The sequence below is a fragment of the Vidua chalybeata genome, chromosome 7 (assembly GCF_026979565.1).
Source record: "Vidua chalybeata isolate OUT-0048 chromosome 7, bVidCha1 merged haplotype, whole genome shotgun sequence".
In the NCBI taxonomy this organism is placed as follows: domain Eukaryota; kingdom Metazoa; phylum Chordata; class Aves; order Passeriformes; family Viduidae; genus Vidua; species Vidua chalybeata.
Window position 1 is genome coordinate 37554048 of NC_071536.1, and position 566135 is coordinate 38120182.

Here is a 566135-nt window from a genome sequence, read left to right on the forward strand (position 1 = left end):
AGTGCAGGCCAGAGCACAATCCTCTGCACCATGAAGGAGAGGAGCAGCTTTTGTGGCTACACCGGGAAAAAATTGTCACAATCCGCCTCAAAGTGGAAGTGAAGGTTTTTTAAGTTTTTATTTCAGGGTGTCTGAAGTGACAGTTTTGGTGCCACTGGCTGCAGCCTGGAAGGGAAGGGTTAAATTCTTCAGTGCAGCCGTGGCCGGGAGCTGGAGGGGTCTCTCCCCCAAAATCCGTGTATTTGGAGAGGTCGGGAGGGGATTAGGAGTGATCAGGAGCCCAGGTAAGCCGGGATCAGAGCAGTGGGAGATAAAGGGGGCATCCCACACAGAGAGGAGAGTGGTTTGGGGGGAAAGGACCTCAAAGATGCTCTAATTCCAGCTGGGAACTCGGCGTGGCCCCAGCTCACCTGGCTCCGGGGATGGGATAATGGGGTTTGTTTAACGCAGCGTTGATTACAGCACGGTTTAATTACAGCGTGTTTAACAAGGGATTAATCACAGCCTTCTGCTCCTCTCAGACGCCCACGAGCTCCGCCTGAAATCCCGGCTGTACAGGACCCTGAGAGGAGGTGCTGGGAGAGCATCCTGGGCAAGGGAGGGTGGGAAGGAGCCGCTCCCAACATCTCCAGGGAAAGGCGGGCTGAGATCGGGATGGAGCAGGACCCGATCCCAACATCCAGGGAAAGGTGAACTGAGATCGGGATGGAGCAGGATCTGATCCCAACATCTCCTCCAGGGAAAGGTGAACTGAGATTGGGATGGAGCAGGACCCAATCCCAACATCCAGGGAAAGGTGAGCTGAGATCGGGATGGAGCAGGACCTGATCCCAACATCCAGGGAAAGGCGAGCTGAGCTCGGCTTCCAGCAGCTCAGGGATGGAGCAGGACCTGATTGATCCCAAAATTTCCTCCAGGGAAAGGTGAATTGAGCCAGGACCTGATCCCAACATCTCCTCCAGGGAAAGGCGAGCTGAGATCAGGGTGGAGTAGGACCTGATCCCAACATCCAGGGAAAGGCGAGCTGAGCCAGGACCCGATCCCAACACCTCCTCCAGGGAATGGCGAGCTGAGCTCGGCTTCCAGCAGCCCCAGGAAGGAGCAGGACCCGCTCCCGGCTCTCCTCCTCCCGCAGCAGGGCAGGAGCCCGGAGCAGACCTTGGAATTCCGGCTCCAAAGCATCTGGCTCCCTCTTGTGTTGCCGAGCTCGCGGCAGGAGGAGGAGGAGGAGGAGGAGGATGGGACGAGCTCCGGCTGGTGGCACCTGCTCCGTGGCCAGCCCCAGGAGGGATCCAGCGGCGCCTGAGAGCCCAGAGTGACCCCAAAAGGGCCAACCCCGCACCCCGCTGCTCCCAGGGGGAATCGGGAATGGGAGGAGCAGCTCCAGCACACGCAGCCTGCTCCATCAGGGGTGAGCTGAGAAAATCCCAGCGTGGAGAAATCCCGCTTTTCCTGCGCCTTTCCCACCCCTGGCATTCCTTCTCCAGGGATTTCGGGAGTATGAAACTATTGCAGCTGTACAAACACAACAGAACTTTGTTTTTTCCAGTATTTTATCCCGGGTTCTTTTCCCCTTTGGTATTCTGGGTGGCAGGTGCATGTTGGATTGGGCCCTTTTCTGACTTACAGATGGGGTAACTGAGAGGTGTTTTAAAAGCTTTTATTCCATTTTCAGTCCCATGTGAAGGGTGAGACCATACAGATGTCATAATTCACACACCACAATCAGAAGTCAACTATTTCCTAATTGCAATACCCTCTCAGTTTTTCTTGGCCTATCAGATTTTGCAACACCGTGAGAGAATTCTCTACAAGTTAATTCTCTATAAATTCATTTCCCACAGCTGCTGATCCCCCACTTGCTCCCATGGCAAAGGCAGGAGCAGAAAGGACAGGGAAAATCCACCTGGAAACTGCTTTTAATGCAGCAGCCCAGCGCTGGTGCTGCTGCCTGCAGAGGTGGTGTTTTTCCTGAGCTGAGTTCCCTTCAGGAGATTTCTTCAAAGGCCATTAATGGGTGTCAGGAGACAAAGGAAAGCTGTGTTAGGGAAGTAGAAAAAGGGATTTGTTTTCCAGCAGATGTTCTACAACTCCTACAACCAAGGAAAAAGTAAGTACAAGCAGACCAGGTGCTGTCAGTCCTGAATTGTGCAGTCTTACTCGATTTTTTTTTTTTCTGGTTTGCTTTAAATCATAATTAAAATTAATGATTATTTTTCATCCCCTTGGCCAGGGTGCCTGGTTATCCTCAGGCAGCTGCTGCAGAAGTCAGGGAAGACTCCCATCCTCCAATTTAGGTGAAGGTGGTAAAATACCCCCATGGGACTTCTCAGTGCTCCTATAATTTAAAAGAGAGGGGTGGAAAAGGTCTTTTCACTGCTAACTGCAGCAAGGGAAGGGAAGGAGCCCCAGGGAGTTCTTTGGAATGAAGCCATGGATCCTGGAACACCGACCACCCTGGATGTGAGGGAGAAGCCACCCCAGAAGGGTTGAGCAATGCAGAAAACCTTTCCAAGCCTTTCCAAGCATTTCCAAGCCGTTCCAAGCCTTTCCAACCATTTCCAAGCATTTCCAAGCCTTTCCAAGCATTTCCAAGCCTTTCCAAGCCTTTCCAAGCATTTCCAAGCCTTTCCAAGCCTTTCCAAGCATTTCCACGCCTTTCCAAGCCTTTCCAAGCCTTTCCAAGCCTTTCCAAGCATTTCCAGCCCCCCTGGGGGCTTTCCAAGCCTTTCCAAGCATTTCCAAGCCTTTCCAAGCATTTCCAAGCCTTTCCAAGCCTTTCCAAGCATTTCCAAGCCTTTCCAAGCCTTTCCAAGCATTTCCAAGCCTTTCCAAGCATTTCCAAGCCTTTCCAAGCATTTCCAGCCCCCCTGGGGGCTTTCCAAGCCTTTCCAAGCATTTCCAAGCCTTTCCAAGCATTTCCACGCCTTTCCAAGCCTTTCCAAGCCTTTCCAAGCCTTTCCAAGCCTTTCCAAGCCTTTCCAAGCATTTCCAGCCCCCCTGGGGGCTTTCCAAGCCTTTCCAAGCATTTCCAAGCCTTTCCAAGCATTTCCAAGCCTTTCCAAGCCTTTCCAAGCCTTTCCAAGCCTTTCCAACCATTTCCAAGCCTTCCCAAGCATTTCCAAGCATTTCCAAGCCTTTCCACACCTTTCCAACCATTTCCAAGCCTTTCCAAGCCTTCCCAAGCCTTTCCAAGCCTTTCCAAGCATTTCCAAGCCTTTCCAAGCCTTCCCAAGCCTTTCCAAGTCTTTCCAGCCCCCCTGGGCAGGGTCACAGCTGCTTTTCCTCTGGCACAAGATGTGCACCAGAACAGGAAGGAGGGTTTGTTCCTGGAGCCAAGGGAGATCCCTGCTAAATCCATCTCCTCTCTCCAGCTGGGATCCACCCCTGGGCGGCTGCAGGGACTCACCAATGGTAAATATTCCCATTTTCACCTGCCTTGGATGCTTCCCAGTCTCCAGCGTGGCCTGACGAAGGCATGGGTGTGAAAGTTGCCTCAGATAATGAGATAATTGTTATTAACTCTGTTTATTTTTCTTACAGAACGTTCCGGGGGGGGGGGGGGGGGGTTATTTTCAAATAAAACCCACGGCTCCCAAAAAGCAGAATATTCCTCTGGGGATGGCAATTTTTTCAGGAGCTGTTGACAGCTCTTTTGCAGTTTGTGCACTTGGAGCAAACGCACAAAGTTTTGAGAGAGGCTCAGAGGTGGCAGGGGCAGCCTGGGGGACAAGAAATCTGCAGCAAGGGGTTTTTTTTTTCCCTCGTGGAAAACCCTCCTTCCTGCAGGAACGGTGTCCATCCTTCCTGTGGCATGATGAGATGACATGAGATGAAATGAGATGAGATGAGATGAAATGAGATGCTCAGGTACAATGGGGAGCGGGGGGAGGCTTTGTCCTCCCTCCCTGCAGGATGCTGAAGGATCCTGCTCAGCCATTCCTGCTGCACCACCTCCCCCAGCCCCTCAGGACAACCAGCAGATTGCTTTGGGCCTCCAAACTGGCTAATATTTTCCTGCTGAGGGATGTCCCTCAAATCCTCGTGGGTTTAAGGCATTTTTAAATGTCTTTTTAGGGTGTTTTTAAGGTGTTTTCCCCACTGGCTGTACCCAGGTGCTGCCAGGAACTGAGCTCACATTCTGCAGCTATTTCTGCCTTCTTAATTTATTTTTTAAAATTTATTTTCCAGCAGGAGTTGTGCCTCAAATCAAAATTGGGCTTCGTATTTTTACAGCTCTTATTCCTCCCCGTTCTGGGGAAGGGCAGAGAGCGAGGGCACAAATATTTTGTTGAGGTCTCCTGAGCAAGTTTTTTTTTATTCAAATTCATGTGCAAACCTGAGAGTCCCGAGTCAACCAACAGATCCAGGAATAACAGCTGCTGCTTCCCCAGATATTATCCAACACACACAACCATTTTTCAAGTGGAATTTCATAGAGACAGCAGAGCCTTGCTTGCCATAAAAATAACTGTGAGAAGGAGAGCTGAGCAGCCCTAAGCCGGGTTTGTTTGGTTGGATTTGTTGGAATATTCATGGCCACGGCCAAATTGGAGGGGTTTTAGCCAAATATCCCTTGTTTTTTCCGTGGAATGTGCACGGTGAGGGAAGGAATGTTCCACTGGTGATGTCGTTCTGGTTGTGTTTCCACCAAAGGTGGGGCATTCCCAGCCACATCCCAGCTGGAAAAGCAGCCCTGGAGCACAAGAGCTCCTCTGCTCCTCTTTCCCCAGCCACCCCCCCCCCCCCCCCCCCCCCCCCCCCCACGGTGCAGACATTGAAATCCTGAAAAAAAAATCTCATTTTTAACACACAAAAAAAAAGCAAGTTTGCCCTGCCAGGTTTTCCCAGAAAACAGGAGGGATTTATGCAGCTGTGGCTGAGCCTTGTCCAGGGCAATCCTGCCTTTTCAGCCTATGGAAAAATCCAAATTTTTGGAGCAGGTGGTTCCTGGGAGGGCTGAGTGGGGTGGAGCTCAGCCTTAGAGTGCTGCCCATGTTAAGAGAAATTAATATAAATAATTTATTTAAAGTTCCATAATAATATAATTAAATTTTCATGTAACACATAAACATAGAAACACAGCATATGCTATATAAAAATATAAAATATATTTAAATCAAATAATGGATATAATATACTCCACATAAATCTATTAAATAATATATTTCTATATTAAAAGAATGGGCTGAAGTGCTGCTGCCAGCTGTGCTGGTGCCAAAAACGACTCAAAATCCACCCCCAGCCAGCAGCAACCAGCAACCACCAGTGCCACTGGTCTGCCTGTTGAGCAAATAGGAAATGCCAAAGCTCTGAATCAGAAAAAAAAAAAAAATAAATTAAAAAAAATGAGGCTCTTCAGAAAAAAAAGATGAGAAGCTCAATGTGGGCACTGGAAAACAGCACTAATTTCTTTAAAGGATTATCCTTCATAGAGGATTTTCTCTTTGACAAGGTTGAAAAACTTCCCATCTCTGCTTGGGTTCTGTGAGGACGACCCCAAAGAGCTCCAGGGGGAGTTTTCCAGAGTTTCCCATCCCTGAGCTCCTTGGAGAACCTGCAGAGCACGGGGGAACTTGGAAAGGATGAAATAATAATAATAATAATAATAATAATAATAATAATAATAATAATAATAATAATAATAATATCATTATTACTAATATTATATTTTAAAATTTATTATTAATGAATTATTATTATTATTATTATTATTATTATTATTATTATTATTATTATTATTATTAAATAACTTTAAATATTGCTCCCTACTAAGTATCTTTAAATATCCCTCTCCCAGTTCAGCAAAGCACTTAAGCTCACCAGCTTGCTGCTTTGACACTCCTTTTTAATATTTTGCTTTAACACCTCTCACTGGCACCACTGCAATGCAGAATCAGCCACGACAAGAAAATGCCTCGAGCGTTTCTTGGGCTTCAGGTCTGGGCTTCCAACCAAAAATCTGGGATTAGGTTAAAAAAACACAGCCACAATGTTTTGGACAATTCTTTTAATGGCAAAAAACCACTAAAACTTTTCCCTGCACATCAGGCAGAAAAGCTGCTCTGGATGTTTTGACAAATAATTCTAAACACACAGATATCACAAAATAAAAGCTATTTTCTAAATGGGTTAAAAAAAAAAAAAAAAAAAACCAAACATTTGTGCCCTTGTAATGGATACAGAAACAGATTTGCATAAACAGAATCTGATTCCAAAGTCTGAACGCCCCCAAATTTTCCCATCAAATCTCTGGACACACTTTCATGTGTAAATAAGGAGCTGTCAAGAGATGCTGCAGAAGCCTTTACAGCTGGAAAAAAAAAAAAAAAAAACATTATTGCTCCTATGAAAACCAACTTGCCTGTTTCCTGCAGGGAAGAGTTTTCAAGGCTTTCTCAAGCCTGTCCACTCCGGGTGCATTTTGCTCTGCCAAGTGTCCCAGCTCTCTTCTCAAGGGTCCCTCTGCAGATAAAGGCCCAGGAAAGGTCCCCGTTCCTGCCTGCTGTGCTCACAGAACTTCCCTGCAGGCTTTCCTACATGGCTGCCACACCCAGCTCAGATTTTTAAAAAAAAATTAATTAAAAAAAAAAAAAAAAAATCTCTTTTCTCATCATGTACTCCTTGACAGCAAGCCGGGATGAGAATGCACTGAGGTACCAAAAGGAAATGTGGCCGTTTCTGGGCAGAAACAGCCCCAAGCTCATGAAAGATGCAGAGATCATTGAATTTTTTTTTGTTCTGACCTTAATTTGGTATTTGGGGGGGGGGCCAGGCTTGGTCACCCTCCCGTGCAGAGCTGCCAGCCTGTGAGTGGGACAAAGTGACACCCCAGAGGCACGGAGGGAGGTCTGCAGCGCCACGGGGCCGCAGGCACAGTCTGGGTGAGAAATCCAAACTCCAGGAACCCTCACTCCTACCCGGAGAGCCTCTTCACCTCCTCTGCGAGCCCAAAAACATCTGCAGGAGGTCCCACCAGGTCCATGTGGGTGTCCCAGGGGATGAGCAGCACTTTGGGGAACCGGGGTCTGAGCCTTTCGCAGAGCTGTTTGTGTCTCTGCCTCTCGGCTCTGCTGGGCTCCTTGAGGCAGATCCTTTCCTTCCTCAGCACCTTCTGCAGCTCCACGGAGTAACCCTCAATCGTTTTCTTGGCCCTTAATCCCTGCAAAGCACCAGCCTTGCTGCCAGCGCTCTCAATGCACACCGTGGCGATGTCACCGTCGGTGACAGCAGAAATGACGACGCCGTTTCCCTGGAAGGCTCCGGGAAGGAAGCACCTCATGTAGCGATAGATATCCGCGTCCAGAACCAGCACTTGCTTTTCCCTCTGCGCTTCCCGGGCGGAATTCCTCGTCTCCGCGGCGCCTCTGTGCTCCTGCATCTTCCTCCTGGGCCTCTGGTGGGGTTTTCCCTCTCTCCTGGGCTCCTCTGAGAGGGATTTTGCCTTCAGCAGCAGGAATTCTCTCAGCCCCCGGAGTGCCGGGAAGGAGCCTCGCGCAGCGATCTGCCCGTCACGCCGCAAAGGCCCAAAGCTCAGCGCCGGGCTCTGCCTCCTCATCTCCTCCACCAAATCCTCTAAAACCAAGTGGTCGCTGAAAACAGCCAGGCTGAGGGTGCACGTGACCCAGAGGAAGGCCTGGAATTGTCAACGGGAGAAGTTAAGGAGTGGCTAATGAGGCATTAAGCATAATTAGATGGAATTAGGCGTGGGAAATTGAAAGCTAGGAGGGTTTGATCTGCAGCCTTGGGAGAAGCTTGGATTGATGTAAAAATACAATACAGAAAAGTCATAAGCTTATGTTTCTATAGTTGTGAGTAAGAGTACGCCTTAAGTAAGTGAGAAACTGCATTGATAAGATGGTGAAGGGTTGATAATGTAGAAATGAAATTGTGTGGAGTCACCTAAGAGTTTAGAAGTTGTAACAGCAGCATCTGCGTGTACGTGTGGCAGGAGCCCATTGATAAAAGTACACTCATTGCAGCAGAAGTGAGCAAAGGGGATAGGCTAGAAAAGCAAAATAAACTTTGTGGCAACTCTGCATTGGGTTAGAAAGTTTGCCTCGTGACAAAGAGCTGGTGACCATTTTTTGTGGCCAACTGCGTGCTCCCTTAAATCTCACAGCATCTGAGACCGATGTTTATCTGAGCAATAAATGAGTTTTAGCCCGACTGGGGTCCCATGCCTTCAATTAAAGCAGTGCTAATGACGCTAGGGAGGAACTCACGCTGTGGCTGTAGCGGGTCACCGTCAGGGGATACGGCCTGGCCAGCCTCTTGTCCTGCAGGAGATGCTGATCCTTCTTCAGAACACGCTCCACAACTGCAAACAAACCCAGATTCACTTGAGCAGGCTGCCCCGGAGCAGAGTGACAGAACAAAGCAGGGATTGATTCCAAGGATCTCCTCCATGGATCCACCTTGGGCAGCACCAGAGCCCAGCCAGGGCTGCAGCCAAGAGGAACCAAAATGGTCCCAAAATGCACGAGCGCTCCTGGGGGCTCTCACTGGGATCAGCTCTGCTCCATTTGCACCTTGCAGTTCATTGGCCACTTCCAGCTTGAGGTGATCAAGTCCCATCCTGCTTGTTTTTCTCTCTCCAGCCCATGCTGTTTGTGCTCCTGGGCCTGAGCTTTGGATCATTTGTCCTTGGTGCCCAGCTGGAGAAGGAATTGTTTTGTCTCCCTGCTCTGTGCAGAGAGCTCAGCAACACTTGATGTGAAGCTCAGAGCTGCACACCAAAGCAGCACAGAGCCTGCAAAATTAAATAAAAGCCCAACCTGAGGCACCAGTGGAGCAGTGATCCAGTCGCCTCCAGCCTGCTGAGCCCCTCCTGCACCCCCACACCTGCAGCCCACTCCATCCCCTCACCCAACACTTCATCCCAATGGCTCCGAGAGGCACGAGCCCGGCTCCTTGGCACGTTCACTGCCACAGATTTATCCCCCGGAGCCCGACCACAAAAAAAAAAAAAAAAAAAAAATACATTATTTAGGGCATAAATTTGTTCCCGCAAAACAAACACAACGCTTTGCAGGGCGAGTGAGTCGTTCCTTCAAGGAGCAGAAATAAAACCCTGAAACTCGACCCGATTTCCAGTGAGGCTTCAGCCTCCTGAGGGTGCCTGAAAGAGCTTTCAGTAAGTTAGAGACAAGATTTTTGAGTTTTTTTGGATGATGTGATCGATTTTTTTTTTATTTTTTATCGATAAGAAGGGTGAGTTTCGTTTATACTGTCACAGTTTAAAAAGTTACAAGATTTCTAGTTATGGTTTTTAGTTCTAGTATAGTTTTTCAGTTATAGTTTTAGTAGTAGCAGTTATAATTTTAGTATGGCAAAGTATAGATTTTCAGTTATAATATAGTAGAGTTTAAAAAGTTATACTATCTTTTAAAAAGAGTTATTGACTAATAAAACATTAATAAATATATTTACAGTTTAAATTTAATTTTTAAATATTTTGTTTAATGGATTTATGTTGTGGTGTAAGTTTTTTCTCGTTAATTATGTTATTTAATTAATAACATTATTTAATTAATAACGTTAATTATGTTATTTATAGTATAAATTTATAGTATAATTTATATAATTCATAGTATAAATTTATAATATTTATATTACAGTAATATTGTATTTATAGTAATTTATATAGTATTAATAGTAATATAGTATTTATAGTAATATAGTAATATAGTAAACTATAGTAATATAGGATTTATAATATAGTAACATTGTATTTATATAATTATAATATAGTTTAAATATATTTCTAATATAGTATTTACAATATTTATAGAATAAACAGTATAAATTTATAATATTTATAAAAATATAGTGTTGTATTTTTTTTATTTCTTATTTAATTATTTTTATTAAAATATTTTACATTTTACTTTTTTTAATTTAGATTAATTTTTTTTTTTTAATCATAAATTTGTATTTTTTGCTTTTAACACAAGTTTCGAACTTCATTTTAAAATTTCAAATTAAATTTTGCGTTTAAACTTTCACTTACTTTAGCTTACTTTTAAATTATAAATTTATATTTTTTTTGGTGTTAGCACTTAAGTTTCGAAGTTCGTTTTAAAATTTCACATTCAATTTTGCGTTTAAACTTTCACTTACTTTTGAATTATAAATTTATATTTTTTTTTGGTTTTAGCACTTGAGCTTCGAAGTTCGTTTTAAAATTTCACATTACATTTTGCGTTTAAAATTTTGTTTACTTTTAAATTATAAATTTATATTGTTTTGGTTTTAACACATAAGTTTAGAAGTTCGTTTTAAAATTTCACATTAAATTTTGCGTTTAAACTTTCGCTTACTTTTAAATTATAAAATTTTTTTTTTTTTTTTTTTTTTTTGGTTTTAGCCCTTAAGCTTCGAAGTTCGTTTTAAAATTTCGAATTAAATTTTGAATCAACAATTCAAATTAAGTTCTGTTGACCTCCGAACTCCCGCTTACGGGCGTAACGTTCTAGGAGCATTTTGCATTCCGAACTCTAAGGAATTCCGCTTCCATTCCAAATCGCTCCGGGGGCTGATCCTCCTGCAGAATCTAGGACAGAACCCAGACTGCTGTCATTTCTCAGACTAAGATAAACTGAAGAAGAGCTAGAATTTTTTCTTTTTTAGGGGGAAAAGGAAAAAGAAACTTAAAGAAATTGTATTCACTCCAGATGAAATTCTTCTAAGGAATATAATGGCAGCGACTTAGTATTCAATATTTAGCTCAAGAGGGACTTTCACAGAATAGGAAAATTATGTGGACTGTAGATATAGGTCTGAAATTCCCTTCTCACAGATAAACTGTGGTGATGATAGTGAATTTGCACCTTGCTGTTTCAGTGCTAAATTCCTGGTCTAGAGACCAGAGCTCAAAAGTCACGTAGGCTTTCACAGTATAGGAACTTATAGGGAATTTCACAGTATAGGAAAATTATGTGGATATAGGTCTGAAATTCCCTTCTCACAGATGAACTGTGGTGATGTTAGTGAATTTGCACCTTGCTGTTTCAGTGCTAAATTCCTGGTCTACAGAGACCAGAGCCCAAAAGTCACGTAGGCTTTCATAGTATAGGAACTTATAGGGACTTTCATAGTATAGGAAAATTACGTGGACTGTAGATATAGGTCTGAAATTCCCTTCTCACAGACAAACTGTGGTGATGATAGTGAATTTGCACCTTGCTGTTTCAGTGCTAAATTCCTGTTCTACAGAGACCAGAGCTCAAAAGTCACGTAGGCTTTCATAGTATAGGAACTTATAGGGACTTTCACAGTATAGGAAAATTATGTGGATATAGGTCTGAAATTCCCTTCTCACAGACAAACTGTGGTGATGTTAGTGAATTTGCATCTTGCTGTTTCAGAACTAAATTCCTGGTCTACAGAGACCAGGTCCAAACACCTTCTTGATCCTCGAGGGTCACGTAGGCTTTCATAGTATAGGAACTTATAGGGACTTTCATAGTATAGCAAAATTACGTGGACTGTAGATATAGGTCTGAAATTCCCTTCTCACAGATAAACTGTGATGATGATAGTGAATTTGCACCTTGCTGTTTCAGTGCTAAATTCCTGTTCTACAGAGACCAGAGCTCAAAACAACCTTCTTGATCCTCGAAGGTCACGTAGGCGACTCCAGGGCCCCGTGCGGGATACGCCACCTCCTCGACGTCGCCGCCGCCGTTCCGCGACGTTTGGAAGTGGATGGTGAGGATGTCGGCCAGGAGCTCGTCCTGCAGGAGGCCGGCGGGGACGCCGCCGACCACGACGGTCCTCGCGCCTCGGCCAGCCCGGCCCGCGGCCTGCGCACACACGGCACGCTCAGGAGGGACCGAGAAATTCCCGCCCCCTTCCCCTTCTTCCCTTTTTTTTTTGGGGTTTGTTTTTTTTTTTTTTTTGGGTTTTTTTGCAAATTGTGGAGCACTGACTACATTTAACGGTTCGCTGACTTCTTGGGAGGAAGGAGGCAAATTTGGTTTTTCTGCATGGCAGCGCTTGTGGGAACGAGCTGTCAGTAACTGTACTTGTGGTCAGTCACTCCACCTGAATTCTTTAAACTTCTCTTAAGTTTTAAACTTCCCTTAAGTCGTTTTTTTTTTTGTTTGTTTGGTTGGTTAGTTTTTTTGTTTGGTTGTGTTTCTTTGGGGTTTTTTTTTTGGTGTTTTTTTTGGGGTTTTGTTTTTTTTTTGTTTTTTGGGGTTTTTTTTGTTTGGTTTTTTTTTGTTTTGTTTTGTTTTGCTTGGGGTTTTTTGGGGGGCTTTTTGGGGGTTTTTTTGGGTTTTTTTTGGTGGGTTTTTTTGGGGGTTTTTTTTGGGGGGTTTTTTGTGGGTTTTTGTTTTGTTTTGTTTTGTTTGTTTTTTGGGTTTTTTGGGGTTTTTTGGGGTTTTTTTGGGGGTTTTTTGGGGGTTTTTTGGGGTTTTTTTTTTTGTTTTGTTGTTGTTGTTTTGTTTTTAGGGTTTTTTTGGTGTGTTTTTTTTTTTTTTTTCCCCTGGGCCTGGGCTGCCTAAAGCAGTCTCCCATCTCCAGAGCAGAACGTGCTGCTGATGGGAGCGATGCCTGCCCAAAAAATCCCGGCGACCACCGCGTCTCTGGAGACAAACCCATCAAATCCCGAGAGCCGGGAGCTTCTAATTAATGACAGCAGCCAATTATCCCGGCGGTGAGGCTCGTGTGAGAGCCGGCCCCGGCTGCGAGGAGCCGGCACGGAGGGAATGCCAGCGGGGCGCCTCCGGGATGCAGCCGGGATTTTCTCACGCCTGGCACAGCCGGAGCTCGGCTCAGCTGCCAGACAGCCCTGACACCTTCCCAGCTGGTGTTTGGGAGCAACACTCGGGCCTGCTAGTGGGGTTGGGGGGGGAAAAAAAAAAAAAAAAACAAAAAAAACCCCAAAGAACACGCGGTTTGTGCTGAATCACTCCCGAGACGCGTCTGTGCCGAGCAGCTGCTCCCAGGCGGGGATGGGCGCTGCGGGAGGGGCTGGGAATGCGGGAGGGAATGTGGAGGGAATGCGGCAGGGAATGGGCCAGAACGGGGAGAGAATGGGGGAGGGAATGGGGGGTGGAATAGAGAAGGAATGGGGCCGGGAATGGGGCCGGGAATGGGGCGGGCGGGGGGAGGGAATGGGGCAGCACCTCCGGTGACAACGGGTCGTGCTGGGGCTTCCTGGCAAATCCTGGAGTGGTTTGGGTTGGGAGGGACCTTAGAGCTCATCCCAGTCCAGCCCTGCCATGCCAGGGACACCTTCCACTGTCCCAGGGTGTTCCAAATCCTGTCCAACCCGGCCTTGGGCACCTCCAGGGATCCAGGGGCAGCCACAGCTGCTCTGGGAATTCCAGCCCAGCCAGGAATTCCCAATTCCCAATCTCCCATCCATCCCTGCCCTCTGGCAGTGGGAGCCATTCCCTGGCTCCTGTCCCTCCAGCCCTTGTCCCCAGTCCCTCCCCAGCTCCCTTTCCAGCCTTTCCCAGCGTTTTTCCCCCCAGCTCCTCCCGGCCCAGCCCCTCGCGGTGCGCGGCCCCCGCTCCCCCCGGACCCGGCACTTGCCATGGCCGCTCCAACGGGACGGGATCCCACCGGGATGGGGATCCCACCGGGACGGGATCTCAGCGGGATGGGGATCCCACCGGGACGGGATCTCAGCGGGATGGGGATCCCACCGGGACGGGATCTCAGCGGGATGGGGATCCCACCGGGACGGGATCTCAGCGGGATGGGGATCCCACCGGGAAGGGATCTCAGCGGGATGGGGATCCCACCGGGACGGGATCTCCCCGGGAAGGGCTCGGAGCGAGCGGGCCCGGCGGGGAAACGAAAGCGAAAGCGGCGGGGAAGCGGCGGGGCCGCCCCCAGCCCGGCGGGAACGGGAACACAGCGAGGCTCGGCCCGCCCTTCCCGGCCGGAACTGCGGGGCCGGGAATGCCGGCAGTGCCTGCGGGGCGGGAACGGGCACCGGGAGCCGGGATGCGCAGGGACACACGCAGGGACACGTACATGGACAAGGGACACACGTGGAGAGGGACAGGGACACACATGGAGAGAGACACACGTGGAGAATGACACGCATGGAGAGGGACACACGTGGAGAATGACATGCATGGAGAGGGACAGACATGGACAGGGACACGCATGGAGAGAGACACATTGAGAGGGATAGACATGGAGAGGGACAGGGACACACATGGAGAGGGACACACGTGGAGAATGACATGCATGGAGAGGGACAGACATGGAGAGGGACACGCATGGACTGGGACATGCATGGAGAGAGATAGACATGGAAAGGGACATGCAGGGACAGGGACAAACACATGGAGAGGGACACACGTGGAGAAGGGCATGCATGGAGAGGGACAGGGACACACATGGAGAGGGACACATTGAGAGGGATAGGCATGGAGAGGGACAGGGACACACATGGAGAGGGACACATTGAGAGGGATAGACATGGAGAGGGACAGGGACACACATGGAGAGGGACACACGTGGAGAATGACATGCATGGAGAGGGACAGACATGGAGAGGGACACGCATGGACTGGGACATGCATGGAGAGAGATAGACATGGAAAGGGACATGCAGGGACAGGGACAAACACATGGAGAGGGACACACGTGGAGAAGGGCATGCATGGAGAGGGACAGGGACACACATGGAGAGGGACACATTGAGAGGGATAGGCATGGAGAGGGACAGGGACACACATGGAGAGAGACACGTGGAGAAGGGCATGCATGGAGAGGGACACGCATGGAGAGGGACACACATGGACTGGGACATGCATGGAGAGAGATACACATGGAAAGGGACATGAAGGGACAGGCACAAACACATGGACAGGAACACGCATGGAGAGGGACACACGTGGAGAAGGACAGGTATGGAGAGGGACAGGGACACACATGGAGAGAGACACACGTGATGAAGGACAGGCCTGGAGAGGGATATGCATGGACAGGGACACGCATGGAGGGAGATACACATGAAGAGGGACATGCAGGGACAGGGACAAACACATGGACAGGGACACACATGGAGAGGGACAGACACGGACAGGGACATGCATGGACTGGGACATGCATGGAGAGAGATAGACATGGAAAGGGACATGCAGGGACAGGGACAAACACATGGAGAGGGACACACGTGGAGAATGACATGCATGGAGAGGGACAGACATGGAGAGGGACACGCATGGACTGGGACATGCATAGAGAGAGACATGGAAAGGGACATGCAGGGACAGGGACAAACACATGGAGAGGGACACACGTGGAGAAGGGCATGCATGGAGAGGGACAGGGACACACATGGAGAGGGACACATTGAGAGGGATAGGCATGGAGAGGGACAGGGACACACATGGAGAGAGACACGTGGAGAAGGGCATGCATGGAGAGGGACACGCATGGAGAGGGACACACATGGACTGGGACATGCATGGAGAGAGATAGACATGGAAAGGGACATGAAGGGACAGGCACAAACACATGGACAGGAACACGCATGGAGAGGGACACGTGGAGAAGGTCAGGTATGGAGAGGGACAGGGACACACATGGAGAGAGACACACGTGATGAAGGACAGGCCTAGAGAGGGATATGCATGGACAGGGACACGCATGGAGGGAGATACACATGAAGAGGGACATGCAGGGACAGGGACAAACACATGGACAGGGACACACATGGAGAGGGACATGCATGGACTGGGACATGCATGGAGAGAGATAGACATGGAAAGGGACATGCAGGGACAGGGACAAACACATGGAGAGGGACACACGTGGAGAATGACATGCATGGAGAGGGACAGACATGGAGAGGGACACGCATGGACTGGGACATGCATAGAGAGAGACATGGAAAGGGACATGCAGGGACAGGGACAAACACATGGAGAGGGACACACGTGGAGAAGGGCATGCATGGAGAGGGACAGGGACACACATGGAGAGGGACACATTGAGAGGGATAGGCATGGAGAGGGACAGGGACACACATGGAGAGGGACACATTGAGAGGGATAGGCATGGAGAGGGACAGGGACACACATGGAGAGAGACACACGTGGAGAAGGACAGGTATGGAGAGGAATATGCATGGACAGGGACACGCATGGAGGGAGATACACATGAAGAGGGACATGCAGGGACAAGGACAAACACATGGACAGGGACACACATGGAGAGGGGCACAAGGGAGAAGGGCATCCATGGACAGGGACAAGCAGGGACAGGGACACACGTGGAGAAGGACAGGAGTGGAGAGGGGGGACATGTGTGGGCTGGGACATGCGTGGAATGGGATATGCATGGAGAGAGATACACATGGAGAGGGACATGCACACACAGGGAACACTCCCAGGGATCCAGGGGGTTCTCTGGGCACCCTGTCCCACCCTCCCAGGCAGGAATTCCTTCCCACTGTCCCACATGGCCAGGGACACCCCCGTGGCACCACAAAGGCTGTGCCTGCACAGCTCCCGTGGCCCCAGACAGCCCCGTGCTGGGCTGGGTGAAAGCTGCAGCTGGGAAATGTCCCTGTGTGTAATTTGGGAATAAAAACCTCCCAGCCCGAGAGAAAGTCACCCCAGCGGGGAGGAAAAAAGGATATTGACATTTATAGAAACATCACTGACGCTTTATTCTTATTTTTCATCATTAAAAACAGTCTCCAGCCTTTAAAGCACCGCTGCTGCTTTCAAATTTAACAGGGTAATCATCACAAGCCATAATTCATCAGGGACAAAGGCAAGACATTTACAGACACTGTCTTTACAATGTAACAATCTGATTTGTTTTCTGGGCTTTAAAACCTGCAGCTTCTCACTAATCCTTAGGAGAATTTTAAGCTTTTCAAGGATTTACTTCTCAATATTTATCAGTGAGATGCAGTTGAAATTCATGACATTTTTTTTACCTTTCTCAGGTTTTTCCCCCCTCTCTTTTTAAGGTATCTGGCCTTACCAAGTTTCTGAGAGTGCAAAAGGGCACAGTCTCCATAAATACTTCAGCACTACTTTGTTTGAAGTTATTATTTTACAGTGGTCAGGTAATCAATCCCTGCCTTTGCATGCCCTAAACAGTGAGAGGTGCTACAGTCACATGTATCTCACTCGACAGCAAATTCAAATAAACTCTGCTGTTTGCAGCCTTTTAATTTTCCATATTCAACTTTTATCCATTGCAAATTAACAGTTTGTCTGGAATAATAATCCCTGAGGTATTTTTTGCAGTGCACTCTCCTTTCCCTGCATATCAAGATGTCAAATACCCCAAAAAATAAATGATTTCCAATGTCAGGCTCATTGTTAGTTTGGAGTTAAGATTGTTGGGGCCGAACCATTTCAGCCCCCAAGGATGGCAAAAGTGCAAAGTCAGAGGAGGATTTTTCTGTTTTCCAAGGAGAACAGCAGAAAAGGCAAAACATTCCTCCTTGGAAAATGACTCTGTCCAAGCCCTCCCAGCCCCAGCCTGGGATCACCAGATCCCTCACGGCTGTTCACCAGCATTGTTGCAAAACCAGGTACAGCATCAGCTCAATCCTTGGCTGAAATGGTTTAAAATAAGCAAAATCGTGAACAAAAACGAGGAAAAATTGAATTACAGAAACAAATATTAAACTCAAACAACAAAGCAGGCTACAAACAGCTAAAGGCAGCAAATACCAGGGCATTTCTTAAGTGCAATTTTTTTGTCTTGCACCCCCTATTTTCTATTTTAATTCTAATTTTCTGTTTTAATTTTTTAATTAACAATCTATTTTCTATCACTAATTTGATAAGGTGGCTTTTATGAAACGACAGGATTCTTTCAGGTGTTTGAGTTCTGGTGGCACTCAGCAACCTCAGCAGGACTGGAGTTGTGCCAGAGCCACCTTCAGAAGCTCTGGCACTTCAACAAAGCAGCACTGTGAGGAGGCTTGGATTGGGATTAAACACAGCTTTTGCATCCAGAATGCAAGAAATAATCCACTCATCCCACTCTGGAGTTTCTTAAAACCTGCAAGGTATGAAATAGGCAAAGTTGCAGAAAATCTGAGATGTTTGAGGGGCTGCTGAAGGCTTGGTGTGTGCCTTTAATCTGCAACCCAGGCAGGGAGTTTTGCTGACTTCCTGTGCAAAGTCAGTGCCACGAGACAAATCAGGGAGGCAGGGACTCCTTTTCTACAGTATCAACTTCAGAGCATTAAAGCACAATATCTACATAAATCCCCGAGGAACAAAACCTCAGATCTTCACGAGTCCCCTGTGATTTCTGAGGTGGCATTCCCAGTATCCTCCTCAAAGCAAACATAGGCTGCTCCTCTGGAGATGTATTTGATGTTCTCTATCTCCCCCCCACCGTTGCTCGGCTTTTGGAAGTGAATTTCAATCATGTCCTGCACACTTTCTTCGTCCTCTTCCACCTCTGAGATTCCTTTCAGCAGAATGGTTTTCTTGGAAACCCTGCAGTGTGGCTGGGGAGGAGAGAGAGAACAAGCCTGGGTTACACAGCAGCTGTGCACTCAAAGGAACTGGGAGAGATGGGAAATGAAATTCCTCACTCAGGGGTGCCTGGGATCTCTGATGGGGTTAAGACTTGAGATAGTGGAAATTTCTCTGGAAAGAGCAGGAATTCTGGATTCACACCACAATGAAGGGTCTGGAGGGGCCATGGAGGAGCAGCTGAGGGCACTTGGTTTGTTGGAGGAGAGTGAGGGGAGACTCATCCCAGTCTGGAGCTTCCTCCTGAGGGACAGTTCCCACCTCTGCTCTCTGGGAGCAGAGGAACAACAGCTGGAGCTGGGCCAGGGCAGATTTAGGTTGGATTTCAGGGAAAGATTCTTCCCCCAGAGGGTGCTGGGCACTGCCCAGGCTCCCCAGGGAATGGGCACATTCCCAAGGCTGCCAGAGCTCCAGGAGGGTTTGGACAGTGCTCCAGGGGTGCCCAGGGTGGGATTTGGGGGTGTCTGTGCAGGGCCAGGAGCTGGATCCATGATCCTGTGGGTCCCTTCCAGCTCAGGAGATTCTGTGGCTCCGTGATTCTGAGCCCACACCTTAACTGGTGTGTCCTGCACTCCTTAACTCAGCCACACTCTGGATTTGGGGATCTCTGATGGCTCCAGACAGCACCACCCCATAAAATCCCTGCCAGGACACAGCCCAGAGAACCCTGCTGGGTGTCCTGCACACTGCCCAGCCATGCCTTAATTACAAAGGCCTAATTACACACACAATGCTGACCTGATCACCATCTGCTCCTGAAGCAGCAGACAACTGGAGGCAGAGTATGATGAGGCAGCTCTGTGTGACAGAGGCAGGATTTGGGCTGAATGGAGGAGTGAAATCAAGGAATGGGTGAGCAAATGTTGCATTTGCTGGGACTCTGGGATCCTGGCAGAGCTTTGTGGCTTGGAGAACTTTCTGCTTAATCTCCTTCCCAGCCCAGCACAGCCATGTGGGGAGAGATAATTCCATCAAGGAAAGACAAGCACACCGTTTAGAAAATAAAATTACAGCTTCACATGAACTCAACAGCCTATTTCACACCCACATTCACTGTGAAGTTCACACAAAAGGAGTGAAAATTCTGCCCATCCTCCTATTTCCCACTTATCTGTTCTATCAGCCCGGAGTAGATTCTTTTACCTGAAACCTCCTCAACTGGAAATCAAAATGTGGGGAGACAGAAAGGATGAACCACCTTTCCTCTGCACAGAAAGGGTATTTAGTACATCCCACAAAGCTGTAGCTCGCTGTAAGAGAGTAAGGAAAAACCCCAGTTAATTATTTAATATAATTTAACCAGTATTTTATCAACATTTCAAAGACCTCTTTGTGGATGTAGAAACTAACGTAGGATGGCACACTTGCAGAGTCTTCATGTGCATTCTGCAAAGAGTTTATTTGGCACTTCCAACACAAAAAGCAAAATCATTAAATGCCCACAAAGCTCTGAAATAAATCTAAACAGCTGCTCCAAGTTGGATGTGGCTCCACTGATCATGGAATTCCATCCAGCTGGGCAACAGGAATGCCTGTCCAACTGCACTGTCCTGCAACAGGAGCTAAAATCAAACACACCCTCCTCATTTGCTGTTTGCAGTATGAGTGTCTGGCAATGCAGAGGGAAATAAAACAGGTTTTTTTTTTTTTTGGAAAAGTTCTGAAAGAAAGCTCATCAACTGTGAGCAGGTTGTGTTTGCTCCAAAAGGATGTGATGAAAAACTGCTTTATTTCCCCACATCTCTGGGGGATCCCTGAGCTCCCCGTGGGAAGAGTTTGCAACACTGACCCCAGAATGGAAGCCAGGATGGACAATTGGGCCTCAGTTTGGAGAAGAAAATATTCCAGGCTCTACCTCCAGGTTTGAGGAATGTGATGACAGCTGTCCCAGAGCCCTTGTTGTAGGTCACATCTTCTATTTCTCCTCCTCCTTCTGCCTGCTCAGTTTTGTAGAAATGCAGCTCAAGTTTGTCTCTCATCCAGTCATCAGGAATGGGAAGCTCAGGTATGTCTGAAACGTTGATCTTCTTTCCAGAGACAGTGACATGGAGCTAAAAATATCAAATTTTTGTGCACTTTGTGACTGAAAACACTGAAAAAAAAAAAATAACCTAAAGCTTTTAAAGAGCTCAGATTCTGAGAGTTGCATATTTCAGCTGTTTACCTCAAACTGGAATCCCATGTCAAGTTCAAAAGGCTTCACTGTCACATTTGCTGTTCTGTTGTCCAGGTTGACACAGTGCTTGCTCATCTTTGTCAGTCTCAGGGCAACTGAGGGAAATCAGATATGAAAAGCTTTGTTTAATCCTTGTAAAATTATTCCCCAATCTCTTTTAAAAATCTACTTTCGCAGTAAAGGAGAAATAAATAACAATTAGGCAACCAGATCCCAAGCATCCATGTATGTTTCCACAAAATCTCTGTGGTTTTATGTAGGCCAAATAATATAATAACAAAATATTGTATCAACTTTAATAATAACAATGAACAATAAACAATATTATTAAAATAATATACAATAAATATAGCAAATATATTATTAATTATACATATAAAATAGATTTTGAGTGGGACTAGTAAAACTTCTAAGCTGTCAAAAGATGCTCTTATTGTATAAAATATTAACAAAAAATTTTTTTCCTGTTCCATTCAAAACACCCTTGGGGGAAAACCACACCACTACCAGGTGAAATACATCAGAGACATTAATTTTATAATTAAAATACTCATCCTACCTTCTTCATCTTCAAAAGTCAGCAGTGCCTGGTTCTGATTGAGTCTGAAGGGGATTTTTGTGGCTGCCCCAAAAACACAGTGGGTGTCCATATCCATATCTGCCCCATCATCCTTCATCTCTTCCAGGTGAGTGAACTTCAATTTCATTTCTGCCACCTTCTTTTTAATCTCCAACTTTGGAATTGACACGAGAAAAAGAAAACTTGAAAATCACCAATGCTGTGAATATTTTTTGATTCCACTGCCTTCCATTTAATCAATGCCTGCTCGTTTTCATTCCTCTCACACTTTCAGTGCCTCTTGGATTTATTTCCATATCCTCTGCCTGCTTCAAACTGTCTTGCCAGGGAAAATAAGCAACTCTCAGGTTTATTTCATATTGAAATTAGCAGAGGTTCAAATGCTGAACAAGTGGCCCCAACGGGGACACTTTAAAGGGACAGATTCAGTGGGGAGGCTCAGGGATCCCAGAGCAGCTGGGGCTGCCCCTGGATCCCTGGAAGTGTCCAAGGACAGGGCTTGGAGCAGCCTGGGACAGTGGGAGGTGTCCCTGGGGTTGGAATGAGATGGGGTTTAAGGTCACTTCCAACCCAAACCGTTCTCCGAAAATAAAAATCTGCCCTCCTAAAAGGCCAGTTTCCAAATATTCCACCCCCTTTACCGGATTATCCTGGGAACTGTGTTCTTCCAGGTCCTCTTTGAGCTTTTCAATCTCTTTTTTCAGCTCAGTGTTTTCTTGCCTCAGCAGCAAGAGTTCCCGCTACAGGCCAAAAAGATGAAATGCAAAATTAAACACTTAAATAAAGACAGAAATATATTTCAGCAACATCTGGGCAGTTTCTGCCATGCTGCTGCTCTTCCCTCTTCATGTCCTCCTCCTTCCTCCTGTCTGCTCCGTAATTCCTCCAGAAGGAGGAATCCTGCTTGGACAGGATTTCCTGTAAGCAAATCCAGGATTTCCTGGACAGGGAATGTCAGAGGATGAGAAGGAAGCAGAGCAGATGTTGTCAGCTCCAGGCAGCCACGTTCACCAGGTGGCTCCTGGGAAGTCAGCAACCACTGCAGACACTTGGACCACTTCCCATCAGCTGAAGGCCAAAGCCTGATGGTGATAATGATCCTTCCTGGGTACAAATCCAAACTTTTGCGATTAAAGAACCAAAATCAGCTTTCAGAAAATCTCTCCCCAGCCCGAGTGTGTTTAAGCTATTAATTATATTGTAATAGCTTGAAGCCATAATTTCTCATCAGTGGTTTACCAAAGCTCACTGGAAGCACCTCCTTGGCAGCCTGTGGAACCTTCTGCTGTTCCTGCACGTGGAATATTGAGGGAATGAGCCAAGAGGTTCTGGAAGTTCTAGAAGGAAAAACCCTCTTCAGTCAGGCCCTGCCTCTTGCACTGGCACTTCAGAAATGCTGATCCTTTGGGTGCTGTGACCTCTCATAGAACAGGGAGTTGGCAAAGCAGTGGAATCACCCCACTGGGCTTTATCCCCTTCCCCCAGAGCTGACACTCATCTGTAGGGGAGAATCTTGGAAGAGGAAGGTTGGTTTTGTCAGGTTCCATCCCAAAACAGATTCAGTTCATTGCACCGTCTCTTTGCCTGCCAGTGAAAAACTGAGGTTTTTCAACTTGTGAAAAACTTCTCAACTTTCCAAAAAGGAGTGGAACATCCGACCAGTACAGCTGCACACTGGTAAAACCACTGAAACTGGGAAATGTTCCTCCCATTTTCCTAACCCACAGCTCCTTGCCAGCCCTCCAAACTCCACCAGCCCTCTCCATACCTCACAGCTGATAATTCTGTCCTTGCGCTGTTTCTCCTGCTCCTTCAGCTCTGCCAGCTTCTTCTTTGCTCTGTCACACTCTGCGTCAGCATTTAATTTGGAGAGAAGAAGGTCCACTTTGACATTTTCAGCCTCTTCCACTCTGTTCTGGAGAGCAAAAAGAAGGTTTTTAATTTTTTAAAGGTTTATTTCTAGAGGAACAGACAGAACCTTGGGTAAGCCCTTTGTACTTATTAATTTTTAACACTTTGGGTAAATATTAAGCTTACAAGAGTGGGATCAACACAAGCACAGAGCACTGAAGAACAGAACAAATTAAAGGTGTTATAAATGTGGGGGATTTGATCTGATTTTAGAAGGATGCACCAATCTTTATCTTTTAGCAAATTTCCATGATTCCATGTGCTTTACAGAACTTGCCTTCCACATCCTCAGCTCTTCCTTAAGTTTTTCCATCTCTTCCTCGGATGTCCCAAGTGGATCAGGGGGTACCAAATTCTGCAGAGAGAAGAGGAGCACATTGATTTTCTCCTCTGTTGGGCAACAACTGAGACACCCCAAACAATTCTAAAACAATCTTTAAAAAATTATTAAGTTCAACAAAAAAAAAATTTAAAACGTCATTCACTTAGGTCAAATAACTGAATTATTTTAATGGCTGGACAGGACAAACATCTATGAAAATGTGAATTACTGGCCAGTTATTATTATTTGCTAATTATCCAACTGCTAAAATTCACAGGTTAATGTTTAGCTAAATAATAAATCAAGTTGTCTTCATCTTCTTCCACACAGAATTAAGCCCCTCAAAGCCACAAATGTTTAGCTCTGTGCTTTCTCAGCAGCTCCTCCAGGAGGAGGTGTCAATTAAAAAAAAATTTTAAAAAAGTAAAAATGGGATTTTGATCTTCCAAGCTCAAGGAGATTGGATAATAAAAGGTAATATCAAGGAAGGTGATAAAAGAACCATTTCAGAATTGAAATTCAGGGCACAGGTTCACAAGGGCAGGGAAACTGCAAAGCCCAAAGAGAGAGAAAATCTCTCTTCTGTTCTGTTTCTATGGCTGCAATATTCTGCAGAAAAACAAAATAAACCCAAAAAGATCTGCTGAAATGTTCCCTCTCTTTTTACTCAGGATTACATAAAGCTTGAACGGGAACCATGAAATTTAGGCATGGAAAGGGTCTAAATTAGATAATCCATGGAAAAGATCTGAATTAGATGATCTTGTCAGTTTTCTTGGTAATGCTGGGTATTTCCTAAAAAGAATAAAATATAAAGTGTTCCTTCCAGTTTCAAATTAAGCAAAAGGGCAATACCCATCTGTGTCTTAGTTACAATGGGAAAAATATTCCTTCACTCCAGGGATTGAGTGCAGGGAATAAAAAGGATGCACATGCCAACAGCTGGAAGATAGTAAGAAAAAGGATGCCTGTTCTTTTCTAAAAAAAATGGCTTGACACAACAGTTTCCATCCTGAAAGAAGGAAAAAAAAAAAAAAACCAAGAAAACACAAGAAACCCTGGGGAAAATCCCATCCCCAGCTGAATCCCAGGAGAAGGGGAATTCCCTGGAAATCCTCCACGAAGACTGATGAGCAAGAGAGGCAGGACAGAAAGTTCTACGAGGATCTGTGATGCAGAATCTTGGGAATGGGATTCTCCCTATGGAAACAGCAGGAGGAAATGGGGAACGTCCCAAGTATTAAAGGGTGGAAGAAGGTGAGACAAGCAGAAGCAGTGGCAGCACAAACCTTCAGTCAGAGATACTAAAGTCACATACAGATGTTACTCCCAGGCAGCACATCAGGGAATACTTACAAAACCATTGTCTTCTAGAGATAATGGGGGCCTTGTAACATCCATGGAAACCTGAGGGAAGAGGGAAAAAAAATATGACAACACTCAGTGTATTGCTTGGGGATTTTTTTTCTGCAGTAGAATATCAGGAATACCAGAAGCTGTGCTGAGCTGAAAGAATTTTTAAACATAAATGTGTAATTCCATAAGCAAAAGTGACAGATATTGGCTATCTGAAGCCTCCTTCCCTACAAAGAAATAAAAGCCAGAGACAGATGTGAGGAATTCTGCAGTGCACAACTCAACTTTGCCATTCTGGTAGTTCTGTATTTACCTTTATGCTACTTTTGTGCTGTTACACACATGGCAACAGCCTGTGAGTTCTGTGCTTGAGAGCCTGGAGAAAAGGAGACCTCAGAGAGAGCCTGAAGGGGCTCCAGGAGAGCTGGAGAGGAAATGGGGACATGGCGTGGAAGGACAGGACACAGGGAATGGCTCCCACTGGGAAAGAGATTTGGGTGGGATATTGGGAAGGAATTCCAGCTGGGAGGATGAGGAGGAGCTGGAATGGATTCCCAGAGCAGCTGTGTCTGTCCCTGGATCCCTGGCAGTGCCAAGGTCGGGCTGGACAGGGCTTGGAGCACCTGGGACAGTGGGAGGTGTCCCTGTCCTGGCAGGGGTGGATGGGATGAGTTTAAATGTCCCTTCCAACCCAAACTATTCTAGGATTCTACAAAACCTCCTTAACACAAATGGAAACAGTTTCACACAGCAGATCATTTAAAATTCGGAATCCATTGCCACAGCATTTTGTGGAGAAGGAATTTGGGGGAGCTCCCAGGCCAATGACTGGGAGGAGATGCCAAAGTGCAGAGGCACCCAAGCCAATCTGTGGCTGCCGGGACAAGGTTTGATCCTCTAAGGTTTAGGGTGGATACTCCACAGGTCTGACACTCTCTGACCGTGAAATCCCAGCAGGAGCAGCCCAAATTCCTGACCCATCCGGGCGGTTCTCTTCTGGGAATCCTCACCTTGATTCTGAGCCGACACCGCCTTCACCCAGAGGCTTGAGACTCTGAGCTTATGGATCCCGGAATCCCTTTCTGGTTTGGATCGAACAAAATTCAGAGGCTTCTTTACAGTTTCCTGGGAAGAAAAAAAAAAAAAAAAAAAAAAAAAAAAAAAAAAAAAAAAAAAGTGAAAGCATAAATGAACATTAGCTGCCCTTGGTTTATCCGCGACTCCTCCAAGGGAAGGCCCCCCTCCCTCACCGCTCAGCCCGGGCCGGCCGCTCCTCAGCCACCTCCGGAGCCCTCCCGGGGCCGCCTTTCGCTTTCGCTTCCCGGCCGCGGGGAGGGAGAGAGGGAGGGCCCGGCCGGCCCCCTCACAGCCCGGGCGAGCCGCGGGCGGACCGCCGGCTGTGTCCCGCTGGGTCCGGGTGGGCTGAGGGAGGAGGCACTGCCCCCACCGACCCTCAGCCGAGCCCTGATGAGGCTGACGGGCTCAAATGTGGAGAAAACGGGGAAATCCCGGGAAGAGGCGGGGAAAAGGGCGCCGGGGCAGCGCCCTCAGGGCGGGCGTGAGGGCGGCCCCCGCCTCACGGCGGAGCCGCTGCTCGCCCGTCCCGTGAAATCAACGACAGCGGGCTCTGCTGAATTTGTCCGTGTGTTTATTTGCTTGTAATTCTCTAGAATTACGCGCTGTGTTATAAGGAATATGGTTTGCTTCTGTGGCAAAAAGCATCCCGGACGGAAAGAGCCCTTGCGGATGGAGATGCCGCGTTCCAAGAAATTAATGTATAGAAGAATTCTGGAGAACCGAGTGTCAGCTTGTCACCGAAATGTGACCTCTAAAGAGGCTTCTGGGAAAAATAAACCCAGAAGTCAGTGGTGAGCGTGTTGAGGAAGAGAAAGCACCGGGTTCTCATCCTAGGGAGGATAAAAGGCTGGAGAGGGGCTTTGAGTACGGGATAGAGGGACAGGAGCCAGGGAATGGCTCCCACTGCCAGAGGGCAGGGATGGCTGGGAGATTGGGAATTGGGAATTCCTGGCTGGGCTGGAATTCCCAGAGCAGCCGTGGCTGCCCCTGATCCCTGGCAGTGCCCAAGGCCAGGATGGAAAATCGGGGATTTGGAGCAGCCTGGGACAGTGGAAGGTGTCCCTGCCATGGCAGGGCTGGAACGGGATCTTTAAGTCCCTTCCAATCCAAACCATTCCATGATTCCACATGGATAATGAAAGGAAAGAGTCCATATCCTAGACTAAGAAGAAAAATGAAATATGTTACTTTCAGGTTTCCTTTCAAACTTAGCTGACTGATCTTTTAGTGCTCCCCTCAAAATTGCAAACAGACTTGTACTCATTGGCCAAAGGATTTTGTCTGGGTTGCAGTCAAACAACACTGACTGTTCACGCCATTAATCCTCAAAAATTCAAAATATGCCAAATAGCTGGGGAAAGTCTAAACGCCGACTTTGTCACTTTGCAGATGTGGACTCTACTTTTGGAGAAAAAGCAGACGGAGCTGGATAACAACGAAGCTCTGTGGTGGAACTGGTTGGGCTCTGCGAGCACACTCGAGGAGGTCTGGGCTGGAGCAGCCAGATTAAGGGCTTCAGAATTTTTGTTTTCACTGTCTCCTCAAAGGGGATTGCCCCCTGCTTGGATAGTGATCACCTCATGCCACTGAATGCACTGGGAGTTTTACCCACAGCGCGATTGTTGCGGCAGCTTCCAAAGTCCTTATCTCTTTTTCCAGATAAGTGGATGCAAATCTGACCCTGTGTTTGAGGGTTTATTGTTATTGTTTTTATTATTATTTTCTGCCTTGACAATGGCTGACAGTGTTTACTATTGCTTTGTAAACACAAAGTTGGTTACCAATGAGTAAAAGGGAGAGGTTTGCTGGAGTAGCCAGGGAGGAGGAGGTGGTTCTGTTATGACCTAAGCCCTGCAGATTTTCAGATTCAAATGTCAGAGTGGTGGGCTGCTCTCCAGTGGTCATGTTGGGATCTGAAGGAGCTTTATTTCCCCGAACTCCAGGGAATGAGCAACGTCAGCCTGGTTACACGGCCAGCTTTGGGATTTGAGCTGAACAATGTGTTTGTGCTTGTTTGGTAAAGGGGATTTATTGGAGATGCTGACCTGGGCCAAGTTCCTTAACTGAAATGGGGTTGACTTGGAGTTGACATCTTAGTGCATTTCTGGGTGTTGTGGATTTATGGTGTTAGCCTCATGTGAAGTGGAGTAAAGGGAAAAGTGTGGATTTCATAACTCTGAGGAGTTCTGCTAAAGGGGAAAATGGAGGAGTAAAATACAGCATGGAGTACAAGAAGCTTCAGAGCTCTCTGAGCTGCCCGCATTGATTCCAACCTGCTGTTCAGGAGCCTGAAAATCTCTGGACGAGCCCAGGAACTGGAAACTTGAAAAGAAAATCATGATCAGGACTCATCTGCAGCAAGAAATATTCTGAATAAGCTGGAGGAAGTTTCCCAGCCATGAGGTACCTTTTTGTTGGTACCAAAACTGTTTGACCATAGCTCAGTAAAGAATCTCATGGAGTTACCTTCAGAGGGAGAAAATTTGGCTTCTTTTAAAGTTACAACAGATTCAAAGAGGAAAGTAAATGGAAATGAGATGCCTGGGGATTAGTGGTGTCTTCCCTGCTCATCTCCAGGATTTTCAGAGTCTGGAAAATGGGCCTTTTGTAGTTTGTGGTGCTTTTGTGTCTTACTAGTACCTGGGAAAAAGGAAATAAATTTCCAGGTTCTTCTTTAAGGAGCTGCATGTTGTCACACAGGCAGAACACAATCGTGTCTGCTGTACCTCCTCCCATCCTCAAAAATCCCCACTAAATTACTGAGGAAAAAACCCTACAGACCTCAGGCAAGCAAAGAAATCTTTCTGTCCTTGGTGCTGTGCCAGCGTTGAGGAGCAGATTGGGACCTTCCATTTATTGTGTTCTCAGGATCTGTAGGTGATATAACTAAGCCTTCATAAAGCAGCATCAAAATCCATCAGGATATGAGTTCTGAGGCACCAAAATCTGGGGTTATCAGACCTTGATGTCAACGAGACTCCAACAACACCTGGATCCCTCAAGAAGTTTCCAATCCTTCAGCTCCCCGTTTCTCCTGAGGATTCACGCAGCCAGCCCAGGGTGGGAAATGAACCAGCTTCAAAGTCAAGCCAGAATCAAGCTGGGTTTAGCTGGCTCCTTTCTCCACTCCAGCTCATCCTGGCGACGTGCAGCGGGGTCAGCTCAGGGAGGGTGAAGGGTAACTCAGTTCAGGGTGACAGGGCTTCAGTCTCCTCTGGTGAGGGACAGGGGACCCAGCACAGGGTCCAGATTGTGTTTTAAGAGGCCAGCATTGTAGGCAGCACAAACTCAATCCTTTTCTCCACCCTTTTTATTTCTAGCAAGGCAAAGGAGGAAAACAGACCTGACAAGGAACACCCTGAATTTAGGTGTCAACACCTGCCTCGTAAATGTGCAATTGCCTTCCCAACACAAGCAGAAGGATGAAATGAACGCCCTTTACCAATCTCCATGGTTCCCAGGAAGGATTCCAGCAGGAGTTGGGGATGTTCCAGCTTCCCTGGGCTGTGTGTCCCGGGAAGCAGCGCTATGAGGCAATGCCCTGGGCTAGGAATGAATCCCAGCACGGCTGCTGGGAGCAAGCAATGCAGAAGGAATCGTCTGAGATGCACATTGGCAGGCCTGAATCCCGTCCCTGTTCTTTGGAAAATCGCTGCATGTTAATGAAATAATGAATTTAAACTACTGCAAATGGCACTGTTGGTGTTGCAGGGAGGATTAGTGGTTTATTGAGGCAGAATAAATTCCAAGTGCAGCCCGTTTTTGTGCTGAGAAAATGGAAATGAGAGGGCAGGGAAAGCAGGAGAGCAGGTGTGGAGATGTGCCTGACAAAAGGATCATTCTGTGGGACACAGGGAATGGCTTCCCACTGCCAGAGGGCAGATGGGATATTGGGAACTGGGAATTCCTGGCTGGGAGGGAGGTGAGGCCCTGGCACAGGTGCCCAGAGCAGCTGTGGCTGCCCCTGGATCCCTGGAAATGTCCAAGGCCAGGCTGGATGGGGCTGGATGGGACAGTGGAAGGTGTCCCTGCCCATGGTCTTCAATGTCCCTTCCAACCCAAACCACTCTGGAATTCCATGATCCTATTAAAAAAAAAAAGTTTTCTTTTTGTTGCTGTCATAGTCAGCAGGATGTCTGAAAGAATATAACTCTGAATGAAAACTACCAAGGTGATCTTTTTGGTAATATTTAAATAAGTGCCTCAGTCTCTAGAAATAATTTTTTGAAAGCAGTTGTGACATTTCCCCCTGTTTTTTTGGGTTTTTTTTTTTTTTTTTATTCTCCAAAATTATTTTATACCAGCCATTCTTCTCAACATTACTAAATGTCAAGCAAAGAGAAGGCCTTAAATGGAAAGCCATGATGCAGCTGAGATGAATTAAAAAGTGAATATGTGCAAGTTAAGACATGGGAGTTGCTCATGTAGATATTTCTAGGAAGGAGAATAATCCCAGGGTTCTAGAGCTTTGTCCTGTTCCTGGAAAAGCTCGTGAGTGGTGAGGAAAGGTCATTTCTGAGAAGCTGCTAATGAGAGCTGGGTGTGCTGGGGTTATTAACACCCTGGTTTAGTTCATCCCACTGCCCATCCTGACAATCCCTGGGATCTCAGCCCTGTATCCTGGCATTCCAGAGCTCATCTCCCGTTCCCAATCCTTTTTATGTTAATCTTCATTTTCCTTTTTTCCTTTCCCTTTTTCCTTCTCCTTTTCCTTCTTCTCTTCCTTTTCCTTTCTCTTTCCCTTTTCCCTTCTTTCCCTTTTCTGCTTTCCTTCTCCTTTCCATTTTTCTCTTACCTTTCCCTTTTTCCTTCTCCTTTCCATTTTTCCTCTTTTCCTTTCTCTTTCCCCTTTTCCTTCTCCTTTTCCTTTCTCTTTCCCTTTTTCCTTCTCTTTTCATTTTTACTCTTTTCCTTTCTCTTTCCCTTTTTCCTTCTCCTTTCCATTTTTCCTCTTTTCCTTTGTTTTTCCCTTTTTCCTTCTCCTTTTCCTTTCCCTTTCCCCTTTTCCTTCTCCTTTCCCTTTTTCCCTTTTTCTCCTTTCCCCTTCCCCCTTTCCCTTTTAATTTTTTGCATTTTTCCCCAAAATAACCCAGAGCTGAACTGTTTTGAATGCACTCACATTTCAGTTTCTGCCTCCACTCTTGTACATAAAGCACCTTCTGAGGATAAAGCACCAACAACTCGCAGCCCAGCTCATTTCCAACTGTTACCAACTCCTAAAAACCATTTCGTTTTTACAGGATTTCTGTCAACTCTGTTTTTTATGGCACTGATTCTGGCTGAAGATACTTTCCTGTGTCCAGCTGTAAAAGAAGTGGCTCCTAATCCTTAATTTTCTGTTTTAGATCTGACAAGTTTCACATTAATTAAAGATTAAATATATACTCAGATGTTATTCACAGTCTTAAAATTCACTGAATGAATTTGTGTTTTTATTATTTCACAGCACAAAACTGAGTAAGTTTTAGGGAGGAGAAAACCTTTTAAAAAGTTGGGTAAAAAGTAGTTATGGAAAGAAAGAAAATATATTGAAATATATTGAATTCCTCAGGAATTACCTTTCCCAGGATGAGTGTGCTGGCAGGAGGAATCCTGCATCAAAGCCTCAGATATTCCACAGACAGTAAATTTTGGTAAGTTTGTATCACCAGTTTCTGGGGAAAGATGATTCACTGTGCTCTCATCACCCTGCTCTAAATTCGGGATATTGATTTTTTTAATGGGATGCAGCTGCTACTCTTCAGGGACGAGAGAGAATGGACACTGCCAGCTGGGGAGCTTTGGAAATCTGCTCAGGCTGGGCTGGGATTCCTGGAAAAGACCTGGATCTGGTCTGCAAACCACTGGATATCAAACTCCACACATGTTCCACCAGGATGGAAGAACGAGCATGAACAAAAATAGGAAAAGTGGAATAAAACAGAAGGAAACAAAAATTAATCTGATTTTTATGAGGGTAGTCCATTGTGGCAATCATATCAAGGAAAGCCTTTGATAATCAGTTTTTCTAAGGCTGCATTTGAATATTTTGAGGTCATGGGATCATAGAAAGGCTTGGGTTGGAAAGGACCTTAAAGATCCTCTCGTTCCAAGATTCTGAATTCAGGCTGAATTTCCATCCTGCTTTCGGCCTGGATGCAAACCTCAGGTTGTCACTCGAGTCAGCCACACTGGGTTTGTGACAGTGCAAAGTTTGCCTAAAATTGTAAACTCGAGAATATCCATCTTTAAATGCAGTAATTCATACCCCACTGAGGCACTTTGGTGCTGTTTAAAAACTCCTCACACTGAGAAAAAAAATCCTTTTCACTTATTTTGTGAGAGCTGCAAGAATTCTTGTTTTACCTTTTCATCTTCAAGTGGCAAGAAATATAATCTTCCATTTATTATCCCACTGATTTTTTTTTTTTTCCCACAGTGCCTGGAGTGGTGTTTAATACTCTTGGGCCAGATAAGTATCAGAGGAATATTAATCAATTCTCTTGTAAATAACAGGGAATTTGTGTTTTCCATTCACAAGCTGCTGAAGCCTCAGAACGACTGGGAAGGTTTAAGAGAAATTAGCTGGGTTATTTTGATCCATTTTTGACACTTTGGATGTGGTGTTGAATTAAAAGAAATCGAGTTTGTGGATGTATTTGTACAATGGAATTGATCTCATTGAAGGGGATTGGTTTGCCTCTGGAATTGTTATTTAGGAGTGAAGTGTTCTAATGGCTCTCAGGCTGGCAGATTAAGAGAAGCACAGGCAGAGCATGAAAAACAAAGACAAATTAATGTTATAAAAATAAAATGTGATCAGTCACAACCTGCCAAGTGTGTGAACAAAGCAAAGGGGAGTTTTAATAAACGTGTGAAGAGGAGGTTGAGGCCACAGTCACGTCAAAATGACTTTAATGGAGTGATGTTACCATGGGATGTGATATTCCATTTTATTTCATAATCAGAAAGATAGGAGAGAAAGTAGACTTTAAAAAAAGAAGTAAAGGAAGGGGAATTCCAACTCCATAAAAAACCCAGACACACCAGGATAATCTGGGAAGGAGACAGTGGCTCACAGGAAATAAAGAAATATCTGAAGCACAGGATGATGAGAAGAGGAAAGTGTGAGTTACCCACAGCAAATAATTGACTCAGTGAATGATCAGGCTGAAAAGCTGGGATTGCCTCCTTTGGGAGCCCAGACTCCAGCGGGTCATTCCCTAGGGAAGATGCCGAGTGGGACCACCTAGAGGAGAAATTCCAAGCATTATTTCAGAAGAAGATGGAATAATCCGTGCTTTATAAAGCCATTTCCAGGCAAGCTGTGCAAGCAGGAATTTCCAGGATTAGGAGGCAATGCCAGGAGCATGAGCTGGCACCGCTGGATGCTGCAATCGTGGAACTCCATGTGTGAGGCCGTGCCAGAGACAGCAGCCGGCTTCTCCCGAGCCCACAGGATGGGAATCATTCCCACGGATAGAAGGAAACCCACAGCCCAACCCTTCACAGCAGTTGGGCAATGCTGGCAGAGATCTCACACGTCACACTAAAATAAATAAATTAAGAGTACCCAAAAAAAGCTGATAAAATCTTGAGTCATTAGGAAGAGACAGAAAGTTCATTTCCTCAGCAGCTGGAGCAGACAGCGGGAGTGGGGAGAGAAAATCCACGGGCAGGGGGTGGGAAATGAGTGTTGCAGACATCTTGGGCAATGCTGCTGGGACCAGTCCCAGTGAGTTATCACCAAATCCATCTCGCTGGGATTCAGGAGGAATTTAGCCTCAAACTGCAAACACGTCAATGTGTGAGCTTGATTTCTGTGGAGCTGGAGGTTCTGACCTTGTACAGGGACAGATTCCAGCACCACCACCACATCAGTGTCCAGGCTGACGAGATAAAATCTGGATTATCCCTGTGGAGAATCCTTGGATACAGCCACAAACTTTGGAATGCCACGCAAAGTGAGGAGGAGTGGGGGAAAGTGGTGATGGCCGTGCTGGGAGACCAGGACGTGGCACAGAGAGGGGTTTGTCCTAAACTCTGAACATCCTTTTAAATGAGTGTTGCAGACATGAAGGGACATCTTAGGCAACGCTGCTGAGACCAGTCCCAGTGTGCTATCACCAAATCCATCTCAGTGGGATCCAGGAGGAATTTAGCCTCAAACTGCAAAGCAGATGAATTTGGTGCTTGGTTTCCATGAAGCCAGAGGTGACTGCCTGAGCAAGGACAGGTTCCAGCCCCCCCACATCAGTGTCCAGGCTGAGGAGATAAAATCTGGATTATCCCTGTGGAGAATCCTTGGATACAGCCACAAACTTTGGGATGCCACGCAAAGTGAGGAGGAGTGGGGGAACCTGGTGATGGTCTCCTGGAGGACCAGCCCAGGACATGGCACAGGGAGGGGTTTGTCCATCCTTTTCCAGACCTCGGTGACCATTGTCCAGCTGGGATTCACAGTGTGGAATGTCCCATGGTGGGGCACAGGAAGAGGACAGCAGCTCTTAGCCTGGTTTTTGTGGAAGGAGCTGCTGGAATTCTGCGTCCCAAGGCGCTGGAAGGTGTTAGGCTCAAGGAATCCCAAGGAAAGAGTGGAAGAGAATCTCCAGGCAGCTCCTGGCGATTCAGGGATTTTGCCTTTTCCCCGCACTCCAGATCTTTCTGTGTTTTCCACAGCTGTGTTTTTATGGTTGGACTCGATGATCCTAAAGGTCTCTTCCAACCTTGGTGATTTTGGATTGCTCTGGAAAAAACACCCAAGGAGTTCAGTGCCCTCCAGCTTTTCCAAAGTGCAGAGTTTAGGGAGGAATGATGGAGTGCTGGGCTATCCAATTCCATCCTGGGGCTAATAAATCCCTTTTTAAACCCATCTACCAGGAATATCACGAACAACACATCAAGAAAACAGAGCAAGAGACCTTTGGATGATGGTTAAAAAGACCAATTTTACCTAAGTGCTCATGGACCTGTCTAAATTTTCTTGATTATCATTCCCAAAAATATAATTTTCTCAATTTCTCAGTCCCAAACTCATGGCAATATTTTACTTCTGAAAACTCCCAACCTACCTATGCACAGCTTAGGGGATGAAAGGAATTGTTGTTATTCCTTTCTCAGAAGTAATTATTCCTTGCAATTTATGCCTTTGTAGGCACAAATAATTATCTCTACAATTTCACGCATGGGAGGATTTCTTAAAATTCCCAATTTTTAAAGCTTGGGAGCTTGCAGGAATATTTATTCCCCCAGACTCCTTGAACAGAGAGTCTTTTTCCCAAAAATTCTCTCCACGAGCTTTAATGCTCACCAGTGATTCAACTCCAACCTTCCTTTCACCACTGTAAAAATAATTAATATAAAATGCTTTAAAAATCCCTGCAATGTAAATCCCAGATGTTTCGTGTACATCTGCCAGGCAGTAATATTTTTATTTTTATGTATATAAAAACATAAGATATGCTATATAAATACATATTACATTAGGCCTGCCAAATCCCCTTGGATGCTTTCATTTTGGATGCATTTTCCTGCTTAAGGCATCTTCTTGTCAAAGTCATTTTAAGTGAAAGAGGTGCTTTAAAAACCTGACTTATTCCTAAAGGACATTCCGCCAGCAGCAAATAAATATTTATAACATTATATATTTATAGATAGATGATATATGAAGAAAGAAATAATATATAATACATATTGTGGAAGGACATCATTTCTAAACCTCTGATTATTTGGTGATCTCTTTAATACCCAAGGAACAAATCTCACATCTCCTACCTGTGCTCCTAAAGGCCTGAATTTGTATATCTGACCCTTTGCATGCATTAATTTTGCACTTGAACGTTCATATTTTCATAAACCCCCCCCAGGCTGTTGCAGTTGGCTTTGCCCTGGCTGGAGCTGCAAGTTGTTTTTAATTTTCAGAGTTTCTTGGCAATCCTTGGAGCCTGTTTGTCTTGGCACCCCCCTACCCCATTACCTATTCCTCAGTACCACAGGCTGAACGCTCTGTTTACGACATTTTGTCCTTTTTGACTGGATTTCTGTCGTTTCAAGATGGAAACACAGAGGCGACACGTGTTCATTTTATACCTGTTTTATACCTATCCAGCATATACATTTTAAATGCCAATAGGTTCAACTCTTCTCTCGAGAGCAACTGTCACTGCAGGACTTCAAATATTCACACTTGGCAAACGTTCAGGTTTTTTATGAGTGAATCCATTCTTCTCTGCTCACATCTGCTCTTAATAATCCCAAATGTTTGGGGTTTGTTGGGCTTTCACATGAAGGTTTTTGTTTGCTTTTTCTAAACCAAAGCACCACTACACACAATGGTCCATTCTTGTCTCTCGTTGAGGCTGCTGATAAAAGTGGGAATCGGTTTGAAGGAGAATTCGACTACGAGACAAAGGAGAGAAGGTTTAAAAATATTTAGTTCTAAGAGAAAATCCTCCCTGAGAGATTAACTTAACCCAGGGACAGTAAATAGCAACATCATTGGCCAAGAAGTTCTCACGTTATCAAATTCTTCTAAAATTGCATCATCTGAAGCCTATAAGGGACAGAGGAAGTTGGGAAATATCATTAAAAATTCTCCTGTCTTTCCTTAAGTACCACAAATGTGTGAAAAATTTAGAAATCTTGTGTCTAAAACAACAAGGCATCCATAAATATCCATACAACAAGACCTTCTCCAACAAGAAATCCATAAATAGTGATTTTTCTTGTTGGTCTAAACCCTAAATGCAAATATTTCATCAATTCTTTCCCCAAAACCACCATTTCTGCATCACTTTGGGCTTTCGCTGAAGCATCCAAGCAAAGAGGAAAAGCGGGTGGATAAATCCAGGCAGGGCTGCCAAACCTCAAGGGATCCTTCCGCTCTGGATGCGTTTCCCTGCTCGGAGCATCTTCTTATCCACGCAACCCCAAGTGGAAAAGGTGTTTTAAAAACCTGCTCTGTTGTTTTGAGGGGGGAATTTCAGCAGCAGCAAACATCCCAAATCAGCTGGGGCAGACGTGGCCCCGACAGGGCCCAGCCTGGGTTGGAGCTCGGCGTTCCCTCCTTGGCGCGGCCCTTCCACAAGTGTTGGCATCTGAAATCGGGGAATTCTCAGAACTTTGGGTCCTGCAAGCTGGAGTTTGGAGTTAAACACAAAATTCGACCTGAATCCTTAGAAAAGGGCTTCCAAACTTGGGCGTCAGAAGTGAGAATGTGGATTTATGGTTTAAAACAACAACAAAAAAAAAAAAACCCCACGTTAAGTTAGGAAGGAGAAAGTTTAGAGTTTTAGAGTTTAAGATGCAGAAAAAATAAAAGTAGTTATAAAAGTAGGCAAGAAGTTCAGAATGCAGCACTGTGGGTTTGTGTGTCATAACATGATTGGCTAACAAAGCTGACACTGTAGTGTGAGTGCATAAGATGAGATATTTAAACATTAAGTCAAAAACATAAATATCTTTGTTAGCAGTGTTTTATTGGTCAATAAATTATTAAAAGTTCTTCTAACTAAGGGTCTTGTGACTTTCTGAACTATGTGATAAAAATGGGAAGTTACTCTCCCTAGCCATAAAAAAAATAAATGCATCATCTTCTCTTCCTTCTAAAAAAATTAATTGCGTCATCTAAAAAACTCCGAAGTCCCATCTCTAACTTATTCAAAATTCCTTCTGAAATCCCCACACAGAAGGATGCAGGACACCTGGGAAAGGAGCAGGGACAGGAACGAGGATGACCCCAGAGTCTGGAAAATATGAGCTGCAGGAAGGATGGAAAGAGCAGCCTGGTGGTTTTTAAGGAGACCTAAAACAAGAGACAATTAAAGTTGCAACACAATTTCCCTGCTATGAAGAGGCACTAAAAAATGTGTTAAATTGCTAGAGGAAAAAAGAAGAAATAAGCTGAAGTTGCAGCAGGACAGATTGAGTTAATAGCAGATGTTCTGGGGAAGGAAGGTTTGAGTATCCAGCAGGAAAAATTCATTATTATTTCTGCCATTTATATATAAAATGATCATCAATAATGATCGTTATTAATAATGATGATATCATTATGAATGAATGCTGAATCATTATTAATAATGATAATGATTAATAATCATCATCATCATTATCAATAATTATGATTATTTCTGACTTTTGGTTGGGATCTGAAGCTCTCCCTGGAGGTCCTGGGACAACCCTTCAACTTGTACCTCAGTGTCGTGGTTTGACATGGAAGTGAATTTTTTTCAGGAAGTTGGGTCAAACCAATCAGTGGTCAGGTTTGGATATTGGCACCTGGAGTGACCACTGAAAGTATGGACACGCCTCTGAGAACACAGGGGGTTAAAAGCAAGAACTCCCAGGAGAACTCTCTCTTTTAGTTCCGGTGGTCAGAGAGTGCAGACTCTCCCCTGCCCAGCCTTAGGCTGGGTGGGGGAGGGGAAGCCACGCGGCCTTGTCCAGGTAGGCCGAGGGGGCTGAAGGTCTGGAACCGAGCCAGCTCCTGTGGACGGAAGGGTGGAAAGAAGTGGAGATGCCTTTGCCCCCCCATGAGGGAAGGAGACAGAGAGCCTGGCGGCACCTGGAAATCTGCTGGCAGAGGAGAAGGAGAAGGGGGGGGGAATGCCCAGCGTGGGAGGCGGAACACCGGACTGAGATATCGGCCGTCCAGGGAGTCTGAACTTTTAACCCTTTCTAGGAAATGAGGGGTTTTTTTTAAAGTATTACTCCTCCTTGATTTGTAGTGGAAGAGAGATAGTCCGGGACCTGAGATGTTAGAAGAAGAAATATTTAGGTGGGAGGAGATGATGAAGTAGCTTTTAGCTGGACTTTTCTTATTAGCCATGGACTGAACCAAAATCTCCTGCAATAGAGACTGCATTTTAGGGGGATGCGGTGGTGACCCAGGGAGACCTGTTTCAGCTTCAAACAGCACAAGAATGGTGAGAAACGAAGAGAGTTGAAGAGGGAATGGTGATACCCTCTGTCTTCAGGAAGAAGATGAGTCCTGTTTTTAGACCCCTCGGCCCCAGGGGAAAATGGGGGGGACTGTAGTCCCAGGATGAGAAGCTGAATTGTTGTATCTTTGGGTCCGTGGCAAAGCATCCTTAAAGGAGCCCTACGAGCAGTCTGTCCATGCACGGTGGTGAGAGCACTGTGACATGGAATGGAGAGTGTCACACTGGCAGATTTTTCTTCCGGGCGGTTGCCATGTGTGACATGGAAACACAGGGTGGCAGCTGTGTTTCCTGGGGGGCCTGTGGTGCAAGAGAGACTTCTCTCTCCCTTGATAGTTTAAGCATAGATTACCTGAAGGGTGGTAATTTGATCAAGAATCCCAGGTGATGTTTCATGGCTAGGTGTGTTTGGAATTGGGAGGAGGAGGGGTGTTTTAAAAGGTCTTCATCCTAGATTTAGTTTATGTGTTTTCTGTATTAGTAGTAGTTTAATAAAGTTTTTTTCCCTTTGTTATTAAGCTTGGGCCTGCTCTGCTCTGTCCCTGATAACATCTCACAGCATTTATTTAAGGAAAGTGCATTTTCATGGGGGTGCTGGCATTGCGCCAGTGTCAAACCATGACACTCAGTTTATGGAAAAAAGTTTTAAATAAAATCAAATTGGTTTAAAATGAGATAAAGATAAGAGAAGTGGACGTGGCCTTTTTTTAAAGAACATCAAGTCCAAGTTCCTCCTCAAATATCCAGAATAAATCAGGTGTTCTTCTTGTTTGGCTGTTCTAAAACTTATCCCAACTTCTGGTTTGAAATTATCTCCAGCTTTTCAGCCTAGATTTAACTCTCACTGGGATGGGATGGGATGGGATGGGATGGGATGGGATGGGATGGGATGGGATGGGATGGGATGGATTTTATTGTCAGGCTTTTTCCTCTTTTTAGGTTAAATACCTCTTCCTCTATTCCCAGGTTTCCCCTGATGTAAATTCAAAAAGTAAATTCAATTCACAGCAGCTCTTTTTAGGTTTTTTCTCATCAGAAAAAAAACCTTAATTCTCCCACTCCCTCTTTCCCTGCACTCCTTTCCCTCCACTTTCCTCCAAGTATTTTTTTCTGAATGAGATTACAGTTTCTTTAAAAAAAAAATCCCAATGAAAGGCTTTTCACTGCATTCCTTTGATTTAAATCCATCAATTTAAATTTTTGGGACTGTTCTTGGGATCATTCTCAAAGCCATAATGAGATATGAATACAAAATCGAAAAGCTAAACGTTGTCTATAAATATTCTCCCTGTGTATATAAATAGAAGAAAGAAAAGTTTAGGTGATTGATATTTAAATTAATGCAAAGAGATCCACGACCCACATACACTTATTTTTTAAAACTTCCTTCATCCTCAGTGGTTCATTCATTAAACTCCTCTGTGGTTTCCTCTCTTTTATCACTGGGGGTGTCACACCGGGTTCCCAAAGGTGTTTTAGGGGGGTTTAGGATGGTTTAGGTGGTTTAAGTGATTCCCAAAGGTGGTTTAGGGTGGTTTAGGAAGGTTTAGGTGGTTTAGGTGATTCCTAAAGGTGGTTTAGGATGGTTTAGGTGGTTTAAGTGATTCCCAGAGGTGGTTTAGGGTGGTTTAGGATGGTTTAGGTGGTTTAGGTGAATTCCCAAAGGTGGTTTAGGGTGGTTTAGAGTGGTTTAGGGTGGTTTAGGTGGTTTAGAGTGGTTTAGGTGATTCCCAAAGGTGGTTTAGGGTGGTTTAGGATGGTTTAGGATGGTTTAGGTGGTTTAAGTGATTCCCAAAGGTGGTTTAGGGTGGTTTAGGGTGGTTTAGAATGGTTTAGGTGATTCCCAAAGGTGGTTTAGGGTAGTTTAGGTGGTTTGGGTGGTTTAGAGTGGTTTAGGGTGGTTTAGGATGGTTTAGGTGGTTTAGGTGAATTCCCAAAGGTGGTTTAGGGTGGTTTAAGTTATTCCCAAAGCTGGTTTAGGATGGTTTAAGATGGTTTAGGTGATTCCCAAAGGTGGTTTAGGGGGGTTTAGGATGGTTTAGGTGGTTTAGGTGAATTCCCAAAGGTGGTTTAGGTGGTTTAGGATGGTTTAGAGTGGTTTAGGTGATTCCCAAAGGTGGTTTAGGATGGTTTAGGTGGTTTAAGTGATTCCCAAAGGTGGTTTAGGGGGGTTTAGGATGGTTTAGGTGATTTAGGTGAATTCCCAAAAGTGGTTTAAGGTGGTTTAGGGTGGTTTAGGATGGTTTAGGTGGTTTAGGTGATTCCTAAAGGTGGTTTAGGATGGTTTAGGTGGTTTAAGTGATTCCCAAAGGTGGTTTAGGATGGTTTAGGATGGTTTAAGTTATTCCCAAAGGTGGTTTAGGTGGTTTAGAGTGGTTTAGGGTGGTTTAGAATGGTTTAGGTGATTCCCAAAGGTGGTTTAGGGTAGTTTAGGTGGTTTGGGTGGTTTAGGTGGTTTAGGGTGGTTTAGGATGATTTAGGTGATTCCCAAAGGTGATTTAGGTTTTACTTTGAGCGCTGGTGAAACCCAGAGAAAAACTTTCCAACTATTTCTTAATGAGGAAAGAGTTCAGGAAAAAGTTATGGAAAGAGGTAACAAATCCCACTCCCAATTTCTGTGCGATTTCTCTGGGATATATTTAAATGTGGGAAACTTGGAAGAAAGCTGAAGAATGTCAGCTGGATGCTGTGTCCAGCTGTGGAATGTCCTGCTGGTGGTGAGAGGCTCTGTTGGGATTTGCAGGTAGAAAATTTCCTTTGCAGCTCCCTGGTAGAGCTCCTGCAGAACTTCGCACCAATATTTACACAAAAATTTTTGAAAATCAAATCAAATCAAATCAAATCAAATTTGATCCCTTACCTTCCTGAAACTCCCTTGGAAGCCCAAGAATTAGAGCTCCTGGGTTCTGTGGAAATGGATTTTTGTGTTAATTTTAAATAAATCAGACTAAAGCTCGGGATGTTTCTCCCTATCACCCTGTGTATAAAAATCAAACATTTTGGTACAATTCTAGTCCTGGCAGCCTTTCTAAATCCAGTAATGCCCTCCCTGCAGCTGCCATCAGGAATATTTTTAGTTTATAAAGATCAAGCCTGAGCCTTTAGTGGCCAACGTTTTTTTAACTAAAAGATTCTTTTCAAGATAGGTATGTATGTGGTAATTTTGATAATAATTTTATTAATCATGATACCTATCAATCTGTGCAGAGATTAATTAATTAATAAGGCCACTGAACGAGGGGTTTTGGTGGAAAAGAGAAGGGGGAGATATTGGGATACACAAGACAGATGATGGACTTTGGACCTGGTTAGGGCAAGAGATTTGATGGACAAAATGCCTTGGCAAGAGCAAACAGAACTTTGGGGATTAAATCAAAATTGCAAGAAGCTTCAATCAGATGGATTTACCAGAAAAAAAAGAAAATGACATCAAACACTGCAAGCAAGAGATATTTAAGATGTAGAAGTTTGTTCATGTAGTAGCACTGTAGTAAAACATTCCTAGCCTTCCTACAATAAGTATGTAAGCAGCTGTACCTCACAATAAATTTGGATTTTTTGACCATCTCAAAGTCCCCGTGGGACTTTCCTGACACTGCAAAACCCTCCTTGTTCACTGTAAAACCTGTGCTGAGCCCTGCAGGGCTTCTCCTGGAGTCCCAGCATCGTGGAGGCTGGAAAATCCCCCCAGGATCATCCCAGCTGTGCCCCCTGCCCACCTTGCCCCCAGCCCAGAGCCCGGAGTGCCACCTCCAGGTGTTTGTTGCCTTTTTCCCAGCCTGGAAATGAAATTCAGCGTCGTTTTAGTAAGGAGGTGATAGAAAAGTGGATCTTTGTTTGAAAGCCTTCAGGGGCAGTTAGGGGAGGATGTCCACAAAAGCCATTTTATACATTTTATAGGTTTTAGGGAATTAGTATGATTGATAAAAAGCACCAATTAGTCCATCAAGGGAATCAGCTTCTCCTCTGCCTGTAACAAATCTCTCAGCAGCTCCCTGACAGGAGGTTGGCAACAAAGGACAGGACAGGAGGGAATGGCCTCAGGCTGGGAAAATTACTCATGTAATGATGATTATTTCTGGAATTTGGTTGGGATCAGGGTTCTTAAGCTCTCCACGGAGGTCCTGGAGTGTGGGACAACTCCTCAGGCTGGCCCAGGGGAGCTCAGGGTGGGCAGCAGCAGGAATTTCCCCATGGAAAGGGGGCTCAGGCATTGGAAGTGCCCAGGGAGGTTTGGAGGTTTGGAATTCCTGGAGGTGGCACTCGGTGTAAATGGAAATCCCTGTGGGAATTGTAAAGTGAGATGGAAACACGGAATTGGGCAAATCCCAGGAGGATTTCACCAGGAGCTGGCTTGGAACTGGAAACTCTGTGTGTGTTCCATCAGCAGGAATTTCCCCATGGAAAGGGGGCTCAGGGATTGGAAGTGCCCAGGGAGGTTTGGGGTGCCCATCCCTGGAGGTGTCCCAGGAATTCTGGAGGTGGCACTCAGGGCTCTGGGTGGGCACAGGGTGGGCATGGGGCACTGCTGGGATTTTGGGACCTCAGAGCTCTTTTCCAGCCTCATTTCTGGGATCCTGAGCACCAGGGTCCCCAGGGCTTTTCCCAGAAGGGAATATCCATGCAATCCCACCCCAGCAGCAGAGGTGTCCCTGCCCCAGCCCCTTCTGGCAGGGAACATTTTGTGCTCCCCCACAGCTCCAAACTCCTCACGCCAACAACAGCAAAGGAGCCCTGAAAGTCCTTTCAGTCCCATTTTTGCATTTTGGGGGGAAAATTCTTCCTGGCAAGGGTGCTCAGGCCTCGGCAGGGGCTGCCCAGGGAGGTTTGGAGTGCCCAGGAATTCCTGGAGGTGGCACTCAGGGCTCTGGGTGGGGACAAGGTGGGCATGGGGCATAGATGGGATTTTGGGACCTCGGAGCTCTTTTCCAACCTCATTTCTGGGATCCTGAGCACCAGAGTCCCCAGGGCTTTTCCCAGAAGGGAATGTGCACAGGAGCTCTGTGCACAGCTCCAGCCTCAGAAGTGAACCAGTTATCCCAGCTGGAGGGCAGAGTTTTCCAAGGGCTGCTCATTTTGCATCCCCTCATCCTCCCCCCTTTCCCTGTGCCCCTCGGGCAGGAGCAGCAGCTGCAGGATGCCCCGGCAGGCAGAAGGGAAGGCAGGCACAGCTGGGAATCAGAGCTTGCACTGTGCTTTGCAGGGGCAGATTGCACTTTGGGTTTTCCCTTTGCAGAACAAAGAGCAGCTGCTTTGGACACTTTGCTCGGATGCGGGAGCTGGATTTGCAATCACAGATCCCGAGCAGGGAAACCGAGTGCAAAATTCAAACATTCCCTGCAAAATATTCTCTCCTGACACCTTTCCGTGTGAAAATAAAGCCACTGAGAAAATGAATCCACGATGGAAATAAACCCCAATTCCCCAATTAAAAACATTCCTGATGGCAGCTGCAGGGGGGCATTGCTGCTTTCAGAAAGGAGAATTGTACCAAAAGGTTTGATTCTTTTACACGGGCTGACAGGGAGAAACACTTTAGACTGGTTTCTTCCCGTGGGTTTAAAATTAACACAAAAATCCATTTCCACAGAACCCAGGAGCTCTAATTGGGGTTCCAAAGGTGGTTCAGGAAGGTGTGGGATTAAATGAGGATGAGGGGAGTGTGTGGGATCTCCTGAAGGAGAGAATGTTGAAATGAGAATGAGAGGGAGTGTGGGATCTCCTGAAGGAAGGAATGTTAAAATGGGGATCAGAGGGAGTGTGGGGGATCTCCTGAGGGAGAGAATGTTGAAATGGGGATAAGAACGAGTGTGTGGGGTCTCCTGAAGGAAGGAATGTTAAAATGGGGATCAGAGGGAGTGTGTGGGATCCCTTGAGGGAGAGAATGCCAAAATGAGGATCAGATGGAGTGTGTGGGATCTCCTGAAGGAGAGAACGCTGAAATGAGGATGAGAGGGAGTGTGTGGGATCTCCTAAAGGAGGGAATGTTTAAATGAGGATTAGAAAGAGTGTGTGGGATCTCCTGAGGGAGAGAATGCTGAAATGAGGATTAGAAGGAGTGTGTGGGATCTTCTAAAGGAGAGAATGTTTAAATGAGGATGAGGGGGAGTGTGTGGGATCTCCTGAAGGAGAGAATGTTGAAATGAGAATGAGAGGGAGTGTGGGATCTCCTGAAGGAAGGAATGTTTAAATGAGGATGAGGGGGAGTGTGGGGGATCTCTTGAGGGAGAGAATGTTGAAATGGGGATAAGAATGAGTGTGTGGGATCTCCTGAAGGAGAGGACGCTGAAATGAGGATTAGAAGGAGTGTGTGGGATTTCCTAAAGGAGGGAATGTTTAAATGGGGATAAGAACGAGTGTGTGGGATCTCCTGAAGGAGAGAATGATGAAATGAGGATGAGGGGGAGTGTGTGGGTCTCCTGAAGGAGGGAATTTTTGAAATGAGGATGAGAGGGAGTGTGTGGGATCTCCTAAAGGAAGGAATGTTGAAATGGGGATCAGAGGGAGTGTGTGGGATCCCTTGAGGGAGAGAATGCCAAAATGAGGATCAGAGGGAGTGTGTGGGATCTCCTGAAGGAGAGAACATTGAAATGAGGATGAGAGGGAGTGTGTGGGATCTCCTAAAGGAGGGAATGTTTAAATGAGGATTAGAAGGAGTGTGTGGGATCTCCTGAAGGAGGGAATGTTTAAATGAGGATTAGAAAGAGTGTGTGGGATCTCCTGAGGGAGAGAATGCTGAAATGAGGATTAGAAGGAGTGTGTGGGATCTTCTAAAGGAGGGAATGTTTAAATGAGGATGAGGGGGAGTGTGTGGGATCTCCTGAGGGAGAGAATGCTGAAATGAGGATGAGGGGAAGTGTGTGGGATCTCCTGAAGGAAGGAATGATAAAATGAGGATTAGAGGGAGTGTGTGGGATCTCCTGAGGGAATGTTTCACTGGAGATAAGAACGAGTGTGTGGGGTCTCCTGAAGGAGGGAACGTTTCACTGGGGATGAGGGGGAGTGTGTGGGGTCTCGTGGCTGCTGTAAACGTGTTCCTGGGAACACTCCCAGCAGATCGGCTGGCTCCTGGTTTTATCGTGTGGAATTTGCAGGCAGCGAGGGCCGGGGAGTGAGCAGAGCTCGGCCGGGGCAGTGCCCGTGTGTGCCGCAGCAGTGAGGGGTGGGAGGGATGGGGCTGATGGGATGGGATTGATGGGATGGGATGGATTTTTGGCCAGGCTGGGAAGGAGCAGAGCCAGCCGTGAGTCACTGCAGCCGCCACAGAGGTTGGGTAAGAAGCGCGGCAGCACAATTGGAGCAGCCCCGCTGACCTCACAGCTGAGCTCTCTATTTAAGATCTGGCTGCCAGATGTTGCGGGAGGATCGGGGCAGCTGCGGTGCGAGAGCCGGGGACATTCCCAGCCCCTCGCTGCCCCGGAGATGATCGCACTGCTCTTCTTCCCTGCCCTGCTGTGCGGCCAGGCTGGAGCCTGGGGCTTCAGGGATGGAGTGCTGCACAACTCCATCTGGTTAGGTAAGAAACCGCTCCCTCCTCACCCATCCCGTGCTGCGGGGCCGCGGTGTTTGTCCGGCAGGGCCGGGACGGGCTCCCGGCACCACAAAACCCGCCTGTGCATTGATGTCACTCTTTATCCGCGCTGAAACTTGTTGGAATCTCCTTACCTGAGTAGCGACTGCCCCTTTTATAACGAGCTTGCTATTTGTGTCACCGGACTGCAGGAAAAGGTATTTATTTATTTAAATAGAACATTTCATCTGAGTGTATTTTCCTGAGGCAGGGGGTAAAGTGAGAACTGCGTTCATTAAACAGCACTGGTTTTGTTTTGAGGGAGAACGGGCCTGAAAAGAAACATTTGCCAGAGGAATGAATTACTTTCTGCAGGAACATGCTTCCCATGCCTGGGGTCCTGCGTGTGAAACGAAACGATCTGGAAATAACAGTGATAACGTCTCCTGCCTCTCTGGAGAAGTGCAGAAATGGGCACTGTTGGTTTGTTCACGTCGCCCGGGGAAGATTTCAAAAGGGCAGGACAAAAAAAAAAAAAAAAAAAAAAAAAAAAAAAAAAAAAAAAAAATGCTGTGGGAACGGTTTCTGGTACCTCCAAGAGCTCCGAGGGTTCTTTCCTAGCTCGTTGTCATTACCCATTGCAGCGCAGAGCTGACTCGGGATGGAGCCTGCCACCGAGTGCTCTGTTTTCCACACAAATCCTTCCAAATCCCCCATCCCCCGCAGAATGTTGGGCATTTTCCCTGAGGATTCCCAGGAATCCCTGGAGCTGCCCGCGCTCAGGGTGTCTCACCAGCCCCTCTCAGAGGAGCCTGCAGAGCCCCGGGAGCACAGACGAGGCACAGAAATGATCATTTTTTTTCTTTTTTTTTTTCTTTTCTTTTTTTTTTTTTTTTTTTTCCATTTGGCTGCAGATTTTTAATGACTCCTCCAAACCTTCTTCTTGTGCCTCGCAGCTCCCGAGGCTGCTCAGGTGGGGAAAGAGCAGCTCGGCAGCTCCAGCCTCTCCCCCCTCTGCCGCTCGAAAATTCGAAAATTTGAGCAGCTCCATGAACTGAAGTCAAATGGAAGGAAAAAAAAAAAAAAATCCATTTAAATGCTTTCAAATGGAGCAGCTGTGTGCTAATTGGAATGCATCAAAAATTTCTGTTTGGCTACACCCCTAAGCATTTACCGGCAGAGCAAATAAAAAATAAAGCAGGGGGTAAAAATCCTGGTGGCTTTCTCTAAGCAAACAAAGCAAAACAGAAATGCCCCATCTTGTGTAAGTGCAGCAGTGACATTTCTGAAATGAACCTCAGAGTGCAGGTAATTGAATTAGCATGGAGTCCATTTATCCGTAGATAAATGAAGATTAAATTGGCAAATTCGCAGCCATCCCGCTCGTGCTTCTTGGCATTTAAAATAAAATAACTTGAATAGTAAAGGAAGTCACCCCAACCTCAGCCTGTGCTCGAGCATCAGGGGAATAAAAGCTGGGGGTGCACAGTGACATCTGAGCTTCGCTTTTCTCCTCTTCTGCGAAAGAACCAAACCCCAAATTCAGGAAAATTTCCATTTTGCCTTTTTCCTCCACAAACTCGTAGCATGCATATGTATCTATATGTATAAAATATATAAATACAAAAAGCAAATTTATATAAGATACCGCATATCATATATAATATTTAATATATCATATTTAATACATCATATTTAATATATCATATACAATATATAATATACAGTATATAATATACAATATATATAATATACAATATATATAATATACAATAATATAATATAATATAATATAATATAATATAATATAATATAATATAATATAACAATATTTTATATATCTATATATGATATATCTATGTATGATGATCTACGATATATATGATATGTGATATATTATATATTAAACAATAGAAATAAATAAGAAATAACAAAATATCTAATATCTAATATATCTAATATATAATATAATTAATATAATATAATTATATATTTATAATCTATCGTGTATTATATATTATTATATATTTATTATTACTATAAATTATTATATATTTATTATATAATTATATAATATAAAATATATTATATAAAATATATAATATGTAAATATATAATAGAGAAAATTATAGATAATAATATATAATAAATATTATAATAATATAATATATAATTATATAATTATATAATATACAATATATAATATATATAATATATATACCACATATATATATTATATATATATATATATTATATATACCACACATATATATATTATATATTATATATTATATATTATATATTATATATTATATAGTATATAGTATATAGTATATAGTATATAGTATATAGTATATAGTATATAGTATATATTATATAGTATATATTATATATTATATATCGCAGCTGCCCCTGTCACCTGCTCGGGGATGTTTTCCCGGTGCCACTGGAATTTTGATGCTGCTCCTTTTTGCCACCCGCCCGTCGTGCCCGGGGTTTTACCATCAGCCTTGCCCAGATTTGCTCTTCCCAGTGCCACTTCTCAGCTGCTGCTCACAATCCCAAATCCTTTCCCATTCCCGCTCCCTGCCTCAGGGGGGTTTGGTTTGGTGAAGTTGGGCGAAGCTCTCTGAGCAGCAGAGGCTCCCTGCCAGCAGCTCTACGTGACCCTCTGCTTAAAAAAAAAAAAAAAAAAAAAAAAGTGAAATATTCCTCTTTATTCAGCATTTAGCATCGGTCTCCTGCTGCTCTGGGTGAGCTGGGGCTCCCTGTCCTGGCAGCATCCCGCTGTCCCTGCGCTCCAGGGAGGCGTTTTGGGGCACAGGAGCCGGAGCCACGGCACCCATGGCCCTGTGCTTGCCAGAAAAATCAACATTTCCTGCAGGTTTCCTGGGCTCAGACAGCAATTTGCGCGCATTTCCCTGTGCCCGCGGGTGTGGAGGCGCATCCAGAGCCATAAATAGGGAAAGGAGGAGTTAAGCCTGCTCTGACCCAGCTCTGGGGCTGATGCTGAGTTTATCCTGCACAGCCCCACGCGGAGCTGAGGAGGGAGGGGGGGAAATATTGCCAGTGCAAGATCCCATCCGTTAATGAGGATTTTCTGCCGGGCTCTGGGACACCCAGAGCTGGGGCAGGACGTGCGTGTGGCCCGTTTTTCCAAAGGCTGTTTTGTCACGTTGCAGAGGGATAAAAGGGATGGGAGCTGGTTGCTCCTCTCAGGGTGGTGCTGCTGCTTTCAGCCTCGCAGACTCTGATCCCCCCTGCAATGTGTCAATTCTTTTTGCTTCTTTTTTCTGCCAAGGTCGGGATTAAATGTGTGAGATGGGATTTCTTGTTGGGACTCAGGTGTTTATCAGTTCTTATCTCTGTCACAGTCTCACAAACCCTGAGTTTTACATCTCTTCACTCTAACAAACTAAAAATGGAGGTTTACCTCTCTCTACAAGGCCTTTTAAAGATAAACTGTCCAATTAAGAAATGACACCTGAATTATTTTTATTTTTAACCCAATAACCAACCACCCGTGCCTGCAATGTGGACTTTTTTATCCAATTACACAAAACCACCCAAACCCATGGAGAAGAGGTGAAGGAGAAGGAGCAGCCTCCACCCTAAAACCTCCCTCTTGCTTTCTATCTATTCCTGTATTCTAAACCCTTAAACTCTGAGTTTCCCACCCTGTGACATCACACACTTCTATCCAAACTCCCCACCCACAATCCCAGTTCTGCCATTCCATTTTGGAGCCTTCTCCACGGCCTCCAGGTGGAATGCAGTGTTCTCCTGGGGGTCAGCACAGAAAATCAGAAATTCTCAGCAGCCAGCAGCAATATTCTGCAAAAGCTGCTGCCTGTCCACAGTGACATTCCAGCAGCAAGTGGGGGGAGATACCTTTAGAGGGATAAGATCTGAAAATCTGGGGGATTTGATCTAAAAAAGGTGAGATTTTAGAGGCAGCTCTGAGAGCTCAGGGAATACAGTCAGTGGTTTCCAGTCCCCTTCCTTGGGCTCTGCAAGGATCAATAATGTGCATTCCAGGCTTCCAGGCCAATGATTGGTGTTTCTAATGCCCAGAACTAAGAACAAACTCCTGCAAAATTAAAAACTTTCAGGAGTTTAACCTCAGAAATTCTTCAGAACTGTTGTCACCAGTCCCTGTCCCCCAAACTGTGCTTTAAAATCATCAATGTGTTGAATTCTCTAAGAAAATCAACACAATTTTCTGTGCCTCAGACATTTCCAGGACCATTTCTTGTTGCCTTCTGCAGATCCTTCCCCAGTCTGATAAACACGGCAAACATGGAAAGAAAATCATCCCAACTTTTTAAATTGTCATCTGAGAAATGTGGGAAATAGATTTACAGACAATTAAATTACACTTATAGTGCATTGTAATTAAAATATAGTCAGCTTCTAATTGTAATAATGTGAATTAAAACATCTGTATTGTCTCACCCTTCTCATGAGACTGAAAATAGAATAAAAGTTCTTAAAATGCCTCTGAGTTAGAAAAGGGCACAATCCAACAAGAAAGAGTAAAACCATAATTTTTACCTCGAGCAAAGTATCAGCTTTTTTATCATCTGCACCTGTAGCAGTTAAAATACAAATATTACAGTTGAAATAAAAATATCTACAGAGCGTGCAGGCAGGCCCAGCACTGAGCTGGCTCCTGGGGGATTCTCCAGCCCTGCATTCCCAACCCAGCATTCCCAACACACACACTGAGCCGATTTATCTTGATTTCTCATGGGCTTAGCCATGACAGATTGCTGAGTGACTGAAAAGTAATACTTCCTGTGACTAAATCAAAAGTTATGCTTGAGTTTTTGGGGTTTTTTTGTTTTTTTTTTTTCGCTTTGCTTGCTTTTAGCCATGCAGATCTGCCAGTCTGCCAACCTAAACCAAATGTTTGGGTGACTTTGGCTAAAGCTGCAGGTTTAGATACCAAATGTTTGTCCAACGTGGCCCCCAAAAATCCATTTTCCACCTGTTTGGCTGGTGTGCCGACTTTTGGGATGTTTGGCCAATCCCAAAAGATATTCCAAAAGCTGCATCAGGCACATTTGTGGGATCATCTTTGGATTCTGGTGGATGCATGGCAACAGTGGGTTCCTCACCCTCCCAAGGCACCAAGAATTAGAGATCCTTGCCTCTGTGTACATGACCTATCGTGCCAAATTGAATTATACAGGGAAAGATCCATCTTTAGTCAAGGGTGTTACTCCCTCTCGCAGCACATTTAAAAATCAGACCTCCTGAATGAATTCCTATGAATAAATCCTTAATTAAAAAGGAGTTTTTGCAATAGAACCTGCCACCATCCCCCAGCTCTGGGTTGTTGGGCTCCTTCAGGAAGATTTTGCTGCGGAGGATCTCTTAGCCCATGCCAGGGATGCTGCAGAAGGAGGCTCTCCCTCTCCTCAGACTGCTCTCAGCATTAGAATTTATTTCTCTGGGCACAAAAACCACCCTGGCAAAGGTCACCCTGCGTCTGTTAAGGGCTCTCACCATTCCCAACCACAATTCCGTGGCTTTTTCAAAAACCTCCCCTAACCCAGCCAAAAGCACCGACCCCAAGCGTGTCCCTAGGAAACCCATCCTTTATTTTTAAGCTGCAAATAACTACTGTACAAATGCTGCCTGCTTTCCATCCTTTCTCAGTCACGTTGGCTGGGCAGAGCTGCAAACAGCCATTCCTCTCAGATCCTGCTAAATATAAGTGAGACCTAAACAAAAAAAAACCCCTCAGATGAGATATGCAGATTGCTGCCGAGACAGATTTCCATACATATGGCACCAGACAAGTGCAACATGCAGAGATTGTAAAACTTGTAGCAGCACTGGCAGTTTCTAGTTTTCCTTGGAAAGCTGTTTTATCTCGGAATTGCCACGGCAAAGTAAAAAAATAATGAAGAAATTGCTTTAATTTTCCGTGCAGCAGAAATGTCAGCCAGCAATTGTTCTGGTCCTGCCCTTTGTGACACACGCTCAGATATTTTTATTTGACATTTCCCCCCCTCCTTTAATTTCTGCCTCTCCTCCATCCAAGTAGCTGTGATTTCACTTCTCTGGAAATCCAAAACAAAGCTCTGATTCATCTTGCAGAGGCTCTGGGAGTCCCAGCCAGCAGGATGCTGTGATGGGGATCCAGGAGGAGCTTCCCCGAGCCAGACAGGACACGCAGGGCTGGGGATGCTGACTCCAAACTGCTCCCAAAGCTCTGCCCAGGGAGCATCCCGGGGAGCCTCCCCAGCTCCTGCTGATGTTCTGTTCTCCACAAACCCTTCCAAGCACTGACGTGATGTGTCCTAAACTTCTCCCACCCCAAATCCTACCTGTGGGTGTCACACACACACACACCCCTGTGGGTGTCACACACACACACACACATCCCTGTGGGTGTCACACACATCCCTGTGGGTGTCACACACACATCCCTGTGGGTGTCACACACACACACACCCCTGTGGGTGTCACACACACACACACACATCCCTGTGGGTGTCACACACACACCCCTGTGGGTGTCACACACACCCCTGTGGGTGTCACACACACACACACACACATCCCTGTGGGTGTCACACATACCCCTGTGGGTGTCACACACACACACAAACCCCTGTGGGTGTCACACACACCCCTGTGGGTGTCACACACACACCCCTGTGGGTGTCACACACATCCCTGTGGGTGTCACACACACCCCTGTGGGTGTCACACACACACACACATCCCTGTGGGTGTCACACACACACACACACATCCCTGTGGGTGTCACACATACCCCTGTGGGTGTCACACACACACACAAACCCCTGTGGGTGTCACACACACCCCTGTGGGTGTCACACACACACACACCCCTGTGGGTGTCACACACACACACACATCCCTGTGGGTGTCACACACACACACACACACATCCCTGTGGGTGTCACACATACCCCTGTGGGTGTCACACACACACACAAACCCCTGTGGGTGTCACACACATCCCTGTGGGTGTCACACACATCCCTGTGGGTGTCACACACAGACAAACCCCTGTGGGTGTCACACACATCCCTGTGGGTGTCACACACACACCCCTGTGGGTGTCACACACACATCCCTGTGGGTGTCACACACACACACATCCCTGTGGGTGTCACACACACACACATCCCTGTGGGTGTCACACACAGACAAACCCCTGTGGGTGTCACACACATCCCTGTGGGTGTCACACACACACCCCTGTGGGTGTCACACACACATCCCTGTGGGTGTCACACACACACACATCCCTGTGGGTGTCACACACACACACATCCCTGTGGGTGTCACACACACACACATCCCTGTGGGTGTCACACACACATCCCTGTGGGTGTCACACACACACCCCTGTGGGTGTCACACACACACACATCCCTGTGGGTGTCACACACACACACATCCCTGTGGGTGTCACACACACACACATCCCTGTGGGTGTCACACACACATCCCTGTGGGTGTCACACACACACCCCTGTGGGTGTCACACACACACACATCCCTGTGGGTGTCACACACACACACACATCCCTGTGGGTGTCACACACATCCCTGTGGGTGTCACACACACACATACACACACACACACACCCCTGTGGGTGTCACAAACACACATCCCTGTGGGTGTCACAAACACACATCCCTATGGGTGTCACACACATCCCTCTGGGTGTCACACACACACACACACACACACACACACACACACATCCCTGTGGGTGTCACACACACATCCCTGTGGGTGTCACACACACATTCCTGTGGGTGCCACACACATCCCTGTGGGTGTCACACACACAACACCTTTTTGGGCCATGTGAAAACTGAGGCCAGACAGAATTAAGGGAATAAAAAGCTGTTCTATTCATTGAAGGGCCTCCAGGTGCATTTAGAGCAGGCAAAGCCCCCCAGGGGCTACACCCAAAAGTGGATGATGGCTCATGGGTTTTCACACTTTTATCATCTTGGTCCATTTGCATATTGGGGTTTGATCTGTTCCAATTCCAGGTAATGAAGTCATTGACCCCCAGTTTGCTCCCCCCAACTCACTTTTGTTTCCATCTCCGGGGGCCTGAGGCAGTGAGAGGTCCTTGACTGCCAGGCCTGGACAGGAATTGCTGTGTCTGCCCAGAATGGGGGAGCAGCAGCTCACGTTGTGTGTGGAGCTTGGAGTTATGCACTAAAGAACTGCAGGGTTACAAATACATGAAAAATGTAAAAGCTAAAATTCGCAGCTATCACACACATATCCACCCTTTTGGGTCACACACACATCCCTGTGGGTGTCACACACACCCCTGTGGGTGTCACACACACACACACACATCCCTGTGGATGTCACACACACCCCTGTGGGTGTCACACACATCCTTTGGGTGTCACACACGTCCCTTTGTGGTCAGCAGGGCTGAGCTTTCCTGACCCTTCCTGCCTGGCACAGCTGAACGTTGCCTCTCCATCTGTGTTATAGACACAGGTGAAATTAAAATATTGGCTTTAAATTATTGGCTTTTTGCAAATATTAAACTATGTTTTATATGCATCGTGTTAAAGTAGCTTTGTTATAAAGATATAGCTTTTATTTCTGTTGTTGATTAACTACTATACTATGTTGTTGATTAACTACTATAGCCATAGTAGTAAAATAGCTATATTGTGTTAAAATACCTACTTAGATGAAATAACATCCAATGAACATATAAAAAAAGACATCTACTACAAATATGTCAACTACCAACACTCACTGTCTGAAGACAGCATAGAACAAGACCCAAAAATTAGAGCTGATAAAAGTAAACCAAAACCACAACCAAAAAAATACGTACACTCTAAAAAAGCAGACCCAGAAAAGAACCACAAAAAGCAATTCCTAGAACATGTAAGAAAGTTCAGGAAAAAAAAGTTTACTATGCATAAGAGTCTATGAATATACAACAAGCTGCTGCAACAAGAAGTATCCCCAAAAACAGCAAAGTAGTCTTGGCTGAGTGTCAGGGCAAGGGCCCCCGCTGGGTAAGGATTGCCACAGAAGCATTACAGAAGGCTGATTATGTTCTTTATCAAGAAACCCTGGCCCTAATTGGGCCTTTAGTTAAAACACCATCACCACTGGCTAATTAAGAAACCACCCTTTGCTAAGCAAACCTCCGGAGCACATTCCACGTGCTCACAACGCCGGGTGCAGCAGGTGAGGAGAAGAATTGTTTCTCATTCTCATCCCTGAGCTCCTCGCAGCCTTTCCCAGGAGGATGCCTGGGGAAGTTGGTGTTGTCCTTTCTGTTCCAGGCTCCGGGGCTCTTTGTAAGCCCCGTGGGTTTTTGCCCAAGCTGCCTGCTTGGTAAGGAGCAGGATGAGTGCCAGGGGGTCCCCACCCTCCCAGCCAGGAATTCCCAATTCCCAATCTCCCAGCCATCCCTGCCCTCTGGCAGTGGGAGCCATTCCCTGTGTCCTGTCCCTCCATCCCTTGTCCCCAGTCCCTCTCCAGCTCTCCTGGAGCCCCTTCAGGCCCTGCAAGGGGCTCTGAGCTCTGCCTGGAGCCTTCCCTTCTCCAGGGGAACATTCCCAGGGCTCTGAGCTCTGCCTGGAGCCTTCCCTTCTCCAGGGGAACATTCCCAGGGCTCTGAGCTCTGCCTGGAGCCTTCCCTTCTCCAGGGGAACATTCCCAGGGCTCTGAGCTCTGCCTGGAGCCTTCTCCTCTCCAGGGGAACATTCCCAGGGCTCTGAGCTCTGCCTGGAGCCTTCCCTTCTCCAGGGGAACATTCCCAGGGCTCTGAGCTCTGCCTGGAGCCTTCCCTTCTCCAGGGGAACATTCCCAGGGCTCTGAGCTCTGCCTGGAGCCTTCCCTTCTCCAGGGGAACATTCCCAGGGCTCTGAGCTCTGCCTGGAGCCTTCCCTTCTCCAGGGGAACATTCCCAGGGCTCTGAGCTCTGCCTGGAGCCTTCCCTTTCTCCAGACATCATCCACAATTCCGTGTGCTGCTCTGGTCCAGCAGCAGGATTTGGGAGACACCATGGGAAGAAGGCAGGCAGGGGTAAGAAAAGGAGATCTTTGGGACAATTATTTTGTCTGCAGAGAGAGAATCTCCAGTGTTTTCTCTGTGGCCAGAGAGCTGCTGCCACAGCTGAGTGCCAAGATGCACCTGGCAGTAACAACCTTTACTCCATGACCCCTGTCTCCTGCCATCCTTTATTGAACTTTTTACATTTTCTCCAGGAATTACATTCTCTCCTGTCGCAGGGATATTCTTCTCTCTTTCAGGATTTTTCATAGGGTAGCACAGAGGAAAGAAAGAGAAAACAATTTCTGTTTCTGCTCCTTGTTTTTCCCATGTGGAATGTGTTTGGAGAATTGTTTACCTGGGGTGATTGCTGGGTTGGATTCTGGTGAGGATTGTTTGGGCCTGGTGGCCAATCAGATCTATTTGTGTTTAGACTCTGGAGAAGAAGGTCACAAATTATAAGTTAGTTAGATATGGTAGCTAGAACAAGTAGGTTTGTAGCTTTAGTATCTCCTTTAAATAGTAAATTAATGTATTCTAGCATAGTTATAATAAAGAAATCATCCAGCCTTCTGAACTGGAGTCAGACAACAGCATTCCTTCCCACTGGGTTCTCCTGCATTTTACAATACTCTCCTCCAGTTTGGAGGAGCTGGGGGTGCTCAGCCTGGAGAAGAGGAGGCTCAGAGTGACCTCGTTGCTCTCCACAACTCCCTGAAGGGAGGTGCAGAGAGGTGGGGTCGGTCTCTTCCACCGGGCAGCACTGACAGAACAAGAGGACACAGCCTCAAGCTACATCAGGGAAGGTACAGGTTGGATATTGGGAAAAAAAAATTCACCAAAAGAATAATAAAGCACTTGGAATTGTCTTCCCAGGGAGGTGGTGGAGTCACCATCTCTGGATGTGTTTAAAAAAAGACTGGACGTGGCACTTGGTGCTACAGTCTGGTTGAGGTGTTGGGGCACGGGTTGGACTTGACGAACTCTTCCAACATCATCATTCTGTGATTTTGTGATTCTGTTTAGTATTGTAAATGCAGGTGAACCCAGTGCGAAGGAATGCTGGTGTGTGACTCCAGCTCAGAAGGCTGAATGATTTCTTTATTATAACTATGCTAGAATACATTAATTTACTATTTAAAGGAGATACTAAAACTACAAACCTGGTTTTCTAACTACCAAATCTAACTCACAACTCGTGACCCTCTCTGAGAGTGCAGCCACAGGTGGGTTGGATTGGATTGGATTGGATTGGATTGGATTGGATTGGGTTGGGTTGGGTTGGATTGGATTGGATTGGGTTGGATTGGTTTGGATTGGGTTGGATTGGCCACCAGGCCCAAACAATCCTCACCAGAATCCAACCCAGCAATCACCCCAGGTAAACAATTCTCCAAGCACATTCCACATGGGAAAAACAAGGAGCAGAAATAGAAATTGTTTTCTCTTTCTTTCCTCTGTGCTGCTCTGTGAAAAAATCCTGAGAGGGGGAAGAATGTGCCTGCCACAGTTTAGGAACTAGTGAGGATGAAATAAAGGGGGGTAGGTACCAGCTTCCAAATGCCCTGGGAGTGGTAGCTCTCCCTACAAATGGAACAGCAGGAGCTGCTGGGTGCCAGAAGCGTGCCAAGGTCAGTGGCTGAACTCGCGTCTGTAACCAGTGAATGAGAGCGTCCCTGAGCCCCGCTGCTGGGAGTCTGAGCAGCTTTTTTTGAGGAGCAGCCCTCCCTGCGGGGCCCTGGGAGCTGCTGGGGCAGGGGGGGAGCTGACCCTTTGTCCCTTGTCGCCCTGCAGAGCGGGCAGCCGGCGTGTACCACCGCGAGGCGCGCTCCGGCAAGTACCGGCTGACCTTCGCCGAGGCCAGGGCCGTGTGCGAGTACGAGGGAGGACGCCTGGCCACGCTGCAGCAGCTGGAGGCGGCTCGGAAAATAGGTCTGGAGAAAGCAGGGATGCTCATTGGGGTGCTCATTGGGGTGCTCAGGGGGGTGTTGGGGCTGTCGTTGCTGTTCCAGGCTCCGGGGCGCTTTGTAAAGTCCGTAGGTTTTTGTCCAAGCTGCCTGCTTGGTAAGGAGCAGGATGAGTGCCAGGGGGTCCCCACCCTCCCAGCCAGGAATTCCCAATTCCCAATCTCCCAGCCATCCCTGCCCTCTGGCAGTGGGAGCCATTCCCTGGCTCCTGTCCCTCCATCCCTTGTCCCCAGTCCCTCTCCAGCTCTCCTGGAGCCCCTTCAGGCCCTGCCAGGGGCTCTGAGCTCTGCCTGGAGCCTTCCCTTCTCCAGGGGAACATTCCCAGGGATTGCTCTGAGCTCTGCCTGGAGCCTTCCCTTCTCCAGGGGAACATTCCCAGGGATTGCTCTGAGCTCTGCCTGGAGCCTTCCCTTCTCCAGGGGAACATTCCCAGGGCTCTGAGCTCTGCCTGGAGCCTTCCCTTCTCCAGGGGAACATTCCCAGGGCTCTGAGCTCTGCCTGGAGCCTTCCCTTCTCCAGGGGAACATTCCCAGGGCTCTGAGCTCTGCCTGGAGCCTTCCCTTCTCCAGGGGAACATTCCCAGGGCTCTGAGCTCTGCCTGGAGCCTTCCCTTCTCCAGGGGAACATTCCCAGCTCTCCCAGCCTGGCTCCAGCCCTGGGGACATCTCCCTGACCTCCTCTAGACTCGCTCCAACCACTTTTATCCCCATAAAGATATTTTCTCTTCAAGGGAATGAGTTCTGTGCTTGGAGTGGAAAGTGGAGCTGAGTGAGGGCTCCCCTGGATTTCCAGCTGATTCCTAAGCTCTTCATTCATTCAGAGCACTGGGAAAACAATGGAAAATATCCTCCACTCCAGACATTTTTTCACCCTGCTGTTGAGTCAGAAGCTGGCTCCCAGCACCAGCACATGTGAAAAGGGTACTTTTGTTTCTTCTGAGGAGCTCCAGCCCCTAAGATGCCACAAATATGTTCCAGTTCCTCTCCATGAAAACATTGGATGGGTCTCTGCAACATTGCATTCTTTGGCTAGTGGTGTTAAGTTCCCAGCCACAAAATGCATTAAGGGGATCTTTTTGTTTGGCAAGAAATCCCTGAGGCATTTCAGGTATTTAAATTTAAATTGAAAGTGTTTTAAGGAAATGCTTGGGGATTTTAGCTGTCTGTAGTGTTTTATTTATTTTTAGATCTTAATGCTGAGAGCCCTTGAGATGGGATTGAGTAAATTTGTCTGACTTCGAAAGGGAAACAGAGAACACCCTTGGAAAACTCATCCACTGGATAATTGGATTACAAGTGCTGGTAGAGCACTTAAACCTGACCGTGCAGTCCATCTGCATTTGATTTGGGGCTTCAGGTGAAGACCCAGTAATCACATTGTGGAGAACACAATTCAATTTTACCCTCTGCATTTAAAGTTGCCCCCTCACCGTCCTGCTCTCCGCTGTAGCTCAGTTTCTCTCAGGCCAATTACACCCAGGTCACTGAGTGAGGCTTTGTGGAATAAGAGCAGCCCGGGACTGACCACTTGCTGACTCGGTTTCCCTCTGCTGCAGGTTTCCACGTGTGTGCTGCTGGCTGGATGGCCAAGGGCAGAGTTGGGTATCCCATAGTAAAAGCTGGAGCCAACTGTGGCTTTGGCAAGACTGGAATTGTTGATTATGGAATTCGCCTCAACAGGAGCGAGAGGTGGGACGCCTACTGCTACAACCCCAACGGTGAGGAGCAACCACAGGGCTCTTCTGTCCCCTTCTGTCCCCTCTGGCATTTAGGTCACAATTTATCTGAATTGTGTCCCCTTCTGCCCCCTTCTGTCCTCTCCTGTCCTCTTTGGCATTTAGCCCACAGTTTATCTGAATAATCTGAGGGCTTTCTGCCCATCATCTGAGGTATTCTGCCTGAAATGGGGTAAATTTAGGGTTAAACCTTCTCTCTTTTTTTTTTTTTTTTGGTCTGAGATACAACAGCTCTGAAAACGAATGCCCTGCCTGGGAGTGGCATTCTTAGGAGCTTGTCCTAGGGAGGAATTCCTAGGCAGGAATTGTTCCCTGGGAGGGTGGGGAGGCCCTGGCACAGGTGCCCAGAGCAGCTGGGGCTGCCCCTGGATCCCTGGCAGTGCCCAAGGCCAGGCTGGATGGGGCTTGGAGCACCGGGACAGTGGGAGGTGTCCCTGGCCATGGCAGGGGTGGGGTGGGATGAGTTTTATCCATCCAAACCATCCTGTGATTCTCTGAGAGGAGCTCCCAGCAGCGCTCTGCGTGTAATTAGAGGAGGAGAAGTGGATCTCCAGGGCAGATCAGAGTTGCCACAGGACTGACATGGCATCCCCCCCATCCCCTGCACTCGGTGTCCCTTCACCCAGCAGGGCTCAGGGCAGACACGGCCCCAGGAAGGGCAGCAAAGCCCAGCTTGGCCCTGCCGCTGCTCCCGGCCTGGCAGAGCCGGGCTCAGGCTGGGCCATGACGTCTGCACAGCTGTGCACGTTCCGTTTGTGCTCCCAGGGCTTGTTTGTGTTCATCAAATAGCTCTGCGGGGCGGGGGCCCGTCCCAGATGTTCCACACACACACACAGACGGAGCTGCAGAGGACTCCTGCCCTCGCCCTCTCGGCGTGGGACCGTTCCCCTGGCTCCTCTGGGAGCTGCTGTCCAGCTCGGGCCCAGCACAGAAGGAAAGCAGAGCTGCCAAAACCACGGAGCCACGAGCCTGCAGCCCCGCAGGGATTGGGGCTCAGGGGCTGTGGGGCCTGGCAGGGCTGTTGGCAGGAGGGACATGAGCAGCTGGGGGCACAGAGACAAATCCCCGACAGAACTGAGCCTGCGCTCTGCTCTGGGAGGCCTCAGAGGGCAAAGGGAACTGCTGGAACTGTTGGGGTGTTTGAAGTGTTCATCCCAGCTAGGGGTGAGCGTGGAGTGGTGGAATGGGTTGGGCTGGAAGGGACCTCAAAGCCCATCCAGTGCCACCCCTGCCATGCCAGGGACACCTCCCACTGCCCCAGGCTGCTCCAGCCTGGCCTTGGGCACTGCCAGGGATGCAGGGCAGCCACAGCTGCTCTGGGAATTCCAGCCCAGCCAGGAATTCCCAATTCCCAATCTCCCAGCCATCCCTGCCCTCTGGCAGTGGGAGCCATTCCCTGGCTCCTGTCCCTCCATCCCTTTTCCCCAGTCCCTCTCCAGCTCTCCTGGAGCCCCTTCAGGCCCTGCAAGGGGCTCTGAGCTCTGCCTGGAGCCTTCCCTTCTCCAGGGGAACATTCCCAGGGATTGCTCTGAGCTCTGCCTGGAGCCTTCCCTTCTCCAGGGGAACATTCCCAGGGCTCTGAGCTCTGCCTGGAGCCTTCCCTTCTCCAGGGGAACATTCCCAGGGCTCTGAGCTCTGCCTGGAGCCTTCCCTTCTCCAGGGGAACATTCCCAGGGCTCTGAGCTCTGCCTGGATCCTTCCCTTCTCCAAGGGAACATTCCCAGGGCTCTGAGCTCTGCCTGGAGCCTTCCCTTCTCCAGGGGAACATTCCCAGGGCTCTGAGCTCTGCCTGGAGCCTTCCCTTCTCCAGGGGAACATTCCCAGGGCTCTGAGCTCTGCCTGGATCCTTCTCCTCTCCAGGTGAGCACCCCCAGCTCTCCCAGCCTGGCTCCAGAGGGGCTCCAGCCCTCTCCTCTGGGCTCTCTCCAGCAGCTCCAGGTGTTTCTTGTGCTGCAGCCCCCGAGCTCTCCAGGTGCTGGAGTGGCCTGAGCTGGGAAGTTCTGGGCTCGTGGAGAATGTACAAACTCAGGGGGTTAATCCATCTTAGTGCTCCTAATTCCTGTGCCCTGAACACCCTGACACAGCACCTCCTCCTCTCCAGCTCTAAACTGGGATAAATCCTAAATTCAGGCAGGCATTCCCAGTTTGGTCAGCCCCACTGTCAGGGAGCCAGCAAAGTCCAAATGGCCACTGGATCAAAGCAGGAGTGGTTTGATCCCAAAGGGAATGTGGAGCAGCAGGAACAGCAGGAGTACAACAGCAGGTCTGTGATCACGGGCTGGTTTTTGTTTGAGACACACTTGCAAGAGGTTTTTTGAAGAAGAAAGGATGAATCTGAGTGTCAGTGTGACTTGCAAGTACAGCTGTAAAGTTGAGAGAGCCAGAAATCCCAAATGCCTTTCACATAAAACACAGCTCTGGCCCCAAACCCACTGAAGGCAATGAAAGCTTTTCCTGTGATTTCAGTGAGGTTTGGATCACACCTCCTGCTTCCAAAATATCTCCTTCCAAAAGCTGGGTGTCTGGGTTTGAAAAGCCAGGTGTCTGCTAAGGAAGGCTGGAGCCTACCTAGAAATGGAGAATGTAAACCCCCTCCTTCCTAATTATTATAATTTTGGAATTAAGGGGCTCTCAGGGAAAGATATGGGAATAGGAATAGTTATTTACTAGGGGGAAAAAAATTGCAGTAGTACAAAACACCACTGGCAGAGAGCAGGCCCTGGCAGGCTGTGGGTCAGGGAGGTGGCAGCAGTGCCATTCCATGGGGGCTCAGCCCTCCTGCAGTGCCAGCTGTGCTTCTGCTGGAGCAGGATCCTGGACAAGGCTGGAGTTTTCCTCTGGAGCTCCAGGGCTGCTGGAGATGGGCCTGGGCTCCCTCTGGGAATGCAGTGGGGCAGAAAGCTGCTCCCCTGGGAATGCAGTGGGGCAGAAAGCTGCTCCTCTGGGAATGCAGTGGGGCAGAAAGCTGCTCCCCTGGGAATGCAGTGGGGCAGAAAGCTGCTCCTCTGGGAATGCAGTGGGGCAGAGAGCTGCTCCTCTGGGAATGCAGTGGGGCACAAAGCTGCTCCTCGGGGAATGCAGTGGGGCAGAAAGCTGCTCCTCTGGGAATGCAGTGGGGCACAAAGCTGCTCCTCTGGGAATGCAGTGGGCAAAGGCTGCTGTGGTGTCCCAAAGCCTCAGATTGTATCCAGGTAGGAATGCTTGGCTCCTCACCCTGGGCAGAGCCTCTCCCCATGGGATGATGGAATTTTCTCAGCCGTGCAGGGACACTCACTGGCCATGAACAGAAGATAATTAATAATTAATGGCCCATGGACAGCAGAGATCTCCTGGAGGGAGGATTGGTTGTGGGAGAGATAAAGAAAAAACTGCCCAGTGAACAGCAGAGAACTGCCCAGCTCTGACAGATGGTGATAGGACACACACCCTTACAGTAAAAAAGGCAACCCTGACAGGGGAAGAAAAGATGATGTCTGGCTCCAGATTAGAAGCTTGAAGGATAGCTTTTTAAAAACTATACTATATTACATTAATCTACTATTTAAAGAGAGACTGTTTTATTCTACATACATACTTCTTACTTACTTATTAACTAATACCAAACTCGTGACTCTGTGCTGAGAGTCCGAGACACGGCTGGATCCGATTGGTCACTGAACCCAAATATTGCTCTGATTTTTAAAAGTATTTTCTTTTATAGTTCTCCTCACAATATATAGAATTTTAAAAGTGACAGTGGATTGGAGGATGAAAATGCCACCTCTCCAACCACATTGGTCAAACCAACAGTCCATCAATTCTCTCCTCTCACAAAGAAGAATGCAAAACAATCGTTATTGACATGAACAGTGCGTGAGAACTCCAGTAGAAATATGTAAACATCATCAGAAGGCTAAAGAAGTTTTATGAGAACTTTAACACTTTCAGAAGAACTATTAAAGAAAACTTAACACTTTTAAAAATCAGGGCAACACCCAAACAACCTTCACCAGACTCCAACCCAGCAATCACTTCAGGTAAACAATCTCCACACCACATTCCACGTGGGGAAAACAAAGGAGCAGAGATAAAGATTGTTTTCTCTTTTCTTCTCTGTGCTTCTCCTGAGAGACAGATTTGTGTCTCTCTGTCAAGAGAATGTGAATGCCACACACCCCCCGCCACACCTTGCAGCGTGACACCAGGGGAAAACGTCAGCAGCTGTCACTGTGGAGATGGACACAGCACACAAACACATTGTGCAGACAACAATGCTGCGGCTTTATTTCAACTTGTTCTCAACTTTTATACCCTTAACTAATTAGTTATTACCCTTAATTAATGACCTTAAGTCATTAGTTACATCAATACAGTTCATTATATTCATTGGACGAAGCAATAGCTTATTGTATTTTATTGGTACAAAGCAATTAACGCCAATAATTAATTGGCAGGAGCTTACAACAAATTTTTAAGGCACGGATGCTGCTCACTAAGTCTGCAAATATCCCTTACATGTCTATTTTATTGGTTTCTATGCTAACGGCCTTGATTTCTTCCTTGCTGTGGATAAATTCATGTTTTACCAACTTCTGCTGCTAGCTCAGTTGTGTGGCCTGCAGAGCAGCTGCTAAGCCCGTCCACAAGAAGCTTTGTCACTCCGGATGCTCCTCCGTGATTCCCTACATCTCTCCAGCTCACAGCGCCCGAAGATCCCAACCCTGGCCGGAATTAAAACCTCAACTCTCCCTGCTTTCATCTCCCCCTTAGGAAAAGAGTGTGGTGGCGTCTTCACGGACTCCAAACACGTTTTCAAGTCGCCGGGCTACCCCAAGGAGTACGAGAACGAGCAGGTTTGCTACTGGCACATCCGCGTCAGCTACGGGCAGAGGATCCACCTGCAGTTCCTGGAGTTCGACGTGGAGGAGGACACGGCCTGCCTGGCTGACTTCCTGGAGGTCTACGACAGCTACGACGACGTCAACGGATTTGTGGGCAGGTAAAGCAAATTTAAGATGCAAATCTATGGTCAATTTGCCCCCCCAACCCCCCCCCCCTTTAGAAGAACGCGGTTTATAAAGTGTAAATTATAAAATTTACGTGATAAATGCAATATATACAATATACAATATACAATATATAATATATAATATATAATATATAATGCATATTATATTATATATAATATATACTATTGTATATAGTATATATTATATACTATATATAATATAGTATATATTGTATACTATATTATATATGCCATATAATATATATAGCATAGTATATTACACACTATATATTCTATATTATATAATATAAATTTTATATTTTATATTATAATAATATATAATAATATACACAATACATGATTTATTGTATAGTATATACAATATATCATATATACACCGTATAATATATATAGTTTAGTATACTATACATTATATATTCTATATATTCTATAATACGTACTTTATATTTTATAATAATATATAATAATATACACAGTACATGATCTATTGTATAGTATATATATTATATATACCATGTAATATATATACAGTTTAGTATACTATACACTATATATTCTGTATATTCTATTTTATTTTATATAATAATATGTAATAATTTATAATACATGATCTATCGTATAGTATATATACTATATTATATATACCATATAATATATATAGTATAGTATACTATGTATTATATATTTAAACATTCTATATTATAAATATAGAAATATATATAAAATATCAGTATATCAATAGAAAATATGTACATGAATAAAACGATTTTTGGAATGCTGTAAAAATCCGAAGGATTCATTGCTACCAAAGACTTTTAAAAAATTATTTTTCTATGTGTTTTTTATAAATTATTTTTCTTTAAAATGCGTTTTATTTTTTTTAATTTACATAATTTTTTGGTACTATTTTTATAAATTCTTTTTCTCCTCATTTCTCGCACCATTTGAACAAACTTTTTGTGTGACTGTTCCAATTATTTTGAAATTTAACAGCCTCTTCTCTCCTTATTTTCCTCAATTTCCCCCCTCAGAACTTTATGCAATTAGTAGGGCTGAGGCACCCTCAGTTCCTGTAGCAATATTCTCTGATTCATCTTTTTTTTTTATATATATATATATATATAAAATTTCTTCTAATGTCATTTCAGGGACTGAGCTTTGCCTTTTGCTGCTCTGTTAAATGAAATTAAAGAAACCCGCAAGACTTTTTAGTTCTCTGCTTATCCCAATTCTCCAGGAAGTCTCAAACATTTGTGTTTTGTGTTTCTTTTAATTGAAAGGCGAGAGGTGATAAACTGTTAACAAAAATATATTTAATTGAAGTTGCAATCTGCTGAAGTTATTTTCTAACAATATCAGAACAAGGGTAAAATTTCAACTCTCCTATAATTAATTCTCACTTTTTTTTTTTCTTCAGTGCTAGTTTTATTTACCTTTTATCAGCCTTTTTTTTTTGGTATGAAGTAAAAATTGGAATCATTTGGAATTTGGAATTATTCCATAATTTGGAATGAAAATTAAAGTAATATTTTCCAGAAGATTAAGGTAATATTTCCAGAAAATAAAGCAGAAAAAGTGATAAAAAACCCATTCCTGCCACTTTTCACACCTTCTCTGCAAATGATGTGCAGCAAAGCAAGGACTGAGTCAATTTTTGCTTTTACAGATAATTTAAATGGATTTTTTTTTTGCAATGTTGTTCCTCTCTTTGCCTTGGCTCACTCTTCCTTTCCTTAACCCCTTGTGAAATTGTTTTTTTTTTCCCATTTTTCATTTACTTCCTGCAGATATTGAAAACTGCTTCCTCCCCTAAACCTTACCATGGGACGATGCCAAAAAATTCTTTAGGAGATTGCTTTAACATGGAATTCCAATTAAATCAATTTATAGTCTTAAATAAATTTTTATTATAAACATATTAAATATTAATAAAATATTATTATAATACAAATATATTAATTATTATTATATTATTTAATACATAATTTATATTATAAATATACTTATTTTATATATATATTTTTTTTTAAATATCCCCTTGAGCCCCAGCAGCAGGGCTGTGCCATAATTCCCTTAATTCCTTTAATGAGCATTTCATTTTTTCCAGGTTTTGTGGAGATGAGTTGCCAGATGACATCATTAGCACAGGTAATTTATTTGCACTCTTTGTGGGAAATCAAAAAGCCAATTAATTGCCTCGAAATAAATGTAAATCAGCCTAATTAAAGGGAAGTGTTCCCTAAAGAAACTTAAAACCCTAAAAAAAAAAATCTGAAAAAAGTTAAAACCCAAAAATCCTATCTGAAAAAACTTAAAGACTCAAATAATAGATCTGAAAAAACCTTAAAACTCAAAAAAATGCATTTGAAGAAAAAATTTAAACCCCAAAAAATATATCTGAAAAAAACCTTAAAACCCAAAATAAATGTGAAAAAAATCTTAAATCCCCAAAAATATATCTGAAAAAAAATTTAAAACCTAAAATATAGGTGAAAAAAATGAAAAACCTGAAATATATCTGAAAAAACCTTAAAACAAAAAAAAAATCTGAAATTAAATAAATAGAAAAGTGAAATAAAAATAAATATATTTAATTAATTAATTTAATAAATAAAATTAGATCCCCCACAAAAATATGTATGAAAAAAACTTTAAGCCCAAAATATAGGGGGAAAAAAAATTTAAAACCTCAAAAATATATCAGAAAAAAATCTAAAACCCAAAATAAATGTGAAAAAAGTAAACATCCCCCAAAATATATGTGGAAAAAACCCATAAACCCCCAAAAATATATCTGAAAAAAGCTTAAAACCCAAAATAAATGTGAAAAAAAATTAAAAACCCAAAAGATAGGTGGAAAAAAATTTTAAATCCCCAAAATAAATGTGAAAGGAATTTAAAATCCCTAAAATACAGGCGAAAAAAGTTTTAAATCCCCAAAAATATAGGCAAAAAAAAATTTAAATCACAAAATAAATATGAAAAAAATTAAAAATCCCCAAAATATATGTGAAAAAAAAATCCCCAAAAATATAGGTGAAAAAAATTTAAAATTCCCCGAAATACAGGTGAAAAAATTTAAAAATATAGGTGAAAAAAATTAAAAATCCCCAAAAATAAATGTTAAAAAAATTAATAATCCCCCAAAATATAGGCGAAAAAAAATTTAAAATTCCCCAAAATATAGGCCAAAAAAAATTAAAAATTCCCCGAAATATCGGTGAAAAACATTTAAAACCCCAAAATAAATGTGAAAAAAAATTAAAAACCCCAAATAAATGTGAAAAAAATTAAAAATCCCCCAAAATAAATGTTAAAAAAATTAATAATCCCCCAAAATATAGGCCAAAAAAAATTAAAAATTCCCCGAAATATCGGTGAAAAACATTTAAAACCCCAAAATAAATGTGAAAAAAAATTAAAAACCCCAAATAAATGTGAAAAAAATTAAAAATCCCCAAAAATAGAAGTGAAAAAAATTAAAAACCCCCCAAAAATAACTGTGCAAAGAAGGGAACCCCCCGAACCCGTGCGGCCGGCCCCGTTTTCCTGCGCTGCCCCAGCATTGTGCGTTCCCGCGCAGGGAATGTGATGACGCTGAAGTTCCTGACGGACGCCTCGGTGACCGCGGGCGGGTTCCAGATCCGCTATTCCGCCCTGGACCCTCCGCAGCCCAGGAACGCCTCCGGGCAGGGCAGGAGCAGCTTCTTGTCTGGAAAATTTGGGATTCTGTGAGCGGAGCGACGCGGAGGTTTCAGGTTTTTGGTTTGTCTCTTTCTGAGTTTTTCTCTTTGGCTTTTCTGGGTTTCGGTAAGAAACGACACTAGGGAATAAATTATATAAAATATACTTAGGTGGATAATAGAGAATTATTTTTAGAATACAAGTACTGTAAAATTCATTGCTACCAAAGACTTAAAATTATTATTTTTTTTTATATAAGCAGCTCCTTTCTCCTCATTTCTTGCGCCACTTGAACCAACTTTTTGTGTGACTGTCACGATTATTTTTAAACTTAACGGGCTCTTCTCTACCAAAGACTTAAAATTATTTTTTTTAATATAAGCAGCTCCTTCTCCTCATTTCTTGCGCCACTTGAACCAACTTTTTGTGTGACTGTCACGATTATTTTTAAACTTAACGGGCTCTTCTCTACCAAAGACTTAAAATTATTTTTTTTTTTTATATAAGCAGCTCCTTCTCCTCATTTCTTGCGCCACTTGAACCAACTTTTTGTGTGACTGTCACGATTATTTTTAAACTTAACGGGCTCTTCTCTCTTTATTTCCCTTGATTTCCACATATTTATTTTTTAGACTGTTCTCTACATATTATTATTATTATTATTATTATTATTATTTGTTTTTAATTAACTGATTTTCTTGAACTGGAAGGGCCTTCAGTGTAAGCTCATTTTTAAGACACAAAATTTCATCTTGTGTGGATGGCCTGGCAGGCACCAGGTGAAGATTGGCAAGAGCTCAGGATCAGCTGGATTCCACACTTTGGTTTTCTTGTCAGATCCATGGGTTCTGTCAGGGTTTCCTCATCCAGAGAATGAAGTCCTTTCAAAAGAATGAAAGGAATGACTTGGTAAAGAGAATAAAAGTGGTGGGAGGAAGCAGCAGGAGGAACTTCTCACCCAGCACGTTCAGGAGACACCACCGAGGTGCTGGACCTTGTTTACACGGGTTTAAGACTGTTCTAGCTGAAATTGCTGAATTTAAAATCCTCTAAGACTGTTCTAGTTGAAATTGCTGAACTTAAAATTCATTAAGATTGTTCTAGTTGAAATTGCTGAATTTAAAATCCTCTAAGACAGTTCTAGTTGAAATTGCTGAATTTAAAATCCTGTAAGACTGTTCTAGTTGAAATTGCTGAATTTAAATCTTTTAAGACTGTTCTAGCTGATATTGCTGAATTTAAAATCCTGTAAGACTGTTCTAGCTGAAATTGCTGAATTTAAAATCCTCTAAGACTGTTCTAGTTGAAATTGCTGAATTTAAAATCCTGTAAGACTGTTCTAGTTGAAATTGCTGAATTTAAAATCCTTTAAGACTGTTCTAGTTGAAATTGCTGAATTTAAATCTTTTAAGACTGTTCTAGCTGATATTGCTGAATTTAAAATCCTGTAAGACTGTTCTAGCTGAAATTGCTGAATTTAAATCCTTTTTGACTGTTCTAGTTGAAATTGCTGAATTTAAATCCTCCTCCAAATGCTTTTACCTGAAGCAGCATTAAAGCTACCTCTGGTCTAATCCCACCAAGTTTGCAGTGAGTTATTTTTGTTTCTTTCAAACGTAATTAATGTTATTAATTTAAAGGAGTAAATGAGTTTTTGTTTCTGAGGGTTTTCTAGACTCCAGCTCAGCTGAAATCTAATGCCCACTAAGAATTTTCCTGTGAATTCCATTTTGTTTGGAGCATTTGTATTCCTCATCCTCTGAATTCGTCAGGAATGGTTTTGTGTTGGAATCTGAAATGCGGGGAGCTCTCAGATGTAAACCAAAGTTCAGAATGAAACCCAGGATTTGAGCTGAGACCTTGGAAAAGGCTTCCAAACTTATGTGCTAGAAGTGAGAATGTGGATTTACAGTTTAAAGCAGAGACACATTAAGTTAGGAAGAGGAAAGTTTAGAGTTTTTGAGTTTAAGATATAGCAAAAATAAAAGCAGTTCCAGAGGTAACGAGGAGTTCAGAATGCAGCACTGTGGGTTTGTGTGCCATAGCACGACTGGCTAACAAAGCTGACACATGAGTACGTAAGACAAAATATTTAAGTCAAAACCATGAATATCCTTGTTGGTGGTGTTTTATTGGTCAATAAATCCTTAACAGGTCTTGTAACTAAGGCTCTTGTGACCTTCTGAGCCACGCAGGGAAGATTGAGCCCAACTCACCCTTGCTGCCTGCGCAGAAGATACAAAAATAAATCACACCATCGAAAAAACTCAGAGGTCCCATCTCCAACTCATTCGAAATTCCTTCACAAATCCCCAGTTTTGCAGAAGGAAGCTCTTAAGCTAATCAGCCCCATTTTTTCTTTATTTCTTCTAATTCTCGATGGTTTAAATTTACTTCATTCCTGACCTTTTATTGTCGTTTCACTGGGAATATCATCCTGTTTTCTGGCTGTACTGGAGAACAACGTTGCAGCTCCTCTCCTGGTTACTTCCAACACTTCACTCGTGCTCCATGAAACGAGTTTCATATCGCCACCTTTCTGGGATGCAACTGTATTTAAAATGTGCTTTTTAAATCCTGCCACCTTGCGTTCACAGTGCCTGTTGTACAGCAGCATTCCCATTTTCCAGATCAGCAGCAGCGCTTGCCCATAGGGAAGAGAATAAGGAGAAGCACGGGGGGAAGAACGTTAATACTTTATTTATGACCTCGGGGTGGGGTTTTTGTTGTTGTTTTCTTTAACTGGGAAGCGACAGGTCTTGGATTGATAGGGGTGAGAACCAGGGAACACCTGGGATCCCCATGGGATGTTTTTTTTGGGGTAAGAAACCCAGGACAGCCATTCCCACTGGGCATCTCCGCTGGCACAGGGAAGCCCTGGAAGTGACAAAGACACTCAGCCATGGCCTGGCTCTATCCCGGAGATCCCTGCAGGGCTTTCCAACCCTTTGGGTTCGCTGCCAGGGCCGGGATTCCTTATTTCATCCCGGCTGCGGGGGCTCAAGGAATTGCGGCTTATGCTCCTACGGAGCTGGAGTTCCTTTCCAGTCGTTAATTAGGGATTTGACCTCACCTGAGCTGACCTGCAGCTCCGACCTCTGCCCTCGTGACAAGGGACAGCAGGCAGGGAGCAGCCGGAGCTGTGGCAGGGCACGTTTAGGTCTGAAATTAGGGAAAAGCTCTTCCAGCAGAGGGTGGTCTGGCACTGACCGGGCCCCGAGGCCGCCAGAGCTGCAGGAGCGTTTGGACAGCGCTCTCAGGGATGCTCAGGGTGGGACGGCCGGGCAGGGGCAGGGCCGGACGTGGATGATCTCGCTTTTCCGCCGCAATTCCCCGATCCCGGGATCTGCGGGCCGGGCCGAGCCGAGCCGGGCTCCCGCTCCCTCCGAGCGCCCTCAGCGCCCGGCCGGCCCCGCCCTCCCGCGCGCCCCGCCCTTCCCGCCGCGCCTCCGCCAATCAGCGGCGAGGGGCGGGGCTGCGGCGGGGCGCGGGAACCCCCCGGGCCGCGCTCCCATTGGCCGGAGGCCGCGCGCCGCCGGGCCCGCGCGCGCCGCCATCTTAGCGCGGGAGGCGCGCGGGGCTGAGGGGCGGCCGCGCTGGGGGGAGGCGGCGGCGGCGTCGCCATGAGCGCTCCCGGCGCCGATCCCGATCCCAGCCCCGGTCCCGCCGCCGGCTCCAGCCTCGGCCCGCTGCTCCGCACCCTGGAGGACCCCGCCGCGCCGCCGGGAGAGCTGACGGACGCGCACCTCACCGTCGTCAGGTGAGCGCGGGGGGGGACGCGCACGCTGCCGGAGGGGAGCGGGCGGCCTGAGGGCTCGGGCCGGGCTCGGGGAGAGAGAGAGAGAGAGAGAGAGAGAGAGAGAGAGCCGGGAGGGCGATGGGAGCGGGGACGTGCTGCCCTGGCTGGCAGCAGGGAGGCAGCGCTGGGGGCCGGCGTGGCCGCGGGGAGACCGCGGGAGACATGCGGGGCTGGGGGGAGGGACGGGAGGGAGGAGTGAGGGGAGGAAGAGGAGGGAGAGCGGGGAGGAAGGAGCGCAGTCTCCACACGGTCTGCGCATCCCAGGGCCGCCCTGTCCCCTTGGATTCCTGGGGCATCGTCAGAGGTGTGTGAAGAAATAATAACTTGTAATGACAGAGCCTTGCGGCTCCATGGTTGGAAGGGTGAAGCTTTTAGTTGGCGTTTCTCGGGTTTTGCCTTGTTCTCGTGCGACTTTCTGGAAGGTGCTTCTTGCCCATGTGGTTGTGCCTTCACCTGCATCTTTCCGATTTTATCACGTGCAAAGGCACCGTCTCTTTCTCTCAGTGTCTCCCTTGGGTTCTGCAGTGAATTTAACACTGTAGCTACCAGATTTTACAGCTTTCTAGAAATAACTGACAGAAAAAAAAAAAAAAAAAAACTCCTGATGCAAGTATTAAGCAGCAACAGGTTTCTCAGGTCCTGGACGACTGAACTCAGCACGGTTTGGGTTTTGCAGTGAGAAGCTGATGATGAACGTTTTATGGGATAATTGCAGCTTTTCTGCAAGGATGTTCCTCACACATGTGCAAAGTCATCCTCGCTGCTTGTCAGACCAGGATTTTCCTGCATTCTGGAGCTGCTCCTGAGGAAAGTGCTTTTGCAGCTCCCGTTTTTCTAATTTGCAGCAAGCCATTTAAGGTTTGCATGGTAAATTTCAGTGTTTTTATAGGAGCTGACCAAAAAAAATGAAAGCCCTTAATGTTTTTCTGTGTGTTCTTTAGGCAGAAAATGAGTCATTACTCACCTTGTACTATAACACAGGATTTTGCTGCTGGGTCAGACCCTGTGCTGGCATTTTTGCTCTTTAGCTCCTTCAGTGTTTTGGTGATTTCCTTCAGGAAAATACGCTGCTGTGTATCAGAAGTTGAAAGTTAAGTCAGTTACAATGTATTTAACCTGTAAATGTTGTTTGTTTTCCCTCCTGCTCCTTGCAGTCGCTTGAGTGGCGAAGGGGGCAAAGCATTCACTGCAGATTTCAGGAAACACTTCCCTCAACTCTGCAAGGTGTTCAAGGTATGGTTTTTTCCATTCAGTTCTCTTACACTTCAGGGAACAAAGATACATTTTGGTGGGCAAGGTCAGTGGGCATAGAAAGACTCAAATTTCAGCTCATTTATAGAGTCACAGAATCATTAAAGTTGGGAGAAAAAACCTCTGAGTCATGGAATCCAGCCTTTAATAGGAATGCAGGGCAGGAAAGGATTTTTTTGGCCAAACAGATCTTTATTGTCATGAGGAATTACTGCAGAAAAAAACCAAAGTACTGGGTGTTGGATGTGTTCACACAGCATCCTGCAGTCAAATCTAATCTTCCAGCCAGGAGAGAGATAGTGTGGCTGCCTTAGAAACCTTCCAGAATTCAGAATATGCAGAAAATGTCAAGGATTTTTAAGGAGTTAATGTAAAGGTTGTTCTGAGCCATTTTTTCTTTCTGTTTTAGAAGCCTAAAAACAATTGGAGAGTCAAGTGAGAGAACATAACATACACAGCCAAAGTGAAAAACTTGGGATGTTAGGGATTTATTTCATTAAAGATGTTTTTATTACAGAGAGCAAAAATGCCTTCAGCACCTCAGATTGTTTTATTGATTTGGTGTGTACAGAATTCAGGGAGGGTTTCCTGCCTGGGTGGATTTTTTCACCAGATGTTTGCTTTTCCCATCTTCCCAGCAGTGTTGCTATTCAGACAGTAAACTCAGTATTTCTCAGTTACTTTTCTAACCTGAGATTCTGTGGATTTGGGTTGTTTTTTTTTTTTTTTTTTCCCCAGGCACACATTTCCAGTCCAAATTTGGAGCTCAGTAATGCAGCACTGCAGGCCTTGGGCTTCTGCACTTTTAATTCAAACAACACAGCTGAATTATCTGGTAAGCAATCAAACTGTGGCTGTAAATATGTACATCAGAGCTCTTTCTTTAGGTTTTTCTTAGCTTTTGCTTTAATTTTGACCAGGTTTTGTCTGTAATAGGAGCAGTGTGATCAGTTCATTAATTACATCTTGTACACAAGTATGGGGATGATTTTTCATGCTGTTACGCTAATTCTGTTTCACTAACTTCTAGGTTTATTAAATGCTTTGGTAGCAATTAGTAGAGTAATTATTTGTGTGGAATTTGTGATCAAAAAAAGATATTCTGGTGGGAAAAGAGTGAAGAACATGTTTGTAGGATTTGGGGATGCACATTTTCCAGCTTTTTTTGGAGATTTCTTTGTTCCATCAAATCATGGAGGAGTTTGAGTTGGAAGAGACCATTAAAGGTCATCTAGTCCAGCCCCAACTATTTCTAATTAATCCAAAATCTTATGACCTGCATTCCTAGAAAGTGACAAATCCCTTTCACAAAAGGTTTTGGTTTTGAGAACTTGAGGCTTTGCCTCAAGGTAAGACCACAGGTTTTTGGAAACAGGGGAGAGGGCATTTTTCCTGTTTGAAATTGGTTCTTTTGGTTCTTCTCCTCCATTTCTTCCGTGTCTTCTGCTTTCCTGTTATGCAAAATTGCCCCAAATTTCCTGTGAGAACAAGGCATTTCTCCTAATGTCTGTGTGGTATCTTTCTTTCCTCTCACAACTCATTTTTTCTAACCAGTTGATAAATGACAATTTTATTACAGAATGTCAGGCTCCAGAAATCACAAAGCCCTGAAAACAATGGGGAGTTGAAAAGGGAGGGAGGACAAGCAGCTCCTGTACCTTTGGGTGTACTTTTGACTGGGGGAGAGGAGTGAAAGTGTCCTTCCATTTCTCTGATTGTGAGATCATTCACCCAAAAAGTGCAAATTTGCAATAAATCAGACTTTTTACCCTTGAATTTTAAAGGAACACATGATTGCTCCATCTGTGTTCTTAGTTGGATCTAAGTCCTATATTAACCTTATTAATTTTTATGTAATGAGCTACAATTTTACCACCTTTAATAACAAAAACCTCTTGTAGGCTCTAAAATAAATTTATTTATGTCAAAGTGCAGCTAAATTCACTTAAAATCCAAGAAGTTTTGAATAATTAAATACTTAATCTTTAGCTCAGGTGTATTTAAGTAAATCTGTCTCCTAATTTTATGGATTCTTGTAAAAGTAATACAGATGGCCTGCATTATTAGTATTTGTATATTAATAATTTTTTTAGCTTTTTGGCTGCTTTAGTAGGAGAGAAACTGCTCCAAAGTGTTGTTTAAGGCAATAAATCATTGGGACTTGCAGCTGAATGGATTCTGGGCAAACTTAAGTGAGCAGAATGACCTGGGAGGAGGATTTTGAGGGTTTGTGTGCTCTGCTTTCAGCCTCTGAAATGCAGGACTTGCTGGCAGCAGTGAACAGCGTTGCTGTGAAATCCTCGGACAAGAACACGCGCACTCGGGCACTTTGGGTCATCTCTAAGCAGGCATTTCCTCCAGAAATTGTTAAAAAGGAGGTGAGTTCCTTCACTGCTCTTTTGGTGGCCTCATTTCTCACAGAGAGGAGGCTTCAGGATTTGTTAAAAACAAAGGGGAGTTCATTCATTTCTCATTTTGGTGCTGCCTTTTCCTCGGGAGAGGAGGCAAATCCTTTGTCACTCTGCACTCGGTGGCTTTTGAATCCAGAGGTTGTTTCCCATCAAATCTGACAGCCAAGTATCAATTCTTGGAAAACCTGAGCCAAAAATTATTGCTTTCCTTGAGGGGAAAGCTGCAGTGTGAGCAGTTCTATCAGATGAAACAGAGTAAAAATTTAACAAAGTAAAAATGTATTCACAATTAAGTTAAATGTGCCACTAATTAATAATAGCTTATTAACATAGTAAATAACTTATTAACATAAGTAAAATAGGCTGTCTACTAGCTCTACTGTGCTTATAAAACTACCTCAACCAAAGAAAAAGGATACAAATGTCCAAACTAAAGAAATAAGAGAGGCCTCTTTCTAAGCTAAAAAAAATAAAGCCCCTTGAACTGTAAAATGAAGAAAAAACCAAAGCTCAGTCTACAAAAAATAAACAAAAAAATTAGAACGTTTTCTGTACAAAGACTAATTAATTACAAGTTGTAACACAAAATCAACAGAAGAAATATACATAAACCTATTGTAAAACTCTGTACATATGTAAACTAGTGAATAAGAATGAAAAATGATCAAAAGTTCTCTCTCAAAAGCACACACGTCCTCTGAAAGAGAACGATCTCCACATGTGCCCACCACTGTAAGAAACTGTAATACCATCTCTGCAAGTCCTTACTGGATTTGTAAAGTTCTCATTTTACAAAATTAATTTTTTAATTAAAATTAATTTTTTTTTTTAATTTTTCATCCACGTTTCACAGAAAGCAATGAAATATCACAGGGGAGAAAAGTTATGAGTATTCCAGTTTAAAACGAGACCTGGCATAACCCAGACACAATCCTGGAAAATGAAATGCCACAATTCCAGCTCCTCCTGGAATTATTTGTTTCCAGGTGCTCAGTGTGCTGTTCTCTTGTTTCCTCAGGTGTCCAACATCCTCTCTACCCTGGAAACAATCCTGACTAAAGGAGAAGTTCAGTCTGTTGTGGTTGAATATGAAGCACTTAATGTCATTATACGGTGAGTGCTCTGCAATATTCCATTGCCATTCTTTATTTAAGGGGAGAAACTCTTCATGCAAAACCCAGGTGCCACCAAATGTACTAAAAAAAAAACCAAAAAAAACCTCTAAAGCTCCTTCCGTTCTTTATTCTGTTAAGGATTGTTTTCCTCCAGTGTTGCCCTGGTTTTGACTGGGCTGGAGGTGGTTGCTGAGTGCTGTGGGTGGGATTTGGGATGGGATTGGTGTTGATAACACCAGGGGTGTTTTAGTTAGTGCTGAGCAGAGTTTGCTCTAAGTCAAGGACGTGGGGTCACAGGAGCTGGGAGAGGACACCAGGGGATATTCCATGGAGTTGTGCCCAGGGCTGGACTGGGGAGCTGCTGGGCTGTGCTGGGAGCAGCTGTGCACCACTTGTTTTTATTGTAATTAATTAAAACATTACCTTAATAATGATGTCAGCATTCTGATGCTTTCATTTTAAATGACTCTTTAGGAATTATTTCCAACCTCTCACCTGTGCTTACATTTTGTTTCCAGAGCCTGCCTGCTTGAGAAATTCTCTGCCGTTATTTGGGGGTTTATTTAAAAATATCTCATTTAGAAATATCCCCTTGGCAACACATTTCAGTGCAATGTTTCCCATAACACTGTTGGAATTCCTGTCTTAATTCCAAAAGTGACTTTTTAGAACCATCACTGTGAGCACCTTCTTCTGGTCAGCAGAACTGAAATAGTCAAATTTTATCTTTACTTAGTGCTAATTTAATTTCTGTTTTAGTAAATACATTAAGCTTGTATTTTTACTCCTTTTTAAGTTTTCTCTTAAAACTTTTGAGCTGCAAATCCATTTTAAATAGTTCTTTTAAACAGGTCTTGTCCTCTGACTTTAATAAAATGACTCGAAAGGCAGAACTTTTCTTTAGTGCTGCAAATTCTCCATAAACTGTAGGGATGGGGATTTGACTTTCCTGTGGAAAAGGGGGACTTGACAAAATTCCAGGATTTCTAGATTCAGGCCAGTTTGAATATATGCCAGATATTCCCATTTCTGCATGTTTTTTTGGTGGTGGAGATGTGTGGAATTTTGTCATGCTGTGCTCTAACAGTTTGGGCCTAGGAGGAAAAAATCAGAGCTCTGACCAGGCCAGTGTTCATGGAGTGTGTCCAAACCTGGCTTGGGATTTTTCCAGAAGCTGCTGGCAGTTGTTCCCAGCTGTGTGGGAGCTGCCTGGGCTCCTGGGAACTCCCAGGGATGGTTCATGGCCAAGCTTTCCTTGGGCATTGTGCATTCCTGTCAGGCTCTCAGCTCCTGTGCCCAAATTGCTGTGATAAAACAAAGCACAGCTCTCAAGTCAGGCTGTTGTGCTTTTGGAGAGGTTTATCTGAAATAACACTTGAACTTTGCACTTCTAGTACAATCTCAAAATACAATTAATTTTAAAAAATTGGGGATGGTTTTCTATAAATCCTGGATTGAATGAGCATTTATTGGTGATATAAAGATAACTTGAGTGCCTGAGCTGCTGTTGGAGATCTGTAATCCCTATTTTTTTGGGTTTTTTTTTTTTTTTTGTGTTTTTTTTTTTTTTTTTTTTTTTTTTGGATCCAGCTTAATGGAGCAAGCTCCAGCCCAGATGGGAGAAGAGGCTGTGAGGTGGGCAAAGCTGATCATCCCTCTGGTTGTCCACTCAGCACACAAAGTGCAGTTAAGAGGTGCCACTGCCCTGGAGATGGGAATGCCACTGCTCCTGCAGAAGCAGCAGGAGGTGGCAGCTGTCACCGAGCACCTGATGACCACAGTGAGTGACAGTGCTGGGCCTCTGCTCAGCAGGAGCACTCGGGGCTCTTGGGGAGCATTAATTTGGTTTAATTCCTGTGCACTGACAGCAACTTCTTGATGCCAGTGGTTTTAGTGGGGAAAAAAAAAATAAATACACAATATAAATATGTAAAATGTAAATACAGGACCACTGCAAAAAAGTGCCCAGCACCAAAGGGGATGGGAGACAGAACTTGGAGGCCTGAGGGTGGAGAGGGAGGCAGGAAAGCAGAGGATGCTCAGCATTTTCCATGCCCTTTAAGAGTCCCCATCCTGGGCAGCAGCAGCCCCTTGGTGTCTTTGATGAAGCTTTTCATGTTCCCCTTCACTTCCAGGACTGGCCTTACTTGGCTCATTTATTTTGCCTTATTTTCTGCTGAAAAACCCACCCAAACCAGGTGGTGGTTGGGGTCAGGGCGTGTTTTGACTTTGGAGTTGGAGGAAATGCAAATATTTGAAGACATTTTTGCTTTGTTGGGTGCCACTGTCAGAATAAGAGCCACAAATGTCAACTAAAAAGAGAATCAAGTGGTAGCAAATGCTGAGTGGTACAGAATGAAATCCTTCTGATGGAGAAACATCAGAAATGCTGCTCCACAAGTTGTGGATTTTGCTAAGCAAAACAAACTCGTGCTTAGTTCAGGTATATGAGGTTTTTTTATTTATATATATTTAATTCTAAAAGATCTACCTGCCTAATCTCAACTCTTGTCTGTTGCTGTGTCCCCAGACGTTGGTATGAGTGTGTAGTTTTTAGAGTATTTTAAATCCCATTTCTTGTAGAAACCCTGTTTCTTTCTGTCTGCAGAAATTAATTGCCGAACTTCAGAAATTGTTTTCTTCCAAAAACGAGACCTTCGTGTTAAAACTGTGGCCCCTGTTTGTCAGATTGCTTGGAAAGGTAAGCAGAAAAGGAATAAATCTTTAGAAGAGGAGCTCTGAGCAGCAGAAATCTCTTTTAATTGTGAATTTCTTCCTGCCCAGACTCTGCATCGCAGTGGCAGCTTCATCAACTCCCTGCTGCAGCTGGAGGAGCTGGGCTTCCGCAGTGGCTCCCCTGTGGTGAAGAAAATTGCCTTCATTGCCTGGAAGAGCCTCATTGATAATTTTGCTCTAAATCCAGGTAGGTTTGGAAAAAAAAAAAATATATATTTAGCCTGATTTGTTTTAATACAAGTCATACATACCTGGGAAAATATACATACAGGAATATATTCTTTAATAGAAATAAATACATAATATCTATTAATATATAACTGGAAAAAAATAATCTGTCAGTGCTCAGTGCATTATTTGTATACCACTGGATATCCACATAATGGTGCAGGAAATTTCATTGTCTGTATGCATAGCTAAAATTCAAGGTTTTGTTGTTTGTTTTTTTTTCCTTGTTTTCTTTTCTTTTTGAGGCAAGGTGATAGTTTGATCATTTGTTCTATCCTAGTTTTTCTGCTGGGAATGCTAGAAATAGAATAAAATCAGTAAATGGTGTTTTGTAGTGCTATAAATAATTCAGACAGCAGTGAAACAGAGAATAAAACATCCTGTGTATTTTATTTTGGATGGTGTGGCTTAACTGGAGAAAGGCAACACTTCAGGACTCCAGAGATGTTTTACAAAAAAAAAAAAAAAAGTTGTTTTAAAGGTGTAACCTGAATCTGGACAAGTTTTTAGTCTACCTTGTGTCAAAATACAATATTTTTTACCTTGATTGTGCTTCTCTGTGTTCTGAAGGGTTCTCAGTGTTTGATTTTCCTGTCCCTGGAGCAGATGGGACCTAACAGAGCAAGCAAGAGGGAATTTCTTCTGTTTATCAGAGAATCCCAAAGTGGGTCAAGTTGGGTCCAACCTCCCTTCTCAAGTGGGGTCAGGCTGGAATGCAGAAAATGTAATTTCAGTCTTTGTATTGAAAAGAAATACTTGATTTTTGCAGAATTGTTTTAAGCAATAATTAGAGCAGTGAGAGACTTTGAAAGGTTGGTGTGGTTGAGTTTTGCAAGTTACTGTTAATTGAATCTGAAGCTAAAAGATATTGGGGGAAAAAAAACATAATGGTTTAATCAAATTTTGCTGAGCTGTGATTCAGTAATCTGAATTGTTTAAAATGCACTTTTTGGGTCTCCCAGACATCCTGTGCAGTGCTAAGAGGCTGAAACTGCTGATGCAGCCCCTGAGCTCCATCCACGTGAGGACAGAGGCTCTGGCCCTGACCAAGCTGGAGGTGTGGTGGTATTTGCTGATGAGACTGGGACCTCACCTGCCCTCAAACTTTGAACAGGTAACACAGGTGACAAGAAGCCTGATCCCTGTGCAGCCCAGGCCCCTCTGAGTTCTGGAAAATATTCCTGCTTCATCCCTCTCTGCTTTGTTACTGAAATCAAACTCCCTCAAGGAGCCACTTTGTCCTTGTGTGTGACTCACAGATTGTGTGGAATGGATATTTGGGACTCACAGCCCCAAAATATTGGAGAGTCTGTGGGAATGTCCTGGGAGCATCTCTGAAATCTGCCCTGAGTGCAGTCATGGGTTATAAATGTATTAAATAAAGGCTCTTGTCTCCTTTCACCAAGGAGGTGTGGGTTTGGAAAAGGCTGCCATAGGAAAACTGGTGATGAGACCGTAAATATTTAGGAAGATGGAAAGAAAAATGATGCAGGTGTTTCATTTCTAGTCACACTGCAAGTGGAATGGACCTGTTTCTATTCAACACCTGGATTTCATTAAATTAATCTTCAAGATGGGAGTAAAGGGAGGGAAAAGTATTTTCTTAGGGTTATTAAAATATACTGCATCCACCAGGAATTTTTGTTTGATTAGACTTTTCTAATTCGTTCTAAATGCCCAGAAACTCTGCTTTGTGAGCAGCAGCCCAGCCTGTGCTGAGTGAAATGAGCTTTTTCATGGCTTGCACGTGTTGTAGCTGTTGCTGGGATCCCTTTGCAGGTTTGTGTCCCATTAATCCAAAGCACCCTGAGTGTGGATCCTGCTGCTGCATTCCCAGGAACGCCCTCACGGCCAAACAACCCCAGCCTGGGCTCAGCAACCCCTGGGCAGAAATCAGGTACTGAAACATCAGCCTGTGGGAATTTCCAGCTCCATTTCACATGCAGAGACTCCTCTCTTCTGTTTGTCATGTTCTGCTTTTTCATTTGTAGCCAGTGATTTTTCTGCATGGTCACTGCATGATTTATACTGGGGAGAGTGAGGCTGGTGCAATCATTATTTAAAGTTTAAAAAGTTGTGCCAGTCACAGTTTGAGGACCAGTTTTAATGTCCTGAATTGTGTTCTCTGTTGCAAGGGAGCTCTGGTTTGAAATCTTGTTTTTTCATCTGTGAGTGTATGTGGTATTTCTATGTGCCCTTTTATTTCTGTAGTATTTTTAGTTTCTGCCTGAATAGTGGAGATCCTTGGAATGGTTTGGGTTGGAAAGGACCTTAAAGCTCATCCAGGGACACCTTCCCTGTCCAGCCTGGCCTTGGGCACTTCCAGGGATGAGCACCCCACCCTCCCAGCCAGGAATTCCTTCCCAATATCCCACCTAACCCTGCCCAGTGATGATGAATCCATCAGGAATTTTAATACTTTAACCACATGTGAAACCACATCTATTTGAGCTTTATATCCAATAAGGAACTCCTGGGTTTTTTTTCCCTTTCTGGAAGCCTGGCATCCATGGCTTGTGCCATCCTGTCCTGCTGTAATCAGGAGCCTCAGGGATCCTGGATTTGGGGAGTTTCCTCTTTTCCCTTCTTAAAAAATTTCATCTTAGTCCTGTGAGATCACAGTGAGTTGGTCAAGATATTTTGCCAAGACCTCTTAAATTTGTGTTCCAGGTGACAATTTCCAATGGAAACTGTTTTGTAGCAGCAGATTTATACAAGTGTTCAGTGGCTGTGTAAGCACGGCTTCCATGGAGATTTGTATGGCCAAAATAAAATTTGGCGACCCACAATTTACAATTTTGGGGCAGATATTTAAAATAGTGGGAAAAATAAGGCTGTGATAGCAAACCCCACTTACTTGAGAAACCTGCCTGTCAGAGGTGCCTTTCAGCCAGCAGCAAGCACTCCATGATTTGTCCTTTTCCTGGGGAATTTGGGGCTTTTCCCTGGAGTTTCTGTGATTTTCCCCCCGATTTCTGTGCCCTCCCTCAGGTTCTTTCCTGTTTGTGAGCCCAGGCACGCCCAGGATGGCCCTGAACAGCAGCACAGCAGGAGTGCTGCTCTTCCCTTCCATCCAGCTCCTGGGCATTGAAATGCTGCTCCACTTCCTCATGGGACCACAAGTTGTGGATTTTGCTAAGCAAAACAAGCTCGTGCTTAGTTTAGGTATGTGAGTTTTATATATATATAGATCTATTTAATTGTAAAAAAATGTATTTGTGTGATCTCAAATCTTGTACGTTAGAATGAAATGATTTAAACTTTGAAGTGTTGTCAGCTTTAAGATATTTTTATGTTAAAAATGCTGTGACTACACAAATACTTGATTGTTTTTAAGGCTTATTTTCCCAGTCAACTGCAAAGTAAGAAGGTTTATGGAATGTGTTTTTTTTGTTCTTGTAGAGCCTCTCCAGTACCCACTGATCAGTAGCCCTTCTTTTTTTTGTAAGCATGCCAGCACTCTGATACATGCTGTTCAGGATGGCTTTATTGCAATTGGAAAAGAAGTTCCTGGTAAGAATTCAGTGGTGAAATCAAAACATTTTCTGGGCAATCAAGTGGGCAAGGGAAGCATAAGAAATCAACACTTTGTGTGAAGTCCTGATGTTTTAACAAGTAGAACTGGTCTGACTTGCACTGAAATTTGTGTTTTGGCTTAAATCAAAATCTGTCCTTTAACACAATTTGTATTTTAGCTGCAGTTTTGTTGACTATTTTTTATTGCAAACTGAACAAAGCCATTGTTACCTTGCAGATTGTTTGCTGAATGTTATCTGGAAGGACATAAATGGATATGTAAAAACAGCAATTGAAGCAGGTAAAAAGGGTCATTTTCTTTAATTTGGCATTGCTCACCAGTCAGAGGTGGTTTATTTTTAAACTAGAGCAGAAATTGTTCATTGTTCATCGCTTGGGTTTAGTCTGAATCGATAATTCTCTTTTATTTTAAAGCATCTCAAAAGAACAACCACCCCTCCTCAAGTCTTCAGTACTGAGGAATGGAGACAAAAATGAAAGTTTTTGACTCTTTTTTTCTTTTGAAATTCTGTTCCATAGGAAACTGTAGAGTCTGCAGGTGTATAAAAGTTGATTCCTTGGATAAAGGACATTTTTAAAACAGGAAAGTCCAGAATATGCTTAATCATGCAAACTTTTTAATTGAAAATCAATCAGAGCATGAAGAAGCATTCTTTGGATGCATACAAAATTCCACAACTTTAATGTATCAAAATTCAAACCCTTAACAAAAAGAAGTTTCCATTTCCTAATTGAACTTGAAGGTGTTTTTTTATTTAAACTTTGAAATTTCCTTTCTCTCATGAGCAGAATTAGTACCTGAATCTCTGAAGGATTTGGCAAATTTTCCCAAATGTACACAGAATTTTTTTTTTTTTTGCTTTTGCACTAAAAGTTGGAATGCTGGCTCAGAGTGAGCATTCTGCTCTGACTGGAAATATTCTTTATTACAGGAAACAAGAAGGAGAAGCAAGGCTCAGAAATCCTGACCATGTTACTCCAGGCTTTAAAAACCACCGTGAGATCCAATTCTCTGCCTGTGCAGAAAATCCTGGTGAGTTCTGCTTGAAGAGCAATTGCAGGTGTGGAATTGTCCAAAAAACCCCTTGGCCACGTTCTTGATGCAGTTTTTGTTGCTTTTTAACCAATAAATTGTTTCACTTTTGCTTTTTTGGGTTTTTTTTGTATTTTTTTTTTTAGGGGGGAGAGGTTTTGGGGTTATTTTGTTTGGTTTTGGGGTGGTTTTTTTATTTTTGGAGTGTTTTTTTTTTTTATTTTTGAGAGGGTTTTGTAATTTTTTTGTCAATTTTTTGGGTGTTTTTGATATTTTTGGTGGGTTTTTTTGTATTTTTTTTGGTATTTTTGGGCGGTTTTGAAATTTTTGTGGTTTTGGTGGTTTTTTGGTAATTTTTTGTGGTTTTGGGGATTTTCTAATTTTTGTATTTTGGGGTTTTTTTTGTAATTTTTATATTTTGATGGCTTTTTTGTATTTTGGGGTTTTTTTTAACTTTTGTATTTTGAGGGTTTTTTTGTATTTTGAGAGGTTTTTGGTTTTTTTTTTTTTTTTTTTGTTTGTTTTTTGTTGGTTTTGGTGGGTTTTGGTGTATTTATCTCTCTTTTCTCTTTTTTTCTCTCTTTTTTTCTCTCTTTTTTTCTCTCTTTTTTTCTCTCTTTTTTTTTCTCTTTTTTTCTCTCTTTTTTTCTCTCTTTTTTTCCTCTCTTTTTTTCTCTCTTTTTTTCCTCTCTTTTTTTCCTCTCTTTTTTTCCTCTCTTTTTTTCTCTCTTTTTTTCCTCTCTTTTTTTCCTCTCTTTTTTTCCTCTCTTTTTTTCCTCTCTTTTTTTCCTCTCTTTTTTTCCTCTCTTTTTTTCCTCTCTTTTTTTCCTCTCTTTTTTTCCTCTCTTTTTTTCCTCTCTTTTTTTCCTCTCTTTTTTTCTCTTTTCTCTCTCTCTCTTTTCTCTCTCTCTTTTCTCTCTCTTTTACTTTTATTTCTATTTTATTATATTTTGCTTCAAAGATTAGAACCCTCAGTAAAACACATTTAAATGCATTTTTTTTTCTTTTCTCCTGCTCAGTCTCTCATTGATATCACTGTCAAGGAGTTGCCTCCAAAAGTCCTGGGATCCCCAGCTTATCAGGTGGCTGATATGGATCTTTTAAATGTAAGTCTGAATTAATTCTGGGACTTCATTAATGCCAAAAGTTATTGGGAAGTGAAATTGTTTCACATTCCAGAGTGCAGACTTTGTGTGGAGTCATTTAACTGTGCCTAATTAATGAAATTACACTGATGAGTGAATATCAGGTTCTGTGTGTGCTCTCATTTCTGTGTTGGAGTGGTGGAACTGACAGTCGTGGACAGCTTCTAATTACTGTGAATGTCGGGATAATAATAATAATAATAATAATAATAATAGCAAATTTGTGGCTAATAATAATAGTGAATTTCTGGCTAATAATAATAATAATAGTGAATTTGTGGCTAATAATAATAGTGAATTTCTGGCTAGTAATAATAGTAATAGTGAATTTCTGGCTAATAATAGGAATAATAGTGAATTTCTGGCTAATAATAGTAGAAGGAATAATTGTGAATTTCTGGCTAATAATAGGAATAAAAGTGAATTTCTGGCTAATAATAGTAGAAGGAATAATTGTGAATTTCTGGCTAATAATATAGTGAATTTCTGGCTAATAATAATAATTAATGTCTGGCTAATAATAGTAATAATAGTGAATTTCTGGCTAATAATAATGAATTTCTGGCTAATAATAATAATAGTGAATTTCTGGCAAATAATAATAATAATAATAGTGAATTTCTGGCTAATAATAGTAATAATAGTGAATTTCTGGCTAATAATAATAGTGAATTTCTGGCTAATAATAATAATGAATGTCTGGCTAATAATAGTAATAATAGTGAATTTCTGGCTAATAATAATAATGGTGAATTTCTGGCTAATAATAGTAATAATAGTGAATTTCTGGCTAATAATAGTAATAATAATAGTGAATGTCTGGCTAATAATAATAGTGAATTTCTGGCTAATAATAATGAATTTCTGGCTAATAATAGTAATAATAATAATGAATGTCTGGCTAATAATAATAGTGAATTTCTGGCTAATAATAATAGTGAATGTCTGGCTAATAATAGTGAATGTCTGGCTAATAATAATAATAATAGTGAATGTCTGGCTAATAATAGTATAATAATAGTGAATGTCTGGCTAATAATAATAGTGAATGTCTGGCTAATAATAATAGTGAATGTCTGGCTAATAATAATAGTGAATGTCTGGCTAATAATAACGAATTTCTCGCTAATAATAGTAATAATAATAATGAATGTCTGGCTAATAATAACAATGAATGTCTGGCTAATAATAGTATAATAATAGTGAATTTCTGGCTAATAATAATAGTGAATGTCTGGCTAATAATAATAGTGAATTTCTGGCTAATAATAATGAATTTCTGGCTAATAATAGTAATAATAACAATGAATGTCTGGCTAATAATAACAATGAATGTCTGGCTAATAATAATAGTGAATGTCTGGCTAATAATAGTATAATAATAGTGAATGTCTGGCTAATAATAATAGTGAATGTCTGGCTAATAATAGTATAATAATAGTGAATGTCTGGCTAATAATAATAGTGAATGTCTGGCTAATAATAATAGTGAATGTCTGGCTAATAATAATAGTGAATGTCTGGCTAATAATAACGAATTTCTCGCTAATAATAGTAATAATAATAATGAATGTCTGGCTAATAATAACAATGAATGTCTGGCTAATAATAGTATAATAATAGTGAATTTCTGGCTAATAATAATAGTGAATGTCTGGCTAATAATAATAGTGAATTTCTGGCTAATAATAATGAATTTCTGGCTAATAATAGTAATAATAACAATGAATGTCTGGCTAATAATAACAATGAATGTCTGGCTAATAATAATAGTGAATGTCTGGCTAATAATAGTATAATAATAGTGAATGTCTGGCTAATAATAATAGTGAATGTCTGGCTAATAATAGTATAATAATAGTGAATGTCTGGCTAATAATAATAGTGAATGTCTGGCTAATAATAATAGTGAATGTCTGGCTAATAATAATAGTGAATGTCTGGCTAATAATAACGAATTTCTCGCTAATAATAGTAATAATAATAATGAATGTCTGGCTAATAATAACAATGAATGTCTGGCTAATAATAGTATAATAATAGTGAATTTCTGGCTAATAATAATAGTGAATGTCTGGCTAATAATAATAGTGAATTTCTGGCTAATAATAATGAATTTCTGGCTAATAATAGTAATAATAACAATGAATGTCTGGCTAATAATAACAATGAATGTCTGGCTAATAATAATAGTGAATGTCTGGCTAATAATAGTATAATAATAGTGAATGTCTGGCTAATAATAATAGTGAATGTCTGGCTAATAATAGTATAATAATAGTGAATGTCTGGCTAATAATAATAGTGAATGTCTGGCTAATAATAATAGTGAATGTCTGGCTAATAATAATAGTGAATGTCTGGCTAATAATAACGAATTTCTCGCTAATAATAGTAATAATAATAATGAATGTCTGGCTAATAATAACAATGAATGTCTGGCTAATAATAGTATAATAATAGTGAATTTCTGGCTAATAATAATAGTGAATGTCTGGCTAATAATAATAGTGAATTTCTGGCTAATAATAATGAATTTCTGGCTAATAATAGTAATAATAATAGTGAATTTCTGGCTAATAATAACAATGAATGTCTGGCTAATAATAATAGTGAATGTCTGGCGAATAATAACGAATTTCTGGCTAATAATAGTAATAATAATAATGAATTTCTGGCTAATAATAATGAATTTCTGGCTAATAATAGTAATAATAATAATGAATTTCTGGCTAATAATAGTAATAATAATAATGCATGTCTGGCTAATAGTGAATTTCTGGCTGATAGTAAGTGTGCCCTCTGGCTCAGTGCAGTGCAGCACCGAGATCCTCGTGGAAGGGGGGCAGCCACTGCACTTGTCAGTGCTGTTTTCACCTCTCCCCTTTCTCTTGCAGGGAACTCCAGCTCTGTTCCTAATCCAGCTGCCTTTCCATAACAATCTCCTGGAATGCTGTGTGACAGATGAGAGGTACCTGGAGCTTTGGGCATCCCTCAGAAAGCACCACACCCCTTTTTGATTTCCCCTCTTGTAGGAATGTGCCCCTGTTGAGGGAGTGAACAAGTGCCCCTTTGTCTCCTTAAAAAAGACAAAATCCCAGAAGTTTCTCTCCTCAGTTTGGTTAAAGACACCTCACAGGAGCTTGGGGACTTCACTTCAAACTTAAGGACACCCCATTGGGCAGGAGCCAAAAATTCCCTGAGCAATTCCTTAGAAAAATAAGAGAACAAAAGAAGTAAATTGCTTTTGTGAAGTGTTCTAGAAGGAGCAAGAACCTCTTGCCCTGGCTCAGTTTTTTTTCTGTAAAGAGCCTTTTTATTTTCTTATAAAGAGCCTTTTTATTTTATTTTTTATTTCCAACACTGTCACAGGAGCCATCCTGCTACTTTTCTGCCGCTGAGGTAGCTGAGCTATCAAGGGTACAGTGATTATCTCTGAGAGCTTGTGAGACCTGGCTTGAAGAGAAAAAGCATTACCTGAGGATCTGTCAGGGATTCTGGGCATGGGAAAGGAAATCCCAAATCCCACCCTGAGTGTAGGAATGTGCCCCCTGTTGAGGGAGTGACCAAGTGCCCCTTTGTCTCCTTAAAAAAGACAAAATCCCAGAAGTTTCTCTCCTCAATTTGGTTAAAGACACCTCACAGGAGCTTGGGGACTTCACCTCAAACTTAAGGACACCCCATTGGACAGGAGCCAAAAATTCCCTAGAAAAAGAAGAGAATAAAAGAGTTAATTGCTTTTGTGAAGTGTTCTAGCAGGAGCAAGAACCTCTTGCCCTGGCTCAGTTTTTTTCTGTAAAAAGCCTTTTTATTTTGCCTTTTATTTTTTGTTTTCAACACTGTCACAGGAGCCATCCTGCTCCTTTTCTGCCACTGAGGTAGCTGAGCTATCAAGGGTACAGTGATTATCTCTGAGAGCTTGTGAGACCTGGCTTGAAGAGAAAAAGCAATACCCTCTCATCTCAGCTGGGGAAAAGGCCAAACTCTCACGTGTGGAATTTCCTTCCCCAGGTTCTTTGGGATCCTGGAAGCCCTGGTGGGGGTTGCCCTGTGTGGGCCCACCTCTGCCCTGGCTTTCAGTGAGTCTGTGCTGGGTGTCATTGACCAGAGTGCAGAGCAGGTGGGCAACAAGGAGCACCTCTGGAGAATGTGGAGTATTGTTGTTAACCCTCTGACGGAGTGGATTAATCAGGTAATTAATTCACTAATCACTGAATTTGGTTCTCTTCTCCACACTCCCACAGGAGGGCTTTGCTGAGCATTTCTCTGAATTTTTTTAAGGAATTCCATGTCCTGAAGTGATACTGAAATTGGATAGCTTGGCATAATCCTGCTGGTGAAAACCATGGAAAGGTTCCCCTCAGGAACTGTTCACTATTATTTTAAATACCATGGGTTGGTTTGCTTGGTGTGAAAATGAAATAAATCCCAGATGGGGATGTGCAGGATGTAATTAGAGCTGAGTTTTACTCATGTTAGACATCTTTAGTGTAATAAAAGCCTTATAAATTACAATATTTAAGAGATTAAGTAGCTTATTTACTGGAAATATGTTGATTGTAATGTAGGAGTTGCTGAATTAATTAATCCTCATTAATCATTAGATCTAAAAATCATACAATTTATGGAGAAAGTTTTAGGTGCTGTGACTATTTACAGCAGCATGGGCACAGGGAATGGCTTCCCACTGCCAGGGGCAGGGATGGATGGGATATTGGGAAGGAATTCCTGCCTGGGAGGGTGGGGAGGGGCTGGGATGGAATTCCCACAGGAGCTTTGCCTTCCTGAAATCTCTATTATTGATCAGCAAATGTAAAATTTGGTGGCCAGGAAGTAAAATGTCCATGAAGATGATTCCTGCTTCGAGTCACTCCTAAATAACCAAAGTCCTAATTAATTGAGTAGTATGTGCCTCCTATCAACAGTTGCGGGATAAAAATGAAATATCTAACACAGTTTGCCTTCCTGAAATCTCTGTTATTGATCAGCAAATGTAAAATTTGGTGTTCAGGAAGTAAAATGTCCATGAAGATGATTCCTGCTTCAGGTTCTATTCTCCAGATTTTCAGTGAGGGGATGCTGTGGCCAAGCAGAGCCTGATCCCAAACTGGAGCAACAAGGACTGACTTAAAAATTAATTCCAGCCTCATTAACAGCAGCCTGATGAACAACCCTTTCCTTACGGCCCTTGGCTGTGGGACCTTTTTGCCTTTGAACATCCCTGGAAGTGCCCAAGGCCAGGCTGGAGCAGCCTGGGATGGTGGGAGCTGTGGGATGAGATGAGTTTTAAGGTCCCTCCCCAGGATTCTCTGAGGTGGTCATCACTTACTGCAGCTGAAATAATTGAGGAACACACCAGTTTGATTCTTGGAATGTATTTTGGCTTTTAGAAACACAGCTTTTTTTACCCTTTACATGCAGGATCCTCCTGAACTGTTGAAAGAGCAGAATATCTGATTTCAAACTGTGTTTATTACAGTGAATCAGGAGCAGCCTTATTTGTCATCCCCATTTTGCAGCTTTAGCTCTGCTAAACATAATTTAGCAGATCTCTTTTACATTAGATACAAAAATATGTTGTAAATGTGGTGATTTCTGGAGTGTGGAGTGGCTCGGGTGAGACTTGAAGCTTTAAGAATTCTTTTTGCTGACAGGAGTTGGTAGAGAAGTTAAAGAAGGGAGTAAAAATGAATATCAAGTTGAAATATTCAGATGTCCCAGTTTGAGACAAAATTTGGGAAGTGACTTCCCCAAGGGATCTCTTCTAAAAAAAGCAGATTTTAGGAACTCTTCTCCCAGAAGATAATCTGGGAGATAATCTCCTTGGAGAAGAGAGGAAAATCTGTTTATTTACCAAGCAAAGCATTGACAAGTGTGAAGTAATGAATGCTATTAAGCCATAAAACTCTTTTCTTGTTGCAGAATAACGAGGTGAACCAGGGGGATGCCCTGGAACACAACTTCAGTGCTGTCTACAGTGCTTTGCTGCTGCCAGTATCCCACATTTTCCCCACTCAGGGATTCCCACAGGTAACAGCAAATTAATCAAATTAATTCAGAACAACGTGGGATTTATAAAATCCCTGAACTCTCAGAGCTGACTTTGGGTTTTGGGGTCAGTACAACACCATGGATTTAAAACCCTAAACCCAACTTAAAACCCTGTAAAATTCCCTAGGTTTTGACAGAAATAAAAAAAACATAAAGCAAGTTTTTCTCTGTGCACAGATATTGATATTTACCAACTTTTTCTCTCTCTGTTAAAGCCAACTCTGAAATCCTTGCTGCGCTCTTGGTCTGACCTGTATCGAGCTTTTGCTCGCTGTGCTGCTCTGGTGGCAACAGCAGAAGAAAACCTGTGCTGTGAAGAGCTTTGTGCCAAAATAATAGCTGGGCTAGAAGGTGAAACTCCAGTAGTGAGTATAAAACTGATCATTTAGCAGATCTCTTCTTAATTAGGTCTCAGAACGTGGGCTGTGAATTCTAACATGATTTCTGTAGCGTGGAGTGGCTCGGGTGAGACTTGAAGCTGTAAGAATTCTTTTTGCTGACAGGAGTTGGTAGAGAAACAAAAAAAAAGGGAGTAAAAATAACTATAAAGGTTACATATTTAAATAGTTAAGCAGATTTTAGATTTGGCTTCTAATTAATAATAGTGGTTAATGAGTGTCATGGTGGTGGTTAATGGGATTTGTCCATTAAGTGAAGTGTGTTTGTAAATACCACAAACCAGGCACTGTTAGGAAGGAGGAACATGGAGCCATCAGCCTTGTACACTAAAATTCAAGGATTTTACTCCTAAAGCTGTATAAAAGAGAAAGATTTGGAAAGAATCAGTGGTTTTGTTACCTAAATTGCCTGTTCCCAAACTCACACCACAAGGGGAAGGGGATGAACACTTAGTTTGGGATATAAAATCCTTGATGTGAAAAGTTCACTTTGGAAAAAATACTGTGAAAAAAACCCCTGGAATTTAAAAACCTGCAATTGAGAGGATTGCATCATTGTAACCTACCTTGGATGCTGCTGTATCCTGATAAATAAATAAATAAATAAGTGATAAATATCACTTTTAAAAATCAGGAATTACTAAACAAGATAGACAATTTAAAAGTTCAGTGAGAAGTTATAATGCAACTTCCTGTAGTTCAGTATTCCTTTTAAAGCAAGTTTGACCAGATTTAGGAAAATTTGGATGGATTGAGAGGAGGGAAAAAGCAGTTTTGATCATCTTCTTCTATGCACAAAAAATTATTTGTGCTTTGACTATTAATGGCAACTTAATTGTTGTGCTTTTAATGACTTTTCTGGCAACCAGGCTTTGTCCTTGAGCACACAGTGAGCCTTGAACCTTAATTTAATTGATTTATCCTAAATGTGACCCCTTCTCCCACTGCCTGCCACTGTTTGCTGCTTTAGACACTGCTTATGTTAATTAATAGAGTGGGAAATCCAATCTTAATGTAAATGGGTATTGAAAATGGAATTCTATCAGTCTGATCTGATCATGCAGAACAACTTCACCTACCTTTAATTAAAAGTTGTTTCTTTGCTGTCCCAAACACCAAAGGTGTTTTTTTCTGTCATTTTTGCTCTTTTGAGGATTGATTTTTGTTTCTGCTGCTTGATTTTTGGCTTTGCTGCTTGACTTCTGGTTTCGCTGGTCGGATTTTAGGTTTTGCTGCTTGATTTCTGTTTCTGCTGATTGATTTTTGTTTCTGTTTCCTCCTCAGGTGTTTCCCATGCTGGAAGGTCTCACCCACCTCGTGTCAGTCATGGTTGACTGCATCAACTTTGCACCCTATGGCACTAAATTCCAACCCAAAAACAGATGTAAGGAAATATTTAAATTTTGGGGTTTGTGTGTGTGGCTTCAAGAGTTGGTTAAAAATTAGAGTTCAACAGAAGACACAGTGTAATTTTGTAAAAAATATTGTTTGTTTTGTTTCCTATTCCCACTTAAACTGTTAAAGCTGAAGAAATAATTTCCAAAAAAGCATAATTCAGTTTAAAAAGTAGTTAGAATTTACTTGGCCCATGGGAATTTGTTAAAGTGGTAAAATGCAGTGTTGGGCTGCTGAAGGAATGAAATGCTTTCATTGGAAATGTTGATGAGGAAAAACATAATGTGAACTTGACCTCCAAATCAACAAACTAATAAAAAATTATATTTCTCCTTCTCTCCTGTTCACTGTTCTAGAATTTGTGCTATCTGAGGAGTGGTTGTTTATTTTCAAGTAGGCATTAAAACCTTAAAAGCAGAGTCTGACCAGCCAGAACTAGAAATAACAAGAGTAGAAATCAGATAAAAATCACGCATTAAAAATGTGGTTAAGTTGTTACATCGGTTTTTAAACTACTTCTGGTTCAAAAGAGGTCTAGGTCTAGTTTAAAAGAGATCTATAGATCTAGTTTAAAAGAGATCTAGGTCTAGTTCAAAAGAGATCTAGGTCTAGTTCAAAAGAGATCTAGGTCTAGTTCAAAAGAGATCTAGGTCTAATTTAAAAGAGGTCTAGATCTAGTTTAAAAGAGGTCTAGATCTAGTTTAAAAAATATCTACAGATCTAGTTTAAAAGAGATCTACAGATCTAGTTTAAAAGAGACCTACAGATCTAGTTTAAAAGAGATCTATAGATCTAGTTTAAAAGAGATCTAGATCTAGTTCAAAAGACATCTACAGATCTAGTTTAAAAGAGATCTATAGATCTAGTTTAAAAGAGATCTACAGATCTAGTTTAAAAGAGATCTATAGACCTAGTTTGGGAACAAAGTTCTTCCTCTCGGGCAGACTCCATGTTCAGCTGTCTCCTCATGTCGCTTAAGGGAAAAATCCAATTTTTAATCGAGTCTTTGACCATCAGCTCCCCAGACACCCACAGACTGGGCTAAGAAGAAGAAGGAGCCCCTTGGCAAGCTGAGCTCTCTCTTCAAGCTGCTGCTGATGCTGCTGAGCTCCTTCCACGAGCTGAGCTGCTCCGAGGTCCATGCAGAGTCCCTGAGTGCCCTGGGCCCTTCCCTGCTGGCCGCCGTGCACGCCGTCGTCAGCCGCATCTCGCTGCCGTCGCTCCTCGGCACCACCTTGGCCATCTTCTCCCAGCCCTTGGCAGTGTTCTACGAAAAAACCAAGTGAGTGTTTGGGAATTTGGGGTGGGGAAAAAAAAAACCTCTGGAGTTGGCTGGGATGGAGCTCAGGGCTTTGATAAAAGCGCCGTTGTCGCACGTTTTCATCTCTTCAGTGTCGCTGTTGGGCACGAAATGAGCACACAGAGGCTTGGTAAGTTCAGAAGAGAAAAAGAGCCAGTTTTATTCAAACATCTGGCATTTATAGAATTCCAAAGGTCTTTAGGCACTGCCTATGTTAATTATTAGAGTGGGAAGCCCATCCTCAGTGTAAATGTGTATTTAAAATGGAACTCTGTCAGTCTGACCTGATCATGCAGAACAACTTCACCCACCTTTAATTAATTAAAAGTTGTTTCTTTGCTGTCCCGAACACCAAGGGTGGTTTTTTTCTGTCATTGCTGCTCTTTTGAGGATTGATTTTTGTTTCTGCTGCTTGATTTTTGTTCCTGGTGGATTGGAGGATGGAATTCCCACCTCTCCAACCACACTGCTCCAAAGATCAATCCATCATTTCTCTCCACCCACAGAGAAATATTTAAATATTCTGTTTATCCATGAAATTGGGTGGGAGCTCTGACTCTCAAACATGCAAACATTACCAGAAGGCTAAAGAAATTTGATGAGAACTTTAAAACTTTCAAAAGAACCATAAAAGAAAACACTTTTAAAAATCAAGGCAGCACTTCAGAGTGACTCTCTTAGCATCTCTGCAAGGCTCAGATTTTTACTTTCCACCTGCTGGTAATTTGCCCTGCAGTGAAGATATTTATTGATAGAAATAAATAAATTTTTTTAGGGAAAAATACTTTTTTTTTGCATTAAATTGTCAAGGAAATTAATGATAATTTCTTGATGTGCACTGAAATCCTGGAAGTTTTTAAGCAGAAGGAAATACTGGGAAAAACTTGGCTTGGTGGTTTTTTTTTCCTGAGCATTGTTTTCCTTGCATTTATTCATAAAAATGGAAGTGATTATTTTATGAGCATCTTTTTTTTTTTTAAGATTTATTCCTGAAAAAGGAGAAGTTGGATAAGTATTTTTAAAAGAAAACATATGGAAGCAAATAAAAATTTGGGAACCTCTTCAGCTTGGAAGTCACAGGCTTATAAAATGAGTTAAAAAATGCAGTTTGCTCACATTTTTCTGGCTAATTGCACTTAAGGATTTTTTTGTACATGGAATATATTTATCTACATGGAATTTATTTATTTTTTATATATTTATTTACATGGAATTGGTTAGTTTGTGGAATTGCTTAGTGGTACTTCAGCTTTTTAATGCCAATATTGCTGGGGCCTGGGAAATGTGTTTAAGGAGAGCATTTAGAGTGCAATTAGAAGTTATTTTATAAGAAAAGCTTTTATTTTAAATTAAATTTGTACTAATTACCACTGACTTTTCCATTAATTTCTCCTGAAGTCAGCATAGCAGTATCCATGGAATTTAAAGGATGATCTGGGAAAAACTCCATCAGGAAATTCTTTAATCCATCAAGTTACTAAAACCAATGTGCAGTGCTGGAATTTATTATCTGTTAAATTTTTATGTTTGGGATAAATGAGATAGCAAAACAGAAATTAATTGAATTTGTTTTGGCAGGCTCCCTGAGGTACCCAAAGTCTACAGCAATCTGAACAGCAAGGTAAATTTGCTACAGAAATCACTGGGGGAGACGTGGGACAGCAGAGTTCTGCCATTTCTTCTGCATTAAAAAAAAATTAAAATGTGATGAGGGTAGAGATTTAATGTTTTAAATTCTGGAATTTAAAATTGTGGAAGTGAGGGGCACTCAGCTCTGGGACTTTTATGTGATGTGACATTTCGGGCTGTAAAAATAAAAGTCGAAAATAAGCTTATAATTCAAATATTGCAGATTTTAGTTGGAAATCTCCATTTTAAAAAAAGCTGTGTTTTGTTCTCCCTGAGCTGGAGAAGCTGCTGGCAGAGATCCTGCAGTGCCTGCAGTGCCACTGCCCGGGCTCCTGTGACACTGAGCTCCTGCAGCAGCTCAGCCCCGTGCTCTGCGTGGGCTTCCAGCACAGGAACAAACAGATCCGCCAGCAGAGCGCCCAGCTCTGGAACTGCACCTTTGCCAAGGCCTCCTCACTCGCCTATCCCGAGCAGCTGAAGTAAGAAACTGATTTTTATTACTGACACCTTCACAGGAAGAGCTCACGAGCTGTGTTGTACCATCCTGATTCCTTGTGCGAGCTGGGTCTTATTGCGAGCTGCTGCTCTTTTAATGCACCTTTCCCCCTCCCATAAATCTAATTTTTTTTAATTTATTTTTTGCTGCTGCTCTTCTTCTGCACCTTTCCCCCTCCCATAAATCTATTTTTTTTTATTTATTTTTTTGCTGCTGCTCTTCTTCTGCACCTTTCCCCCTCCCATAAATACAATTTTTTTAATTTATTTTTTGCTGCTGCTCTTCTTCTGCACCTTTCCCCCTCCCATAAATACAATTTTTTTTAATTTATTTTTTGCTGCTGCTCTTCTTCTGCACCTTTCCCCCTCCCATAAATCTAATTTTTTTTTTTTTTTTTTTTTTGCTGCTGCTCTTTTTCTGCACCTTTCCCCCTCCCATAAATACAATTTTTTTAATTTATTTTTTGCTGCTGCTCTTCTTCTGCACCTTTCCCCCTCCCATAAATACAATTTTTTTAATTTATTTTTTGCTGCTGCTCTTTTTCTGCACCTTTCCCCCTCCCATAAATACAATTTTTTTAATTTATTTTTTGCTGCTGCTCTTCTTCTGCACCTTTCCCCCTCCCATAAATACAATTTTTTTTAATTTATTTTTTGCTGCTGCTCTTCTTCTGCACCTTTCCCCCTCCCATAAATCTGAAATGGTTTCTTTATTTTTTGCTGCTGCTCTTTTTCTGCACCTTTCCCCCTCCCATAAATATAATTTTTTTTAATTTGTTTTTTGCTGCTGCTCTTTTTCTGCACCTTTCCCCCTCCCATAAATCTAATTTTTTTTATTTATTTTTTTTGCTGCTGCTCTTTTTCTGCACCTTTCCCCCTCCCATAAATACAATTTTTTTTAATTTATTTTTTGCTGCTGCTCTTCTTCTGCACCTTTCCCCCTCCCATAAATACAATTTTTTTTAATTTATTTTTTGCTGCTGCTCTTCTTCTGCACCTTTCCCCCTCCCATAAATATAATTTTTTTTATTTATTTTTTTGCTGCTGCTCTTCTTCTGCACCTTTCCCCCTCCCATAAATACAATTTTTTTAATTTATTTTTTGCTGCTGCTCTTCTTCTGCACCTTTCCCCCTCCCATAAATACAATTTTTTTAATTTATTTTTTGCTGCTGCTCTTTTTCTACACCTTTCCCCCTCCCTTAAATCTGAAATGTTTTTTTTTTTTTTTGCTGCTGCTCTTTTTCTGCACCTTTCCCCCCTCCCATAAATCTAATTTTTTTTTTTTTTTTTTTGCTGCTGCTCTTTTTCTGCACCTTTCCCCCCTCCCATAAATCTAATTTTTTTTTATTTTTTTTTTTTGCTGCTGCTCTTTTTCTGCACCTTTCCCCCTCCCATAAATCTAATTTTTTTTTATTTATTTTTTTTGCTGCTGCTCTTTTTCTGCACCTTTCCTCCTCCCATAAACCTGAAATGGTTTCTTTATTTTTTGCTGCTGCTCTTTTTCTGCACCTTTCCCCCTCCCTTAAATCTGAAATGTTTTATTTATTTTTTGCTGCTGCTCTTTTTCTGCACCTTTCCCCCTCCCATAAATCTAAAATGGTTTTTTTTTTTTTTTTTTTGGTGTTGAGCAGGTCTGTGTTAAGCCAAGCCAAAAAGAAAATCCCTCTGCTGCTGCCTGGTTTTGAAAGCATTGAGATGTCTGAGGAGTGCAGTGGCCCCTTCTCTGACCTGGTAAATGTTTTGTTGGGATTTCATGGGAATTGTTCAGCAGGGAGTGAAAGGTCAGCTGGGATTTTTAATCTGATTGGCCTGCAGTGGTTTCATGTTCAGGATGTTAAAACTGTGCTGGGTTAGCACTATCAAAAGACTCAGCTGGTTTTTACCACTTCCTGCATTGTAAATTTTGACCTCTAGGAATTTATTTGATATATTTAATTTTTTTAAGTTGCCCTCCACATAGTTTACAGGAAATTGGTGAGTGTGTGGGATGGTTTTATTCTAGAAATTACCACAGGGTGGGTTTGTGAGCTTGGAGTTTGTTCCCACAGTGCATTCAGTGTGGTTTTGTGTGAATAGATGGAGAATTCCCAGCTGGATGCAAAGATCAGTGGAATGGAGGTGAAGGTGGGACAGAAACGAGATTCGATATTGGCTCAGACGAGTGAACCCAAAAGTGATGGCAAGGACAAGCCCAGCAACGTGCAAGCAACACCTGCAAAGGTGAAGTGCTCCCAGAGAGGTGTCCTGGAATCAAATCCAGGATCTTCAGGACTTTGGGAATGCTGAAATGTTTTTTTTTTTTTTCCAACTCGTGCTGCCCAGCAGAGTCAGGGTTAATGCTCCTGTCAGAATTCTCTGCTGAGTTTTGGGGAGGGGTCAGGCTGGGTGGGAGGGTGGCAGAAAAGAACCTCAGTCCTCACTCTGTGGAGGTTGTGACAGATTAGGGTTTTGGTGGGTTTTGGGTTGGCAGATCCCTCACAGAGATAGGTCATGTCCTTCAGAAATTCCTGATTTTCACTTCCTCTCTTGTTCCTAACTCACGATTTGGAATTTTTATCATTCTGCAGTTAAAACTAGAATTTTCATCTCCTAAGACAACAAGTGAGACACTTCTGGAAGAGGAGAAATCTGTTGATTTTGTGTTCATTCCTCCAGAAACAAAACCAAGGATATTGACAGAACATCAGAAAGAAGTGCTTAGGTCAAAGAGGTCTGTCATTTTATTGTTTTAAACTTAATGTGAAATGTCATTCTTTGACTAGCTGAGCTTGACTTAACTTCAATTCCTGTTTCTCACACCACCACAGGTAATTGAGTCTTGTTCTTCCATACAAGTTATGAAGTTTAAAGCTAAGGGAGTTCCTTGCTTTGCTGTTTTAAAGCAACCAAATTATTCTTGCAATGGCATTTCCTCTTTTGATAAATACACTCTCTCTAGTCTGTTTGGAGTTTGGGAGTTTGGAGTTCAGATTTTTCCCTGGGGACTGACATGCAGCGTGAAATAAAAGATGCCATTTTTCATAAATCATGGAAATGAAAGGATTGGGTAAAACAATCTGAGGAAAGGATTTCTTGAGTCAGCAGCACTTCAGGAATTAGGATATTCCCAAGACTCATCTTAATTGCAGAAGAATCTTTAGAATGATCTCTTTTAATGTGAGGAGATAATACTGGTGTGTTTTCTGTGCTTAGGCAGCAAAAGCAGTGTAAGCAGGGCTTGAGGCAGGAACTCCTCTGGGCTGTGGTGAATTCTTTGCAGAGTGGGATCCCAGTCACAGCTTTTATTCCCCAAAAAATAAAGATTTCATGCAGCTGAAATGAATGGCCTTGAAACAGGGAGATAATAAATTCCAAAGAAGAGTCTGACTCCCATTCCTGGTGTTGTTCCAGAGCTGACATTCCTGCCATGTACAACAACCTGGATGCTTCCCAGGACACCACCTCGTTTTCCCAGTACAGCCAGAGCCAGGACAGTTCTTTGTGAGTAGAAGTGCCCAGCTGTGGGCATTTAAGGGTTCTCCTTTGGCAACAGCACTGATTTCAGTAATTCTCTCCTAGGGAAATGCCACCTTCAGTAGAAAATGCCAAAGAAGACACTGCAAACCAACCTCAGGTAATTTCCCATTGTCTGATGGTGACAAAATCAGAGTTTCTCCCAAACGTGAGAGCTTTTGTGATTTGGTTTCCACTCTCAACACCAAGTGAGAGAGAATTTAACACCACTGCAGTGCTGTGTTCTGCTTTATATCATTTCTTCCTTTAGGATTAATTAGAATATCATTTAGGCCAAATCATTTGATTTCAGAATGGGAGGATCTATGTGAGCAGTTTTTGATCACCCACGTGCCTGTGCTGCCACAGTATTTTACTGGGGTAAAGATTGTGAATCCTGAATTCCTTTTGGGGAGGAATTGCCTGAACAGCTGCTCTGCTGACTGTAGTGCCAGTCAGACCAGGTGAAATAGAGCAAAACTGCAAGCATTTTTGGAGTTCTTTGTTTTGGGATTAAATGGTTTTTAAAAGTGTCTTTTACAACTATCAAAACACAGATAAGAAATCATTTTAATGAAGGGTGCTTAGAAAAACCTTGTGGGTGTGTTGTTTTCTATTGCACCAGAACTGCAGCTGACTATTATATTTCATTCACAGGACAAGTACAACTGTTCCATTTGATTCCTAGGACAAACCTTTTGCTGTTGATGTTTTTGGGACAGGAGGAAAACGTGGGGAGTGAAGGATGTCGCTCAGAGGAGAGCCCAGCCTGCACCAGCGAGGGGCAGGCCGAAAAGGAGGCGGCTGAGATGATCCCAGAGGAAACACCCACTGGAGAGGGATTGGAGACAAGTTCTGTGGAAGCAGCTGCCCAGGAGGCCTCAGCAGGGCAGGAGGACACCTCAGATGTCACCAGCAGCTCAGCCTCCAGCGACATCATCTCTGGCACCCCCCAGCCCGTGAGCCGGCGCCAGTCCTTCATCACCCTGGAGAAATTCGGGGCTGCAGAGAGCAGACCCTTCAGCCCAGCCCCACTGAGCTCCGTGGCAGAGCTGCCTGCGAGTGCTCCCGAGGCAGCCACGCAGGAAAGCAGCAGTGGCAGCAAGGCTGGTGCTAAAGCAGAGAAGTCTGGAGAGGAAGATAAGAATCCCCCAAAAGCCGAGCCTGCCGCGGGGGCCGTGGCCGCCCGCAGGGTGACGCGGCGGCAGAGCAGGATGGAGCTGCAGGGCAATAAATCCAAGCTCCTGAGCAGGCCAGAGGAGTCCCTGGCCCCTGACAGCCTGGAAAGCAGCGCTGAGCTGGGCTCTGCAGGGGAGGACGTGGAGCACGTCCTGCTCAGCCACTCCCAGACTCTGCTCTCCACGGAAGCAGACATCCAGAAAGCCGAGGATGCCATCGCAGAAATGGCCCAGGGGCTGGACATGGACTCGAAAGAAAACACCCCCCCAGACAGCAGCAGCTGCTCTGAGCAGGCCCCAGGGGATGACAGCCAGGTGCCACAAGTGTCCCCTCACCAGAAGCAGCTGCGGCGCTCCTCCAGGAGACGCCCGGACGCTGTGGAGAGCTCGGGCAGCCAGGAGAAGGAGGATGGGCTCCCAAAGAGAGACAGGAGGAAAGAGGAGGAGAAAGCTGGCCAGAAGAAGCCGTCCCAGGGGAAAGGGGACGGATCCCAAAAACAGAAAGGAATCCCTGGGAAAACAACAGAAAACACAAAAGAGAGCAGCCAGCCTGAGAGGGGGGCAGAGGACTGGAGCTCCAAGGACTCTCCTGCTTGCAGGGGCCTGGATGAGGAGAGCAGGAGGGCAGAGGATTCCCCCAGGGCAGAGGGGGAGGGGCAGGGCAGCCTCAGCACAGCAGGGCAGAAGGTGGAGCGCCCACGGTACCACACCAGGAGATCTTCCCAAGGGTTGCTGTCCAGCATAGAAAACTCTGAGGCTGACAGCTCTGAGGGCAAGGAGGAGAGCACAAGGAAGAAAAAACCCACGAAAGTGAGGAGTAGAAACAATTCTCTTGAAGGTAAATTGAAAGAGGGACAGGCAGGGAGCCAGAGCCTCGAGGGATCTGCCCAGGGAAATGAAACTAAGAGTCCTCTGGAGGCCAGGAAAGGTGAGCCCGAGGACAGCACAGGTGCTGCAGTGCCAGCTGAGCCAGGTGGCCTGGAAAAGCAGGAAATTGCTGCAGCTGCTGGAGGAGCTGTGGGCTCTGGCAGCTCTGAGAGTCCAGGTGCTCTGCAGGACACCAGCGTGGAGCAGAGCAAGGGCGATGCATCCATGGAGTCACTGGGCAGCCCCTGTGTGTCTGAGCAGGATGGGAGGGCAGCAGAGGAGAGCAAAGAGGAGAAGCAAAGCAGCACAGGGGACTGTGCACCAGCAGCAAATGTTCCAGGTGCTGAGCCCTCCTCTTTGCAAAGCCCTGACTGCCAGAACAAGAGGAGCAAAAGGGTGAAAAAAATCAAGAGCTGTGATTGCTGCTTTAAAAAGCCAAAGCAGCAGGTGACTGAATCAAAGTTCACTGAGTCAAAACAGGAGAAAGCTGCTGAGCTGGAGGAGCCTGAGAGCACCCCAGTTCAGACCCCTGGGAATGTTTCTGGTCACTCAGATTTGGAGGAGCGCTTGGCCCTGGCTCCGTGTGGAATGAGCACTCCATTGCACCCTCCCAAGGAACCCAGCACCTTCAGCTTGGAAAGCCAGGACATGGATGTGGGAAACCTGCAGGGAAGCAGTGTGGGGGTGGAGGAGGAGAATGCAGAGGGTCCAGCAGCTGAAACCACCGAGTCCATGGAGGAAATAAAGGAGCCTGCTGAGCAGAAGGAGCAAACAGAACAGGTTCTGCCTGAGAGTGTTCCTGGAGAGCCCAGGGAGAGCTGCCTGGACTCAGGGGAGCCAGAGGAAGAACCAGCAGCTGCAGAAAAGGAGGAAATAAGTGAAAATGGACAACTGGAGGAGGTGCCTGAGGAGCTGAGTGTTGACAGCAAACCTGAGCAAAAAGAGATGCAGGAGCTACTAGAAGGAAATCAGGAGGATAAAGGAGAAGCTGAGAACTCTGCTGGAGAAACTTGTGTTGTTCCAGATCAAGAGATGAAGGATGAACTGGTGGAAACTGAAATCAAAGTGCCTGAAAGCGTGGCCTTGGCAGATGTGAGTGTGGATTCCCCTCTGAAGGTGGAAGGGGACCCCTCAGTGCAGGTGGCTGAAAGCCCCACCAGCCTCCAGGCCCGCTGCACCTGGTCCCCCTCAGCCTCCCCATCCACCAGCATCCTCAAGAGAGGGGTCAAGAGGAGCCAGGAGGATGATTCCCTGTCACCTGCCAATAAGGTATTCCGTAGGGATTGTGTGCTGCTCGGTGCACAGCTGGGATGAGGAACTGAAATCATTCCAAATCTGTTCAGTTACTGGCTTGTGTTGTGAATAACCTTACAGAAATGGTGAGGTTTGGGTTTGGGACGTGCCAGCACTGACAGATCTGTGTTGTGAGGGGTTTTGTTCTGAAACAGAGCACCCTGGATCACTGCAAGAGCAGGAGCAGCATGCTCAGGGTTGTACACAGAGGTTCCTTTGGGGATCCTCACAGTCTGTCCTCAACTGAAACATTCCCTGGGTCGTTCAGGAACTTCAGTGATTCCAAACTGATTTTGTCTCCTCAGGCTGACTTCACCAAGCTGTGCTGGGGTGAGTTCCCACTCTAAAACCTCCTTCTCTCCTCCTCAGATCCGTCGAGTCTCTTTTGCAAATCCCATTTTTCAGGAGGGCCTGGCAGACGACATCGACAGGAGGAGTCCTGTCGTCAGATCCCATTCCTCACCCTCCTCCAGGAGCCTGAAAATCCTCTCTAACATGCAGGTCAGGGTAGATCCTGTTACAATATTCTGTGTGTCCCCAGTGTTTGTGCATTGATCATAAGTAGCGTGGCTTTGCTGCGTGTTTGTAGTCGCTTACACGCAGTTGTAAGGGCTGAGGATCAGAAGTGTAAGAAACAAAACCGCTTTAGCCTGACTCATTCTGTTACTCTGAACTCCAGTGAACTCTGAGATTTCAGGGGCTAAAATCTCACTATTAACTGAATTCCTACTGTTAACTGAATTCCTACCATTGGCTAAATTCCTACCACCCTGAGATATTTTTTTCCTCTTTTTCTATCCAGCACATTACCACTCCAACCAAAGGATTTCTGTCCCCAGGATCTCGTACCCTTAAATTTAAGAGCTCAAAGAAGTGTTTAGTAAGAAGTGCTTTGGTTCATGTTTCTCTTCTATTTTTTTTCCCTGTATTCAGTGTGTGACAGTTAATTTAATACTTTGCCTGTGTTGTCCCAGATCACAGAAATGGCCAAGGAATCTCTGCCGTGCCTCTCGGAATTCGTGTACCCTGCCTTGGCTGGCTGCAAAGCCCCTGTGGATGTCATTTTACCTCAGATCACATCCAACATCTGGTCAGTGGCTTCTTGCTTTTGAAGGTGACATTTCAGGAGAAACTGAGCTCTTACTGAACCTACCAAACCACAGTTTTAGCCAGAATTCTTTAAAAGGATTGGGGTTGCTTGGGTGAGGAACAGACTTGGCTGTTTTGGCATTCTTCAAGTAGTTTTTTGCTGACTGCTGGAAAGCTCCCCAGGGATGAGGAGTTTGTGCAGGGCCAGGAGTTGGATTGATGATCCCTGACTGACCCATTTTCCCTCCCCTGCTGCAGTGCCAGGGGCCTGGGGCAGCTCATCCGAGCCAAGAACATCAAGACCGTGGGAGACCTGAGCACTCTGACAGCTCTGGAGATCAAAACCCTCCCCATCCGCTCCCCCAAAGTCTCCAATGTCAAAAGAGCTCTGAAGGGATACCATGAGCAACAGGTAAAGTGGGATTTTAGCACCCAGGAAGCCAATGTTGATCTCATTTACTGCAGCAGGAATGATGTATTTTTTTTCCTTCATTAAAACCAGCACTTTAAAACCTAATCCCTGCCTGCCTCAGTACCATGAATTCAAGATACAGATTTGGTTAAACTATTATTGTTAACAGGAAAAGTGATTGGATTTATTATGAGGCTAAAATATATCTCACCATGTAATTTTAACTTTTTTTTTTTTTTTTTTTTCCCAATCTGAAAATGTTTTCTCTCCCCAAAAAATGCCCAGGTAAAATCTCGAGTGTTGGAGGAAAGCACGGTGCTTGAAGATGCTGAGAAGCCTGGAAATGATGTGGAGGAGAAATCTCTGAGTGGAGATGAGGAAAAACTTGCAGCAGGTACCTGCTGGTGGCTTTTTGCTTTGGATTTGGAGGGTTCTGCTGTCTTGTCTTCACTCTCTCCTGATGAGAACAGCTCATCCTTTTTTTAATTTGGGTTTAATTTTATGATCAAACCCTGCAAAACTCACCCTGAGGAAGGGCAGGGTGGAGTGCCTTTGCTGGGAATGTTTCCCGTGCTGCTCCAGGATGTGATTTGGTACAAAACCAGCTGGAATTCCGCTTGGATTTTGCTGCACTTCTCTCCTTTCCCTCCTTTCAGATCTGGTGGACGCAGGCAGCAGCAGCAGCAGCGAGCAGCCCCCTGTGGATCTGCTGGGGCAGATCCAGGCTCTGGCAGCCCAGCTGAGCCCCGAGGATCTGCAAGGCTACTCTGGCAGGCAGCTCCTGGAGATGCAGGAGCAGCTGCTGGGGATGGCCTCGAGCATCCTGAGGAGCCTGCAGGCCCGCTGGCCCCAGGGCCCCGAGTAGCCACAGCCCTGCTCAGCAAGGAGGAGTCTGGGCCAACATCCCCCCCTCTTGTTTTCCTTGCTGCTCAGTTACTCCTTAAATCTACTCCTTAAATCCTAAAATAGGTATTTTGTTAACATCTTCATGAATTTATTCTCTTTTTTTTGCCTTTTTTTTTTTTTGCCTTTTTTTTGCCTTTTTTTTGCCTTTTTTCCCCCCTCCTTTTCCCCCTCCTTTTCCCCCTCCTTTTCCCCCTCCTTTTCCCCCTCCTTTTCCCCCTCCTTTTCCCCCTTCCTTTTCCCCTTCCTTTTCCCCTTCCTTTTCCCCTTCCTTTTCCCCTTCCTTTTCCCCTTCCTTTTCCCCTTCCTTTTCCCCTTCCTTTTCCCCTTCCTTTTCCCCTTCCTTTTCCCCTTCCTTTTCCCCCTCCTTTTCCCCCTCCTTTTTTTTTTCCTTCTTAAATTTTTTTTCCTCGTTTTTCCTTGTTTTTTTTCTTTTTTTTTTCCCCCTTTTTTTTTTTTTGCCTGTATTTCTTGTTGGTTCCTCCTCCCCAAGTCTGTGGGACTGTTTCCTCCCTGACAGAGGTGTTTCTATGGGATTGCTATGCATCTTTCTTTCAGGCAGTGAAAGAAAACCTGACAAAGCTGTGCAATAGCAAAGACTGTGAAAAACCAAACCAACAGAGTAAATTAAATTATTTTTTCACATCCAAAGTGTTCTTACTGCTGCAAACTCCTGCTGTGGGCTGAGAGCTGCAGCTGCCAGCTCTGCCCTTCTGCCCCAGCTGCTTCCTTTGGAGCAGCACGTGTGAGGCAAGCTGGGCTTCATTCCTTCCGGCAGGAGCCTGGGATTTGTACTGGATCTATTTTTCCATGTATTTTTGTACGACTCAAGCTAAGAGGAAATGTGCTTGTACGGGAGAGAGACTCTGCAAAGCCTCCCAGGCTTTGCCCCAAGGCCTTTGCTGGCAGCAGTTCTCCTTGTGGGAAGGCTTTTTTCCACCAGGAAGTGATGGATTGGACAAGAGCTCTTTGTATATTGTGTACAGACTCACAGCAGATGTTGGGTAATAATTTATGGAGTTTTAATTGCGTGGACTGCGTTGCTGCTTCTTGGAGACCTTCAGCCAGAATTCCCAGGTTGTCCCTCTGGAATTCTGATCTGTATATATTGTACTGTAGCTATCCAGATGGATGTTTATTGAAAGGAACTGCTGCAGGTGGTTTTTGAACTTTTACATGGGCAAATAAAAGAGCAAATAGTTCCCAGACTTGGTCGTGGCCTCGTGGTTTGGTGGCTTCTGGGCTTTTTCTCTCTTCAGCTTCCCCTCAAATTTGGATTCCCAAGGCTGGGAGGGACCTTGGAATGTCACCAGTGCTGGTGTAAGGTGGGAGCAAGGACAGGGTGGGATCTGCTCTGCAAATCTCTCCGTGTTTTTTGCCCTGTTTGTGTCTCATGGAGAAAAGGGACAGGACAAACAGCCTGGAGCTACACGAGGCAGCTCTGTGGGTTTGGTTTTCTTGCTTTCCTGAGAAGGTGTTTTGGTTCCAGATCTGCCTCCTGAGGAGAGTTCAGCTTTCCCTCCCATGCCCTGGGCGGGTAAGGATGTTCTGACACATGGAAAGGGTTTTGATCCCAACTCCCAGTGCTGGCAGTCCTGGAGCCTGCCTTGGTGAAGGACATTTCCCTTCCAGGCTGCCTCTGCTGGGAATTCCCTCTGGACTCGGAATTCCTCAGGGGTGATGCTGCAACCCCTGCTGGTAACTTGGATTTAGTCTATGGGAGCCACAATATCCAGGCGTTTTTATTCCCCTGCTTCCTGTGGAGTGGCTGCAGTGGATGAAGCAGAAACTGATGTTCAAGTGTGGAATAACCCCAGACCTGGGTCCTTCCCTTCCCCTTGCCAGCACCACAGCATCCATCCATACTGCAGAAACCTCAGCTTTATTCATCACTAATTTACAAGAAATCACAGCTTTTGCCCCCAGAACAGTTGCAGGAGAAGACATTCATGAGAGCTCAGCAAGCAGGAGGAGAGGGGTGGTTGCTTTCCCTTCCCCAGATAAATTGGGTTGAAATAAAAAGCTTAAATGGAAAAGGAAGTGAAGAAATTGAAACATTTTAGAACAGCCCAGAAGAATTCTCTCCTTGTGGGAGAATAAATCATGTAATGTGTGTGTTAGACTTCAGCAATGGAATTTTGGAGCTGTTGTGTAGTGTCTTAGTGTGTGATGAAATGTTTGAAATCCCAGACGTTTGGAAGTGTTTGGCACTGGGAGAAAGGCGGGATGTGCTTAGAGGAACTTCCGGAAACGTCGTGAAATATTCCAGGTGTGTTTTGCTCTGCTGTTATTTCTGTTGTGGCTGAGGGGACCGGGAGGGCCTGGGGCAGGTGTCCCAACCCTGGGGGAGATGTCCCAACCCTGGGGAGATGTCCCAACCCTGGGGGAGATGTCCCAGCCTAGGGCAGGTGTCCTAACCCTGGGGCAGGTGTCCCAGCCCCTGGGTGAGATGTCCCAGCCCCCAGAGGGAGATGTCCCAGCCCAGGGGGAGATGTCCCAGCCCAGAGCAGGTATCCCAGCCCCAGGAGGAGGTATCCCAGCCCCTGGGTGAGATGTCCCAGCCCCCAGAGGGAGATGTCCCACCCTGGGGCAGGTGTCCTAACCCTGGGGCAGGTGTCCCAGCCCAGGGCAGGTGTCCCATCCCCAGGGGGAGATGTCCCAGCCCCAGGGAGGTGTCCCAGCCCAGAGGGAGATGTCCCAGCCCAGGGCAGGTGTCCTAACCCTGGGTGAGATGTCCCATCCCCAGGAGGAGATGTCCCAGCCTAGGGCAGATGTCCCAGCCCCAGGGGGAGATGTCCCAGCCCCAGGGGGAGATGTCCCAGCCCCTGGGTGAGATGTCCCAGCCCCAGGAGCTGTCCCAGCCCGGGGCAGGCTGGGCTCACACGGCCTCCACGTAGTTGGCCGGCAGCATGCCGGTCTTGCCGGTCCTCTGCACGGTGCCGTACATCCAGCCCTCGTCGATGGCCTGCACGTTGACGATGGTGTCCCCGTCCTTGAAGGACACCTCGTCCGCGTCCGCCGCCGTGTAGTCGTACATGGCCCGGAACGTCTTCTGCAGGGACACAAGGGACACGGTCAGAGCCTTATGGGGACACAAGGGACGTGGTCACACCCTGGCATGGCCTGGAATGTCTTCTGCAGGGACACAAGCGACGTGGTCACACCCTGGCATGGCTCAGAACTTCTTCTGAAGGGACACAAGGGACATGGTCAGAGCCGTATGGGGACACAAGGGATGTGGTCACACCCTGGCATGGCTCAGAACCTCTTCTGCAGGGACAGGAGGGACGTGGTCACACCCTGGCATGGCCTGGAATGTCTTCTGCAGGGACAGGAGGGACGTGGTCACACCCTAACATGGCTCAGAACCTCTTCTGCAGGGACACAAGGGATGTGGTCACACCCTAACATGGCTCAGAACCTCTTCTGCAGGGACACAAGGGATGTGGTCACACCCTGACATGGCCCAGGCCCTCTTCAGAAGGGACACAAGGGACATGGTCAAACCCCAGCAGCCATAGAGGGGACAGAAAGGGACATGGTCAAAGTCTGGCATGGCCCTGAATGTGTCCTGCAGGGACACCAAGGGGTTGGGATTGGTGTCACAGCAGGATCTGGCTGCTGCTCCTTCAAATCTCCTGGCTGTGGATTCTTCTTCCTCCCTGAGCCCCTTGGGTACCCGAGTGCCACAACCCCGGGGTGTGCTGGTGACACCGAGCCTGAGCAGTGTCCTCACGGTGGCCTTGGGCACCACCAGCTCCAAGTGGCACTTGGAAGTTGTTGCCTCCCAGCAGTTTTTGGAGGCCATGCCATTCCCACTGTCCTTCAGTCCAGGGGCAATCTCTGAATGAGCACTTCCTCCCACTCCTCAGTTTTCAGGGGTTGAGTAGGAAGAAGAGCTCATTCCGAGTTTCCAGGCGCTCATTCCGAGTTTCCAGGTGCTCATTCCGAGTTTCCATGTGCTCATTCCAAGCTTCCAGGTGCTCATTCCGAGTTTCCAGGTGCTCATTCCGAGTTTCCACGTGCTCATTCCAAGTTTCCAGGTGCTCATTCCGAGTTTCCACGTGCTCATTTTGAGTTTCCAGGTGCTCATTCCGAGTTTCCAGGCGCTCATTCCGAGTTTCCAAGAGCTCATTCCGAGTTTCCAGGTGCTCATTCCGAGTTTCCATGTGCTTATTCCAAGATTCCAGGTGCTCATTTTGAGTTTCCAGGTGCTCATTCCGAGTTTCCAAGAGCTCATTCCGAGTTTTCAGGTGCTCATTCCAAGCTTCCAGGTACTCATTCCGAGTTTCCAGGTGCTGATTCCAAGCTTCCAGGTGCTCATTTTGAGTTTCCAGGTGCTCATTCCGAGTTTCCAAGAGCTCATTCCGAGTTTCCAGGTGCTCATTCCGAGTTTCCAAGAGCTCATTCCGAGTTTCCATGTGCTCATTCCAAGCTTCCAGGTGCTCATTCCGAGTTTCCAGGTGCTCATTCCGAGTTTCCAAGAGCTCATTCCGAGTTTCCAGGTGCTCATTCCGAGTTTCCAGTCACAGGGGAGGCTCTGTCCCACGTAAGTCCCTGTCCCACTTAAGTCCCTGTCCCACCTGGTTTCATACAGAGCTTAGCCCCATGGACTGGAATGTCACCAACTCAGTCTTGGATTAACACTATTAATTAGTGTTAATTAATTACTAATTAGTGGCCGTGGCCCCTCTAGGTCCCCAGATCCCCCAGGGTTACTCACCCCAGCAGTGGAGGGGTGGGAAGGCACCGAGGACACCGTGGTTTGCTGCGTGGCCACCGAGGACGAGCGTTGCTGCGGCAGCTCAATGGTCTTGACCTGCTTGTAGCCCACTGCAGAGAGCGTGTGGGGTTATTATGGGATGGAGAAAGATCATTGTGTGGGAGCTATTTATTAGGGGATTGTGATGGAGCTGGTCGGGATAAAGATCATTGTGTGGGGTTATTATGGGATGGAGAAAGATCATAGTGTGGGGTTATTTATTATGGGATTGTGATGGAGCTGGTTGGGATAAAGAAAAGATCATTGTGTGGGAGCTATTTATTGTGGGATTGTGATGGAGCTGGTCGGGATAAAGATCATTGTGTGGGGTTATTATGGGATTGTGATGGAGCTGGTCGGGATAAAGATCATTGTGTGGGGTTATTATGGGATTGCGATGGAGCTGGCTGGGATAAAGATCAGGGATGGGCCACGGGGGTGGGTTAAGGTCAGTTTCAAATGCACATTTACAGCTGTCGCTCGTGCGCAACACAAGATTTTGGAGATGCGTTTTTTCCTGGCTGTGGGGATTGCTGCCCACACTCCCCTGAGCAGCTGGGGAGCCGGCGTGTCCCCACGGGGTGTGGCCGTACCTGTGGCCGTGGTGGTGAAGAAGCCCCCGTTGCTGTAGTAGGACAGGCGCTGGTCGGTGCCGTCCGAGGGCTCGGATTTCTCCTCGGCCGCGCCGCTGATGCTCAGGGCGCTGGCGGAGCGCGAGTGCTCCCGGCTGCGGCGCTGTGCCTGGACTGGGGGGACAGCAGGGACAGTCACCAGCCCCGGGGCTCTCAGTGACACCAGCCCTGGGGCTCAGAGCCACCAGCCCTGGGGCTCTCAGTGTCACCAACCCCGGGGCTCTCAGTGTCACCAACCCCGGGGCTCAGAGCCACCACCCCTGGGGCTCAGAGCCACCAGCCCTGGGGCTCTCAGAGCCTCCAACCCTGGGGCTCTCAGTGTCACCAACACTGGGACTCTCAGTGCCACCAACCCTGGCACACTCAGTGCCACCAACCCTGGGGCTCGGTGTCACCAGCCCTGGGGCTCAGAGCCACCACCCCTGGGGCTCTCAGTGTCACCAGCCCTGGGGCTCAGAGCCACCGACCCTGGGGCTCTCAGAGCCTCCAACACTGGGGCTCTCAGAGTCACCAGCCCTGAGGTTCAGAGCCACCAGCCCTGGGGCTCAGAGCCACCAGCCCTGGGACTCAGAGTCACCAACCCTGGGGCTCTCAGAGCCACCAACACTGGGACTCCCAGTGCCACCAACCCTGGGGCTCAGGGTCACCAACCCTGGGGCTCTCAGTGTCACCATCCCTGGGGCTCAGAGTCACCACCCCTGGGGCTCTCAGAGCCTCCAACATTGGGGCTCTCAGTGTCACCAACACTGGGACTCTCAGAGCCACCACCCCTGGGGCTCTCAGAGGCACCACCCCCGGGGGATCAGAGCCACCAACCCTGGGGCTCAGAGTCACCAACACCGGGGCTCTCAGAGCCACCAACACTGGGACTCCCAGTGCCACCAACCCTGGGGCTCAGAGCCACCAACACTGGGACTCCCAGTGCCACCAACCCTGGGGCTCAGAGCCACCACCCCTGGGGCGATCAGAGCCACCAACCCTTGCGCTCTCAGTGTCACCAGCCCTGGGGCTCAGAGCCATCAGCCCTGGGGCTCTCAGAGCCACCACCCCTGGGGCTCTCAGAGCCACCAATGCTGGGACTCAGTGCCACCAGCCCTGGGGCTCAGGGTCACCAACCCTGAGGTTGTGTCACCACCCCTGAGGTTCAGTGTCACCAGCCCTGAGGCTCAGAGTCACCAACCCCGGAGCTGAGACCTCGTAGAACCCAGCCCTGCTACGCTCAATTTTTCCACGATCCCAGTGTAGTTTTATAGTGCCCCAGTGGGATTTCCCAGTGCTTTTTTAAGTATTCCATGCTGAAGTCCTGCTCTTCAATATTCACAGTGTTTTATCCTTTCTCCAGCCTCTTTCCCCTTAGCCCTCGTTGCTTACAAAATTTTTATTTTTTAATTTAATTTTATATTTTTTATTTAATTTTTATTAATTATCCTGTGATTTTCTTCCTGACACAGCACTGGGCCATCCCCACAATTTTCAGGTATTTTTGCTCTCAGACAGGAGTTTAAAAAAAGGTCACTGAGAACAGCCTGTTCAGTAATTCCAAAAGGAAGCACAGGCTGTATCATGTCAGCTGTGGATCATATAAACAATCCTCCTCCTGCCTCTGCTGGATCATTTTATGATAGGAAAATTTATAATTAATTTTTTGAACAAAAGTTACACTGGTGAGGAGCAGCTGCAGCCAATTTCTCCTCAGTCCCCTGTGTCCCCTGGGGTCCCTCAGCTCTGTTTGCACCCAGACCCCATCCTCACAGGTGTTCAAATCCCATTTTTCCCTTGGAGCCCGTGGGACACACCTGAGATCATGTGCAGGCTCCGGGACTGGATGTTGTCCTCGGCGGGGTCGTAGTCGAAGACGGAGCCCGGGTTGGTTCTCCACACCCGGAGCCCTGCAGGAAAAAGGACATTTCCTGAGGAGAGGCCGAGCAGCACAGGCTGGCAGGACAGCAGGAGTGCCCTGCCCAACCCTGGCAGTGCCCAAGGCCAGGTTGGATGGGGCTTGGAGCAGCCTGGGATAGTGGGAGGCATCCTGCTCATGGCAGGGTGGGATTGGATGAGCTTTAATGTCCCTCCACCCCAAACCAGTCTGGAATGCTTTGAAAAATCACCCTTATTTTATAAATCAGTGCTTCTCAATCCTATAGCACAAATTTGGCTTTTTTACAATCAATCTACAGCACGGTGTTTCTGCAATAGAGATGGAGTTCAAAATAGCAGAACCATAAATGCAGTGTGACATTATCAAGGTGGGGACAGCAGGTGACAGGTCATTTACAGCTGCTGGCAGAGAGTATTTCCAAAAAGGACTTGGATGAGAACATCTCCAGGTGATGATGAATTGGAATGGATGTGGTTGAGCTTAAATTAAACCCCTCCTGTAGCAGATGTGCCCAGGTCTCCTGACCTGTGAGGTTCTCCTGGTCCTGGTCCACGCGTTTCCGCTCCATCTCCACCACCCTCCTCTGGATGCCCCTGTAGCTGATGTCACTGAAGTCCTGCATGTTCTTCTTCACGCGCTCCGTGATGGGGTCGGTCACCACGGGCGTGAAGCTCCCTTTGCTCTTCTCAAAGTCCTCGTGGTACTTCACCTGCAATTCCAAAGGATTTGGATTCCTGCTTCCCCCCAGGGGCATTTCCAGCTCCTGCACTTTGGCCTTCCCAATCCCAATCCCAGACTTGCTTTAGCATTAAAGCCTTGGGTTCCCAAGCCTGGTAGGACACGTCGTCCTTGCTGCCAGGCAGGGGGATTTTTATACTGAACTCCCTTCCCAGGGGAGGGACACCTCTGGAAGTGCTCTTACAGTGGAGATGTGTTTCTGGGTCTCCCGCACGCGCCGCATCTCCGGGGTGTCCAGGACGTAGGCGGCTTTTCCTTGGACTTGCTTGCGGAAACTGTCAGAGTAAAGAACCTGCCGGGGGAGGAGGAGCACAGGAGTTACCTCTGGGGCACCAGGCTGCCAAAGAAGGGCCAGTCCCAGATTTTCATACAATTTTTTATAAGTGACTCTTAGTGAAGAACCCTGATTTTATACGTCACAGAGTATTACGGCAATAATTTGAAATTTAACTCTTTAAACCCCCCCCAACTCATCACAGAAAGACTCGATTGCACCAGAAAGTTTTAAAGGATTCCACGTCCTTCCAAACCTCCCCTGTCTGAGTGAGGATGCCAGGGGTGAAATGTTCTTTTCCTGCGTTTCACCCACCGAGCTGATGTTCTCCTGGTTGCGTTTGGCTCTCTCCATCTCCGGGGTCAGCGGGGTCGGAGTTCCCTTGGCCATGTGCTCCTTGTACAGCACCTGCAGGGCACAAACACAGCTCGGGCTGGAAGAATTCCAGCTTTTCCTGGGAGTGGGGTTAACGTTTCAAGCAAACCCAGCCCTGCAGAGTGGAAAAGATCTCGGGAAACAAAGCAGCTGAACCGTTATTGGCAAAAGGTAAAAAAAAAAAAAAAAAAAAATTAAAAAATCAAAGGGAAAATAGGCAAAACTGGGAAAATAAGGCTGAATTAGGTGGAGCTTGGCTGAGGGTGGTTATTTTTGACACAAAGCTGTGCTTTCAGTACCGAGCTGATTTGTTCTTGGTTCCGCTTGACTCTCTCCATCTCCGGAGTGACCGGGCTGGGAGTGGCCTTCCCTAAACCTTCCCTGTATGCAACCTACAGACCACAAAGGAACCCGGTCACAGGGCAGAACTCCACAACTGGGATGTTACTGGGTTTACACTCAACACCGGCCGTTAGGAAAGGGAGGGGGGAAAAAAAATTTTAAAAAAATTAAGGAAAAATCGTATTAACAAGTTAAACGACAAAAAAAAAATCCTTTAAAATTAGGAAAGGGGGGAAAAAAAGTCAAGAAAAATCGTATTAACAAGTTAAATGACCAAATCCTTTAAAATTAGGAAAGGGGGGAAAAAAAGTCAGGAAAAATTGTATTAACAAGTTAAATTACCAAATCCTTTAAAATTAGGAAAGGGGGGAAAAAAGTCAGGAAAAATTGTATTAACAAGTTAAATGACCAAATCCTTTAAAATTAGGAAAGTGGGGTGAGGAAAATCAGGAAAAATCGTATTAACAAGTTAAAGGACAAAAAAAATCCTTTAAAATTAGGAAAGGGGAAAAAAAAAAAAGTCAGGAAAAATCGTATTAACAAGTTAAACGACAAAATCCTTTAAAATTAGGAAAGTGGGGTGAGGAAAATCAGGAAAAATCGTATTAACAAGTTAAATGACAAAAAAAGTTGTTTAAAATTAGGAAAGGGGAAAAAAAGTCAGGAAAAGTTGTATTAACAAGTTAAATGACAAAAAAAATCCTTTAAAATTAGGAGAGGGAAAAAAGAAAGTCAGGAAAAATCGTATTAACAAGTTAAATGACCAAATCCTTTAAAATTAGGAAAGGAGGGAAAAAAGTCAGGAAAAATCATATTAACAAGTTAAATTACCAAATCCTTTAAAATTAGGAAAGTGGGGTGAGGAAAATCAGGAAAAATTGTATTAACAAGTTAAATGACCAAATCCTTTAAAATTAGGAAAGTGGGGTGAGGAAAATCAGGAAAACTCGTATTAACAAGTTAAAGGACAAAAAGATCCTTTCGAATTACAGTGCTTAAGAGGTGACTTTTGAATGAAAAAAAATTGCGAGTGTTAAAATAAGACCAGGCAGCGCGAGGTTATTCAGAAGAGCTCTGTGCCATCCTCTGGTTAAGCGGGAGCTTTGGGAAGGGATTTCCCGGGGCAGTACCGAGCTAATCTGCTCCTGGTTGCGTTTGACTCGCTCCATCTCGGGAGTGACGGGCGTGGGGGTCGCCTGCCCCACGTTCTCTTTGTACAACACCTGCGGGACACACAAGAGCGAGCCGGGCTCTTACACAGCCCCGAGGCACCCGAACACGAACTCGTACTTTGTTACCGCAGGAACAAATAGGATAGGGAGGGGAAAACTGGGATTTGGGATCTATCCAGGTGGCCCCCAGAGGCTCAGGAAGTGCCTCTGGCTCTAAAAAGCTGTTTAAGAAATGCTTTATCTGCTTTCTAAAAATCTGTATTTGAAGCGATTCCTGATCTTTTTAGGAGGGAAGTGGAAGTTTTGTTGCTGCCCCAGTAATGATGTCAGGGATGGGTGTTTTTCCCTGAAGTCAAATCCACCTGAAAAGCCAATGAAAGGTGAAACACTGAACACAGAGAGAAGCCTGAATATCCCTGGAAAAGCTGGGCTAGTAAGGGAAGGAGGTAAGGGAGTGAAATGAGCTCGACGTCCCTTCCAACCCAACATTCCCTGATCCCCACCAAGGGATCTGAACTCTTGAGATGATCTGGATAGAACCCACAAATTGACAAACCAAGTTGTAAAAAAGGCCTAAAATTCTGGATCACGCCGTTAACACAGAAGTAACCTGGGTTTAGAATGAGCAATTAATGTGCAGAAGAAAAGAAACACGTCTCCTTTTAAATTAAAACCAGCTCTGAGTGGGAGTTAGGCTGTTACTTGATTAGGTTGAAGCACAAAGGAAACGAGAAATTCCTGGGAAGGTACCGAGCTAATGATCTCTTGATTGCGTTTGACTCTCTCCATCTCGGGGGTGATGGGGGTCGGGGTCACCTTCCCCACATTTTCCTTGTACAAAACCTACAGGATACAAGGCAGTGCCCAAATGTCATTGAAAAGAAAAAGTAAAACAAAAAAAAACAAAAAAACCCAAAAAAAACCAAAAAAAAACCAAAAAAACAACAACAACAACAAAAAAAAACAAACAAAACAAAACAAAACAAAAAAAAAAAACCACAAGCAAAAAAACCAACCAAAAACAAACAAACAAAAAACACAAACAAAAAAGCCACCCCCCCCAAAAAAAAAACAAGAAAAAAACCAAAAAAACACCCAAAAATACGCCCCCCCCCCCCCAAAAAAAAAAAAAAAAAAAAAAAAAACCACCAAAAAATCCAAAAAACAAAACCAAAAAGAACAGACAAAAAGCTTTGGAGCCGTCACACCGAGTTAGGGCTGGGGCACAGGAGGAGTTGGAGCTTTGCCATTAATTAATCCGGGATGCAGGAATGCACCCTGGCTGGAATCATCGGCAGTAGAACACAGGGGGAGTAAGAAAGGGTTAAAAAAAATTCAGTCAGGACACCACCATCCACCCCAAAAAGGGATTTTTTTTTTCCCCCTAGTACAACCCTGCCTGGGGCAGCGTTAAAGAGCAGCCGGCGCAGTCTGTGTGTGAGCTCGGGGCAGAGGCACTTGAGGGGTTAATAAGCACAGGTTGCCGAGGCTCCAGCCGGGTTAAACACTCCACTCAGGATTTTAGGAACTTTTCCAGCTGGAAGTACCGAGCTAATGATCTCCTGGTTGCGTTTGACCCTCTCCATCTCGGGAGTGACGGGGGTGGGGGTGGCTTTCCCTATGTTTTCCTTGTACAACACCTGTGGGGCGAGAGAGAGGAGGCAGAGAAAGGCACAGTCAGGACCAGCTCTCCCCACGCCTTCCTCCGCCCTGGGATTTCCTCCCGCGGCTGGGTTTAAAGCAGGTCCTGGGCGCTGTTTTAGTAGAGGAGGGGTTTGGCAGCCTGGCTTGAGCTGCTGCTGCTAAATGGGGTAAGTACTGCGCCAAAGAGCACGAAACCCCCGCAAGAAAACCCAATTAAGTGCTTTAAAAGAAATGGCAGCGCTGCAGAGAAAAGGAGAGGAGTATGAGCGAGTTCAGCATTAGAACAAGACATTAAAATCGCTCTTAAAACCAAGATCAACTGATCCGAGTTAACGTTTCAACCTGAGAAAGCCACGAGTAAGGAGTGAGTCCCGCGTTATTTTGGGACAAATCCTGCTCCAAACGATTAAAAAGGGCTTGGAAAGAGTTAAAAGGTTTCAAATCTGGGTTTAAAGAGTTAAAGGGGAGTTCTGCTCTTGGCAAAGTACCGAGCTGCAAATCTCCTGGTTGCGTTTGACCCTCTCCATCTCGGGGGTGACAGGAGTGGGGGTCCCTGTCCCCACGCTCTCTTTGTACAACACCTGCACAACAAGAAACCATCCAAAGCCGTCAGCACTCATTAAATCCACATTTTCCTGCGGAACGGGAGCTTTTGAACCCCCCCACCGCAGCCTCCTGAGAAGTCACACCCTCCCTCGTCTATGGTTAAAACAAAGAATTTTAGATATTAAAAAAAAAAAACCACATATAAAGGGAAGCTGGAACAGGGAACAAAACGGTTAAAAAAACGTTAAGAATAACATAAATATTTGTAAATAACTCCGAGCAACGCAAATATTTGTAAATAATTCCATCAGTGAAGAAGTGGGAGGTCAGTAACACAGTGAGGAAGAGAGGATTGATTATGAGGGTGTGTTTGTGGGGATGTTTATGAGGGTGTGATTGTGGGATGTGGTTGTGGTGTTTATGAGGGTGTGTTTGTGGGGCTGTGTTTGTGGTGTTTGTGGGGCTGTGTTTGTGGTGTTTGTGGGGCTGTGTTTGTGGTGTTTGTGGGGATGTATTTGTGGTGTTTGTGGGATGTGTTTGTGGGATGTGTTTGTGGTGTTTGTGGGATGTGTTTGTGGGATGTGTTTGTGGGATGTGTTTGTGGTGTTTGTGGGATGTGTTTGTGGGATGTGTTTGTGGTGTTTATGAGGGTGTGTTTGTGGGGATGTTTATGAGGGTGTGTTTGTGGGATGTGTTTGTGGTGTTTGTGGGGCTGTGTTTATGGGATGTGTTTGTGGTGTTTATGAAGATTGTGAGGATTGTTTGTGAGGATGTGTTTGCGGGATGTGTTTGTGGTGTTTGTGGGATGTGTTTGTGGTGTTTGTGGGATGTGTTTGTGGTGTTTGTGAGGACGTGTTTGTGGGGCTGTGTTTGTGGTGTTTATGAGGGTGTGTTTGTGGGATGTATTTGTGGTGTTTGTGGAGATGAGTTTGTGGTGTTTGTGGGATGTGTTTGTGGTGTTTGTGGGATGTGTTTGTGGTGTTTGTGGGGCTGTGTTTGTGGTGTTTGTGGGATGTGTTTGTGGTGTTTATGAGGGTGTGTTCGTGGTGTTTGTGGGATGTGTTTGTGGTGTTTGTGGGGCTGTGTTTGTGGTGTTTGTGGGATGTGTTTGTGGTGTTTATGAGGGTGTGTTCGTGGTGTTTGTGGGATGTGTTTGTGGTGTTTGTGGGATGTGTTTGTGATGTTTGTGGTGTTTGGGGGGCTGTGTTTATGAGGATTGTTTATGAGGACGTGTTTGCGGTGTATGTGAGGATTATTTATGAGGATGTGTTTGTGGTGTTTGTGGGGCTGTGTTTGTGGTGTTTATGAGGACGTGTTTATGGTGTTTGTGAGGATTGTTTATGAGGATATGTTTGTGGGGCTGTGTTCATGGTGTTTGTGAGGAACTGTTTGTGGTGTTTGTGGGGCTGTGTTTGTGGTGTTTGTGGGGATGTGTTTGTGGTGTTTGTGGGGATGTGTTTGTGGTGTTTGTGAGGATTGTGAGGATTGTTCATGAGGATGTGTTTGTGCAGATGTGCTTGTGAGGATTGTTTGTGAGGATGCATTTGTGGTGTTTGTGGAGCTGTGTTTGAGGTGTTTGTGGGGCTGTGTTTATGGGATGTGTTTGTGGTGTTTATGAATATTGTGAGGATTGTTTATGAGGATGTGTTTGTGGGGCTGTGTTTGTGGTGTTTGTGGGGCTGTGTTTGTGAGGATTGTTTATGAGGACATGTTTGTGAGGATGTGTTTGTGGTGTTTGTGGGGCTGTGTTTGTTTATGAGGATTGTTTATGAGGATGTGTTTGTGGTGTTTACGAGGATTGTTTATGAGGACGTGTTTGTGAAGATTATTTATGAGGATGTGTCTGTGGTGTTTGTGGGGCTGTGTTTGTTTATGAGGATTGTTTATGAGGATGTGTTTGTGGTGTTTATGAGGACGTGTTTGTGAGTCAATTACGCAGAAGGAGCAGAGGAACTGTGGATTTTTAAGGAAGATTAAGGAGTGCAGCTCAAGGGAAAGCTCCTGGTCCCCACGATACCGAGCTGAGGTGCTCCTGGTTGCGCCTGACCCGCTCCAGCTCGGGGGTGACCGGGATCGGGGTGCCCGTGCCCAGCTCCTCCCGGTACAGAACCTGCGGGAGAACAGCGGGGTCAGGGCAAGGCGGGGCAGAAAATGAGGATGGAAGGGAGAAAAGATGGAATCCTGCCCCAGACAGCAGCGCTGCTCACGCCTGGACACAAGAGCGGGCAGAAAAAGCCGTGAAAGCACCAAAAAAAAAATCACAAATCAAGCGGGTCTGGTACCTCCCCCAGCCCAGCGCATCCCACCCAAGCACGGTTTAGTTCCCAAAGGAAAATCAGGAAAATTCACTCCACAGAACAAAACTGATTAAATAAGGAAAAGAGGGTTAAAAAAAAGAGTTAAAAAATATGAAAAAATATAAAATATAAAAAAAGAGTTAAAAAAAATATAAATTGTTGGGGCTAAATAAGGAAAGGGGGCGGGGTTTTAAGAGTTATAAAAAAGAATTGTGGGGATTAAATTGGGAAAGCAGGGTGGGTTTTTAAGAGCTAAAAAAAAAAGAACTGTGGGGACTAAATAAAGGAAACAGGGTGGGGTTTTAAGAGCTAAAAAAAAAAAAGAACTGTGGGGACTAAATGGGGTTTTATGAGTTATAAAAACCAGGATGGTTGGGGCTAAATAAAGGAAACAGGGTGGGTTTTAAGAGTTTAAAAAAAATATATATATATTCTTGAGACTAAGTAAGGAAAACTGGCGGGAATTTTAAGAATTTAAATAGAATTGCTGGGACTAAAAAAGGAAAAAAGGGTGGATTTTAAGCATTAAAACAAAAACAAAACAACAAAAAAAAAGGCTTGTTGGGACTAAATAAAAAGGATGGGTTTTTAAGAGTACTAAAAATGAATGTTGGAGCAAATTAAGGAAATGGGGGTTTTAAGAATTCATATAGAATTGGAGGGATTAAATAAGGAAAATTGGGTGGATTTTACGGTTTGGAAAAAATAAAGGATTGTTGGGACTAAATAAAATAAATAGGGTGGGATTTCAAGAGTTAAAAAAAACTCCTGGGACCGAGCAAGGACAACAGGGTGGGATTTTAAGAGGTAAAAAAAGGATTTTTGGGACTAATTAAGGAAAAGAAGGTGGGTTTTTAAGAGTTTAAAAAAAAAAAAGCAATCACACTCCAAAAGGTGGGATTCAATTACTAAAATAATGTAATTAAAAATCAAGGGAATAAGAACAATGTAAGTAATAATTATGAAGGAAAAAAAAAATTCTGAGAGGGACCAGGATATTATTTTTTGGGTAAGTCAATTAAAAGGAAACAAAAATATTGTTTTGTTGGTTAAAAAGTATTTTAAAATCGATTAAAGGGGATTTTTTTGGGGGGGCATTTGGAATTCAAAAATACCGAGCTAAAGTTTTCTTGATTGCGTTTGACCCTCTCAATCTCGGGGGTGACAGGGGTGGGGGTTCCTGTCCCCAGCTCCTCCTTGTACAACACCTGTGGGGCAACAGGGCAAAAAACAGAATGAAAGCAGCACCAAAAGCACCCAGAGCATCAGAGAGGGGCTGCTGACACGTCCTGGGGGGAAAAATCCCTGGGGAAAAAAAACTCATCTAAAATCTGATATGACTGAGGCTGAAGGAGGGTGGATTTTGGTGGGATACTGGGGAAAAAAGATATATTTATATTTAAATAATATTCTATATTATATATTATAAATCATTATATAGAACATATAAAATTCCTATTAATCAATTAATGGATAATTTTATGTTTTATCTATATATTTTATCTATTATGTATTACATACACATAATTCCCAGTGCTCTCCTGGTTTTAGTGGCACTTCCCTCACTTTTCCACACATTCCAACACCCCCAGAACACTTCCAGTGCATCCCTGCCACATTTGCTAAAGGAAAAGGCACCAAAGCCAAAGGAAAAGGCACCAAAGCCAAAGGAAAAGGCACCAAATGCAAAGGAAAAGGCACCAAATCCAAAGGAAAAGGAACCAAACCAAAGGAAAAGGCACCAAACCAAAGGAAAAGGAACCAGACCAAAGGAAAAGGCACCAAATCCAAAGGAAATGGCACCAAACCAAATGAAAAGGAACCAAATCCAAAGGAAAAGGCACCAAACCAAAGGAAAAGGAACCAAATCCAAAGGAAAAGGCACCAAATGCAAAGGAAAAGGAACCAAACCAAAGGAAAAGGAACCAAATGCAAAGGAAAAGGCACCAAAGGCAAAGGAAAAGGCACCAAAGCCAAAGGAAAAGGAACCAAATGCAAAGGAAAAGGAACCAAACCAAAGGAAAAGGCACCAAATGCAAAGGAAAAGGAACCAAACCCAAAGGAAAAGGAACCAAACCAAAGGAAAAGGAACCAAATGCAAAGGAAAAGGCACCAAATGCAAAGGAAAAGGCACCAAAGGCAAAGGAAAAGGAACCAAAGCCAAAGGAAAAGGAACCAAAGCCAAAGGAAAAGGCACCAAATCCAAAGGAAAAGGAACCAAACCCAAAGGAAAAGGAACCAAATCCAAAGGAAAAGGCACCAAATCCAAAGGAAAAGGCACCAAATCCAAAGGAAAAGGAACCAAACCAAAGGCAAAGGCACCAAAGCCAAGGCAGGAGGAATCCTGGCTCCAATCCCAGCTGATTTCCCATCCCACACCCATCCCAGCAGGCTCAGGGATCTCAGCCACGGATTTGGGTCACGCAGGGAACAGTTTGGATTTCATACATGGGAAAACCAGGGGAAATCAAAAATAATCGAGGATTGAAGGAATTAATAAAAGGAAAAGCAGAGCATAAGAAATATGGCAGGAAAAAGATGGGAAGAAGGAATCTAAACTCATTAGTGATGGGTGTAATCAAAATAAATCAGGGATTACAGAGGAAAAAATGGCAGAACACAAGGAATGGGATGTTCCTGTGTCAATCAGTTATTCTGGGGTTAAGATTATTTTAAAATCGATTAAAGGAGATTTTTTTTTGGGCATTTGGAATTCAAAAATACCGAGCTAAAGTTTTCTTGATTGCGTTTGACCCTCTCAATCTCGGGGGTGACAGGGGTGGGGGTTCCTGTCCCCAGCTCCTCCTTGTACAACACCTGTGGGGCAACAGGGCAGTCAAAAAGAGGTAAAAACAAGAAAAAAAAATCTGCATTTGATGGAGGGAATTAATGGAATTTTATGCCCACTAAATGTACTAGAAAGCAGGAAAAATTAGGGAGCATAAATCAGTTATTAATTGTGATAAATTCAGTTGGGATTACAAATCCAACTGCTTGGATAGGCTCCAGCAGAGGAACAAAGTATTACTGGAAGGGAATTCAGCAAATTATTTAAAAAAATAGGTCTAAAAATGCAAAATAGCTTAAACTTCAGGAAAAAAATTAATGCACATGAAACATCCAGTGTTAAATTGTAAGAAAAATATTTTTAAAAACACATACATAAAATATGGTGCCAAAATGTGAGAGCAGAATGGGGATTTTTTTATGAGTTAACTTGAGGGGATTTAAAGTTTGCAGGTGTTAAATAGCTACAGAAAACTGAGTTTTTTCCTGTAATGATAAAAAGATACCGAGCTAAAATTCTCCTGGTTGCGTTTGACCCTCTCCATCTCAGGAGTGACAGGAACTGGGGTGCCAACCCCCAGGCCCTCCTTGTACAACACCTGTGGGCAGCAGGAGTGTGGAAATAAAATAAAAATAAAATAAAATATAAAATATAAAATATAAAATAAAATAAAATAAAATAAAATAAAATAAAATAAAATAAAATAAAATAAAATAAAAATAAAAATAAAATAATGGAAGGAAAGCAAAGAGGAGGACAGGGAGGTCAGGGAGGAGAGAAAGAGAAGAGAAATAATATTGTGAAACTGCAAAGTGTGGAAAAAAAGAGTTTTGCTTTGGTCAAAGCTGAGAAAAAAACCCTCAAGGAAAATAATCACCACAAGATGATAATGCTGTCACCTCAGCCAGGGCCTGAGCTGCTGGAATGTCCCCAGGCACCTGGAAATTCCCTGGCAAAGGCTTTTCCCTACTCCAGAGGTTCTGCCAGGATTGCAGCCAGGCTGAGGTGCCTGTCCCTGCCCCAGGGACCTCTGCCAGGACTGAATTCCAGGTGGGATTTGGGCAGAGGGACCCCAAAAAGGTCACAAACTCAACCAGAACTGCAGAACAAAGTGGTGGCACGGTGTTTCTCCCAGTGGATGTGTCAGGAGGGGGAATTCCAGACAGGAATTCACTCCTGCAGCACTTTTCCCACCTCCACTGGATGCTCCTGGTGCTCCTTCACTGCCACGAGCTGGGAATGCCAGCCGGGCTCCTCACAAAGCCCTCGGGCCAGGGACAGGGATGGGATAGGGACAGGGACAGGAAAGGGACAGGGACAGGAACAGGGAACAGGGACAGGCAGGGGATAGGCACAGGACAGGGATAGGACAGGGACAGGAGAGGGACAGGGATGGGACAGGGACAGGGATGGGACAGGGACAGGATAGGGACAGGGACAGGGATGGGACAGGGACAGGAAAAGGACAGGGATAGGGATAGGAAAGGGAGAGGGACAGGACAGGGACAGGAACAGGAGAGGGACAGGGATGGGACAGGGACAGGGATGGGACAGGGACAGGATAGGGACAGGGACAGGGATGGGACAGGGACAGGAAAAGGACAGGGATAGGGATAGGAAAGGGAGAGGGACAGGACAGGGACAGGAACAGGAGAGGGACAGGGATGGGACAGGGACAGGGATGGGACAGGGACAGGGATGGGACAGGGACAGGATAGGGACAGGGATAGGGATAGGAAAGGGAGAGGGACAGGACGGGGACAGGAACAGGGACAGGATAGGGACAGGATAGACACAGGATAGGGACAGGGACACAGGGACAGGACAGACACAGGATAGGGACAGGAGAGGAACAGGAACAGGCACAGGGACAGGACAGGGACAGGAACAGGCACAGACACAGGATAGGGACAGGAGAGGGACAGGAGAGGGACAGGAACAGGAACAGGCACAGGGACAGGACAGGGACAGACCTCTCACTGCTTCCAACCCAAACCATTCCCTGCCCCGTGGCTCGGGAAGGGCTGAGAGTCCCTTTCCCACTGGCAGGAGGTGCTGGAAGGAGCAGTGACAGCAGTGGGAATGTGACACCATTCCCACAAGGAATATTTCCTGGGAAGCAAAGAAAGGCCCTGCTCCAGGGCTGGAATTCCTGAGGTTCAAATCATCCATCTGGACCAACGGCACGCGTTCAGTCGAGGGGAAAACGAAAACATTGGGATCCTGCCAGGGCTTGAGGGGTTTGGTAAGGGCTGCTCCCAGCACACCCAAGGATGTGACGTGGAGGAGTTACAGGGACTGGCTTTGGGTTTGGAAGGGGAGCAGGGGTGGAGATCCCTCAGTACCGAGCTGATGTGCTCCTGGTTCCGTCGGACCCGCTCCATCTCCGGCGTCACCGGCGTGGCAGTGCCAGCCCCTAAACCCTCCTTGTACAACACCTGTGAGGGACAACAGCAGTGCCACAGAAACCCCGCTCAGCACAGGCCAGACCCAGCAGATCCCACTGTTATGGGATTGTGTTTAGAGTTAGGATCGCTTGGGATTCATCGCACGCTCGTTCCAGGGGCAAGGATTAAGGAAGAGGCTGTGGGGGATTATTCTGTGAATGGGTCACTGCAGAGAGGAGATAAAGGCTCAGGGGAAAACAAACGTGGGGAGAAACACAACTCCACAGGGATGTTCTGCTGCCCAGCTTAGCTCAGGAAATGCCAGGATTATTTTCAGGCAGGTTTGTTCTTAGAAGAAAAGCGCGTGAAGGTGTAAACCCCCCCCTCGAAAGCACAAACAGTGGAAGATCAATGAGTTAAAACCCAGCCAGGGCACAGCCAGGACCAAACCCCTGAGGAAGAACAGGGTTAGGGTGTTAGGAGCACAGGATTATAACAACAGCCCGTTGTTATAAGTCCTGCAGGGTGGAAATACCGAGCTAATCTGCTCCTGGTTGCGTTTGACCCGCTCCATTTCTGGGGTCACGGGCGTGGGGGTGCCCGTGCCCAGCTCCTCCTTGTACAACACCTGTGGGACACAAGCAGGGTCAGAGCAGCCCTGGGGACATCACTCAGCTGCTCCCTGGCATTGCAAACTGGGATTGTACAAAATACTATTTAATGTCTTATGATTTTACTAAATGATCTGAGCTGAAATGTGTAATTATTGCCTATGACCTGTTTCCTCAAGAGGTTACACTTCTACTTCATAAAGCCCAAAAAAGACTCTATTTTCCATATGGGAAGTGGCTAAAAGAATTGTTTGAACACGTAAATTTGATTTCAGTATGTTTTCTGAGTCAGCTTCCTCTTGGGTATGATGAGATGGTGACTTTTAAGCTGTGCACACTTCAGCTGAGGTTTTACTGCCAGCATGGATCCTTGTCTGCAGACAAGTGCATGCTTTGGAATAGGATGAAATTCCATATAGCAATGTGTAAATGAACCTGAGTGTTGTTTACCTGTGCTTCCAGCATGCACATACAGTAATGATCTGATTTGGCAAGTTTTAAGTGCTAGACAGACCAAATTCACTTCTCGTGATGGTTCATTAGCAGCTGAAGTCAGTGTTTGGGCTGTGCAGCAATCATTCCTAAACACTTGCCAATTAACTGTTTGCAATAGTCCCCACTATGGAAATGGAAACGCCATTCACACCCCTCGGGATCTTTATCAGCAGCTCAGAGTGACTTCCCTTCAGTTCTTCATTTAAAGGACACAAATCCAAATATTCTGCTGGCCCCACCCCGAGAGGGATATTTTACTTTTCATTTTAGTTTAGGAAATGTGATAGAATTACTTTTCAGGCAGCCAGCATGTCTTTATGGGATTAATAAACAGCTGGACCTTTTCTGGAATTGTTCAGTGTACAAAGAATTCATTGTGGGCTTTATTTATTTTCACTTCTGTTTGTTTGCACCACCATTTTACTCTGGGTTAAATCTCTAGGAAACAAAAACAACTGAGTGCCACCACTCATGTTATGAGGCTTAATCTAACCTGTAGTTATTTGATTTTTAAAAATTGCATTTTTCATGAAAGGAGATGTTTGTGGAATAACCCCAGCCATGTGGGAATACCTGACAAGTGTATTGTCACATTTTGACTCACAGCTCTTCTCGCAAGTAGGAAAATCCTTGTACCAAAACAAAACTTGTACCAAAACAAGCTAACAAAAAAAATTCACTGCTTGGTGTCATTGAAACAAAGAAATCAATTACAGCAAGGGAAAACAACCTATGGAAAATGTTAGAAAAAAAATGAGGAATCATTTGGAAAAACAGCTCAGGTGTCCATAAGTGAGCTGTGAAATTGACACTTGACTGGATATGGGAAGGTTTTGTTTTCCCTTATAACTGTCATACAAAAAGGCTCCAATTGGGTTTTTTCCTCAAATTCCTGATTCCTTCCTGATTCCTTCTTGATCTCTTTTTTCCCAGTCAAACTTCAGCACATAACCTGGGGCATTTTTGTTCCTGGCTCTGTGCTCAGAAAAGGCCACGGAAGAAGCACAGGCAGTGACTGATGGGGATAATTCCTGTCAGACTCAGGTATTTCAACTTCCTGCTGCTGGCCACGGGCATTTGGGAGAGCTGGAGCTTTCCCAAGAGGAAAAGGCCCTGGAGAGGGCAGGGAACAGGGAATTCCTGGGCTGCTGTGCTGGGAACAGGGAATTCCTGGGCTGCTGTGCTGGGAACAGGGACATTCCAGAAACAGGTACATTCCAGGAATAGGGACATCTCAGGAACAGGGAGATTCCAGGAACAGGGACATTCCCAAGCTGATGTGCTGGGAACAGGGACATTCAGGGAACAGGGACATCCCAGGAACAGGGACATTCAGGGAACAGGGACATCCCAGGACCAGGGACATTCAGGGACAGGGACATTCAGGGACAGGGACATTCAGGACCAGGGACATTCAGGACCAGGGACATTCCAGGAACAGGGACATCCCAGGACCAGGGACATTCAGGACCAGGGACATTCAGGACCAGGGACATTCAGGACCAGGGACATTCCAGGAACAGGGACATCCCAGGAAGAGGGACATTCCTGAGCTGATGTGCAGGGAATGGGAATATCCCAGGGAACAGAGAATTCCCAAGTTGATGTGCTGGGAACAGGGACATCCCAGGAACAGGGACATCCCAGGAACAGGGACATTACCGAGCTGATGTGCTGGGAACAGGGACATTCAGGGACAGGGACATTCAGGGACAGGGACATCCCAGGGACAGGGACATCCCAGGGACAGGGACATTCAGGGACAGGGACATTCAGGGACAGGGACATTCAGGGAACAGGGACGCTGAGGAACAGGGACATTCAGGGAACAGGGACATTCAGGAACAGGGACATTGAGGGACAGGGACATTGAGGAACAGGGACATTCAGGGACAGGGACACTGAGGAACAGGGACATTGAGGAACAGGGACATTCAGGGACAGGGACATTGAGGGACAGGGACATTGAGGAATAGGGACACTGAGGAACAGAGACACTGAGGAACAGGGACATTCAGGGACAGGGACATTGAGGGACAGAGACATTCAGGGAACAGGGACACTGAGGAACAGGGACACTGAGGAACAGGGACACTGAGGAACAGGGACATTCAGGGAACAGGGACATTCAGGGAACAGGGACACTGAGGAACAGAGACATTCAGGGACAGGGACATTCAGGGACAGGGACATTCAGGGACAGGGACACTGAGGAACAGGGACACTGAGGAACAGGGACATTACCGAGCTGATGTGCTTCTGGGTCTCCTTGACGCGCTTCACCTCCGGCAGGTCGGGAATGGGAGTCCCTTTGCCAATGCTCTCCTTGTACTTCACCTGCAAAGAACAGGAATTAGGGAAGGGAAAAGCATCTACAGGAAAGCTTTCACAGGGTCACAAAGAGCTTTATCCTCATCTGTGGAGAGGGGAAGTTTAAAGGACTTCACCACCTTCCCCTCACCTTCCCAAGGAATCCATGGCAAGGGAATTCAGCTGTTGAGTCACTGGGAATGGCACTGAAAGGGTTTTATAAAACCAGATAAATTCCTTTAAACCTGACACTATTTGGCCTTTCTACCAACCAAAGGAGAATTTGGGATGTGTAAGAATCCCTCCTATTTAACAAAGGTGAGAATCATCACACAACGTTTCAGCAGTGACGGTGCCATTGCATTTCTGCTTTGCTAACAACAAAAAAAGCCTTTCACAAGAACATTTTAAACATTTTTAGCACATTCTGCATGAACAAACTGGCAGCAGTGTTAGTGCATGACACTAAATGACACCACCATTCAAAAAAAGCATGGAGGAGGTTTAGGAGCTTTGAAATAAAATTAATAGGTAAAATAGAGTGCTGTGACCTTTTAGGTAACATCCAAGTTTGCCAGGACATAACAAACCAAAAAAAACACCACCAGAAAATTCAGTCTGAGCAGAGTAAAACAGATTTTCCTGGGAGATGGTCCCGCCCTGGAACAGGCTGTGGAATCTTCATCCTGTGGGATGCTCAAAACTCAGCTCATCCTAAGCTCATCCTAAATCTGAGCCACAGGGTTGGAATAGATGATTTCAGCACATCCCTTCCCACCTAAATATTTCTTTTTTTTTCTGTCCAAACTATATTTGGGATGAGATCAAATTGACAGCAAGAGCTTTCGTGGTTTAGAAATGGGTTGTGAGTAAGAAATAGAATGTTAATCATTAGAGAGGTTACTGTTAAAGTAACAAGGATGGGCAAAAAACTTCCAGAAAGTCACCCTTGACTGGGTGGGTTATTGCCAAACCACTGTTAGCAAGATGTAAAGAAAAGAAAAAGAGAGAAAAAAAAAATATTATTTCAAGTTGAATTAGCAGCAGTAGAGTGAGTATTAAAAATCAATCCTTGTGTACCGAGCTGATATTATCCTGGGTTCGTTTAACTCTCTGCATCTCTGGGGTCTTTTCAATTGTGGTTCCAGTTCCAATATCTTCTTTATACAAAATCTTAACGTTTAGAATGAAGACAACAAGGTTAAGCATCCAAAACACAACATTCTTGCTCCCAGACACTGAATTTGGACACAATGAAGCAGCTGAAAGCCCAGAGGATCCACTCTGGTCACTGCCTCTCTGAAGGTGTCCAAAGTGAGCACCATTAGGGGAAAAAAAAGTGCTGTTTTTTTTATATTTAATGTTTTTTAAGTGGGAGACAATTTATACAATAAATCAAAATATCAGATATATTTCAGTAGAATATTCCTAGGCTAGTGGAATGAGTCCCTGCCCATGGCAGGATGGAAGAAGATGAGCTTTAGGTCCCTTCCACCCATTCCATAATTCCATAATCAAAACATTTCTGGGCTAATTTTAGGATTGAAGATCATTATTTGCTCTTATTTGATTTGCACAAATATTTTCCACTTTGTACTTTGCAAATGGTGCTGGAGGCAAAATGCCACAGGAGACTTGATGGCAACAGGAACTGGGCAACAACTCAGGCACACAGAGCACGAGGGGCAGCAGGACAGGGAGGGAGTGGCATGGGAACAGCACAAAGGAAAGGGACAATAATTATATTCATTTAATGAGGGATTGTTTGACTCTATCACAGCTGTGCCTGTGAAAGAGGGCAATCACCCCACAAAAACAGCAGGAAAAACACTTTATAAAGCCCAGCTAAATCTACTGTGCCTGTGGGAGAAGCACCAAAAAATTGTAATTTTATTAAAGATATTAAACTGTATTTTTTGGGGGGGCTGAGGAGTGAAGACAGAGGTGACCATACCGAGCTGAAATTCTTCTGGTTTTCCTTCACCCTCAGGATTTCTGGGGTGTCCTGAACCACTGTGACTTTTCCTTTACTGTTCTGTAGGTCTGACTGATACTGAAGCTGTGAAAAAAGGAAAAATGGCAAATGTTAACTCTATGCTGTACAAATTCCCTCACAGTTTTCTTCAAAAATGAGAAAAATATGGTTTTCAAATTTTTTTTTTCTGGACTTACCATGCTAAAGTTCTTCTGATTCTCTCGGACCCTCTGCATTTCTGGTGTGTCAGCCACAGGCACGTAGTAGGGCATGCTCTTCTCTGCATCTTCCTTGTATTTTTTCTGATGGAAAACCCCAAATGGATTAAAATAGAAAACACAAAAGCAGCAAGAAACAGACTGGAGTTACTGATTGTTGAGTGGTGCCCATCTTTGTGGAGATGTGAGTTCTTCTCTGTCTGATAGAAACTGAGATTATGCCTCTATTTTAGACAGCAGGTTATTGAGGAGTAGAAAATTAAGAAGAATCTGCTTAAAGAAGAATTAGCTTTGCAAAGCAAGAGAAATTATTGTGTCACTTGACACAGCAGTAAAATTAATTTGATTATTGCCGTAGAATTCCAGAGCTCTGGGGAAGATTTGTCCCCTGGTGCCTCCTGAAGGTTGTGAGAGGTGGTTATTTGGGTGTTTAATTAGTATTTCCTGGAGTTCCCACATGAGCAGGATTAATTGCTGCACTCAAGATACCTGGCTGGAAAGGTTCTTGACCTGCTGGGCATGAATAATCTCTGGAGTATCAACAACACTGGTGTAGTTGGCTTTCTCCATTTCTGCCAATTGTTTGTATTTGATCTGTCGGGCAAAGCTCGCGTTTAGGGGCCTCGGTCACCACAGCTCCCGCTGGGTTTCCCCAGAAAAATCTGAGTTTTCCTTCTCAAGGGGCTCAGAGAGGCAGGGTGCACGGACCTGGCTGGCGATGTCGGTGGCGTTCCTGGCCCGCACGAAATCCGGCGTCTCCAGCGCCAGCTCGGTCAGGCCCTTCCCGCGGATCTCCTGCTCCAGGGCCCTCTTGTACTCCTTCTGCAGGGAGCGAGGCATGGCATGGCAAAGGGGCAACAGCTCACATTCACAGCCACACACACAGCAGGGCAATCCCAACACAACAGGGCCCACCCCAAAGCAGGAATACCACAAATCCCAACCAGGAACAGGGCCCATCCCAACAGAACAGGGCCCACCCCAAATCAGGAATACCACAAATCCCAGCCAGGAACAGGGCCCATCCCAACCAGGAACAGGGCCCACCTCAAATCAGGAATAAAACAAATCCCAACCAGGAACAGGGCCCATCCCAAATCAGGAATACCACCAATCCCAACCAGGAACAGGGCCCACCCCAAATCAGGAATAAAACAAATCCCAACCAGGAACAGGGCCCATCCCAACAGAACAGGGCCCATCCCAACAGAACAGGGCAATCCCAACACAACAGGGCCCACCCCAAATCAGGAATACCACAAATCCCAACCAGGAACAGGGCCCATCCCAACCAGGAACAGGGCCCACCTCAAATCAGGAATAAAACAAATCCCAACCAGGAACAGGGCCCATCCCAACAGAACAGGGCCCATCCCAACCAGGAACAGTGACAATCCCAACCAGGAACAGTGACAATCCCAAATCAGGATTACCACAAATCCCAGCCAGGAACAGGGCCCATCCCAACCAGGAACAGTGTCCATCCCAAATTGGGAATACCACCAATCCCAACCAGGAACAGTGACAATCCCAAACCAGGAACAGTGACAATCCCAAACCAGGAATATCTCCAATCCCAAACCAGGAATATCTCCAATCCCAAACCAGGAATACCTCTAATATCAACTCATAATTATGCACACAAATTCTATAATTTCAGATTGTTTCAGTTTGTGCTTCATTATTTAAGTCTTGGTTCAGTCCTTTGATTAATTAATTAATGAGTCCCTTGAGTGACTGTTGATCCCAGCTCCTGTTTCCCACCTGAATTCCTGACAGTGACTGTGCACCCAGGAAAGAGCTCCCTTAAAAATCCACTTTGATCCTTATTCCCTCATCCATGTTCCTTCCTGCCCTCTACTCAAGAGTTTCCAGGGAATGATGGAGTTCACACCAGTCAAAGGGCAGGGATGGATGGGAGGGAGACTGGGAAAGAATTCCTGGCTGGGAGGGTGGGGAGGGATGGGATGAATTCCCAGAGCAGCTGTGGCTGCCCCCGGGTCCCTGGCAGTGTCCCAGGCCAGGCTGGACAGGGCTTGGATGGTGCAAGGTGTCCCCCCCAGGGCAGCTGGACATTCCATGCACTCAGGCATTTCCCAAGCAGCTCTCCCATACCTCGTTCAGGATTTGAGTGGCATTCTTGGCTCTCAGCATGTCTGGAGTCTCCTCCAAGGCTGTCAGTCCTTTCCCTTTGACTCCCTCCTCCAGATCCTTCCTGTACTCTTTCTGCAGGAGAAGGAAAAACACTGCAAAGCCAGACCAAAGGGGGTTCTACACTCTACCAACTTTGTTGCAAAAAAAAAAAAAAAAAAAAAAAAAAAAAGAAAAAAAAAGAAAATGAAAGAAAAAAGAGTTCCAAAAGCTCCAAAAGAAAAGGAAAAAAAAAAAAAAAGAAAATTTGGAAAACAAGAAAGAATGTTGTAGAGGGTTATGGAAGAACTAGTCCAACAAAAGATAGGGATTATTGTGGAAGATAAATTGCCAAGGCACACACATATGGACCAGTTAGGCTGAGGGAAGTCAGAGAGGGGCAGCACATGGGAATACGGTTAAAGGACAAGGAAGAAATGTCCGTGGCAAATTAGCTGGCAGCACAAAATGGATGTAAACATGCTCAGTGTGGGTGGGCAGGAGAGTGGGGAAGAAGAAGTGGCAGTGCTGGAGGTGCTGCAGGAGGCAGAGGAAGGAAGCCCAGAGGAGCTGGAGCTGGTACCTCGCTCGCTATTTTGGTGGCGTATTTGACATGTAAGAGGGATGGTGTGACCTCCAGGCCAGTGAGGTTCCTGCCCTTCATGGACTCTTCAAAGTCCTTCTTATATTCTTTCTAATGACAGCAAGAAGAAGAAGAAGAAGAAGAAGAAGGGAAAAAAAAAAAAAAAAAAAAAAGCAAACCAGCAAATATTTATTACAATATTTTCATTATGTGCAAAACTGGGAGGGTGTCATGTCACTGGGTACAGCTGATACTAAATGGGCTCCTAAATCCTGTTCCCACTAAAACTTGTGGAGCAGATCATTGTTTTCCATGGAAATAGGACCTGATCCTGCCTTTATTTTTTATTTTTCTACTCATTTATCTATGCAGAGAAAGATTCAAAGGTACCACAGAACTAATGGCCTTACACAGCTGCTTTGCAGCCTCCATCTGGGCCAGAAAAGGAATAAACTTCAAATAAACACAGAAAAAAACTGCTCAAGAAAAGAAAATTACAGGTCAGGGGGAAAACCTCTGACAGCAGAGACATGCAGGGAATAAAAGAGTTTTCTCAAAAATGGAGTTTTGAGGTGAAAAAAAAAAAGAAGCAGAGCACTTTCTGTGTCCTGTGATAAGACACAAACTCTGTGCTGTGTTGCGAAAGTGAAATAAAATTTGTACCACGTTTCTTACTCAAAGACTTGTTTAAGCTTCATTTAAACAAAAATTACAGATAAACTCATTCCATGACAGGAAATTGTCATGAATGTTCAATGCAGCATTTAACAACCATCATAAAGAAATACAAAATTACTATAATTTTTCAGTCTATCAGCGTGCACAAGATGCAAGCAGAATTGCCTGTAAAATCCCTAAGTTTAACATAAAAAAAGGAATTTTAAAGCTTTTCAGCCTATCAGTATTGGTTTTACCTCGCTCTGCATGAGCTGAGACTCCTTTGCAGTCAGGTATGTGGGAGTTTCAAAGTCCAACATGGGCTTTCCTTTTTCCTTCTCATACTTTTCTCTGTATTTCACCTGAGAAGAAAAGACAGAAAGTCACCCTCCGAAATAACCTAATTAATTGAGTAGTATGTGCCTCCTATCAACAGTTCTGGGATAAAAATCAAATATCTAACACAGTTTGCCTTCCTGAAATCTCTGTTATTGATCAGCAAATGTAAAATTTGGTGTTCAGGAAGTAAAATGTCCATGAAGATGATTCCTGCTTCAAGTTCTATTCTCCAGATTTTCAGTGAGGGGATGCTGTGGCCAAGCAGAGCCTGATCCCAAACTGGAGCAACAAGGACTGACTTAAAAATTAATTCCAGCCTCATTAACAGCAGCCTGATGAACAACCCTTTCCTTATGGCCCTTGGCTGTGGGACCTTTTTGCCTTTGAACATCCCTGGAAGTGCCCAAGGCCAGGCTGGAGCAGCCTGGGATGGTGGGAGGTGTCCCTGTCCAGGGCAGGGGTGGGTCTGGCCTAAATGTCCCCAAACCTTTCTGGAATTCTGTGCCAAGCACCAGAACAATCAGCTGTGGCCTTTGGTGTTCTTGCAGGAATTCCTCTCTTGCTTTACAGCCAATAATACTGGGAACAGAGAGGATCAGAGACCAAATCAGACTGTGAATTTCTCTGGAGTGATCCACTGTTTTATTCCAGAGGGAAAACCTCCAGGCATGTTGATAGTTTTGGTTAAAGTAATTTTGGATGCAGGAGAGGACAGCAGAGCTTCCCTTTGGATCATGGAATGGATGAAGCAGTTGGAAATCCACTGTCAGCAACAAGCCTAATTCCTTCAGTTCCCAGTTTCTGTGATTCCCAGGTCCTTTTTTCTCCAGAGATAAATCCCCCTGATAAATGTATTATCCTGTGTCAAAAGATCCATGTGCAGCAGAGGTGAGCAGCAGGATTGGCTCTGGAATGAAGGACTCACAGGGAGATTTTATCTGTGTATTTTATGTGTTCTGCACCTGGAAACGTGCAGGTTCTGCTCCCTGGATCCTTCCCCAGGGGTGCAGTGCTGGTGGGGCAGAGAGGCACAGGGAATGTCCCAGCCTGGAGGATTCACTGGGAGGATTTTGATGGAATTTGGTGCTCAGTGAGCTGGGATAAGGACAAACACACGTCCAACTTACGTGGCTCTGGAGTTCTGAGGCCTCCCTGAGATGAACCTGTTCAAGATTATCTGGCACCACATGGTAGTGACCCTTACTCTTCTCATATTGCTTCTTGTACTGGTACTGAAGGGAAGGTGTCAAAAATCATCTCAATCAAAAAAAAAAAAACCCTCAGCAAATTTACTTCTTAGGTCCAATCAAAGCAACGCTTCAATGGAATATCAAGAGAGAAATTAGAAATGCAAGAAGTAAAACAAAAACCAAGAAGTTTAGAATTTATATTGGGGGTTAAAGATGTGAGGGAATAGTTATTTTTTTATGGTCATTTGGATTGCAACAAAGGTTTTGTCCAAACCAGGATTAAAAGAAGAAAAAGAAAGAGAAGAGAGAAAACACAGTGGGCTGTACCAGGCAATAAAGGTTTTGCCTTTTCTCATTATCAATTATTTTGTTAGGCATAATTATGTGGATTTACAATAGGCGAGTGTTAAACAAACATGAAGTAAAAAAAATCGAGATAAAAATAAAAAAATTAAATCTAGTAATCAGCAAAGAAAAAAGGAAAAAATAAAAAAAGGTATTTGTTAGTGTGGTGCAATCAGTTAAAAATGGGATCAAGAGCCAATCCAGTAAAAATTATCAGAGGATTTAAAAGATGAGCAGTTCTGCAACCAGTTAAAGTGGGATCAAGAACCAACCCAGTAAAAATGATCAGTGTTTGCAATGTTAGCAGTGCTGCAGGAGATGAGGATTTCCCTTCCCCGGGCGCGGGTAGCCGCCGGTTAAGGCGGCACCATTGGGAACCAGAGGAAGAGATCACTACCAGGTGATGCCCGTGGAGGTGCCCCAGGGAGCAGCTGTTACAGGAGGAGTTAGCAGGGAATTCCCCAGGGAATTCCCACCCTGGGAGCTGTGGGATCACCCCGAGCTTACCGCACTGGCGAGCTGGCTCGTGCTCAGCACGTGGTTCATGAGCAGCGACTCCTTCATGTCCGTGACGGGCTTGTGCAGCTTCTTCAGGTCTGCCTTGTACTTCACCTGCAGGGAGTAAGGGTCACAGCCATCAGGAGAGGGTCCAGCCTGGCCTGGGGGAGGTTCCAACCACACAAAGGAGGGATTTGGGAAAGCAGGATGGGATCTGCTCCCGGGAAAAGCCAAAGCGAACGTACCTCGCTGGCCATGTTGTGGGCGTCCTTCAGGGTCTTGTAGATTTTGGCCTCCTTCAAATCATATTTTGGCTTTTTACCCAACTCTTTGGCAAAGTTCTCCTTGTATTTCACCTAAACAGAGAACAACCAGGTGTCACAGCTGCTCTGCAGGAATCACTCTGCAGAGGGGCCCTGTTTCGGTGGGGCTGGCTGGGAGAAGAAGGCAAGTGCAGGAACTTGAAGGTGTCCACTGGAAATAAGATTATTTCAAAAATGACCTGACCTGGAAAGAAAATCTACATCTATCTGACATTTACAAGATACCACTTGCAATTTTTCATCCAGTGCAAAGGTCACACCTCCTCGTTGTAGAAATAAAAGAGCCAAGGGAATTGTGTTGCCAAAATTCTGACCCTTGGAGGTGAAGAGTTTTTCACTTGATGGGAACAGTCCATTGATTTAAGATGTTTCACAAAGACAAACAGAGATAGGTATAATAAGAGTAAAATACAAGAAAATTATATATTATATAACATTAATATATAATATATAAAATATAATAATGTAAGAGTATATGGAAGAGTGTTAAGAAGAATTTTTTATACACTTCTTGGAGAAATAAGAGCTTTAAAAACCTCAAGACTTTAGAGCACTGAAGATGTCAATACATCAAATACTTTTCTATGCATTGTTATGCACACAGTGTGTTCTGTCTGGATTAAAGGAGGACATTAATCACAAACAGAGCAGTGACACGATTAATTACTAATGATAAATCATTAATTAGATTCTACAGGAGTTCTAGTGACACTTCCAAACCACATCAGCTTCAGCCAGGTCAAACACAGCAATGTGAGCCATCAGAACCCAGCAGATCCAGCCTGGAGGCACAGGAATATGGCCAGGAATGAGTTTTTTAAACCCAAAAGGAGAGTTGCTGGGAGAGCAATGCAAAACTAAAAGCAAGCAAGCCAGACAGACAAAATGCCACTGAAAAACTCAACTGGATAAACAAAGTGCACATGATGCTTTACAAAGTTTATGAGATGTCCCAAGAGAAAAAAAAACCAGCTGTTAAAGATGATGCCAACCATTCTTTGCTCCCTCACTCCCCCTCCAGCAGCTCATTTTCCCTCAGAACCAAAATTATCTCAGCGAAGAATGTTTGAAAGACCAAGAGTGGAAAAAGAATGGAAAACCAGGATCTCATCACTGAAGTGGAACAAACAGAATGACTTCTCTTTCCTGTAGATCACTTTGGAATCCTTGGTTCTCCTGAGGAGATCCTTGGTTTTCCTGCTGACACCGTGGTGGACATTCCAACATCCAAACGTGGCAGCAGACACAGCCAGACACGGAAAAAACAAAATCCCTTTTTTTTTTTTCACTTGGAAATGCATGTGTAAAACTGAAATGGCACAGACCTGTCTGCTGCCACTTCCAAACGGGCAACCCAGGCTCTGGTTTTCTATTTCCCAAAGGTTTTGATGTGGGAAGAAGCCGAAGAAACAATGAGCCCTCACACCAGTACAGGCTGCACTTCTCAGTGGGACTGATTCAGTCACAGCCTACTCTTCCATAGGAAATTCCAGCCAATAAAATAGTTTAATTGAAGTTTAAATGAAGTTTTAATAGAAGTTTGAAGAGTTAAAATGAAGTTCTGGTGACCATTCACTGAAAATTGCCAGCACCATTTTTCAGGTTGGTCACACACATATATTTACACATGAATTTCCCTGTGTTTTTTTTAATTTTTGGACAACAACAGCTCAAATTTTAGGTTTTTGGGTGAAAGAGGTGAGTTTTCACATTATGTTAGTGCACTGAAACCTTCCATGAAACAACCTGGAAGCTCCAAAACCATCATGAAGGGCAGAACATTTAAAGCTTCACGTGGTGCTGCAGAATTGCAAGATAATTATGCCAGCAAGAGACAAATGCACAACAATGACATTAAATGGCAGTTAATTAAAATTCTCTTACATGACTACTTAGCATATTTGCTTTCTTAAAGGTTCTCATCCAGGGGGTGTCATAGGAAGCAGCTCCGTGGCCTCTCATGTGTTGTTTGAGGTACTCTGCCTACAACCAGCAGCAGGAAAGCAAGGTCAGAAAGGCAAAAAATCCAGAATTCAAACACGAAGAGGTGAGAAAGAACCAGGGGGAACTGAGGTCCTGGCACAAGATTCTTTTAAAGATACAAAGGGAAAAGAAAGTGGCTGAAAGAAACCAAGGGTCCGTTCATAGAATGGAAAACAAGAGTCAGGTAAAGGCTGGTTCTTTTACCAAGAACCCAAAAGAGCTAAAAAAGAACAGGGCAAACACTTCAGCTTCAGCATTTTTGTCACAGCATCATCTTAAGAAGGTTTTATATCTCCATTAATAACAGTATAAGAGTTTAACAAAGAAATACTTTGTACTGGTATTTAATTTTTACTTCCCCACATTCCCTTCCTTTCCCTTGTCCCCTAATTTGGAAATAATTTCAGTTATAATCATGACATCACTCTGTAAATTAATTTTATGTCTAATTTCTCTCCCTGCTTTGAGTTTCATTTTGCCCTTACCTGGCTGGTCAGTTTGGACACCTCCTTGGCCAGCTCAATGTCTGGACGTCCCAGCATGGTCACACCCACACCTGCTGCTCCACGCTTCTTATATTCAATCTAGCCAAAGAAATAAATCCTTTAGGAGTGAGGAAACCCCTTTTAATTATTCCACTGGATTTTCTAATTAAATTAAGGCTAAAGGATTACACAGAAGGCTCAAAGGCACTCACATTGCTGATTAACTTGGCAGCCTGAGTTGCTTTCTTAATATCTGGTCGATCTGCAATAGGTGTGTAGTGGAGTTTGGATTTGGCATCTTTCTTGTATTCAATCTAATCCATGGAAGAAGACAGAGGAGAGAAAATTAATGAGAAAATTAAATTTATTCATTGGGAATACACCAAGTAAGGACACAGGAACGTTGCTGAGAAAGCTCATGGATTTGTTTTGGAAATCAATTCACAAGGCATGAATCTGGAAATCTGGTTTTGTAAGTTGTCTACAAGTGAAGAAATAAATATGGGAAATTCTGCCTGTATTTGAAAGGATGAAAAAATTATTAGATGTGATTTTCACCAGATTACTTGAGATCCTACAGTGGGATTTAAATACAAATCCCTTATTTCTGTGCAATTTTATATTTGCAAATATTTGTACATTCATCTTTCAAAATGACACCTGAATATGGAGGCTAGGAGGAAATTCAGAAATCCATAAACTTGGGGTTTTCCAGCTGAATTTGCTTTACATAACTGACTACATTAATGGAAAAAGAGGCAAACTTACTGTGCTCTGGTTTTTAGCAACTTCCATGGCATGTTTCACCTCAGGAGGCTCCAGCATGACAGAATAATTGGATTTGCCTTTCTCCTTCACAAACTTCTTCTTGTAGTTTGTCTGTCGAGAACAACAAGGGCCACGTGTGAGTTTTTAATGTCACACGGAGGGAAACGCTGCAGAAACTTGGAAAAAAAATTCCTCCAAACTCCTGTAGGTGGACAAAGAGGAATCCCCTCGCTCCCAAAATGTGTTTGGCTGCAGCTTTTGGAGTTGGGATTAGAAAAGCTCAGCTTTGGAGACGATGAGCTGAGTGTGAGCTCACCTCGCTGACGTTCTTGGTCACCTCCTTGACGTGGACAGTGTCCCTGGTCTCGGGCAGGGTGGTGAAGGAGCCATGGGGCAGCTGCTTCTTGCTCTGCTCTTTGTACTTGTTCTGCCAGCACAGGGGAACACCAGGTCAAGCCCAGCAGCTCCAGGATGGAATTCAATTCAATTCAATTCAATTCAATTCAATTCAATTCAATTCAGAAGTAAATGGATGTTTTACCTCAGACACCAGAGAGCTGACGTTCTTAGCCAGCAGGATCTGAGGGGTGTCTGGAACAACGTGGTAGGTCCCGCGGGCTTTGTTGTGCTTCTCTTTGTATTTTATCTAGCAGGAAGGAAAGATGTCAATTTAAATAATGTGCATCTGTCAGAATAAAAAATAATTAGTACAGCTGTGTTTGCTTGTTAGTGCAAAATTTTGCAGAAAATCCCATATTTCGATATTTTACAGCCTAATCCATACATTCCTATGGCTCTCACTTGGATTTTTTTTTAGTATACTGAATATTAACATACTGTAAGCAATTATTAAAGATATTTTGTGTTATTATTAAAGGTATTTTGTGCTATTTTCTCCAGACACTTCCATTTCAATATCAGGAATGCAGAGATGCAGCTGGGTGTAAGGTCTAGGGGTACTCGGGCAATGTTAATTTTGAATATTAATTTAATCCGTGAACTAGGCCAGTGGCTTCTACAAGACCAAATTGATTCAGTGAATTTGTTATTTAAATAAATCAAATAATGAAGTGAGACTGAGAACAACCACCCAAAGCTTCATTGCTAATCCAATTCTACTTGCAATAGAACAGTTTAGTAGTGAGTAAAGTGGTAGTAGAGAACTTGGAGAGGAAAGGTGAGTTCAGTGCTTACATCACTGGCCAGGATGGCATTATTGAGGGCCAACACTGTGTTTTTATCATCCGTGACAGAGAGTTTGCACCCCTTGAGGAATTCCCGGTCCAGTTTGTATTCGTACTGCAGGAAGAAAAAAGAAAAGTAAGAGAGTCTCTGATCTTCTCCAATTAAAAAAAAAAAATATTCTGAATAGGAGAGATGGGAAAATGGAATATTCAGTGTATTTTGATTTTCTTACATCACTCTGCTGCAGAGAGGACTTGGCTGCTTGGACAAAGTCAGGCCTGTCAGCAATCAGGTGCCAGTGGGCTTTGGCTGCTTCGTATTTCTTCTTATAATCCAGCTGTGTCCAGGGAAAAACAAACAGGAAGAGCTCATGGGAAACTGGTACTGTGCACACAACACACAGAGGCCAATTCTCTTTTGGCCTGTGAGAAGAGGTAAGAAAATGTATCTACACCAGATTAGGGCTTTTCTCTGGGTCAGGCACAGCCCAGCCACTGCAGGTTTCCACTGCTGGGTGGAGAAAGGGATCAGAAGGTGGACAAAGGGATCAGAAGGTGGACAAAGGGATAAGAAGGTGGACAAAGGGGATCAGAAGGTGGACAAAGGAATAAGAAGGTGGACAAAGGGATCAGAAGGTGGACAAAGGGGATCAGAAGGTGGACAAAGGAATAAGAAGGTGGACAAAGGGATCAGAAGGTGGACAAAGGGGATCAGAAGGTGGACAAAGGGATCAGAAGGTGGACAAAGGGGATCAGAAGGTGGACAAAGGGATATGAAGGTGGACAAAGGGATATGAAGGTGGACAAAGGGATATGAAGGTGGACAAAGGGATATGAAGGTGGACGAAGGGATATGAAGGTGGACAAAGGGATATGAAGGTGGACAAAGGGATATGAAGGTGGACAAAGGGATATGAAGGTGGACAAAGGGATCAGAAGGACTGAAATGATGTCCTGACTTTGGAGAAGGGGAGAGCTTTCAGATCCTTCCTACTGAAATGGGTGCTGGGCACCGACAACAGAAACCACAGGAACGTTTTCCATGAAGCTTTGTCTCCAAGAGCATCATCCCATGGAATTCCTGGGACAGTTGTGTCTCTGCCAGGAAAACAGGGGACAACTGGAAGAACAGGATGTGTGACACACAAGAACCTTTATTTATTTCATACTTCAGTATGAAATAAATTAAAACACATTTTCTTCCAGCAGCGTAAGGATTAAAAGCGATGCCCAAAAAATTCGGTGGAATTTAATTTCTTGTGGAATAATTTCTTGTGGAAATAATTCCTTGTGGCTTCCACTGCCAGTTCCCAACACCCTCCAGAATAAAATTAAGCCATGAACAGGACAGAACTCACATTGCTGTTCAGTTTGTAGGCGTGCCTGGGAGTTTTGATGTGAACTGAATCTGCCACGACGTTGCAGCGAGATTTGCTCCTCTCGTACATTTCTTTGTATTTCAGCTGAAGAAAGACAAAGATGTAAAAAATGTTTGCAAAGGTCAGATCAGCATCAACAAGAAAAGCATTCAAATATTGGAAAACTTCATTAAAATTGCTCCAGTCTGGATAAAATCTTAATAGGAGAAAATGACTGGAGGTGGCACTCAGGGCTCTGGGCTGGTGATGAGGGTGTTGGGCACAGCTTGAATTTGATGGCTTTGAGGGCTTTTCAAAATGAAATAATTCTGGGATTCCATGAAAAATAAATTCTGTTGATACAACTTGATATCAAGCACCTGCCTGAAGGAGGGTCCTCTCCAGCAGCACTTCTCTTTATATAGAAAACGAGGCAGTTTTAACTCACCACGAGGCACAGACTAAGATTAAACAAAATCTATTCTCGACCAGTAATTCTGAATATTTCTAGTTTTTTGCAGCAAAATCCTTTGAAGAAACTTATTTTCTGATAATTACACTAACTGAAAACTCCTACAGAGAATCTCAGCACTCAGTTTGGAGCTTAAAAAATGTCCTTCACATCTCTCAGTGATCCACTTTAGTATCTGGATAAAAATTGATGATTCCTTCTGGAATAAATTAAATAAAAAATAAATAAAATAAAAAATTATTTTTCCTCCTGGATTTACTAATCATGTAGAAACCCATGGAGCATCTGGATGAGATTCAGGCTACTTATTCTGACAGTACCACACTGAGTTTCAGAAGTTTCAGTATCCTCATTTATGGATACCTAAGGAACAACAAAAAAAAGGACAGAGAGAAAGGGCAGGAGAAGGAATTAGGAGCAGGAGTCCTAAATTTTATATTATTTTCTCTCTCCTTCTTACTTTTCTATTGCCCCAGAATGAAAACATATTTATTTTAGATCAGAATATTTATCCTACATATTCACAGTATCCTTATAAGAAATTAATAAACACAGCAATACATGAAATATTTTATTCAAGCCTAGAAGAAGAAAAAACAGAAAAAAAACCTCTCCAAATTAATTTAGATTTGGAGACCACTTTGGCTTTTATTTCTAGTGAGGGGTGGTTTGTCCCAGCAAAAAAAAAAAATGTTCCAAGATCTCAAAAAGAAAATTCTACTAAAGATTTCCTAAAACACTGGGTTTTGAAAGAGCACCAGATTCAGGTAGAGTTTTACAGGCCAATATGGTCTGAGAAGGTGATGATTTTCACTGACAGCATTACACAGGAGTTACAAACACTGGCTACCAAGTTAAAAAGTGGATTTGGGGTGTTTTTGGTGCCTCAGAGGATCCACTCACGTCGCTGATCCTGTCCTTGACCTTGCGCACGTGCAGCAGCATCGGCGTGTCCTGGATGGTGGTGTAGCCCTTGGGCTTGGCTTTGTTGTACTCCAGCTTGTAAATGATCTGAAGGGACAAATTTGGGGCTTGGGTTATTCCTTGGAATGCTTGGTGTCAGCTGGGAATTCCCTGGGGGTGATTGTCCCATTCCAAAGGGTCCACACTTACGTCACTGATCTGCTTGTTGACCTTCGTGGTCCGTAAATACTCCGGAGTATCCAGAACTGTGGTGTATTTGTCTTTCTTCTTCTCATAGTCCTTCTTGTACTGAATCTGGAGATGGGGAAAGGCTCTAAGTTAATCCCACAGAGCAGGGTAAAACCTCTTCCAGAGGTGGGATTAGATCCATGGGTAAAACTGCAAAACCCTCCCACAAAGCCAAAGAAAGCAGAACATGCACCATGAGCTGAATTGCAAACCCCTTCCTTGCCCAGGAGGCTGCCTGTTTGTCTGATTCATTTTATGGTTAGCTCAAGCTAAAATCTCCAGGACTGAGCTAAAAAAATAAATCTTTGCAGACCAGAGACTTTTAAATTACATGATGGACAAAATCTCATTTTTAAATATTCATATCCAATTGAAATTTGGAGGTCTTTTCCAACCTTAATGATTCTGTGATCAGAGTGAAGAGAAATGTAAATCATCTCACACAGCAGGAGATAAAAACGTTGCCAAATATATCCCATTGCCAGGATATTTTCAAGGCTTTGGCAGCAGGATTTGTGCCTTGGTAATGATTTTCTTAAGGATCAGCTTGCCCTGCTCAGGTTTCTAAACCTTTTTTCACAGAGTTCACCAAGCGAGAACAGGTTCACCAAGGATGGAAATTCATTGTAGGCAGCCTCAAGGCAGCTGGAAAAGGTTAGAATACATTTTTTAAAAAGGAATTTTCATGCTCTACCCTTTATCAGAAAATAAACCCATGCATTTGAAATGGGACTGCGACAGACAAAATATGAAAAATGATAAACAAATAATCAATGATAACATGGAGTGAACTCAGTGGGACATGCAGGTCAGAACTTTTTTTTTTAAATTCAAACATACTCAAAGTTTGAGTTTTTAATGAAAGAATATAAATCCACAGAAAAAATGGAACAAAAATGTCTGAAAGACCTTCAGTAATTTGTTACTGAAGAATGTCACTACTGGCACAGGCAATAACAAATTCCAATTCCCTCTGACAAAATTGTTTCCAGTCTATCATTTATATTCTAATTCATGATCAGGAATGATTTTTCCTCTCCAAAGGGTGAGCTGACTGCCAGCAGCTGAGATTTCAGAGCAGAAATAACTGTTCTGTGTCTGACATCATTCTGGGCACAGTGGGAGATAAATGTTGGAATCTCCCTGGCAAATCCATCGTGTCCTTCCTGAATTAAGGAACTGGGGTTATCAGAGGTGGCCAGGTCAAGAAATGGTGTCAGAATGAGAACTGGGTTAGGGAAATACCAGGAAGAGCTAACATCCAATATCTGAAATGTAGAGAAAATTGCTTTTTTATGCAAATACGTGGAATTCATACCAATTGTTGATAATGAAAGGAGATGTGGGGACAAGCTCAGCCTGAGCTGAGCGACGTCCAAGAGACAGCAAACATTGTTTCAGATATTCTGTTTTATTTTACCACAGCCAGCATTAAGCACATGGAGGAAGCTTTGGGGTCTGAATGGAAATAGAGGGAACAATAAATATGCCAAGTCCAAGCAGCTACAGTGGGATCTAAGGTGTCCTAGAGCAGCAGCTCTGCAGATTACCTGGCTCCACAGGTATGTGTTGTAGAGTGCTGTCAGCATATCTGGCCTCAGAATTTCATTGCATCCGTGCTGCAGGAGCATCTTGGCAAAGGATTTATAGCTTTTCTGTCCATGCAAATGGCAACCAAGGACAAGAGAGACCCATGAACAACATGAACAACACGAACAACGACACGGCTCTAGATCCCAGGCACTTGGAGAGTGGAGAGATTTAGGCAAGGTGCTGCATGTATTCATCCACATGTGCATACAATTCACATCTGGACATTTAACACTGCCAAGGGTAAATATTAACCAATTTTCCTGCTCTCACGTTAAGAAAGTTATGAATTTTTTGGGGGGAGATGAGAGTCAATTAGAGATTAAGGCAAATATGTCCCTGTTGCTTTATCTAGAAATGAGTAAGCAGATTTGAAAAGAGAGGTAATAAACCAATAAATGCTTGATTCTGCATTTTTTTAAAGCCTCTGCAGTGGCTTCAGGAGGGATGGGATTCCTGATGTCCATTGATGCACAATAATGGAAGTACATACAGGACAGGTGGACAGAGCAGCTCACACAAAAAGTGGCTCCTTTTTGGGTGGCAGGATGGAGAGTGGGTGAAGAGTGAAGAAACATCACAAAAATCACAGGGCTGTGACACTGCTGGGAGTGAGGGTGGCACATGGAGCTGCTCCAGGTGCCCCCACAGTACCTGACTGCTCAGGGTGCTGCCCCACTTGGCCAGCAGGTTCCTGGGATCATCCACAATTACGCTGTACCTATCTTTGAGCTTCTCATAGGCTGCTTTATATAATTTCTGCTCAGAACAGCACAATACAGTGTAACAAGAGAGGGTTAAGATACACAGAGATCACTGGTACAGCCTCTTTACAGGCTGGGGTTGTGTCCAAAAGAGAAAAATACATTAAGGATAAAAAAAAAAAAAACAAACAAAAAAAACCCAACCAAACAAACAAATTAAAAAAAAAAGCCAAACAATTAAAAACACAAAACAATTAAAAACCCCCCAAATAAAAAACCCAAACAAATTAAAAAAACCAAAAAACCCAAACAGAAAGCCCAGAAAAAAACAACCAACCAAACAAAAACTAAACAAAAACAAAAACCCCAAAAAAACCAACAACCGCCCCCCAAAAACCCCACAAAAAACCTAACAAAAACCCCAAAAACAAAACAAAAAACATCCCAAAAATAAACAAAGAAAAAACCAACAAAAACCCCAAACAAAAAGCCCCAAACAAACAAAAAACTGAAACCAAAAATCCAAAAGAAAACAAAACAAAGTAAAAATCAAACCAAAACAAAAAAATCAAAACAAAACAAAAGAAAAAAACAAAAAAAAAAAAAAAAAGAGAAGAGGGAGAATATTTCCAAATGGTAAATGCATTTCTACATTGCCTCTGGAAGGCCTACAGTTTAAGGATGTCTCTATTCCACCCCTGCAAAAAGCAATTTTATGACTGATTTTCTCCATGAAAAGTAACTGCAGAAGCAACTTTGTGTTGTAGATTCCTGAGTTGAGTCCAAAGAGAACACAATGAGATGTTATTAAAAAAACATCACTTATAAAACCGAAGCTATTTAGGCAAGTATTTCAATGTATGGAGCTCCCATTGATAAAATTTCACCCCTTTATGTTTCTGATATTAATTTTTTCCTTATTTGCTCTATGAACAATAGTAAGACTGAACAACCTTCATAAAAATGCAGGTATTTGTTGTGAAACAGCTTTTCTTACCTAGAACAGGTAGTACAGTAATAAACTTACAGACAGGTAATGATATGACACAATGGCTGGTGAAAAAGAATGAAATATAAGATATAAATATCTCAATATCTGCTTCTTTACTGAAAAGCATCAGATTTTGATGGGCTCTTCCAACTCTAAGCTGATGGGAATCACCCTGAGCCTGGTGTAGGGTTCAGGAATCTGTCCTGGGGTGTAGAGCACTAATCCTACAAACACCAGGACAGATTTGGATTTTAAACCCAGGGGTGTTCATTAATTATTAGGTTGTGTCAATTGTTTCTTTAGCACTACAGGAGGAAAATAAGAAGTTGAGTTGTGGAGCAGAAAAATTCCAGGCAAAATCACTGAAATTAAAGGAGCTGTGGAAACTTCAGACATAACTCTGTCTTCCTCACACCCATAAAGATTTTATCAATGTTTGAGGAAAGCAATTTGAATTCTGTCCACGCCCTTATGAGATGGAAACCAACACTCAGGGTTACTGTACCAGCAGCATTATTTAAGTCAGCAAAGGAAAAGTTCCTTTGCCATGAAAAATTAATTTTTCTTTCTAGACTCTGCAAACCTGTTCTGTCCTAATACTCAGAGGAACAACAACCTTGTTTTTCATGACTTTAGTCTGATCTTAAAGCCTGATTTTAAGGAAGGACAACCTTCATCTCTGTATTTACTCACAGACCAACTCCTTAAGGCTGAGCCTACAGAAATCTTTACTCACCCCATCCATCAGCTGAGTTGCATATTTAAAATGTTCATTGATTGGAGAGTCAGCCACGTACTTGAACTTGGACTTGGTCTTCTCAAAATTCTCCTTGTACTTACACTGCAGCCAAAGAAAATCAAATACACAAAACCCAGCCCATGTTACTCCAAAGAAGGGTAAAGGCAATGAAAATGTGATTTTAGAGAGAACTTGTGGCAAAAAATTGGTGGAATTAACTTTTTTACCAACAACAAATTGTTGTAAATGGACACCAAATTTCCAAAACCATTCTGCAATAATTCAGGGTGTGTCACTCACCCCACTGTAGAGCACTTTATTCTTCTCTGCCAGGACAAAACTTGGAGTATCCCACACATAGCAGCCAGTGCCTTTGAGCCATTCCAGGTCTTCCTTGTATTTAACCTTTAAAAAAGAAGTAAAAAGACTCAATTTTAAGCAGATAATCCATGCTGAAATGAACCTCAGCACCAGGTATGGCAAAGAGAGTTACATCCATTATAAAATAAATTAGTTTCTCCCATTTTTGTGATGGGAAAAACAAAATGTGATGGACTCAGTTTATTCACACACGTAATCTATCATCAGCTGCTGCAGTTCCTGTGTGAATTAAAAATATTGTACAGGTGAGGGGTTATTGTGTATGTACAAATGTACAATTAAAGGTTGTTACAGGGCTGAACAAATCTAAGCAAACACAACTGAAATTAATTTAAATTGTCTGCTAATTTGACAAGGGGGGCGTGCTGCAGTTTTGGCCATCAGATTCTGTCAGTTCCCGGGGCAAACTGTAAATCACTGAAAAACTTCAGCTGCTTTCCCTTTGTTGAGAAAGAATGTTTGGGTTCATTTTGAGACCACGTTGGCATTTCGTGCTGGGCCATGCAGGAGCTGCTGGAACTCACATCACTGATGGCATCCGTGACCAGGCGGTGGTGGAAGTGCTCGGGGCGGTCTGGGATGGATCTCCAGATTCCCAGCTGGCTCATGTAATTCTCCTTGTACTTCACCTACAGAGACAGTTGAAGAATTAAGTAAAACAATCGAAGAGAACACTCCAGACAACACCAAAGTTCCATTTTCCCCCCCCCTGAAACAGCAGAACTAAAAGAGTGGAAATGAGATTAACTTGTAACACCAAAGCAATCAATATTCCAGAGAAAGAGAGAAATCAACACTGGCAATGCTGATTTTTTTCCTCATTATTTGACATAATGAAATGGAACAAAAGGCTAAGTGGCCTATTTTAGGTTATTAAGTGTCAAACACTATTTAGGAATGAAGATGCTGTACATACACTGCTGATGTCATCAGTGACCTTCCTGTGGTAGACAATGTCCAGAGCATCCTTCACGGTGTGGTATTTGCCCTTGGTGTTCTCAAAGGTTTCTTTGTAGCGCAGCTGAGAGGAAAAAAAAAACCACAAAAGAAGGGATTAATGTGCCAGGAAGTGTTTCAGTTAAATTTCTCACTTTTTAGGAATCATACCCAGGGATATGTTGCTGTCTGACACCCCAATGCAAGCCCTGAGGAATTTTAGGAGGCTGCAGTTGCCTACAACCAGTTGTAATTTCACTGAGACTTGTGGTGAAAATTACAGAGAATTTCACCTGATTTCCTTTCAGACTTTCAGACTCCTGCATCACAGGAGTGCTCTCTAGAATAGCACAGGTGCCACTTCTGGCAGAAAAATCTTCCCTGCCCTCCTCTAGAAGAAAGCAGGAAGATCATCCCAGACTTTCTCAGAGGAGAAGTTCCCATGTGCAGAAGAGCTGGGATGCTCCTTGGCAGTATTTAAAAAATCACTCTTAGAGCAGTAAGACTAAAGAAACCCTAGAACAAAGCACCTGCCCTGCACATACCCTGTCACATCCTGCTGGTTCTGAAATATATGGAAAAGCTCTCACAAATGAGCTTTTTTCAAATTTTCAAATTTTCAAATTGCTTTAAATCACAAATAACTATTCCACGCTTGAAAAAAATCAATTTCACCTTAACAACCTCCTGTGCAGCAGCTCTGGTAATTTTTCCTCTCTAAACTACTTCTGAATTTAAAAAATGAACACATTCCCAGTGACAGGGCAGTTTACTTCTAACACAAAACTGAGATGAAAAAGCTGATAAAAGTGATTTTATCCTGACCCCAGCATCAACCACTTCACTCCAGTCTGCTCTATTTGGAGACTTGATGCGTAAGCAAATTATTTTCATTCTGTTTTTACTTTGCTGTATGGCCACACTTCAGTGCAATGGGAAATGAAAATGAATTCCAAAAACTGGAAGAGAAAAAAAGGCATTGCAGTGGAATCAAATCAAAACTTAACAATGTTCCTAATTTCAAATGGAAATGGACGTGTAAATAAGGGGACACTGAGATATTCTGTGCTTTGCATGCTTGTTCCCCACTGACTTTTCCTGTTCTCTTCCTGGAGAATGCAAGGAAAAGCAGCAGGGGGGTGTTCCTGGAGCACTCACATCACTGGCATTCAGGTAGGCTCTCTTGGCTCTGATCAGCACTGGGGTGTCAGGGACAGGGGTGTATTTGTCCTTCATCTTCTCATACTGGGTTTTGTACTTTTTCTAAGAGAGACAGCAAGAAGGAAAAGTCATCACTGCAATTTTAGAAGCATTTTGCCAACCTGCAAAAAAAAGCTAAAACACGTTTCAGAATGTTTTATTTCACCAGAAGCTACAAAGGAAATGTGGAATTTAAGTATAAGAGAGAGATAAATAAATGAAGGCTAAACCGATTTGAGCCTTGAAATTATCACTAAAATTAGAAATAAAACTTCTGAAGAGTTCAGCAGAGTGGCAGCAAATTAGAAAACAAGATTTTACCTCACTGATCATGTCCTTGACATTCCTGGCATGTGCAAAGGCTTGAGTCTGACCATCAGCATGATGGTGGGGTCTCTCCTTTGTGGCAAGCTCCACATACAAGTACTGCAGCAAGAAGAAAATAATCAAAAAAAAAACCAAAAAACCCACACTTCTACTGAATTCTACCTTATGTCTCTGAAAAACAGCTGTAAATTCACAATATAAACATAACCACCCATTTCTAGGAGTTCTACATTGCTTGGAAAAGGCCTGGAAAGCTTTTGCTGTACTGTAACAATATATTAAGAAGGATCTCCTGATTGATTTTTATACCAGCACGATTTCTTCACCTGGCTCTGTATTTTTTGTCCTGTCTTGGCTCTTATGAAGTCAGGTGTATCAAGGATGGAAGTGTATTTTGTCTTCAGCTCATTGCCTGCAGCTCTGTAAACCAGCTGGAAAAAGACAGGTCCAGGAATTATTTCTTGTGCTATTGTTTAGAAGCTGCACAGCCACAGCCTTGCAGTTATAACATCTCATCTATTCCAGTAAAAAACACAGGGAGGGGCTCATTACAGCTACACAAATGTGCAGAAATAACAGAATTTACCTCGCTCAGATGGGTTTTTAGCTCCTGAACTGCTCTGTACCCAGGAGTATCCAACACCACCTGGATTTTAGGCCACATTTTCTTGGCAGTACTTGTGTAGATATAATTGGACTGGAAAGGAAAAGCAGTATTAATAAAGGAAATTGTACAGTGCAACCCAACAGTGCTCTGAAACAACGAATTGGCTGCATGGCACAAAATTCTCTCATCCTTTGCTCATTTTCATCTGTTTCACTTCTTGCATGCACAGAAATAAATCCGTTGTTGTCACGCTCAGTTCCCAGAGGAAAAGTCTTACCCAGAGCTTGCGGAGCTCACGGGCACGGACCATGTCAGGAGTGTCATACAGGAAGCAACCCAAGCCCTTCAGCCACCTCAGGTCCTCTTTGTATTTATTCTACGAGAGAAATGCAATTCAACATCGACCTTTGGGATCATTTCAATCTCCAGTCCTTAAACGCAGTGAGAAAGCATTTTTTTTTTTTTTTTTTGTTACAGAACAGAAAGGAAGTGAGAGAAACCCAGCCCCACTCCCAGCAGAGAGGTTTTGACCTCACTGCAGGTGTGGGAGCAGCAGCTGCTTACGTCACTGGTGATGTCCCCAACGTAGCGACAGTGCAGCACGTGAGGGGTGTAGGGCAGGGAGATCAGGTGGCCCTGCATCTTGAAGAAATCTGACTTGTAGATCAGCTGGAAAGCAAGGAACAAAACATCATTTCACCTGTTTGGTCAGGGGATAATCTCAGTTTCTTCAGGTGTTCTGTTAGGAAGGCACCTACATCGCTGACAGCCTCCTGGGTGGCTCTGACTTGGCGGAGCTCGGGCGTGTCAGGGGTGGTGTGAATCTTGTCCTTGTTCTTGTGGTAGGTTGCCCTGTACAGCCTCTGTCAAAAGAGACAGCATTCTGCATTTTAACACCTTGAAATGGCAAAGAAGTTCAGCACAGCGCAACTTCTTACACAAATTACTGTTTTCTACCCAGGCAAAGATTTTCCATTCATTGTTTTCAATAAATTCTGGAAATTTCAGACTGTAATCCTAAAAATGTGCAAATACCTATATTTCATTTTCATGGCTTTAAACCCAATGATCAAAGAAGTGAGAAAAGATATACAAAACCCAAAACTCCTGTGACCCAATTTTATACAGATACAATAATTTCTATTCAACTTTAATCACAGATAATAAAATCAGGCTGTAGTTTTATATTATGGTATCAGTTTCAACCTGGACCAATGATCCCTCACCATTCTTGATGGATACTTCTCTAAATAATTAAAAAAGCCTCAAAGAAGAGGGATCTGACAACTCAGCAGTCAATGTACTCTCATTATACACATTCTGGGCACTGCAAATACAACTGAAAGCAAATACACATATTTACTGTACCTCGTTAATGACTTGATTGACTTTCCTCACATTTTCAAAGCCAACATCTTTAGGTCCCAGAGTGTAGCCCTTGGCTTTCATGTGCTCATAGGCTTCTTTGTATTTCAGCTATAAAAGGGACAAAAACACACAAAAACTAAATTAGATTATGATTCTGGCTACACTGCAGCTCTGACAGAAGTTTATGCTGTATAAAGAGACAGATTTTTAGAGATAAAACAAGTGAGATGTAGCTGTATCAGAATTAAATACACCACGCATCATAATTATTTCTCCCTTTAGCATACGGCACAAAATTAATAATACAGTAAATTTTTCTTGCATCTAATAAGGTATTTGCATAATGCTGTGGAAATTTCTACTTTGATAGTAAAGGCCCAAGCTGAGAGTCTCTTATCTGGGGCTGCTGATCATTGCCATGGTGTAGAAGGATGATTTGGAAGGATTTGGAGCCTGACTTACATCACTGCCGATGTGCCGGACGTGTTTGGCGTGCTGGAAGTTGGGAGTGTCCGTGGGAAGGCTGTACCCAGTGGGCAGAGCATTCACACCAGCCCAGCGATACAAATTCTGCAAGAGCAGAGAGAAAGACTTTGCACAACTGTCAGCAGTACTTGAGGGGAAAATCCCTCCATCCTGGAAATCTTTCCATCACAACTGGCAAAAGATTTTCCCCATCTCTGGGGGAAAAATGCATTAAAATGCATTTTTATAGCTCAAATGAGGATCTTTTCCCACTTTCATTTCAGAGCAGTGACATGTAGCTTCACCTGAAAAGCTAAAAGCAGACAATTTGGTTTTTCAGCATCACAAACTCTGTGGAGCCTGAAGTTTTGCACTTACCTCACTCTGTATTTTGTTTGCATTGTATGCCCGCTCCAGATCCACTGTTTTATCAGTGGGGATCATCTTGCCCTGGACATTCTTCCTGTAATCACCTCGATAGACAGCCTGGGAAAGAGAAAAAGTCATCATTGTCACATTCTCTCACAGAATGTTTTGTTTGCATACAATGGGAATTGTTCCTAAAAAAGCTGGATTAAAGCTTTTTTTGCTTCAGGCAATTAATGATTTTAGTGATTGTGTCTACAATGAGGTGTAGATAATCAACAACTATTAAAATTAAATTATTAAAAACATATTAAAAGTCCCATTTCTAAAGCTGGTGAGGTAACAGCATTTGGAATATTGGCTGGCAGGTGAGAGAAACACTTACCTCACTTAAATTCAAGGCACTGATCACATTCTGGACATAGACAGGAGTGTCCGTGACCACAGTGAAGTCCTTCTTCATTTTTTCTGCCTTAGATTTGTACTTAATCTGCAGAGAGAAAGCAAGAGCTCTAATTACTACTGCTAGTAATTGTTAATTTAATTTATTGTATTATCATATTTACTATACTTACTATTCATTTCATCACTGAGCTATTTTATTAGTGAACCAGCATTGAAACAGAAAGGATATTGGAACTATGGCTTGTTATTTAATGAATCCTTCAACCAAGAAGGATAAATAACATTTTCCAGACTACACCTGGAATGGAATAACGCCACAGTGGAGTGGAAAAGAAACAAACCCAGAGTTATCCACTCACATCACTGCGAAGGTCATAGGCTTGCTTGGCATGGAGGATTTCAGGAGTGTCCCAGACAAAGCAGCCAATGCCTTTCAGCCAGTTCAGGTCATCCTTGTAGATAACCTAAGGAAGCAGAGAAGGAACCTGTAAGAATTCCACCAGGACCTAATCCCTTATTTCTAAATCACTCCAACTAAAACTATCAAATAATGGCAAGGAAGGTTTCTACTACTTTGATTTTTTTTTTGTTTTGTTTGTTTGTGAAAATCAAAACAATTCCTTCAGAATGTAAATAATTTTTTTGTTGTTTGCTTCAATTTGGGCAATAAATTAAAAATCCAATGATAAAAAAAAAAAAAAAAAAAAACAAAACAAAAGACCTGCACATCCTACTGGGCTCTGATTTACTGCCAGATCCTGAGCTGACCTGCTCAAGGCAAGTGTGTAGAAGCTTTGCCCAACCAGGATTTTCTCAGACTTCCAAAGTTTCCACACCTCATGCAACCAAATAATGGACAATTTACAGACAGGGTAGAACTGTAATGTTATGACCCAAATGCCTACACCATTAACACTGAAATTATTGAAACTGCTGCACAGAGGTTGTGGATTCCCCATCCCTGGAAGTGTCCAAGGCCAGGTTGGACAGGGCTTGGAGCAATCTGGGATAGTGGAAGGTGTTCCATGGCAGGGAGTGGAACTGGATGAGCCTTAAGGTCCTTTCCAACCCAAACCACTCTGGAATTTTCTGATTCTATTCAAATAATATAATGGGTGTCAATGACCCATTTATTGCCAAGTGTCACAAAAAGGAAGTGGCAACCTCAGAGCGCTCCAGCGACGTTTTTGCTAAACCATTTCCTCCAACAGAGCACAAATGAAGGAACATTCCCAAAAGTGAGCCAGGAACAAATGATTTGGGGACTCACATCACTGACTTGGTCGGTGACTCTTCTCACGTGGGTGTTGACCTGCAGGTCTGGCAGACAGAGCCACTCGTGGAGCCGCGTGCGATAATCGATCTCGCTGATCTTCTTCTGGGCGTCCTTGGCTGAGATGATGTCCACCATGTCTGGGACAATGTGCACCTTGGCTTTGGTCTTCTCATAGGCTTCTTTGTACAGACGCTGTGGAGTTAAAGCAGTGTTTGATAGAGCTGAAGAATAAATTGTTGAGAAATCTGGAGGAAATCATTGCTATTTTCATGGGATGTCAGTGGGAGAGAGATCACTTTGGTCCTGACTAAAATTAACATCTGGCCTGCTCTAGAAATAATTTGCAGAACCCCAATGAGGGAGGTGAAATGTGATTTGTTCAATCTTCATTGTGCTGATGAGTTAAAAGGAGGCAGATGATGTTTTTACCCATATTACCCTACAGGTTTGGCCATGCAGGCAATGCAGTAATTGAGTTAAAACTTAAATTTATGGTTGTATTCTAGAATTTAGCAAATACTGCACACTGCCAAACGCATGTGGGAATGGGATGTCTGGATCAAGGCACGGGGATTCCTTGAGTGGCTGCTTCTGAGATGAGCATGGCTTTATCAGGAAAACACACATCCAGAAGCAGGACTTACATCGATGTTGAGCTTCCCAACTCTGAGGCACCTTTCTGTATTGGGATCATCCTCAACACCTCTGGGGAGGGTGTACAGGGCTTTGAACTTGTCATATTCCTCACGGTATTTGACCTGAGCACGAGCAAAGAAATGCAACAATTAACTGACTCCAGTGAGTCACTTGTGGGTTTGGAACAAAATTCATCATCATTAAGCAAAAAGTTGAGTCCAACAAGTAGAGAAAGGTTTTAAACCAAGATTTTAGTTTTCTGTCTTGTCTTAAATGGAGAAGAAAGCACATAATAACAATCAGGTTGTAAAACAACAGCTGACTAGAGGGTTTTAAAAATTAATAGATGTAGAATAAGGCACTTATTTATCCTTCCAGCTGTTTCATTTAAAGAGAGTGGTCTCTCTTAATTCTTACTTCAGTAAAGCATAAGGTATTTTCTATACTTAGAAAGCATCATTTAAGGATTTTTGGTGTTTTTCTGACCTGGATGCTCATGAAACTTAGACTAGAAAAAACAAAACATTTTCTGTTTGGATTACTAAAAATTTTTTTTTTTTTTTCCCATTACAAGAAGCCACAAAGGACTGATACCCAAATGACTATCAGAGAAAAATCATTATCTACAGATACATATTATATCCCAATTAAAACGGGAAGGAAAATTAAGGTTTAAAAATAATTTATATCTATAGTAGATGCAAGGCTTGAAGGATTTAATTGTTAGATTTTTTTAATCAGTGATTAAAAAAAATAAAGAATTTAATTCACTTACAATGCTTGCATTGTGCTTCAGTTCTTTGGCACGTGCCAAGGCTACAGTATCTGAGGGCAGTGCATAGCTGGTGGCCTTCACTTTATCCCAGGCCTTCTTGTAGAGATTCTGTGAGGAAATAGAAAGTTTGTGTGAGTGGAAAAATAATTCTTGTAAATAATTACCAACAACCAACAGGAATCAAAAGCCCTTCTGCTTTTACTTAGACACCAAAGTATTGCAAAGAAGATATTAAGTGACAGTATCAAGTGCATGTAAAGGGTGATGAAAATCCTTTCTAACTATTCATGTCTCTGTTCTCATATGAGGTTTTAATTTTGTTCAGGTGTAATTTTATACAGGAAATCTATTTATTAATCCATTTGTTTTGCCAAGAGTGGCATTACAATTGGAAAATATGGCCCTTGCCTGAAATACAGTATCTCCCCCAAGCTCAAGGAGTGCAGTGGTTCAGCACTGGCTTTGAGAAGCTCCTGGTTTGGATGTTTATCTTCAAACAATAAGCAAACGAAATAAAACAAAAATCCCACATTAAAGGTCTTTAAGAGAAAAATAATTGTGTATAAACACTTACATCACTATAGAGATTTTTCAAACTCTGAACTCTTTCTGAATCCACTGTGTCAGTCACAGTTGTGTACTTGTCCTTAGTTTTGTGGAACTCCTCCTTGTACTTCACCTGGAGGATGAAAGCTGGGTTTAGTGAATTGTTTCAGTGCTCAGAAGGACAATCCTGAGCAGAAAAGGTGGGGATTCACCTCACTGGCGTTGGCAGCACTTTGCAGAGCAGTCACATAGACAGGGGTGTCTGTAACCACACTGAAGTTCTGGAAGTTCTCCTTCCCTGCAGAGGTGTATTTTATCTAAGGACACAAAACCAACAAAACACTCGTTAGTGCTGAAAATTACCTGGAAATCCCCCTTTAAAATCACATCTGGACAGCTGAAATCAAAAATTACATCTCAGTTAATATCAACTCTGAAAGTGACAGGTCATAAACCAGAAATATTTAATATACAGCCAGTAAGAACTAAGGAATAATGAAATTAAAAGCCACAGCTGTCTTTACATTCTCCTAAGTTTTCTCCTCCTCCAATAACACAAGTGATGTCTCTCCAGAAGCAACTCCAAGACTGTCTTCTCACAGTTTAAACAAAATATTTCTGATGTAACAGGAATTACTTCATTCAGCTCTAACTAGGACATGCCAACCCCAGTGAACCACAAATGGAAGAAAAAAACCACATAAATATTTATTTATTTAAGGAAAACTTACCTGGCTCTGCAGGTCATAGGATTTCTTAGCCTGTAGGATTTGTGGAGTATCCCAGACGTAACATCCAAGTCCCTTCAGCCAGTTTAAGTCATCTTTATACACAGACTGCATGGAAGTGAACAGAACATTAGGTCAGGAAGAAATTTACCTTCTGCCAATTAAACCAAGGAATTCTGCATCCTACTAAGCCAGGCAATTCACACACCCTCAGATTTTATTGGGAAGGTTGGTTGGCCCAAGCTGGGACACCACTGCCTGCAGAATATGAGCACCATTCTCTCACCTGTGGGCTGATACAACCCCAACAAACAAGGGGAATTCTTTTCCAGACCCACTGGATCCAGAAGGATTCTGGATACTGGCCCCTGTGCTAATTCCAGTATTCCAAATTACAACAGGTAAGGATCACTGCAGTGATTGGTACTAAGAATCCAAGGCCATGGTTATTGACTCATATTAATGAATCGATTAATTCATAATCATTTAATATGCAAATATGAATTTCATGTTTCATTAATATTAATTTCATATTTAAATATTATGGAAGATACTTGGGGGGAAAATGATGGGAAAGGCTGTTTTAATGTCAAACAAATGGGTTCAGTAAGCTCACGTAGGTTTAGAAGGGTTTGGACGATGCCCTCAGGCTCCTGCTGGAATTTTGGGGGTGTGCTGGTGTCTGTGGGAGTCCAGCACATCCCTCTGGCTGCCCTGGCTGGCTCCAGACCCTGGCAGGGGGCTCAGGGCATGAAGTCAAAACCACCTGTGGCTTTGATTTTAGCCTGTGAGAAAAACTGCCAGCTTTGTGTGAGGAATTACAAGCCACAAGGGTTTGAGTAGTGTGGTAGTTGAATTAACACAGGGTGAAAAAGTAGAATTTTGGGGTTTTTAGAATGTAGTTCAGGGGTACAAGATGGAGGGATTTGGGCATGTCCTGGCCTTCTTCTCCTTCTCCTTGCCCTCCATGTCTCGCTGTGCTGGTGACACTTTTCTGTTGGTTTAAGGCACAGACACACTGTCCAACATCAATGACAGACATTGGCACGTTATTGTAACCACGGCACACGGAGTTTTTGATATAAAATGTGAACACTGCCCTGAGAGCAGACAGAATGCCATGGCCGAGCTGCTGGACAGAGCTCAGCAGGGCAGAGGGAGAATGTTCTAGAGAAGGGAAAATAAACAACCTTGAGAAGCCGACCCTGCGCGTTCAGATTCCTTCTTTGGCTGCACGGGTTGGGAGAACGAGGACTTTTACACTCTTGGGGTCATCCCAACACCACAGAGACAGACCCTGAGATGCTGGATGACCTTGATGGGTCCCTTCCAAGCCAGCCTAATCTCTGAATAAATGATGCACTTACATCACTCAGGATCTCCTGGGCTTTCCTGGCGTGGATCACATCGTTCTCCTCAGGGGAGCAGCTCCACTGATGGAAGTACGTGCGGTACTCCAGGTCACTGAGGATGTACTGGCACTTCTTGGCCAGGACGTGGTTCATCATGTCAGCTGGGATATGGACATTTTTCTTGGTGTCTTCATAGTTCTTTCTGTAAGCCAGCTGAAAAGCAAAGATTGGGGAAAAGGTGAGAGGCAATAGGAGTGATTTTCTGTATAACTCTGGATTTTGGACTAAAAGGTGACAGCATAATCTGAGATGTGGCTCCTGGATTTAGTAGCTAAGCTCCCATGGGATTCAACAGGATAGAAATCTTAACTGGGATATTAATCACCTTTTATTTTGACAAAGTTCTGGAAGGACAGCAATTACCTTCACTTGCAGTTTTAATAGCTGATGAGAAAACTAACAAGCCTTCAGGATTAAAAAACTCATGCTCCACACATGGTTTTCATCTAATTAAAGATAGAATATTTGGGATTACACTGATCTTGTGCCCTGCATGTGCAGTGCTGACAACAGCAACACACCAAATGTGCATTTAATTTTCCAGTTCTTAAATTCCTATTTCAACTCAAAAATTACACTTTTATTTGTAAAGGAAATGAATCCCACTTGATATTTTTTACTGCTCAGATCCTTAGACTGAAACAGAAAAAGGTTTTCTTTTCCTTACTGTAGTATTCCTAATAGCTAAACAAATCCATTTTCAATCTCCTAAATAATTTTAAATTCAATTATTCAACCCACATATAAAAATAAGTGTGCAGGGAACATAAGCATGCTGAAATAATTGTTACTGATATTATTGTGGATTTATGTTAAGGTTGGACTTGATCTTGGAAGTCTTTTCCAACCTTAATGATCCTGTGATTCTCCAGTTCTATTAAATTTAGCACTACTTATGTTTAAGTAATGAAACAGTGAATTTCATCAGTGAAATAAATGGTGAAATAAAGGAAATGGAAAATATTCCAGACTCGTTCATTCCTTACCGCGCTCCTCATTTTCTGGAATTCCAGGGAGTGAATGACACTGGGGAAATCACCAATATCCTTCCCAGCCAGGTAATGGCCTTTCAGCTTCTCATATATTTCCTTGTATTTAAGCTGAAAAAATGTTCATGTGGAAATTTTAATGTTCATTCTTAACAACATATTCGGGTGGGGGGGAAAAAGGGAAAGAATGGGAAATCCCTCCTGACCTCACTGTTGATGTGGTTTGCATGTTTGGCTCCCACAAGTGGAACGTATTTCTCATCCAGAGTGTACCCAATGGGCTTGCTCAGCTCCCAAGCCTTCTTGTAATGTTTCTAGACAAACAAAGCACACACAGATTTCGATGAAAAATTCCCATTTATACACACATGGGATATGACACGGAATACAGAATGTTTTTACAGAGTGGTTCCCAATAAATTAAATGGAGAATGTTCATTTTGAACAGTCATTCAGAATAAGGCAAACAGGACACTTCAGGAAGCTACCTGAGCACAAATTTGAGCTGATTTCTGCTTGCTTTATTATATTTATACCAGAAGGGTAATAAAAATGTCCAAAGTATAGATATGAGCTCTGGTTTAAAAGTGCAGTATAGAATTGAGATTGATAATTTTCTAGATGATCAAAATTGTGAAAAATCTTCAAGAAATATTGGTGTTTATTAAAGAAACATTTGTGTCAATGGAACTTTCCTAATACTTTTTTGTTAAATATTAAATATTTTCACCTTCAGATTAAATTATGAAGTGCCTCCTCATACAAATGAGTAATCACTTCTATTTAAAACAAATAGAGGTTTCTCATTAAAATCAGTGAGACTACTCAAAAGTAACTGCTTAATTACGTAAATAATCCACAGTTTTCATTTATTATAAAAAAAGTAAATGTAAAATGTATCAGTAGTCTCAGAAGATATTATTGGATGGAATTATATTTGGTTTTATCACACCGTTATGACTTCCAAGCACCATAAAGCTGTCTGTCCTTTGAGATCATTTCAGTAAGGAAAGAAATCACCCTGATTCCAGGGTGATCCAAACAGGAAAGCTGAAGAAAAAAGGGATTAAATAACCTCCCCAGTGCCACTACTGAGAGTAGAACAGTTCCTCAAGTCCACCCCACATTTCAAAGGTTGATATCTATGGGATCTCACCTCACTGTGGAGCAAGGACATGTCTTTGGCATGGTGCAGAGCAGGAGTATCATCAGACCCAAGGTACTGGCCTTTCTCCTGGTTAAATGTTTCTTTGTATTTTAGCTACAAAAGAAATCCAGCACAGTGTTAATTCCACAGGAGAAATACATTTTTCCCATTAGTCCATCTATTAGCAGTAGACATTGCTTTTCTCTTGTGTCATAATGCAATAATGTTGTGTAGGACATTCCAACCATTGTAATACACAGGCAAATGTTACTGTGCCACCTCAAAATCCACATGGTATTCATGAAAAAATTAAGATACTGCTCAGCAAATACAGTTTAGCAACACCAGGAACTCCATGAACTGTTCAAGAACAGGACTCAGTCTTCTGTAAAAAAATCTATGCCAACTCTAAGTCAGGGACATGCCATATTCTTCTACAGGAAAATGTCAAATTGCTTGGACAGCAATATTGTGTTGTTCATTCCTATCACTTCTTACTAAACTTCTTTACCACAGGAAAGCCTGTTATTATTGAGGTGCACACACAAATATATAAGGCTGAGTTAGCAAAAGCAATTAAATAATCTCCTAATTCTTCTCTATGATTTTTTTACTTAAAAAAAAGGTACATACATCACTCTGATTGACAGAGTTCATCTTTGCCAAAGTGATCTCAGGAGTGTCAACCACGCTGGTGTACTTGGAAAAGTTCTCCAGAGCTTCTTTTGTGTATGCTCTCTGCAAAGAGGAGAAATAATGTCTCAAACACTGTGCATGAGAAAGAAGTGCTAATTGTGGAAGTGCTGAAGTATTTTCTCTTACCTTGTTTATCAGTTCCTGTGCATTCTTAACCTTCTTATGCTCCACTGAATCGAGAGGGATCCAGCCACAGCCACGGAGCCACTCCAAATCAGCTTTATAGACGTTCTAAACCAGAAAGACAATGCAAAAGGACAGAAATTACTGAACTCAGGACTGATGATGTGCTGTGGGCAATACCCTTAGGCCAGGCCATGTGGAAAGGACCTCGCAGGGCTGCCCCATCACTCACATCACTCTGCAGGTCGTAGGCCTGCCGTGCGTGGATCACGTCGTTCTGGTCAGGGTGGCAGGTCCACTGGTGCAGGTACTGGCGATACTCAACATCACTGACCAAGTTCTGGCACTCCTTTGCTGCCACAACTGCCATGGCATCCGAAGGCATGTGGATTTTGGACTTGGTTTTGTTGTAGTCTGATTTGTACAGCCTGTCGTTCTGGATCTCGCCTGCGTGCTCGTACCACACCAGCTTGGGGTCATCCCTCATCTTGGCAACTCCCACATAGTGACCTCTCTGCTTGACATACTCAGCTTTGTATTTCAGCTGGTGGCAGAGGGGAGAAATACAGAGAAAATCAGCTCTGGCTGTACCCACTCTGGTTTTAACCTGGGAACAGCTTCAGCTTTGTCAACACAAAGAGCAGATGAGACAGGGAGCTGTTAAATGCAGCCTTAGGTTTTCAGTACATGACCAGATAAAAATCTAGTCACAAACAACAACATTACTTTGTATAAGCCTTCCAGTTCAAAATACAGCATTTTCTAGTCTAATATACTCCCCATTTTCAGTAAAAGGAATTGTTAACACAAGAGGGAAGACTTGCTAGAGAATGTTTTCTAGCAAGTGCATTTAATCTCATTTTGGCAACAAATTATTTGAGATTGTCTGAAGAGTGGATGCTTATTTATGGTATTTACGTCGAACAGTTTTGACAAAATGTTTATTCCAAATAAGAGTCATGTAATAATTTCAAGTTCCATTATGCAAATGTTTAAAATGTAAAGTGTGTCCTGGCTTACACGTTTTGTTAGTCCAAAAAGTGAAATCAGAGCCATGTATGCTATAATCACAGAATCACTTCAAGTATTTAACACTTATAAAATATGGAAATCCAGCTCAGTAGATTTTCTGGAGAGAAGGAATGTGGAAGGAATCCGACCTTCAGCACTAATATCTCCAAGCCACATAATCACAAAGATGGCTGAATTATTTGGAGGACAGTAGAATTCATAGGCCATGAAAAGTCTAGATGTTACCCCAGATGGAAAGCTTTTTAAGTCTGTTTGGGAATTTTCAAGGCCTAAAACATTTCAGGCATCCAAGCACTCATCTTCCTCATGAGAAGAATCATTACCTCACTTTGGACATCACTCGAGCGCTTGGCATGAGAGATCTGCACCGTGTCAGGAGGCAGGAGGTAACCAGTGGCTTTTTCTTTCTCCCAACTTTCCTTGTACAAATTCTGTGTGAAATAAAAAGTGATGAGGAATTCAACACTACTACAGTGAGAACGATTACTGTATGTATGTAATTTATACGGAAGTATAAAGATAACAAATCCTTCCTTCAGGTTGTTATCAGGAAGGCAGGTTTTCTAAATATCTCAAAAATGTGAGTAGAAGCTGTCAAGGAGAGACCACACACCTGATTCAGAATTCTGGCTGCCTCTCGGGCCATATCCAGCTGTGGTGTATCTGTGAGAGTATAATTTGTCTTGGCCTCATTCCATTCTTTGTGGTATTTAATCTAGGACGCAGAAAGAAATGTTTGCCTTGTAGCACCACCACAGAACTGGGAAAAACACCGTAATTTACACACAAAGTAACAAACCAACCCCTGAATTGGCAAGGCTAGTAGACAAAGTACATTAAATACAGAATCACAGAAGTCAAATGTAGCCCAGACACTGAGAGCAAACTTACATCACTGAGGATTTCAGTGCTGTTCTTTGCTGTGACATAATCCACTCTGTCAGCCACAGGAGTGAACGGGAGAGTTTCAGCTTTCGTGCGGTACTTCCTCTGCACAAGAAAGAGAAGAACAGGAAGTTCTGATGGAGAAAAACCTCTGCATAGACAATAAATCTTGTGAATATACTGCAGTTGCATTTTTCATTTGAAAAAACCCTCATTGTTTAAACCATTTAAAATACTTTGAGTGACAAATACCTCTGAAGAAAATTTTAGTATTGGAAAAACATTTGGTTACCTCACTCAGGAGATCTCCAGCATATTTGACATGCTTGACTCCAAGGGAATCATTTGGCAACCATCCGATTCCCCGCAGCCATTCCAAATCAGCTTTATAAACAGCCTGGGAAAACAAAAGAGTGTCCGTGCTCTTAGCTACACTGCCCTGGACAATCCAGCAAGATTCATAAAAAACAGCATTTAATCCAGTGGTTAAAAGGGGAGCAGCAGTTCCAACATGAGCACTACATCTGAATTTATCACCCTCCCACCACGGCAATTTATAAGTGGCTGACACTGTGCAGCTCTACCAAAGAGCAAGGTGAGTTCCCTGAATTCAGGAACAGATTGCCACTCCTTAGAGCTGAAGCAGAGTAAGAAGAGGCAATACAGGACTAGGTTAAGGGGTGTTTTGAGGTGAACTTACATCGCTCTGGAGGTCGTAGGCTTGCCTGGCATGAATGACATCGTTCTGGTCGGGCAGGCAGATCCACTGGTGCAGGTAGTGCCGGTAGTCGGCGTCGCTCACCAGGGCCTGCCCGTGCTTGGCTGACACGATGGACATCATGTCCACTGGCAGGTGGCACTGGGTCTTCTGCTTGGCAAAGTGCTTCTTGTACTCTCGTTCGCTCTGAACTTTGGCTACGTCCAGGGCAAACTGGATTTTGGAATCTCCCTTTGCGTTCGGCACTCCCACGTAGTGTCCTTTCTGCTTCTCGTGCTCCAGCTTGTATTTGTACTGGGGGCAGAGCAGAGGTCACCATCAGTAACAGCTAGCATGAAAGAGCTCTTGGAGCATGGGAGATGCCTCTTTTGGCACTTACATCACTGGCAATCTCTCTAGAAGCCTTGGCTGTCTTGATTGGAATTGCATCTGCTCTCAAATCGTAGCTCATCTTCAGCTCGTCCCAAGCTCCTTTATATTGTTTCTGAAAAGACAGATAAAATATCACACACATGCTGAATGCTCTGATATTTCCATTACAGAAACAGAGTTTCCAACCATTTATTTGCTGAAATACCATGAAATTTTTTGAGCATTACTCCTGCTCCTAGCCATAAATGCAGTTGCCTCTGAAACATGCAACACCAGCTGTGCAACCTATAAAGCAAAGAAGGGTGTTTGTAAAAGGGTAGAAAATCTTTATATGCCTTGGATTCTCGTCCATTTCAATAAAATATTCCCTCAGCAGGGGCATGATATTAATAATTTTTAAATAGCTGAATGCAAATATTTATTTTAAAATGGCTGAATACTTTAAGGATATTCAGTAGAGGGAAGGGAATGTCACAAGCCCTGTATGAGGACAGACTTCAATGAGATTCAAAGAGATTCAACATCTTAGAATGATATATTCCACACACTGTTTTAGAAAAAACAGAATGATAAACATACCTGGCTATAATTAACAGCATTAGCCTTGGCTAGGTTGATTTCAGGGGTGTCTGGCATGATGTGGATCATAGTCTTGTCCTTTTCCCAAGCTTCTTTATATTTTGGCTGTTAAAACAGTCATTTAATAATATCATCAGACTTACAGAATTTCACATATCAATAACATAAATTCCCAAACATCTCTCCTGAACTATCATCTCGAAAGAGTAAAATGTTTGGGAAAACACTGAACTTAAAACACCACAGATCAGTTTTATATTTTAGCAGTGAGATTTCTCTTTAGCTTTAGTTTCTAGTGTGGAAGCAGCTCTGGGGAGGTTGGAACGTACAATGCTGATCTGTTCAGCGTTGGTTTTGGCCAGAACAACATCTGGGGAATCCACAACACTGGTGTACTTCACACTGTCAATGGGGGTCCGATACACGTTGTCACTCAGGAGATCCTGGGCATTCTTCACCCTCTTAATTTCTGGAGAGTCGTTGGGCAACCACCCAATTCCACGGAGCCACTCCAGGTCTGACCTGTACACAGCCTGGGAGAGATGGTCAGAAAAGGAAAATACTGTTTAAAATGATTGTCTTAATAATTTTAAGCTATGCAAACAGATTATGTTATATAAACCTAGTTAGAGTCAGATTAATCCTTTTTATAGACAGGAGATGTTCAGTGTCATAAGTAAAATTAAACCTGGCAACAAGGTTTTAAGTAGTTCAGTTCTTACACAACACATACTAAACCTTGTAATGAGAAACAACTGAAAGGAGTGGCAGTTAAAGATGATTAATATTAAAAGCTTACAACAGTCTTCCTGTCCCTTGCAAAACACTTATTCCTCTAGTAATTTCAACAATTTACAAGTCCTAACAAAACCCCAAGCTGCCTACCAGGAAAATTGACAAACAGCAAGGAACAGGAACCTCATTTCCAAAGCCTGTAACTGAAACAGTGGAAGAGGAAATAATAAGCAGCAAAGCCAGGTCAGGAAATCAGCTGCATTGACTCCTGCTTTGCATTCAGCCACTAAAACCTCTCACTAGCTACCTCACAGAGTTTTCTTTCAATTAAATAAATTTCCAAGCTGACTTAAGCAAACAGAAGTAACAAAAGCCACCTGATTCCAAGGCAGCAAACAGCTCTTATTCCTAAGTGACATCAAAGCAAGAAAGGTAAATCCTTCAGCCTCTCCAAATCATACCTGTCAACAAGCATTATGCAACCTATTATCAACTAAAGTTTTACAAAATATACAGATAAAACCAATGCTTTTTAAGGGTGTAAAAGAGCACATAATAGCAGTAACAAAAAGTTTAACAGTCTAAACATAAATCTGTTGTGACTGTATAGCACTGAACAATCAGAATAAAGCTATAATCTATTAAATAATAAAACCAGACATCTCTGTAGGTACTCACGTCGCTCTGGAGGTCGTAGGCCTGCCGTGCGTGGATCACGTCGTTCTGGTCAGGAAGGCAGGTCCACTGGTGCAGGTACTGCCTGTAGTCAATGTCACTGACCAGGGTCTGGCACTCCTTGGCTGCCTGCACCGACAGGGCATCCACGGGGATGTGGATCTGGGTCTTGGAATCGTTGTAGGCCTTCTTGTAGAGGCGGTCGTTCTGCAGGGCCATGGCGCGCGCGGCCCACGCCAGCTTGGGGTCCTCCTTGGCACTGGGGCACCCGATGTAGTGGCCTTTCTGCTTCTCGTGGGTTTCTTTGTACTTGTACTGGAAATGCAGAGAGAACAGAAGGTGTGTTGCTCACCTGGACACAGCCACCAGACTCAGGCTGCCAGCCTGAGCTTCCCTCAGCTCTGCTGAGACACAAGCACCACACGAAGGGAAGGCTGTACCTCACTGGCAATGTCTCTGGAGGCCTTGGCTTGTTTGATGGGAATGGCATCAGCTCTTATGTCGTAGCTTTTCGCCTTGGCCTCATCCCAGGCTTTCTGGTAATGTTTCTGTAAGGAAAATTAATCACCTTCGTTAAACACAGTGCAATGCCTTCTCTAAAAACCTGCGTGCCTGGAACGACCAGCTTGGGAGCCCCGTTTGCTTCCTGAAACTGGCAGAGTTACTATAATGATCCTGGCAAGTGTCTCAACAGAAAACTCATGATTTAAAGTAGGTGGAAAATTAAAACACAAAGAGGCAGCAGAAATATTTGTGAAGACGGAGCACTAGGTCTGCAGACTCCAACAACTCCTCCATGGAATGCATTTGGCAGGTTTTGCCAAAGGGAGAAGGAGTTGTGTGGAACTGTGCACTGAGCTTGGGAGTTTGTTCATGAACACACAACCTGTTGATAAGCTGAGAGGTGATAAAAAGCCTCTGGATGTAATTTCCTGTTTACAAGCACATTAGAAGGTGAGATCGTGCACCACCATTCACAGCAAAAACTGGAAGAGCAATTGGCAGCTTTCATTTTCTAACATTTCACAAATATTTCATGTTATTCTCTTACATTGCTGATGTTGAGAGCATTGACTTTGGACTGCAGCATGACAGGAGTGTCTGAAGGGAGGGAAATCTGGGTCTTGTCTTTATCCCAGGCCTCACGATACAGACGCTGTGGAGAAAGGAAGAACAGCAGCAATTCAGTACGGTGAGAACAAAACACCAAGAGGAATTCTTCAGTAATTCCAATTTGGAAAACTTCCCAACTTGTTGCCCTGATTTTTAAAAGTGTTAAGTTTTTTTTTTTTTTATGGTTCTTTTGAAAGTTTTAAAGTTCTCATAAAACGTCTTCAGTCTTCTGGTAATGTTTACAGATTTCTACTGGAGTTCTCATGCACTGTTCATGTCAATAATGATTGTTTTGCATTCTTCTTTGTGAGAGGAGAGGATTGATGGACTGTTGGTTTGACCAGTGTGGTTGGAGAGGTGGCAATTTCACCCTCCAATCCGCTGTCACTTTTGGAATTCTGTATATTGCGAGGTCAGAAATAAAACTGGCTCTTTTTCTCTCTTGAACTCACCAACCTTCCGTGTGCTCATTTTGTGTCCAATAGCGACACCAACTCATCGTTCCCACCATAGAAATTCTACTCTCCACCAGAAAGAAGTGAAATGTGGAAGGGGAGCTTACATCACTGAGCTGCATGGCGTTGGTCTTGGCCAGGACAACGTCTGGGGAGTCAGCGATGCTGGTGAACTTCAGCTGCTCCGGCCGCGTGCGGTACAGGCGGTCGTTGAGGAGCTCCTGGGCCTTCTTGGCTTTGACCACGTCCACAGACCCTTCTGTCAGCCAGCCAATGCCTCGCAGCCACTCCAGGTCGGACTTGTACACGTTCTACAAACAAACCAAGGGTTATTGGCATTGCAGAGATAACTCTTAGCCCAGAGAGCTGGTGGACTCTCAGTTCCTGGAGATGTTCAAGACCAGTCTGGATGAGGCTCTGAACAACCAGGTCTACTGGAAGGTGTCCCTTGCCCATGGCAGAGGGTTGGAATAAGATGATCTTTTCCAATCCAAACCATTTTGGGATTCTGCAGCTCTAACTCTAAGTGCAAGAAGTTTTCTCATAAGCCTTTCCCCAACTTATTCACACACTCTTTACACAACAAGCAGCCAGTGATGCTCTGCTGTATCAGGTCTTTTCTAGACACAGCACCCCTGATTTGCACAGAAACACTGATACTTTTAATACACTACATCCAGACCAGGGGCATAAGCTGCAAGTAGTCTGAAGGCAAACATTCCAACACCAAGAAAACATGGATTCCTTATGAACTGCCCCAAATATTTATGGCACTCAGGCTGAAATCCTTCAGAAAGGATAAAATAAATATACCAGAACTGACTGCAGGCCCAAGAAGGTGCATTTGAAAGTATATTTGCCAGTCACTAACAAACAGAGCCTCACACAGCTGCCCTGAAGTTCTCCTACAGCGATTGTCACTCACGTCGCTCTGGAGGTCGTAGGCCTGCCGTGCGTGGATCACGTCGTTCTGGTCAGGAAGGCAGGTCCACTGGTGCAGGTACTGCCTGTAGTCAATGTCACTGACCAGGGTCTGGCACTCCTTGGCTGCCTGCACCGACAGGGCATCCACGGGGATGTGGATCTGGGTCTTGGAATCGTTGTAGGCCTTCTTGTAGAGGCGGTCGTTCTGCAGGGCCATGGCGCGCGCGGCCAACGCCAGCTTGGGGTCCTCCTTGGCACTGGGGCACCCGATGTAGTGGCCTTTCTCCTTCTCGTGGGTTTCTTTGTACTTGTACTGTAAATACAAAAAGAAGTGAATCTGGGATGCAGATTTCCTATTGCTACTGATCACAAAAATATATATTCTTGTTTTTAAAGTAACTGAAAATAACTGTAAAGGAAGAACATACGTCACTCGCAATGTCTCTTGATGCTTTTGCGGTTTTGATTGGAATTGCATCAGCTCTCATGTCATAACCCTTCTTTTTGGCCTCTTCCCAGGCTTGGACATAAAGTTTCTACACAAGAGAAGACAGAAAATGGCTTATCAATATTCTGAAAAATGGGATTTCTACATTTCATAATTGTCTCTCAAATTTTTCATGAATGCGTGTTTCAGAACGTCTTTATGATTAAAGAAATGCTGACTTAACTCTGAATTTCCACTAGTTCAGTAAATGTTTAAATGTCCTTACATTGCTAACGTTGGCTGCGTTGGCCTTTGCTAACAGAATGTCTGGTGTGTCAGGCATGACATGGATGGACTTCTTGTCTGCATCCCAGGCTTCCGTGTACAAGCGCTGCGAGAGAGGAAAACAGCCCTTTACAAACAGTCCTTTATACAATTATTTTACAATTACAATTATTTTACAAACTTGGGGTAGTTCCAGTAAGCTCTAATACCCTGACACAGCAAAGTTTCTCTCTGAACAGCTCAAGCAGGAAACCTTTGTTCCTTCTCATTATTTCTCAGGCTAAGCTGGTGCAGCAATTGATAGATTTTGGATTGTGGAGAAACAGCCAGAGGAGGAAAAGTGTATTAATTATTCTGTATAAGTTGTTTGATTAGGTTTGTTATAAAGGAGGAGGTACTTAGTGACTTTGACCCTCCAGATCTGGGATATGTTGCAGATGTTTCACATCCAGAGAACTTCAGGCATTTCCTCATCACTTGTTCATCACGCAGTATTACTCTTGGAAAAATCTGTGATTTAAGGGACTTTTGTCTGTAGATTTTTGCCAGCTGCTCACTTCAGACTGAGCCCTGAGAGAACAGCTTTCCTGTACAATGGCTGAATTTGAACATTGACTTTCTCTTAAATCCACAAGTTTTTGGGTTTACTTTGCATTTTGAATTTTTCACCTCATGCACAAGTTCTATTAACTGGCAATACCACCCTCACCTTGTTCATGATCTCAGCATTTTGCTTGGCTAAGACCATGGCCAAGGAATCTGTCACGCTGGTAAATTTGATTTTGTCTGCAGGCTGCCGATACTTCCTGTCACTGAGGATTTCTCCAGCTTTCTTGGCTTTCTCAACTTCCAAGGACCCAATAGGAACCCATCCAATGCCTCTCAGCCATTCCAGGTCTGATTTGTAAACAGCCTGAAAAAATTTGAAAATTTGTTATATATGGGCAAGTGTGATCAAATATTAAAATTAATATAAACAACCACATACAGCATGAACAACTGGGTATGTTTCTGAGGATATGGTTCTGAAAACAACAGTTGTTTTTGAAGATTAAGTAAAATAATTTTTAAATCAGAGAAATAACAGAGGTACTGGAGCACAATGCTAGTATCGGAGTAACACACAAATTATACCTCAGGTTAAGGACTGAAAAAATAGAATTAAACATATATTTGATGAAAGAATTGAAAGAATTAGAACATTTCAACAAGTCTGATGCAAGCGAGTAGAGGATTATTATCCATATTTTAAAAATTAGATTGTGAAAGACTAAATTCTGTATTACAGAACTACTGTATTACAGAATTACTGCACTGGAGAATTACTGCACTACAGAAATACTGTGTTACAAATTTAAGGATTTGCTCACATCACTCTGGAGGTCGTAGGCTTGCTTGGCGTGGATCACGTCGTTCTGGTCGGGCAGGCAGATCCACTGGTGCAGGTAGTGCCGGTAGTCGGCGTCGCTCACCAGCTGCTGGCACTTCTTGGCCAACACAATTCCCAGCATGTCCACGGGGCTGCTGAACCTTGTCTTGGACTTCTCAAAGTCCTTCTTGTACTCCCTGTCACTCTGGATCTTGGCCACATGCATTGACCACATCATCTTGGGGTCGTCCTCGATGTTCCTGGCCCCGATGTGGTGGCCCAGCTGCTTGCGATACCCTTCCTTGTACTTGTACTGCAGGAAAAAAATCCATATGTATATTTATATATTTTATCCTTTTTTAACACAAAGCATTTAAATAGATTTCTTAGTAGAAAAACAAGGAGCATAAAAATCTGTTACCCTCTGTCTCTTAGTGATATTGCCTAATCCTTGAAATAAAACCTGTCCCAGTCATTGCAGAGTTTCTTCCCTGGTTTTGTATTCCAATGTTTTGGATTTCAATGTGACACTGAATCAGAATCATTTCTTTCCTCCAGAAAAAACATGCATTTAAACTTTAAGAATTCATTTACTTACATATTTCTTTTGGGGACAAATTTTAAAGTACTTCCATTTTTGAATCAGAAATTAACTTGACAAACTCTAGCATAGACTCCTACATCTTTTTGTTCATCCTACTTGAACATCCACGGATAGCAATGGGGGCATAAAAATAATCTTCATGTTATTATATTTATTCATTACTGTGATACATAACTCATACAAAAAATACTGGCTATCCATTTTTTTTTGTGTACTTAAGGCATGTGGTAGAATCACTATGAAAACAGATTTCTATATTATCTATTTTGTGAAATGTGACGTTAGGAAACAAGTGAACAAAGATTCTGATTCTTTTCCATTACCAAATCCACAGAGAAATGAGAACAAAGCCTGCTCACCTCACTGGCAATCTCCCTGGAGGCTTTGGCAGACTGAATGGGAATGGCATCAAAACGCAAATCATAGCCCTTCTTCTTCGACTCCTCCAAGGCCAGTTTGTACATTTTCTGTGAGAAAGGGTCACATCTCAGTTACAAAAAACAAAATTCAAAATTGCATCTCAGTTCAGTACAACTGTGCAGTAAAACAAATGAAGTCCAATGAACAATATTGTTCCTCTTCAGACAATTTAAATACTGTTCTCTAGAAAAGAAAAAAAAAAACCCACCAGATTTCAAAGACCTTGTAATTTTATCGTAGATGTTTGGAAAATGGAAATAATTTAGGGAATGCAAAGACTGGAACATTTAAAAAACTAAATAACCTATTTCCACAACTTCCTGTAGAAATTATTTCTAGTTTTTGTGGGATAATATATTTTTAATGAAAAAATATTTTTGTGGAAGAACAACTCTGATTTCAGCATGGGAACAGACCATTTGTGAAAATAAACAACCTGACAATATTTTACCATTAATAAAAAATCAAAGGTGACAAAAGTATACTTATCAGAAACCCTTTAACTATCTCAGCTGTCCAGTTGCACTCACCTCACTGTAGTTCACTCTGTTTTGTTTGGCCAGCAGGATTTCTGGGGTGTCAGGCATGACATGAATCGTGGTCTTGTCTTTGTTCCACGCTTCAGTGTACAAACGCTAAAAAAGAAAACATTAAGAGATTGATACGGCATTCCAAACCAGGTTAATATCTCATTAATCATGGAAAACACATTAATTAAAATGATAGGAAACTGGTCGAGTGGAAATTGTCCCTTCCCATGGCAGGGGGCTGGACAAAATGATCTTTAATGTCCATTCTAACCAAAACCATTTTATGACACTATAAAATATAGTATGGATATTCAGTTATGTGTTAATCTGGTAAAAGTAACATCAACAAAAGGAGACTTTATCTGAGGGAGTTTAAAAACATTAAGGAAACTGCCACATTGCTTCAGAATAATGAATAAACCAAAGCATTATTAGTGCCCAATGCACACACATGCCAAGGAAAAGATTTAAATGCAGAATATTACACAAATTTCAGTCTTCCAATACCTGACCATAAAGTTATGAGTGAAATAAAAAGAGCACACCGATTGAAAATGCATAATGCCTGAACTGCAGCATTGCCTGTGCTCAGTTCATCCCCAGTCCTGCCTCCAGGGCTGAGGCAGACACCCCTGATGTGTCACCCCAAGGGATCAGAACTCACCTTGTTCATGGTGTCTGCGTTCTGCTTGGCCAGCACCATCTCCAGGGAATCCGTGACACTGGTGAACTTGATGGTGTCCGGACGCTGGCGGTAAATTTTGTCACTCAGGATCTCCCCTGCCTTCTTGGCTTTCTCAACTTCCAAGGAACCAATTGGGACCCAGCCAATGCCCCGCAGCCATTCCAGGTCAGATTTGTAGCAGTTCTGTTACAAGAAAAAAAAATTACACAGGTTATTTTAATAAAATAATAATAATACTGTATGTTACGGAGTGCATCTTTCCAAAGGAAAGTAACCTTCCTATCAGCTCTTCATTCAAACAAATTCAAAGCTGTAAAGAAAATTATGGAAAAAATGACAGCATTTCACCTACATTAAGGGTGAAGCCATTATCCAACTGTCACAGAATGGTAAATGATAAATGGTCCAAATCCTGGAATTACAGATTTTCATTGAAATATCAGTTAGTTAATATAACCTCTATATTAGCATCAGTTAACAGTGAAACTTAAAAATAGATCTCAAGAAGTTGGTTCTACCACATCAGAACAAGATGGCCTGAACCAACTATGTAAAATAAACTCATTCCTCAGCAAAAATCAAATGCCAGAGGACTCACATCACTCTGGAGGTCGTAGGCTTGCTTGGCGTGGATCACGTCGTTCTGGTCGGGCAGGCAGATCCACTGGTGCAGGTAGTGCCGGTAGTCGGCGTCGCTCACCAGCTGCTGGCACTTCTTGGCCAACACAATTCCCAGCATGTCCACGGGGCTGCTGAACCTTGTCTTGGATTTCTCAAAGTCCTTCTTGTACTCCCTGTCACTCTGGATCTTGGCCACATGCATTGACCACATCATCTTGGGGTCGTCCTCGATGTTCCTGGCCCCGATGTGGTGGCCCAGCTGCTTGCGATACCCTTCCTTGTACTTGTACTGAAACAGAAGGGATTTAAATTACTTGGTAAAATTTAAATGACTTGGTAATTTAAATTGGTAATTTAACTTGGTAATTGACAAATTAATGAGTAATTCTAACAGATTAACGTACTCATTGTTTTGTAAAGATAAATATATGATGTCTTTCTGCTCTGGGATTAATTTTCACATAAGAAGCTTTTTTTAACAGATATAGTTACCTAGGAGTTTTTATATAACACGCTTTCAATCACTAAACGTTTAATGTCACATTCCAACAGGTCTGGTACTTCACATTCTTTTACTATTAAGATTAAATTTTAAATTTTAACTTACTTTACAAACTTTTTATAAAACTCCTTGATTAAGACCATATGATTTACTGTGAATATAAAGAGTTGAAATACTCAACTTGAGAGTAAACAAAGAGCATAAAAATCTGTTATCCTCCATCTCTCAGTGATGTTGCCTTACCAGAAGCACAAGCTATCATAGTCATTGTATAGTTTATCCCTGTTTTTATGTTCAGACATCTTGAATTTCATTATGACACTTGAACAGAAATATTGCTTGAATCAGTAATTAACCTGACAAACTCTATAATTGGTTCATACACCTTTTTGATCAAGCTGCTTGAATATCCATGGACATCAACAGAAGTATTGCAGGGGGCATATTAATAATCTTCACATTATTATATTTATTTATTACACTGATATATTCCTCACGATAAAAATACTGGCTCCCCTTTCTTCCATGCACTAAAGGCAATGTAGTGGAATCATTACAAAGGATCACTATGAAAATATATTTCAATATTATCTATTTGATGAAGTATGAGAGTAGCAAACATTATGATTCTTTTCCATTACCAAATCCATAGATTTGCTGCTCACCTCACTGGCAATCTCCCTGGAGGCTTTGGCAGACTGGATGGGAATGGCATCAAAACGCAGATCATAGCCCTTCTTCTTTGACTCCTCCAAGGCCAGTTTGTACATTTTCTGTGAGAAAAAAAAAATCACAATTGAGTTTCAAAAACAAAATAGCATTTCAGTTCAGCACATCTGAGTAATAAAACTATTCAAGCCCCTAAACAATAGTGTTGACTTTCAGTCAACCTAAACATCTTCAGCCCAACTCTATATTCACTAGAAAATAAAAAATTGTGGATTTCAAAGAACTTGTATTTTTATTGTAGATGCGTGGAAAATGGGAATAACTGAGGAAAAGCAAAGCAAAACTAGTTATTTCCATACCTTGCTGTAGAAATTATTCTTAATTTTTGGGGGATAATATATTTCAGTAGCCCAATTAGATATCCAGGAGTTCAATTTCTCTAACAACTCTGATTTCAGCATGGGAACAGACCATTTGTGAAAATAAACAACTTGACAATATTTTAAAATTAATAAAATTCTAAGGTGACAAAAGTGTACTTGTCAGAAGTACAAGTTAATTGTCTCAGATTTCAGTTGCACTCACCTCACTGTAGTTCACTCTGTTTTGTTTGGCCAGCAGGATTTCTGGGGTGTCAGGCATGACATGAATCGTGGTCTTGTCTTTGTTCCACGCTTCAGTGTACAAACGCTAAAAAAGAAAACATTAAGAGACTGATACAGCATTCAAAACCAGGTTAATCTCAATAATCAGGGAAAACATAGACCATACCAAATTAAAATATAGGAAATGTAACAGGGATAATCAGTTAGGTAATTAGGAAAAGACAGTATTGACAAAAGGAGGATTGACTTGTGGAAATGTAACATTTTAAAAACACCACATTGATTAAGGAGAAAGAATAAATAAATGAGCATTGCTTGTGCTCAGTTCATTCCCAGTCCTGCCTCCAGGGCTGAGGCAGACACCCCTGATGTGTCACCCCGAGGGATCAGGACTCACCTTGTTCATGGTGTCTGCGTTCTGCTTGGCCAGCACCATCTCCAGGGAATCCGTGACACTGGTGAACTTGATGGTGTCCGGACGCTGGCGGTAAATTTTATCACTCAGGATCTCCCCTGCCTTCTTGGCTTTCTCAACTTCCAAGGAACCAATTGGGACCCAGCCAATGCCCCGCAGCCATTCCAGGTCAGATTTGTAGCAGTTCTGTTAAAAAACAGAAAAAAAAAAAAATCACCCACACTTGTTATTCTATCAATAATAACCATAATGCAACTTACATGGTGAATAGTTCACCAATAAGTAACCTCACTGTCAACAATTAATTTAAATAAATTCAAAGTACAAGAGAAAATACAGAAAAAACAACTGCATTTCCACTATATTAAGGGTGAAGCCATTATCCAACTTTCACAGAATGGTAAATGATAGATAGCAATTCTGGAGTTAGAGGATTTCATTGAAGCATCAATTAGTAAACACATCCTGTTGGAGAGCTTAGTTTCAAACAGCCACAAAATTTAAAAAATAAATCTCAAAATGCTGGTTCTACCACATCAAAACAAGATGGCCTGATCCAACTATGTAAAATAAACTCATTCCTCAGCAAAAATCAAATGCCAGAGGACTCACATCACTCTGCAGCTCGTAGGCTTGCTTGGCGTGGATCACGTCGTTCTGGTCGGGCAGGCAGATCCACTGGTGCAGGTAGTGCCGGTAGTCAACGTCACTGACCAGCCCTTGGCACTTCTTGGCCAACACAATTCCCAGCATGTCCACGGGGCTGCTGAACCTTGTCTTGGACTTCTCAAAGTCCTTCTTGTACTCCCTGTCACTCTGGATCTTGGCCACGTGCATCGACCACATCATCTTGGGGTCGTCCTCGATGTTCCTGGCCCCGATGTGGTGGCCCAGCTGCTTGCGATACCCTTCCTTGTACTTGTACTGAAACACAAACCAGGATATTACATTTCTGCATCATCTGTAAATATCAGTTACTCATATTAAATATTTCTAGCAATAACCTTTCCAAACTTATCTATAACCTACCATTAAAAAAAAAAACCCAAACAGTCAAATCAATTCTCATGCTAATAATATTCCAGGACTAAAGTTTTTTGCTATTTGAGTTAGAACCCTAAACAGAAATTTTTTATCATTTTCCTATTTGAAGAAATGTGCTTTACTAATATTAGTGAGAGATAATCCTGGTCTTAATAAATGCATTTAATCCTTATTACATATAATGATACACATACTGTAAATACTTATTTACACATATAGGGCTATGAGCTATACAATTATCATGATAGCAGCATTATATTGTCCTTATAATTATCAAATTTATTTTTTTTAACATATATGATAATTTTCTTGCAAAAATCTACTACTTAAGGTCACAGTTTAACTGCAGTGCCTTCTGCAGGATCCAGCTGATAATTTTCAGGTTGCAGAGGAGAGATGTCAACATAGAAAGAAACAAAAAGTTAGATTCTTACATCACTGGCAATTTGCCTGGATGCTTTGGCTGCTTGGATGGGGATGGCATCAGCTCTCAAATCATAGCCTTTCTTCTTTGCATCTTCCATGGCCTGTCTGTATTGTTTCTAGATGAAGAATTAAACAGTGGGACTCATGTTAGTTCCATATGTTATACTGTATGCAAAACAAACTGCTTGGAAGTAGATCTAATAATTGTGTTTAGATTTGTTATACCCAGTCTTATCTACCTTAAAACTCAAAACCTCAGATCAGTAGCTGATACAAATTCATGTCAAAGGAAGACCTTTACTAAATACATTTGTTAATTAATTCTTATTTTACTTCTTTAAATAATGTAACATTGACTACAATTTAGAGCTAAACTTTTCTTCTATACACATGGAGTAAAACTTACTTTTTAAAACCACTGATATGGCTTACTGATGTGAACTTGTTTGCCTAAAATAATGTTGAACACTAGTATCACACCTTTTCAGAATTATGCTGGTAATTACCGTTCTGGTACTAATTTTTTGCCTTCCCAACATTATGCACACTGGCAGGAATGACTCCCCAAAAACTCAGTGGAAACACACAACTCATGTGGAATTTACGGAATTTCTTCTCATCAGTGCTCACTGTTCTATGTATGCATTACTACAAATATACATTTTTTTAAAGTCACAATTTCTTGGATAAATATGGGAGTTACTTAAGGAAACTGATAGTGCCATCTCTAGAAGGTTTCCAAGAACAGTCCTGATCCAGCCATGACACAGAGCAGTAGCATTTGGAGAGCTCCCACACTCACCAGACTGTAGTTCTTCTTGTTCTCTCTTGCCAGTGTGATTTCAGGCGTGTCAGGCATGATGTGGATTTGTGTCTTGTCTTTATCCCAGGCTTCAGTGTACAAACGCTGCAGGAGAAACACAGCAGAGTATTTGGAGACATTCACAATTGATAACTGTGGCAAAATAACTTAGTAATTCTCTAGGAAGATATTACTAAATCAGCTCTTGATGAAAACAAGTTTCCCACTGACTACCAAAAATGGAACTTACATTTTTACAGCCTTACAGTGCTGAAATCTCACAGCACAGGCACAAGTCTGGGGTCCCAGTCCTGTCTCAGGGGTTTAGGCAGAGATTGATGATGAGTTACCTGATGAAATCCAGACTCACCTTGTTCATGGTGTCTGCATTCTGCTTGGCCAGCACCATCGGGAGAGAATCTGGGATGCTGGTGAACTTGATGGTGTCTGGATGCTGGCGGTAAATTTTGTCACTCAGGATCTCCCCTGCCTTCTTGGCCTTCTCAACTTCCAAGGAACCAATTGGGACCCAGCCAATGCCCCGCAGCCACTCAAGGTCAGACTTGTAGCAGTTCTGTTACAAAATATAAAGGCAGCAGTTAAAAATTTCCCCGTTATATGTTAATCAGCATTTAGATATATTCCAATTCCCAATTATGAAGGATGATATGGAGCCAATTCTGCTGTTTGGATGTAAATAAACCTTCATAATGCCGTTACATTCAGATTCTTTCACTGCTCAAAATATAATGGCCTTGCTTTGAACAGGGAAAAAAACACAACGAGAAAAAATACTATATGAGAACAAATTCTCTAGTTTATATTCCAAGGAAATTACAAATATTTCGGTAATCCAGGACTTATCAGCAAGTACTCACATCACTCTGGAGGTCATAGGCTTGCTTAGCATGGATCACATCATTCTGGTCTGGCAGACAAGTCCATTCATGGAGGTAGTGCCGGTAATCGGCATCACTGACCAGCTCCTGGCATTTCTTGGCCAACACCACTCCCAGCATGTCCACAGGGCTGCTGAACCTTGTCTTGGACTTCTCAAAGTCCTTCTTGTACTCCCTGTCACTCTGGATCTTGGCCACGTGCATCGACCACATCATCTTGGGGTCATCCTCAATGTTCCTGGCCCCGATGTGGTGGCCCAGCTGTTTGCGATACCCTTCCTTGTACTTGTACTATGGACAAAAAAATGATCAATGAGTGTTAGTTTAGGGTTTTTAGATGACCCCAGCAACCCCTGTGACACCACCTCCAGAAAATATAGCAGCTGAAACCACAGAGATTTTAAAGAAAGAAAGGATTCAGCCCCAGAGTGTGCCACGAGGGCTGCTGTGCACTCACATCACTGGCGATGTCCCGGGAGGCTTTGGCAGACTTGATGGGAATGGCATCTGCCCGCATGTCGTAGCCCTTCTTCTTCTCCTCCTCCATCGCCTGCTTGTACAGTTTCTGCAACAGACACCACCAGGCCCTCAGACAACGCTGCTGCCCGCACACGGCAGCGCCCAGGGACACACCCTGCACCCTCAACAGCCACCCACCTCACTGAAGTTCACTTTGTTCTGCTGGGCCAGCAGGATCCCAGGGGTGTCCGGCATGATGTGAATGCTGGTTTTGTCCTTCTCCCAGGCTGAGATGTACGAGCGCTGGAAACGAGGAGCACAGAGGGAGGTAAGAGCACACAGGTTTAGGGAAACAAACTCAATGAGCAAATTGGGGCCACAAACCAAAGCAAGAGGCCTCTACTTTGCACTGACCCAGGAACACCTTTACTTTCTCCAAACCTTTCTAATGCTTCACTCTTTTCTTTTCCACAATGTAACCCATTACTGCTCCAACCATGCAAATGAGAATTTCAACTCAAACAAGGAATACAAATCCTTGAGGCAAGAGGGATTTTCGCCCCTTGCACAACCTGAGCCTTGGAAGGACATAGAACAACATCCTGGGAAAGGAAGATGCTCATTTCCTTCAGGGTGCAAACACAAGGAATTCTCACTTGGTTCATGATTTCAGAGTTGTGCTTTGCCAGCACCATGGGCATCGAGTCAGGAAGGCTCGTGAATTTGATGGTGTCTGGGTGCTGCCGGTACTTCTTGTCACTCAGGATCTCGCTCGCCCTCTTGTTCTTCTCAACGTCCAATGACCCAATTGGGGACCAGCCAATGCCCCTCAGCCACTGCAGGTCAGACTTGTACACGTTCTGCAAGGACAGGAAAGGACACAAACAGCTCAGCAACCTCATCTCCTACTACTGGAAACTCCACTTAATGGAACATGTTCCACTGGGTCAACCCTCCAGCTTGGGCCACAAAAGTGACTCTGGATAAGTTCAGCTCCCAGAAACCTGTCTGAGGCTATCAAGCAATTCACAAATCTTCTCCTTCTATCTTCTTGGTATTGCAGGCAAAGACCTACCCCATTTGCCAATCTGCATCTGGCAGAGACATAGGAAGAGCCTTTTATTCCATCTCCTAAGGCTCTTCATACCATTCTCAGCTGCACAATTTCTTGCTTTTGCCTTTGACAACTCTTGGTTCTCCAGAAGACAAGTATTTGAATTCCCTTGACCTTCCTTTGCCGCACAGACCTCCTCAAAAAGGAGGATACACAACCCAAGGCTGTCACACAGCCTGTAAAGAACAACTCACATCACTCTGCAGGTCGTACACTGTCTTGGCATGGACAACATCGTTCTGGTCGGGCAGGCACGTCCAGCGGTGCAGAGGGTGACGGTAATCGGCATCACTGACCAGCTCCTGGCATTTCTTGGCCAACACCACTCCCAGCATGTCCACAGGGCTGCTGAAGTTCGTCTTGGACTTCTCAAAGGCTTTCTTGTACTCCCTGTCACTCTGAATCTTGGCCACGTGCATTGACCACATCATCTTGGGGTCATCCTCGATGTTCCTGGCCCCGATGTGGTGGCCCAGCTGTTTGCGATACCCTTCCTTGTACTTGTACTAAGGACAAAAAAATGTTCAATGAGTGTTAGTTTAGGGTTTTTTATATCACCAAAAACCCTGTGGCACCACCTCCAGGAAATACACAGCTGAAACCACAGAGATTTTAAAGTGAGAAAAGACGCTGCCCCAGTGTGTGCCACGAGGGCTGCTGTGCACTCACATCACTGGCGATGTCCCGGGAGGCTTTGGCAGACTTGATGGGAATGGCATCTGCCCGCATGTCGTAGCCCTTCTTCTTCTCCTCCTCCATCGCCTGCTTGTACAGTTTCTGCAACAGACACCACCAGGCCCTCAGACAACGCTGCTGCCCGCACACGGCAGCGCCCAGGGACACACCCTGCACCCTCAACAACCACCCACCTCGCTGAAGTTCACTTTGTTCTGCTGGGCCAGCAGGATCCCAGGGGTGTCCGGCATGATGTGAATGCTGGTTTTGTCCTTCTCCCAGGCTGAGATGTACGAGCGCTGGAAACGAGGACAACAGGAAACAAGAGCACACAGGTTCAGGGAAACAAACCCAGTGAGAAGATTGGCTCCATGAACTAAAGCAAGAGGCCTCTACTTTGCATTGACCCAGGAACCCCTTTACTTTCCCCAAACCTTTCTAATGCTTCACCCTTTTCCACAATGTAACCCATTACTGCTCCAACCATGCAAATCAAAATTTCATGCCAAACAAGGAATACAAATCCTTGAGGCAAGAGGGATTTTCGCCCCTTGCACAACCGTAGCCATGGAAGGACATAGAACAACATCCTGGGAAAGGAAGATGCTCATTTCCTTCAGGGTGCAAACACAAGGAATTCTCACTTGGTTCATGATTTCAGAGTTGTGCTTTGCCAGCACCATGGGCATTGAGTCAGGAAGGCTCGTGAATTTGATGGTGTCTGGGTGCTGCCGATACTTCTTGTCACTCAGGATCTCGCTCGCCCTCTTGTTCTTCTCAACGTCCAATGATCCAATTGGGGACCAGCCAATGCCCCTCAGCCACTGCAGGTCAGACTTGTACACGTTCTGCAAGGACAGGAAAGGACACAAAGCAACTTAGCAAATTCCTCACTCCAAGCAACCTCATCTCCTTCCTCGGGACACTCTACCAAATGAAACACCTTTCCCTGGGTCAACCCACCGGATGCCAGGAATGAGACTCCCATGAAGATCCATTCCCCACACCTGGCTCCCCTCTCCTGCAACAGCACAAGTACCTGCCAAGTAATCCACCACCCTACCTCTCTATTTTCTTAGTATTCCCAGCAAAGACCTGCTGCATTTGGCATTCTGCAGCTGGCAGAGGCATGGGAGGTGCCTTACATCACCCAAGGCCCTCTGTGCCATGTACCATTGAACCCAGGGCTTGCCACTGCTACAATTGGTCCTCCAAAGGGAAATATTTTACTCTGTTGCCCTTCCCCTGCCTTACTGTACTGAAGGACTCAGTCACAAGTCTCCCCATAAAATCTTCATGGCAAGAAAGGATTTTTCTGTGACCATGAAGCATGAGCCCACACAAACATCATCGCTGAGCGACCATGACAAGAAGTGCCACAACACTACCTCAGTCCCTCCAAATCAGCCAAGAATTATTAACCCCACAAGGACCTCTTCCAGCAGAGAAACAGAACACAAGAGAGACATGAGGCTGCAACAGAGCCAGTGAAGAACAACTCACATCACTCTGCAGGTCGTACACTGTCTTGGCATGGACAACATCGTTCTGGTCGGGCAGGCACGTCCAGCGGTGCAGAGGGTGCCGGTAATCGGCATCACTGACCAGCTCCTGGCATTTCTTGGCCAACACCACTCCCAGCATGTCCACAGGGCTGCTGAAGTTCGTCTTGGACTTCTCAAAGGCTTTCTTGTACTCCCTGTCACTCTGGATCTTGGCCACGTGCATCGACCACATCATCTTGGGGTCATCCTCAATGTTCCTGGCCCCGATGTGGTGGCCCAGCTGTTTGCGATACCCTTCCTTGTACTTGTACTATGGACAAAAAAATGATCAATGAGTGTTAGTTTAGGGTTTTTTATATCACCAAAAACCCTGAGGCACCACCTCCAGGAAATACACAGTTGAAACCACAGAGATTTTAAAGTGAGAAAAGACGCTGCCCCAGTGTGTGCCACGAGGGCTGCTGTGCACTCACATCACTGGCGATGTCCCGGGAGGCTTTGGCAGACTTGATGGGAATGGCATCTGCCCGCATGTCGTAGCCCTTCTTCTTCTCCTCCTCCATCGCCTGCTTGTACAGTTTCTGCAACAGACACCACCAGGCCCTCAGACAACGCTGCTGCCCGCACACGGCAGCGCCCAGGGACACACCCTGCACCCTCAACAGCCACCCACCTCACTGAAGTTCACTTTGTTCTGCTGGGCCAGCAGGATCCCAGGGGTGTCCGGCATGATGTGAATGCTGGTTTTGTCCTTCTCCCAGGCTGAGATGTACGAGCGCTGGAAACGAGGAGCACAGAGGGAGGTAAGAGCACACAGGTTCAGGGAAACAAACTCAGTGAGCAAATTGGGGCCACAAACCAAAGCAAGAGGCCTCTACTTTGCACTGACCCAGGAACACCTTTACTTTCTCCAAAACCTTCTCATGCTTCACCCTTTTCCTTTCCACACTGTACCTCTTTACTGCTCCAAAAGAGCCTTTTATTTCAAACAAGGAACATAAATCCCTCAGGCAAGAGGGTGCAGTATCCCCGTTGAAGAACCCAGGTCATGGAAAGACATAGAACAACATCCTGGGAAGGGAAGATGCTCATCAAGATGCAAAGACAAGGAATTCTCACTTGGTCCATGATTTTGGAGTTGTGCTTTGCCAGCACCATGGGCATTGAGTCAGGAAGGCTCGTGAATTTGATGGTGTCTGGGTGCTGCCGGTACTTCTTGTCACTCAGGATCTCGCTCGCCCTCTTGTTCTTCTCAACGTCCAATGACCCAATTGGGGACCAGCCAATGCCCCTCAGCCACTGCAGGTCAGACTTGTACACGTTCTGCAAGGACAGGAAAGGACACAAAGCAACTTAGCAAATTCCTCACTCCAAGCAACCTCATCTCCTACCACGGGAAGCTCCACTTAATGGAGCACATTCCACTGGATCAATCCACCAGCCACCCATTTAATGGCTGTACCCATCTCCTAGGGCTCTTCATACCATTTTTATCTGCACCCCAGACTTGCCAATCCTTGGTTCCCCAGAGAACGAGGAGTTCAATCTGTTGCCCTTCCCCTGACACACACACCTCTCCTCCAACAGTAGAAAGAATACAGGACAGACAACCCAAGGCTGTCACACAGCCTGTAAAGAACAACTCACATCACTCTGCAGGTCGTACACTGTCTTGGCATGGACAACATCGTTCTGGTCGGGCAGGCACGTCCAGCGGTGCAGAGGGTGCCGGTAATCGGCATCACTGACCAGCTCTTGGCATTTCTTGGCCAACACAATTCCCAGCATGTCCACAGGGCTGCTGAAGTTGGTCTTGGACTTCTCAAAGGCTTTCTTGTACTCCCTGTCACTCTGGATCTTGGCCACGTGCATTGACCACATCATCTTGGGGTCATCCTCGATGTTCCTGGCCCCGATGTGGTGGCCCAGCTGTTTGCGATACCCTTCCTTGTACTTGTACTGCAGCAAAAAACAGTATGCACTGAGTATTATTTTAGTTTTTTTCACATTCCTAGCAACCCCTCTGGCATCATCTCTAGCCAATTTATCAGCTGAAACCACAGAGAGTTTAAAGTGTGAAAGTGCTCAGCTGATGACCTACAGTGTACAGCTAGAAAAAAATCCACGCAATATCCTTCTGGTAAAACTCACATTTTCCAAGACTCTTCCTGGCCTATATATTTAGAGGTACAGGTCAGTATCTGAGAGGAAGAGAACTCTCTAAATCATGAAAGCTATAATAAAGACCTGAAGTTCAATTAATACCCCCTACATAAAGAATCATTTCCTGATCTTCAAGCACAATGGCCAAATCAACTCAAACTACTGAGGCAATAAAATGTAACTACACAGTGACTTGCGGGAAAGATTAAATAAAGACAGCAAACACATACAGGATGCAATTTTGTATTAATACCTAGAAGTAGCAAAAAAATATTATTTTTATACATCTTTAATTTTTAAATGAAAACTTGGTTTGGGTTTTCTTTCCTCATGCACAGCTCAGCTGTGCCAGGGCTAGAGTCAGGGCCAGGCAGATGGGCAATGCTGAGGGCAGCCCAACACCTCAGAATTCCAGGCTCTTGCACGAGGAGATGCACTCATAAGGCCAGGAGGGACCCTGCTCTGAGCTATGGCCATCACCCAGCTCCCACAGCTACCCTTCCACATCACCTTACCTTGCAACAGTGCACACCCATAATTGCACGGACAGCTACAGGTGCACAGTGTGAACAAAAACTTTGATGGACAAATGAAGGGCACAGAGAGGTAATGGATCTGTTGTCTCCATTTGGCTCATTTGCAATCCCTGAGTTCAATTACCACCACATGGCACCTGTCTGACAGCGTGTGCCACGAGGGCTGCTGTGCACTCACATCACTGGCGATGTCCCGGGAGGCTTTGGCAGACTTGATGGGAATGGCATCTGCCCGCATGTCGTAGCCCTTCTTCTTCTCCTCCTCCATCGCCTGCTTGTACAGTTTCTGCAACAGACACCACCAGGCCCTCAGACAACGCTGCTGCCCGCACACGGCAGCGCCCAGGGACACACCCTGCACCCTCAACAACCACCCACCTCGCTGAAGTTCACTTTGTTCTGCTGGGCCAGCAGGATCCCAGGGGTGTCCGGCATGATGTGAATGCTGGTTTTGTCCTTCTCCCAGGCTGAGATGTACGAGCGCTGGAAACGAGGAGCACAGAGGGAGGTAAGAGCACACAGGTTCAGGGAAACAAACTCAGTGAGCAAATTGGGGCCACAAACCAAAGCAAGAGGCCTCTACTTTGCACTGACCCAGGAACACCTTTACTTTCTCCAAAACCTTCTCATGCTTCACCCTTTTCCTTTCCACACTGTACCTCTTTACTGCTCCAAAAGAGCCTTTTATTTCAAACAAGGAACATAAATCCCTCAGGCAAGAGGGTGCAGTATCCCCCTTGAAGAACCCAGGTCATGGAAAGACACAGAAGAACATCCTGGGAAGGGAAGATGCTCATCAAGATGCAAAGACAAGGAATTCTCACTTGGTCCATGATTTTGGAGTTGTGCTTTGCCAGCACCATGGGCATTGAGTCAGGAAGGCTCGTGAATTTGATGGTGTCTGGGTGCTGCCGGTACTTCTTGTCACTCAGGATCTCGCTCGCCCTCTTGTTCTTCTCAACGTCCAATGACCCAATTGGGGACCAGCCAATGCCCCTCAGCCACTGCAGGTCAGACTTGTACACGTTCTGCAAGGACAGGAAAGGACACAAACAGCTCAGCAACCTCCTCACTCCAAGAAATCCCAACTCCTACCAATGGATATTCTCCTGAATGGAAAATATTCCACTGGGTCAACCCACCAGCCACCCATTCAGTGTTTGGACCCATCCCCTAAGGCTCTCCACTGCTCTCAGCATTTGTTTTTCCCAACTGCTGATTCTCCTCAAGAAAAAAATTGACTCCATTGCTCTTTCCCTGCCACACAGACTCCTCTTTCTCATCTAGAACAGAATACAGGACAGACAACCCAAGGCTGTCACACAGCCTGTAAAGAACAACTCACATCACTCTGCAGGTCGTACACTGTCTTGGCATGGACAACATCGTTCTGGTCGGGCAGGCACGTCCAGCGGTGCAGAGGGTGCCGGTAATCGGCATCACTGACCAGCTCCTGGCATTTCTTGGCCAACACCACTCCCAGCATGTCCACAGGGCTGCTGAACCTTGTCTTGGACTTCTCAAAGGCTTTCTTGTACTCCCTGTCACTCTGGATCTTGGCCACGTGCATTGACCACATCATCTTGGGGTCGTCCTCGATGTTCCTGGCCCCGATGTGGTGGCCCAGCTGTTTTCTGTATGCGGTTTTGTACTTGTACTAATTGAACACAGAAGCAACAATTACCACTTCTTTCCAAGCTGCCATTTCAGTTCCTCTGCTGTTAATGCAGTAGTTAATCATCTTGAATCTAACATATTTTAACTTGCTTCTGTTTTTTCCCAAAGTTTTTATCATTTGTTATTACATCCAGGAGATACTATGGGATTCTTCATGGCTATATACTATCATCTTTATATTATTGTACTTAATTTAATTAGCTTTACACCGGTAAGAATTACACAATCTTTGAGGTTGGCAGCAACACAACAGTGTTAAAATTTTATATATCTCCTCCTGTTAAATAGAAACTATTTTTATCCAAGATTATGTGCCCCCTCAGTGCCCCACTCTGATTTTCCCTCTGCAGGACCCACCTCGCTGGCTATGTCTCGGGATGCCTTGGCTGCCTGGAGGGGGATGGCATCAGGAGGGAGGTCATAGCCTTTCTTCTTTAGCTCTTCATATCCTACCTTGTAATGTTTCTGTTAGAGAAAGATTCAAAGGAATTAATGCAGATAAAACTCTCTAGAGAGTTTTTCAGTGCTACAACTTTCCACCTCTGGCTATTGAAAAGAAAACATGGGTTTCCAAACACAGTTTAATTAATTAAACTCCATACCTTGCTATTAATGACAGGCATTTTGTACCCTTGGATATAAAATATTTTAAAATTACAATTTAAATGTTTTCTGATTATTTCATTGAAGATCAAAACTTTCTTATAGCAAATACATTAATCTGAATTATTCCCAGAGCTTTCTGTAGAGGTGAGTAATACAACCCTGTGATTCTCTATACCCAGTTTCAAATGCAAACTTACATCACTTGTGTTAATCAGGTTTGATTTAGCCAACAAAATTTCAGGCGTATCAGGCATGATGTGAATCTTAGTCTTGTCCTTGTTCCAAGCTTCCCTGTAGAGTATCTGAAAGAGACACAAACAAAAACCTGGTCTGATCCAAGATTCACCTGTACAGCAGTAATTTCAGTTCACCTTTTCTCTGGATTAGCAAAGAAAAGATGTACTAAGCAAAAATTAGGGATGTAAACATGATAAGATAGTAAAATCAAATAACACAATGACTTCTTACTGAAATAGAGCCTTTTTTTCTTCTTTACATCCATGTAATGCCAAGGAAACAGCAGTAAAACAACATATTTACATACTGCCTACTAAAGGTCTTATTTGCAGTTATACTGAGTAAATCATCAGCACTCAAGATCTTCACGTTCTGAACAAGGCACAAAGAGCAGTGAGGCCCTGAATATAAACACCTGCTATCTGGATATTTTAAGTACATGTTGTGAACTAGAGATCCTTTATAAAATGTACATTAATGTATTCATTTATTGAGTCCCACGTTCTGTTTCTAGAGGCCACTTACATCACTCCTATTTTTGGCATTAGATTTTGCCAAAACAACATCCATGGCATCTGGGATACTTGTGAACTTAATAGTGTCTGGGTGCTGCCTGTACTTCTTGTCACTCAGTATTTCAGAAGCTTTCTTGTTCTTTTCAGCTTCCAGAGATCCCAAAGGACTCCATCCAATGCCTCTGAGCCACTGCAGATCTGACTTATACAGGTTCTGTTAAGGGTGAAAATCAAAACCATAGCAGATTATTTCACTGTGCATTGATTAAACCCTATGAAAAGTCTAACTGGCAGTTTAGCTCCAATCTGATCTATACTGATATCAAAAGCGAGTCATCAAAGATACTTTCCAATCAGCAGTAATTATTTTACATGGAAATAAGTGAATTCAACCCAGAGGGAGCTTACATCACTCTGCAGCTCGCTGACCCTCTTTGCCTCGGTGACATCGACCTGGTCTGGCAGACAAGTCCAGCGGTGCAGAATGTGTTTGTAGTCCACATCACTGACCAGCTCCTGACACTTCTTGGCCAGAAGGAAGCCTAGCATATCCACAGGCATATTGAACTTGGTCTTCCACTTTTCAAAGTCTTTCTTGTACTCCCTCTCACTCTGCATTTTAGCGACTTGCATGGACCACAACATCTTGGGGTCATCCTGCAAGCTGCGGAATCCGATGTGATGTCCCTGCTGCTTGCGGTATCCTTCTTTGTACTTGAACTGCAATGGCAAAGGTGGCACCACTCAAACCACAGTGACAAACATGTAAGTGACAAAACACACCAATATATTCCCTCATCTTAATGTCCCTCATGAAATTACCCCTGGAAGTGTCCAAGGCCAGGTTGGATGGGGTTTGGAGCAACCTGGGATAGCGGAGTGTGGCCCTGTCCCCAGAAAGGGTGGAACTGAATAATCCTTCACGTCCCTTCCAACCCAAAGCATTTTGTGATTCTATGATTCTATAAATAAGCAACTTGTTATGGCCTCTCATGTAAAGTTTTAGCAGCCCCTTGACTAATGGGTATGACTTGGTGTCAGTGAATGCTGTCCCTGGGAAAGAAAGTCCCTGGAAAGGAAGAGAGCGTGGCAATAGGAATGGTCTCCTGTGCCCTCTGACCCAGAACTCCCTGATACTGAAATATTTTGATGAATAACATCATCAACAATGAAAAATTATGAAATACAAAGATACTTAAGCACAGGAAACATTTCCTAATGATTAATAAAATATAGAGAATTAATAAATTCTCTGTGCCTAAAAATAAAACAAATGCAGGAGGTGTATTTGTACCAAGTTATGGTAACAGCAGTCCATGTGTCACCACATCTGTTTCAGAGTTGTAATGAGGATTTCTCTGGATAGGCACTGGGCTTAGCTAATCGGACCAAATTTGCTGCTGCTCTGAAAATGAAGCAGCCTAAAGAGCAGAAAACTCCTCCCTTTTTATGACCAGCCATGAATGGACCAAACTTTGGACTTGTTAAGGTGCCAGAGAAACCCTTGTCAAACTAGACAAAAACAGCTCAGGAAGGGGTTTTGTCAGCAATGTTGGTTTTGACTCCAAGCCACATCTTAGCAGAGAGGTGTATCTCAATTTACTGGGACTCTGTAGGTTGTAACAACCAGGTCAGTGCATGTCACACTGAGTTAAAATGCTGCTTACATCACTTGCAATGTCCCTTGAAGCTTTGGCAGCTTTCACTGACATGGCTTCAGGTGTGAGGTCATAGCCTTTCTTTATCATTTCCTCCCAGCCAAGCTTGTAGAGTTTCTAAAATTGAAAACAATATTAATTAAAACCAGTAATATGTATGTCACCTGCTATTTAGATACACTAATGATCCAAATTCTGGTCACCTCACAGGCTTCAGTTATGAGAGAAGGGCTGCTAGAATGGCAACTGAGAAATAGGAAACTGATAAACAAGGAATGCTGGTCTTCCAAGGCTTAGGAGAGGGACTAAATAGTTTTTCACTATTCAGCAGCTTCCTACTATAGCTTATCTTGATTTGAAACCCTTCTGGAGAATTTGAAACACATACATCTGAGATAACTGAACACTTCTTGATTGCCTTAATTTAATAAGGTTTTCATGAAGCCATTTAACAGTCAAGTCAGTTTGTGCACAGTTGATTTTAAGTACAGGCATTCTTAAGTCAAAGATTTGCCTCTGAGCAATGATGCAAAGCAAAACCTGAGTGTTTTCTACTGGCACAATTGTCACTTTCTCCTATCTGAAAGCAGAGAGAAAAGCTGGAATTACTGCATCTACTTCTTCCCATAGGTTAGGTTAAAAATATACACAATTAACTTGTAATTTTATAGTAAGGAATTTTTAACATGACTGAATTCTATGCAAAGCATAGAGTATAGACTATGCACTTCCAGACTTCAAAAGCAGGACTTATATTTTCTACACATTATAATGCAATTTAGTCTGTTCATTTGCTAGCCTGAAGCTGGTACTTATTTTCCTCTGAAAATACTACCCACGTGAAATTCTTGCCTGTGGTCTGAATCTCCAGTAGATATTAATTTTAAATGTTGATAAGATGTATCAAAATACTCTACCTGACTGTAGTTTGTCTTGTTCTGTTTTGCCTGTAGAATATCTGGTGTGTCTGGCATCACATGGACCTGAGTTTTATCCTTCTCCCAGGCTTGGGTATAAGCATGCTATGGACAGAAAGTTACATCAGATGTGTTAATATAAATGACAAAAGATGGTTCTTTTTGTCCCAGGGTTTTCATCTTTCCATTTGGATATGAATGAGTAAAAAGGTGAAGGTGCTGACTCAGATTTATTTTATGAATTAATGACCTAATCCGAAATCAGCTTCTAATGAAACCAAACTATCAAGATTTTCAGGACCAATAAATTCTATATAAGAATGGGATGAATAGAGGTTGGAGTAAAATGAGAAAAGATTTCTTTAAGCAATGCTGTTTCATTGAGAAAAAAAAATGAAAGGAGTCTGTGACAGTTGTTTTTCCCAGGAGAATGCTGCCACATAAAGGTGTGACAGAGATTTACAGAGTGGTTGTTGGAATGGATGAGACGTGAAGCTTTTCCCCTAAATACTCACTTTGTTCATGATATTTGCATTCTGCTTTGCAAGGACCAGGTCCATGGCATCGTTCTGTTTGGTGAAGGGGAACATGCTGGGGTGCTGGCGGTACTTCCGATCGCTCGCAATCTCCGTGGCTTTCTTTGATTTCTCCACATCCAGAGAACCAATGGGACTCCAACCAATCCCCCTGAACCACTCCTTGTAATCCTGCTTGTACTCATTCTGCCAAACAGGACATAAAAGAAAAGTTGACAATATACAAACAGCCCATACAGAATAATCCAGTTCTTTCCAAAACACGGCTGAGATGGAAAAACAAAAGCCACAAAAAGAAGACAGCTCATAAAAAATAATCCTGTCCTTCCCAAACGACGTAAAAACAAAAGTCACAAGAAGAAAACTTACATCACTTTGGATCTGATTCATGTTTCTGTACAGCTCCAGACTCATTGCATCTGGCAGGAGCATGTACTGGTGGATCAGGCGCTTGTAGTTGGTGTTGGTGACACGGTCCTGGGCCTCCTTGGCTGCCACCACGCTGAGGGTATCAGAAGGTGTCTGGTAACGAGTCTTGCTCGCCTCATAGGCCTTCTTGTACTCCCTGTCCGACTGCATCTTGGCCACTTGCATGCAATGGACAAGTTTGGGATCATCCTGGAGGCTGCGGAAGCCAACGAGTTTCCCCTTGTCTTGTTCGTACCCTAATTTGTATTTATACTGAAAGAGAACAGAAACAGAGACTTTGATTCATTTAGATTTGAAATTAAGGGGAAAATTCTTCCTTATGAGGGTGCTGAGGCCCTGGCTCAGGGTGCCCAGAGAAGCTGTGGCTGCCCCTGGATCCTGGAAGTGTCCAAGGCCAGCTGGAGCATCCTGAGATAGTGGAAGCTGTCCCTGCCCATTTTTTCTCCCAAGAACTTACATCACTGGCAATATCCCTGGAAGCTTTGGCAGCTTTGACAGGAATAGCATCAGCCCTGAGATCATATCCTTTCTTCCTGGTTTCTTCAAATGAAGATCTGTACATTTTCTGCAAAAAGAAAAAGAAACATCTTTTTAAAATGCAAAAATGTACGTGTTTTCCACATGCACAAATACTAGTGAAAAGTTACATCTATAAGGATGTCATCTTAAAAAATAAAAAGAGATAAAAATGTCTATTCCTGCCCACATGGCAGATGTGCATAATTACAAGCAATACTTTATTTAGCATATGCAGATTTAATAACTGGCTACCAAAACCAAAAATGTCATCTTTTACCAGAAAAAAACAGGCGCTACCTACAATTTTGAACCTTGAACAAAACTTTGTGCATGGGGAAATAAAATAATCAATAATGAAATAATAAATACAGTAACAAACATGAACAGCACTCAAAGTCTACTGTATTCTATTAGCAACTGTTATATTTTAATGGTCTACACGAACACTTCAGAACCTGACTGTAAACATGGCTTTTTCTTGGCAATTCTGGGTATCTAATTTTGGGGAAGGAAGCAGGGAAAAGGAAAATTAATAGGTTTTGTGAAATTACTACAGGCTAGCAAGGTGAGACTTTTGCATGCTCTCATCTCACTTATTCTTAATCAAAAAATAAGAGCAAGGTCACGGCCTTAAAAACAATACTCACTTCACTTAAATTGAATGCATTTGCTTTTGCTAAAGCAATCTGTGGAATATCTGGGGTGATGTGAATTTTCTTTTTGTCTTCTTCCCAGGCTTGTTTGTACTTGTGCTGGAAGGATTAAAAAATTAGAGACCTGAACATCTGTTGTTATTACTAAATAAAACAATTTAAAATACTATTTTCCACTTAAAATCCAAACTGCCTTGACAATGATGTGTTACTACCATGACAGCAAGCTTTATCTTTTTATTTTAGCATTTAAAGCACATTCATTAGCTACAAAATAAAATCATGTTTTCTAAAGCTCTGCATACAATAGGGTTGACTATTAAATCAGATGCAGACTGTTGCCCACTTCTGAAATGAATTCTGATGAGCACTTTCTTACCTCATCCATAATTTTGGCATTATTTAAAGCCAAGACCATGTTCATGGAATCCATAGGAACAGAGTACTTCAACTTGTCTGGATGCTGGCGATATTTCTTCTCACTCACAATCTCCATGGCTTTTTTGTTCTTCTCAGCTTCCAGGGAGCCCAGTGGGAGCCACCCAACACCCTTCATAGTTTCATCATACTCTGCTTTGTATTGATTCTGCAGGCAGAAAGTAGATAAAAACCAATATGAAGGGTAAAATAGTTCATAAATTTGGAAGTACAAGGTAAAATGCATTAAGAAAAAGTGATGCTTTTCCTGTCTTGGTCTGCACATAACTATTGCTCCTGAAGAGCCTGATGGAGTAAATATTCATAAAATTGCTTATTTCTAAGCTCAAATTCATTAATTAAATATTTCAGAGTCTAAGAAAAATAAAACAGCTGTAATTGTTGAAAAGCATGTAAAATTTACTACATTTGCACAGATACCTGACCTAATTCCACTAACAAAATAATACTGTTTATCTTACAGTGTTTTTTTCATAAGCTAAGTATCTTTCTATTCACAATGCAGAGGCTGAAGAACATCTTACTTACATCACTTTGTAACTGCATCATGTTTTTGGCCAATTCAATGCTCATAGCATCTGGCAGGACATTGTAGGTGTGGATTATGTTCTTGTAGTTTGCATTTGTAGCCACTTCCTGAGCTTTCTTGGCTGCCACCACGCTGACCATGTCAACTGGAGTGTGGAAATTAGTCTTGGCCTTCTCATAACCCTTTTTGTACTCCCTGTCAGATTGCATCTTGGCCACCTGCATGAAGTGCACCAGCTTGGGGTCGTCCTCCAGGCTGCGGAAGCCGATGTGCTTCCCTTTGGCCTTCTCGTAGGCCAGTTTGTATTTATACTGAGAGCAGGAAAGAGAAAGAACAGCAAAAACCTCAATTTAAAAATGTAATATTAAGCTCTGTTTTATCACTGGAAAAAAAAAAAACAGATCACAAGATCTCAGGTTTAGTCATTTAATTTAAATAAAGTCACAGAATGGCATCACACAACCAGACTCACGTCGCTCGCGATGTCCCTGGAGCTCTTGGCTGCTTTTATTGGAATTGCATCTGGCTGCAAGTCATAACCCTTCTTCTTGTCCTCCTCCCATCCAGCTTTGTAAAGTTTCTAAGTTCAGATGTGAAAGAGAACAGGTGTCATGAAGGCAGAACTCTGAAGTTAAATATTTTCAAACAAGGCATTAAAATGACAGCGAGGCACTGGAGGCCCACGGTGAGCACAGCAACTCACATCACTCATGGTCATCTGGTTCACTTTGCACTGCAGGATTTCTGGGGTGTCTGGCATCACATGAATGCTGGTCTTCTCTTTGTTCCACTTATCTGTGTACAGCCTCTGCAATTACAAAGCAATTGTTGGCACTGAAAAGGTACTGAACTCATAAAATAAGAGTTTGCTTTTGTTCTGCTCATTTGCAATAAATAATATTTCCTAGAAATATTATTAGCACCAGAAATAGCCTTCACAGAGCTGCTGAGGAGCAACATTATCCTCTCCTTTCTTTAGTATTTTAAGGAATTTGCAAAGTATATTTTGGTAATTAATAAATATTGAAGCTGGAAGTTTTCAATCTGTGCTCTTCCCTGCATTAATGGGAAGCAGAATTTATTTTCACAGACATTCTTTCCATGGAAAACAAGGAATAAGGATCAGTGGTGTCCTGGATAACTAGAGACAAGTGTAAAAAACTCCACTTTCCAGGACATTTGTACAAAACTGACAGAATTCCAGGTTTTCTGCAGCTCACTTATGGTGAATATGTCCTACAGAAAAAGGATTGTCAAAGCACTATAAATCTGGAGAAGAATTCTTTAATCTTTAGAAACAGAAAATGAAAGTCCCTTAATTATGAGCAGTCAGAGGCTTACCATGATCTCTCAAGTGTCCAGTCTTAACCAAGGAACTACCACACCCACTGGAAATTTTAATAATTCCAGTGGGAATGCACCTTGCCCCACAACTTCGCAAGACAAAGACCCAAACTTTGGGTCAATCCAACAAATTCCCACCTTGTTCATGGTCTTGGCATTTTGCTTTGCCAGCACTTGTTCCATGGCATCCATGGGGATGGAGAACTTGAGCTGGTCGGGATGCTGGCGGTATTTCTTCTCACTGAGAATCTCTGTGGCTTTCTTGGCCTTTTCTACATCCAGTGACTGAATTGGGACCCAGCCAACTCCTCTCAGCCAGTTATTGAAGTCAGATTTGTACAGATTCTTTTCAAAAATAAACAAGAAAAACACAGTGAGGCAAGAAAAATGAGTGTCTATAGACATAAAACAGGTGAAGCTGTAAAACCTCCCCTGGACATTCATTTTTGAGGGGCAATTTAGATTTAATTAAAATTTAAGTACAATAGAGTCAGTATTTAAGAGAAATATAATCACAGTCATTAAAATCTTACTACAAAAATACATCAATTGGTAAAACATGCTGGGAATATGCCAAGTATGGAGAGATATAAAAAAAGTTGTTATTTGCTAGGTAAGTTTCCTAGAACTTAATAGCTGCACATAATTTGGATAATGTTTGGAAAACAAATGGCTCCAGACCAGTCACTTACATCCCAACATATACAATCCAATATATTGGATTATATAAATTAATTATTTAGCCTTAAAAGATTAATGATGTCACAGAGCCATGACGAGAATTAAAAATGGAGCTGATTATTGATGACATACATCACTCTGAAGCTGCATCACATTTCTGGAGAGCTCCAGGTTCACAGAATCAGGCAGGAGGGTGTAATGGTGAATTGGCTGCTTATAGCCAGTGTTTGTCACCACTTCCTGGGCTTTCTTGGCAGCTGTCACGCTGAACATATCCAGAGGAGTGTGATATTTGGTCTTGGTGACTTCATAATCCTTCTTGTATTCCCGATCCGACTGGATTTTGGCCACGTTCATGTAGTGAACAAGTTTGGGATCATCCTGCAGGCTCCGGTACCCAACCTGTTTGCCTTTGTCTTTCTCGTAGGATTCCTTGTACTTGTACTAGAGACAAAGGAAAAACAGCTTTTCCCACTTGGGAAGGAGAAAACACACTTTGGATGGGTTTAGAACACTGAGTTTCAAAGTACCGATGCTGAAGTTCATTCTAGAACTTGATAAATGGTTTTAATGTCAGCACAGGATTATTTAGGTCAAAAAAGAAGAAAATTACTGGATTTTTCAGCTTGTCTTGACACCTGGTACATATCTCAACCCACACCTGTAGCTACAAGCTCTCCCTCACCATTGTCATTGACGCAGGCTTGCAAGTCCCAGGGACATTCAGCTTTTAACTAAGACTATGATAATAATAAATTACTGAACAGCCTCACCGAACAATTCAATACCCCAATATTCAATTGAGGATGTTTAAGAGAGGAATGAAGAGTCACTTGTAACCTTTTGCTAAAGCAGGAGTACAGGTCTCCAGCACAGGTAAATAATAATAACTAATGAAATGCAGGAGGGGTACGTGTTCCACTGGATGTAAATCCTACTTACATCACTTGCAATATTCCGAGAAGCTTTAGCAGCAATAATTGGAATGGCATCTGGTTTGAGATCGTAGCCTTTGGCAAGGGTTTTCTTCCAGTCTGCTTTGTAGTTAGCCTTGGAGGGACAAAAGGGAAGAGTTTGCAGCGTCAGGAATAGCAATTCTAATGAAGAGTTTAAGCCCATGTTCTTATTATAGGAGGTTTTATTACAGGAATTAAAATACCCAGTTTAGTCCATGTAGTCTCAAGGAAAAAAATGTTAACCTGTACACAAACTACAGTTCTATTATAATGAATAAATCTACTACAAAATAATCATGAATTCCACAAGCATTTTTACACTTTTTATTTGGAACAACTCTATCAGTGGCATTTTTGGCCTTTCTTATGCAAAACCATTTTCATTTGACTGAACCTTCAGAAATTTTTTTCTGTTAGCTTCAAACTCAATATTTGTGCTCCAAAGGACCTGGAGAAAGCAGCCTGGCTGGGTTTTTTTATCAGTCTGGCCAGAAAATTAAAATTCCAAGGCTATTAAGGGAGATGTCAGTTTTTATCTCATTCCTGGAAGGCTGATAATGCCACCAAAAAATTTAATACCACAAAGGCAATAAAACTGATACCATCAGTGGAGAGCTTCATGGTGTTGAAATTCAAAATACACTCACATCACTGATGTTGTAGGCATTAACTCTAGCCTGGATGAACTGGGGCACATCAGGAGGGAGGTGGTACTTGTGAATAATTTCTTCCCCTTTGGATTTATACAATATCTGCAAAGAAAAATAAAGGAAGATATTTAGCAGCCCAATTTATAGACTGTGAATTGAAAAAACTATTTAAAAAATCTGATTTCCAGGTAATGTTCTGCTGAAATAAAATTGTGAATACACACAGCCACCTACACAATTATTTCAGGAGTGCTCTTAAAGCTGGAGGATGAAGTGAAAATGGGCACAGGGCAGAAATTGGGAATGTCAGAGTGTTTCCAAAGTTTACTTACATCACTCAGTTGTTTGCTGTTGATTTCTGCTTGCTTCTGTACTGGAGAGTCGGTCACTGAAGTGAATTTGGTTTGATCAGGATGCTTTTTGTAGGTGTACTGAAAGAAGATAAAAAAAATATTTGTAGAAAACACATATAAAGTATTTTCCAAGTACTGATAAAACAAATAAAATTACTAATAAATTAACTTAAGTACTTTTAAAGTATTAATTCGAAAAAAATATTGTTTTAAGCAGGTGAATGCTTGAGGTTCATTCTTCATTTTGGTACTACTGCTCTCATTTTATGGGTTATAAAAAGGATTGTGCTATATCTGTTTTGATCACTAGATGTCACAAAAAGCCCTAAAATAGAGATGAAGATGTTTTGTTTTTTTTAAAGTCACATGGCAATGAGGCCAAACTCATTATCATTGATGTTACCAGGGATCACTCCGTTAATTTTTCTGTGGTGAACAACTGCTGTCCTGTACTCACATCTTTACATTGCTCCAACTTCTTGATTGCTTCATACTCTTGAGTTATGGTCTGAGGGAAGTAGCACTTTGTCTTTTCCTCCTCATAATCTGCTTTGTAATTTTTCTAGGAACAAGAGCAAGATTCAGGAAGGAACCACAACTGAGCTTTGTCTGAGCTGCCAGAGAGATGGGGAAAACAGAACAATTGCCACACTTACATCACTTTTCATAGCTTCAACCTTCATGCAGTGGATTTGATGAGGGTCCTCAAAACTGCCCAAGTAGTGCCCCAAAATATTCTTCTGATATGCATCTTTATATTTAACCTGCCAAAATAACCCCGAGTTGAGAAGCAAAAGGAATCAAGAGGGTCAGTAGTGAAGAATAAACCCCAAGTGAAATACCTACATCACTAAAGTTCTTCAGAGCAGCATCAGTCTGGAACTTGGGTGTCTCACAGTAATTCATCTTGTTTCCTTTGGACTGCTCATAGGCTTCTTTGTATAATTTCTGCAAATCAAATAATACCAGATCATGCAGGAGATTTCACTGCAAGTCGCCCCCACCGTGTTAAAAATGACAAGAGTAAAACAGAGAAATGGTTCCAAAGAAAAGCTTTCCCACAGGATTGAGAAACAGATGGCACTGTTTTCCCAATGGTCTTTAAAAATAACTTTTTTTAGGTTTGGAAGGGAAGATAGAAAGGTCTGGCTAATGGTTTTTGAACTTCTGACACTAAGAAATATTCTATCTCTTTTCATGCAAATAAAAGAGGAATTGAGAAGACTGTTAGAGTGAATAACCAGAATATAATATAAAAATATGTAAAAGCACCATATATATTCTCATTATTAGCTGAAATTCCTTAAAACAGTATGGGAAGAACTGTCATTTTGTGATTCATTATCCACAAGGACCTAAATGAACTATCCACTAATTAGCCATCCATGTGCCATAGCTGCTGCTACACTCATCTGAGGAGAATTCATTCTTTTCCTGAACTGTTCTGGCTAGTGCTATCTCATGACAAATATGTGTCTACAAAACTAAAAATACTACAAAGGAGAAGCCTCATGAAGAAATTATGAGTGTGGTTTCTGGTACATCACTGAAAATGAGGTAGCTGCACATTGATAATACTCACATCACTCAGAATATTTCCTGCAGTTTTTAATTGCTTCAGCAATGGGTTCTCTGTAGCAGGGAGCACATTATAATCTGCAACAGCTTTTTTCTTTTCATAGTCTGCTCTGTATTTGAACTTGAAAGAATAAACATAAAAAAAAAAAAAGAGGTTTTAAAAATCAGTATTAAAAGCCAAATGGTCACTAACCTGTGTGATTGCCCAGAGCAGCTGTGGCTGCCCCATCCCTGGCAGTGCCCAAGGCCAGGTTGGAAGGGACTTGGAGCAGCCTGGGACAGTGGAAGGTCCCTGGCCCTGGCAGGAGTGGCACTGGGGGGTGTGTAAGGTCCCTTCCCACCCAAACCATCCTGTGACATCAACCTATTCTATGATATAATCTTCAGCTTTCCATGAAAAATGCCCCTGTTGTTTAACTTATGGTGGCAAAGGACCATGAAATGTCTTGCCAAAACAATGTCAGCACAAACTTGTGGGAGTTCAGAAGTGCTCCCAAGCTGAGCAGGTGGCACACAGCTCCCTCACCTTGCTGATGTTTTCTGAGGCTCGTTTGTTGGCTTCGTATTCTGGAGTTTCAGTCTGCATGAAGTAGATTTGGTCTTTCATGTTTTCAAAGTCTTCCTGGTATTTCCTCTGTTAGGAAGAGAGACAGACAGCAAACAACACATTAATTACATTTAATTGTAAATTAGACACTTACAACAGGGATTATTTAGGAAATAAGCAATGCCACAAATGGAGCCTCAGTATTTTCCAAATGAGCATAAACAGGGATAAAGCTATTGAAGATTTTCTGCAGGATTCACTCACCATACTTAGATTTTCTGCATTCATTTTTGCAACTGCCACGTCATAGCACGGAGTTTGACTCCACTTGCCTTTGATTTTGTTTTTATAGTCTTCATGGTAAATAACCTATAGGGAAACAAAACAATTAAAGCTGTATCTCCAAGACACAGCTCCATTTTCACCTGACAGATTAATTCTTCAAAACTCTCTTTTTAAAGTTGCTTCATATTTGACACCTGCCTTATAATTATTTTAGCAGTTATGGTCAAAAACCACATTAAATATGATTTAGCCAAACCATTTCAGTGTAAGTAATTTCTCTTAGTACCGTCCCTGACCTAAAAAGGTTAAATAAATCACCTCTAACATATTCCTTTAGTTCTGTTTTCTCCCTGGTCACATAATACTAGGATATTGCCCATTAAGTCAGAATTTACTGGGATTGCTGCTGGAACTGGGTACAAGCAAACCCTTTTAATTACCTGGTATTTGTGATTTCCATTATTTATTCAAGCTCACAGAAATCAAGTATTAAAAGTTTAAAGAGTTTGTCCAACAACAAAACACCTGCCTGAGTTTTGACTCGGTGTTCCAGGTGCATTTTCAGCCACAGTTGCATTACTTTCCATAAAAAATAAAACTCCTCCAATGCTTTTTTAACATTGCTGAAGAACATATATGCCAAAAATAATCTTTAAAAAAAAAATCTATATTTTAGAGTTTTGGAGATACCTACAAAGCTTATTATTCTATTAATTTCAAAGAATTATGGTACTGATCCTTTTTTCTACACGTTATAAAATTTTCTTGATGACAATTTAGCTTTTAAGCTATGGAAATAGAAGATTAAAGAAATTTTCTCTAAATTAATTATTTTACGTTACAAACAGGTTCAAAGTGGTTTCTCCACCATGAGTGAATACTGCAATTCTCTAATTGTAAAATGTAGATAATTTTCAACACACAATAAAATAATTTTTATAAAAAGAAGAATAATAGTTACATTCTGAATGGAATTAAAACCTGACATCTGCATTACAAGATTATGCAACTTGGTCCCGATTTCTCCAGCAAAAATTGGTCTTCCTGTGTGTTTTTCTTTTTCTTTAGGTCCCTTTTTGCCTCTCTCCCTGCAGGAGTGGGGTTTGGGCAGAAGTTCTACTCACATCACTCAGCTGCCGTGTCACCTTCTTGGCTTGCTCCACATCAGGGGGGTCTGGCAGAGAGGTGAATTTTGCTTTCCTTTCATCGTGCCCCTTTTTGTAGACAATCTGAAAGGATGGAAGAAATGAACATTTATTTGAGCATGAGAGCATTGAACTCTGCTACCACCACATTAATAAAAGGGGTTCTGCCCACAGCCCCTGCAGCAGGAATTCTTTAATCTGTGTATTACCAGGGAACTTCAGAACCTCTGCAAAATTCACTGAAATCTTCAAGTGAGAGCTGCAATCCCCTGTTGAAGAGTTCTGTGTATCGAAATATCAGCAAATCCCAGTCCCACCAGTTCCTGACTTTTCTGGTCACTGGCTTTGGCACATTTGCAGACCCACAAGAGTGAACTGGACTTGGAGACAACCCTGAGAGTTTCTGCATTTGGGGAGTTACTCAAGGTCCTCTTGCTGATTAAGTAAATTAATTATTTCATTCATTCCTAACCCAGCATCAAACTGCCAGTGGATTTATACTCCAATATGCTCTACTTTGTACTCTAACATCAAGTACACATTTCTCTATGAAATACCACTACTATCAGAGCTATCAGTGCACACTCACCCTGTTTTCTGTTCCACTCTGAAGCTTTTTTAGCTAATCAAAGTCCATGGCACGTCCCAGGTTACAGCATAGCCCACCAGCCTTTGGTACCCCCATCAAATCCCTGCTTTGATACTCACATCACTCAGAGTCTTCTGAGCCTGTGCCACCCTTCTGAGCTCTGGACTGTCATTGTAGGGATAAAACAATGTTTTGTCTGCATCCCAGTCTTCAGTATAGAGTTTCTACAAGAAAAAATGCCAGAATGATCATTATTAATTAATTGCTGGCTTTGAAAGCTTAATTTACTTCAGCTGCTTAGCTCTGTGGTTAGCTTTTCTCACCTTGCTGAACATTGCTGTGTTTTTTATTGCATTCACAAGCTCTGGAGCATCAGGGGGAAGCAGGTACTTGTCCTTATTCTCCTCCCAGTTCTGTTTATATAATACCTGGAAGGAAAGATCAACAAGTTGGTCACTCTATCATTAAAAAAATATTTATTTCTGTGAATAAACTGCCTGCTTTAAAGATTTTTTTTTTTACATCAAAGTCTCAGAGCAGTAACATCTGAACAGAGCAACTGAAAATATTTAACATTAAATTTATATTTGCCTTACCAACTTCTCTGCTATCCCTCCTGTGCTTCTGTTGCATAAATGTTGCTTTAGCTGAGCTCAAAACATTGTCCTTATCAGTAACCTCAGGCTCCACCAGTGCTGGGAAAGCCAGAAGGCACTCACCTTGCTCACTTGCTGTGACACTTTCTTTGCATGTTCTATATCCATGGCCTTTTCATCCACGTGGCAAATGGTTCTGGCAACTTCCCCAGCCATGCGGTATTTAACCTGGAGCACAACAAAACTCAGGGATTCCACAGCAAAACTGACTGATTTTTTTTTTCAAAAACCCAGAATAATGACATTTTCACCCTTCATATAAACACCCAGCACGTGGATGAACCTAGAAATGCAGTTGTTACCCACCTCGCTGAGCTGGTCCTGCACTTTCTTGATCCTCCGGATTTCTGGGGTATCAACTGTGGAAGCATACGGCTTTCCTTTTTCTTTTCTAAATTTTTCCTTGTACTTGTTCTGGAAGAAAATAATGATAAAAATAATTAAGACATATCCCCGAGTTCTGGCAGAACTATATTAGCAATTATTGCCATATTTGTCTGGTTAGGACAGGAATTTGGGGCAGATTATTCAACAATAGAAACTAAAATTATTCAAGTACATTTGCACTTCTGCTTACTTTAGCCAACTGAGTTTATTCCATCTGAGAAACAACAGGAAAAATCCATCTCTATCCTGGATCACCTCTGATTTATTATCTTCTCCCCATGAGCTTAGTATTGATAAACCCAGATATTTGCAATATAACTATCAAACAACCCCTGTAAAACATTTTTAAAGCTGGTGTTCCTCAAGAAACAAGAGACATGGGACAACCTACCTCACTGAATAAGTCCTTCATTTTATTGCTGTGTTCCAGGTAAGGCGTCAGAAACTTGGATGGGTCCACTTTTGTCCGGATTGTCTTCTTCCTGATGGGAGGGGCTGCATCCTCCCCGGAGGGCTGGGTGTGCTCAGCTGTGTAGGTGGTGGTTGTGGTGCTCTCAGGGACTGAGTAGTCTGTGCTGATGGTCTCAGTGATCTCAGTGACCACCTGGAGATCAAAAAAAATTCAATAATCACTTGCTTTATAGCTGTAAAAGTTTGTTATCTTAAGTGTTTTTCACTGCCCTGAGCTGGCTGTGCTCAGCTGTGTAGGTGGTTTTGGTGGTCTCAGGGACTGAGTTCTCTGTGCTGATGGTCTCAGTGATCTCAGTGACCACCTGGGGATCAAAAAAAATTCAGTAATCACTTGTTTTACAGCTGTAAAAGTTCATCAGGGTAAGAGTTTTCACTGCCCTGAGCTTGGTGTGCTCAGCTGTGTAGGTGGTTTTGGTGGTCTCAGGGACTGAGTAGTCTGTGCTGATGGTCTCAGTGACCACCTGGAGATCAAAAAAAATTCAATAATCACTTATTTTATAGCTGTAAAAGTTTGTTTTCTTAAGTGTTTTTCACTGCCCTGAGCTGGGTGTGCTCAGCTGGGTAGGTGGTGGTTGTGGTGGTCTCAGGGACTGAGTTGTCTGTGCTGATGGTCTCAGTGACCACCTGGAGATCAAAAAAAAAATCAATAATCACTTGTTTTATAGCTGTAAAAGTTCATTAGGACGTGTGTTTTTCACCCCCCTGAGATGGTGAAAGGATGCTCTGCTTTCATCCAGATCCACATGGAGACAGAAAATCAGGGACACTTTGCCTGCTGGGATTACCATTGTGCTCCCTATACTTCACCCACCCTAAAAAACCCACAAGGAGTGAACTCCCTGGCTGGTTCCTGCATCAAACTCATGGAATTATTCTCCAGAGGGTCTGGGAGAGTGGGGCTCCAGCTGCCTCTGCTCTACATGCATTAATTTCCAATCAATTTAAATGCTTTATACACTTGCTTATCAACATAGTCATGCTGCAAGCAGTGATTTTAATAGTAAGATTCTAATGAAGAGCATCTAAAAAGAATTATAACAACTAAAAAACGCGCTCCAAACCCACCCAAATAAGTGACAGGTTTTACTTCTTATCAATTAGCTTTATAAAAAATTGCCTTGAAAAAGGAATTAATGAAGGTCAGAGTTCTGAGAGTTATTTGCATCAGTGAGACAGAGCTGAAAATGCATCAAGAATTAATAACTTCTGCTTCTGCATAAGCCCCTGCCATAGAGAATATTTCATGATAACACAGCAGAGAGTTCGGTTATAGCTGTTTCAGAGGTAGAATTTCAAATTATGGCAATCACTCCTTGGTGACCCAAAAATTTGTGACCAGTACACGATGAAAAATCTGCAAAACTGTAATTTTTCAGTGAAATTACACAAGGTGAAGGGAACAGAACTGATACATGTAAACTGATCTTAGAACATCACACAGCAGGGACTTGAAGAAAAAAATAAAGTATTAAGCAGCAGTTGTTCACTGATATTTGTCTGTTTAACATGAAAAATTAAACCTCAGAATACAAAAGGCTGCTAATTTAGTGTTTCATGTTAATTACATGCATTTGTGTGCTACATGCAGCATGACAGGGACCTTTACCTCATGTGGCTCACCCTCCTCAATAACTGTCTCCTCAATGTAGTACTTGGAAAAAAAAAAGAGAAAAAACATCATTGTTAAGCCAGATCAGTAAATTGTAGCTTCTGTGAAGCTGTTTTAAAACACATTTCTGGAGAAACAGGATTTTAGTTCACAGGTGCTGATGGAGTCATTTGGTAACTCTGAATATCTGTTCACATTTTGCATTCTATACATTCCCCAACTAATAATCATCCAAATAATTAATGAAAGATTGTTATCTAATTTTGCCCACAAGAGGGAAGACATTGATGACCACATTAAAAGAATCAGCATTTAAACCCCAGGATTTTCCTGGTTTTTTGTTTGGTGACACTCATGACTGTTGTCCTCAGGGTTGCTCCTACAAGGACACCAATAATTTCTGGCTGCTGGTTAAACTTTGTTCCTGATCACAACTCTGAGCCTGCTGATTTTCCACCCATTTTACTGCCCATTATCCCCCCATAATTTATAATCTCATAAATTTGAGGATGAAACCACAATGGGAGGTGTCCCTAAAGCACACCAGGTACACAACCTTCACTGGTCTCCCCTTGTCCAGCAGCTTTGAACTCATTATAAAAATTAATGAGGTTCATCAGCCATTGATTGCTCTTGATAACTCAGTGTTCACTTCTCCACACGACCTTCATATCTTTCATGTGTTTAAAAATAACTTCTCAAAGGATGTGCTCCACATCCTTCCCAAAGAACAAAGTGAGGCTGAGCAGCCTGTAGCTCCTTGGATCTTCCTTCTTGCCTTTCTCGAAGACCAAACCCAGCTGAACATTGCCCATGGATGTAGGAATGGGGTTTGTAATGTTTTAAATCTTTACGTTTCTCCCAAGTTGTCTGCTCCTGCTTCCACCTTCAGTGAATATATATATATATATTTTTTTTTTTAGTCATTTCCTCAGTCAGGAGCTCTGTGTTCCCCCACTCCACCCTTCTGCTGTTTGATTTCTGCACTTTGGGCTGAGCTGTGTGCTCAGGGAAAATCACCCTGGAGGATCACCCAACTACCCTGGGTGCCTTCGCTGTTCCCCATGGGGTTTTCCCTGAGCAGCCCCAGGTCTGCTCTTCGAAAGTCTGGGATAATTCCATTTATTTTGCCCACTGCTCCCTGTACCTCCAGCTCCATTGTCCCATGGTCACCGCAGCCCTTGGTCTTTGCATTTCTGGCTTGTTTGTGAGCACCACGTCCAGTGGAGCATCTTTTCCAGCCGGACAACAGAGCTGGGAAAGGATCTGGAGCTCCAGGAGCGGCTGAGGGAGCTGGGAACGGGCTCAGGGGAGACCTCCTGGCTCTGCACAACTCCCTGACAGGAGGTGCAGCCAGATCGGGCTTTGCTCCCAGGGAATAATCGGCAGCACAATGGGAACAGCCTCAGGTTGTGCCAGGGGAGGTTTTTGTTGAATTTTTTTTTTTAATTTATTCCCCGTCCGCCATTTCCCGCCCGCGGCCGCGCGGTGGCGCCGTCCCGCGAAAATGGCGGCGGCGCTGAGGGGGCGGCCGGGGCCTGCGGGTCCCCCGCCTGCCCCGCTCAGAAATGACGGGAAAAAAAAGCTTTTTAAAGACATTGCTGCACGAACAGCAGCCGCTGCCTGCGGGATGTGCTTCACCTGCACGAAGAGAAAATGGGGAAATGCGGGGTTTATGTTGGGAAGGCTCCTCCGAGCGGTAATCGCTTGGGGTCTCTTGCCACAGCTGTGGGAACGGAAAACCCTTTGAACCTAAAAAAAATTGTTGTTAAAATGTAAGCCCCTTTCTGAGGGCTTTTCCTCAAAGTTAGCTCAAGGGACCAAGCCGTACTTCCCAGGCTGTGATATACTGAGCTGTTCTGAGGGGATTTCCATGCTGGACCCACCTTCAACGACACATTCCACAAATCTCCCACAAAACCTTCCTCAAACTTTCTATAAAACCGTCCACAAACTTCCTACAAAACCTTTCACAAACTTCCTACAAAATCTTCCACAAAAAACCACCCACAAACTTTCCACAAAATCCTCTGCAAAACCTTCCACAAGCTTTCCACAAAACTTTCCACAAACCCCCGTGTGAAATCTTCCACAAAATTTCTAGAAAACCTTCCAAAAAACCTCAAGTAACTCAGCAGCAAATGTTTGTGTCGCTCACTGTGGATTTTTGCACGTCCCAAGACAGCTACAACATCAAGTAATGGCTCATAATTCCAGAGAAAGTTAAAAAATAGCATTTTAAAATCTTCGGCGATGCCTCAGCCACTCAATATTCAACGATCATGTCCTTCTCTTTCAGAAGATGAATTTCTGATAGGTTGAAAATCTTGGATTGATACAGGAATTAAGAAAATTGTGGAAAGGCTTAAAAGTGTACCAGATGCTGTTGTTCCTGTTTTATTTAGTATCTCACCACGAGTATCCTAAGGGAAGCTACTAAAGCAGTGTTTCCTCAGCCCGAGGGATGTGGTTACAGCAAGGTGGTCTTTGAAAATTAAAAAAAAAGGATGAAATGGGGCTGTGTGAACAAAAAACCCCAAATACCATAGCTCCTGCTGGAATAAATAAACAATGAGAGCAAATAAATATCCATTACAGAGAGCACACAATGCACAGGAACCATAAAAGCCATTACAAGTTACAGGGGAATAAGGAATTGAATGAAGGGCTGGTGTCATTGTAGCTAGGTAGTAAAATTTCTTTAAAATCAGCTTTATGAGTGGCGACACCTATTTTGCAAAATGCATTTAACTACTCTGACTGGCAAATCATTTGTCTTTACTTCATCCACTATTTGAAATATATAAGGCTGGCAGTGCCCTCACACCACCTGAAATCAACATTCCACCGAACACAGTGTGGTGGAAATGAGTTGTAGGGTGTTTACATTTATAGTCTTCTTTTCCTCGAACATTGAGTGACTTTTTACAAGACTTTGTGTATTTCATAACACCTAAGTTAATTTCAGAGCAGTAGCAATACGCCAAGTAAGACCACACTGTTAATTTCGTGTACTGTTTCAATAACAAAGTTGTTCCCATGGCTCCAGCTGTAGGTTGCCCAGTTCCTGGGGAATTTTTTATTCAGTTTCCTGAGTTTAAATGGCCTACTGGCAAATTAATCCATGATGTACCTCCATGAACATAGAATCATGGAATCACAGAATGCCCTGGGTTGGAAGGGACCTTAAAGATCCTCTATTCCACCCCCTGCCATGGGCAGGGACACCTCCCACTACCCCAGATTGCTCCAGCCTGGCCTTGGACACTTCCAGGGATCCAGAGACAGCCACAGCTTCTCTGGGCACCCTCATGCCACGGCCTCCCCACCTTCACAGGGAAGGATTTCTTCCTGATACCTAATTTAAATCTACCCTCTGTCAGTCCCCCCTTGTCCTGTCACTTAAGCCTGGCTCCATCTCCGCAAGGTCTCAGGCTAAATTGGTTTGTGGTCCCCTGGTGGCACAAAGCTGCTGCATTTCTGCAGAGGCAGGGCTAGAAAGGGGCTTCCAAAGCCATCTCCAGCATGGATTGGGTGACAGAGGGCAAGCCAGGAGGGAAAAGAGCTGGCCCAGTGCATCTATAATTACGCAGGGAGTAATCAGAAAACCTCGCGCTGTGAGTGTGGGATGGTTCCAGTCCTTATTTAAACTGAGAAACTATGACAGGAACCAGGAGACTTTGCTCCCCCGAGAACAACTGTTGTTGTTGTTGTTGTTGTTGTTTTAGTGATGAAACCATTTAATAGATGTCTAATCATCCCTAATCTTCGGAGAGCAAACAGCAACCTCTGCTCCTGAGCAGCATCTCAGTAAGGTGATTAATGGATTCAGTCACAAGGCAGGAAACAAACATTTATACTCTCACATTTTCTTCTTACCTCCACAACTTCCTCATACTCTTCTTCCTCCATTCTGAGGGTTTGCTTCTGTCTCTCCCCCACTCACTGGTCACGCAGCAGGTGAAAATGTGAATAAATAGTATTAGCCCATGACTGAAAGTACCATGAGAAGGTACAAGTCAAGCTCATAAAGCACTTGGGGTCGTGGTTAGTAACTAGTCAGACCCTAAATAAAGTTGGGATCTGGCATTACTTGGACTGTTATGGGAAAACATTGGATTAAGTTTCAAATATACTGATATAAATTACAATTCTGGACAAATAACCTCGTTCCAGTTATAACATCAACACTGGATCCAATGAAAAAAAAAGAGATAAATAAAATAAAAGAGATAAAATAAAAGAGATGAAGAGATCTCTTGAAACATGATGTGATATTTTCATTACAACAGAATTACTTGAAGCATTTTTCTTTTCTCTGTGACTATTCTACGCTATTTCATTATATCATTCAAGCTCCTGTTTGAGTGGGAGATTTATATTCTACTATGTTCATTCATAAGCACGAGCATAATGTGGAAAAATATTTTAAATATTTTTTTAAGTGACCTTAGGTTAATGAGGCAATTTCTGTCTTCCCAGCATCAGCCTACAGAGATGCTCTGGGGTTGTTTTTTTTTTTTTAACTCTTGTGGGTTTTTTTCTCTCTGTTTCTTCAGACCTGGAAAAGATGAAAATCCATAGAGTTGGCTGAAGTACAAAGCACAGATTAGTGTCAGACCCTTTGAACTAATTAATTAACACACTGATTTTGCTGTGAGGCAAAGCTGCAATTTTCCACCAGAGTCTGCAGCCCTGTTTCTAATGTTGGGAGGGGATGAGGCTTTGCAACAGCTGCTCCTGAGTCCAGGGATATTTGCCGTGTAAGCTAATCCTGCCAACTGACGGGGCACTTGGGTTGAGCTGGCTAAACTGCAATTCCTTCTGAGGCAAGGGAAGTCAAGTCATGCAGGTTAAATATAGGAACACGGAATACTGGCCCTTTTTAGTCCCAACGGGCTGAGAAAAATGGGCAAAAATTAATTGGGAAAACCATGTTGTAGTCTATTAAAATAAATTAAGAATAACTCAAATAACGAGGGACAAGTCACGGGAAGCAGCAGGCAGAGGTGTATGAATAAACTCAAGAAGTGGGGTTTGCATTTAAACACAGCCTCTTCAACCTGTCACTGTTACATCCTTCAGCCACACTTCCAAACCCCATTCCAGGTCTTTTCCTCCTCCTCCAACCCACAGCCGGCTATTCAGACAGAAAACCTGACTTCCATGGGCAAAGCACAACGAGTATTCCCAAAAAAAACTACAGAATGGGCAAACAGCTCAAGATCCTCTTCTAAGGAAAAGAAGTGAAATGCATTTAAAATGTCCTTACCAGCGACATCCAGTAAATATCCTTTGGAGCAAAGGCTCTCCAGTCTTCCCTCCTGAGCAGCAGTGGGCGAGAGCGAGGGGGTTTGGTGGCTCCCGGTGACGCGTGTGGCCCACACAGCCAATCTGGCTCCAGCCCGCTCGAGTTTCATCCCTAAATATACTCGGTGACCCCGAGGGAGGGCACCTGTTCTCAGCAGCATCAGGGAAAGGGAGCTGGGCACCTCCGTGCTCCTTGGGAAACCCAAAACACACCAGAGCTTGGCTGGAGCTCACCAGGGCTCGGTGAGATGGAGCCCCAGGCAAACCCAAGGGAGTGCTCCACTGGAGAGAACAATTATCAGAGTTGGTAACAACATTGAATTTCAGTTGATGGAGGCAATTTCGTTCCTATGACGTGCCTGAATAAACACCATCCAAATTCAAGAATCCCTGAACTTGAGGAGTCCACACTGCAAACTAAATTTTAGTATAAATATGTCTTTAATTTCACCCCCTAAGGACACCTGAAGTGCTTTTTCACCTTGATGCAAATCGTGTGTCAATGTTTTTATCACTTATGAAATGTTTCGTAGCTGATCACGCAGACACAGGAACATGTGAAAAGCGACTGTTTGCAGGGAAGGAACCCAACAAAGAGCCAACATCCCTGGTGAAGGAAGTCCAGGAAGAGTTGATAAACAGATTAAGTGACAGGGGAGCAACCCTGGTATTTTGGAAGGTCAGGAATGCCGTGATGTATGGAGCAGAACCAGGGTGATGATAACAGACGTGACTTCTTAGGGGATCACTCGACTGACAAATAGACTTGACTTTGGTTCTGCAACGAGGTGCATTCAAAAGCCAGTACCAACAATGATCCCCTTCCATGTGCTAGATCACATAATTCAATAAATGATTTTCAGGAACCCTTGAGAGACATCTTTTTCCTTAACTCTTTCCAGAAGTTCATATTTATATCCAGATGAAATATCATATCTCATTCACTTCTGCCAAGTATTTTAGACTCTGCCAGAGCTGCAGCCCCCTCCCTGTCTCCTTTGGCCGAGCCATTTTCAATTACTCTCCATTTTGCTTTACTAGGCAGTCCTTCCCCTTTTAATCTGATTTCTGTTTATTTAACGTTCTTAACCTCTTTTGACATTGTCTAGAAATTAGCAGAGCGTGTTGTTTGAGTCTCTGGAGAGCAACCTCAATGTAACCTGCTGCTCTCTGCTCCTGATCCTCCATGTGTGCACTCCAGAAATAACTCACGTGCTCCTTTTCCTCCCAAGAGCTGCTTCTCAATAGATTGGATGCCAAACGCGACATCTTCATTATCAATACCAAACCTTAATGGAGTGAAGGGCCAGCTTTCCTCATTGAACATGTAATTCATTATTGTCATTCCAGCTCAATCCTGGAAGTTCCTGCAAAGAGTTTCTCCCTCAGTGGTACTCTGCAAGCCCTGTGTTACTGGAACATCACCTTCAGATTTTAACACTGCTGGTTGGCGTCTTGTTTAGAAAGACACTAAAAAAGGCTGAAATTACACGCAGGGTGCCAGCACCACTTTTTCTGCCCCTGAAATGCAGCTGTCTTTAGTGTGGCAGATCTTCAGCAGCACAGCTCAGGGCTGGAAAAAAAGCATGGAGTAACCCATGGAATTTACAGAAGGAGGCTGAGAACAAAAGGATTACTGGTGAAATGAAAAGTTGAACTGAAGATAAGATTTTTGTTCTGCCATCAGAGTACAAAGAGGGGAGGAGGGTGCTCTTGGGTCACTTGAGAAAATATTTCAATTCCTGCATTTTGCTGCTTCGCTCCTTCAGCTCCAAAACTCAAGGAACAGCTCTGAGAAAACTATGGCCACTGTGTGGGCAAGGAGAATCCCAGGATTGTTGAGGCTGGAAAAGCCCTCTCAGCCCATGGAGTCCCAGCTGTGCTCAGTGCCCACCTTGTCACCAGTCCAGAGTTCTGAGTGCCACCTCCAGGAATTCCTTGGACACCTCCAGGGATGGGGACTCCAAACTAACACGTATGAGGTAAAGGGAATACCAATGGTTGATATTCCTTTTTTCTTTTAAATTGCTTTGCTGTGAAAACTTATGTCTAACTCTGATTTCTGATGGAACATTCTGATGGAATATTCCCAAAACCATAGAATCATTAAGGCTGGAAAAGATCTCCAAGATCATCAAGTCCATCTTTTGACTTTCTGTGAAAATACGAACTTGACTTTCTGGAGGACAGATATTTCAAAAGCATTAACTGTGCCCGAGGTGGAGCCTGGCAGCTCTGCCCCAGGTCAGCACACCAGGCCAGATTTATCCACGACACACAAATGAGCACGTGCTCAGCAGTTCTGAGCTAAAGCCAGAACACTGCAAAACTACTCAGGCAGAAAAAGAGGTTGTCTTGCATTTCAATCACAAAGATTGAAAGCAAAAAATATTTTCTTGTACTTAACATATTTAAATATTGAGTTCAGTCAGTCCTGCTTATCCTACAGGAGCCACTCAGGGCATGATGGATAAATGTCCTGACATCCAGGTGCTATATTTAACCTCCTGACATCCCTGGATTTAACAAGCTTTGTATCATTGGAAAAGGACATTTAAATACATATTTGTGCCACCGTGTTTATTTTTAACCTACCACCAGTGAGTTCCTTCTCGTTCCTTTCACCATTCCCCACAGCAAGGCTCCTCTGCCCCAGCACCTTTTGGTTTAATGTGTGGAAATAGTGTGGAGAGCATTTTTACAAAAAAAAAAAAAAAAAAAAAAAAAAAAAAGAAGAAATTAAGGGTTTGGTCAGACAATGCAAAGGATTGTTTCCAAATTAAATATCCATCTATTTCTCTGACCCCTCCATTTTTACAGCTGGCCAATCTTTTTCCTTCTGGATGAAACCAGGCTGGGAGCACAGGCCTTGTCAGGGATTGGCTCTTGCCTTACAAACAAAAAGGTTTTTAGAAAAGGATACAAGCTCTAAAAGAATTCCACTTTCACTTCAGAGCTGCTCATCCTGTTTCTCTAAGTATTAATAGAAAGTATTGATCATACCAGATAATATTCTTGGGGTCAAGGTGCTGTGAGCAGACCTCCTCCAGTGTCTTATCTTCAGGTTTATTTTTTGATGCTGGCGGGCTGATGTGGGGTGAGCAGCAGCACGAGGTGGTGGCTGTGTGGTGTGGAAAGCAACCACTCACTGGGCTGCTGGGACTCAAAAAGACTTTGCTGGAAGAGGAGGAATAAAGGAATATTGATATGACTTGATACGGAACCAGAATCCATTTCATGCTTCCCAACGTTCCTGGACAGAGAAGGAATGTGGCCTGAAATCAAATTGTTTGGGTATAGGCCCAAACTTTTCAGTATTGAAAGTGTCCCACCAGAATATTTCAAAGACTGAATCAAAAGACAGTTCAAAGTGGGGAAAAAATACAAACAAACCCAAACTTAAAAGAAGAAGAACAGGGTGCCTAATATTGGTTTACTTTTTTCATTATAAGATTTGATAAAGCAAAGAGAAATCACATGAACAAATGCCCCTCCAGCTGGTTGTAGAAACTTAAAAATTAGGTTAATATTTAAAGCCCCCAAGGCTGAGGATATAAAATCAGAGTGTAAAAGATCCTGTACATCGACACAAGATATTCACTGGGGCCATTGGCACAAGGAGAGTTCTCCTCACATGACAGCATCTGTCACAGCCTCCCCTGTTCTTTACTTAGGGCCTTTGAGAATCCTAAAAGAAAATATTTATCCACAAGGTGATGTCAAACAGCCTAATTTATCTCCCCTGCTAATGTTCCCAAGACAGCCACAGGGTCTTAGACACGGGTGCTCATCAGAAAGAAGATACAGCAGTGGCAAAAGTCCTCAAGAATTCAAAGCCAGCTCTGATTGTATTGGTCAGATTTCCTAAGGAGAGGTGGTGAGGGGAGCTGAGATTCAGCACCCAACTCAACATATTCAGGTTTTGGAATGTTAATATCAGTTACTATAAACTAGGAAAGGAAGGTGAGGTTCTTCTCGAATCTTTTCTTCTTCCTGCTGTTTCTAAGGCAAATAAACTTTTATATTTTTAGAACAGAGGTACAAATATCAGCTGTAAATGCCAGTGAAAAGCCCTGATTGGCAGCCAGAATTTCAGCTCTTACCCTGCCTCCCACACTTGTCCCTTTGGACAAGCCTCTGCCTCTCTACCCTTCAATAAAATAACACAGCTCTTTTATCTTTTAAAGACAAACTTTTTCATTATTAGCTCCATTTTGCAAATCATTACAGCAACTACAGTGAGAGATGTTACTGTGTAAGCAGATTGATCTGTTCAGGGCTGTGCCATCCATGGGAGTGCCAAGGCCAGGTTGGATGTGCCTGGGAGCAGCCTGGTTTGCTGCACTGATGGTGCTTTCCCCTCCCCAGGGTGGGTCATCGCTGAGGAAGTACAATTCCTTCTTGGAGTATTCCTTCTTGGAAGAAATTCCTCCTTGGTGCTCCCCCTCAGGTGCCCGCACACGACACAGTCGTGTCCCAACCCGAGTGCTGCTGCCATGAGGACATATTCCAGTTTTCTCAAATTTCAAACCTACTGGTTTCCCTGTCCTGCCTCCTTCCCCCGGCTCCTCACTGAACTCCTTGCAGTGAATTTAGAGCAGAGTTGTTGTTTCTCACAGAACCAAGTGGAAGCAATTTATGAAGAAGCCATAACCCAGGCCAGGTTCATTTCTATCCCAGAGCACACTCAGATAATTTCATGTGTCTTCACATTTCTACCAAAGCAGGAAGGTTTCACGTGGGGTTCTGCAGCCCTGCCAACTTTCCACATCACCAACAAAGGGGTGGATTAACACAGAGCATTCCCTGCTGTAAATCCTCTGGATGGAGGGACAGGGCTGAGCACTCCCTTTGAAACTGAGAGCAGAGCATCACCTTCATTCTGCAACCACCTCTGCTGCTTTTCCAGTTCAACCCTGATGCTGCTGACAGATGTTCGTGTGTGAGAACAGAGGGAAGAAATCCAGTATTTACTCCCTTGGCCTCCATGCCTTTTTTCACCCGGGACATGCTTTCATTCCAAGAGGGAGCAAACTCTGAATACGAATGTGTGATTGAGGTAAAATTGTGACTTTCTGAGGTAAAATTGAGTGCTTTTCACCTTCTTTTCTCCTTGGGCAAAAGAAGGAAAAGTGTTACTAACCCTCTTCCCCAATCCAAGGGTTTTCCAATTAGTGCAGGGCTCATTTGTGGAGCTTCCAGTGAAATGGCCTCAGGACCCTCCCTGCCTCTGGATCCCTCTCCCTCCAAGCTCCTCTGACCCCCCTACACTGCAGAGCAGTTCCCACAGCCTATGGAAAATCAAACATGCAGTTCATGGGCTGCGACCATGAACTGTCACAGCCATGAACTGTCCAAAGATCGCAAGAGCTGCTGCTAGAGAAGGTCAAGACTTAGATCAAAGCTCAATGAATCTACTCAAGAAATCCCAGAATAACCAAATCTTCCCACTGACAGACAATCCATGCACCTTGAGTCTCCTCACTCTGCAGGATGCTGAACCAGAGCTCACCTGTCCAATGGCACAGCCTCCAGCAAACTGCAGCCCGTGTCTGAGACTTACTTTTAAAATATTCTCTCTCACTCTGCTGATTTAATAGGAATATATTTATATGAAAGGTTCAAACACCTCTGACTGTAAAACAAGGGGGGAAAAGGCAACGTGCTTCACATTCCTGACTGGAATTGCCGGGGTGGTATCTCATACCCTGAAATACAACCTGCAGTAGTCCATAAAATATTAAGACTGCTCGCTGGCCGTGGCCAGGAATACTCTGCAGCAGCAGTTCCCAGGGGCAGAATGCTCTGTGAAAGGTCACTAACACAGCACTGAGGTCACCAGCACAACAGCCACCAGGAGTAATTCTTCTCTGCACTATTATTAACAGCACTGAGCAGCCACAAGGAATCTGCTGGGCTCCCACTGCTCTGCAACGGCTCCAGACAACAAAACCAGAACATACATCTTCGTTACTGCACCAATAAAGGACATTTAATCACAATGAGGAATGATAACACCACAAATTACCTCCCCCCACTCACTTGGCACTGGGCCATGCTCTCCTCGGGGACCTCTCCTCAGTGGGGGAACCTGCAGGAGCTCCTGAGCCAGCAGAAACTGCTGCAAACTGGACTGACCCCACTGACGTCCCAGCAGTGACATGAGCAGGGGCCTCACCTGAAAAACTCCCACTAGGACAGCTGGAGCCAGGCTGGGAGAGCTGGGAATGTTCCTCTGGAGAAGGGAAGGCTCCAGGCAGAGCTCAGAGCCCTGGGAATGTTCCCCTGGAGAAGGGAAGGCTCCAGGCAGAGCTCAGAGCCCTGGGAATGTTCCCCTGGAGAAGGGAAGGCTCCAGGCAGAGCTCAGAGCCCTGGGAATGTTCCCCTGGAGAAGGGAAGGCTCCAGGCAGAGCTCAGAGCCCTGGGAATGTTCCCCTGGAGAAGGGAAGGCTCCAGGCAGAGCTCAGAGCCCCTTGCAGGGCCTGAAGGGGCTCCAGGGAGAGCTGGAGAGGGACTGGGGACAAGGGATGGAGGGACAGGAGCCAGGGAATGGCTCCCACTGCCAGAGGGCAGGGATGGCTGGGAGATTGGGAATTGGGAATTCCTGGCTGGGAGGGAGGACAGGCCCTGGCAGAGGTGTCCAGAGAAGCTGTGGGATCCCTGGAAGTGTTCAAGGCCAGGTTGGAGCAGCCTGGGATGGTGGAAGGTGTCCCTGCCTGTGGATGTTGAAACTGGGTATCTTTAGGTCCCTGTGAGCCATTCTGTGATTCCATGGTCCCGAGGTGAGCTCCAGACCTTTGCTAAGGAAAGCTGTGCTCCTGCCCTCATCCTCCCAGCAGAAAGGCTGGAGGTGCCCCCAGCCCCTCCCCAGTGCCACCACCTCTGTGCACAGCCTCCCCCAGTGCCACACTCAGTGCTGTGCTCTCCCTCATCTGTCCAAAGTGATCCAGGCTTCTTAATGTGCTTTTTCCCTGCAGTGAGAGGGCAAGGGGGAAGAAACCTTTATTCATTAAATAGTTTTCATTTCCAGGAGTCTGGCAGACTTTCAGCTCTTTGAAAGCCATTCCACGGGACGCTGGACTCCTGATGACTTCATGGGGCTTTTTATAAAGTGAGATAATGGCAGTGGAGGGACAGAGGCAGCTGCACAGTTCCCTGGCTGTGGCAGAGGTGGCCCAAGCACCAGAGCCTTCAGCAAATCCATCACCCCAAGGATGCCAGGAGTGAGGACACGCTGGTTCCCAGGGCAGAAGCCAACTCACCTTCCATGTGGGAATGTCTTGGGACAGATCTCCAGCACATCCTCGCTGTTTGCTCATCAGGGCTGCTGAAGGGTGGGATGGTTTAATGCAATAATTCCCTTCCCAGCCTGAAAATCCAGTGTTCATCTAGCACAGGTTACACCACGTTGAGCCTTGTCAGTGCTGGAGATTCCCTGGCAAGAATAGCTTTGCTGAAAAGCACAATGAAGATTAAAAACCCAATCTAACTCTTGCAGAAGTGTTGTTAATCCGCAGATTTCTGAGCAACACACATGGAACAAATGTTTTTGTGTACTGAATTTTTTTGGTTGTGACACTGCAAATCAAGTAAATAATTTTCAGGTTTGAATGGAGTTGTTCCTACAATTTTCTTACTGTTGATAGCCAGCAAAACGATCTGTGTAAAAACAACCCATCCCTTCACCATGGAGAAATACCAGAAAACACAGAAATGTCAAGTTTACTGAAGGAGGATTTTTTTTAAAAAGCAGAAACAGGATAGACTAAGGCAAGACTAAAGCTAGATTGTCCCAGGCACGGCAGGAGCCCAGTGAAACAGCACGAAATTGCTGTGACTGTCTGTGATAAAAGCTCATCCTAAGAGATAAAAACCAACTTGAGGGGTTGACTGGTCTGTGAAGCAGATCGTTAAATAAATCACCTTTATTCGGGCTCAGAGGTGGCTGAGGTTGAGCAGCACGGGAGAGGTGGACAGGGATAACCCCACAGCAGGGGAGGAGCAAGATGAGGAAATGGCCTGGGGAGGGCCAGGCTGGGTACTGGGGAAAATTCCTTCCTGGGAATTCCTGTCTAGACCAGGCAGTGATGGAGGCCCCATCCCTGGAGGGATTTGAAGCCCAAATCCCTGGAGGGATTTGGTTGTGGCACGTGGGGACATGGGGCACAGTGCTGGGGATGGTTGGACTCGATGAGCTTGGAGGTTTTTTCCAACCCCAGTGATTCTGTGATTCCTTGCTCCACATAGAGAGTTTTCCCTTGTTTGCCTTGTGTAACAGCAGTTCTGTGTCAATGATTTCCCCAAGCACCACCCAAGTGATTGTGGCACTGCAGGGAAGGAGGGGGGCAGGGGATTTCTTTTGGTGGCTGCACCGGCCTAAAGAATTTCATTCCCTTGGATAAAGCAAAATAAAACTCTTCATTTGAAGTATTTGCTATAAAAAGGAGGATCCTGCCCCCATCTGGCCTCCCTGGAAGGGAACAGCTGGAGCAAGAAATCTCAGATTCACAGAGCTGCAAATCCTGCTTTGGAAGGGACTCACAGGGGTTATCCAATCCAGCTCCTGGCCCTGCACGGGACAGCCACAGGAATCCTTCCCAGCATCTCTGGGAAGTGCTGGCATGGGAACACTGAGTCCCCAGCCACTCTCTGTGCTCAGAAACAGACAGTAATTCCAGCTTTGGATGCAGGTGGATGGCAGAGAAGTGGAGACCATGAGAACCTTCCTGGAGCAGCTCTGGTCCTGCCATCGCCTGTTTGGGATGAAGTGGGTTCCACTGTGCTGTGTGCTGGGAATATCCACGCTGCCATCTGCCAGGGCACGGCAAGGGACCACAGTGCCCTCAGCAAAGCTGTGCCCACCACCAGGAAACACAACCACGATGGTTTCGTTCCCTTTGCCTCCCTAAATCCCGGCCACGGCACAGGCTCCGTGTCACTGCCAGGCAGAGACACCTTCTGGCAAAATGACCCGGCCTCAGAGCTGGGCTGCCTCTTCCCCAGGGCTGTGAGGAGGAAAAGGGGAGGAAAAACCCAGTGGTCAAAATCCTGAGGGGGCTCTTGCTTCCAGAGAAGCAGAAATAAGGTTTCGTTTTAAATCTCCCAAGGAGCTGAAGCCCAGATATCCTTCAACCCCTTCCCCCTCTCCCTGCTCCAGCCACCCTGCCATTCCTTCACTGGTGCTGCTGCTCCTAGCAGGAAAACCCTGCAAGAATGGGATTTTCTCACCTTATCTCAGTTAAAAGAGACCCAACTTACCAATGTGCACAGTTTGTGCATTATCCCAGCGTTCTCTTAGAAATGAATGGTCTCAACACGTGGTGGGAAAATTGTTGTGCCTGGATTCAGGCTGCCCTTGCCCACAGGATGGCAAAGAGGGGCTGTTCCTCCCTGTCCCTGTCCTCCCAGGAGCAGTCCCCACTGCTGAGCTCTGTCAGCACTCCAGGATTTTATCCTGGAGAAAAGGGAGCTCAGGGGAGACCCTGTTTTTATCTACGACTTACCTGAAAGGAGGGTGCAGCCAGCTGGGGCTCAGGACCTGCTCCCAGGGAACAAGGGATGGCAGGGAACAGCTCCAGCCTGTGCCAGGGGAGGCTTAAATTGGATATTAGGGAAAATTTCCAGCCTGGCATGGCTGCCCAGGGAGTGCCCATCCCTGTAGGACAATCCAGACATTGGGATTTCTCAGGAAGATTTGCACATCAAGGAAGATTCAGGACTTTCCTCCATTCATCACCTAAACCTGCTCACTGCAGCACCTTTGGCATCCCAGGCACGGTGGATCTCCAAGAAATTCCCTGGCCAGCTCCACGCAGACAGTTTGGTTTATTTGCTGCTTGCACAGCTCTGATTTCCACCCTTTAACCCAGGTTCCAAAGCCAAACCCACAAAAATGACTCAACATCTGTGAGGATCCTGCAGCACAAAGCCCTCCCTCCTTCAACACTTACACTAAATCTTTCTTTCTGTACAAAAATTTAGGCAATTTTCATTGTTCCCACAGAAATTTGCATGACCTTTTTGCATGACCTCTTTATATGTGAGTTGCTTACAAATATATACACACATGTATATATATTTGAAACAGAAAAAAAACCCTTCCAGTTCTGAAGAATGAAGGTAAAAACTGTCAGAACTGAAAAATTAATGACAAGAATTAACTGTATTTATTGTCAATATTGTTGACTGTTCTGTAGTTTTACATGTATTTCATCCCCATATTATAATAAAAACATTCAGAATAACTCAATACAGACTGTGCAACAGGAGAAGAGCGACACAACCTGTAATTTAAACAGTGGTAATAGCATCAAGAAAGTATTAATTATTAAATTAAAATGTATTATTTTTAAAAAATAACACTGAAGGAGAACTCAGCAATCTTAACTTTTATACACTCAAAAAAAAGAGCCAAAAAGGAACATTTTCTGTCCAAAAGCCTATTCACAGTTCCACACACCAGGCACAAAGGCCTAAGGAATGCACAGTTGGGCTAAACCAGACAAAAATAAAGTGTGAGAACGGTGGCTTCTCTTTTAATCACCTAATATTTAACTGGATTCCAAGGAAAACTGAAGTCAGTTTTCAGAAGTTCTATCAAAATCACGGAATAATGGAGTTAAGAGGGACAGGCAGGAAAAGACCTGGCTTTGAGGCAGCCCAGCATTCCTTCACCCGCCACAAAAATGTCCCAGGAGAGCCACGGAATCCCAGACTGGTTTGGGTTGGAGGGGACCTTAAAGATCATTTAATTCCAGCTCCCTGCCATGGCAGGGACACCTCCCACTGCCCCAGGCTGCTCCAAGCCCCAGTGTCCAGCCTGGCCTGGGACATTTCCAGGGATCCAGGGCAGCCACAGCCTCCCTGGGCAGGCAGGGAGGAACTGCAGCCAGAGCCCACCCAGCTGGGAAAAGCGTGTCCCAAAGGAAACAACTCCAGCCAGCACAGCTAAAAGCAGAGATGGAAGGATAAGGAATGTGCAAAGGCATTTTGGCACCTCCTGCACCATCCCAACACGGGGGTTTGCTGCAATTCCTTATTCCTCAGAACTCTGAGAACTCCAGCTCTGTGCGTTATTTACAGGGAGGTCATTCCATGGGATCAGCCCATGGATGCAGCTGGAAGGACCCAAGGACGTGATTCCATGGGATCAGCCCATGGATGCAGCTGGCAGGACCCAAGGACGTGATTCCATGGGATCAGCCCATGGATGCAGCTGGCAGGACCCAAGGACGTGATTCCATGGGATCAGCCCATGGATGCAGCTGGAAGGACCCAAGGAGGTCGTTCCATGGGATCACCCCATGGATGCAGCTGGAGGGACCCAAGGAGATCATTCCATGGGATCACCCCCTGGATGCAGCTGGAAGGACCTAAGGAGATCATTCCATGGGATCACCCCATGGATGCAGCTGGAGGGACCCAAGGAGGTCGTTCCATGGGATCACCCCATGGATGCAGCTGGAAGGACCTAAGGAGATCATTCCATGGGATCACCCCATGGATGCAGCTGGAGGGACCCAAGGAGGTCGTTCCATGGGATCACCCCATGGATGCAGCTGGAAGGACCCAAGGAGGTCGTTCCATGGGATCAGCCCATGGATGCAGCTGGAAGGACCCAAGGAGGTCGTTCCATGGGATCAGCCCATGGATGCAGCTGGAGGGACCCCAAGGAGGTCGTTCCATGGGATCACCCCATGGATGCAGCTGGAGGGACCCAAGGAGGTCGTTCCATGGGATCACCCCCTGGATGCAGCTGGAAGGACCTAAGGAGATCATTCCATGGGATCACCCCATGGATGCAGCTGGAGGGACCCAAGGAGGTCGTTCCATGGGATCAGCCCATGGATGCAGCTGGAGGGACCCAAGGAGGTCGTTCCATGGGATCAGCCCATGGATGCAGCTGGAGGGACCCAAGGAGGTCGTTCCCTGGGATCACCCCATGGATGCAGCTGGAAGGACCCAAGGAGGTCGTTCCATGGGATCACCCCATGGATGCAGCTGGAAGGACCCAAGGAGATCATTCCATGGGATCACCCCCTGGATGCAGCTGGAAGGACCTAAGGAGATCATTCCATGGGATCACCCCATGGATGCAGCTGGAGGGACCCAAGGAGGTCGTTCCATGGGATCAGCCCATGGATGCAGCTGGAGGGACCCAAGGAGGTCGTTCCATGGGATCAGCCCATGGATGCAGCTGGAGGGACCCAAGGAGGTCGTTCCATGGGATCAGCCCATGGATGCAGCTGGAGGGACCCAAGGAGGTCGTTCCCTGGGATCACCCCATGGATGCAGCTGGAAGGACCCAAGGAGGTCGTTCCCTGGGATCACCCCATGGATGCAGCTGGAAGGACCCAAGGAGGTCGTTCCATGGGATCAGCCCATGGATGCAGCTGGAGGGACCCAAGGAGCCCCAAATGCCCACCAAGGCTGGTGGGGCTGCAGAGCTGGGCAGGAACACCCTTTGCACAACCCTGGGATCACCAAGGCTGGAAAAACCCTCCAAGGTCACCGAGTCCAACCTGTGCCCGACCCCCTCTTGGCAGCCAGCCCCGAGCACTGAGTGCCACATCCAGCCCACGAATACAAAACTGGGAATTTGATCCCCTAACTCAACTTTGGCTCCATCTCTTTTGCTTCTTAAGGAGTTTCCTGCAGCCCCCCAGCGCTCACAGGTAGCTGTGTGTGATTTGTGGGTGTGGAAGAGGGGCACATCCCTGGGATTCAGCATTTCTGACGGGAAAACAACATTTCACACTCATTTTAACTCCCAGTCTTGACAGCAACCAGCACAGACTTATCACCAAACTTGCCCCAGACAAATTCCCCCCATCACAGGCTGGGCAGAACAGCACATTTCACCCCAAAAACACCTAAACAACCCCAAAAACCAGGTCAGAAATCACATTATTTCCTTGAAAACTTTCACTGCAACTCCCACACACGAAGTTTAATGCAAACAGGCACATTTTTACAAGTGTTTTCAAGTTAAAATCATAAATACTGGTAGGTTTTAAAGAATTAGCAATTGACATCATCCATAAATGCATAAATATGATGGTGCAGAGCTCCCCAGCCCAAATTTGTATTTGCTCCACTTCAACAAGAATTAAGAGAGAGTTCCCTTCAGCTGCATGAAAACCAGAATCTGAAAGACAGAAAGTGGCAAAGGAGAAACAATTCAAGGAATGCTCTGATCAAATTTCAGGGGGAAAAAAAGGTTGCTTAATAGAATCCTGGTTTTCCTTTACTATAATAAATAGCTCTATAAAAGGTTTTGGCTAAATGACTTTAATACCCATGTGTGAGTGCAGGCACAGGAGTGCTCCAGCTGGGAGCTGCCAGCCCTCCCAAGGCTTGGGATTCATCTGAAGCCATCATTTTATACATTCTGAAATGAAATTTTCCTGCAGTCTCGGCGCTGGCCACGTCCTGGCTGCGTTTCTTTCAGGAAGATGACAAAAGTCTGGAGGGGGAGAAGCACAAAGGAGAAGCGATCAAAGGAAAGGCGGCCCCGCTGCGGGGCACTCGCGATGTTCCTCCCCTCTGCAAACACCGGCCGGGGCACAACGCCTGCCCGGAGCCGGCTTTTACCCGAGCACGGCTGGGTAAAAGCTGCTCCAAGCCCAGCCTTGCACCGAGGCAGCTCCGGAGAGCCGGGCCCGAGGGTTGGAGAGAAAAACCGAGGGTGCTGAAACATCCAGGGACGCTCGGCACGGACACAGTGACACCGGGGCTGTCCCCATTGCTCGGTCACACCTCGTTACCCGCAGGCTGAGCTGGTTTGAGTTTTTAACCTCTGCACAGAATCCAGCTTTTCTTGGCCCCCTGCCCAGTTAGACAAGGAGAGCGCTGAGCTGAAGATGTCCAAGGAAGGATTCCCAGCCTTCCAGGTAAAGCAGCATTTTCTGGCTTCCTCCAGTCTCAGCCGAGTTTTGTACATTTACAGATAGGAAAAGCTTAAAAACCCCACCCTGCTCTGTCCTTACCCAAAGCCTGGCTTAACAGGCTCAGGGTGGTAAAGTGACTCCACTGTGGATAAAGCTACAATAGAAAAATTCACTGGTAAGGCCCTCTTAAGGCAAGGAGAGAATTCCTGCTCCTGATTCTCACACATTAAATAAAAAGCTACAGTGGCAGCCCCTTACAATTCATCATTTTTGGCCATTTAATGTATTCACCACAACAATATATATTCAAGTCACATCTGGATTTATAACCAGGCCACATCTGCATTACCACACGAGTGCAAAGACATTTTCCTTCCTCAGCGCCACTTGGTGCGCCGGGATCAGCCCTGCCCTGCCCAGGGCTGCCCAGCGCATTCATCTCAATTAGCTGAAAACGACTTTTCACACCTAATTCATCCCACAGTGACAAACTTCGTGTTCCACCAGCCAGCGAGGAAGGAAGCGCTGCCACCAGGAGCTTCCCAAGGCCAAGGATTCCTGGATTGAGTTATTTAAACAGTCCCTCGACAGGAATTCCAGCCAACCCCCCCGACACAAGGACAAATTCAGTATTTCCTGTCCCAAAGCAAAACCAGTGATGCCTGATAAATGGAAAAGTGCTTGGAATGGCAGGGATGGGAGAACTGTAACAAATTTATCACAAATCCTGTTAAAACTTGGGTGTGGGGAGGGAAAAACCCACTCATTTCCACACACTGGGAGGCTTTTCTAGATATGTATCTCTGTTGTAAGGGAATGGGAAATAAAGCTGATTATGGAATTAGATTTAGGCACTTGAGCTGCAGAGATGTGGAAGGTGCTGGTCAGGTGCATTTACCAATCACACACCTACACATTGCTCAGCAGAGCAGCTGCTCAGCCTCCCAAAAAGAAAAGATATTAAAAAATGAAGCTGTTCACATTCCCCAAGTTTATTTTCCACCTCTCCTCACAATTAAAGACCTGTGTAATTCCCAGATGCCAGAACCAGCATATTCCAGAGATGATTTACCAAACTGATGATCTTCTGAACCAAAAGAAACATTTGAAGTATCAGATTATTGAAAACTAATTTTTTTTTTTTTGGCTACTAAAATGCCATTTTGCAGCATTACTTCAATAACCATTTTTAAGGCCCCTCCTTTTTCCTAAGAATGAATTTCATGGAGAACAAAGGCAAAGCCTGAGCTTCAGGTGAAGCCAAAGCAGCAGCAGAACCCCGAGGGTGAAACAGCAGCATCACACACCAAGGTCACACCCAGGGCAAGGCAACCCCTGCCCAGCAATCCCCAGTGGGAGCAGCACTGATGCAAAGCTCCCTGGATTTCCTATGGACAGAGCTGGGAGAAAAATGGGAATTCCCCTGCAGGGAAAAGAAAAAAGCTGTCAACAAGGAGCACTGGCACAAAACACAAAGGGGTCGAGAGATCAAAAGTTTGGCTGCTCTTCTCAGTGACTAAATATAAAACATTTCTGAGTTCACACACGTGCACTTCAAAGCACCATCACAGCAAATATTCCAGGTGAGAGTCTGGAATTGATCACAGAGTCTGGAATTGATCACAGCAACCACTCCAGGTGAGTCTGGAATTGATCACACAGGCTGGAATTGATCACAGCAACCACTCCAGGTGAGTCTGGAATTGATCACACAGGCTGGAATTGATCAAAGAGTCTGGAATTGATCACAGAGTCTGGAATTGATCACAGCAACCACTCCAGGTGAGTCTGGAATTGTCACCTCTGCTGACAAACCCCACCATCCCCACAAACTGAAAATCAGCATTTAAACCCCAAAAGCCCTGGACAACACCACAGTGTGTCAGGAAACATCAACCACCACTGAATTCTGGCTACAGTTGCCCTGAAAAACAGAAAACACACAGAAAGCTGACAGCGACCCATGAGATGTCTGCAGTTAACCCTGGGTCGTTCACTGACCAACACAGAGAAAACAATTGAATGTTTGCATTCTAAACCCCTCGGGGCACAGAAAACCCTGTCTGAGAGCCAGTCCTGAGCTGTGCAGTCACTCCCAGGCCCTGCTGGGCTCTGTGGTCACTGGGGAAACCAAGTCAAGGTGAACCTCAGAGGCCGCAGCAAGGGAAGTGGCACGGGGAGGGAAAGAGTAAAACCAGCCTAAGTGATGTGTAAACACAGAGCACCTGCTTGCAACACAACCCACACCTGCAGCAACCACCACACCTGCATCACCTGACAGAGTTCCTGCAAATGCACAACCAAGCAGCAGAAATCCCAGCACTGCTCCACCACCAACAGCAACAACTCCTTTTCTTAGCAGCCAGCCCCCAGCTCACCCAGCCTGCGTGGACTCAGCCCAGGGAAGACATAAGACTCAAAAACCAAACACTTGGGTTTAGAAGCAAGTCTGCTTTTTCTTTTTTTAGACTAGAAAATGTACAGTTCCATTTCATATGCAAGTGTGCACAGAGCTCTTTGCTTGTAGATACTGTCAGAGAAACTGAGAGAGTCTTTGCATTAAATTGTTAATTCTTCAAACATTGACACATTTTGCAATACACCAGTTAAATATCAAGATCTATGTGCATGCACTAGAGATATATGCATGTACACCTTAATGTTTAACAAAGACAGCAGATCCCCCAGCCAGGGAGCGTTGGAGATACCAAAAATAGATTAAAAAGTTAAATTCTTTCCCTGCCTTTGTTAAATACAGACTTACAGATTTGCCTCCCCTCCTTTCCCCAGGATTCCCATGCTCCCAGGGAGCCAGGTGGGCAGGAAGGCAGGAGCTGACCAGATTATCCCAGAACCAAAGAGAAGCACCTTAAAAAGTTCAAACTAAGCTTTAGAATGTCTTTAAAATGCCTTTTCCATCCTTACCGGACACGGGGGCTGAGAAAGGGAAGAACATTTTAAGCACAGTTTTGTTTCATTTTGCTGAACTCCCAATGCATCTCCCACAGAAGAGCCTGACATTTCCAACCATGCCACTGCCTTCCCAACTGCCTGCATCCTCTGAAGTGGGAATTCTGACCCCCTTCTGCCTGGGACAGCCATCCCAGCAGGAGCTGCAGCAGGGAAAGGTGATCCTAGTGTTCTCACACTGCCTGGGGACCGTGCAAGGGAGTTCTGCTTTCAAGAAGTTCTGCCCTGGAACTCGTGTGGGTCACCTGGAGCTTTTCAAGTAGTGTCACCTGCTTTGTCCCCATCCAGTCCCCTCCACTGCGTATTGATACATCTGCACATTTTAATATCTGTACATTTTATGTAGCAAAGAGAGTTTTTCCTCTGAAAAACACTTCATTAGAGTCTGACTTGTATGATTCCAGTGACCCTTTCAAACCTACTTTTGTGCCTCTTCTTTGGTTAAGAAAAAAGATACTTTTCCCTTTTTGACAGCCAAAGGTGTTTCTGCCAGACCTGAATCAACCAGCACAGCAGAGAAGAAAAGCAGTGGACAGGACCTGCAGCATCACCCAATCCAGTGACGACCACAATAAAAGAGGAAAACCCATTTTATCTGAAACTCTTTGGCAAATTTGTTCTGTTTGCCAACCCTGGAACTCGAAGCTGAATCCACGTGCCTCAATCCATTCCAGCCTCCTCCCTAATCCAAGAATCATGTGGGGAAACAAGCAATGGGCTGAAGAGAGAGTTTGTTGATCAGGTTGTGGAGAGCCAAGGTGTGACTGACGTTACAGCCGTGCGGACACGGGGACGTGGCCGTGTCACAGATTAGCACTACTGCCACCATACTGATTCAGCTTTGCACTGGTCTGAGCAGATTGCAATTAACCTAGGATTGAGGTATAAATATACACAAATATGTACAGTACACATACAGGAGAAGAGTTTTGCTTTTGTAACATCGGCGGCCTCAGAAACACCGGAGAGTCGATACCTACGCCAGAGATTCGCTCGCTGATTTACTGCAAGAATGAAGCCAACAACTTCCACTAGAGAGGGCTACAATGGGATCATAAAACTCTAAATTAAAAGCTCCTTCCTCTGGCTCCATCCTCCCCACGCCCAAGGCCGGACTGTTCCGAGGGGCAGCTTGAAAAGAAGGTTGGTCACAGCTTTGAACGTCCTCCGAGGAACCCGAACCAACCTGGAGCCCCAAGTGCTCCTTTGCTCCTGTGCCTGCTCCCAGTTCCTGTCCGTGTGTGTGTGTGTGTGTGTGTGTGTGTGTGCAGCTATGTAGAAAATACAGTTGCCATCAGTTCAGTATAAATACATCCAGCCCACCAATCTGCCACTGGGACAGCTCTGCTGCAGCAATGTCCGTGCAAAGAGGTCATTAAAAATCATCTGATCTTCAGCCGGGACATCATCCACTCCAGTCCTTGGCACAGCCTGGGAACACAAGAGGGAACATTTAGGGAATGCAGGCACTTCTCAGGAGAACTCCAAAGGTAACTCCACAGCACCAATTTAAATTCTTCCCAAGAACTCTGAATCATTTCTGGAAACTCTTCACTCCCTGTATGGCACTTCCTAGATCTTATGATATCATCTATGGCCAGAGAATTCAGAACCCAGATCTTCAAGACATGAAGTTCTCTCTAATTAGGATTATTCTTAATAAACCAGATTTCAGTTTGCCCCCACCTCATCAAGCCCAAATCACGTCAAGTCTTATCTCTGTGAGGTGACATCGTGGATTTGATGTAGATTTGGTGTTCTGAACCCAAAAATCTTATAAGTATCAAGATTTGGAAGCTGTGAGGACCCTGGCAGAGGTCCCCAGAGCAGCTGTGGCTGCCCCTGGATCCCTGGCAGTGCCCAAGGCCAGGCTGGACAGGGCTGGGAGCAGCCTGGGATAGTGGAAGGTGTCCCTGCCATGGCAGGGCTGGGATGGGATGATTTTAAGGTCCTTTCCAACCCAAACCATACTGGGATTCTGGGATTCTGGACAGGGGAGGAATGCGAGTTAAACCCAAACACCACAACACAACCCCCAGAGTAATTCCAGATTCCCCTCCTGTGGACACAAATCCCTCTTACCCCTCTCCAGTGAGAGCACAGCAGGCCTGAATGTGCCACTGGTGATCCTTAATTGAAGTCAGCTTCAGGAACTGGGAGATCTCAGCTACTGTCATGCACTCCTTCACATCCTGCTTGTTAGCAAAGATCAGCAATCCTGCTTTCTTCAGGTCCTGGGGAGAAAGGAGAGGAGGTCATGACAGAGCAGCCCTTGGAGGCAGAGGAGGGGACACCAAAGCAGGGAACCAGAGCCCCAGCCAGTCCCAGGAAATCCTCTGATCCAGCTCACCAAGCAGCCAATTCTTGCCATGGATGAGGAGGGAAAATCTCAGGACAACGTTTTGCTGTGCTCCACGAGGCTCAGAGCCCTGCGTACCCCTGTACCTGAGCAGCGTTCACAGTTTGGAACACTGACTCCAGGGATAAGCTTATTTTACCTCAAATTGCTTGGAATTACATGAAGGCACGGGTATATTATTGAAAATCTTTCCCTTGGAAAGCAAAAAGGTGTTCCCAGGAAGCCAAACCAGCTCAAGCACTGAGCTGCCTATCAGGCACACACACTCCTGTTTGCAAAGCAGCCAAATTAATTCCCAAATAATCAACAGAAAATAGCTGGAACTGAGCTGGACAACTCAATTTTGCCTTAACAGCAACTCCATGGAATTGGCTTGGAGAAAGAAAAGATTTTTAAGGAGCAAAGAAAAGCGATTTTAAATCAATATTTGACTTTCATTGCTGCTCTCTCCCAACGTCACAGCCAGGTCTGGAGAGGGAGCCTGGGAACATCCTGCTGGGACACAAAGGGCACATTCACTGCTCCCAGATGGGCTCCACTCTGCCTGGAATTCCAGACCTTCCCTGCGGCAAAATCAGCTCCTTAACAACTTCATCTTCCTTTAGAGATCAGGAAACAGAAGATGCAACAGCCTGAGGAGTCCAGCTCTGAAATCCCAACCCTGGACAGCAGCACCAAACCCCCCGTGCCACATTTAACATCCCACAGCCTGACCTGCTCTGTTAGAATTTACTTTATTTAAAAAACAATTTAATTTAAACATCAAAAATTAAAAAAAAAAAAAAAAAAAAAAACAAACACAAAAAACCCCCAATCAAAACAAAACAAAACAAAACAAAACAAAATAAAACCACAAAAAATTAAAACTTGAAAGATCCTATGCAAAGCCCTTGTTTTTCCTCCAAGGAAATCCACAGGCAGGCTGTGCTCTTCCTGCAGGCTCCCAAACTGTGGCTATAGGTTAAATATAGATGGAATATTTTAGGCTATAATGCCATCATTTTTATGCATTATTTTTTTTATTCTGACACTTAAATTTGGAAGCTCAGAGTCAGCTCACACACCCTGATCCAGTTTGCATTCAGGTCATGCCACAGATGCTGCCTGGCTTTTACATCAGCCCAGCTCAGGTCTAGACCTGACCCAGGGCTCAGGTTTAAGGAGGGTCTGTGCAACTCAGCAATTCCCACTCTGGAATTCCAAATAGCCACAGAGCAGTGGCTGCTACAGCCACGGGCTGAAGTTCCCTCAGTTTCAGAGCTGGGTGCTCTAAAACACATTTGTAAAGGCTGTAAAACCTCAGGCAACCACGAAGATATCAAAAATAATTATTAAATTATTGCAGGAAACCACGGGGTTTTATAGGCTCTAATTCAGATATAACATGAAGTACAAAACCCACAGATGTCCCTGACAGGTCCCAGCTGCTTTTCACTGGAGCACTCTGACAGGCTACTTCTGTAATTCAGTATTAATTAAGAGCTTTGCTGGAGTTCCACAGAAGACAGTGCAGGGACGAGGCAGTTCAGGGTGTAAATCTGCTTCCCTTGGCGTGTATCAGCCAGATAATTAAAATAAATATTAAAATACATATTAAAGATGCAGGGTGCACTCACCTCGTGTGCTAACATTTTATACAGCTCTTCTTTAGTCACAGAAATTCTCTCTCTGTCTGTGCTGTCCACCACAACTATCACAAACTGCAAAAAGGGAGAGATATTAGGCAGAGAAAGCCCTGCTGTTCCCACTCCCAGCCCATTATCCAGCTGGATCCAGCAACCATCCCTGCTCCCAAACCTCCCTCCAGCCCCAGTAATCCCACAGGCCTGGGGTTATTCACTCTTGTGCTGTGCTTTGGGTACAAAGGCAGCTCTGACACAACTTTTCACTTTCTGTTCTCCATCTTTCAGTGAAAAATTCATATTGAAAGCAAGAAAATTCTCTGTAATCCCAGATCTGGTTTTGTTCTTTGCTTGGTGTAACTGAGGCACCACACAGATCCCTCAAATTATTTGTTGCAGCCTTTAAAACAAAGTGCATCGTTTTTCTTTGTCTAGGTCAAGAAGTAACATGCAAATAGATATTTGCACAGGATTAAAAAAGTCCTGAAGCTCCAAACTCCAAGAACACATTCCCAGCTTCATTTAGGCTGGAAAAGAACTTTAAGGAATCACAGCACCTCATAGGGATGAACTGGAGAACAAAGGTAATAATTGTGATAATTGTATTTAACCACACAAAACGTAATTTATACGATATAAATAATTGTATTTAGATTGTATTTTGTAAGAGATAGGAAACCTTGATTTAAAGCATTATTTTTATGAAGTTGTGTGCTTGATAAAATTTACATACATATATTTATATGTGCATTTATATACATATATATAAAATATACCTATATATGTGTGTGTGTGTATGAACTACACCTCTGAAGAGTCCTGAAAACCCCTGGGGGTGTTCAAGCTGGCGATGACAGCAGCTTGTGAGGCAGAGCTGCCAACACTTTGGAGGAAAACTTTTGGGCTGTCAGGCAGGTTTCGGAGCACCCGCTGCAGAGAGAGCGACCGCGCGGACAGCAAGGGGAGTTCTGCGATTCCCAGAGGAGTGAGAGCCAGCCCCAGAGGATGAGCAGGGTGACAGATGGCAGCCCCAGGCCCCCCCCAGCCGTGCCCCGGGGCTGTCACCTCGGTGTTGGTGTAGTAGGTGTTCCAGGAGGAGCGCAGGGACTCCTGGCCCCCGATGTCCCACATCAGGAAGCGCGTGTTGTTCACCACGATCTCCTCCACGTTGCTCCCGATGGTGGGAGAGGTGTGAACCACCTCGTTCATGGAGCTGCACGGGGAACAGGGAACAGGGACAGTCACCCAGAGTCACCCGTGCAGCTGCACCCCAGGGAGAGAACCCCAGCAAACGTCCCTGGGCAGCCAAGGCAAGGTTTGATGGTGGAAGGTGCAGAAATGTAAATAAAAACAGCAATAAAAAGGACTCAGTGAACTATGTAATAATCAAATTACAGAGCTGAGCACTTGTGAACAAATGTGTTATAATTAATTAAACCACAGAGCTGAGAGCGTTTTTGCTTCAGAAGCTTTTGGGAGCACTCAGCTCTTCTTCCTCCAGGCCCATTTTGGCTCACATGGGACAGAGCAGTTGTTTTTTGCTTCAAGAATGTGGTTAAGCCACAAGATTTCCTAGTTTCAGCAAAACAACAGCTCATCCTCCAGCTCCACCAGAAGCACTTCACCCACTCCATCCCGCTCTCCTTCCAGGGCAGGCCACTAAAACCAGACTTTCTTCCCAATGCTTCATGTCCTAACTTCCTCCTCTTCTCCCCTCAGCACAGTCCAATGCACAACTTTTGGGAGACAAATGCAGCCATTAAATATTTCAAATATATTGTTTAGAGATACCGAGTGTGACTTTGTCACTAAGAACACCAGTTTCACATCAAGCAACCAAATGTGTGCTCTGGATTCTCCAAAAGTTCAGACTGTTTAAACTCTACTGTAACAGGCAAAAAAAAAAATTAACAGTAGCTCCAAGGCAAACCATCTGTGTTCAAAAGAACTTAATTATTTTTTCTTCTGATCATCTTGATATAGCTTTTCATTTTGTATGAACCTTTTTGAAGTTCCAGCAGAGCTTTTAGTTACAGTGACAGCAATTTGAGACTTGTAAGGGTGCTGGGGTATTTCCTGAAGAGGATACAGAGAGCCAAGGAGATAAAGGGCTGGTGCAGTGTTCTGAAAAGCAATCCCAGTTACCCTGGGGCAGTGCAAGGAGAGCTGAGCATGAGAATGGGAGAAAAGGAAGTGTCTGCAAGAGGCAAAATGGGATCTGCAAAGATGGGGTAGGGTCAAGGAGGAGTAAGGCAGGAGAATAAGGGAGCTGGGAAAGTCCTCTGCAGTCAAAGCGGGTACAAAGAAAAAGGAGACAGACAGAGAGGGAAAAGAAAGCACTGAAACTGCAGAAATAAGGGGAAGAACTAAGAGACATTTGTGGAGGAAGTGGATTAAAAACCACCAAGGATGGCCCTCGGCTGCAGGAGTTCCCAGTCTTAAGAAATACCCTTCATTCTGTTTGTGCTTTTTAACACCTCTCACTCCCTCTATAAATCACCATCACCTTCACCTCTCACTCTCCCTGGTGAAGACCTGGTGCACCAGCAGCCAGGAATGTTTTGGGAAAGGCAAAGCAGGCTGGAATGTGACAAACCCCAACCACTTCCAGAAAGCCAATTTTAAATGTGGGCTTGGAGCAGCACGGCCACACTATTTAACAGGAATTATTTCTGACTCAGGAACACTCCTCAGTGCCACACACTGCACGTGGGAAAGGGCCAATCTGTCCCCAGCACAAACAGACCTTGAGCTGCTTGTGTCAGCCAGCAGCTTCTGAGCCCGTGGACAGATTGGTATCCTCTATCAAACTGCAGCTGGGGAACTGAGATATGAAGCTCATTGGAGCTCCGTGTAAACCAGGAGCAAGGTTGATGCAAGGCAAACACAAATCAATGCTGCTGTTGAAGGCAGAAGGTGCAGGACAGCACGGAGGTTATAAATATGTTATAAATAAATTCACTTTCAAAGGTGGAGTTCTTAATGGTTAATGATTACAATAAGTTTTTTCGGATTGTTAATGAATATAATGAGTTGTTATATAATTAATGTGGTAAGTTATTAAGTTGAATGTACAGTTGTTTAAGTGTATATATATGGCTACTAAACAGAGAACGGAGGTGCTGTCCTGGGTTTGTGCTGGTACCAGCCTTCCTCCTTCATCCCATCCCAAACACCAAACTGATCTCAGCACTGGGGACACAAGTCAGGGCAGGCAGAGGTGCTTTGCCTCTCACAGAACGACCTGTCTGCTGTTTAAATCTGTGGCGTGGATCAGTTTTGCAACAGTGTCCCGTGGCCAGCACTCACTACAATCATATTTTATGGGGCTGGCAGAGAGCCGAGGCCGTGACACCAAGGGCGGCTGGGAGCGCGTGCTAACAGCAGGTGATGTGATCCAAACCCCTCTGAACAAAACCCCATTCATCCAGCAGAGCCCTTCCCAAACTTCCAGCCACCCTCTGCCACCTGGAAAGCTCCGAGTCCACGGAGCACACCTGGAAATGCCCCGAGCGTCCCCGCAGGTCCTACTTACAATTGGTACAGAATGGTCGTTTTCCCTGCATTGTCCAGGCCCACAATGATCACTTTGTGCTCTGCAATGAAAACAGCACTGGTAAGTCACAGCTGCTGGGTCTGCATCAAGGTTAGTGCCACGTTTGCCACTGGTTTCCTGAGCCAACAGCGCCCAGCTCCAGGTGCCGTGGCCAGGTGTGTTTGTGGGCCAGCCTGGAAAGTTTGTGTGGGCAGGGAAGGGACTGGCGACTTCTCGCCCTCCACAGAACTGTTCCTGAGAGATCTCAGAAGGATGTTTCCCATCTCTGGCTGCCAGTGTCACGCTGGGATCCTCTCCCAAGCTTCTGCAGGGTTTTGCAGCCTGTACCAAACTCCATTCCCCCCAGCCAAAACGCCTCTCAACTCCACTTTCAACTTTTCAGCTCCCAACTCCACCTTCCCTTCACCCGGGCAATCTCCTGATGTCTTTGCAAAGAGCAGGTAAAACCCAACCAGGCTGGTGTGATCCCTGTGCTCCCCTTTCCTCCTGGGGAACAGATGTGCCCTCCAACATTTCACAGGACACATTCACCCACTTTGTGGCCTTGGACAAGTCACCAGGTGCTCCACAACCCACCTCTGACACTTTGGAGCCCAGTGCCCTGATCAATTCTTGCTTCCCTTCAGCACCTCCTCTCCTGTGCATCACAAAAGTGGCAGGGAACTCTACCAGTGGTGGTGTCAAGCACAGCCAAACTGATGATTTCCAGTTTGGGAGAGCACAGCCAGCTCTCAGCTCTGTTACACAACTTTCACTTGCACAACCAAGCAGACCAGTCAAGTAAAAGCTTGGTGAGAAGGGGGTTTCTCCCCTCCTTCCCCGTGTCCATCAAGGGCAACAAAAAAACATTAAAAACATGCCCAAACTTCAGACTCTGAGATCAATCCCTGCCAGCCAAAGACACTCACACTGATTTATCCCACAGGAGAGGGAGGGGACAGGGGTCAGGTAAGTGGGGGTTTCTGGGGCTTGATTTTACCAATATTGTGTGGTTTTGCAGAGTTGTCTTTTATGCCCTCCAACACAAATTCCAGCTTTAATAACTTTGCATAACTGCACAATATTGTAAAAGTGTCTGCTTACCTGACCCCACATAACTAGGAACTTTTGTTTCAGGTGGGATGCTGCCAGCATAGTGGATGTTAGGAAATCAGTTGGAACAGAAGGTCTGAGGTGGGGCTGGATGCTACAAGACAAAAATATTTTGCTGTATTCGCACTACGCGTTAACGGGGACATAACTGGGACGTTCAACGAGCAGGTGTGAGAGTACTGAGGCTCACACAAAATCAAATTCCAACGACTTCAGAAACATGGAAAGGCCATCAGGAGGTGCTTTGTAGTTAAAAGTTACAACTCTCATGAACACCTTGCTGTAAGGAGACTGGTGTTGAAAATCCCAGAATGGTTTGGGTTGGAAGAGAAATCAAGGATCATCCAAGGCCACCTCTGCCATGGCAGGGACACCCCGCACTGTCCCAGGCTGCTCCAAGCCCCAGTGTCCAACCTGGCCTGGGACACTTCCAGGGATCCAGGGGCAGCCACAACTGAAGCTATAAATAAAACATTTACTCCGTGAACGAGACACTTATCGAGGACTACCACTTAAACCCACACTCTGCCGACAGCAAGAGGAACCCACCCGCCACGGCCGCGCTCCTCTGGCACACGTCAATAATTTAGCAGGCGGCTGTCAGGGAATGAGCGCTCCAGTAATTGAAAAAAAGGTAAGGGAAAAAAAAAAAAAAAAAAAAAAAAAGGTAAAGCCCCGACTTCCAGAAGCCCGTGCGGCCGCTCCGGAGCGGGTGTGGGTCCCTCCCGGATCTCCCCGGTGCCCCCGGGCCTCACCCTGGTGGTTGAAGAGCCTCCATATCCTGGTGAAGAGGATCCCCATCCTCGGCCGGGCGCTCCGGGCCTCGCCGGCCGCGGCTCTGCGGGGCCGCGGGCGCTCAGGGCCCGGCGCAGCGCCCCGACTGCCGGCTGGGGCCGCGCCGGGGCCGCTGCCGCTGGGACATCGCCGCGGGGCCGGGACGGGGCTCGGGACGGGGCTCGGGAGCTGCAGCGGCGGCGGCGGCGGCGGCGGGAGCGGAGCAGCGCCCGCGGCCGCCTCACGGACGGGCCGGGCCAGGCCGGGCCGGGCGCGCTGCGCTGACGCGCGGGGGCGGCACCGCGGCCGCCATTACACGGCACCGCCTCAGCGCGCCCGGCGGAGCGGGGCGAGAGCCGCGGGGCTGCGGCTGTGAGGGAGCCCCGGAGCTCCGGCTGTGAGGGAGCCCCGGAGCCCGGAGCTCATCGCGGCCCTCGCCCCCGCCACGGGCACCTCCCGCTTCACGGCTGATCGCGGCAACCCTGCCGGGGCCTCGCCGCCCTCACAGACAGGGATTTCTCCCCCGTGCCGCATCGAAATAATCGCCTCCTTTCAGGTTTAAACCGTTCCTCCGTGTGCTGTCCCTCCAGCTTTCGTCCCAAGCGCCACTCCAGCTCTCCTGGAGCCGCTTTAGGCGCTGGGAGAGGCTCGGAGCTCTCCCTGGATCCTTCCCTTCTCCAGGGGAACACCCCCGGCCCTCCCAGGCTGGCTGCAGCTTGTGAAGAAAGTACATTCACTTTTCCTTGTTAAAACTTGGTGCTCTGAGGAAAACTCGGGAGTAACGTGGGTGAAGTTGCTCCCCAGAGAGCATAAGGGGAGAGTTTGCATAAGGGCACTTTTGGCACTGGAATGGGCTCTAAGATCTGCCCAGAGCCTTCTCTTCCCTGAGATAAATTTCTCTGTCCAAACCCTCCACCGAGTTTAAATCCTCAGGGATTTGGAAATCCCAGGCAATAGTAAGGTTGTGCACAGCTGTGTGGCTGTGAGACAAGACATGGGGTATTTGCCTTCTCACTCGTCCTGCACCTGACTGTAATAATTTGTGATTTGGGTGATGAATAGAATAAGCTTTTACATCTCTTGTGTCTCACTATTCATCAAAACTAATAATAGAATAAAATCTTTTAAAACGCCTCTCAGTTACCCCATCTCTGTAAAAACTAAGAAAACCAACACCTGACACCTAAATTCCTTCCGCTGCCATGGGCAGGAACACCTTCCACTGTGCCAGGGTGCTCCAAGCCCCAAGCTGGCCTTGGACACTGCCAGGGATGGGACATGAAATCTCCTTTCTTATTCCAGACGTTTTTCATCTTCCCTTCAAGCAGCTTTTATTCCCACAGCAGCTTCTCACGTTTAATTGTCCCTGCTGGTCCGGAACCAAAGCAGCAAGGCCAGAGTAATCTCCAATTTTCTGTGTCCAGAGACTTGCGTGTTTCCTGTTGCTCCGGAGGGGAATTCATGGCCCTGAACAGTTTAGGAAGAGAAATATCCTGAACAGTTTAAGAAGAGAAATATCCTGACACTGTTCCAGTCCATGCCGGTGCCACAGCTCTGGGTCCTGGCACTGCGGGTGACCCGCAGGGAAAGGAAGCAGCTCCTCCGGTGTAAAACACCCCACAAGTTCAGCATCCAGCCTGCAATGGCGTTAATTATTCATTAGCTGGCAATTATCCCCCTTTCTGCCGGTCCTCAGCTTGGAATTTCAGAAGGGTTCTTTTCTGGCCTCAGCTCTCCTGGGCTCGGGGCAGGGTTCGGTGTCCGCACAGCTGTGGGAGAGCTACCAAAGTTCAATTAAAGCGTTTATTCTGATCATTTAAATAAAAAACTCTGAGGTTTCCCCCGCCCCTGTCATTTGTTTGGGTTTTCTCCTGGTTGAACCTGGATAGTACTGCTGTTTTTTATGGGCTAAGGTGAGCTTCCCAGTGCTGCTGGAAGCTTTCTAGGAAAGCATTCCAGCGGGCAGGGCGGGTACAGCCCCGCAATTCCCTCCTGGAAGGCTGGGAGGGTTTCTTCGGGTCGTGTACGTTCTGTTCCAGCTGCAGCACAGACAGGGTCAGGGAGTCTGTGCTGGGGAAGTGCTTCGAATGCCGACAGAAGGATTTCACCACGGAAATGCTTCTGTGCAGGAAAAAACCCAAACTGAGAGAATATGGGATGGCTGAGGTTGGAAAAGGCCTCCAAGATATTTGAGTCCAACCATTCCCAGCACTGCCCCATGTCCCCAAGTGCCACATCCACTCTGGAATCCCGGCAGGGATGGGGGCTCCACCTGAGCACCTTTTCCTGAAGGAATTTCCCCAAATTCCACCCTGAGGCCGTTCCCTCTCCTCCTGTCCCTGTTCCCTGGCAGCAGAGCCCGACCCCCCCGGCTGTCCCCTCCTGGCAGGGAATTCCAGAGAGGGAAAAGATCCCTCTGCATCCTCCTTTGCTCCAGCCTGAGCCCCTTCCCAGCTCCCTCAGGAATTCTCCAGCCCTTCCCAGCTCCCTCAGGAATTCCCCAGCCCTTCCCAGCTCCCTCAGGAATTCTCCAGCCCCTTCCCAGCTCCCTCAGGAATTTTCCAGCTCCCTCAGCCACTCCTGGGGCTCCAGCCCCTTCCCCAGGACACAGACAACTTAAGCAGCTTAAGAAATTTTAACCCCTAGGATCATACAAAAACACACAAAAGCCTTTTTTTTTTTCCTCATTTATATTTATTTGAAAGCCCTTCTGCTTTTCATCAGCGGCTTAGATGAAAACTCATGTGTTAAGATCTGATTTTGAACACACAGCCAAGAAAATCCTATTAAAAGATTTTTAAGAGCTTTAAGACCTGCCTGAGGGGTGTAAGTGCACCGTGCAGCTCACCTGGCCAACGTGCCCCCGTCCCTCCAAGGTAAGGTTTGGGTGCTCACAGCATCTCCAGGAGGTTGCTGGTTCCTGTTTCTCCTTTTTGGGAAGAGGAGGCTGGAACTCTCTGCCAGAGGCAGCATCTTCCCGTGCTTTCAGTTTTCCAAGATAAAATAAATGGCTGGAGGTGGCACTCCTGGCTCTGGGCTGGTGACAAGGTGGGGTCAGTCACAGCTGGACTCGATGGCCTTGGAGGTCTTTGCCAACCATCACCAGTCTGTGCTAAACTATTAATTATCTTTTAATTATCCAATCCTTAATCCCTCCCATCATTCTGCCCCTTGTTCCTGCCTAGGAACCAATTCTAACCGAGTGGGAGATCCCACCAAGGACCAGCTCCAACCCCCTGAACATTCCCGAGAATCCTTCAAAGGAGCAGTTGGCTGCCACTACCTCATTCCCTGCTGGATCAGCAGGAATTATCTGTATTTTTGTACTTCTGGGTCACAGCTATTTAAGCTCGTTACAAAAATAAACATCATTTATTTCGCAGAGCAGATGCATCTCCTTCTTCAGAACCTCATTAAATTTTCCTCAAAACGCAACACGTGAGGCTGCTGCCAAAAACTATTGGCAAACAACAAAAATGCCACAGGACTCCGGGTTTCTCCCGAGCATCTTCCCAATCTTAGTGCAGGACACAAAAAGACTGGACAGACTTTTAAACGCTTGGTAGTTTTGTTCATTTATTGTAGAAAAGTTATTGTAATGCAGTTCATCTTTGTACATCTAAATTCCAGAAAACGAATCCATAGAAATGAGGATACTATGAGCATGCAGTCTGCATGATCCTGGTCACAAAAATAACACCACTTTTTTTTTTTTTTTTCCTTTTCTTTTTTTTTTTTTTTTTTCTCATTTTTCCAATTTTTGTAGTTTTCTTTGAAAGCCACTAAAAGCAGAGGGAGAGCAGAGCATGCACCACTGTACACATTGCATAGTATATGGTACCCACATGCCTGGTCAGGTGCTACACACACGGGGTCTAGAGGGCAAAACAAAGGGAAAATCAGCAGAAAACACAAATTTGGGGTGGCTCTGTCCCAGTAAAGGCAGTAAAGTCTTCACCAGTGTGGCTCTGAACTGGCTCCCAGCGAGGCAGCGCTGCCAGGCTCTCCCTGGGAACCAGTTTGGCTGAGAAACAGAGATTTTTCCAGGATCTGAGAAGCCCAAGGTCTGGAGTGTGCAGCTGGAATGGCAGATCCCAACGCTCTCCCCGCTCTGCTTGCACACAATCTGCATTTTGCTGGCCTGACCCTCCCTGTCTGCCCCGGGAGGGAATCAGTCAGGTGTGTCCCAATCCCAAACACACAGTTCCTTAACCTCACCTCCCTTCAGGTCTGCAGGGAATTCTTGGGAATTTTGGGTGCTGTGACTCCTCCCTCCCCCCCTCCAAGCTCTGTATCCCCACAAACATTTCCTGGGAGTGTTTTAATTCCCGACCTTGGGCTGCTGCTGTCACATCCCAGATCTACACATTGGCCAAAATTAAAGTTATTCACGTGATTCCAGATTCCAGGAGGAAATCAGCAGAAATGAATGCAGTGGGCTTTGTGATTTGAAAAGGTTCTTTTTGTTGTCATTAAGTAATTAATATGGAAGGGATACAAGTTATTGAAAAATCAATCCCACGTGCAAAATGCCAAAATCAACTGCTGAAGTATCAGGCAGCGAGTAAACAGATCAAAAATGCAATAAATCCACTGATGCTGGGTCAGAAATCTCCCCTTGGTTCCAAAAACACGATGCCAGACGCAGGAGTGGAATTATTGTAAATTTGTGCTATTACAAATGTGCTTCTTTTCCCTTGCTCTGTTGTCACACCGTTGGCAGAAGAGAGAGCTCTGAGCTCTGCTGCAGAGCAGATCTCACACGGGGATGTCCCACTTAATTACAGCTTGGTTTTCAGGCAAGACTGCTAAGGCAGGGGAGGGCCAGGAGCTGCCTTTGCTGGGCAGACCCTGCTCTTGGACACGACAGGGGTTTGGTGTCACTGCCAAGGAATTTGGTTTCCCAAATTCCCGAGGCAGGTCCATAAACCATCCTGAGCCCAAGCCAAGGCTGCTGTTCCAAAGGAATAAAGGAGTGACGCTCGGTAACATCTGAAGTGATTCCACCTCCTCCCCAAATTCTCTGGATGGATCTAATCACAATATTTCTCCTTCTTGAGTGGATTTCACACACAGTGAAAGAAATTTGAAATGTCACTCCTAAGTAGCATTTTCACCTCTTTCTCTGAGTTAATTCCTTACATATATTTTACAACTTTATTAAAATTTCTCTTTTTTTTTTTAAAGATACGCCTTTATTTTTCTATATAAAATAAACTGGGCTTGGTAACAACCTCACCAAGGTTATTCAAATGCCTCTTAGAACGACACCACACTCTCTTTTAGGATCATTTAAACTCCCATTTCCCCAGAGTTAAGCTTGGCTGCATTACAGGATCCTGCAGCCTTTGTAAGACTAATATTTGAGGGAATGAGAGGCAACTCCAACAAAATACATGGCAGCAGAATTCCAGGGATCCAAACCTGGACTGGCACCAGCAGGGATAACAGAACTTGATTTTAAAATGCACATTTTTAGGAGCAAACCCAGTTTTGTATAAATGGCATTTTATAAAACACGCATCTGATTTTGTCACGTGTAGTCTCCAATTATTTTGCCTTTAAAAAAAAAAATCAGGAATGTGGGATCAAGGACAAGTTTCAGAGGTACTGAACCTGTGAAAGAAAAGACAGCAGAGGACACATTTAATGGATTATTAAAGAAAAAAGGAGTGTCAGAACCCCTGACTTACCCAAATCAGTGTGCTGTGAACAGGAATAACAATATTGTTTTAGAATGGTGAAGTCAGTAAAGACAGGAGAGTCTGGATGCTCCAGGGAATTCTGTGGTGCTGAGACCAAACTGAATTCAGAAGATTTGGCATCAAACTGAAGTTACAAATATCAGCAGCTGTGAGTTGCACATCCCATGGGAGAAATGTTTGGCATCAGGAAAAGAATCTGTACATGTTAAATACAACTCCAGGGAGAAAGTATTTGAAATTCAAAGGTTAACAATTAAAATAATTGATTCCCAGACATAAGAACGTGCTCAATTTTCTCTTTAGAGATTGTTGTTATCACCTTGATTGGTTAAATCTTTGTTAATCCCTAAGTGTCTGAATGAGAAATATGGGTAACAACAAAACTTTAAAAAACTCCCTGTTTTATAAACATTTCTAAAACCTCTGTTCCTGCCAGAGCTCAGAACAGAGCTCTGGTCTTTAGTATTATTTTAACAACAAGAAATGATGTGAGGACTGGAGAATGGGGCTGGATTGCTTCAGTCAGGAACACATGAACTCCACAATTTCAACTAAACCACAACAGAGCTGGAATCCCACCAGGAATTACCAATCCTGATCCCCAGCACAGCTTCCACTCCTTTCTGTGTCCTGAACAGAAATCCCTTCTTCAAACAAACACTGCCCATAGTATCTGCAGTAAATGAAGAGTCTCCCAGCCTGGCTGGTGTATTTGTACTTCAGGAATATCTCTTTCCAAAGAATTCAACACCCCAGCAAGGACGGGGACCTGCAGGGCCCCTGGTTCCTTTGATCCCAATGGAATGGGCTCTGGGAGAAGCTCAGGACACCCAGGAGTGAAGGCAGCTTAACCCCACGGAATAAAGGACCTCAGGCCCATCCCTGACTTCCCTCACACGTTTGTTTTTGTCAAACCCAAGTCGTTTTGGCACTTGAGATGTTCAGGTGATGGATTGTGCAGAGCGTGGTGGCTGGGGATCCTTCCCTGGCCTGGGGTGACATGGAAGACTGAAAACAAGGCTCCAAAAGGCTCTAGGAAATATCTGACTGCAAATATGCAAATCTCCTCAAGCAGTTAACGAGCTGATCCCTAATCTAGTGCAGAATAAAGAGAAGCAGCTGCTGCCCAGGGCTCTACAGCTTCTCAGGACTTCAAAGCACAAACAAGGAAAGCTCAGAGAAGAAGGGGTCACCCAAGGCCTCCTCTGTCCTCTCTGTGTGCTGGACACGGAAAAAGGGCTGGAGAACCTCCTGGAGGATGCTCCCCTGTGCTGCAGCACAGAATCCTGCAGGAGCTGCCAGTGCCAGGTCCTGCCACGCTCCCTCAGCCTCAGAGCTCCGCTGGCATCTGCAGCCAGAGGGAATTGGGCAGGATCAGGTCTGGCAGATCCATGCAGAGCTCTGGGACTCCAGTGGATGCAGAGATTTCCCCATTTTCCCTGGTATCTGCTCCACTGGGATCACCCAGTGGTGCTGCAGCTGCCTGTTAGGCAGTGGGGTCATTAAAATGATTCATTAATCAGGTGTCTGCCCCCTTTTAATGCTGTGGGGATGGGTGTAGGTTTGGGTGCCCCACAAAGGACATGGATTGCTTTTCCCAGTAACTTCAAGAGGATAATCAGACTCCAGGATGCTGGAAACACCAGTGGTCTTTGCCAGTAGAAGAAACTGGAATATTCCAGAAATTCCTGCAGTGCTACATGCTTTCAAAGCCTGGGTTCAGCAGGCTTTGGGAGGAAAACAAGCAAATAAAAAAAGTTAATGATCCTTATTTTGGGAAGAAAACAAAAATAGTTGTGACAATAAACAAATGCACGTTCAGCATCGTAACGGTGTCAATTCCAGGGAATGTGTGCGCTGGGAATTTCGGGAGGCTCTGCTGGAAGATGCCAGTGGTTGCACAAAATGGCCAATGGGGGTCAATTTTCAATCCCATGGGATCTAAGGCTTCACTGATGGTGTAAAACACAAGGTCCAACCACAGAAATTCATCTCTTGGAAGGAACTCAAGAATCAGCAGGTGAAAGAAATGATTGGTAGGAAGTAAGGCAGCAATATCTCCAAGGATTTATCACAGCTCTTGGAATCCAAAGCTTGGAATCAGCTCCACCACTTCCCTGGGAGCAGATTTGTGTCTGATGTTCCCTTTTTATTGCAATTCTGAAGGAGATGTTGTTTGAAATGTTCATCACCGATGACTGGACAAGCCCACTCCCTCCCCTTGGATTTCATGGCTGGAATGGATCTTCTGGAGAGTTCTTGTGCGCCGCTGGAATTGTCAGACATTCAGAGGTGGATTTGGGAAGATGGAACACGTGGGCAGCTACTCGGGGTACTGGGATGTAGGGACTTGACACACGGGGTCGGAGGAGGGGATTGTTTTCCATTTCAAAAGCAGGATAAAAATGGGAGAAAAATCTGATGCCTCTATACTCCTGTTCCATTTTGGGACTTCTGGCTGTATTCAGGTAAAAGAGTGGGAAAAAATAAAGACTATTCCTAACCTCCAAGCACACAAACGATGGAGTTTGTTCCTTTTCCTGTCCCTATTTCCCGTCTCCTGCCGCAGTTCCTCCCTGCTGGTCCCAGCAAAACTGTCAGGACTGGCTGAACTCAAGAATCATTTGCCTGCAACATTCATGCCAGGTCTAAAAATAATTTGGAACTGGGAAGTGTTTTGTAACTGCTGCAATAATTTGGGATATTTGGCACTCTCGAGAGTTTACATTTGGTTTGTCTGAAAAAGCCATTCTGGAAAGAAATCGTTAGAATAAATCCTTTTACTCTAACCTGAAATGGAAATTGAGCTCCCAGCAAACAAATACTGGAGCTGACTTTCTGACTTGCAGTGGTTTGTAATTTTCAGATTTTTCTTTGTGTTTGTTTTTTTTTTTTTTTCCCAACATGCTCACGTCGACTTTCCAGTCAATTCACCCAAATTCCAACAGGAATTGGTTTATAAATTGGTTCCAACTGGAACTGGTCATTTGGAATTTCCAGCACAGGAAATTATTTTATAAGTGCCTCGATAAGTACCCAAAATTACAAACGGATGTGTCTAATACCTAAGGACAAGAAAAAAATATGGCTATAAATGCAAATGCTGTATTAAACCCAAAAAATAATCCCAAAAAACAACCTCTATGATCGGGCAGAAACGGAAGGGCCGGGCTGGGTTTTGCTGCCCCCTAATCAAACATCAATGACAGCAGAGTGCAACTGCAGTTGTCACCGTCACACCTGCCAAATTAACATGATCTAATTGTTACTCCTAGCTACGTTATGGCAAGGTACCAACGGGTGGATGCTGTTGTGCCCCAGCCCCAGGACTCAGAGCCGGTGCCGCGAGTCGTGGCTGTATCCGCCGGGGGAGCCGCGGTTGCGGTGGGGCTTGTACGAGTCCTGGTAGGGGTCAGAGAATTCCTCTTCCACGAGGGGATAGTGCTCTCGGCTGTGCTGGGAACTGGAAGACAAGCGGTTCCTGCTCTTGCGAGCCCTCTCGTTGTGGTAGTTCTCGTCGGAGGTCACGAGGCTGCGGCGCTCGAGGGGAGAGTTCTCCGCGGAGTGGCCGCCGTGCCTCCCGCGCTGGCTCTGCGGGGGCCAAAGGAGGCACAGTCAGTACCCACACCCGGGCTGCCCCAGCTCAGCTCTGCCCAGCCCCAGCCCAGCCCTTCCAGCAGCTCCTGGCTCTCATTTTCCAGCAGAGCCTGGCTGCTGCGGGGGCCGGGAGCGGGCCAGCTCTGGTTCCTGGAGCGGGAAGCTCGCCCTGCTGAGTATTACACCGAGCATGAAAAGTGAGCTGATGTAGTCAGCATTTATCACTTTTCTCTGATCAGGAACAGAACATTCACGCTGCTACTCTGCTTAGGGAATGTCTAAGCGTCCGTTTTTCTGGTTTTGGAAAACATCTGAAGATGTTTGATTGGGTTGTTTTTAAAGGTGCAGCTCTGGGCCTCATTTAAAACCCTTCCTATGACCACACCAATGATGGGCTGCTCAGCAGGCAGCCAAGGGGAGGCTAAAATCATTGGATAATAAATTCTTTCAACTGAAGCACGGTATTTAAATGTGTTGACAGAAAATCCCTTCCTAAGATAATTTATTAATTAGAAGCCTTTGCTCTCCTCACGTTCCCATAATGACAATGCCCATCACTTGTCACATGAGCAGAATTAGTTTGTATTTTTTTGCCAGTTAATGGCACAGTGAAGAAATAGTCTAAAGCAAGCGTTTTGTTTACTTTCACCACACATTAAACCTCTCAGGAGCATCAGCACCCATCTCTCAGGACAAACTCCATGCTGAAACTCCAGCCCCTGCTCTCTGGGATACAAAACCTTCCTCCTGCTGCTGCAGCCTCTGCCTGGCGACTGCTTTCCTGAATAATTGATATCCAAGGCTGCTGTGGCTGGGGCAGGGATGGAGCAGGGGGTGTGTGCTTGCAGCTCGGGGCTGGTGCTGCCAGGGAGGCTCCTGGAGAGGGGCCCTGAACGAGGGGCCCCTCTGCAACCTCAGCCCCAGATACTGGGGAGAACTCCAGCCAGGGGATCCCCATCCTCCTCTGAGCACCAGGTTTTAGTGGGGATTATGGTAAAGTGCTTCAGAAATTGAAGGCAGGCTGGGAGGGATGGGGGTGTTCATCTGGAGAAGGCTCCAGGCAGAGCTCAGAGCCCTGGGAATGTTCCCCTGGAGAAGGGAAGGCTCCAGGCAGAGCTCAGAGCCCTGGGAATGTTCCCCTGGAGAAGGGAAGGCTCCAGGCAGAGCTCAGAGCCCTGGGAATGTTCCCCTGGAGAAGGGAAGGCTCCAGGCAGAGCTCAGAGCCCCTTGCAGGGCCTGAAGGGGCTCCAGGAGAGCTGGAGAGGGACTGGGGTCAAGGGATGGAGGGACAGGAGCCAGGGAATGGCTCCCAGTGCCAGAGGGCAGGGATGGATGGGAGATTGGGAATTGGGAATTCCTGGCTGGGCTGGAATTCCCAGAGCAGCTGGGGCTGCCCCTGGATCCCTGGAAGTGCCCAAGGCCAGGGTGGACACTGGGGCTTGGAGCAGCCTGGGACAGTGGGAGGTTTCCCTGCCCATGGATGGGCTTTAAGGTCCTGTCCAACCCAAACCATTCTGTGGTTCCTTGATTCCATGATGAATTATCCTTGTGTTTATCTGACACAAATGCAGTTTGGATGTAAAATCCCCTCACCAATTGTAGCTTTAACTCTGTGCTCACCCCTCTGCCTTCCCTGTGGGAATTCACCTCTGGGGCTGCATCCTGCTGCTTTCCTGGAACCTTCCTGCTTCCCTGGGCTGTGTGCTCATCCCAGGGCTGCTGAGCTCCCGGGTGTCAGCACGGGACACGCCTGCGCTGGGTACACTTGGCTCTGATGGCCCAGGTAACTTTTGATCCTGCTGTGTGATCCTCACAAACCTCAAAAGCTGAGCTACAGGATTTGAATCCATGCACTGAAATTAGGCTAGATGTGTTTACAGCTAACCAGTCACAGAGGCAAACGACTGGTGCCAAGGAGTTAGAGAATCCCAGGATGGTTTGGATTGGAAAGGAAATTAAGGATCACCTAATTCCTTCCCCTGCCATGAGCAGGGACACCTTCCACTATCCCAGGTTGGTCCAAGCCCCATCCAACCTGGCCTGGGACACTTCCAGGGATCCAGGGGCAGCCACAGCTTCTCAGAGCAATAAATATTTTTCTAGGCAAAGATCAAATTTGCTCTTCCCCCTCAGCTCAGCATCGAGCTGTTCCTTTAAGGAAGGCAGTTCCCAAGGATTCAGGTGTGGCAGAGCCAGCCCTGCCACCTGTGCCCTCTCTGACTGCTCTGGATCTGTGCCACGGAACGTGACCCTCGTGACTTCCACGAGTCAGGAGTTCAGGCAGAACTTTCAGTTCTCACTAAACCAAAGCCCAGGCCACAGCCAGGTAGAAATGGGAGTCTCCCAAATGTGGATTTGGTGAAGCAGGGACAGCCTATCCCAGCACACCTCTGTCAGGCTCACTGCTATGTAGCCTTTGGGCTTTTGCTTCTCAGTCTCCCAAGGGCAGAAGGAATACAAAATCTTCCTGCACCACAAGCACCTTTGCTAGTTTAATTAGCCTGAGTGCCTTTTAATTATCACAAACATCATCACAGTGAAAGCTGATGCAAATCCTTCAAAGGTTTGAACGAGCATAAAACCTCCTCGTGGACAGCAGGGATGGTGGAAGCCCCTACTGTGAGATACCCATGGAAAAGAGCAGGGCCTGAACCCTGGTGGCACGGAAAACCTGCAGCTCTGGTTGGGCATGGATCACTCCGGGAGAAATTTACCCCTCTGCAGAGCACCAGCACCATTGATCCCACCGAAACCCTTTGGAATTCGGGTGAAGTGGGGATTAAGTGATGCATACCTTCAGCCAGCCCACTGCACAGGGGTGATTTTCATCTTCAGTGTGAGTTTTCCCTAAGTAAATGGAGCAACATTTCACAGTTATTGCTGGTGTCCATTGATCAGAGAGAAATAAATGCCTGAAAAAAATTCTGTGGATACACCCAGTTCTCAAAATGAAACTGAAGAGGTGAAAGTTCTGCAGATGGTATTTTATTGGCATGAAGGGATGGAAAACTGAAATTTTAAGGCAAGTGGAAAATGGAAACAACAGTTTACATGTGCATGTTATTATTAGTAACAGAACAGTGCTTGTGCATTCAGCCACTCAGGAGACAGTGACTTGCTGGTCCCAGTAAAACCAAGCAGGGCTTTAGAAAGGTGAGTGCAGGAATTAAGCACCTTCGGGGAAGTGCAGCTCACTCACAGCAAAGCCAGCTGGATGTTAACTGAAAACACCAAACAACAGTCATTTCCTCCAAAACTGTTACCTGCTTCCAGACACTCCACAAGCAGAGCAGACGTTACATTTGTCAGGTGAATTATTCATTAAATGTCATTTGTTCAGTTCTATTTCTGAAGTACATTAGCAAGTGACACTCCTGGAGTCCCCCACACACTGAAACTTGCAGGATTTAAAGCTCCCTGCAATCCTGAGCCCCTCAAGCATTCCCAGTTATTAGCCCCAAACATTTCTGGTTTCAAACTTAATAAAGCACGTACTTCTCATTAAGGACTATTTACATGCCACGATTGAAGTGTCAAAGTTCAGCCGAGTCTGAGCTATCCCTGTGGAAAAAAAGGGTCACAATTTTTTTCAATGGGTAAAAAAAAAAAAAAAAAAAAGTCTTTTATTCACACTCAAAGACCAAGCTTTTCCACCCAAAAGTGAATATTTGGTGAAGTTACGAGGGCAGGATAAAAGGGATTGTAACAGAGCTGACTGCTGGCTAGGAAATGGATGCTTATTTTACCTCCCACTAAAGGCAGAGCGTTCCCAGCGCTCAGCGCCGCGCTGAGGAGCTGCCTCCTCCCTGGCTGCACCCCCGGAGCTGGCGCTGGCAGCGGCTCACAGAGCAGGTGCCAGCGCCAGCACAGCCCCTGGCACACTGGACAGAGCACGGAGCAGACCCACCTGCTGGCTGCCCGCGGCCCCGGGGCCCGTTCCTACCTGCAGGCCGGAGATGGCGGCGGGGTACGGGGACAGCGCCGAGGGCCCCAGGCTCCTGCCCAGCAGGGGCGTCATGGGCGCGGCGCTGGACGTGTGCGTGGCTCTCCAGTAGGCCTCCAGGTACTCGGCCAGGTGCTCGCAGGCGTCCTCCAGCTGGTTCTCGTCCAGGATCACGTCAAACATGTCCTGGGCACAGGGACAACACGCGGTCACGGCCGGGGGACGCGGGGCTGGCGAGCAGCGCTCATCACGCCGAGCCTCGGAGCTGTTGTTCACGGAGCGGGGCAGAGGGGAGGGAGCTGGAAGCATGGAGAGGGGTTCCTGCAACAGCAGGGAGGGACGGGGGGGCACGGATTCACACTGAAACACAGCAGGGAGGGATGGGACACTGGGGAGGAATTCCTGCCTGGGAGGGAGGGGAGCCCCTGGAATGGAATTCCCAGAGAAGCTGTGGCTGCCCCTGGATCCCTGGCAGTGTCCCAGGCCAGGCTGGACGGGGCTGGAGCAGCCTGGGACAGTGGGAGGTGTCCCTGCCGTGGCAGGGCTGGGACTGGATGAGGTTTGAGGTCCCTTCCACCCCAAACCATTCCATGATTCCGTAGCTGGAAATGAAAATGGTACAAGTGAAAATGGCTTTAGAAGGTGACCAAGAGCCAAAGCCCTCAGGAGTCACTGGACACCGTCCCTCGGTCCCTGGGTGTTGCATGAACTCTCTTTTGTTCCTGGGCACAAAGCTCTTCAATTTATTTATTTCTTTCCAGTGCTGATGCCCCTAAAAGCATTCCCACAGCAGTGAAGGCAGCAGGCAGTCCTGACAGCAGCAGCATTCCTGCCTCAGGGAATTCTCCAGACACCTCCTCCATGTGCTGGCTGAAACCACCTCCATCCCTGCCTGTCCTCCAGCCTGCCAGAACCAGCAGAGCCCCTCGAGAGAAACACAGCCTTATTTTCAGCAGTTCAACTTCCTATCTCATCTCGAATCTGAACTTTGCAAAATACTGTGAGAACAGCACAGGAAATGGCAAATAAGTGCAGGTGCTGTGGGTGTAAAGGGCAGCCAGCATCAACCACAGGCTGCTCTCTTCCACCTGTTTTTACAGCTCTCAAAATAAGACTTAAAATAATAAAGCATTTTTTCTTCTTTTTTTCATTTATTCTCTCTTCCCAGCGTGGCAGAGAAAAGTTTCCTCCTCTGCCAGCAAGGAGGAGTTTCCTTCTAATCAGAATATTCCCAACACTGCATCTCTTGGTCCAGTTCAGGGTTTATTGCTCTTCTTTTGCTCCTTTCTTTATTTACTGCTTTTACTCTTTTGCTATTCACCCACATGTTGATGCACCACACATTCCAGTTTATCACTCACTTGTGGAAGAAGTCATCAATTAAACCACAGTTAAATTAGAAAATAAAATAATGTGGTTTGCTTGCATGTACTTTGCTTTGGAAAAGATGGAAATTAAGCACTTGGGAGTGCAACATGTTTTCTTCAATAAAGAATTAAACTGGATTTAGGACTCTTTATGCTCTGAATATTCCCCTGCACAATAAGACTGGACTGGGAGCCTCTCAGGCTGTGCCTGGAGGAGCTGCAGCCCTGGCAGGATCCTGACTCCAGTGTGTGACATGGAAAATAAACTACAGAGAACCAAACACTCAGCTTTTCTCCTGCATTTAACAGTTCTGCTCATCCCTCAGCTGGGTCTGTTCTGTTTCCACATATTTGGCAGGAAATCATCTTTGAGGGAGATCCCTGTTTGTGAGGGGCATGGAGCAAAGCAGTTCCTCTGCAAGATGTTCTGCAAGCTCCTGGTGACTCTCTAGTGATACAAGTGGCCTTTCCTGAAGAGCTCATCCGTGGCCACTGTCCTCTGCTATTTCTTTTGGTTTGCTGTAGAACCACTGTGGACCTGAGAGGAGGAAGAATTTCAGCTTGTAGATATGTCCTAATTATATTTTAATTAACCAAAGCGCTTGAATTCTGCTGCTGTGTAATCTCAGGTATTTTTTAGGTTGTGTCAAACAGACCAGAGGGGTTTGTACCCTCTCTTAGCACGGACATGAATTCAGAAGTTTCAAACAATAACAGCCATGATGAACTGTTGATGAGCAGTGGATGTAAGGCTGTACAGTTTGTGTTTCCTTGAGCCCTGTCATGCTCCTGCAGTGGAGTTCCTGGAGCCCTGCAATATTCCTGTGTCCTGCAACATTCCTGGAGCCCTGCAATATTCCTGGAACCCTGCAATATTCCTGTATCCTGCAATATTCCTGTGTCCTGCAATATTCCTGGAGCCCTGCAATATTCCTGGTGTCCTGCAATGTTCTTGGAGCCCTGCAATATTCCTGGAGCCCTGCAATATTCCTGTATCCTGCAATATTCCTGGAGCCCTGCAATATTCCTGTATCCTGCAATATTCCTGTATCCTGCAGTGTTCCTGTATCCTGCAATATTCCTGGAGCCCTGCAATATTCCTGGAGCCCTGCAATATTCCTGGAGCCCTGCAATATTCCTGTATCCTGCAATATTCCTGGAGCCCTGCAATATTCCTGGGCGCTGCAGTGCCCAACACTGGCTCGAGCAGTGTCAGGGGCAGATTAGCAAGGAATTAATAATGAAAGCAGTTCCTGAGCTCAAATATGCCCAAAGAGACAGCTATTTTTACAGCTATTTTTACAATGTCTAGACATGCAGCACCAGCTCATTCCTTATGGCTGCCTCTCAGCAGAGGAACACGGTGAGGACTGCATCCTGTGCAAGGACCTTCCCTTTAAACCAACACTCCAAATTCTCCTCTTGCAGGAATCTGAGCTGCTAGAGAGAGCAGGAGAGAGGGAGCAGTGCCTTTGCTCTTAGCAATGAACTTCTACTTAATTAAACCATGGGCCAGTTTTAATTTCAAGCCAAGCCAGACTGTCACCTCTCTGGGAGAGCTCAAAGTCAGCACTCACTTCCTTCCCATCACCAGTGCAAAGTGCTGAGCTGGTTTGTGAGCAGCTCCTGGGCAGGGCAGGGCTGGGTTCACAGCTGAAACCTGGGACTCTGACATTTGGAGAAGCTTTTCTGATCCAGGTGGGGCCTCACCTGGCTGCCTTCAGCACTGGAATGCAATTCCAGGCCTGGGTGTTGAGGCAGAGTTCAGTAAATCTGGGGATGGACAATCCAAGTGCCCCAATGCACCCCACATGGATTATTTCATGGCATCTGGGAATCCCACGAGTTAGAAGGGACCTAAAAAACCATCTCATCCACGCCCTGCCAAGGGCAGGGACACCTTCCACTATCCCAGGGTGCTTCAAGCCCTGTCCAGCCTGGCCTGGGACACTGCCAGGGCAGCCACAGCTTCTCTGCTAACATCTCTCATTTCAGCTGATGTCAGTGAAGTGAGGCTGAGTAAGAGGAAACCACTGCATAAAGAGCAAAAAAAAAGGCTGTGAAACTGCCCAGGGTTCTGTGTGCAGGTGCCAGAGGAAACACCTTTCACACAGGACCACGTGCAGAGGGCTGTTCTGTGTGTAAGCTCAGGGGAAACACCACAAACAGGGGCAGCTCCAACTCCAGTTCCAACACCCATCAGCAGCTGGGAAGGGATGTGTCTTAGAGGGATCACTCTGTTCTCCAGGACATTACAGTTAGTGGGAGCTGGATGGCTCACAGGAATAACCCAGCAGCATTTTAAGAGATCACAACTCAGTAGGAAATCCCATGTGAGAAATGTAACACAGCTGAGCTCTGCAGAAGAACAGGCTGCCCAGAGAAGCTGTCACTGCCCTGGTACCTCTGCACTCTGCACTCCCATCCCAATATCCCACAGGATCCCACACAAAGCCCCATCCAAGTCCATTTCCACTGCCTCTGTCCCAGAAACCAGGTGTGGCTTTCAAAACTAAAGGCAAGTTTGAGCTGCCCTGTCCAAATCCCTGCAGAGCCTCTCCCACAACCCTGCCCATGAGCCCTGCAGGCCTCTGCTCCATCAGCAGGAATTCAGGACTCCAGGAGAGGGGCAGGATCTTTGACCAGGAGCTGTGCTCTGATGAGGTGTCTGGGATGGCCTGCAGGATCAGGAGCAGGGCTCACATGCCTGCACACTCCCCTTTCCCTTTCCCCACGCTCCCTGTGCAGTGAGGGGAGGCCTCTCCAAACCCAGACTTTGTCCCTCTGGGAGCTGCAGCTCCACAGATGATGTAACTTGCTAACGAACACATTTGTTGTCCCCTCCACGTCATTCCTGCCCTGTCACCCTGCCAAAGACCAAAACAAACCCGGGGCAGGAGATAACCAGGATGAAAGTCTGCAGCACTTTGTGTCTCACGAGTGCAGGGCCGTGTGAGCACCACCAGGCAGTGATAAAGGATGGACCCAGCTCTGCACAGGGATCAGCACAGCAGGAATCATCAGAATTCCACAAAGCAGGAGTTCTTCAGCCTCTCCTCTGTACTTACTGGTGGGCATTGTGCAAGTTTATCAGCTGCCACCAACTGGACGTTCAAGTGTTTGCTTTGTGACTTCCCTCTGGACTTGATCAGTCGCTGCAGAACCTGCCAGGAGGAAAGGGCAAAAGGTGAGTTCAAGGATCATTTTTCTCCCTAAAGCTCAGCCTGACATCCCTCTGAGGGATTACCAAGAACAGAAGCTCACCATAAAATATTGCCCTTGAATATCCCAAACCTTTCTGATAACTCCTCTGAGAACTGGGAACATTTCCCTCTGGATCACGTTTGAACCCTTGAAAAATTTCAAATGCACTTCTGCTTTATCCTACTTTAAGTCTTAAGTTATTTCTGACAATAGAGAAGCATGAAAATCATATTTATACAGAATTTTCTGGATTGCTGGATGGACTGTAGCACACCAGCAGCACATTATATCACTTTTTCATCTTTTCAGGTGCACATTCCACACTGCCCATTCCCACCCTGCCCTCCAGCTCCCTCCTGGATCTTAGGGTGAGGAATTACCTTTGGAGAGGACACCTTCACATGGACAATAATTGGTGCTAGAGATGTCTTGATAAGCTGTGCAGGGTGATTTATAGTGTCTGCATCCAGGACAACCAGCTGTAAGGACCTGGCCAGCTCAAAGATTCTTTCAATCTCACTCTGCACTTCAGCTGCAAAGGAAAACAAAGCAGGTGAAACCACTGGGACAAAAATACCCTCACCCACTTACTGTCACAGACTCCACATGTGAATTGATGGCACTGCTATAAAATAATCTGTTATACCTCTAGTGCAAGCAGTCACTCAGCACGGCAGAGATTTGGAATTTGGGTTCTTTTTTTTACCAAACCCAACTCCTCTTAGATCCTGGGAAGGTGTCCCAGAGGGCAGGATTTTGGAATGTACGTGACACACAGAAATTTCCACCCTTGTGCAAGAAAGAATCACACAATCACAGAACCATCAAGGTTGGAAAAGACTTCCAAGATCATGGAGTCCAACTAAAAATTCCTCAGGCCACTGCTCCCCAGCACTCCTGACACTGAGGAGAGGAGCAGGACCCAAAGTCTCACAGCCAGACAGCAAAATTCAGCTGTAACTGCTCAAAATTAAACACAAAACTGGTCCCAGGGTCAGGAATAACATTTCCTTGGCTGGACAAGTGAAAGCTCTTTGGCTCCTTGTGATGTGGAATTAAAAGCACAGGGCTGGGAAGGAGGAGGAGCTGAGAGGCCAGCTCAGGATTATGCAGTAAAATGCTGTAGACACATTTAAATCTGCACAACTGCTGTGATCTTGGGAATGGCTGGAGCTGAGCCAGGGCAGGGTCAGGTTGGATTTCAGGGCAAGGTTCTTCCCTCAGAGGTGCTGGGCACTGCCCAGGCTCCCCAGGGAATGGGCACATTCCCAAGGCTGCCAGAGCTCCAGGAGGGTTTGGACAGTGCTCCAGGGGTGCTCAGGGTGGGATTTTGGGCCAGGAGCTGGATCCATGATCCTGTGGGTCCCTTCCAGCTCAGACTGGGAATCCCACAAGTTAGAAGGGACCTAAAAAACCATCTCATCCACGCCCTGCCAAGGGCAGGGACACCTTCCACCATCCCAGGGTGCTTCAAGCTCTGTCCAGCCTGGCCTGGGACACTGCCAGGGCAGCCACAGCTGCCCCTGTGTGTAAGCACAGCCTGAGTTCCAGCTGTGCCAGGGCCTTACCTAGGCTGGACCTGGTGTTGGAGCGCTCAATGATCGCCCTCTTGCTGGGGTTGTTGAGCACAGACCTCTTGGCCAGGGAGATGTCAGCTGTCACTCTGGTTATGGATATCCTGGCAGGAGAGCACAGCACACACTGACACAGGAGTGGGATTTCCACAGCCCATTTTCCACAGCCACAGCCCATTCCAAAGGGCAAACACAACCAAACACGCCCAGGCACGTTTCCAGATGAGTTATGGCATCGTTAAAGAACAATCCTAACAGAAGTGCTGGGTAACTGGGATGTATTTCCTATTCCCTGAGCCCTGGGATGGAGCTCCTGCTATTCTCCTTAGTGCATTAATTAACTTTCCTCCTCCCAGCTCACTCATCTCCTGCATGAATTTACACAGTGCCATAAATGCTGTGAGTTATGTGAGGCTCGGGGCACTCAGAAGGAGGGAGCTGCAATGTAGCAGCACTTCCCCTTCCCTCAGAGTTACACCAGGAGTAAACCCAGCCCAGCTGACAGGGAGCTGTGCCAGGGGCTGGGATGAGCAGGAGAAAAGGAACTGGAACTCTCTGGGCTGCCTGAACTCGAGTTTAACTTCACTGCACCTCTTTAACTTAAGGCAGGTGATTTATTTGCTTCATCAGTCAGTGAGTTAGAAAGACACAAAATGTTACAAAGCAAAGACCACACAATCCCTTCATGAAAAATCCAATTAGGAGGCCTGGGATGAGCCAAGGAGCCAGGGAAAAATGGAAAGAAAACAAGCTGGGAATGACCAGCAGCTTCTGCACAGAACATAAGATTTATGCAGCTCTAAGTGGAATTTTCAGCTGCAGGGTTAAAAAGAAGTGCAGTTATTTTTCTGCATAATACATAAATAAATGCATACATGGAGGCCAAAAGTTAAAATGAGTTTAAAATAGAAATGAATGGATTGTGGGTCTTGGGCTCACTGGCCAGCAGGGGAGCTTGCAGTTACAAAGGAAGGAGCTGGCAAAGCCCAGGGAATTCAGAGGCAGGGAAGGAGTCAGGTCTCTCTGATGCCTTTGGAAAGGCTCTTCCTTGGACACTCAGCTCCTTTCTTGGTAACGTGGACCTCTCCCGAAACTGCTGAAGAGATGGAAAGAAAGAAAGAAGAAAGAAAAGGGAGGGAGGAGAAAGCCCACAAAGCCATAAAAGTTGGCAGAAGGACCAAGAAGAAGCTTTTTCCTGAGCTCCTCAGAGCTAAAATCAATGGTCTCCGGCTGCTGGTGGCACTGAGCTCTCCACTGCTGAAATTTCATCCTCCCACCTGATCCAGCTGCCAATCCTGCTGATGGAGTTAGGACTTCCAGAAAATCACTTGAGCTGAGCAGCTCAGAACAGACCAGGAGAGGAGATACTTTGGACAGAAGTTGATCATTAAACGTTCTCTCTGAGCTGTTTAGGGATCAGTTCAGCACTGCCACCTCCTCACTCCTAAAATCCATAAATCCTGCTCCAGCTCTTCTAGAGAACATCATTTTCCCTGCCCTGGTGGTTTGGGTATTTCAAAGCTGACTTAGTGTTATGTGTTACCAGAACAGCTTCTTTTCCCAGCTGGAATACCCTGAACTAACTGGGAAGGGCAGAACATCCCAGAGATGCAGCAGACACCTACAAGGACTGAGGTGATGCCAGGGACCAAGCCAGTGCTCCTAGCAAGGAAATCCAAATTATCCTCTGCAGCTCACCAGGAAATGCTCCAGCTGAAGATGAACCCTCCTTACAATTCTTTTTCTGTGTTTTTTATTTCTCAGCATTTCATTCTTCCAACCACCCTTTTCAGTATTTTTGCCTACTTAGGGCAGTCAAAATAAAATCTCATATAAGGAATATTTTAGAGGTGATTTTTCTTAGGTGTTGGGAAGACACTGAGACAGAAGTCTTGTGTTAAACTAAGAAATCCTAGCCCAGAAATGCAGATATGTGCACCCCTAGAAACACATCAGCTGTGTCCCACTCTTCAGTGGCGACACAAAGCCAGAAATTCAGCTTTGATCATGCAGCAAACCCTCTGGCATTAAAAAAATAAAATAAAATAATTGACTGAAATGTTAATAACACATGGGCAAAGCAGCATGAGAAGGACAGAGTTTCTCACCTCCCATCAAACCTGTGCTTCAGGAAGTCAAAGAGAGCTTTCTGCATCATGTCTGTCACCTTGGCAGAGGGGAGAAGATTGAGCAGGGGGGTGGGCAGGGAGAGAAAGAAGCCAAAAGGAAGGAAAGAGGTGAGTAGAAGGCAGGGACACAGCCAACAATCCACACCCTTGCTGGGCAGAACCATCCCACAGTGCCATGTCCTGCCACAGCACTCGGCAGCAAATCCCTGGAAGTTTCCTGACTCCCTGGCCCAAGGGCAGAGCTGTCCCTGTGTGTGCTCCTGTCCTGAGCTGCACTGAGCATTCCTCACCCCCCTCACATCCAGCACCACTCCCAAAGCTGCAGAGCAGGGCACAACCCTGGGGAATGTTTGCTGGCCAGAGCACTTGGGCTTGTCCTACACAACACTGTTCCAGCGGCCCGCAGACTTCAGGGATGAGATCTGTCCTGCTGGGGACTGACTGCTCCCACAGAGGGATGACAGCAAAAAGATGGGATGTTCAAATCTGGGAACACAGCTGAGCTGCTCAGCCCCGAGAGCTGTCATCTCTGCCATCTGATTTATTGAGCAGCTCCTTGTCCTTTGCAGGACAGCTCAGGCTGACAATTATTATCTGCCAGGCCAGGCAGCAGCTTCATCAAAGCCCCCAGGCCTCTCTGCCAGTTTATTTCCCTCCTTCCAACTGATTCCTTCAGCATTTAGACAGGAGAAAAACAGTCAAAATAAATTCCCCCAAGTAAGGTCAAGTATTTTTGTTATTGAAATTAATATTCTGTGTTACCATTTCCACACATCTGTATGTTCAAGGTGTTGTGTTTAGTGTTGTTTTATTAAAAAAAAAAAAAAAAGAGACAGGGTGGCAGATTTGAAGAGGTTTTTATGAACAAACAGCCTCTCTCCCCTCCAAACTCGAGAGGTAAATTGATCTGTGGTGCAGCACAGAGGGAATTTACTCCTGTCAAAAAACTTCCCCATCAAATTAAAAGGCAGAGAGCAGAACATGAAGTACCTGCTCTGCTGAGCTGCACCTTCAGTCACTCTCACATAAAAACAATGCCAGAACACTGCATTATGCCAGGGCTGTCACCTCCCAAAAAGAACCATTCCAATTTGTTTAATAATACCCTATAAATTACTGACAACATTAATTAAGCTTAATGAAGTGTATCTTTGATTTTATGTTCATTTAGTTCCTGGTTCAGCACTTCCCAGATGGCTGAGCTCCCTAAACTGCCCTGCTCCAAGTCTCTGCTGGTTTAGCACGTGGTAAATGCTCACTTGAGTCTGCAGCAGCCCAAAAAACACTGTCCTGGTTATCTGGGCACCTTATCCTGCCCACTTCCGCCTGGGCAATCTTTTAGGAGGGTTAAAGGTTTCTTTGCAAAATATTTGAATTTATCAATAAAGTGAAAAAAAGGAGAACAACAAGGAAGCTCCTTCAAATGTTTTGCTAATTGAGTTCAAAGCACGGGCTGGTTTGATGAGCATTTTTCATGTGTAGAGTCCAGCTCATTAACTTGACTTCTTGTAGCAGACACAAATTCTCTTTTTTACTTGATTTAATCAGGAATGAGTGCACTGAAGAGAACGGATTTGCACTGTGCTTAAAACAGTACAAGTCAGAAGTAACTCTTAGCTCTTACAGAACATTTTGGTAATTATTTAAGCTGAATCACTTGAAATTATCATAAAGCAGTTGCACTGAGCCACACACTGAATTACTGAGGATGATCAGAGAGAATGAAAGTTGAATTAACTGCAAACACCTCAGTCCATACCTCATAGCCTTTGAGTGATGGGCCCACCAACACCACAGGTCTCATGGATGGCACTACATCATAGGGGGGAATATGTTCTGTCTAGAGGGAAAAAACAACCCTTCAGATCATCAGCCAAACAAATCCATAGGGAAATCCTGGCAATTAGGAAGCAGGAGGAAATAAAATGGAAACAAAAGCATTACTTACCACTTTTTGTTTCTGTTTTGCTAGAAGACCAAATGAGAACTTGGTTAAAACAAACCCAGGCAACCAAAACCCCTTTGCCAAAGCACTTTGATTTCTGTCTGAGCACCTCCCTCTGCTCAGGCCTGACTAAACTGGGCAATCTGTGCATTAAACTGGGCAATCTGCATTAAACTGGGCATTCTGTGCATAAACTGGGCATTCTATACATTAAACTGGGCAATCTGTGCATTAAACTGGGCAATCTGTGCATTAAACTGGGCATTCTGTGCATAAACTGGGCATTCTATACATTAAACTGGGCAATCTGTGCATTAAACTGGGCAATCTGTGCATTAAACTGGGCATTCTGTGCATAAACTGGGCATTCTGTGCATTAAACTGGGTATTCTATACATTAAACTTGGCAATCTGTGCATTAAACTGGGTATTCTATACATTAAACTAGGCAATCTGTGCTTTGAACTGGACATTCTGTGCATTAAACTGGGCAATCTGTGCATTGAACTGGGCAATCTGTGCTTTGAACAGAACATTCTGTGCATTCTATACATTAAACTGGATATTTTATACAATAAACTGGGTATTCTACACATTTAACTGGGCAATCTGTGCATTGAACTGGGCATTTCATACATTAAACTGGGTATTCTACACATTTAACTGGGCAATCTGTGCATTGAACTGGGCATTTCATACATTAAACTGGATATTCTACACATTTAACTGGGCAATCTGTGCATTAAACTGGGTGTTTTATACATTTAACTGGGTATTCTACACATTTAACTGGGCAATCTGTGCATTAAACTGGGTGTTTTATACATTTAACTGGGTATTCTACACATTTAACTGGGCAATCTGTGCATTGAACTGGGGCAGCTGCCACTGTTCCCAAGGATTTTTCCCAGCCCTCAGCAACTCCTGCAGGCTGGGAGTAGCTGCCCTCCTCCCCTGTGCATGCAAACACTTTGCTGGAAAACATCTCAGTAACTCAGCAAAGGGGACAACCTGCATTTCTCATGTAGGGTTTTTAAACAGAATTATTAGCAGGGGTTTCCTTGAATAAATCCTGTCCTACCTGTGGCTGTAGGTGTGGCTCGAAATGTGCCAGAAACCATCTCTCCAAGGCTTGATGAAGAATTCCCACTGGATTTCCTACAGCAGCAGAAAGGCCCCTATTAACACCAGGCACCCCGAAATGTGGGAGGTTTTGGGGAGGAATTGTCCCATGAGGTCATACAAATATAAATGATTCTAACTAAAAAAAGCTAAATATTAACTATTTTGTCATGATAATATGGAATTTTATCATACAAATCCCAGGAACATCTCACTGAACTCAGTAATTTCTCTGTATATTGAGACCCACTGGCTGCCCCTGAAGTTGTGTCAAAAATATATAGAAAAAATTTGGATGCTGTTCAACCATTCCAAAAGCATTTCCCAGATTTATCTCCTAAACCTTTTTCCAGGGATTTGCCATCTCCAGGTCTGGCAGGGTGGAGACTCAAAAACCTTAGGCTGGAAGATGAAGAACAAAGGATGGCAAAGCTGACCTTACAAAGTCTGACAAGTCTGGTTTGGGCCAAAATGGAGAGAAAATGAAAAAAAAGAAGGAAAAACCCACAACCTAAGAAAAGCTGGGAAAAATCTGGGAGACTCTGAGCACCAAGTTGACTTAAGGCCACAGGCACACAGAACTCTCAGAAATCCCTGTCATTATCCCTCACTGCTCTTTCCTGAAGCCAAACCCGCTTTTGTTTCTCATCACCAACATCTCCCGCTCTCCGCAAATCCGTACCTCCACCGGGAATCCCAAACCCAACACTGCAAAAGCCCTGCAATAAAGCAGCAGCAGGTGACCTTTGGAAATATTGCCCGGGGTGAGGAAGGATTTGAGGTGATTTGCAAAGGCCAGGGTGCGCTCACCCTCCGTGGAAGCGGCCCCTCTTCTGCTCCTGCTGGATGCGGATGTTCTCCAGGCGCAGCGGGCTCGGGATGAAGCCGATCTCGCAGCCCTCCTTCACCAGCCTCCCTATCCACCAGTCGTTGTTGTATTTCTGCAACACAGCAAAGGCTCCTGCCCACTCCAGCTCCCACATTGCCCCCCAGATGTTACAATAGTGCAGGCTCATGGGGGACAGAGCCAGGGCTACAGCTGCCAGCTCCAGCTGCAGACAGGCCTGAAGACCCTTTGGTTTTGGTTACAATGCATTATATACTTTTTTTTTTTTTTTTCTGAGCATCTTAATACAGAAGAACCAATCTATACCTTAACTTTTACCTATGGCTTATCATAACTACTATCATTACCATATTTTGGCTAATACTCTCCAGTCACGTGAGTTAGTATGTTACAGTTTAAGCTTAAAGTTGTTTTTCAGTTTTCTTGCAATGGAAAATTTTAGACCTTTTTTCTACCACTTTGCCTGTGGTGTCTTTCTGCTTGGTAAAAACATCCTTTTGTCTGTGGGCAGTTCATCCTTTGCTCTAAGTCATAAAGCCTCTTTCCAACTCAACATAACCTTTGCCTTCTTAGTTGTCCAGCAGGACTGGCACAGCAAACCTCAATTTACACATCTATTATTCTTCTGTATCAAAACTTGCTTCCATCTCTGTTCCATTCTCAGGTTCTACATTCAGAGAGCTTTCTGCCAAGCACACATACCTGTGAGACTTTCTTGTCAAACTTTCATCCTTCCCAACAGTTACCCACACCCCTTAACTCCACACTGGATAATGAACCAGGCTCATGTGTGAGAGCAGAGCACCGAGGCCATTTCCCCCCACCCTGGCCCTCGCTGATTTAATTTCAAGGTTGATTTAATGAGCAGAACCTTTTTCTTTGAGCTGAAGCCACCAAACAACCTCCCAGCAGCAAACATAAAAATAACACCTTCAGCTTCCCATCAAATATTGCTTGTCATATTTAATGGTCCAGACAAAAGATCACCACTTTCCCTTCCTCCTCTCCAGGTATTTGTAGGAATGTTATTAACAGGTTATGACAGATGAAGAAAAATTCACTTTTAGGGAGAAACTTTAATATATACCTAAAGTATAGCATTTTTCCATTGACCTTTAGTAGCATATATTTTTCTGCTTTATTGAAAGTCTGGTCTGTCCCTAATGATGGCAAAATGAAAAGCAGGATCCTGATGGATATTAGAGTGGAAAAGGATTTGTTGTAGCTGCTGCCAGCAGAGCTTTTGAAGAAAAGTATCTGAAAAGCCTCTCCTCTGTTCTGCTTCATTAGGCAGCTCGGTGTTCAAAAGAAACATTGCTTTTCACAACTGACTCTGGAGTCATTAAGAGCAGCACGAGTGAATGGGTTTTGTTTGCCTGCCTCGAGGAAAAAACCATCACAGAGATCTCATCTTCGAGCTCATCCCTGCTCCTGGCTCCACATTTGCAAGCACTTCAGCTCCTGCAGGAACACTGAGGCCCTGCTGTCAAAGGTGCAGCAGTGCCTGGTGATGACTCTGAAACACAGAGCCTCAGCCCTGGAAAATAAATGGGTTTTTATCAACCCAGATATCTGAACATTAACCCAGTCATAAATATTAACATATATAAAAACTAAGGGAATGCATTCCTCCTGTGCTGAAAAACCTCTTTATCCTCTTTTATGTATTTAGGCAAGAAGTTCCATTATTTGATCATTCCAACTACGTATTTATTCCTCCTGCTGTTCTGACCTTGATTCAGACAGTGGCAGCGAGCAAAGCTTTATTTGAAGTATGTTAAATGACACAACTACTTCCAGTCTGTGAACCAGACAAATCCTTCAGGATTCAGCATCCTGCTGTTGGAAATCAGTGAACTGAGAGGTTGTGGAGCCCCCATCCCTGGCAGTGTCCCAGGCCAGGCTGGAGAGGGCTTGGAGCAGCCTGGGACAGTGGGAGGTGTCCCTGCCCAGGGCAGGGGGTGGCACTGGGTGGGCTTTAAGGTCCCTCCCAACCCAAACCAGTCTGACTCTACAAAACCAATCCCTGCAAAATCGGAGTTCCAAGGGCACTGCCTGCTCCATTTTAGCTCTAAAGGTACAGCCTGACCATGGGAATCTGTCCTCATGGACCTCTGAGTGATGCCTCTAGATGTGGAATCAGAATCAGCCCCTCTGGAGAGGGACTTGGGACAAGGGATGGAGGGACAGGACACAGGGAGTGGCTCCCACTGCCAGAGGGCAGGGATGGGTAGGAGATTGGGAATTGGGAATTCCTGGCTGGGCTGGAATTCCCAGAGCAGCTGGGGCTGCCCCTGGAATGTCCAAGGCCAGGCTGGACAGGGCTTGGAGCAGCCTGGGACAGTGGAAATGTCCCTTCCATCCCAAACCAGTCTGGGCTACGCTGAGAGCATCTGAACACACAAATGCCAAGGCTGCAGTGAGGAACCCAGGATTTATCTGCATTAGGTCACTCCCTCCCCTCTGTTACTCCGTGTGTGGGAGGAGCACGTTCCCTCCCCTGGTTGCCATGCCCATGATTCCTTCTGCTCTGTCAGGAGTTGTTGCCATTTCATCCTTTAAGCAGGCACACAATGTATAGTTTGGAGGAGACAGATGAGACATACAGGACACAGCCTCAAAATAGCAGCTCCTCACTCAGTGCCTCTGCTCCATCCTGCCAGAGGGTGACCTGACTTTGTACCCAGCTCAGCAACATTCCAAAACCTGGAATCACTGAAAAACAAATCCTGCCAAGCCTTTTTGCATGGGGAACCATTCCCCAAATCCTGCTGAGTTCCAGCTCCAGGCAGGCTGAGCTGACTAACACCAGTACCCACATGGTTTCCAGCTCAGTTGGCAGTGTGATCCCGGGTTTTTAGACCTTGGGAGACAACTCATGGAATGCCAAGACATGGATTTGGGACACTTGTCTGGAAAAATGTACAGGGCAGCATGACAGGAGCTTAGAATGTGCAACTCAATCAGTGCCCTGACAATAAAGGTGGCCACGTCCAGGAAAACCAAGATTAAAAACTGGAAAAAGGGAATTTACTGCCTTTCCCTCTCAGGGAGAGGGGGTGTGAAGCAATTCCCTGTTCCAGCAGCAGAGGAGGGGCAGCAGCAGGTGTTTTCCTCCTGAATGTGCTCTGTCTAAGGGAGATCAGTGCTCTGGAGTGATGATGAACACGTGTTCAAAGAAAGACACAGATGAGCACTGAACACCCCAAAATAAACCCAAAATGCAGAGATGAAAAAGTGCTTTTGCAAGCTGCAAGCCTCTGTACCAATCCACAGCACAACAGGGGGTTATGCAAATGTGGAGGGCTCACTTCAGATAAAAAATTGCATAAAATATGCTCAGCATGCAATAAAATGCAATTTTCTCTACCAAAGCTATACTCAGGGCTCATTTATTCCATTTTATCCCTTATTTTTGCATCTGTCCTCTTCAGGATTTTCTTTGCTTACTCTATTATCCTAAGTGTTACTTCCTCTCTGGAAGGGAGCCTATCTGGTGTTTTTTTTTGAAGACCTGGTGTGACCTGGTGCTGCTCCATGGAATCCTTAATACTCCACGGAATCCCTTTCTCCTGCACCATCTCTGATGCATCACAAACTTGTTCTGATGAAAAGAATCTGAACCCACCACTTTAAAGTATTTCCTTCCTGTGTGATGAAGTTTCAACATGCTGGTAACACCAAGTGTTCCAAAAGGGCAGGACAAGCACACCAGGGTGCAGGAACTCCACAAGGGATGAAGAACCAGCTCATCCTCACTGTGCCCTCCTGGATATGGCTGAGCTGCTCAAATCAAAGCCCTTGGCCTGTAGAAAGATTCCCATTCCCATCCCCTTTGCCTGGGTTTTACCTCTTTAATGTGGAGGAAGTCCTTGGCATCGAAGGAGATGGCAGTGCTTGGGACAGGAACATCTTCATCCAGAGCCCCACAGTAACTCACGTTGGTCTTGACAGCAAATGCTACTGGTTTGGACTACAAACAGAAAAAAAAAAAACATCAAAAACACTGGGAACTTCTCATCCATAAAAATGCAGCCCTGACAATTTCACCCAGGCCAGCAGAGTTCAGCTCCCTGGAGAACATCCCCATTTAGAGGAGAATATTTACACTAAATTCCCCAAACATCTTCTCTGCAGATACTTTGACTCGACTGCCAAAGTATTTCAAAATCAAGTGTGAATTTTCCCAGCAGGCAGAAGGCACCTGGCCCATGTGAGAAGAACACACCTTGGCCCTCTCAAGCTGGATGGCTGCTTGCTGCTCCCTTTCCTGGCGGATTGCTTCCCTGTCCTCTTCCAAAGAGACATCAGAGTCTGAGGGTCTGCTCGTGTACGAATCTGCTGAGCCCTGAAAGGAGACCCAGGTCACTAAGAAAACACAGGTAAGGAACAGAAAACCCCCTCCCCAGTCAAATTTCAAAAATACTTTAAAAGTCATTTGTTTCTTCATATTTTTTTTTTGAGTGAGTTTTACAAAGACAAAAATCTGAGAAAACCTCTCTCCTTCACTTTCTTACTGACACAGTGAAATCCAGCTCAGCTCTGGGCACTGTCCAAAAGTCTTTATAATGTTCATATCCTGTTTGACAGCCTCAGACTCAGGATTGTCAAGGGTTAGGTCACATCAAATATAATTAAGGAATTATAAAGCTTGGTTTGAATCATCCCTCCCCATGAATATGCTCCGTTGTGTAAGGGCTTTGTTCTCATTCACACAGAGCTTTGTTCTGGGTTTCCAGGGGGAAAAAGTGGCAAAAATGACATTATTAAAGCTGCTCAACAGCTCTGTATCAATATGACACAGAACCAGCACATTCAGGCAGCAGCAGAGAGCATCAGCCTGCAGAGGGGGAAAGAAGGTGCTGCCACAGTTGGATTGTTTGCCATTTTTGGGGACATTTTTCAGGATACCTGGCAAGCCCTGAAGTGGGGAGTGGCTCCTCTCTTTGTAGAGACCAGCCTGACTCCAGCATCCCACACACCTGATCTTTATGTGTGTGGGGCCAGTGGAAAAACAGGGCTTTAACCTTGCAAAGCAGAGAATATTTACTCCTGATCAATCTGTGGCTCTGTGTTCCAACAGAGCCACTCTACAGCATTATATTCTCCTTTTTTTTTTTTTTCCCTTACATTGATTTATATCCTGCAGCACAGGCACTGGAGAAGTCAATATCCTTATTGTCCACGTAAAGTCACCTGTTCTTAAATATTGCTGTGAACACATGGCCATTGCTGTGGATCCCTGTCCACTGCTGTGGATCCACGTCCATCCCTGTGAATCCACATCCATCAGGACCCTTCTGGCTCAGAACCACTGATGAGCCTGTGCTCTCTCCTTGCTCCATACTCATTTGGGGAAAGGCAGATTTCCTCCAGGCCAACAACAGGATTTGCCAACAGGAGCTTCACCCCCAGCTGTGACTTTAAACACAGCAGAAAATTCCTTCCAGGACATCCCACACCCAGGGAGAGCTGGGAAGGGCTGGGAAGACGCAGAGTTCAGGGTCCTGAGCTGGAGCAAGTGCAGCATGCCCAGGCTGAACAGTGGCTTTAGGAGCTGCACATCCTGCTCTTCCTTCTGCTTCCTCCGGGATGGAGCAGAGAGCAGGGAACCCGGCAGCGCTCGGCCAGGCACCTCTCAATCCCTGAGCCCCCTTTCCATGGGGAAATTCCTGCTGCTGCCCACCCTGAGCTCCCCTGGGCCAGCCTGAGGCCGTTCCCTCTCCTCCTGTCCCTGTTCCCTGGGAGCAGAGCCCGACCCCCCCGGCTGTCCCCTCCTGGCAGGGAATTCCAGAGAGGGAAAAGATCCCTCTGCATCCTCCTCTGCTCCAGGCTGAGCCCCTTCCCAGCTCCCTCAGGAATTCTCCAGCCCTTCCCAGCTCCCTCAGGAATTCTCCAGCCCCTTCCCAGCTCCCTCAGGAATTCTCCAGCCCCTTCCCAGCTCCCTCAGGAATTCTCCAGCCCCTTCCCAGCTCCCTCAGGAATTCCCCAGCCCCTTCCCAGCTCCGTTCCCTTCCCTGGCCCAGCTCCAGCCCCTCAGGGTCTCCCCTGCCATGAGGGGAAAATTAAAAAGTGGGAGAAAACGTGAGGGGGAAAAAAAAAGTGCGGGAAGTTTGGGGAGGGCTCTGCTGCAGAGCTTTTCCCTCCTGGATCCTCCTTTGCTCCAGGCTGAGCCCCTTCCCAGCTCCCTCAGGAATTCCCCAGCCCCTTCCCAGCTCCCTCAGGAATTCCCCAGCCCCTTCCCAGCTCCCTCAGGAATTCCCCAGTCCCTTCCCAGCTCCCTCAGGAATTCTCCAGCCCTTCCCAGCTCCCTCAGGAATTCCCCAGCCCCTTCCCAGCTCCGTTCCCCTCCCTGGCCCCGCTCCAGCCCCTCAGGGTCCCTCTTGTCCCAGAGCTGTCCCCAGCCCTGGAGGTGCCCCAGCAGTGCCAGCACAGGGACGGGCAGTGCCCCGGGCTGTGTCACACCGGGGCTGGCACAGCCCAGGGGCCACTGGCCACTTTGCCAGCTGGGCACCCCTGGGGCACTGCTGGTCCTTTACTCAGGTCCGATGTGATCCAGCCTAGCTCAGTGAGGGAATTTAAGCAGAGCCCTGTGCTGGACACACAGTGCCCACACTGGTTTGTACTGGTGTGTGTTGAACAGCGACTTATTTACTGCTGTCAGAAGAAAACAGCCTCGGGCAGAGCAGCTGATGCTGCCAGGCCACCCCGGGCTGCTCTCTCTGCCAGGCTGAGCGGTGCCCGTGTGCCAAGTGCCAGGGATTGGTACAATCACAGCCGCAGCATCCCGGCTCTCCCGAGTCGTTCCCGACAGCCAGTGCCTTATCTGGAAGATGCAGCCCCAGGACTGTGACTCACACGGTGCTGAGCTGCAGCATCACGCTGAAAACCAGGCACCATTCTGCAAATAGCAGCGAGAGGGGCAGAGAAGGAGCCAAACTTGTACTGAATTTTGGGTTCTGTTTGAAATGTTTGATTGGAGATCAGAATTATTGCCAGAAATATTGTGGAATATTGACAGAATATTGCCCAACAATCCAACACAAACACTGCTGTCTGCTCAGCACCAAGTGCAGTGAGTTCTGCTCTGACAGCTCCTACTTGCTGAAACTGCAATATGGAATGAGAGGAAAAGAAAGAGGAAAGGCATTTCCCCTTTTTTTTTTTTTTTTTTTTTGTACACCAAGATGTTCCTAAAGGAAGAATTTCTTAATGGAAAGAGTGGCCAGACACTGGAAGGGGCTGCCCAGGGAATGGTGGAGTCTCCATCCCTGGAGGTGTCCAGGGAAGGACTGGATGTGGCACTCAGTGCTCTGGGCTGGGGACAAGGGGAGGGTTTGGGCACAGGTTGGACTCAGTTTTGGAGGACTTTTCCAACCTTGGTGATTCTGTAATTCTCTAAAAAGACCCTTTAATTTCTTTGTTTTCCCATTGCTTAGAGCAGCAGCCTGGTCATTTGGGGATATCACCTGTGCCCACAGTTTCACACATAACATTTGAGGACCAATAATCAATCCCACCCTTACCTAACCCCAGTCCCACGACTCTCTGGGAGACAGAGGAACTTTGTCAAGTGGGGCTCCAGTGAGTTCAAGTGACACCAGATTTGGCAATTTGAAAGAAACAGGCTTTTCTAGATAATTACATTATTCAAGGCTTACTTCACAGCCCTTATACTTCGGGCTCCTATGAATTCATTTTTTTGTGCAATTTATTATTTATTTTCTCCCTCTCTCATCAACTAATGTAATTCAGCTTAGCTAAAAACGTGGAGGTTTGAAGCAATCCCAAAAGCACCAGGGAGAGGGGGTAAAGCAGAAAGAACAGTGGGTCTGTTCATTTTTATTCTCCTGCTCACAGACTGGTCTTGCACGTGAGGCTGCTGGAGGATGTGCCAAGGTGGGAAAGGGTGACACAATATTCCTGGTGAATGGGGATGCCCCAGCATTTTAGGGAGGAGGATGTGACATGAATCCTCTTCCTGGACACTACAACATTCAGCCATTTGTGCTCACTGAAGGAATAATCAACCTTTAGCTGCTTCAGCTGAAAAAATGAAGACTTACTGAGCTTGCAAGTAATTTTTCCCCAAGTGCCATAAATCCACAGCTCTCCCTCCATCCCTAAGGAATGCTCTGTCACACTGCTAGGGCAATTAAAGCAGCAATCCATTAGCAGCTCCAATCAGCCAGATGACAGGCAGCCTCTCCTGAGAAGATTTAGGGTGCTGTGGGTCCATCCCAACCCGGAGAGCCTTTGGGGAAGCATCCCTGCTCTCAGAGAGCTCCTGGCAGCAGCCCCTCCCCAGGCACTGCTGTACCCTGGAATGATAGTAGTTATGATAAGCCATAGGTAAAAGTTAAGGTACAGATTGGTTCTTCTGTATTAAGACGCTCAGAAAAAAACAAGTATATAATGCATTGTAACCAAAACCTGGGCACACAGACCCAGGCACACAGCCTGTTTCTGCTGGCAGTGGCAGAGCTCCCCCAGTGACTGGGAATGTGCACTTGGGAAAATATCCCAGCTGGGGACAGCCTGGAATGCTCACCCTCTGTCCCATCCTCTCCTCCTGTGCTCCTCTCTCTTCCTCCCCAACACCAATCCCACCTGACACCTCCCAGCTTCCCTACAGGCTTTGGGATACTCAAGGCAGTCTCATTCTGCAAGACCCAGGAAGCCAAATTCCCAAAGTTCCCAAAGGTCCTGTCCTGATGCCAAACTCAGAGATTACCCAGCAGACCAAAGAGCTGAACCAGGGGTTGCTCCAAAGCTTTTAAATTGGCCAACGAAGCATATTTGAGCAGACATGGAATCCCAGACTGGTTTGGGTTGGAAGGGACCTTACAGCTCATCTCCTTCCAGGGCAGGGACACCTTCCACAGGCCCAGGCTGCTCCAAGCCCCATCCAACCTGGCCTTGGGCACTGCCAGGGATCCAGGGCAGCCCCAGCTGCTCTGGGAATTCCAGCCCAGCCAGGAATTCCCAATTCCCAATCTCCCAGCCATCCCTGCCCTCTGGCAGTGGGAGCCATTCCCTGGCTCCTGTCCCTCCATCCCTTGTCCCCAGTCCCTCTCCAGCTCTCCTGGAGCCCCTTCAGGCCCTGCAAGGGGCTCTGAGGTCCCTCCAGAGCCTTCTCTTCCTCAGGCTGAACACACCCAGCTCTCCCAGCCCTTTCACTGGCAGGAAGCTTCCATCAGCCCATCCTCCCTCTCCCCCAAGACAAATCCATCACAAACTGGAGCCTCAACTCGAAAAAAAGCCCAAGTGTCCTCAGCCCTCTGCAAGTTCCTGGGAAAATCGAGGCCACGTCCCTCCCTGACGAGTTCCCAGAGACCTGACAGAGCTCCTGACACAGCACAAGGAGAGCAAACAGGCACAGGGATGGCTGCAGGGCCATATGCTGCCTTATGCCACCAATGTTCCAGAAACCATTTAAAAAACCTCACAAAACCCACAGGAGAGTTATTCCTTGGGGAAGCAGCTCACTCTGAGCCCCAACACAAAGATCTCCCCAGTCCAGGTGCACAAGAGCAGGTTTAACTCACAGGTTACTACCAGAAGTATGTCATGGAGGTGGGGAGGGTCACAGAAAATAAGCATCAACTCATTTTTACATGAAAACAAGAACCAGAAGTCGAGGACTTAAGAAACACTCACATTTTAAATACCAGTGGCCTCCACAGTTGGTGCTCACCTCATCCCAGCACTCAGGGTGGGCAGCTAAATTTAATTACTGGGCAGGTGATGTAATTAATTAAAAGGCAAACACAAAACAGTGGGGATCTCTTCCTTTGGCATGAAAACCTCGCTGTGCTGCAATGGAAACCGGGGCCAGGAAAATCGGTGTGTGCCCAGTAAAATACTGCAGAGTCCTACCCAGGCTGGAGGGGCATTCCATGGGAGCTGCAGCCCTGTGCAGCAGGGAGAGCAAAGCATTGTTCCCATGTGGAAAGGGCAGAGATCCCACTGGCAGCACAGCCCCTATTTGCTTTCATATCCTCTGGAATTACTAACATCCCCCTCAAACTACAAAATCCATTCCAGCTACTGCAGTGTTAAACAGGGAGGTCCAGGAGCAGAGAGGTTCAGTGGGGCTTTCCCACAAATTCCCACGTGGATGTGGCACTTGGAAGTGCAACCAGGACAAGGTTCAGTTCCCAAACAAATGATTTGCTTGCTGAATCCCCAACACACACAAGGCAGCTGCACAACCGCTTGGCACCGAGTTGTGATTTCAGAATCAAATGCTCAGCAATTATTTCCTTCTATATGTTTGGTAAATTTATTTAAGACAACTCATTAGGTGTCTCAGCAATTTGGAAATTACTAGGTAGTAAGAAATGGTTTTTCTTTGGGAATACTAATTGTTAGAAAATAGGGCAATTCTTCCAACATTTCCTGATCTCTTTTTTTTTTCCCCTGGATTTCAAATCTTGCAGTCTATCTCCTTTCTCCAGCTGCCTTCAGTTCAGCACAGATTGTGTTGCTACATTCAATAGACAGAGTTTAAAAAAAAATACTGGTAATATATATCTCTATTTACTGCCAAAATATTCCCATTTCTTTTGGTAATGTTCAAATGAACATGCAAGGCACAGGATTTTGCTTAGCAGGCACTGCAGGTACACACAAAGCCTGAGGTAGTGGTTAGAGAATAGATGAGCTGCTCTGAACTTTTCCTTTACACAGGTGAAAAATCCAGATCTTCCTCCACAAAATAACACCCAAAGCACTTTTCCTGCAGTCTCAGAGCCAGGGGGAAGGTGAGGATCACAGCCAGAGGGATGGCTACAGGCTCAGGTGGTTTTCACCCAACAAAGTGATCCAAATTTGAACACACAAACCTTTCAAATTCCATGGTTTTGTTCAGCCATAAAGCAGCAAAGATCTGCCTGGGAACGCTCTGATCTGTGCTTTATTCCAAATGCAGGTTGTGAGACCTGGGACTGAATCAACACCTGAACACCTCGAGCCTGAATTTTGCTTCACCCTCTGCAGCTGGTCCCTCTTTTTCAGGAAAGCTATTCAGCAGTCCCAGGAGAGGAAAAAAGGTGCTATTTTTCCATGATAAAAGGCTCCAAACTAAAGCTGCCACGGAACAGAGACACTGCTTTATTTTTTCTAATTACTTCAGCTCTTGAAAGCATTGAATGATCTTCCCAAGGCTCTGGGGAAGCTGCTGCTGTTGGGTTTGATGAAACCTGGTAATAAAAGTGCACCTGGTATCCCAAATGAGCTGTGAGGAGGATGCTCTGTGTCTGTCCCACATAGCACGTTGGGAAGGCAGGAAAATTCCATAAGTCTCCAGGAAAAAAAAAAAAAATTACAAATACTGCCCCCAAATGAAACTTAATCATCCTCCCAAGTACACAGGCATCTGTGGCTGCCATATGTGGTCTGCCACAGCAATCCCTCAGACATGCAGGCTTCAGCCAGGAGGTGCTGGAATAACGTGGTGCATTCCCAAACCCCCCTCCAATCACCCTCCCTGCTGGCTGGGATGGAGAGCTGCTGCTCACAGGGGTGGATCAATTCTTAACCAAAAAAAAAAAAAAAAAAAAATCACACCTCCAGCTAGTGCCTCAGCACCAGGGACGTTTAACTTGGGATCTGCGAGAGGGTGAGCTCCCATTTCTCCTCTTATTTCACTCTGTTCCAGTTAATCTCTATTTCCCTTTTGTTTTCATGGAGCTTAGCTTGCTTTGCTCTCCCTGGGGCTCTCCTGTCACCAGGTCACCTTTGGGAGAACCAGGATGTGTTGGAATCTAAAATGCAGGAAACTCTCAGAACTTTGGGCTTGTAGGCCAAAGTTCAGAATTAAACCCAGGATTTGAGCTGAGACCTTGGAAAACATTTCTGAACTTAAGTGTTAGGAGTGAGAATGTGGATTTATAGTTTAAAGCAGAGACACATTAAGTTAGGAAGAGGAAAGTTTAGAGTTTTAGAGTGTAAGATATAGAGAAAATAAAAGCAGTTCCAGAGGTAACGAGGAGCTCAGAATGCAGCACTGTGGGTTTGTGTGCCATAGCACGACTGGCTAACAAAGCTGACACATGAGTACGTAAGACAAAATATTTAAGTCAAAACCATGAATATCCTTGTTGGTGGTGTTTTATTGGTCGATAAATCCTTAACAGGTCTTGTAACTAAGGCTCTTGTGACCTTCTGAGCCACGCAGGGAAGATTGAGCCCAACTCACCCTTGCTGCCTGTGCAGAAGATACAAAAATAAATCACACCATCGAAAAAACTCAGAGGTCCCGTCTCCAACTCATTCGAAATTCCCTCACAAATCCCCATAGGGATGACCTGTGCCAAGCTAGGCCTGCTCATGTCCTCTCCAGGGACTGCTCTCAGACATCACAGAATCCCAGAATCCCAGACTGGTTGGGTCTGGAGGGACCTTAAAGCTCATCCAGTGCCACCCCTGCCATGGCAGGGACACGTTCCACTGTCCCAGGCTGCTCCAGGGATTGGGCACAGCCAGGGATCCAGGGCAGCCCCAGCTGCTCTGGGAATTCCAGCCCAGCCAGGAATTCCCAATTCCCAATCTCCCAGCCATCCCTGCCCTCTGGCAGTGGGAGCCATTCCCTGGCTCCTGTCCCTCCATCCCTTGTCCCCAGTCCCTCTCCCTCACTTTATAACCCCCTTTAGGGTACTGGAAGGCCACAGAGAGGTGTTCCCAAAGCCTTTTCTCCTCCAGGCTGAACAAAGGAAAAAATTTCAGTTTCTCCTCCCGGAGGAGCGATCAGCAGCACCCATTCATTAGCTGAAATGATTTCCCAACAAATAAAACCAGTCCATCTCTTCCAAAGACACACGGAGCACTTCAGTCCCCAAAGCAGGGATGTGCAGCACAAGAACCTTCAGGGTGCTCTACGTGTGAGCAATGAAGTGGAATTTTCCTCAGTGTTGAGCAGGTCCTTGCCACCTGTCTGCTTTCACTGCATGCTCTTCCTAATTCCAACAGCTAATTTAAAGAATATACATCTTTTTAAAGGATTTTGATGATTACAGCGTCCTGATTTTCTTCTAGAGTGGTGTCACCACTTCCCACACCATCAGGCTTTACACAACCAAAATAACCCTGAATATTTATTGAACTTTTTTCAACAGCAGTGGTTTAGAACATCATAAAATCACAAACCAGACTCCAATCTTCAACAGAATTATAGGAAAATTACTTTGTTTAAAATGTTCACGCTGGGTAGTGAATGAGAAGGAATTGTGACATGCTGGGAGGGCATTGGTGAAATGAATTTCACGCTGCTTAATTTAAGCCAAGCAACTGATGAAGTTTGGGCCTAAGCTGAGTATGTTGTGTTATGTTATGGTTTTAATTAGCTGCTTCCTTCCAATAGCTTCCAAACCAGGAGGTTTAGAAGCTGCTTTAAACACTGATAAATGAGGCTTACAAACAGAGAATTTTAATTTTTCCTTTTTTGCATTTTCTACTCTTTCCTTGTACTTTTTTTCTTTCTCCGAGGAGCTGCCATGATCTCTGATTACTTTTCCTGCAGCAAATCCTGAAATGGCTCGACTGCTGAACCTACAAGAAGCTCTTCTGGACTGCTAGGAATCTCTCAGGAAGAAAAAGCCCTAATTTTCCAAGTGCTGTGTGCAGGCTGTAAATAGCAGCTCCTTCCCCCGAGCCCTTGCAATCGAAAAACTCGACGTGCTGAGAGCAAAATACAAGAGAAAGGACATTTTACTGTCACCTGCTGAGGTAATATTTGAGCAGCACTTTATGGTCCTTAATTGCTGTAATCAACCAGGGAGCCCAAGGACTTTCTAGGACTTTGCTGCCCACTGGGAATTCACAGGGATGGGGCTGAGAATTCAGTGGGGCCAATTCCAGCAGCTCTGAGAGCACTCTGAGCTCACCTACTCCTCCCAAACTGCTTGGTTTTTATCATTACTACATAAAATGGGGGGAAATATCCCCCACTGATAATTTTCTCGTTCCCATACCTGTTCCTACTTGGATATTGCTCCCCACACTGAAAACAAAACCCTGTTGTGAGAGGGACTTGTTGTTATCAGTATTCCCAGGTGGTTTGTGAGGACCAACAGAACACAGGACAAACAAACAACCAACTGTTATTTTGGGAAATGAGAAGCAGGAACAAATAAATACCCAAGATAAAAAAAAAAAAAAAACATGGGGATGCCACTGGCAAAATAGTCTCTCCATGTATTCCCTGCTGGCTGAATGGGAAGGTAGCAGTGATAGGTGGAAATGCAAATCCACAAGGAGGGAACAGCCAGAACTTTGTGATACAGCTCAACTCCAGCCACCATAAATATTTTTTTTTTTTTTTTCCACATAGTGTGAACATATTTTCCCAAATTCTTGTGGCTATCTGGTTGTCAGGGCCCTCAAGCCCAACCCATTGTGGGATTTGATGATTGACAGTAATTTAGAGAGTTAAACATTAAAAATTCAAAGACAATTTTTTTTTAATATCTGCCTCCAGTTTTATCTACAAAATGGATTCTTAATGAAGTATCTTAGAAGAAACAATAGTTTAATATTCCTTCTTGCCAGCAACCAACAAGCATTCCAATCTAGAAAAAATCCTTTAGGAATCACTATCTTACTCACAACCCTTTTGATCTGGCACAAGCAATAACTGAGAAAGACCCTGATGGTCTCGTTCTGTGCAAAAACTCCTTCTCCATCACAGTTCTCATATGCACCAGTAAACACAAATCTGCAGGAGCAAACAGGACAACTTTAAAAACCTGGATATTGTTTCTTGCTGAAAGAAGGTAAAAAAAAAAGGCCTTGTCGGGAGTGGAACCTGTCAATCTTGACAAGATTGAAAACCTTTAAAAAGCCTTTGCCATTATTTTGGGATGCTGTAGCAGAGGTATAGCTGCTCCAAAAGAAAATGTCAAAGGTTCTGCTGGTGCCCTATAAATCTGCACTGAAACGCAACCAAAAAGGCAGGGAATGGGGATGATGAGTGAAGTCAGAGTCTGATCAAAGGTACAAAAAGCATCCAGCAGGAAGAAGTAAAACAGTCCAAGATGAGCAGCCAGAGTACAACAGCCCCAGGTAAGGAACTCGTGCCGAAGCTGGAGGGTGGTGGCTGACACTGCCCCGAGTGAGCTCCCCCTGGAGAGGGAAGTGCCTCACTGACATCGGATGCAAAGCCATTCCTTGCATTTCCAAAGAAAGAGAAGGATGAGGGGGAAGGATGTCAATCAAAAACCAGGCTGAACTTTAGGAAGTTCCAAATTCCCTTTCGGCCCTAAACAAAGCAAAGCCCCCAGTACCAAACTGCTGGCGCTGGCCAGAGCCCTCCCCTGGCACTGCAGCTGCTGGAGCAGAGATTTCCTGTGGGACAGTGTGACATTGATCCAGGCACACAGACACCCAGCAGGGCTGGGCACGGACCAGGCACAGGTTATGTGTCAGTGCACCCCTGGCACTCCTTGCAGGGCACAGATCACCGGGAGAGCTCTGTGCTCCAGAACAATTCCCCACCAGTGCCAGTGCCCTGAGCTGCCGGCAGGAAGGAGAGGCTTCTGTTCAACTGTTCTCTGAGCATGAACTGTTTGTTATTTCCTCCTTTGCGTGCGCTTCCCATGCCAGGAGCTCTCTCCCTGGAAGCTGTAGTGTCGATGGCTCCTGTGGGATCAGGGCTGTTCAGCCGCAGTGGCTGCTGTGCACATCCCCTTCCCCCGGCACAGACCTGCAGGATGATCCAATTCCTACAGCGCTGTCCCTGCTCCCGCTCTGGAGCTCCTCCAGCGAGAGCAGGGCACAGCTCCGTGTGCTCCACTGCCCGAGCGGCTCCCTGCCGTGCCCAGCATCCCTCTCCCCGTGCACGGCAGGTGGGAATGCCGCGGACACCGCAGGAGGCAGGGGGAGGAGTGCAGGGCAGGAGGAGGAGGTGCCCCACGGGCTCCAGCAGCACCTTCCGTCCCGCAGGGATGGCCATCCCCCGGAGCACGGCCAGGGCTCCCACCGAGGGACGAGCCACCGCTTCTCCCGTGCCTCAGTTCTCCCTTGGGAACAGCCAAACCTTCCTGAGACAGGGCAAGGGAGGAGACAGTGCACCTGCTCTGTCCCCAGCACGGGCTGTACATCCATGGATGTGAGGACAAGGTCTGGTTTGGGTACCCAGACTCAACTTCCATCCCCAAAGGAGGATTTTTGCCCGGCCCCACCAGTGACACGCAGCAGAGTGAAGGTACAAAATCCTGGTCTCCCCTCTCCTTGGAGGCACAGCTCCTGGACCTCCTCTCCAGGAAAGGCTGCCCAGAAAAGCTGTGGCTGCCCCATCCCTGGAAGCGTGCAAGGCCAGGTTTGACAGAGTGGAAGGAGAAAAGCTCTGAGGTCCCTCCCAGGGCAGGCCATTCTATGATTCTTGCATTCCTGTGAAGTTCCTGCCCCTCCCCTGCGCATCTTTTCCAGCAGGGAAGGGCAGAGTGAGCACAGAGCATCACAGGCACAGCCAGGATTCGAGCTGGCTCCTGACAGACACATTTGTGGCTGTATCTCTCTCGAGCTGTCCTGACACAGCCCTTTCCCCACCTCCATCCCGCAGCTCATCCCAAAACGTGCACAGAGCTGCTCAAGGCACGCTGCTGACATCCCCAAATTAGTGAAGGGACATGGAATAAATGAGAGGAAAAACGTGCTGAGCCTTGGGGAGGAGGGGCTGCTCCTCCTGTCCGTGCAGCCTGGCCAGCTCCCTTGGATGTGCCGGCAGGAAAACGGGAGAGGAGCAGGACGTGGCTCATTCCTCTCAGCCAGGCTCTGAGGCAGCAGCACCAGTACAGGCAGAGAGGGACTCGTTCTAAGAGAAAGGAGCCAAACAAAATGAACACAAACCCCCCCCAAGTCCCTCTGCTCTCCAGAGATTGCAGCAGGACCCAGGCAGGCAGCAGCCACTCGGGAAAGCACTTTGCTGACTGCCTTCCTGAAATGCTGGGATGGGAGAAAGCTGCTTCAGCTCCCAGCTGCTGGCAAGTGGCTTTTTCTCCTTTCTTTATTTTTGCAAGTAATGCACCAACTGCACTTGGGTGAAAAAGCAAAGGGAGGAATTATTTAACAGCTGAAAGAAACGTGCAGCCATCAGGATTTTTGGGCTGCACTTCATTGGAATACTTCACTGCAGCTCCTCTGAAACCTACATTTGGTTTTATCCCTCTGTTCAGTTCTGGCCCCAAATATCAGATTTAAAGGCACATGTATTTCCATTTTAGATTGGTTTGAAAATTTTCAGCAAAACCAGCCTAAAAAGCTGTAATGACTTTGGAGAAGTCTCCTCACTGCTCAGGTTCTCAGCAAAACAACACTGCAGTGTTTGTATTTATTTGCACTGTTGTGGCTGTTACTCTGAGGATACAGCTGGGATTTCTGTACCTGTATGAGATCAGACCATCCAGAAGAAAGGCAGACAAGCTTTATGAATAATTACATGTTGTTGTGGAATGTAAAACATTCAATTCTGATACCAAAGAGATCTCATACATCTTTTATAAATTAAATTCTCGCTTGTGAAGGAAGACACAAAATATCTGTGCAAAGCTACATCCCTTTGAAGGCATCTTCCCCCTCAGCAGGTACGGCTTGCACACAGAGAACCCGAGTAAGAAATCACAGGAAAGAGCTCCCTCCTGCAGACAGCACAGAGTCTATGGAATCTGGTGGGTTTGTGTGTTCTATCCAGAGGCTGCTGAGAGAAACTGTGGCTGTCCTGTCTCTGGAAGTGTCCAAGGCCAGGCTGGACAGGGCTCTGGGATGGTGGAAGGTGTCCCTGCCATGGAAAGGGCTTTAAGGTCCCTTTCAACCCAAACGAACCTGGGATTCTAAGAAAGCCAACAAAAAGGAAAGATTCCTATGTGATATATTCAGTACAGAGTAGCGAAACTAAACATTTAACAAGGCTTTTAAGTATTCTAACAGACAAAGCATCTTCAACATCAGCACTAAAAGGACATCCAGTGGCAAGTCTGAAGGCTAAGCCAACTTCTCAAAACAACTTGTACGTATCCACCAGCAGTGCATGAATTTTGAATGTGTAAGGGGGAATATTCCAGTGCGTGACTCCTCTCCTCCCAGCCTCCCACTCACGCTGGATGTTTACACTGATCTATTAAAGGGAAATATCACTTAATGCATTCCTGGAATGAATCTGCTCCAGGCAGAACACAGGAGCTACTCAGCAGTGTACTCCTGCACTTACTACCACTCTGCTCCTTGGGGCAGCAAGTAAAACCATCAGACAGCTGTAATTAGCATGGAAAAATGGAGGGGGGGCAAAGTATAACTCATTTGTCTGTTTTTCCATCTGTCAATACCCCGTTCATTTTCCAATAAGAGATCGATAACAAGTGCAGAGCTCCAACATTCCTGGTTTATGGCGGGCAAAAACATCTTGAGAACATTTCAACCAGAACAAGCACCACAGTGGGGATAAAGCTGCTTCTCTTACTTGTCAGAAACTTTGGAAATAAATGTACTTTGAAGCAGTTTTGTCTGTTCCAAGAGAGACTTCAGTGGCACGTTTCAGTTCAAGTAATGTTGCTTACAGAACAGGAGCTGGCAGCTTGGTTGTGTCCCACACTGGAGAAACCTTCCCTGAATCCAGCTGGACCTCGTGGGCAGGTGAGTGCAGCCACAGCTGCAGAATCCCAGCCACCTCTTCTGCCTGGACACTGATTTCCGTGGGATCTGTCACCCCTGGAGAGTGGCAGCTCTGTTCCTGAGCTTTGTCACACAGCTCAGGCTGCCAGCAGCTGCTGTGAGGTCTCTCACGGCTGCCAGAGGCTGGGCCAAGCTGCCACTGGCTTTTTTTCCTTGGTGAGATTTTCCAGTTATTGGTCATAACTGAAACATCCCTGCCCAAGGGTGATGCTGGGGCTGGTTTTGTTAGGACCTGATGAGCTCAGCACTAATTATCCCGGAACATAAAATTTTATCACAGTAGCTCATGACCTATATATCACAGATTAACTGGTGATTTGTCAGAAACACATCATTTTCCCAAGCAGGAGAGAGACATTCTTCAGGGAATCCACCAACCACAGTGGGAATGGGGGTTCAAATATTGCCAAGAAATCGTGCATGGAAAGGAGATGTTTATAAAGTAACAGCACAGGGGAGTAACCATTAGAAACATGATTTTATTCTTATTCTAAGAGATTAAAGGCTGTGATAAAATTTGAACTGTTAGGCCAGGAGTATTCTGGTTGTACCTGGCTCTGTGAACAGGAAAAGGGACAGGGAGGATGCCTTGGCCAGCTCACCCTAGAGCCTGTCCCATGAGGGCTGAGAGTTTTTTCTGGCCATAAAGGACATTGCTACTGAAAATGAAATCCTCCAGCCCCCTCCACACCGAGAGCACCCGGCACAGCACCCACAGCAACACTTCCCAAGGGAACAGGACATTTCTGCCCATGCCATCACTGACTGTGCTGCCACTCTAGCAAGCACACGCAGCCCCTGGGAGGAAGCAGAAAGCACACACGAGCTGAGCAGAGTCCATCTGCAGGGAAATGTCCCAGCACAGGGAAAAACCAAGGGAGGACTCACAGGGAAAATACATTTGGTCTAAGCAGAATTCTCTCAGGATAGAAAGGCTTGTGAAGTTTAATATGAAGCATTAGAGCTTGTTCAAACACACACTTCACCCCTCCAGTACTCAGCACGGTGATAGGGACTGGTTTTTCCTCATGATTTCTGCCTTGTTGCTGTAATAAATCAAATCCCTGCCAGGCTGCATTCCCCATGCTGGTGAAGCAGCACAACCAAATAGTTCCATTTCTGTAACTTATGGAGCCTTTGTCCTAGGTGACTTTTTAGGGAAAGAAAACCCAAACAAACCAAATCAGAAGAGCAGCCCCTTGTCCTCCTCCCTCGGGGTTTTCTTGCTCTCTGCCCTGCCCTGGTGAAAATTAAAACCCTCCTGAGGAGCAGAGCAGAGCCTGTAGCCACCACTGCCCTTTCTGGGTCCTTTCCTCGGGACACTTCAAACCCCTTCTGACAAGGTTTTAGAGAGAAACAGAAAAAGCAGATTTACATCCTGTGTTGTGCAGTCACAAATTCAGGCACTGCTGGCTTCCCCCAGCTCTCCATGGCTGGCTCTGGACATTGGAATATCCTCCAAATCAAAAATCCAGTTTACCTGATCAGTACCGTGGGGCAGACAAAGCTGCTCGCTGTGCTCCACATATTGCACCTGTATTTATGCTGAGATATGAAAAGAAGGAAAGAGCATGGCAAAAGAAGACACTCCAGAGCTGAAACCAGTTCACTGTTGGCATGAAAACCAGTGACAAAGCACTGTGGAAAAATACAAAGCAGGAGCTGAGGAGAGGCTGCAAGCAAATCCTGACACCACCTGTGATCCCTGTGGAACTCAGCACCCCGCCAGCTAAATGACATTTTGGAATTAATTACTGGATTCCAAATGACCATGAGCAGTTGTCCTGTTTGTAAAGCAATCTGCATTTGGGTAAAGTGCTGATTTGGAAAATCAGGCTCTCCTATCTTTATAAATGCATGCTCCAAGGGAAAACATCCAACAGCTCAGGGTCTCCCAAGCAGAGCATGTTTTTGGGAGATAGGGAAGCAAGCCATAGCATCAACAAATCCTAGGTTAAGCTTCTTCCCTTGTTATTTGTTATTTCTATGATGTGCTCCTTCAGCACCAAGAGCCACACTCCTCCCTCCAATGCCCTTGAGCCCAGGGAGAGCTGCTTCCACTTCCCAGCAGCAGCACTTCCTTAAGCACCGGGCAATTTGGAGAGCAATCTGCAATCCAGGAGCAGCACAGTGCTGAGAGGGCCCTGTGGTTTTGGCTGCACTCCACAGCCAGCCAGGAGTTCAGCAGAAGGAATCCAAAAGCAGGGCAAATCCACAGTTAATCACACACCTTAGTGCTCCATATGAACTCACAGTCTTAGCAACCACAACCTGGACCATCAGCTGAGCTCTGACCTGCAGCTGGAACTGAAAATACAAAATTATCTATTTCTGTTACCTACTCCTCATTATGTCTCTCATTTAGATGACTTGAAGCTTTTCTCTTTTTTTTTTTTTTTTTTTCCATTTCATTTCAATGTGTTTCTGGTATTCTGGTATTAAAGAAGCACCTCTATGGAAACAGCAAGCAGCAGTTTATAAAAATGACTTAAGATTCTTACTGAGTGTTTTATTTGACTACTATGCTATCAAATCACAATGTGGCATTTAACAAACAGAAGATCTGAGTCACAGAGAAAACCATCCTCACAAGAGCACAGAACAAGGCAAGCATAGCTAATGCTGTAGTAGTAGAACTTTGGTTATTTTAGGAGGAAAATCTAAGCAAAACCACCCCAGCAAACCCCCAAACAAACCACCTTCCAGCCCTCTCAGGCAGCCCTTTCCACACAAGATAAATATCAGGCAGCTGATGATTCATTAGTCAAGGCAGTCTATTAGGGGCTAATAGAAACGAAAACAGATTTGAAACTGTCAAAAACACACAAAAGCTCTGACCACGTAAAAGCCAAATTGCAATGAGAATTCGGGAGACATAATGGGCAGAGGATAATCTCTTTTTGTGGGAAAATATTGATTATTGTCCCAATCAAGGCAGAGTTTAGCACACATTGGAAACTAAAAATCCTACATAAACAAGCAGCAAGTAGGTAAGTGGTTAGGCAGAAGGTCCTGCATGCCTAGGTCCTGACATCACTCAGCCTTTTTGGATTCATTAGAAACTACACTAATTGAAATGGACAAATTTGGAACAGTCAAGCCCAGGGAGAAGCAAGAGAAGGGTGTCTCCAGCAAACCAACAGCACTGCAAACACTTCTCCCAGTTCACATTCCTATCCATGGCAAAAATCCTTCCCTGGGAGGGTGGGGAAGCCCTGGCACAGGGTGCCAGAGAAGCTGTGGCTGCCCCATCCCCTGGAAATGTTCAAAGCCAGGCTGGACAGGCCTTGGAGCAACCTGGCATACAGGAGGGTGTCCCTGCCTGCAAAATCCATCATGACACATAAAAAACCCATCAGATCTCAGCTACCAGCCTTCAGCCTGACAGTCTCAGAAGTGCCCTGTGGATATGATAAACCCAATAACCACTGAAACCTTTCTAACCAAGCCCCTGAAGTCCCAGGTTTTATTTGGGAGCTGGATAAAGCTCCTGCTTGCTCTTGGCTGCCTGTTGTACAGAGATGTTCTACAGAATGAACTGGGTGTTGTAAAACCCAGTGCATGATCACTGAAGAGACAGCATGAAAAACATTTCTAAATACACATCTTGATTATTACTCAACCCACAACAACTGAGATGTACAGAGCAAGCAAAGCCCACCTTTCCTCCCCCTTTAGCAATCACACAGGCACCAGACACAAATCCAATCAATTTGGATATGAACTTCCCTACCAAGGTTTGTTTTTCTATAATCACTTGTTCTGCTTGGGCAGCACACAGAGATGATCTTGTCTCAGGTGCCTTGAGAAAAGTGTACGCTGGCAGCAGAAGGAATGGCAGCTCTGAGGAGTCATGTCACTGAAAAAGCAGGGCAGTGGTGTCCTCAGAACGCCGTGCTGACCATTCACACGGGGAACAGAATGTGTTTCCCACTATTCCCATCACCTTCTTCCTAAAAATTCTCAGCAAAGCTCTCAAGAATTGTACGGAGTGACTGGAGGCAAACCCTATTATAATGTAGCAGCACACACAGTCCTGCTCATGGCAAACTGGGACCATTAATTACCAGGGTTGATCTCACTGGGGCTTAGTCCCTACAAACACCAAAGGACTTTCAGAATCTAAAACGCTTTTGTGGGCATGAATGCCACCACAGGTGCTTGTCTGACTCTTGGTGACAGAGCCTGAACTTGCACAGAAGGGCATCACCCTGGCTTACACAGCAGCACAGCCAAGTCCTGCTTCCCAGGTGAACTGAGAGCCTGCCCTGGTACCAGCACCAGGAGGGAGGCTGCGGATGCAGGGATGGCAACTGCCAAGGGAAGCCAGGCAGGGTTAGATGCAGGTCAAACAGCTAAAAGAGGTCGAGGAAAGGAGGTGCTTCTATGGCTTAAGAGAGGAGGATATGCTGGGGAAACAGCAAAAAAGTCAAAGCAGTTACTAAAAAAATCTACTACAACAGGGATACACAGGAAGCAAAGCCACCTTTCCATGTCCTGTACGGGTCAGAGGCACCACATGGAAATCCAATCAGTGGGAACTTCCCCAGCAAAAAATGTCTTTTTAAATGGCTGGGACAGGAGGAGGCAGAGCTGCCCCGCCTGGGAAGCACTGGATGACCAGGGGGAAAGGCACGGGGCTGTCCCTGGCTCCTGGGGCTGCCACCAGCGCCTGGGGCTGGCACTGGCTCCACGCAGGGCTGGCACCGTGCCCTCCCAGCGCTGCCCTGAGCCTCGCTGACCCCACACCGGCCCCTAGGCCCCTACACCGGCCCCTCACTGACCCCACACCAGCCCCTCACTGACCCCACACCAGCCCCTCACTGACCCCACACCGGCCCCTCACTGACCCCACACCGGCCCCTCACTGACCCCACACCAGTTCCTTGCTGACCCCACACCAGTTCTTTGCTGACCCCACACCGGCCCCTCGCTGACCCCACACCAGCTCCTCGCTGACCCACACTGGCCCCTCGCTGACCCCACACCAGTTCCTCGCTGACCCCACACCGATTCCTCGCTGACCCCACACCGGCCCCTCGCTCACCCCACACCAGTTCTTTGCTGACCCCACACTGGTTCCTTGCTGCCCCCACACCGGCCCCTCACTGACCCCACACCAGTTCTTTGCTGATCCCACACCGGCCCCTCACTGACCCCGCACTGGTTCCTCACTGACCCCACACCGGTTCCTCGCTGACCCCACACCGGCCCCTCGCTGGCCCCATACTGGTTCTTTGCTGACCTCACACCAGTTCTTTGCTGACCCCACACCAGTTCTTTGCTGACCCCACACCGGTTCCTCGCTGACCCCACACCGGTTCCTCGCTCACCCCACACCAGCCCTTTGCTGACCCCACACCAGTTCCTCGCTGACCCCACACCGGCCCCTCGCTGACCCCACACCAGTTCCTCGCTGACCCCACACCGGCCCCTCGCTGACCCCACACCGGTTCCTCACTGACCCCACACCGGCCCCTCGCTGACCCCACACCGGTTCCTCGCTCACCCCACACCAGCCCTTTGCTGACCCCACACCAGTTCCTCGCTGACCCCACACCGGCCCCTCGCTGACCCCACACCAGTTCCTCGCTGACCCCACACCAGCCCTTTGCTGACCCCACACCAGTTCCTCGCTGACCCCACACCGGCCCCTCGCTGACCCCACACCAGTTCCTCGCTGACCCCACACCAGTTCCTCGCTGACCCCACACCGGTTCCTCACTGCCCCCACACCGGTTCTTTGCTGACCCCACACCAGCCCCTCACTGACCCCACACCAGTTCCTCGCTGACCCCACACCGGCCCCTCGCTGACCCACTCTGGTTCCTCGCTCACCCCACACCAGCCCCTTGCTGACCCCACACCGGTGCCTCGCTGACCCCACACCGGTTCTTTGCTGACCCCACACCAGTTCTTTGCTGACCCCACACCGGCCCCTCGCTGACCCCACACCGGCCCCTCGCTGACCCCACACCAGCCCCTCGCTGACCCCACACCAGTTCCTCACTGACCCCACACCAGCCCCTCGCTGACCCCACACCAGTTCCTCACTGACCCCACACCAGCCCCTCGCTGACCCCACACCAGCCCCTCGCTGCCCCCACACCAGCCCCTCACTGACCCCACACCAGCCCCTCACTGACCCCACACCAGTTCTTTGCTGACCCCACACCAGCCCCTCGCTGACCCCACTTTGGCCGCCCCCTGCTCGCTCCCTGCCTGCTGCAGAGCCGAGCTGAGCGTCCCCAGCGTCCCCATCCCCGGCAGCTCTTCCCTAAGGCCGTGAAACAGCCCAGCTAAAGCCTCTCCCGTGCTGACAAGCCTGGAACTGACACCCCCAGAGGTGAGGAAAGGTGCTTCACATGCTCAGGTGCTGTTCTGAAGGGATAAACGTAAGCAACCAACCTAAAAGGGGCTGCTCTGACAGTTCTGCAGGTGCAAAACACTGAGCCGAGCCAGGTTTTGTTCCTGGGACTCTGTATCACAGAGGACTTGTTGCCAGCTCCTGCAGGCGTTTTTTTAATGAAATGCTGTCTTAATGGAAATGTAATTTTACAGAAGAAAAAAAGTGATTTCTTATGGGAAGGTTTCATTGAAGTCTGTTTCTGAAAAAGGTGGAGTCTTTCCCAAAATCCAAGAGAAACTCTGGAGTAGCCCATGGAGCAGCATTCCAATCTCTCCTCACCACAGACACACAATGAGTTCCCAACTGTGAGAGGTAAAACCAAATTCATTTATTATTTGCTCACCCAGGGGATCTCACTGCCCCCTAAGCCCCTTTGCTAAGGGGCTTTTACATCCTCTTGTGATCAAAAACATGAAATGCTTCCCTACAAGGCAAACCAGCTTTAATTCCCAAAAAGGTGACCCTGCTTAGAACTACTCAAAGAATTTTAAAAAAGGCCTAAAAATCAAAAAATCGCAAGGGAAAAATCTTCAGTGGGAAGATGCTTCTCCCTAGGGTGATGCACTCTCCATGTTTCTGTGCTCCTGACAAGGATGCTTGCCCCTGCAGAACGTGGAAACAACTTTTTGCCTGCAGCCCTCAGCTTCAGCAGTGTCATTTTCCTCCTCCAAAAAGCCTCACACCAGCTACTGCATCACCTACTTCACGTTAATCATCAGAGCTGGTAATGCACTGTAATACCATGCACACACTCATGTCTTTATATATCCATCAATAAAAATTGTATTTTTGCTTGTTTTACATATATGTACACGCACAAACACATTATAATAAGAGCTGCTGTTACAAAAATCATGGAAATATCTGTTCACTGTTAAAAAGTATGTTTGTTGCCGAGCAGCGGATCAGGAGAAATGAGGTCCAGATTTTACAGCACCTTTCCAAAAAGCAAGCATGTTCACTGGGGATGAGTGCCACTCACTGCCCATTCACGTCTGCCTTTAATGCAAATCCAAGCTCTGCACACATGGCTGGATGGGTTTTAGGAGGGCAAATGCCCACTTTAGGCAGAGCTGCCGTGCTAGTGACTCATGTGGCTGTGGTTTATTCCGTGCTGGAAGCGCTGCAATTAGCAGAGCCCTCCCTCCCAGCTCCCCGGGGCTCCAGGGGAGCAAGGAGGATCCAAGCCCGGGGCTGCTCCAGCTCTCCAGCTGCAGGATGAGCCTTCCAGGTCCTAAACCAGAACAATGCAGAGTCCTTGCTTTCATCCCAGCAATCATTCGCTCTGCACCGCGGGGAACCAGAATTCCACAATTCCTTTTCCACCACAATTCCTTTTCCGCCGTCTCAGTCCTCTCCCTTGCTTCTCTCTGGCCAGAAAGTGGCACTCATGTGACCCATCCCCACTACCTGTTTGCCAGGATATTGTCTCAGCAGGCATTCCCAATCCCTGAGTCAGGAGCTAAAACAATAAGGTTTAATGTTTTAAGCAAGTGGCTCAGCAGCATAAAGCAAACAGACACTCGGGGAATTTTAACTGCTTTGTGCCTGAGCCTCTGGGGTTTATGGCCTCCAGTTTTTCCACACAACTGGGAGCTCCAGGTTGCTTTTAAGGTTTGGGGTGTTTTTATTAAGAAAAGGGAGGCTCTCACATATTCCTGTGATTCTGGAAATTAGGTCTATCAAAAGCATCCTCAATTACAGAGCGGCTGTAAAATTTAAAAAGCTGTAAAACTGCATTATCATAAACTGCTTAAGGGAGTATTAGGGAATCTGGAAATTACTTTTTCATCCCAATCCTTCCAAGTGGACATCTAAAGACCAAGTTCCTCTCATCCATAAACACAATTCTTCCAGCACAAATCCTAACCCAGATGCTTGTGCAACAGGTTGGTCTCTCCTGCCATTAAAGCTGATTTTCCCAAATAACATTTTTGGAAGAGATCACTGGGGTTTACTGAAACATGAACTAAACCACAAGAAATTCCACCTCAACATGAGAAAGAACTTAATTCCATGGAGGGTGGACAAGCACTGGAAGTGTCCAGGGAGGGTGTGGGGTCTCCAGAGACATTCCAGACCCACCTGGATGCATTCCTGTGTCACCAAACTCCAGGTGACCCTGCCTTGGCAGGGGCTTGGACTGGGAGATCTCCAGAGGTCCCTTCCAATCCCCTGGGATTCTGGGAATGCACGGAGTTGAGCACCTCAGAAGCACCTTTAAATCCAGCACACGTTTACCTGCATTCTCTGATGAATTTTTATAAAAGACACATTTCTTCCACACCAACCACCATCCAGCAACTCAGTTTTCTCAGCCCTAACACTGCACTTTTAAGTTGTCTTCTTAAGAGCGTAGTTAGACTTTGCTGGAAGACATTAAACCAGCACAAGATGGACTGGGGATGGAGAACAGCTCCCAAGGACTCTCAGTTTGCCTGGTTTATAGAAACACCCAGTTGGATCCCAAATCACATCCCTAAAGGAACCAACCCACTCATCTGCACTCGGCCTGGCAGCTTGTGAGCAGCAGCAGCAGCCGGAGAGAACCCAAAGGAAGAGTTAACACTCAAGGGCAGGAATTTCTAAATTGACCAAAAGCGTTTCCTCATCCCTGGAAGTGTCCAAGGCCAGGCTGGACAGAGCTTGGAGCAACCTGGGATGGTGGAAGGTCTCCCTGCCCATGAGATGAGCTTTTAAACCCTTCCAACCCAAACCATTCCAGGCTTCTAAGCAGCAGAGTTTTGAAATAATTCAAATACCCAGTTCAGAAGGATTCCAATACACAGTACTTCCTCTCAACATGGTGCACTGCATTAATGCCAGTTTTACCCTGTTGTTGTTCCTCTCTCCCTGAAATTAAGGGATGCTAAAACAAGTGAGGTAGCACTTAAGAGGGGACCGCACTTCCAGACAACACTGACACAGGCAGGAGAAAATTCCTCATCCGAAGCCCTCCAGGACCCATCCATTCTCCCGAGGACACCACATCATACCATACATACGTCTGCATTGACGTACACTCTATATTATGTTGTTACCGATGTATTTTACGAGCTGTCCACAACGCCTTATGTAACGGATCCCTGTTTAATATGGAACAGCGTGCCCGTCGCCGCGGCGATCCCGGCCATTCTCCCGGGTGCCCAAGAACACCCACCCGGACACCGGCGGGGAACGCTCCCAAACCGAGGCGTCCGAGCGCGGCACCGCGGGCTCCGTGCTGCCAGAGAACCGTTTTGCGAGGGATGCCGGGGAGGGATAATTCCCTAGGGAACCGCAGCAGCCCGTCCCGGCATCTTTGGGGCAGCACAGGGTCACCCCCCCCGGCGCCTCGCCCGCAGCACGGACACCCAGCCCGCCCGTGCGGCTCTGCGCGCCCCCCCCGCCCCGCTCCCGCGGCACTCACCGCCTCCGAGTCTTCAAACCCATGCAGGTACAAGTTGTCGTACATGGAGAGCCGGTGCGGGGCCGGAGGGCCGGGGAGCGCGGCGGCGGAGCGCGGTGAGGCGGCGGGGCCGAGCTCCCTGAGCGCTGCGGCGGCGGCGCCGCCTCCCGCCGGCGCCCCCCTCCCTCCGCCTGCCCCGCTGCTTCCCGCCCGCCGCGCCGCCGCCCCCCATTGGCTGAGCCGCGCCGGCGCCGCCGCGCCATTGGCTGGGACGCGCCGCCGCCGCCACGCCATTGGCTGGGACGCGCCGCCCGCGAGCAGCGCTGCGCGCTGGCGCCGCCTCACGGCGCCTCACGGGCTGATGGCGGCCGCTGTGCGCCCGGCGGCGGCCAACACGGCGGCGGTCCTTGCTTATTTGTAATGAAACTGGTTTACGATAAAACAATTCCGGATAGTCTAGAGAAGACTGAGGTAGGATCTCTTTAATGCATACAAACATCTCCAAAATGTGCTGGCGCCGGGCTCCGTTCAGTGGTGTCAGTGACAGGTTGAGGAGCAATGGCCATGAAATAAAACTCAAGTTCCAGCTCAAGATGAGGAAAAAACATCTTTCCATGAGGGTGGCAGAGCACTGGAGCCGCTGCCCAGGGAGGGCTGGAGTCTGCAGGTCATTCCAAGCACCTGGACACATTCCTGTGTCACCTGCTGCAGGTGACCCTGGCAGGACTGGATGGTCTCCAGAGGCCCCTTCCAGCCCAATTCTGTGATTTATTTACAATAAAATACAGCCTTTCTTCTTCAAGACTCCAGAGAACAGCGGGTGGTTTCCAAAAAAAAACCATCCGTCCACCCCCAACGATATTTGGAACATTAAACCCTGAAGCCACTAAGACTAAACACTAAGAATTTAAACAGAAAACACACACACACACAATGACTGGAAACAAGAACACCAAGTCCTAAACACCAAGAATTAGAAGAACAGAAGTATGAACCTGATTTACAACTAAATTAAGAAACAAAATCTCTAAACAGGTTCCTCCTGGAGCTCTACAAATTAAACGTCTGGTGTAACACTACGTGATTAAAAAGTCAATAAATAATTAAACACTAATGACAGAAGTAATTTACAATTTACTTCCTACCCTTATTAAAACAATTACTTAAAATCTCATCTTCAGTGCAATCTGATCCACCACTGCAGTTTCACAAACGCTTCCTATTTGTGTTTTCCATTGGCTTCATCCGCTTTTCCTTCCAAAAGCTTCCATCAGTTCTGCAAAGTTACCACTAATCCCATGGGAAGAGTCCAACAGACACCCGGAGCAAAGCCAAAGGTGTTATTCTTGTGAATATTCCCATATTCACAGTTTCTTACAAATTCAGTGGAAGATTTCCCCAAAGTTATGCTAAGTTTTATTCCAAATTTACCAATTCTGTTGGAGGAGGATCTCAGCTTCTAAGATGGTCTTTAAAATGTTCATAAAACTCCCAATCCAGGAGTTAATTTTTACAGCCTGTTCTACAGACTTCCTGAAGATCTGTGATGTTCCAGATTCTCAACTACGAGAATCATTGGTCAGCTCAAATTTAAAAGAAAAGGCTGTGAAATCACAAGATGAAGGGAAAGAAGGGAACTTCACATAGATTTGTAATAAAAAAATTCAGAAGTCAGAGGAATCACTATTTGATTTCCAGTCCTTACATTTCACACTGTCCTTTTAAGACACCGAGGTTATTAAAAATATATATTTAATGATTCAACTCAAAAGGATCCTAAAAGATGCTATAAAAATACAATTCCCTGTTTTACAGAGGAATTCTAAATCAAAGGCTGTTTTGAATATTATGAGGTAATTTATCCAAGAAACACACCGAGGTGAGGGAGGAAGAACCAAGCTCTTTTAAGTTGACTGGGAAGTAATAGAAATATAAATAGAAAAATAAATATAAATATGCTGAGGGAATGGGGGCCTGAATGGAGCTGACATTATCCAACAGGGAATTCCACTGTTCAGGCCACTGGCCAACACTACAGGAACGACCTGCTGAAAACATGCAATGGCTAAAGAGCTGAAATGAGCTTTGGTAAAGTCCAACCTTTAGAAAATGTCGTTTTTTGAATGGCTTCAGTTGCTGCGTTATTCATTTTTTTTTAACAGCGTTCATTGATGATGTTAATCGGAGCCCACAACTCCACAAGGGCACGGGAGATTTTGAAAGAGATGTAAACAAAGACCACAAGTCATCCAAAACTTTTAATGCCCAACAAGTCACTGAGGATATAACCCAGACTAAAATACCTTCAGGTTGGAGGTGGGGGGAAAGAGAAGAGCTCAGAAGTCAGAATACTTTGAGTACCCACAGTCCTCCAAAAATACTTGGCTTCCTCCAAATACTCTGCTGCCATTAGAGATTATTCACATCCTCTTTATTTTTAATTACAGTACAAAGGAAATCTCTCTGAGACGTGTATCCATCTATCCCAAAATATCTATTATTTAGTCAGTCCTGAGCTACCCAAATGTGGGAGCACTGGTTTTTTGTTTTTTTTTTTTTTTTTTTCCGAGGGTGTGAATACAGAACCAGAGAAAATTTTATTTCCAGCCCGATCTAATGATTCCTCAATCAAGTGACAGCACTTGTGTGGTTCTTTCAGGAGCTGGAGCAATGAACTATTTGCATAAACGCCCTGAAGTGCTGCTGGAATGAATAAACGCGCGGGATCCAGATTGCTCCCTCGCCTCGGCACCGCACTGCGCCAAGCCGGGATGGGAGTCAGCACCTTCTCCTCCCTTCTCCCGACTCCAACCAAGCCCACTTCCACCTGGGATCCCGCCGAGTGGAGCAGCAGCACGCTGCCTCCTTCCCTGCTGCTGTGGGGGAGCCGCAGGAATGTTCACCCTGAAGCAGCAGAGCCCCAACGCCCATCTCGGGGTCTGCGGTGTCGGGATGACCCCGAGAGTGTAAAAGTCCTCGTCACCCAGCCCGTGCAGCCAAAGAAGAGTTGGAATGTGTAGGATCAGCTTCTCAAGGGTGTTTATTTTCCCTTATCTAGAACATTCTTTCTCTGACCTGCCGAGCTCTGTCCAGCAGCTTGGCCATGGCATTCTGCGTGTCGCCTCGGGCGGTGCTTACCTTTTATACTAGCAATTACATGTGTCATATTCACAATATTGTGCCAATATCTATCATCTGTGTTGGACAGTGTGTCTCTACCTTAAACCAATAGAAAAGTGTCACCATCACACCAGACATGGAGGGCAAGGAGAAGGAGAAGAAGGCCAGGACATGCCCAAAATCCTCCATCTTGTACCCCTGAAAAAAACCCCAAAATTCCACTTTTTCACCCTGTGCTAATTCAACTACCACACTACTCAAACCCTTGTGACTTGTAATTCCTCATACAAAGCTGGCAGTTTTTCCCACGGGCTAAAATGGAAGCCACAGGTGTTTTTGACTTCGTGCCAAGGTCTCTGAGCCCCCTGCCAGGGTCTGAGGACAGCCAGAGGGATGTGCTGGACTCCGACACACCAACACAGCCAAGTTCTTGCTGGCCTCTCCTGCTCTCGCATCAGGCCATGGATTCCTGACATTACTCAGGGATAATGAGGCAAAACCCCCCCAGAAGGCAAGGGCACATTAGCAAAGAGCATTAGTGGTTGCATTAAGAGCAGGCTTGGACAGGGATCCGCTCCTTCCAGCACACAGAGGGCTCCAAAACCCACAGTCTCCATCAGCATCCTCCCCATGAAACACAAACTTTGGGTTTCATCTTGCCCCGCCTGGATTCCGGGGCCTGCTGAGGAAAATTGCTCTCCCCAGTGGGAATGCTGCTCTTGTTGCCATCAGCAGAAGAGCCCAGGGATGGATTTCGGTGATAGAAAGGGGAAAGGACCATCAGCAATCTCCTGCAATCCACCTTGCTTCCATCCATCCATCCGTGGGAAGGAGGCCAGTTCCTCACTCTCCTAAATTACTTGGCACAGCCCCACTCCTTGCCTCTTCTCCCTCTAAAGCAATTTCCCTGCCTCTCCCCCTCTTCCTCTGTTTTATAATAGAGATTAGATAAGAATCTGGTGCAGTGACAGCAGCTTCTGCCCTGGGTGGAGGCACAGCCAGGAGAACCTCCTGAGATCCCCTCTAACCCTCTTTTCCAGCAGAATGGGACTCGTGGGACTTGGAAGTCCTTGAAGCCACCAGAGGAATAGGGATTTACATCCAGTGTTTCTGTTTCAAAAGAAAGGAGGACTGTGCTGTTTGGGATACATCCTGGCACAGAGGATTCCGTGAATTTTAAGGTTTTATTCAAACAGACTGGGTGGACAGTGTGCTTTAATCCTTGGAATTTCAAGTAATAAATTAGTCTGGTCTAATTTGACAGCTCTTCTGGAGGAAGCGAGGTGCCACCTATCCTAAAACACATTTATCTGACACTGTTATGTAAAGGCTGCTATAATTAAAGAGTGTGAAGACTCGGTTGTCACTTCCTCTTGGTTGGAAGCACCTCCAGCGAGAGGTAACTGGGCTACATTTGTAGGTACCCTCTAAATTTAACGAGCTGTGAAATGCCTCTTTCCCACGGGCACTGTGGAGATCTGCAGGAAGCCAAGGCCTTCCAGAGGGTTTGTCACAGGGAAGGGTGGATGATCCCCAGCTCCTGAGGCAGGCAGGGGTGTGCTCCAAGGGTTCAACTGCTCCAGCCAGCTCCAGCTGTGGCTTCCACTGGTGCACATTTCTCGGGGTCTGGGAGTTGGGATGACCCCAAGAGTGTAAAAGTCCTCGTTCTCCCAACCCGTGCAGCCAAAGGAGGAGTCTGAATGCACAGGATCAGCTTCTCAAGGTTGTTTATTTTCCCTTCTCTAGAACATTCTCTCTCTGCCCTGCTGAGCTCTGTCCAGCAGCTCGGCCATGGCATTCTGTCTGCCCTCAGGGCAGTGTTCACATTTTATACCAAAAACTCCGTGTGCCGTGGTTACAATAACGTGCCAGTGTCTGTCATTGATGTTGGACAGTGTGTCTGTGCCTGAAACCAACAGAAAAGTGTCACCAGCACAGCGAGACATGGAGGGCAAGGAGAAGGAGAAGAAGGTCAGGACATGCCCAAATCCCTCCATCTTGTCCCTTTGAACCCCATTCTAAGAACCCCAAAATTCTATTTTTTCACCCTGTGTTAATTCAACTACCACACTGCTCAAACCCTCGTGGCTTGTAACTCCTCACACAGAGTTGTCAGTTTTTCCCACAGGCTAAAATGGAAGCCACGGGTGTTTTTGACTTTGTGTCAAGGTCTGTGAGCCCCTGCCAGGGTCTGGAGCCAGCCAGGGCAGCCAGAGGGATGTGCTGGACCCTGACACACACTGAGCAGAGCAGATCCCAGATCACCTCGAGAACAGCCCCGTGTGAGCACAGGGATCCCTCTGGAAGATGTGGAGCTTGGAATGAAAGATCTGACAGATCCATGGCCATCAACCACAGAGATCTCCCTCCAGCAGCTCCCAGTGTCACCAGGCTGATGAGAAGGTCCAAAATATCGAGTCACACCCCAAAAAGCGAGAGTGGATTTGTGGCTGAAATTGTGTCAGATTTCCTTGCTGGAAGGGAGATGGGGGTTCTGTTTTTAGGGAAGATCCACGTTTTTATCTGCCCTGCCAAAAACCATCTGGGCCAAAGGATTAAGCACTTGTTTTATTCCTTATTTTAAGCTCCTCTGCTTTCCTTATGAATGTTAATCAATCTCCTTAGCTGCCATAAGTGCTGATGCTGAGTTTCTGTGCAACACTTCAGCCTGCAACTGTTGGAATGATGGGAAACGCTCTCTAAAAGCCAATCACAAACTTTATGGGAAGCTGATGCTGTTTTACCCAAGCAGGGAAAGGCACCAGTGCATCCTGGAAACCCCACCAGTAGTGGAACACACCCACCAGGGCTGCAGTCGTCCCCCTGGGACTGGGACCAGCAAAGCTGCAGGGAGAAGGAGCACTGGAAGTGTGCTGGGAATGCCAGGACATCCCATTACTGAAGATCCAACCTCTACAGAGCAATGAACTGAAAGATTTTCCAGTCTCAGAATAGGCAAACAGCCCAGAAAGCTCCTGGTCGGTGTTAATTTCCCAGATGCATTTAAATATTTGCAGTTTTATCAGTGCACACTCATGAAAAGGTTGCTTGAAATGTATTTTTGATAAATTACGATTATCATGTTAATAGTTCTTTAGAGAAAACAAAGCCTTGAGTGAGCAAAAAGACAACCCTGCAAGCTAAAATGAAATTCCAGCTTCTGTAAAATACAGGAGATCATGGAGATATTTTTTTTTTATTTCTTTAGCTAAACTAGTAAAACTACACGTTTTATTTTGTTTTTAGGGCAAAGGGTGTCTTTAAAAGAGTCAGACACAGAGCTTTTAAATCCCAGTGCTAAGAAGAATTTGCTGTTCTTGTTAAGAGGTTAAAAGACTAAATAAATATAGAAATACTAGGCTCAACTCCATCCCCAGTTTGCTGCTTCCCCTTGGGACTTTACAGAGATGCCTTGATGAGGCTGCTGATTTTATTGCCCTTCCCTCTGCTTTATAATCCAATTACCACAGGCTGCCACACAGCACTCGGAATTCCATGGCAGGGGATGACAGGAAACTCCTCAGTTCCCTGCAGCAGATTTCCATGACTCCCGTCCAAGTGGAGAAACGGATCCAGAAACAACAGATCAATGAAGGAGGAACCCCTTGTCCAACCTGATTTCCTGAAATATTTAGCCAGAGTACTTGGGAGCTGAGTTGAGAAGAACAAATATTCCTGGCTTTAGCTCTGCATATTTAAGTGAGTTGTGCTCCTTCCTGTAAAGTCTCTGGGAGACCTGTCCTTATGTACCTGCTGAAACGATGACTCTGGGATGTTCTCACCATGCAGGAGCAGAACACACAACCTGTGGAAAAATCCTGAAAATGATGGCTCCTCATCTTCCCTACGGGACTGCCCTGCAACACGTAGAAACCCTATTTGCTGGTTTGCCCTGAGAGGTGTTTTAAAAGATTTTATTCTGTTCTCAGCCTCGATGAAGGGTGAGACACAAGAGATGTAAAACTCAACACCATTCCATCAGAAGCCACCCTATTTCCTGGTTACAATACTTTATAAATGTTTTTCAGCCTATTGGCTTTTGCCACACAATGCTGCTACTAATCACCTATATTTTTTCTAACATTAATCACCTATATTTTTTCTAACACTGATCACCTATATTTTTTCTAACATTAATCACCTATATTTTTTCTAACACTGATCACCTATATTTTTTCTAACACTCATCACCTATATTTTTTCTAACACTCATCACCTATATTTTTTCTAACACTCATCACCTATATTTTTTCTAACATTAATCACCTATATTTTTTCCCCACGTGGTCCTGCTACAATGCATCTTTCCCAGTTCTAATTCTCTCAAATACCTATTCTTTTTTGCAAGGTCATATTTTAAACTTGTCGAAACTCGTAAAAACCCTACTCCTGTATTTCTGCTGTTTCTCCATTGGAGAGGTTCACTCCCTTCCCCTGGCAATTCCTGAAGGAAGATTTCCAGGAGAAGGACTCAGGGTCTTGCCAGCGAGGTGGGATGGCTCAGAACAAATACCCAAAAGCCAAAACAATCCCTTGTTCCTCCCTCTGCAGGGACACCCCGAGCCAGGTCTGCTCCAGCAGCTGTGACTCGGGACAGGACAAGAATTCAGGGATCTCCAGGCACTGCCATCCTCCCCAGAGGCAGGAGGGAATTTGGGATGAAGGGATCCATCCCTGTTCTGCTCAGGGTGAGGAACACCTGCAGTTTTCACTTCAGCACCTCCCAAAACCCAGCAGCTCTGTGCGAGTCCTTTCACCAGCCCCAGGTGCTTAGAAAGGGCTGAAAACACCTTCTGCTTTTGCCTTGCAGAAGGAAAAAATATCATTCCAAAAGTCCCTGCAGCAGCAGAGCCCATCCTTGTGCTACAGATCTGTGTGCAGTTCAGAGAATCCCCAAATCCCAGAATCCCAGACTGGTTTGGGTTGGAAGGGACCTTAAAGCTCATCCCATTCCACCCCTGCCACGGGCACGGACACTTTCACAGAGCAGGCTGCTCCAAGCCCAGAAACTTGATTAAATCAGGTCATTTCTGATGCTCTGAACACTTAGAAAATGCTAATATTTTTCCCTCTGACTCTTTTATGCAGGTTCAGACCTGCATTTTCCCTAATCTCTCAAACCCTGCATTAAAAAAAAAGAACAGAATCATTTGTTTATCCCAGTCTTTTACAACATCCCTACAGAGATTACCTAAAAACCTCCAAACTCTAAATAAACTGCTGAAAATTCTGCCCTAGATCTAAAACTGCTTACGAGACAGGAAGCAAAAATTAGGAATAAATAGAAAAGCATTAATATCCAGTGGCCCCCAAAACAATTAATGTTTTAATTAGGAAAATAATAGAAAGTATTAATTAATTTTTATTTAATAAATTGATATTTAATTAGGAAATACATTAATTTACTAATTAATATTTTAATTAGGAAAGCATTAATATTTTCTGTGGCCCCTGAAAAGTTTGAGGACTTTTATTTCCACTATATTTCAAGTGAGAAATGGAGTTCACTTGAGAGCAAAAAATGGAAAAATTCAGCCTGAGCAGCTCAGCCTGACAGAGTTACAAGCAGAAAACAGAATATTCTAATTGGGAGTGTGGAGAATAATAACTAATGGCAGCTCTGCCATCCCTGCCTATAATCATGATGAGCAATAGAGGAGCAGATCAGAACCTCATGTTCTCAGCATTTAATTCAGTGTCCAGATGAGGGAGCACGGAATTAAAAGGTGCTAGAACTCAAAATTCATAAAAGGACGTATTTATCCCAAATGGAGAAAAAGCCCAGGCTCTGTTAGAATGATGAACTTGGAAGCTTATCCTGAAAAAAAGCTTGGCCATGAGTTGGAATATTACACCTGCTGTAGCTCTGCGTGTTGTGCTTGGCAAAATTTAGGGGATAAAAGTAAAGATTTGACTTCAGCCTTGATCCCCTGGCAGGAACAGGCTTAGCAAGGGACCTAAAGTTGACTTTTTTTTTCTGTGAGTGTTTTCCACTGTATTTTATTCACCAAAAAGATCTGCTGTGATGGGCAGAATAACAGCTCAAACACACAATGATTCACTGAATTCTGCTTTGCCCAGCACTGTGTGCAGCCAAAGGAAACCCAAACTTTTTGGGCTAGACCAGAGGCAGAATTTTCAGATACATCGATGCAGTGATGAAAAATTTAGTTTGTTCCAGTTCAGGCTAGAAATAAAACGGCTCATTATTGCAATTAAATATTACATTAATGTGAAACACATAAAATGTCTTAGTAGGGAATATTGCTGCCACCTCTTGGTCCAGCAGGGTGAAAATAGCAGGGTAAGATGAACCAGAGAGCTGCAGGTGGAGCTTTCCTGGATGTTTTCTCCTGTCAGAAATCGGGCTCTTGGAAACCTGTGGGTTTAGGATGCCTTTCCAAACCCAGCTGGGAATGGGATACTCTGAAATCACTTCTGTTGATCTTGAGTGAGGGAAAATTGGCTGGGCATGGAGGGAATTTGGAGGGGGGAAAAGCCATAATTTGACTTTACTGTTCAAGTTCTCCTTGGAGCTGCTCCTTGGACACTACAAAGGCTACTGAAGGTCAAATTCCCAACAAATGGAGATCCAGCAGGCACCACCAGGGTCCCTTTCTCCCCATCCATGTCCCACTGAGACTGTTCTCACCTGGCCAGCAGGGACCAGGGTGTGAGCAGGCTCCAAGGCTCCTCGTGGCCTGGCAGACTCAGGAATTGTTGCTGTTAGAAATGAAGGGATGGGGCTATTTTCAGGCTAAAAAATTATTTATTACTCAGGTAAACATCAGTCTCAGGGGCTGTGAGATTTTAGAGGAGCAAGCATTCAGCCATAGCTCAGAGTAGTCACAAGTTTCTTCATTACAAGCCAATACAGAACTTTCTAACCCAACAGACAGCTGTCACAGGGTTTATTTTACTTTTCTGACCTATCACCTTTACTTACTGCTGATGCAATCAGTATACTTTTGTCCAATGACTTCTGTCTCATTTATAGAAATATATTTCTATTATAACTCCTAAACTCTCAGCTCACTCTATACAACCTCACCTCTACATTACAAACCCTTCACCATCTTAGCCATACAGTTTCTCATTTATTTAAAGCATATTCTTACTTACATCTATAGAAACATAAGTTTATGTTTTTTCTGCTTAGTCTGTGTGTTGTATTTTTACACCAAATCTTCCAAGGCTGCAGATCAAACCCTCCTGTGTCTGTGGAGGTTTCTGTTTTTCTGATTCCCACAAGGAATACCCCACCCAAAACCTTCCCAGCAAAGCCCACTGCTCCTTCTCACTCACTCCAGACTGAGTTTCTTGGAAAACTGTTCCAGTGGAAGATTCTGAGCCTTTGGTTCTGCCAAAGCTGAGTCAGGTTTTGTGCATCACAGGCAGCAGGGGAGGGACCCCATCCCACCCCACTGCACTGCTTCACCCCTTCCCAGGGATCCAGAACTCTCCCCAACACCAGCTGAGCTCCTTTTGCTTCCCACTGAGCCTGGATCCCACCCAGCCCAGGGCCCCAGCCTGGATCTGGGGGATGGAAGGAGGGCACTGCAGGAGGGAAGGCACAGGGATGGCTGCAGCTCCAGCCCCAGCCCCAAACCACACTCAGCCAGCACTGCAAACCTGCAGGGACTGCAGTTCCACAGCCACACGTGCAACCTGCTGCAACGAAAGGAAGTGGGGCAAGTCCACTGTGAAAAATCCATAAATAGCCCTGACCCTGCCTAAGGGGAAGGTGTGGAAGGGCCAAATGCTCTTAATCAGAGGTGAGGTGACCCCCACAAAGGCTGGATGGTCCTTCAGGCTGGACTCACACACTCCTAGAGCCATGGGATTTAACCCCAGTTCAGCACAGCAGCTTTACAGACTTAGTCATGGGGGGAAAAAATAAAAATAAAAGAGTTTTTCTTAAACATCTTCAATACTTTTCACAGTAGCAGGAAGCAGGCATTAAGGATTTCACAGGTTCTTTTGTCCCTGGACTCATTCCTGCCCACACACTTGCGTGCCCGCTCTCCCCACGGAATTGGAGAGCCCTGAGCTCCTCCTCGTGCAGATAATTTGGGTTTATTCGTCTTCTGCAGAGCCCACCTAAACCCTGGGGGTGGTGAGGGGGTGGGAAGGGCAGAGGTGGCAAAGGAGCAGAGCTGAATTTTGCTCAGAACTGGGAATATCCAGCTCTGAAGGTGAAGCTTGACAGGGCTGATACATCCAGGAAAACATTTCCTTAAAATACCAAATGGCTCTAATTGAAACCAGACTCTTAAATGCCTTTATCTTAAATGAGCAGGTATGAAGGGGTAATGAGAATATTCCTTCCACTGCAGACAATTCCTCCTCTCCCTGCTGAGCACTGACAGACAATAGCTCCGAAATTCCTTCCCAACATCCATAATGCTGATTAAACTTCAGCTTTAGGGATTTGAGCAGCCATTTCCACACCAAGCTGTTGTGTTGCAAGACTCACAGGCATCGTTTTCCCACCACAAAAAAACCCCAGCAAATAACCCAAAAGCAGTGTCTGATTCCAGAATCCTCCTCACAGGTAATTCACAGTAATTTCCAGTGCTACCAATCAATTCATAAACCCCAAAAATACATTTAATGAATGGAATAAATACATTTAATGAATGGAATAAGCACGTTATGGCCATTTGTGGCCCAGGAATGCTTCACACACAGTGTCATTTTGTTATTTCAAATGAGCTGGTTGGAGTCCAACACCTGAAAGAAGTGCCAATTAATGGAGGTGCATTAATTAGCAGCTCTGGAGACCTGGACTGTGATTTGCAGCACTCCTGAACAGACACGTGGGCAAGGCAAACAGGCTGGTGAGCCCAGGCTGGATTTGGGCCAGAAACCCAAAAAATGAACCCAAAACACGACAAGCTGTGGTCTGGGTCACAACACGGAATTGCCAACCTGCTTCTGCTCACACAAAGCACCACAAATCACACAAAATAAAAAATAAACCCCCAGGAGGAGGAAATGGCACCACACGAAGTGGGGAAAAACCAGCCCTGTGCTCCCCTGTGTCCTGCACCGAGCCAGTCCAAGGGAGGAGAGGATTCCAAGAATGCCTCCAAACAGGAGCACCACATGGTTTGGGTTGAGTGGGGAAGTGGAGGCAAAGCAGCTCCACATCAGTGTTTTGGGAAGAGGGAAAACCCCCCTGAACTCGAGTTCCAGCTCTGCTTCGAGCCTTAGAGATGTGATAAAAAAGGGAATTACCAAACCCAGGTGGTATTTTACAGCTGCATTTCAACCTCACTGAGCATTCCCAGAAAACCTGGGGACTCCCCATCCCTGGCAGTGCCCAAGGCCACGTTGGACAGGGCTTGGAACAGCCTGGGACAGTGGGGTGGGGTGGGATGGGATGGGATGGGATGGGATGGGATGGGATGGGATGGGATGGGCTTTAAGGTCCTTTCCAATCCCAGGGATTCTCTGGGATTGTTGGGGTGCCTGTGCAGGGCCAGGAGGCACATAATGATCCTGTGGGTCCCTGTTGGAATCTGAAATGCAGGAAACTCTCAGAACTTTGGGCTTGTAGGCCAAAGTTCAGAATTAAACCCAGAATTTGAGCTGAGACCTTGGAAAAGGCTTCCAAACTTAGGAGTGAGAATGTGGATTTATAGTTTAAAGCAGAGACACATTAAGTTAGGAAGAGGAAAGTTTAGAGTTTTAGAGTTTTAGATATAGCAAAAATAAAAGCAGTTCCAGAGGTAATGAGGAGTTCAGAATGCAGCACTGTGGGTTTGTGTGCCATAGCACGACTGGCTAACAAAGCTGACACATGAGTACATAAGACAAAATATTTAAGTCAAAACCATGAATATCCTTGTTGGTGGTGTTTTATTGGTCAATAAATCCTTAACAGGTCTTGTAACTAAGGCTCTTGTGACCTTCTGAGCCACGCAGGGAAGATTGAGCCCAACTCACCCTTGCTGCCTGTGCAGAAGATACAAAAATAAATCACACCATCGAAAAAACTCAGAGGTCCCATCTACAACTCATTGGAAATTCCCACAGGTCCCCTCTCTCTGGATATTCTGTGGTTCCCTGCCTGCCCCTCCACCAGCAGCTCTCCTGCCTCATTCCTGCTGGCTCTGCACAGATCCCAGCCAGAGCTGCTTGGGCTCTTTCCCAAGCTCCTGTGATCCCATGGAGCAGCCAGGCAGGCACTGGCAGGACTCCCCTCCTCTGCAGCTCCCCCGGAATGACTCAGAGCACAAAGCTCGTATTTATACACCAGAGATGTGCAAAAACTGCACAGGATGAGAAAGTCTTTCAGCTTTAGCACGAGGGTGCTAAGTGCTTTGCTCAACACTTCCATTTCTGGAGACAGAGGAACATCAGAAATCAATCAATCAATCAATCAATCAATCAAACAATCCCTGCTTTCATTTGGAAGCTTCTCCAGCACAACTGGGGAAAACAAAATTCTCCTTGATTTCAATAAAATCACAGCTACAAATTTCAACACTCACAGCTACATCACTAAAAGGGAATATACCCAGGGAGAAAGTGGCTCCAAACCAGCTGGTTTGGGAACAACTGAGGTCAGCTTTTACTCCTTAGGGTTGGAACATGTCCAGGGAAGGGAACGGAGCTGGGAAGGGGCTGGAGAATTCCTGAGGGAGCTGGGAAGGGGCTGGGGAATTCCTGAGGGAGCTGGGAAGGGGCTGGAGAATTCCTGAGGGAGCTGGGAAGGGGCTCAGCCTGGAGCAAAGGAGGATCCAGGAGGGAAAAGCTCTGCAGCAGAGCCCTCCCCAAACTTCCCGAACTTTTTTTTCCCCTCACGTTTTCTCCCACTTTTTAATTTTCTCCTCATGGCAGGGGAGAATTCCTGAGGGGCTGGAGCAGGGCCAGGGAAGGGAACGGAGCTGGGAAGGGGCTGGGGAATTCCTGAGGGAGCTGGGAAGGGGCTGGAGAATTCCTGAGGGAGCTGGGAAGGGCTGGAGAATTCCTGAGGGAGCTGGGAAGGGGCTGGGGAATTCCTGAGGGAGCTGGGAAGGGGCTGGAGAATTCCTGAGGGAGCTGGGAAGGGGCTGGGGAATTCCTGAGGGAGCTGGGAAGGGGCTGGAGAATTCCTGAGGGAGCTGGGAAGGGGCCCAGCCTGGAGCAAAGGAGGATGCAGAGGGATCTTTTCCCTCTCTGGAATTCCCTGCCAGGAGGGGACAGCTGGGGAGGATTTGGGATCATCCCAGGGAACAGGGACAGGAGGAGAGGGAACGGCCTCAGGCTGGCCCAGGGGAGCTCAGGGTGGAATTTGGGGAAATTCCATCAGGAAAAGGTGGTCAGGTGGAGCCCCCATCCCTGCAGGGATTTCCCAGCCCTGTGGATGTGACATTTGGGGACACAGGGCTGTGCTGGCAGTGCTGGGAATGGTTGGACTCGATGATCTCAGAGAACTTTTCCAACCCTAATGATCCCAGGAGAATCCCTAAAGCAATTCCTACATTCCTGCAGTGCTCACACCCTCCCAGATCCCACCTGCCCGACCCCAGTGGGTGCCACAGCCCGAGTGTCCCGAGCCCAGAGCCCCAAACTGCAGCTCCAGCACAGCACTGACAGCTCTGCCTTCCAGAAACACCTAAAAATATCCTGCCCTTCCCACCTGGGAATTCTGCCTGGCGCAGCCACTTGTCCTGCCTCACTAATTGCTGCTGGGAAAAGTCACAATCCCAGAGCAGAATCTTGGATATCCCAGGAGAGACGCCCCGAGCCAGAGCATCTTCTCCCTTCCCTGGGAGGATTCCCACTGCCCCACCAGAGCTGCGAGCAAGCAGGGAAATGTCTCCACTTGAGGGGTTTCTTTCCCCAAATCCACAGCATGAGTCAGTTAATCAGGGATGAGCCCTCTGGATTTCTCATGCTAAGTGGCCTTGGGCTGCTGTTTGCCGTGTGGGTTTCCATGGCAATCGGCGGAACCCGGAATAAATTTGTTTTGTCATAATTGCTGCGCAATTTGGGGCAAAGGGAATAAATAAATATTCTCTTACTATTTCTCCCAGCTCGACCCAGGAGCTGGAGCTTTCCTGAAGCTCCTGATTTAGTGAACAAAGCCCAAAAATCACCAAATATGACGAATTTCAGCAATTGTGGCTATTTAGGATAACCAAACCGAGCCCTGCCAGCGTGTGGGAGTGTTTATTAGTGTCTCCATGAGTCAGAATTATTCCATCTTTAGAGCTTTTCCCAGATTTTCCCCGTGCTCCACGCCGTGAGGGGGAGAGAGCAGAGATTTGACATCAGCAGAACATTTTTAGGGCTCTGAGAAGACAAACCAAAGGCTGAGCCAGCTCTGAGATTCCCCCCAGCATTCCCAGTTCCACCAGTCCAGGATAAGGAGGGTAGACAGCCCTAGCCCACATTCCCAGGAGATTTATTAGAAACCATAAATTAATTTCGTCCATTTAATTATTAATCTATAATCATAGAGAAGACCTTGGGAGAGCTTCTCCTCTGCTGGTTTCCATGTGCAAGTTTCCAAGCAAACTTGGATTAAAAAAAAAGAAAAAAATGGAATATATAAAGATAAATAATAAAGAATAGAATATAAAAATTATGCATTACAAGTATATAATTTATAAGTATGAAATATAACATTATGGAGTCGATAGCTGGACGTGGAAAATGGTTTTTTTTTGGGGAAAAGCTGTGATTGAGACACAGCCAGGTGCTCTTATTGCTGCTCCCAGGGAGACAACAGGGCAGTGGCCTCTCCCCAGAGAAATCCCAAAGGCAGGATGGGGCAAAACTTCATTTTCCCTATTAAAGACCTTTCCCTATGGACCATCAAGGGATGGATCAAGCTGGGAAAACTGCACCTCCTGAGTGCTCTTTTTACCTGATTCCTCTCAGTTTTATGGTGTCAAAGCAGCACAAATGGGGGCAAATCTGGCTGCCTTTGCCAATTCTTTTTTTTAAAGCTTAATGTGGAAGAAAATCCAAAATCTTATCATTAAAAAGCCCCAATTTTTAATAGATAAAATTATAAATAAATAAATAATTTAAAAAACAAATTTATTATATTATATTTTATATTAATTTAAAATAAATTAATTTATTTATTAAACAAAATGAACTTTTAATTTTTAATTAATTAATTAAATCGAGTTTATTTATTTATTTATTAAATAAATTAGTTTAAAATAAATGTTAAAAAATTTACATCACCCCAAATCTCAGCAGTGCCACCACGCACCCCACCACAATGCCCACTGGGGATTTACAGTTATTTGTGGGCTGACAACGTGGAGTCTTCTTCCTTGAAAAAAAAAAAAGAAAGTGCTGGAATTCCCATCCTCTGCTCTCAGGACAAAATATTTTTATGCAACTTTGTCATAAACCAACAGCTCTGTGAGGAGACGAGATAAATCAGTGAGCATTTTGTGCCAATCACAATAAAGCAACGCGGGTTTGTGGGGTAAATAGAAGAACAAAAAAGGGAATCATGGAAACAGAAAATAATGGAATATTTTGGGTTGGAAGGGAGCTTAAAGCCCATCCCATCCATGGCAGGGACACCTCCCTCTGTCCCAGGCTGCTCCAGGGATTGGGCACTGCCAGGGATCCAGGGGCAGCCCCAGCTGCTCTGGGAATTCCAGCCCAGCCAGGAATTCCCAATTCCCAACATCCCAATATCCCAATATCCCAATATCCCATCTATTGCAAAATGTAGGTGAACCTAATGGGAAGAAATGCTGATGTTTAACATCAGCTCAGAAGGCTGAATGATTTCTTTATTATAACTATGCTAGAATACATTAATTTACTATTTAAAGGAGATACTAAAACTACAAACCTGCTTTTTTTAACTGCTATATTTAACTACTCACAACTCGTGCCCCTCTCTGAGAGTGCAGCCACAGGTGGGTTGGATTGGATTGGATTGGATTGGATTGGATTGGGTTGCATTGGGTTGGGTTGGATTGGATTGGGTTGGATTGGGTTGGGTTGGATTGGATTGGATTGGATTGGATTGGATTGGGTTGGGTTGGGTTGGATTGGATTGGGTTGGGTTGGATTGGATTGGATTGGATTGGATTGGATTGGGTTGGGTTGGATTGGATTGGATTGGATTGGGTTGGATTGGATTGGATTGGGTTGGATTGGATTGGATTGGGTTGGATTGGATTGGATTGGGTTGGATTGGATTGGATTGGATTGGATTGGATTGGATTGGATTGGGTTGGGTTGGATTGGATTGGATTGGGTTGGGTTGGATTGGATTGGATTGGGTTGGATTGGATTGGATTGGGTTGGGTTGGATTGGATTGGATTGGGTTGGATTGGATTGGATTGGATTGGATTGGATTGGATTGGGTTGGGTTGGATTGGATTGGGTTGGGTTGGGTTGGATTGGATTGGATTGGATTGGGTTGGGTTGGATTGGGTTGGATTGGATTGGGTTGGGTTGGATTGGGTTGGTTGGATTGGATTGGATTGGGTTGGGTTGGGTTGGATTGGGTTGGGTTGGATTGGATTGGGTTGAATTGGATTGGATTGGATTGGATTGGGTTGGGTTGGATTGGGTTGGATTGGATTGGATTGGATTGGATTGGATTGGGTTGGGTTGGATTGGGTTGGATTGGATTGGGTTGGGTTGGGTTGGATTGGGTTGGATTGGATTGGGTTGGGTTGGGTTGGATTGGATTGGATTGGATTGGGTTGGATTGGGTTGGATTGGATTGGGTTGGATTGGATTGGTTTGGATTGGCCACCAGGCCCAAACAATCCTCACCAGAATCCAACCAAGCAATCATCCCAGGTAAACAATTCTCCAAGCACATTCCACATGGGAAAAACAAGGAGCAGAAATAGAAATTGTTTTCTCTTTCTTCCCTCTGTGCTGCTCTGTGAAAAATCCTGAGAGAGAGCGAAATGTGCTGCCACACCCATCCATCCCTGCCCAACAGAGAGTGTCGATGAGAGAAATGAGAATACCCACCTGCTCACCCAAAAAACCAACAAAAACACCCAACCTGCCTCTGGTATTGATAAGTCACAAGCTATTGATAAGTTACCAGTTATTGGTAAGTGACCAGTTATTGGTAAGTTACAAGTTATTGATAAGTTACCAGCTATTGATAAATTACAAGCTATTGATAAGTTACCAGTTATTGGTAAGTTACAAGCTATTGGTAAGTTACAAGCTATTGATAAGTAACCAGTTATTGGTAAGTTACAAGCTATTGATAAGTTACAAGCTATTGATAAGTTACAAGCTATTGATGAGTTACAAGCTATTGGTAAGTGACCAGTTATTGGTAAGTTACAAGCTATTGATAAGTTACAAGTTATTGATAAGTTACCAGTTATTGGTAAGTTACAAGTTATTGATAAGTTACAAGCTATTGATGAGTTACAAGCTATTGATAAGTTACAAGCTATTGATGAGTTACAAGCTATTGGTAAGTGACCAGTTATTGGTAAGTTACAAGCTATTGATAAGTTACAAGTTATTGGTAAGTTACCAGTTATTGGTAAGTTACAAGTTATTGATAAGTTACAAGCTATTGATAAGTTACAAGTTATTGATAAGTTACAAGTTATTGATAAGTTACATGTTATTGATAATTTACATGTTATTGGTAAGTTACAAGCTATGGGTAAGTTACATGTTATTGATAAGTTACAAGCTATTGATGAGTTACAAGCTATTGATAAGTTACAAGCTATTGTTGAGTTACATGCTATTGATAAGTTACAAGTTATTGACAAGTTACAAGTTACTGATGAATTACAAGTTATTGATAAGCTCTGGGCAGCCAGAGCCTGGCTTGGCAAAGGCTGAAGTGTTTCCCACAGGGCCCTGCAGGAGCAGGTCTGGGGGCTGGCACAGGGCTTCCATTTCTTTTGTGGTTTTTGCAGCCCAGCTCTCACAGCACAAAGCGCTGCCAGCCCTGCCTGGGAGTGGGGAGTGCCATCCCCTGCTGTGGGCACGGGAATCTTTCAGTTGGGAAGTTGGTAAATGCTTTGGAATTGAATGTTCACTCTGCTCAACACCTGCAGGGGAAGGGGCTCCAACATCACGGGGACCTGGAGCTGCTGGAGAGAGCCCAGATGAGCTCTGGAGCCAGGCTGGGAGAGCTGGGAAGGATGGAACAGGGAGGCTTGGAGCATTCCCACTCCTTGCCTGATCCAAAGTGGGTTATTCCCTCATTTTTTGGTCTTATCTCAGTGTATTGCTCATCCCTTCTTGTGAAAAAAAGAGAAAAGAAATACTGCAAGAATAACGCAGTGGACCTGGCTGGAGGGCTGGGAATGTTCCCCTGGAGAAGGGAAGGCTCCAGGCAGAGCTCAGAGCCCTGGGAATGTTCCCCTGGAGAAGGGAAGGCTCCAGGCAGAGCTCAGAGCCCTGGGAATGTTCCCCTGGAGAAGGGAAGGCTCCAGGCAGAGCTCAGAGCCCTGGGAATGTTCCCCTGGAGAAGGGAAGGCTCCAGGCAGAGCTCAGAGCCCTGGGAATGTTCCCCTGGAGAAGGGAAGGCTCCAGGCAGAGCTCAGAGCCCTGGGAATGTTCCCCTGGAGAAGGGAAGGCTCCAGGCAGAGCTCAGAGCAATCCCTGGGAATGTTCCCCTGGAGAAGGGAAGGCTCCAGGCAGAGCTCAGAGCCCCTTGCAGGGCCTGAAGGGGCTCCAGGAGAGCTGGAGAGGGACTGGGGACAAGGGATGGGGGACAGGAGCCAGGGAATGGCTCCCACTGCCAGAGGGCAGGGATGGCTGGGAGACTGGGGATTGGGAATTCCTGGCTGGGCTGGAATTCCCAGAGCAGCTGGGGCTGCCCTGGATCCCTGGAGGTGTCCAAGGCCAGGCTGGACCAGCCTGGGATGGGGAAGGTGTCCCTGCCCATGGAATGGGGAGATTGGGATGAGCTTTAAGGTCCCTTCCAACCCAAACTATCCTGGGATTCTACAAATTTACATTTAAGGCAAGAGGGAGCATCGTGTTTTTCTTACCTGGGCTAAAAAATCAGGAATTCCTGGAAGCAGCATTCCTTGTACCTCCAACTCTCCTGGGATAACCCAGGCTTCTTACAGACATCCACTGCAAATTATTCCCAAAAAATCAGCAGGAGCAACACTGGAATTCAGTCACGTTGTGTTTGTGGTGTTTGCACCTGAGCCGAGCTCTGTGCTCAGGACTTTGAAAAATAGAAAAACAGAAAAATGGGAGAACAGAAAAATAGAAACCCCACATTTAAATTATGAAAAGGACTTAAAGACGTGAGGACTCGACGTTCCGGCGAGCCTCAATCCAACATCCCCATCCTGTGGCTCGGACCAGAACTGCAGAGTTTCATCCCAGAAACCCAGCTCCTGCTGCCACCTAATCCCGGGCGTGGGATTCTTCTTTTTAGATACTCTCCTGCCTGTAATTCTTTTGGAAAAGGGTTTTTCTATGGATCTGGGCTTGTAGAGAAATGGGAAATGTGTATTTGACAGCCATGAAACGCCTTCTGGTAAATCAAGAGGTTCTTCATCCTGACACTGCACAAGAACCTAAGAGCAGACTCCCACAAATTCCTCTCAAAACCTGGATTCACCACGAGCCAGGATTTGCCAGGCTCGTCCTGCCTGAAGGAAAACTAAGGAATAAGGAAGAACCTTGTGAAAGTGGGCTTTTAGAAAGTAATTAGTGACTTTCTGTGTAAGTGAATACATGTCCCAGTGGTCTGAAATTCTTATAAACACTGTTCCTGTTTTTTCTAGGATCAGATATTTCATTCCCATGAAATTCAGTGTTGTCTGTTCCTACAAAATGCTTCACTTGATGGCATGAGGGTAGAAGGACTCATTAAAAAAAAAAAAAAGCAAGACAGCAGCAACACAAACAAACTGCAGCAATCTGCTGTTCATAGCACCCAGTCCCACCTCTGGGACCCCACGAGAGAAAAAGCTGCAGCAGCAACCACCAAACCCAGCACTGCTGGAGCCTGAACCAGCATTTGAGGGTTTAGACAACAGCTCAAGGGTTTGTGCTGCTATCCTGCATTAAATCTGAGTGGCTGAGGGAGGGAACACAACCAGGGAAGGGCTGGGGGCAGCATCCAAACCAGGACCAGGATCCAAACCAGGAGCTGATCCAAACCAAGACCAGGATCCAAACCAGGACCAGGATCCAAAAAAGGGCAGCATCCAAACCAGGACCAGGATCCAGCCAGGGGAGGATCCAAACCAGGACCAGGATCCAAAAAAGGGGAAGGATCCAAACCAGGACCAGGATCCAGCCAGGGGAGGATCGAAACCAGGACCAGGATCCAAACCAGGAGCTGATCCAAACCAGGACCAGGATCCAAAAAAGGTGAAGGATCCAAACCAGGACCAGGATCCAAACCAGGAGCTGATCCAAACCAGGACCAGGATCCAGACCAGGAGCTGATCTAAACCAGGACCATGATCCAAAAAAGGGGCAGGATCCAAACCAGAACCAGGATCCAAACCAGGATCTTGATCCAAACCAGGGGCAGGATCCAAACCAAGACCAAGATCCAAACCAGAGGCAGGATCCAAACCAGGACCAAGATGGAAACGAGGACTATCCCCCCCACTCCAGAGAAGACACAGGATTTATTTTGGTCAAAAGTTTGACATTTTGGAAGATTGTTTTTACTGCTGGATTCCTGCTGGAAACACAGGGACGTTTGTGCCTGCTCTCCTGGATGTGGGGAGGATCACTGGAGCGACAGCAGCCAGGGAATGGCTCCCACTGCCAGAGGGCAGGGATGGCTGGGAGATTTGGAATTGGGAATTCCTGGCTGGGCTGGAATTCCCAGAGCAGCTGGGGCTGCCCCTGGATCCCTGGCAGTGCCCAGGGCCAGGCTGGAGCACCCTGGGACAGTGGGAGGTGTCCCTGCCATGGCAGGGGGTGGATTAGGATGGGCTTTAACCCTTCCAACCCAACCCACTGTGGGATTCTGGGATGACCATGGCAAACTGGAGATGTGCCAGATGCTCTCTAAGCCCAGCTTAACCCCCTCAAGCTCAAAGCAAGCCACAGCTGCCACGGCCCCGGTGGAAGTCAGGGAAGCAGATCCCTTGGGATCCCTTGGGATCCCTTGGGATCTGCAGTGTCAGGAGTGGTCATAGATTTCCAATCATGCTCCAAAATTTGGGGGTTTTTTTCTCTGCACAGTATTTTGCTTCCATAGGAATAGTGCAACCTCAGCCCACCCCAAGATGTTGCCTTTTAGGGACAACCCAAAAAGGGCTTTTCCAGGAACAAAGGATCTGACTCCCTCCAAACCAGTAACATGTGGGTGGACACAGCAGGACCAGTCCAGAGGCACAATTCTGACAGGGGCTGCTGGGGAGCCAGAAACCATCAGCACAGTGCATTTTGATTTGGGGCTGTATTAAAATATACCCTACCAAGAAGGTGTTCTAAGAATAGAACTGAATAGGAAAAAAAACCCAGGGATTTTATTCAAATACATCATACCAAGGAAAGGTTCTAATAATAGACCTGAATGGGAGAAAGGCACAGCTTGGAACTGCTGTGCAGAGCAAAGTTACCCCTCTCCAAGCCAGACTTAGCTGAAATTCCCCAAACCCCAGGGAATCGATGCTGGAATTCAGGCAGAGCATCCTCGTTAGCTGCTCATTAGCATATTTTACATCAGCATATGGCCAGGCCCTGAACTGAAGCCCTCTGGTATTTGCCAAGCACTGAGCTGCACCGAGTCACAGCCCCAGGCTGGTCGGGATTGGAAAGGACCTTGGAGCTCATCCTGTTCCACCCCCTGCCACGGGCAGTGACACCTTCCACCAGAACAGAAATAATCGTGCTGAAAACATGACATAAAACGGGGGAAACTGCACAGATTCCTCACGAAAGCACACATGAGACCAGTTAAATATAGCCCAGGCAGGCTCCTGACACAAGACAATAAAATATTCCTAGTGTCTCTCTTTAGCATCCTGAAATTCTGCCTGCTGCATCCATGGCAAAATCCAAGCGGTTTTCCAGGGCTGGGGTTTGATTTCCATGATCCCACCCCCTCCCTCAGCACCGAGCCTCCTCTCCCCCCCTCCATCTCCTCATTGCACCCCTCTCCGTGGTGCCCACGCTGCTCCACCCGCTCCTGTATTATCATGAAAATCACACTTCCACTCCTCCTTTCCACAACGTTCTGTATCCTTGGAGCGGGCTGATTTTAGGTCCAAAGCTGTTCCATCTTCTCCTGTTCCAAACAACTTCTCTTCACCTTCCACACCCTCCCCAAAGCCCTTCCCCAGCAGCTCCTCGCTGCTGGATGTTCCCTCTGCTGCAGTGGGGGAGCTCAGACCCCAGCCCAGATATTCCTCATGGATAATTCCTAGGGCTGCACATGGCACTCCCCTAAATCCCCCCTCAGCTTGCAGAAATATCAATATTATAGCTGTGTTTTACACCCCCAAATACAGGGTGAGCAGCAGCATCCTTCACTTCCTTCAGGAACATCTTCCAATTCCTTTATTTCCCTGCTCGGTTCCAAGGGTTTCGTGTTGCCCAGGGCCTTGGCTTGAAGGCCACAGCTCCAGAGGTTCTAAATCCATGGATACATGCACACAAGAGCAGACTGCACCTTCCTGAACACTCCTTTATTCCCACAGATCCTTCAAAACCAGCTCAGGGATCTCTTCAGAGATCTCCAAAGCACAAGATGGGAACTCTCCCATGGGGAAGGCTCTGGGAGCAGATTTAGGAGCCCCTTTTCCAAAGGGGGAAATTCTTCAGAATTCTTCAAGGAAAGGGGAAATTCTTCAGAATTCTTCAAGGAATGGGTCTGTTGTGAGGAAGATAAAGAAGCATCCGGAGCTTTGAGTTCAGCCAAAGTTTAGAGATGATGTAAAAAAGAAAGGTGGGGCCAAAAGGAGACATTTGAGTCAATGTAGGTACTGTAGAAATTCAGGGCATGATTCATTAGCCAAAAAAACCCTGAACCCCCTCTGCAGCTATTTCCAAGGAGGTACATCCATAATTTATGTGGAACAGGAGTGGGCTGCAATTTCCCCCACACTGCTCCTGCATAAATTACAGCGGCTTGTGATTCCCCAACTCCTGCTTTTCCTGCCTGTAAGTGGTAACCTCTCATTTCCCCAGCACAGGAACCAGGGGCATCTGTGAAAAAAAGGAAGGGGAAGGGTTTGCTGGTGAAAGAACTGCGAGTTGGACTTGGGGTGCCAGGAAGTGGGAAAGGGGAGAGGCTGTGGGGGATCCTCTGTTATTTCTCAGCATGGGTTACAGAAATCCACAAAAGACTCCTAAATCACCTGCCCTGAGCACAGAGAGGAGCCAGGGCACACCGTGGTGGAGAAGTTTAAAATATCAAGAGATTGATCATGAGAGCTGCTCCCCCACTTGTGGATGGTTTGGAGCAGAAGAGACCTTGAGTGCATGAAATAAATCCAGAAAACATTTCCCAGCCCTGGGAGAGCCCGAGGCCAGGCTGGATGGGCTTTGGTGAGGCTTTGGGGCCAAGGAAATTTCCTTTGTGGGGGTTTGGCCCCTGAGAGAACAGGGACCACGTGCTGAAGTCAGGACAATCTCAGTGCCTTGAGGAAACCCTATAACCTACATCCCTGGAAAAATCCCTTGGAAAAAGGAGAGGGGCAGAGGCTGGACATGAAGAGTGTCCATGGAGAGGTCATGGTGTGTGGCCAGGTGACTCCTGGTGGCCTTTCTGCTGTCCCCTTGCTGCCACTTTCTGTACCAAACCCCACCCAAACTCTGCGGGGACAAAGGAAAAGGGAAAGGGAAAGGGAAAGGGAAAGGAAAGGAAAAGGAAAAGGAAAAGGAAAAGGAAAAGGAAAAGGAAAAGGAAAAGGGAAAAGGAAAAGGAAAAGGAAAAGGAAAAGGAAAAGGAAAAGGAAAAGGAAAAGGGATGAAAGCAGAGGAAGCTGCTCCAGGACCAGTGAGTGTGGCTAGGACACATCCAACTGCTCCGTGAAGGAAAAGGGAAAATTTTCCTTCCAGAACACCAAAGAATGGGGGAATGAAGTGACACAAGATGAGTTATGAAAAAGTCACCCACTCTTTAGGGCCACTACCCACATTTTGTGCTCTCAGATTCTCTCCACACAAACCAGAGACCGATTCCACCTCCCCTTTCTTGATATTTTTTCCCCCCTCCTTTTCTCCTTCCTCTCACTTTTTTCCCTGCCCCTGGTTTTTGTCAGGTTTTGGGGAGCTCTTTTTTTTTGTCCCTCAGTCTGTTCCCATCACTTGGCTGAGGTGACACCCTGTCCACTGGGCAGCTCTCATTACCTGGGGAGGGAGTGTCCCAACACTGTCACTTCCAAGGGACAAACACAAGCTGTGACACCCAGAATGGGAAATAAAAGAGAGTAACAACATTCCCAGGAAAAACAGAAACAAACAACAACAAAACCAAAAAATCCCACATGCCGTCCTTATCCGAATTTAACTAGTTACTATAGTAAAAATTTGGGATTTCCCCTCTTCCCACTCCTTTTGTCTGGTACAAAAGTGGGTAATGAGGCAGCTGCTGAAATTCAGTGCAGAGGAAAGAGAGGCACTGGTGAAAAGGAGACAGCCAAGGCAAGGTCAGAGGGAGATTTTGAGGAGAAGGAAGATGGAAGAGAGGCAGGGCCATGAGCTGCAGGAGAGGAAACAGCCCCGGGTTGTGCTGGGGGAGGTTTAGGTTAAATGTTAGGCTCAGTTCTTCCATGGACAGGGTTGTAAAGCACTGGAATGGGCTGCCCAGGGCAGCGTGGGGTCCCCGTCCCTGGAGGTGGCACCTGCTGGTTGATGTTGGACTTGATGATCCTAAAGGTCCTTTCCAACCTCAGCAATTCCATGCCTCATCCCACAGGGATCCTTCCCACGCTCTCACCGTGGCTCTGGCTCTCCCATCTCCTCGTCCCCACCTTCCTGATGGGTTTTAACCCCAGCTCATTCTTCACTTCTGTGCACCTCCCACACCACCTTCTCCTCCAAGGAGGTGGGTTCCATTCGGAATTCCTGGAATCCCTCTCCTCCCACCCAGCCCAGCACCACCAGCTGTCCCCTCTGCCACCCCCAGGTCACACATCTCCTTTCCCCACAGCACAGCAGAGTTGCTGTCCCATGGGATGGAGCCTTTCTCCCCCGACCCCGCCGTGTGGGGAGCAGGGAGAGGGAGGAGAAGCTGCTCCTGCTGGCCCAAGATGCTCAAAGCCAAAGCAGCAGGAGAATATTTCAGCCCTAATTGCCAGCAGGCTCTTGGAAGATGAATGCCTGGCTGAGGTTTCATCATCTCGGGCCATTAACCTCGACTGGTCATTAAGGCCCAAGAAATGCCAAGTGCTGAGGGCGTTTTTATCCCTCTCTGATGAATAAAAGAGGAGGAGGAGAAAAAAAAAAAAAACAACCCACCAGGTTATGAAATGTTTCCTAATGGGAAAATCAGTTCCCGTTGCTCAGAAGAACAGTACACCCCAACAAATTCCCGGTACAAAACTTCCACCTGTGAACTTTGAAATACAGAGGAAATTTGGCATAAAAGGCTCCAAAAGCACTTCACAAAAATGGGAGGGAACGTTTACATGCCAAGTGTTGTCCCCAGTCCCCCAGGAGAAGGTTCCCTAAGTCCCTGAGGTAAAAGTGGAGAATGTAACTCACCACAAGAACCTGGGCAAGCGAAATGCAAATCCAAATCAACAATGGGATCTGGCTGGAAAATCCTCCTGTAATCCACCTTCCTCTTTGGAAACGGACACGAAGCTCTGCAGCTGTCAAGGTTTACTGGAGTCACTAGTGAGGAGCATAACTGGGATTTTCCTCCAGGGTATGGTCGGGATTCTCCTGCTTAAATCCAGGTGTCTGCTGCTGCTTCAGGTCAGCCAGCAAATCCCAACAATTATCCCAATAAAAAGGATCACCTTGATCTCCAAAGGAGTGGTTTCAAAAGGGTTTTGCAAAATTACAGCCTGGAATTATTTTACTGCCCTGCCTGGCTGGGGATCTGTGATTTTTGCAGGGATAGCAAAGTGCATTAAGTGCAGGAACCTGCGGAGATGTGGAGACACGGGGGCAGCTCCGGCTGTCCACAGGGATAAATGGGAAATGATGCATTATGTAAGCTGGGAAAAGAGTGCCTGGGAAAGCACTGAAACCACAGCCTGGACAGAAGGCACAAACCTCAGGAGAAACGGCATCCAAGGAAAAGCAAGGGGAGCTTACAGCTTATTCCTGGCAGGAGAAGATGTCACAGCCCAGAGCCGAGCGCTGCAAACTGTCAGGATACAAGAGACTTCCACTTAAGGATGTTAAATCTCTTATCTGGGACAAGAAAAGGTTTTCCCTGAAGCATGCTGCTCATTGTGGAAGTGTCAAGGAAAGGGAATGCCGAGGGTTTATTGTTCAGTGGGAATGGGATGGGTGGAACTACCAGGGTGTGTTTTCCCCAGAACCTTCTGGTGGCTCACACTCTCCGGCCCAGATGTCACCAAACCCCAGCCCAGGGTCCCTCTGCAAACACAGGGCTTGGAATGGGGACACTCGGGGACACTCGGGGACACTCAGGGACACTCGGGGACACTCGGGGACACTCGGGGACACTCAGGGACACTCAGGGACACTCGGGGACACTCAGGGACACTCGGGGACACTCAGGGACCACAGCAATGCTGGCACCAAAATCCCCAACAGCCCCGAGGGAGCAGCACCTTCCCCAGAAGGGGTGAGGTGTGAAAGGTCCCAAAAACCCCCAGGGTTTGTACCAGGCAGAGAACGGGGCCAGGAGGGATCTCTCTCCCTGTCCTTTAGGAAAGCTTCCCATTTTTATTAAAGGGAAAGGGGAAGGCAGGCAAGGCCTTGCTGCTCCCAATCCCTTTTTATCTGGAGACCTCATTACCAGCAGCCAAAAATTAAAACAACAGAGGGAAGACACGTTCTTATTCCCGCTCTCTAAATTGTCTCAGTTGTCAAAGTATCCATCAGTCATTACCAAAATGTTTAGCTGGGAGATTGGGAATTGGGAATTCCTGGCTGGACTGGAATTCCCAGAGCAGCTGTGGCTGTCCCTGGATCCCTGGAGGTGTCCCAGGCCAGGCTGGAGCAGCTGGGACAGTGGGAGGTGTCCCTGATGGAACTGGATGAGCTTTGAGGTCCCTCCCAACCCAAACCAGTCTGGGATTCTGGGATTCCTTTTATTCCATTTGACTATCAGCCAAAACCCTTCTAACAGCAGATCTTTTTAACATGATGAGTGACTCAAGAATTTTAGATTTTGTTTTCCTAGAGCTCTGCTTGATTATTTTTTTAAAGCCAATTTGGAAGATTATTCACATCACACTTCCCCCAATAACCCTGAACCCAACAGAAAGGAATTCAGGAGCTCTTTTTTTTCCAGCTCTGTGGGCCCCCCCAAAAACCCAAATGTTTTTTTAGGATAAAAAGCCATTTCTGCTCCTTTCAGAGCAGCAGAACATATTTGAGCATGGAGTGCCCAGTAATGATGATCTCTGCTCCCCCCAGAGCCCAGGGGCTGCGTGCTGGGTCCATAGGAATGCTGGCACAGCCCCCAGCTCCTGCCTGGGCTCCCCTGGGATTGCTCCAGGCCCCACCCAGCAGAACCCGGGGCCTCAAATCCAAACTGGGAGCACTGGGAGCAGGGGGAGGTGGGCACGGGGCTGCCCAGGAGCTCCACACCTGCATTTACCTCAGGCTGCAGCAGGTCATGTGGGATTCCTGACTTCCAGGCTCCTCCTTGCAGGGATGGAACAGCAAGTGCATCATACCCTATAGATCTATGTTTTTAAAAGAACCTTATAAATATATGTATTTACATGTTTGTAAAGGTATTTCTAATTCTTTCCTATTAAATATTGAAGGGGGACAGCAGGAGCATCATGCATTTGTACCCTATATATCTATGTATATATATGTATATATATATATATATATATATATATATATATATATATATACACATAGATAGATATAGATAGATAGATATTTACATATATATATATTTACAACCTTTTTAATATATATATTTACATGTTTGTAAAGGTATTTTAAAATTTTTTCCTATTAAATATTGAAGGGGAACAGCAGGAGCATCATGCATTTGTACCCTATATATCTACTTGTATATATATCTATATATATATCTATATATATATATATAAATATAGATAGATATTTACATATATATATATTTACAACCTTTTTAATATATAGATTTACATGTTTGTAAAGGTATTTTTAATTTTTTTCCTATTAAATATTGAAGGGGACAGCAGGAGCATCATGCATTTGTACCCTATATATCTATGTGTATATATATAATCTATATATATCTATCTATATATATAGATAGATATTTACACACATATATACTTACAACCTTTTTAATATATAGATTTACATGTTTGTAAAGGTATTTTTAATTTTTTTCCTATTAAATATTGAAGGGGACAGCAGGAGCATCATGCATTTGTACCCTATATATCTATGTGTATATATATAATGTATATATATCTAGATAGATAGATAGATAGATATTTACACACATATATACTTACAACCTTTTTAATATATATATTTACATGTTTGTAAAGGTATTTTAAAATTTTTTCCTATTAAATATTGAAGGGGATCAGCAGGAGCATCATGCATTTGTACCCTATATATCTACTTGTATATATATCTATATATATATCTATATATATATATAAATATAGATAGATATTTACATATATATATATTTACAACCTTTTTAATATATAGATTTACATGTTTGTAAAGGTATTTTTAATTTTTTTTCCTATTAAATATTGAAGGGGGACAGCAGGAGCATCATGCATTCGTACCCTATATATCTATGTGTATATATATAATATATATCTATCTATCTATATATATAGATAGATATTTACACACATATATACTTACAACCTTTTTAATATATATATTTACATGTTTGTAAATGTATTTTTAATTATTTCCTATTAAATATTGAAGGGGAACAGCAGGAGCATCATGCATTTGTACCCTATATATCTACGTGTATATATATATCTATATATGTATCTATATATATATATCTATATATATAGATAGATGTTTACATATATATATATATTTACAGCCTTTTTAATATATATATTTACATGTTTGTAAAGGTATTTTAAATTTTTTTCCTATTAAATATTGAAGGGGGACAGCAAGAGCATCATGCAATAGAACATTATATATCTGTGTATATATATCTATATATGTATCTCTATATATATCTATATATATAGATATTTACATATATATATATATTTACAACCTTTTTAATATATAGATTTACATGTTTGTAAAGGTATTTTAAATTTTTTTCCTATTAAATATTGAAGGGGAACAGCAGGAGCATCATGCATTTGTACCCTATATATCTATGTGTATATATATAATCTATATATATCTATCTATATATATAGATAGATATTTACACACATATATACTTACAACCTTTTTAATATATAGATTTACATGTTTGTAAAGGTATTTTAAATTTTTTTCCTATTAAATATTGAAGGGGGACATCAAGAGCATTATGAATTCATACTCTATATATATTTACATTTACACTTGTATCTATATTTATATATATTTATTTACATTTACACTTATATTTTATATATTTATATAAATAGATTTTGTGTATATATTTATATTTATATTCTATTTTTTAGTTCTTGCCTATTAAATATTGAAGGGGGACATCAAGAGCATTGTGCATTCATACCCTATATATATTTACATTTACACTTATATTTATATATTTATATAGAGAGATTTTTGTATATATATTAATATTCTATTTTTTAGTTCTTGCCTATTAAATATTGAAGGGGGACATCAAGAGCATTGTACATTCATACCCTATATATATTTACATTTACACTTGTATTTAAATATATTTACATTTACACTTGTATTTAAATATATTTATTTACATTTACACTTGTATTTATATAAATATATTTGTATATACATTTCTATTATATAAATATTAATTATATAATTGTTCTATTTCTATATTTATATTGTACATTTTTAATCCCTGTATTTCCTGCCTCACCTCTCGAACATCCCCCATTCCCATCCTGCTCCAGCCACGGAAACGCCTCGCTGGGATAACACTGCTCAGATGAAGAGAATGAATTTTATAGGTCACGCTGCACAGAGATGTAAACAAACACCCACGGCCGGTACAGGCACACGGATCACTCCCAAATCCCCCAAATTTGGGGCGAGGAGCAGCCAAATCCTATTTTTGCCGCCATCCCTATGCCGCTCTCTATCAATATCTGACTTTTCCTGGGCGACTTTGGGCTCTTCCCAAAGCCCGGCCTTGTTGCCATGGTGACAGTAAAGCCAGGCAGCATCTCCTGGGAGCCAGCCTTTGGGAAGGGCCGATCCCAAGGGCTCCAAACCCCCGGAGCAGTCCCGGGAATTCCGCGCCGCTTCCCGCCCCTCCCGACGATTCCAGCGGCTGCTGCTGTGCGCCAGCCCGCGCCGCGCTGGGGGCGTGGACGGCGCCCCAATTCCACGGGAGCTGCGCCTTGCTGGACACCTCAGCGTGGACAGCACCCCTGGAACCGCCCGGAGGTCGTGGAGCTCCAAACCCGGCCAAAAATCAACAGCTGGGCAGGGGGGGTTTATCCCTGGAAAAACCACGGCCGCCGTCGGGAGTCGCTTGCCAACACAGCACGGCCTCCCAGCAGAACCGAGCGAGAGCCTAATTGGGGATTCAATTAGAACACGAAGAAACATTCAATTAAGCCTCGCAGTGCCGCGGAGGATTCCCAGGCACGCAGCATTCCAGGGAAAAACGGGAGCGTGCAGGAGGCTGCCGGCTCCGGCCCTGGTGATGGCAGAACTGAGGAGGGAAGCCAATTTTCCTGCTCCTTGCTTTGTAATTAAAAGAAAAAAGAAAAGTCCATTTCATTTCCTCTTGTTTCAGCCTTGTGAAGGTTCATGGAGTCACAGAGTATCCCGACTGGGAAGGGGAGCCACAGGATCATGGATCCAGCCCCTGGCCCTGCACAGACATCCCAAAATCCCACCCTGAGCATCCCTGGTGTCCAAATCCTCCTGGAGCTCTTGGGGATGTCCCCATTCCCTGGGGAGCCCGGGCAGGGCCAGCACCTTTGGAGGAAGAGCCTTTCCCTAAATCCATCCTGCCCCTCCCCTGGCCCGGCCCCAGGAAGGACAAGCTCCAAGTCCATCCACTTCCTTCCAGGAAACCCTGGGCAAGGTCCCACCCGTGCATCCCATGGCTCTGACCTCATCCACACGGGCAGCATCCTGGAGGAGCTGATGGAGGGGCATCCTCTGCATGTCCTGGAACCCCCGGGCTCACCTGGAGCTGCCCAGGTGAGCACATTCCACATGGGAAGCTGAGGGCCGGGCTCCTCATTTTCCCAGGATTTCCTCACCGAGGTCACTGCAGCCATTCCAAAAGCCCAGCCCTGCCCCTTGGTTGGGATGGTTCCTCTCCAGCTGCCAGGGGACGATCCCATGGGAGCTCCCCAGTCCTTCACAGGGAATTCCTGCCATGGATTGTCCCAGTGGCCCCACCTTTGCCCTGCAGGAGCAAACCATCCTCAGCAATCACCTGGGATTGACCTGGGGCCGTGAGGACTCTCAAACCAACAGGATCCAGTGTCCCAGGCCAGGCTGGACAGGGCTGGGAGCAGCCTGGGACAGTGGCAGGTGTCCCTGTCCATGGCAGGGAGCTGGAATGGGGTGGGATTTAAGTCCCTTGCAACTCAAACCATTCCAGGATTCCGTGATTTTGTGACACCAGCAGAAAACACCTCTTTCCCCCAAAGCTGCAAGGCCCTTTTGGAAAGCTTTTGTAAACTCTGTGGTGCTGAATGCAGGAGAAAACCCCAAACCTGAGGGGAAGTCAAGCAAGACACCCTGGGAACATTCATTTCACTTCAAGCCTTAATTCCCCTCCTTGATTCAACCTAAATATTTGGATTTACAAAGTCAAATCTTGACTTTTACAAACTAAATCCACCGTTTCTTCATCGAATGGCATAACCTGAGAGCTGGCTGAGCTGAGCACCCTGATTTCAGCAGGGATGAGGCACAACCATGCCAGGGCTGCTGCTCTGGGGAGAGAGGGCTCAGCCTTTTATTCACCTGTCAAATGCTTAAACAGCTCGGAGGAAAATAAGAGCCCAGCCTAAGGAATAATCACATTCCATGACAGTAAGCTGTATTTTAGAAATTAATGACTCATGGCAGGATTGAGCTCATCCTGAGCTAAATTGCTGAACCTCTGCTCTGCTCCTCTGCAGACACGATTGTTATCCATTTAACCAGCGCTGGATTTTGGGGAATGCCTGGATCACTGCAGGTTCCCACTGGAATGGACCCTGCTCCCAGCAGCATCTGCCTCCAGTGGAGACCAGAGTCCCCAGGGGATGCCCTGAGGGAAGGGATTTTGAGAGAAAAAAAATGCAGAATTCCGGGAAGAATTCAGATGCACCTTGAAAAGTTCATCAAGGAACGGTCACTGACAAGCAGAGCCCTGTGGAAACAAGGCCACAAACCTCTTTTTAAAGATTCTAAATTCTTTTGTCACAATGTCCTCAACCATTGAAGTGTTGTTAGAGCCTGAGAGCTGCTCTGATAACACAAAAGGTTGCTCCTCTCTTCCTCTCAATATTACACAGGAAAAATTACATTTAAAAGGGGGAAGCACAAGTGCTGCCAGAGATGCAACACCAGGTGTAACTAAGTCTCAAAAGAAAATTTGCTTTAACCTCAACTATCTCTAAAGAAGCAGCAAAAAATCTTCCAGAAATAAACTGCACATCTAAATATAGTTTTGTGTGAAGTTAAATGTCCTTGGGCTGCTCAGGGACACTCAGTGGCTTCACTTGGAGTCTCTGGCACAAGCTGGGAAGGATTTCCACTTATTCCTGTGAATGTTTCAAGGAGATTTTATTACAAGGCCCTGCTGGTACCAAAAAATCCCCTGGAATTATCGAGTCCAACCATCCTCAGCTCTGCCAAGGCCACCACTGACCCCTGTCCCCAAGTGCCACATCCACAGGGCATTAAATCCCTCCAGGGATGGGGACTCCAGTGCCCTGGGCAGCTGTGCCAGGGATGGGGGACTTTTTCCAGGAAGGAATTTCCCCAAATTCCACCCTGAGCTCCCCTGGGCCAGCCTGAGGCCGTTCCCTCTCCTCCTGTCCCTGTTCCCTGGGATGATCCCAAATCCTCCCCAGCTGTCCCCTCCTGGCAGGGAATTCCAGAGAGGGAAAAGATCCCTCTGCATCCTCCTTTGCTCCAGGCTGAGCCCCTTCCCAGCTCCCTCAGGAATTCCCCAGCCCCTTCCCAGCTCCCTCAGGAATTCCCCAGCCCCTTCCCAGCTCCCTCAGGAATTCTCCAGACCCTTTCCCAGCTCCCTCAGGAATTCTCCAGCCCCTTCCCAGCTCCCTCAGGAATTCCCCAGCCCCTCCTGACCCTGAGGTGTGAGGGAGAAGATTCCAAAGGGAAATCCTGCCTGAGGAGGTGTCTCAGTCTCACCTGCACAAGGGGCTGCAGTTGGGTCAATAAAAAGCAAAATGTGTAAATATTCCCCTGGGAGACACCTGGAGAGGAGGAGAAGGTGTAAAAGGAGGAGGTGGAGAGGGAGAAAAATGAGGAGGAGGAGAAAGGGAAGCTGAACTTCCACCCCAGCATCCCAAGAAGTGGTGGATGCTCTGACACAACCTCTGGGTGCTTGCTGTTGTCCTGCACAGGTCACAGCTTTTGTCAGTGAAAAAATTCTCATCAGAAATCTCAGGGAATAAATGGATCCTGCCAGAATTCCAAGGGAAAACACCAAATCCTGTGTCACAAGGGCTGGGAACACAGAACGCCCAGAAAACACAAGGAGGAGTTCTGATGCCAGAGTTGTGTGGAATCACAAGCACATGTTTCCAGCTGCCCTAATTAGTGTCTAATAATTGACTCCTGTCCCTTAAGGGGGTTCTTGGCTCTAATTGAGCAGCACCTGCCACGTCAGAGGAACAGTTCTGTGCACCCCTTCCTTGCTCAAAGGCCACACTTGACCCCTTCAGTGCCAGCTTTGCTCCCAGCCTTGGCTGTGCCCCGATCCAGAGCCCATCCCAGCAGCTGGGAATCTCCTGCATCAGGAGTCACTCCAGGACAGAGGTGATCCCTTTGGGGGTGTTTAAACATCATCCCACTGATTTCCAGCACACCCCTGGGTGTTCCTGAGAGGACAGGGCTCCACCTGTGCCCTCCAGTGCAGCATCTCCCCCAGCAGAGAGGGCACTGCCAGCTTCCCACACGGAGAGGCTGGAGCTGGGAGCTCTGTCCCTGTGGACACACACCCCACAGACCCTCTCTGCTTCCCACCACACGGTGTGGACAAAAAAAAAATGCAAATCCAAAAGCTCCTCCAAAAGTTATTCCCTTCCTAAATTAGATTGAGCAATGGGTCGAAACCAGAAATTAAATGCAACATAATGAAAAGTCGAGTAATGAGTTCAAATCCCAGGGAGCTGCGTCTCTCCTGGCACAGAAGGAAACCAAGGATATCATTTCCATAGGTGCTGTGGGCTTGGGCAAGAAGCTGGTGCTCAGTTTTTCATGTACACAAGGTCTACAAAAGATTTAAACTCCTTTGGGACACTGATTACAAATCTCACTGACAGAATTCCTGTTCGTTTTTCAATCAGACCTACAAGCACCACAGAGCTACCTGGAGCTGATCCCTGCTGCTGGGACTTTCTGTTCCACTTCTGCCTGCAGAGCCTGAGTGTTATGAGGGAAAACTTCCCTGTGGGAGGGTAAAGGACAGCAAAAACAATCCCATCACCTGATTCTCCTGCTCTTAATTGCAAGTGCCCATCCAGTGTGTACAGCAACACCCCGGGGGGGTCAGGAGGGAAGTGAGTCCCCCAAAACCAGACAGACAGACAGACAGACAGAGGCCTGGCTTCCAAAATTCCAGGTCATGTCCTGCTCCCCTGGACACCAGGTGTTGTAGGTGATGCCAGGGAGCCTCTGCCCAAACCACCAACCCCAAATTCCCATCTAGCACAAATCCACCTCTGGAAGCAGCTCCCCTGCCAGGCTGAGAGCTGCTCCAGGACATCTCCCAGGAGCACCCACGGCAGCATCTCCTCGGCTGCCACAACCCTCCAGCATAACCCAAAACTGCCTTTCTGCTCATTTATCCTTGTTTCAACTCCAGTCTCCACGGCTCAGATCACCCTGAACGTCAGACTCTTCCCGAGACTCTCACGTGTCACTCTGGAAACGGGGACTGCCAGCCCGGCACGGCTGCTCCGGGCTGGGGCCGTGACAAGGAGGTGCCACCAGGCAAAATGAAACCTCCGTGGGTTATTTAAATGCCCTTCTGTGACAGAGCAACCTCCGTGTCCCGAGCACAGCGCGCTGCCGTGCGTGGCAGGCGTCCCTGGATCCGCCAAGGGCCCAGCTCCGCTTCCCCTGAGCCTCCTTCAATTCCTGCTGGAGTCCCTGAGGAATCCGGGATGCAGGTTCAGGCTCTGGGGAGTGCTGCACATGCTGTACTTGGAAACGAAATTGGTAATATTTACTGCAAACAGCGTTTTTTAGCTGAGGGTGATGCTTCAGGGGACTCAGGATGTCAGTCTGTGCCTGAGTGAGGGACAGCTGGCAGGCAGGAGTGGGAGACTGGGAAGAAGGATGGAAAAAGGGAGCAGGGAAGGAAAGGGGTGGCAGAGAAGGAAAAAGGGAATGTTAGCAGGAGCTTCCACGCTGATGGCTACCAGTGCTCCTGCAGTGCACGGGGCTGCTGTGCAACCAACCTCAGATGCCGATGCTCATGACACACTTAAAACCATTTTTTTTCCCCTAGAAATGCTAAAGTCAGGAGATCACTAAAACCTCAGCTTCCATTCCCGACGCCAAGCGCGTCTCCCGGTGTCCCAGGGAAGAAGGAGGAAATGCCCAGCGGGTCAGTCACCGCCGGGAGCCCGAGGCGAGGACGATCCGTGCTGTGGGGCCGCTCCCAGCCCCGAACTCCGCCGGTGCTCGCAACTCGAGCGCTGCCGGAGCCGGAGCGGAGCATCCCCGGGCAGCGGCACCGCCGCGCTCCGCACGGGGGTCCCGGCCCCGGCGGGACGGAGCCCCCCGAGCCCCGGAGCCTCTCGATCCCCGGAGCCCCCCGAGCCCCCCCCCGGCCGTGCCCGAGCCCCGGCGCTGACCTGCCGCAGGATGAAGCTGGTGGAGGTGGTGCTGCCGTCCGAGCGCTTCAGGCGGCTGCGGCGCGTCGCGGTGCCCCTCGTCACCTGCCCGGGGACAAAGCATCAAGGTCGTGCCACCGCCCCGGCCCCGGCCCCGGCCCCGCCGCCGCCCCCGGCCCCGCACGCACCGCGGCCATGGCTCCCCGCTCCCCGCTCGCCGCTCCCGGCGCTCCCGGGCGCTCTCCGGGCGCAGCGGAGCCGCTGCCGGGGCGGAGCGCGCTGGGGAGGGGGCGGCGGGCGGGGGGCGGCCCCGGGGCGGGGCTGGGGCGGCAAAACCCCCGGAGCCCGGCCCCGGGCCGGTTCCACCCGGGGACAGAGCCTGGAGCCCGACCCCGGGCCGGTTCCAGCCGCGGAGAGAGCCTGGAGCTCCGGCTGGGAGAGAGAGCTGGGGGTGCTCACCTGGGGAAGAGAAGGATCCAGGCAGAGCTCAGAGCCCTGGGAATGTTCCCCTGGAGAAGGGAAGGATCCAGGCAGAGCTCAGAGCAATCCCTGGGAATGTTCCCCTGGAGAAGGGAAGGCTCCAGGCAGAGCTCAGAGCCCTGGGAATGTTCCCCTGGAGAAGGGAAGGCTCCAGGCAGAGCTCAGAGCCCTGGGAATGTTCCCCTGGAGAAGGGAAGGCTCCAGGCAGAGCTCAGAGCCCTGGGAATGTTCCCCTGGAGAAGGGAAGGCTCCAGGCAGAGCTCAGAGCCCTGGGAATGTTCCCCTGGAGAAGGGAAGGCTCCAGGCAGAGCTCAGAGCCCCTTGCAGGGCCTGAAGGGGCTCCAGGAGAGCTGGAGAGGGACTGGGGACAAGGGATGGAGGGACAGGAGCCAGGGAATGGCTCCCACTGCCAGAGGACAGGGATGGCTGGGACATTGGGAATTGGGAATTGCTGGCTGGGCTGGAATTCCCAGAGCAGCTGGGGCTGCCCTGGATCCCTGGAGGTGTCCAAGGCCAGGCTGGACATCGGGGCTTTGGAGCAGCCTGGGACAGCGGGAGGGGTCCTTGCCATGGCAGGGGTGGCACGGGATGGGATTTAGGATCCCTTTCACAGGGGATGCTCTGAGCCCACCTGGCCCCTCCAGCTGAGCCCCAGGGCCCTGCCCACCCCTTCCCACACCCATCAGCACCGACTGACAGCAACTCCCAGCCGGGGAGAGCTCCGTTCCCAGGGCACGGAGGAAAACAAGCTAAATCGGGAGATGATGAGTTGGAAGCTAAAACCCGAGGAAGATTTGGAAGCGGGACCTGGATTTCCTGCTTCACCTGCAGGCACATCACACCTCCCACCGGGATGGAGCAGGAGGAGCCATGGGCACATCCTCACTCGCTCCTGCACGCTCTGAGCTCACCCAGCCAGCTCTGCCCAGGCTCCAGCCCAGCCAGCGTCCTCCTGCCCAGCTCCAGACACCAAATCCTTCCTTCCTTGCCTGAAAGGAGCAGCCTGGTTTCTCTGCCCACGGTGAATGTGGGTCAGCCAAGGCTGTAGTCTAAATCAGATTATTTCTACATTCGGTTTCATCAAATGGCCCTAGGAAGGCATTTCTGTTGAAACATTACTCGTGAGTTCCCAGGGAAGGATTCTCCCCAGAGTGGGATTCAGAAGGGAAAACCAGCCAGCATTTCCCAATAATTCAGGATACAATTTGGCTTTTTAAAGGTTGGCTTCCAGCCTGAAGTGACCCCAAATCAACCCACTGGGGTCAGAAGCTCCAAAGGGCAGTAAAAAAAAAAAAGATGAAAACCAGTGACTGATGTGTAAATGAGAATTTTTGGGGCTCTTTGCAGGCGTTTCTGATGTCCATGAACAGCTTCAGCAGCAGGATTAAAGCCCAGGGATTCACCCTGATTTTCTGGGATGAGCCAGGATTCTCAGGCACGATCACAGGACTCAGCTCTTGCCTCTCTGAGCAGGGAATTCTCCAGGGTGTGTTTGTGAACAAACGTGATTCAGCCCACAGACACCTCTCAGTGCAAGCAGGGGCAGTGCCTGGGAGTTCTTAGAAAAGATGCACAGATAAAAATAAGGGAAGAAAATCATCTTCATTTCAGCAAATAATCCCTGAGAGAGGCCACAGCATGGAGGGACAGAGTCCCACAAGCCCAGGGCCATCCCCACCAAACCCTGCAGCACAAAGAACAACAGCACAGCACTTGGAAGGTTTCAATAATCTGATTTTTAACATTATTTCTGGAGCCAATTGGAGAGACAAAGGTGACAGAGCACAAGCCCTCAGAGCACTCTGGGGTGACAAACTGAACAGACACAACAGGTCCCCAGCTCACACCAAAGGAAATGGATCTCGTAGTGATATTTAACACCCATGAAACAAATACACCACGTGGAAAGTCTCATTAGAAAGTCGCCCAGGTTCCTATGGTAAGGGTTTATATGAAAAAGCAGGAGTTCTCCACCCTGAATTCCTGATAGAAAACAGCAGGTAGAAACCTAAGGTAGAAATCTGGAGTTAGAGAAATCCTTTGGCAGCATGTTCAGTTTACAATCAGGCCTTAAAAATAAATATGATCATGTCTAGAAATATGAAGAGAAACACCAACCCCCTCTAAATACACTGGTTTAATAATAATTAAATTATTTTACACTATCTACAAGTTGCATATCACAGAGTTAGGAGTAGAAGAGGTGACAGAAGGACAAATCCTGCTTTTATAAAAGTTCAGGCATGTGTGGAGCTGTGTAGAAAATCTCAGACAAATGAGTATATACATTATTTATACTTAACAATTAACATCATCAAATCACATCTGGCTGGCTCAACTGAAGATTTCTCTTGGCCCAAAGCTCAGAATCCAAAAAACCACCAATTTAAATTCCCAAACAAACACGGAGAACTCATAGCAACGAGAGCAAGGTTTAGTTCTACCCCAAACCAACTTGGAACAAAGTAAACTCTGACAAATAAAAGCTCCAAACAATAAGGATTTGGAACAGCAGCACTGAAATAAATTCATTTCCTCAAAAGACACAAGGAACAAGTCATGAAAACACTTCAGTATTGCCACGTGTGTTATTTGTACTGAGCTTCTTCCAGGGCAAGGATCAAGACAAATTAAAGTCATGTCCAAAGGAAAGACAAAATCCTTCTTCCAATTGCACACATTTAAATAAAAAGTGATTTAAAGAGCACTTTTTGCATGAGCATGATGCTGCAAATATAAGATCAAGATAGCAAAGAATTAAATAAATGGAGGAGGTGCTGAGTGAAGGGTGGGTTTTGTCACTCAGCAGCCTGGGAGTTCCAGTCTGGGATGAAGTTTACACATCAAAAATGCTTATTTAGACATCTGGGAGCTTCCTGCATTTAATGGAGATGTTTTTATCAGTAATTTGCTTCCATTATTTCCCCAAACCAAGGATTATCACTCACCAGAGGTGGTTAAAAGCAGGATAAATGTGACCATGCTCCAGTGAGCAGGTGAACAGGAGGATGAAGTGATTTTTTTTTTTTTTTTCAGCAGTTGAAACAAGAAAAAGAAAGAAATCCCACATTCCCAAAGGATAATCCAGCTCATCTGCTCCCTTGGACAAACCCCACCCTTTAAAAAGTGCATCAGGGAAGAAATTCTTGGATTTCTTTTCTCCCCAGCTGCCACTCGTGGCCAGCTCCGAGGCAATCCCTCCTCCAGGGAAAGGAGCCCAATCCCACCCACCAGCACATGGGATGGCCTCAAATCCCCCTTTCCCAGGGGTGCAGGAGCTCTTCTGGGCTCAGGGCTGGTTCAGACATGGACACAGTGGCAGAGAAAGGAAATCCAAGCGAGGCAGAACCCCCTGGTCCCATCAGGGCAGTTCCTGTTCCACTCAGCTCCCCCTTGCAAAGGGAACAGATCCTCAGAGGCTTCAGCAGCTTCCAACCTTCTCCAGCCCCTCCTTTCCCACGAGGAATTCCAAAGCTCCTTCACTTCTACATCCATCCAGAAAGGAAAACTGAGGAGAAATCCTGTGCAAGTTCCTGGCTCAGCACCTTGGATCATCCCCTGCCTGCTCTTCCCAAGGAGCCTTGAGCTGGCAGCGCCACCTCTGCCAAGACACCGGGGAATTGGAGGAAAACTTGTTTTCCTCAAGAAAAAACACAGCAACTCTCTGTGTTTTCCAAAATACAGAGGCAGCACTGTTAAACCCCTCTTTTCCTCCTATTTCCACAGGGATGTGGTCCTGAGTGGCAGAGTTTCCTCTTCCAGCTGGCGCCAGGGACCCCTCGGATTCCGCGGTGCGTCCTTCGGGAAGGGGACTCGGAATTGCAGAGGTTCCCTAAAGCCACTGGGACACAAGGATTACAGAAGACACCAGAGGAGGCAAAGCAACAGCATCTCAGCATCCTCAAGCTTCCAGAAACACATTGAAAAGAGAATTATTTTGGGACAATCTTTCAAAGATTCACAAGTGGCGTTTCCTGAAAGCGCAGGGAAAGAGGAAAAAAAAAAAAAAGGGACTCGGAGGAATGGGGAATTATTTTAAACCATCCCTTAATCTAGTTCAGGATGCAAAAATGCAAATAACCATCAGAGCTGGTGCCTATTTTTGCTCTGCACCACCCTAACGCAGCGAGCTGGGTTATTTGAGAGGAAGATGGACTCTGATATCCACGGCAGGGACTCCCAAAGACCGCCGGGTGGGAACTCCTCGATTCTGGCTGTTCACAGCAGAGGCTGCTGGTGGAAATTGGGCTGCTGCTGGAGCAGGGAATGAGCAGGAAGTGCCACGGGATAACCTGGTCCTTGGTTGCTCTGGAATGCTGCCACGTCCACGGCCACGGCCATCTGGTGCTGGGGGAAGGCAGCGGTGCCGCTCGGGAAGGGCTGCGGCAGCGCGGGCTCGGGGCTGCGGGGACACAACACCAACCACGCTCACAGGGCCAGCTCGGGGCCAAGCACATCCACCACAGCACCATGGGCACCCCCAACACAAGCTGGGAGCCTCCAAAATATGCACATTTGAAAATGACCCGACCAAAACGGTCATTTTGGAAGGAATTTCACGCTCTGCCGGCTGCAAAAATACAGTTTTTTACATGCATACTCTCAACTTAAAGCAGCTCTGGCCTTGCACTTTCCCTCCTGTTACTCCTCCATGTTAATAAACAGAGTTTCCCAGGAATTCCATACTTTTCATGCCTCTTATGTGGCAGTTTTTTATGGTTTTTCCAAGAAAAAACTTCTTCACCCTCAAAATTCTCCCAGCAGTTCAATAATTCCACTACGTAACTTTTACTTTTTAACTTACTCTTGCTTTTTAACTTAGTCCTGCTATTTAATTTTTAATCTTTGCTGCTGGGTGCTTAAAGCTGAGGTCAGAGGTTCCTCTTCAACCTTCCTGGGAAACCTCCTCGTGCAGCATCAGTTTTACCCAGAATAATGCTCTTGTTGCTCCCTGGTTTACTAAAATCGGTGTTTTCCTCTCAAAAGCGACGTGCCGCTAAATGTAAATGCCACGAGAAGGTGCAAAGAGGCAAAATTCCCCCCCAGGAAGAAGAATTTGCTGGATGCATACCTTAAATAAGCAGCTGGAGGTGGCTGAGTGGCTGCAGAGTTGATGCTCTGAGGCAGAGACCTCACCTGGCTCACCTGCTCCGGGGCCAGGCTGTACCCTGGGGACATGGACACTCCCTGGATCATGTAATTCCCACTGGGAGGCTGCACAGGATACGACTGCAAATCAAACCAGAGGCAGGAGATTTGGTGCTTAGCACACTTTGGAGTGAACCCACCAGAATATTCTACAGCTGGAAGCAAAACCTGCAGTTTCTTCCAATTCTGGTTTAAGTAATGCAGGATTCCCTCCAAATTCAGGTGGCACGGGCTGGAGCTGCTGGTGGGGGTTGGATTTGGGGTAAACAGGTTTGTCCCAAATAAAGCCCAGCATTATCCTGCATTTCTATGCACCAGTCTTGGGAGGAAACAGCAAACTCCAGTTGCCTTTTGGCTTAAATTACTTTGTAACCTCCAAATATAATGAATTTTCCATCGTTACTGGAGTTAAGGGCACGGAATTACTTTTAACTGACATATTTTCAGATCTAGCAGTTGCTATGGCAACTATTCTTTTCCCACTGAACAATTAACATGAAAGTAAAATTCACTTCAAGTAAAAACGCTCATTCTGTGCTTTTTGAGAAATCTCTCCTTCCCCTCCATGTTCATTCCTTAAGCCATCATTAGGGACAGTGTAAAACAGTTTGGAGCACAAATACAACACATTTAGAACCGATACAAAATGTTCAGTTTTCTAAGGGCAAAAGGAGCTAAAAGCAGAGTGTTTCTATATTTAGCAAAAAATACATTTGGGATTAATACACTGATATTCCAGCTCCCTCCCATCCCCACTATTAGATAAGAAGGGAACATTTTACTTGGAGATTGACATGACTCACAGCAAGAATATCCACCAGGCTGCTGCAACACCCAATCCCAACTGCAAGAAATGAATTATGGAAGGGATCTTTTGGAATTTTCAACAGTGGCCAAGCAAAACCTTCTGTTCTAGTGCATAAATCCCAATTTCTTGCAAAGGCAACGTCAGATTGCTCGTGGGCTCCCTTTGGTTCTTGCTGTGATTTTTTTTAAACCAGGGATAAGCAGCAGGGAATTTCCAGATCCCAGGGAATTTCTAGATCCCAGGGATACTGACCTGCACGGAGACTCCAGAGGAGGTGGGTGGGAATTGTGCAGGGTGCTGGAGTTTGGAGTAGGCTGAGTACATGGGGCTCTCATTCATCAGTTTGTTGTAGAGCTCCAGAGCTTCCAGAACCTTCACGTTCAGCTCGGATAACTCGGAATGTTTCCTGTTCCAAAACAAAGGGAGAGGGCACTGAGCTGCTGGGACATCTTAGGTGGGGAGGAAAGAACAGTGCTGCACTGAATATGCAAGAAAAATAAGCCCCTAAAAGGTCAAAGGTAAACATTTTTACCCATTAATATTGAAAAACTGCTGCTGAGTGACTGGAAGGAAAATCCAAGAGCTGCACAACCATTGCTGGCACCAAACCAGCAACTCCCAGGTGAAATTCCCTGTTCTTTTCACCCCCAAATATCCCCAGGAGTCACAGAGTCATGGAATGGTTTGGGATGGAAGGGACCTTACAAGATTTCACTCCAAACTTCTGCCATGGGCACCTTCCACCATCCCAGGGTGCTCCAGCCTGGCCTTGGACACTTCCAGGGGCAGCCCCAGCTGCTCTGAGAATTCCAGCCCAGCCAGGAATTCCCAGTTCCCAGTATCCCATCAATCCCTGCCCTCAAGACATTCCCTGGGTGCTGTCCCACTGTCTCTTGTCCCAGATCCCTCTCCATTTTCCTGATCAGCTCCTTCAGGTACTGGGCAGCCAAACCTGAGGAGGCAGAGGTGAGGATAACCTGGAATAATCACCAAGAGACTGAAAATTCCAACCCCTGGACAGCCTGGAGAAAGCTACAGTCACAAAATGCCAAAGTAAAAAGCATCCATGACCTGTGCAGGGAATTTTGGGAGAGCAGCAATCAAATCTCAGTGCATGCACTCAGAACCTGATATTTCAGCATTAAAAAATAAAGCTAAAGTTGTTCAATCTTTTTTGCAAGGTTTTCTAGCTTAGGAGATGAAAGCACCAAGAAAATATCATTAAACCTGCCCACTTTGAAGTAAATCAGTGAATAAATTGTGCTCACCTATCTATCTCTTCTAGTTTTTCATCTATCATTGGACCCATCTGCTGGCAGATATCTGTGAAGACAAAGTGTTGAGGCAGTTGATGTCTTGCACAATTAAATGTTTAAATACAGCCAAAAATGTTTTCTCCAACTACAGGAAAATTAATTTCTTATTTATTTCAGGGTTGGGATTGGTAGATGGATCTTGCAAAGCTCAGGCATTTTACAGAGCTGGGAGTTATGCAAATGACTCTGCTAAACGTGGAGCTGGCTTGGAACTATTAAAAAAATTCAAATTATCCCCAGAGCCCCACACTCCCACGGTGAAATAAGTGTTCTCCAGCACTGTTAGTAGAGAGCACAGCTCCCCTAAGCTTAAAATAAACACAAAGAACTCCCAGCTCAATCCACAAAAGGTAATTGTGAGAAGAAGTCATAAAAAAGAGCTCATTTAGTGCTGCAAGTACCTTCTGAGTTGAGAAGATCTGGAGAATCAAGCTTTAAATCCGTGGGATCTATGCTCTGAAGTACCTGCAGTGTTTTATCCATCTTATCCTGAAAGGGGAAACCAAGATGAAGAACTTTCATTTCTCAGCCATGCCAAGATTGGTTTAATATTCAAATAAAAGTTCTTTATAGCCAAAGAATCATCTGCCAACATTCAGCACCAAAATCATTTCTAAGCCCAGCAATATTTTATTTTAAAGTGGTTTCATACCTCATCAATATAAACTGGCTCAGGTTCTGCTTTCTTAATTTCTTCTGCAGTGTCCTCAGGAACAGAGATTTTGTCCACAGCTGCTGGAAGAACAGAGATGAGTTTCTTTTCTCTCTGTTGCTCTGATAACTTCAAACAAACATTTGCTCCTTGTTATTTTTCTGTGTGAAAAGACACTGTGACATTTGAAATGGCAATTTGCTGGATTTGTAAATATGCTGCTGACAAGGAATTATGGTGAATCGAACCAAATTTCTGTCACAGAAAATGGTAATAAACTTAAAAGAGAAACAGAGGCAGAAATTAAAGGGAGTTATGGAGTGATCTGTGCTTGATTGCTTGAAACAAGGGCAGGATGTCTCTCAATTCTTTCCTGGGGCTGATAGAGGAAATTATTTTGCTGCTGGGCTAATTAGGATTGCAGCACAAAGCTGCCTTGGTGAACTGATCCATCCTTTCAGCCCTTGTGAAATAATCCAGCCATCATTTCAGCAGGTAACTCACCTGTCTCGGGCTCCACAGTCAAGTCAGAGGTGACGAAATTGGATGGGAAGAGCCCCACTCCTCTGTGGTTCTCCCCTTTCCACCAGTTGGCATCACTGGGGAAATAAAGAAGGGTTACAGAGCTCTGGGGTGAACAGAGCCAGGGACATTTTTGGGGTTTTTACTCAAAACCTGAGGTACAGAGACATATTTGGTGGCTTTTTTACCAAAACCCTGTGACATTTAAAAGAGAACTTGCAGGGATTAGCACAAAGCCAAACAGGAGCTGAGGCACAGGGGAGGGAAGGGAGGAAGAGGAGTCAGGGGATCACTGAAAACTGAACACAAATCTTTACATTGATTACTTGCCAGCCCTTTAAAGCTGTATATATCCCTAGAGGTGTTAACAACAATCATTATTTTAGCTATTTTTAATCAGTTTTATTCTTGGCAAATCTGATTCTTGATAGCCAGAGGTTTAACAGCTGCTGGAAGCAGATGGAATGTGATGCCAATGCATTTTCTTATCTCAGACAACCAACTAAGATTTATCTTCAAAACTACAAATTGGATGAAACACTCGAGGTTCTCCCTGCACTAAAAATGATTTGAGGTCAGAAGCTAGGAATTTGGAAGGAGAAAAGGAAGAGAAAGGGACGTGAGGAAGGGCAGAGTGACAATTACATTTCTATGGGAGGGAAAAAAGCATCAGAGGAAAAATGTGCTACCCTGAGAAAACAAAGAGTGGTGGAACAAAGCCAGCTCCACCTGAGAGTATTGTACCTGTCATCCAAAACAAAAATAATCTCTCCACTTTTAAAGGTGAGCTCATTGTCCTCGACAGCTTCAAAGTCATACAGAGCTCGCACCTTCCTCAGGCTCTGGGGGTTTTGTGCCATTTCTGCAGATGGGTACAAGGATTTGGTCTCCATTTGCTGCTGCTTCTGCTCTTGCAAAGACAATTCAATAGCTGCAGGTGGGGCAGAGAGGAAAAGAACAAGTTTGTGGGGTTTATCCCTGGAGACAAAGCAGTTTGATTTCTTGATTTAACAAAAACAGCATTTATTGCTTTATTTAAACAAGGTCTGTATCTGCTTCTGTAGGACTGGAAGGTAACATTTCAAATGCTGTGTGAGTGGGGGGAATGTGTCTTACCCCAAATCCCCATGGGTGAGGGAAACACCTGGAATGCCACAATTCCCAACCTGCTGTGCCCTTGGTTTCAGTGCTGTGCAGCAGGGAAGAGCCCAAATTCCCATTTCCCTGCTTTTTAACCAAACTTCTGGAGTCCAACCCAAGGCTGAGACAGGCACTCACCTTTAGCTATATCCTCATCTTCTTTGGATTTACTGGATGAGGAGCCATTCTTAGCAGCACTGGTGGAAGCCTGCAAAGGTGGGAACAACAGAGGGACAAATGACAATGAAATCTCCATAATTTGGTATTTTAAAAAATTAGCACCGAGTTGTTCCTGATCAGGTGGATTATGGAATCCAGGTGTTCTCCTAGAAATAAAAATCACCACTCTTCAGGCTGGTTTCTGTTTTCAGCAGGGAAAAAAAATAACATAAATACTGAGATTTAATTGAAATAACTGACTTTATTGAAATGGTTATTTTAATCATATTTATTACAGTGAGACTACTCATTTAAATGACTCTTTCCACCTTTATCCTTCACTCCTCCCTTCAGGAGAGAAGATGTAGAGTTGGGAGCTGCTGACTTAAATCCTACAATTCTCCCCAGCAGCACAGTGAAATCATTCCTGGAGTTTTCATTCCCACCAGGAACTGGAATTGGGTGCCAGTGCTCAACTCTTCCATGTCCCTGCCATATGTTTTACACATAGAGCAGATTTAGAAGTGAAAACATCTTTGTGGAGGAAGGAAGGATTGTAAAAGTTAAAAAACTCAGAGTGTTTGTAGAAGTTAAAAAAACTCTCTGTTTCATATAGAGGAAAGTAAACTTTGCATGAGGAAATTGTAACAGAAATCATAATTTTAAGTTTCAGGACTGAATAACATGGAAATATTTAGCACCATCAATTATAAATTCAGGATAAAACCACCTGGCATCCTATCTGCTCTTAGCTTGGGCACAACAAACCACCAGAAGTGAAAAATAAACCACTCCAAACCCAGGACAACTCCTGACATGGACAGGAAATGGAACAAACAAGAAAAGGGGATGTGGGAAAGGAGACCAGAGCTTGGGATCCATCACTGTCCCAAAGCAGCTCTCACCTGGGATCCTGCTGCAGGAAAAGTGACCCCTTCTTCCTTCAGGGACTTGATGGTTGCAGATATTAAACTACATTGTGGATCTTTCTGGAATTCTTCTGACCATGCCACCATGAGGGTTTTTAGCTTTTCACACACTTTTGGGTGAGCCTGGAAGACAAAATTGGATAAAAAGGGATGTTTGAGCCTCAAAATGAACAGAAGGAGGTGTAACCAAAATTGTTACCAAACCCATTTTACTATAAATATACTTAATTGTTAATAATTGTGTAGATTGAGAAGATTTGGGGAGCAGAGTGTAGAATATCTGACCTTTTATACCCTGATCTGGTATTCCAGAGAACATGCTGAGCTCCTGGAGCCCTAATTCTGGAGAAATTCAGGCTGCCTACCACACTTACCCCAAATTTCTGCCTTTCTGTGTTACTCACCCTCCATTTAACCTCAATTTTCTCTTCATTCCTACTCAAGTGTGTTGTTTTCCACTTCCCAACCACATCAACTGGTCTGATATAAGCCACTGTCTTTCCCTACAAAAAAAATCCTCCAAGAACTCTTTCCCTACAAGAAATCCTCCAAGAAGTCTTTTCCTACAATCCACCTTTTCTGGCCTCTGCAGTTTCTCCTCAGATGCCAGGACAGCTTTGTCCCAGCTGAGACACCCTCACAAAAACCTGATCTGAGTCTCCTTGAAGCAGCTTCTCCCCCAAAAAGGAATTCTCCATAGGGACAGTTTCAATTCCCAAACTGGGAGCTGAGCTGCAGGGACAGCCTGGCAAAGGAAGATCATTTGCTTGGAGTGGGGGCAAACCACGATCAATTCATGCTCTGCCTGGAATTCCTGTGGCTCCCCCAGATCCTGGCACTGGGACAAGATTCCCAACGCAAGGAATCAGATCCCACTCAGGGCTGGGAGCCCAGCATGGGCTGAGCAGGGAGGGCACTGCCAGCTTTGGGCTCCAACCTGTGGTTTTTTTTAACAGAAAGTTTGCTGGGCTCAGGAGCAGCACAAGGAATTTTGTCACACTTGGCTGAACTCATTTTCCCCCTGAGAAGAGGGAAAAAGCCCAATTTTATTCATTATTGCTCCAAGGGGGCCAGGGCTGGGGGTGAAGGGTCAGTATTTCCCAAGAACACAAAATTGTGCTCCAGAACCCATCCCTGGGTGGGATCCCAGGATTCCTGCCCATCCCTGGGTGGGATCCCAGGATTCCTGCCCATCCCTGGGTAGGATTCCAGGACTCCTGCCCATCCCTGGGTGTGATCCCAGGATCCCAGGGTTCCTGCCCATCCCTGGGTGGGATCCCAGGGTCCCTGCCCGTCCCTGGGTGGGATCCCAGAGTTCCTGCCCATCCCTGGGTGGGATCCCAAGGTCCCTGCCTGTCCCTGGGTGGGATTCCTGCCCATCCCTGGGTGGGATCCCAGGATTCCTGCCCATCCCTGAGTGGGATCCCAGGGTCCCTGCCCATCCCTGGGTGGGATCCCAGAATCCCTGCACATTCCTGGGTGGGATTCCTGCCCATCCCTGAGTGGGATCCCAGAATCCCTGCCCATCCCTGGGTGGGATCCCAGAATCCCTGCCCATCCCTGGGTGGGATCCCAGGGTCCCTGCCCATCCCTGGGTGGGATCCCTGCCCATCCCTGGGTGCTGAAGGTCAGTGTGAGCTCCAGGATGGACCCTGGCTAACGGGAACACAGGCAGCACTTCCAGACCTATTTTTCCACAAAAGCCAGGAACACAAGAGCTGTGAACTCATTTTGCTGCCCAGCAATTTTATTACTTTCCTTAATTGCTTTGCTCAGCCTGTGCTGATTGCAGGGATCTGAACACCCCTTTTTAACCCATTATCCAGGTCTGCCTCCAAGTGGAGCAGTGATCAGGGAAAAGCTGCTCCTGCTTACTCAATTCCTCACATCCACATTTAGATCCCAGCAGCTGCTTGACCCCAACCATTTCAGTCTCCTTTGCTTGGTTATTTTCCCATTCAGCATTCCCAGAATCTCTAAAATGTCTGTACCTTCATCCTTTTCCTTGTACAAATCTCCTTTCACTCCCTCGTAATTCTCCCTTTCACTTCAGCCCAGGAATTTCCTTCAAGCCTAATAAAAACTCCCCTCAAGAAAAGCTGCACTTACCACGATCAAATTAATGGAATTAGGAACAGAGATTTTAATTACAATTGCTGATGTAATTTTGTAAAAATGTGAAGGATTATCAGCTGTCAGCTCTTTAACAGATTCTTTTTTCAGAGTAAAAATGCCACAAATTTCAGTGGAAACACAGCACCAAAACTAGAAATTTACTAAAATATTTAGTAAATATTTTATTTACTAAAATAATATGGAGAAGTTACCAAAATAATTCTGCAGGGATTGCAGGGTCTGAAACATTTACCTTGTTTATTAGAGCTCGAGCTTCAGTGGCAAAATCCCGGGAACAAACTTCCAGGTGGAAAATCTTCCCACAGTTTGACACACAGGCTCCTAAAAGCTGACAGCAGAAAGAAATTGGGAAAATGCAGGGGGAAAAAAGTGCAAATTAAAAAAAAAATTTGTTATTAATAATAATAAAATTGCGAATAAAAAAAGAGTGCAAATAATATAAAATAAGAAAAAAAAGCAAATAATACTGATAAAAATTCAAATTTAAAAAAAAGAGTGCAAATGCAAAATAAGGGAAAAGTGCAAATAAAAGAGTGAAAATAATACTGATAAAAATTGCAAATTAAAAAAAGAGTGCAAATACAAAATAAGAAGAAAATGCAAATAAAAAAGAGTGCAAATAATAATGATAAAAATTGCAAATAAAAGAGTGCAAATGCAAAATAAGGAAAAAGTGCAAATAAAAGAGTGCAAATAATACTGATAAAAAAAATCAAATGAAAAAAAGAGTGCAAATGCAAAAGAAGAAGAAAATGCAAATTAAAAAGAGCAAATAATCCAAAATAAGAAAAAAAGTGCAAATGAGTGCAAATAATAAAAATTGCAAATAAAAAAGAGTGCAAATAATACTGATAAAAATTGCAAATTAAAAAAAGAGTGCAAATGCAAAATAAGAAGAAAATGCAAATAAAAAAGAGTGCAAATAATAATAAGTGCAAATAAAAAAGAGCAAATAATCCAAAATAAGAAAAAAGTGCAAATGAGTGTAAATAATAATTGCAAATAAAAAGAGTGTAAATAATCCAAAATAAGGAAAAAAAAAGCAAACTAAAAAAGAGTGCAAATAATCCAAAATAAGAAAACAAAAAAAAGGCAAATTAAAAAAAGAGTGCAAATTATCAAAGATAAGGGAAAAAAGTGCAAATAAAAAAAGAGTGCAAATAATTCAAAATAAGAAAATAGTGCAAATAAAAAAGAGTGCAAATAACAATAATACTAATAATAAAAAGTGCAAATTTTAAGAAGAGTGCAAATAATAAAAAATAAGGGAAGAAAAGTGCAAATAAAAAAAGAGTGCAAATAAAAAAAAAAAAGGTGAATTCAGCATGGACACTAATTTATTAAAGATATTAATTAATTGCTCGGTAAATTGCTGCATTCCAGGAGGGTTTTTGGGGGGAATTTGGGAATTTGCTCACTGTGAGAGCTTGCAAAGCCACGTGGGGAACTTTGTGATTCATTCTCTTCATGATGGCTTTAAGGCAATCCTTGGCTCTGCAAAGGAACAAGAAATTCAGGGTGAATGGGAGGGACAGGAGCTGAGCAAGGCCTGAGCCAAACCCCCAGCAGAACTGAGCTTAAGTGTGCAAAAACGGCACCAAAGCTGAGCTTAAGTGTGCAAAAACGGCACCAAAGCTGAGCTTAAGTGTGCAAAAACGGCACCAAAGCTGAGCCTAACGAGCAAAAACGGCACCAAAGCTGAGCCTAACGAGCAAAAACGGCACCAAAGCTGAGTCTAACGAGCAAAAACATCACCAAAGCTGAGCCTAACGAGCAAAAACGGCACCAAAGCTGAGCTTATTGAACAAAAACATCACCAAAGCTGAGCCTAACGAGCAAAAACGGCACCAAAGCTGAGCTTAACGAGCAAAAACATCACCAAAGCTGAGCTAAGTGAGCAAAATATCACTACTGAGCAAAAACGGCACCAAAGCTGAGCCTAACGAGCAAAAACGGCACCAAAGCTGAGCCTAACGAGCAAAAACATCACCAAAGCTGAGCCTAACGAGCAAAAACGGCACCAAAGCTGAGCTTAACGGGCAAAAACGGCACCAAAGCTGAGCCTAACGAGCAAAAACGGCACCAAAGCTGAGCTTAACGAGCAAAAACATCACCAAAGCTGAGCTAAGTGAGCAAAATATCACTACTGAGCAAAAACGGCACCAAAGCTGAGCCTAACGAGCAAAAACGGCACCAAAGCTGAGCCTAACGAGCAAAAACATCACCAAAGCTGAGCCTAACGAGCAAAAACGGCACCAAAGCTGAGCTTATTGAACAAAAACATCACCAAAGCTGAGCCTAACGAGCAAAAACGGCACCAAAGCTGAGCTTAACGGGCAAAAACGGCACCAAAGCTGAGCCTAACGAGCAAAAACAGCACCAAAGCTGAGCCTAACGAGCAAAAACGGCACCAAAGCTGAGCTTACGAGCAAAAACGGCACCAAAGCTGAGCTAAGAGAGCAAAAATATAACCAAAGCTGAGCTAAATAGGCATAAATGGCACCAAAGCTGAGCTTAATGGGCAAAAATGGCACCAAAGCTGAGCTTAATGGGCAAAAATATCACTACTGACCAAAAATGTCACCAAAGCTGAGCTTAATGGGAAAAAATGTCACCAAAGCTGAGCCTGCAGAACAAAAATGTCACCAAAGCTGAGCCTAATGAACGGAAATGTCACCAAAGCTGAGCCTGCAGAACAGAAATGTCACCAAAGCTGAGCCTAATGAACGGAAATGTCACCAAAGCTGAGCTTAATGAACAGAAATGTCACCAAAGCTGAGCCTGCAGAACAGAAATGTCACCAAAGCTGAGCTTAATGAACAGAAATGTCACCAAAGCTGAGCCTACTGAACAGAAATGTCACCAAAGCTGAGCCTGCAGAACAGAAATGTCACCAAAGCTGAGCCTAATGAACAGAAATGTCACCAAAGCTGAGCCTAATGAACAGAAATGTCACCAAAGCTGAGCCTAATGAACGGAAATGTCACCAAAGCTGAGCCTGCAGAACAGAAATGTCACCAAAGCTGAGCCTGCAGAACAGAAATGTCACCAAAGCTGAGCCTGCAGAACAGAAATGTCACCAAAGCTGAGCCTAATGAACAGAAATGTCACCAAAGCTGAGCCTAATGAACGGAAATGTCACCAAAGCTGAGCCTGCAGAACAGAAATGTCACCAAAGCTGAGCCTAATGAACAGAAATGTCACCAAAGCTGAGCCTAATGAACAGAAATGTCACCAAAGCTGAGCCTAATGAACAGAAATGTCACCAAAGCTGAGCCTAATGAACAAAAATGTCACCAAAGCTGAGCCTGCAGAACAGAATTGTCACCAAAGCTGAGCCTAATGAACAGAAATGTCACCAAAGCTGAGCCTAATGAACAGAAATGTCACCAAAGCTGAGCCTAATGAACGGAAATGTCACCAAAGCTGAGCCTGCAGAACAGAAATGTCACCAAAGCTGAGCCTAATGAACAGAAATGTCACCAAAGCTGAGCCTAATGAACAGAAATGTCACCAAAGCTGAGCCTAATGAACAAAAATGTCACCAAAGCTGAGCCTGCAGAACAGAAATGTCACCAAAGCTGAGCCTGCAGAACAGAAATGTCACCAAAGCTGAGCCTGCAGAACAGAAATGTCACCAAAGCTGAGCCTGCAGAACAGAAATGTCACCAAAGCTGAGCCTAATGAACAGAAATGTCACCAAAGCTGAGCCTAATGAACGGAAATGTCACCAAAGCTGAGCCTGCAGAACAGAAATGTCACCAAAGCTGAGCCTGCAGAACAAAAATGTCACCAAAGCTGAGCCTAATGAACAAAAATGTCACCAAAGCTGAGCCTGCAGGACAGAAATGTCACCAAAGCTGAGCCTGCAGAACAGAAATGTCACCAAAGCTGAGCCTAATGAACAGAAATGTCACCAAAGCTGAGCCTGCAGAACAGAAATGTCACCAAAGCTGAGCCTAATGAACGGAAATGTCACCAAAGCTGAGCTTAATGAACAGAAATGTCACCAAAGCTGAGCCTAATGAACGGAAATGTCACCAAAGCTGAGCCTGCAGAACAGAAATGTCCCTGAACTCGAGCCTCTCGGGGCTGGGCAGAGATTTACCCCTGACCAGCGTGTCTGGCCTCAGCTGGGGGTTGGATTGGCAGAAATTCCCTTTTTCCCCCTGGCATTCCACATCCATTCCCAAAAAGCTGCTGCCAGGCCAGGAAGGGAAGCAAGGCATGGTTTGGGCCAGACAATGACAGGAATGTCCCCAGAAAAAAGAGAGGATTCAATAAATGGGGATTTTAGTGGATTTCATCCCCAGCTCTTGGATCCCCTTTCCCACAGCCTGAGGACACAAAGATTTGTTTCAGCACGATTTGAGGTGAGTGGAGAATAATAAAAAGCATTTTAAATGCTTCTGCTGAGGGGGTTCCACACTTTAAATGAGCATTAATGGCTGGCAGGAGCTCAGGCACATCAAAGGCTTCATTAACACTGATATTTGGAACATTTACAAACATGAAATCCTAAAAAAAAAAAGCTGATGCAGCATTTAAAAAATAGTATCACTTGAACTGCTGGATTAGCAAAGCACAGAAAAGCCTCTGTGCCAGAAAAACACACTTTTAGTCCTAATATTTTCATCTTATTTCATGTACAAACCATCCAACAAAGTCAACTCAGTTATTTTAAGCTGTATTTTTATTTAGGGTAGGCAACAATCTTCATTATTTTCAAGGGCAGAAGGGAAGAAAATGACACAAAAAATTGAATTAAAATATGCCAGCAGCAGTGGCATTTAAAATTCAGAACCTGGGATTTTATTTTCTATACAAATATGTATTTTTAGATGGAATGATGCATTTTATATACTTCTATTTCTGCATATGTCACTTTTAAAAAATCACAGAGTTTTTTTTTACAACATCCCTTCCTCCAAAATCAGATTTAAAACACTTCCCTCTACAAAAGTCTTGTGGCATTAAAAATTTGGATTTTTAATACAGGACTCAAAGGACATTTTTTTTTTCCTTCAGGAGCAAAGATTCCCAGACTGAACAGATTTGCTGTTATTCCTTGTGGCAGGTAATCAATTAAAACCAAACCAAAACAACCAAAAAAAAAAAAAAAAAAACCAACCCAATTTTAATGTTAAATAGAACTGGTAAAAATTCTGAATTACTTAAGAATGCACTAATTGAGGATTAATTCCAAATTTAGAAGATGTTATCACTCAAAAATTCAGCAAATATTTTTGGCCACTACAGAATCACTGAAATTCCATTTATGTTCCACTCAGGCTAAACTGATTCCAAGTGATTTGTGCTTTGATCCCTATTTTTCCCCCTTTTCTCTCTGATTTTTCCTAACAACCAAAGACAGATAAATATCATAAAAAGCCCCTGGTCCTTTCCAGGTGTTTTTCTGCACAGGATTTATTTCCCTTTCTCCTCCTGGCACAGCCACTTCCCCAGATTTATACCAGATCATTAAATATGAATAACTTGGGCGTGCTGTGCAAAACTCCAGGAAAAACCTGGAATGTGCTCAGCACACAGAAACTGCTCTGCTCAAAATCCTCCAGGAATGTTTCTTTCCAAGGATTTCCAAGCCAACTCCATGGATTTGGGAGCTTGGGCATTTTTGGTTCTCTGTGCCATTTTCTTCCTTCCAGCAGCGCAGAATTCCCTGGAATGCCAAGGCCCAGCTTACCCATTGGGAGTGCTTCCAACTTTGTCACAAATATCCATGATAAGCCCCCAATCCTCACTGGTGTTGTATTCATTTGTAGCTTTTTCTGGAAAGAAAAAGAAGATTTATTAAGTGATTTATTTGTTCAGTTCAGATCCTATCAATAGAATGTATCCCTAATTAATATTTCATGGATTCATGGAATGGTTTGGGTTGGAAGGGACCTTAAAGCTCATCTTGTTCCACTCATTCTGTAGATTAATTAATAAGGCTTAATGGTATTTATTTGTGCTTCTGAGTTTTTATTAGCCAGCTTATTCAAATCCCATGTCAATATTACAGGTCAAGTTAATAAACAGCAAATGAAATATTTTATTGCATATGCTGCTTCAAGATTAAAGTTTTAACCAACTCAACTCAATTTTATTTTGGCTGCTCAGCAGAAAGATTTCCACAAAGGGAACACGAACACAGCACCCACCAATGTTCCAAATCCCTTTTGTTACAGATGTAAAAAAAAAGGAAATGGAGAATTTTGGCCATAATTTATCCTCACAAACTGAAATATTTACTTCAAGGAAGTAAATATTATTTTGAAATCACAAACCTTCTTCAAAACTTACCCCAAAAATGATAGAATTGCTAAATTTTGTTTTTAATTACATCAATATTTTAGGGAATGAACAACGAATTCATGGATGGTGGGGAAAATAAATGAGTGCCTGCAATTTTAAATACTTTAAAAAAAAATTTAAAAAAAAGGAAAATCAAGTCAAATCAGCCTCTGGAAGCTGCAGATTCCCTGGATATGCAATCCCTAAGTAGTGAAGAGATTCCCAAGGTTATCCTGAAGTATTTCCCAAGGATCCACTGAAATTTCCCTGAGTGGAAATCACACCAGCTTTTCCTGCCACGGCAGAAATAATCCCAACTCTCCCACTGGCCACAGGAAGGTTTGATGATCACAGGCTTCAGCAGGACGATTGCACCTCAGAATTATGGAATTATTTAGGTTGAAAAATAATGATGGAATTATTTAGGTTGACCTTTCCCTCCCAGGTCCCAAAGTCCCAGCTGTGCCCACCCTGTGCCCACCCAGAGCCCTGAGTGCCACCTCCAGAATTCCTGGGACACCTCCAGGGATGGGCACTCCAAACCTCCCTGGGCACTTCCAATCCCTGAGTGCCTTTCCATGGGGAAATTCCTGCTGCTGCCCACCCTGAGCTGCCCTGGGCCAGCCTGAGGCCGTTCCCTCTCCTCCTGTCCCTGTTCCCTGGGATGATCCCAAATCCTCCCCAGCTGTCCCCTCCTGGCAGGGAATTCCAGAGACTCCTGTCCTGCTGGGAGAGCCTGGCCAAACTGGGATGTGATCCCAGATTTGCTGATTTTTAGGATGAGGGCTGCCCACGTGAGGTGGTTTGGATGGCTGGAAAATCCTGGAAGTGCCCCAGGAGCAGAAGTGCAGGAGGACAAGGAGTGTTCTCAGCCCCAAATGCTCGGCCCAGGCCGAGGGCACTGCAGAAAACGTAAATAAAATCCAAATATTTCACCTACAAAGCTGGCATTTCTAGCTCAACATCTCTGGGACTTCACCGCTGGCCTGGCTGCTGTGCCAGGCCTGGAAATCGCTTTCCAGGAAGGGATTTCCCCAAAACCCACCCTGAGCTCCCCTGGCCCAGCCTGAGGCCGTTCCCTCTCCTCCTGTCCCTGTTCCCTGGGATGATCCCAAATCTCCCTGGCTGTCCCCTCCTGGCAGGAATTGTGCAGAGCCACAAAGTCCCCCCTGAGCTCCTTTTTCCCCAGATCCCTCATCCCACACCATCCCTATCCCAAAAGCTCAGCTCCCAGGCCTTGTCCCTGAGCCAGCACATTCCCACAGGAGCCAAGTGCCTCCCCTGGGCCCACCCAGACCTGAGAACAGCTGTGGGGATCCCAACTCTGTCCTTCCCAAACTCTCAGGGATCTGGAAGTTTCCCTCCCTGCCAGCCTGACAAACTGAGCAGCAGCTGCTGTTCTCCTTCCCTAAATTCAGGAACAATTCTGAAGGATAACTCCCTCCCAGATGCTGAGACAGAGCAGAAACAGATGTGGGAGGATGCCTTCTCCAGGATTTTTTCAGCACAGAGGGAACGTAACCTTTAAAAACATGGAATGACTTGTCCTCTGCAGCCCTCCAATTAATGAAGGAACATTAGACCTGAGCTGGCTTTTATGGAAATAATGATAAAAGCAAAATGTGCTGCTTGGGGTGCTTTGATAAAGAACTCCAAGTGCAAGGAATGGCTTTTCCCTGGGTGAGCTCCCCGAGCTGCTGTGTGGTTCCAGGGAATGCTGCCAGCCCAGGAGAGGGGAGAGCGCTCACAGCAGCAGCTGGGAAGGGGCTGGGAATTGTTTCCTGCTCCCACAGCCAAAAGGAGAAATGCCTGGAGAGCTCCTGCCCCAAAGCACTGCCACAGCTCTTCCAGGAAAGGAGGGAATGCTTTGCACTGAGGGAAAATGGTCAGGATCATCCCTGTAACACACAACAGCCGAATCCTGAATGTCCCTGAATCCCTCACTGGGAGGGATGGGAGGCACCTGAATCCCAACCCAGCCCTGCCATGGGCAGGGGCACCTTCCCCATCCCAGGCTGCTCCACCCTGGCCTTGGGCACTGCCAGGGATCCAGGGCAGCCACAGCTGCTCTGGGAATTCCAGCCCAGCCAGGAATTCCCAATTCCCAATCTCCCAGCCATCCCTGCCCTCTGGCACTGGGAGCCATTCCCTGGCTCCTGTCCCTCCATCCCTTGTCCCCAGTCCCTCTCCAGCTCTCCTGGAGCCCCTTCAGGCCCTGCAAGGGGCTCTGAGCTCTGCCTGGAGCCTTCCCTTCTCCAGGGGAACATTCCCAGGGCTCTGAGCTCTGCCTGGATCCTTCCCTTCTCCAGGGGAACATTCCCAGGGATTGCTCTGAGCTCTGCCTGGAGCCTTCCCTTCTCCAGGGGAACATTCCCAGGGCTCTGAGCTCTGCCTGGAGTCTTCCCTTCTCCAGGGGAACATTCCCAGGGCTCTCAGCTCTGCCTGGAGCCTTCCCTTCTCCAGGGGAACATTCCCAGGGCTCTGAGCTCTGCCTGGAGCCTTCCCTTCTCCAGGGGAACATTCCCAGGGCTCTGAGCTCTGCCTGGAGCCTTCCCTTCTCCAGGGGAACATTTCCAGGGCTCTGAGCTCTGCCTGGAGCCTTCCCTTCTCCAGGGGAACATTCCCAGGGCTCTGAGCTCTGCCTGGAGCCTTCCCTTCTCCAGGGGAACATTCCCAGGGCTCTGAGCTCTGCCTGGAGCCTTCCCTTCTCCAGGGGAACATTCCCAGGGCTCTGAGCTCTGCCTGGAGCCTTCCCTTCTCCAGGGGAACATTCCCAGCCCTCCAGCCAGGTCCACTGCGTTATTCTTGCAGTATTTCTTTTCTCTTTTTTCACAAGAAGGGATGAGCAATACACTGAGATAAGACCAAAAAATGAGAGAATAACCCACTTTGGATCAGGCAAGGAGTGGGAATGCTCCAAGCTCCATCTTTCCCAAGGAGTGGGAATGCTCCAAGCCTCCCTGTTCCATCCTTCCCAAGCCCAGCTCCTCAACCTGGGCTGGGGCAGCTCCACCTCAGGACCTTCAAACTCCCAGAACATTTTGTTATTTCAGCCCTGAATTCCCTTGGGACAGGCTCACCAAGGAAGATCTGGGTTAAAAAACCAGAAATATACTAAACCACAACATTGTTTCTCCACCTGTGCCACTTCCTATGCAAGAAACAGAAAATGAGCACGGATTTAGCACAAAAATAAAAATCACTCCTTGTGCACTTTCAGCACAGAAGGCTTCTGTGCTAAACCAGTGCTTGTTTGTTTTTTAGTGGCTGCCACCACTAAAATCAAACTTTTCTTGATCACTTTGCCCATGAAGTGAAATCAACCCTGGCCTGCACAGAAAGAGCTCAGATTTCACACAAAGCATGGAAGAACTTTTCACAGAGAATAGTAAATATAAACGCAATGGAGGGCGACTCCAGGTGCTCTTTTCCAGGAGATAAAGCAGAAACACGGGGATGAAAGGCAGAGGTTTAATCCACACCCCTTCCTTTGTAGAGCCTAATTAGAGAATTCCAGCTTGGATTTAATTAGAGATCATGGCCAGGATGAACCTGCAGTCACAAGGCAGCCCTACCTGTAATGATCCCTACTCATGGTTCTATTATAGCCTAAAAAATTGGATTAAAATACGTTATTAAAATAACTTTTTGCAATATACATCCAGTTCAATGAAAGGCCTTTATAAAATGCAGTTTTTTTGCTTGAAAAGTGTTTTGTTTCATTGAGGCAAATAATCTGAAAAGGAAATAATTTCATTTGTCTGTCAAAAAAAAAACCACAAAAAAAAACATTGGAAAGATTTGAGAGGGATTAACAGAGATTATAATCCAGAGCCTGGAAACACCCAAGATGAAAGTGAACAACTCTTGATTTGTGTATAATATATAAATTATATTAAATTATAAATTTGTGTTTATTATATAAAATATCTTTCATAATATAAGGAAAACCACTAACTGTGAGGCTGTGGTATATTAAAAAAAATAATCAAGGCAGGAAAAAATAATCAAGGCAGAGCAAAAATAATCTCAAAAAATGAGAAAGAAACATCATAAAAATGCAGGCTCAGAATTTAGGAATTTTAAGCAGTCTTATCAAAGACTGGAAAATATTGTCCCTGCAGTTCCAGGAGAAAAGAAACACCCAAGCAAGAGCAAGAAAATTTTTTTAAAAAGTCTAAGTAGCTCTTCTTCAAATATTAATATTTGCAAGATTTTAGATTAAATGTTGAAGACAAGAATTATTATGGACTGAGAAATGAAAGGAACATTAAATAAATAAAGTCAATAATGGTGATAATGTCCTAAGTGTCAATAGTGTCAATAATGATAAAATAGCAGAAAAATAAGAGAAAAAAATAAATTAGAAAAATAAAAAAAGGAAGTAAGAAATAAGGGAAATGTAAGCCCTTTGGGGCTGGATTAAGTAGGAAAAGGAAAAAAATGGGAAAGATTCTCCTGGAAAGCTCAGCAGCTGGAAATGGGAGGAGGAGGATGCTCAGTTCTGCCACAGGAGGACAAAGATAAGGAGCCCCAAAAGGCAAATCCGACCTGGAATGCCATGGGGGGAAACCAGGGAATGCCATGGGAGGGAGGAAAACCAGGGAATGCCATGGTGGGGGGGGAAACCAGGAAATGGCATGGGAGGGAGGAAAACCAGGGAATGCCACGGTGGGGGGGGAAACCAGGGAATGGCATGGGAGGGAGGAAAACCAGGGAATGCCACGGTGGGGGGGGAAACCAGGGAATGGCATGGGAGGGAGGAAAACCAGGGAATGCCACGGTGGGGGGGGAAACCAGGGAATGCCATGGGAGGGGAAACCAGGGAATGCCATGGCGGGGGGAAACCAGGGAATGCCATGGGAGGGGAAACCAAGGAATGCCATGGGGGACAAAACCAGGGAATGCCCAAGGGGATGAAACCAGGGAATGCCATGGGAGGGGAAACCAGGGAATGCCCAAGAGGGGAAACCAGGGAATGCCATGGGAGGGGAAACCAGGGAATGCCATGGCGGGGGGAAACCAGGGAATGCCATGGGAGGGGAAACCAGGGAATGCTCAAGATGGGAAATCAGGGAATGCCCAAGAGGTGGGAACCAGGGAATGCCATGGGAGGGGAAACCAAGGAATGCCCAAGAGGGGAAATCAGGGAATGCCCAAGAGGTGGGAACCAGGGAATGCCCAAGATGGGAAATCAGGGAATGTCCTCACCCCCCTGTCACCAGCCCCTGGAGCCCTGCACGGCCCTGGAGAGAAGGGCAGGAAAACAAACAGCAAAGGGAACAAGGCTGCTCCAGGGTGAAGGCTATGGAGGAGGAAGGACAGAGCTGGGAAAGCAGCGAGTGCAATGGAGTCTGAACGGATCCAGAGAGGGAATTTGAACCTTCCAAAGGTTTTGGAGGTTCCTGCCCAGGGAAAGCAGCCACGCTCCCCCAGAGTTCCAGAGGGTTATCCCGGGATGTGCAGCTGTGTCCGGGCACGTTCCAAGGCTCTGCTCGGCTCTGGGGGCTTGGAACCACGGGAGCAAAGCCAGCTGTGGCAAAAAACAATAATATTGGGGGAAAAACCAATAATATTGGGAATAAACCAATAATATTGGGGAAAAAACAATAATACTATTGGGGAAAAAACAATAATACTATTGGGGAAAAAACAATAATATTGGGGAAAAACACAATACCATTGGGAAAAAACCACAGTAATATTGGGGAAAAAACCACAGTAATATTGGGGAAAAACCAATAATATTGGGAAAAAAAACACAATAATATTTGGAAAAAACACAATAGTATTGGGAAAAAAAAACAATAGTATTGGGAAAAAACACAATAATATTGGGAAAAAAACACAATAATATTGGGGAAAAAACCACAATAATATTGGGGAAAAAACCACAATACTATTGGGGAAAAAAACACAATACTATTGGGGAAAAAACCACAATACTATTGGGGAAAAAACCACAATACTATTGGGGAAAAAACCACAATACTATTGGGAAAAAACACAATACTACTGGGAAAAAACACAATACTACTGGGAAAAAACACAATACTACTGGGAAAAAACACAATACTACTGGGAAAAAACACAATACTATTGGGGAAAAACACAATACTATTGGGGAAAAACACAATACTATGGGGGAAAAAAATAGTAATATGTGGGAAAAAAACAATACTATTGGGGAAAAAACACAATACTATTGGGAAAAAAACAATAATATTGGGAAAAAACCCAATAATACTGGGAAAAAACCCAATAATACTGGGAAAAAACCAATAATACTGGGAAAAAACCAATAATACTGGGAAAAAAACCCAATAATACTGGGAAAAACACCCAATAATACTGGGAAAAACAATAATATTAGGAAAAAATAATATTGGGAAAACAACTATAATATTGGGAAAACAACTATAATATTGGGAAAACAACTATAATATTGGGAAAACAACTATAATATGTGGGAAAAGCAAAAAAAAAAAAAAAGATAAATACTAGAAAAATAAAACATAAGGGAAATGGAAGCCCTTGAGGGCTGGGTTAGGTAAGAAAAGGAAATTCCTTTTTCCCCACAGGTGTTGCATGGAAAGAGCAGCTCTGCATGAAGAGGCAGGTGGATCTGCCCCCACCTTTTGCAGCCAACAAAAGGCACCAAAATTCCAAATTCAGCACCCCCCCAGAGCATCCACATGTGATAATCTGATATTTTGCATGGTCTAATTTACAACAGATTGCTAATTTTTTTTTTTTTTAAGCTTCTAATGAGAAAGTTTTCCTGGCAAGGGACTCTAAAATTTAGCCCCAATAATTCAAGTTCCTATTCTGTTGCACATGCTAAATTTTAATAAGTGATAATAATAAATTATAAATAATTAATATAAAGAAACTGGAAGCAAACAGAGTTCCAGTTTTGAAGTTCAGCAGCCTGGGAGTCCTTGAGGCATTGAGGTTTGTTAAAGAATCCTGCAGAGCTCAAAAAAAAAAAAAAATCCACCTGAACAAATACACCAGTTTGAGCCACGTGAAATGTGAGTGTGGCCAAACAGCAAACTGCGCCAGGGAACTGAAATTAGAAATAAAATAAGAAATAAAATAAGAAATAAAATAAGAAACCAGCTCAACTTATGCTCCAAACAAAACAGAGATCGTGTGGCAACAAGAGCACTCAACCTCTTCTTCCATTTTGGCCGGGACAAACATCCCAGGAATGTTGAATTCTTCTCTTTCCTACGATCCTACCAGGAAAGCTGAGCCCGGTGTCTCGCTTATTTCACTGCTTTTTGCAGTGCAGCCATTCAGAACAGACGTTGTGTAACAAAAAAAGTGACACAGAGCACGAGTTTAAGAAAGCACGAGTCAGGGCAGGACACCAAAGGAAACAAGTGAGTCATTCTCTTCAGCCCAACTCCAGGCAGGTTTTGTAATCATTGAATCGCAGAATATCCCGAGCTGGAAAAGATCCATAAGGATCATCCATTCCAGCTCCTGGCCCTGCACAGCCACCCCAACACTCCCAGCGTGTGCTCCGTGTGGTTCTGGGGAAGCTACTGGGAAGAAATCCTCAACAAAAGGATGGGAAGCAGCTGATCTCCCAGCAGCCGCAATTCCCTGAATCCCTGCAGACCCAGCAACGCCACGAGGCACAGAGACACCTCAGCCAGGCTGGAAAAGCTGGGAAACTTCAGGAGTCAGAGCAAAACAGACACGAACCATCCCCTGATGCTGCTGAGGGGACAGGAGAGGGGGACCCAGGGAGCCTTTCCCTGCCAGAGCCCCCAGCCCAGCCAGGACGTGTCAGGAGCAGCCAGAGACCCCCGGAGCTGCAGTGCCCTGGGCCCAGGAGGAATCCCAGGATTATCCAGGTTGGAAAAGTCCTCCCAACCTCCAAGTCCCAGCTGTGCCCACCCAGAGCTCTGAGTGCCACTTCCAGAATTCCTGGGACACCTCCAGGGATGGGCACTCCAAACCTCCCTGGGCACTTCCAATCCCTGAGCCCCCTTTCCATGGGGAAATTCCTGCTGCTGCCCACCCTGAGCTGCCCTGGGCCAGCCTGAGGCCGTTCCCTCTCCTCCTGTCCCTGTTCCCTGGGATGATCCCAAATCCTCCCCAGCTGTCCCCTCCTGGCAGGGAATTCCAGAGAGGGAAAAGATCCCTCTGGATCCTCCTTTGCTCCAGGCTGAGCCCCTTCCCAGCTCCCTCAGGAATTCCCCAGCCCCTTCCCAGCTCCGTTCCCTTCCCTGGCCCTGCTCCAGCCCCTCAGGGTCTCCCCTGCCATGAGGGGAAAATTAAAAAGTGGGAGAAAACGTGAGGGGAAAAAAAAAGTGCGGGAAGTTTGGGGAGGGCTCTGCTGCAGAGCTTTTCCCTCCTGGATCCTCCTTTGCTCCAGGCTGAGCCCCTTCCCAGCTCCCTCAGGAATTCCCCAGCCCCTTCCCAGCTCCCTCAGGAATTCCCCAGCCCTTTCCCAGCTCCCTCAGGAATTCCCCAGCCCCTTCCCAGCTCCCTCAGGAATTCCCCAGCCCCTTCCCAGCTCCCTCAGGAATTCTCCAGCCCCTTCCCAGCTCCCTCAGGAATTCCCCAGCCCCTTCCCAGCTCCCTCAGGAATTCCCCAGCCCCTTCCCAGCTCCCTCAGGAATTCCCCAGCCCCTTCCCAGCTCCCTCAGGAATTCCCCAGCCCCTTCCCAGCTCCCTCAGGAATTCTCCAGCCCCTTCCCAGCTCCCTCAGGAATTCTCCAGCCCTTCCCAGCTCCCTCAGGAATTCCCCAGCCCCTTCCCAGCTCCGTTCCCCTCCCTGGCCCTGCTCCAGCCCCTCAGGGTCCCTCTTGTCCCAGAGCTGTCCCCAGCCCTGGAGGTGCCCCAGCAGTGCCAGCACAGGGACGGGCAGTGCCCCGGGCTGTGTCACACCGGGGCTGGCACAGCCCAGGGGCCACTGGCCGCTTTGGCCAGCTGGGCACTCCTGGGCTCGCGTTCAGCCGCTGGCACCAGCGCCTCCCAAGGCCTTTTCCAGCTTTCCAGACACTTTCCCAGGCCGGAGCATTCCCGGGGCTCGCTGTGACCCAGGTGCGGCACTCGGCCTTGCTGACTGTGGCAGCACCGGCCTCACCCCATGGGTGCCGAGCCCTCAGGGGAGCCCTCCTGCCCTCAGCCCGGCCACGGCCCAGCCGGCCCGGGCTGCTCCCGACCCTGCCAAGGCAGCACCCGGTCCCTCCTCCGGATCACCCAGCGAGACACCCGCCGGGACCGACAGCGACCGCCGGGGCAGCAGGGGGAGGGAGAGCGGCGAGGGGAGCAGGGAGAGGAAAAGAGGAGAAGCAGGAGAAGGAAAAAAACAAGGAGGAAAAGGATGCGGGAAAAAGAAGACAAGCTAGGAGCCGGGGAGGCCGCCCCGCCGGCCCTGCGCCGGGCCCAGCCGCCGCCCGCCGCCCCGCCGCTCACCCACGTCCTGCTCGAAGGGGTTGGCGGCGAAGAGCGGCATCTCGGCCCGCGGTGCCGCCGCTCGCCCCGCACCGACTGACCCGGCCGGAGCCGCCGCCGCGCCCGCCCCGCCTCGGCCGCTCCGCGCGCGGGGCTGCCCCGCCGCGCCCGACCGCCCCGCGCGGCCGGCGCCGCGGCCGCAGCGCCGCGAACCGCCGGGACAAGCGGCCGGGCGGGGTACGAGCGGAGCCGCCCCGCGGGCCGCGGGGAACGGGGCGGGCGGCGGCCCCGGGAGCGCGGCGGCGGCGGCAGGCGCTGCGAGGGGCAGCCCCGCGGCGTGGGGGCCTCGCGGGGGAGGAGCTGGCTGAGGGCGATCGTGACGTCACGGCGGCGCGGTGACGTCATGTGCCGCCATGTCGCGGCGGCGGCTGAGGGGGCCGGGCTCGGGTCGGGGTCCCCGGTTGTCCTTTAAATTTACCGAAATTAAAGTACTCTGAGGGCACAAATTGTGCGGCTGAGGGGCAGCTGTGGCTGAGGGGATGGTGGGCGGGCAGTTCGTCCTGACATGTCAGGAGCAAGAGTTAAAAAACCAAATAAAAGCAGTTAACCGCTGGGAATACTGACCAGTTTTCCCAGAGAGCTGCAGGGAGAAGGGGGTTATGAGGCGGCGTCCTGCCTGGTTGTTGACAAACGTGGAATACGTAAAGCTTTTCTTCAGGAAGGATGTGTTTGGTGTTTGTTTTTGTAGGTTCCAGTTAGAATGAACAAGGGCGATGGAACCCGTGAGACAGAGCGGCCAGCGAGCTCCCCGTGATGTGCAGGTGCCGGAAAAACAAATTCCTCCCGTGGGTGCAACTGCCGGGTTAAATTCAGGCCTTGGCACCTCCAGTGAGGTCAGTTGTAGGTGAGGCTAACAACGTGGAAGGATTTCCCCTGGCAGCGGAGCCAGGGAATGCAAGATGAGGAAGGATTTCCCCTGGTAGTGGATCCAGGGATTCCCGTTCAGGAGGAAGGATTTCCTCTGGTAGTGGATCCAAAATAAGCTTTTTCCAGAGCTTTTTTTCCAGGGAATGCAGGATTCCTGTTCAGGAGGAAGGATTTCCCCTGGCAGCAGATCCAGGGAATGCAAGATGAGGAAGAATTTCCTCTGGTAGTGGATCCAGGGATTCCCGTTCAGGAGGAAGGATTTCCCCTGGTAGTGAATCAAAAATAAGCTGTTTTCAGAGCTGTATTTTCAGGGGATGCAGGATTCCAGTTCAGGAGGAAGGATTTCCCCTGGTAGTGGACCCAGGGATCCCTGTTCAGGAGGAAGGATTTCCCCTGGTAGTGGATCCAAAAGAAGCTTTTTCCAGAGCTTTATTTCCAGGGAATGCAGGATTCCTGTTCATGAGGAAGGATTTGTCCTGGTAGTGGACCCAGGGATCCCTGTTCATGAGGAAGGATTTCCCCTGGTAGAGGATCCAGGGAATGCAGGATTCCTGTTCAGGAGGAATGATTTCCCCTGGCAGCAGATCCAGGGAATGCAAGATGAGGAAGAATTTCCCCTGGTAGTGGACCCAGGGATCCCCGTTCAGGAGGAATGATTTCCCCTGGTACTGGATCCAAAAGAAGCTGTTTCCAGAGCTGTATTTCCAGGGAATGCAGGATTCCTGTTCAGGAGGAAGGATTTCCCCTGGTAGCAGATCCAGGGAATGCAGGATTCCCATTCATGAGGAAGGATTTTCTCTGGCAGTGGACCCAGGGATCCCCGTTCAGGAGGAAGGATTTCCCCTGGTAGTGGATCCAGGGAATGCAGGATTCCAGTTCAGGAGGAAGGATTTCCTCTGGTAGCAGATCCAGGGATTCCCGTTCAGAAGGAAGGATTTCCCCTGGTAGTGGATCCAGGGAATGCAGGATTCCTGTTCAGGAGGAAGGATTTCCCCTGGTAGTGGATCCAAAAGAAGCTGTTTCCAGAGCTGTATTTCCAGGGAATGCAGGATTCCTGTTCACGAGGAAGGATTTCCCCTGGTAGTGGATCCAGGGATTCCCATTCAGGAGGAAGGATTTCCCCTGGTAGTGGATCCAGGGATTCCCATTCAGGAGGAAGGATTTCCCCTGGTAGTGGATCCAAAATAAGCTTTTTCCAGAGCTGTATTTCCAGGGAATGCAGGATTCCCATTCCGGAAGAAGGATTTCCCCTGGTTGTGGATCCAGGGAATGCAGGATTCCTGAGCCACAAAGGGATGTGGCGGAGCCCCCGGGGCAAGGAAGAAGCCAACAAAGCCAATTCAGCAGCTGTGGTCAAATCAGCTGTGTCTGGGTAAAAGGGGGAAGATCACACCCTGAGCCCAAAAAGAGGAGAAGGACATGGGATTCATTAGCATGAGGAACGAGGGAATCATTAAGCAGCAGGAGAGAGGACACTAATTAATACCTGGCTGAGGAGATGAGGGACAAGGGGCCGTGAGTGAGGAGATGATGGGATTTTGGGTTGTGGAGGGATGGTGGCAAACAGGGACATTGCTGGGGACATCCCACGGGGAACGTGGCTCTGGAAGGGAGGGCTGGCTCAGTGGCAGTACTGGGTTTTTGGGATGTGTGGCCCCCCCAAAAATCCCCATTATGGGCAGAGCTGAGCACCAGCTGTCCCCGTCCCCGCTGTGGGATCAGCAGGAGCTCCAAGTCCTTCCTGTGAGGAATAACTGGGATGACTCAGGGGTCTGGAACATGCACAGTCACCCATCTGGGAGCGGGCCTGAGTCACTGCATTACCCACTGCCTGCTTCTGAGCTATTCCCAAAGAACTTGTGGCAAAGAGAGGCACGGCAGCAGCACAGGGCCCAATCCTGGGAGAAGGGCAGCACTTCCAACCTTTGTGTTTCCAGCACAAATCACTGTAGCACTCCTGAAAGCTTCCTGTGTGATTCAGTGATATTTCCCTGCCCACTCACCTCGAATTTCACATTCCTTTCCTCAGCTGTAATACCAAAGTGTAAGATTCAGAGACACCAAAGTTTCATTTGCATGTGGGAAAACAGTGTTTTTTAGCATCCTTTATACAGAGTTTTAATTCTTACATTGCAATTAAATTTAATTATACATTTGAATAATTAGAAATTACTATTATTTGGAGAACACACTGATCTTCCTTCAAAAATTCAACGGTTCATTTTTTTTGTCACGATAACACCTCATATGTTTTGAACATTTTGTACTTCAAAACGTTGGTTTTTAAATCAGCTGTGATGGCCCGGGGTTAGCAAAGCTTCTTTGTCGGTTTTTTTTTTGGTTTTTTTTTTGTTTTTTGGGTTTTTTTTTGATTCTGAAATTCCATCAAATCAGCAAGGTTGGAGGAGACCTTTCAGTCTTGAAATGGGTGGAGGTCCAAGGGGTGGATCTCCTGCCCGGCTGTTCCGTTCCCCTCCCGTTTTCCAGCGATTCCGGCTGTCTGCAGGGGGCACAGTTGCCTCACATTCCCGGCCACTCTTTGCCATCCCGATCCGGCTGCTGGGAATCGCCTCCTGCCGGATTGTTAAGGCAAAATTCAGAGTGTTTCCCGAGGTCTAAATTCACTAATTGCATCGAAACTTCTAATTTCATTTAATGAATCAGAGCGAGAACAGCATTCATTGGTTTAATTGCCTTAAAAGAGGAATTATGAACCCATTAGTTCAGGAAGGCACCAAACACTGATGTTGTCTGGCCAAAGTGGGAATTTGTAATGGATCCTGGTTAATTCCAGAGTTTTGGCTTTCGTTAACTCCACACATCCCACATGGTGCATCATTCAGAGCAGCTGGGCGTGGAAAGGAAGGGATGGCTCCTCCATTTCCATCGGTTTTGTCACCTCAAATCAAATGACACTCGTCTCCCTGGAGCTTTGCCCCGTTCTTTACCTGGACATGGTGGGACAATGCATCCAAGACCACCTGGAAAAGAAGGATTGGGAAGGGCCTCCCGCTGGGTCTGAGCCTCCCAGGCCCAAGCAGTCGTGGAGAACGTCCAGTCCAGAAGCACCTACAGAACTCCTGCCCTGGGTGACACCACAGCCAAAGGCACGGCACAATTCCCAAAGGAAAAATCCCACAGGAAATGGTAAAATCAACAACAACAACGATACGGAAGGGAAAAGAAAATATCAGGGCACAGAGTCATGGAGGAGCAAACTATTCCTTAAGGAGAAGCAAGAAGCAGGAGAGGAGGACAGCAAAATGATATGAAAATTAGCTGTTTCCAGGGCTGTACTTCCAGACTCTGGCTCTGGGAATCTCCTTCTCCCTGAGCACTCTGTGCCCCCGTGTCCCAGCTGTGTTACCATCATCAGGCCCAGCTGCCTGCACGGTGTCCACATCCCTGATGGATCCGGGGGGTTTGTAGGAAACCTTTGTTCCCCCCTCCTCCCTGCCCTGCCCCACATCCAGGGGCCAACTCAGCTTTCCCAGTTTCTTTGTTACAAAATGTTGTCATAATATTTAATCTCCAGCCTTGGCCTCGGCAGCAGCTGTTTGAAAGGACAATTTATATTCCCCAAAGTGCTTTGAAAGCCCTCGGGAAGCTCCCAGGAAGCTTTTTCCTGGTGCACAGAAGCAGCTTGTCCAGGCTTCCAGCTTTGTTTTGTGCCTGGCTGGATCCTCTGGATTCCTCCAGCTGCCCTCTCGTTTACTTTGTGGTTTGCTGGAATATTTGTTCCCTGTTTTTTACGCCGCTCTCTCCGTGTGGGAGTCACGCGGCCCCAAAACGGATGAAACAGGGAAATGAACAAAGTGATTCCATGGAAAGCATTCCAAGATGGGAGCGAGGAGCTGCTGTGAAGTTCCCGTTGGGTGAGAAACCCACTCTTTAAAGTGTGAATGTGCTGGGCTTTCAGAGCTCTGCTCAGCAGCTGGACACGCTTTGTATCCATGGGGATATTCCTGCAGGAGAAGCGAGCATGGAAAGGCTGGGGAGTGTTCAAAACTCCTTTCACTGCACACACAGCCTGGTGCTGTTCAGGGAGCATCCCCTCGCTGCTTCAAGCTTTGATTCATTACTGCTCAGCTGCCTTTGGCCGTGTCACTCGGCTCAGCCACTCCAGTTTCCTCATGGAAGAGCCTCCGACACTTTTCCACGCGTGGCTGTTGGAAGCAAGTTGGTGTTAACAGGAATGCATTTGTTTTTCTAATCACACTTTTTGCAAGATGGGATTCCTCTTCCTTACATTAGCTGCCACAGAGGAAATGGATCCTAGATTTTGCCCACTTCCACACACAGCACCCACCCAAGTGTCTACATCCAGAATTCTCCCCAAAGCAGAGAGATAATTCCAGTGGCAAAAGACCTGGTTAATGGACACTGCCTGGGAGTCTTGGCATCTCCTAAAAAACAGCCTCAGCCAGGGCAGGGTGGTGCCAGCAGGGTGAGTGGCTCCCTCTGGAGCAGCCAGAAGATCCAACCCTTAGACCCAACATTTCCCCGTACACTGGGAAGTATTTGGGAATGCTTCAGCCCCTTGAGCCACAGCTCTTGACTCCCTGTTTGCAGTAGGGAACTCTGGAAAGAGAAATGGAATCCCAGGATGGGCTGGGTTGGAAGGAACCTTAAAGCCCATCCAGTGCCACCCCTGCCACGGCAGGGACAACCCTTCCACTGTCCCTGGCTGCTCCAGGAGCAGCCACAGCTGTGCCACAATAATAAAAAAACCACAATAATATTGGGGAAAAATATCCCAATATCCTCCCCGCCCTCAGAGGGAAGGATTTCTCCCCACTTTCCCATCCATCCCTGCCTTGGCAGTTCGTTGTCAAAGACCTCAGCCCACAAATCTTGGGAGATGCTCTCCCAAGCTCCCGGCATGTGGGGCATCCCGCAACGCAGGGAATTTGCCCGGGAGAAGGGATTTTGCTGGGGCTGGGTGACGTGGGGCATCCCGGTGCCCATCCCATATGGCAGCGGATCCTAACCCAGGTTTTGCCGACAAATCCTCAAATCCTCCTCCCTTTGGCCCCAGCTGGCCTCCCGTCCGTCCGGGTGGGTGTGCGCCGGGCAGGAATGCGGCCGGCGGGCGATCCCGGTTGTTTTCCGGCACAAGCCGGAGCGGGGATCAGCCGCTTCCTCGGCTGAGCCGCGGGCTCAGCGTCCTTTCAGCGGGAGCGTTTATCCGTGAATGGAAAGTGCCGGAACGCCGCTTTGCGTCTCGTTATCCGCCCGCCCAGACAGCGTGTAAGCGATTCTCTGCGCAGCGCGGGGACCTCGCTGCCAGCCGGCTGCCCCCATCCTCCCCCACAGCCCAAACAGCCCAAACAGCCCAAAAATCCCCTTTTCCCCGACGCCCTCCTGCTTCCCAGCGCCGCGCGTTCTTTGGGATGCCCGTCCCAACGCCGCAGACGCAGCGTGCCTCGAAGCAGATAATTAACAAGCAGCCTAGAATATGCAAATGGCACGGTGTTAATTAGCCCTGGAACATCCAACCACCTGCACGGGGGGTCAGGAGGGGAGAGGAGGGAGGCCTGGCTGCACCCAGACAGTCGTGTCGGAGCCGCCTGCGGCGCCGTGTGCCTTTAATGAGGCTCAGATCAGCTGATTGCCAATTACAGCTCGTGTCCGGTCTGTGCTGCCGGGCCGGTTCCACTTCTCCCCCGAAAAACAGAACAAATCAAAACAGAGCCGGGTCAGGAGGAGAATGGGGAAGCTGTGGGACACGCCAGCCAGGGTGACAGATTTAACCCCCGCAGGTGATGAGCACCGCGAGTTAAACTGTGTGGAGTGGGGAGTGAAAGGAATCGAAGGATCCAATCCTCTCCTAAATGGTGTCAACCCCCAGATTCTGCCTAATACAAGGCGCTCAAAAAGAGAGATAAACAAGGAACTGCACCCCAATTCCAGCGTCTCTGGTGAGTTTAACAGTGCAGGCACTGAAGATGCGCAGGGCTTGCAACGCATCCAGGGGCACCTCTGGAGAGCAGGGCTCCAAGGGAAGAGCTGCTCCTGGGATCCATGTGCATGCCTTTTCCCATCCCTTGGCAGTGGCGAGGGCCAGGCTAGTGCCAGCCTGACAGCAGGATGCCAGAGGAGCCCCTGTCCTGCTCCCTGTCCCCAGGAGCAGCTTGTGTTTTGGGGTGTTTGCTTCCTCCAGGGCTCACTTCCCGAGGGGTTCATGGAAGTGACGAGGAGCAGAAACGCCCTTTGCTCCCAGCTGTGTCCCACCCACAGCAGGATCCTGCTGTACTTCAAGTGTGGGGACGGAGCAGTGTCGTGGTACCCAGATGGGATGCCAGGATGCCCCAGGATCAGCAATGCCAGGGAGTTCCTGTCCCAGGATCAGCAATGCCAGGATGTTCCTGTCCCAGGATCAGCACCACCAGGGAGTTCCTGCCCCAGAATCAGCAATGCCAGGGAGTTCCTGCACCAGGATCAGCAATGCCAGGGAGTTCCTGCCCCAGAATCAGCAATGCCAGGGAGTTCCTGCACCAGGATCAGCAATGCCAGGGAGTTCCTGCACCAGGATCAGCAATGCCAGGGAGTTCCTGCACCAGGATCAGCAATGCCAGGGAGTTCCTGCCCCAGGATTAGCAGTGCCAGGGAGTTCCTGCACCAGGATCAGCACCACCAGGGTATTCCTGTCCCAGCATCAGCACCACCAGGGTGTTCCTGTCCCAGGATCAGCAATGCCAGGGAGTTCCTGCACCAGGATCAGCAATGCCAGGGAGTTCCTGTCCCAGGATCAGCAATGCCAGGGAGTTCCTGCCCCAGAATCAGCACCAGCAGGGAGTTCCTGCCCCAGAATCAGCAATGCCAGGGTGTTCCTGCCCCAGGATCAGCAATGCCAGGATGTCCCTGTCCCAGGATCAGCAATGCCAGGGAGTTCCTGTCCCAGGATCAGCAATGCCAGGGAGTTCCTGCACCAGGATCAGCAATGCCAGGGAGTTCCTGCACCAGGATCAGCAATGCCAGGGAGTTCCTGTCCCAGGATCAGCAATGCCAGGGAGTTCCTGCACCAGGATCAGCAATGCCAGGGAGTTCCTGCACCAGGATCAGCAATGCCAGGGAGTTCCTGCACCAGGATCAGCAATGCCAGGGAGTTCCTGTCCCAGGATCAGCACCACCAGGATGTTCCTGTCCCAGGATCAGCAGTGCCAGGATGTCCCTGTCCCAGGATCAGCACCACCAGGATGTTCCTGCCCCAGGATCAGCACCACCAGGATGTTCCTGTCCCAGGATCAGCAATGCCAGGGAGTTCCTGCCCCAGGATCAGCAATGCCAGGGAGTTCCTGCCCCAGGATTAGCAGTGCCAGGGTGTTCCTGCCCCAGGATCAGTGACACTCTGTTGGTACCATTTGCCATCAATGCTGCATCAGAGAAGTTTGCCTGAATTTCCCATACTAACATAATTCCTATGAAAATGTTTCTTCCAGTTTCCTTCTCTTGCTTTCTTTTTTTTTTTTTAATGTATTTCAAATCTGCCCCAGTGTGACTTCAAGGAAATTCCCCAGATCTCAAGGAACTGCCCTCTCCCGTGCAAACCTGGGCAAGCCTTGCTCCTCATTCCCCACCTGTTGGACCAGTATGATTGGAGAGGCCCTGCCCCAGTGTTTGTGGCTTCATTCATGTTTATAAACTACCCTGAGATCTGAGAAAAAGGATTTACGAGTGCAAAATAATGAGTTGCCAAACAGTTTCTAACCTCATAAACACATAATTTCAAATTCAAGGAGACACAGAGGAGGGCAAGATCGCACAAGTGGACTGGGAGCAGTTGCCATCATCCATCCTGGGAGCTCCAACTGCACAATTGCCTCCACTGCTGCAAGCCCAGCCTCGTGTTTAATCACTAACTGAGAAAAAGCCTTTCTAAAGATATTTTCAACATCATAAAAATGGGAAACTCATTTGTTTTTTAGCTGCCCTCCTCCTTCTTTTGTTTCTCCTTTTGTGTTGTATTCACGCGGCGTTAGGGAAAAGCTTCCTGGAAATATGAACTGAAATGTGGGAATCCATTCAGCTGGGTTTGACTTTGTCCCTTTAAGTCACACAAACCACAGCAAACGTGTTTGTTGTGGGGCCACTCGCTGCAGCAGAAAATCCCAACAATTGTTCAGCTGAGCTGGGATCCCGTGGCTCCATTCCTCCTCCCACTTGTGGAGCTGCAGTGGGAAAGCTGGAATTGTTGGGCAGGCAGCCTGGGAGCCAGAGCCACTGGGGGAATGATGGATGGGTGAGGAAATCAGGAGTTATTCATGGGCCACTTTGCAAACAGGGTGATTAGTAATAATTAATTTTGCTGCACTGGCACGGGGTGCCCAGAGAAGCTGCGGCTGCCCCATCCCTGGGAGCGTTTCAGGCCAGGTTGGATGGGCTTGGAGCAACCTGGGGTAGTGGAAGGTGTCCCTGCTCATGGCAGGGGATGGGCTTTAATGTCCCTTCCAACTCAAACCATTCTGGAATTCTCTGATAACCAGAGGCAGCAGTGGCTTGGTGGCCACAGCCTGCTCTGCTGGCCACCCTGGGCTTCCCCATCCTGGGAATTGCTGACCCTCAGCCCCCTGATTCCTTCAAGCACTCATTTCCCCTCCGTTGGCTGCTTTCCACCCTGCAAAGGCAGAAGCTTCCCTAGCCCTGCGCAGAGCCAATCTCCAGGTGGAGTTTCCTTGTGGAGCACTTTGGAGGCTCCTTGCAGCACTGCCAGGGATCAGCAATGGATCAGCAGGAGTGCAACCCACCTGTGGGCATGCACCTGCCCCTGGGTGCTCCTCAGCAGGGCCAGGGCTGCCAGGTGTCCCTGGGTGCTCCTGGGTGGCCAGCTGGCAGCAGAGCTCCCTCCCAGCAGCAGGCTGCTCTCCAAGGTTGTGCTGTTCAATATCTGAACAGCAGGCACCATCATTACAGCTCCACCTGATGAACGAGCCCTGCTAAGAGCCTCTGTCCCACTTCCTCTCCCATCCTGGGCCTGGGATGCTGGGGATGGAGCACGGAGCTGGCAAAGCCTCGCTGGCTCCCCGTGGCCACGGAGGCTGCGGGGAAATGCCAAACAAACAGCGTGGACAAGCAGCTGCCACCTCCAGAGCTGCAGCCAGCCCTCACACCCCATTAGGCCACGGACCAAAAGCACAAATCTGGTGGTTTGGCCACTGGCAGTTTTCATTTTTCTACAGAAAAAGGCTTCTGGCATTTGTTAAAAAAGGGGGGGAAAAAATAGCAGAGGGAAGAGGGCCAAAGGATTTGAGGACTTGTTTAAATAATGGAAAAGCTGCTGCTGCTGGTTTTGTTTATGTCATCAAAAAAGGGCACAGCTTTGAAGTTACTCATGAGCAACCACAGTGTTGGCTTATAAAAGCAGCAGAGCTGTGATGCTGCTGGGTTTGCACCTTTCCAGAGCAGAGCATCCAGGAGTGACAGCATCCACACAGGCTGCTCCTCACTCCCTGCTTCCAGCCCAGGGCTGCTGGCCTCAGAGCCAGCTGATGATTCTTTATTTTTAATAAAATAAAATATTATTTTATTTTATTAAAATATTTATTGTGCTACAGCTTCTTCCTATCTCATGGAATGCCACGGGAAATCCAATCAAGGACACCTGTCCTGGCTGTCCCCAAGCCCCATCCTCCTGCTCTGCCACCTCCTCCAGCTACCAGGACTAGTAAATTGATTTTTAAAAACATTTTACTATGTTCTGTAGCATTAAACCCTGAGGTGATTCTGTTATAATTCTATAATTCACAGATATTTTCACATGATAGATCTTATTTTCTGTTTCCTGAGTCATCCTCCATTCTCCCTGATCCAATCTCCAGCCAGTGAGCAACTCCCAGAGAATGCAGTCCTGCAGTCCTAGTCTGGCTCTCCTTTATTTCCAAATAAATCCGAGCTGGATTTATACCCAGGAAAAGAAAAAGTGTGGAAAAGCCAGATGGGGGCTTCCCCTGCTGCTGTCCTACCACTGATTCAGCCAGGCCAGGGACAGGGGAGGAGGTTTTTCTGTGCTGTCACTGCCAGAGAAAGTGTGGATGTGTAAAAACCTGATCTAGACATGTTGGCATTGTCAAATAATTCCTGTTTAACCACTTCTGGTTAAACACTGGATGGGTCATTTGAATACTTGTACCTGCACCTCCCTGCCTCTCACTCGTGTGGAAGCTCAAACTGTTCCCTCTTGCCAGAATCTTGGGAAAATCACGGAATCCTGGGATGGTTTGGGTTGGGAGGGAGCTTAAAGCCCATCCAGTGCCACCCCTGCCCTGGGCAGGGACATCTCCCACCAGCCCAGGGTGGAGAGGAGAGGAGAGGAGAGGAGAGGAGAGGAGAGGAGAGGAGAGGAGAGGAGAGGAGAGGAGAGGAGAGGAGAGGAGAGGAGAGGAGAGGAGAGGAGAGGAGAGGAGAGGAGAGGAGAGGAGAGGAGAGGAGAGGAGAGGAGAGGAGAGGAGAGGAGAGGAGAGGAGAGGAGAGGAGAGGAGAGGAGAGGAGAGGAGAGGAGGAGGTGCTGCTGGTGCCTGCCAGGATCTGCTGCTGGAACTGGCCAAAAATATACAACAAAAAAAGGAACCGTTTTCTGTTGTAAAGCAGCTCTGTGGGCAAAGCAGCACAGGCCCTCTCCCCTTTGCACCTCACTGCTTCCAAATCCTGCTGTGGGCTCCTCTCTGGGCAGGATCTGTCTCTCCCAGGAGAAAATTCCCTGATGGCTCACACAGCTCCATCCCTCCTGCTTCCCACTCTGAAATGGCAGTGCTGGGACAGGGCTGAGCAGTTCTGGGCTTCCAGGGGCTGGGCAGAGTTGAGGTTCCAGGGGCTGGGCAGAGTAGAGGTTCCAGGGGCTGGGCAGAGTTGAGGTTCCAGGGGCTGGGCAGAGTAGAGGTTCCAGGGGCTGAGCAGTCCAGCTGGGTCACTTTTATCCTTGTGGTGCCCATTACTGATGGGAATGGATCATGGAAGGCTGCTGGAGGCACTGCACTGCTCCCGGGGGGGGTTTCTGGTAGCTTCATTAACACCAGTGCTAATGACTGCTGTGATGGGCACTTCAGGCAGGGCAGTTTGTCTCAGTTCAGCTGGATGGGTTCAGGACAGGACAGGGCCCCAGTGACCAGGCAGGTGCCACCAGTGCCACCTCCCAAAGCCCAGGAGGGTGACGTGGCCATGCTCCATGGTCCTTTCCATGGGGAAAGAAAACTCAGTCGAAAAAGCTGGAGAATGTCACTGGCTGCATTCTACATCTGTTACATCTCAGGATAATTTATTTTAACCTCTGAAGATACAAGGGAAAATATGTGAAGGAGATGGAGACGTGCCAGTATTTCCAGTTCATTACAAGCAAAGAACTGTTGCTTATAGCACTTTTTTTGGAGCAGAGAGCAGTCTGGTTTTAAATCCCTCAAGCAATGAGGAATCACGTCCCCACCAATGGAAATGGTTCTTCAGCAAAGAGTTTACTAATTAAAAGAGTTTCAGTTTGAAACTGAGTCTAAATTTCCTCCCTTTACATAATGTTCTGTCTGCTTTCTGCGGGCATTGCTGCATCCCTGCAGGGGGGTCACCCAAATGTCTTCCCTGCTCTCAGGGAGCGAAGCCCGAGCCGGAGGGATTTGGGATGCAGGGCAGGGACAGTGGGAGCTGGGATTGTCATGCAGGATGCTCACACCTCTGGGTTTTGGGGGTTTCTTGCTCCTATTGAAAAGCAATGCTGCAGTTGAGAGGTGGAGTGAGGCCGAGCAGAAGTGATGGATCTGCATTCTGGTCACGCTGGGGACTGGCACAGCACATGCCACCCACCCCTGGTGGCACCGGGGACGGTGGCACCTGTGGGTGCTGCTGGGCGGGGTGTGACCAATGCCTGTGCCCCGTGAGAGGTGACAGCTGTGTCCCTCTGATCCCACACAGCCCTGCTCCACCAGCAAACCCCAAAGAACCCAGCCTGGCTCTCCTCCAGCTGCAGGACCACGGGGACCCAGCTGCACAAAAAGGCCCTTTCTGCACGCCCCGTGTGCATGGGAGAAGGGACTGAAGGATCTGGGGACACAGGGACTTGCTCTGCAGGGACTGAAGGATCTGGGGACACAGGGACTTGCTCTGCAGGGACTGAAGGATCTGGGGACACAGGGACTTGCTCTGCAGGGACTAAAGGATCTAGGGACACAGGGACTTGTCCAGCCGGGACTAAAGGATTTGGGGACACAGGGACTTGTCCAGCCGGGACTAAAGGATTTGGGGACACAGGGACTTGTCCAGCCGGGACTAAAGGATTTGGGGACAGAGGGACTAAAGGATTTGGGGACACAGGGACTTGCTCTGCAGGGACTGAAGGATCTGGGGACACAGGGACTTGCTCTGCAGGGACTAAAGGATTTGGGGACACAGGGACTTGCTCTGCAGGGACTGAAGGATTTGGGGACAGAGGGACTAAAGGATTTGGGGACACGGGGACTTGCTCTGCAGGGACTGAAGGATCTGGGGACACAGGGACTTGCTCTGCAGGGACTAAAGGATTTGGGGACACAGGGACTTGCTCTGCAGGGACTGAAGGATTTGGGGACAGAGGGACTAAAGGATTTGGGGACACGGGGACTTGCTCTGCAGGGACTGAAGGATTTTGGGACAGAGGGACTAAAGGATTTGGGGACACAGGGACTTGCTCCTACAAGGACTAAAGGATTTGGGGACACAGGGACTTGCTCTGCAGGGACTGAAGGATTTGGGGACACAGGGACTTGCTCTGCAGGGACTGAAGAATTTGGGGACACAGGGACTTGCTCTGCAGGGACTGAAGGATTTGGGGACACAGGGACTTGCTCCTGCAGGGACTAAAGGATTTGGGGACACAGGGACTTGTCCAGCCGGGACTAAAGGATTTGGGGACAGAGGGACTAAAGGATTTGGGGACACAGGGACTTGCTCTGCAGGGACTAAAGGATTTGGGGACACAGGGACTTGCTCTGCAGGGACTGAAGGATTTGGGGACAGAGGGACTAAAGGATTTGGGGACACAGGGACTTGTCCAGCAGGGCCATCCCCAGCTGGGCAGGTTTGCCCACGAGCCTGCTGTGCACTGAGCTGAGACGACCCCAGACACGAACAGAGAAGCAGCTGTGCCTGCAGACGACACTGTGGAAGCAGATATGTATGAGTGTTACCAAGATTAGGGCTTAATTAAATTCCTGCAAGATTTTTGGGTCTTCATAAATTTCCTTTGAGCTCTCTGCCAACTAGGATATGCTCGCTGGCTTTGGAATATGAAAGCAAGTGTTGTTGTGTTTTGCAAATATATTTTATAATGCATGCAAGTGCTGACTATGCAAAAGTCTCCCAGGTTTCCACGATTAACAAAATTACAAAAGCACAAAGGGTAGCAGTTCTTCTTGTTTTTGACTATCCCTTAAAAACAAGAGATGGATCAAAGTATCCTGTGATTAAGTTCATTAATCACACCCACACCATGAAAAACCATCGACTCTTCTGAACCCACTTCTGGCAGAGGGAGGGCGTGAGCAGTTGGCCGGGGTGGATTCTGCTGTGGGTTGGGTGTTTATTTACTTGTTTTTCCCAAACAAGGCCCTGGCTGGGGTGGCATGGCCAGGGGGCAGGGATGTCTCTGGCCAGGAGCAGAGGGTGGGCGAGGAGAGGCCGATCCCTGCCCGGCTTGGGATGCACAAAAACCTCTGCTGCTTCCAGCCCACTTGGAAGCAAATCCCTAAGAGCAGGGATGGAGCTGCACGGGCAGGGGGATATCTGTCCTGATCACAGCAGAGGATGGATGTGCTGGGAAACCCCTGCAGCCAGCGGGATTCCCTCTTGTGTGCTCCTCTAGGGTTTGTATCTTCCTTGCTTTTAATCCCGTGCTTGTCCTTGTCAGCACAGCCCGGCTGATCCGACACGCAGAGCTCTTATCTCTGTATCTGATAAGGGAGAGCCTGGAGAGGGGCACGCCGGGCTCACCCCCCCTCGCATCCCCCCCTCGCCTGCAATGTGCTGCAAATGTGCTCTCTGGGACTCCCAGCACTCTGGATAGACACGTGTTAAAGCACTCGGAAAATTCAACAGCACGCTGACAGCCACGCTCCCAGGCTGGCAGAGCACAGAGGATTCAGGTCACGGATCTGTCCCTGCGAGCAGCACCTGGCTGCAGGAGCTGTGCTCTGCTTCTCCGAGGGATGGAGCTGCGGGAGCTCCCAGCCAGCAGGAGATCGCCTCCACCCTCGCAGGACACAAGTGTCACCCGCTGTAGTTAGCAAAAAAACAGCTTTTTTTTTTTTTTTTTTTTTTCCAATGCCTGCTGATGAAGTGCACACTGAGAGGGGCTTGTCCTTGTGAGGGTCCTCCCTGTCCTGCAGACACAGAGTGGGCAGCCCTGGGTTCTCACCGAGCACATCCCAGGCTGTGCTGTCCATCCCAGCACGCAGCAGGCTGTCCCCGGGGCCACATCCTGCTCTTTTCTAAACCAGCCACGGGTGCTGCTTGCTGGAGGGGCCCAGGCCTTGTGAAGACACTGAGGATGGTAATTTTGTCCGTGCTGGAAGAACTTCTCCAGCTCATCCCCACAGGTTTAACCACAGCCAGAGATGAAAACACCCAAATCGGGGCGGATTTGCACCAAACTGCAAAAACTCTGCACAGGGAGGGCGTGCTGTGGCATGGCACCACTGTCACCCCACTGGATTTGCCTTTGCCAGGTGCAGATGAAACCTTGACAGGAATTTTTCGGAATCTGAGGGAATGCAAGCTGAAATCCCTGTGCAGCAGGGAAGGGGTTATAGCGATGATCCAGCAGCTCCACGTGGAACAAAGCTGGCATTTCAGGGGCAAGACAATGGATTGTATTTTCTGCCTTCATTTCAGTCATCCAGTTGGCACCGAGGCTGAGGTCACCCACCCAGTCGTGCACTGCAGCATCTCTGTTCTGGCCAGCAGGGAGAAGCCAAACAAAGAGGAGCTGAGTCGGCAGGAACGGGGCAGCAATCAGGGATGGACACGGGCTCAGCGGCTCCCAGCTAACGCTGCTGCACTCCAGCCCAGGACACTGCAAATCCCTCTGAATAAGCGTTTTCCCTGCCACACATCTTAGCACTTTGCATGGCCACTGGTCACACTCAATTCCTGCCCCTCATCCCCAGCAGTAATTAGGGGCTTGGCCTGGTTCTGTGGCTGAGCGATGTGATTTGCAGTGCAAGCGTGCGGGCCCCAGCCAGAGGATGCAGCCACTGCTCTCCATCTGTAAATATTTGCTCTAGCAACAGCTCCGTTTCCTTTGAAGCATTTCAAAAGGTGGCAGGTCTAACGTGGAGGCACCTGCGGGCACGTGGCTTAAACACACACCAGGCACACACAGCACGCACGGCCGGGCTTAGGCTGGGCTTTGTGCCGTGCAGAGAAGAGGCTCAATTTGTCACCCTGGCCTGTTCTCTGGGAAATGAGCTTTAATTATGTTACCAATGGCTGGGAAACCTGAGCTCTCTGCTGTGCAGTGGCGCTGCGAGTTCCTCTGCTGGTGCAGAGGTGCAGACATGGAATCCCAGACTGGCTTGGGTTGGAGGGGACCTTAAATCCCATCCAGTGCCACCCCTGCCATGGCAGGGACACCTCCCCCTGTCCCAGGCTGCTCCAAGCCCTGTCCAGCCTGGCCTTGGACATCTCCAGGGATCCAGGGCAGCCCCAGCTGCTCTGGGAATTCCAGCCCAGCCAGGAATTCCCAATTCCCAATCTCCCACCCATCCCTGCCCTCTGGCAGTGGGAGCCATTCCCTGGCTCCTGTCCCTCCATCCCTTGTCCCCAGTCCCTCTGCAGCTCTCCTGGAGCCCCTTCAGGCCCTGCAAGAGGCTCTGAGCTCTGCCTGGAGCCTTCCCTTCTCCAGGGGAACATTCCCAGGGCTCTGAGCTCTGCCTGGAGCCAGGCTGAACTTTCCCCCAGCTCTCCAGCCTGCTCCATCACCACTGCTCCATCACCATTGCACCACCAGCACTGCTCCATCACCACTGCTCTGCCACCTCTGCTGGGTGCAGCTGCCCACACAGAAGTGCCCCAAGGCAGGGGGTGCCCTGCAGCTGCCCACAAACCCCCTCCAACCCCCAGCACCAGCCTTCTGGAGGGTTTGGGATGTGCCTTTCCCAGGCCACGCCTGTGCCCTGGCAGTGCCACCACAGCACAGCCATCCCCAGAGCTGTGCCGAGGGCCAGAAGGTGACAGGGGCTTGGGAGGGAGGTTCTGTCCCTGGTACCTCCCAGCCCTCCCAGCTGGCTGCTTACAGAAGTTATTAAAGATGCAGCAGGTCTGCCTCACGCTCCTGCATCCCACAGCCTTTCCCTCCTGGCTGGGTTCAGCCAAAGGGAGCCAGTCTGCCCCTGCTCCACGAGGCAGTAAATAATTCAGTGAACTGCTGTTCTCCTCGTCTGGAACAGGAGTGGAGATGTTCAGAGCTGCTTGGAAAAGGGAAATGTTTGTTTTATGGGAAAACCCGCATCGTTGGCCTTTTGTTTAATTTAGCATGAAACAGAACCTTGCAGGTCCCTGGAGAAGAGAAGCTCTGGGGTGACCTAATTGAGGTTTTCCAGTGCCTGAGCCTGGAGGAAAGATGGGGAGAGACTTTGGGCAAGGGCCTGGGGTGACAGGACACAGGGAATGGCTTCATACCTCATGCCCCAGTGTCCCTGGAGCATCCCAGGGACAGCAGTTACATGGCAACTGTGGGCTGGGGGGGGATCTCAGCTCTGCTGGGAGCTCTCACCGTGGTAAGACATCACTAAAGGGAGCTGGTGACATTGGAAAACGTGATTGAAAGGTCTGGAAAAGGTGTTTCCAGTGACTGCACAACTCCTGCTCTGGCAAATCCCCCCCTCTCCCCCTGCCTTGCTGGGAGGCAAATGTTAATCAGCCCTGTAAATTGAGATCCATATTTTTCTCGTGAGTTCTGAAACCCATTTAAGGCCTCTAAACAGCTTCTATCAGCTGGGAGAAAAAAAAAAAAAATCAAATTCATTATAATCCTCCTGCCTGAGCATCCTGGGGAGTTCTTTGTGGAGAGCCTTTGGTGGGAAGACAGTGGGAACTCGTGGGGCGTTGGTGAGCGAGGCCCACGTGGAAGCGCCCGGCGCTGTCCTCCTGCCACGGGGACAAGGGCTGCCATTGTCCCTGCTGGCCTTTGGAGCCACGGGCCAGCTGAGGGCTGAGCTCCAGCCCCTCCATTCCACAGGGAAAACAGGGAGAGGCATCTTCTGGCCCTTGTTCCAGGAGCCAGCGTCTCCTCCAGCCTCTGTCTCCACCTCGGTGCTGCCCTGCTCTCACATTGCAGCGTTATTAAATATTGACTCCTTCCCTGGCCCTCTTTTCTGCTCCATTATCTCACTTGCCTCAGCATTTGCAATTCCTGGCCTTGCTGGGAATTCTGAGGCTGTGTTTTGTCTGCCTGCCCTCCCGCCAAGGAATGGTGAAGGAGCTCCTGGCCAGGCTGAGTCCCACCAGGAAATAAGCCCAGCTGCTGCTGGGTTTGCTCAGTGATGGCAGCAGTGTGGGGGTCCAGGGAGATGTCCTCCAACTCCAGGTGCTCCTCTTCACACCCCAGTGCTCCTTGGGCATTCTCCATCCCAGCTTTGCATCTTGTTTTAAACTCAGTTTACACCTGGAGGGATGTTCAGCCTGGGGAAGGCTCCAGGCAGAGCTCAGAGCCCTTCCAGAGCCCAAAGGGGCTCCAGGAGAGCTGGAGAGGGACTGGGGACAGGGGATGGAGGGCAGGGTTAGGTGGGACACTGGTGACAGCACCACACTTGGCTCTGCTGGAGCTGCATCTGATCCACACCAGTGCTGGAAGTGATGCCCAAGGACATGAGCAGGGCACGAGGAAATCCAAAGTTAATAATTTAATTTCCAGCACACCGAGAAAATTGAGAGGGCTGGACAGAAGTGAACCTAAGAACTCGCTGTGCTGGGACTGAGCACTTCCACCCTGCAGCTTCTGCAGAAGCTCATTTTCCTTGAGAAGGCTGTCCTCAGAAAGCAGCCCGTGATTTTTATATATATATTTTTTAAAATTTATTACAGAAAAGCCCCTCTCCTAGGCAAGCTCAGCATTCACGAGCTGCAATCAATAACCTCTCATGAAGTGAGCACTGCTCAGCTCAGGGATGGACTTTATGGGTGCTCTACATCTTTATTATGAGTGAAAAATCCCTGGCCACTGCTGAGCCAGGGTCTGGCTATTTATTAAAGCCTCTCCAGCTTTTCTCAGATCACCTGGAACTTCACTGAAATGGCAGCTCAGGATCCATCTGGAAGTGCTGAGCATCAGGGAGAGTGAGGGTTCACAAATCAATCTTTTCCCTTCAAAGGTTCTTCTCTAGATAAATAAGTACAGACTGGTTCAGGGGATTTTAGGAATGACTCAGCCCCAAACTTCCAGCTCTTTATGTGGAGATTTTGGTGACAAACGGAGCAGCTGGGTCAGGGGAATTTAGGAGTGACTCGGCCGTAACTTCCAGCTCATTATGAGGAGATCTTGGTGACAAACAGACCTTGAGGAAAGGCTGAGAAATCTCATTCTCCAGTGAAATTCCACACAGCTTACGGCAGGGAGCCCTTGCAAAGCTGGTATGGCCATTAACCCCGGGGCAGACCAAGAATTCCCTGGTGGCATCACCCGGTGTGAATCACCCAGGTGCCTGGGGTGAGCTCTGGGAACAGCACATTGTGTAGCTGCTTCTTTTATTTGAATAAATAAATGTGAAAACAAAGGTCTTGTTTATTAGTTTTTATCCCAGAATAATTTCTTTACATTGCACGAGCCAGCTAAGTCCCTTTTTTTTACCTACCCACACTAATTTTGGCATTTGCAAATGTCGACATCCCAGTTAGAGACAACAACAAATTGCTTAAAAATCATCTCATCCTTTAAAAGAATTCTTTTCTTTGCTCTGCTGCATTGATGTTAAATGCTCGCTGCGTGTGAGGATGCCTAAATTCATTAAAAATTTTGCAAGGCCGGTTTTGACCTGAATATGCCTCATAGCAGGATTTAGAGCTGCCTTTGACTTCTTGCTGAAACCCAGGAATCCAGTTTATCCTGCAATTTTCCCAACCTGTCCCAGGTATTTGTGGCCAGCAGCATCTCCCCGTCCCCAGAGGTCTCCCGGTGTCCAGAGGGACTTAAAAATGCTGAGGTGATTCAGGGAATCCCAGAATATGCTGAGTTGGAAGGGACCCACAGGGATCATCAGAAAACTGTTGAGTGTTTCCATGGTGGGAGTTATTGACTGGGAAAATCCCGGGATTCCTCGCACTGCAGTGAGTTTGTCATCACAGGTAGTGAAAAACCCTGCTGGCGATTTGCTGCTGGGAGAGAGAAGGATCCTCTGCTGGGGACTGTCTTCAGTCACTGCTCCCTGCCCTCCTGTTATCAGCGGTACTCTAACGCTGCCTTATCTCACAGCACTGTTGTGAAGCTTAATTAACTAATTAATCTTTCAAAGAATTGTGATAGTCTTAGATAAAAGGCACGGGGCAAAGTATCTATTACCGCTTCCTTGGCCATCGTTATTAACTCCCGAGGGGTTCAAACCTTTGTTTACCAAGGATATTGCCAGATTTTCAGGCTTTTAACAAAGCAGTTTATGAAATTCTGAGCTGTTCCTGGGGCCTGCAGAGTGGGGAATCCACACCTTTGGCATCACTCGGGGTCCCAGGCCACGTCCTGATGCTCTGTGGGCAAGGTGGGGAGTGAGCCAGGACAAGGTGTTCCTCTCCATCCCAGCTATGGATGTATGACACCTTTTTTTTTTAATTGGAACGAGCACATTTAATTAGTAGTGGGTTTAGAGCTCACAGGGAGAAAAGCTGCCTGTCACTTCCATGGATTTCCCCTGCAGGACGGCGTGTGCTGCCACACAGGATTCCCAGCACGTCGCTTCTGCGGCACTTCCTGAGCCGTGCCTCCGGCACAACCCTGATCCCAGAGAATGGAAATTAAGGAATGGTCATTTTCCAAACTGTGATGCTTATCCTTTTGCTTTTGCCCCCAGATTAATCTCCACGTGGATAGTTTCCATGGCCAGGAGGAGAGGCAGCAGCACGAGTGTTGTGGTGAAGGTGAGAGCTGAGTGAAAATCGTCCTTCCCCGGAAGGATAATGGGATGCTAATAGGGGACAGTGGGATATGGATTGGTGGGGCTGACAGGAGGGAATGAGGTCTTGGATTTGGGATTGAGCCAGATGTAAGTGAGGACAGCACAGCCACCAAATGGGCTGGTGGCATCTCCCAGGGTCAGGGTCCCAGGCTCCTGTTTCCTGTGCAGCCCTGCATTCCTGGGATGCTGAAGCCCCGCCTGGAGACAACTTGCAGGGAACGCTGAAGAAGTGGGGGATAACACCTGAGGAACGGGCAGGTTTGATATGCTGGGGAGGATAAACCTCCTGAGTACACCCGGGCGGCTTCAGCTCGGGTACGGATGCGTCGGGGTGCTGAATTCACGGGGGTCATCACCCCGTTTGTCCTGATTTCAGTCGCTCGGGATAACGGCTGGGGTGACCAAGTCCTTGGGCACCTACAGCCTTTTTGGCGAGCGGCAGGACCACGGCTTTCCATAGCAAAGGTCTAGAGTTAATCACAGCATCACAGAATCCCAGACTGGTTTGGATTTAAAGGGACATTAAAGCCCACCCAGCGCCACCCCTGCCATGGCAGGGACACCTTCCACTGTCCCAGGCTGCTCCAAGCCGCGTCCCACCCGGCCTTGGGCACTTCCAGGGATCCAGGGACAGCCACAGCTGCTCTGGGCACCTCTGCCAGGGCCTGCCCACCCTGCCAGGGAAGGATTTCTCCCGAATCTCCGCTCTCCCCCTGCCCTCGCTGTAAACCATTCCCTGCGTCCACTCACTCCCGGCCGGCGCCAGCGCGGCCGCCGAGGCAAAATGGAGGCGGCGGGGTCTCCCCCCACCCCTTTTCCCCATTTTTCCACCCTTTTCCAGGCATTCCCACCCCTCGCCCGCGTCCCTCCCCCGGCCGGCGGCGGGACTACGAGTCCCATGGCGCCGCGGGCCGGGGGCGGAGCGGGGCTTTGTGCGGGCGGCATGCGGGGGAGCCGCAGCCGGGGCTGGAGCCGGAGCCGGAGCGAGCCCGCCCCGGGGGGAGGAGGGCGAGGGCGGCGAGCCATGACGGGCGGCGGCGCCGCGGAGCGCCCGCGGTGGTAGAGGGCGAGCGCGGGGCGCGGAGCCCGCCCGGCGCGGGGCGCGGAGCAGCGCGGAGCGGCCGCCATGGGCAACGCGGGGAGCGTGGACGCGCAGCAGACGGAGCTGAGGGCGCACAGCGTCCCCCTGAAGCTGCCCATGCCCGAGCCCGGAGAGCTGGAGGAGCGCTTCGCCGTGGTGCTGGTGAGCGCCGGCCCCATTGTCTGCGGGCAGCGCGGAGGGGCCGCCGGGGAGGAGCGCGGCGGGGGAAGGAGAGGGGGGGAGCGGCGGAAAGTTGGCTCGGGAGCCGCGGCCGGGCACAGGTGGGCTCGGCGGGGCGGTGCCGCCCGCGGGACGGGGCCGCGGCTCTTTGTCTCGGCAGCCCCCCTGAGGGCCGCCGTGCCCCGGCCCGGGCGGCTCCCGGGGCCGGGGCGGGCAGCGGCGGCGGAGCGCAGCCCGCGGGGAGCGGAGCGGGAGCGGCTGCGGGGACACCGGCTCTGCTCCGCCGGGGACACTCCGGGGACACCGGCTCTGCTCCGCCGGGGACACTCCGGGGACACCCGCTCAGCTCCGCCGGGGTCACTCGCTCTGCTCCGCCCGGGACACCCGCTCCCGTGCCCCGCCGGGACACCTCCGGCTTTCTCCGGTCCTGTCCCCCCACACGCCAGGGAGGGAACACCCCGGTCCTTCTGCCCCGGACCATCCCGGGGTTTTTTTGCATTTCAGCAGCACGGACGGGTCGCTGTGTGAGATCAGCTCTCAGGGAAGGGCTGAGCTTTCCCTGGGCAAAGCTCCCGCTGCCTTTGGGGTACCCAGGCAGTGCGGCTCCGCGGTCGCGCCCCATCTCTTTTCTGCCGTGCCTTTTTTTTTTTTTTTTTTTTTTTTTTCCCTTTGGAGCCACGTTTGCGTGTGGAACGGGAGCTGGGGGAGGAGGGCGAGCGGCTCCATGTGCGTGCCATGCCCTGCGCTCGCCGTAATGCCACGGGAAGCCCGGAGCTGCCGGGGTAATTCCCGTCTCGCATCCCAGAGCCGCCCCCCCGCTCCCTGAAACGCTCCCGGCGCTGGGCGAGGATTCACAACTGGTGTGTGTCGGGGATTATTTCTGGTTAGACCCAATTAGATTATCATGTCTAAGAAAAGAATAAGCCTATTCAGTCAGGAACCCCCACTGACGAGCCAAATGGCGAGTGAGATGTTACGATTATTAGGCACAGTGGAGAAAAGCCCGGTGTCGCGTCGCTCTTGTCGGGGAAAGCCCGGGGTCGTGTTGGGGATGGGAGATGCTCCCACAGGCAGCACATGGCTCAGAATCCAGTCTGGGCTCATCTGTGACTACCAGAAGGGCTCCTGGCTCCGTCAGCCTGCGTGGTCTGCGGGAGGAAATCGGAGGGTTTGGGTTAGGGGATGGTGATGGATGGGATCTGTAAAAGGCAGAGACGTCACTTGGGGCAGCCTTAGAAACGTGTGAGGTAAATACGGGAGATAACAGCACCCAGCCTGTCGTTTCCTGAGGTGCTTGGAAGGTTTTAGAAGATGGACTTCAGCTAAGGCTGGGAGGATGGGTGCTGCAGCTTTGCTGGAGGGAGAGGCCGGCCATGCAGGTGGGCAGTCTGTACAAATGTGCTGGGGGATGATTTTCCCCCACCTTGATCTCTTCTCCCACTGGGGGAAGCTGCGAGATGGGACTCAAACAGCCCCAAAAATCACCTTCATGCCGTTCTTGCAGCCAGCCAGGGATGGCTGGTGTTGCTGCAGCTTCCAGGAAATCTCTGACCAGTTCGTGAAAGAAGAAACTGCCGGGCTGTGATTATTTTGTTTTCTCTGTGGCTCTGAGGGAGAGATGAGTGTGCCACTGGTCAAACCCCAGAACGGGGTAGGCTGGAGAAGTGCAGGGATTAACGAGAAAGGAATGATTAGGGGAAAAACCGTGAGGAATATTTTCAGTGGGGAGAGAGGATTAGTCAGGAGATGGGAGCATGAAGAAGGAGATGCTGAAGGTTATAAGACTAAATCTCACCTTCCTTATGTGCTGTCTTAAGAAATTAGCCTGGCACAGGCGTTGCTGGCACACTCAGAGCCCTGGTGAGGTCCCGAGGGCTGTGCTGACAATACCAATTTCCATATCTCTGCTGAAATTCCCAAGGCTGATTTGGACGTTGATGAACACAGTGAGTGGCTGTGTGCAGGTCTCCCTCCTCACACTGGGTGAGTTGTGCCCATCTCTGTGTGGGAGAGGTCCCTCCTGTGTGTTTGGAAGTTTTGTTCTCCTCCCTCGTGCAGAGCAGGGAGCCCTGGCCCTCCAAACCACGAGGAGAGCACACTTGGCCATGATTTCACCGTGAGTGCCATGACACTTTCATCTTTTCCACCTCAAACACGCTGTCCTGGGCTGCTCCAGCACCTCTGGAGTCCCTTCAGCGAGGGGATGCAGTGCCTGGAGGTGATGGATGTGTGCCAGCTTGTGTTTGCTGGGCTCTCAGAGGATTTTGTGTTGAGAAAGGGCTCTGGTTTGTCCACCTCGAGCACCCACACCTGGTCACCTCGAACACCCACACCTGGTCACCTCAAAACCACACCTGGTCACCTCAAAACCACACCTGGTCACTTGGAACACACACCTGGTCACGTTGTGCACAACACTGTCACCTCCCTGCCTCCTGACCCTCCTCGAGGTGCCTGAATTGCAGGAGATGATGGGCACTGCTCCAGGTCACGTTTTTTGGGTGAAGTGCTCAGATCTGTGCTCCCTGTGCCCTCGGCGTTCCTGAGGTGTCCTGAGCCAGCGGAGGGACAGGGATGCCCCTGGCTGTGCCACTCCTGGTGGTGTGTTGGGCAGTAATTGGGGTTTTCCCCGTGGGTCTGTGTCTCCTGGTGCTGTTTTTGGCACTGCTGTAGGAAATGTGCTGCCGTGGCTCGTGTGTTGAGCCTGTGCTCCGCGTGTGCGTTCCAGGAGGATGTGTTTGATGGGATGAACTTCAAGGAGGAAAATGTGCAGGACAACCCAAGAGAGATCCAGGTTTCTTCAGTCTGTAAGCCGAGTGTTGTTCCTTCCATCCTTCAAGCTGATGGGAGTTCTCCCCTTTTCCTGTGAAATGATTCCCTTCCTCTCGGGGTTACAGGAGAATGTGAACTCCAGGGAAGCAGTGGTGTGGTTTTGCCACCAAGTTCCCACTTTGGCTGTGCTGGGTCTTGTAGTAAGCACATTTTTCTCTCTCTCAAGATTTTTATTAAAGTACACAGAGAGAAATGAAAGAGAAAACAATTTCTATTTCTACTCCTTATTTTTCTCTTGTAGAATGTGTTTAGAAAATTGTTTACCCAGAGTGAACACTTAGATCATAGTAGATTGTTTAAGCCTAACAGCCAATCAGATCCACCTGTATCTAAGCTCTAGAGAACAAAGTCACGAGTTGTAAAGAAGTTAAATATAATAGTTGAAGAAAGTAACATGTAGTATTTAGTGTCCTCTTTTATATAACATATTAATATATTATAACCAAATTATAATAAAGCAATCATTCAACCTTCTAAAATAAAGTTAGCCATCATCATTCTTCCCATTAAGTTCACCAACGTCTACAACAGGGTCTCAGCTCTGGCTCTGGCTCTGAGCTTCCCATCCCCATGGGAACATCCCAGCCTTGTCCCTTCCCCAGTGCTCTCTCCTCAGCAGTGTGGGATCTTTCCCTACACACACGTGGGCATAAATCCTGAATTCTGGTGACCACCCCGTGTCTGCTCAGGGCAAACCCCAGTTCAGCAGCCCAGGGGTGCCAGAGGCGTCCACAGACGCGGTGGCACCGGAGCTGGGAGCTGTGGGAGCCGATCCCAGACTTCCAGCTCCTGCAGCAGGGTGGTCTCCCCGCGCCCTGCACGGGGCTGCACGTTTGCAGATGCCACGTGGTTTGGAGGAAGCAGCCAGGCCGGGCTTGGCAGGGGAAATCGCTGCCTAATGAGCTGTGATTGACATAATTTGACTGCTGGATTACAAATCTGCGGTGAGGTTAACAGGAAATATCCTCTTCCCCCTCCCAGTGGGCTTGGGGTGCACAAAGGGCTCCTCTGTGCCCGCTGCCGTGGGGTGGAGGGCTCGGCCAGAGGGTGAGGGAGCTGTTCCTGCCATCCCCAGGTGAGGCACCTACCTGTTCCTGCTTTGCCCACAGGAGCACCTCCCTTCTGCTGGAATTCCCTTCTTGCCCCTGGATTTTGTCCGAGCGTCGTTTTCCATCCCAGGGAAGGCAGCTTGAGTGTCTCCTGCTGAAGGATTTGGAAGCTCAGTGTGAAAACTCTTAATGTTTCCCAGCTGTTCCCCTTCCTCATTGTCTACCAGATATATTAGGCATTGTTTTATAAAATATATATATGTATGGTTTAGGGTCTGCAAATCGTTACGGAGCACGAGGGGGCTGCAGGAGATATCTGTGGGATAGGATCAGCCTCCCTGCTTTGGTGGGGCACTGGATTCCTTGTTGTGATCCCTAAATTTAGCAGGATTCCCTTGGGATGGATTTGAGTTGAGATCCTGAACCACCTGATGCAGGTGGGAGTGGTACTGGGGAGGTGAGAGACACTGAGGTGGCTTTAGGAATGTTCAGGAAAATGGGATTTCTAAAACTGCAGATCTCAAACAGACCTGAGGGGTTTCCTTGTTCAGGCCTCAGCTCTGACAGGCTCCTGCCACTGGGGATTTTCCTCAAGGTCTCGTGAAGTGACTGGGGCACTTCTTGAAGAAACAACCTCATAACTCACATGGTTAAATTATATATATTTCAGAGGGTTTAAATGTACAGCAGTGCTGGGTGGTGACACTTCTGCCCAGCTGCTTTGTCAGTCAGGGGGTGGCATTTGTAAGTTTTTCCACCCAGACATCACAGGGGAACATTTTTGTAAAACTGATTTTTTTCCTTTGAGTGTCTGGAATAGGAGGGTACTGTGGTGGGTATTTAGCTGGTGGTAACCCTGCTAAAATTAATTTCAGCTCCTGGAAACCTGGAAGACTTCTGAAATGGCTGGGCTGATGTAGATGCATATATTTTTTGGTGTACCATTTTTCCGTGCCAAATAATCCCATTACTTTGGGTGATGGTGGAGGGATGAACCCTCCAAATTGCACATTAAATTTCGTTTAAGGTGAACAACAGCAGGTCAAGCAAACTCTCTGCTTTTACCTTTAACCTGCTCCATCCTCTTTCCTCAGAGCATTGAAGCTTTATCAAACATCTTTATCGACTTCCTTAACCTTGTGTGCGAGATAAAGGGGTTTTTTTATGATTTTTGTTTTGTCTGCATGAGCAAGGTCGTGCCAGAGCTGGCCCTGAGGTGTGAAATAGTCTCTGGTGAACTGCTCCACGTCATGGGTGATGCTGAGGAAAGCACTGAGAGGTGCAGGATGAAATTCAGAGTTTGCAAGGCGATCTGAAATAAATCAGTGGCTCTTGAGTAGTTTCTGATTGGTGATTGAATGACTCGAAGCCACGGGTGGCTGCCCTCAGCCTTTCATTTTAAAATCACTCCAGCTTTTCCTGCTGCATGAGGAGGTATTAAAGTGCACAGAAACTTCTCCCCCTGAACGGCAAAACTCAGCAGATAACAAACCCAAAGCAGTGTTTGATTTCCTCCAGTGCTTCCAGAAGGACATTGCTGCTTTTACTGCATTTTGGGATTGTTGGACAAAGCTTGTGAAACATTCAGGCAACTTCTTAAAAACTCCAACCCCTTTTGGAGTAAAACATCCATGTGAAGGTGTGCATGGCAGTTACCAGGGTCCTGTGTTTGTGTGGCTGCTTTGGAGAAGGGGAGTGGTTTTTCCCTGCTGGGATTTTGGGTTTTTCCCTGCTGGGATTTTGGGTTTTTCCCTGCTGGAATTCTGGACTTTTCCCTGCTGGGATTTTGGGTTTTTTCCCTGCTGGGATTTTGGGTTTTTCCCTGCTGGAATTCTGGATTTTTCCCTGCTGGGATTTTGGGTTTTTCCCTGCTGGGATTTTGGGTTTTTTCCCTGCTGGGATTTTGGGTTTTTCCCTGCTGGAATTCTGGATTTTTCCCTGCTGGGATTTTGGGTTTTTCCCTGCTGGAATTCTGGACTTTTCCCTGCTGGGATTTTGGGTTTTTCCCTGCTGGAATTCTGGATTTTTCCCTGCTGGGATTTTGGGTTTTTTCCCTGCTGGGATTTTGGTTTTTTTCCCTGCTGGGATTTTGGGTTTTTCCCTGCTGGAATTCTGGATTTTTCCCTGCTGGGATTTTGGGTTTTTCCCTGCTGGGATTTTGGGTTTTTTCCCTGCTGGGATTTTGGGTTTTTCCCTGCTGGGATTTTGGATTTTTCCCTGCTGGGATTTTGGGTGCTCCTTCCAGCTGCAGAAGGGATTGGGCTGCTGTTCCATGTGGGGTCAGCACCAGCCCTGCTTCCACAGGGTCCAGGCAGTTTCCTGCTCTCATTTTGAGTCCAGCACCTGCTGAAGAAATGATTTTTTCATCCCAGTCTGTCAGAAGAAGTGGTTTAAATCTGCCCCCTTGCTCTGGAGCTGAGGGGGTGAATGGCCCTGCAGGGTTTTATCTTCCTCCTTATTTCATGCTCGGGATCCATCCTAGAGTGAAACCAACCTTTGACATTCACTTTCTGATTTCGGTTTGCTCACTGAGAGGCAAACCTTGTGCCATGCCTGCCTTTCCCCCCCAAACACACATTTGGAGCTTTCTGTTCATTTTTTTCCCAGGCTGTTGCTGTTCTTCCAGCTGGGTGGCTGGGAAGGGGGAGCGAGCAGAGCCCAGTGCTCCTTTGGAGGTGGGGAATTCCTGGTTGCAGTTTTGCTTTTGCTTTCCTTTGCTGGCCCAGCCATGGTTTGTGATGCTGGCTTTGGGTGGTGGCAGTGGGGAGGTTTGTGCCCAGCTGAAAGGGCTGGCACTGGTGCCCACTGTGGGTTTAGGGCACAGGGAATGTGAAATCCCTTGGGCTGTGCTGCAGGTTCTGCTGAGTTGTTGTCGGGCTTGGTGACGTCCAGCAGGAGAGTTTGGTGCCACTTTTGCACCAAAACCATCCCAGGGTGCTCCAAACCCTGTCCAGCCTGGCTTTGGACACTTCCAGGGATTGGGGCAGCCACAGCTTCTCTGGGAATTCCAGCCCAGGGCCTCCCCACCCTCCCAGGGAGGAGTTCCTTCCCAAAATCCCACAAAGCTGGGAGGTGGCAAGGGCGGCCCTGGGGGCTCCTGCTGCCATCACCAACCCCTTCTGCCCCTGGACCACCAGGACAGAACCTCTGAAAGGGCAGGAGGCCAGAGTGACAGAATCCCAGCATGGCCTGGCTTGGAAGGGACTTTAAATCCCATCCAGTGCCAGCCCTGCCATGGCAGGGACACCTCCCACTGTCCCAGGCTGCTCCAAGCCCGGTCTGGGACACTGCCAGGGAGCCAGGGGCAGCATCTCTGGGAGCAACCCAGATTTCTGGGATTCTGTGATCCACAGCCAGCCCTGCCTCTCTCCCGGGCTGGCCTGGGTCTGGCTGGGCAGGCTGGCACCCGGCTGTGCCCGCAGGAGCCCGTGCTGGAGCCCTGGCACCGTGACCTCGCTCTGCTCTGCCCAGCACGGGCGCATGAATTATGCACCACATGCTAATGCAGCAGCACTTCAGCACCAGATTATTTTTAAGCATCTGGGCTGCCTCTTGGCTTTGAGTGGAGCACTTTCTGATCAGGATCCAAACACGTCCCCGTGCAGGAAGGCAGGCACGAGAAGGGCTTGGCTTTCCTGCTCCCTTTCCGTGTCCTCGGAAGGTGTGGGGACAGCAGGAGGCTGGAGCTGTGCCTCTGGAGGGCTTTTTCTGCCTCTGCTGGGAGGTGTGAATGGGATTTTTCTTTGGTAAGCAGAAGATTAGAGTTTAAAACCAGCAGAGCAGGTTGCAGTGTGCTTGCAGGCAGTGCTGCTGATCAGGACTTCTGTGGCAGTGGGCAGCCACGTTTGAGACAAACTCAGCTGAATGATTGTTTCTTTTCTTTGGAAGAGTTTGTTTGGGAATTCAGCATGGGAAATAAGTGACATCAGCTTGTTCCATTTGATTTATATTTGGGTTAGAGAAAATCTCTACCCCGGGGCCAAAGGGCTCAGGCTGGTCAGGTAACAGCACCTGGAGCTGCTGGTGCTTAAAAAGTGGGAATTTCCTGTTTATCCCATCCTGGTTTCAGCTCTGGAGGGGTGAGCAGGTTTCCATCACTTCATGTGCTCACACCAGTTGGCCCCAAGGGTTGTGCTCTTGCCCACAAGAGGTTGTTGCTGGGAAATGCCAGTTAGTTCTGCTCCAGCTGAGGCTGGATTTCAGGGAAAGGCTCTTCCCCCACGGGGTGCTGGGCACTGAGAGCTCCGGGAGCATTTGGACAGCGCTCCCAGGGATGCCCTGGGTGGGATTTTATTGTGAATGCAGTGGGCAGAAATGCTGATGTCTGACTCCAGCTCAGAAGGCTGAATGATTTCTTTATTATAACTATGCTAGAATACATTAATACAGTATTTAAAGGAGATACTAAAACTACAAACCTACCTTTTCTAACTACCATATCTAACTGACAACTTGTGACCCTGTTCTCAACAGTCCAGCCACAGGTGGGTTGGATTGGCCACCAGGCCCAAACAATCCTCACCAGAATCCAATCAAGCAATGACCCCAGGTAAACAATTCTCCAAGCACATTCCACATGGGAAAAACAAGGAGCAGGAATAGAAATTGTTTTCTCTTTCTTCCCTCTGTGCTCCTCTATGAAAAATCCTGAGAGAGAGAAGAATGTGCCTGTGGGCAGGATTTTGGGATTTTGGATCCATGATCCTGTGGGTCCCTTCCAGCTCAGGAGATCCCCTGATGCTGAGATCTGTGCCTGGTGAGGTGTCTGTGATGTTTTCACTCACGGCTCTGACCCTGACCCGCTCTGTGGTTCCCAGTGCCCAGAATTCCGTACGGATGTGCTGGAAAACCCAAGCATTCATCTGCCCAGGCTTTGCCTCTTCCTAAAACACCTTTCCCAAGTGTTTCGTGGCAGAGAGACTTGGCTCATGTAGAACTTGTGTGTGCTGGGCTCTCAGTAACATATTGCAGAGCCCAGCGTGTGCTGGGCTCCAGCTCAGCCCGGGCTCTCTTTAACAAAACAAGGGTTTGTCTGCGGGGACTGCGCAGCGTTAAACACACATTTGGGGAGGATATTCATGAAGCACCAGAATGGGGGCTTTGTCCTGCCAATGAATGCTCCTCACATGAGGGCTGGGCCGTGCTGCACCTCCAGGGCTCTCCCTCAGCTCTGGAGAGTGGCCGCGGGTCCTGGCTCAGGAGCTGGAGCCGCGCCCGGCGCTCCCCAGCGCTGGGGACACCTCGGCACGGGAACTGGGAGCTGCCCTGGGAACTGGGAGCTGCCCTGGGAACTGGGACAGCACTCCCAGGCCTGGGCTGGGCCCCAGGGAGGGATCCCGTGGCAGGAAGATCCACAGGAAAGCTCCCAGAGGTTGTGACTTCCCACGTCACGTTGCCCGAGCAGCGCGGAGCGGGGTTAACCGTGGACGGGACACGGGAATGGCTTCCCAGAGGGCTGGGGTGGATGGGATTTGGGGATTTTGGGAAGGAATTCCTGGCTGGGAGCATGGGCAGGGGCTGGAATGGATTTCCCAGAGAAGCTGTGGCTGGCTCTGGACCCTGTGGAGGTGTTCCAGAACAGCTTGGAGCAGCCTGGGGCAGCAGAAGGTGTCCCTGCCCATGGCTGGGCTGGCACTGGATGATCCTTCATGTCCTTTCCACCTGAAAGCACTCTGGAATTCTGTAGCTCCTTTCAGAGGCTGGTGGTCCAGGGGCAGAAGGGGGTGGTGATGGCAGCAGGAGCCCCCAGGGCTGCCCCTGGCATCCCCAAATTTTGTGGGCAGCTCCCCACGTGGGTGTTGGCCGAGGGCAGGAGTTGCTCCAGGGCAGAATATTCTTGAGCCTTCCAGAATCACATGAAGAGATTTTAGATTTTGTAGTGTGTATCTGGCTGTTGTGAGAGATACCTTAAAAAGTACAAAAATTGTTTTTTTCCCCCTCTTTTTCTATTTAATATATATTGTTTGGCCAGAAACCCTTTACTATAAAAGGACTTTGGGCAGCTCTAGTGTACATCTGTTCCTTGTTTGTCTGCAAAATGACTGCACAGTGGAGGCCAAAGGCAGAGAATAGAGGGTTGTACAAATTGGCAAAGTTGCTGAAGTCTTTCAGAAGCCAGTAATTACAATGAAGAAGCAAATTGTTCGATGCAGAAATCCTGGTTGTTCATCCATCCAGCATCCTGGCGTGTCCCCCCCTGTGGCTCCCCTTGTCCTGCTTTCCAGAGGACAGACAAATATCACAGATATCCCAAATATCCCAGTTCCACCTGGGCCAGGCTCGGGGCTGGCTGGGTGGCACCGTTGTGCAGAGGGCCTGGGAAGGGATGGAAGTGGCTTGGCTGAGTTCATACAGCACTTTTCTGACAAACCCAATGATTTACTGTGTTTGGGAGTGCTTCAAAGGCCTCTCTGCCCAGCTCTGAGCCTTGCAAGTGCAGATGATCAAATAAATTAACTATCACAAATATTTAACTTAAAGCTGGCTCAAACAGGAGCTTTGATGTTGAGTGTGTGTGTGGGGGAGCCTCTGCGTGGCTGTGCACTCTCCCAGGGGTAGTGGGTGAGCGCTGAATTTGTCTCTTCTCTCAGATACAAGAAGCCTAAAACTGGAAATGTAAAGAATAATTAATTGCATTTCTTATTCCCCCTCCATGGGCAGCAGGTTGGGGATACAGCACTGGGTGGCACTGGGATGAACTGTGGCACAAGGAGTTTTCCTGGGAAGCTGATGGAAAACGGACTGAGCAGGGCAGTCACACTTTTGAGGACTGGAGAGTTGGCTGTGCCATCCCTACAAAAATCTTTGGCTCAGGGCTGATTTTTCATGGCACTGCTGCCAGGTGTTGCTTGGTGGCCACAACTCTCCAGGTAACTGGAGTCCATTTGATGTCGGGATAATTATTCATGGACTGAGCCAGGATTGTTGGGTAATTCATTTAATCCTTGTGTCATGCAGCTGCTTACAGGTAGCTGGGCTGGATGGCTGAGAGTTGTGTTGGCCAAAAATTGCAGCTCCCTGCAGTAGTCTGGGGGTTGTCAGAGCTTCCCAGTGAAGTGCTCGCAGGGAATTGTGTCTGAGAGCTCAGCTCGGCTCCGTGGCAGAGCTTCAGCTGCAGATCCCTGTTCTCTTGATCATCTAAATGAGTATCTGAGCGTGGCAAGTGCACAGTGTGCTTTTTGCTAAATAAAACAAGGACTTTGGTGCTTGACGGGCGTTTTTTTTTGCCCCGTGAATTTTTCTGGAGCCTCTGGCGGTGCTGCTGTGGAGGAAGGAGAGGAGTGAGAGGGGCTTGGAGCAGCCTGGGATGGTGGAAGGTGTCCCTGCCCCTTCCCACCCAAGCCATTCCACGATTCTGTGCCTCAGCAGATGGATGAAGTGCACAAAACGCTGTGGGGAAAACGCTTTGCTTTGGAAATGTTGGGTTTTAACCCCTTAGCAGCAGAGCCTGTGATGCCTGGCATAGTCAGGGGTGTTTTCCTTGCTGTCGTGCTGACCACTCTCAGGAGAAGTGAGAGATTCAGCTGGCCCAGATCAAATGGCAGAAGAGTGGGGGAAGAGGAATTTAGGAAGCTGAGTCTCAGGCTTGCTATGGATTAGAGGGAAGTGACCTTTCACTCAGCCCACGCAGGGGTTTCCAGGGTCAGCTCAGGGACTGGTGACCTTTTCTCCTGTCTCAGGCCTCTCTTGCTCCCTCTGAGTCTGCAGAAGCTCTGGGGCCATTCCCAGCTCTCCCATCACTTGGCATGGGAGCAAAGAGGTGTTTTCCAGAGATAAATCTGTGCATATTCCTGGAAGTGCAGCCTGTTCTGAGCAGAAGGCAGGTGGGCTCTCTCCGTTTAAGTGCTTCAGTGAGAGCGTAAAAGGAATGGTGCAAGAGCTCCCATGAGCTGAGTCCTTCCCTGTTGGTCCCTGTTCAGGATCCTTCAGCAGCCAGGGGGATGCAGATGAATTCCTAAATGTCAGAAAACCTCTTGTTTTCTCCTGCATCCTTGGGTATGGCAGACCCAAGGTATCCTGAGCTGGGTTTGCAGGGCAGAGGAGGGACTGGGATACCCACAAACACCAGTGAGGCAAAAAATTGATTAAGCATGAAATTCTTCTCTGGCAGCGAATTCTCTGCTGGCTCGGGGACAAAAGGTTGCACAACTGAAAGGGAAAAGGAATTTTATTTGGAAAGCTCAGAGCTATTGTTTGTTTGGTTTTGCTGGTGTTTATTTTCTGTCTGATGGCAGATCTTTGTTAAAGGTGAATTATCCCTTCTGTTCAGCAAGTGGAGTGAAAACAGCCCCGATGCACTTGTGAGGCATTCAGGGGATTGTTGGAATTGTTAGAATTGTTTGAGGTGCTCCGAGGAAGTGCTTGGGGATACTTGAGGTGTAAGAACCCGTGTGGAGCAGAGTATTGCTTGTATGCCTTGTTCTGGTATTGAAACAGCCCAGACAGCACATAAATAAATGCTCAAATGCACTGAAACATCACAAATAATACCTGTTGTAGTATTTTGAGTTTTACCCACAGGCTTATTGGGTACCACGTCCCAGCTGCTGCTGCTGTGCCAAAATATTTCACAGAAAAGATGTGGAGGGAGAAAAGCACCTGCTCTTTACCACTGGGAAAATTCGGATTTGGGTTTATCCCACCCCAGAAACAGTGGGTTTGGGAATTCCTTGTCAAGAAGATGTTCCTGCTGTGACAGCTCAGGGTCTGCCCCAGGGCCACCCATCCCTGGGCTCACGTTTTAACTCTTTTTAAGCATGATGTCCTGCTCAGGGCCTTTTCCCACGGAGATACCAGGGCAAACAGGGAGGCCTTCACTGTGTGTAGCCAAAACACTGATCCAGGCCTGGCATGGGGCTGCTCTTATCCCACTGACCTTGTGCTGGGGGATGCCACAGCCACGGGCACGGCTGCTGCTCCTCTGCCAGCTCAGCAATGACCCAGTTCTGTTTTTCAAGGTGCCTGAATTCTGCCTGTTTCCCTCTTCTTTTCAATCAGCAGAGAATTTATTTTTTTTTCTACTCATTCCCTTCATCAGCAAATTTTGGGTGAAAACTTCCCCTTTCCTCCGGGGAGCTGGAGGCAGCAGCTCCTGCAGCACCACGAGAATGACAACAATAACAATAATAACAGTGATAAAGGCTTCAGACAGTGATTTAAAGAGCAGATTTATGGATTTTTCTGGCCAGCCTCCCATCCTTGGAGATGTCTGTGCGGGTCCTTCCCCGGGGGATGGTGCCCAGCCCAGGGTGGGGGTTGATCCTTGGCCAGGGTGCTGTTCCTGCCCCATCCCTGGCTTTTTCCTGGACATTCCAGGACATTTCCAGCCCAGCTGTGGGAGCTCAGCCCTCTCTGTCTGCTCGTGGCTCTCTCAGAGGCATTTGGAACTTGGTGGGAGGGAATGTGGCTGGAGAAATATCAACATGCCACGAGCAAAATCCACCTCATTAGGGAGCAGGGTTTAACATTTTTTTTTTGCATTAGTGGGAGGCTGAACTGTGGTGTTTGTGTGCTTGGGGTGGAGGAGGAGGGATCTGTGTGCTGTGTCTGGATAATGGGGGATGGAAACCCATCAAAATGGGCAAGGTGGGGAAAAGGAAAAAAAAAAAAAACAACCCAAAGGTTGGGTTTGCTGTGCCACAGCTGGAGGAAATCCTGGCTGAGATGCACAGGAGTGGCTGTGGGAGGTGATGCCAGTGGCAAGGGTAGCTTTAGGTGGGATATTGGGAAGGAATTCCTGGCCAGGGGCTGGGCTGGAATTCCCAGAGCAGCTGTGGCTGCCCCTGGATCCCTGGCAGTGCCAAGCTCGGGCTGGACAGGGCTTGGAGCAGCCTGGGACAGTGGGAGGTGTCCCTGCCATGGCAGGGCTGGATTGGGATGGGTTTGGGGTCCTTCCATCCCAGCCCAGTCTGGGATTCTGGGATTCCTCTCCAGGGAAAGCCGTGCTGTAAGGAGGGGGCATTTCCCTGTTCCGTCACTGCCGCAGTTCCCTTGCCTGGCAGCTGAGGATGCCCAGCCTGTGCTGAGCCAGTCTCTTCCACCAGCTTTTCATCGTGTCAGGATTATTTATTAGGATTATTTCCCCACTCTGCATCCCCTTGTTTTTGACTGGAGCCTTTCCCAGCAGCTGGGATGTCGGAGCAGCATCTCCTGTTCCTGCCAGGGGAACCCAGTGGTGCCCTCACGTTGTTCCCTGGTGTGTTTTGATGCCATTTTTCCTACTTCCATGTCACATTTTGACCTCTGGAAAATGTCACCTAGCCAGGTGTTAACCTAATCCCTCAGTTCCCATGCAACACAGGAACTCCTGTAAAATAAAACAGGCTTTATTTTATTCCAAATAAAACAATAGCTGTGCTTACAAACCATTCTAACAGGCTGTTTAGGTAGTGCTTTGCACTGGATTCTTCCCTTCCTTCCCTCTGTTCAGTGCTCAGCTCCTCAGCTCACATGAAAATATAAAACCTTCTCCTTTTTTTTTTTAATTTTATTTTAGTAGGCAACATCTTTTTTTCCCAGAGTGCCTGGGCTGTGGCAGCACCATATTGTGCAGGGGTTTATGTTACATGAACAACCCTTTCACTTGGTCATAGCCAATTTAAGTTCCAGGCAGATTTTTACTGGCCTTTCACTTAATAGCTAAATCATCTGGAAAACAGATCGGAGTTTTTAGGTTGTGTGGGGCTTTTTTTCTGAGGTGAAACCAGTGTGAAAATCACCATAAGTGCTCTTTGGTGTGCAGGGCTGGGATGATGTCCCACCTCAGCGTGGGATACATCAGGAACAGTTTGATAGTTTTTAAAACCCAACATAATCAGGGCAGTGCCTTGGGTTTGGCTTGCAATGGCTGATTAAATGCCACAGATTGGTATTTTTTACCTTCACAGGAGAGCTTCCCTTTCCTTAAAGCAGCATTCCAGCCTGAAATAGGATGTTTTCAAATCCCACACATCAAATCCTCAAAAATCCCTTTTAAACATCAAGCAATTCCTGATAACTTCTGAACCAGGACGCCAGGAAAAACCTCCAGTGAGATTGAATAAACTCTATTATCCCAGTATTTGTGCATAAGATGAATGGAATAATGGGAGAAGCAGAGCTTTGTTCAGGGATCCCATTTCTTCCTAGGAAATGAGCTGGGAGTGGGATGGAGACAGCGTTTCCAGCAGGAGAAATTGATGCTAATTGACAGCTAATGGATCAGCAGTTTTCCAAACAAAACTGGGGAGCAGGCAGCCTCACATTCTGCTGGAATTGGATCATTTGGAGTAGAAAATCCAGGGAGAAGCAAAGCACAAGCCCATTCAAGTACAGTATTTATGTATTTATATACAGTACTGAGCACTGGAGTGCTAAAAATTCAGGGATCGTGTAGGATTTGGTGATTTGGCAGATCCGTGTGGGATGGCCAGAAATGCTGCTGCTAAAAATTCAGGGATTGTGTAGGATTTGGTGATTTGGCAGATCCATGTGGGATGGCCAGAAATGCTGCTGCTAAAAATTCAGGGATTGTGTAGGATTTGGTGATTTGGCAGATCCATGTGGGATGGCCAGAAATGCTGCTGCCCCACAGCAGTCACGTTTCTCACCCAACCAAAGGGATTTTTTTTTTTTTTGTCTCTGGAAATGTCTCGTTTCAGGAGTGACTTCCAGCTCTCCAAGTAAAGAGGTGTTTTTGTCTTTACGTGGGAATATTAGAGCTGGAATTCCAGCAGAGGTGTGGAGATCCATGAGGGATGGATGCCTGGAATGGGCATTAAATGGAGATGCCTTTATCTTAAATGTTGGTATTTAGGGCAGAGTTGTGTAATCTGATTTTCAGGAGGAGATGCAGGATAAGGGATTGGTCCTGGGAATGAAACCAGGCTTCCTTGATCCAGGGTTTTTTTTTGGGAGCTGGGGAAGAGCAGATCTCCTTGTTGGGGTGCTGTTTGCCAGGTTTTGTGTGCCAGGGGGCTGCAGAGTGAAAAAAAGTTCCTGCTGAACACAGAAAAGGCCAGAGAGTTTTAATTTTGGATTTTGTGACCCTGGTAGAAGCTGGAGCAGCCTTTGCTGTCACCCTGAGGTGACAACCCTGAGGTGACAGCCCTTCCTCAGTGCAGTCCAGAGGGTCTGGTCCCCAAAATCTGGAGAAATGAATTTGTCCCCCAGCCTGCTCAGGGATCACCCAGGAGCACGTGGGGTGTGAGAGGGAGAGGCTGGGATTGTCCTCCCCAGGATGGGGGTGCAGCAGCACCAGGATTTTCCCCAGAACTGCTGCTGGGGATTCTCCAAAGCTGCTAAAACCAGGGGGAAAAGGGAATTCTGCTGTTCCCAAGCAGTGAATAACTGGCAGTGAGGGGCCTGTGCTGTGTTGTTCAATGCTCACGTTGTTCATCACTTGCTGCACAACTTGAGCAGGTTATTTTAAGGTTTGAATAGATTTGCTGTTGTCTCATCCTGCGTGTTGAATTTCTCAGATTTATTGGTTTTAGACACCCTCTTTTCATGCTGTTGCTTTGGTGTTTGGGAAAGGATATTTTCTTTCCCTTTTTTTTCCCCATTTGGAGCCTGGTGTGTGGCCGTGCATCCCTCCCTTCCCTCTTGGTTTCTTCACCTTTTCAGGTGCTCAGGACTCTTGAGTTGGAAATATTTTGATGCCTGTTTGGATCTAGTTTGTGAATGCTGGGATAACTCATGTTTGCTGTTGTTTGTGGCACCTCTCATCTCTTCATTTTCTCCATCCCAGCAGTTTCTAGGTTTTTATTGTTTTATGCTTTAATCTGAAGATGGAGGAGTTTAACTCATCCCATCTCAGTGTAGTTTGAGCCAGGTGCTTGGTGAGCTCGGTGTGGCTCCTGAAAATGCTCCTTTATTTTGTGTATTCCCTTCCCTTATCCACCTCCCTTCCAGTGGTGTTTTCCTTCTCCTTCTCCCTGTGATTCCATCTGCAGTTTTTATTTTGTTGCTGCCTCCTTTGCTCTGGCCTGAGCTTCTTTTCCATAACTTAATCCTCCTCTGCCAAAATCAATCCATTTTTTTTTTCTGTGTTGTTTTTTTTTTGCTTGCAGACAATATTATCCCAGCTTGTCTGTGTTCAGTATTCCACAGGTTTGCTTGCATGGCCCTTAAGTAGCTTAGGGATAAAAACAAGGATCATTTTCCAGTAATTTCCTGGGTGACTCAATTAAGTTTTAGTTGTTGCAGTAATTCAGTGCTGGGGTTATTTATGGCACAATCAGCCAGGGAGTCTCTGGAGTGTTCCTGGAGCTTCCCTGGATGGGAAGGAGGCACCAGGAAGAGGCACCAGGCTGTGACCTGGAATCATGGAATGCTTTGGGTGGGAAGGGATGTAAGGATTTCCCAGTGCTGTTCCCTGGGACACCTTCACTGTCCCAGGCTGCTCCCACCTGGCACTTCCAGGGATGCAGGGGCAGCCACAGCTTCTCTGGGAGTTCCATTCCAGCCAGGAATTCCTTCCCAATATCCCCCTGACAGTGGGAATCCATCCCCTGTGTCCTGTCTGTCCTGTCCCTCCATCCCTTGCCCAAAATCCTTTCTCCAAGGGATTTGCATCTTGCCAGTGCATCTGGAAATCCAGGATATTTTCCCATTTATAGCCAAGCCTCACTCAGGCTGTGTTTTCCCAGTGGGCTGGGAGCTAGCAGGGAACAGCTCAGGCAGGCAGAGCTGCTCTCCCTGTGCCATCCCTGTGGGATAAAACTGGGGCTGTCATTCCCTTTTTTTTTTTTTTTTGTTGGAAACCAACTTCAGCACAGCCCAGTGTAAGGAGAAGTGGCTCTGGCCCACAGATGTTGAGCATGAATCACGCTGCTTGTCTTTATTTCTCAGCTGGGGTGAACTCCTGGGCTGTGGAAAATAAGAATAAAAATAAAAACGGGTTTTTTATTGCCTCTCTGTGGAGCTGGAGCCGTGGATGGGCGCAGTGGGATGAGTGCTGGAGCACCCAGGATCCCAAAGAGATAAACCCAGCTCTGTGTGTGCCCTGGGTGCTTTGGAGCAGGGCTTTTCCTGCCCAGCCTTCCCCAGAGATGGAAATTCCCACAGATGGGGAATGTCTTGGCCAAGCACTCCCAGCAAGGCTCTCCCCTGCTTGCTTTTGGAGCAGAAATCTCCATAGATTGCTTTGAAGGCAGGAGCACTAATGACACATGACAACTGCAAAGCAGCAATAATCTTCTTTCTGGGCATTCATTGAGGGAATGCATTGGAAAAGCTTTGGAGGCCTGAAATCCAGGATGTGCCCAGGCTCAGCTTTCCTCTTTGTTTGATGCTTTTGGGGCTCACCTGGTCCTTAAAGTAGGGCTTTGCCAGACCTAGACTGGTGCAGGAATAGATGCAGAAATATAAGCATATGTGCTTAGCAATTGAGTGTTTAATGTTTTTATTATGGCAGTATTTGGAATCCTAACAGATGAGGATAATTAATCCAATTGAACGGGTGTCCTCACAGAAATAACCCCAGCAAATGTTTTTTAATGTAGCCTGAAACACAGCAAAGCACATGAAAACAATTTTAGTTTTTCAGTTCCTTAAACTCCCACGACATCACCCCCACATTTAGGCTTATCAGGGCAAAATGCTCCATACTGAGAGCTGCTTATTGACTCTGCACTGGAATAAATCCTAATAGTTGTAATAAATCCTAGGGTTTGGCACTGCTGTGTAGACCCAGCTGTACAGCAGAGAATTGGCACCACAGCCTTGGTTGTGGAAGCAGTTTTTGGGAAGGATGGGGCACAAGTGGTTAAGGACAAAACAAGAGAAATTCAGGGAAAAAAGAAGGCATTTTTGGAGTTGTGTTTATTTATTGAGGCTTTGTGTGGTTTGGCCTGCTTGTAGAAGTGGGGCTGCTGGAGGGACACCCCCCTGAATGCTGCCTTTTGTGCCTGTGGAAGGTGTTCATCAGGGAAGTGGAACTTGGGAAGGAAATTAATTTAATTGCTGTTCAGATTTTCGGCAGGGCGAGTGGAATAATGAGAATAATTCCACTCAGCTGCAGCCCATGGATGGCATCTCTTGGCAGGGAACAGGCTGGGGCACCCCGAGAGCACCTGAGTTCAAAGAGTTCCTGCACTCTGGAGCAGGTTTTGCTGGGCTCTGGCCACTCTGGGACCAAAATTCCCCCGTAATTAGGTTTATTCCTCATGTGGCCATCTGTTCCTGGAGCCTTCCCTGTGCTCCAGAGCCTCCTCTGGCTCCAGGGAGATGCTGGCTGGCTCTGAGCCCTTCTGGGAGCTGACACGGGGCTCAGGGGGGTTTTGGTGCCCTGAACCTGGGGGCAGCTCCCACAAGGGCTTTTGGATGGGTTTCATTCCCTGTGGGCAAGGAAAGGCTCCCGAGACACCCTGACAGGGAGTTAGAAACAGCTTGGGGAGACAAAGGAGCTTTTCCAGCCTCAGACTGCCTGGCTCTGGCTCCCTTGGCTTTTTGGGGAATGCCAGGGCTCGTTTCTCTCCCTCTGCCACCTTTTAAGCTCTGGGTTTTCTGTCAAACCCAGCTCCCAGACAAGGAGTGCCTTTGGGGTGTGTGGGACACTATTTTCCAAAAATGTCCTAAACTTGGGGTGGAATCTCTGTGCTGGTGTTGCTTAAATAAGGAAAACCAGGAATTTGGGAAGGTTTCACCTTCATGCTCTTCTGTGCCAGCACCTATGGCCCGCTCAGTTTGGGTGGGATTATATTATTATTATATTATATTAATATATTATATATATTCTTACATTATATTATATTCCAAGGGGCAGGAATACCCTCTGCACATCCCCTGCCTGTCCAGCTCACAGAAAACTCCCTGTGTGGATTTGTTTCCCTGGCAAATATTAGATCTGAACGTGCCTGGAAAACTCCTGGGAGGCTGGAGATGTATTTAATAATTGTATTTAAAAAAAAAAAAAAACCATAGTTCTCTTAGCCATTGTTACAGAGGCATTTTATTCTCAGCTTCAAACTGAAGCTGAGCAGGGATGGATGGGATATTGGGATAGTGGGAAGGAATTCCTGGCTGGGATGGAATTCCCAGAGAAGTTGGGGCTGCCCCTGGATCCCCTGGCAGTGTCCAAGGCCAGGTTGGAACACCCTGGGATGGTGGAAGGTGTCCCTGCCATGGCAGGGGTGGCACTGGATAATCCTTAATGTCCTTTCCATCCCAAACCAGTGTGGAATTCCATGATGGAATGTTTTACAGTGCTGTTGTTGATTCATGGTGAGGAGCAGCAAATCCTTCAGGAGCTGAATCCTGCACAGCTGCTCTGGGGGTGAATTTTGCTGTGAGCCCTTCCCGTGTTTTTGAGGGAATTCTCACAGCTTGGAGGCTGATACCAAACCTCCAGCGTTCTTCCCTTTTCTTCTGTTTTGTTTTTAGTTGGAATTTCTCAGTTTCTTTCATAATCACTGCAGATAAAAATCAGGGAATGAACAAAATCAGGAGTTGTGTCCCCAAAGGTTTTTTAGGTGATTAGACAGAGTGACAATAATCATGGGATCATGGAATGGTTTGGGTTGGAAGGAACCTTAGATCCCATGGGCAGGGACACCTTCCATTATCCCAGGTTGCTCCCAGCCCTGTCCAGCCTGGCCTGGAGCATTCCCAGGGATCCAGGGACAGCCAGAACATCGCTGTGGTGTCACCTTTTCCCATCAAACAGGACATTATGATTTCCAAAATCCACATTTCATGGGAGGCTGCTGGGATCAGTGCTGGAGCTGCCTTCTGCTGCCTGGGGCTGGGACCAGCTGGAGCAGCCACCTGCTCCGAGCCCGGGGCCAGCTCTGGGATTGTCATCTGTCCCTGGGATTGTCATCCATCCCTGGGATGGGATTCTTGTCATCCGTCCCTGGCATTGTCATCCATTCCTGGGATTGTCATCCATCCTGGGATGGGATCCTTGTCAGCCATCCCTGGGATGGGATCCTTGTCATCCATTCCTGGGATTGTCATCCATCCCTGAGATGGGATCCTTGTCATCTGTCCCTGGGATTGTCATCTGTCCCTGGGATTGTCATCTGTCCCTGGGATTGTCATCCCTGGGATGGGATCCTTGTCATCCGTCCCTGGCATTGTCATCCATTCCTGGGATTGTCATCCATCCCTGGGATGGGAACACTGTCATCTGTCCCTGGGATTGTCATGCATCCCTGGGATGGGATCATTGTCATCCATTTCTGGGATGGGATCATTGTCACCCATCCCTGGGATGGGATCATTGTCATCCATTTCTGGGATGGGATCATTGTCATCCATCCCTGGGATGGGATCATTGTCATCCATCCCTGGGATGGGATCATTGTCAGCCATCCCTGGGATGGGATCATTGTCATCCATTTCTGGGATGGGATCATTGTCACCCATCCCTGGGATGGGATCATTGTCATCCATTTCTGGGATGGGATCATTGTCATCCATCCCTGGGATGGGATCATTGTCATCCGTCCCTGGCATTGTCATCCATCCCTGGGATGGGATCATTGTCATCCATCCCTGGGATGGGATCATTGTCAGCCATCCCTGGGATGGGATCATTGTCATCCATCCCTGGGATGGGATCATTGTCATCCATCCCTGGGATGGGATCATTGTCAGCCATCCCTGGGATGGGATCATTGTCATCCATCCTGGGATGGGATCATTGTCATCCATTTCTGGGATTGTCATCCATCCCTGGGATGGGAACACTGTCATCCGTCCCTGGGATTGTCATCTGTCCCTGGGATTGTCATCCATCCCTGGGATCATTGTCATCTGTCCCTGGGATGGGATCCTTGTCATCCATCCCTGGCATTGTCATCCATCCCTGGGATGGGATCGTTGTCATCCATTTCTGGGATTGTCATCTGTCCCTGGGATTGTCATCCATCCCTGGGATGGGATCATTGTAATCCATTTCTGGGATGGGATCCTTGTCATCCATCCTGGGATGGGATCCTTGTCATCCATTCCTGGGATGGGATCCTTGTCATCCATCCTGGGATGGGATCCTTGTCATCCATCCTGGGATGGGATCATTGTCATCCATCCCTGGGATGGGATCATTGTCATCCATCCTGGGATGGGATCATTGTCATCCATCCCTGGGATGGGATCATTGTCATCCATCCCTGGGATGGGATCATTGTCATCCATCCTGGGATGGGATCATTGTCATCCATCCTGGGATGGGATCATTGTCATCCATTTCTGGGATTGTCATCCATCCCTGAGATGGGATCCTTGTCATCTGTCCCTGGGATTGTCATGCATCCCTGGGATGGGATCATTGTCATCCATTCCTGGGATTGTCATCCATCCCTGGGATGGGATCCTTGTCATCCATTTCTGGGATTGTCATCCATCCCTGGGATTGTCATGCATCCCTGGGATGGGATCCTTGTCATCCATCCCTGGGATGGGATCATTGTCACCCATCCCTGGGATGGGATCATTGTCATCCATCCTGGGATGGGATCATTGTCATCCATCCTGGGATGGGATCATTGTCATCCATTTCTGGGATTGTCATCCATCCCTGAGATGGGATCCTTGTCATCTGTCCCTGGGATTGTCATGCATCCCTGGGATGGGATCATTGTCATCCATTCCTGGGATTGTCATCCATCCCTGGGATGGGATCCTTGTCATCCATTTCTGGGATTGTCATCCATCCCTGGGATTGTCATGCATCCCTGGGATGGGATCCTTGTCATCCATCCCTGGGATGGGATCATTGTCACCCATCCCTGGGATGGGATCATTGTCAGCCATCCCTGGGATGGGATCATTGTCATCCATCCCTGGAGCCACATTCCTGGGGCTCCTGGTTCCATGCCCCTGTGGAGCAGCAAAGGTGCTGGTGCCAGCCCAGGGCACTGCAGAAAAATCCTGTATCTCCAATTTTCAGGAGTAGCAGCAGGGCTTGGCATCAATAGGGAATTAAAGCACTTACCCTAAATGAGTTCTCTCTCTCAAGAAAAGGGAATTTAGGATCTTTTGGGGGTTTTTCTTCTTGCTCCCACTCAACAAGAGAGACAAAAGCTTCTGTTAACTAAATCTGAGTCTGGTTTTAGTGATCCTTGATCCAGGACTGGTTTTACCATGGGGTGAGCTTTGCTTTGGCCACCTTGTGTTTGTGACCATCAGGGAGTAAATTAACACTGCCCAGGGGGTCCAAACAAATTTTATTTTTCTTATTCCTGTTACAACATTATTATTATTATTATTATTATGTTGTTGTTGTTGTTGTTGTTGTTGTTGTTGTTGTTGTTGTTAATAATTACTAATGATCATTATATGTTCAGTTAATTTTTTGGGGTCTCAGCAATGATTTGGGGTGAGCCTCTCTCTTTCCCCAGGCTCTTGCAGCACTCTCCCATTTTTTAGGACACGACAGATGACGGCACAGCACAATCCTTTTTTAATTACATCACTGTGTGTCTTACAACTCCAGACCTCTATAATAAATATTTTAGGCATGCATATGAAAGCTTTCTATATTCTAGCCCCAGAGTCAGATTTGTGTACATGCAATTCCTGATTTATTTTCAGGAAGGATGGAAATTCGGTCCCTGTGGTAGCTCCTCTTGAGTAATCAGCCTCATCCTGCATATTTCCTGTGTTTTCTTTTTTGGAAGAGCTCAATTTACATTTAATTTGTGCTCAGCTCTGTGTATATTCCTGGTCAAATCCTGGTTTGAGTTAACTTATGGACAGCTTGGCTGACGTCAGGAGGAGCTCTCCCTGGTTTGATGCATTTCTTGCTGTCAGTTTGCTCACGGGGGCAGATCTCTGGTGTTTGCCATTACAAAGAACAGATGCCCCTCATTTCAGACCCAAATTTATTCCTGTCCCACACAGATCTGCTTTATGTCCTGTTATTGTTGCACTCCCTGCAGATGGATTTGTGGTGGGAGGTCAGGAATCAAGAGCTCGGGCAGCGTTGTGGGTTTAAATCTTGCACTCCCATAATATTCACAGTTTCTTACTTTGCTCCTTCCATATTTTGCATTTGGGGTTCTTAAACTCAGGAGAGAGCTTGGTTCAGCTTTGTGTGTTTGGGTTTGTCCTGTGTTTGGTCAAGGGGAAGGGGGAATGGATTGGAAGTGCCAGAGGGCAGGGATGGCTGGGAGATTGGGAATTGGGAATTCCTGGCTGGGCTGGAATTCCCAGAGCAGCTGGGGCTGCCCCTGGATCCCTGGCAGTGCCCAGGGCCAGGCTGGAGCACTGGGACAGTGGGAGGTGTCCCTGCCATGGCAGGGGGGTGGATGGGATGAGCTTTACGGTCCCTTCCATCCCAAACCATTCCATGATCCCATGATTCCATGTGGTGAGGTATTTTTGGGTGCTGGGATGCATTTTGGCACTTTGCAGTGAGGTGGCTTTGCAGCATGGACTGAAGGCTGTTCCAGACTGCAGGGGTGTGAATGAGCCTGGAATTCCACCTTGCAGCTTTGATCCCTGAATTCCAACCTGGAGTGAGCTGTGGGTGCCCCCTGTGTGCCCGTAGGGATTGAGGGGATTGGGGTGCCCTGGGCAGGGCCAGGAGCAGTGGGATCCTTCTCTCCTGCTTTTGGGGATGTGCCACCCCCAAACCCGCTGGCCCTGGGGCTGAAATCCAGCTTGTTTTCCTGCTGGGATGCTGTGACCTGTGAAGGGCAAGCCCAGAAGGAGCAACTCATGAGCTGGGAGGGTAACAACTCCCACAGCAGGGGTGGCTGGGCCAAACATCCAGAAAAAAAAAAAAGAACAAAAAAGACCTTTTTAATTCTTAAAAATAAGGAGGTGCTGCTTTGCATGTGAGTTCCTGCAGGAGGGGATTTGTGGCCTTGTTCTCTGTGCCTCTCTGGGAGCTGCTGGGCTCTGTCCTGGCTTGACCTTTCCCTGATGGATGCAGGGGCCCTTTGGGTTCCTGGCACGTGCAGGATTGCTGGCAGGGCTGGCGCTGGTGCCATCTGCCATTCCTGTCACCAGTGTCCCCAGCTGAGGGCTGGCATCACGCTGGCTGTGCCCTGGGAGCTGGCACAGGGCTCTCAGCAGCCACCCAGCACTGCCCTCCCAGCACCTCCTGGCCTTGGCATGGGGAGGATGGGAATTGTGGAGGAAGCAGCAGCGATCCTGTCCTGGGGGATGTGTTACGGTCGTGGAATCACAGCATGGTTTGGCTTTTCCAAGCCTGAGTCCACCCTTCCCCAGCACTGCCCATGTCCCCAAGTGCCACGTCCACAGGGCTTCAAAATCCCTCCAGGAATGGGAATTTCCCTCTGCCAGCAGCTGAATGGCACCATGGGTGAAGCATCTTCATTCCTGTGCTGGGATGGAGGCGAAAATTGGGCACTGCGGGGTCGTGGTGGTCCCAGGACAGCCCAAAGACCTGCTCCACTCCTTCCCCTTGGACAGGGATCCCAGGAATGCCGTGTGGGAGGGGTGTCTCCTTCCCTTCTCTTCATCACTGGAGGTAATTTATAGATTCCAATACAAAAGCTCCCTGTTGAAGCCTCGTTGGGTTTAATGAAGTGACTCTGCCGAGCCTGGAAATGAAATAAAAACCCTCCCAAGTCAGTACCCTGCACATGAGCAGGTGATTAAAGTGCTTTGTTCCAAACTGAGCCATTTCCCAGATAGGCTTCCTGAAGAAAGGAAGTCACAGTGAAAAATTAAGGATTGGGGCAAAAAAAAAAAAAAGTATTAAAATAAATAATGAAAAACGATAATGATACCAGCAGAATAATGTTGCTCCTGAACCACTTTTCCAGGCTTGCAGCATAACCCTGCTGGTGCTTCCAAGTCAGACCACATGTCTGAACAGATAATTTTTGCATTTTTTGTGCTGGGATAACTGTAAATACCTGCCTGCATTCAAGGAAGGCGTTTCACAGGCGCTTCTTCCTTCTGTGAAATTACAGCTTCAGCTCTGGGCTTGCCTCAACAGATTCCTGTCCCCAGAGCTGGGGGTGCTGCTGGGGCAGGCTGGAAATCCAGGCTCTGGCTGTCTGATTTTGGGAAATTAATCTTGTGCTACCCTGACCTCAGTTACACCTGAGAACTTTTAAGGAGTCGGGGGCATTAAAATGTTGATAAATTATGGAATTACAGAATGGTTTGGGTTGGAAGGGACTTTAAATCCTGTCCAGTGCCACCCCCTGCCATGGGCAGGGACACCTCCCACTGTCCCAGGGTGCTCCAAGCTCCATCCAGCCTGGTCTTGGAAACTTCCAGGGATCCAGGGGCAGCCACAGCTTTTCTGGGCAACAAATCTCAGTTGTAAGGATAAAACCAGCTGAGCCTTCCCTGGGTTTCCTCAAAATTAGAAAATGCTGCAATGTACAGATCCGTCTCCATAAAAGATTTAGGAATTTGGGGCTGAAAAGTAAATTGAGTGCAAAATCACTGCAGTAGAGGTAGGTGTAGGCCTTCCAGAAAATAATTGATTCTGTGGAGCCATTAATAGCCAGCTCAGGAATGTGAATTTCTGTATGTTTGTCATGGACAAGGCATATTATCTGGGATAATTATGTGCCTTGCACATCCAAACACGCCAGCAAAGAGCAGGAATAACATGAGCCCCAAACTGAGCCAGGCAGGCTCTGGTTGAACTCCCTGAGCAGGGCACAGGCAGGTTTAAACTCTGCAAAACGGGCAGCTGGCCTCGGCTTCAGGCTCCTCCTGCATCCCATGGAGATCCCCGATTCTGGGGCTGTTCAGGCAGTGGAAAATACATCAGAGCTGGGGCTGGTTTTGTGAAGAGGCTCCGAAGCACGAGCTGCTTGTAAAGAAAGCAGATCTCTTGAGTGACTTGAAGAAATTGAAACCACTTTGATTTTTAGGGAGTTGAAACGAGTTTTGCGAATGGCTTCTGCTTCTCCCAAGGATTTTGCCTGGCTGGAATTCCGGCTGTCCTTTGGGATGGTGAGGCTCAGAGGGGCTGTGACGTGGCTGCAGGGACACGAGGGCTCGGGGTTTATTTTAATTGTGCTTTTGGAGCATTTGGAGTGAGAGGAGGAAGGGCAGGCTGGAATTGCTGACGGTCAGGGCAGACGCGTGGGCAGCTCGGTTGGATTTCCCATTGGACATCTGGAAAAACCCTTTTCCAATGGGTTTCTCGTGGGGCTGGCCCTGCACTGGGGGCTCCAGGGGATGTGTGGTTGGCTCCTGGCCCGCTTGATGGTTAAACTTTTGTTGCAAAACCAGAAGGTTTGCAGCAGCAGGCTGGGGAAATAACAGTGAAAGAAAATCACAAACCCTCCTGGCCTGGAGGAAAAATTCCCCGCTGTGGGGTCGGGGAAGAGAGGAATTAGATCTCCTTGGCTTTGTGATCCTTGTGGGCGCTTTGGAAGACCTTGGGATGAGCAGAAGGTTGTGCACCAGCCTCGCTTTTCCTCCTTTCCTTTGCTTGGTTGTCAGAGGCAGCTGGAGTTTGAGGAAGGATTTTTAGGGTTGCTCGTCCTTTGTCCCCTGTGAGAGCTCCAAGGGGGGAGCACCTCCTGTGCCACCCTCCCACCACCTCCCCGGGGCTCAGTGGGTGACAGAGGCAGTGGCCAAGATTGTGGCAGAGTTCAGCATCATCGCTCTCCCTTTTGGGATCCTCTCTCTCCCACTTCTCTCTGGACAGGCGGAATTTTGGTGCCAGGAGCCACCTGGCAGCTGATGGATGAGGCCCTTGGTGGGAAGCTGTGCTGTGGGAGGGATTTCAGCTGATGACCAAAGTCAGTTTTGGGTGGAAATCTGTTGATGTTTAGAGGTTGCTGCATGAAAAGTCCCCAGTGTTGTCTGCCATGATGATTAGTGAGTGACTTAATTACCTCATTAAACTGCCCGGTGCTCCCAGCTCCAGGTAAACCGGGCTCCCAGGGGCTGCTCCAGGGAAATGTGGAGTGGCTTTGCCACATCCTCAGGTAACTGTGGGACAAAATTATCAATTAGCCGTTAATTAGGGAACCTTCATTGCCGTTGCCAGCAGTGCCTGTGCAGCCATTGGGGCAATGTGGCTGCGGGGTTTGGCTTCCCCCTGTCCCAGGGCAGGCCAGGGGGGACAGACAAAGGTTTTCCCACAGGATGGGCCCACTCCTGGCTCAGCCATGGTCCTGCACCCCCTCAGGATCAGGAGACACGGCCCCGGCCTCCGAGTTGACGTGAGGAGCTGGACAAAGTGCAGCCAAGGGAAAAGACCCAACGTGAATTTTTCCCCCGCCTTCACGTTTCCTTAAGGTCAGCCCAGAGCTGCAGCAGCTCCAGGGCCTTGGGAAGAGCTTCCCATGGAGAGCAGAGGGATGTTCTGAGGGTACCTGAGGGGTGCAGGGCTGTGGGGCTATGCCCCAGCCTTGGCACGCGAGACGCCGGAGCGGCAGGAGCACGCCTGGATTTTCTTGTTGTTTTACAGCTTATGTTAAGTGCTGCCTAAATGAAAAGGCTTTATTTTCTTACACCCACGAGCGTGTTTACTTCCTTGTACCTTCTGGAGTTGAAAGGGCTCTTTCATTAAGGAAAAAATTCCCCTTCAGACGGGCACTTTTGTTGTGGTTGTGTGTGCTGAGGGCCCGGTGATGTCTGTCTGTGCTTCCGAGGGGAGCTCCTTCCACACAAGGGTTTCCAGTGAAAGCTTGGTGCATCCCGGTGTCCGTGGGCTCCCTGCTGTCCCCGTGGGCTCCTGTCTGTCCCCATGGGCTCCTGTCTGTCCCCGTGGGCTCCTGTCTGTCCCCGTGGGCTCCTTTGTGTCCCCATGGGCTCCTTTGTGCCCTTGTGGGCTCATTTGTGTCCCTGTGGACTCCTTTCTGTCCCTGTGGGCTCCTGTCTGTCCCCATGGGCTCCTGTCTGTCCCTGTGGACTCCTCTTTGTCCCTGTGGGCTCCTTTCTATCCCAGCTGTCTCTTTGCTATCCCTGTGGGCTCCTTTTTGTCCCTGTGGGCTCCTTGCTGTCCCTGTGGGCTCCCTGCTGTCCCTGTGGGCTCCTTTCTGATACTGTGGACTCCTTTCTGTCCCAGTTCTCTCTTTGCTGTCCCCGTGGGCTCCCTCCTGTGCCTGTGGGCTCCCTCCTGCCCCTGTGGACTCCTTTGTGTCCCCATGGGCTCCTTTTTGTCCCTGTGGGCTCCTTTCTGTCCCAGTTGTCTCTTTGCTGTCCTTGGGGCTCCTTTCTGTCCCAGTTGTCTCTTTGCTGTCCCTGTGGGCTCCCTGCTGTCCCTGTGGGCTCCCTGCTGTCCCCGTGTGCTCCTTTTTGTCCCTGTGGGCTCCCTCCTGTCCCTGTGGGCTCCCTGCTGTCCTTGTGGGCTCCTTTGTGTCCCAGTTGTCTCTGCTGTCCCTGTGGGCTCCCTGCTGTCCCTGTGGGCTCCCTGCTGTCCCCGTGGGCTCCCTCCTGTCCCTGTGGACTCCTTTGTGTCCCCATGGGCTCCTTTTTGTCCCTGTGGGCTCCTTTCTGTCCCAGTTGTCTCTTTGCTGTCCCTGTGGGCTCCCTGCTGTCCCCGTGGGCTCCCTGCTGTCCCTGTGCCAGGGTGTGCCAGTTCCTTTGGGAGCAGCCTCTGGATCCTCCCAGGAGGGCAGGAGGAGTGGGCAGGGGGACAGGGCTCCTGCTGAAATGTGCCCAGCATGTCGAGGCAAACGTGAGGGCACCGAGCGTGGGCTGGTGCTCGGTGGTGCTGGTGCTGCTCCCTTTTCCTGCAGGTAGAAGCTCACATCCCTGGTTTGGGGTGAGATGCCAGCTCTGGCTGTGATGTGAGGTGAAGCACGCACTGCAGCCGGGTTCCAGGAGGGATCTGGGACACGGGAGCAGCGTTTTGTGTTGTCTGTCAAACCCTTCCTGGTGGGAATCTCTGCTGGCTTCATCCTGGTGAAAGCGCCTCGTTAAAACCCAGCTGTCACCCCTGGGGTGTCACCACGCTCTGTGCCTGTCACACCACTCCTGCTGAGGTGTCTGCATTATGTTTTTATCCTTCCTAAATGCCTGGGGAGACACAGGGATGCCGTGGGGTGGGAGCTGGGACGTGCTGGGCTCCCTCTGCCACGTCAGCACCGTGGTTTCTTGGAGCTCCTGGGAGCTCCCTCCTCTCCTGGAGGTTCTCCTCCTGTGGAGTCCCCATCCCTGGAAGTGTTCCAGAGCTGTGTGGATGTGGCACTTGGGGACATGGCTTAGTGCTGAGCTCAGGTAAGGCCTGGGCTCGATGGTCTCAGAGGTGTTTTCCAACCTCAGTGGTCCTGTGATTCTCTGCTTCATCATCTTGGCAAGGGCTTTGATCCATTTCCATCCAGGAGTTTTGGCAAATGAGAAAATTGTGATTTTATTAATACAGGTGTAACCACTCAGAAGTACAAGCCCCCTTCCCTAGAATGTCTGCTTTTATGTTGTTTCAGAGAAATTAAAATAAGCCCCAGTCAGTTTGGAGGGTTGGCAGTGAAAAACTTCTGTCTGCAAGTTTTGTTCCTGGGTTTTTTTTTTTATCCTAAAATGCAAGAAAAAAATCAAAAGCACGAAACATTTATCTGTGCTTGTGTTGCAAATAAACTCTGTAAGAAAACAAGGGAGAAAGCAGGTTGGTGTTGATATTACTGTGGAGACAGTTTTGTCATTGTGGGTGTGGGTGTGTCTGTTTTTGTTATGAACAAGTTTCCTATTTTAGGGATTATGTCAGCAAAGAGAGGGAAATGGCTTTGTCTGAGATTGAGAAAGGCCAAGGGCCCAAACCTGGCTGCCCTCCTGCACGGGGTGCTCAGGAGGGTCTGGGGAGCATTGCCATGGGATAACCCAGGGTGGGATGGCAGTTAGGAGCTGTGCCCAGCACCCCTGTCACATCGGACAGGGAATGTGAGCTCCAGCCCGTTGTGTCCTTGTGCTGCAGTTCTGGGGATGTGTGGAAGGATGGAATCCTGGCATTTGCTCTGTGTTGGGAGACTGGAGGGATTTGGGCTGGATATGTCCCTGATCTCCCAGCTCCGAGGCTAAAGCCAGACCCTGAGCTGCTACTGAGCAGGAGAAGGGCACTGCCCTGCTGCTGGGTTCAATGATATTTCACAAAGAATACAAACAGGGAGGGCTTTTCTAAAACCTTATTTCTAATTTGTCCCCTTTGGCCCAGCCCCAGGTGCAGCTTTTGGGGCTTGGTGATGCTGCTTCTCCTGCAGTTGTGACTGGGTTTTACTCTGCTGCAGCGGATGAAAAGCTTTATTGCAAATGAGCCAGCAAACACATTTCCTTTTAAATATTAAAAATAGACAGGATATGGTTCCGGTGGACAGAAACGTTTTTCCCCTGTTTTCCTTACGTTCCTGTCTCCCTTTCCCTTTTTGCTGTTGGATTCCCTTTCCCGGAGTGCAGGAGCACCTGCCAGCACAGCTTCCCTGGATTCCTGATTTGGTTTCACCTGCAGGAGCCCCTGGCACAGCCTGGCAGCACCGTGGTGTCCCTGGCAGCTGGCGGGTGCCAGCCGTGCCCGCAGTCACTGTGTCACTGGGTCAGTGGCACATCCATATCCTCTCCTGGCACCGGCGCCGGGCTGCGGAGCTTTAAGATGGTTTTGGACGAGCTGAGCCTGGCACTGTGCCATGCTTTTTCCAGGCTCAGCTCGGGAAGCTCTGAGCACTGAGAGCTTCCTGCAGGGTGTGTGGAAGGAGCGGGCGGGCGTTGGTGGCACAGGGATTGTCCCTGGTTCACCTGGGCTGCCGAGGGACAGTGCCTGTTATTAGTGGATATTTAGAATAGAGACTCAACAAGGTAAAGGCCTTGTCAAGCCTCTGAAGGGGGGAAGTGATGCCTCCAGTTTTGGCTTTTCTATTTTTCAGGCTCTGTGCTGCTGTGGTGTGCAGCTCTGAGCTTCACATGAAGTGTTGCTGAGCTCTCTGCACAGAGCAGGGAGACAAAACAATTCCTTCTCCAGCTGGGCACCAAGGACAAATGATCCAAAGCTCAGGCCCAGGAGCACAACCAGCGTGGGCTGGAGAGAGAAAAACAAGCAGGATGGGACTTGATCACCTCAAGCTGGAAGTGGCCAATGAACTGCAAGGTGCAAATGGAGCAGAGCTGATCCCAGTGAGAGCCCCCGGGAGCGCTCGTGCATTTTGGGACCATTTTGGTTCCTCTTGGCTGCAGCCCTGGCTGGGCTCTGGTGCTGCCCCAGGTGGATCCATGGAGGAGATCCTTGGAATGAATCCCTGCTTTATTCTGTCACTCTGTCCAGCCTTGTTCTAGGGCAGCCTGCTCAAGGCATCACCATGATCCCACTGCAGCAGCCGATGCAGGACGGGCAGACGCAGGAATCCTGCGGCAGCCGGGCACGCTGGGGGTGACAGGGAGGGCAGAGCCAGAGGCTGCTCGCCTCCGAACACCCAAGGAGGTCAAGCCAACGTGCTGGAAGAATGGACTAGACATTAATGCTCCTGCCATTGAATGCAGCTCAGAGTACCTGGGGAGAAAATTCCAGCCGAGCGCTTCCACAGAGCGCTCCCGCCTTTGTTCGGCTCTGGCTGCGCCCTCCCCGCCTGCCCAGCTCGGGTTTTAGGGATTTGGAGATGGGAAATGCTGCCTGGGAAATGCTGGAACCTCGAGGGTATAACACACATCAAGGTTTTCCATGTCAGCTGCACATCTCTCTCTTCCTTGCTCTTAAATCGCTGGCGATGCACTTTCGCATGGCTGTTAAGCCTTTGGGATAAAACGGGAAACAATCGCAGGTCAAGTGAAAAAAGGAAGAGTTTTGCTGAAGGAGTGAAGAATCAGGGATGTAGGTCACACAGCACAGGACTTTAAAGGCTCTTTCCTACAGCTGGCTTGGACTTGGAGGCTTTTTGAAGTGCACATCTGGTGAGCAGATTGAAGGTACAAACCCCGGGGTTTGCCTTTGCTCTCTTCCCGAACATCTGACCCCGAGACGTCCCCTTTGGGGAAAAGGTTCGGGATCGTGCCGGGCTCCTCTCCCTTGCACTGCTCAAGGGGCTGTGCAGGCTCCAGAAAAGCAGGAGGCAGGTTGAGCCTTCCTATTTTCAAATTCCCAGCCACCTGCTGCTTGGATTTTGCACGTCCAGCCCCGGATGAGGGACCGGGGAACATCCTCAGGGATGTGGGATCGTGCAATGTTACCTCCCCATGACCCAGCCCCACAGGAGAGCTGTGAGACAGACACAGCCACGGGGATTTGGGTGAAGTTTTTGGGAGGAGAGGAGTTCTAGGACATCATGAGCGTGGGTTATGCCCCGTCCTTCCCCGCCTCTGGTGTTTGATGTCGCTGGAATTGCTCCAGGCTTGCGTCAGAAGCAGCCCCGGTGCTCCTTTGCTCCGACAGAAATCTGGAAGAGCTCTGCTGAAGGAGCAGAGCAGCAGAAAAATATTTATAGACAGGAAGGGGATCTGGTCTCCCCCCACCCTTTGGCAGGATAACTCTGAGTTTCCTGAAGATACACGCTTGGCAGCGGTGGGACCTCATTCATCCCAGCGAGCGCTGCTCCTCGGCGTTCTTCAGATGGAAAATGTCATGGATTTGTCATGTCATTTAATTTCTTCCATTTGGATATATGTTAGGAATGAAGTCAGCTGAGGAGATCACAAAAGCAGCATTGATGCTGTGGTCCCTGTGCGTATTTCCATGGGAGGGGTGAAATGCCAGGGAGTTGGCAGCACAGGCCGCTTCTCCGGCCACATCTGCCTGTCCCCAGGTCCTGGGACGACCCAGGGACACCCCATGGACACCCCAAGGATTGGGAGGTGCAGCTGGCTGTGCTCCTGTGAAGGGAGAGCTGTGTGGAAGCCCCATCCCAGCATCTCCACTGTGGGAAATGCTAGGAAGGATCAATAAAAGCACCTTGCAGATTTATTGGTTTTTGGAAATTGTCACGTTCCTCCTGTAAACTGGAGCTGTAGGTTCATGTTTTGCACTGCCTTTGCACCCAAGACAGGACAGGCTGTGACTTGATGGTGGCTCTGTCACCACTTGTAACATCTGAGGAGGAACCCTGTGTCATTTCCTCACTTTTAATAGGAATATTATTCACGTGGAGCAATGGCAGGAATCACTCCTTTCAGAGCAGGTGAGAACTGGAGTGACTTTATGGGGAATGAGAGCAGTGAAAGTGCTGGTTTATGTGTGACAAGGACCTGGTTTGCAAAGCAGGATGCTGCTGCATCCTTCATGCATGGGAATTCCTGTCTGGATGGAGCCCGGGGAGCTGGGTGTGGTGTTCTCCATCAGCTGAGATCTGTGTGGTGCCAGAGGGAATTTTATCTCCCGGCTTCCAGGACTCCTCCTCCAGCTTGTCTCCACCCAGTGAGTGCCAGCCCTGCTCCATGGGATGGCAGGAATGTTTCCAAATCCTCGAGTGGGTGATTCAAATCCATTGGAGAAAGGATTTGAGGCACAAACACCCCGGGAGGAAGGGACAGAGGAACAACGTGGGACACAAATTTGGGATTTGGGTGTGTGGCTCGGGGAGAGCCCCATCCTGCCCCTTCCATGGGGGACAGCACCTGCTGGGAATTGCAAACCAGACCTCGGTGTTCCTGTGGGTTTCCCAGTCCCACGGAGCTAATCCCAAAAAGGATTAAGGGGACGAGTGTGGGTTAGTGATAGGAACAAGCTGTGGGTCAGGGAGGGATCAATGGAAAACTCCAGGGAAGGGATTTGCTTTCCCGACTCAAAGGAGCAGCAGCAGAAGTCGTGAAAGCCTGGGATGCTGAGGGATGGGACAGCCTGGGATGAGCCAGGGACATCTCTCCATTTATTTATGTTTGTGGTGCTTGGCTTAAAGTTGTGTTTTTGTATAAATAATGAGATTCACATGAAGGCAGAACCCACATAATCACCACAGGCTCCTCTGTGCCCACTTGCCACTCAGCTGGATTATTTCTGGAGTCACTGCCAAGTGGAATTTGGGCTTGGGCGCTGCCTGGAGGGAGAAGTTGGAAGATGGGAATGGGCTGTGGAGGTGCAAATAGATCCCCACTGTATTTGCTGAGGCAAAATATGGCCTAACCTTCTGGGATGGATCATGATTTGTTGGGAATTGATGCAGCTGCATCCATCCAAGTGCATCATTCCCTGATAAATCTGGGAGCCATGGTCACCCTTGGGATATTTATTTGGAGTGGCACTGTAACAGCTAATTGATGGCTGGTTCCTGTTGTTATTCCTGGTGTTGGGAACCACTTGGGTGTGAGGAAGAGGCAGGAAAAGCTGCTGTTCCTGAGGACAGGAGCCAGAGGGATGGGATGGCACTCAGAGTGGGAGCAGGGTGATGGGAAAGGAGAACACCCAGATGGGAGTGTTGCAGGAGCAGCCTCGTGGAGAGGGAAAGTGATTCCAGCTGTGGGCTGTGGCCAGGGGATGTGGTCAGTGCTGGACACAGCTCCCCCAGACAAGTGCAGCCCTTCCCTGACATCCTGGGCTGTGTATTCCTGCCTGGGAGTTGTTGCTCCTGTCGGGAGCTCAATTACAGAGGGGTTTTTGAGCCTGGGAAAGGGAAAGGCTGGGAGTGCTGCTGCAGGGCTAACCAGTCTCCCCAGTCCCTCCCTCATCCCTGCTTTTCCCTCTTCTTGGGAAGAGCTTTCCATCTGTGCCAGAACGTGCAGGGATTTTGTGCCTGGGATGTGTTTCCCCCTGGGATTAACTGAAGGCTTGTTTTATTAGTGCCCTAATCCCTATCTGCATCCATCCCCTGGCTGGGGGATGCCCTCCCACCTCAGCCAGCGTTTCTCCTCGCTGCAGCTCTGCTCTGGGAGTCAGGACACCTGGTGGGGCTGGCTGTGGTATGCACACCTCCTCCAGCCACGCTGAGGAATTCAGGGAATACTGCGGGAACAGGGATCAGGAGACTCTGACCCTGCTGCTGCACTACCCGTGACCATGAAATAAGAAAATCCCTCCAATACAAGATCTCTTTTCCATTGGGGTGGCCCCCTTGGCTTTTTTGGGGGGGGATCCCACAATTTTTGAGCGATTCCTTTGTGTCTGTCATTGAGGGAAAACTTGCACAATCCTTCCCAGGATGGGAAAACCGATGGAGTTCACTTGACAGAGTCTCAGTGGAGGAGGTTTATACATGAAATACCTTTTAATTAAAGGTGAGGAAACCAAGATGTGGTGAGATTAAGGACCAGTTTTCTGCAGAGGCTCAGTGGCTAGTCAGGACTAGATTTTCAAATGAGCTCAGCTCCTCTTGAAGTAATAAATGAACAACCGGATTTTCCAAGCATCCGATCACGTTAAAAGCTGAGCCCTTCCAGCTGGGCTGTAATTGCCACTGGGAAGTGCCCACCCCGGGCACAGGGAGGGTGTTCCTCTCCCTCTGGAGTGGCTCATGGAGTTGTTTACAGCAGAACTGGCTCCCTGTAGCACGAGGAGGAACTGGAGCTCGGGGCTGGGAGCGCTGTGCCTGTGGCAGTTCTGCAGGGCAGTGCTGGTGATGCCTCCGGTTTTGGCTTTTCTATTTTCCAGGCTCTGTGCTGCTTTGGTGTGCAGCTCTGAGCTTCACATTGAGTGTTGCTGAGCTCTCTGCACAGAGCAGGGAGACAAAACAATTCCTTCTCCAGCTGGGCACCAAGGACAAATGATCCAAAGCTCAGGCCCAGGAGCACAACCAGCGTGGGCTGGAGAGAGAAAAACAAGCAGGATGGGACTTGATCACCTCAAGCTGGAAGTGGCCAATGAACTGCAAGGTGCAAATGGAGCAGAGCTGATCCCAGTGAGAGCCCCCGGGAGCGCTCGTGCATTTTGGGACCATTTTGGTTCCTCTTGGCTGCAGCCCTGGCTGGGCTCTGGTGCTGCCCCAGGTGGATCCATAGAGGAGATCCTTTTAATGCATCCCTGCTTTATTCTGTCACTCTGCTCAAGGGCAACCTGCTCAAGGCATCACTGGATGTGCTCGTTCCTCTGTGCTGGCCACAAAGTTCTGTGACCTCAGAGGGGCAAGAAGTGTCCCAGGCCAGGAGAAGAGCTCAGATCCACAGGGAAAGGAAATCACCCCATCCTTTTTGTTGTGCTTCATCAGCGTCAATCTCGTCAGTGTTGAGGTCCAGCATCATCCGTGTTGCACCTGGCCAGGAGAATGAAGGGTTTAGAGAGTGGTTCATATGGAGAGAGGGTGAGGGAGCTGGGAAGGGGAAAAAGGAGGCTTGGGGGGGACCTTGTGGCTCTGCACAGCTCCTGCCAGGAGGGGACAGCTGAGGAGTCGGGCTCTGCTGCCAGGGAACAGGGACAGGAGGAGAGGGAACGGCCTCAGGCTGGCCCAGGGCAGCTCAGGGTGGGCAGCAGCAGGAATTTCCCCATGGAAAGGGGGCTCAGGGATTGGAAGTGCCCAGGGAGGTTTGGAGTGCCCATCCCTGGAGGTGTCCCAGGAATTCTGGAGGTGGCACTGAGGGCTCTGGGTGGGCACAGGGTGGGCGTGGGGCACAGCTGAGACTCTGTGGTCTTGTCAACCTTTTCCAACCTCAGTTATTCTATGATTCCATGGAATTCTCCATCATCTAAGTTGGAGCTCCTGAGAGCTCCACGAGTGGCAGGGCTGTGTGGGTTTAAGCAGATGGTTAAACCCAGGATGTGCCAAAGAAGAGGATAAAATTATCAAGACAAAATAATCTATTTTGGTGCCTTTATTGAATCGGTGCTGGAAATGTTTTCTGTTTTCCCTGAAAGCCATTGGATTCAAAGGGCATGGGATAGTCTGTGGGTGGGGTGTTGGATTATTGCAGGTAAAAATACTCAATTTGAGGGGCACAGAGTGACTGAGACATCACCAAAAGAATTGTCCAGTTTGGAGTGGAATCTCCAGCGGAGCAGAACTGCCCTGGAAGGATGAAGGAAGGTGTTTGTTATCCCTTTATATTCCAGAAAAAAGCTGTAGGAAATGTAACAAAATGTATTTTCCTGTGGAGATGCTGAAATTCCCGCTTTGTGTCCCTGAGAGGTGGCTGCAGGAAGCTCTGTGTCATGGGGAATGACAAATTGGGAACATTTTGCCATAATGCTGAGAGGTTGTATCCATATCCTGCATGCCAGCACCCTGGGACAGTGCAAGGTGTCTCTGTCATGGCAGGGGGTGGGACTGGATGGATAATCCTTGATGTCCCTTCCAGCCTGAGCAATTCTGGGATTCTAGAACCCACAAGGATTGGGGTGCCTGGAGTGGAAGTGAGCAGGGCTGGCTCCCCTGGGAGCCCAGCCTTGGCAAAGAGCCGGGGACGTGGCGCAGCATTCCCTGCTCCCAGAAATCAGGAGGGGGCTGAAATCCAGAGCTGCCTCGTTTCATCCAGGCGCCTCCTGGTGCCGCTTGGCCCAGAGGGGCGTTGGAAAGGAGAAGGGCAAGGAGATGGATGGACAAGGAGGGGCAGTTTGGGGTCTGACAGGAGCACAGCGGCGAGGCTCCGGGCGGTGTCCGCAGGGGCCGAGCCGCTGCGCTGGGAAGCCGGGGCCAGGGGAGCTGAGGTAACTCTGCATCCTTTGCCAGATGTTTCCCATCAATATTCCTGTGGCTGCTTCCAAGAATTATCTGGTGTGAGCTCACTGCGAGGAGGAACAACAGCGGCTTCACCCCGGGCGGGAAGCGCGGCGTTCCAGATCCTGGGTGTCCCTGCCTTGGGGACACCCCAAAAACCTCCCTGAGCAAATCTCAGGGGCTTTACTGATTTCTGTTCTGAGGGTGTTGCTGTTTTGGGATGCTCCAAAATCCCTCCTGAGCAAATCACAGGGGTTGTACTGATTTCTGTTCTGAGGGTGTTGCTGTTTTTGGGATGCTCCAAAAACTTCCCAGAGCAAATCACAGGGGTTGTACTGATTTCTGTTCTGGGGGTGTTGCTGTTTTGGGATGCTCCAAAATCCCTCCTGAGCAAATCACAGGGGTTTTACTGATTCCTGTTCTTAGGGTGTTGCTGTTTTGGGATGCTCCAAAAACTTCCCTGAGCAAATCACAGGGGCTTTACTGATTTCTGTTCTGGGGGTGTTGCTGTTTTGGGATGCTCCAAAAACTTCCCAGAGCAAATCACAGGGGCTTTACTGATTTCTGTTCTGAGGGTGTTCCTGTTTTGGGATGCTCCAAAATCCCTCCTGAGCAAATCACAGGGGTTGTACTGATTTCTGTTCTGAGGGTGTTGCTGTTTTGGGGGATGCATGCTGTGGATTGCTGCTCCCAGAGATCCCAAACAACCAGGACCCATTTCCCTGGATGTGAGCTGGATGGGGATCCCAGCAAATCCTCCGAAGAGTGCAGGGGGCAAGGAAAAGAGGGAATTATCCCAGGATTTAGAAGTTAACTTCACGTTATTTCAGATTTCTCAGAAGCAAGGTGGTTTTTTAAAGTCCTTTTTATGCATTTCCCCCCTCTCACACCCACAGATGCCAGCATTTTATTTTAAGCAGGTGCACAACCAGCAGGAGCCTGGCACAAAGGGACAGGAGGGATTTGAACCTTGGACACTTCCAGGGATCCAGGGGCAGCCCCAGCTTCTCTGGGAACCTGAGTGCCTCCCCACCCTCCCAGGGATTCCTTCCCAATATCCCATCTATCCTCCTTGTACCTCATCCTGCATCAGTTTCTTGTCAGGTCTGTTGGATTCGTGGGTACAATAGTCATTTCCCCCTCTTTAGAGGGCACTGTATTTTTTTTTTACTACTATTATTGTTTCACAACAGCTTTTGGATGCCACAGCAATAAGATTTTAACCACTTAACGTGGCAAGCCAATCCACAGGAATCGTTTTCCCGGGGTGGATGGGGAGATGAGGGGAGTGGAAGAGCTGAGGGAGGGCAGTGGGTCTGTGCTCATCCCTCCCTCCGTGCTGGGAAGGGCTCTTGGCTCGAGCTGCTGCCCCAAAGGAGTGGGTGTAGGATGGGCTGGAGTGTGCAGGAGCCTCCAGCTTCCTGCTCTCCTCTCTTTATTTGTCCTTGCTTTGTACACAGCCCCTGCTCCTCCCCAGCTTTTCCTTCCAAGCAGGATTTCTGAAGGTGGGCAGGGGGTGTTCAGGAGTTCAGTGCTGCCTGGAGTATCAAAGCACTGGGACTTTTCCATAGGCAATAAAGGGGAATTAACCACAAAAATATCTGTTGTGAAAAACAAACTGCCAGGGGATTTTTTTGGTATCTGATCAGGGAAGTCAGGAGATAAAATGTCAGATGCAGGCAGAGAAATCCTAGCTTGATTTAGGCTGAGAGGGTTTATTGGTGCTTTCTTCTCTCTGAGCAGGATTTCAGTTCTCTACTCAGACTTTTTAGAAATGTCCAGGCCTGGTTGTGCTTCCCATGTTGTGTAGGGCCAGGGATGACCCCAGGGAGCAATTCCTGTGTCTGTGTCCCACAGGAAGAGGTCCCTGCCTTGCAGTCCCACACAGGGAAAATTCCCAGTGACATCAAAAGGAAGGGGATGAGGAGCAGGGGACACGAGATCAAACCCCAGAGATTATAATTTATGTAAATCTGAGCCACTGAAACACCTAAGAGCAGCGAGCTGCCTAAATCACTTTTTTTGCATGTGGCATTTATTTCTCCCGTAGGTGGCTCAGCAGTGGGCAAGGAGGGCTGAGTTTCAAATTAATTCCCGTTAATTGAGGTTGCTCCAGTTGCTCTGTCCCCTCTCCTCACCTTTTGTCATCCTAGATGGCAATTTAATTGGGTCAGGAACACTATTTTTGGCCTAGCTGGGGACACAATGAGCTCAGGCGGCAGCAGCACCGATAATGAAAAGCCAAATTAATTCCTGGTGAATTTGGATCAGCTGAGGTCTGGCTCTGACCCATCATGGATGGATGGGAAAAGCAGGGATGTGACCACCACGGGTTGGACATCTCCAGGTGCTCCAGCCATCCCTCTCCACTGCAGAATCCATGGACATCTGTGGTGGCCAGAGCTCATTATTCTTAAAACTGCAACAACTTGACTTAAAAAAAGCTTTTATTACTTCTCCTAGTCCTGCCCCGTTTCCCACAACCATTTTTAACCACGGATTTGTGGGTTTGCTGCAGGAATTGCTGAAGGAAAGGATGCCAAAAGCCTCACTTCAAGTTGTTATTCTAATTCTTGTCCAAAAATTTGTTGTTTACTTCATTGCAGATATGTACACATGGCACCAGTGGCTGGATGGAAGGATTTGGGGCCAGATTCTGCTTTCACTGAGTGGTGTAATTCCAAAATAATCCCTGTTCCTGGGTTCTCACTAAGGCTCTGAGCCCAGCAGCGTTGTAGGGATGTTTATACACAGAATTTTGGGGTTAATATATGGTGAGCCAGCAAGATGTTTTGTTCTCAGTTTAAAGTGGGTTTCTCAGCATTTTTCTGGTATTTTACTGAAAAATAGAACAAAACAAGAGAAACAAAAAAAAACCCTCTTTGTCTTCTCTTTGACCCAAATGCCTGGACTGGCTTTTGGGGCTGCCAAGGAGGGTCAGAGAGTTGACAGGAATTAGCTCAGGGAGCAGCTGGGACACAGAATTCCATGCACTGCACACACAGTGTGTGGGAAGTAACTCCACAAAAACTGCAATACTTCCCTTGCACTTCCCTTTAGCAGGGTGGAGATGAAATGGTGGGGATCAGGGTTGATGGGAATGAGGGAATTTGTTCTGGGAGCGGGAGCTGGCGTTGCCCTGGAGTCCTCCAGAGCAGTGGGGTTTTCTGTTTTTTGGGAATGTGTCTCTCCTGAGCCTGGGTGTACCCAGAGCTACCTGGATCACTGGTGCTGCAGCCCCGAGGATCTGACACCCCACAGGAGCTGCTCCAGCTGCCTCCAAGGGACTCTGGATTTCCTGGAAGACCACCCAGGAACACCGAGTGTGTTTACAGAGCTCGTTTTTCCCCTTTTCCCCAAACTCCCTGTGGTTTTCCTTTCTCTCTGCCCTGGTGCAGGGGTGGGATGCTCCACTCCGTGCTCCACTGCTTGGAGCTGCAGGAGTGGGAGCTTTGGGCAGCAGCAGAGGCTGGCAGGGATCTGTTCTGGAGCTGCTGTGATGCCCGACATGCATCCCAGAGCATCCAGAAGGAAGCAGAGCCCTCCACAAACTTCCCTCAAGTTGTTTTGTTTTTTCCTCCCTTAATTTTTCTCCCTTTTTTTTTTTTTTATTCTCCCCACGTGACAAAAAGGACACTGAGGGGCTGGAGAATCCCTGAGGGAGCTGGGAAGGGGCTGGGGAATTGCTGAGGGAGCTGGGAAGGGGCTGGGGAATTCCTGAGGGAGCTGGGAAGGGGCTGGAGAATTCCTGAGGGAGCTGGGAAGGGGCTGGGGAATTGCTGAGGGAGCTGGGAAGGGGCTGGGGAATTCCTGAGGGAGCTGGGAAGGGGCTCAGCCTGGAGCAAAGGAGGATGCAGAGGGATCTTTTCCCTCTCTGGAATTCCCTGCCAGGAGGGGACAGCTGGGGAGGATTTGGGATCATCCCAGGGAACAGGGACAGGAGGAGAGGGAACGGCCTCAGGCTGGCCCAGGGGAGCTCAGGGTGGGCAGCAGCAGGAATTTCCCCATGGAAAGGGGGCTCAGGGATTGGAAGTGCCCAGGGAGGTTTGGAGTGCCCATCCCTGGAGGTGTCCCAGGAATTCTGGAGGTGGCACTCAGGGCTCTGGGTGGGCACAGGGTGGGCATTGGGCACTGCTGGGACTTTGTGACCTTGGAGGGCTTTTCCATCCTCAGGGATCCTGGGATTTTGTGATACATGAACTTGTAAATCTCTTTTCAGAGCCTTGAGGATTGTTAAAATTTAAATGCAGCAAAGCCAGTGTGGTAATTGGTTATGCAAATGGGGTTAAGGAGGGGGTCAAACCGTGCGAGAGAACGAGTGAGGAATCCCCGTTCCCTGGATGCTGTCAGGGCAGGAGCCTGCAGTGCAGCTAAATCCTGGCTTTTCATGCCTTTCCACATGAACTCCAGGCTTCTGGAAGCATCCTGTAGAACTTTCAGTGATCATGGAATGGTTTGGGCTGGAAGGGACCTTAAAGCCCATCCAGTGTCACCCCCTGCCATGGCAGGGACACCTCCCACTGTCCCTGGGTGCTCCAAGCCCTGTCCAGCCTGGCCTGGGACACTGCCAGGGATGGGAAGTTCACAGGAACCTCTCACCTCCATCCTGGGCAACCAAATCACCTTCAAAGCACCACGAGTGTGTCTGCTCTCAGCTGAGCCTGGAGAAATCCCCATAAAAGCCTCCCTGATTCACACGGGCTTTGTGATCCTTAATTGCTTCAGGTTCCTAAAGAGCTTTGATCCAGGAATGAAAGGCATCCAGCAGATGCCAACAATTCCCAGCGACAATTCCCCTCCATTTTGGAGGTCCTGCCTTGTTTGGCTGTAAATTAATTTGAATTCTTCAGCCACAAATAGGGATGGGGATGATTTTTCCTGCTTCCCATTGAGTGGAAGCTCTTGGGATGAGGCTGCACCTCTGTCAGCTTCTCTGGGCTCTTGGAGCCTGTCAAAGCTTGACATCACCCCCAGCCCCAGCCCTGTTTCGTAGTAGCCAAAAAGCAGAATTTGGAGAGTGCTTTAATAAGCACTGAAACACACCCAGCCAAGTTTACTTGATTGTTCTTGGGATACCAAAAAAAAAAAAAAAAAAATTGTTTGGACAGAAACATATTTCAGAGGGTTTGTCTGACTCCAGCCTTTCCTGCCTCCTCCTTTGTGCTCCGGATGCATCAGCAGATGTCCATGAAAGTGCTAAAAGCTGCTCCCTGCCTGACCTTTCCTGCTGAGGAAGGTAAATCACTTCTGGCAGGAGCTTCCCAGAATATCTCCAGAGCGATACTATTGCAATTGTAAACAAATCTAATTAAAGAGCAACCTTAAGCAGGTTTGGGGTTTGGTGTTTGGTTTTTTTTTTTTTTTTTTTTTTTCCCCTGTTAATGTTTTAATTAGTGACCTCCCTCATCGTGGTGCCTTTGGGGATTTGCACTTTGGGGCTTTCTCAGGAGGTGAAAAATTTGTTGTGAGTTGGATTTTAGGGGGAGTTGGCTGTTGTTCCTTTTAAACACATTTGGGGGGGGGGAACTGAGATTAGAGATTCTTACTGAAATTAGGAATAGTATGAGAAATATTAAGTATGAGTTACATTTTAGGGGTGTTTGGCTGCTTTCTTTTAAAGACTTTTTTTGGGGGGGGGAAATAACTTTGAGATTAGAGATTCTTAATGAAATTCAGAATATTAAGTATGAGAAATAGTATGAGAAATATTAAGTCTGTGTGGTGATAGTGGACTCCTGAGCAATCCTAACCTGCTCCCTGGTGATTCAGGGCTGGGAGGAATGCTGGGAGGCAGGAGCAGAGTTTGGGATCAGTTATCCAAGCCTCAGCCTTGATGCTGTGGGTGCCAAGTCTCTGTTGGACACATCTCCTTGCGTTTTCTCTTGCTCTGTGTCCATGGATTATCCTCTCAATCCCACCACTCTTCCTAACAATTCGGCCACTCCTTCATCAGCAATTAAGAAAACTTCCTGGGATCTAAAGGGCAGTTCCTAAATCCTTGAGTGATCCCCTAAGCAAGCAAGTTCCTGTCCCAAGGGTGTGTCTCCGTGTTCCTAAGTGCAGAGCTGGTCAGCAGCCACCTCCAAAGCTGGGCTCAGGTCCTGATCCGAGTCCTAATCCTGTTCCTGGAGCAGCTTCCAGGGACTTCTGCAAAGTTCCCCTGAGCAGGAAGAGGGGGGAGCCCCCAGGCCCCAGGTGTGACCCTGGGAGGGGCCGTGTTGGTCTCCAAAAGGGCTCATCCGGAACATCTTCCAAGTCAAATTTTCCAAAATACGTCTGGATGTGGCTTTAGAAAGGCAATTCCAGCAGGGAGTTGTGTTATGTAAGGGGAGGGGATGTTCTGAAGTGCAGGGTGGGAAAATGCCCAGCATGGCAAAGAATTCCTGCTGCCTTCCAGGGGAGTTTTTTTGGCACCTCCTGTTTCCCAGGTGGCTGCGGAGCCCAGAAAACAGAATCAAACGATTCTGTAAAAAAATTTTTAAGAACAAAATAACCCCACTGTTTTTAGACTGCATCATATTAGCAGCAGGATCCCCAGCGTGATGCTGAGACTTTGAAATTTGCCTTAAAACAGCTCCTGCAAGAAGCAGATCCTGAAACCCACGCCGTGTACCAGGAAATCCACGGGGTGCTTTTCCAAACCAGAGCCATGTTCTGCAGGAGAACTGAGCAGCAGAGTCAGGATTTAGCACCCAGGCGGTGTCAGAACCTTCAAAAAGAGGATTATTTGCCATGGGGAACAGCAGGAGTGTGGATGGAAGGTGTTGGAGGCCTCACATTTGGTGCCACCTCCCCTCGGGGCTGTGCCACATCATTCCCACAACCAGCACGCTCTCCCATGGGATTTGGGGCTGAGGTTGGGGTTTTGGTGTAAGGAATGTTTGTTCCCTGTCTGTGCAGATGCTCCAATTCCAAAGGTATGGATGGAGCAGGAGGGATCTGTGGGCCCCATGGGTGCTCTGAATGTCACCTCCACGAAGGATTGAGGAAAACCAACCAGAATCTTGGAAATGAAACCCAATCCTGATGAGGGGTGGTTGCAAATTTGGGATGGAAGAGATGCCCTGGCTCTGCTTTGCAGGGTGGGGGGCAGTGAGGGGAGCCCTTCCAGGCATGTCAGGGCATGGTTTTTCCTCTGGATCCCCTCATGGAACACTGGGACGGGGCTGATACCATTGGGATGCTGCTGTTCCCTTCTCCTTGGTGGGACTGGCCAAGCTGGGATAAATCTGCATCTGATTTGCATGATTGGCAGAAGGAGCCTGTTTACTGAATGCTGAGAGAATGGCCTGTTCTTTGTGAGCAGTGCAGTGGAATAGCTGAAGGCACACCCTCGGGATAGTGCTGGTGTGCAGGATATCCTTGGGATGCAGTCCCCAGCCTCGGGGGATCCTCCTGCCAGTGCCCTGCTTCCAGAGGCCAAGCCTGGCTGCAGACCTGGGGGCATCAGAGAGCCCTGGAAATGCAGGGGGTGGCTGGATGCAGGTGGAAGTCATGGAGGAGGACGCTGGGGTTTGTGACTGCTGTGAGTTTTCAGCTGAGATTCACCTGGGAAAGAGGTGCTGGAAGAGCTTGGATTGAAGAGGTGGAAGAGGAATATGCTGAGGTGGATTCCCATCTTTAGGATACGTTGGATTTCAGGTGGGATGGGGGCTGACTCAGCTCTTTGGACCAGTGATGAGGCTGAAAGTTCTGTAGAGCTGTCAGGCTTCAGTAAGAACAAAAGCAAGCTCGATGCTGATAAATAAATCTCCCCTAAGACTGGAAGGAAAGCATTGACAGCGGTGCCTGGAAATCCTGGGATGTGGAAGAAGGAGCATCCTGGCTCTCAGCGTGGAGCTTGTTATGTTTAATTGAAGAGCACAGGCTGGGAAGGAGTTTTGGGTTTAATAACAGGCAGCATGATCCCTGTTTTCTGCTGAATGAAATCCTAACAGGCCTTGATCAGTGCTGAGATCTCTGCATTATTCATAATTGCCTGGGATTCCTCCCTGAGCAGCTTTTGGTGCCCTGCAGGTGTTGGCTGCAGCCAGCTGTGTCCCTCCCCGGGCAGCTGGAGATCCCAGGGATTTTTATCCCTCCCGGAGCGGAAAACGGCCACGGCAGAGCTGGTGTGTGGAAAGCTGCAACGGGAGAAAATCCTGGCGTGAAATAATGAAGTTTAAACGTATCTAACCAGGGAAACAGCATGACTTGGATAATGACTCTAATTAATTAGAGCTTCTTAGGCAGCTTCCCGGGGTTCTGATGAGCGTTGGAGCCGGGAGAGGACCCGGAGCGTGCGGTGTCCCTAAAACCCCGCTCCGTGTGTCGCCTTTATGAATGGCTTTGCTGTGTTGTGTTGGAGGTTTTGATGGAGACCACGAGGCCCTAATCAGTAAAAGATGCCCGGTGAAAATGGCCCTCTGCCCCCGTGCTTGGCTTTCCGTGGAATCCACGCTTGTCAGGGAAGATGGGAAGCGCCGGAATGCCGAGATCCCCGCGGGGCTGTGCCCGGGTTGCGCCGGCCTGAGGTTTGCTGGGTGGATCTGGAGGAGCTTGGGGCCAGCTGGGCTCAGGGCTGGGATCCCAGCTGGGCTCAGGGCTGGGATCCCAGCTGGGCTCGGGGCTGGGATCCCAGCTGGGCTTGGGGCTGGGATCCTAGCTGGGCTTGGGGCTGGGATCCCAGCTGGGCTTGGGGCTGGGATCCTAGCTGGGCTCGGTGCTGGGATCCCAGCTGGGCTCGGTGCTGGGATCCCAGCTGGGCTCGGGGCTGGGATCCCAGCTGGCCCCGCTTCCTCGGCAGAGCCACGGGCTCCGGAGCTGCTGGGCTGGGAGAGCCCCACCGGGGTTTTCTCACACCGGCGTGGCACCAGCGACCTGGCAGGGGCTGGAGCCTTGGAACATCCCTCAAATCCCTCCTCTCTGCCTGCTCCTGCTCCCCTGGCATCTTCCCAGCTTCCTCCAGGCTGGAGCTTTCCTGGTTTGGGTTTTCATGGCGTTTCTGGTGGCCCTCACGGGATGGGTCGGGCTGGAGGGCTCATGAAGGAGTGGCCGAATTGTTAGGAAGAGTGGTGGGATTGAGAGGATAATCCATGGACACAGAGCAAGAGAAGATGCAAGGAGATGTATCCAACAGGGACTTGGCACCCACAGCATCAAGGCTGAGGCTTGGATAACTGATCACACCCAGTGGGGTGATCTGGTCCAAGCTCCCTGCTGCAGCAGGGTCATCCCAGAGCACATCCCAAAGGGATCCCGTCCTCAATCCCTGCCCTTTGGGATCCCATCCTCACTCTGGGAGCTCCTCATCCCAAGGCCAGGTTGGATGGGGCTTGGGGCACCCTAGGACAGTGGAAGGTCCCTGCCCCTGGCAGGGGTGGCACTGGATGAGCTCCAGTTTCCAACCCAACCAGTTGTGGGATTCTGTGGTCACTGCAAGTTACCTTTGGGATCCCACCACCACGGGGTCAGTGGTGATGCTGCTGGTGAAGGGAAAACCTGGGCAGGTTTAGAAGACTTAAATCCATTTCCAGTTTTTATGCAATCCCTTGTAAAAGCATTTTTTCTGGTGCCCCACTTGGCTTTATCCTTAGGGACACGAGTGCCCCTGATCCTGCTTTTGGAGTGCTTTGCAGCTGGCTTGTGGGGCCTTTTTAGCAGAAGGGTGTTTTTCCATGGAAGGTGTTGGGGATAACACAGCTCCCACTGCCACCTCAGCCCCTGAGGGTGGCAGACAGCATCTCACTCATAGAAATCTTGCCACCCTGCAGAAAACACTGCATCAGTCCCTCTCTCTCCCTCCTTAATTTGTGGGTGTCCTCGTGAGATGGTCCCTTCCAGCCCAAACCCCTCATGTCCAGCCCTGTCTGTTCCTTCCTTGCCCTTCCTCCTTTTTAAAGCACTTGAGTGCAGTTCAATTTTGGGTGGTTCTGTTTTTGTTCTGACAAATGCTTTTGGACAAAGGCCTGTGTTTCTCAGGGTGGTGTGAACTTGATTCCACAAACTGATTCATCACCGCCACGTCGGGGTGCAGGGCTGTGGGTTTGGGGGTGGATGCAGGGCCCAGTTCCTGCTTTTCTGTTAAATTCAGGAAGGACCTGAAGCAATGTCTCTTGTGATGTATTTATAGAGGTGATTTGGTCACTTTTCTGGTAGAAATAATAACCTGGATACTCGGAGCACTTGGGAAAGGTTTATTAATGAGGCACAGTGAGGGAGGTGTTTTCTCAGAGGCGCGGAGATGCAAAAAATCAGGGGTTCAAATCCAGGTTGGACGGGGCTTGGAGCAGCCTGGTCCAGTAAAAGGTTTCCCTGCCCATGGCAGGGGGTGGAATGAGATGTTTTTAAGGTCCCTTCCCACACAAACCAGACTGGAATTCCATGGTTTTGTGGTTCAAGAACAGCATAGTCTTGCCCTCCCCTTTCACAGGTGTCCAGCGTGGCCTTTTGTGTGTGTTCCAGTATTTCTGTCTCATTTTAGGGAATCCAGAGGGATTTAGATGGATGTGGTGTTGGGAGGTTTCACACTGGTTTTACAATTCTCTCTTTTGGTTTCATTTTAAGCCAAGAGCCCAGAATTTTAGCTGGTATGAATGGTACGACCGAGCAGTAGAAGTGCCCTTTTTAATTCCATGGATTGCAGTCAATGGGAAGCACTGCCTGTGGAATCCCAAGTGTCTGTGTTCCTTTTCCTGACAGCCTGGCTGGTGGGAGCAGTGATAGCCAGCAACTCCTGCTTGCCTGGCCTCAGGACATCCAGGATTAGCTGGGATGAGCAAAGGGCTTGAAACCAGTTCTGCTTCAGGTGTTTGTTTGCAGAGGATGGAGCTGTTCTTGTCAGCTCGCAGGATCCTTTGGGTTGGGAAAGCCTCCTGAGACCATGGAGTCCAACCATCCCCAGCACTGCCCAGGCCACCACTGCCATGTGCCCAGTGCCACATCCACAGGGATTTAAATCCCTGCTCCACCTGAGCACCTTTTCCTGATGGAATTTCCCCAAATTCCACCCTGAGCTGCCCTGGGCCAGCCTGAGGCCGTTCCCTCTCCTCCTGTCCCTGTTCCCTGGGATGATCCCAAATCCTCCCCAGCTGTCCCCTCCTGGCAGGGAATTCCAGAGAGGGAAAAGATCCCTCTGCATCCTCCTTTGCTCCAGGCTGAGCCCCTTCCCAGCTCCCTCAGGAATTCCCCAGCCCCTTCCCAGCTCCCTCAGGAATTCTCCAGCCCCTTCCCAGCTCCCTCAGGAATTCCCCAGCCCCTTCCCAGCTCCCTCAGGAATTCTCCAGCCCCTTCCCAGCTCCCTCAGGAATTCCCCAGCCCCTTCCCAGCTCCCTCAGGAATTCTCCAGCCCCTTCCCAGCTCCCTCAGGAATTCTCCAGCCCCTTCCCAGCTCCGTTCCCTTCCCTGGCCCTGCTCCAGCCCCTCAGGGTCTCCCCTGCCATGAGGGAAAAACCAAAAATTGGAGAAAACGTGAGGGGGAAAAAAGTGCGGGAAGTTTGGGGAGGGCTCTGCTGCAGAGCTTTTCCCTCCTGGATCCTCCTTTGCTCCAGGCTGAGCCCCTTCCCAGCTCCCTCAGGAATTCTCCAGCCCCTTCCCAGCTCCCTCAGGAATTCTCCAGCCCCTTCCCAGCACTGTTCCCTTCCCTGGGCCCGCTCCAGCCCTGCTGTCACATTGTCAGGGGTTCCTGCTCCGTGCTGACCCTCTGGAGCCGTGTGTCCATCTGGGATGAGGCTGTTCCATCTGCCTGGCCACCTGCCCCGAGCCCACACGGAGCAGTTCCACCACTCCTTGTTCTCTGGCCGGATTTTTCCTTTTATCCATGCTTGTTTTCCTGTCTGTGTTTGGACACAGAAGCTGTTCCAGCATCCCATTTTTGCTTTTAACTTGTTCAGGGAGGGTTTGCATTTCAGAGGGCTCTGCTTGCTTGGGTTTCAACTCCTCCAAGGGAACCTTTAGCAACAGGTTTCGATTGCTGCTTTCTGTGAGGTGGGAAAAAAAAATGTTTGGAATATTTTTGTTGTAATTAAGCTTGGCACATATTTATAAAAATAACATTTTGGCCACAGCGAAACCTCCTGGTCTCTTAGCCCAGGGCAAGGAGCAATCCCTGGCCCTTGTCCATGAGGGATGCTTGTTTTCCTTCCTGAACTGGGAGCTGGGGAGGAAACTGGGATGCAGGTGAAGAGGCAAAGTGGGATTTTGAAGTATCCAATCTCTGCTCCCCAGCACCTGCTGGAGGTGCAGGGTTGGGAACTTAGGAGCAAAATAGCCACGTTTTGCTCTAAATGCTGGATTTTTCTGAGTTATTTTGCTGCCTTACATACAGAAGGTGGGCGGTTATTGAGTCCCACACGCTCTGGATTATATCCTGAATTCTATCCTGAATTTCCAGCCAGCGGCAGAGCGCAGGGACGCTGCTGCTGTCACGTTCCCTACGGATCAGCCTGGATTCCTGCTGAGCCCCCAGCACGTGCAGGAGTTTGATTCATGCAGGATTTCCCTGCTTTCCCATGAAGGCCAGCCCCATTCCCAGGCTGGCGTGGCACGGAGGAGAATTCCTGGGGCTCCTGCTGCTCCCCAGAGCTGCTGTTTCTTTCAGGCCACCTCAGTCTCTGAGCTGAGCTCCCAGCTGATGCCTGGGAGGGGAAAACATTCCCTGTGGGACAGAGCTGCTGCCCTGTGCCCAGGAATGACCTCTCCTTCCTGGTGGGTGCTGAGATGGGAACTCCTGAGCTCTTCCTGCTGGATTCCACCCTTCCAAGGAGCCTGATTAATGCAGGGGGTTAATTATGAGCCAAGTGCTGTTTCAGTGACCCATTTCCCAGCTGGAACAGTCCCAGCCTCTCTCCTCGTTCCCCTCTGGATGCTCTGGAGACTGGCAGCTCTTGTGTGGATTTGTGTTCATCCCTGTGGATGTGTTGTTCAGGTGACTTTGAGCCTGAGGTTCTGGGCTGAATTCCTGGAATTCTGTCTAGGTTGGAAAGGCAGAGAGTTCTGACCATGCTGTGGCAGGATGGGCCGTGCTGCTGGGATCAGGCTGGGCTGGCCTCGATGACCTTAGAGGTCTCTTTCATCCTGTAAATGATTCCATGATTTTATGGGGATTTGAGCTGCTGCCCTGTGCCCTCTGTCCTTGGTACGCCCCCATCCTCATCAGCACATCCACCCATCCTGCCAAGCTCAGCTGGCAGGATCCTGGAGTCTCTTGTGAGAATCAGTTTCCGCTGTTTCACTCAAATGGAAGGGTTTGCTTCACCTTAAATTGTGAGGAGTTCCTTGAATAAATCCTGTGAGGAGTTCCTGGAATAAATCCACCAAACCCACCTTGTACCTTAGAAATAGAAAATAAATGCTGTTCAAATACAGAGTATCAGCTCAGATTCCCCAAATAGCTGCTGGAAGTCTGGCAAGAGGCCGTGTCCAGGTCCTGCCCTAATTCCACAATTGTTGTTTGTGCCAAGTTGGTTTTGATGCCACATCATTTCCAAGGAAATTTCAAAGAAAGCCCGTGGAAAGCAGGCTTCCTGCTTTGCTGTCACCTGTCCCTCCTGGGCTCTTCTCTACCATCTGTTGAGGTGACATTTGAAATGAAGGTGTCGTGGGGCTGTTCCCTGCACTGCTCTGGAACTCAGGCATTGAAGGGGGAATTGCAGGTGTGCCTTTGTCTTACATTATTTAAAAGGCTAAAATACAGCTGGAGAAATAAATGGGATTATGGGAAAGGATTGAGCTCTTGGACTTCAGAAGCTGGCACAGACCTCACTGTCCAAGGGGAACGGGAGGATGTGTTTATAAAATTGGTGTTTTGTGTGAGGTTTGGGTTGTGGGGTTTGGTTTGGTTTGGTTTGGTTCCCTCACCCTGTGCCAGCTCAGTGTGGGCACCTGTTTCGGTAGGAAAACCACCTGGATTGGGCATCCCAGGGGAAATGAGGACTGTAACTCAGGATTCTTCCCTGCTGAGAGTGGATGTAAGAGCAGCATGGCTGGGTGCTCCTCACTGCTGTCACCTGTGCCACCCTGGCAGGGAGGTGTGGAGCTGCCAGTCCTGCCCATGGAGCTGGGATTCCCTTCCTGCAGAGGGAATTTATCCCAGCCTCTCGCTCAGCCGAGTGGCTCCGGCTGGGAAAGCTTGTCAGCCGTCCTGGAACACAGACATCACATGTCCAGTGCTGTTTCCCACCCTCATTAGTGACAGAAAAGGACACTAATTAGCTGTGCTGTGGCTCTGGGTGTGCTGTTCCCAGGAGCAGAGCCAGGCTCCCTCCGTGGCACCGCGGGAATGGCCGGGATCTTCAGGATTGTAAAATGCAGGAGAACCCAGTGGGAAGGAATGCTGATGTCTGACTCCAGCTCAGAAGGCTGAATGATTTCTTTATTATAACTATATTTATTATACTTTATTATAACTATATAACTAACTTTCTTTATTATAACTATGCTAGAATACATTAATATACTATTTAAAAGAGATACTAAAAGTACAAACCTACTTTTCTAACTGCCAAATCTCACTAACTCATAACTCCCATATCTAAGTAACTCACAACTCGTGACCCTGTTCATGAGAGCCCAGCCACAGGTGGGTTGGATTGGCCACCAGCCCCAAACAATCCTCACCAGAATCCAACCAAGCAATCACCCCAGGTAAACAATTCTCCAAGCACATTCCACATGGGAAAAACAAGGAGCAGAAATAGAAATTGTTTTCTCTTTCTTCCCTCTGTGCTGCTCTATGAAAATTCCTGAGAGAAAGAGAAATGTGCTTGCCACACTTCAGAGCTGCCAGGCCGTGCTGCTGCTCCTGCTCAGTGTGTCCTCCCTGCCTTGGGGGTCCCACATTCCCCCCATCCCCATTTCCCCTGAGTGCTGGAGGTGCCTGGCTGCTGTAGGAATTTCCCTTTCCACTTAAAAGCAGAGCTGGAAGGACCCAGAGGATGATGGATCCAACCCCTGGCCCTGCACACACCCCACCAGTCCCACCCTGTGCCTCCCTGAGAGCCTTGTCCAAGCCTTCCCTGAGCTCTGGCAGCCTTGGGAATGTGACATTCCCTGGGGATCAGGGCCATCCCCCTGCCTGGACACCGTGCAGGAGCTAAATTTTAAGGAGCTAAGTTTTGCCAAGTCCCAACCCAAGCCTTCCAATTTGGTCCTTCCCTATGGAGCTGTGCAGCTGCCCCGGGGGTGCTGCTGTCCCCCAGTGCCTGATCAAAGGCAGAATTCCACCCTGGAAGTGTGAAATCCTGTTTGTGGGGCCCTGCTGGGGCGTCCCTGCTTCCAAAGCCACTTTGAGTGCGCTGACAGAAGGCTGAGCATATGTTCCAGAGGGGCACCATTAGGAGCAGTTGGTTGCAGCCTTGGTAATGCTGGGATTTACAATCTTCCCATAATCTCTGGTGCCTGTTGAGCTGGAGAAGACATTCCCACAGGCAGCTGAGGAGTTGGAGCCTTCTGGAAGGATGGATCTGGCCCGTGCCCACCGGCTCCCATTGGGAATGGGGGTGCTGGTGGCACCCTGGGATTGGAGCCTCCCCTCAGGGGATCTGTGGTGCTGGAACGCCACCCAAGAGCTCCATTGCCATGAGAGATGTTTGGATTTGTCCTGGAGCAGCTGCTCCACTGGCTGTGCCATCACTCCCCTCTCCTCTGGGATGCTGGTGCCACTGCTCCGTGTTGGTGGCAGCTGGGGGCTACAGGCAGATCCACAACTCTCCTGTGGTGTGGGGCTCTCTTTTCATCTTTGTGCCCCCAAAATGAACCCACAGGTCATGCTGGCCATCCCTGGGAGGTTCCCAGGAAGGGCAGGTGAGGCTGGGAGGGGAGAATTCCCCAAAGTCTCCAGATTGGCGCTACGTCACGTTGTGTGGGACCCAACATTTGGCTCTTGTGGGAATGCTTCCAGCAGGGCTTCCAGACACCCTCACTCGGTTCTAGGGGTGCAGGAGTCACGGGCTGGTGTTGTGTGGAAGCCCTGGAGCTGAGGCATGATCCCAAGGGAAGCACAGCAGCCCCAGGAACACGCAGCTCCCAGGCAGGGATCGTCTCCCCCGTGGGCCGGGAGTTGTTGTTGGCAGTGGGAGCCGTGCCGAGGCTTGGAGAGGGAGCTGATCCCTTGCTTCCCAGTGCACCCCAGCCAGGGAGCGTGGCTGAGCTCACACAGGAGAATTTGGCTGGGTTTTTTTTTTTTTTTTTTTTGGCATTCCTTCAGCCACGGAAGTGGGGAGCTGCCGATAGCATCTCGGAGTTCTCGCAGATAAGGATAATGAAGTGTGGGGCTGATAAGGAAGTACCATTGCTGGGAAGAATATTTCTGCTTTGCCAACTCCAGCTAAAGGGAAAAGTTGTTTGTGATCCGGAGCACAAAACTTCCTCAGCTCTGTCTGCCCTGCTGTGGGATTGCTGCTGCTTCTCCCATCCATCACCAGTGAGTTTCCCTGGAATCCCTGTCAGGCTGAGGTGCTCCCAGCAGGCTGCTCAGGGCTGGATCCCATTTGGCCTCCGAGGATGGAGCTGCCCGTGCCAGACTTGGATCATACTTAGTGGATAAAAGGATTTTTTGGTTTGTTTTTGTACCGTTTCAAGTGGAATTTGAGGTATTTCCAGCCTGGCCCGGTGCTTGTCCCGACGCCAGGCTGGGAGCTGGTTGTTCCTGGTGCCAGGGTGGGATTAATCCTGCTGCTCATCCCGGTCATGTGCCGGCCAGGGCTCGTTTTCATTCCATGCCATGCTCTGCCTGGGAGCCCAGGAGCTCTTTAACCCAATTCCCATTCCCAGCTCCTGGCAGGGGAAGCCGAGGAGAGCCAGGGCTCCTTTCACAAAGCTCTCTTCGTGTCAGCACTTCCAAAGCCAGACCTGAAAATCCCGGGGTTTCACTCATGGGTGACACCCTTGCACACAGGTGCCACATGCCACAGGCTCCTGCCCCCAGGGGAAGGACTTGGGGACTAAAATATTCCCAGAAAAACCTCTTTATAAATCATTTTTGGCTGTTTCTGTCTTGAAGCCTGAATCTGTTCAGTTCCTGATTGTGCTGACAGCCAGCCCAGCTCCTTCTGCCTGGGATCTGCACCTCACAGTCCTTGGATATTCACTGATAACTGAATCCAGCTTCCTTCTCCAGAACCATCCTGAATTCAGCCAGGAATTAGGGACAGTTGTGCCTTAGGGAACCTGAGGAAGAGCAGGTGTGTGGAATAATTTCCCCATTTTTGTGCCATCAGCACCGTAGCTTGAGTGCTCTGGGCTGGGTGATCCATCACAGGTTGGATTCAGTGGACTTGGAGGTCTATTCCAACCTCAGTGATTCCATGATTCCATGATTTTGGCAGCACCCTCGGTGTGCTCCTGGCAGGAAATACCAGTGTGTGGTGTTGCAGCACAATTCTCCTTCACAATTCTGATTGTTTTAAGGGAATCAAAGGGAATTCTGATGAAATCCAAGTTTTGTCTGGTCACAGGCTTCCTGCAGCAGGAAAATCACGAGGTGGATGTCTGGGAGGGCGAGCAGGTGAAGTGTGTCTGACATGAAAAGATGAAATTAGAAATGTATTTGTGGATAAACAAAGGGAATTGTAAACATCTGTTGGCATCAGGTGAGAAATCCTGTGGGATTCAGTTGTAAGGATGACTCTGGGATGACAGGAGCTGGAAAGAAATCTCTTCTCTTTTCTCTTTTTTCTCTTTTCTCTCTTTTCTCTTTTCTCTTTTCTCTTTTCTCTTTTTTCTCTTTTCTCTTTTCTCTTTTCTCTTTTCTCTCCCTCTCCCTTCTTTTCCCGAGTTTAGGTACCTGCTTACATTGTCCACAAATTTGGGATTCATCTTCTCACAGAGATTAAAAATAGCATCCAGAACTGCCTCAGGAATGGGAGCCCAGCCAGCACAGCCACAGATTTATTTGGAAAAAGTAACCTAGTAGGGATTTTATGGGCGAGTTCAAACATTTATTGGTCTGGCACCTACCTTTGGGACTGCTTTTGGGACAGCCACAGTAAAAGTGCTTAAGGAATAAGCAAAGTGATCCCTCAGGAGGAAGCTCCAAAGTGGGATAAGTCTCCCCTCAGTCTTTTTCTCCAACAAAGCAAATGCCCTCAGCTGCTCCTTGTATGGCCCCTCCAGGGAAACTCCAGGAAAAAAGGATAAACCACCTGAGATGCAGGGAAACTCAGGGAAATAGGGAAGAAACACCTCCCAGATCCAGGGAAATATGAGGGAAGGGAGATAAACCCATCCAGATCCACAGAAACTCTATGAAATAAAGGACCCCCACCCTCAGATCCAGGAAAATAAAAGGGAAGGGGGATAAACCCCCTCAAATCCAGGAAAACTCAAGGAAAAAAGGGATAAATCCCCCAGATCCATGAAACTTAAGGCAAGTGGGGATAAGCCCCCCTAGATCCAGGGTAAGTTGAGGAAATAAGGTTCAAACCACCCTAGATCCAGGGTAACTCAAAAAAATAAGGTTTAAACCCCCTAGATGTAGGGAAATTCGAAGAAATAAGGTTTAAACCCCCCTAGATCCAGGGAAATGGAAAGAAATAAGATTTAAACCCCCCTAGATCCAGGGTAAGTTGAGGAAATAAGGTTTAAACCCCCCTAGATCCAGGGAAATGGAAAGAAATAAGGTTTAAACCCCCCTAGATCCAGGGTAAATCGAGGAAATTAGGTTTAAACCCCCCTAGGTCGAGGGAAACTCAAAGAAATAAGGTTTAAACACCCCCAGTCCCAGGGAAACTCAAGAAAAGTGGAGTTATCCATCCTGAGGTCCATGGAAATCCAATGAAAGTGGGGATGAACTCCCCCAGATCCAGGGAAACTTAAGGCTGGTGCATTCCTGGCTCTGACATGTGTAAAATATCCGTGCCCAGGAGGAGGGAGCAGGACCAGGCAGGACATATGGATGAGTTTGGAATTAGGACACAGCAAAGGCCAGGTTTTCTGGGAAGGGAGCAAAGGGAGGGCAGGCCAGAGGTGTTTGCTCAGGGCCACCTGCATTCCCTGAAATCCTCATGCCTCATTCTTGGCAAATCCGTGGAGCCTTGAACACTTCAGGAAAGATATTTCAGAAAGGTGACGTGCAGTTTGTGTCCGGTGAAGCAGCAGAAAGCAGGGCTGGTGTCTGGAAATGCTGGCTTTTAGTCACTTAAAATCACTCACACAATGCCCACGTGTGTGTGAGACACGTTTTTAGTGATTTATTTATTGCCAGCCCAGGCAGACAATGTCAGGGAGCCTCGGGGACAGCGACACCAGAGCACAGGACACAGCAGCCCTGCTGCAGGAATATTGCTCCTTAGGGCTGGAAAATCACAGGATTTGGGTTTATTTTGGCTTCCTTGCACCTCCTCTGCCAGGCTGGAGTGGTGCCTGCAGTAGAGAGACCTGTAAATATTTCCAGTATAAATCCAAGTTTGTAACTTGCTCTGAAAAATTCCCTTGGGATTGAGGCTTGGTGTGTGAGAGCCTTTTCTGGTGTTTACATTTTTAGGTGTAATAGACTTCCAAATAAATTGCTTTCCCTGTTCAGCAAGTACTTGAGTGCAGCAAAGAGGGATGTAAATAATTTGCATTTTTTGAAGGAGTTCTTTTGATTTATCTGCTCCCTCTGGGCAGCGTGAGGGGAGTGCAGAGACCTGGATTGGCTGGAGGATGTTGGGAAGAGAAGGGAGTTCAGGGAAAATTAAAAAATTAAAAATAGGCTCCAAAGGCTCCAGTCCTGAGCATCTGAGTGAGTTCCTGGCTGCCTCCAAAGCAGCAGTTTTGTCTGGGACGTGGTTTTCCAAGGAGGGCTCGTGCTGACATTCACTGGAGACAGAAAACCTGGGACCAGGCCCCGGGCCAGGCTTTTTATCCCTGACTTCATTTATTTTTCTTGGTTTATCCGACCCTTAATATTATTCAAAGGAAGGTTTTGTTCCTAGAGCAGCATCCATCAGGGTTCCCTCCGTCCTGGGACTGAACCCCCGGCCCCGTGGGTTGGGTTTGCTCCTGGATTTTATTTGTGTCCCTTTAAACACATCCCTGTGGTTTATTCTGGCTTTGGGAGGGGGATGTTTTCCATCTGTTTGTGTGGGGGTGGAGGTGGGATTTTGCCACGTGGGGGTTTCTCGTGGGCGCTGCAGTTCAAATCTCAGTTGGTGTTGCATAAGAAGCTCACTTGGAATGAATTCCATGGATTTCTGTCCATCATGTGAGGAGAGTGTTTGTGGGCACAGGTTGTCCAGAGAAGCTGTGGCATCCCTGGCAGTGCCCAAGGCCAGGTTGGACAGGGCTGGGAGCAGCCTGGCACAGTGGGAGGTGTCCCTGCCGTGGCAGGGGTGGATGGGATGAGCTTTAAGGTCCTTCCCAATCCAAGCCTCTCTGGAATTCCATGATTTCTGATGGGAAAATGCACGTTATCTCTATCATAGAAGTGAGTGTTGGATAATTTGGGATCATCAACTGCCTTAAAAATTACAGTTAGGTGACATTTAAGTGTTTTGATGTGAATTTTATCCAGCTTTTCCTGAATGAGGTTGATTTGACTGACGTCCCTGACCAGCTCATCCCTTTGGAGGGGAAGTGAGGGATCCTCCATGTGAGGGGAGCTCGGAGGGGTTTTGTCCCACCCACCCTCTGAAAATCCCTTCTCATCCTCAGGAATATCACAGAAATCACAGAATCCCAGACTGCTTTGGGATGGAATATTAAATCCCATCCCATCCCATCCACAACTCCCACTATCCCAGGGCACTCCAGCCTGGCCTTGGGCACTTCCAGGGATCCTGGGGCAGCCACAGCTGCTCTGGGAATCTGTGCCCAGGCCTTCCCACCCTGACAGGGAGGAATTCCTTCCCAAAATGCCATCCAGCTGTGGTGCAGTGGGCTGTGCACAGCTGCCAGACCGGCTTCGGAAGCCGCTGCCCGGAATGTTCCTTTTCCTCCTGAGCAGCTGATGGATGAGCAGCAGTGCAGTCCCACGGGTGACACATGCTCCACTTCCAGAGGGTTTGTAGGGAACAGCACGAGGGAATGGGATCTTCTGACTCACAGCAAAGCTGCTTTTTTAGTGGGATCTGGGGAAAGGTTCCAGGGAAAAAGCGAAATCCCTTGGTGTGTTTGGGATAATTGTAGGGGTGCTTGGACCTCACTGATCTCTGTGCTGCTGTGAGGCAGCACGGGAGTGGAAAAGATGTAAAAACTGCTGGGACCCCTTTTGTGTGCATTTCCCAGCATCTTTGTGCCCTGCAGCTCCCAGCACTCGGGGCTGCCCCATGAGTGGAATCGTGGGCACTGCCCACCATCTGTGCAATTCCCAGCACAGCCTTTGGAATACACATCTTGGTTCTTTGGGAGCTGCTTTCTCTGACTTTTCACTCAAAGGGCTTTAATTTTGGATTTTGTGGCTTGCCTTATCAGCAGTGAGTGATTTAGTGAAGCCACGGGACGAGCTCAGAGCTTGGAGTGAGTCAGGCCTGGCTTGGCCTTTGAAGCGTTCCTACCATGGAGTTCTTTTCCAGTGCTGAATTAATAAGGTTTCAGCTTCCCCAAAACGTGAGGCCACGAAGCTGAGTCTGGATCTTTGAGAGGAACAAGCAGCTCTGTGGTCACTGCAGCCCTCGGTCCCCAAAACCTTCCGGAGCTTTCCTGGATAAAGTTCCCTCAGCAGGGTTGGAGTCATCATGGCTCTCCCAGTGAGGCCCCCACTTGCTGTGTGAGGAGAAGAGGTTTAGGATCAGAGAATCAGAGAATCCTCAAGGCTGGAGAAGCTCTCCAAGATCTCCAATCCAGCCATGCCCCGTGTTCCCAAGTGCCACATCCTCATGGCTTTAAATTCCTCCAGGAATGGGGATTTCCCCTGCCCTGGGCAGCCCGTGGCAATGCCTGGCCACCCTTGCCATGAGGAAGAGTCCCTCATCTCCCTCTATCCCAGCACTCAGGGAGCGATCCCGATCCCGCAGCGGCTCCCAGTCGCTGCTTCCACCCCTACAGTGCCCGGATTAACCTCTGGGGAGAGCTGGGAAGGAAATGCTAATTTATGAGAAACACGCAAATGGCAGTGCTGATCAGAGAGCTGCACGTGGGGAGGGACGAAGGACAGGGCTCAGAAAACTCATGGAAAACCACAGGGGTGGCAAAAAATAGGAATGTGAGAGTCTGCCCTGCACGTGGGCATCACCAGACTGGGGTGACCTCGAGAGGTGGAAAAGTCTCTCTTTTAACTGGTGCTTTTAAAGAAAGATTTAGTCTTTAGTCGTTTGGTCTTCAGGTAGTTTACTGTGTGTTATCTAAAAGATTTTCTTCCTGAGCTGCTGCAGTTCTTTCAGCAGGTCAGACAGAGGCACACACACACACTGGCACTGTCCCTGACACCCTCTCACTGCCCAAGGGCTGGTGCCATCTTTTATATCACACATCACCTATTAAATGTTTATAGTTTTTCCCCAATGCCTATCACCTATATTGAACAGTGGCTTTCTACTCTAAACCAACCTGTGAGTGCCAACATCACCAAGAACATGGGGGATAGGAAGGAGAAAGAAGGAGGACAGGGCACGCCCAAATCCCTCCATCTCAGAACCTCTGACCCCATGTACAAAACTCAGACCCCTCTGTACAAGGCCTAAACCCCCCTGTACAGCACTCAAAAATCCTTCCTTTCACTTTGTGACTACTTCTACTGTAACATCTAAACTTTTGTGATTTCTTGTTCTCCCTGCAAGGTTGGTAAATTGTTCCATGGGTCAGATTCAAATCCACAGGGGTTTCTGGCTGCCTGCCAGGGTCTCAGAGGCTTCTGCCCTGGGCCAGGAACATCCAAGAGTGTCTGAGGGACATTCTGGGTTCTGACAGCCCCGTGGGCAGGAACCCCTGGCTGTCTCCAAGCCAGGCTCCATCAGAATCACAGAATCACAGAATCACAGAATCACAGAATCACAGAATAATGAGGTTGGAAGAGACCTCTAAGATCATCAAGTCCAACCCATGCCCTGACACCTCAACCAGACTGTAGCACCAAGTGCCACGTCCAGTCTTTTTTTAAACACATCCAGAGATGGTGACTCCACCACCTCCCTGGGAAGACAATTCCAAGTGCTTTATTATTCTTTTGGTGAATTTTTTTTTCCCAATATCCAACCTGTACCTTCCCTGATGTAGCTTGAGGCTGTGTCCTCTTGTTCTGTCAGTGCTGCCCGGTGGAAGAGACCGACCCCACCTGTCTGCACCTCCCTTCAGGGAGTTGTGGAGAGCAATGAGGTCACCTCTGAGCCTCCTCTTCTCCAGGCTGAGCACCCCCAGCTCCTCCAAACGTTCCTCACAGGGTTTGTGTTCCCAGCCCCTCACCAGCCTCGTTGCCCTCAGGACTCCAGGCTGATTTGTAGCAGGGCCAGCTGTCCACAAACACCCAGGAGGAGATGGTGTCCCAAGGAATATTCCCCCTTCCCTTCCACAGGATCCCTGGATGCTCCCTTATCAGCTGAGGAACCGCAGGTTGTCACCACAGTGTGCTACCTCCCAGCTCTCCCCTTCCAAATATGAAGTAGATGTTCCTCAGGCCCACAGAGATGCACGCTGGGGAATCATGGATCCAGAATTCAAAAGTTTGCCTTGGGGTTTTTTTTTTGCCAATCATTTCCCAAGGATGAGCTCCACACGCCGTGCCCTCTCTCCTCAGCAGGTCCCTCCATGCTGTGGGAGCTTCTCCTGCTCTTCCCTATGGATCTGGGGCATCTTCAGGAGGAGAAAGGCCTGGTGCAGGCAGAGCATTGGTATTTTTAGATCAAAGACAAGTTTAATAAAGGAAAAAAAAAACAAAACAGGAGAGGAGAAGGGGGATTAGAACAATAAGCACATTTAATTTTAGCCTAGCTTGGATTCCTCATAAAGTCAGGGAACTTGGAGCTCGCTTCAGTTGCCTCTGGCTTTCCTAAATAAACACACCAGAGCAGGGCTGGGAAGTTAAGTAGCACAGAAAATTGCAAAAAGTTGCATTTTAATATTCTAGGAGAATATTAAGGGCTGTTTTACAGGCCAGGCCCTGAAATTAAATTTTAGTGCTGTACAAAAATCCCGAGGTTGTTTTGGTAGGCAACTCCTGGAGCTACACAGAGACTTTTTCTGCAGAAAGGGTCACAGTTAGGGCAGGGTGAGGAACCTTCTCCAGCCATGGCAAGTGAGCAGGCTTTGGGGCCAGGATCTGCTTCTTACGGAGTTTTGTAGTTTCTTCTGGAATTTTTGTCTGGAGAAGAGCAGGCCCAGGGGGAGCCTCATTGATGTCTACAGCTCCTGGACAGGAGGGTGGAGTGAGGTGAACTTGGGGTCTTCTGCCATGTCCCAGGTGAAGGCTTGACAGGAAATGACCCTAAGTTGCACTAGGGGAGGTTCAGGTTAAATATTGGGATTTTTTTTTCCCCCCCCTGGAAGAGCAGTCAGGCATTGGAATGAGCTGCCCAAGGATGTGGTGGAGTCACCATCTCCGGGAGTGTTCAGGAGGTCTCTGGATGTGGTTTAGGGTTGATGGACTCGATGACCTTCAAGGTCTCTTCCCACCTGGATGATTGTGGGGTTTTGGGAATTTTCCCCCAGGCTAAAGAGGCCTGGTTGGCTCTGCCCTGCTGTGCTGTGGGTGATCTGCTCAACGTGTGCTTCACCTGGGAAGCGTGTTAGGATGAAGAATCACGGGATGACTGAGGTTGGAAAAGGCCTCTAGGATCATCAGATCCAACCATTCCTCCAGCACTGCCAAGGCCACTTCAGCCCCTGTCCCCAGGTGCCACATGCACCCGTTAATGCTGTAGCCAGATGTTGCAGACCTGTAGTAAACCTCAGGTTAGAGGTGATTCAGTGAGTAGGGTGAGGCAGGAGGTCCCACTGGTGACTCCTGATGGCTCCAAGCCACCACCAAACAGCCCCTGTCCCCTTGGTTGTCCCAGGAGAGGATGAGAGTTGGGAAGTTGTCCTGCTCCAGCCTCAAAGGATGAGCACAGAGCCCTGGGTTTGCTCCTGCCCGGGCACCCTCCTCGTTCTAAACTGGTTCCTTTTCACACCAGCTCCATTTAGGGATTGTGAGGGAACATTTCCAGCCTCGGCCATCACATCTCTGACAGCCAAGGGTGACAGTGTCACATGAACCCATCTGAACTGATTTATGGTGCTTTTCATTCTCTCTTTCATGGTTTTGGAATTTGGTTGCTCTTGGATGCTGGTCACTGGGAGGATGTGGGCAGCTCAGTGCCAGGAAGGGAACTTGGATCCCCTCAGGAGCTGGGATTTGGTTCTCAGGCTCCCTCCAGCCAGGGAAGGGCTGCTCTGCCTCAGTGCTATGGAGGTGGGAGGTATGGACTCGCCTTATGAGCCAGTTGTGGGTCTGCTTTGTAAGAACTCACTGGATATTAATAAAAGTTAAAAATACTTCAGGCCCTGCCTTGAAACAGCCCTGACTGAAATGCAGGAAAAATGAGGATCGCAGCTCGTCGTGGTGGAGGCAGTGAGATAAACCCTGGAGAGCTGCAGGCAAAGCGCTGTGCTGAACCTGAGGAACTGGGAAGTGTGACAGATAGGCTGGAGAATAAACTCAGATTGGGAAGTTCCAGGTGAGGTTAGGGAGTCCTTGAAGCCTGGACTAAGAGCAGAGCTTTGATGTGGGTGTGCAAGTCTGAGTCACGAGGACCGAGACTTGTTTGAAGTGTTTTAAAGCCCTGATCTTTTTCCTAAGTGCTGTTCCTAAGTGTGGCTTCTGGGAAGCCAGAAACGATCCAGGTTTGCTTTTCCATCTCTCTGGGAGCAGTGGAAGGTGGGAGTAATCCCAGTCAGAGGGAGGACAGGAGGAGAAAGCCAGCTGGGGATTAATTCCCAGGAGTTTGAGTTACTGTGCAGTGGCTCACGGAGGAGGAGTGGGAATTCCCTTCACCCTCACCTGCCACATCAGGGTGTGTCCTGCCAGGTGAGGTTTTCCTGGGATCCCTTTATTCCTTTCAAGGTCAGCAGTGCCTTTATGGAAGTGGGGAGTTTAACCCTTTGCTGGGATGGTTTTTAATGCCCCTTCCTCCAGTGCTGGTGTTGGTCAGACTCCCCTTCCCTTGCCAGGCTCTGCTTTCCTGCCCTTTTCCATCCCCATCCATTGGATGGTGAGGACATCCCACATTTTGGGGCTTCACGAGCTCCTGCTGACACACCCAGGGCCGTTCATGGGAAGAAATGGATCAGGAGGACTCTGTGCTCCTTCCCAGCACAATTAATGTCAGGATTCATTAAGAAAAGGGATGCGGACTTGAAGGTGATGTGATCAATAAGAGCAGCAGCCCGATGCTATTAATTAGCAGTGCTATTAATTAGCAGTGCTCATGCTTTTGAGTCAGTTGAGTTGCTCCTACGCTGGTTTTCCAAAACATTGGGCCTTTTAATCCTGAGGAAAACGAGGAATAAGTTGGAAAAAGCACAGCTCAGCCGTTCCACCGCTGGCACTGGAGCTGGTGCTGGTGTGACCTGGGCTGCAGGTGGCACCTGGAGGCATCTGCTGGTGCTTCCCTGTCCAGCTGGGTGCTTTATCCTGCTCTGACACGTGGGATGTGTGTCAGCATTTTCCCTGGATAATGCTGGCTGCAGGAGCACTTTGCCCCCAAGGCCTGGGGCCACCACGTGTGGCTGCCTCAGTGCCCTTTTTCCATGGAAGGGGACAGCAGGACAACCCCAAGGGACATCTCTGAGACCAAGGACAAAGCCAAGCCGTGGTGGCGGTGCCCAAATCCTGCAGATCAGTCCACAAATGAGATTTTTAGTGCCAAAACCTGGAACTGGAGGCTCCGCCAGTTTGGATGGAGCTGGGCTTTGTTTCATAGGTTAAAAATACATAAATTTCCTTGTTGCACTCTGGTTTTATTTTTAACTCTTCAGCAATTTAATATTTTGGAGGTCTGCTTGTACTCCCCCCAGTTTTCCATCTGCTACTGTGATTAATTTAAGGCCCAGCCTTATCCAGCCAACCCAGAGCAAACCAAAGGAATGGAAACCTTACCTAGATCGTTTGGCACGTAGCAGCAGACACGAATAACTTTGGAATTCGGGGATGGGAACAGCGAAGTCCCGTGTTCCTGGAGCCAGGAAGGGCTTGGCCAGGAGCCCTTGCAGACAGCAGGAGGCTGTGCAGGATCCAGCTGTGGTTCCTCCAGGTTTGTGCTGGGAGGTGTTGCTGAGCAGTCGGAAGCGGAGGGCTCCGGTTTCCTGCAGCCTCTCCAGGCAGGAGGACGTGCCAGAGCTTGGCTTTTCCCCCCTCCCCAGGCCTGGAAGCACCGTGAGGTAGTGGAAAGTTGTGAGTGAGGAAGGTGGGGCTGATCTCCCGAGCATGGGGAGGAAGGAGCGGGGAGAAGCTGCGGAGCTCACCTGGGCTCGGCTGCTCGGCCAGGGGGGCAAAACAGCCCGGCCAAAAATTTATTTTTAACCTGGATTGTTCTTGGGAGGAGCCATGCCTGGCAGGGCCAGCCAGGGATGAGGATGAGGATGAGGATGGAAATGAGGATGCAGAGCAGTGGGGCACGAGGAGAGGCTGCTTCAGCTGCGGTTCCCACTGACAGAAGAGGGTTTTATGGGATCCTCGTGGAATCTGGGGATCCAGTTAAAGGTGCAGCTCTTCCTGAGCTGCTGGAAATCTGCTCCAGCTGCTGGAAATCTGCTCTGCTGGCAAAGGGTCTCCAGCTGCACAAGTGGGTGGTTATTGTAAAATGCAGGTGAACCTGGTGGGCAGGAATGCTGATGTCTGACCCCAGCTCAGAAGGCTGAATGATTTCTTTATTATAACTATGCTAGAATACATTAATATACCATTTAAAGGAGATACTAAAATTACAAACCTACTTTTCTAACTACCATATCTAACTAACTCACAACTCGTGACCCTCTCTGAGAGCCCAGCCACAGGGGGGTTGGATTGGCCACCAGCCCCAAACAATCCTCACCAGAGTCCAACCCAGCAATCACCCCAGGTAAACAATTCTCCAAGCACATTCCACATGGGAAAAACAAGGAGCAGAAATAGAAATTGTTTTCTCTTTTTTTATCTCTGTGCTGCTCTGTGAAAAATCCTGAGAGAGAGAGAGAGAGAAATGTGCTTGCCACAGGTGGTGACACAGGGGACACAGGCAGGAGTTTGGATTGTTTTAGGAAGGGAATAGTTCTGCTCTCAGAAGCCTCCAAAGCCCTAATTGGGAAAAGATGGAAAGGGAAACCACAGGACATAGACCTGTCATTATCATTAACTAAAGAGCACTGGGATGTGTGAAGCCCAGGGTTGTAAGAGCTGGAAGTGGCCAGGAGACGTTGGTGAGTCATTCCAGGGATCCACAGGGAATAAGAGATCCAGACGACCCATGTGTCTGGTTGGGTGTGACTGCAGCAAACCTGGAGCCAGTTCAGTAGCTCTGCCTCAGCTCCTGCTGCTGTGCCTGCAGTTGGGGACCTGGGAGCAGAGCACTTGCATTGCAGGAGCCACTTGGGGTACTGCCATGCAGGGATGTAAAAAAAACCCTACTGCTTCCCATGGAGGTAAAAATATTGTGGTTTAGGATCCCGTTTTCCAGCAGGGAGTGGCTGTTGAGAATAAGGAAATCCTTAGCCCAGGTTTCAGAGAGAATATGGGGCAGAATCCGGGAATATCCTGAGAAGGATCATGGATCCAGCCCCTCACCTTGCACAGACACCCCAAAATCCCACCCCGGGCATCCCTGGTGTCCAAACCCTCCTGGAGCTCTTGGGGATGTGCCCATTCCCTGGGGAGCCTGGGCAGGGCCAGCACCTCTGGGGGAAGAGCCTTTCCCTGAAATCCAACCTAAAATTCCACAGCACAGCTCCAGGCATTCCCCAGGTTCTGCCTGGGATCACAGAGAGCAGAGGTCCCTCAGGAGGAAGCTCCAGACTGGGATGTGTCCCCTCAGCCTCCTCTTCTGCAGCTGAACAAACCAAGTGACCTCAAGTGCTCCACATGTGTCCCTTGCAGACCCTTCCTCATCCCTGTGCCCCTCCTTTGGGCACTCACTGGCAGATCTAAACCTCCCTCAGGCTGTGCAGGTATTGTAAATGCAGGTATTGTAAATGCAGGTGTGCAGGTATTGTAAATGCAGGTGAACCTGGTGGGAAGGAATGCTGATGTCTGACTCCAGCTCAGAAGGCTGAATGATTTCTTTATTATAACTATACTAGAATACATTAATATACTATTTAAAGGAGATACTAAAAGTACAAACCTGCTTTTTTAACTCCCATATCTAACTCACAACTCGTGACCCTCTCTGAGAGTGCAGCCACAGGTGGGTTGGATTGGATTGGGTTGGATTGGGTTGGATTGGGTTGGATTGGATTGGGTTGGATTGGATTGGATTGGATTGGATTGGATTGGGTTAGATTGGCCACCAGCCCCAAACAATCCTCACCAGAATCCAACCCAGCAATCACCCCAGGTAAACAATTCTCCAAGCACATTCCACATGGGGAAAACAAGGAGCAGAAATAGAAATTGTTTTCTCTTTCTTTCCCCTGTGCTCCTCTATGAAAAATCCTGAGAGAGAGAAGAATGTGCCACAGCCACCTGCAGGTAACCAAGGTGGTTCTTTCCTTCCCAGTTCCCTCCAGCAGAGCTCAAGCCAAGGACTGGAGGGACTGTGGAGTGACCCCTGGTCCTGCCCATGCCACTTTAAATCTCTTCTTGGGAAGTGAGTAGGTGCTAGGTTGCCCACGGGGAGCTGAGCCTGGCTCTGGGTGCCCAGAGAGGATTTTCCCTGCGGGAGAGGGCAGGAATGTCTGGAGTGAGCTGCTGAGGGCCCTGGGGTGCTGGTGTGGAGCAAAGCAAAGCACTTCCCGCTGCAGACTGAGATCAGATGGCTCCGTTTGGCACGGAGATCATGGAGAGGTGGTGCTGCCTGGCTCCTGTTTTCCCTCTTGCAGGCTCTCAGCCCTGCCAGGTTTCCAGGCAGGTTTCCTGTCCCGGTGCCAGCCGGGGGGTGCCTAAGCTGATCAGCTCCAAGGAGATCAGAGCTTGACAAGGGCTGCATTGCAGGTAAACACTGGAGCTTTTCCTCCAGCTGAGAGCCAGTGGAGCTGTGAAATATGGCTCAGGAGTGAGGAATGGCGCTGGAAGAGCCCTCAGGAAAAATACCAAGAAGTGCATGAAATGATAAGCGGAGCTGATAAGGTGCCTGGTGAGAGACTGAGAGGAGAAGCAAGCAGAGATATGATCAGAGCCTGTAAATACTGTCAACATGACAGCAGAGATGAGCAGGAGAAAGAGTCATTGTTATCTGATGGAAAACAAGCTCGGGGAGGAGCAGCCATGGAGCAGGAGGTGTGGAGGGGATCCCCAGGAGCAGGAACACTCCGTGGCCAGGATGGAGCAAATCCTCAGCTGTCCCTCATTCCCAAGGCTCTCCTGGTGCCCATCAGTGTGGTCAGCACTGCATCCCCTGGCACAGAATCGCCCTTGGCACCTGTGATCCTGCCAGGAGCTCCCTTGAATTCTGATTTTCCAGGTGCCAGTGAGGTGTCCTGGTTGGCTGATCCCAACAGGTGCTGCTTGCCCCCATCCTTCCCTTCCCTGGGATGGGGTTTGTGCAAGGAAACAAAGGGAAGGAAGGGAAGAGGATGGGTCTGGGATGGTTCCAGGGACCTCCAGGACAGCCTGCTGGAATAAATCTGGAGGCTGTGTGTCACACAGCTGGAGAAGGTGTCCCTGGAGTGGGATTTCAGTCCGAAACTCTGATTTATTTATTGATTCCTGATTTATTGCTGTGTCCGGTGCCAGCGGGACCGGCCGGCTCCTCCTGACTGGGAATGGACTGCCAGGGGTTAACTGGGGCCAGTCTGGGAATTCCAGCTGGAGCCCAGGAGATGCTGGAGCCCAAGAGGTGCTCAGCAGATTCTCCACCCACCACTTGGCCTTGCTGTGCTCGGCCGGGCTGATCGGGATCCTTCCCAGACCTGGTGTTTGCAGAGCTCTCCAGGTGCTCCTGGGTCCCATCCAGGTGCTCCTGGGTCCCATCCACTGTCCTGGGTTCTCCAGGAGCACAAGCACGTCAGATATGCTGCACATTCTGGGACAGGGCTCTTGGGAAAGCCGCCCTTCCCAGAGCTGTCCTGGAAGGAGAGCTCACATCAAAGGAGCCAGGAACGATAGGGATCAGATAATTGCTGCCTCTCCCCTTCCTTCTGACTCCTGTCACTCACAGTCTGGGATTGTTGTCCCTGTGGGTTGGGCAGCAGCAATCCTGGCTCCAGGATCTGTGTCATCCAGATAAGGTGGAGAGTGGTGACTTTTCCAGCCGGGATAGCTGTTGGAGGAAAATGGAGTGGGATTCCATGGTGCTGTTGGGAGAGGACTGTCCTGCAGCCCCAGTTCAGTGGGGGTGTTTCCCTCAGGAGTGGGACCTGGCTGGGGCACAGAGTGGCTCCCGTGCTGTGGCAGCTCAGGGAATCCTCTCCTCTCTGCTGGAGAGAGGTGGATGGTCACAGAATCCCAAACCTGTTCGGATTGGAAGGGACCTTAAAGCTCATCCCATGGGCAGGGGCACCTTTCTCCATCCCAGACTGCTCCAAGCCCTGTCCAGCCTGGCCTTGGACACTCCCAGGGACAGCCACAGCTGCTCTGGGAAGCTCTGCCAGGGCCACCAGCCTCACAGGGAACATTTTTTTCCTAAAACCCCAGGAACTGGAGCTCAGGGCTGGCCCTCAGTCGCTCACCTCGTGTGTCCCAGCTCTGCCCTTGGGTGCCTCGTGATTCACCGGCGCTTTTGGGGCCAAAACCAACACGGGGAGGGGAACGTTCCTGAGCAGCTCTGGCACCAGGAGTTCACAGGAAACAATTCAACAACCGCAGCCACGCCGCCTTGGTTTGCTGCAGCTGGGTTTGGCCCTGGTGGATGCCTGACAATGTTGCTGTCTCTCCACAGAATGCCATGAACCTGCCTCCCGACAAAGCCCGGCTCCTGCGGCAGTACGACAACGAGAAGAAGTGGGAGCTCATCTGTGACCAGGTGAGGAGCCCCTGGAGAGCCTTTGGGAGATGCCTCTTCCCAGCTGCTCCATCCACAGCATCCCTGGGCTGGGCAGGACCGTCCTGCTCCCAGGAGCTTCAGATGCCCATCCCTGCTGCTCCCTTGTTGGTAACTGCTCCTAGAGGCCTTGCAGTGACAGCTGCAGCCACCCCAACCCATCCTGGGGTTCTGTCATTCCCTCTTTTGTGTCACGGATCTTTCTCCGTGTCCCAGAGCTCTGGGCTGGAGTCTGTGCTGGCAGCAGCTCAGGCAGAAGCTGCTTGATCCCAGCCTGAGGTGCCAGTTCCCAGCTCACAGAGGGATATAGCCCTTTCCCCTCTGATGTTCCATCCTGGATTCCCTCTGGCTGCTGAGCGCTGCTGGTTTGCCTTGCACAGGCTCAGCCTGACCTCAGAGTCTTGCAAACAAATGAGCAAATGAGCAAATGAACAAATGAGCAAATGAACAAATGATCAAATGAGCAAATGATCAAATGAGCAAATGATCAAATGAGCAAATGATCAAATAAACAAATTATCAAAGGAGCAAATAAATGAGCAAATAAACAAATGATCAAATTATCAAATGAACAAATAAATGATCAAATGATCAAATGAACAAATGAACAAATAAATGATCAAATGATCAAATAAACAGATGATCAAATAAATGAACAAATGATCAAATAAATGAACAAATGATCAAATGATCAAATGAACAGATGTCAAATAAATGATCAAATGAGCAAATGATCAAATGAGCAAATGAGCAAATGATCAAATGAACAAATGATCAAATGATCAAATGAACAGATGATCAAATGATCAAATGAACAAATGATCAAATAAACAAATGATCAAATGATCAAATGAACAAAGATGAAATAAATGATCAAATGAACAAATGATCAAATAAGTGATCAAATGATCAAATAAACAAATGATCAAATGAACAAATGAACAAATGTCAAATAAATGAGCAAATGAACAAATGATCAAATGATCAAATGATCAAATAAATGAACAAATGAACAAATGATCAAATGAACAGATGATCTCAGTCCGGGCAGTGTTTGGCTGCCCACGTCACACACTGTGGTAGTGATGGCTGGAGCTGTCACCTCCAGGACAGGAGGCTGAGCCCCTGGTCACCTCCAGAGGCTGGGAACATCCTCGGATGAGGCAGTGCCACATGCTGAGGCATCTCCTCCTGAGCTGTGCAGGGCGTGCAGCAATTAGCAGGATGTGATGGAGAAACAAGAATGGCATTCTGGAGGGGAAAACAAAATGTGACCAAGTGGGATTTGAATTTGGGAGCCAGCAGGAAAATGCCATGAAGTTCAGCAGTAATGGCTAATGAAAATCACGGATCCAGCTGTGGGGAAGTGGGATGTTCCCTTGGGATGTAAACTCAGCAGAACCAGGGTGAGTTGGGCAGGAGGTCAGGGACACTGGGATAAAGATGTTTGTGGGACATTTCCTATTCAGCTGTTACAGTGCTGGGGTGCCTGATACAATCGTGGAATTCCAGACTGCTTTGGGCTGGGAGGGACCTTAAAGCCCATCCAGTTCCAACCCAAGGGACACCTTCCACCATCCCAGATTGCTCCAAACCCCATCCAACCTGGCCTAGGGCACTTCCAGGGATTTGGGGGCAGCCACAGCTTCCCTGGGCACCTGTACCAGGGCCTGCCCACCCCCACAGGGAAGGATTTTTTTCCCAATATCCCATCTAACCCTGCCCTCTGGCAGTTTAAATTCATTGCACAGCTTATTGAAGAATTGCTTTTTTTTCCCCATGAGTTTCCTGTGCAGAGAATGTAAAGCTTGGGCTATTTCAAGATTCAGTTTACTGAGACATTGAAAAATTGCAGGAGCTGCTGCGAGTGGTTGCAGATTGCCCTGGATCTTTGGCAGTGTCCCAGGCCAGGCTGGACAGGGCTTGGAGCAGCCTGGGACAGTGGGAGGTGTCCCTGCCATGCCAGGGCTGGGATGGATGGGCTTTAGGGTCCCTCCCATCCCAGTGCAGCCTGTGATCCCCAGGTTGGTGTCAGGGTGTTCCCAGAGCTCCCTGCAGAGGTGTGAGCTCCGAGCCGAGTTCCTGCTGGCAGCAGCGCAGGCAGGAGCCCGTTTGATCCCAGCCTGGGATGTGCAAATTCCCACCTGGGAGCCGATCCACCCTTTGCAGCTGCTGCTGATTCACCGCCGAGCTCCGGGCTGAGATAGCAGGCGGGAGCAGATGGGGAGGAAATTTGCAATCTGGAGTAATCTCCTTGCACAACTGCGAGTCCACCCCCGGGCTGGGATGAGTCCCTTCCCTGGGATGAATCCCTTCCCTGGGATGAGTCCCTTCCCAGCCCTTGGAAAGGCAGGGCTGATGGAGCCAGCAGTGCCAGGAGCACGAGGTGAGCCACTGCCACCTCTCCCTTGTCCAGCCATGCCAAGGGACACACTGGGCAGGGAGGACAGGCCGGGGTCTGTCCCAGCTCCCTGGTGCCACCCCCCAGTCACAGCACAGTGAGCAGGTGGCACTGAAGGGACCAAAGCGCAGCATATGGGGGGTGAAATTTTATATAGGCATCATATAGAAATATTGCTCTGGGATATATTAATATTGCACCTAATATTAATATTAATACTAACATATATAATATATGGTATATAATATATGGTATATAATAAATGATATATAATAAATTATATATAATAAATGATATATAATATATAATATATAATATATAATATATGGTATATAATAAATGATATATAATAAATGATATATAATAAATGATATATAATATATCACATTATATATTATATATTATATATTATATATTATATATTACATACAATATATCATATATTATATATAATATATTGCCTATTATATTATATTATATTATATATATATATATTAATAGTATGTGTCATATATAAAATATAGTATATATTCACAATATATATAAATATTGCCCTGGAGTACATAAATATTATATATAATATATTATATTATATATAATATATAAAAATATATATAATATAATATAATATAATATAATATAATATAATATAATATATATATCATATTATGTATAACATAAAATATAGTATGTATTCACAATATATAAATATTGCTCTGGAATATATAAATATTTTTATATATACATATACAATAATATAAATATTATATGTAATATATAAAAATACATTCTGTATTCACAATATATAAATATTGCCCTTGAATATAGAAGTATTAAAAATAATATTAATATGAATACTAACATTATATAATATATATAATATTATATTATATTATATATATAAAATATAGTATATATTTGCAATATATAAATATTACCCTGGAATATATAAATATAAATAAATAAATAAATAAATAAATATATATACAATAATACAAATATTATATGTAAGATATAAAAATACATTATATATTCACAATATATAAATAGTGCCCTGAAATATATCAGTATTATATATAATATTAATATTATTAATTATATATATAAATATATTTTAAAAATATATGATATATATATTCACAATATATAAATAGTGCCCTGGAATAACGGGGATGAGGGCACTTCCAAGAATAGGGGTTGTGCAGGATTTTTTTATTCTAAATGCAGTTTTTGACTCCTGTTTTCCCTTGGTTTCACCCACTCTGCCATTTTTGCCTGCTTTTTCCTGTAAATCAGTGAGGAAATGTGCTGGTTTTCAACTTAGATCTGAAAGAAAAAGGTGTCCAGAAATTGTATTTTTCTAAACAATCTGTGCAGCAGATCCTGAATATTTGGAGTTAATTGGAGAACATTAGGAGTTAATCCCCAAAAAGGAACTCTCACTTTTGAAAAAAAATGAGATTAACAAAAGCGGGGAATCATTTTCATGGTGATGATGACAATAATAATAATTACAATAATAATAATTAATAATAATCTGCCGTGAATAGGATTATTTGCATCGTTTGAGTCATTGTAAGGGCTGCTGGGCTGGTTGTGGAGGACTCATCCCACGTGGAATTTTCTCTTCCTTTGTTTTTAAACCTTCCAAATCGTCGTCCTCAGCTTGCTCTGACCTCTCTGGATAAGGTACAAGGAGGAGGAAAAGAGGAAAGCCAGGAAATCCGTTGTCCACTCTGGAAAGGGTCAAGGTGGCCATCCGAGGGGTTGGGTTGGGAATGACCCAGGCAGGCACAGGGATGCGGTTTCCTGGCATGGAAATCCAGGAAATGGGATCCTCAGAGGATGTTTTTGGTGTCCTGGAGGCCTCTGTCCCAGCTGAGTGCCAGGAGGTGCCGGAAGGGCTTGGGGACATCCCACGAAATTCTTCATTGCCCTCTAATGGCACGTGGTGGCAGGGCTTGGAAAATCCCTGAGGAGAGGGGTGCTGTAAGCCAGGGAATGGAGGGACAGCAGCACAGGAGAGTGTCGGAATCTCCCCCGGACTGGGGTGACCCCGGGAGGTGCTCAAGTCTCTCCTCCAGCCCGGGCCCTCAAAGAAAGACTCAGCAGTCTTCAGTCATGCAGTCTCAAGGCAGTTTCTTGCACGTTATCCCAAGGCACTCAGACTCCCTGGCATTCTCCCTGACTCCTTCTCCCTCTGCATCTCTCTGGCCCAAGGGCTGGTGCCATCTTTTATATCACACATCACCTATTAAATGTTCATAGTTTTCCCCCAATACCTATCACCTATATTGAACAGTGACTTTCTACTCTAAACCAATCTGTGAGTGCCAACACCACCAAGAACATGGAGAATAGGAAGAAGAAAGAAGGAGGACAGGGCACGCCCAAATCCCTCCATCTTAGAACTTCTGACCCCCATGTATAAAACTCAGACCCCTCTGTACAAGGCCTAAACCCCCCTGTACAGCACTCAAAGATCCTTCCTTTCACTTTGTGACTACTTCTACTGTAACATCTAAACTTTTGTGATTTCTTGTTCTCCCTGCAAAGTTGGTAAATTGTTCCATGGGTCAGATTCAAATCCACAGGGGTTTCTGGCTGCCTGCCAGGGTCTCAGAGGCTTCTGCCCTGGGCCAGGAACATCCGGGAGTGTCTGAGGGACACCTTGGGTTCTGACAGGAGAGCAATGGGACGAGCTGGGCCCAGCACCTTCCTTCGGGGGAATAAATGGGGACAATTCACCGGGATTCGATTCTGAGAAGGATTTGGGACACACGGGAGGTGTGGGAGCAAGGCATGAAGAGATCCGCAGGAAAGCTGGGGGGTTTGCACCCAGAACCTCCTCCTGAGGTGCTTGTGGAGCTCTTCCTTTCCTGAAGAAGCTCCAGGAGAAGGCAGGTGCTGGTGTTTCGGAGGCTGGTGGCCAGCGTGGAGCTCTTGGGGTGGCCTTGGTGAGTGGGGTCCTGCTTTGCTTCCGAGGGGGTCCCTGCCCACGGGATCCAGGGATGGCTGATGGAGAAGGGCCTGAGCGAGGAGCAGGGTGTGCTGTGCCATTTTTTGTCCCAAATTCCTCAGTGCAGCCTGGGTTTTTCGTCAGGGATGTGCTGAGGGGACCGGGAGCCCTGACGGTGCCTCTGACCCTTTCACAAAGGAGATCCAGGGGTTCCTGCCAGTGTCCAACCAAGGATTTTCCATCACTTTGCATGCACTGCAGAGACAGCTCTGGTTTGAGAGCCTTTGCTTAAAAACCCTGGTGTATTCCAGGGAATCTGCCCTGTTGGGGTAAACACGGGGCGGAAAAATCCCGTGATTTACTGAATTCAGGAGAAGCTGGACTTTGGCACGCTCGTGGCTTCTTTCCTCTGGGTCACCCTGGGAGAGGAGGCTCTGGGAAGATTCAGGCAAGGAGGGATGGAGAGGTTGGAGATAAAGGCATGAGGCTCAGCGATTTGGGATTGGGAAGGGCCGGGCACCCCTGGGGGGAGCAGCAGCTGGGTCCAGCACGGAGCTGGTGGTGATCCTGGGGGAATGGATCACGCTGCCTCCTCGTTAGCTCAGGGATGAGCAGCTGCTGTCCCCTCATTCCACGAGGACACTTCCACGGTGACACGTTGTCCTGCTGGTGGGAATGGCTGGGGTGGGACCGAGCCACCCTCCAGATCTGTGGGAGATGGGGAATCCTGCGCCGTGCTCATGACGCTGCTCCCCATCTCCTTGTCCGTCTCCTTCCCCACTGATCCCAGTCCGTGGGGCTCCACAGACTTCTTCAGGAAAGGAAGAGCTCCACAAAGACCTCAGGAGGGGATTTGGGGTGCAAACCTCACGGTTCTCCCGTGGATCTCTTCATCCCTTATCCCCACACCTCCCGTGGGTTTATGCACTCCCAGCACAGCCTGTGGGATCCTCATCCCGAGTTGGGCGCTTCCCCGGCATCTGGGAGTCCCAAGAATGAAACAGCTCAGGGAGGATCATGATAATAATGGGAATAACATATGGGCCAATGCAGAAAAATGCCCTGAATGGCTTTGGGAGCCAAGGATTGCTGGAAAAGGCACAATTTCCTGGTTCCGGAATGGATATCTTTTCCAGAGCTGGCTGATCAGGAGATGTCAGGTTCTTTGTAGGACCACGAGGAAGAGGAAGTGCAGAAGTCCAGCAGTTCCTCTTGGCTGCTGAAGCAAAGCCCCCCCTTCAGCCCCCCCCTTTTTTCCTGCATCTGTCGGAAAAGAAAGTGCTAATTCTGGGTGAAAGAGGCACAGGAGAGGTGTTGTGCTCCTGCTTTTCCCTGAATTATGGAATCATGGAATGGGGCTGGCTTGAAAAAGGACTTCAGGGCCGTTCAGTCCCACCCCTGCCATGGTGGCACACCTTCCACTATCCCAGGTTATTCCAGCCTGGCCCTGGGCACTGCCAGGGATCCAGGGGCAGCCCCAGCTGCTCTGGGAATTCCAGCCCAGCCAGGAATTCCCAATTCCCAATCTCCCACCTATCCCTGCCCTCTGGCAGTGGGAAGCCATTCCCTATGTCCTGTCCCTCCATCCCTTGTCCCAAATCCCTCTCAGAATTGAATCCCAGAGAATTCTCCCCATTTATTCCCCCAAAGGAAGGTGCTGGGCCCAGCTCATCTCATTGCTCTCCTGTGCTGCTGTCCCTCCATTCCCTGTGCTGCTCCCTCCTGGCTTACAGCACCCCTCCTCAGGGATTTTCCAAGTCAGAAAGGACCTTTATCCTTGGGAATTAAGCTCGTTTGCTTTGTAGCTGGCTGACAAAGGCAGCGTGCAGCCACTGCTGCTCCGTGCCCGTGTCCTTTCAGCCTGCAGATAATGCTGCAGCTCACAGCAGTCGCGCAGTGGAGATAAAAAGGGCTTCACCAGGATTTAGGAACTTTGTTGTGTCCGAATGGCTCCATCCAGGGAAGCCACCGTGTCCCAGTCGTGATGTCACCCCACAGCATTTGCCGAGCAAAGTTTGGATTTTAGGCTTTTGGTGTGCGTGTGGTAAAAATGCCCGACGACCTCGTCATTCAGATGGTGCTAAATCCTGGGCTTGGGAGCAGAGCTGGCCAAGGAGTGGGTGGGAATTGCCAGAAGTGGAGGGGAGGAGCTGACAGGAAATAAAAGCAGGGATTTTTAACTCTTTAATTATGGTTTCTAAGGCGCAGCAGTGCCTTGGGAGGTGTGGGTGTTGGGGATCCTCCCAAGGAGGATCATGAGAGCATCCCAGTGGATTCCAGGAAGATCAGCCTGCAGCCAGCTCCATCCCCAAGCCCTGGCAGCTCCCAGTCAGATTTTTGGGAAGAGGGTGGCTGTGACCAGACATCCAGGGTGACTTGGAGGCCTCACTGCACAGCCTGGCCCTTGCAGCTTATTAATCAGCCCCTAATATAAAACACTCCGAGCTGGATAAACCCAGACAGGAATCATAGCCAGGAAAGGGCAATTTTAAAGGCTAATCCCTCATAGCTTTCCAAACCAGCAAAAAAGAAACACTTGAGGGGGCTGTAAAAATGTTTCCAGGCCTAGGAGATGTTTACCACAAGTAATTTTTGGTCACTCCTCAGGTAGGAGCATTGCTGGTGTTTGCTGTTCATGGATAACATCTGGAAAGTCCTTTAACCCAAATAATTCCACTCCACAGGAATGAGCATCGCCTTTTTAAACGAAGCTGCTGCTGCAGAGATTATTACATAAATACATAATTGCAGCCAGGTTTGAAGAAAACAAACAAAAACATCCAGTAGCTGCATCCCAGACTGTTAAATGTGCTCCTTGAGTCTCTTGAAGCGTTTCCTTTCGAGGATTCCAGGCAGTTAAAGGTGGTGGTTGGGAAAAGCTGCTGTCACTTCAGCAGACAAGGGTGGATTACGTGGGAAGAGGAATTAATCCATAAGAGCAAAAGAGCTTCTCTGGGGGATTGGACTGGACACAGCTCTGTCAGCAGCAGAGAGCCCCCAGAAAGGGGGGAGTAAATGGGAGAGGGAACGAGGAGCATTGTTGGGATGGGACACTGCTGCCAGGAGGACGTGGCAGGGGCTGGAATTGGAGGATCCTTAAGGGCTCTTCCAACCCAAACCACTCTGGGGTTCCAGGAATTCTCTGTCTGCCCCATGGGAGCCGCTGAGGTGAGCCTGGCCCCAGGAATCCCTGAGAGAGAGCCAGCAAGAATCCACGATGGTGGGCATGGTGCTGGAGCAGGAGAGGCCCTGCTGGTGTCACTTTGTCCAGAGAAGAGCCCTCAGTGAAGAGGTTTGCGTTTTCTGAGCTGTTTTTCAGATAAAATAGGAAATGCCAATTCCAGAGCTGTGTGGAGGGGCGTGGAAAAAGAATCCAGTTGTAAAAGAGGAAAGCCATGAGTGCTCTGTGACTTCCAGAGCTCCCACCAGGGCTGGTGGAACTCAGGGAGGAGTTTTTCCTTCATTTTTTTCCCGCTGGCCATGATGGATTACTTCTTTTCCAGCATGCAGCAAGATAATAACAGGAAGAACTTGTGGTGTTCAGACAGTTCTGGTAACTGGGCAGCAGTGTCCTGTTCATTCTGGAATAACCTTGGGATAATGCAGTCAGAATTGCATCCTGACCTAAGAAAGGGAGGTTTCAGATAAAAGAGGAAGTTTCAGGAGATTGGGATGAGATCTTTCCTCCAGGGAAAGTGGCAGAATAGCTTGAAGTTCTTCCAAGATACAAGTAGGATCAGAATCTTTGGGAATGCTGCGAGGAGGTTTGCACACAGCACAGTGCTCATGGAACAGCTCGTGTTTCACAGCTGCTTTGGTGGGATAAACTTCCAGCTGGACACTGGGAAAGCAGGGAAAAGTCAGGGAGCTCTCAGCAGACAGAGCTGGTGTTGGTCACCAAAATCTGTCATCTTGGGGCTGAGGGGGGATTGATTGGAGATCGAGTGATCCCTGCACGAGGTGTTGGGACCTTGAGGACTGGCTTCCCACTGCCAGAGGGCAGGGGTGGATGGGAGACTGGGAATTGGGAATTCCTGGCTGGGCTGGAATTCCCAGAGCAGCTGGGGCTGCCCCTGGATCCCTGGCAGTGCCCAAGGCCTGGCTGGACAGGGATTGGAGCAGCCTGGGATAGGGGAAGGTTTTCTCCAAGTGATTAAAAAGGATTTTGCGTTGGTGCATGCAGCTGCTCTCCTGACCCTTCTCCTTCCTCTCCATGCTCCTGCTGAGCAGAAACCCTGCAACTTCAGATGGATGTGCAACTAAAATTCAGACTTCCCACTGAATGTTTAAGGCGTCTTTTTATACTGATATAAAATATCAGTTGATATAAATATCAAGATCCATTTAAATCTATTTTAATTGCCTGCATAAATGATCCACTTAGGAGTAGAATGTATTCTGAATCTCTATTGATTAATATGTGTGCAGTGCATGTGTTTTCTGGGTAAACACAGAAAAGTGGCTGATGTTTATTCCTGCCTCTTTTCCAGGAAAGATTCCAAGTGAAGAATCCTCCACACACTTACATCCAGAAGCTGAAGGGATATCTGGACCCAGCAGTGACCAGGAAGGTGAGGAGCATCCTGTTTCCTCCTGCCTGTCCTTCGTTCCTCAGCCAGGATGGTCCTGGGGTCCAGGTTCCTTCCTGCCTTTGTGCAAATACCCTGGAAAGTTCCAGGGAGAAGCAGAGAGAAATTGGGAATTTGCTGCAGTTTTCCAGCTGGGGAAGGAGAGCAGATGTTGGGAAGCCAAGGACCATCTGACAGGGAGCACAGCTTGTTTTAATAACGTTGGCTTCAGTAAATAATGTGACAGATTGTCTCTGAGCTGGGCTCTAGGCCTGGCTTTGGCCAGACCCCTGTCTGATGGCCCTTTGCTCACCCCTGAGAAGGGGTGTCCAAGTTTTGAGTCCTTTTCTCTGGGAATTTGCCTGGCACAGGCTCAGTGCAGCTGAGTGCACTGTTCATGGTGGTCAGCTCCACCCATGGTGGTCAGCTTCATCCATGGAGATCAGATCCATCCATGGTGGTCAGCTCCATCCACAGTGGTCAGCTCCACCCATGGTCACAGCTCCCATCCATGGTGGTCAGCTCCATCCATGGGGATCAAATCCATCCATGGGGATCAGCTCCATCCATGGAGATCAGCTCCATCCATGGTGACAATTCCCATCCACGGTGATCACCTCCCAACCACAGGGATCAGCTCCCAGCCATGGGGATCATCTCTCTCTATGGTGACAGCTCCATCCATAGGGATCAGCTCCATCCATGGTGACAATTCCCATCCATGGTGATCACCCCTGTTCATAGCGATCAGCTCCATCCATGGTGACAATTCCCATCCATCGTGACAATTCCCATCCATGGTGGTCACCTCTATCCATGGAGATCATCTCCATCCATGGGGATCATCTCCATCGATGCTGACAGCTCCATCCATGCTGACAGCATGGTGACAATTCCCATCCACGGTGACAATTCCCATCCATGGTGACAATTCCCATCCATGGTGACAGCTCCATCCATGGCGATCAGCTCCATCCATGGAGATCAGTTCCTTCCATGGTGACATCTCCATCCATGGTGATCACCTCCCATTCTTGGGGATCACCTCTATCTGTGCTGACAGCTCCATCCATGGTGACAATCCCCATCCACGGTGATCAGCCCCCGTCCATAGGGATCAGCTCCATCCATGGGGATCATCTCTATCCATAGGGATCAGCTCCATCCATGGGGATCAGCTTCATCCATGGGGATCAGCTCTATCTGTGCTGACAGCTCCATCCATGGCCATTCATGGTGATCACCTCCCATCCATAGGGATCAGCTCCCATCCATAGGGATCAGCTCCATCCATGGTGACAGCTCCATCCATGGGGATCAGCTCCATCCATGGTGACAATTTCCATCCATCGTGACAATTCCCATCCATGGTGGTCACCTCTGTCCATGGAGATCAGCTCCATCCATGGGGATCATCTCCATCCATGCTGACAGCATGATGACAATTCCCATCCACGGTGACAATTCCCATCCATGGTGACAGCTCCATCCATGGGGATCAGCTCCATCCATGGAGATCAGTTCCTTCCATGGTGACAATTCCCATCCATGGTGATCACCCCCATCCATGGGGATCAGCTCCATCCATGGTGACAGCTCCATCCATGGTGACAATTCCCATCCATGGCTATCCATAGGGGTCACCTCCCATCCATGGTGACATCCACAAGAGCCTCTGAAGCCCACCCAGAACCACAGCAGAGCCCAGCAGCTCCTGCCCTGGGCTGGCTGTGCCTCATGCCCAGCAATCCCCGCTCCGGGGTCATTCCCTGTGGAGAACACGGACCCTGCCCCGTGCTCCCCGTGCTCCCAGCCCAGGGCAGAGAGGCCTTGGGACAGCTCTGCTCTTGTGGGAGCCTCCAGCCAGGAGTAGGGAGGCATTTCCTAGGAGCCCCTGAGGTTTCCCAGCCCGGTGAGCGGGGTCTTTGTGTTTTTCCTCCTACAGGGTTTTGGAGGTTGTTCCGAGTTTGGCTCCGCTCCGTGGGCTCACATTGGAGCCTTTCTTTATCCGGGGCTGCCGTGACAAATGACAAACCCAAAGGGCCTAAAAACAGCTGCCCTGAGTTCCTGTCTGTTGTTGGCTCGTTCCGGATCCCCCGCAGCCTTTCCTCAGCCCCGGCTGAGGCGGGAAGGTTTCCACAGGGATGGGAGGGCTCATCCCACTGGGATTCCTGCTGCCACTGAGGTGGTGGCACTGGTTTTGCAGCCTGGCCTCCAGCCTGTGCCACTCTCACATGCAGGAATTCCTTCCCAGTATCCCACCTGAGCCTGCCCTTATCCCTCTGGCCTTGCTCAGGGGTGAGAATGTGCCAAAGCAGCTGCTCCACTGGGATTTCTCCAGGTGTTTCAGCACCTTCCCATGGGCAGGGAGAAGAGGATCCTCCAACCCAGATGGGATGGAGGTGCCCCCACTGGCTCTCTGCCACCTCGTTTTCTAAAGCACAGGGGCTCTGCAACCTTCCAGAGAAAGCTGGATGTTAAACCAAAGCTTGGCTTGGAAAGAAATGTTTATTTATCTCCAGGCTTTTAATTTCCTTAATCCTGGAAGCTCCCGTTCCTGGGAACAGAAGGGGTTTCTCCACACGTGTTCCTGTTGACTGCTGGGCTGTTGTTGCTGCATTCCTGGGGATTTAGAGGAGTTCTCAGTTTCCCCCATGTTTTCTTCATTCCCTCTGTGCTGGGTGAGATGTTGTATATTTTTTAATAGAGCCTAATTGTTATTTTTGCTGCTCATTCCATTGCAGAAATTCAGGAGACGAGTCCAGGAGTCGACTCAGGTGCTCCGAGAACTGGAAATTTCCTTGAGGACAAACCACATTGGGTGAGAATTTTTAATGCCTCTGGTTCAATTTGTATTTTTAAATTATTATTTATTATTTTAATCAATTTTATTTTTATTCATTTTAGTTCTAAATTGAATTTATTTATTAATTTATTATTTAGTAATTTATTTTTAAATTCTAAAGGTGTCTGTCTTTGAGAGTATACCCCTTTGCATGTCAATAAGTGATGCCACTTGATTGCTAATTAAAGCCTGATGGGCTTAGTTAAGGGGAGCTGGGCATCTCAGGAGAATAATTCAGCTTTAATCCTTTCCTGATGGATTCATCCACATTTTCCTGAGGGCTAAGGAAAGGTTGGAGTCAGCTCCTGCTCAGTCAGAGCACAGGGAGTGAAGCTGTGTCCAGAATAAATATATATAAATTTGTATATATATTTAATAAATTCATAAAGTATAAATTTAAAATTTAAATAAATTATTTTTAATAAATAATAGCTTCTGGAAAATTTATATTAATTTATTAAATTTTTAAATTTTAAATTTAACTATCAATTTATGTATCACCCCCACTGCTGTCTTACAGCTTTAACATGGAGCCTGGCTGGGAACAACAGCACCAGGATTTATCCACAGAGCAGCAAATCCCAAATTGCTGCAGTAGAATTGCCAGAGGTTTTGTTTTTATCACAGTTCAGGTTTTTTTTATCAGACATCCCTTTCCCATCCTCCTTCCCACCAATTTCACCTTCCTGTGGGGCCAGAGGCTGGTGCAGCCCTGGGGCACCAGCCAGGGAGCTTTTCCAGGTTTTCTCCAGCTCCATTCCATCGTTTTTTTTTTGGGGATTCTGCTGTGATTTTGGGGGGAATGGGGGTGTTCTAAGCTGTGGGAGGAATTGCAGTCCCAGTGTGGGGATGGGAACCATCCCAAAAACTCCTCCCACAGCCCTGCCAGGTGTTCCCTCCTTTCCCAACACGAGGGATTCCCCACCAGATGCTCCTGGATTTGGGATGAGCAGGAGGAACCTGGGTGCTGCCCCAGGGCAATAAAAGAGGGGACAGCACCAGTGATCATTTCTCTGGGGCCCCTGGCTGAGGGATTCTTTCCAAAACACATTTTCCAAAACACCAGGCTGGTTATTTTTGCGGGGAAATGATAAAGAATGTCCCTCCTGAAGATCAGAATAAGTCAGAGGTGATGAATTCCCACTCCCTCCCTGGATTCCCTCATTCCAGTGGCACCCAGCCACTCCCAGGGGATTTGCTGCCCCAGTTGGGGTGCAGAGAAGAGCTGGGGCTGTGCTGAGGTTCCTTTCCCCTCTGGCTTTGCCCTTAAATTGATGGATTTTCAAATTTTTTCTTGGCCTTTTCAAAGCTCTGGAACATAACAGGCCTTGCTGAATTACTTTGCAAAACCCAGGGGCCAGAATTCATTGTGACAGGTGAACACCTTTAAAAAAAAAGAGGCAGAATTGCTGTTAAATGTACACCCAGGGTATCCATCCGAGATTCTTTTCCTGCTTTTACAGCCTGCTGGAAATGAGGATGAGATAGAAACTGAGCCAAGTCCCTGTGTCAGGAGTTGACCTTCACAGTGCTGCAAAAACAAAACCCCTCATTTCAGTTCATTTGGAAAGGCATCTAAAGGACTCTTTAAAGTCCTCTAAATCATTTTGAAAACCCTTTTCTTCCTGAATGAGACCCAGAGTGCTGCAGTGGCTCTGTCTCCAGTTTTTCTGAGAATTCCAGGGAATCCCAAAGCCCCAGCACGGCTCTGATGTCTGGTGTTTCTCTCACAGATGGGTCAGGGAGTTCCTGAATGAAGAGAACAAAGGCCTGGATGTCCTGGTGGAATACCTGTCCTTTGCCCAGTATGCAGTCACGTAAGTGAGACATTCCTGGGATTTCCTGCCAGGAAATTCATGGATATTAGGGAATATTCCTACATTCCAAAGGGGTGGAGCATTGAGCAGGCTGCCCAGGGCAGTGGTGGGGTCCCAATCCCTGGAATTGTTCAAAAAGTGGTTTGGAGGGCATAGAAGTGTTCAGTGGTTCTGGTCTTTTCCAGCCTCAATAATTCCATGATTCTGTGGGCCTGAGAGCAGAGGAAATCTTGATGTGAGTCTGGAATTATTTCATCACAGCAGACAAAAAAAAAAAAAAAAAAAAAAAAACAACAAAAAACAAAAAACCCCCTGAATTTAAACCTTGAGATTATTCATATATTTTATCTTTGGTCACTGAGCATCTTAGGGGTGGAAAACCCATCCCACAATGTGTGGAAAGACGCAGGGTTCCTTGAAAATAAGTTTGCAGTTGGTGTCCCAGCCCAGGGCTTTGTATTCCTGCAGTGTTCAAAGGGATTCCCAGCCCCAGGCACTGCTCCCGAGGCTCCTGGCAGCCAGGGCTGGGGTGCTGGGCAGCAGATGTGCTGCAGCACAACTCAGGAGCAATTCCAGGGGCGTTCTGGGAGTTGGGAAGACTGGAAGCAACAGGGGTTTTTTTTTCTGACATCTGGGACGCTGGGATCAGATTGAGTTGTTTGGGTCCTAAATCCTGAGATGGGCTCTGAAAAACCAGTGGGGAAAATCAACTTTCAGTGGGGATCTTCAGCTGAGACCTCGTTTTATGATCATGGAATCAGCCCAGACTGGTTTGGGTTGGGAGGGACCTTAAAGCCCATCCCTGCCGTGGCCAGGGAGCCTTGCACTACCCCAGGGTGCTCCAAACCCCATCCAAGCTGGCTGTGGATAATTCCAGGCATGGGGAATTAATCCACATTCATTCAGGATATCGTAGCAGATTTTTTTTTTCCTATAAAAATGAAAGAGAAGCCTTAGGTTAAAGATAGTTTTGGAACAGAAACTCAAGCTGGGGAGAGCCGATAATTTATTTTTAGCAGGGCTGCCATCAGATTTACGTCCGTCACTGCCCAGAAAAGAGATTTGTGGTGGGGTTGCAGGAAAATTTATGAGGGAAAATCCTATGGTTTCAAATGTTACCCACTGGAAAAAACCATGCACAGCAAAAAGAAATGTTTGTACAAAGTCTTTCTTCCTAAATTTGTACAAATGTACGCAAGGAGCTCGCTGGGTTTTTCCCCTCTCGCACGGGGAACATGAGTAACAACCTCAGGAGCTGGAAGGGGAACAAGCAATTCCTGCTTGGAATAGCATGACAAATGGGCAAAGAGTCAGAAATCAGGGAATCTGGGGGGACTGTGGTGATATTTCAGTGTGCTGGGAGGTTTGTGGGGCCGAGCTGGGATGGAGGAAACCAAAGTGGTACTTGCACAGCTGATTTATGGAGATCCACTGGCGAGAGCTCCCAGGATTCCCAGCTTTTCCTTCCAGGCAGGGCTATTCCCCAGGAAGCGGCCAGTGTTGGATTTATTTTATGTTGAAGAAGCTGTTGGATGCTGTTTGGATGTGTCCCTGAGGGACTCAAAGCCCTGTGCATGTGGCACTTGGGGACAAGAGCCACTGGTGGCCTTGGCAAGGCTGGGAATGGTTGAATTCCATGGTCTTGGAGGGCTTTCCCAACCTGAATGAACCTGCTGGGGAATTTCCTTCCCCGTGTGGAGCTCATCCTGTTTCCCTGGACTTTTCCGTGTCCCTCCAGCACCGCAACTCTCCTTTTCCATCATTATTCCACCTGCTGGGATCACAGAACCCTGGAATGGTTTGGGTGGGAAGGGACCTTCCCAGTGCTGGGGGATCAGTTGGATTTGATGGTTTTGGAGAGGCTTTTCCTTTGCTTTTGTCCCGTTTGGCTTTGTCCATGATGCTGTGATTCCACCAAAACCAGCAGCGGGAAGGAAAACTCCGCGCGTGCCTCTCTCCCGCCTAACCCGGCCTCGGAATTCCCGTTTCCTTGCAGGTTTGACTTTGAAAGCCTGGAGAACAGCGTGGAGAGCTCCATGGACAAGTCCAAGCCCTGGAGCCGCTCCATCGAGGACCTGCACAGGGGCAGCAATCTGCCCTCTCCCGTTGGGAACAGCATCTCCCGCTCCGGCAGGCACTCCACGCTCCGGTACGGAATCCTGGGGGATTGGCACGGTGGGACAGCTTTTCCCACGAGGATCTCCCTCATCTGCCCTCTGATCCCAGTGTGGCACATGAAGGAATTGGTGGTTTGAGGTGGAAGGAACCTCTCGGGGCAGGAATCACTTCCAAGGGCGGGATGAGCTGAGGACGTTGCCTCGTGCAGAGGAAGCCATTCCTCCTCTCCAAAGTGTCGCTCAACATTCCCGTGGACCCATGGAAGCTGGGGCTCCCATCCCGTGCCCTCTCTCTTCCAGCAGCACGTTCCTTCCGTGCTGCCATGAGCGGGATATGGGATTCTTTGGGATATCGGATTCTTTGGGATATTGGATTCCTTGGAATATGGGGTTCTTTGGGATATCGGATTCTTTGGGATATTGGATTCTTGGGATATGGGGTTCTTTGGGATATTGGATTCCTTGGAATATGGGGTTCTTTGGGATATCGGATTCTTTGGGATATTGGATTCTTGGGATATGGGGTTCTTTGGGATATCAGATTCTTTGGGATATCGGATTCTTTGGGATATTGGATTCTTTGGGATATTGGATTCTTTGAAATATTGGATTCTTTGGGATATTGGATTCTTGGGATATTGGATTCTTTGGGATATCGGATTCTTTAGGATATCGGATTCTTTGGGATATCGGATTCTTTGGGATACTGGATTCTTTGGAGAGGCCACTTCCCTCCCCCAAACCTGCTGTCACCCTCTCACCACTCCACGCTTGACTACCAAGTCTCTCCTTCCCAACATTCCTTTTTTTTTTTTTAGTTTGGTTTATGGAAAAGGCAGGATCACTTTCCAGAACTGGTTGACAGTCACCTCCCTTCCATTCCTTGGATGTCCCACTCCAACCACCGCCCTCAGCTCCCACCACTGTCACTCAGGATGCAGCTCAGAGTGCTGGATCCTTCGGGATTTTTTTTTTTTTTTTGGCTTTTATGGAGTTTTGCTCCATAATCCTGTGAGCATAGCAGAGTCCAAAAGTGGAGTCACTTCCAGCCTTTCCCTTCCAGCAGGGGTGGTTTTGGTGTGCCAGGCAGTGACCTTGGCCCTGGGGTACCTGGAAAATTTAATTCCCAGCCCTCAGGCAGTGCAGAGGAGGAGAGCTCTGGGGAAGAAATCCAGCTGTGGAGTGCGGCAGGATCACCTGGCCAGTCAATTTAGGGGTTTTTTTAGTGGTTTTGGTGTTCTTTGCTCCTGAATTGCTCCGCCAGAAGTGGCGGAGCCCGAGCTGGCAGGAGGTGCTGTGTCCTCGGGAGGAGTGCTTGGGATTAGGAATGCCTAACTCAGGAATACCTTACATGTCTCTCACATTGTTTCTCTTCATTTCCTTCCACCCTTTCCCCTTTCTCACATCTCCCCGTGTTCCTCACCTGCCTGAATCTCCGTTTCAACGTCTCCTCCGTTCCCCTTTCCCCGCTCCAACGCTCTTCCCCCGTCCTCCCACCTCTCCCCTCCTTCCCCGTGCTCTCATCCCCCTCTCCCACGCCATCAGACTGGTTTCTCTGCCCGACCACCTTGAGCTCAAACGCTGCCACAGCTGCTTGGCAGCCGCCTGCCCCTGGAGCAGCTTCCCTTTGCGCTCCGCCGACGGCGCTGCCGCCCGCAAAACCCCGTAAGTGCCACTGGAAGGTTTCCCCTGGGGGCACGGAGCCCCCGGGGCCAGCGCTGCTGCCCTGCCATGGGATAACGTGGTGGCCACACGGACTGGGAGAAGGGACACCCAGGAGAAGGGACCCGGGCTGCAGCACGTGGGGCTGGCACGTTGTCATTGCGGGATTTTGGCGGAGAGAGGGAAACAGCTGGCACGGAAGCGAGAGCGGAGTTCTCCTTATCTTGTGGTGCAAATAGTCGTGTTTGATACCTCAGCTTAGAGCTTTTAGTCCTTGTCTCTCTTATTTCCCCTTTTCGTTATAAATAGAGGCTTTGCTCACGGGCGAAACAGCCGCGGAAACGGGACCTGACAGAGTTTTCCAGCCAAAATTTTCCTCCTGCCCGCAGAGCCATCTTAGTACTGGGGCAGCGTTTTTGGATTGGGTTTTGGAGGGTTTTTTTTCCTTAAATCCGTGTTTTAAAATCCGTATTTTTAAATATTCTTTTAAATGGGTATTTTTTAAAACAGTGTATTTTAAAAAAATATGTGTTTCTTTAAAGGTCTCTTTTTAAAAGCATGTTTTTTCAGTAGCTGGGGATTATGTGTGTTCAAAAAAACATGAAAGCTAAAGGTACGTGAGAGATTTTTAAGAAGGGAGAGGTTTTTTATAATATTTGAATTGTAATTTTTATGATTAGTAAATACTGGTGAACTGAAGGAGAAACCTTTCCTCAGAACAAGGCAGGTGCTCAGCTGAGGAGGGGGTACAGGGAGGTTTTTTTTGGGCAAAACCAGGAGGTTCTGCCTCATCTCTGGGTGATAAATGAGATTTTTTTTTTTTTGGGATGTGTGGACACCCAGGCTGTGCAGAAATTCCTGGAATGGTGGAAACCGTGCGGTGGGAGGAAGGAACCCCAGAATCCCAGCCTGGCTTGGGTTGGAAGGGTTTGAACTCATCCCATTCCATGGGCAGCGACACCTCCCACTCCCCCATCCCAGCTGGGCTGAAAGCTTTGGAGGAGAAAGGAGAAGGCTGAGAAGATCTTGCCAGGATAATGCAAAATTCGGGAGCTGGCCTGGGTGGGCAGAGCTCTGTCCATGCTCCAGGACCTTCCCTCCCTCATTCCAGCCCCTGCTCCTCTCAGCAGTGCTAAAGCTGCCAATTCCCTGCTCCCTGTTTCCCTGGCAACTGAGAGGGTTTTTTTTTTTTTTCCTAAAGACGAGGCACAGGGATTTGGGAAACCGACACCAAAATGAGGGCAGGAGGATGAAAAAGGGGGGAAGAGCCTTTGGGAATTTCGTTGCTGCTTTTTTGGGAGAAGGAGCTTTACTGGGAGCCAGGCTCTGCTGTCGGATAAATATTAATGCAGGGTTTGCAGTGTCCCAGCCCATTAGAAATTCCCTTTCTTCTGAGCAAAATACTGGAGTTTTCATGTGGCTTGAACTGAGGAACTTCAGTGTCGAGTCTGTGAGGAGAGAATGATCCAGGCAAAGCCAGAAATGGGCTTTGATAATTGGGCTTAAATTTGACACGGTTTTGGGAGCTGCAGTCACCGACTTTGGGCTTTGCCAGTGACACTCAGGGGCCTGGGGGAGTCGTCCTTTGGTCAGATACTTCCTAATTTACCAGAACATCTTTGTGAGCTGCTCCAGGAGATGACAGAAACCCCAAACTGCTGGGATGAGCCAAAACCTTCCTTTCTGAAGGAAATTTTTTGCTGTCAGCTGATACAAACCCCACAGTTTCCAACCCACCACCAGCAAAATCGCAGGGATGGAACCCAAAACCCACCCAGCCCTGATGAACTTCAGCTTCTCATCTCTGTGAGACCCACCCTGGGCTGCTCTCCTGGGAGCCAGGGGAGAACAGAGGATATTTTTTAGCAGCTAAAAGGTGAAAATGATGGGAGAAAGCAGATGTGATTTGTATTAAATCAGGGTATTCAAAGTCTGCACCAGTGGCACGTCCTGGAATTCCAGGAGAGTTTGGAATCTAATTCCAACCTTCCTCCTACTATCCCAGGCTGCTCCAAGCCCTGTCCAGCCTGGCCTTGGGCACTGCCAGGGATCCAGGGGCAGCCCCAGCTGCTCTGGGAATTCCAGCCCAGCCAGGAATTCCCAATTCCCAATCTCCCAGCCATCCCTGCCCTCTGGCAGTGGGAGCCATTCCCTGGCTCCTGTCCCTCCATCCCTTGTCCCCAGTCCCTCTCCAGCTCTCCTGGAGCCCCTTCAGGCCCTGCAAGGGGCTCTGAGCTCTGCCTGGAGCCTTCCCTTCTCCAGGGGAACATTCCCAGGGCTCTGAGCTCTGCCTGGAGCCTTCCCTTCTCCAGGGGAACATTCCCAGGGCTCTGAGCTCTGCCTGGAGCCTTCCCTTCTCCAGGGGAACATTCCCAGGGCTCTGAGCTCTGCCTGGAGCCTTCCCTTCTCCAGGGGAACATTCCCAGGGCTCTGAGCTCTGCCTGGAGCCTTCCCTTCTCCAGGGGAACATTCCCAGGGCTCTGAGCTCTGCCTGGAGCCTTCCCTTCTCCAGGGGAACATTCCCAGCTCTCCCAGGCTGGCTCCAGAGGGGCTCCAGCCCTGGGAGCAGCTCCATGGCCCTAAAATATAAAAATAAATGATGGAATTATTCTTTAACAGAAACGTTTCTCCATCAGATCTGATCTGGGTGATAAAAAGAACCTCAGACTCTGTGTTCCAGCCCAGGATCAGCCTTGGCTCTGCTGGTTGTTGGTGTTCCCATGATGCTGTTGAAATCCCGCTCTCTTCCTCATCCTCCTCACCCCAAATCTCTGGATCAGCTCCCTCCCCACTTGTGCCACCCCCTTGCAGACCCTTCCCCTCTGCAGGAGCTTCCACAGGCTCAGCTTTTCAGCTCCTGCTCCTCTGCAGGGGAAAGGTTTTGTCGTTCCCCCTGCAAGGAGGGGCCGTGGAAATGAAAGAGGAACCATCTGACTTTAATTAGCAGGATAAATATCCTGGGGGTGACATCATCTGGGACCTGCAGCAGACAGGAAATCAAACCCAACGAGTCCTCCAGCTGCTGGGCCAGGCCTCGGGGAGCCAGGAGTGAAGGAAAAGCAGGAGAAGCTCAGCCACCCCTTCCCTGGCTGGTGGAGCACAAGGGGAGGTGTCGGGGCTGCCACCAGCCTGCCCCACCTTGGGGAGCAAACAAATCCATCAGGGAGCCTTGGGATGGCTGCAGACACAGGGAAAAGCACCCCCAGCCTCAATTCCTGGGGCTGGGCCACGTTCTGCAGCTCCTGTACCAAAAATCCTCCTTAATGCTTGGTTCTGGTGGCTCTGTGAAGGAGTCACATCTGCTGAGGGGACGGGCTGGGAGGCCAGGGCAGAATTCCCTCTGTCCTGAGGGGCTGCCTGGGCACAGGAGCTCTCCAGGGATGCTCCAAGGCCAGGTCCCACCTGGGCTGTGCCCAGAGCAAGGCACTGGGACAAGGGGCAGGAACTGAGCCCGGGAAATTCCACCTGGACAGGAGCAGAACTTCCCTGGGCACTGCCCAAGCCCTGAGTGGAGACTCCTCCCTGGGGATATTCCAGAATCATCTGGAATGAGCACATCCCATCCCACCCTGCCATGGCAGGGACACCTCCCACCATCCCAGTGCTCCAGCCTGGCCCTGGGCACTGCCAGGGATCCAGGGCAGCCCCAGCTGCTCTGGGAATTCCAGCCCAGCCAGGAATTCCCAATTCCCAATCTCCCAGCCATCCCTGCCCTCTGGCAGTGGGAGCCATTCCCTGGCTCCTGTCCCTCCATCCCTTGTCCCCAGTCCCTCTCCAGCTCTCCTGGAGCCCCTTCAGGCCCTGCAAGGGGCTCTGAGCTCTGCCTGGAGCCTTCCCTTCTCCAGGGGAACATTCCCAGGGCTCTGAGCTCTGCCTGGAGCCTTCCCTTCTCCAGGGGAACATTCCCAGGGCTCTGAGCTCTGCCTGGAGCCTTCCCTTCTCCAGGGGAACATTCCCAGGGATTACTCTGAGCTCTGCCTGGAGCCTTCCCTTCTCCAGGGGAACATTCCCAGGGCTCTGAGCTCTGCCTGGAGCCTTCCCTTCTCCAGGGGAACATTCCCAGGGATTGCTCTGAGCTCTGCCTGGAGCCTTCCCTTCTCCAGGGGAACATTCCCAGGGATTGCTCTGAGCTCTGCCTGGAGCCTTCCCTTCCCCAGGGGAACATTCCCAGGGCTCTGAGCTCTGCCTGGAGCCTTCCCTTCCCCAGGGGAACATTCCCAGCTCTCCCAGTTTGGCCTGGAAAGGTGTGGAGAGGTTTAGGAGGGACATCTCAGCTTGGGAAGGTTCCATCCAAGTGGTTGGACCCAGGCTGAAATTCCAGCAGATCAGTCCCAGTGCTTCCCAATTGTGTTTTTCCAAGCCCCTGGAAATACCAAAATCTGGATTTATGGTCATTTTTATTGTTTATTCCTCCCATTTCTTACAGCCAACAGAACTGGTGGATGCTTCAATTCTGAAATTTAGGGATTCACCAGGCACCAAGGAAATTATTTTTCTTGCAACGATGGCATGATAAAAATCTCATTAATCTGATTTAAAATGTATGGAAAGTAATTCTGCAGCCCTTCATAATTTATATCTGAGATAAACCAGTGTAGGAACCATCTCTGTGGGACTAAAAATACTTTATTTTTTAATTTTTTTTTCACATTTGGTGGGATGAATGCGTGGGATTGGCAGGTCTGGGGTGGTGCAGGCAGCACTGGAGGTGCTCCCACACTTCCCAGTTCAGATTCCCACTTTGGGGTCACTCAGCTCCTGTTGTGACTGGGGAATGGGACAGGAGGGGAATGTGGGATCCAAGGGGATGTGGGACAGCCCCATTCCCACCAGGAGCATCCCAAATATCCAGGTGCAGGTGCAGAGCTTGGGGCTGGCAGCCTTCTCCTGTGCTGCTCCCAAAATTGAGCTCCAGTGCTCCAACCCCTCCAGACTAACAGCTAAATATAATATAACTAAACTCCCTTATAATACATTGCTTTATAAATTTACATTTATTTTATAATTATTTTAATTAATATTTAATAGTACATGTTTATCATTTAATATATTTACATTATTTAATCTATTTATTACATACACTTTATACATTAGTTAATATGGAGTGCTGATCCCAAACTGGGTCACATTTCCCAAAATCCTGCAGTGCCCTGAGCTGATGGATTCATTCATATTTATGGATGGGAAAAAAAAAAAAAAAAAAGGAAAAAAAAACCTCCTTTGATAAAATTCTGCTTTGGATTTGGGGATTCCTTTCATCTCAGCCGGGAAGGAAAAGCCCAGGGGAGGGATTGTGGAAAGCTGGGAACTGTGGGCAGGGTGGGCACAGGGAGCACCCAGCCCTGGTGTGGGACCTTGTTCCTCTTGGTCTGTGCATTTAAAAAGGAGGAATTTGCAGGGATGAGCTGGGAAGTCACAATAAACCGGTGTGCTAGTCCCTGGTTTTGGGGATTTAAACTGGGAATTTTCAGGGATTCACAAAAACTGGTTTGGTATTCCGTGTCCTTACCTTTTTTGTGGATTTAAACAGGGAATTTGTAGGCATGAGCCAAGAAATATAAAGAACTGGTGTGCTACTCCCTGTTCCTGCTTTTATTGTGGATTTTAACAGGGAATTTTCAGGGATGATCCAGGGAGTCACAATAAACCAGTGTGGTATTCCCTGTTCCTGCTTTTATCATGGATTTAAACTGGGAATTTTCAGGGATGAGTTGGGAAATCACAACAAACCAGTGTGCTATTCCCTGTTCCTGCTTTTATTGTGGATTTAAACCAGGAATTTTCAGGGATGAGCCAGGAATTCACAATAAACCAGTGTGGTATTCCCTGTTCCTGCTTTTATTGTGGATTTTAACAGGGACTTTGCAGGGATGAGCTGGGAAATCACAATAAACCAATGTGGTATTCCCTGTTCCTGCTTTTTTTGTGGATTTAAATAGGGAATTTTTAGGGATGGGCCAAGAAGTATAAAAAACTGGTGTGCTATTCCTTGTTCCTCCTTTTATCGTGGATTTTAACAGGGAATTTTCAGGGATGAGCTGGGAAATCACAATAAACCAGTGTGCTACTCCCTGTTCCTGTTTTTTTTGTGGATTTAAACTGGGAATTTTCAGGGATGAGCTGGGAAATCACAATAAACCAGTGTGGTATTCCCCATCCTTGCTTTTTTTTGTGGATTTAAACTGGGAATTTTCAGGGATGATCCAGGGAGTCACAATAAACCAGTGTTATATTCCGTGTTCCTGCTTTTATTGTGGATTTAAACTGGGAATTTTCAGGGATGAGCTGGGAATTCACAATAAACCAGTGTGGTATTCCCTGTTCCTGCTTTTTTCTGGATTTAAACCAGGAATTTTCAGAGATGAGCTGGGAAATCACAATAAACTGGTGTGATATTCCCTGTTCCTGCTTTTTTGTGGATTTAAACTGGGAATTTTCAGGGATGAGCCAGGAATTCACCACAAACCAGTGTGCTACTCCCTGTCCCAGTTTTACTGGGAATATTCCCTGTCACCTGTGCTGGCAGGAAGGGCTGAGGTGCAGCTCGTGGGGATTTTTATCCCTGCCAGGACCTTCTCCTCCTTTATTTCCACCCAGTGTTTCCTGCTTGTCCTTTATGTCCCCCTGTTCTTCTGAGAGTTCTGAAGTTCTTCCGAAAGTCCCTGTGCCTTCTGACATTTACCTACCTCAGCTGAGTTTTCTCACGCACGTTCACGTAAATAATGATTGGTTTGCAATTCTTCTTTGTGGGAGGAGAGAATTGATGGGCAGTGTGGAGAGGTGGCAGTTCCACCCTCCAATCCACTGCCATTTTTAAAATTATTATTATTATTATTATTATTATTATTATTATTATTATTATTATTATTACTATTGTTATTGTTGTTATTATTATATTATATTACATTATATTATATTACATTATATTATATTACATTATATTATATTACATTATATTACATTACATTTTATAACATTATATATTATATTATATTATATTATATTATATTATATTATATTATATTATATTATATTATATTATATTATATTATATTACATTACATTACGTTATATTATATTATATTATATTATATTATATTATATTATATTATAGATACAATATTATATATTGTATACAATATACAATATTATATATTGTATACATTATACATTATACAATATTGTATACAATATACAATATTTTATACAATACACAGTATTATATATTGTATACAATATACAATTTATATTGTTTATTATTATTATTTTATATAAATAGGATATAATATTGTAAATAATAGAAGGATCAATATAATAATAATAATAATAATAACAATAATAACAATAATAACAATAAATGATAATAATAAAAATATGATATATTGTATATACAATGGAGTCAGAAAACAAAGCTGCCCTTTTTAGTTTTTTTTCTTTCCTTTGCCATCCAGCCTGCTCCTGTGAGTGGTTCCGCGTGGCAGCTCTGGAGAGCTCCTCGTGCTCAGCCAGCGGAGGGCCATTGTCCCTCCTTTGTGTCACTGCCCTGAGCAGCGCTGTGAGCGATGAGAAATGGGATTTGTGTTGTTTTTTTTCCCTGCAGGTACAACACGCTGCCGAGCCGGAGAACGCTGAAGAACTCGCGCTTGGTGAGCAAAAAGGACGATGTGCACGTGTGCATCATGTGCCTGCGGGCCATCATGAACTACCAGGTCACTGCCTGCAATCTTCTGCCTCGGGGGAAGGGGGGAGCGAAGGGGCCAGGGGGGATTGGTGGGAAAACGGGTGCAAATATTGGAATTCCCATAGGATGGCAATGAGGGAGACACAAGGCGGGTTTAGGGGAAGGGCAGTAAGAGCCTGGCCGTGTTGGGCCAGCTCCTGTTCATTAGGTGTGCAGCTAATTAGCTTTGAATTAGGCTGGAGTTTACTTATAATATTATATATATATATATATATATACATATATAATATAATGTAATGTAATATAATATAATATAATGTAATGTAATGTAATGTAATGTAATATCATTTTACACAAGGCGGGTTTAGGGAAAGGGCAGTAAGAGCCTGGCCGTGTTGGGCCAGCTCCTGTTCATTAGGTGTGCAGCTAATTAGCTTTGAATTAGGCTGGAGTTTACTTATAATATAAAATATATATATATATATATACATATATAATATAATATAATATAATATAATATAATATAATATAATATAATATAATGTAATGTAATGTAATGTAATGTAATGTAATGTAATGTAATATAATATAATATAATATAATATAATATAATATAATATAATATAATATAATATAATATAATGTAATATCATTTTACACAACGCGGGTTTAGGGAAAGGGCAGTAAGAGCCTGGACGTGTTGGGCCAGCTCCTGTTCATTAGGTGTGCAGCTAATTAGCTTTGAATTAGTCTGGAGTTTACTTGTGTTATTATAAGTTATTATTATAAGTTGTTATTATTTTATATAATTTATATATATAAATATATATATAATTTATATAAAATATATAATTTTATATTATTTTATATAAATAGAATATAATATTGTAAATAATTGAAGTATATATAATATAATATAATATAATATAACATAACATAACATAACATAACATAACATAACATAACATAACATAACATAACATAATATAATATAATATAATATAATATAATATAATATAATATAATATAATATAATATATAACAATCGGTTCTATGTATATTTAATATATAATATAATTTTACACAACACGGGTTTAGGGAAAGGGCAGTAAGAGCCTGGATGTGTTGGGCCAGCTCCTGTTCATTAGGTGTGCAGCTAATTAGGTTCTAATTAGTCTGGAGTTTACTTGTGTTATTGTAAGTTGTAAAGGAAATAATATGTTGTTATTATTTTATATAAATAGAATATAATATTGTAAATAATTGAAGTATATATAATATAATATAATATAATATAATATAATATAATATAATATAATATAATATAATATAATATAATATAATATAATACGATCGATTCTATGTATATTTAATATATAATATAATTTCACGTAAATATAAAATTTATATAAATTTAATCTTAATATTTATGTTTCTATAAATAGTATATGTGTAAATATATTCTTTATTATACTTATATTAGTATATAATAATATATTTAATAATATATAATACAATATATAATAATTATATAATTATTATAATACATTAATATATAATTATTATAAAATATAATTATTATGTTTTTATAGTATAATATATATTTATATAAATATAAATAATATATTTATATCAATATATTTCTATAAATATATAATAATATACTGTTAATATCCATAAAATAGATAAAGATAATAAACTATAAAGTTATATGATAATTATTAAATAATATTAAAGATTATATTTCATTTTTAAATAATAATTATGAATATATTAAGTAATATATTGACTACTATATGAAATGCATAATAAGTATATTAAATGATACAAATACATTAAATAACAAATATTTACTCTTTAATACTAATTAATTACATAATAACCACAGAATGAATTATAAGTTATAAAATATTATTCTAAAGGGATTTAGTTCTGTTACATTTCGTTTTTAGTCTGGAGTTGAGTGGTAAATAGGGATTTTTGGAGAAGGTGGAAAATCCCAGTTCCCCTTGTGTGTGCCCATGGCAGAGCCCTTGGGGTCGCTGGCACTGACTCCTTCCCAAGCTCATCCTGTTCTCCCGTGGGATGCTGGGAGCCTCAGGAATTTGGGATTTTCTGCTAGGGGCAGGAAAAGCCCTGCTGGACACCTTGCTGAGCAGCTGGCAGGGATTTGTGGCTGCTCTGCTCCCGGGGCCATGCGGGAACAATCCTGCAGTGGGAATTCCAGAGGAATTCTCTCTGGGCTTCGGAGAGCAGAGCCAGCTGTGCTCCTGCAGGGACTGCAAATTCCAGCTGGGACAATAAATGAGGCGCAGTCAAACAGGGACTGGAGGAGAGGGAACGAGCAGAAGGGTTGGGGGTGGTGTAGGGGCAGCTCTTGGACCCTTTTTTTGTTGCTGAAGTGGCCAAAGGCAGCACTTCCAAACGCTGCTGATGGCAGGGAATTGTAAAACCGTGGAATACCCGGGGCTGGAAGCTGTGATGGACGGTGGGAGGGTGAAATACTCCGCTTTTAAATTCCACGAGGTTCTGTTTGGCTGGAAGCACGGGGAGGAGCTGTCAGGGAGGTGGGATCAGTGGGATTTTGGGGTCAGACTGAGGCAGGATTGTCCCTCCTCTTTCCAGTACGGATTCAACATGGTCATGTCCCACCCTCACGCCGTTAACGAGATCGCACTGAGTCTGAACAACAAGAACCCCAGGTAGGCTCCTCTTGCTCCTAGGGGTGAGCAAGCAGGTGAGTAAAGAGGGCTTGGAAGCGACTTCCAGAGGGGGATGTGGAGGAGAAACCAGGCTTTGCTCTGGATCAGATGGAATCTGGAATGGTGCAGATCAATGAGCAGCGCCTGTCTGGTTTCAGAAGCTGCTGGTTCTCCAGCTCTAACTGTGGCTTCAGGCTGAAGGAGGGGGGCTTAGGTGGGACATTGGGAAGGAATTCCTGGCTGGGATGGAATTCCCAGAGAAGCTGTGGCTGGCCCTGGATCCCTGGAAGTGTCCAAGGCTAGCCTGGGATAGCAGAAGGTGTCCCTGCCCGTGGCAGGCGGTGGCACTGGATCATCTTTAAGCTCCTTCCCACCAAAACCATTCTGGAATTTTGGGATTCAGCTGAAATTTGGCTGCTGGAGCCCTTCTGCTCTGTTGCAGTGCAGGGAAACCCCAATGGCAATGAGCAGCTTCACGTGGGATTTTCCTGAAGAGAGGGAGAATCTTCTTTATCCAAGATCCTTAGCTTGGAATTCCTCTGGGAGAGGCTTTCACTTCTCTTCTGGGTCAGGTTGCAGCCACAGCCAGGATCTGCAATTCCTCAGTGGAGCTGCTGGTGATTCCATGCCCCTCCTGTCCCACACATCCCTGTGATCCCTCCTCCAGCAGATCCTGGAGTTCTGAACCTTGGCAGGTCAAACCTGGCAGTGACAAGGAGATGTTCCCAAGGGAAGGGGGATGAGCTGATAACCTCACTGGATGTGGATTCCCAGCCCGGACTGAGGCTGGGAGCAGGAGCAGGAATCTTGTCCTGAGGGAAGCAGCTTCTTCCTGCTTTCTTTTATTCAGCCCCAAGTCAGCAAGCCAAGAATAAATGGGAAGTTTATTGGTTTTATAATTTTTAAAATAATTTTTATTATCTTTTTTTTAATCATCATTTTTTTATCATCATTTTTATCATTTCCCAGTGCCTGGAAATCAGGGGAGAACCCAAGTTTTCACTTTTGGAAGAAGTGGGTTATTTCTATTTTGGTGGATAAAAAACCTGCTTTGAAATGTGACTGGAATAATCTGGGGACTAACCCCTGCTCAGAACCCAAACTGTGTTTGTTTTAGCCCCGTGGGAGCTGTTGGAGAGCCCTGAGGTTTGGGAGCCCAGGGTGGGAAGCAGCAGCTCCAGGGAATTCTGCTCGCCCCAGAGGCGTGGGCAGCACTGGAGACTCCAATCCCAGAGATCTCCATCCCCTCCCCTCAGAGGGAATATTCCAGCAAATCCCCACCACAGCTCCTTGATCCTGAAAAACCCTGCAAGTTCTTCTTGTGGCAGGAGGAAAAAGAAAAAAAAAAAAACAAAAAACCGAACCCTTGGGGAGGCAGAATTGAACATTCCATTTAAAATTTCCTAGGGAAGTGACCATTTTTTCTGGTTTCCAAAGATAACCTTGACCCTTTGAGAGCCCACAAGGTATTTCTTGTTCTGTAACATCTGCTTTGAGTCGCTGCTTGAGCATGGGACTAATTTTTTTCTGTGTGTGCATGGTTTGCCTCTGCTCAGAGCTCAGCTGCCCCAGAAAGTCTTTTGTTTTCCAGGAATCCTGGAAGGAAATACTGTGGATTATTTCCATGAGGGTTACACCGAGTTTGCTGCATGTTTTTCCCTCAGTGATCTCGTTTTCTCTCTGCTTCACTGCTGAAAATCAGCTCAAATTCCTGATTTTTAAGGAGAAGGATGTGCTCCAACAGCCTGTGTTCCTGCAGTGAATTGTGTGTGTGTGTGTGGGGCGGGCTATAAATACAAATTATCACAGAGAATAATTCAGATTTGTGTCAGGGAAACTGCAGATTGGAATGTTAAGCTCTTCCATTAAAACCTGGCCTCCGGGGAAGGTGGCTGGGGGTGCTCCTTTGGGTGTGTGCAGGGAATTCCCTGGGAGCAGCCTTGCCTTTGCCAGAGCTCCTCCGGTGCCTTTTCGTTTTGAGTTCCCCACTGGGGATTTCAATCCCTGCATGGTTTGAGAAGCTTTAAAAACTGAGGCGGGGGCGGGGGGGGGAGTGGTGGGGGGAAGCTGCATGATCCCAGGAGAGGCAAAATTCCCACTGATAAACACCCACGGGCTGAGGCTGCAGCTCCCACCTTGCCCCTCTAGCAGGGAGCAGATTCACCTGGGCTTGGGTTTAAACAGCTGGGAAAAGTGAGATTAATCCGGGCCTGTAGAAGGGAGGAGATGGGCCAGGTGCTGTCGCTGAGGGTGTCCCTGTTGCTCTCTCCACAGGACAAAGGCCCTGGTCCTGGAACTCCTGGCAGCAGTTTGCCTGGTCCGAGGGGGCCACGAGATCATTTTGTCCGCGTTTGATAACTTCAAGGAGGTTTGTGGAGCTGCTTCAGCAAATTTGGCTGTCCCCCCACTTCTCTTAGGATTGATTGGAGGCTGCTCATCCTGAATTCCCTGCAGGAAGGGGTTTTTTTTCTCCCCTGGAGCACCCTGGTGTCCATTCCGTGGTCTCCATGTTTATGCAGAAGAGCTGGAATTCCAACAGTTCCAGCAGCTTTTATTCCCAGCACCGCCCAGGACAATGGGGTATCCCATTGCTGGAATGGGATATCCCATAAAAACCAGCAGCAAAATAAATGCTCCTCAACACAGAACAATCCAAACAAACTTCTTAAAAAAACAATTTCAAAAAGTTCTGAAAACAACAAATCAAAAACTCAAAAAAACCCTCACAGCTCTCACGTGTAACCCCTCAACAAAAGAATTCCACAAATATAATAACAACAAAACCAAAAAAACATATTTCAAGCATAAAAAATTTAAACAGGTAACAAAATATTACCCAAAATCTACAAAAAATACACAAACACTAAATAATTAACCCAAAATAATAATAATAAAAAAAAACCACTATACAAATCAGTACAATTCCAAATATAAATGAAAGCTTTTTACCATAAAAGGTGTTTCCCAACAAGTAAAACCATCATATAAAAATACAAATATTAAGAATAATTCAACAGCCGGAAATAATAATAATTCAAATTACTGGAATAATGTTATCCATCTTTTCCATATTTATGCAAAAGAGTTGTAATTCCAACAATTCCAGCACCTGCCAGGGCAGGCAAACTGCTGGAGTGGGATATCCCAGCTTATCTCAACCTTGTCTCAAATAATAAAAACCTGCAACAAAATAAATGCTCCTCAACACAGAACAATCCAAACAAACTTCTTAAAAAAACAATTTTAAAAAGTTCTGAAAACAACAAATCAAAAACTCAAAAAAACCCTCGCGGCTCTCCATGTAAGCCCTCAACAAAAGAATTCCACAAATATAATAACAACAAAGCCAAAAAAAACATATTTCAAGCATAAAAAATTTAAACAGGTAACAAAATATTACCCAAAATCTACAAAAAATACACAAACACCAAATCATTAACCCAAAAAAAACCACTATACAAATCAGTACTATTCCAAATATAAATAAAAGCCTTTTATCATAAAAGGTGCTTTGCAACATATAAAATACAAATATTAATAATAATTATTATTATAATATTAATAATAATTCAACTACTGGAAATAATAATAATTCAAATTACTGGAATAATATTATCCATCTTTTCCATATTTATGCAAAAGAGTTGTAATTCCAACAATTCCAGCACCTCCCAGGGCAAACTGCTGGAGTGGGATATCCCAGCCGAGCTGGAAAATTTCCAAAGAACTGGAAATAATAATTTAATTCAAATGCTGCTGGAAGGGGATATCCCAGCCGAGCTCCCCCAGCAGCATTCCCAGCCCTTTGTCCTGCTCTCCGTGGATTTGGGAGAAGCAGCTCCGTGGTTTTATCCGCGTTGCCTGAGGTTGGCATTGCGGGAGGAGCAGAATTCCAGGAGAGCAGAGGGAGCTGTGGGACAGCTTTGGGAGCTCCAGTGAAATCCAGAATCTCGGAGGGCTCCGTGGGATCCAAACTGAGTGGGACAGAGAGCCAGGATTGTTCCCTGTGCAGGGAATTGGCTCTCCCCCAGAAGAGCTGCCGGGTTGTTTTCATACAAAAATATTCCAGAAGGATTGGATATGGGAGGGGAGGTGTGCTGGTGGCATCTCTGGGTGGGAAATCATCTGGAATTTGCAAATAAACCCAGGATTCAGGTGCTTTGGAAAAAAAAAAACCCAGAACTGAGGAGCTTTTCTGAAGGTGGTCCATGACTTTGAAGAATCCAATGTGTTTTGCTCCAAGGCAAGAAGAAATGCCAAGAAAATAAATTGGGATTCAGCTCATCCAGGCAGCTTTTGGAAGGTCACTCTGGAATTCTGACCAGCTAATTGTTGCACGGATTTATTTTCACTCCTCCTTCAGCCAGGGATAATTTTCTCTTTTTCCCCTCCCTGTCATTTGGGTTTCTCCCTAATTACAGAGAAAAGCCAGCTCTGAGCTGTGGCACAGCCTGGTGCAACTCTGCTCCTTCCACTCTTGGATAAAATCCAACTTTTAAGGAGAAAAAGAGATAAAAAGAGTTCTTTTGTAATTACAAACGCACAGGAATTGTGCCTGGCTCCTCAGCCCCACACTTCAGGTGCCCACATGGAATTATTGATGATATTTTAACGAGAGGAAACCTGGCTGGAGAGGCTCTGAACAGGCAGATAAAGCGCGTTTGAAATGATTTTCGGGGCTGACCCCAGGTGTGGTGCTGGTTTTCAGGTGTGTGGGGAGAAGCAGCGCTTCGAGAAGCTCATGGAGCATTTCCGGAACGAGGACAACAACATTGACTTCATGGTGAGTGGAATTTTCCAGAAACTCCTGGGTTTTCCATCATTTTCCTTCCCCGGGCCTGGCCCTGCTGTCTCCGGCAGAGCTGTAGCAGCAGGGAGGGTGTTGGTTCCAGGGCTAATGGCAAAAATCTCCCAAATCTGAGGGTTTAAGGTCTTTGCTGGAGTGTGAGAAACAAATCCTAATTTAATCAGGAAAAATCTCCCTTGAATTCCTGCTTGGATCCCATGTGGGTCCGTTCTGAGCTGGATTTCCCACCCCAGCACTGGAATTCTGAGGCCTCTGTTGCACTTTGTATCAATTTAGTGCTGAGCTTTGTGTAAAAGACCTTTTTCTGCCAAAAATCAGGTGTTAGAGCAGCAGCGAGGCGATTCCTGTGGGATTTGAACGCTCCAGGAATGTTTCCAGGACAGGATCACAGCCCTGAGGGCCAGCAGGTTAAAAAAAATGAGGTGATGTGAGGGAGGCAGGCTGGCAAATTCCTTGGATTTAGAAAGAAAAGGAGGAAATGACACGATCCTTGCATTTTCCCTCAAGGCACCCAGCCTGGAATTTCAGATTTATCCCATCCATTTTTTCCTCTGGGCCCTGGAATAGATCCCAGGGAAGTGGCCAAATTCCAGTGTCAAACTGGTGATCCAGGGGGTGCCTTTAGTTCCTTCTTCCCACCAAATGATCTGGAGTCATGGAATCCCCTGGAGGCTCTTCCTGCAGGAAAATCAGATTGCTCCAACCCTCAGGCTCCTCCTAGAAATCTGGGAAGGATCCTGGTGGATGTTGGGAAGCTGCTGCTGCTGCAGGATGGGGTTTTATCCATGAAAAACCCAGCAAGGATGAGGGAAATTCCTTCCTGGAGCAGCTCCCAGGGGTGGCAGACGGGGTCCTGAGAGGCCTGGGGGTACCTGGGCACAGCAGGGTGTGGCAAGGGAAGGAGAATTTTTGGGATTTCTACCCCAATTCCCGCCACTCCAGAGGAGATTTCCCCACATCCCATACTCTGGCTTGGGATGTGTGTGGATGCCAATCCCTGGGATCTGCTCCTTGTTCAGCTTGGGAAATGTGCTTTGGGCAGCCAGCAAAGGTCTTTTTTGTGCAAGTTCCCTTTCCTAAACTGGGGTTTCCAGGCCCAGATTAATCTCACTTTTACAGGCCCAGATGAATCTCCCCTTTCCAGGCTGTTTAAACCCAGGCTCAGATTAATCTCCCCTTTCCAGGCTGTTTAAACCCAGGCCCAGATGAATCTCCCTTATCCAGGCTGTTTAGAACCAGGCCCAGGTGAATCTCCCCTTTCCAGGCTGTTTAGAACCAGGCCCAGATGAATCTCCCTTTTCCAGGCTGTTTAGAACCAGGCCCAGGTGAATCTCCCCTTTCCAGGCTGCTTAGAACCAGGCCCAGATGAATCTCCCTTTTCCAGGCTGCTTAGAACCAGGCCCAGATGAATCTCCCTTTTCCAGGCTGTTTAAACCCAGGCCCAGATGAATCTCCCCTTTCCAGGCTGTTTAGAACCAGGCCCAGGTGAATCTCCCCTTTCCAGGCTGCTTAGAACCAGGCCCAGATGAATCTCCCTTTTCCAGGCTGTTTAAACCCAGGCCCAGATGAATCTCCCCTTTCCAGGCTGTTTAGAACCAGGCCCAGATGAATCTCCCTTTTCCAGGCTGTTTAGAACCAGGCCCAGGTGAATCTCCCTTTTCCAGGCTGTTTAAACCCAGGACTGGTTTTTCAGAGCCTGGTGCCTGCCCTGGCCCGGGCAGCATCCCTGCTCTGGGGAGGTGACTCTGCAGACATGACTTAATTCCTGGAATGCTCATTCCCCTTCATCCCAGCAGACCAAAATTCCCTGAGCCCAGCCTGGCCTGGGAATGGAGCAGTTGAGGACAGCAGCTGATGGCTTTCCTTTGGAAATCCTGGGGGAAATCCCTGGAAAGCCTGGGGATCCTGCCCCAGTGCTGGTCCCACAGATCCCATTCCAGCTGTTCCCGGGGATACCTGGGGGTGGGGATTTGTGGAGGAATTTTGAATAAGTTACAGATGTGATTTCTGGGTTGCTTTAGATGATGCAATTTGTTTTTCTTATCCTCTGCAAAAGTAAGAATGGTCGGTTCACATCTTCACCACACGGCTCAGAAGGTCACAAAACCTCTAATTATAGGAACTTCTAAAGATTTATTAACCAATAAAACATCGCTAACAAAGATATTTATATTTTTGACTTAATCTTTAAATATTTCATCTTATGAACTCATGTTATAGTGTAAACTTCCTTGATCATATTATAACATACAGTGCTATATTCTAAACTTCTTATTTACCTTTGTAACTGCTTTTATTTTTTCTGTATCTTTAAAACTCTAAACTTTCTTCTTCTTAACTTAATGTGTCTCCACTTTAAATCTATGTTCTCACTTCTATCGCTTAAGTTTAGAAACCTTTTCCAAAGATCAAATCCTGTGTTTATTTCTCGGATAAAATCCTTTTATGTATTTCGTTCTGGATTTTGGCTTTACAAGGCCAAGGTTCTGAGAATTGCCCACGTCTGGAGCCCCAAGCCCTGGGCTCACCTGGGCTGTCCTTGCAGGTGGCCTGCATGCAGTTCATCAACATCGTGGTGCACTCCGTGGAGGACATGAACTTCCGCGTGCACCTCCAGTACGAGTTCACCAAGCTGGGCCTGGACGAGTACCTGGATGTGAGTCTGGAGCTGCTCCCATTCCCAGTTCCTCCCCCTCACCCCACAGCCTCTGGGCTGTCCCACAGCTGGAGGGGCCGTGGCCAGGCTGCAGCCAGCTGGAATTACAGCCTGCAGCTAAATCTGGAGCCTGATAACAAAGGGAGGATGAACCACAGCCATCCTCGCCCTGCCACGTCCCCCAGCTCCAGGCACGGGGCTCCCTCCTTCCCCAGGCTGGAGGAGTCTCCTCTGGGATTCTCTGACAGCCACGAGTCCTCTGGTGTCTGTCTGTCAGCTCCTTCTTTGTTTCCCCTTCTCCGTTTTCCATGGGATCCCAGAATCCTTTGGGTTGGAAGGGACCCTAAAGAGTTTCTCAATGCCACGGGCAGGGACCCTTCCACTGTTCCAGGCTGCTGCAAGACCCTCCAGCCTGGCCTTGGGCACTGCCAGGGCCTGGGGCAGCCACAACCTCTCCAGGCCAGCATTTTTCTCCCTGTCCTCGGGAGCACATCCATGGAAACCCTGCTGCCGTTGACCTGTCCCTGCAGATTCCTGCTCAGTGTCCACCAGGAGTGGGATTTGGGGTCTCTGGGGTGTGTCTGGACATGGCTGCACTGGCCGTGGGTGCGTTTGGGGTCCGGGGGTGGCTCTGGGGAGTCTATGGGGACCAGGCAGAGCCTTTCCCAGCAAACACAGAGGAAATCATGGAATGGTTTGGGCTGGGAGGGACCCTAAAGCTCCCATTCCGTGGGCAGGGAAGCTGTAATGTCCCCTGGAGGGACGGAGGGTAAGACCCTGCCTAACTGGACTGGGGGTGTTTGGGGTCCAAAGGGTTTCCCTGGGTGGTGGAGGTGCCCTGAGCTCCCCCTGTCCCCCAGCCCTGTCCCAGGGCCCGGTGTCACCGGTGTCCCCTGTGTCCCCTGTGTCCCCTGGGCCCTGCAGAAGCTGAAGCACACGGAGAGTGACAAGCTGCAGGTGCAGATCCAGGCCTACCTGGACAACGTGTTCGACGTGGGGGCTCTGCTGGAGGACGCCGAGACCAAGAACGCAGCCCTGGAAAGGGTGGAAGAACTGGAAGAAAACCTTTCCCACGTGAGTGCCCACGGTGCCACCTGCGTTCCGTGTTGGCCCGGCCCAGTTTGGGGAGAGGCTGGCTGGGAAAAAGCCTCGGGATCGCTGGGCCTCTGAACTGGGAAGGAACCAGACACTGGTGGTGCTTCCAAGGGGGATTCACCTGGCACAGGGAGCCTCTGCACAGGTGTGGGAGCTGGGAGAGCTGATGTCCATGGAAAACTCCAGCTCCTCAGCAGAGCAGGCCCAAAGTAGGGGGGAAAAACATCCTGGCTGTGCTTTAAACAGGGGCTCAGGTGGGAAGGGGCTGGAAAATCCTCCCGTGTAGATGCTCAGGGTTTGCTGCCCCAAAACTTGGTGTCAGTCCCTTTAGGCTGGAAGACATGGCCTGGCTTTTGGAAAATAATTTCTTAAAAAAGGGGCTTTTCCATACTTTAAAACTGAGAAAAAGGCTTTTCCATCTCTCAGCATCCCTGTATTCCCATCACTTGGCATAAATAATGTTCTTAACTCACAGTGCAGTGTTTGCCCCCTGAGGTATTTTAGGAGCCAGGGAATGGTTTGGGTTGGCAGGGACATTAAAACCCATCCAGTTCAACCCCTGCCACGGGCAGGGACAGCTTCCACTATCCCAGGTTGCTCCAAACCCTTCCAACTTGATGTCTCCCATCTCAGGCAGGAGTCTGTTGTCTTTCCGAGGAAAGGCTTCAAGGCTTCCTGCAATATCAGTAATTTATCAATTTACCCAAGATGGATACCTCTTACCTCTTATTTTGATGGATAAACCCCCAGGTTTCCAGTTCTTTAATCCATTTCTCTTTTGCTGGATAGTTATCTGAAAAACTGCAGGATACGGAGAACGAAGCCATGGCCAAGATTGTGGAACTGGAAAAGCAACTGATGCAAAGGAACAAAGAACTGGACGTGATCAGGGTGAGTGGGACAGGGAAGCCCTGGGTGGATTCAGGATGCAGGGAGTGGAGATCACGGACCTGGGGCAGGGGAATTCTCTTGGCTTCCCAATATTGAGCCCTGGGTGCACTCAAGGGATGGACAGAAATCCCTTTGGATGTGCCAGGAGTCACTGAGTGAGGTGGACACATCTCATTCCCCATGTCTGGAGCATTCCAGGTGGGAGTTTTGGACCTGTGGAGGTGCCAGAGGGTGGGAGAATCCAGAACTTCTCTGTGGGCACGTGCAGCACAATCCCCTCACTGGATCAGGCTGTTCTGATCCTGCCCTTGGAATTCTGAGTGCACCTTCCCTGCTCCTGTGTCATTCCAGGAGATCTACAAGGATGCCAACAGCCAGGTTCACACCCTGAGGAAGATGGTGAAGGAGAAGGAGGAAGCCATCCAGCGCCAATCCACGCTGGAGAAGAAGATCCACGAGCTGGAGAAGCAGGGAACCATCAAGATCCAGAAGAAAGGGGATGGGGACATCTCCATCCTGCCCGTGGCCCTGGCCTCCGGGATGGTGCCAGCAGGAGCAGAGGCGGTGCCAGGGACCTGTGCCACACCTGGAGCTGCCTCCTCGGTGCCACTGCCCCCACCTCCACCCCCCCTGCCTGCCCTGCCAGGCTCACCTGAGGCAGGTGAGGAAGGAGGGAGATCCCAGCTGCGGGCACCAAACCTCCCTGGGCAGTTCCTGACCTCCCTTCCCGTGGGGAAACTCCTCCTGAAGCCCAGCCTGAGGCCGTTCCCTCTCCTCCTGTCCCTGTTCCCTGGGAGCAGAGTGTGACCCCCCCCCACACTTGGCTGCCCCCTCCATCTGCTTTTCCATGGATGGAAAAATTGGTCCTTTCTTTCCTGAGGGCACTTCCAGGCGCTGAAGGCCTTTGGTGGCTCCGGGTGGGGAGGGGACGTGGCGGGAATGCTGTGGCTCCTTCTTTGTGCCCCTTCCCTCCACGGTAACTCCGTTTTCCCTCCATCCCACAGTGCCCAACGGCCCCGTGGCAGTGCCTGTGCCACCACCACCACCTCCTCCTCCTCCTCCTCCTCCTCCTCTCCCGGACGCGGCTCCGGCTCCGCTGCCCCCTCCGCCGCCGCCCTCGGCTCCCCCCCTGCCCGGCACGGCCTCCCCCACCGTGGTCTTCAACTCTGGCCTGGCAGGTAAAGCTCCCTCAGGGCAGGGCACCCCGCTGCTGGCCCTAAACAAACCCCATTGTTCCTCACCGGGCTTGGGATGAGGAGTTCCCGGGAGGAAGGAGCGTTCCGGCGTCTCTGAGGTTGCCCCGTGCATCCCTGGAAGTGTCCAGCTTGGAGCAGCCTGGGATGGGGGAGCTGGGTAATCCTCGATGTCCCTCCCAGCCCAAACCAGTGTGAGATCCTGGGATTTATCAACCCAACGGTTTGGGTTTGGTCTGGAAGAGCTGGATTCTCCAGTGGAGCAAAACTCACACCAAAAGTATTTTATAAACGGGGTGGTTTCTGATTTCGACAGAATGTGGGTTTGATTTCTTCTGAGAAGTAGTATCTGTGCAAAATTTGTGAAATTTTTGTGGGAATTTGGGAAGAAAGGGCAAAATTTGGGGATTTTTTTGGAAGGAAGAACAACCTGCTGCCCATCCTTACCCATGTTTTAGTCACTGCCTCCTGCCAGGTGTCTCAGGGAGTGAGTGAGGGTGATCTCTGGTGTCCCCAGAAATCTCCAGAGCTCGTTACGAGTCCAAAGCAAGAGACTCTCATTAAGGGCTTCGTTAAAGACAAAAAAAATCTACTTAAATATTCCAGCCTTTAAAGGTTCCTTGGAAGACAAAAAGCATCCTGGATCCGGAGGGTCCCAGGGTGTTTTGTAGGAAAATCCAGCCCCAGAGAGAGGCTGATCCCTCGGGACGTGGCCGTGGAGGTGCCTGGGGGCTGCTGGGCTCCAGATCCCATTTTTCAGTGGGAATTCCGAGGGAATGGGACTGGAAGTGGCTTTTCTGGATGCCAGGGGCTCTGCAGGAAGGAGCATCCCCAGGGCAGGAACGCTGTGGGGCCGAGGGGAGTTGGGAAATAACAAATGCTGCTTTTCTGACCTCTCCTAACACTTGTTTCTCTGTTCCTTCTGCTTCCTGCTAAGATGGGCCCATCAAGCTCTTCTGTAGGTTCCTTCCTGCTAAGTATTCCTTATCCTGGCATTCCCTGTGTCCTGGGGGGATCCAGGGGATGGGCAGGGGGAGGTCGGAGCCAACCCTCGGGATTTGGGCGCCCAGAGCTCAGGAAGGGAGGAGGAGGAGGAGGAGGAAGGGGAATCTGAAGGGGTTCTGAGCTCTGTTATCTTTCCCATGAGGCATTCCTGCCTTCCCTGTCCTGGAATAACCTGGGAGCAGTTAATTATCCGTTCCAATGTGTGCACAAGTAGAAAATTCCTTTCTCCATGGGTGTTCAAAGCTATTCCTTCTTTTCTTTTAGGACTTACTTTAAGTAACCCCATCAATTAAGCAGAGAGGAAAATCCTGTTTAGTGCAGATGAGCAGAAATTGGATAAATACAATGCCCAAAATACCCACTGGAATATTCTGTGTATTCCCTGTTACCCACTTGGTGTCCAGCACTGCAGGACCGGGGTTTCTGTTCCATGTTTACCAGATTTTTTGGGAAGTAATTCAGGAGCAAAAAGTTGATTGATGGACTTTAATTAATTGATTTTGTAGCATGAACAAATTTGTGTTCTCATGCAAGGAAAAGGAAATGGGAACTGGATCATGGAAATTACACATGTGGCTTCCAGATTGAATGGAATAGGGATAGGAATAGGAATAGGATGGAATGGGAATAGAAATAGGAGTAGGAATAGAAATAGGAGTAGGAATAGAAATAGGAGTAGGAATAGAAATAGGAATAGAAATAGGGTTGTTCCCTTGCTCAGTCAGGCCTCATTTCCACGTTTCATTTTCACAGTGCCTCTGTTTAAATTCCTAAATTACTCCAAAGTTCCCAAATGACCTGGATTTGCTGGATTTGCACAGCACAGGAATTAAAACCTGGTTTTAAACCCCTGTTAAAGCCCAGCTTTGCTGCAGCTCAGCCCCTTTGGCCTTGAAAGTCAGACCTGCTGAGAAGGTGCCCCACTGCAGTTTCCCCAGATCCCATTTCCCAAAGCCTTGGGAACGGGGCATTTTTCCCTTCCTGTCACCTTTTTGTGACACAGCTCAGAGCGGGCTCTGCCAGCAGCAGGACAGGGCTGGATTCACCCGCTCTCCCCCTTTTCCATGGAATTTGGACAGAGCCTGGGAGTTCAAATCAATCCAGGCAGCTCGTGGGGGATGCAGGGATCCCAGGTTTCCCTCTGGGAGGTTTGCAGAGCCCTGGGGGCTGCTGCTGTCCTGCTGAGGGCTGGGACTCCGGCACCTTTCCAGGATCCCAGTGGGATAATCAGCTCTGCCCAGCTCTTCCCCAGTGCTGAACCCCACCTGGGGAGCTGCTCTGGGCCGTTCCCAGGCGGTTTCCCAGGAGTTCCCCCTGTGCTGTCCCCAGCTGTGAAGATCAAGAAGCCCATCAAGACCAAGTTCCGCATGCCCGTGTTCAACTGGGTGGCCCTGAAGCCCAACCAGATCAACGGCACCGTCTTCAACGAGATCGACGACGAGCGCATCCTCGAGGTGCCCCTGCTCCCTCCCCTGCTGCCCAGCAAAACATGGAACCATGGAATGCTGGGCTTGGAAAAGCCTCTCAGACCGCCCAGCCCAGCCCTCAGGCCAGCAGTGCCCCGTGCCCCCAGGTGCCACATCCACACGGGGTTAAATCCCTCCAGGAATGGCACCTCCAGTGCCTGACCACGCTTGCCAGGAAGGAAATATCCAGTATTCCCTAATATCCAGCTAAACCTCTGCTGGAGCAGCCTGATTCCATTTCCTCTCCTCCTGGGAGCAGAGCTGGCTGCCCCCTCCTGTCAGGGCCTTGTGGGCAGTGGGAAGATCTCCACAGGGATAGGGCACAGCAGTGACCTTGGGACAGGGCTCATTCCAGGTCCTGGATGCTCCCATGGATGCTTTAGCCATGGCTGGATAAAGCACCAGTGCTCACCAATGTTTTCCTGCATTTCTGGACAGAGCTGTGTGCAGAGCTGTTTGGGGCTGGATTTCTGGGATCTGGCCAGATTTCCTCATCCTGGATCAGGAATGTGTTCCTTCCATCCCTCAGCCTCTGACAGAGCTCTCTGGGTTCCAAAGCCAGGTTGGAAAAGGGTTGGAAAAGCCTGGGCTGGTGGAAGGTGTCCCTGCCCCATGGCAGGGGCTGGAACTGGGATGAGCTTTAAGATCCCAACCCAAACCATTCCATGATTCCATGACCCTGTCTCAGCCACCACAGTTCTGGTTTGGGATTTAGCGTTCCCTGCGGGATAAATCCTTCCCTTTCCTTTCCAGGATCTAAACGTGGATGAATTTGAGGAGATCTTCAAAACGAAAGCCCAGGGCCCAGCCATGGATCTGAGCTCCAGCAAGCAGAAGATCCCTCAGAAAGGATCCAGCAAGGTCACGCTGCTGGATGCCAACAGAGCCAAGAACTTGGCCATCACCCTGCGGAAAGCCGGGAAGACGGCGGACGAGATCTGCAAAGCCATCCACGTGTGAGTGCAGCAAAGGAGGCCTGCCCCAGGCTCACTGGGAGGTGCTTTGGAGTTGGCAGCTGGTGGAAAAAATTCCAGGGGAAGGACGGAATGCTGGTGAATTCCCAGAATTGGTTGGTGTTGCTGAGTCACTGCTGAGGTTGGACAGATTAGCGCTTCCCTCATTAAAGCAGCTCGTTCCAGCCTATCCAGTTTGCCCTGGCAGCTCCACGGCATTTCCTGTCCCAGTGAGCAAAATCCAGAGGGAAGCCAGGACGAGGCAGCTCTTCTGGTTTGCTCCGTGAAGGATGAGTTTAGTCCAGGTGCTGGAGCAGATTGTGCACGGAATTAGGTTTGTGGAGTGGCCTCAGGAACTGACAGGGATCCTTCCCTGCTCCAGGGACAGGTGCAGCCGCTCCTTGGGGCTGATCCCAAATCCATCCAGACTCATTGTGGCCATGGCAAACATTTCCCACTCCTCCCTTAAGGAATATCTCCAAAATGTGGATGCACAAGTTTGCCTTTGGCTGAGGGTGACCCAAACCTGCCCCAGGTCCTGACAGGTTCAGCAGTTGGGCTTTAGGGGGCTCTGAGCCATTTAAATACAAATATTTGCTCCTCACCACCTCTTTTCCCTGGAAAAGGGAGCCTGGAGGGGTGGGGGAATGGCCACATGTTTGGAAATGGAAGCAGCATCATTCCCATTATCCCTGGATCCTGTTCCCATCTGCATGGGCAGGGCAGGAGGAGCTTCACAGCTGCTTTGCTTTTCTTCATGTGGAGCTGAATCCCAGACTGCTCTGGGTTGGGAGGGACCTTAAAGCTCATCCACTTCATCCAGGGACCCCTCCCTCTGTCCCAGGCAGCTCCAAGCCCTGTCCAGCCTGGCCTTGGGCACCTCCAGGGATCCAGGGCAGCCCCAGCTGCTCTGGGAATTCCAGCCCAGCCAGGAATTCCCAATTCCCAATCTCCCAGCCATCCCTGCCCTCTGGCAGTGGGAGCCATTCCCTGGCTCCTGTCCCTCCATCCCTTGTCCCCAGTCCCTCTCCAGCTCTCCTGGAGCCCCTTCAGGCCCTGCAAGGGGCTCTGAGCTCTGCCTGGAGCCTTCCCTTCTCCAGGGGAACATTCCCAGGGCTCTGAGCTCTGCCTGGAGCCTTCCCTTCTCCAGGGGAACATTCCCAGGGCTCTGAGCTCTGCCTGGAGCCTTCCCTTCTCCAGGGGAACATTCCCGGGGCTCTGAGCTCTGCCTGGAGCCTTCCCTTCTCCAGGGGAACATTCCCGGGGCTCTGAGCTCTGCCTGGATCCCTCCCCTCTCCAGGGGAACATTCCCAGCTCTCCCAGGCTGGCCCCAGAGCAGAGGGACATCCATGGCCTGGCCACTTCCCTGTGAGCTCTGTCCCCACGCCCTTTTCCCGGGATTTTCCCGCAGGTTTGACCTGAAGACGCTGCCGGTGGATTTCGTGGAGTGCCTGATGCGGTTCCTGCCCACGGAGAACGAGGTGAAGGTGCTGAGGCTCTACGAGAGGGAGAGGAAGCCCCTGGAGAACCTGTCAGATGAGGACAGGTTCATGATGCAGTTCAGCAAGATCGAGAGGCTGATGCAGAAAATGACCATCATGGCCTTCATCGGCAACTTCGCCGAGAGCATCCAGATGCTCACCCCGGTGAGTGGGAGCAGGGAATAGACACAGCTGGAATAAACACAGCTGGAATAAACACAGCTGGAATAAACACAGCTGGAAGGGACCTCGGGGCCGTGGATCCAACCCCAGCCCTGCACAGACACCCCAAAACCCCGGCCTGGGCATCCCTGGCAGCGCTGTCTGAACGCTCTGGCAGCCTTGGGAATGTGCCCATTCCCTGGGGAGCCTGGGCAGCCTCGAAGGAATATTGTTGGGAAAAGTTACTCTTGGTGCTGGTCCGTGGGCCCTTGGAATTGTTTTCCACCCAGCCTGAATCCCTGGGAGAGCTGTAGGGGCTGGAATGTGAATCCTCATTTACATCTGAGGGGGGTGAATCTGGGTTTGGAATCCTGGAGTCCAAATCAGGGCAGGGAAAATCCCACACAGGGCTGGGGGGGAAGAGAAAATAAGGAATATCTCATTCCAACCCCGCCATGGGCAGGGACACTCCCACTGTCCCAGGGTGCCAGCCTGGCCTTGGGCACTGCCAGGGATCCAGGGCAGCCCCAGCTGCTCTGGGAATTCCAGCCCAGCCAGGAATTCCCAATTCCCAATCTCCCAGCCATCCCTGCCCTCTGGCAGTGGGAGCCATTCCCTGGCTCCTGTCCCTCCATCCCTTGTCCCCAGTCCCTCTCCAGCTCTCCTGGAGCCCCTCCAGGCCCTGCAAGGGGCTCTGAGCTCTGCCTGGAGCCTTCCCTTCTCCAGGGGAACATTCCCAGGGCTCTGAGCTCTGCCTGGAGCCTTCCCTTCTCCAGGGGAACATTCCCAGGGCTCTGAGCTCTGCCTGGAGCCTTCCCTTCTCCAGGGGAACATTCCCAGGGCTCTGAGCTCTGCCTGGAGCCTTCCCTTCTCCAGGGGAACATTCCCAGGGCTCTGAGCTCTGCCTGGAGCCTTCCCTTCTCCAGGGGAACATTCCCAGCTCTGCCAGCCTGGTTCCATGGCAGAGGGACATCAGTGCTCTGTCCCATGGTGTGGATAAAAACCAGGAAGGTTTTTTCCCAGGATGTGAGTGTTTGGGTGTCCATTTTCCCCCTGGCTGGGTGTGCATTAACCAAAGCTCTCCCTGTGTTTCCCTGCAGCAACTCCACGCCATAATCGCTGCCTCTGTCTCCATAAAGTCATCCCAAAAACTGAAGAAAATCCTGGAGGTAGGTCTGGTCTCAGCTCTCCTTCCAGCAGTGTCTAAACCTCCAGGAATTTGTAATTTGTCCTGAGAATTCCTGCTCTGCTCTGTTTCATCCTGGCAGATCATCCTGGCTCTTGGGAATTACATGAACAGCAGCAAACGAGGGGCTGTGTATGGATTTAAGCTGCAGAGTTTAGACCTGGTAAGAAAAGCAGGGATGTGCTGTGGGCACCAGCTGGGAATTAGAGCTGTGGAGTTCTTGAAGCTGGAAAAACCTTCCACGACCCTGGAGTCCAACCATTCCCAGCACTGCCAAGGCCACCACTGCCGTGTGCCCAGTGCCACATCCACAGGGCTTTGAATCCCTGCAGGGATGGGGGCTCCACCTGAGCACCTTTTCCTGAAGGAATTTCCCCAAAACCCACCCTGAGCTCCCCTGGGCCAGCCTGAGGCCGTTCCCTCTCCTCCTGTCCCTGTTCCCTGGGATGATCCCAAATCTCCCCGGCTGTCCCCTCCTGGCAGGGAATTCCAGAGAGGGAAAAGATCCCTCTGCATCCTCCTTTGCTCCAGCCTGAGCCCCTTCCCAGCTCCCTCAGGAATTCCCCAGCCCCTTCCCAGCTCCCTCAGGAATTCCCCAGTCCCTTCCCAGCTCCCTCAGGAATTCTCCAGCCCCTTCCCAGCTCCGTTCCCTTCCCTGGCCCTGCTCCAGCCCCTCAGGGTCTCCCCTGCCATGAGGGGAAAATCAAAAAGCGGAGAAAACGTGAGGGGAAAAAAAGTGTGGGAAGTTTGTGGAGGGCTCTGCTGCAGAGCTTTTCCCTCCTGGATCCTCCTTTGCTCCAGGCTGAGCCCCTTCCCAGCTCCCTCAGGAATTCTCCAGCCCTTCCCAGCTCCCTCAGGAATTCTCCAGCCCCTTCCCAGCTCCCTCAGGAATTCTCCAGCCCCTTCCCAGCTCCTCAGGAATTCCCCAGCCCCTTCCCAGCTCCCTCAGGAATTCCCCAGCCCTTCCCAGCTCCCTCAGGAATTCTCCAGCCCCTTCCCAGCTCCCTCAGGAATTCCCCAGCCCCTTCCCAGCTCCCTCAGGAATTCCCCAGCCCCTTCCCAGCTCCCTCAGGAATTCTCCAGCCCCTTCCCAGCTCCCTCAGGAATTCCCCAGCCCCTTCCCAGCTCCCTCAGGAATTCTCCAGCCCCTTCCCAGCTCCCTCAGGAATTCTCCAGCCCCTTCCCATCTCTCTCAGGAACTCTCCAGCCCCTTCCCAGCTCCCTCAGGAATTCTCCAGCCCTTCCCAGCTCCCTCAGGGATTCTCCAGCCCCTTCCCAGCTCCCTCAGGAATTCCCCAGCCCCTTCCCAGCTCCGTTCCCCTCCCTGGCCCTGCTCCAGCCCCTCAGGGTCCCTCTTGTCCCAGAGCTGTCCCCAGCCCTGGAGGTGCCCCAGCAGTGCCAGCACAGGGACGGGCAGTGCCCCGGGCTGTGTCACACCGGGGCTGGCACAGCCCAGGGGCCATTGGCCTCCTGCCCAGCTGGGCTCACGTTCATCACCCCCAGATGCTTTCCCAGTTTTCCAGCCTCTCCATCCCACCCCTGTGGCCCTTCAGGGGGTCCAGGTGGCTGCTGGGGGGCTCCGCTGGTGGTTCCCAGCACGGAGAAGACTCTGGAGCAGCCCCAGTGAGTCCCTGAGCTCGGAGCCTGTCCCAGCTCCCCACAGCTCCCCACAGCCGAGCTCCTGCTCCCCCCAGCTCCTGGAGACCAAGTCGACGGACCGGAAGCAGACGCTGCTGCACTACATCTCCAACGTGGTGAAGGAGAAGTACCAGCACGTGGCCCTGTTCTACAACGAGCTGCACTACGTGGAGAAGGCAGCAGCAGGTACGGCCCCCTCCTCTGCCCTGCCAGGCTGGGCCCAGCTCCCGGCACGGCTGGCACGCTCAGCATCCCTGTGCCGCTTCCCAGTGTCCCTGGAGAACGTCCTGCTGGACGTGAAGGAGCTGCAGCGGGGCCTGGAGCTGACCAAGCGCGAGTACACCATGCACGACCACAACACCATGCTCAAGGACTTCATCCAGAGCAACGAGGGCAAGCTCAAGAAGCTCCAGGACGATGCCAAAATAGCCCAGGTACCTCTGTGTTCCCGGGATCTGCCCTGAGGGGGTGACACCCGGGGGTGGGCTGTATTTCCATGGAATGCTGGGGGTGGGGGTGCAGGGCACTGAAGCTGTGCCTGTTGCAGGATGCCTTTGATGATGCTGTGAAGTATTTCGGGGAGAATCCCAAGACAACCCCACCCTCGGTGTTCTTCCCGGTGTTTGTCCGCTTTGTGAAGGCCTACAAGGTAAACCAGAGCCTCCTTGTCCTTGTCTTTGTCCTTGTCCTCCTCCTCCTCTTCCTTCTCCTCTTCCTCCTCCTCTTTCCCTTTCTCTTTTTCTTTCCCTTTCTCTTTTTCTTTCCCTTTCTCTTTCTCTTCCCTTTCTCTCTTTCTCTTTCTTTCTCCTCCTCCTCATCCTTTTTGTCCTCCCCCAACTTCTTCTCTTCCTATACTCCTCCTTCCTATTCTCCTCCTCCTTTCTCCTCCTTTTCTTTTCCTCCTCCTCCTTCTCCTCTTTTTCTTCCTCCTCCTTCTCTTCCTTCTCCTCTCTGCCTTTCTTCTTCTTTCTCCTCCTCCTCTCCCTTCCCCAGAAAGCACCGTGGTGGCACGGATCCCATTGCTCCCTGGCTCCCCTGGGATCTCTAACCTGTGGATTTTCTCACAAACAGCAAGCAGAGGAAGAAAACGAGCTGAGGAAAAAGCAGGAACAGGCCTTAATGGAAAAACTCATGGAGCAAGAAGCGTTGATGGAGCAACAGGACCAAAAGGTATGGCACAGATAAACAGCTTCCAGGTGGGATTGGGTTCCTGATTTTCAGAAACCTCAGCTCTGAGTGAGGAACTTTGTAGTTGCCTACAAAGAGTCTGGAAGTTTTTATGGAGGGAACTGGGATAGGCTGGAAAAGTTCCAATGTGGGTCCTGCTGCTTTGGAAGTCGGCAGAATTAAGGAAAACTAAATAGGTGGAAAGTTGTCTTGTCCGTATTTCCACAAGCTTTTATCCTTCCCTGATTTCTCCATGGAGCGGGAGCAAGAAAGGAGGAGAAGGAGGAAAAGAAGGAGGACAAGGATGAAAAAGAGGAGGAGGAAAAGAAAAGAAGGAGGAGAGAGAGGAGGAGGAGAAGGAGTGGGGGGAAGGCAAAGAGGATGAGGAGAAAGAGAAGCGAAGGAGGAGGAAGATGAAAAAGAGAAGGAGTAAAAGAAAAGAAGGAGGAGAGACAGGACGAGAAGTAGGGGAAGGGCAAAGAGGATGAGGAGAAAGAGAAGAGGAGGAGGAGGAAGATGAAAAAGAGAAGGTGGAAAAGAAGGAGGAGGAGAGAGAGGAGGAGGAGAAGAAGTAGGGGAAGGGCAAAGAGGATGAGGAGAAAGAGAAGAGGAGGAGGAGGAAGATGAAAAAGAGGAGGAAAAGAAGGAGGAGAGACAGGAGGAGAAGAAGTAGGGGAAGGGGAAAGAGGATAAGGAGAAAGAGAAGAGGAGGAGGAGGAAGATGAAAAAGAGAAGGAGGAAAAGAAAAGAAGGAAGAGAGACAGGAGGATAAGAAGTAGGGGAAGGGCAAAGAGGATGAGGAGAAAGAGAAGAGGAGGAGGAGGAAGATGAAAAAGAGAAGGAGGAAAAGAAAATAAGGAGGAGAGAGAGGAAGAGAAGTAGGGGAAGGGCAAAGAGGATGAGGAGAAAGAGAAGAGGAGGAGGACGAGGCTGTTCCCAGCCTTGGGAATGGGGTGGAAATGGCAGTTCCCGTGGGAATTGCTGGGGTTCAGGGGCGTGTGAGGCTCAGGAGGGAGCCCGGGGGAGGATGGGGGAGCTCCACGCTGACCGTGCCCGTGCGTGTTCCCAGTCCCCGTCGCACAAGAGCAAGCGGCAGCAGCAGGAGCTGATCGCCGAGCTGCGGCGCCGGCAGGTCAAGGACAACCGGCACGTGTACGAGGGCAAGGACGGCGCCATCGAGGACATCATCACAGGTACCCTGCTGCCCCCTGCCCGCCGGCTGGGATCCCGGCCTCGGGAATGCCCGGCAGGGATCTGCCCAGTGCCTGCTCCACGCCTCTGTGCCCTCCTTTGTTCCCCTCCTGCTTTGGTGTGAAGGTTCTGCTCCTTCTCTTCCAGCTTGTGGGGACACTGCCAGGGTTTTAGAGCAGGCAGGGAGTGCTTGATCCCAGCAGCTGCTCCAGCTGTGCCCTGTGGATCTGTCCCAGATCCCTTTTTTCTCCCCACAAATGGGATCAGGGTGAGGATGAAGAGCCTCTGTTTTCATTAAGATTGATCCTAGAAATCCTTCAGTCAGCCCCCAGCGTCCCCAAACTACTCCAGGTTTTCCTGCAGATCCCAGAGGAAAGGGAGACAGCCCCTGCTGTGGCCAAGCACTGTCAGGACTTGGCTGCCAATATTTGCTGATTGAAAGAGCCACCTGAACTGCATCTTTGCCAGGAATTAAATCCTTTTTAACACTTCCAGCTTCAGGGATTGCAGGACTGGGAGTTTCCCACACGTTTTTCACCTGTGGTGTGGAAGGAAAATGATTTAAACACCTCAGGAGCTTCACAAACTCAGTTTCCTTGCGCAGAACCCAAAAATAAAGGGTCTTTGCCAGCTGCTCCTGGAAGTTTTCCACAGGAGTTTTTTCCTGCAGAAGGGCAGGAGAGCTGTTTGATCCCTCACTAAGGAAGCCAGGGAATTTTTGTCCAACTGGATGAAGTGTGTGAAGCTTGCCCAACTCCTTTTAACTTTGATTAATGGCCCTGAGATAACATTCCTCATTTAAAGGGCAGGGTGGCAATAATATCCAACCTGGCATTGCTTCCACAACTCCTCCGGACTCCTGGGACTTTGATTAATTGGAAAAATGGTTTCCCTGCTCTGTGGAAGGAACAGATTGTGTGGCAGACGCCCATCCCTATGGAAAAAAACCATCCAGGGGAGAGGCTGCCAGGCTCTAATTAAACATTTCCTGCACTCTTGTGCCTGGATTTGCCCATTTTGGGGCCTCAAGCCACGGAGGAGGAAAGGTCAGGCATGGAAGGTCAGGTAGGACCAAGGTCACCTCCCCATCCCTGGAGATCTCCCAGTAAATCCTGCACCTCCCCATCTCTGGGAGTGCTCCAGGCCAGGTTGGACGGGGCTTGGAGCACTCTGGGATAGTGGAAGGTGTCCCTGCCCCTGGCTGGGGTGACACTGGATGGGATTTAAGGTCCCTTCCAACCCAAATCATCCCAAACACCAAGGTTTTCCCACAAACCTGTAGCACACCTTAAAGCAAGTTCTTAAAGGGATTTACTTTATTAGAGGGGGAATGGCTTTAAGATGGAGGAAAGGTCAGGGACTGGGAAGGAATTCCTGGCTGGGAGGGTGGGCAGGCCCTGGCACAACATGCCCAGGTGAGCTGTGGCTGCTCCTGGATCCCTGGCAGTGTCCCAGGCCAGGCTGGACAGGGCTTGGAGCAGCCTGGGACAGTGGAAGGTGTCCCTGCCATGGCAGGGGTGGGATGAGATGAGTTTAAGGTCCCTCCCAACCCAAACCAGGCTGGGATTCCACCAGTGGATGAAATACCTCCTGAAGCCTCACAACCACCTTGTGCCAAGGCCAGTGAGGAGCAGGCTGGAGCGTGTCCCCGTGTCCCTTGTGGGAGCACTGAGCTGTCCCCTGGCCTGGAGCAGCGCTGACCTTGGTTTGTGTGTGGCTGTTGTTGTTCCCATGCAGTGCTGAAGACGGTGCCGTTCACCGCCCGAAGCGCCAAGCGCGGCTCTCGGTTCTTCTGCGACCCTGTTGTCCCTGAGGAATTCCATTACTAAACTCTCCCTCTTTCACACCTGACGCTCTTAGAAACCAGGAAGGTCGCTGTAGACTTTTTGCCACTTTGTTTGTGTGGATCTCAGCCAGGAGTCTGTGACTGTTGAGTGTGTAGTGGTGTCCAGCGTCCTCCTGACGTTGTAGTGGAGTCCCCTCTGTTGCATGTCCTCTTCATCCCATCCCTGCTTCCATCCCATCCCATCCGGCTGTCCCTGTGTCCCGTAGAACAAGCTGGGAGTCACTGGGATGAGTCTCCTGCAGTGCAAGGGCTGAGGAGCCCAAGCAGTGACAGCTCACTTGGCTTGTGTCGCCTCGGGGTGCCGTGCACGTGGCACCTCCGAGTGGAATTCCGGCCTGCATGGACCTTGGGAATGGCCTTGGGGGTGGCTTCTGACTCGGGAATAACCCCCATGGGGTGGTTTAGGATTCCTAGCGAGCTCCTGCATGTTCAGCTGCATGGGGTGGAACAGAGGGGTGGAATCTCTCCTTGTTCGGTCATGTCCATATTTAACTCTTTTACTCCATGCCAGTTCCATGCCAGCTTTATTTCATGGAATCAGGAATTCTCTCTGAGCCTGGAGCTGGTGCCGAGGCCGGGCTCAGTGCATGGAGCAGGGGAGTGGGGAGTGGGGCTGGGAGTTGGGAATACAGGGCAAAACCACCGGAATGGTGCCAAACCTGACATGGAACTGAGCGATTCCCGTCGTGGTGTCCGTTGTCCCACGGGTGTCCCTCACCCAGCATGGCCCTGGACACTGTTGTCCTCATTAAGGACTCAGCTTAAGAAGCCAGCAGTGTTCCTTCCACTGTTCCCTGTGAAATCCATCAGTGCTGCCAATAAATCCACAAACTAACCCACTCCATGGTTCTTTGCTCTTCCGGGTTCTCTCTGTGTCCTCTTCCTGGAGCCAACCTTCAAAGCAGCTTGGAATTGGGGTAGGGAGCACCTCCTGTCCCTCCTGCCCTGTCTAATCCCTCTTGCTCTGTGGTTTCTGCCCGGGAGGTTTGAACACTGACTTGACTTGCTCTTCATTCTCCATCCCATTTTTTTACTTAACCATCATTTTTTTTTTGTGTTCTGTTTTGTTTGTTGTTTTTTTGTTTTTGTTTTCTGTTTAGCCCTAAAGAAGAATAATATCACTAAATTTCCCAATGTTCACTCGAGGGTAAGGATTTCTTCTAGCACAGCCGTGGTGGAGGATTCCCAGAGCTGGCAAGCATCTCTTTTTACTTGGCTTCCTCCTCTTTCTCTGTGCCAGGCAGCTGGTGGTAGATGTGGCTGAGCTAATACTGGTGAGACCCTCCAGGCCAGTTGAGACCCAGATCCTTGATTTTCACCTCTGGAGGTGCAGGGATCCACTGGATGTTGGCTGGTGACCATCACCACACTGTTTTGGCCACTTCTCCTCAAGTTGAGCCCAAAACAGTCTTTGTTGGTTGGTGACCATCTTCACACTCCATTTTGGCCATTTTAATTCAAGTTGAGCCCAAAATAATCTTGTCCCCAGGTGCTGTTGGTTGGTGACCACCATCACACCCTGGTTTGGCCATTTCTCTTCAAGTCCAGCCCAAAATATTTTTGTCCCCAGGTGTTGCAGCCCCACAGTTGGGTTCTGCATGAGGTGGACAATCTCCAACTCCAGGTGTAGAGAGGGGAGAGCTGAGAAGTTTGGGAGTCCTGTGTGACCCCCAACACAAGTTACCCAGGAAGTCTGAGGGATTTGCCCAGTCCAACACAAATTTGTTGGCCAGGAGACCAATATTTGAGCTGGAATTGTCTTCGCTGCTTGTTCTCTTGTAGTTGCACAGGTGACAGCACATGTGACACCTGTAATGGGCTTCCACCATCCCATGCATCAGCTTTCTCCCTCTTCCATCCATCCATCCATCCATCCATCCATCCATCCATCCATCCATCCATCCATCCATCCATCCATCCATCCATCCATCCATCCCATGCTCAGTGTTCCCTCCCGAGCTCTCCCCTCCTTTGGCTGATGAAGCATCGCTCCAGCCATGGAAAGCAGCTGGAGAATCCCAACCCAGTGCCAGCTGCTTTTCCCAGGGGCACCTCTTTTAGATCTTGGAGGTCCTTGCCAACCTGAACGATTCCACGCTCGATGGGATGTAGGGATCCTAAATCCATCCCGGCAGGGTCACACACACCTGCCGTGAGGAACACCCACCAGCTCTGGCGTGTGGGAACACGCAGGGACCACCTCAGAGCACCTGGCTGGGGTCGATGCGGCCTCGGTGCCGTTCCCACAGCACCATTCCCACCAGCATCCCGATCCCACCAGTATTAACCGGCCGGCGGGGCGCGTAGCTCGGGCACGTCCGTCCTTCCCTGCGCCGCGCCGGGGCTCATCCCTGCTCCCGTCCTTCCACAAGCTGCTTTGACTGGCTTCCAGCGGGCCTTCCCCCCCAGCGCGCGCTGCCGTGCCGCGTGTCCGCGCGGGCGCTGCTGACTGCCGGCTCCCCGCAGATCTCCGGAACCAGCCGTACCGCCGGGCCGACGCGCTGAGGAGGAGCGTGCGCCGCCGCTTCGACGAGCACGGGCTGCGCTCCAACGGCGCCGAGCTGGCCATGTGAGCCCGCCGGGGGAGCGCGATGGGCTCCGCGCGCATCCCGCCTCCTTTTCCAGGGACGACGGACCCGCCGAGGGCTGGCCGGGCTCTCCACGCCAAGTGCCTGAAATGGAAGCTCCTGCTCCTGCTGGATCCAAGCAATAGGGTTGGGGTTGGTTGGGTTTCTCTGGACGCCGAGGCTCTGCAGGGTTTGTAACCAAAATGTAAAATAAGGGTTGGTTTGGGGGGGGGGGGGGGTTGGGTTGGTGAGAGCGAGGGCTCCCGTGGGCCTGACTGGTTGGAAACTGGGAATACTGGGATGTGCTTGGCTTTTAATGCTGGGCCGAGGGGCAGGCTTGGCCTTCAGCTGCACTTAACGGCTCTTTTAAAATTCAATCTACAAAGACATTTGAGGGCTTTCCGTACCTGGAATTAAAATAATCCCAAGGAAGAACCCAGCCCTTTTCCCAGCCCACGCAGCCTCCAAATGGAATGTGGGCCCACAGTCCCAGGGCTAGGAAGGGAACAGGAGGTTCCCCCAGCCCAGCACGGGGGCTTGGCACGTTCCAGGGCTTTGGCTGGCAGCGTTGGGGTAACAGCCTATTTATTAATTAGCACTAAGCAATTAACACCCAGTAATCAGTATTAGGCTCTGAAGGACCAGTGCAGTCCAGTTCCTGGCAGGGGGATTCCAACCCTGCTCCGAGACATCCCCGCTCGGATCCCTGCGGAGGCTCCTTTGGAAGGGAAGCCCAGCCTAAAACTCCCAGTAGGGTTTAGGTTCTCCATGGCATTTTCCAAGCCTAAAAAGGGTCAGGAGGCTGATTTAGGACCACGGTGCCCCTCCCCATGCCCCGGAGCAGCAGGATGGATCCCACTCCCTGCCAGCAGCACCCAGGAGTTGGGAAGAGCTGGGCTGAGGAGAAATTTGTCCTTCCCAAATCCCATTTTGCTTCCAGCTTCCCTGCCTGGGCTCATCCATCTGTTAATTGTAAAATTTCTTGTATAGTATTTAACCACTGAATTTCTTTGCCCTTTTCCATTGTGCTCCTGTGAACCACTGGTGAAGGTCCCTGTTTTTTTTTTTTTTTTTTTTCCTTGGATAATGTGTAGTTATATGATAATCTGTTTTTAAATGTACAGATATTTTGCTACAAAATTGGTGCAGTTTTTTATGGTTTTTACACTTCCCCCCCCAACTTTAGCCTCTGGGTAATATTGTAAATATTGTTTAAAAGGAAATAAATGCATCAAGCCTGTGCTATACAATCTGAATGTTATTTTAACTTATAGTTTTTGTTTTTATATTTAACTAAAAGGACAGTTTTGGACTCAGAGTTACCACATTGACCAATTTCCAGGAATTTTTCCTTGAAAAACTGCCAAGTTTTGCATTTACAGCACTGTGTACTTGACCTGCTAAAGAGAACATGCCACTGTTGGAATGAGTGTTTGGATCAAAGAAAATTGGATAATTTGAATTTCAAATTTCAGCACTTGCTGGGGTATAAGCACTAAATCTCATTTTCTTCAGCTCAAAGGTATTTTTATAATAAAAGCCCAGAATGAAAGCCAAGCTGGCATGTTCTCTTTAATATTTTTCTAGTCATAGATCAGCTTCTTAGCAAGATTAGAAGTGTTTCTAAAGCAGTTCACGTTCCTTTCCTGGTCTGTTCCTGCCATAAAATCAAATAAACTATTTACACTACTACACTGAAATCCAGAGGGGTTTTTTGGGACACTTTTACCTGTTGTTTTGATTTTCTTTTTTTTTTCCAAAAAAATGCTGGTATTTGCTAGGTGAACACCTGGAGCTTGTGTGGATGAAGACTGAAAGAATTTTGAAAAATCAATTTATTATTTGTTAATCTCAAAGAGGCTGAGGGAAGAAATTTGGGGTGTGGATGTTCCTGGGAGACACCTGGATCAGCTCCAGGAGAGGAATAAATGGGGATCTATATTTGCCAGAAATGCACTCAAAACAATTCAAATATTTAAGGCCTAAACAATTTGAATTTTAATATCAAAATTTAAAAGGGTTTAATAAAATTATTCGGGGGGGGGCAGTATTAACCAGCACAGCCAAGGTTTCAACATTGATGGACACGGTTAAAAATCATCCAAAATAATCCAATAATTGATCAAAAAGAATCAATTTAGCTAAAATTCCTTCCAGTTTCCAGGAGAGAATGCAGATGTTGGCTGTGCTGGGGCTGCCACAGGAAAAGATGGGGCTGGGAAATAGGAAAACACCAAAAAAAAAAAGCTGGAAAAATAAGCCTGAAGTCAATTCTCTGGAACTCAATCCTGCCTTGCTTGGTTTAAAAGCAGGCTCAGCTTAAGCTGAGTTTCTTCCAGCAAACTGAATTAAGATGTTAAGAAAACCCCACCACTGGACTGACATTCCCAGTTTTTTATTTTTAATGGAAAAATCAAGGCAAACCTTTTAAAAGTGATATTCCCTTAGGAACATCTTTTTCCTTGAATTTGTGTGGATGCAAGGGAAGAAGAGCACTGGAAGAAGTTGCTCCCTGCTTACAAACCCTTGGGACCTGTCAGACTCTAAATCCCAACTCCATGCCACATTCCAGGAGCTGCTGCCCTCCTGTTTTCCAGTGGCTCTTCCCACTTGGAGCATTCCCATTTTGGGATATAAATCCAGGGAAGTGGGTGGCAGGTGAGCAAAGCAAACCTGGCTGATTGTTCAGTCCTGGAATTATCCCATCCTTCCTGGGAGAGCCTGCAGGGAAAAACCTGGAATATTCCAACCTGGATTTCCACACCAAACACCCATGGATACCAAACCCCCCCCCCCAAGCCCTGTTTGACCAAATCCAGGTGTTTTTCCCCAGGCAATGGGTGATGAGCAACGACCCTTCAGGGGGAAACAGCAGGATTGGGTGTGCTTTCCCATCCCAAACCATTCCAGAAAATCCCAAAGCATCCCAGGAAAAAATGGTTACAACCTCCTGCCTTTTATATTTCAAATTAACTCATTTCAATCTCAGGGTGTTCTTAAGGATTCTGAGCCTTGTAACCATCCTAACCAGAAAATTCCCTGGATAAATTGATCCTTATGTGTTTATGCACTGGTAAAAGTGGTCAAAATTCAGGAAAAAACTCCTGAGAAGGAATCTAAAAAGTCTTCAAGCAGGTTTTATGAGTCTGTGGCTCAGAGCTGTACAGAGTATTTAAGGAGAAATAAATACCAGTACATGCTAAAAGACAAGGTTTAATCATTGATAAAAATGTACAAAAATATTCCAAGGACAGCGGCTTCCCAATTTTCTCACCGAGCAGGGCTGGGGGCGCCTTCCTGAACGTGCAGGGGCTGGAAAACACGGCTGGAGCTGCTTCCTCCTCCCTCCTCTGGGCTGTGCAGGTACATTCTGCAGCAGGTTCTTAAGGCAACACATGGAATTGCGTTTAACATCGGATTTTTATTCCTAAGTTTCCGGAAGGGGGAGAGAAAAGGTGGAGAGAAACGCTGGAGTAACAGCCAGGGCTGGGCCGGGCTGGGATTTCGGGAATGCCGAGGTGCTTGTGTCCCAAATGCTCCCTCTGCTGGCACAGCAGAATTCCCATCCACAGCATTCCCCGGGATTTGGGATTGATGGAGTCGGGACTTGGACACGGATCAGTCTTGGACAAAAGCCCCAGTGCCAAATAAGCCCAAAATCCAGGGGGATTGCAGAACACATCAGCACGTGGATTCCTTACTTCTGCTGCCTTCCCAAAAAAAAAAATCCCACCCAACCAAATCCATCAAAGAACGAAAGCACAAGGAATTAAATTAGGAGGTTTTTTTCCCAAAGCTGAACTGGGCTCTGCCCAGGCAGCCCAGGGTTGTTCCCTGCCTTGGGAAGGACACTGGGAAAGTGCTTGGGGACACTGCTGCCACCTCTGTGTCCCCTCCAGGGGATCCCAGCCCCCATCCCGCCCCGCAGCTCCAGGCCAGGCACAGCTTTGCCCTCAGAATTCCATGGGTTTTTCTACTTTTGACTGGATTGAAGTGGTAAAAAACTAAAAGCCACCGTTGTTGTGGCCATGGGCCACCAGCCACCGGCCCCAGGGCCTTGCCCACACAAGGCTTGGTTTTATTTTGCCACCTGTAAACATTTTTGGTATCAAGGATCTTCTCATTGATCTTCATCCAGCTGTTCCAAAAGAGTCCTCCTCTGTTTTTCCAGCTCCCCCTCGCTGAGCTCGCTGCCAGAGGTATCCCAGTTTCCCTGTGGAGAGATGGGACAGCGGTCAGGATGGGATTGTCCAGGGAGGTTCCACACTGGCAGCCTCAGCAGGGACACACAGCCAGAGCTGGCTGCTCTGTGTCACTCAGGAACCCCAAAATCCAAACTGGGGCATGGCAAAGACCTCCAGGATCCTCAAATGCAACCTCTGACCCCTCCCAGAGCAAACCTATGGAGCTGCATCCAGCAGAGCCCACAGCATCAGGAAAAACAGGAAGCAGGGCTTACAGAATCTTTTCCAGGCCGTTTTTTAGTGGGAGATTTATGCTTGGACTCAGATCTCTGTCTGGCTCTTTCCTTCTCGCTGTCCCTCTCTCTTTCTTTCTTGTCCTTCTCTCGTTCCGCATCAGATTCTGGTGAATCCTGTGGGAAAAAAAAAATGGGAATAGTGAATATTATTGTTGAATATTTTTAAGTCCAACTTCCATTTAAAGAACTGTAGAATCATGGAATGATTTAAGTTGGAAGGGACCTTTAAGTCTCATCCCATTCCACCCCTGCCACGGGCAGGGACACCTTCCCCCATCCCAGGTTGCTCCAGGCTGTCCACCCTGGCCTGGGACACTTCCAGGGATGGAGCAGCCACAGCTGCTCTGGGCATCCTGTGCCAGGGCCTCCCCACCCTCCCAGGAAGAAGTGAAGCTCCTTCTGCATTTTGGATCCTTTTGCTGCTCTGGTACAGCCCAGAGCTTCCAACACAACCCTGATGGCTCAGGCAGGCACAAGGAATGGCCGGGATCCTTCCCGAAGGAGAACACCTGGATTTGCCAGGATAAACAGCAAATCCCAGGCTACTCAGGAGTCCCTCACCTGGAGTTAAACCCTCCAAATTCAGCAGTTTGAAGTGGTTTAGTATTAGTTTATTATTAGTTAGGGATATGTAACAGAGTTGTTATTCTGGCAATACCCCCCTCCAGCTTGATCCCAGTTTTTCCCTAGGATCACCCAGCTGGGGTGACTGACAGCAGGTGCCAGGCTGTCCACAACCCAAACTGAAAACTGGGCTCCACTTACAGACTTGTGCCTCCTCTTCTTGCTCTTCTTCTTGTGTTTTTTGGACTTCTTGTAACTCCTCTCTGCAGCCACAGGGAGAAACAAAACCCCCAGGAATCAATGGATAAATCCCAAAGGAGAACAGCACAGCTGGTTCAAAGCCAATCCCATCCCATCCCGTACCGGATTCGGCGCTGGAAGAACGCTCCGACACCGACCGCGATTCCGAGCGCTGCCGCTTCTTCTTGGAGTGGCTGTCGTCGTCCTCGGACTCTGAGCCCTTCACACACAGCCCAGGGGAGAATTCCAATCAATAATGGGAATTCCAGCAGCCAGCAGAGCAGCGGGGAATGGCAGAGGGAAGGTTTCCAGGCATACTCACGGAGCGGGAACGGGAGCGCTTCCGGTGGTGTTTTTTGGATTTCTTCGAATGTTTCTTGGTCTTGGAGTGGTGGTGTTGACACTCGTGCTGTGGGCAAGGCAAGGAGGGGAGAGCTCGGAATTCCAGCAGGGATTGGCCTTGGAAAGGCCCTAAAATCCCAGCTTGTTCCACCGTGGGTAAGGAGAACTTCCCCAGAGCAGGGTGCTCCAACCTGGCCTCGGACAGTTCCAGGGATGGGGCAGTAAAACCTCATCAGCTCCTACAGGGCATCCCAAAAAACTGATGGGATGTTTTCCCTCATCCAAGAACGTTGGGAAAGGTTAAGAACTCCATAATCAGCATTTCACGGCAGAACCACCTCATCAGGTCCTATGGAACATCCCAAAAATCTGATGGGATCTTTCTCCTCATGCACAAAACTGGCTAAGTTTAAAAATTCCATAAAATCAGCATTTAATGGGAAAACCACCTCATCATTTCCTACAGGACATCCCAAAGAACTGATGGGAGGTTTCTCCTCATCCACAAAAGCTGGGAAAGGTTAAAAATTCTGTAAAATCAACATTTAATGGGAGAACCATTACAGGACATCCCAAAGAACTGATGGGATGTTTCTCCTCATCCACAAAAGCTGGGAAAGGTTAAAAATTCTGTAAAATCACCATTTCATGTCAAAATACCTAAAAATGGGCACTGCTGCCATGTTGGAGCAAGGAAAAACACCTGGGTTCCCATGGATCTGCTCCCTGGATCCAGGCTAAGCCTGGCCTAAACCCACCCCTTGCTCTGCCTAATTGGAAATGACAGAATTAAAAGGCAAAATTTCAGTTCAAATTCTTCCAAACTGCAAGAAATGGAATAAAACCCCCAAGTGTGAGAGCTGAAAAATCAAATTAATCTCCTGGTATCACTTTATGGGAAAAATTCCATTAAATCCTTCCCCTTCCCACTCAATGTAAATGTAATTTTTCTTGTCTGTTGTCCCATGATTTCCAAAATAAAGGAATAATTACCTCAAGTACATGAAGGAAATCCTTAAATATCCTTTTCCTTTCAGATTCCAGGGTGATGTCTTCAAATGCTGGTTCCTTCACAAATCTGTCTCTGATCTGTCAGGAAAATTAATTCTATTAATGATACTCAAAGAGATTAAATTATAAATTTATTAAAATATTAGAAGAAAATAATAAAATACATTGTAGCAATGATAATGGCAATAAGAAATAAAAAAAACCAGTAAGGAATAATAATAAAAATTATATAAATAATAACAAATTAAAATAAAAAGGAATAATAAAAATAAGGCATAATAAGAGTAGTAGGAAAAATAAGAAATAAATAAAAATAAGAAAATTAAAACCCTGAAGAAATAAAAATCAGGAAAAATAAAAACAATAATAGAAATATGAAGAAATAATACCAATAAAAATAAAAACAAATAAAAAAAGATATAAGAAAAATAAGAAAAATAATAGAAAAGTGAAAAAATAAAGATAATCATTTTTAAAAATAGTAATAATTTTTAAAATTATTTTCACCAGTTGAAAAGCCCCTGAACTGCTACAAGGCTAAACTCTTAATCCCACATTTCCAAGCAAATCCCAAATTTCCAGTGTTCAGGGAAGCTCTAACTCATGGAAACATGGAGAATCCCACTGTTTCCCCTGCACATTCCATTTAAGCTTAAAAAAAACCCTCAAATATTTCTATAAATTATCCTTGGAAAGGAACGATTTTCCAGGGTATTTTACCCAGGACAAAGTTTACACTTTACATAATTTCAATTAACTTTGGGGCGGCTGTGGGATTTTTTTTTTGGGGGGGGGGTTTGGTTTTTTTCCAGTTCTTTCAGGATGTTTTTGTTTCAAAAGGATGAAATTTTTCCTACCAAATTTCCCTGAAGGAACCACGGGTGTTTTATGGGAAGTCCCACCAGCAGAAGCAGGAAGAGGCTGGCGAACGCGGGGTTTTTTTAGGGATTAGCAGGGACCTGTTGGGGCATTTTGGGAATGTTTTTCCCAAGGAATTCTCATCCTTACATCCTCCCAGACAGCATCCAGCTCGATGGGGGGGGTGGCTTGTTTCAGCATGCTCTTGAAGGCTGATTCCTTCCTCTTCATCTTCCGTGCCTCCTCCTTCTCCCGCTCCCGTTCCCGCGCTTCTGCCTTCTCCAGCAGCTGCGGGAATGAAAGGCACGAGGGGTTGGGAAGTGGAAGGAAAAGGAATTCCATTTCTTGGGATTTCTGCACAGGTCACCCTCACAGTTGTGTCTGAGTCACTCAGAAGTGACAAGGAAATTAATTGCTTTTCCTGTACGCAATTAATCAAAACTATAATATTAAATTACTTTATCAAAATTAATCATTATTTGTTTTCCAAGCATGGAATTGCTGTTGATGAAAATCCAGTGATGGAAAATTACAGAACCCCATAAATCTGGAGAAATTTTTATGTACAGACAGGAAAGCATCACTGAATTCCTATCCCAGAGTCCCTCAAGTTTAGAAATGTTGATTGCTTGGATTAAGGTTTATTTTTATTTTGGCAACTGAAATCACTGAAGTAACCCCAAATAACAGAGTATTCCTCAAATACGATGGAATTAGTTAGAAAATAAACTCTAATTTGTGTTTGGAGAAGGGATTTCCCAGCCTCATTACCCAGATATCCCAATAAATTAATGCAATCATTAATTAATTAATGTATTAATTAACACTTACACTGTTGAAAGCCAGCTTGATATTCCCTGCATCCAACGTGGTGGCTCTTTTAGTGGAGCTGATGACAGTGACAAAATCCTCAAAGGAGGTGTTCACTTCCACCACAAATCCTTTATCCTGGAAAAAACAGCTCCTTTGGTGTGAGGGACATCGGGAATTCCTTCAATTCCAAGGAAATCCCAGCTCCCTTGGATGGGAAAGGAGGAGCCAGGTAATGCTCACCTTTAAGATGTCTTTAATTATCTTCTTCTCATCGTGGTAACGAGCTTTTAAATCCTCCACATAAAACTTGAACAGGTCGAGTGCAGTTGATCCTGAGGGAGGGTTTAGTTAAGCCACAGGTCAGGTTTAACCCGAGAGCAGCATTTTTAGGTGTTAAAGAACAGGAATAACTGCTCTGGCCTGCCCCAAATTCCCGGGATTTCCCCTCCTTACCAGGCTGGCCGAGCATGCTGGTGAATCTGATGTCGGAGCTGATGGCTGGGTACAGTTCCATCCAGGAGGACATGGAGTGCAACTGCCCGTGCTCGTGCAGCTCATCCAGAAACAGCTGCAGACAGCAAGGGAAACGGGAATTCAGAGCCATTATTCCTCAAGCTGCTCCTTGTACCAGCTGGGATGGATTGGCTTGGTAACTGGAATTCCATTCTTGTTCCAATAGGACTGAAAAATCCCTTTTTCTGTTGTTCTTCCTGCTTTTCTCCACAACGTCCCAGCTGCATCTCCTTCCCATCCAGGCCTATTCCCTCTGATTTCTCCCTACTTTTCCAGCTCTCCCGGGGTGTAACACAGCAGAGAAAATGCCACAACCCCACACCTGAGGCTTTAAACACCTCCCTGAATCAACCCTCAGAAATAAAAAAAAACCACATGGAATATCCCATGATATTACTGGAATATCCCATGATATCCCATGAGATTTTTAGGACAGAACCCCAAATTCCACCAACCTGGAAAGACTCCCTGTTTTTACGCTGCCTCCTCCTTTCCCTCAGCAAACTCTTCTGCTTTTCTTCCTCCTCCTCTTTTTCCAAGGCCCTGATGTGTTCCTCAAAACAGATCAGGGCATCCTCCTTATCCATGTCTAGCAGGAACACAGGGAGAAGGGGGGGGGGGGGGAAAAATCAGGTTATTCCTTCCAAGACGGGAAGAATCCTCCTCCCCAAAGAATTCCAGAGCCCATGGCCATACTCTGGAGCTCCTCATCCTCAGCAAAGGTGGGGTTGTCCATGAGGTACTGCTGGGCCTCTGACCAGGTGGTGCAGTAGGTGACGTTGGCCATGTTATCCAGGATGTTCTTCAGAGCTTCCCAGTTCCTCTTCCGCAGCTGCTTGGCTTGTTCCTGAGGGGAAAAGTTTATTTTTTGGGCTCAATTGGAGGTGGTTTGGATAGAAATGTAAGATATCTAGTGTGTTCTCCAAGAAAATATGCAATTAATCTTTAATTGATATAAAATCATGGAATTCTAGAGTGGTTTGGGTTGGAAGGGTCCTTTAAGCTCATCCCATTCCAACCTCCTGCCCGGGACAGGGACCAGGTTGCTCCAAGCCTCATCCTTGGACACAAAACAACACATTTTTTCCATCTTATTATTATTATTTGACTGATTCAGAATAAAATCCATCATGTGATTGAATAAAATCCCCCCAAAGTACAACACACGGTAAAATCAGCAAGAATAAATCCCAATAAACCCCAAAACCTTCCCTGAAAGCTGCTGTTTATCTGCCACAAAGCCTCAAGCACAGGTTTAAAGGGATTTGGGAACAAGTGAGGAGATGCTGGATGGATTTGAAGGGGATTTACCTTCTCCTTCTTGGACAGGAAGAACAAAACATCCTCATAAATCTCCAGCCGGTCCCGCTCGGATATGGCATTCCACACCTCCATCTCCCCAAACATCTGCTCAGCTTTTCTGGGCAAAACAAACAAAAAGCCACACAATTAATTTATTTATTGGTGACTCAATGACCCATCAATTCCCCAGGACATCAGGGAGAGCTCTGCTGCAAGCAGGAACACTTTTATAGGAATTCTTGATTTTCCCTCTTTTTTTTTTGTGATATCTTTTGAATTTTTATAAAGGAAGGAAAAATCTAAAAATGGAAGTTGAAGCCACTCCAAGCAGTGCATCCCATCAGGATTTTTATCCCAGATTTTTATCCCAAGTCTCTTACTTGTATCTGGTGGTGGATGTCATCTTCTCATGGTTTTCCAGGAAGCGCTGGAAGGATTCCTTGGCTTCCTTGTACTTGGATCTGGCTTCTTCCTTCTCCTCCTTCTCTGTCTGAACTTTGTAGGCATTAAAGGCCTGCTTCTTTTCACTCAGTTTTGCCAAAGCACTTCCCAGGAAAGAAATGGAAAGAGCAAAGTTATTTATAAATTAAAAAAAAAAAAAAAATCAGGAAGAGAAGACAAAGAAAATCAGAAAAATCAGAAAAGGAAAATCAGGAAAAAAAATGAAAATCTGAAAAAGGAAAATCAGAACACAAAAAGAAAAAATCAGAACACAAAAAGAAAGAAAATCAGAACACAAAAAGAAAGAAAATCAGAACACAAAAAGAAAGAAAATCAGAACATAAAAAGAAAGAAAATCAGAAAACCAGGAAAAAAAAAAAACAGGAAAAAAAAAAAGAAAACCAGGAAAAAGAAAAAAAAAGAAAGAGCAATCAGAAAAAGTAGAAAAAGAAAATAAGAAAAATAAGAAAATCAAAACCAGAAAGCAAAAGACAACAGGTTTGAATAATTCAGATTTCACATAAAGTTGATCTGAACATTTTAATGCCCAAATCAAGATAAAATGCCAACTTCCACACTCTTTCCCAATAAAAATGAAGCTGTTGGAAGCATTTCCTTATGGAGGAAAGGAAGGCAATTCCCTGCCAATGGCACAAGTGCAGGAGTATCTGTTGCTGACACAACTTTGGATTTTTTCGAAGCAAATTCCCTAAAAAAAGGTTTGTGTGGAATTAAAGAAGGACTGGGTACCTGTATCTGGGGTCATTAATGATCATTTTCATGGCCTGCTCCCAGGAAGCATTGGATGGAACTCGCTGTGAAAACAGGAAATTATGGATGAATGAGACCTGGAATTAGCATCCAACATGGAACAATTCCTTAAAATCAGCCATGGGGAAAAGAAAAAAGAACATTTTATTTTTAAGCTAAAATAACACTTCACTGCAATGTTCTTTTCCTTCATTTCCTCAAGAGTGAGGAATTCTTCCCCAAGAAAATCAAGTAAAAGCTGGCAAATAAAATAGAAATAAACCCAGGTTTTGTAGTTCAATAAAACATTAATAATTGGCCCAAATACCTTTTCTTTTAACAGTTCTTTAAATGCTTGTTTGGCCTCTTCCTTTGTGTTCCACGTGTAGGTTTTTTTAACTGGTTGGGCATCCTCATCCTCCTTCTTTGCAGCAGCACTAAAACAAAAGAGTTTTATTGTTTCAACATTTTTTTCTAAGTTAGAGGCACTGAAGAGTCCAAAACTACCACAAAATGAGTTTTCTAAATAGCAACTCCAAGTAAAAAAATAATTCTAATAATTCATACAAGGCTTTTCCTTACAGGCACAGCTGATGAAAAGTTGATGAAAAAGAAATTTTAAAAAGTGAGTAATCGAGGCAAAATATTTCCCTCCTGCAACTGGATGCCTGCTAAGGTTATATCTAGAAATTATTCCTAAAAATATAATGTTGAAGTTCAGCAGGAATATTAGTATTTTATATAAAAATATATAGAAGTGCATAAAAATGAGCCTTTTCTCCTTAATTACATCCTGCTGCCTAAAATCCCCCACAGTATTTCTCTTTTTTTTTTTTTCTTTTTTTTGAGTGATAAAAATCCTAAGTTATAATTTTCCACATAATAGATTTTTCATTACTAAAAAAAAAAAAAAAGGAATCCTGGCTGGAACAGATAAAAATCCCTCTAGTATTTTATTTTCTTCCAGTGATAACCAATGGCACAGATCCATGGAAAAGGAGCATAAATAGGTGCCTTAATGGCACGCTGGGAAATTCTTACAGCTACTGGAAAATCCATGGAATTTTCCTGTCGCTGATGCTGCTGAGAAATGAAAAACTGCAGCAAATTCTTGAGGCTCCATAAATTATCATGGAATGGGTTGGATGGGAAGGGACAGTGAAGCCCACCCAGTTCCATGGGCAGGGACCCCATTCCAGACTGCTCCAAGCCCTGTCCAACCTGGCCTGGGACACTGCCAGGGATCCAGGGGCAGCCACAGCCTCTCTGGGCACCCTGTGCCTCATCACCTTCCCAGGAAATGATTTCTTCCCAATCCCTCTCTAAGATCACAAAGCCAGCCCCTCTTGTCCTGTGCTAAATTATTCATTCCCTTGAAGAACCTGCTTTAAGTGTGCTACAGGTTTGTGGGAAGATCTTGGTGTTTGGGATGGGAATCATGGCATGGGCTGGGTGGAAAGGGACATTAAGGATTATCCCATTCCATCCCTGCCATGGCAGGGACACCTCCCACTATCCCAGGCTGCTGCCAGTGTCCCAGTGTGGGACACTTCCAGGGATCCAGAGGCAGCCACAGCTTCTTTGGGAATGTCATCCCATGGCCCCGATATCCCACCCAAACCCCCTTTCCTGGAGCCGCCATCCACCCCCTGGCACTCACTCTCCCGAGGCCTCCTGCTTGGCCGCCTCATCCGTGGCGGCCGCGGCGGCGTCCGCGCTCCCGTCCTGCGCGCCGGGGGCGGCGCCGCCCTGGCCTTGCTCCTCGGCTGCGGCCGTGCCGGCGCCGTCCGTGTCCCCCGTGGCGGCGGCCGGCGCAGCTTCCCCCTCGGGAGCGGCTCCTGAGGGAGCGGCCGTGGCCGCGGCGCTCTCGGTGGCCACGGCCGCGCTGGCCCCGCTCGGAGCGTCCCCGGCCGTGGCCGGAGCCGAGGCGGCGGCAGCCGCGTCCTCGGGCTTCGTGCTGGGGATAAAAACAACAGCGGTCACCTGCAGGCAAAGGTCTTGGAGATTTAGGGCAAAGGTGCGGCTTGGGGATGTGGTGGAAGTGAGGAAGGAGGGGTTTAGGGAGAGTTAAGGACCTGGAAAAGGAAAAGGGCAAAAGGCCCTCAGGGAAAAAGGGTGAAAAAGGCCCTCAAGGAAAAGGGTGAAAAAGAACCTCAGGGAAAAAGGGTGAAAAAGACCCTCAGGGAAAAAGGGTGAAAAAGACCCTCAGGGTTTATAGGCTCTCAGAGAAAAGGGTGAAAAAGACCCTCGGGGAAAAAGGGTGAAAAAGACCCTCAGGGAAAAAGGGTGAAAAAGACCCTCAGGGAAAAAGGGTGAAAAAGACCCTCAGGGAAAAAGGGTGAAAAAGACCCTCAGGGTTTACAGGCCCTCAGGGAAAGGGGTGAAAGACCCTGAGGGAAAAAGGGTGAAAAAGACCCTGAGGGAAAAAGGGTGAAAAAGACCCTGAGGGGAAAAAGGGTGAAAAAGACCCTCAGGGAAAAAGGGTGAAAAAGACCCTCAGGGTTTATAGGCTCTCAGAGAAAAGGGTGAAAAAGACCCTCGGGGAAAAAGGGTGAAAAAGACCCTCAGGGAAAAAGGGTGAAAAAGACCCTCAGGGTTTATAGGCCCTCAGGGAAAAGGGTGAAAAAGACCCTCAGGGAAAAAAGGGTGAAAAAGACCCTCAGGGAAAAAAGGGTGAAAAAGACCCTCAGGGAAAAAAGGTGAAAAAGACCCTCAGGGTTTACAGGCCCTCAGGGAAAGGGGTGAAAGACCCTGAGGGAAAAAGGGTGAAAAAGACCCTCGGGGAAAAAGGGTGAAAAAGACCCTCAGGGAAAAGGGTGAAAAAGACCCTCAGGGTTTACAGGCCCTCAGGGTTTATAGGCCCTCAGGGAAAGGGGTGAAAGACCCTGAGGGAAAAAGGGTGAAAAAGACCCTGAGGGAAAAAGGGTGAAAAATACCCTGAGGGAAAAAGGGTGAAAAAGGCCCTCAGGGAAAAAGGGTGAAAAAGGCCCTCAGGGAAAAAGGGTGAAAAAGGCCCTCAGGGAAAAAGGGTGAAAAAGACCCTCAGGGTTTATATGCCCTCAGGGTTTATAGGCCCTCAGGGAAAAGGGTGAAAAAGACCCTCAGGGAAAAGGGTGAAAGGCCCTCAGGGAAACCGGTGAAAAAGACCCTGAGGCAAAAAGGGTGAAAAAGACCCTGAGGCAAAAAGGGTGAGAAAAGCCCTCAGGGAAAAAGGGTGAAAAAGACCCTCAGGGTTTATAGGCCCTCAGGGTTTATAGGCCCTCAGGGAAAAGGGTGAAAGACCCTGAGGGAAAAAGGGTGAAAAAGACCCTCAGGGAAAAGGGTGAAAAAGACCCTCAGGGAAAAAGGGTGAGAAAGGCCCTCAGGGTTTATAGGCCCTCAGGGAAAGGGGTGAAAAAGACCCTCAGGGAAAAAAGGGTGAAAAAGACCCTCAGGGAAAAAGGGTGAAAAAGACCCTCAGGGAAAAAAGGGTGAAAAAGACCCTCAGGGAAAAAAGGGTGAAAAAGACCCTCAGGGAAAAAAGGGTGAAAAAGACCCTCACAGGGAAAAAGGGATCTGAAGGCTCACAGGGATCTGAAGGCTCAAAGGTCCTCAGGAAAAAACGGGATCTGAAGGCCCCCAGGAAAAAAAAGGGTTGAAGACCCTCAAGAAAGATGGTTTAAAGAGCTTCAGGAAAAAGGGTTTGAAGGATCCTAGGAAAGGTTCAAAGGCCATCAGGAAAAAGGGGTTGAAGAGCCTCAGGAAAAGAAGGATCTGAATGCTCCCAGGAAAGAAAGGGTTGAAGAGCCTCAGGAAAAAAATGGCTTGAAGGCCCTCAGGAAAAAAATGTGATCTGAAGGCCCTCAGGAAAAAAAAGGGCTTGAAGAGCCTCAGAGGAAAAAAGGATCTGAAGGCCCCCAAGAAAAAATGGGTTGAAGACCCTCAGGAAAAAAAGGATCTGAAGGCTCCCAGGAAAAAAAAGGTTGAAGAGCCCCAGGAAAAAAAGGGCTTGAAGGATCCTAAGAAAGGCTTGAAGACCCTCGGGAAAAAAAGGGGTTGAAGACTCCCAAGAAAAAAAGGGCTGAAAGGCCCTCAGGAAAAGTTCAAAGACCCTCAGGAAAAAGGTTTAAACTTCCTCAGGAAAGGTTTGAAGAACCCCAGTAAAGGCTTGAAGGCTCTCAGAAAAAGATTAGCATAATATTAAAAATGTACCTGTTTTCTTCAGCTTTAATCATTGCTAGAGGAAAAAAGGAGAAAGACAATTAAAATATAGCTTTAAAATAGTTCATATACACAGGGAGTTCTGGTAATTCTTGATTTAATAAAAGCAAAGTTTTAAATGTTTTTGTTACTATTAAAAATTTTAATGTTTGTGCCCTTCAAAGACTGAAATCAATCGAGATTAAAATGAAGTTTAGAATTGCCATTACAGGAAGATTGGGGAATATAAAAATGACTTTTTGGCTTAAAATCATTATTTTAATTCGTAAAAATGTAGTTCAAAGAGCAGAAAGGAAGTCAGGATTATTAAATAGAGTTTTAAGAAAGGAAGTATTTAAACTACTGCTGCCTATTCTTTTTTTTCCACAATTATTCTTTTCCCCCAGCTGATTTTGTTGCTATTTACATCAACAATACAGTTAATTAATATATATTTATAAAAACACAAGTCCAGCAGCCTTTTACCTTCAAGATCCTCCAGCTCTTTGGGTTTTGCCCAGCGGGATTCCTTTGTTTGGGAATTGTAATAATAAGGCTTCCCAGAATCTGATTTATACTCCTTCCAGGGACACTTGGATAACAATTGCTGATGGAGAGAAAAACAAAGATTTTCCACGGAAAATCTCCTTTAGTGATTCCTTAAATAAGGATTCCTGCTCCTTAAATAAGCAATTAGGAACAACATTAGGTGGGATAATTATGGGGCACAAGGCTTTGGGTGTATTAAAGTTGCTTTCATGGAGCTCTTTCTTCCTGAAACTCCTTCCAGTTAAAGAAAAAAAAAAAAATCAACAAAATTATTCTTTTCCTTGTGGATTTAGCTTTGCTGAAGGTTTATTTTCAGTTCTCAGCTACAAACTTCAAATATTCCTCAAGAAAAGAGAAAAAATGGCTAAAAAAGTGAAAATAAATCACACTGGGTCAATTTGATTTGATATTATCCAACAGAAACAAACCAGGGGAATTCTCAGGAATTTGTTGTGTATTTTAAGAGCATTAATTTGACCAAAATAGCAATTTTTAGGCATTTTTTCTTCTCTAAATTATTTCTCTATTACTTCTCCACATAATAAACAAGACACATTTTTAATAAAAAAGCCTATCTAAAAACGAGGAAAATGAGGAGTTTTGGCCACTTTGCACCCTCAGGTTCTCCCAGCATAAGGAGAAAAATCCAAATATTTTAGGAACATTTCTCATTGGAAGAGTTTGCTCCCATTGCTTCCAGCAGAATTCTCCCTGCTGCAGGTGTCAGCCTTGGAAATCCTCGTGTTCCCACAATATCCCAGAATTAATTTGGGATTTGGTTACCTCAGCAGGGGTTTTGAGGTCATCTGGCTTCTCCCACGTGGACTGCTTGGTCTCGGTGTTGTAGTAATAAGTTCTCCCATCCGGCGATTTGTGCTCCGTCCACGTGGATTTCTGGGAACATTCCAAGCCAAATTAATGCTGATGTAAGAACTGGGATCCAAGTGCACAAAGCCAGTGGGATACAAACCTGCTTGGAGTGCTCCTCGCTGGCAGAGCTGCTGCTGCTGGAGCTCTGCTGGACTGTGGAGACCACGGGATGCGTTGTCTGAGGAGGAGACAAAAAAAGGGCTTGGGAAACCCTCTTCACCCAAATATCCCGGATTTTCCAAGTGGTTCAGCAGCACAGGAAAGGCAGGGAGTCAAATTTGCACCTTAAGTCGGTATTTTTCCCAAAAACCTCCTTTTTTGGGAGCGGAGCTGCTCAATTGCACATTCCCAAGGGGCTGAGTCCCACCAGGAAGTGCAAGTGAAGGGGTCAGACTACAACAACCCCCAGCCACAATTCCAGCAGCACTCCCTGTTCCCCAAATCTCGAGGAAAATTTGCTTCAGGGAGGTTCTGGGCTTCTCCCTGAGCTCACTCACACCACGCTTCCTGCTGCTTTCCAAGGCCAGTTTTCCCAGGAATTCCCTGGAATCTGGACTGCATCCAGGTACTGTGGATTGGGGATTGGATATGGCCAAGGAAAACTGGATTTCCTGACAGGCCAATGGGCAGGATGGAAATCTCATGGAAATAATGTGGATAGCATCTAGATTTAATAATTAAGTTGGGAAAAGGCCCACAGATTTCAAGGAACAACCAAAAACTTGGAAAAAGCAGGAGAAAAGAGGGGAGAGGGGAAAAAGGAGGGGAGGAAAAACTTGAATTAAGGTTTTCCTTTAAATCCCTAAAACCAAGTTTGCCCCACACCACACTGGAATTCCAACCTTCTGGAATTGTGCTTTCCACATACCTGAGTCCCAGGAGGGGTCACACCTGAAAAATAAATAATTAAAAATTAATTAAAGGTTTGGTTGCTTCATTTTTCTAAAAATTCCACCATGTGTGCAAGGAAAAAAATGTCCTGGGCACCAATGGACTGAAATGCTCCATTCCATTTTAGGGAAAAGTGGAAATTTTTAATGTTTCAGCTGATTTTGGTTAAATATTTTGAAAATATATCAAGTTGTTTACTTACCTACTTGTGCATCCATGCTGTTCACTCCTGGCTGTAAAAATAATTAAATCAAAACAATTAAACATTTAAACAATTGAATTTAAATAATTAATTCCTGAGCAATTAAATCCTAAAAAAAATCCATTATTCATTATCCAAACAAGGCCCTCCTGCCACAAAAGGCTAATTCCTTAAATAAGGATTCCTGCTTCCCTCTTCATTATTCCTGCTCCTTAAATAAGCAATTAGGAACAACATTAAGTGGGATAATTATGGGGCACAAAGCTTTGGGTGTATTAAAGTTGCATTCCTGGAGCTCTTTCTTCCTGAAATTCCTTCCAATTAAGGAAAAAAAAATCGACAAAATTCCAAGTTTTCCCATTTTTTTCCTTGTGGATTTAGCTTTGCTGAAGGTTTATTTTCAGTTCTCAGCTACAAACATCAAATACTCCTCAGGAAAACAGAAAACTTGGTTAAAAATCACAATTGGAAACAAATATAAATCACAATTGGAAATAAATATAAATCACATTGGATCAATTTGATTTGATATTATCCAACAGGAATAAACCAGGAAATTCCCAGGAATTTGTTGTGTATTTTAAGAGCATTAATTTGACCAAAATAGTAATTTCTAGGATTTTTTAATGTATTTTAAGAGCATTTATCTGACCAAAACACTGATTTTTAGGAATTTCACTGCTTCTAATCAGCACAGCAAAGGTTTGTGCTCAGCACTACAGGAAGTTCCATAGGAATTTAGGGATTTAAATCTGCATGGGAAAAGAAAACATAAAAATAATTTATTTCTAAACTGAAATGGCTGGAACTGGTTTTAAGTGAATCTCTTAGGCTTGGACTACATTTATTTCTTAAGAACAGGATTTAATTTAAATTTTTTCCTCTCAGAGACTTCACTTGTATTGTAACTTTTCCCTCTCCATTTCCACCCAAAGAATTCCTCATTCCTTGAGCCATTCCAGCAATTTTCATACTCAACTGATTTTCAGGAACTTTTAATAAAAAAATCTCTTTCTAATGGATTCAAACCTCTTTAATATTGAATTAAAACTCTTAAAAAATTACAATTTAAGAGAAAATAATCTCTTGGTCAGACAATTTAACAATCCAAGGTCACAGTGATTCCTGCCAAACTCCAGGCAGTGAAGGATAAGGAATGAAAGGAAAACTAAAAGGAGTTTAAAGACTGATGAAAATCACAATAATCTTATTTTACAATCACTCAAGAGCCACATAAAAACTCTATTGTAATGAAAAAGACACTTAAAACTTGAATTCTTATTTTCTAATTAAAGAAAGCAAAGAGTGATCAACAGCAATTTCTAAAAAGAGCTTTAAAAAAAAAAAGAAGTGAAACTCACAGGAACCGTGGGCTGCATGGCAGCCTGGGACATGTGGGACATCATCATTCCAGGCATCACCGACTGCATCATTCCAGGCATCTGGAATTCAAGAGCATTTCCCATCTATTTTATCATCCTCTCAACACAAAAATACAGTATTTCTATTTAAAAGCCATTAGCTGATACTTCTTTATAATTAAAAGCAAAACAAAACAAAACAACCCAAACATCTCTCTTAAGCAAGGAAAAATAAAAGACATTTGTGGGATTGTGACTCCCTTCATCACATTCCCACTAAACTGGGATATTCCCATTAGGAATGGCATGTCCAGATTCCAAAGCTGGATAGGACACAACAACAAAAGCCATTTCAACTCCAAAGGAACACTAGCAAATGATGTGGGATGTGATTCCATGACTGAAATCCTGAGAGAAAGCAGGAAAGGCAAAGGCTGGGAGTGATTCCTGCAGAACTCCAAGGCCACAGGGAATACAGGAACAAAGGAAAGGTGAACTCCCAGGTGTGACATTTTTGCTCTCCATCTACCAAAAAGTCCTGAGTGGCTCCCTAAAATATGAAATATTGAAATAGTCCCTGGCTAAGAGTGGGGATTGTGGAAAAGGAGGTACAAAAAAGCAGAGAAATAAACCAGAATTTCTACTTCACTTCCTAATGAACACGCACAGTGCTAAAGAGTCAAACCCTCCTCATTTTTTAAAAATTGTTTTATTTTTACCCCAGAAGCTGCAAAGCCCTGCTGAAAAAAATCCCTACCAAGCCTTTCCACACCAGTTTAAGGAAAATACGGATGCTGTGTCCAAGGAATTGCAAAGGAAGAGGAATTGTCAGCAGGGGCTGCTCCCAAAGGCTTAATCCTCCCCTGCCATCCCTGCCTCTCTTCCATAATCCACCATCACAAGGACATTCAGCATTCCTGGGATATTTATTACACCCACAAGGAGCATGATTTCTTTTAAGAGTTGAGGATTTCATCACAAACCACACAGGAAATGTGGTAATTGTGAAGAAAAGCTGCCAAAAGCAGGGCCATGCTCGTGGTGGTGCCACCTGCCAGGGCTTTTCCAATCCCATGGCATCAGCAGCAACGGGACACAGGGATTACAAACCAACCCCTGGGATTCCAACAGGAATTCTGAAAAAAAAACTGTATTTCTTTGTTTCTTCTCCTGCTGTAATGTTCATGTTTGTGGATGTAGGAATTGGCCAAGAATTAAAGAAACCTGGAGTCCCAACACGAACTTATTCCTTCAAAATCTACAGGAAACCTCCCAAAAACTTGAATCAATCCCAAATTCTGGATTGATAATTAAAGTTAGAGGTACATTAATTACCCATTCTCATTCCAAAAAACTTGAACAAAACCCAAATTATGGATTGAAAATTAGAGGTGCATTAATTATCTGTTCTCATTCCAAAAAAACCTTGAATAAATCCCAAACTATGGATTGATAATTAGAGGTGCATTAATTATCTGTTCTCATTCCTGAATCAATCCCAAATTCTGGACTGATAATTAAAGTTAGAGGTGCATTAATTACCCATTCTCATTCCAAAAAACTTGAACAAAACCCAAATTATGGATTGATAATTAGAGGTGCGTTAATTATCTGTTCCCATTCCAAAAAAACCTTGAATAAATCCCAAACTATGGATGGAAAATTAGAGGTGCATTAATTATCTGTTCTCATTCCAAAAAACTTGAATAAATCCCAAATTATGGACTGATAATTAGAGGTGCATTAATTACCCATTCTCATTCCAAAAAACTTAAATAAATCCCAAATTATGGATTGATAATTAGAGGTGCATTAATTATCTGTTCTCATTCCTGAATCAATCCCAAATTCTGGATTGATAATTTAAAGTCAGAGGTGCATTAATTATCTCTTCACATTCCAAAAAAACCTGAATCAATCCCAAATTCTGGACTGATAATTAAAGTTAGAGGTGCATTAATTACCCGTTATCATTCCTGAATCAATCCCAAATTCTGGATTGATAATTTAGAGGTGCATTAATTACCTGTTCTCATTCCTGAATCAATCCCAAAATCTGGATTGATAATTAAAGAGGTGCATTAATTACCTGTTCTCATTCCTGAATCAATCCCAAATTCTGGATTGATAATTTAGAGGTGCATTAATTACCTGTTATCATACCAATTTCTAACTGAAGTCACAAAGGTGCATCAATTCCCTGCTCCCCATAAGAAGAGTTTTACCCTGGCCAGGAGGAAATCCCGAGTTCTCTCCTCTCCTTTTCCCACCTCAGGGGTCCCCAGGGATAAAACCCTGCTGGAATTGCCTTACCTGCCCCATCGGGGGTCCTCCCATGGGGGGCATCATCTGAGGCATCATCCCGTGGGGGACTGGGGGCATGTTGGGAGGTCTCTGGCCCATGGGGTGCATCCCCATGGGGGGGTAGTGGGGCATTCCCGGGTGGCCCATCTGCAAAACACCAACAGGCAGGGAAAATCAGCACCCACCCCAAACACGCTCACCACGGGGAATACGGATCCCTCCCCTGGATTTTTTAATTATTCCAGCACTTGAAGAGCTTTCTGTTCCACGCACACGATGCAACAGCTCTGAGAACAACTTAAGATAAAGCCTGGGTGGAATTTCCCTTTGGAAAATATATTTAGGAGGAGGGGAAAAAAAAAAATAATCATTGGTCACAGAATGCCAGAATGGTTCGGGTAGGAGGGACCAAAGTTCTTCCAGTTCCACCCTCTGGGACACCTTCCACTGCCCCAGGTGCTCCAACCTGGCCTTGGATGGATCCCCTTCCAGGGATGAGGCAGCCTGGAATTCCATCCCAGGAACCCCCACCCTCACAGGGAAGGAATTCTCCCCTGATTTCCCCTAACTCTATCACCTTTCAGTCCAAGAGCAGTTTGCCAATGATTTTTTTCTCACCCCAGAAGTCTCCCTGGGGCCGGGAGTCACACAAAGAAAACCACGAGCAACTAAAAAGGTTTCAGTCTCCTGGACAGAACACTCGACTTTCCCCAGTCACCTCCTCTGACAGCACACGCAGTGACAGCTCCTGTTTCCCAATTCCAGGTGGAACAGTGTTTTCTAGAAGTCTCCTCTGACCCTTTCTGCAGTGCTGATTTACTTTCAGAGGGACCTACCACCCTGGTGCTGAGAAAGTCCTCCCAGGCCTGCTTCTCTCCAGGCTGAGCCCCTTCCCCAGCTCCCTCAGCCACCCCTGGGGCTCCAGATCTCTTCCCAGCTCCGGATACAGCCAGGTCTGTGATCCACTGTGCCCTGGGGGGCATCGGGAAGGGCATTCCCAGCAGGACAGACGGGATCCTGCCCCTCTGCCCACTGCTGGGAGGCACCTCTGGGGTGATCCTGCCCCTCTGGGTGCTGTGTCCAGCTCCGGCTCCTCAGCACAGCAGGGACAGGAGCTCCTGGAGCTGAGCAAGGGCCTGGAGCAGCTCGGTGCCCAGCAGAGGCTGAGGGAGCTGGGGCTGCTCAGCCTGGAGAGGAGCCCCAGTGAGAGGGGCCTCAGCCCTGGCTGTCCCTGGGTGCAGGGAAAGCTCCAAGCAGGGCCCAACGATGGCGCCAGAGGAACGAGCAGGGACTGATGCCCAGGGAGTTCCACCTGTACACGAGCAATGAGCAGGGACTGATGCCCAGGAAGTTCCACCTGTACACGAGCAATGAGCAGGGACTGATGCCCAGGAAGTTCCACCTGTACACGAGGAACGAGCAGGGACTGATACCCAGGAAATTCCACCCGTACACGAGCAAGAACTTCCTCCTTGCGCTGCTGACAGGTGCCCAGAGAGGGCTCGGCGCGTCCCTCAGCGGCGACACCCAGAGCGGCCCGCACAGAGCCCCGAGCCGAGTGCGACGCCCGTCCCACCCAACCCTGCGACGACCCCGGCAGCACGGAGGCGGGACCGGCTTCCGCACGCCGCCACTCCGTGCCGTCCCCCGCACTCACCATGAGAGACCCGCGGTCGACGCCGCCGGGCCGCATGGCGGGGCTGAGCAGGGAGCCCCCGCAGCGGCCCAGGAGGCGCCCGCGCAGCGGCGGCCGCGGGGCCGCGGGCCCGAAGGGCAGCAGCGGCTCGGGGTCCCCGCGGGGCGGGAGCAGCGGCGCCAGGAGGCTGACGGGCTTCCCCGCCGGCCAATCGGGGCGCGCCGCCAGCCGCGCGCTCTTCGGCGATTGGTCGGCGCCCGAGCCCACCGGCCGCACGGCGTCGCCCGGCGTCAGCTGCATGAGGGGCGGCGGCTTCGGCAGCGAGAACGGCAGCGGCTGCGGGGAGGCGGCGGCGGCCGCGGCCGTGGAGTCCCCGCCGGACATGGCGGCGGGCGGCCCGGCCCCGCGGCGCGGGGCTGGCTCGGGGGGCGGCTGCCGGGAGCGCGGGGCGCGGAGCGAAGCGGCGGCTGCGGCGGCCGAGCGCGGGGCACGCCGGGAAACCGCTCACGTGGGGCCGGGGGAGGTGCGCGATGAGCCGGGCGGTACCAACAGCGCCGGAAGGAGGGGGTGGCTTCCCGCTCCGCTAGTCCAGCTCGGCGTTCAAACCGATCGGGAGGTGGCGGTAGATCTCCCCTCAGTCGTGCTGCGGGTGGTACGCGCCGCGGTCGTACCCCCCCCGGTGCGGGTGGTACGGGCCGAGCGCGGCTCCCCCCGCCCCGCGCGGTGTGGTTGGCGCCGCTGAGGGGAGCGGCCGCCATGGCGCCCGCTGGGAACGGGGATTTATCCCGCTGGGAACGGGGATTTATCCCGCTAGGAACGGGGATTTATCCCCTGGAAAGGCGCCCACAGGCATCAGCCCGTCCCCCTCCTGCACCTGCACAGCCCCACAGGCCCCCGCTGTGCCTGCCGGTCCTTTCCAAGCGCTGCGGGAGCTCCGGCAGCCGTGAGGCCGTGGCGCTGCCAGGGAGGCAGGGGCAGCCTCAGCTGCTCTGGGAGTTCCAGCTCAGTCCCTTCCCACCCTCCCAGCCAGGAATTCCCAGTTATCTCCCACCCAGCCCTGCCCTCTGGCAGTGGGAGCCATTCCCTGGCTCCTGTCCCTGCAGGGCCTCGGAAAAAAAAGGCCAGAAAAGTGTGGATATTTCTGGATTCCATCCAGAAACGTGTGGATATTCTCCATTCAGTCATAAAAAGAGAAAGATTCCTGCCAGGCTAAGCCTGGGAAAAAGTCCAAGAGGAATGTAAACAATCTCTTTTCTTGCTTTCCGTTCATATTGTTTATAGATCTGTTCTGCCACGCTGACCCGAGTCCAGTGTGCCAATCAGGTGAAATGTTTTTACTGTGAGACCAATGGAATGAATGTCCACGATGTTCTCTATAAAAGAGAGAAGTGCTTTTGAATAAACACTCAGTTCACCTTCTAAAATCACAGATGTCATTTCGCCCGTCCCTGGCTCAGCAGCGTCAGAAAAGGAGAACTGAAAACAAACAGTGCTGAAGCTCAGTGTGACTTCAGCTGGAATGTCTAAAATCTAACTCTGGTTTTCAGGAAAGGTTAAAATCCTGGTGTTTTCCATGCACGAAACCCTCCTGCTGAGGGTTTTGGTGTGGAGGAAGGAGTTAATTGGTTAAATCCAGGTGAAATTATGTAGGACCTAAAAGATGCGTTTGATAGATTTGAGAGTCTTGGTTTAATATCCCAAAATCCACACACAAAAAAAAAAAAAAAAAAAAAAAGTGGGAGAAGGGCTGGGAAAGTTGGGGGAAAATTCCCAATAATTCATAATCTGGTTTTGTAATTTCACACCAAGGTTTGCTGGTTGGAGTCCATCCCACAGAGTGGGAGAGGGCTGGGAATTCTCCGGGATAAATGAATTTAAGCAGGGACTCCAAAGGGAGCACGACTCGGGAGATCCAGGGAATGATCTCTGCCCCCTTGGCATGTTTATTTTATCCGTGTTTCTCTTCCTGGACTTGCACAACTTGGAATGTTTTCCTGTCCCCAGCATTGCATGTCTCGTCGTTGTCCTGGAGCAGAGGGATCGGCAGCGACGTGGATTTATTTTCCCATGATATTTCTGGATTTCCACACACCTGCACGGGTATCAAACACCTCATTTTGCACTTTGGGGTGCAGATATTTAATCAATCCCCTGGCTGCAGCGAGGCAGGGGCAGGTTTGGCTCGGCTCACATGGAAATATGGAGTGGTTGGGATAAAAAAAGACAAAAATTCCTCAAATCCCACCCTTCCATGGGCAGGGACTCCTCTCCCTGTCCCAGGTTCTTCCCACCTGGCCTTGGACTCTTGGAATAAACACCAACCCTCACCCCCCTGAGCCCAAAGAATTCTCTAAATCCACCCAAAAAGGCCTTGATTAATCCCATTTTTTGGCCACCATCAAGCAGTGAAATTAAAATTTAAATTGGTTTTTAATTAAATCTTGAAATCTCATTTCAGTCTCTCCTGGTGTGCAGTGAGCAGAGCTCCAGTGGGGCACAGCTGCTTTTGTCAGCCTGAGGTGAAACTTTAGTACTTGGAGTATTTTTATTTCTTTGTTTTTAAGCACAGCTGCCTAAAGTCAGTGCAAATCAAGTGAATTTATTTAAATTTTTCTGATTTTTTAAACTGTTTTTGTGGTTTTACAGAACTTTTGACAGAGCATCCAATCCTTCACTCTTCTTCCTGATCCTGGAGGAAACTCCTGGTTTTTAACCTGGATTTTCAGACAGGATTTGTAGGAAATACAGAACTCCAAAATTAAAAAAAAAAAATGCAATACAAATTCTGAAATAGAGAATTTTGAAATAAAAGTTCTGAAATACAGATTCTGAGTTGCACATTCTGAAATAGAAATTCTGAAATACGAATTCTGAATTGCACATTCTGAAATAGAAATTCTGAAATACAAATTCTGAATTGCACATTCTGAAATAGAAATTCTGAAATAGAAATTCTGAAGTACAGATTCTGATTTGCACATTCTGAAATAGAAATTCTGAAATAGAAATTCTGAATTGCACATTCTGAAATAGAAATTCTGAAATAGAAATTCTGAAGTACAGATTCTGATTTGCACATTCTGAAATAGAAATTCTGAATTGCACATTCTGAAATAGAAATTCTGAAATACAAATTCTGAAATAAAAATTCTGAATTGCACATTCTGAAATAGAAATTCTGAAATAGAAATTCTGAAGTACAGATTCTGATTTGCACATTCTGAAATAGAAATTCTGAAACAAAAAATCTGAAATAAAAAAATCTGAGCTGAAAATTCCAAAATAGAGAACTTTGAAATATAAATTTGACAATGCAAACTCTGAAATAAAAACCCCGAGGCTCAAATTCTGAAATACAAATCCAGGAATAAAAACTCTGAAATAAAAACTGAAGTAAAAACTCTGAAATAAAAATGGAGGAATGCAATTTTTGAAAATAAAACCTCTGAAATTTAAATTCTGCAACGCAGATTCTGAAATACGGAATTCTGGAATATTTGGGATAATGAGCTCTGGACTTCTCTTTCCACGGAATTTTACCTGTTAGCTGGAATATATTTAACCAGTGATCTTTTTTTTTCTCGTAGAAAAAAACTCTTTTATTTCCTGTAACCTCAATATAAATTCGCTCGCAGGTGCTTGCCAGGATTTCTTGTGGAAAGCCAGGGAATTCCAGGCGAATTCCTGGAGCGGCCAGCAGGGAGAGGGCTCGCACAGGGAATCTCTCGCGGCTTCTCCCGGAGCAGCTGGGCAGGGACAAATCGGAGAGGGCTCCGGAGGGATTTTCCACCGCGGGGCCGTTTGGAGTTCTGGGATTCCCGGGAAAGCGCGGTTTGGCTCCTCCAGCCGTGGAGCCGCGGCTCGCTCCGGGAGAACGGAGCTGCTGGCCCAGCCCCGGCAGGGAGAGCTCGCTCTGGGCATTCCCAAAGCCGGGATCCACCCCGTGGGATCCACCCCGTGGGATACAGCGGGATCTGATCCAGTGGGATCCAGCAGGATCCATCCCGTGGATCCAGCAGGATTTCATCGGGTGGGATCCATCCCATGGGATCCATCCAGTGGGATCCACCCCGTGGGATACAGCGGGATCTGATCCAGTGGGATCCAGCAGGATCCATCCCGTGGAACACAGCAGAATCCATCCTGTGGTATCTGGTGGGATCCATCCCGTGGGATCCAGCGGGATTCAATGCAATGGAATCCACTGGGATTTGATCCCAGAAGGATCCATCCGGTGGGATCTAGTGAGATTTGATCCTGTGGGATCCAGCAGGATTCCATCCAGTGAGATCCAGCAGGATTCAATGCAATGGCATCCAGCAGGATTTGATCCAGTGGGATCCAGCAAGATTCCATCCAATTGGATCCAGTGGGAATCGATCCAGTGGGATCCAGTGAGAGTCCCTCTAATGGGATCCAGTGAGATTCCATCCCGTGGGATCCAGTGGGTTTTGATCCAATGGGATCCAGTGAGATTCCATCCAGTGTGATCCAGCAGGATTCCATCCAGTGGGATTTGATCCAATGGGATCCAGAGGGATCCCATCCAACGGAACCCAGCGGGATCCATCCAGTGGGATCCAGCGGGATTCCATTCAAGGGGATCCAGCATGATTAGATCCAGTGGGATCCAGCGGGAATCTGCAGCTGCCTTCCCTCTTGGCTGGATTTCCCGGCAGCTCCGCCTCCAGCAGATTTAGCTGGCTGCTTTCTGGTTGTGGTTTTGTTGGGTTTTGGGTTTTTTTTTTTTTTTTTTTTTTTTCCATTAGAGCTCATAATTTATTTAAGCTTTGCAGTGATTTGGGGTTTTAAAGTGGTTCTGTGGGGAGGGCGGGGCTCTCTTTTCCTTCCAAGGCATGTCAGGATTTCTGAATCCATGGATTCAGCACATCACCCTCTGGAAAGCAGCTGCAGGGAGCTTTTCCCATATTCCAAGGAGTGCCAGGATGTCTGAATCCATGGATTCAGCACATCACCCTCTGGAAAGCAGCTGCAGGGAGCTTTTCCCATATTCCAAGGAGTGCCAGGATTTCTGAATCCATGGATTCAGCACATCCCCCTCTGGAAAGCAGCTGCAGGGAGCTTTTCCCATATTCCAAGGAGTGCCAGGATTTCTGAATCCATGGATTCAGCACATCACCCTTTGGAAAGCAGCTGCAGGGAGCTTTTCCCATATTCCAAGGTATGCCAGGATGTCTGAATCCATGGATTCAGCACATCCCCCTCTGGAAAGCAGCTGCAGGGAGCTTTTCCCCGTATCCCTCAAGTATTTTTTGCCGTTATTTCTTCCTCTGATAAACTTGTTTTTCATTCTCTAGCTCATGAAAATCAAATTTCCCAGCAGTGAATTCTCCTTATCAATCGGAATTTTCCTTATAAATTTCCCGTGGGATTGGGTTTTCTGGGTGCTGCAGTATTCCCAGTGGGAATGTGTTACCCCAGGCGTGTTCTGCACCCACTTTTCATCCCAGAAAACATCAGGCCACAGCTGGGTTGTCACCAGCCCAGTGCAGGGAAAAGTAAAAAGACTAAATCCAACTTCTTTTCCTGGAAAGAAAGTCTGAATCTGAGGAGTAATAATTCCTAGGGAATGTTTCATGTGATGGGAACAGTGGGAATTCCTCTGGAAATGAGGTGTCACCTCTCTGGAATGTCCCTGGAGCAGCTCGAGCATGGAGGTGTCCATTCAGGAGATCTATCTGAGGGAATTCGGGAGCCTGGAAAACTCAGGATCTGGGGAATTCCTCCTTTTAACAGCTCAGGAAGGTGAGAATTTGAGGGATGGGCTCCATGAGGAGCAGCACATCCCAAATCCAGCGCCAGAGGAAGGAAGGGAGGCAGGTGGAGCAAAGCCAGGGCAAAATGCAAAGGAAAAGATGTGGGAATTCCAAAAATAAATTGGCATTCCCCTTGGTTACCTCCTGGCTTACAGGAATTCTCACTCCAAGAGGGATCATTTGGACTTTTATAACAAATGTCGGACTTTTCCCACCTGATTTGCCTTCCAGGAGAATCCCAGTTAAACCCTGCTGCACCTCACGTGCCTAATCCCAGATTTCGGTGGTTAACAAGGGATTTGATCCTAAAGAATTGTGGCTCCCACCTTATTGTTTCCATCTGCTTGTTGTTTTCCATAAAAATCACGCCCTGGAGCAGAGATCAGTAATATTTCTGCCTTGATCCCGCTGCTGCGTAGCTGACGAATTCATGGATTTAGGGCAAATAATCCCGATTTCATTACCAGCAAGTGCTAGAAATAAAAACGGGCTCCGGACTATTGGTGGAGAAACAAATCCCGGAGTCCTAAGAGAGGATTAAAATTGGAAAGATAAAAAAAATCTCTCCAGAGAAATGTTCAAAAGCCAGGAGAGTGGTGACAGCTGCTTCCCAGAATCCAGCTGCTCTCCAGCAGCACTTGGGAGCCTTTGGATATGGGAAATGAAAGTGGGCAAAGGTGGGGGAGCAGCGTGTGGAGAAATCCCAATAAAACAGCTCTGGGTGAGCTGGAATTGTTGTTTTCCCAGTTTGGAGCTGTCTGGGATGTACCCTAAGGAGCCTCATGAGAAAAGTGTGGGGATAAAGCTTAAGGGAAACTGAGGCACAGTTAATTCCCAAGCCTTGGGAAGAGGAGTGGGATAACAGCCATTCCCTACTCCTGGGAATGGGATCTTCCCCATTAGGAGGGGAAACAAAGGCAGCTTTTCCAGGGAATATCCAGAGCAGTGGGATAGCGGCCATTCCCTGCTCCTGGGCGTGGGATCACTCCCAGCAGGAGGGGAAAAACAAAGGCAGCTTTTCCAGGGAATGGAAAAAGGAGAGGAGTAGGAGGAGGAGTACTCCAGAGCAGTGGGATAACGGCCATTCCCTGCTCCTGGGAATGGGATCTTCCCCATTAGGAGGGGAAACAAAGGCAGCTTTTCCAGGGAATATCCAGAGCAGTGGGATAACAGCCATTCCCTGCTCCTGGGAATGGGATCTTCCCCATTAGGAGGGGAAACAAAGGCAGCTTTTCCAGGGAATATCAAGTGGGATCAAAGAGTCAGAATAAACAGCCTGAGGGGGGATTTTTGGGAATAGCTGTGGATATCAGCTCCACATCCAGGTGTGGCCTCTCCCTCAGGAAGGCAAATTCTTAGTGAATAATTCTCTGGAATGTTTTCCCTTCCTTATTTCTTCTTTTTTTTTTTCCTTCTACTTCTTCTTTTACTAACCTTATTCCACTTCTGGAGTACATTCCATAGAATCCAGGACTGGTTTGGGATAAAACCTTAAATCCCATCCCATTCCACCATGCCATGGGTGGAACATGGCAGGGACCCCTCCCACCATCCCAGGCTGGTCCAGCCTGGCCTTGGGCACTGCCAGGGATCCAGGGCAGCCCCAGCTGCTCTGGGAATTCCAGCCCAGCCAGGAATTCCCAATTCCCAATGTCCCAGCCATCCCTGCCCTCTGGCAGTGGGAGCCATTCCCTGGCTCCTGTCCCTCCATCCCTTGTCCCCAGTCCCTCTCCAGCTCTCCTGGAGCCCCTTCAGGCCCTGCAAGGTCACATTTCGGTCACCTCCAAGCTCCTCTCCTCCAGGCCGAGTTCCTGAGGAAGTTTTCAATTCATTAACCGTGTTTAAAGGCATTGGATATAATTGGATTTTTTAATTTGGATGCAAAATGCAATTACAGCACGTTGTGTTTCCATCCTGGCAGTGCCTGTGCCCGTGAGCTGACTTTGGAAAGGGCTGGAGGGACAGGAGCCAGGGAATGGCTCCCACTGCCAGAGGGCAGGGATGGCTGGGAGATTGGGAATTGGGAATTCCTGGCTGGGCTGGAATTCCCAGAGCAGCTGTGGCTGCCCCTGGATCCCTGGCAGTGCCCAGGGCCAGGCTGGAGCAGCCTGGGACAGTGGAAGTGTCCAAACACAAAACTGGAATATTTATCTTCCATCATTCCAAACCCCTGGGATATTTTCTGGTTTTCTTTGATATTATTTTCTTGCTGGTTTGGAGATGCAGGGAAAAGCAGACAAAACCAATTTACAATTAAAATGTGATGAAATACAGTAATTTTTCCTCACTTCTCCTTCTGTTTAACTTCCACCTGATACAAATCAGCAATTTTGGGTTCCTACATTTGAGCCCTTGGGCTCGGTGATATTTGTACAGCACTGTTTTATTTTCTAACCCCGCAGGTACTGAGTTATTTAAGAATTTTTATTGGATTCAGTGAAAACAGGATTGCTTTTCTATCTGATTTTAGGAGTTTCTCTTCCCTATGGTTTTTATAAATCCTGCAGTTGTAATTCCATGCCAGACATTTACAGCCAGGAGTAAATTCCAAAATTAATTGCACCAAGGATACAAAAGGGTTTGGACAAACAGACAAAGGCTAAAATTGCTGCTGTGTTGTTGTACATTTAAATTTTATATATTTTAGCATTGTTTAGAAATTAGTTGCAGATTTAAAGACTAAATAATTGCAGAAGGAATCATTAGGAGAGGTTTTGTCCTTACAAATGACACAAACCCACTTTTCCTGCAGTATTCTTCCCAGGAAAATCAAGTCTCTAGTCGTGTGTGGAATTTCATTTGTCTCACTTAATTTCCTTCATATCAATCATGAGGGGAAAAAATGTGGCTCTGAGAAATGTGAACTGGTTGTGTGTCAGGATTAAATTGTGGAGGAACAATCCCTGTAAGAAATGCAGGGTTTTAAGGAGTTATGTAGCCAGGGATGCCTGAGAATGAGCCATTCTCTTAGAAACCACAGCTGCAGTGGCAGCAGGTGTTTGTGTGACTGACAGCCCCTATTAAAAATGTATCAAAATACATTTTCATTGGCCTCAGAATGTGTTTTATCCAAGCTGGTGCTGTCTGTGGGAGAGCTCAGCAGGTTGTGTGCTTGTGGCACTCAAACCAGGCCTGTCCCCTTCCTCCTCCAGCTGTTGGTGTCAAAACACCAGGAAAACAAATTCCTGCTCTCCTTTCAAGTCTCTTCACCAGCAGGATTTGAGGAATTTCAAATAAATGCATTTAAAAGTCAAAGTGAGCCCGCAGAGCCTGGTTTGGTTGTTGAAATAATTCACTAAAATGGCTTTGCAGCTCAGCTGTTGCCACCCAGCAGGGCAGAGCTCAGGTGGAGTGAGGATGGAGCTGGAATTTCTCCACCTGGGATGGAGCTGGAATTTCCCCCTGTGCCAGGGATGGGAGGGGAATTCCAGCTCTGCACGGCATCTTTCCATCTGCACGTCTGCAAGTGCAAAGCTGGAGCTTCCCAACACAGAATCCCAGGATCCCTGGGGCTGGAAAAGCCCTCCAAGGTATGGAGTCCCATCAGCTGTGTCCCATCCCCACCTTGTCCCCACCCAGAGCCCTGAGTGCCACCTCCAGAATTCCTGGGACACCTCCAGGGATGGGCACTCCAAACCTCCCTGGGCAGTGCCAATCCCTGAGCCCCCTTTCCATGGGGAAATTCCTGCTGCTGCCCACCCTGAGCTGCCCTGGGCCAGCCTGAGGCCGTTCCCTCTCCTCCTGTCCCTGTTCCCTGGAGCAGAGCCCGACCCCCCGGCTGTCCCCTCCTGGCAGGGAATTCCAGAGAGGGAAAAGATCCCTCTGCATCCTCCTCTGCTCCAGGCTGAGCCCCTTCCCAGCTCCCTCAGGAATTCCCCAGCCCCTTCCCAGCTCCCTCAGGGATTCTCCAGCCCTTCCCAGCTCCCTCAGGAATTCTGCAGCCCCTTCCCAGCTCCCTCAGGAATTCTCCAGCCCCTTCCCAGCTCCCTCAGGAATTCTCCAGTCCCTTCCCAGCTCCCTCAGGAATTCTCCAGTCCCTTCCCAGCTCCGTTCCCTTCCCTGGCCCTGCTCCAGCCCCTCAGGGTCTCCCCTGCCATGAGGGAAAAATCAAAAATTGGAGAAAACGTGAGGGGAAAAAAAAGTGTGGGAAGTTTGGGGAGGGCTCTGCTGCAGAGCTTTTCCCTCCTGGATCCTCCTTTGCTCCAGGCTGAGCCCCTTCCCAGCTCCCTCAGGAATTCCCCAGCCCCTTCCCAGCTCCCTCAGGAATTCCCCAGCCCCTTCCCAGCTCCCTCAGGAATTCCCCAGCCCCTTCCCAGCTCCCTCAGGAATTCTGCAGCCCCTTCCCAGCTCCCTCAGGAATTCTCCAGTCCCTTCCCAGCTCCGTTCCCTTCCCTGGCCCGGCTCCAGCCCCTCAGAGTCTCCCCTGCCATGAGGGGAAAATTAAAAAGTGGGAGAAAACATGAGGGGAAAAAAAAGTGCGGGAAGTTTGAGGAGGCTCTGCTGCAGAGCTTTTCCCTCCTGGATCCTCCTTTGCTCCAGGCTGAGCCCCTTCCCAGCTCCCTCAGGAATTCCCCAGCCCCTTCCCAGCTCCCTCAGGAATTCTCCAGCCCCTTCCCAGCTCCCTCAGGAATTCTCCAGCCCCTTCCCAGCTCCGTTCCCTTCCCTGGACACGCTCCAGCCCCTGAGGGTCCCTCTTGTCCTGAGGGTCCCAGAACTGGCCTCAGCCCTGGTGGAGGCTCCCACGAGCCAGATCCTGGCCTGTTCCTGATGGACCAACCCCTCCCTGACCCAGACTTGCCCCTTTTCCAGCAGCAGGATCAGGTTTTCCCGAGAGCTTTCCGATTTCTCTCAGCACTCCTGGCTGGAAGCACAGGGCAAGGGCAGTGTCTGAGATCCAATTCCGTGTCACTGAGGGAGTGTTGAGAGTTGCCACAGTTGTGCTCGGGTGGCCTCATCCCTTCTCCTTCTTTTTTCCTCCTGTGTGGATTGAAATCTGACCCTCCAGCCCTCGTCATTCCCTGCAGCTTCATCCCCCTGGATGGCTCCGGAAAACCTTCACCCTGAGGAGCTGATTCACAATTTCTTTATTCCAGTCTGTGAGTCCCAGAGCACACCCAGCATCCCCAGGGGATTTGATTTTTTTTTTTTTTATTTTTTTGAAAGTTTATTTTTAGCTTTCCCAAATAATTCCCAGATTTGGATTAAATTTCCCTCCGTGGAGCAATTCCGGGCCGTTGGTTTGTGCTCAGCGTCTGTCACTGCCACCGGTGACCTACAAAAGGCGGGTGATGATATCCCAAGGATGAATTATTCAGCTGCTCTCACACCCTGGAGATCCAGGAGAGGCTCTGGAAATCCACCCTGAGCCTTTGATCCCGTCCTTCCTCCCCTTCTGGCACTTGGCCTCAGCTGCCTTTGGGGTGAGACCATGGAAGAGGAAGAGGAGGAGGAGGAGGAGGAAGAGGGAGAGAGAGGTGAAAAGGTGATTTAAGGAATGATGCTCAAGGATCAAACGTGGAGTGGTTCAGTTGGCAACATCCTCTGAGATCTTTGAATCCCACTGTTCCCAGCACTGCCATGTGCCCAGTGCCACATCCACAGGGATTTAAATCCCTGCAGGGATGGGGGCTCCACCTGAGCACCTTTTCCTGATGGAATTTCCCCAAAACCCACCCTGAGCTCCCCTGGGCCAGCCTGAGGCCGTTCCCTCTCCTCCTGTCCCTGTTCCCTGGGATGATCCCAAATCTCCCTGGCTGTCCCCTCCTGGCAGGGAATTCCAGAGAGGGAAAAGATCCCTCTGCATCCTCCTTTGCTCCAGCCTGAGCCCCTTCCCAGCTCCCTCAGGAATTCTCCAGCCCCTTCCCAGCTCCCTCAGGAATTCTCCAGCCCCTTCCCAGCTCCCTCAGGAATTCCCCAGCCCCTTCCCAGCTCCCTCAGGAATTCTCCAGCCCCTTCCCAGCTCCCTCAGGAATTCCCCAGCCCCTTCCCAGCTCCTTCAGGAATTCTCCAGCCCCTTCCCAGCTCCCTCAGGAATTCCCCAGCCCCTTCCCAGCTCCCTCAGGAATTCCCCAGCCCCTTCCCAGCTCCCTTGCTGCACACAGAGTTCCTGCTCACTCCTTGGATTTTATTGGATCTCGGAAAAAAAGGGATTTTGGAAAGGAATAAAAGAACAATGGGGAAAGGGAAAACAGCAGCACTGCATTGATAAGTGCAGGTTTCCATAAATCATAAAAACTAAATTCCATAAAATCTGCTGCCATAAATCCATGGACTGGGATCAAACTTGACACCTCGTTGTCAGTCACGGATGGACCTTGTGGAAAGAACCAGGTGTGGGAACAAAACAAAGGATTTTCCATGAGAATATTCCTCTTTCACAATTATCTGTAATGTACAATTCCTTTAGGTTTTGTAGGATTCCTAAAACTCACCTCGAGGTTTTTTTTTTTTTTTTTTTTCCTCTTGGATACAGGACCTCTGGCCTGGTTTAATTCCTTTTTTTGGGGTTAATTTCTGAGAACAAACAAATTGTCCTGGAAAGCTGCAGTTTAAGCAAACTCTATTTTAGTTAATTTATTCATCAACACGACTCTGCAAACGAGCTGAGAATTCTGTGTTCCTTCAGCTTTTCCAAGGGGTGGCTCCTGTTCCCACTTTCAGCCCTGAAATCTGGTGGAGGTTTATTTAGAGGCACTGAGTTATTTTTTTAGGCAATAAAGGAAATGCCAGGTGATTCCAGTGCAAAATCCTGAATAAAAGGAGAAAATTGGGAAAGGCAGTGCTGGGGGATAGATGGAAATCTTACCCTGCTCCAAACAGGTGGATACAGGGGCCCAGCAGCAGGAAAACCTTTGGCTTTTGGGAGAAAATAAATGGAACTGATGTTGTTGGTGCAATGATCCAGGGGCTGGAGCCAGCCTGGGAGAGCTGGGAATGTTTCCCTGGAGAGGGGAAGGATCCAGGCAGAGCTCAGAGCCCTGGGAATGTTCCCCTGGAGAAGGGAAGGCTCCAGGCAGAGCTCAGAGCCCTGGGAATGTTCCCCTGGAGAAGGGAAGGCTCCAGGCAGAGCTCAGAGCCCTGGGAATGTTCCCCTGGAGAAGGGAAGGCTCCAGGCAGAGCTCAGAGCCCTGGGAATGTTCCCCTGGAGAAGGGAAGGCTCCAGGCAGAGCTCAGAGCCCCTTGCAGGGCCTGAAGGGGCTCCAGGAGAGCTGGAGAGGGACTGGGGACAAGGGATGGAGGGACAGGAGCCAGGGAATGGCTCCCACTGCCAGAGGGCAGGGATGGCTGGGAGATTGGGAATTGGGAATTCCTGGCTGGGCTGGAATTCCCAGAGCAGCTGGGGCTGCCCTGGAGCAGCCTGGAACAGTGGGAGGTTTTGGGGGCAGACGTGGATGAGCTTTAACGTCCCTTCCTACCAAAAAATCCAGGATTCTGGGATGATTCAAGGAACTAATGGCAAAAAGCAGCTAAAAACCCCTTTAAAATCCTTCTTCCTTATCTCTTTAACGCCAGCTCAGCCTGAGTTCCATTGTGAGGCTGCAATGACTGAAAACCCTTTTTCCTCCCCAGTTAAAACGCAATTTGCCGAGTCTTTTGTGCTTTTGGTCTAAATAAATAGAAACGTCTCTTGTTCTGGCCTCTCATCTGCATAAATTACCATAATTAATGTGCAAGGTGATTCATCCGGGCCACAGGCATTTCATAAATTGGACTCCTGATGTTTTACACCGACGTTGCTTTGTGCTGGAATTATGTGTAGGGAATAAAGGATGCCCTGGGAGCTGCTCTTCACGTCGGAATATCTCCCTGGGAATGAGGTGGGATTTATGGGCACAACAGGAGCTGCTGCCCCTGGGGGTCTGCTGGGTTTGGAAAAGCCTGGGTGGCAGAGAAAAAATATCAAGGGATGGTGTCTCCAGCTTTTCTTGGGAAGTAACAAAGGGAAATGTTCGGGTTTGTTTCTCTTTGGTCCTCACAGGTGCCCCACAAAAATCCCTTTCTTTGCCAAGGGCATCCATAGGTTCAGGATTGTGCCTTTTTCCAGCCCGGAGAGCTTCCTGCCCTTGGGCTGCCCTGGAATGCAGGCAGGGATGCAGAGGGAGCCTCAGCAGGGGCTCCCAGAGGCTGATTCCCAAATTAGGTGGGGATGGGGCAGGACAATCCACGGATCCTCGGCTCCCAGAGCACCATACAGCACATAGGGATCACGAATCCTTAAATATTTCCCCAGTTTGCAGCACCTTGAGCTTCCCAAAGATCATCGAAGCACAAAATCATAAAATCATGGAATGGTTTGGGTGGGAAGGGACCTTGGAGATTTCCTAATCCCCCCCTGCCATGGCAGGGACACCTCCCACCATCCCAGGCTGCTCCAAGCCCTGTCCAGCCTGGCTTTGGACACTCCCAGGGATCCAGGGGCAGCCACAGCTGCTCTGGGAATTTCATCCCAGCCAGGAATTCCATCCCAGTATCCCACCTAACCCTCCTTTACTACAACATAAGCAAAGCCCAGCTCCTCTGAGCTCAGATTTACAAAGCCCAGCTCACACTTTGCACCCTGCAGCTCAGCACAGCCCCAGCTCTGCTGGTGCCCAAAACCTCGGGAGATTCATCAGGGAAAGGCTCGTCAAGAGCAGTTTGAGGCTCTCTGGATGCCTCATTTCCGCCAGGAATTATCCCTGCAGCTAATTGAGGGATCATAATTCCAGGGCCTGATTGTTCTCTGCAGGAAGGAGCAGCCCTGAGGATCCCCTTCCATCACCGTGATGAATGCCAGCCTTTACCGAGGCTGCACGGCCTGCAGGGAGCGTGGGGAGAGTTATCCCTCCCAAACTGCTCCTGAGAAACATGCCAGGCAAATATCCCAGCCCTCCTGCAGGAGCTGTGTCCATGGGATTGCATGGAAATGGGACCTCGGGGTTGTCAGCTTGGAGAAGAGAAAATTCAGGGGGATGGAATTGTGACCTTCCAGGACCTGGAGGAGCCTGCAGGAAAGAGGGAGAGGCTTTGGGACAAGGGACAGAGGGACAGGAGCCAGGGAATGGCTCCCACTGCCAGAGGGCAGGGATGGGTGGGAGATTGGGAATTGGGAATTCCTGGCTGGGCTGGAATTCCCAGAGCAGCTGGGGCTGCCCTGGATCCCTGGCAGTGCCCAAGGCCAGGCTGGAGCAGCCTGGGATGGGGAAGGTGAAACAGAGATTTTTGGAGTTAAGTTACCAAAATGAATTAAGCATTTATATTTTAGCTTGTAGAGTTATGTATTGAATTTTAACCTTTTACTTAAGAAACCTCTGCCTGGTACAAAGGGCATAGGAAAATGCAAATTTCTGAAGCTTCTTGCAAAAAGAACAATACCAGAGGAGGCAAAGAACCCAGATGAAGAAGCTCCTCTGTCTCCAAGCCCATCAGGACTGACAGACGGACTCAGATAACACCAAAGGACCGACAGCGCACGCGCAGAGAGGAAAAGTTCAGAAGTTCAGCCATGAGGAAGACCAAAATCTTCAGCCTCAAGAGACCACCAAAGACCCCCGTGCGACCACCACAGCAAAGCAGGCGTGCCCAGAAGGGCGTGGGCTCATTTAGCGTGAGGGGCGAGGACAGGCGGGGCCGGGGGTTGGATATGCACGGGAAAGTTGTGCAGTGTGTTCCACGTGGAACAGCTTTGGGAATAAAGGGGTGGGTCAGACCGAGGCTCGGGGCATTTTGGAGTTTTGGAGAATTATCTCACCTGTGTTGGGTGCTGGCATACAGACCTTACCATTCTTCATAACTCCCCCAGGGTGTGGGGGCTGTTTATTTATTCCGCTTCAAAGGTGTCCCTGGCACGGCAGGGGTGGCGCCGGGTGACCTTTCCCGTCCTTCCCACCCAAACCATCGTGGCACTCGGATTCTCTGGTTCCAAGGGCACGGGGTGGCACTGCCAGATCCCGAGTTCTCCCCCGCGCCGTGCCCGCAGCTGGCACAGATGGCCCTGCCGGACACCGAGCGGGCACGGCTGGAGCTCAGCCAGGCCGGGGAAAAGATTCCAGGAGGATCCCGCGGCGCCGCCAAGGACAAGGGACGAGCGCAGGAGCAGGAAGAGCCGGAGCAGCCTGGGGAGGGCAGGGAGCTGCCAAGTGCCACCCTCGCACTGCCCGCATCCCGTTCTCCCTGCCTGCTCCGTGGCATCAGGGCTGGGATCCGCTGCCAGCGGGGGCTCTGGGCTCTGTGCAGGGTGCCGGGGTCCAGCTCATCCCTCTGGCTGCCCTGGCTGGCTCCAGACCCTGGCAGGGGGCTCGGAGACCCTGGCACGAAGTCAAAACCACCTGTGGCTTCCATTTTAGCCCGTGGGAAAAATTGCCAACTTTGTGTGAGGAATTACAAACCACAAGGGTTTGAGTGGTGTGATAGTTGAATTAACACAGGGTGAAAAAGTAGAATTTTGGGGCTTTTTAGAATGGGGTTCAAGGGGTACAAGATGGAGGGATTTGGGCGTGTCCTGACCTCCTTCTCCTTCTCCTTGCCCTCCATGTCTCGCTGTGCTGGTGACACTTTTCTGTTGGTTTCAGGCACAGACACACTGTCCAACATCAATGACAGACATTGGCACGTTATTGTAAACAATATAAAATAAAATGTAAAAATAAAACTGTACGTAACTTTTGGTATAAAATGTGAACACTGCCCTGAGGGCAGACAGAATGCCATGGCCGAGCTGCTGGGCAGAGCTCAGCAGGGCAGAGAGAGAATGTTCTAGAGAAGGGAAAATAAACACCCTTGAGCACGTGATCCGAAGCATTCCAGGCTCCTTTGGCAGTGCTAGGCTGGGAAGCAAAGACGATCTCGGGGTCACCTCGACCTCCTGAACCCCGAGACATCAGCACGTGGAACGTGCTGGGAATGGCACTTGGGGCTGGCAGTGCCAGCTGGGCACGGAGCCGGGCTTCATCAGCCCCTTAATGAGGGCCGTTAATGAGGGGCGTTAATGAGGAAACGGGAACAGCTACCTGGGATGGCTCAGGCTGATCCAGGAATTCAGCAATATCCCAGAATCATCAGCGTGCGTAGGATTGGCCTCTCCTGGTGCCCCACAGCTTCACTGAGGGCAGCTGCAGCCCAACCCACTGGAGATCGTTTATATTTATATTTATATTTATATTTATATTTATATTTATATTTATATTTATATTTATATTTATATTTACATCTATATTTATATTTGTGTTTATACTTCTATGTTTATATCTATATTTATATTTGTCTATATGTTTATATTTATATATTTTATATTATTTTATATTTATAGTATTTCTATTCATAATTTTATATAGTTTATTTATATGTATATTTATATGTGTGTATATCTATATTTTATTTATATATTTGTATATATGTATATTTATATATTCATATGTATATGCATGTTCATATGTATATGTATATTCATATGTATATGTATGTGTATATTTATATTTATATTTAGAATTATGTATCTATTTATTTATATATTTGTATTTGTATATTATATTTATATGTATGGTTATATTTATACATATATATTTTTATATAGTTATATTTACAAACACTTTATATTTATATCAACTGTGTATTTATGATTGTACTTATATTTATTTTTTAGTTATAGCTATAATTACATTTACATTTACATTTATATTTACACTTACATTTACATTTACATTTGCATTTACATTTACCTTTACTTTTACATTTATTTTGTATTTAGTCTGTCCATAACATCGCCATATTAAACAATTACTGGAAACGGGAAAAAAAAAAATCTTTACAGGAGTTGAAAACTCGAGAACTTCACTTTTTTTTTTACCTAAATAAATGAGGATATTCCCTGCCAGAACCCCCCAAACTCTTTAACGCCACCCCACACCTTCCCAGCCCAACCCTTGGGTAAGTTTGAGTTGCTTGGCTGCTGCTGCATTTTGAGTCAGCCCCCAGAAATGTCCCCGAACATCCCCGGGATTTATTTCCCACGGACAGCACGGCTGGGGCTGTGGAGATGTCACGATCCGCTTCTTGCGGGGTGTCGTGATGGTTCTTTTCACCGATCCCAAAAGTGCAACCAAGGCAAACAACAAGGGACTGTCAGTTAATCACAACAAATGCACCTTTATTAGGGGCCAAAACAGTAAATGCGATAGTGGGGATCGGAAAGGAGATAAAGGAGAGAGAGAGAGAAGAGGGGTATGGGAATAGCTACCAACACAGGCGAGATCCTCAGTGGTCCGGACGATGGGGATCCGTCTGTCGTGTCGGGGGAGTCTCCGTAGTTCTGGTCGACTCGGGGGTCCAGTTATAGTCCACAGAGGAAAGAGGGGGGAGCAAGTGTAACAATGAAAGTCCATTGTAATCGCCACGAGGGAACAGCTGAGTCCACAGAAACCACCAAAGCAAGACGAATCCAATGAAGAATAAGTCCATTTGAATCACTGAAGGGAAACAGGTCATGTCATTAGTGGTCAGACCACCAATTTCCCCTCCTCCCTATAGCAGGGGTCTCAGTCTCAGCCCTTGCGAGGAGGGTTCTCATTCTTTGTTTGTCACACTGGTAACGAGGCAGATGAGGGGTCTTCAATGAAGGACCACGGGAGTCACCCCAAAAGTTCATTTGGCTTAAGGACGGAGATTAGAAGCAGGCCGCGCATCAGGCTGTCCCGAGCTGGGTCCACGTCAGGTCTTTGCCAAGTCCTTGCCAAGTCCTTGCCAAGTTCTTGCCAGGTCTTGTTCGGAACAGCTAGCATGACGGTTCAGTGGTTGCACCTGCACTGTGTCCTGTTCTAAGCCGGAACTGCAGTGGAGGAAGGGATTCTTCCTCGTGGCAATCGGAAGGCAGAATGGAAAATGAGGGGCTTCAGACGGGCTCTTACAGGAGAGCACAGAGGCCCCCAATAAATCTCATTTTACAGGGGATGATGCACATTTTAATGCTCTGTAATTCTCTGGAATGGCTGGAGCTGGCCGGGTCACTAATTCCAGGGAAAAACTCCTGACTGAATGGAGAGATTCCATCAAAACCTGGCTTTTCCTTGGCTTCACCCAGACCATAACACAAGAACAGATTTCCCCACTTATTCCTTGCTGCTGTAAATTCCAGGAGGAACCCGTGAAGATTTATTGTGGAGCAACTCCAGGATCAGGCTTGGCTACAGCTCTTGGAAAAAGCAAGCTGGATCTGGGTTTTAATTATATTTATCTCAGTTCTAAATGAGAGAAAATTAAAATTAAAATGAAAATCAAAATTAAAATTAAAATTAAAATGAAAGTCAAAATTAAAATTAAAATGAAAGTCAAAATTAAAATTAAAATTAAATTAACATTAAAATTCAAACAAAAATGAGAATGAGAATGAGAATGAGAATGAGAATGAGAATGAAAATGAAAATGAAAATGAAAATGAAAATGAAAATGAAAATGAAAATTTGTTGGACAGGGCTTGGAGCAACCTGGGGTAGTGGAAGGTCTCCCTTGGTTGGAATGGGATGGATTTGAAGGTCCCTTCCAACCCAAACCAGTCTGAAATTCCAGGAAAAAAAATTCCTAAAATTGAATTCTCCTGGAAGTTTCACATGCTGCCCACCTAAAATGCAGCTTCATTAAAAGGAGTGACTAATTAGAGCTGTGATTTTACCTAATTAGAACTCGGATTTTACCTAATTATTGCTGCATTTTATATTTTAATGCAGCTCCAAACCCCTTTAATAATCCCAGTGAGTTCCTTCCAGGGTTCTCCCATCCCTGTGGGAATCTCCTGTCCATTCCATGCTGCCCAATTGGGATGAGATTAAAATTAAAACTAAAATTGACATTAAAATTAAAATGAATCCTTATTAAAACGATTCTTAAACACTGATGAAGGTGGGAGAAAGTGGCCCCGAGCATCCTGACCAGGCTTTTTGTAGGAAAAGCTGGGAATTTTCTGGAGCAGATGCTGCTGGTGCTCTTTTCACCCCTGGTGGCTCAGGGACGGTCGCCTGCTGGAATCCAGCGCTCCCAGAAATCAACTTTTATATGGATTTCCTCATGGGAACGAATCACTTTGATGTGGGAATGGATTGTAAAGTTCCTCGTGGATTTGATTTCCGACAAATCCAGTGTGAGCTGCTGCATTACATCCCATAAAATCATAAAATGGTGGAAATGTTGAGGTTGGAAAAGCCCTCCAAGGTCACCGAGTCCAACCTGTGACTGATCCCAGCCAGCCCAGTGCCACATCCAGGAATTCCCAAACTTCCTGGGACCTCTCTGCTGCCTCCCAGGCTCCGGGTGCTGGAGGGCTGTGGCTGCAGGGCTCTGGAGCTGGATGGGGAATTTGGAATTCCGGGAATCTCCACCCACTGGAGCAGGGCATGGGGAGACCCATCATGGCCAGAGCTGGGAGCACCAGAGGGGAGATTCCCAAATCTGGATTTGTGGTAGATGGGAACGGAGGAACTCCCACATCCCGGAGAAATTGGGGTGGAGTGTGTGTTTTGTTGGGATTGTTGTGTCTGATTTCATTGGGAAAGAGGAATCTGCCCCTTGGAGAGCACTGGGATTCAGTCTCCAGGGAATATTCATTTCTGTGGACTGCAGCCGTGGGAGAAGGAGCTTGGAGAAACTTCCCAGGTCCCTCCACATCCTGATGTTCAGGGCACTTGGAAAACGGCTCCGTTGGCATCCCTGCAGAATTGTGGGATTCTCTGGAGCATAAATGGGGGCTTGGGCATCCCAGCAGGGATCCAGCTCTGTGCTTCCCTGGATTTGCCATCCTTGGAGCAGCTCAAAGGACGCCGGTGGGAAAGGATTGGGATGCTCCTGGCAGAACTCATCCTTGCTTTTCCTGGGGAGATTTCATCCCCTCTTCCCTCACACACATTTCCCATCTTCTGCCAAGCTCTCAGGAAGACTCTGAGTGTGGAAAAGGTGGGTGGGGAGCATCCCATCCTCAGCATTCCAAGGAATGGGCTGGGGGCTGTGTGCTCACACTGCTCTCAAACCTGCTGGGGATTCAGGCGGAGCTGCCAATGGAGCAGGGACAAATGCAGGATAATCCCGGCGCTGATGAATATCCATGAATATCCCTCCCAAAGTGGTTTAGCCACAAATTAGGAGCCTCTGCTACCAAGTGAGAGCACTCCCAGCCAAATCTGGGCTTTATTGGAAGATTATCCAAAGAATCAAACGGATTCTCCCTGGCCTGTGGTTAACAGTTCACGTCTGGAGCAGCGGAGTCGCCCGGAGAGCGGGGCTGGGACTGGAGCACCCCTTCCTCCATTGTTTCTTTGGGATACCCCAAAGAAATCCCTGATTTCAGCCAGGAACAGCAATTCCAACCAGCTTCAAGGACACTGGTGGCATTTGGGATGGGTTTCCTGGCACCTTTTCCCACGCAGCAGCTCCAGCAGCGGAACATCTGTGGCTGCCTCTGTCCCTGGCTGCTCCTTCAGCTCCACTTGTCACCCTCGGCCTGGCACAAAGGAACATTTGGAGCCATCCTCCAAGTTTTCCTCAACTTCAGGAGCAGGGAATTAACAAAAGTCCTGGCAGGTGCCAACTGAATTTGGATTTGTGCATCTGATGGAGATGAAGGTGGGAGAACAGACCCTGAGCTCTCCACACCCCTGGGATCTCCACATTCCTCTGTGGAACCTGGGGTTGGTGGGGATGAGCCCACAGCTGCTCTCCTCCATCTCCTCCATCCCCAGGGAGTTTTAAAGGAATCTAAAATATTGGATTTATGGATTCAATGCTGCTTTTGATTCCAGTGGCAAGGAAGGACAAACCCAGCAGGGAAGTGACCTCTGTCACTTCCACAAGGTCTGAACCTTTCCCTGATGGGAAATTCTTGGAATTATATCCACAAAGTGCAATCTGGCTGGAGGTCACATGGCTTAACTCCAAGGATTTTGGGGTGTGGATGCCCTAAGGAAGTTTTTGAGGAATGCTTGTGGGCACTTCCAGGTTCTCCCGTTGGACAATCCCAGCCTGGTCTGAGGTTGTAGGCTCGAATATTCCCAGATGGACACTGGGAAAACTGATGGTTTACCCAGGGCTGGGTACCAAGGTGGGAGTTGATCATTCTGGGATGGAATTTTGCTTCCAGCCATGGTGGTGGGAATGGCTGTTTGTCCATCACTGCTGAGGAGACCACGGAGCCATGGAATTGTTTGGGTTGGAAAAGACCTTTGGGATCACTGAGTCCAACCCAGCACCACCATGGTCACTTGTCCCTGAGTGCCACATCCGCAGGTTTTGAACAATTCCAGGGATGGGGAATCCACCACTGCCCTGGGCAGCTGTGCCAGAGCTGGAAAACCCTTTCCATGAGGGAATAGTCCCAATATCCAACTAAACCTCGCACAGCCTGAGGCCGTTCCCTCTCCTCCTGTCCCTGTTCCCTGGGAGCAGAGCCCGACCCCTCCAGCTGCTCCCTCCTGGCAGGGAATTATGGAATGAGAGGCTCCCTCCTGATCCCCCTTTTTTTTTCTAGGATAAGCTCTGCAGTTCCCTCAGGAAAGATCAAATCCAGCGGAGCCATGGAGCAGGCTGTGCTCCCGTTCCCCTTCCCAGCCTGTCCTGCCAGAGAATTCCCTGGAATTCCCGCCGTGCCCCGTGCCAGCGCCCAGGAGCTGTGTCCCAAACCAAGGTCCCGCTGTTCCCGCTGTGTATCCTCCATCCTCATCCCTCTCCCGCCGGTCCCGTGGTGCTTCCCACGTGCGTGTCCTGAGGTGACAGAGCAAACCGCGCCCAGATGTGCAGCGCCGTGGGCTGCGCCTCCTGCCAGATGTTGCCGCACATCCCAGAGCAGCTCCCTCCCCTGGGATGAGCCCAGGATCAAGGGCAGGGAGCTGCTCCCGGCAGGAAAGGGGGCCTGGGGCTCTCTGCATCCCGGCTGTGGAGCAGGACAAACACCTAACACAATTAGCTAACGCAATTAGCGCCGGGCTGTTAATGAGCAGGTTGGCGCCGAGGGAGGAGGAGGGATCAGGGATCGGGAAGGGATGGATGGGCTCCGGCAGCTCCCGCTCCTCGGAGCAGCCACCACATCCCCGGAGCCCATGCAGGGATCCACGTGGGACTGGCTGCAGGCAGAGCTGAGAAGCTGTTTTCCCAGAGATTCTGCCTCTGCTTTTCCCAAATTCTCCCCTCTTCCCGAATTCCAGTGAGCGCACGGCTAAAGCTGCTGCGGGTACAGAAACGCCATCCACGTGCTTTAGCACCGAAATCGCCGAGCCTCGAAGGGCAGGGAAGACCTCCCTGGACAGGGGAGGGAGGCGGTGGGATTTATCTGGGAGCAGGGAATGGGATCTCAGCTAATGGGAATTGCAGGAAAGGGGGCCGGGATGGCGACGCTGGGATTTCCTTCCCGCAATTCCATCCCTCAGCCCAGGGAACACTTCCTGTACGTGCGGAGCGGCAGCAGAGGGACACGGCAGCGAGACAGCAACGCCAAGGGAGAAAATCATGGATTACTGCTCTCCTGGGGGAAAAACTGACTCCAGGCACGGGAGGAACATTCCCTTGGGAAGAGGCTCCTCCAGGCAATTCCCAGGGCCTGCAGCGTGCAGGATCCTGCTCAGTGTGGGGTTTGGGTTTGGAGACCCGGGTCAAACTCGGAATTTTAAATACCCACAAATCAAACAAACATTTGGGGCCGCTCTCTGTTGGGTGGTCCAGTGAATTAATAATTCATGGAATCCCACAATTCTGGGATGGGTCGGAGCCTGGTTCGTGGGCAGGGACACCTTCCACTGTCCCAGACTGCTCCAAGTCCTGCTTGGACACTTCCAGGGATGGGGCAGGAATGTGGGTCCCTTCTCGGATCACGTCCCACCCCTGGGAGGATCCCTGTCCTGCTCCAAGCTCCCGAAAATCCCACATTTTGCTGAGAAATCCTCCTGCTGTGCGGGCTGTGTGCCCGGCATGGAATTCCCCCAGTGCCTGCCCTGCTTTCCCAGCCATTCCCAATCATCCTTATGTTTATTATTTGTGGGATTAATGAGCTCCCGTGGGGCTTTATCCAGCCTGGATCTTGCCAGCGGGGGAAACAAACACTTCCATGGATTTTGGGCACATGTTTGGAATTTTAAATCTTTGGGATGAATGATTTAATTCCATGAATATACATTTAAATGGGAATCTCATATATGCACAGTATATGTAAATATAAATTTGACATATAAGTGCATTGATATGAAAATTTGGAATTTAATGTATCTGCATAAACAGGATATTTTGGAATTTCATAGATCTGCATTAAAAGGATATTTTGGAATTTCATATATTGGTTCTAACAGGATATTTTGGAATTGCATATATCTGTATAAATAGGTTATTTTGGAATTTATTTAATGTGATATTTTGGGTTAAGTTCCCCCGTTAAATAAGGAATTTTAAATGTCTTTGCAACCAGTGGATGTCCAGAAAGAGCCTGACAAACCTGGCTCCCTGCTCTCGGAATCCCTGGGAATCACAGGATTGTTAGGGTTGGAAAAGAGCTCCAGGGTGGCCTTTGGAAAACACCACGGGAAGCAGAGCTGGTGGGAAATCCACCCCACAATTCCCAGCCAGGAGCCAGCCTGGCACAGCTGCTGACCCAGGGGTTTGTCCCAATTGCCAGTAGCCAAATCCCAAACTGGGAATCCGTGCCTGAATCTGTGATGGGGCCACGGGGTGGGGTCATCCCCCATGGATGGGATCGTTCCCTGTGGGGTGGGATCATTCCCTATGGGGTGGGATCATCCTCCATGGATGGGATCATTCCCTATGGGATGGGATCATTCCCTATGGGGTGGGATCATCCTCCATGGATGGGATCATTCCCTATGGGGTGGGATCATCCTCCATGGATGGGATCATTCCCTGTGGGGTGGGATCATTCCCTATGGGGTGGGATCATCCCCCATGGATGGGATCATTCCCTATGGGATGGGATCATTCCCTATGGGGTGGGATCATCCCCCACAGAGTGGGATCATCCCTCATGGCTGGGATCATTCCCTATGGGGTGGGATCATCCCTCATGGCTGGGATCATTCCCTATGGGGTGGGATCATTCCCTATGGGGTGGGATCATCCCCCATGGATGGGATCATTCCCTGTGGGGTGGGATCATTCCCTATGGGGTGGGATCATCCCCCATGGGTGGGATCATTCCCTATGGGATGGGATCATTCCCTATGGGGTGGGATCATTCCCCACAGAGTGGGATCATCCCCATGGGATGTGGGGATGGACATTCCCCCTGTGGGAAGGGAATGTTTGCTTTGCTCTCAGCCGCTCGTGCAAACCCAGCCAGGGAAGGATTTCCCGAACTCCGTGGAATTACGTAAGGATATCCTTGATCCCAGGAAGCATCTTTGCGCTCGGATCAGCTTAGGACGACTTATTTTCCATCTGTGGCCTTTTTCACTGCTGGGCTTAACGAGCTGTTAGGGCTGCCCTTCATTCCACCTCCTTCCAGGCTGCTCCAGAGAGCTGGGAATGTCCTGGGAGCAGCACAGAGAGCTGCTGGCTTCAATTCCCCGTCAGAACCTCGGGATCTGCCACCTCCGCGGAGCTGCTCCCGCCTGTGATCCATGAGGAATGTCCCCGTGGGCTTTGGGCCACCCAACAGGAATTGCTGGCCTTGGTCAAAGTCCAGAGCAGCTCTTAATGAATTCCTGGGGCCTTGGGAATGCTCCGTGTCACTTGGAGACTCGGAGAATTTAAGGCAAAACTTCCCAAAATCAGCTCCAGGGCCTCCAAGGGCTGGAATGAGTCTGGAGGAGGCCCTGGAGCTGCTCCAGGGCTGGAGCCCCTCTGGAGCCAGCCTGGGAGAGCTGGGAATGTTCCCCTGGAGAGGAGAAGGATCCAGGCAGAGCTCAGAGCCCTGGGAATGTTCCCCTGGAGAAGGGAAGGCTCCAGGCAGAGCTCAGAGCCCTGGGAATGTTCCCCTGGAGAAGGGAAGGCTCCAGGCAGAGCTCAGAGCCCTGGGAATGTTCCCCTGGAGAAGGGAAGGCTCCAGGCAGAGCTCAGAGCCCTGGGAATGTTCCCCTGGAGAAGGGAAGGCTCCAGGCAGAGCTCAGAGCCCTGGGAATGTTCCCCTGGAGAAGGGAAGGCTCCAGGCAGAGCTCAGAGCCCTGGGAATGTTCCCCTGGAGAAGGGAAGGCTCCAGGCAGAGCTCAGAGCAATCCCTGGGAATGTTCCCCTGGAGAAGGGAAGGCTCCAGGCAGAGCTCAGAGCCCTGGGAATGTTCCCCTGGAGAAGGGAAGGCTCCAGGCAGAGCTCAGAGCCCTGGGAATGTTCCCCTGGAGAAGGGAAGGCTCCAGGCAGAGCTCAGAGCAATCCCTGGGAATGTTCCCCTGGAGAAGGGAAGGCTCCAGGCAGAGCTCAGAGCCCCTTGCAGGGCCTGAAGGGGCTCCAGGAGAGCTGGAGAGGGACTGGGGACAAGGGATGAGGGACAGGAGCCAGGGAATGGCTCCAGTGCCAGAGGGCAGGGATGGCTGGGAGATTGGGAATTGGGAATTCCTGGCTGGGCTGGAATTCCCAGAGCAGCTGTGGCTGCCCTGGATCCCTGGCAGTGCCCAAGGCCAGGCTGGAGCAGCCTGGGACTGTGGGAGGGGTCCCTGCCACGGATGGGGTGGAATAAAGGGGATTTAGGCTCCCTTCCCACCCAAACCACCCTGGGATTCTGCAGTTCCATGGAAGGGCAGGAAAGGATTGACAGATTTCTATTCTGGCTCTTCTGAACTCTCATTTCAGCAGCAAAGAGCGAAGCTTTGGGTTCCTGGCCCCATTCTTTTCCTCCTTTCTCCCGGCTCCCACCCTAAACTGGAGGAATAAACTCTGGAGAGCTTCTCCCGGCCCTCAGCAGGAATTCATATTAAGTATATTAATATTAACCACAATATATTAAGTATTCATATTAAGCATACGTATTATAAGTATTTATATGAAGTATATTAATATGAATAATCAAGGGTCACTATTAACCCTTCAGTGTTAAATAGCCCTTTAATGTGATTCATTAAGAATATTAATATTATTGGTAATAATATTGACCCTTGACTATTCATATTAATACACTTAATTACCCTTAAGTATATTGACCCTTGATTATTCATATTAATATACTTCATATGAATACTTATAATATTTATACTTCATATGAATACTTAATATATTGTACTTAATATTAATATACTTAATATGAATAATCAAGGGTCACTATTAACCCTTCAGTGTTAAATAGTCCTTTAATGTGATTCATTAAGAATATTGATATTAATATAATAATTAATATATTAACTATACAATTAATATATTAATTATTACCAATAATATATAATATTATTGGTAATAATATTGACCCTTGACTATTCACATTAATACACTTAATTACCAACAATGTCCCATCCCATTCCACAGGGACACCTCCCACTGTCCCGGGCTGCTCCAGCCTGGCCTTGGACACCCCCAGGGATCTGGAGCAGCTGCTCTGGGAATTCCAGCCCATCCTCGTGCTGGGAATTCCTTCCCAAAATCCCCCTCCCAGAACTGAGGGGGAAGCTTGGGGGGATGAGCAGCTACACGTGGTAGTAAGTCCCGGGATGTCGGAGAGGTTGGATGGGGAATCGTGGCCCTGCGGGGTGTGGGAAGGAGGAGCTGGGAGGCTCCTCTGGAATTTGGCCCTCAAGAGCAGCAAAGGCAAAGCTTTGCTTCTGCTTCTGGATGTTTCTTGGGTGTTAATTGTTGCTTTTTGGATATTTATGGACCTTAACTGGAAAATGATCAGCTTGGAGCATGCAATGCTTATCAATTATAGTATTTATAATGCTTATCAATTCAGTCAGAATTTGGTGACTTGTTCTGCCTTTGGGGGGCCCAGAAGTGATGGCATTTGTTGGATATTTAGGTGTATTTATTGATATTTATTGGATATTTGGAAAATTATCAGTTTGGGGCACGCACTGGCTTGGGAGTGAGGTGTGAGGAAAGCAGGAGCCACCCAGAGGGGTTTGGATTTTGGGGTTTTTGTGAGATAATTGTGTGGTAGCCCCCAAATCTTTGGGGTATGCCCAGGTTAGCCCCTCTTTTCCCAAGTAACTCTATCCTGGGTCTCCCTTTTCTTTTTTGTGTTCCTGAATTTAACTCTGCTCACCAAGCTCTGGGAGCAGCTTCAAGTTCCCTGCTGAGGGTGGGAATTATAATTTGAGGCAGTTCTTGCCCTTTTTATCAATTCAGTCAGAATTTGGTGACTTGTTCAGCCTTTGGGGGGCCCAGAAGTGATGGCATTTGTTGGATATTTAGGGGTGTTCACTGATATTTATTGGATATTTGGAAAATTATCAGTTTGGGGCACGCACTGGCTTGGGAGTGAGGTGTGAGGAAAGCAGGAGCCACCCAGAGGGGTTTGGATTGTGGGGTTTTTGTGAGATAATTGTGTGGTAGCCCCCAGATCTTTGGGATATGTCAGGTTACTCCACGCTGCTCCCGGGAATTCTGAGCCTGTGGGTTGGGCTGTTTCCAGAGGTCTCCCATGGGGCTTTAGCTGGTTTGAATCCAACCCACCCTTGGCATTTCTGAGGTGCTCTGTAGTTTCCATGGAAGGTTCTTTCCCACTCCCTGCACTACTTTAAAGATTGATGCCTGGTAATTAACGAGCAGATAACGAGGCAAGATTAATTGGGAATGCAGATGAAACCCATGAGGGATGGATCTCTCCATGCAGAGTCTTTGCTGTTATCACACAATGAAATTCCCTTTTTTTTTTGTCTTCCCTCACAAACTGTACCCTTGCAGAGGTGGAAAACGAGGTTTGATGTTCCAAAAGATAAAACTGGGATCAATTCCACGCTGCTCCAGACTGGGGGGGTCCTTATGGAAGAGTTCACTGGGAACTGTGAAATTGTTCTTGGGAAAATCATAAAGTTGTTGTGGGAAATCAGGAATTTATATCTGAGCGTGCTGCCGATGCACAGGAATGTTGTTTAAATAACAGCACAGCCAAATCACTGGGATTTTCCAGGATTGCTGGGTTCTAATTGAATTAATCCTGGTTCCATGGATTTACTCTGTTGGATCAGTCCAGCATTTGGTGGAATTCCAGACTGGTTTGAGTGGGAAGGGATCTTAAATCCCATCCCATTCCATCCCCAGGGACACCTTCCCTATCCCAGGGTGCCAGCCTGGCCTTGGGCACTGCCAAGGATCCAGGGCAGCCCCAGCTGCTCTGGGAATTCCAGCCCAGCCAGGAATTCCCAATTCCCAATCTCCCAGCCATCCCTGCCCTCTGGCAGTGGGAGCCATTCCCTGGCTCCTGTCCCTCCATCCCTTGTCCCCAGTCCCTCTCCAGCTCTCCTGGAGCCCCTTCAGGCCCTGCAAGGGGCTCTGAGCTCTGCCTGGAGCCTTCCCTTCTCCAGGGGAACATTCCCAGGGCTCTGAGCTCTGCCTGGAGCCTTCCCTTCTCCAGGGGAACATTCCCAGGGCTCTGAGCTCTGCCTGGAGCCTTCCCTTCTCCAGGGGAACATTCCCAGGGCTCTGAGATCTGCCTGGAGCCTTCCCTAAATGTGTCCTTGCATTCCTGAAAACATCCCAGCCTGCTTCCTGGCTGTTATTTTTTCCCATTATCTCCCATAACAATGGATCCCTGACATTTATCCCTCCTCTGCTGGAGCACAAAGCAACCCCACTTCAAAAGCCAGGGAGGGAATGGGAGCAGGAGGGGTGGGAAAGGATCTGTGGGTGGTTTGTGCTCACGGGGAAAGGTGAAATATGGATTTGGCTGAAGGTCAGCGAGGAGATTTCAGGGGCTTCCTGGATTTAAAATCATATCTTTTTTTCTGTGTGGGAATGAAAATTGATTGAGATGATAAAATTCAGGATGATTTGCTGCTGGCTCAGTAAAATGGACATTTGGACCCTCCCAAAGCTGCTCCCCGAGTGCCAAAAATCCCTGGATTTGAACACAGGGATTGCCTCAGTAGAGCAGGAGAGGGAATGCCAGGCCAGGGCCAGGGGAGGAGAGCTGGGAATGGGTTATTCCCAAATCTCCTCTCCAGGAGTCCGTGGCAGTCCCAAGGGGAGCAGGAGGGAGGTGTAGGAGGTTTCATTTAGTCACAAATCATGGCAAAAAATTGATGGGTTTGTGCAAAATCCAAGAGAGTTAAAAAATACTCATTCCCGAGGGTGAGTCCTTCTCCTTAATACCTGGCTGAGTAAAATCCCCACGAATTCCTGGCTCCTGGAGCTGTCCCAAGTTGTCATTTCTCTCTCTGGTGCCTCTGCCTTCACCTGCTCTGACTTCCAGCCTTATCTCCCCCCAGCTGAGAGCTGAATTGTCGGGAGGTTTAAATTCCAAAGGTTCAGCTCTGCTGACTCCCATCTGTGCTGTCACTCACACCCTTTAATTAGCTCCCAATTAAAATTGCTCTGAGTTTGCAGGGTCCAGAGCCTTTTCCTGTGCTGATTCTGAGCCTGAATGGTTCCCTTCAGAGGAGGGGTTTGGTTTGGGGACCTTGGGGCTCTTCTCCAACTTTGACCCCATGAAAATGAAGGATTTTGGGATTCCTTTTTGACAGCAGGCTCTGTCTGGAGTGCCAGAGTTGGGGTGGACACTTTCCCTTCTCTTTGGCCAGGAAAACTGCAATTCCAGGAGCCCAGAGAGGGAAAGTGAGGCTCTGGGGTTATCCCAGGAAAACTCAGCCAAGTCCTTAACCCTGCCTGCTGGCAACGGGGTAATTTAGGCAGGAATAGCCAGAATATTCCAAGATCCAGGTGCAGGCAGAAGGATTTGACTACTTTGAGCTTCAGGTCAGTTAAAAGGATTTGTCTTTTTCACCTCCTCTGCTGCATCCTGCTGGAATGCCAGGAGCTGGGAAAACTGGAGGAATTTAGGCAGGAGAATTGTCTTTTCTTCCTCCAGCTTTGTCCCTGTGTTTGCAGCACCAGGAATGGGGAGAGACAAAGCTCTCCTGGCTGGGGTTAGATTAATTTGGGATTTGGTCGAGTGGCCAAGCAGTGCCAGCTCCTCTGCTCTGCCAAAACATCCCGAGCCTCCTTCCCTGTGCTCTGGGATATCCTGGGGCGGGGGGACAGCTTTAATGGGAAGAGCAGGAATGGTTTTGTTATCCCACAGATCCCCCCCGGCCTCTGTTCTCAGCAGGGGCATCGTGGTTGCTGCTGTTAAATCAAAGATGCTCCGGAATATTGGAGGCAGGATTGGCTGGAGGGGGTGGAAAAGCCATCAGGTTTCCTTTGGAGAGATGGATGGGATGATTTAGGGAGCTGTGGCTGCATCCTGGGATATTTGCAGCCGCTGCAATAATTCCTGCGAGGTGATGAGGGAAGTGACAGCAGGGCTGGGGTTTGGCTTGGGAGGAGGCCAAAAAAAAAAGGGAGAAAATTGGGCTTCAGGCATCAAATCCATCACTGGGAATGAAGGGGAGGCAGCGCAGCTCAGAGCTGTGTTCTGTGGAATAGCAGGAGAAATCCTCGCTCCCACAAAAAGGGGGAATTAATCCAGGGCTGCAGGGGGATCCTGGGCTGGGAGCATCCTTTAAAATCCCTCTTTGGGATGTCCCATTCCAGCAAATCCCATTGTTTTCCCACGCTGTTTTCCTGAAATGCTGGAGCAGCCGATCCCTGGTTTGGGGTGACATGAAGGAAGGATTTTCCAGCTCCTTGGGCCTCACTCCTGCTCCCATTCTTCCCATTCCATGGGTGTCCCTCACCCAGCACAAAGCCCAGAGGCCTCCCACTCCTGAAGAAAAGAAATGACATTTTATTCCCACCTGGAAACAGAGTGGAAGAAATGGAGCATAAAATTTCCCTCAGCAGGTGGCAACGGTGAAATGAGACAAAACACAAAACAACCACGGAGCTGCTGCTTGTTTTCTTTTTTTTTTTTTTTTATTTTTTCCTTCTTTTTCTTTCCCAGAAGGGGAAAATGATTCACGAGGTAATTTGGGATGGATGCTTGGAGCCTCGGTGGTGTCAATTTTCCAGGGCTGGAGGGATGTGGCTCTGAATCCACCCCCTCAGTGGGGAGCCAGCAGCTCTCACTCTGAGATTTTTTATTTTAATGAGCACATGGAAGTCAGCCCAGACGAGCTGGAATCAGGATATTCCCAGAAGATTTTCCCTCTAAACCCTGCTCAGAAGCTGGAAAAATCGGGGTGGAGGTGTCTGCTCAGGGAATTCCTGCTCAGAACTTGGGAATGGGGTGGCAGAGAAGCAGTGGGAGCTGTTGGATATTGATAATTAAATCCATCTTGGAAGTTTTAGTGGTCAATTTTCCTGCTGGGATTTGTTTTCCCCTCTCCTCGAGGAGCCCTGGGAAGCACCCAGTGACCCCTGGAAGCAGGTGAGGAAATTGAGGAAATGAGATTCCTCCTCTCCCAGCAGAAACTCCCAGGATGGAGTGAAAATCTTGGGAGCTGAGTTGATCCCTGCAGGAATGAATCCCAAAATTCAGGCTCTGCCTGGTGTGCTTTGGATTTGAGGCTGAATTCTGTGGGCCGACAGAATCCTGCTGGATTTTTCCTGCTGGAGTTCCAGGAATGTTTGGACAATGCTGCCAGGCCCAGGATGGGATTGTTGGGATGTTCTGTGCAGGGCCAGCAGCTGGGAAATGATCCCGTGGGATCCTTCCAGCTCAGGATATGCCAGGGTTGTAAAATGTGGGTAGTTTGGGATGATTTCTTTAGGATTCCCTCTGGAATCCTGGAATTCAAGTCTGTGAGGGACTTGTTACAGGTGAGAAATTGTTGCTTTTTCCCTCCTGGTATTGCACAAAACCTGGATCCTGACAGAAATGGGGAATGATTTGTCTTAAGGAAACCATCCTTGTGTCTGCTGGAACTTTTTCACCTGGAAATTCCCAGGGATAAACGGACCACGGAAACAAAGGATTGTTCCCAGGTTTCCTAAGTGCAAAAAACCTGGAGGGAATGGGAATTCTGCACTTCCCTCTGCCTGCTCCTGCAGCTTCCCAGGAATCCTTCTGGCACTTTTTGGGAGCAACAAACCAGGATTTGAATCCTGGAGCAATAAACAGGGACAGGAGCAGGGCTGCAGTAGGAATTCTGGCTGGGAGGGGGTTTTATTGGGATTTCTAGTTGATATAAAATCATGAGGCAGGAATGTCCCTGCTGGGAATTCCCTGCTGGGAATTCCCACCTGGATGTGGGCCTGGCCAGGGAGCATTTTGGGGGATTGGGGGTGCACGGAGCAGAGAAAGCACTCTGGAAAATTCCAGGAACAAGGTGATGGATTTTGTGCTCCATGCACTCAGAGAAGCCTTTGCCACTCCAGCTGCATTTATTCCCATTTTTCACTTCCATCATCTCCCGTGACAGGAAGTTTCCCGAGTTAATTGGATTCTTCAGCAGCATTTTGGGTATTTTTTTTTCCCAGGGAAAAAAAAAAAAAAAAGGCAAAAAAAAAAAAAAAAAAAAAAAAAAAAGGCAAATTGATCTCCCCCTGTTGCCCTGAAGATGCAAAGCTTTGAAATGAATCCGAGGTGGAATTTATTTTATGACAAAACAGGAGATGAAAAACAAACGCCAGCAATAAGCCATGGATTTTTCACTGGGAGTGGGAGAGCAGGGGAAGGTTCTGGATAATCCCCTGGCACCTGGGGCAGCTCAGTGTGGGCGTGGGAGGGCTGGAGCGTTCCCCATTCCCAGGGATTGCTGCTGGGATCCTGCAGGAGCTGTTCTGGCTTATCACAAATGTGGGGATGAGCCCCAGGATTCCACCTTCCAATCCAGGTTGTTGTGCCAAGGCCAGGCTGGAGCAGCCTGGGATAGTGGAAGGTGTCCCCTGGCAGGGCTGGAATTTTGAGCTTTAATTTCCCAACCATTCCATGATTGATAACTCCCCCATCCCTCTCTCTAATTCAAAGGAATGCTAAATAAAACACTGGGAATGCTGGTGGGTCTATGGCTCTTTAATTCTGTAATTAAATGTCTGTCTGGCTGAGATAACTGTCGTTAATCCAATTAATATTCTGGAGTGGAATCTTTTCAGAGATAGGAAAATTTAAGTGTAAGGAAAGATTTTTCCACTGAGGGAGGTGAGGCCCAGGCACAGATTCCCAGAGGAGCTGTGGATCCCTGGAAGTGTCCAAGGCCAGGCTGGAGCACTGGGATAGTGGAAGGGGGTGGAATTAATGATCAGCATCATTTTGCTGGCCCTCATCCCAGGTTTTCATTCCCAGGTGTCTGAGGACATGAAGGCAGGGATGGGAGCTCTGGGGCTGTTTATCCTGACCAAAGTCAGCCTCTTCCTCCCCTGGAGATCCTGCTGGCTGGGATCCCTCTTAATCCCCTGGGAGAAATGAAATATTTGGGTTTGGAATGGGCAGGGAGTGCTGGGTCCCCGGCGCTGGGTGCGCAGGGGGATTTGGGATCAGGGAAAAGCATTCCTGCCTTTCCCTGTGTGCTCAGAGCTGGCAGCAGCTGTGCCAGGAACCCCAGGGACTTCCCAAAGGTGAAGGACGAAGGGAATGCTGCCAGGGAGTGTTTGAAATCCTGGGAATGCCAGGGGAGCAGGGCACAGCCGAAGGCTGCCAGGCCCCGAGCTGCCAGGCCGGGCTCTCCCAGCAGCAATTCCAGCTCCAGTTGTGTCCCAAAGGCAGCTCTGCTCCCTGCTGGAGCTGTTCTCCTGGAATGAAGCTGCCTCCTGGCTTTTGTGGGCCTGTCTGGGCTCTGGCTGCAGGGCAGGACATGGATCCTGCCTCCCTCCCTCCTCCCTTCCCTGCCTGCTGGGAATGCTGCACTCCCAAAAGGGCTCTCCAGCCCTGGATTCCCTTCCCTGGAGGGATTCCCAAGCTGTGGGAATGTGGCACTGGGGGGGTCATGGGGCAGTGCTGGCAATGGTTGGGCTCCATCTTGGGGGGGCTTTTCCCGACTCGATGATTTTACATTTGATTCCATGAATGTCACAGAATTCCATTCCTGGTCCTGATTCTGTCACACCATGGAATTCCATTCCTGGTTCTCATTTTGTCACACCATGGAATTCCATTCCTGGTCCTGGTTCTGTCAGGCTGTGGAATTCCATTCCTGGTCCTGATTCTGTCACACCATGGAATTCCATTCCTGGTCCTGGTTCTGTCAGGCCATGGAATTCCATTCCTGGTTCTCATTTTCTCACACCATGGAATTCCATTCCTGGTCCTGGTTCTGTCACACCCTGGAATTCCATCCTTGTCCCTGGATGTTTTTCTCTCCCTTTTCCCTGTTTTCTCCACCATGGTTGAGGCTCCTCCTGGCCCAGCTTCCTCCTGGCTGCCTGGAACAGCCCCGAGGCAAACTCACTTCCCTGAGCTGCAAATGCCAAATAATGATTGTGAAATGTTCCCTGAGACAGCGCTGAGTGCTTTGGAAGGGATGAGGCAGTTCTGACAGGGAGGAAAAATCTCCCTGGAGGATGTGGGATGGAGATTTCTGGCTTGGAAGGTGTCAGAGGAGTTAAGCCAGGCTTGAATTTGGGTTTAAATGTGTTTGGCTGCCCATAATTGGTGACAGGCTGGGAAATGAATGTTCAGCAGAAGCCCAAGGAGGAGTTTTAGTGGCATTTCACTGCTGGCTCTGCTATTTTGTGGTGATTTGTAGGATTTGAAGAGCTCAAGGATCACCTCACCATTTAAACCAGACAGGGTGAATGTGTGGGAATGCCATTAAAAGGCAAATCCCTTTTAAGGGAGGGAAAGGTTCCAAGGTGCATGGAGTGATTTGAAATAAATCCTTTTTTTTTTCTTTTTTTTTAGCACGAAAAAGTCAAATTATAATCCAGAAAGCAAACCCTGGTTCTGTTTATTCCCCCCCAAAGCAATAAAGCAGTCAGGACAGAAAGCTGCTTACCACAGCACCTCCAATCCTGCCTTTTCTGCTCCCAGATGGAAATTCTGGAGTGACAGGAACAAATCTCCATCTCCAGGCCTCTCCCAGCAGGGCAATTCCAAAGGAGCTGCAGCTCTCACAGCACACTCAGGGTTGTTGCTGCTCGGTGCAATATTGACTTGTATTTACACATTTTTTCTGTATTTTCGCAGCAATGGAAGTGCTAAAGCTCCACAATAAATCAAATCCTGGGAGTGCAGTGAGAGCTGCCTGTTCTGCTGTTGGTTTTATTCCCAGGATCCCATTCCAGAGCATGTGGAGAAAAATTCATTTCAAATCCAAGCTCTGCTTGCTCTGCCTCAGCCTCGTTTTAGAGAGCTGGGGAGGAAACGGGGGTTTATCCAAAATAAATCTCTTTTTGTGCTCTGCAGACCTCTTGGAAAACACTCCTGGCTTGACTGTGGGTTTGGTTTTGCTGGAAGTGGGAATTCAGGGCAGAAATTCAGCTCCCAGGTGGGGAAGGAAGAGGGATGGGGAAGCTGTGCCCTCAGAGCAACACCAAAAATCACTCAGGGTTGGGCTGGTTTGGGTAAAAGGCCAGGTCAGGACCTGAGCTGGACTGGTCACACTGGTGGGGTCTGGTCTGGACACGGGGCTTTTGTAAATCCCAGAATCCCAGGGAGCTTAAATCCCATCTGGTGACACCCCTGCCCCGAGGAAACAGAAGTTGGGAATGTGGGCAGTGTTTGTGTGCAAGGAGCTCTTCCTGCCCTGGGGCCTGGA

General features: G+C 47.1%; 10 protein-coding genes and 2 long non-coding RNA genes across 35 annotated transcripts; 4 read left to right on the top strand and 8 right to left on the bottom strand.

The window, feature by feature from the left end:
- Window positions 1–5777: 5777 nt before the first annotated feature.
- On the bottom strand, window positions 5778–13614 carry RBM43 (RNA binding motif protein 43). The gene is made up of 4 exons (XM_053947703.1): window positions 13549–13614; window positions 11609–11807; window positions 8226–8320; window positions 5778–7636 (listed from the first exon to the last, which is right to left on the bottom strand). Exons 1-4 carry the CDS (start codon window positions 13549–13551, stop codon window positions 6917–6919), a joined length of 1017 nt encoding a protein of 338 aa, XP_053803678.1. The 5' UTR covers window positions 13552–13614; the 3' UTR covers window positions 5778–6916.
- Window positions 13615–16623: 3009 nt separating this feature from the next.
- NMI (N-myc and STAT interactor) lies at window positions 16624–26805 on the bottom strand. Its single transcript, XM_053948295.1, has 11 exons — window positions 26087–26805; window positions 25847–25961; window positions 24837–24887; window positions 23436–23513; window positions 23016–23162; window positions 21889–21987; window positions 21227–21401; window positions 20656–20762; window positions 20347–20542; window positions 19635–19741; window positions 16624–18463 (listed from the first exon to the last, which is right to left on the bottom strand). The coding sequence occupies exons 3-11, from the start codon at window positions 24879–24881 to the stop codon at window positions 18242–18244; spliced, it is 1176 nt and encodes a 391-aa protein (XP_053804270.1). The 5' UTR covers window positions 24882–24887; window positions 25847–25961; window positions 26087–26805; the 3' UTR covers window positions 16624–18241.
- Window positions 26806–46225: 19420 nt separating this feature from the next.
- TNFAIP6 (TNF alpha induced protein 6) lies at window positions 46226–70338 on the top strand. Its single transcript, XM_053948455.1, has 6 exons — window positions 46226–46349; window positions 58180–58317; window positions 59908–60069; window positions 64837–65065; window positions 67203–67243; window positions 68679–70338. Exons 1-6 carry the CDS (start codon window positions 46256–46258, stop codon window positions 68828–68830), a joined length of 816 nt encoding a protein of 271 aa, XP_053804430.1. The 5' UTR covers window positions 46226–46255; the 3' UTR covers window positions 68831–70338.
- Window positions 68841–72185, bottom strand: LOC128791091 (uncharacterized). 3 transcript variants are annotated; one of them, XR_008431967.1, is made up of 3 exons: window positions 71853–72185; window positions 71186–71422; window positions 68841–68918 (listed from the first exon to the last, which is right to left on the bottom strand). It is a non-coding gene; the product is annotated as an uncharacterized LOC128791091 (long non-coding RNA). The 3 variants fall into 3 exon arrangements; XR_008431966.1 differs by lacking the exon at window positions 68841–68918 and adding an exon at window positions 70890–71004; XR_008431965.1 differs by lacking the exon at window positions 68841–68918 and having other exon boundaries at window positions 70890–71422.
- A 216-nt stretch (window positions 72186–72401) lies between these two features.
- Window positions 72402–107745, top strand: RIF1 (replication timing regulatory factor 1). Of its 2 annotated transcripts, XM_053947931.1 has the most exons (35): window positions 72402–72539; window positions 73733–73811; window positions 74568–74664; window positions 76077–76207; window positions 77259–77353; window positions 78946–79135; window positions 79964–80056; window positions 80140–80278; window positions 81282–81433; window positions 82099–82216; window positions 83311–83484; window positions 83722–83832; window positions 84074–84136; window positions 84789–84889; window positions 85909–85995; window positions 88932–89005; window positions 90046–90226; window positions 91957–92064; window positions 92301–92450; window positions 93768–93867; window positions 94896–95160; window positions 96757–96799; window positions 97084–97286; window positions 98935–99034; window positions 99380–99523; window positions 99871–100013; window positions 100694–100783; window positions 100862–100916; window positions 101518–104109; window positions 104503–104634; window positions 104936–105013; window positions 105108–105223; window positions 105481–105634; window positions 105920–106028; window positions 106291–107745. In XM_053947931.1, exons 1-35 carry the CDS (start codon window positions 72403–72405, stop codon window positions 106497–106499), a joined length of 6813 nt encoding a protein of 2270 aa, XP_053803906.1. In that variant the 5' UTR covers window position 72402; the 3' UTR covers window positions 106500–107745. The 2 variants fall into 2 exon arrangements, with proteins under 2 accessions (XP_053803906.1, XP_053803907.1); XM_053947932.1 differs by lacking the exon at window positions 104936–105013.
- Window positions 107746–109398: 1653 nt separating this feature from the next.
- On the bottom strand, window positions 109399–211976 carry NEB (nebulin). Its single transcript, XM_053947585.1, has 138 exons — window positions 211944–211976; window positions 208062–208106; window positions 206376–206588; window positions 205904–206011; window positions 205661–205765; window positions 205265–205369; window positions 205061–205165; window positions 204332–204436; window positions 203187–203291; window positions 202902–203009; window positions 202380–202496; window positions 201644–201745; window positions 201454–201561; window positions 201255–201359; window positions 200777–200875; window positions 200442–200546; window positions 199781–199888; window positions 198971–199282; window positions 198296–198502; window positions 197517–197621; window positions 197286–197393; window positions 196813–197124; window positions 196226–196432; window positions 195841–195945; window positions 195132–195239; window positions 194615–194926; window positions 194225–194431; window positions 193710–193814; window positions 192802–192909; window positions 191543–191854; window positions 191145–191348; window positions 190580–190684; window positions 190134–190241; window positions 189445–189756; window positions 188924–189127; window positions 188478–188582; window positions 188278–188385; window positions 187048–187359; window positions 186520–186723; window positions 186074–186178; window positions 185874–185981; window positions 185399–185710; window positions 184540–184743; window positions 184090–184194; window positions 183890–183997; window positions 183415–183726; window positions 182763–182966; window positions 182305–182409; window positions 182105–182212; window positions 181627–181938; window positions 181119–181322; window positions 180749–180853; window positions 179955–180062; window positions 179089–179400; window positions 178459–178662; window positions 178042–178146; window positions 177453–177560; window positions 176263–176574; window positions 175644–175847; window positions 174980–175084; window positions 174389–174496; window positions 173427–173738; window positions 172766–172969; window positions 172058–172162; window positions 171773–171880; window positions 168856–169167; window positions 167772–167975; window positions 167443–167547; window positions 166871–166975; window positions 166474–166785; window positions 166066–166170; window positions 165780–165878; window positions 165502–165603; window positions 165212–165319; window positions 164089–164400; window positions 163860–163964; window positions 163671–163775; window positions 163047–163151; window positions 162097–162204; window positions 161888–162001; window positions 160857–161054; window positions 159493–159597; window positions 158974–159078; window positions 158790–158894; window positions 158216–158323; window positions 157449–157562; window positions 156799–156996; window positions 155888–155992; window positions 155509–155613; window positions 155136–155243; window positions 154755–154862; window positions 154293–154400; window positions 153683–153787; window positions 153489–153593; window positions 153202–153300; window positions 152904–153014; window positions 152644–152748; window positions 152312–152416; window positions 151949–152053; window positions 150771–150875; window positions 150379–150483; window positions 149774–149878; window positions 149471–149575; window positions 147694–147798; window positions 145411–145515; window positions 145201–145308; window positions 143826–143930; window positions 142701–142805; window positions 142478–142582; window positions 141825–141929; window positions 141600–141710; window positions 141284–141394; window positions 140728–140829; window positions 140516–140614; window positions 137970–138080; window positions 137734–137838; window positions 136819–136923; window positions 135610–135714; window positions 134696–134806; window positions 134098–134208; window positions 132691–132804; window positions 132472–132576; window positions 131962–132066; window positions 131744–131848; window positions 130870–130962; window positions 129724–129816; window positions 123923–124015; window positions 122314–122406; window positions 118259–118351; window positions 117462–117554; window positions 116670–116762; window positions 115138–115230; window positions 114733–114840; window positions 114336–114519; window positions 113728–113820; window positions 111893–112045; window positions 111261–111370; window positions 109399–109589 (listed from the first exon to the last, which is right to left on the bottom strand). Exons 1-138 carry the CDS (start codon window positions 211974–211976, stop codon window positions 109416–109418), a joined length of 19260 nt encoding a protein of 6419 aa, XP_053803560.1. The 3' UTR covers window positions 109399–109415.
- An 11541-nt stretch (window positions 211977–223517) lies between these two features.
- On the bottom strand, window positions 223518–239781 carry ARL5A (ADP ribosylation factor like GTPase 5A). Of its 3 annotated transcripts, none has more exons than XR_008431810.1 (7): window positions 239618–239781; window positions 237750–237810; window positions 235280–235427; window positions 234209–234292; window positions 232316–232467; window positions 226672–231664; window positions 223518–226521 (listed from the first exon to the last, which is right to left on the bottom strand). XR_008431810.1 is itself a non-coding variant. In XM_053947449.1 (7 exons), the coding sequence occupies exons 4-7, from the start codon at window positions 235421–235423 to the stop codon at window positions 231616–231618; spliced, it is 429 nt and encodes a 142-aa protein (XP_053803424.1). In that variant the 5' UTR covers window positions 235424–235427; window positions 237750–237810; window positions 238854–238956; window positions 239618–239664; the 3' UTR covers window positions 223518–231615. The 3 variants fall into 3 exon arrangements, 2 of the variants coding, with proteins under 2 accessions (XP_053803424.1, XP_053803423.1); XM_053947449.1 differs by adding an exon at window positions 238854–238956 and having other exon boundaries at window positions 223518–231664; window positions 239618–239664; XM_053947448.1 differs by having other exon boundaries at window positions 223518–231664.
- A 5027-nt stretch (window positions 239782–244808) lies between these two features.
- On the bottom strand, window positions 244809–331062 carry CACNB4 (calcium voltage-gated channel auxiliary subunit beta 4). 5 transcript variants are annotated; one of them, XM_053948151.1, is made up of 15 exons: window positions 331041–331062; window positions 330874–330957; window positions 269298–269417; window positions 268920–269042; window positions 265033–265163; window positions 264182–264258; window positions 263104–263123; window positions 262915–262995; window positions 261135–261193; window positions 259021–259130; window positions 257833–257984; window positions 257317–257412; window positions 252882–253067; window positions 251733–251785; window positions 248911–248932 (listed from the first exon to the last, which is right to left on the bottom strand). In XM_053948151.1, exons 1-14 carry the CDS (start codon window positions 331047–331049, stop codon window positions 251735–251737), a joined length of 1299 nt encoding a protein of 432 aa, XP_053804126.1. In that variant the 5' UTR covers window positions 331050–331062; the 3' UTR covers window positions 248911–248932; window positions 251733–251734. The 5 variants fall into 5 exon arrangements, 4 of the variants coding, with proteins under 4 accessions (XP_053804130.1, XP_053804126.1, XP_053804129.1 ...); XR_008431912.1 differs by lacking the exons at window positions 248911–248932; window positions 251733–251785 and adding exons at window positions 251872–252159; window positions 252434–252499; XM_053948155.1 differs by lacking the exon at window positions 251733–251785 and having other exon boundaries at window positions 244809–248932.
- STAM2 (signal transducing adaptor molecule 2) lies at window positions 306498–359965 on the bottom strand. Of its 6 annotated transcripts, XR_008431909.1 has the most exons (18): window positions 359878–359965; window positions 349847–349931; window positions 345561–345636; window positions 344375–344470; window positions 341983–342129; window positions 341057–341126; window positions 340523–340709; window positions 339761–339855; window positions 339257–339339; window positions 339006–339093; window positions 338557–338611; window positions 337541–337694; window positions 336404–336561; window positions 330874–330957; window positions 324726–324786; window positions 322311–322398; window positions 320270–320379; window positions 320033–320121 (listed from the first exon to the last, which is right to left on the bottom strand). XR_008431909.1 is itself a non-coding variant. In XM_053948150.1 (14 exons), exons 1-14 carry the CDS (start codon window positions 359915–359917, stop codon window positions 332860–332862), a joined length of 1365 nt encoding a protein of 454 aa, XP_053804125.1. In that variant the 5' UTR covers window positions 359918–359965; the 3' UTR covers window positions 332644–332859. The 6 variants fall into 6 exon arrangements, 3 of the variants coding, with proteins under 3 accessions (XP_053804125.1, XP_053804124.1, XP_053804123.1); XR_008431911.1 differs by lacking the exons at window positions 320033–320121; window positions 320270–320379; window positions 322311–322398; window positions 324726–324786 and adding an exon at window positions 306498–306612; XR_008431910.1 differs by lacking the exons at window positions 320033–320121; window positions 320270–320379; window positions 322311–322398; window positions 324726–324786 and adding an exon at window positions 328197–328263.
- LOC128790942 (uncharacterized) lies at window positions 347992–351345 on the top strand. Its single transcript, XR_008431913.1, has 3 exons — window positions 347992–348515; window positions 349171–349219; window positions 351218–351345. It is a non-coding gene; the product is annotated as an uncharacterized LOC128790942 (long non-coding RNA).
- Window positions 359966–381986: 22021 nt separating the features above from the next.
- FMNL2 (formin like 2) lies at window positions 381987–508175 on the top strand. 8 transcript variants are annotated; one of them, XM_053947764.1, is made up of 28 exons: window positions 381987–382143; window positions 452290–452373; window positions 462242–462322; window positions 465064–465140; window positions 466898–466981; window positions 468978–469130; window positions 478361–478469; window positions 481067–481143; window positions 483418–483511; window positions 485852–485926; window positions 488496–488606; window positions 489531–489680; window positions 490491–490592; window positions 490944–491253; window positions 491597–491770; window positions 492723–492743; window positions 494120–494244; window positions 495010–495212; window positions 496621–496855; window positions 497953–498021; window positions 498121–498201; window positions 499733–499862; window positions 499947–500110; window positions 500224–500325; window positions 500748–500846; window positions 501913–502036; window positions 504981–505027; window positions 506347–508175. In XM_053947764.1, exons 1-28 carry the CDS (start codon window positions 382027–382029, stop codon window positions 506383–506385), a joined length of 3237 nt encoding a protein of 1078 aa, XP_053803739.1. In that variant the 5' UTR covers window positions 381987–382026; the 3' UTR covers window positions 506386–508175. The 8 variants fall into 8 exon arrangements, with proteins under 8 accessions (XP_053803739.1, XP_053803737.1, XP_053803736.1 ...); XM_053947762.1 differs by lacking the exon at window positions 504981–505027 and adding an exon at window positions 503772–503905 and having other exon boundaries at window positions 506347–506432; XM_053947761.1 differs by having other exon boundaries at window positions 504981–505074; window positions 506347–506432.
- Window positions 508176–509640: 1465 nt separating this feature from the next.
- On the bottom strand, window positions 509641–530136 carry PRPF40A (pre-mRNA processing factor 40 homolog A). 3 transcript variants are annotated; one of them, XM_053947442.1, is made up of 27 exons: window positions 529775–530136; window positions 528127–528264; window positions 525814–525894; window positions 524453–524483; window positions 524228–524250; window positions 523460–523537; window positions 523273–523383; window positions 522427–522547; window positions 521953–521977; window positions 519422–519718; window positions 518090–518198; window positions 517762–517826; window positions 516951–517115; window positions 516580–516688; window positions 515965–516115; window positions 515724–515857; window positions 515209–515323; window positions 514996–515087; window positions 514774–514890; window positions 514093–514230; window positions 513067–513162; window positions 512054–512140; window positions 511855–511951; window positions 511693–511754; window positions 510907–511041; window positions 510538–510660; window positions 509641–509829 (listed from the first exon to the last, which is right to left on the bottom strand). In XM_053947442.1, exons 1-26 carry the CDS (start codon window positions 530051–530053, stop codon window positions 510568–510570), a joined length of 2949 nt encoding a protein of 982 aa, XP_053803417.1. In that variant the 5' UTR covers window positions 530054–530136; the 3' UTR covers window positions 509641–509829; window positions 510538–510567. The 3 variants fall into 3 exon arrangements, with proteins under 3 accessions (XP_053803417.1, XP_053803416.1, XP_053803415.1); XM_053947441.1 differs by having other exon boundaries at window positions 509641–509874; XM_053947440.1 differs by having other exon boundaries at window positions 509641–510660.
- Between the last annotated feature and the right edge of the window lie 35999 nt (window positions 530137–566135).

Excerpts from the sequence above, each read along its gene's own strand:
- RBM43 (XM_053947703.1), bottom strand. Across the intron at positions 8,321-11,608 it reads GACCTTCGAGGATCAAGAAG|TTGTGGAGCGTGTTCTGAAG; the intron begins GTTGTTTTGAGC and ends GTTTGTTTGCAG. Across the intron at positions 7,637-8,225 it reads TGACCCGCTACAGCCACAGC|GCCTTCCTCTGGGTCACGTG; the intron begins GTGAGTTCCTCC and ends TGACAATTCCAG.
- NMI (XM_053948295.1), bottom strand. The coding sequence starts at position 24,881 with ATGGATGTTACAAGGCCCCCATTATCTCTAGAAGACAATGGTTTT. Across the intron at positions 23,163-23,435 it reads AAGAGCTGAGGATGTGGAAG|AACAGAGTGGAAGAGGCTGA; the intron begins GCAAGTTCTGTA and ends TTTGCTCTCCAG. Across the intron at positions 21,402-21,888 it reads ACAGTTCCCAGGATAATCCG|TTGGAGATTAAAAAGAAGGT; the intron begins GTAAAGGGGGTG and ends TCAATTCCAAAG.
- TNFAIP6 (XM_053948455.1), top strand. The coding sequence starts at position 46,256 with ATGATCGCACTGCTCTTCTTCCCTGCCCTGCTGTGCGGCCAGGCTGGA. Across the intron at positions 60,070-64,836 it reads CTACTGCTACAACCCCAACG|GAAAAGAGTGTGGTGGCGTC; the intron begins GTGAGGAGCAAC and ends TCTCCCCCTTAG. Across the intron at positions 65,066-67,202 it reads GTCAACGGATTTGTGGGCAG|GTTTTGTGGAGATGAGTTGC; the intron begins GTAAAGCAAATT and ends CATTTTTTCCAG.
- RIF1 (XM_053947931.1), top strand. The coding sequence starts at position 72,403 with ATGAGCGCTCCCGGCGCCGATCCCGATCCCAGCCCCGGTCCCGCCGCC. Across the intron at positions 74,665-76,076 it reads CAACACAGCTGAATTATCTG|CCTCTGAAATGCAGGACTTG; the intron begins GTAAGCAATCAA and ends CTCTGCTTTCAG. Across the intron at positions 85,996-88,931 it reads CTGATATGGATCTTTTAAAT|GGAACTCCAGCTCTGTTCCT; the intron begins GTAAGTCTGAAT and ends TTTCTCTTGCAG.
- NEB (XM_053947585.1), bottom strand. The coding sequence starts at position 211,976 with ATGGAGGAAGAAGAGTATGAGGAAGTTGTGGAG. Across the intron at positions 163,776-163,859 it reads CACAGGAACTGATAAACAAG|AGAGCATACACAAAAGAAGC; the intron begins GTAAGAGAAAAT and ends TCCTCTTTGCAG. Across the intron at positions 154,863-155,135 it reads CAAACAAAATACAGAGTGAG|AATTTGTATCGCTGGGCTGG; the intron begins GTAAGTGCAAAA and ends CTGCTCTTGCAG.
- ARL5A (XM_053947448.1), bottom strand. The coding sequence starts at position 239,663 with ATGGGGATCCTCTTCACCAGGATATGGAGGCTCTTCAACCACCAGG. Across the intron at positions 234,293-235,279 it reads CCTACTACACCAACACCGAG|TTTGTGATAGTTGTGGTGGA; the intron begins GTGACAGCCCCG and ends CCCTTTTTGCAG. Across the intron at positions 232,468-234,208 it reads ATAAAATGTTAGCACACGAG|GACCTGAAGAAAGCAGGATT; the intron begins GTGAGTGCACCC and ends CTTTCTCCCCAG.
- CACNB4 (XM_053948155.1), bottom strand. Across the intron at positions 269,043-269,297 it reads TCCAGCTTGAGAGGGCCAAG|TCCAAACCAGTAGCATTTGC; the intron begins GTGTGTTCTTCT and ends TTCTGTTTGTAG. Across the intron at positions 259,131-261,134 it reads AAGCACAGGTTTGATGGGAG|GATATCCATAACCAGAGTGA; the intron begins GTGAGAAACTCT and ends CTCTCCTGCCAG.
- STAM2 (XM_053948148.1), bottom strand. The coding sequence starts at position 359,917 with ATGCCGCTCTTCGCCGCCAACCCCTTCGAGCAGGACGTGG. Across the intron at positions 344,471-345,560 it reads TGGCTTTGCAAGCTCTCACA|CTTTTAGGAGCCTGTGTGTC; the intron begins GTGAGCAAATTC and ends TTCTGCTGTCAG. Across the intron at positions 339,340-339,760 it reads GACTGTGGAGCCCGAGACAG|CAGCTGTGGACAAAATCTCT; the intron begins GTGAGTTACCTG and ends CTGTTCTTCCAG.
- FMNL2 (XM_053947758.1), top strand. The coding sequence starts at position 382,027 with ATGGGCAACGCGGGGAGCGTGGACGCGCAGCAGACGGAGCTGAGGGCG. Across the intron at positions 466,982-468,977 it reads TTTGCCCAGTATGCAGTCAC|GTTTGACTTTGAAAGCCTGG; the intron begins GTAAGTGAGACA and ends GTTTCCTTGCAG. Across the intron at positions 496,856-497,952 it reads GCATCCAGATGCTCACCCCG|CAACTCCACGCCATAATCGC; the intron begins GTGAGTGGGAGC and ends GTTTCCCTGCAG.
- PRPF40A (XM_053947442.1), bottom strand. The coding sequence starts at position 530,053 with ATGCAGCTGACGCCGGGCGACGCCGTGCGGCCGGTGGGCTCGGGCGCC. Across the intron at positions 525,895-528,126 it reads GAGGACCCCCGATGGGGCAG|ATGCCTGGAATGATGCAGTC; the intron begins GTAAGGCAATTC and ends CTTGAATTCCAG. Across the intron at positions 521,978-522,426 it reads AGAGCTGGAGGATCTTGAAG|CAATGATTAAAGCTGAAGAA; the intron begins GTAAAAGGCTGC and ends TTTTTCCTCTAG.